This window comes from Oryzias latipes, chromosome 1 (assembly GCF_002234675.1).
Source record: "Oryzias latipes chromosome 1, ASM223467v1".
Classification (NCBI taxonomy): Eukaryota; Metazoa; Chordata; class Actinopteri; order Beloniformes; family Adrianichthyidae; genus Oryzias; species Oryzias latipes.
The window spans coordinates 5602126-6178841 of record NC_019859.2 but is presented as its reverse complement, the minus strand read 5'-3'; the positions used below and the strand labels follow the sequence as shown (position 1 = coordinate 6178841).

The window sequence follows — 576716 nt, the reverse complement described above, 5'->3', positions numbered from 1 at the left end:
TCTTACTTCCGGGTTGGAAAAGAACTGTGACAATAACTCATATTTCATTAAAATATATAGTATATTGATTTAGTTTACTCTTGAAGGCTTAAGAATACCATGATAAATGCCCTTTAAGGCTTTTCTACAAATACAACACAGTAATGGATGAGTCTGTAAGTGAGCACCCAGCAAATTTTAGGACAATTATAATACAGTATCTCCCTCATATTCACGAGGGTTAGGGACCAGAGACACCCAAGAACACCCAGAATCCACAAATACGGAGAACCATCCCCTCATAAAACTGTGAAACTATTGTGTTTTCTTTGTAAAGAAATCTGGACAGTAGAGGCATTGCTGAGCAAAAGTATATCTTTATTTTTTTTCAATTGATGCATGACTCTTTTCTTTTTTCTTTTGTCAAACGCACCTGTGCTTTAATGAATGAGAAAATAGTTCCTTATGTACAGGAAATAAATAAACAGGCTCATCTGTGACGGTGTGAGTGAAAAGGGCACACAGGCTGTGTATTTGCAGTTACACTGTTAAGCTCAGTGGTGAAGGAGTGATTGCTGTGATAAATGCATGCATTGCAGCCAGGTGTCTTTGGAATAAATCAAGCATGCTACCATTCTGACCTTGATAAATGACTTATCACGCTTAGAAAAGCAGATACAAGCAAAATGTAAAAAGAAAGGAAAATGTGGAGATGATGGTTTGGAAAAAAGTTTAAAGAGAAGGTATGATAAATGACTACATTTGTAATTATTGGTCAAATGTAATGGCTGGACATGATTAAAATGTTTCTTTTTTTACATTTGGACTAACATTCAAAAAACAAATCTTTTAAAGATGTTTCGGTCAATTATATTGGTGTAAAAAAGTATGGACTGTTTTGCAACTTTTTTAAGTGTTTATAAAGTTAAAGTCAATCAGACACATAAATGAAAACATTTTGATGAAAGTATGCAAGGTAGTTAAACAGAAATACTGACAGGAAGTGGATACACATTTAAAAAAAAATAATTCCTTGAACTGAACAAAAAGCAATGATGGGAAGATCATCGTCTCCAGGAATTCATAACCATTACTTTTTATGTGAAGTCGGCCAGCCTCTGGTGAGTGATGCAAGCCATTGATTGACCAACGACTGCAACCATTTTTTTCTAGTTGGGGAACAAAAATGCATGAAGCAAAGCAGAGATGTGCAAACACACATCACTTTACTGTATATGTGGCTCAAAATAACAAAGGATAGTTGTGGAGGGCTCATGGAGGTATTGTGTGGACTTCATCTTCTGTGATGAAGGCAGTTTTATTGTGATAAGAGTCGAGTAGTTTTATCGCAGCAACTAAAGATTTTGCTGGTTCCTCTGCCTTAGTGATGAAATTTGCCAAACTACAATTGTTGTTTTAGTTTCTGGAGTCTGTGTGGCACTGATGGATGTCAGTGTGGTTTTGATGCTGGTTGCTTACGGACATCAGTCTGCATCAAATTTCTATGATTGTGCTGAAAAGTATGTTTTTATTTTTTTTAAAGAAAAAAAAGATTAATCTTAAAGTTTTAAAACAAGCTTTAGTTGCTCTTTCAGGAGGTTTAATTCTTTTCTGGTTTATTTTATACTTCTTTTAGACCTTTATTTGTTGGTAGGAGGTTCACATCATCTGATAACTTTTTTTTTTTTTTTTTGCCAGCGATGACATGAAGGGTTTCCATCAGAACAGACTAGCATCTGTGCTTCTAGAATATGGTAAGGACTTTTGTGTTTCTTAGAAACAGGCCTCAAATAGGAAGAACCTTTTCTCTACTTTAAAAGGATTAGTTAAGTTGCCTCATGACGCCTTTCAAAGGCCTTCTTAGTAGAGGTTTTCTGAACATCTCTCAGAGGCCTTGAGACAGATTTAAGACTCTGGAGAGATTATATTTTAGCAGAAAAGACTGGAGAAGGTGATTTGGGAGGTCTGGAAATCTCTGCTTGCATTGTTGTCTCAACAGCCCCATCACAGCTAAGCGAGGATGGAAGAGATTGATTGGTGGATGGATACAACCTAAATCAAACAGTTTCACAGCCACATTTTGCCATTCTCTTTTATTTGATGGCTTACAAAACACTTTATTTTATTCCCACATCTAAGCTTGAAGCTATAAGTAAAACATACAGCTGACATAATATGCAGCTAAAAATTAGGCAACAAAGCATCAAATGATTTGTAACACAACTCCCAAGTGGGGTGTAAAAAGCCTGCCATTATTGATGCCTTTTAATGTCAGAAGTAAGCTCTCACTGGTGTAGCTGTTGCTTTGACTGGATTTAGATAGCTTTCCATTGTTTAAAAGTGCTTCAGAACACATCAAACATCAGACCAAAGCATTTGGTTTGAATCATCAGGACTAAGCATTCTTTGCCATCATCAGCACCATCGTCATTATTAACATAAACCTCGCAACTCAAACAGATTTTTGTAGAATTTATAAACAGTTTTTTTTTTTTTCCTTGAGGAAGAGAGTGGAATATAAACTGTTGTATTGAAACCCTTCATATACCTCAGAGGTGTGTATATTCACATGAAACGAATGCCTTGCTGCAAAGCTGTGCTCCGTTTAGGGGTGTGTGATATAAAGCCCCACTCACTACCTGTGGTTGCTCTACCCAAGATTTAGTTGTTGTTAATCTTTGGGCGAAAAAGGCATTAAAAACTTAAAATAAGAGCATTGTTTTCCTGTCTAATGCCTAAAAAAAAAAATCACATTTCCACTTTTTCATAGTATACATATTTAGAATTTAAAATGGAAAAGTATTTAAGATGTAAAAAAAAAAAAAAGAAAGGAAAAAAAGGAAAACACCAATATCTCATATGTATGTGTGGGTGGGTGTGTGTGTGTGTATATATATATATATATATATATATATATATATATATATATATATATATATACACACACACACATATACACACTGTGTGTATATATCATAGATATAATCTAAACATGACCATGGTGGCCATGAAGTGCAAATCACTTCAACATTTCAGTCAATGCTAAAACATATTAAAGATCACGACAACAATGCCAAGCAAAACAAAGCAAGTAATTAATAAAATAAAAACCACATCATATTTTAGAAGTCGAAGCAAAATTTCACAAACCAAACCACAATTTCAAAACAATGAAACAAAACAAATATGAAACATATCAGAAAGCCGAAGGAATTTCAGAAATCAAAATGAAATGTTAAAAACTAAACAAAATACGGTAATTGGATGATAAAGTTTGTCCATCATTTCAACAGAAGGTTTTTAAGTATTAAATGATACTGGATATCCTTCTTACTGATCAGAACACCTTTATTAGTATGTCGACATTGAAAACACATAAAAAAACTAAAATATCAAACGTCATCATCTGACTAGTGATGTCCCAGAGGACCTACCTTTTCTGGGTTCTTATTGCATTTTTTTTACCATTAATTTTGTTTTTTCGAAATCTTTCATTTTTATTTAATTGCATTTTTTTTTTTGGAATTGTGTTTGATTTCTGTTGTTTTTTTTGTGTTATTTATTTTGCATCTTTTTTTAAATTATTGTTGTGATCCTTAAAATGTTCATGCGTCAAGTGCATTGTTGGTGTGATCTGCACTTTAAGGCCACCGTAATCATAGCTCCAATCTTTTTTTTTAAATAAATCCAATGAGAAAGAATAGCAAATACTTCAGACTCATTCTTCTCAAGTCCCTAAGAAACGTGTTCTAGCTAACACCCTGTGTAGTGTTTATCTGTCATGTTGGGCAGATGGATCTGGCTGAGTCATTTGCCCTCTTTTACAGCATGTGTGTGCATGTGCATGCTCTCCACATGGATACGTCCACATTATGTCAGTATGGTGCAGATTATTGTGTAAGAATTCGTCCAAAAATACTTTTTTTTCCCTGTGTTTTACCAGAAAAACAGAACAAATCTTAACCAGTAGAGATGACACGTGTTTTAAAATATGCTTTTATTCTGTCAAAGAAAAAAAGTCTTTAGTAAAGTGCAATAAACTTTTGAAAAATTGCTCAATTATAAATGCTTACACTTCAACAAAATCCTTTTTCCATGGGAATAAAAATATAAAAGAATGGCATGTGAGGCGGGTTGGAAGATAATAGATTAATGTCAGAAAATCTATTTAAAGGAAAGTGAGAAAAAGATTAAATATATAACTAATTTGAGCATATTTTTCTTTCATTCCTCCTTTCTGATCTAATAATAACAGTCTATTTGCATTTACAACGCATCCTCTTCCCTGTGTGTGCACGCCACACACACAAACGCACAGATGGGTGATACACGATCTGCCTGTAATGTTCTTAATGTGAGTTTTAGAGATTAGATGATGGAAAATGCCAGAAACACACACACACACACACTCATAGGACCCCTAACCCCCTTGTAGCAACAAACATGTGTGTGTGCGTGTGTGTGTGTGAGCATGAAAACGAAAGGAAGAGAAAGAGCTTTTGACGTTGATGGTTTACAAATGCAGACAAATGATGGGCGAATGACAATTCCCGTAATCGTTCGCCCTCGACCCCCCCACCTCCACTACCACCTCCCCTCCCTCTGGCAATACATCAGTGAGAGTGTGTATTGGAGCGCGTGCTATCCATCAAAGGACAGTGGAAAGAGGGGGAGTCCCGAGCGTCACATCTGTCTGGGAGGGCAGAAAGAGGTAGAGATAGTCAGGCAGCGACTCCGGAAAAAAAAAGAAAAAAAGAAAAAGATTCAGCTTCCTCTCAGGCTGTCTTCCTCTGCCTCCCTGTCTGTCCCTTTTCAAAAGATTTCAGCTCTTTGTGGCTTCGCTATCTTTTTTGGGCATCATGATTTGTGTTCCATTACTGTTCATTGTTCAGACAACCTGACACAATGAAGCCTACATTATGATGCCTAAGATATCAGAAAACACAGTTCAGAGCAGAGCTGTCTGCACAACCGTCAGTAATCCGGGCCAAAAGTGGATTTTATCTTCTAGTTCTTTCTACAATGGATCATTTTAGTGGATCGGAAATGTTGCAATCATCGATGTGTTTTACTCAAATAAGATTGCCAACATATAAAATTTAAAAACATGGTGCTGGGTCTGTTACTGAATTGCCATTCTTGTTGTAAGCAGCTAGAGCAGTTAGATTATTTATCATTTTCGCCTGGTGTTCAGAGTCCAGTTACTTTTTTAAGGCTCTCTTTGTGATTATGTAGCAACACATACTAATATGGTCAAACTGAATAATGCATTGCAATATTATTCATTATTATTTAACGTAGGGCTATTTCCACATAGTTTGATATGCATAGTTATCCCTTTATTCTTTCTTTTTTGGCCAAATGTATTAAATACATATTTTATTCTGAATTTAATTGATTTTTAAAGTAACATGCATGCTTTTTCAAACACTATCATTTGATTGCATCACACTTAACTCTTTCACTGACTTCCTCTGATATCACAGACACTGTTAAAAGTGATGCTGAGTCAAAGGAAAAACCCCTTTTTTCAAAAGCTGGCACCTGTTATACCATAGTGGTAGAAATTCCTTCTTCACACCACTTACGATTACAAATATTTAAACAGTTTTGTGTTTTATTTTTTGTTTCTTACGTTCAGTTGAACTGTTTTTGTAATTGTATATCAAGGTGCACTGGGTGTGGTAATTAAAGTGCTTTAGGGCATGGGGGTGAAAATTTAGGCCGATTTTCCTCATTTCATTTCCCATCATCCATTTCTTATTATTATTTATTGTTTTTGTCCTATTTTTACTTTAAAGCATGTATGCAAAATGAAGTATCATCATCAACCGATTCTACAAAGTTTGTGCTGAAATTTGCAGCATTTTACGTAAAATGTTGTTACCTAAAGATCGCTGAGCTAATTTCAACAGATTTACAATTTCTACAAATCTTGATTAGCACATCCAAGTCCAGCTACAAGTCCTGCAAACCCGTTTCATCAGTGGTTCCTCCCATGTTTGAAAATGAATTAAAAAAGGAAAAAAAAGTGGATTTTTGATTTGTTTGTTTTGACAAGGACATTTCTTGCATTGTTGCATATTGTTCACACTAAATATGTTTCCCTGGATCATTATTTATTCGTACCAGAAGGGGCAATAACATATATGGCTGCAATTCACACTGAATAAAGGGGTAGAACGAGGGGTCTTTGATACGATGAGGAGGCCACAGCTGGGACAAAACCAAAAATTAGTCACGGAAAATAATTCCGAGGCCGGTTTTTGAAAAAAAAAAATGGACAAAGGTTGGATGGTAAATAAAATAATAACACAAACATATAAAAAAAAGTGTTATTCATAAAAGAAGACGTTATTTTTGGTAATGTTCAAAAGTATCTTTTGGACATAACTTTAAAAAACATCAAGCACATAGCGGTGTATAGCGTGTAAATATTCTAACACAAACATAAATTACTAATTAGACTATTTCTTTCTGAAACACAGCACGCTATATATGACAGAATTGTGTCAAAAAATTAGCCTTATGTTCCAAATTACTATATGTATTTTCTCTTGTTTTTTCAAATGTATTATTTGAAATGAAATAAATTGTATTTTATTTCACACCTTCATGCTATTCTTAATTTTTTTTTACACTGCAGTATATCAGTCTTTATCACATTTTTGGATCTTGTTTTGTTTTATTGCTTGGCTGTTAGTTTTGTATTTAGATTAGTTTTGTCAAGGAGTTTACACACAGTGCAAAAACGCTGATACATTTAGTGACTATTTTTTTTCTTAACGTAACAATAAAATTGTCATATTATTCTTTTTTTTTTTTTTTTACTTATTTAAAAATAAAAATAATATCTGCCACTGGGTAACGAATTGTGCACTGAAACATGGAATATCCCGTGCAGTGATTCTTAATGCAATGCATAATTTGAAGGAGAAAATAAGTCTTGTTTTTCCTTTTCCTTCCTTTCCTTGCTTTTCCAAAACAGCTTTAGAAACTGAAGGTGTAAAACTGACATGAACACTTACGCTGACACCAACATTTAAAAGTACAAATGAATTATTAAGCAGAGTCTGGGTGCAGAACGCTGACGGTAAACGTCAGTTGCTTTTTTGTTTGTTTGTGTGATTCTCATTTGGCTTGTAGCTCATCTGTGCAGTTGTGCACGCTGCACACACACTTGCACACACCCAGAGGAAGCAATAACAATCAAATTCCTCCCCAGTCGTCCCTGACCCCTCCCCTCTCCCCCTTTCCATGCCATCCCTCCACCACCACCTTTACCCATTTCTCCGCCTCTTATCTTTGTCCATCTAATTTTATGAGTGTCTGGGGAGTTTGTGTTTGCGTGTGTGTATCATGGTTTGCTGTGTGCACGTCTGTAAGATTGGAGAATGGTGTGTGTGTGCAGCTATAGCGGAGAATGGCTGCCTGTCACATTAGTGGTTGGACGGGCTAAAAAATCACTTATGTAATCACATTTAGGCGCTGGGCCTGGTCATGTTAACCGCTTTATTCAGAGGTATGGATGGATTTTAGGACGGCTGCAGAGATGGGATGATGGACGGACAGAGGCAAAGATCAGGCTCTATTCTTCTTCTTCTTTTTTTATTTTTAATGCACATTCCCCTTACAATAATATTTTGTTTCTAAGTTTTTTTCCTATTCATTGTTAAGTTTAATAAACTTTACTGCTTGGCACTATTTGGCTGCCTACTATCACTGTCCTCTATCCTCTCAATAAGTCTTTTGTGTGCAGAAGAGTTGAAGATTTGACAATAGTTGTCCAAGTTTCTGTTTTCTGGCTCGTGGGCGTGTCTTGCGTGTCTTGATGTCACTCATCATGGAGCACTGGGTTTGCTGGATGCCACTTTGCAAGCATGCACTCTGGGACAGGTTAGCTGTCTATTGTAGTGATATTTGAAGATTCAATCAATTGAGTCACAAACATTATTTTCTATTTACTCTATTCAAGAAGAAAGAATTTCCTAAATCAAACATTTGTTTTTGTTATTCTCAGATGGGCAACCAATGATGTATCTGCAGTTCTAAACTAAGGCAAAAGGCTGCACCACTTTGCAAAAAACATTAAGCACATCCCAAGATCCATTAGCATTTAGATCACCTTTCACTGCAGAAGACTTGACACATTCATTTTCTGTAAGAGTTTTAGTCTCCCACATCACAGCACAAGAACTTTTCTTTATCATTTTATTGCTCCAGTTTAAGTTTGCAGACTTTCATTTATGTACAGCACTCCTAAGCGTCTTTAACAATACATAAATCAAGCTGAGTTCTGGACTTTTACTGGCCTACAGTAGCAGATTCTTTTTTTTTTTCCTTTTACAGTTATTCCTTTGTTATTATGCTTTTGATTATTGTTCTGCTGCATGACCTAGTTTTGTCTTTTATGCTGCTCTTGGATATGTGGACCCATATTTGATTTTTTTAATGCACAAAGTTCATTTAATCAGAAGTTTTACACAATCAAATGGAGTGTTTGAAAAACTTTATTGGAGAAGAAAAATCCATCACACATACATTACTTTAATTATTAGTGTTACTAATACTTTACACTCGAAATATAATTTTAAAATGTACATACAATTAGGATGTTGTTCTTAAAGCAACCTAAAAATGTGATTTACATGAGATTATTCATGACTCTATGGGTCCAAACTCTTCTCAGACTGATGAAGCCAAGGTGCTTTTTGTGTTGTTTAACAGTAGACAAAAAACACCTTGAAGGGTGCTTTAGAGGAGGTAATCTGAGATCCTTTGGGACTTATAGATCCAGACCAAAAGATTAGGGATCTCTTGATCCGATCGTGTCCTCAGTAATCAGGTCCATTCGTGTTCGAAAGTACTGCTTTTTTCTGGACTGAGAGGTCTGAGGTCTTTCCAGGTATCTGTTGTAGCCACTCCTCCAGCTTGGGGGTTACTGCCCTAAGTGCTCCAATTACCACAGGCACCACTGTCACCTTCACTTTCTATGCTCTCTCTAGGTCTTCTCTGAGTCCCTGGGATTTCTCCAGTTTCTTCCGTTCCTTCTTCCTGATATTGCCATTGCTTGCTACTGCCACATCCACCACAACGGCTTTTATAAGCCATTGTGGTGGCTTTGGCCAACCAGACATTGTAGTGGTGGAATGGCAACATTAAGGAGAAGGAACATGATAAATTGGAGAAATACTAAAGAAATAAGAGAAGAACTGGAGAAAGCATGGAAAGCGAAGGTGACAGTGGTGCCTGTGGTAATCGGCCTCTGGCAGAGGACCCGAACTTGGGTCCTTCTGTCAGTTAATAGTTCAGTTAATAGTTACACTTTATTTTTACTTAATTCTTCAAGATACTTCACAGAAGTGCTCTGTTTTAGTATTAAATGATAAAAGAAGGTGAATACAATTAAAAAGGGACCAAAGTGGATCAATTTGTAACAATTGTTACTTTTTTTTTAAATCTGTATCAGCATCAAATGAGTCGGAATCAGAATTTGGACAAAAAATTCTGATTGGGAGATCCCTACAACAGACTGATGAGTAAACCAACTGATCTGTCATTGACAAACAGTAGACGAAGACTGTAAGAATTTGATATGCTTTAGAAGTCAAAGGCTAAATGAAGAGACAGAAGCAACATATAGTAAAAGCAAATAAGGTCTCCTTTTAACAAGATATTTGGTCTGTGACACCAAGCTGGGAGAACAGCCCAGGGCGATTCTAGGTTCAAGTAAAATCATGAATCTTTCCCCAGAATAGCATAGCACTAGACCAGGGGTCGGGAACCTATGGCTCGCGAGCCATATATGGCTCTTTTAATGATCACATGTGGCTCGCAGACAAATCTTTAATTATAGATTTTTTTTTTATCATTAGTCCAGTCCTTCTCGGACGCGATGCGATGCCAGAGGCGCGCAGTAGTAGCAGTGCTTAGAGAGAGAAATCTGCGCCAGCGCTATCAGTTACTATTATCTATTATTTCACAGAGTTTGTACCAGCTGGAAACCTGTGAATTGACGTGCATAAAACTGCGCGCTCCCGTCTCTGAGAAAGAGCGCGCAGATGCGAGGACGGGATGTGTGAGGGAGAAAGCAGAGGGTGGGGGTGAGGGGTTGTGGGGACCGGCAGCAGGTGAATCGCGCAGGGATTGTAAAAACGTAAAACCCGCTGCCCGTCACTCACTGCAGCGTGTGAGTGTGTGTTTGTCTCCCCGTCTACATGTGAGCAGTCTTTGTCACATCTACAGAACATTCAGACCTACGATCACGTTTAAAGTCTCAACGCCTGCATGAAGCAGAAACTCACCACGTATCAACCAGACTAGACCCTCAGCAAAACTACCACGAGAAATACTCATCATTTATTAGCAACAGAATAACAATGTTATTAAAAAGAATCCACAGACTTATTGTACATTAAAAATGTTGAAATTAAATCAAATGCACACATTCATTTGTATATTTAGTTTTAAACATATTGTCACGGACTGAGTTGGATGGCTGTTGGGCCGCGTTGAAAGTTCTGGAGTTCATTGAACGCGTCAAGCAGAGATCTGATTGGCTCTCAGTTCTGTCGCTCAGCCTGTTGTTAGGTAGTTTGGACCAATGGGGTTCAGCTATGGGCCGAATAAGGGAAATGGGAGGGCTGCAGCGGGAGCAGGTGAATATAAAGCTGGGAGAAGCGCTCTCGTGTCAGCGGGAGAGATTCAGGAGTTGCTGAATTAATTGAACGGCGTTTGTTGCGGTCTGCAGTAACCAGAATAAAGAACTTTAAAAGAGGTTAAGTCTCCGTGCCTCAGTGTGGGGAAGGGACACTACATTATTGTATGGCTCTTTCGAAATTACATTTCAAAATATGTGGCATTTATGGCTCTCTTGGCCAAAAAGGTTCCCGACCCCTGCACTAGACACAGGTGAACTTTATACGTGGAGCCTTCAATCTCCCTGGCCTCTGATGAAGTACCGGAGCTGAGGACGAAGGCCGTCTGTAAAGACGACTGAGGAAACATATTCATAAAAAAACTGCACAAGACTATTGCTGACTTAATGGCTTTAGGCTACACAATGTTGAAGCTTTACAAATAGTGAAATGCATGTGAAGACTGGACAAAGTTGATGAACAACTAACAGCTTATTTCCGTGTAAAGATGTGAAGCTTCTCTATCATACAGAGTCCATCTCTGACCTAAAATGTCAACCCCTCAAAATGCAAAGTTTCACTTAATCATAGTTTATATGTTAATAACAATCACAAATCTAATATTTCATCTGGCAGTCTTTTTATATTCATTCTAACACTTAAGTAACAATTAGTTTTGACCATAGAAGAGAAGACGTACTTGTGAAATCACCCACTGATTTGTTTTGGGGCAGCTCGAAGCTTTGCACCAATATGCATAATGGCACAAAGCTGAAAGCTTTTTAGCTGATTTACGTGGATGTGTAACACTTCACTGCTGTCCAGTGTTGCATTTAAGCACAGGGCTGATTTTTCTCCACTTCAGAATCCACTGGAATTACCTGAATTGCGTGAATTTTTAAAGAGTCGCAGTAGTCTAAATATTGTAAAATCTGGAGTTAAACCTACGATCTCAAAGGGTTAAAATTTAGTTACATGTCAATCAAACAACCACATTTCTTTGACCACAGTTTCCATCTTACAATACAATAATTTGGTTTGAAAAAAATGTTTAATTGACTTGGATACTAAACCACTGAATAAGAAACAAAATAAATAAATCTTGAACCAACACAAACTAATTTTATCTGTATTTCAGTTTTGCATTAAAACGAATCTAGACGAGTTAGATATGTTTAGTTCAAAGAGCTCATAACTCTTAAACTGTGAAGTCTGTTGACTCGTTTTGCTTTTTGTTTCAAACCGGCCCTCAACTTGCAGCCCCTCAGTTATGCCACCCAGTACCTGGACTTTTTAAGTCCATCTATCTGTCAAGAAGTCAGTTCTTATTGCAGCTTATGGAGCAAATGTGAAGAGGTTAACTTCCCTCTGCAATTTTTCAAGGAGTTAAAATATCATTCAAAACTTTTAGCATTTCCACTGCGGTTTAAGATATAAGGCAGAAAGGCCAAAAGAGATCATCTAAAGTTTGCATCCCCAAAGTATTTGAAGGACACTTTATTATCCAGAAGGTATATTTGATATTAGCTTTTTATTTTTAACAACTAATCCATGTAAATAGTAGAATCTGAGTTTTTTATTTTTTATTTTTTTGGCCAAAGAAGTCATGTTACAATTGAATAGTTGTAGACATTTTAGATATTGTACTAAAACCGCTGAGGAACATCAGGGGATTATTTTTCAGATTAGTCCTGTTGTGTTCACATCACATGTGTTCTAAACTGTTTAAAGGATTTTCACTCACAGTCTGCTGCACAAATCATGCAGATTTGAAAAATTACTGTGTGGCTCTTTTATTTTGTATTTTAGAAGAAAATTTCACAAAACATTGACCTCTTATCATGGAGAGACTTGTTTAGATGTTTTTGTGTGTGTGATGCATATGTTGAAAGTAAGAACAATCAATGAGAATTAGTCTACAGGAAAAATAATCTTTACCACACAAACTACCAGCATCCTATAACTAGAAGTTAGAATGTGGAACGTACCATTTGGATCCAGGCAAAAGCTAGGATTACATCATGACTTAGCATCTTCCTGATTGTTATTGAATTTTAATCGATTATTGGGAATTAGAGTGCTGAGTACAATGGTACGAATGCAATTTGTTTCTTCATTTTGTTTAGTATGCTAAACATAATATTTCCATAGCTTTCCATGGGAAATCGTTTAATTCTTCCGTGTCGCCCAACAAATCCAGGAATTCAGAAAAAAACAAAGCGAGACAACTGTTGAAGAGTGAAAACACCAAAGCAGAGAACTTCTAAAGTCCCACTCCAATCATCTTTTAAACTACTTAAATGCATCTTATTCAGTTTGTCATCCAGCACTGCACATATTACTGACCGATGATGGCCGTTATTAAAGTCAGGTAAAAAACAGGATGGTGGCCCCTCTGGACCTAGTTTAGAAAACAATGCACACCAGAGAATTTATGAGTACCGATCAAGTAGAATAGACACATTTGCGCTCTATCTACTGGATCAGAGCCCGCCTGTCTTGCAATTTGTCTGCGTTACTGCCCTGTTGAGTAATTTAAACTGATATCTATTTCACATCTTTCTGCTTCTGCACCTCCACAGCTTACAAAAAAGTCTGGACTTAAGGCACGTTATTTGACCTGGTTTAGTTATCTTCAGACATTTCGCTCTCAACGAGCACCAGGAGGAAGGCTTTATCTTTAAAAGCAACATCTTTTTTCACTAATCCCATTTCTCCTGGCTCTGGCGGTTCACTGCATTCCAGCAACAAGTGATTCCAGTGGCACATTTTCTTTTTCAGCTTGTTGTGTGCTTAAAGGAGAAACAGATTTCTATATTTTACACGCTGGGCTTGACGTTTCCTTGTGGCAGTTATATAAAAGTTATGATTTAATTATACCATATGCAAGGGCATCTGGCATGTGAGGAAACCTTGACTGCATTATCAAAATATACAGAAATTTTGATCTAATCACAGAAGTTGCATTTGAAACGTCACAGTCACGGCTTCCAACAATACCGGCTGCAGGTTGAGTTGGTTCTGGTTGCCCGGTCAGTTGCTTTTGTTGCTGGAGCAGATAAAAAAAACAAAAAAAAAACAATGACCTGCACATGGATAATACATGGTATTCGTGCACAGAGCTGCACTTGACAATCCACCCAGGGGCACCCTGCTCATGAACTGGCACTGTTTCCAAGCCGCCAATGGCATCTACCTACCACCTTGAGCAGAGGTGCCTTTGAGCCAATAAATATACGAAACAGCTTGGATATTAAATTTAGACAGCTATTGGTCAGATAGTACAGAAATATAATTACTCTGGCAGTGATCAGCGCTGCAGTATTGAATTGTTTTAAAAAAACGTTGTGTCCCTCTGTCTGTAAGTGTCCAGTCTAGTAAATCCTTATACAGCCTTCAGAGTCTGTCAGGCCTGAATATGTAAGCAGACAAGAAACCACAATCGCTGGGGACGATACTGCTTCCCTGTCCCTGTCACTCTGTCACACACAAACTCCCAGCTGACTCTGCCTCTCCCTCTCTGGTACACACAGACATGCTGTCAGTCTCTTTCAGGTCAGGTCAGGGACACTTTTCCTGCTCGCTTGTTGTATTCACAGTGGTGTAGAGGTTGAGTGGTGACTGTCTATTCCCTTCAAGCTTCCACCTGCCTTTGTCATGCCAGCTTTTACCACTTTTCTTAATATTCTTTTTGCCGAACCTCGGAGCAAGATTATATTAAAGAGTTTAGCCTTCTGAGATAAAAACATGTTAAAATAATATAGATTTCTCCTTCTTTCTTCCCTCCCCTAAGTAATGGTGCTTTATGAAACTGACACTGTATAAGTCAGATGAATTGTATAAACCATAATGGGCTGTGTTGGATTTCATACTGATTAATGCCTAGTGCATATGGTAAGAAATTCTTCAGGCCTCTTTCATAAGTACTGTTTACACAGGCGTAATGCAGTTTTAACCTTTTTGAACTTGTTGGTAGCCTAAGGCTAAGAGCATTCCAAGAGTCTTGCCTTTGCTTACACTGAGGTTTCAAATCATCTGAAAGGTTCTGACATTGATCTAAGCCCAGGGCCAATAGTTTTTCTTTGAGAATGTGATACACTACCAAAAGTCTTTCTACAGGGATGCACTGAAAGTCCAGCAGTAAATATTTGTTCAAGTTGCTGCAGTGTTCAAAACTAATCCTCAAGCCTCCCTTTACTCTAGTTTAAATAAAGAAAAAAATAGGCGGCTGCCAACATGGGATTTCAGTCAAGCAGTGTGGCCGACTGGCTTGTTGCTAGGAGAGTTCTGATTAACGCTGCAATCTGTAATTTATGCTTGATTTTTGTTTGAATGCACCCTCTCACAGCTGTGCAGAAATGAATAGTTACTGTGCTGCTTAAGTACTTGTGCATGCCAAAAGTTAACCTCATACGAACATTAGTGTGCAGACGTCACAAATTGCCACCGTGAGACAAAATCCACCTCCAGTGGAAATCCGGACATCTTCCGTCTGTGTTTTTGTTTCTCTGTCCCTCCTAAACACAAACCTAGTCTGTAGAGGCACATCTTACTTTTCACAAACATTGACATGAATGGTGATGCAGTCTATGTATACTAAAAAATAACTTCCCTATAAAAAGAGCTGACTTTATTCTAATGGAAGATTTTTGAGTGACAATGTAGGCAGAAACACCTGAGAAACAGGGAGAAAAAAAGTGGTTGTAATTGAAGCTTTTAATCTGTTCCTTGATTTAACAAGTCAAAAAAATAAAATCCACCAAAAAAAGTTTGCAAAAGTAAGTGAATACAACTACCAATTGTACAACTGCAGCTTCAAACAGTTTTTGGTGGGGGAAGTTTAAAGGAGGGGAAAAATGAAAACTGAAATCTTTTTCATCTGCTGGTTAAATACAAAGCTTCAAGGGCAGACTGAAAGTGTGCTGCCGAATGATTTAGTTACATTACAACCATTTTGGTGGACACTTTTACCCAGACTTACTTTAAAGTGCGGGACACAATGGCGGGGTCATCTGGGTTCATTATGTACTCCAAGAACTTGAACTTTATAAGTTAAAGATCATCCTTTGTACTTAAAAGGAAACCGTCCTACTGAACAACCATTAATATAATTCCTTAGTTATTATTTTTTCCAGTTTTATTCTTCACTTCCGTGAAAATTGAAATTAGTCCCATTTATAAATCTAGGGGTGCAATTCTACTATTGATGACATTGTGGCATCGCAGATCCAAGATGCCAAAACCAGTCAAATTCCTTTCAGCCAAAATTTGTGGGTAGCACAAAGAATTTGATACATCTATGATGATAACTTAGTGACAGACATCTGTTTAGTTTTCCAAAATTTAATAAAACACTCCTACAATTTCTGTGAATAAAAGCAAGCTGTGAAACTGCAGCTGTGCCGGCTGAAACGTTTAAAACTGGTCATAAGCCAAAAAAAATCTAAAACATTGATCAAATCTGTAACCCCCTTTATAATAGTATGCTGCTGTGTTACTCAAGCACTTCAAATACTTTTCTGTGTTATTCTAAAGGACATTAACTGTGACATCAAAGGTCCTATATTATGCTTTTCTTAAACCTTTTCGAGTAAACCATATCCACAAACATGATGATATATTACCTTTGTCACACTAAAAAACAATATATTTATGAAATATGAGTTATTTTCGCAGCTAACTTTTTTACCCAAAAGTAAGACGAAACCATCTCTGAGGACCGCCTTTCTCTCTGTTTGGGTGTCGCCCACAGAGACAAACATCTAAACTTTTGCAAAGATGGATGTGCATATTGTCCAAAAAAAATAAAAGGAAACTGTTTTGCCGATCATCGCTAGCTCTGCAGAGAAGGTGGTGTGTTTCACCCTGGAGGGGGGTGGGTGTGGGGGGGCAGCAGAGAGTCCTTCTGGAAGGAGCGATTCCTCATTTTAAGTAAGTGAGAACCACTTGTTTTTGTGGATTGGGAGGGGGTGGTGCTCAAAGTAGAGGTTTTTAGAGAAATGCTCAGAAATGTGTGAACGGATCAAAACACAGCTTTGGGGTTGTTGTTTTTTATGAGAAACAAACATTACTAAACATTTTAAATTCTCAAAAAATGCCAAATAAGAGAACAATCGCTGTTTAAAATGTTTCTTATTTTATGAAACAATCTCCTGCTGTTGTATGCTACAAAAACTTGAAACAAAAATTGTTAAAACATTTTCATATATGAACTTCAGGAACTTTGGAATGCAATATTTTCATTGCAGAACATTGTTGCACATCTTGTCTTCGTCACAACTGTACCTATGGGTAGATATGTGCTGTCTGTAGGCATAGACTACTACTACTTGTAGACTGGTTTGTGAGACAGTAGAGTGAAAATGTTGATGTACATGTTTTTCTACGGGCTTGTAGCAAACACACATACAATACACAAGGGTAAGTAAGGGTAATGTAGGTGAGACGCAGGCACGTCCCTTTTTTCAACCCCAAAACCCCACTCACTGCACAAGGGGCCCGATAGTGGTGTTCATGTGATAAGTGTGCGCCCCTTGCACCGTTAGAAGTGAGGAAATTCTACACTGAGAGTGCAGTTTGAGGGGACATCCTGTGGGCACTCACCTATCACGTGCAGACCCCGGGCGTGCAGCATACGCACGTTGTCAGGAAGGAGCCAGTACGTGCACCTTATTAATGACTAGTGTGGCATAAGGGCACCGTACAACAGTAACGCCTGTTCATGCAACGTACATTATCCTTACAAACACTTCACATCACGCTTACTACATGCACAACAACGGTACGTTCCATTTTCATAATGTTCCTTAAGGTGGCCGCAAGGAACCTGCAAGACATACCTGAGCTCCCCTTGAAATGTAGCCGCTCCTGTCGACGATCCTTCACAGGCTTGAAAAACCCTCAGTATACACCCCCATACGGATGCATCTGACTGAGGCTTTATTTTTCCACCTCTGAAGACATAACAGAGATTAAACATAATGCTGCTGTAAACCGGGCCACTTCACAAAGAACAGAAAAGTAGAAAGAAAAAGCATTGTGAAAATGAGAGTTTTAAAGTAAAGGGTCAAATCTGTTAACTATCCTAAATTCATGAAAGGTTTTAACGGTGACACTTCTAAAGCTAACCTCACCCTATGAACACATTTCCACGGCAGTGCAAGACTTCATGATCTAAATTCAACAATAAGCTCCTTTTTCTTGGGATGAACACTTTGTCAGATCAAATATTGGATTATACAGTAGGTGACCTTTAAGAGGATAATATCCACCCTTAGAAAGGATTTTTGTGGGACACTTAAGATCACCAGTTGTGCAAATGGCAGAGCTGTCATTCCAGCAATCGTTTAACAGCTGTATGTTTAAAGGCCTGCTTTCATAAGCAGACTGCGGTCAATGAGCCTTGGTTAGAAAGCGGGAGCACCAAAAGATAAATGACCAGCATTTCATAGCAAAGACCATTAATGATAAAAAGTTCCTAACTACTTCTCTGCCCAAATATCATAAAGTATAAGAGAGTGTGTGCAAAAGTAGACGTCGAAATTCCAACTGATGAAATCCACCCGGCTAAAGCGTGTTTGACCAGACACCATATCGCTAAATCATTACATCATCCATTCCAAGCTAAAGTGATTTTTTTTTTTTTTTTTTTGTCCTTCATGAGGAGAAGGGAGGAGACGTGGCTGAGCTTCAAACCCAATACTGATGCTCATTTTGAATGATCTCTGCCACAAACTCGGAGCTGCTGCCGTTTAATGTTAAGTGCAAAAGTGATGAAATGTTTCTAATACTTTAAAGATGAAATCAAGCTTGATCACTACTGTCGTGTTTTTTAAGACGGACAGGACAGCAGGGTCTAGAAACGTGTTCATAAAAGAGAAAAGTAACAAGAAATCATCATTTTTAAGCTGCAGGGTCATTCCATTCCAACACACGAATATCTACCATGCTAATTGAGTAATAACAAGCAATTACTGTCTCATAGTCAATGACCATGAGGAATTTGTTTGTTGTGTTTATTAATTTTAACACTTCTAAGTGGTTCTGATTCATTGAGCCTCATCCAGCTTTTTTTTTTACCTCCTACAAACTTCAGAAGTGTCTCTTACATACATGTTTTGAATTAGAATAAAAGCCTTTCACATTCATAACATCAATAGACTTCTGTTTGAAAAAGATCCCAAACAAATGTTGCATTTATCTGCATTATGTTAAGGATGGAGGCTTTGAAGAAACACTGATGATTTTTCAAATTTATTTTAAAAGCGTTCCCTGTGGTCGTTTAATTATAAATATACTGTTATAAACCAAAAAAAAAAGAAAAAAAAGAAAAACATCTGGCCCACTAGGACATATTTTCTGCAGGCAGCAGTCGTTCATTAGAAATTCACTTCTAAGTTGTGGGCGGGACCATTGCAGGGTGAAGCAGGGAGCTCGTGGCCCACCCAGAGGGATTTTCTATGTCACAAATACACTTTTTTTTTTCCAAACACTTTTTGTGTCTGCTCCTGATTCACAATTATTTAAATTAAGAAGTACTCACAAATGCCTTTTTGAGCTTGATTCTCATATTTTTCTTCCATCATTAGAGAAAACCCCCAAAACATAATTTTCATCTGATTTCATCCATTAAAACCCATTCAATACACGCTTTTTTAGTGTAATTCTCCGACAAAATGAGAATGTGGGATTATTTAGAGTCAACGTAGGGAACAATTTTAAGCACAGTTTAATGACTGTGTTTTTCAGTTTGAGGAGCTTGAGGACTTTTGCAAAGAAACAAGTAAATGCTTGACACGTTTTTCTTTCATTAATTTCTAAATAAAGCACACTCATTTTCTGTTATCTAGTTCTGTATATGAATAGGATTTCTATCTTATCAAATAGATTAGAATTGGCATGATCATTTATTAGGTATATTCATTTCCTTATATGAACCATGTTGCTGATACCTCTTTCTTTTTTTGTCTTGTGTTTTAAACTTAAATAACCTAGAATTTTTATATTGTATATTCCATAGAAATCTGTGCCTAATCCATTTACCAAAAATACATTTCAATGTATTGCTTTCATTTCTTTCCTTCCTTAATTAATATACATCTTTTTGTATTTTTTGTCATACAAATATGATTGAAGATGGACAATAGAAAGATACAGTGTATTTATGGGATGTCCCATCCTCATTTCAGGTCTTTGGATGAAATATCTGAGTTGAGGCCATTGCTGCACCCTGAAGGCTCTGGTAAGTGATCTTCTTCTCCTCCAACGTCTGTCAAAATCTTTAATTTGACTTTGTCAAAAGTTAATGGTCCATGTTCTTTCTCTGTTTTTGAAAAATAACAAATAGGTTTATCATTTTCCGCATGTAGTCAGTCTCCATTGTGGTATGGGTGCAGTTTCAGTGCAGGCCTTCAATAAGATACATCTTGCCCTAATTATATGAATTTGTTGTAAGAAATCAAAATAAGAAACTCGTTTTAATCTAAACAAGACTCTCTGCAAAGTGGAAAAAAAAACAGCTTGTATTTATATTGTGCTTTTCACCTTCATGCTAGGACTGACACGCTTTACAAATCGCACTCCCTTCACCCGTTTACCCACATTCACACAAGGATGGTGTCAGAGCTGCCATGCGTGGTGCTATCCATACTTAACATAAGAACAAAAGAAAATAAAATATGCTGTTAAAGTAAACTGATTATTCACCGTTTTTAACCCACCCAGGTTCAATATGTGGTCTAGTGTTTTGCCCAAGCCCACTTTTACACGCATCAGTGGGCGAAGAAGGAATTGTACCTGCGATTAGAGGTGGACCACTTTATCTCTGCACCAAGTCCCTCCACATTTGGGAGGTGGGAGGGGAACCACACCAGGGGTTATTTGCAAGCAAACAGGAAGCCCAATTTTCAGAGAGATCAGGTTTTGCTTGTTCACCCAAAGTTTAGGACTTTCCCAGAAAAAATATCTTTGGGGTGTATCAAGATGCTCAATGGAAAAGCATAGTTGGTTAGATTAAATTGCTTTAAAACTGTGATATACTGCCTCTTGCACACTGCACACTTTTTTTGGTCATACCCAGTTAGGTCTTTCAGGAAAGTTTAATCTGCTTGCTCATACAGTAAAAAGGGATAATGTCTTTTATGAGTCTTATTCCCAGATGTGAGTAAAGTAAAATAAACTGATAAAGTAAAAAAAAAAGTTTCAGTTGAAAAAAAGCAGACTAGTTTTGCTTCAGTTATGGTCTGCTGCTCTCCCCCACAGCCCTGTCCTCACACATAGAGAACAGTGCTGCTTTCAAGTCTGTGCGTACATTCTGTGTGTCCTCAGTGCACTGTAGACTGAGAGGAGTAGGTCTTCAGGGGCTGCTCTGTACCCAAAGCTCATTTTAATGTATGTAAAGGCTATGGCTCACTGGAGAACCTGTACAATGGACTGATCACCCAGAGGGATGTGTCAAAGAACAGTGTGTGTGCAAGTGTGTGTCAGAGAGAAGAGAGACAGTGGCCGAGGTTTGGACATGCGCCAATGCTCTGCTTGCACGCTGCAATTTTAGCCCCTGACACTTGCACACACCCATGCATGGACACACACTCACATACACACTGGTGGACCCTGATGTCTGACATATTTGCATATGGCTGTCCTCTGTGGCAGGACTTTGCAGTTCTAGTCTATCCTCAAAAATTCGACAGCAGTCATTCTCTAATTCAGCTTGCTGGTGTGCATATGTACAGATTTTTCACACATCCTGTTCAGCTACTGCAAACTAAGTTCGGCCCAACTTCAGAACCTTAATGTAATCATTTCCATATTTGCAGAAAGGTGTGTATATGCTGGTCACAAGGTTAGATCATTTTGCATGTTTAGCATTTGGTCAAACTCTATTGATTATTAAAAATGCTAACATTATTTATTTTTGTCAAAGCTGGTGCTATGATGGAAACCCAAACCTAACATTGCAGCGCTCTTAATTGAAAAAGAAAAAGAGACCATTTTTAGCATTTTGACTAACTAGTACCTCTTATAGGTAAACAAGAAAACAATGGTAAAGCAGCAGAGAACATTTTCACTGACGTAGAGTGCAGCTCTACCTTCTGTCGTGATGTCCATCTTCTTTTTTTTGTCTCCATGTGTCTGTTAGTCAGTCATGAATGAAAGTGTGAATCTAAAAAATATGTAAAAATGTCTGTTAAATGTCTTTTTCCCAATTAATAAGTAGAATGCCAATAAAAGTCTAAAATACAAGGAGTGTTTCCTTAGTGGTGACTAAGGACTGTAGAAGAGATTAACATCAAATATTACAATCTCTACCTTAATGATCACTCGTCAGTCAAAGGTCTTATCTGAGCACAATTTCGATGTAAAAGGTCCAGGCCAGGGTGGACAATCCTGGTCCTAGAGATTCACCACTCTGCTTTTTATCCCAGCTGTACACCTGATCCAGGTAATCAGCAGCAAGAGGTGCAGGGTGAGCTGAAAAGCAGGCAGGATGGTTGATCTCAAAGACCAGGTATAGGGGCAGCCTTGGTCTAGGCCATAGATATGTTAATAAACAAAAAAATGTCTACCGTAACCCACTAAACTGCAAGAGAAGCATGAATTGCTACATGCAGACTGACCAGAGTTTTATCAGATTAAAAAAAACATACCAAAAAAAACAAAAAAAACTGTACATTTGTTTATTTGAAGTGTAAATTTGGCTTTGCAGTCAAAGAGAAATTGTTCCTTTATGCAAACTGACTCCAGTGGCCCTTCGAGGAACTCTAACATTTAGTACTTTCATATTTGCTCAAGATTGATGGCAGCTTGGCTGAAGACAAGGTCTATGTTCACCCAGGTCACGCTTAATGTAGGTTCAGCACAGGACTGGCACCCCGGACACAAGGGTTCAATTGTTGGGGGGGATTGGGGGGGGGGGGGGGGGGGGGGGGGTTGAGCGTCATCCAGAGTTAGTTAGTCCTTTGGCAAGACCCTTTGCGCTACCGCTTAACTATGTAGCCACAGGAAGGCCCCAGTCTGGGTCCCTCTGTGCCAGCCCCCAGCCTGGATAAAATACAGTGCGTAAAAGTCTCTGCCAAATCCCCTGTGCGAATCAGTGAAAGCAGATTCACTGTGGCGACCCCTGAAGGGATACGCCGTAAGGTAAACAAAGACATTGTAAACGTAGGTTTATGTTATTTTTTAAAAGAAGAGCTGATGTCTGATTTCCAAACTTAGGCAGAAGAAGAATCTTATAGCTGGAGGTTCTCCATCACATTCTAGGATTTCAAGATCTAGGAGAAACGTGTACTTATAAGTTCCAGGGAATTTATTTTGCACCTATGTTTGACCACCAAATAATGGAGAAGTCTGATCACTCTGTTCTGTATTTGCAATGGCTTATCAAACTGTAACAAGCTTGAAGAAGAGGGCCAGAAACAGTTCAGTGGGCTTTGGCAAGAAACCTTTTTGAAGTTATAAATAAAAAAGCCCAGGATTCAATTCACTAATACTTCAATTTAGCTTTTTGAGATGTTTTGTCTTTGCATCTGCTTGTGTTTGTTCTTTCCATTTGTTGGTGTATTGTAAACCATTGCTGCAGTGTGTGATATGCTTCACCATGTGGGTGTATCATGTGGCCCAGATTGTTGTGAGTATTGTGAGGGCTGGACAGGGTTGAGCAGTCGGACTAGATGATCCACAGAACTCTAAAGCAGTTTGGTTTGCTTGAATCACCATAACCTCTGAAGCTTAATGAGACAAAGTTCATTGGACATGTCTTATGCAGCCCATGCATAATCAGACAAAGGTTACTGTGAAGGAGTGTGTCTGCACTCCAGGTATCTGACACTTGAGTTTCCACCTGTTGTTTCTTTCGTTCTTTTTTTATTATTGAGCAGCACTGTGGACTCTATCAGTAGAAATTTAAATTAGCTCTTTTAAAGTGATGAGATCTGATGACTGTTTTAAACTTTACAGGCCAACGTGTTTTCTTCTTTTACAGATCTACAAAACAAAGAACAAAAAGAAGCATTTTTTTGAGTCAATGTAGAGAAAGCAGGTATTAGATTTATGTCACTTCAATACCTAAGTGGATGGGTATTCAGTGTAACACTCATCTTTTTCAAGGATTGAAGGTAATGAATGGGCACTGCATAAAACTCAACATGAAACAAAAGTGAAGGGTTTAGTGTTCCTGCAGTACTCAAAGATTCATTTATGAGACGACATTGGCTATTTCCTTTCAGTTCATCCATCATTCACGTGGTTCATGAAAAAGCTGCTGGTAAAATTATACTTCAAGTTTTATTTAGTCCTAAGAATGCATGTGGAACAAAAATTTCTGTCTGTTGTTTCTGTCAAAACAAAATTTCTGCAGCATGTTGATGTCAGGATTTTACACGCAATTCTTGTTTTTGTAAATATGCATTTTAGCATTCAGATGAGGAATAAATTGTGTTCTTATCAATTAAGAGAAGAGCACTGGTGATCTAATGGAGCAAATCAGATCCGTAAGGTTAAAAACCTCGTTGGGCTCCTTTGTGCAGGTGTGTCTGCAGAAACTCCAGAGAAGCAGTTGTTGTTGCACATCAATTGAAAAAAGGTTACAGGGTTATTTCCAAACAATGTGAAATCTATCACTCCACAATAGGAAGGATTATTTTCTTGGGGAAAACATTTAAGGTAGTTGCCAACCTTGCTTAGAAGGGAATGTCCTGGCGATTTAGCCGAGGTCAGATTGTGCAGCATCCACAAAAACGAAAAAGCATCCAAAGGCCCCACCCAACTCTCCATAAATTTGTGTTGAATGTTAAAGTTAATAAATGGAAAGTTTTCTGCAATTTAGTTGCTGCAAAAGTTGCCTATAAGCCTTCCTTAAAAGAAGAGAGCAAGAGGACAAACTCTTCATAAGTTTCACAAATGGAATCTGAACGCATTTAAGATTAATGTAGAAAAGGAAACGTTTTTAACCCTTTAACACCAGAGATGTCGCCATCGATTTGCGACAAATGACCAACGTAAAGTGTTACATAACAGAAGGACGCTTTTCTCCATGACAGAATCAGCGCATTTACGTTCATTACTTAAATGTTTAAAGAGTTATGGTTGTCGAAAGAATGTCAAAACAGGACCTAAAGCTCTGGTGAACAAGGATTAAATAAAAGAAAAGACAAATTCTTACCATAGTAAACAACACCACATCAACAAAATAACTATTAAGCACAGTGGTGGTGGTGATAGGGTTGTTTCGCCTGAATCTTAAATCACTCTGTATCTAAATATTGGTCTATTTTCTGCAATTCACAAAGCTTAAGTTTAAATGAAAAGGAAACGGATTTTAATTACACAGAACTTACAAAAGAGAGAATACATTAAAGAATACATTTGCCTCACAACCTGACTGAAATGTTCTAATGGCTTTCTAATTTAGTCAAATTATGATTATAAATAATATATTTGTGTTTATAAAAATTTTTGCGGAAAGTAAACTACTTATAAAGGGAAAATAAAAATAAAAAAGGTAAAAAGTTACAAGTTTGTTTGGCTTTTTAACATTTTGATTAATGTTATTTTCCTTTCAGTTTGGTTTTAGATCTTTTTTTCAATTTTCCAAATCCTTGTGAATTTACAAAAGAAATATTCAGGTATTCATTGATTAGTGTAAAATATTTATTACTAATTTTATGGACAAGCAAAGTGAGAAAATTACCTCTGTCATTTGGTGTCAGTCATCATCTGCGCCCTTTGCTTCAAGTGGCTGACAAACTGGCAGTCACCCATTAAAAGTACCGGTAATCCCAAAAAACTACTGTTCTTGTTATAACTTTTGTAGGCTGGGCTCCTTGATGTGAAGGTCAATCCAGTTCTTCTGCTGCCCATGGATGAGGTCAGCCCCCCCTTCTCCCAAAAATGTCAACAACCCCTCCCACCTCAGAGCAGATATACAGCTTATGTGATGTGGTACCAAAGAAAACTTACGTAAGACTTACACCAATCCAGGACTTTTATACCACCCACTCACTATAATTCTGCTTATTCACTTTAAAAAATTGCAAAAGTAAAATGACCTTAAAGCATCGTCATGTTAAGTTGATATAAATTAAACAAATGATCATTGTTCTCTGATGTAGCTAAGGGAATTTTTAATGATGGGTTGAACTCTTGTAATTTCTTAGTTTCAATATTTGACTTTTAAATTCAAAAATCATAATTTTAGCCTATGATTTCTACAATGATAGTTAATATTTATTTGATTACTTGATTGACTTTAGCAGACATTGTGATAAGCATTCATAAAATGATCATGACAATTGCCTAATCAGAAAATATTGACTTTATAGGTCAGGATGCTCAAAGTCATTAAACTAAAGGAGAAAAAAAAGGTCATTACCAGCAAGAGGTTGAAAAACCCTGGGTACCAAAACCGAAAAACAAATAACTTAAAATCTGAAGGGTTTGATGTAAAAGTTTTACAAGATTAAGAGCTCAAAGTGTGGGAGAGATAAATCAATCAACCTGAAGAGGCAGTTTCATGTTTTTTTATGACAAGATGAGGGTTGGAGTTAGAAGAAATAAGTCTTGAGTGCACAGGTGAAGAGGAAGAAACCAGGTCACCGTGCCCTGTTCTAAAAGAAACGGAAGAAGGTCAAGGAGGTGGGAACAAGCAAAAAAAAAAAAAAAATCTAAGGGCAAACAGAGAGAGGTCTGACAAAACTTCCAACCATTTAATTCTGGTGCCAGCTTCCCTACCCGAGCTGCTGACCACACAGAGCGAAGCAAATCACCAAGAGCCAAGAACAATGTGCAAAGGGAGGATAAAATTAGAAAAAAGAAGACAAAGTGTGGTTTATTTTCCTTAAACAGTGTGACAGAGGACATAATTAAGCTGTTATAAATCCTTTCTCATCCTCTGCTATTACTCAATCATGTAAGTCGCAGATAAACATCTGCTGGGGTGTAAAATTATGACCTGTCAAGATAGCAGCAACATCAGAAGCCAAGAAAACAAAGCCGAAAGAGGACCAGAGTCTGAAAGGAGCTTGGTGTGCTGACAGCTTTTATTGGCTTTCTAAAATAATGTTGAAACAATAGTGGATTAAGATTAATCGACACATCCAAAACGACTGGATTCTGCTTTACTTTAGTGCTCAGATTCACTAACATTTTAGTATCCAAGCTCACGCTGGGCTTTAGAATAGATTTCTGCAGCAGATCCAGGACAGGGATTTTCTCCAGCCCCTCTGTGAATCCGACCAGGATTAAGCCGGTATCAAAGATGGATACATTGACAGCCAGCATATGATAATGCAATAATTCAAAACCTAAGGGGAGGTCATGCATTGTAATCATTCTTTCAAACTCCACCTCCCTGGGAACTTTCTAAGAAGAGCCTTGTATAGCTGCACCAGGGTCAGCCAAAGGTTAAAACACTCATAAATATTTTACCTGCCTATCCAGCGGAAGAAAAAAAAAATGTAGTGCTTGTCTGGTGTGCTGTGTTCACAAGAAGCAGTGGGGGGGAAAGAGGGAGGCTCAACACACTATTCGTTCGGGACATTTTTATTTGGAGCTATCACAAAAGGAGCTTTGGAAGCTTTTTCTTTTTTTAAAATTACTGATTTTAGAAAATGATTAAGACTGTTAGTATGTAGTTTTGTATGGAAATTATTCCAAAACTCTCAGAATTAGGTTGTGGTGTTAGAAATAAATATAAAATAAAAAAGGCGTTAGGTGGAAATAGATTAGGACAAAAACCTTTGTTAGGGACTGAGATTGTACATTTAAAACTATTGTCTGCACACCAGAAGGGAAATATGAATGTGTCCCTGTGTGTTTGTGTGTGTGTGAAAGAGAGAGACTGTGTAGAAAAAAGGAAAAAAAAAACACTTGCCCTCACAAGTGCTGGGGCAGCTCCAGTGAGTCACAGTGCCATGTATACTTCTCTCATCCAACATTTACAAGCCTTCTGCTCTCTCCCTCCCCGCCTCTCTGCTGCCAACACATTACCCATGCTCCACTGCTTCCCCTCCTCTCCATCTCCTGTTTGTCGTTGCTCATCACCTCTTGTCTGTTGTGTGGCTGCGGCTGCTTTCCTTCCATCTCACTTTCCCTTTGTCCCATCTCATTATTTTGTCTCTTTTTTATGTGTTTATTGTTTCCTCACTTAACTTTATTTCCAACAAAACAACACTGTTCCTTTTTTTGGGTTTTGTTGTTGTCCAACCTTGCTGCTTTTTTTTCTCAACTTTCATTTTTAATTAATCTACTTAGTCATTTTCTTTCTGTGTTTAGCTCATCCATCATGTTCTGCATCTACTTGAGTTCTTTTCTCCAGAGCGGTTCTGTTTTGTTTCTCTTCCCACTTCATTTGATTTTTATCTCCTTTTTTTAATCTTGTTTGCTTTTTTATTTATTTTTTTATTTTATTTTTTGTATTTTCTTCTTATTTCCAATGTGTACTTAGGAATAAACTAATCTCAAGTTTCTTTATCTGAAAGAACAATAGAACATTGTCTATAGAAATAATTTGATTTTTAGTTCTTTTGCATTAAAGTACATTAACTGCAGTATATAAGCAAAATGTCTCTAATAAACTCTTTGTTTGTTAAATCACATAAAAAAGACACCTACTTGTGGCAGTTATTTTAAGTAATACAAAAATGTTTTGGCAGTTTTCAGGCCTGATAATTACATATTGTTGATAATTATCACCTAAAACCGGAGGTTTTCACACACAGAACATGGGACAACATGTCATGTCATTTACCGCTTGACATTTGATGCCACAGCAGACCAAGAACGGTATTAATGTTAAAACCAACCTAGTTAGTTAACATAGTGTGCGTATTTTGGTTGTAGCAATCATCCATCTATCAATTTTCTAAACCCATTTTATCCCTGTTTGGGGTCCTTGTAGTATTAGTTATTTGTTGATAAAATTAAATATAAAATGGACTTTACATCAAACCCCTGATAATTCTCCAATGATTTCATGAAAGGTTTATTTGCGTCCCTAATGTATCCCTTAGAATGATAGAAGTTTAAAAGTTTTGGTATTGCAATGAAATGACTCAACTGAGATGCTTGGGGATGAAAACACAATGGGGTATGGGGAAGGGAAATGCAGATCCCAGAATATTATAAATCCCACTCCGATCATTCCTTTGATCTACTCTAAAACCTTTTCCAGTGGTCCTCTAATGATAAAATTGAAGTTTTTAGGCAAAATCAAAGAACCTGTGTCATTTTCTAGGACACAGTTTCTACAGAGCAACAGCAGTTCGTTAGAAGTTCGAGTTGTGGACAGGACTGTTTTTTCGGAGCAACCCAGCCCCCCCGTACACACTCTCTCCCACTACTTAACAGCCCCTCACATCCCCATCTATTAGCCACATTAGACACATTACCCGTGTCGAGCAATACTGGAGCTATCTTACAAATACACCTGCCTTACCTTGCCTCATCCCACCATGCAACTTGGAAGTAGGGACTTGGACTTGTGACTTGCTTAATTTACTCTTGTTCTTGAGACTTAAAACTTGTCCTGCGAAAAGGGACTTAAAAGCAAACCTATCTCTAAAAATCCTGTTGGATGGCTCTGATCCACAATATTTCCTTGATTTGATGTATTTTTACTTTTTTGGATAGGATCTTCAGATAAACCTCTGATGGGAGTCAGCGCTTTTTAAGTGAACTGACCTAAACTCTTTACAGGCCAATTATGTTTTTTATTGCTCATGAAGTGTAGACCCCAACTGACAATGGAGAGCTTCATAGCTGATCGTCCTGCACTGAGCAGAAATCACACCTCTACATCTGTGGTCATTTTACTTGCTTAGAAAAGGGGAGGGGTTCTCCCTTTGAGGTGGCAAAATCCCTTTTGCTGAATTCACATTTTCTTCTCAGAACTTGAAACCCAATGGGCAGCCTGTGACCTGATGCCGTGCACCCCCCTCTCCAGATTCATATTTAAACATTTCTATCAACAAAGCCCACAGTAGTTCTGTTATAGTTCCACCCTGTAGAATTTCAATTCAGTGTTGAGCCTAGTTTTATAGAATGAGAACAAATCAAGAATGTAATGCGTGCTACAAAGCAACAACTACTTTTTTTTTATCTTGTGTCAGAAATGTTCTTATTGCCATCTTTCATTTAGCTGGGTTGTTGCATAGCCTTTACTCTGGTAGAGGAACCATGAATCCAGCATTACTCTCTTATTGTTGTGAAATGTCAGGGTTGGACTAGTCAAAAGAGCTACGATGGTCTCTTTTGAGAATGGCTCCAATGACCCCCCCCCCCCCTCCTCCTCCGTGTTTTCTAGTATACATTCTATTTTTTTTGCATCTTTCTGCTTCTTTAGTATTTGGCTCACATGTTGTGTAAATTAGAATACTAGTTTTTGCACCTCTGTCCTTGTAAATGCTTCCGATGGCACCAAGTTTCCCCTAGTGGGATGAATAAAGTCACATCTATATGTCGCACCTTCCATGGAAGACATTGTAGAAGAGGCCTAGGGCCAGCCTGAGATGAAATGCAGATTGTAGCTGGGGAGGCACAGGGCGGTGGGGGTGTCTTTGCTCATATAGATGAACTCTGGCTTCAGTTGACTATTAAAACAAGAATAGATGGATGGATGGTTTAATGAAAAGTAGAGAAAAGTTGCAGTGGCGACAGATAGATGCATTTCCAGTGAGGTTTCTAACAAATAGAAAGAAAACACAAGTTTTGCTTTTTTTAAAATGTGTGTATTTATTTTTGCATTTTTCGTCACTTTGTTGATGATTCAGACTACTCTTTCTTTTTTATTTTTATTTTTTTTTTTGCCAAAGTGCTATGGATGCCTGCTGTTGTTTGTGTTTGAGAAACAATATCACATGGGAGGAAAAACAATCAAATGCTTGATTACTACTTATGCTTGTTTAAACGGTGAGTTGTCAAATGCAATAAGTAAATGCAGACTGAATCCACCAGCTCCATCGTCAGATGCCAGAATTCAAGGAAGCATTCTGTAAATTAAAGCTTTACGGCCTGATATATGTTATTCAGTTTTGTCTATCAATGAAGAATGGTTTCTCAATTTGGACTCCCACATATAAAAACAAGTTTTTAATATGTTGTTCCTAAATTAAGTAGTTTATTGTAGCAATTCAACTTTTTTTTGTTTTTATTGTTTTTTTTGTATGAGAATAATGTCCCATGAGTTGACAGACTTGTCACTTCCTGATTACTATTCAAAGTAATTGACAGTAGTATTTATTTGAGGGACTTGTAGTAGCAAGAGACAAACTCCTGAAGTCGGGTGATTTTGTTTGAGGGGGGATGCCCAAACACATGGAGCAGCTGTGTTAGAAATAGCAAACACATGTTCAGCCATATTTTCTTCACCTGTCGCACAAATATATGAGGGTTCACAACACTGTAGCTTTTTTTAAAACGGAACAATTCTGGTTCTGTGGTCATTCGTCGATGTTTTTTATTTCTTTAATCCATAGTGTCTTTTAAAAAATGTGTGGACATCCAGACAATTATGAAATTGTAGAAGTTCAATTTGGTGATGCTGCCATTAGACCTGTGAAAAGCTGCTTGTAGAGGGCCTGAAAAACGGTGTTTTGGCAAAGCATGGTGCAAGCTTGATTGTGTGAGGCTGTTGTTTTAAAGCAGGATAGTATGTTTTCTTTTGGAGAAACATCAGTGGGTAATTTTAGTGCACATCATGCTGTTAGATTGAAAGGCTGTGTGCTGTGAAGCAGTCTTAACCTGACTTTTTGGAGCATCTGTCCCATTTAAATTGGTTTGTTAAGTTCACATATTGTAAGAATAAAAACAAAACAAAACAAAAATAGCAGCAGGTCATTTCACATCTGTATTACCTCTGTTTTCTCAGTATTATTCCACCCAAACTGTCCTGGTTTGCAGACATATTCTATATTAGAGCATAATAAAGCCACAGTAGAGACAAGATAAATGTTGAAAATGTTTTGTTTGTAATAAACTGCACAAGATTTGTTTTTTTCTTCTAAAACATCATAATAGATCAAGTTTTATCAAACATTAAATACTTTGCTTAAAAATCAGTAACAAGCTTATGAGCTGTTTAGTCTCTATGTTGGCAATAAAAGATGGTACAAATTGCAGTTTTACATAAAATAATAGAAAAATCAATTGGAAATTAATTTAGAGGTCTGAGTATATATTGATTATTGGGCAGAGATTTTAAGTATTTATTCCTTATAGTATAGAATTTGTTTTGCAGGCTGTCTTTAGTTTAAAAAAGACAAAAGACAGTTTTCTGCAGTTATGAAATACTAGCACACTAACACTTTACACAAGTTAAGCAACACATTGCTAAGGCAAAGTTAAATAATACAACACAACTAATGTAAAGTGTTGAACATTGACACAGAATCAGCCTGTTCACATTGATTTCTGAAGCATTTCCCTCCTGTAAAGTGTTGCATATCAGCGCAATGCAGCTTTTCTTTGTTTCTGAATCTGCTGGAGTTAAGTCACTTCGTAACTGAAGAGTTACGGTAGTTGAAAGAATGTCAACACTGGAGCCAAAGCACCTATGTGAAAAGGTTAAAGTGTTGTCTGTGCATTATCAGGAAGCCCTGAATCACACTGGTCTTTTACAGTTTGCTAGTTGTTTTTTGGACAGATTTTTCCAAGGAAACAAAGGAATTGGTGCTAATTTTCTTTGGGAATACAAAATGGGAGAGCATGACGAGACTACTGAAGACTTTAAAAGGAGACCTGATGCCTTAATGTTTGGCTGTCAGCATGCAGAGTTGGACTGGGAGTGATGGGTAAAATGAGAGGAACAAATTTTAAACTCAGGTGTGTGACAGCGAACAGGACATTACAAACGTCTTTACGTTGATAATCTGTAATTAAGTTGTAAAGATTCCCATCCCTCACAAAGTAATCTCACACGGATATTCAGTAATTGGTGCTCTACTCAAACAGTTGGACCGCTTCTTATGGGCGCACTGATTACAATTAATGAATTAAATGTTCTTTTGAAAGTCATGGTCATATGTGCTCTTTCCCTGAAGTCTCACACTATTTCAGTGTGGGAGCCTGTTATTGGAAATGTGTTTGTCTAAAGATATGGTGATTCACAGCGTGATAAGCAAAGGCCACAGTGTGAGATGGCCATAACTGGAGGCAAGCTAAATTTTTAATGATGCATGTCATCTAAAAAAGCTGATTAGACAAGGTTTAGCCACCGTCAATTGTTTGAAGTAGAGTGATGAGTGTTCTAGTGTTCACACGGGACCAAAGATCTGTAATATTTGTAGGCAGTACGTATGGCATCAAGATTTCTCCCCAACAGGATCGAAGACGTTTTGAAGTGGCAGTAGAAAACAGACATGCTATGAAGTGAAGTCACCTTCATGATCAAAGTGAAAGGCAGACTCTTGTGGAAGACGATCAGAAACACATAGCATTCCTGTGATGAAGGTTTAACATTTCTTACATTAAATTGAAGCTTCTATGTCTGGAAAATGTTGCCGACATCTCTTAAATATACTGCTCCATCAAACGCGTTGACAGATGATGATCTTGTACAATCCTTGAGAAAATTGGGTTAAAGCTTAGAGCATAGTTTTACAGCACCAGTGTTGAAAGTTGTGCAAAGCAGAGATCGAGTTATTTAAAGTAAACTGAGAATCTTACCCAAAGGAAAACAATATATAATTAAATCCACAGGCGGTGCCCCCCTCCATCGCTGCACCCTTTAGACCCACCTACACTGGCTGACCGACTGCTATATCAATCAATAAATTGATTAATCAAATTTCAAACCAATCTTTATTTACCTAGCATTTTTCATACTTCATAATACAAAATGCCCCCTCCCCCTTTTTTCAAAATGGCAGCTTTTCTGTTAATTATATCTCCATAGTGAGCATTTAGTTTTTTTGGTTGCCTGGGGGTCACGAACCAGTCTATGTAAGTTTAGAAGAAGTTAAGGAGAATTAGCAATAGCACATTTTTGGATTTCCTTGGCAACAGAGGTTTTTTTTGCTAACCACGCCCACATTTCTGATATAATTATATCATATGTGATATTGTTTTGTTCAGCTTGAGCGTTCATGTAACCGATTTTCACAATATTTAGGTAAAACAGTGTGTGAACAACATGGAAATGCACTTTTTCAAGCTTAAAAGGGTGGTGAGGCTGCTTGGCAGTGGTCCCCCTCCCATGGTGTCCGCATGGATTTGGGCCCCTCCCTTCTTGGTTTTAATTGCATCTTAGACATGTAGGACCCTTAAGGCCCGTACACACCGGGACGAATATTCGCCAGGCGTTATTCGCCAGCGTTTTTCGCCACGTTTTTTTGTGTTCACACCCAGGCGATTTTCGCTGACGATGAGCCGAGCGAACATGCTATTTCATTCCCTGACATTAGATGGCGCTTAATGTAAAACAGAAATACTCCTGTACACAAGGTGGCGCTGCGCAACTTTATGCTTCTTAAAGTCGCTTTTCACTGTCAGAAGATCCATAACCCCCGACAGTAACAGCAAAAAATGTCCAACACACGAGGCCTTCAGCTTCTATATGTTTGCTCAGCTATTGGACAGGACAAAATAAAAAAATGAAAAAAAAGCAACATTAAAAGCAACATTTTTTTCCCCAAGTAGTTGATACTTGAGGAGTTGGGAGGTGATCAAAATCCCTTTCATTTTCTGTACCGCTTTGTCCCTTTCGGGGTCACGGGGCTGCCGGAGCCTATCCCGGCTACTATCAAAATCCCTAAGAGTTTTAATTAGTTGAAGGTACTTAAGTTGTATTCTTTTTATTTTTTATTATTATTTTATGATGAAGGACTCTACCTGATGTAAAATGTCAATAAAACACGACACTTATGGTTGTAGACTTAACCTGGTGGGGTGTCTGAAATTTTGTGAAAATTGTTTAGGCAAAAATGTTCTCCATATTGTGCAAAAATGTAAAAAATGTACTAATTTCCTACTTTTTTGGCCATCCTATGATACATGAAACATTTGTCTAATTTTTTATCCTGACACGTCTGCTTTGGTTTCATTTGATTTTGAGTTTTATTTTTTATTTTTATTTTTTTAGCCCCTAAAGGGATTTGGGCCCCATTCATTCTGTTCACAGTTTCTCCTGCTGGGATGTCATCATCTTTTAAGGGGGCGGGAGTCATTCACTGTGCCCCAAATTCATTTTCACCAAGTAATAGGTGTGTTGCAAATTTTGGTGAGTTTTTGAGCATGTGGTGGGGGCAAATTTTTCACTTAATGCTGCAGTAAGAAAGAAAAATACCAAAAATAATATGGTCCCTGCCGTCTACGACTGCTGCGGGCCATAATTACGTTTAATGTAATCTGGAAATCAACACATATGCTTAGCGAACTGCATAAGGGAAAACTCATTGCCACAGGGAGATCATGCAAACTCCAGAAAGAGATGCTAGATATTCAGCAGAGATTTCAACCAGGATCTAGTGTTAAACCACCACACCATAGTGCAGCTCATCATATATCACAGATAATATAATTATAATGATGATGGAGTGCAGGGAGGCTCCCATTGGGCGGTTCGCCTCATTAAAAAATGCAGGCTAATGCAGACTTTTAGCTAAGACAGCAGTCGTGCCCACTTTTCTATCTTAATGATCACTGTTCTTTCACCAATCAACCCAGACAAAGCAGAGGTTGTGTGAGGGCCGAATCCAGGGGGAGGAAGGTAGATGAGATGATCACCCAGCTCTTTTTTAAAAGCTGCTCTGGAGGCTTTTAGAGTACGTCAAAGTTGGAGAAAATTAATCAGAAGGCCACAGGGTAATTTTGGCATGCTTTAAAATTTGTCCAGAGGGGACTTTTATTTAAGTTTTTGCGCAGGCGAATCTATTCATACGGTAAAAAATAAATTCATGTCAATTCTGTACAGTTTATTCTGCATCTCTGCTAAAAGCATATTTGCAGCATTTGTTTCCTGAAAAGAACGTTTTGAAAGGTTTTTGTGACAATAAAAGAAGAAAATCTTTTTATAATGAATAAAATATGAAAGATTGGATAAGAGAAAGACCAGATACTTCAGGTTTTTTGCCACAAGACAGATTCCATTAACTAGGTTGATGATGATGTTTGATTATTTGTCTTTTTTTAGACTCAGCAATTTGTTTTTAGGGCACAGCACAATTTCATTCATGTTTATTTATTTTTCAACCTAAAATCCATGCTTTTCTCACTGTAGATGTTAGCATCTGTTTTATAGTTTATTCTTCTTGTAGTTACTCAACTTTTTCCAAGTCTTCCAAACTTTTCATTGCTGACATTATAGTGTGTGCATTTTGCTGAGTCGACACATCAGCTGAAGAAGAAAATCAAAATCTGAATTCCAGAGTGTAAATGCACTTTTAGCAGGTTGTTGCGGTATTTATCTAGTGGCACTTTGTCTTCCCTTAAATGTATTTCTCTCAGTTTATATTTTTCCCATCAATGCTTAGATTTTTGCAAACCTTTGCACACTGGTTCGGATGCAGCGCTGCTGAAAGATTTCCACAGATATGTTGGAGATATTGAGCTTTTAATCCAACAGAATATAAAAACAATTTAAAACAAATAATGATTTTGCATCTAAGTGAATCTGAATCACCATTGTTCTTCCTCTCCAAAAGCTAAAAGTCCACAATCTAAAAGTTAAAGGAAACATTTTATAGAAAAAGCGGTGTGAAACATTAACAGCAGTCAAAGTCTTATGTATGAAGAATACCAGAGAAACACTCTGCACTCCCAAATTGGAAGCTTGGCTACATCCAGTTCTGCAAGAATTAAAAAAGCTTTTAATATTAAAAATATGAATAAGGTCACAAGTGAATATCCTGTAAGACCAAAATTATTTAGCATTGTGGATGCTGTGTTCCACAAGAGTTGTATTTACATGAACTTAATTAATGTTTGTGTAAGTTTCCTCTTAAAGGCGGAGTCTCACACAACCACTATGTACATTTTGCGCATATTGCACAGGATGAAAATTGGTCGTGAATACACGTGAAAGAAGTAAAAAAAGTTGTGGTCTTTACGTTTACTTTTCATAGATGTATCACAAATGAACCAGGTTAAAACCACAGAGGAAGTACAAATTAACCACACAAAGAACATGTAAATCAACATAGAACGTGAACAATGCGTGATTAGTGCACTAATAATATGCAAATTATTTGTGATCCGTGCATCAATTGAGTAATTTCAATGTGATATGTGAGATGATATAATGTTGGACATTGATGGTACTTAAGTGGTTAAAAGTAAGTTACACATACATGGACATACATAAGAATGGTCTTGGAAAGCCACAAATTAGTGCACGCATCTTGCAAAAATTACACACAATTGCGTAAGATTTACATAATAATTGCGTATAAGCTACGTATAAAGTATGCGTACACGACATAATTCGAAACCGACAAAAAAGTTTGAACAGCTCAAAGCAGAATTTACGTTAAGATACGTCAACCTAAACGCTTGACGGATATCCGCGCACATCGACTAATAACAAACGCAAGAATGTTAATGACGTATTTCAGGCATGTATCATGAAAGACTGACATTTCGTACGTGGAAAATGTGCAAAATGTACGTAGTGGCTTTGCGACATGGCCTTAAAGACATGGCTCCACATCCCTTCCATCATAAGTGTAAACACTCACATCACCTCTGCCTTCCCTAGGTACGGAGTGTCTCCAACAATCAGCTGAATGTACACTATGCGTTGCTGAACTTACCTGGGTATTTGAGTCTTCAAGACATGGGTAAACACTTAAAAGCTTGGTAAAAAACAAACAAAAAAAACAAATCTAATATTATAAATATTTTTTTTAATCTCAAGCTACAAAAAAGTTAGCAATTTATAATACCTGCTGTCGTTTGTTTATATGTCTGCTGTAGAAGTTTCAAATCCTAATGTGAATTGTGGACATAGTAGTCAAAAGTACACAGATCATTTTTTGTGATTTTTTTTTTCTTTTTTTTCAGTGTGATTCAGCCTGTAGTGATTATAAGGCAAGAAGTATGGATACCTCCACAATCACCTGAATTATTAACACATAGCAGACAGGAGGCAGTTTGTGAGTTAGGGGTTTAGTCTCTGAGTAGGCAGCACAGCAGCACTGCGGGGGTCTGTGCAATTACTATTTCCAAGACAAAACAGTCAAGCTTGCATTACATGTCATGTACTGTTGTAAAATAAATTGGACAGAGGTTGTGAAAAGTTTTTAAAAATAAGGTACTTTTTATTTTGGAAAATAAAACAGCATAATAACAGCATAAAGAAAAATTCTGTTGCTGTTCTTATTAAATATGTAAATAATTTAATGATCTTTGGCTACATGCTCAATCGTGTAACTTTTGTATTCATAATCTGACAAATCTGGGCCTAAAACACTTGCACTTTGACACGTTTATCCTTTGTGTGGAAAATACTGTAGTCTATGTATATATATATATATATATATATATATATATATATATATATATATATATATATAGTTCCGGTTCCGGGTTACACAGCAGGACGCGTGGCGTGCCTCTCTGCGAATACAACTATCTTCAAATTACTTAAAAAAGTTGATTTTCTCCAAAAAAGAGAACTGACCATGCCCCCGAAGAAAACCCAGGAATACGAAGACCTCAAAAAGACTCTTGACATTATTCAAGAAACGCTGAAAAGTTTTATGGAACAAGTGTCGGCTAAGCTAACGCCACTTTGGGAAATGATGGAAGAGTTCCGAAGATTTCGGGCTCAAAACGAGCAGCGAGAAAACCGGTCTCGAGATTCTGGAGAAAAGACTGGACGATGTGGAACAGCAAGGAAGGATGAATAATGCCATTCTCACTGGAGTACCAATCAAGCCTCGAGCGAAGCTAACAGCAGGAGCTAGCACTGCTAATGCTAGCGCCAGCATAGCTAGCAGTTCTAATACGGAGTTCGGTGCAGAGTCTCTGGAGCAGCAAATACATTCATTTCTCACATTTAAAGGGATTTCCCTGGATCTCAATACCATCGAGACCTGCCACCTGCTCCCCAGGAGAAAGGAGACGGATAAACCAGCGATCCTCATCAGGTTTGTGAATCACAAACACAAGCTAGCTTTGATGACCCAAAGGAAACACCTGAAAAGTTCGGCTGCTTATCTGAACGACCATCTGACCAGAAGGAATGCTGAAATCTCAAAACATGCACGGCTTCTCAGGAAGCGTAAGCAGATTGAGAACACTTGGGTTAAAGGCTGCAGGATTTATGTCAAACCGCTCGGTCCAGAGGACCGGTCCAAGGTTCTGGTTGTGAACACCATGAAAGACTTTGAAAATTGTTTGATCACGGTCGTCTGAAACAACATGGAGTAATAAACCAAAGAGCCAAATAATTTTAAGAAATATGACACCTGGATTCCTCACTTTCTCTGTATGTCTGACGTAACCTGAATAACAGCAGAGTTCTGACCTGCAGACAACTTGACCTCAACTTTCACCGTCGCTGATATCAGCTGAAGAAGGATATGGACCTGAATCTAATGTCTGCAGACATAACATGGAAGAGAACTATAAACTCTGTTTTGAACCCAGGAGATCAGCTGTTATCAGTAAAAGAAGAAATACCAACCTTGGACAATCGACAGTTATGGACCCTTTTTATTTTTCCCCTACAGCATTACTTTATTATAAAAAAAAATAAAAATACAAAAAAATATTAAAAAAATTAAAACAAATGATTAATCACTTATTGAAAATTGTTAAATTGATTGACTTTTAATGATATTACTTCACTTTTTCCAAAATTGATAAATTGATTCAAAAATCTTTCCTAATGTATAATTTTGCACATGTTTTTAAGTTTTGATACTTGATGAAATTTTGCCATGAAAATTCCTGAAACAGTGTTGTTTCTACTTTTCTGATATAGTATTATGTTTTATTCAGATGAATGGCTTTTATAAGTAACATAATCTGCATATATTTCAGATGACTGATCTGCATTTGCCATGTTGATTTCTAAAATAGTTATTTTTGACATAATACTTAAGTAATTCATCTTTGTCATGTGCTTTATTGATATCTTATGATTCTTAATTCTGTCTGATAAAAGCTAGGAACCGGATATTGATAAATCATGTAATAAAATGGTTATAGTATAACGGGGTGGGATTATATAAATTCGCTTCCTTCCACTCCCTTTCAAGCAATATTTATTAACATGTCTAATTATCCTAAGTTTGATTAGTTACTGTACGAATGTATAACTGATGATTATATTGCTGTTGTGTATTATTTCTACTTAATTGCTTGAAATAAACCATTTCAAATCAAAAAATCAAATCAAATTTACTGTTATTTTTGAGGCATTACTAGAAATAATTTCTGTGAGTGTTGTGACTATAGTTGATAGACAATTATGTTCCGTTGTCTGTTTGTCTTTTTCTGTTCTTGGTTCACACTTTCAGAGAGAGAAAAAATGGAGCTGACTAAGGGTGGCAGAGACAAGTGGGGAGGGGGATAAAGGTGGCAATTTTGAAATATCACCAGTACACTGAAGAGCAATCAAAGCCCTTTTAGAGTTGGTGTATGAACTCATAGCTGAACGCCAAACACCATCAGTGAGTGTTACAGTAATGTCCCTAAAGAAGTGTCAATACAACAGAATCTATTAGAGACTGGGACTCAGCATGAAGAGTTGGACTGTGGCAAATGTAATCTGCTATTGGGGGCCATTCAGCGTCTGTACGAACAGAGCCAGAACTTTGGTCAGTTATATATGTTAAAAACATAGATTCCATCAATGAACAAGTGAATGCAAGTTTTCATTTTTTTTAACCCAGAAGGGTAACCAAGTTTTTTCTTCTTTTTATTTTATTTTTTGTATATTTTTCACTCAATTACTAGTGATTTCTAAACTTCCTTCCTTGTTTTTAAGGTGTCTAAACAAGTTTGACGTTGTAGTCACAAATTACAAAGTTCGGGCCAATCAAACCATTTATGTGTTATAGTTTGGTTTAAATAACCAAGATACATTGTAATATCTTAGCATATTGACAGAAAAGCTATTGCTATGATAAAAATGTAATATTTTATGACGTATTCAAAGAAGGTGCCTGCCTTGTTAACAGTAATAGATGAACATTTATTGCCTCTTTTTAACACTTTGAAGTACGAAAAATACCATAAGGCCATGTCACACAACCTCTATGTAAATTTTGTACAATTTCCACATAAAATTTGGGTCTTTTGTGATACTTGCGTAATATCCGTAATTCATAAGTGTTTCTTGCGCCCGTAATTCGTTGATGTGTGTAGATGTCTGTCGAGGGTTTCAGCTGTCAGGTTTTTACCTGAATTCCATTTGGAGCTTTTCAAAATTTTGAGAATTAACCGGCTCATGCGTATTTCACGTAGTTTATCTGCAATTATTACAAAAATCGGATGCAGTTGTAGGTGATTTTTGTAAGCTGCATACGCAAATTTGTGGCTTTCCATAACCGGTTTTAACGTGGTTCATTCATGACACATCTGTGAAAATTGAACGTAAAGACTACAACTTTTCTGTTACCTTATTCACTATATGACCAATTTTCCCCTGTGCAATATGTGTAAAATGTACGTAGTGGCTGTGTTACATGGCCTATACAAATGAAGCTGACTATTGCCTTGGAGTGAAGAAGGCTATATTTTAGGACATATTCAAATGAACATACTCCCTGGGGATTATTTACTTGTTTTCCATCCTTGCATGAAACAGAGATCTAAGCACTCCCGGTCCTGAAAGGATATCAAAACTGAATCGCCAGTGGAAAATAAACACCACCCTCCATGTATATGTTACACATTGCTGCTTTTGTCCCAGCCACACACTGTCTATTGGTCTTCAGTGAAAAACGTCTTACTTTTTGCAGGAAACACTTATTATTCTAAGAAACACCTGTAGTAACTTTAAACATATGGCAGTGACTTTGAGGTAAAGAAATCATACCAACAAAGAGTTTCCTTGAAGCTCAACAAACTTTTGAGATAAAATAGCACCAGCCATCAAGGGCAAGAACAAACCGGTTCACGTAGATTTAGTTGTTTTCTTACAAAGGGTCATCTGAAAGGACAGCAGAAACGTGGACTAAATAAAAAGTGCCATTCAAAAGGGCTGGTGAATCTGGCATTAAAGTCAATAAAATACATTCATAGTTAAAAAAAAAAAAAAAAAATTTAGGGAATTCCTGTTTTCATGTTTTTCTGGCTAAATGTGGATAGGACCAGTCTGTAAATGATAGATGGCATATGCTCATAAAGCACTTGTCTACCTTGCTTCAGAGCTCAGAGCGTTTCACAGTCACAGTACGATTCACCCATGAACACAGACGTTCACACACTGATGGTGGCTCTGCTGCCTAACATGGCCCCAACCTGAAACCACCAGGAGCAATGTGGGGTTCAGTGCCTTGCCCAAGAACACTTTGACACATGGGTGAGCAAAGTGGGAACAGGACCTTTGATCTTCCGATCAGAGGTCAAATCGTCTACCTTTGCATCCCGACCAGCCTGCACAATTGGTAACCTGGACCAATGTGTGGGTATGAATACACTGACCTGGACCAAACAGAGGTGGTCTCGGTCTGCTTCTAAACAGACTCCACGCAGTCTGCCTTTGTTTGCTTATGGTCTGAATAGGAACTGATCACAATCTGGCCTAACTCCAAATGGTTTTAACCTTGTTTGGAACCATCAAGGTACTGCAGCTGGGCCTTAAGGGATTACACAGCTGTGGAAGTCACTTTAAAAGTCATGAGACATAGACAAACTTGGGGATATAAGGAAGTACAGTGCCTTGGAGTTTTGGCAGACTCATGGATAACGCTCTGCTGGAGAAAGCACAAATATGCATTTTTTTATGTTTAATAAAAAGATGAGGAAGTGAGGTTTGAACAGTGCCATATAAACAAGTTAGAAAAACATGTCATACCTACGTAAAGGTACGAGATGCATTAAGCAGGTGTTAAAGTTCTGGAGAAGAAAAAGACTAATGCCAATTGTTTGATGAACTTGATAAGATGCACGGAACAGTGCCAGCTGTTTCTCCCGTGGACATGGCAGAGATCAACAGCCCTGCAGACGAGGCAAAAGGTGGTGGAACTGACTTTAAAACAGCTGCTCTGGAAATTCAAATTGATTTTCAGAAACTTGTAACTGTTACAAAAAGAAAAATTATTTTGTCAACAAGTGCAGCATGCAAGACCTCCATGATTGTTTTTCCCTAAAGTGAGGCAGCTGGTTTCTTGCAAATGGATGTGTTGATTTTAACACATCTATTTTTGAATTTTAGTCCATTGGCAAAAGATCTGATAAAAATAAGAACCAAATCAAACAAAAAATAAATAAAAATAAAAACTGAACCTGATCCAGAATAAAGATGGTGATTACTGAACTTTTCAGGTCTAAATTGGCCCTTTGTTTCAATGTTTGCATCACATCTGCTGCAAGTAACAGTTTTTCAAATACTTTGTTAAACCTCTATGGCTTACCCCTATATTTATCCCTCCAAGTGTAGAGATATGAAAAATATAGTGTCTTCAAATTCAGACATTACTACAGCTTGATGACATCCTCAATAATCACCAGTGAGCTACATTATCCCATAGCTCGCTTGGAAATTGCATAACATTGGCATTATGTTCTGCAAAAACAAAAACTAAATATTTACATTTAAGTGTAAACTCCCTTACCTTAGAGCACACCCACATGAAGAAATGCATTTCTCCTTTTGAGCCACAGCGCAATGCAAATCACCTTACGGGAGAAGGGATAACCTTTCCTAAGTCGCTATAGCTCCCCCTTAAAAAACACTTTCGGACACCAGCTTCAAATACCCCTATAATTGAAGTAATAGGGAGGAGCCAGAGGGAGAGAAGCTATTTGAATTCAGCCTTAGACTGTTTGTATCCATTTAATCACTGTTTATTTGTTATGTTTCTTTATTTTTGTTGTGTAAAAAATGTGCAGAAGTCAAAGGACAGCAATTTAGACTTGCATGCAAGGAAGCCAATCAAAATGGTGTAATGTAATTTTTTGCATTTTGAAAAAATGACAGTCAACCCTTCCTCACAAAAGGTAATAGGTCAAAGTCAAGTAGCCAGATTTTAAATATTTGACATGCTGGATTTTTACAGTTGACCGTATTCCAATAATTTTTATCATTTGGCCCTATTCTTCTTTGCATCATGAATCTAGTTGACTCGTTGAATTCTATTTCAAGCTGTCTGATAATCTGACAGCTCTATTTATCAGCCACATTTTTGTGATCTTGATAAACTGTCAAATATCATCCATAAAGTGAAAATAAAATGCAATTTTAGATCAACCTGACTTTCCTCCTTTAATAGGTGCTAAATGAACTTTTCCTTCTTTGAACACATATTTCCAGGATGACTAAAATGAAAGTACGTGTATCTACACACAATGCTCTCTGTGAGCGTGTGTGTGTGTGAACTCAATAAAACCAAGCGTATCCTGACACTTTCCTCCTGCGCTTGTCATGAATAAACATTTGCTCTGACTTGAGACTGAACAGCTTGTGATATGTACTATAATACATCCCATCGCTACTTGGTTGTGTATGGATGAATTCTGTGTGTGGGTGTGAGCGTGCATGTGTGTGTTAATGCTCCATATCGGAGCTATTTGACAAGTAGCCGTGGTGCTGCATAAAAGAAACTTATTTAGCAAGCCTCTTGTACTGTCACTCCCTGTTTCCACTCAAGCTTCCTGTTCTTCTTTCACAATCACACTTTTTTTATTTTATTTACTTGGGCTTTTTAGCTATTGTTGTCCCATTTTTAGCAGCCATTATTTTCTGTGTCAGCAAAGAAAATGACGTTTAGCAGTAAACCCCGAGTTCTTGGAGGCTTACTTAGACATCTAAATATTTATTTTGTGCTTGTTTGGTAAAGATGAGTCATTTTTATTCCAACTTCAACATCAACCGCTGTTTTTAGTTAATAAATGTTTAATTGGATAAAACATTTAATTCATTTTAGTCATAACTGCATTTGCTCGTTAAAATGTGTTCGTGGATCTCAATATATTTATGTAGAGAAGATTACCATATGTGAAATGCAAGCATAAAGATGTATCCACATATGTTCAGCTTTTCGCAAACATGTGTTGCTGAATACCACCTCAGATGCTTCCCATTACACATTTAACAGGAATCTCAACTGCTTGAATGAAGGAACACATATCCATCGCACCCACAATGAAAATAGAGTGATTTGTTGAAATCACATATCAGGCTTTTTTTTTGGCTGAACGTGTGTGCATTTCCTCCATTATTAGCACTTACATTAACTATTTTTTTGTTTGTTTGTTTTTTAATGTTGCTATTGTGTGTCAGATCACCAATATATATTAATAACAACCACAAAGTGTAGCAAATACAACTGCTGTTTATTCATAAATAGGTTTTTTTGGTATTTTATGCATTCAAATGTAGTCGGTTGGCAATAGTATTTATGCTACATCCATTAATTATCATTTGTTATTTTATGTCTGATTACTGCTGCATGTTTCACACTTTGGTTCCTGTCCTGTGATCTTGTCTTATTTTGTAAAGTTCTGCAGTGTGCACATCATATCTGCTTTCACTTCCTGTTTGTGTTGAAACTACTGTACAATTTTGATCATCAATTGAGTCAGGAATATTTACCCAATTTTATGCTTTCATTGCCAGATCCACATTTTTCAATTCTACACTTCGTTTGTCACTATAGATATAACACATGCACACGCACCATCGTGCGTGTGCATGTGTTATATCCTATGCAAACCTAGAAAGTGACGTAGTGTAGGAGAGCAGGATTTTAGAGGATCTACCTCTTAGCTTTTTTAAACTTAATTTTGAAGGGTCTCAGTGGTGGGTGAATGTTGCAGAAGTTGTTGTTCACCTTTTGGCACATCCCTTCAGGAGTCGCCACAGCAAATCGCCTTTGACTGATTCACACAGGTCGTTTGAAAGAGACTTTTACGCCGAATGCCCTTCCCGAAACAACCCTAATTTTTTGGACGGGCTGGGGACTAGCACAGGGAGACCCAGACCAGTATGCCTAAATTATATCGACATTCACACACTTATCTGATACAATATTATAAACTCTGAAAGCTCCTTTTTTAATAGTTTTGGACTGTTGGAATGTGGGTGTGTTGGTGAGTTTAAAGAGTTTTTCTGCCATAATATTAATTTTAAACAGTTTAATCCTATGAATTCCATTGATACTGACTAGGTTCCTGTTTGTTCTTTTCTCATTTAGTGGTTTTGTATGACAGTTTTTTGTGTGTATTGACTTCCTGGAAAAATGTTGGGAATGTGTTGTCTTTGTTTGGAAGAACTGCATCTTCTTGATAGAACCAAATGTGGCCTTGAGCACAAAATAACATTTCAAAATCAGAGAACAGACTGTACACAATTAACAAAGCACATAGCCTTGAAATCGGGCGATTTTGGCAGTGTGTTCCCCAGTGTTACGCAGAGCTGAAGTGGGGGGAGGATGAGTCTGTCAGTGAAAGGCCCTAGCAAGGGTTTCAGTTTGTCTATTAGTAAGAGCTCTGCTAATCCAATAGCCAATACAATAGCAGGGCTCCAGGGTTTGTTCCAGTACTCCACTGCTCCAGTGATATGGGTGTTTAGTGAACACACCATGCACACATACACTTTCAGTAATAAAAACTAAAATGGCAGCCTTTTTTGGCACAATAGTTGCACTTTTTCAGATCTAGTTTGGGATGCAATTCTGCATTTTAGCATGTGTACATGCATTTGTGAATTTTGAATCCTGGAGATTAAGGGCATCTGATTATTTAGCAGATGTTTGGTTAATTCAGATTTAAAATTAGGTGCAATGCCATGCAATACTGAGCTGCTTTGAAAGTGCTAAAAGCTGTTTGGATTCAGTGGGGAAAATAAAAGATTTCAACTAGATGACAAAATCCAGTAAAAACTCAATATAGGCTGCAAGGACAAAGAAATTTACTCCAGTGACCCTAGACCTCCAAACATATTCTGGCCTACAGATTACCTCAAGAACTAGTATACAGAGTTTTATTGAATGGGTTTCCATGGTGGAGCAGCTGCATTCAAGCTATAAATCACTAAGTGCAAAGGAAAGTATCTGTTGCAGGGATGTAAACAACACTACCACTTGACTCTAGAGCAGTGGAAACACATTCTTTGTAATAACAAGTTGCACTTCACCATCTGGACGATTCTGGGTTTTGATTGTTGCCAGAAGAATGGCACTTGTCCGCCTGCATTGTGCCAAGTGTGAAGTCTGATGGAGGGAGGGGTTATGGTATGACTTTGTTTTTCAGGATCCGGGCTTGGCCCCTTACTCCCATTGAAAGAAACTCGCCATACCAGAAGATTTTGGATAATTTACCCTTGTTTCCCCTGAGTGGTACATCACAGTTTAGAATGGTCCAGGCAATTCAGGTGGACTGACACGGCGCATGTGGGGTGTATACCGATTGTGTAGCTGTACGTCATAGTAGTGCGACTAGGGCAAAAGCAAAGCTATCAACAAAAACAATGAAGGTCATCCAGCAGCCAATTTTTTTACGCTTGGATTGTGGTACTTCATATATGCATGTCATGTAATGTTGTTTGAGAGAGGATCGCAGGTTTGGAAACATTGGCGCTGGTTTGGCGCTATCTTTTGTCGTAATGACTTTTAATGGGTTTCCTTGTGTGGTAACAGTAGCTCAGCCTTAACTGTTCTGTTCCATTTTTATATGGACCTACAACCAAGGGGGACCCAAAAAAAAAGGGTACCGTTCAGCATAGTTTCATGGGTCCATTTTATAATGAAAAAACTCAAAATACCTTACCGGACTGCACCGCTCAGTGGAAACAAGGCTTTAGTGCACCTAACTTCGTGGGAACAGTTGGAGTATGGCCCTTTTTGGTTGCAACGGGACTGGACACCCAAGGTCCATAATGGCATGGATGAGCCGATTTGGTTCTGATGAAAATAAACTTAAAGCCTGTCCTCAAGCTGAGACATTAAGGGTAAATTCGGGGATTAGACTGTTTCTTTGGTCAGCGTCGGTGTCAAAACTGATGTTTAACACTCACCTAAACCTTGCGGAAAAAGCTTTCCCGAAAGACTGGTAGCTGTAGTAGATACAAACCTTGGTCCAAAAAATAAAAATCTTTGGGATTTTAAAACATGTGGTAACTTTTTTTTGTTTTTCCAAGTTTTATTTTTGTCTAGATTTCCACCAAAAATCCATTCCAATGTAAGACTTTTATCCCGTGTTGCTGCACGATGTCATGGAAGATTTTAGCCTAAAAATACTGGACTGAAACCACATTGGCATGTGTTGGCATCACGGGGAACATGGATTCCAGTAGTGAGCCTAAATGGAGGGGCTGTCTTTGTAATATTTGGAAACTTGAGCCAAGCCATTTGAAAACCGAATCCTTTAAAGAATGGCAGGGGGGTGGGTGTCTAAAATGCCTTTAACAGTAGGGTTCCGTTGAAACAATTACTTTAAATGTACAACAAAAGCACTTTCCTTCTTCATATGGGATTTTATAACTTCGCCAATGAACTTCAAATCGTGCCAACTAATTTGTTTGGCAAATTAGCTTTAGCATGTCTCGCAGCGTGATTCAAGTCTCACAACAATTGGAGTCAAATTGTTTTTTAGCATTTGTGTGTCTGGCATTGTGATAAATAGCTCGTCGGAAAATTGGGAAACAGTGTTTAGCTATCAAATTAAATGGTTTTTAATCAGCCGGTGTTTTTAATGGTCGGTTCAAAGCGGGTTTAGTTGTGCTCAACGCTGACAATAGAAGAAAAAAATGAGGAAGGTTTGTAATTGAACGTGCTATGATACCTCTGTTAAATAGTTGTATTATAACAGCATTGCTTTGTTTGTTTCTTAAGGGAAATTAGAATTGGTATTTGATTGTCCTAATAAGCAGAATTTCAGACACTACCTTTTTGTAGGTTACATGTCTCCATGCGTAAACTACTAAGAAACAGAAAAAAACACAAAGAACAACACCCATTAGTATGATATCTAATATATGAATTATTAGCAACAAGGTTTAAAGTAGATATGTAAAAAATAGGAATACTTTTTTTTAAAGTTGCAAAAGAACCAAAACGCTTCCTTACAACTCGAAGCATTGTTCCAAATATAGAAGTAACATTTCATTTTCTCGACATTTTAATTAATCTTCCTTTATGTACATTACCAATATTTTTCATTGCTAATGTTCTCCTTTAAAATATTCTACTTGAATTCATGATATTTTATAATAAATATTTAAAATTTTTTCTTTTGTGGGGTTGTACTTTTAATAGGTTATTTTTAATTATCTTTACCCTTCTTAGAAATTCACATTTCCATGTCTTTGTGCTTATGTACATAAATATAAAAAAGGTACAAATGATCCATATTTTCTTTATCAAAAATAAAAAAAGGCCTTATGCTTAAACTAGCATTTAATTAAAATCAAATGCAATCTCCTCAAACATTCCTCTAAGAAACCTGCAATAAATGGCAGATGGCAAACAGCAAGTGAAAAATTCATCATTGTTGGGGCTCCATTCCCCTTACTTTCCAAGCTGAGCCAAGTGGTAAGTAGAAGTGACAAATTCATTCTTTCTGGGTCAAAGAAAAGAGAAATGGTTGATTGTGTAAATAATGGATCATGTCCTTGTCTCTTGGTTGTCTAAATAGATTTAGCGTTACCCTCAACTGATGCTAATAAGTAGAATAACTGGGCCGCAGAACAATTAACAAACACAGACACGCCATGCACACATGCCAGCACACCACGTGTGTCTAAGAAACTTCACACATGTAGAAATTGTGTGACTGTTGGCATGCCCTTGCTTTAAAAGCACGTTTGTACATGTGTATAAAAAAGTACAGACTATTTTGGGGGATATGTGCTGATAAAGGGCCATGATCTCTTGTTGCTTTGACTTTGCAAGTTTCCAATTCATTCCCTACTCTGAAACTTGAAAAATTGTGTGAATTTATTTTTATCCTGCAGGCCTTGGCATCAAATTTGTTTTGTCAGTGCTTAAATCTCAAACTTATGCACCTGAAAAAGTATTTTGTTTTCCATTTAATAGAGATTATTATTGAATTGAATAATAATGGTGGGGTTGGCCCCAATATGTACTTTGAGGAAGAACACTTTGGTACATGACGTTAAACTTCATCATAATATGTTCAAGTACATGACAGCACTTTAGTTGAAGCTTTGTCGTACAACTTCACCATGTCATTCGTGAAAGCAGAAAAAAGAAAAAGCGTTTGATGGGCAGATAAGGCTTCATGAAGCTTTGAGGCTTTCCTTCAAATTCTGCCGACACAGTTCAAAAAGCTGTAAAGCTCTATCTAACAAAAACAGGGATACAAAATAGAAATACAGTCAGCTGTGCTCTTCATTTTCCAAATAATAGATACAATTGTTAGGATATGAAGGGCGGACTGTTGGTTTGTTTGAAAATCAGCAATGTTTAAAACTGGACATAATGCTCACACACACAATTATCTGCATAGCTGATACAGTTTGAACAAGCACACTAGAATATTCAATGAGGTTCATTGTGTCTATAAATTATACTACGTACTAAAAGAAGTGGAAGGCGGAAGGTATTCCACTGAAACATGTCAGTACGTTTTATAAAAATAAAATAAAAACAGTGTCTGATAAAAAATAATTTAAGTACGCACACTAGAATATTGTTTTTATTCAGCACCAAAACTATTTTGAATTTAGTTTGAGTTTGCAGTCGCATTCATACAATCTATTGTATTTTTAGGATAAGACAACAGCAAAAGTTCTAAACAAGTCCTAGAAAAGTGAAATGACTATGAGTTACTACGATGCTTTGTTTTACGACGAGAATTCTCACGACAGACGAACTGTTTCAGCAAAACACGATTTTTTTAAAGTTGCTAAACTTGATGCATTTCATTAGTGTTTCAGATCTGTGTGCAAAACAAAACACTCAATCTGCAGCTACAATCCCCCCCCTCCCATTTTCTTTCATTCTAAGGGTCATCCTGATATAAGCTTCTGTTTGAGGGTTCCCACAAAACCATACCAGTTTTGATGGTTTGTGGGAACCCTTTTACTTTCTGATTTAAGGTTATCTTGTTACCACTTTCCTAGACACTTGTCTGCTAATTAGTGTGAGAAGGAAATGCCTGTTAAAGCTCCTGTAACCTAACATGAGAATTTACTCAGGATATTGGGTTTCTTTGGTGAAGCTCTGACAGACAACTGGAAATAAATATGAATTTCTACATCAAGAAGTCCAATGTTTTATATTGTTCCTTAGATCCATACATCAAATAAAGGACTGGTCCTCTGGTGGCACAAAGTGGCAGCAAATCAATCTTTAATAGAAGCCATCTAACACTATTTTCACAAGACTTTTATTTTAAAGTAAGAGAAAGGCTGAAGTGCTCTTTTCTTAAGGTTAGCTCTATACTTTCCCAATAAAATCTGGCATTCTTGATCTTTTGGGAACTGACTTTGTTCTGTGGACGCTGTAAGTCTCTGGACTAAAGTAAGCTTTATAGAATTGGGCCATTTTGTGATGATATCTCTTTTACCACCGAAAGCTGATCTTAAATGATGCTTCTAGTTTGAACAAGTTGACAAGATGTACATCAAATGGGCTAGGATTTCTTTATATAAAAATAGGAGATCTCTGCTGGTGCAAAGACAGGAAGTTGGTTTCCTTAAATGTGTCACACATATGCCTTATCTGTTGATATACTAGAAATGTTTCATATTGTACCTTTTTAGATTGTAGAAATTAAGGTTTTAGAACAGAATTTACAATACACCAAAAGAAGATTTTCTGACCACTTCTAGCAAATTGATTATCACTGCATGTAACCCATTTGTTCTTTTTGTCTGACAGACCCGTGCGCTTTGCAGTTGTGTGTATTTTCAAATATGATTGGGAGGCTACAATTTAAAAGTTTAATAAGTGTGCAACAAATAACAAAATATCACTCCAAAACATTTGCCATAATGTTTTAGAGAAATTGTGTGTAATTTGTTTGTGACATTTACGTGACATTTCTATAGCAACTACACAACAACAATGTTCCCACACATTGTCAATACGGCGACCCTGAAGTGAAAATCTCACCAACAAATCGCTTGACACAAAAACATTTTAAAGATCACAACAACAATTAAAAAAGCAACATAAATAATGAAACATCACATTTTAATGAACAAAACAGAATTCCAGAAACCAAAACACAATCCCAAAAAGATCTAAAGACAAAAAAGAAAGATTTCAGAAAACAAAGATAATTTCCAAGAAATCAAAATGAAATGTTAAGAAAACAAAACACATTAAGAAAAATGAAAAGGCATAGAAGGTATTATGGGACATTACTGATTGGATGATGACATTTGATTAGAGTTTCTCCAAATGCTTCTTCAGTTTTTGCACATTAATACCTTTTATGACCAGTATGGATCATATTCAGTGTCGATTCATGCCAAATAACTTTCGGTTAAAATGACAGAGAAACTTCATCAACCAATCAGTGATGTATCATAGTACCTACTTTTCTGGATTCTTCTTTTCTTCCATATCTTAACATTTAATTTTGATTTCTCAAAATTACATCTGTTTTTCTAAAATGTTTTTTTTTTACTCTTTTACAGAAACCAGAAAAGGTAGGTACTATAGGTCATCACCTATTGAATAAAGACATTTGTCCATCATTTCAGATGAAAGTTATTTGGCATAAATCAAATATGGAGAATAATAACAATAATAATAATACATTTTATTTAATTAGGTGCCTTTCTGGATACTCCAGTTGACCTTACAACAGGGTAAAAACAAAAAAAGAATTATAATGAACAAGAACAACTGAAATACATGGATATTATTCAACCAGCGATGTCCCGTAGTACTTACGGTTTCCTATTGTTCTTTCTTTTTTAGCGTTTTATTTTGATATTTAGAAATTATTTTAATTTTCATAAATGTTTTATTTTTTTAAATTGTGTTTGAGTTTTTGGGAACGTTGGTTTGATATCTTTTTTTTTTTTTTTTTAATTGTTGTAATCTTTAACAAACTCATCAATCAACAAAAACATTTTAAATTGATTTGCAATTCATGGCCATTCTAATTAAACCTTGGTCTGTGCTGATTTTAGGAAGTTAGAATTACCGTATAAAACGTAACAGGCCCAGTGACTATAAAATCTGACATGTAATAAACGAGGGTCACCAAGCTGCGATCTGTTTGGAAGTTAGTGGGGCAATTCATTTATTTCATAGCACTTTCAATGTGAAGTGCTATGAAGAGTGTCAGTGAAATGTCTAATTTGCAATTATGACTACTTGCCATATCAGGGACTTTTGCCCTCGAGAGCACTACAGACAAACAAGAGCAAACCTCATATCTTGACCTTTTGTATCTTGATCTATTAGTCTTTTTTGTCCACAACCGTATTTTGAGGAAATCAAACTTTAAGGAGTTTATGTGTACTGACATATTATCCACAATTCCCCTTGGAGTAGGATTGTAACATTTCTGAGGGTGTTTAGGTAAAAATGTATCTAATTGTTGGCAGGCATGAATGATACATCTTCCTTATTTTTTTCAGTGTTGCAACGTACAATAAACCTTATAACCTTACAAACCTTAAAACTTAAAAATCATGTTTGCCTACTGACAGTACAGTGTCTTTCATGCACTCATTTAATTTTTGTAAACTCTATAACAATAGTTGTACTTTTAGCTTCTTTTTTTAATATTGACTTGTTATCTATTTTATTCAGTTTAGTATAATTGCATTTAGATATCATGGGTGTAATGCAGCAAGTTTGCAACAGACAGAAGACTGTTCTATCTTCTTCACCACTCATGCACCAATGGATTAGTCAGTGCGTTTCTGAACTCTCCGGTGTGCTCAAAAAAAAGCGTTTTATGATGCTTTTATTTTGATATTTCTCTGTCCTTCTTACTGTTACCAAAGGGGTCCAAAAAGCAAGAAGCAATAGCAAGCATATTCCTGGAATTAAATGGAAGTAAATGTTTTTAAAATGTATTTTTCCCTATAAACAGATTTTCAATCTTTCGATTAATTTGTACATTTACAGTCTCTGGGCCCAATATGTAGTAATTGCTTATTAATTAGTTTATTAATTCGTTTTAGTTGTTTGTTTTAAATAGTGTACAACAAAATGTTTCTTCCTGCAGGATCATTTGAGAATTGTTAGAAGAACATCACATCTCCATCTTGTGCTTAAGTGCTCAAGTCTCTACTCTGGTCTCCATAGTAACATTAAAAACAACTGGCTACCTGCAGTAGCCTTGGTGATGAAAGCAGGTGAACACAGAGGCAGGAATTGGATCTCAGTTTAATGAGTGGAATTAGATGAAAGGAACAAAACTAAATAGGGATAAGAGGCTGAAGGGATGTCATAAGATGAAACTGGTAAAAACAGAGTTGAAGAGAGACTAAAAGGTGGAAAAATGAGCATGTTTCCCTATTTAAAGTAATTTTCAAAAATATTTTTGTGAATATTTAAATAGCATCTGCTGTATTCAAATATATTTAAACACATTTATTTCTTATGTTGAAACATATTTGTTCCAGTAATTACAAACCACTTCCAATATGCATTTCTGTTTTGCATTTCTTACTTGACTTCATTACCTTGTTGATATTGTTTGATACTTTTTTTAACTCTTCCTACCTACTCTTTTTATGATTTTGCAGCATGATGGAAACAGTAAAAAAAATCACTCTATTTTTTACATTTATTTTTTAATTTCACATCATTTTTTAATATTTACTGATAAAAAATAAGAAACACCTTTGAAATTCATATCCATATACTCATACATTCCCACCTCAGAATAAAATAACGGATTTTTTAAATCTCTCTATTTTATAAAGGTGCATTTTCTGAGTTACCAAGTGTCCTGTTTGTATAGACAGATTTTGAAAAATGGTTAAAATTTAGGCACAGTGCAGAGGGGGGCCACAGGGGGAAAGAAGTGGCTGCTGCCCCCCATCAAACACCCCCACCCCACCCACTACACATGTCTCCCCCTTTTTTTTAATCAATGTTAGTTTTATTTTTAACAAAGATTAAGAAATCATCAACTCAAGCCTCTTTAATCATTAAAAAAATACAATATATTGCTTTTTTCATCTTAAGGGCCTTAAATTATTTGCTACACTCATGTCTATTAAATGCCGGCTCATCTTGGCCATCAGCAGCCTGGCCTTAGCCAATGCTCAGGCAAGAGTTTGGAAAACTCATTAATAATAATAAAAACAGTTTGAAATGGGTATTTTGGCCTTTGACTCTGTTGCTCTCATTTGCCACCCTTCCAAACCCTTCTGCTTCCCACTCGTCCCTCCCATTTAAAGTGCTTTAGCTCCACCACTCAAAGCAAGAAGTCCCCTGTCCCAGCTGACACCTTTTTGGTGTCATTTTGCATGTTCTCCTCGTCAATACGTAGGTTTCCTCCGGGCACTCCATTTTCCTCCCACAGCCCAAAAACATGCTTCAGGTGTGAGTGTGTATGGGTGGGTTTGATTGTGTGGCCCTGTGACAGGCTGGAGACCTGTCCTGGAAGTACCCCGCCTTCGCTCAACAACCAGGTCAGGCTCTGGCAGCCCTGTGACCCATAAAAGGGATAAAGTAGATAAGAAAATGGAGATGGATGGATGGATGGGTTAACATATAGATATATGTTAACCAACTCAGGTATGTGCTGCATACCTAAGTTGGCAACAAAACAAATCTGAGCAGTTTTTACTAATAGATTTTTGGTTTAAGATGCTCCACAGACTGTGAACATGTATCCTCCCCATTGGAGGATGCAGCCCACCACACATGTTTTGTTGAGGTTATATTAGTGGAGATAAAAATATTTATTATTTATGTGTTTTATTTCTTGGCTACTAAACTTTTTTTTCTTCTTTCATTTGAATTCAAAATGAACCTCTTTAAAAATGTTTAGGCAGAAGTCTGACTGTGTTCTCAAGAAACTCTCCCAAATCGTATTTTGTTGATTTTGTTTGCAAATTTATTTAGGACCAGAGAATAAATGAAATTGTCAAAAAAATTATAACATTGATAAAACTGTACGTAGCATCACAGTGAGAGTCTTTGATTTATGCAGCACTTCACTGTAACATGCAAAGTGCATCTGTTAGGAAGCGTTCCTTTTCTGTGAAAAATTCAGATAAGTCTCATTGGTCCTAACTGACTTGGATTTTGTGTGCCAATATTTTTTATGCTTTTCTTTTTTCTTCTTCTTCTTTTCATGTTAGAGTGTCAAGTAGGTCAAAGAAAGGTGGCAGTGCAGGCTAAGATTGCAGGACCCCCCCCCCCCCCCCCCCCCCCACACACACACACACACACACAGTCCCATGCCTCTCGTAACAGATAATAAACAAAGTGCAGGCTATAATTGTTCTCCAGGATCTGTGGCGCCTGTTGCCGTGCAGATGTATGTGTGCAAGTGTGCACATAAATGCTCTGGTGTATTATGGGATGTTGATGGTCATTAAAATTAATGATGAAAGGCTGATGTCACCAAGTTGAGTGAGTGAGGGAGTAGATATGTTTGATTCATTTTGTTTTTCAGCATGCAGAGGTGTTTGCGTGGATTTGTGACCTTAAATGCCAAAAAACACTTGTGTGGGATGGGTGAAGGGATCAAACAGAGACTGTAATTTGAGCATAAATCGTTACCTGTGTCCTGTCCCAAATGAATATGCTTATCTCTGTAGTTACTTAGAAAAGAAATGAGGGGAGGAAGGAAATTAAGCAGAAAATTGACATGATGGAGATGAAGAAAGATGATAATAAAACACAAAGACAATAAAAAAAGACAGAAAGAAGAGGAATAAAACACTGACAAACAGAAAAAAAACATGAAAAGAAGAGGAATAAAACACTGGTAAAGAAAAAAAAAGTATTTTAAGGAAAATAATAGAAATGGCCAAAATAACATGGAAAGGTTTTTAATTGTGAAAAATGTGTGTAAAATCCACAAAAGCCGGGAAATGAAATGTTCTGGTGTTTTGAGTTTGATGTGTTTTTGGACATTTGGGTCTTTAATAACTTTGAACTTCATTATCAGATCAGCTTTGCTGTCATTGCAAAGACATCCCTTAAAAAAATGTTGTAAAGATGTTTTTGTAAAACAATCAAAATGGCCCAAACTAAACTGTTGTCAAGATTCTTGACTTTAATTGAACTTTATTATCTTTTATTGATTGTCACAACAGCATGTTTCATCTACACCTGATTCACAATGATTTAAATAAAGAAATACTCCGAAACACAATGGATGTTAAAAACACAAAAAATACAATTGTCATTGAAGTATGTCTGTAAATATCAGTGTCCAAACTGTTCTAAGTTGCTCCAATAAATAAACAACATCACAGACGTTGAGAAGCTCTTCTCGACCTTCAAATGATTTCTTTCCCTCCCCTTCACCTCATCGTCTCATGTCTGCTCCCACAACATTCATGGTACCGCCAATCCTTGCATCATTCTCCTCCTTTTAGTTTCTGACCCAAGGAGACACATCAACTGGTGCTCTCACACCACCCCTACCACCTGTCCACTTAACCCCATCCCATTTGCTCACCTACAAGCTACTGCACCCAGCAGTTACACAATCATTGACACTGCCACTATCAACCGGCACCTTACCCACTTGCTGTTCTGCTTTTTTTAAACTACTTATTAGTCTATCTCTATGTTTTAGTCAAAACTTTCAAACAAGTACTTTTCCACAAAATCAAAACAAAAAATCCTCCATAGGGGAAGCAGTCGTGTTTCAAAAGAAATGATTCCTCTCATACTGAATTTCTTCATACAGGCTAAGCTTTTTTTTCTTTCCTGCTTGTTATTATTTCAACAACCTTTGAAACTGTCAGCACTCACCACATTCTCATTTCTGTACTCTCTGATAATTGTCAGAGTCGTCACCTGGTCCAAATCCCAAATTGTATCAGGGCAAATTTTCAGGCTGTCTTAACAGGGGGGAGGAGTTCTGCTCTCACTGCCACCCCGTGCCCCTGTGTTCTTCCATGCATGAAGTTTCCTAACAATTCTTTGTCTGATGGGACTCATATTTCTCTATTGGACCCTCTAGATGCCTTGATTGATTTGTCTTATATTTCTGCTATTCCAACAAACATTTTTTTTAGATTAGAGAAAAACGTCTCCAACTCAGTCTATCCCACACTTAGTCTTTCCAGCCAGACTTTCTATACATCACAACCTCCACATCAACTTAGTATCTTTGGGAGAAGGTGTCCCAACTCCAGTCCTAAAGATCTATCAACCGGCATCTTCCCTGTTCAAACACATTCATCTTAGATGGCTGTGTTTGTTAAGCCTCTGCAGATTTTAACAATGACCTATGTCTATTTACGAAGGATTACATAGGAAAAATGAAAGTCGAAAAAACAAAGATTTTTCACAGTCTGCAAAAGCGAGGAGTGTTATCTTTAAAGGCCTGCTCCAATCATCTTTTGATCTATTTAAAAAGTGTTCCCATCTTTTAATTAATTGTGACGTTTTTTCGCCAAAAGTGACGGTAGTTCAACAAAAACAAGCCACTAAGTTGTGGGCGGACAGTTTACAAGGAGCAACATGCGTTCCCCTTCCCATCATCCCTTGCTAAGCTGTGTTCTCCCACTAGCTTACAGCCCCTCACACCCCTTAACATTACAAAAGTGGCAAGCAAAACCGAAGCCATCCAGCTGTAGAGTTTTGAGCCTCATGCAAGCTCGGGTGAAAAAAACAAAGACATATATGGATCTAGTCATCTATAAGTGAATGCATCAGCTTGTGGCCTTCTACGTACCAAATAAATACACTCTCTTTTAAACTGCTTTTTTTTGTCTGCTTCTGAGTCACAACGATTTGAATAGAGAAATAATGAGAAATGCAATTTTAAGCCTATGTTCTCCATCATTAAAAAAATGCTTCAAGAACATGTTATAAACATCAATAACAGTGGTGTGAGTCTTTAGGATCTGCAAAATTTGACAAAAACATCTCCATCCTTTTCTGAACTACTTATTGACTTCTAAACTATCTTAAAACAAGCCACACCTTTTGTAAATATACAATCCAATTCCCTGACAATCTCTTCCTTTGCCAGGTAATCCAAAACGAATGTCTAATTTTTCTAATTGGCTCAAAGGAACCTTACACCAATGTTCATTGGTTCTCTCAGGCTTTCTGTGGCTGACACATCCGATCCTGACAAAACAGGAAACGTGACCCCACCCACTCCTCTGAACACCACCATCCATGTATAGAACCTAACTCGTGGGGATTCTGTTCTTGCATTACACAGGTACTTTCTATGACACAAGACTCTGTAGCTGCCTGTTTACCAAAATGAAATTCACATATTTTGACCTGAGTGAATGGGGAAAACATAGAAATATGACATGAGTCCTCATATTAAAAAGCTGAATTAATCAACTTTACTTACTGAAATACTTCAGGATAGATGTAAAACCTCTGACGAAGGTTGTGAGTTAATGATGCGTGGCCCATTTATTGTTGGCATTTAATAATACAGAACAGTGTCACTGGGAAAGAACTCAACGTGCATATTTAAATGGCACGAAGGGCTTTGACAGAATGATTATTATAAAATAAATTTTTCATGTGTCTGACTGCTTCCAAGGATGCATCACATCTGTCGAAAGGCTTTTTAAACAAAACAAAATAAAAGTCACACCAAATTACATGGAGTAACCTTAATTATTTCAGCTGCTCTTTCAAGTGAAAGTTGATACCAATGTTTTTTTTTCTTCTTTTTTCGCAGAAAAAGACTTAAAAAGAGACAAGTTAAATATAAAACTAAATGTGAACATGAAAAAAGGCAAATGTTGCTATATGCATATAAAGAAAAAGATGTAAAATGAATTAACAATGAAGAAAACGTCAAAATAAAAAGGGTCAACATATAAAGAAACTACATTTGTTTATTGGAAAAAACTGAGCATTTATTTAAAATTAATAAATAAACAAAACCTAGTTTAATTTAATAAAGCGCTTTAAAATAATTGGGCTTAATACTTAAGCTAAAAATATATTTTGATTTAAAGGCAGATTGCATTCCCAGTTTATCTCAAGACAAGATATGTAATCCATGATTTTAAGGATGTTTCAATCAATTTTTTTACAGATTTATGATCATCTTCTGTCATGACCCATCCTTCAAAAAGCTTTGTTCTTTTTTTTTTTGTTGTTTTCCCGTGGTTCGCAATCTCTTTGTTCATGGGGAAAACACTAAAACACACACACACTTATAGGGTGCTCTGTACAGCAGTGAAACACTTCACCCACTGATTTTGAAACACTTGACTTAACCTCAGGGACTTGCTGGTCTGCTAAGCACACGCACACACCCACATGCGCAGACACGGACCTTTAAAAGGAACAACTTAACCTCAGAGAGTTAATCCTTGCTAAAACCTACTAAAATATGAAAGACCTGGTGGGAGAAGGGGTGGGGGTTGAGCACAAGCAGCACCAAGATGGGAAATAAGAGGAAGGAGATGCAGATGGAGTGAGTGAATATTGGATGGGAAGACGAGGTCATGGAAAGGTCTGGGACATGTGCTGTGTCAGTGCCTTTGCGTGATGGGAGGACCACTGTGGCAAAACCTGCTCCTGCAAGGCTGCAGAGACACAACAATCCAATACGGACACATTGTTAGACGAGTTTTTATCAATCTAGTCGAGAGGAATTTTTGAGTAACTTTGCTGATTTTTAGTGATATAGCAGGGTCCTGTATAAAGCCAATGGCTGATTTTGTCTTTGAGTTCTATAGGAGGGAGTTGGCTGAGTGGGGACGTTTAGAGATGCTTTAACTTAAAGAATAAGCGGAAATTTCATTGAACAGGTTTTGCATGTGCATGTCTTTTTGAAGGTTATCAGGCGAGTTCAGTTTAACAAAACTGAGAGAAAGAGGTTTATCTGACAGCGTGGGAAAAGTGGAGGTGGCGAGGACTTAACAGCAGGAGGCCAAACACCACCAAGAATGAAGCCTGCCACTCGTTAGCAGATCATTTGTACTAAAGATGCACAAAACTAAGACATTCTAGCCTAATGTGGCCCTTAGACATATTGCTTTAAAAAAAAAAAAACAACAACTTAGTTTTGTTTGAGGATCATGTTTTCAAAAGAGATTGAAGAGAATGACTTCTAGGAGAGCAGGGCTAGTGTGGACACAAAGCAAACAACATTGACCACAAGTTAAAGATACCAACAGTAAACAACAATAAACTCTACAAACAAAAAAACACAGTTAAAGATCATATGCAAAACTAGTTTAGGCAAGGAGGGGGACATTTATTTGTACGAATACTGTTCCTAAATATTGTTCTAATTTAAAGTGGTTTACAAAAAAAAATAGCGGCTGAAAATAAAAATAAAAAACACACAATTTTTAAACACTGTTAAAAGTTAAGAATGCTTGCATATATATATATATATATATATATATATATATATATATATATTACTTTTAATTTTCATTTGATCAATTGTATTAAATTTGACATTTTTTATGCATGGATGTACATGGTTTTTACCTTCTTTAATTTTCTGTTTTTTGTTTGCTTGAAAAAAATCCATCCCAAATCCTAATCCAAGATGATTTTTTATAATAAATGAAACACATAAAACAAAAGAGTATCACACAAAAGTTTTTGACCATGCAAAAAAATTCCATGGTAGTTGATAAAAAAGAAGGACACCTGGACAAACACAGAGGGATGCACACACGGAGATACAAATTGACTGCTTGAGGAGTGACAGAAGAGTGCGACGGGGTCAGCCGGTGAGAGGCTTTGATTTCCCAGAATGCTCTTGTTACCATCTCACCGGGACCCGAACAGAGCCTTGGATTTAGGTCAGGTTGTTGTCAGTGCCTAAATAGAAACAACAAAAGTGTCAAGATGTCATAGCAGGCTTAATGGTTCTACACAGAGACGCACAGGTGCGCACATACATCTTTGTGCTGTTTTTTGTACATATGAGCTTAAAGATGATGACCAGTCTGAAAGAATCTTCCAAAAAATTAAGAGGCAGGGGGTCCTTTACGGATCGAAGATGTGATGTTGAGCGTCTCTATTTCCATGCTGATAAATATAGCTGGCAAAATTAATATAAAAAAATATTTCTGGTATTTTGATGTCAGTATGATTCGAAAATAGGACAGCAACTTCAGCAACCCTGTATTCAAAAAAAAGGTTTATCCTTAAGTTTGGGGAACTTAAACAGATGCATTTACAGACTAGACCTGGTCAATAAAGTCCATCTTTAGAACAACTTACTACAGTATCGACTGGTGATGTGTCACCTATACACCAGTCTGCCAGCTGTATTGTATTGAGGTCAGCTCTGACTCCTAAAGGCTAAGTGTATTTTTCTTGCGTGTGCTGTCTGAAAGTTGAACATGGTAACAACCCAGCTCCCTCTGGTTTCAAAAGTGCTGTGTTTCAGCTGCACTCCAATTTCGCTTCATGTCCAGTTTAACCACAGGTCCCAATTTGAGTGTTTGAAAAGCCCTCTTATCTGGAGGGACATTTGCTTCGGGGACAAGCCATTTCGCTTCTAGTGAAACCTCTCTGATTGACTAGACACTCCAATCAACAGCAAAATCTTGAGTCAGCATCACCCAATGGGACTCCAGAGCTTTACTGTGGAACAAAAATATAAATGATCATGTCTACTCTTGGGGAAGGTGGCAGTGATTGAGACTTGGGCAAAGCTTACTCTGAGTACATCTTACCATCTGCTGTGTTTGAGCCACAGGTCTTGGGCCCAAGAAAAAAGCCTATTGGTACAGACTCTAGGTTCCGGAAGTACATAGAACTCCCACCATCCACACAGTTCATTCTACCATTACTGTTTATTTTACAAATGTCTTTCTTCAGTGATCCTCGGTTATCCCTCAGTTTTATATCCATCCATTTTCTTAACCAGCTATAGCCCTTTTGGGGTCACGGAGTTAGCCTAACCTGGCTACTGTTGGTAGGAAGTAAGGGTACACCCTAAACAGGTTGTCACACAATCTTACATCCATACATGGAGTCACACACAGGCACAATTATAGGGTAATCCATAAACCTATGAAGTATGTTTCCAAACAGTGTCCATTGATTTAGTCCGACCCAAACCATTGGTTTAAGGATATTTCTACCCTTAAACTAACCACCGTTCCCATCTAATTTCTTACCCAGATTTAAATTTCATCTTCTGCCTCATTACCACCAGTCTGTGTTCTAAAAGGGCCTTTTGGTTGATCATAAGCTCTTAATTAGGCAACAGAAACAAGTGGATGTTCACAAACGCAACATAGCACATTAAAAATGTTCATTATATCTAAAATTTTACTCCAGAGGAAAAAAAGTTGCATAATCTTTAGGCGGAAATATCCTTTTAATTGCTTTAACAAAGAGGGCTATTACTTGGTCATTCAGTGTTGGGATACCTGCTGGAATTCATGTTTTTAATTGGCTGATGTGAAAGTAGTTAAAAAAAAAGTAAAATTGCATTATTTTTCTAATTAAATCACTTTACCTCATTACTTAATTTGGTTCAAAGGGTTTCTTTTTTTCTTTTTAGACTGGACCAACAGCCAACCGTTACCATTAGAAGTTTAATGTAGAGTTATTTAAGCTCAGATCAATGAAAGTATGGTTAAATAGGCTTAAAGAAAAGGCCCCTGAGGACAGCAGCATAATAAAATCTGCTGTGTTAGAGCAATAAAAGACTCTATAGGGTGGAGGGAAGAACATACTAGTGACAATGAAGAATATATATAAAACAAATAAACATGTAAATGCATTTTCTCCACTTGAATATCTTTCTAAACCAAAGCTGACATGGATTACACCCATGGAGGTCTTTAGAATGAGCACCTTAACCTCGGAAATCTTATCCCTGCTAAAAACTACTAAAATATGAAAGACGTGTTGGGAGGTAGAGGGAAGGAAAGTGGTAAGACACACAAAAAAGGACCGAGGGGAGGAGTGAGTGAACATTAGACACGGGGAACTGGGGTCATAGAAAGGTCTGGGACTGGTGATGTCAGAGCTGCTGGAGAACCTGCTCAGACAATAAGAATGGAAAATTCTGCAGTTATATAAAAAGTGAGATGTTTAAAACCATTTTCACTTCACCCATTTACAGAATAGTGAACAAATTATTTATCACCAGCTTTTAGGCCTTCAGATCAGAGTTCATTTTTTTACATGTGCAAGGAGATTTGCCTGAGATAATACTTATTGAATGGAAAAATACTTTCATCGTACTTTTTTATTTGACCTGGAAAGTTCATCTACACAGCGTTCTGTGTCAGCGTAACAGTAAAATGAGAAACTAGAAACGGCAAACTGAAAATGAATGAGGCCATATCACTGTTTTAAAAATGATCTTGATTCATATGACTCAAGAACATATTTCATTTCTGATATGGATTCAAGCCAGGTTTCTTTTCATTGGTAATGCCGCCAAACCTTTGACTTCATGACGTGAAAATGTAATTGATTTATTCTTCAGGAAAGAGCACTACTATCTTTTCCATGCATGGTAACAGATCCACACATCCATTTTCTAAGCCTGCATATTCTTACTGAGGGTCATGGGGAGGCTGGAGACTACCCCTGCTGGACACACCTTGCACATTCTGCTGGTCCATCACAAGGCGGATGGACTACAAACATTCACACTTAAAGGGGAATTTAGAATTGCCAATTGACCAATAAAGCATGTTTTTGACTGTGGGAGGAAGCTGGAGTCTCCAAAGAAAACCCACTCATGGATGAGGAGAACATGTGAACTCTACACAGAAAGAACCCATCCGGGATTTGAAAGAGTCTTCTAGATGTGAGACCAGAGTGCTAACCACTAGACTTCTGTGCAAAAGAAATACAGAAAGTGACATTTGTTTACAGGCAGAATTTAAAAATAAAAAAGAAATTCCATCTTCAGATGAAACTCTTCCAACTCTCCAAACTTTTTTGTTAAAGCTTTCGGTTGCCAGAAAACCTAACAACTGAAAATTTTGAAGTCACTGTTTACAGTGTTTAGGCTACTGGAAAAATCAAAAAGAAAACGTGGGTTTGTTGCACATGCTTATAGTTGTAAACTATAAGAAGTAGTAGTGCATTAGTTAATTAGCTTTGTACTGTTTATGATTGCAAAGAAAATAAAAAATAATGTTGTCATAAAAAACGTGAGAAGTTAGGAGATATCCAAAATGTCATATTTGTAAAATGGCAATAATATGGTAATGAAAAGATAGGTTTGCATTTATCCAGCCGAGTCACGGCATCAGGACTTATTAAAGTCTTCTTTTTTGAAACATTTTACCACTCATCCAAGTGGCTTCATCAGACTGCAAATAATGACATTATACAAAAGGGAACCTTTTTACTTTGGTAAATGACATATAGTTGTATAACGCTTTTCTACCTCCTTCAAAGGCACACGGTGCTTTACAGTCACAGTCCCGTCCACCCATTCGCACACATCATTTACACGCTGATGCTGGCTCCACTGCCGAACACTAGCGCCAACCTTCCACCAGAGGCAAGGTGGGGTTCAGTTTCTTGTCCAATGGAATCAAACCTGCAATTTTCCGACCTTTGGTTGATTACCATATCACTGCACCATGGCCGCCCCACAATCAAATTATCCTCATTGTATTTTTCCTACTGTGCTATTAGTTTGCATCCCTGTGTCTTAAATTAGTGTTCCAGTAGTTCTCACACTCCTGAGTGTGTTAAGTTTGTTCCTCATGTTTGACCACTCCTATGGCACACAGTGTGCTGCAATTACAGCTGTGCTCTGGAAAGTTTGGTGATTTAACACCCCGTTTCAATACCTAATGCTAAGTTACATGACGGTAGAGTTGAACCATTAACAGTATAGAGAACAGAGGCGGTTGTGACGTTGCCCGTAGAAAATGCCTTACCTCTGGCTCCAGCGACATGAAGCCAATTTAGGTGCCATTTTTCCGCGATACATACATTACCATCTTGGAGCAAATCAACAGTGATAGGTCCAAGTCTGTCAAATCTCCAGTCAATGAGTCGAACCCATGACCTACCAGTGGAATGTAAAGAGTTCATGAACAAAGAAAAATTGTTAATAAAAAACTCAGGACTCTCACAAAATACATTTTGACTTTTGGCAGTGTCACAACACACAACACAGCACAAGTATAAAGAAATTCTGAGCTTTTTAGCTTTCTGTATACATGTAGGTGCAGTCTACCTTTACAACATGTGAAATTCTTTTCCTTTTATTCTAAATTGAAGTGTGTTCTGTACATACATTATATGTGAATGTTAGAATCATGTGTTGACTGTATGTGCTGAATCTGATCTTTTTACCTGAGCATGTTTAAAAAGGCTTTTCTCTGCTAATGTCTACCATACAGCAAGTGCACGTGTGACTGTGCTTCAATCTTCAGAGACGTGGAATCAGACAGAACTAAGATTGTTTAAAATGTTCATGCAGATATGGAAACATACGCACACAAAGCACCCACAAACATATACAGTTTGGAGAAAATTATCAAAAGCAGGTGTGTTTAGATGGCTCCAGTTACTCTGAATGACTTCAGACCAATTACTGCTGCATTTTCCATTTATTTTTACTAAGCCTAAAGAACTTCTACTCTATTTGTGATTCAGCTATAATATTTTATATGGAAAAGGTGATAAGGCATATGTTTGTAGTGTGGCTAAAATAAAATAAAAAGAGAGCATGTTTTAACAAAGAAAAAGATAATGACAACTTTTGTTTCTAAAGATATTTCTTTTCTTTAAACTAAGGTTAAAAGTTTTATAAGTTTTCCGTTAATGAAATGGGATTTTTCCAGCATCCTTCAAAATCTGTTTTTTTAATCGATATTTCAGTGCTTTTCTCGAGCAGTCTCATACAAAAGGTCACTGGGTCAAGAAAAACATCCAAGTTCATTCCCTGAGGAACTTCTCCTCTCCAGGGCATCAATTACTCCCGATTTGTCTACGCCCCGTTGAAATGCTCACAAGGTGTGCTTTAGCATCAATGTCCTGATGGTCCAGCCTCAGCAGTATTGGAGAGGCATTCTGGAGCCAATTTCTGACCGTATATGTGCAGCAAACAATCATTCAAGAAAGCCAACTTATGAACAAACAAGCATTGGGAGCTGGAGGGAAAGGGTAAAAAGTCAAGGGGCATGACCTGAATATCAAGAAGCACAAAGCCGTGTTGGTTCATAACATTCCCCCCCCCATGAAAAAAAAAATCATAAAAATATCATGACAGTAGTATTCAATGTACTAGTATTTCTAGAGGTACCAGGTTCCACATTTGGTTTTTGTAAGTGACAGTTGACACTTTTCCATTGATTATGAAATTGCTCAAATTGGTTTTGGGATGGTAAATTTGTCAAATGGAAAAAAGACAATTTTGGAAAACCTCGCATTTAGCGAAAAAAAGGTTTCTGTGCTCAGGGGAGGTGGTTTTAGAAGTGTTTTGAAATTTACATATTTTGCGAAACTGCAATGGAAACCCTTTTTTTTAATTAAATGAGTCACATGACCAACAACAACAACAGCCTCGGCAGCATCTCAGCGTTTCGCCCAAAAAAACAAACAACATCTAAACTTTTGCAGAAATGGGTGTGCATATTGTGCATATAAATTTAAAGTGTTTGGCTGAGTTTTTAAAAGTTTAAAAAATTATTTTAGCATGGTATAGGGCCTTTAAGTCACTTAACACATTACCTGTCCTGCAGAAAACAACAGCTCATCAAAATTTGACACTCTGGACCTTTACTACCAAATACAGTAAATCGTCTCAAAAGTTCCTGAAATGCTCTACAATCAAATTACTCTGAGCTAGTTTTCTTGCTAGTTTTCTGTGTGTTTTTTTCCCCCTTGGTGATTATTTTTGGTTTGAGTTAGCGTTTCAGTGTCAGCTTGGTTGGGATGAAACCTTACTTTTGGGTAATTCAGGGTCTACAATGAATGGACGTCAATGTAATGTCCTCATTATAATAGCTTTGCAAGTGTGGGTGTGTGTGTCTCCTTGACCAGTGGGCTGTAAGGTACAAATATTAAAGTGAAACCGAATAACTAATGCTAGTCATAAATAAGCCTTGTTATCTTGATTAATAGTCTGTGCATGTGTGTGGCTTCATTTGTCCATTTTGTGGTTAAGTCTCTATCTATGTGTGACAGGGAGAAAGAGATTGTTTAAGTATTAAGGTTACTTTTCAATTGCTGCCAGGTGTGTGGGTGAGGCAGAGGGGAGACTTTGTGACTTCCAGCTCATATATTCTCTGCAGTTTTTCCTCCTTTTCTCCCCCTTTCTTCCCTTCTAGCTCCAGAAGTCTCCCATTCCAGGGTTTCTATCCAAGTTCATGTATGCTCAAGAGAAGTATTCTTTACATACAGCCCTACAACAAATTGGAGAGAAGGCAATATTGTTCTTATTTTGGCCCTGTGAGTGGTTACCTTTAACTACAGTTTCTCTGCAGGTTATTAATTAGGGTTGTTAGAGAAATGAGCTGTCTGATTACAATGTGTTCCATGTCGAAGTAGGTGAGCAATATCAAAACATCTAGTCATACTCAATTAGACCTTGGGTGTATGAAATCAGATGCTCTGTAAGCAGATTTCACACCAAAGCAAACACAACACAAGATCTGGGATCCCCTCTTGTTCAAAGTACCGGTATACTACCAATCCATCAACATTTTTTTGAGTAAGTATGAGAGGGCAAGGTAAACAATGCTTATTTACCTGTAAATGTTCCCATTTTATTTAAAGGAAGCCTGACACCTTTTACAAACAAAAATGTAAATGAAAGAATGTCACCAAGAGTTTGATTGTAACATACAGAAGAACAAAGAAGACTCAGATCCAGCCAAAGGAAAATGGATAAACAACAGTCAAAGGGTTATTTAACAAATCAATGGGAGAGAAATCCATAATAAGACTTGGATATTCTCTACCCTTTGAATGAATAAAAATAAAAAGAGCCGAATGAGCCAGTCTTTTGAACGGCTCTTTATAATAAATTGATCCAAAAGATTCGGCCCGTGAAAAAAGTCATAAATCCTATCATTAGTCCAGCAGTAAGTATCATTTTAGCATTCTGGGGATGAAAGTTGTGGGACGTGTGTTTAAAATATTACCACCTGTATTCCTGTGTTAAACTTGTTTCATGTTGATTATGCCTACAGCACATTGTGCCAATTTAAATAGCCTCCAGTGTTTTATTGCTTTGAAGTCTTCCGAGTCTGTGATAAAGTGAACAAACTCGTGTTGACAATGAATTGTTCACAAAAAAGAAATGACAATTGTATTACTTTCCCCTACAGTAGCTGAGTATTTATCTATTAGTAGTTTGTTTTAAAAATGCACCTAATTTCCATATTGTTCAAAAGGACAAAAGTGTTTTTGCTGCCCTTTTTCTGACTTTAATCCCCTGCAACTTTGGGTAAACATCTTCAACGACAAATCTCCAGTATCTTGTTGCCTTTTTTTTGTAATCCTCCTCCCTTTCATGTATCTTTAATCATCCTTCCACCACTTAACCCCCCTTCTCTATTTTGTATCCATGTCCGCCATCTCTAGTCTCCATCTCCTCCATCCTTTCCAAAACGAATCACAAAATAATTAATAAAAACAAAGGGGTTTATATAAATATACTCCTCATGTATCTGAAACTACACAAGCCCCTGCACAATAGTTAGATCTGTTAAACACAAGAAGCCCTGAGCTCTTACCTGTTTGCTCAGCTGCTGTATGGGGCAAGAATGAATAAATAGATAGATAAATAATTATATATATATATATAATAATAAATAAATTAATTACAATTAATTGATTACAGAAAAATTAGCATTGTCATTTTTGTTTTTTAATCCTGTTAAATCCTTTTGGATCTATAATACTATTGTCTCTGCATGTCAGTTGCTGTAAAATGAAATCAATTTTTAGGTTTTCACTTGTTAGGCGTTAACCACACCCAGATGTGAACATCGATTGGCTGCTGACTTCCGCTGAGACCAAGGTGGAAAGTGTTAGTTGCGGAGAGAAGTGATGAGGGATTAGCACATGCAAGTATTCTGTATTATGGGTGGAAAATTTGTGTTTCAGAAATACCTGACAGAACCATAAGTAGAAGTGGGGTGATGTGCCTTCTTTGTACAAAGTAGTTTGCATCCCACCAAAGCACCCTGAGATCAGTTTATTATATAGACGTAAAGTACATAGTTGTGGGTGCAACTATGGCACCCAGAAGGATGCTAGCCTTAGCTTAACTTTGGGTCAAACAAATTAATTTGTGGTCAATATTGGGATTGCTCAGAAAAGTGTTCCTACAGTTTTTTGGTGTGTTAAAATAGAGCACTCTGAACCGCATGGATTTTCTTTTCCTAATTATTTTAGATAGGTCGTGTAACAGTATTGGTTGGAACTCTGTTATAATGAAAAAAAACTTTGTAAAGCAACATTTTATTATGATCTTTTGCTGTGCTCCAATGTCACCAATATTTTAATGAGTGTGCCTCAAAAGGAGTCTCTTTACCACAAATACTAGTTTAGATTAAAAATAGATTAATTAATTACAGTTCAAAATTAATTAACCGCTAAAAAAAAATTAACTGCATGACAGCACTATAATTAAATAAATGAATCAAATAATAAACTACTTAAACTCATTCATGAACTAACTCTCTGGAATAAATACTTGAAACAGAAACAACTGAATGATTATTAAAGTTAAACTTGATGGGATTGTAGCACTGAAGAAAAAGCCAAACTGTCAATTATGAAATGTTGTTACAAAAGTAAACATGAAGGAAAAAAAATTTAACTAAATTTGACCAATTTGGAAAGCAAGAAAAATAAGGCTTGTGATGGACCCCAAGGAGCTCCTAAAGGATGAATATTTTGGTTTTACTGTCAACAAAATGCTTCATGAAGTTAGATCATTCTAAATTCATGACAGTGAAACCAAATTAATAATCTTAAACAACTAATCTCGGTCTCAAGGAGAACAAGGATCCTACAGCAGATGGTGTGGACCCCATAGAGGCCTGATCTCAGCGTCATAGAGTCAGTCTTGGATCACACAGAGTCCACGGTGGAATTATAAAAAGATGCTCAATTCAACATGTCTGCCAACCAGCTTGAAGAAGTGTTTACGAGTCAACAAAAGAGAACAGGTGCTTCCAACAGAATCTGGTAATACAATAGAGCTTCAGATACAGATAAAAAAAAATAAAAGCCAAGTCATTCCAAAAACTTTAGTCAGAACTAAGACATGATTAATTAAAATTTAACATTTAAATTAAAATTAAAAAATGTGATAATGTTCTTTGCTGGTTCTGAAGACCCACTACAATAAACATGGGCTTTCTGGTGTTTATAACATGTTCGAGCTTGAGGGTCCTGCGCAGTATCTTAGCTGTTCTAGCACTGCGCTTTTCTGGAGTGAGAGGTCTGAGGTCTAAAAATGTTGTTTGAAAAAACCTTTAGTTGTAATGTTAAAGGCTATGGTAAGTCACAAGTCCTTGCTCCGCTCCATTCTTATGCATCCACTTTCAGACAAATACATCCATGTACGTCTTTGTTTTTGTTTGTTTTTTGTCTGAGTTGGAATCGGGCTGAAAACTGTACGGCTGGATAGCTCCGATATTGCTCGCCATTTTTTTTGCACCACAACTCACTCCTGCAGAAACTACGTCCCAGAAAAGGACACAGGGATTTTGTTTTTGTTTTTTTTGGCTAAAAACAGCATAATTGTCATTAAAAGACACTCGGGAACAACTCTAAAATAGATCAAAAGATGATTGGAGTTGGACTTTAAAAAGTTAGATTTTGAGTATTGTGCTCTTGTGTGTTTTCTGTTGATATTAATGGAAAATGTCTCTTATTTCTGTCACTGTTTAGCTTTGTCTTTTCTTCTGCTTTATCTGTATGTTCTCTTTATTTCTCACAGCTCACTCATTCAGTACCTCCGTCAGTGTACTTCCACCAGGATTCCTTCGAGACTTTCTTAGATTAAATTTTCGTGTGAAGCTTTAGCTATTGTCTTGTCTCTCCTCGATTGTTTTTTTCCCTCGCCTTGCAGTTTTTTCAGCTTGTTTCAGTTGATCAACAATCCTTACAACTCTTCTCCATCTGTTCCCAGTACTTGAGTCCTCATCCATAACCACTAGAAAATCATTGAACTACACTGAACTAAATTGGATTATTACTGGATTGAATTGGACAGTATTTGATTGAACTTTGAAATATACTTTAATTTAATGCTATCTCTGCAAATGGCTCTTAGCTAGCCTTGACAATCTTCAATAAGCCTCTGTGCCCTCAGTCCCATGAACACTTTAAAGTTTAAAGGTTTCACAAAATTGACGAGATTGGCCAAAGACAATATATAAAACCTTTTCTTTTCCTTTTTGGCATTAAATGCAAAGCTGCTTTACATTATAATGTTTTATTTACATTGTGTGTTTACAGAGATAACTATGCATAAAAAAATGTTAAAACGATTGTGCTTTTTTTTTTAACCTTTATTTTCAAGGAAATCCCTCTGAAATAAGATTGCGTTTCCAAGGGAGACCTGGGCTGTTTCCATAGTAACATAACTGAAAAAGAAATTCAATATTTGATAGTAAGAGGTATAAATTAAAACAATACCTTTTTACAACCAAAAATACACTGTTATGTTTAGATGTTAATCTGAAGTAAATTGATCTCCCTTTTCATGCTTAGAAGCTCCTACATCCTGTTGAAGGTCACAGGGATGGTAAATTAGCCATCTCATATAACCCTGGTATAGCTTATGCATACCATTAAGCTAATACTTTTTTTTTCTTAAAAAGGGAGATAAGGAATCAATTTTGTATGCAAGTGCATCTGTGTATACCTTAGCTCCACCTGTAACCTGATGTGGCTTTTAAGGAAGAAACTATAGAAATCCAAAACATGTCACTAAACACAAAAATAGCAGTAATCCGCTTTTCTGTATTTTTTACTACATGCGTTTTTAAATGAATACACAACTTTTTCTAAAGTAAATTTGTAACATTCTTTTTTTTAAAAAGAAAAAAAAGCAGAGGCTTAAGTTTTAATAACAGAAGCAGTCTGGTACAGAAGCCCTCCAGGATGAGGGGGGTTAAAACATTCTGTCGTAAATGAAATCTTGCAAAATCTTACCTTGAATAAAACCACATACAGTTTATTATTTCTGGGGTGTGGCAAATCTCAGAATTTGTTGTAGAATTTGTTATGTTTTTGGTGTGTAGTCACAAAAACAAAAAGTCGATTTAGATTTACATTCTTATTTCCCTGGAGACAACAAAATAGGGGCTCTTTTGATAGAGAGTCTTTGAAATCAATCACTGTGTTCTTACAGTAGGTAAAGTTTCACTTTTGCCAAATAAAAAGAAAAGAAAACACATCATCTCGCTTCAATCCCACAAACGCGGTTCACATTTTCTCCAGAAAGCCTTGGCTTTATTGGTGTCACATGCCCGCTTTCACCCTAATGCAATTTAGGTGAACTAAACAGTTTTTGTGGACCTCCAAGGTAAATGTAACATCAGTCACCAGATTTCTGTTTTTTGGGTTAAAACATAAATAAGGAATAAACTTTCAAAAAAAGAAGTTAAAGACCTTAAATTTAATTTGTTCTGCCTTAGCATAAACATCTTTTAGCTCTATGCAATTTTTCATGCAAACCAGGACATTGCTACTTGCTTTTAAAATTACATTAAAATCCCTTTGATGTTAAATTTATATTTGTATTCTATTACTTTTACTATGGTTTCCTGAAAATAATGGAAAATCATGTATCAGGAAATACAATTTAGGATTAATCATGATAATACCGGTTGCAAATATATAAAAAACAACACCTATAAACTTTGGCCAGCTAATAACTTTAATATGCAAGGTTAAAAATACAAAACTGCTCTTTCTTTCTAAAATCACCTACCTACTCATGTCGTGTTGTTGCCAAGAATAATGTACACAACTTCTGGCTCCTCCAGTCATGTGACTGATGGAGAAGTTCAACATGTCGCGGGCAGGGGGGTGTTTGGGCACAAAACACTGGAGTAACTCCCCTTATAACCTATAATATCTAGAATTGACACCCACTTTTAGTTTCTTATGTATTTGGATTTGGAAATGGTTTACTTCAAGCAATTAATGCAAGAATAATGCACAAAACAATATAATCATAAGAGATTTAGATCCATACAAAGACATATCAAACATAGGATAGTTAGTCATTAAATCATAGATTGCTTTAAAGGGACGGGAAGGAGGCGAATTTACAGTTTATAATCCCACCCCTGTTCTACTTTACCATTTTCTTTTCACGAATTATTGTTATCCAGTTTGTAACTTATAATCAGATGTTTATGTCTTAACAGGATAGATTCAGGTCATCAAGAACCCTTAGGTATCAATAAATCACATTATAAAGATGAAGTTCTTAATAATGATGTAAAATAAGCATACCACTGTATCAGAAATCATCATAGCATGAACAGATCCAGAGTATCAAAAATATGTGCAGATTATGTTTCAGTAGAAAATTCATGAATGTAAATTCCTTTTTAGAGTGAAGTGATATTATTAGAAATCAATCACTTTATACATTTTCAATAATTGATTAAGTATTTTTTCTTATTATAATTATATGGTAATGCTGTGAAACAAGTCCGTAATCAAACACTTCTCAAAGTCTTTCAGTACTTTAGACCGGTGCGATTGACGATCCTGCAGGCTTTTACCCAAGTGTTCCCCCTGGCATGTTTAGCAATTTCAGCATTCCTTCCTCAGATGGTCATTCAGATAAATAGAAGATCCTTTCAGATTTCCCTTTGATTCATCAGAGCTAGCTTGTGTTTTTGATTCACAAACCTGTTGAGGATCTCTGGTTTATCATTGTCCTTTCTCCTGGGGGAAGTGGGTGGCAGATCACGATTGGTATTTAGATCCAGGAAAATCCCTTTAGACATGAGAAATGATTCCACTCAGTGTTGAAGAGTCTCATCCTCGCTCCCAGGTTCTGAAGACATGCTTGGAAGTAGCATCAGCAATGCTAGCTCCAGCTGCAGTTAACTTTGCCCAAGGTTTGATCTGTAATCCAGTGATCATTACATTATTCATCCTTGCTTGTTGTTATTAAACCATTATTTAGCAATTATACTTTTCTAAAGTTGTTGATATCAAAATTGGTGACTCACCAGTAACTACATTGCGATACTTGGGTGTTTATACTCCCATCACTAACATGAAGCCAAACTTTTTTTCGCAAACAGCTTTGAGAAGATGTAGGTTGTAGCAAAACCTCTAGAAAACAAGAATGAAGACTGGAACCCAGAGTTTGGATTCTGGAGTAGGTCATGAAGGTGTTTTCCCAGGTTGAAAGCAGGAGGAAGGTCTGTGCAACTCGACAAAGACAGACAGGCATGGGGTAAATTTAAAGTACAATAATGATGATAGGTTAAGTGGCACAGTGACAAAATCATTTTGGACCATGAGTACAGATTATGAATTAAGTAGAGGTTAACAGTGAAGCACAAAGATAGAGGATGTTGTGTAATGGTATGATAATGGTGGAATAAGAGCTCATTGGCAGCCATGTTTGTTTTTATTGATCTGACTATGATGGTTCCCCAAAGAGAGCCAGCTTCATCCATGTATTAGCCACGGATCTGCCTCAGCACCATGTGAACGGTTCCATACTGTAGCCGCAAAACAAAACAAAAAAACACAGGCACAATTAGTGAACGGAAAATGGCTAGAAAAACATAAAACTACAAATGAGTCAAGCTACAGATCAACAATAATTTTGTTGAAATTGTTCAGTCTTTCATACACTCATCATACACACAAACACACACACACACACACACAAAATGCACTATTGCCACAGTTTTAGTATGAATTTACGTATAGTGTGGTTTACATGTATCATTATTCAGAGCAAGACTATTTAAGCCAGATAGGGTGTCCAAAAAGAGTGTCCAAAGTCCGACTGAAGGCCAAATGGATCAGGGGTTAAAAATACATGCATTAAAAAAAAACTACTATAAAATTTCATTAGAATATGACAGAAGCGTTGAGGTCACACTCCAAAGTCCAACATGATCTTTGCGTTTAAACAAGGCAACACAGTTCATTGTTTTTGGAGAGCTGAGGTCCCTTCAAAATCAAAGATTGGAGTTTTTCAGCAATATTTTGTTGTTTCCACATGGAAATATTATTTTTCTACTGTTTTATTTTATTCCATTTTTGCAGGCACTAAAGATTAATCCACTTTAGTCCAAATCTCACACAGGAGCTGCACTTTTGATATTTAGTTTAAAAAAAGTTTATACTACTGTATAATAACATCTGACAATTCAATGCAAAAAACAAGCCCCCTTGAAATAAGTCAAAAATACTTGAAATAAAAAAAAAACTTCTTTAAATAGGAAAAAATGCCTTAGAAAAATGACCTTACCAAAAATTTTAATTTTAAGGAAGAATTTAGGTCACTAAGACATGTCTTCTTAAATTAAAAATATTTGGTATTGAAAAACTTTCTAAATAATATTAATTTTCTTGCAAAAAGGAAAATCGTGAAAGTGAACCCATTATCTGTTTGAGCTTCTTGGAAGTGTTTTTCTTTCTCTTTCCGTAAGATAGCTTTCATTTAATTTACATGGCTTTCAAATACAAAAGGCAGTAGAAATTTGCCAGGAAAAAAATATTTGTTGCAACTTTGTTTATCAATATTGTTTATAATTTGCATTTAATTATGATAATTAAAATATGTGGCTGAAACTTCACCTTCACCTTGCCCAATCTACTCATTGCAAAAAAGTTTGAACACCCCATGATCATGAGTGAAAAATATACACAAACTGATGCATTTACACCTAAATGAAGGAGAAAAAAAAAGCTGAGCATACAGAAAAACATGTATGTTGGTCATCTGAAATAAATAATGTCCCAATGGTGAAGTAACCCCATTGTAACAGAAAACCAAAGCAGACCACGGAACTTTACAAGCTGTGCTTTTGCTCCTCCGTTTGAATAAACCTGAAAAACATTAGGTTTAGAGCTTCATTTATTCATATATTTATTATCCTCAGAAACAGCCATGTTTTCCGTTGGAGTGATATAATCTACAGATCCAGCTTGCATATATACTCAGAACTTCTGACAAATGAATGCAAGAGGCAGCTACAATAACATTGGTTTGACCATTCGTTCTTGCTTGTTTTTTCACTCTACACTTTGGCTGCAGAGGTGCAACAAATAGATGAGGTCATTAGAGTTTAGAGTAACACCACTATCCAGGATAAAATGACAAAGATCTCAGTACTTCAGGAAGCTGACAGACCTCTACTGCTATAAGCAGCAGAAACCCAATATGAGAGAGGAGATGGGGCAGGAACCATTAAGACCCTGCATAACATCTATCACTACTGAATTAAAGAGGAAAATGATATTGTAAAGACCTATATTGGCCAAAAAAGCCTATCTGAAAGCCAGCGTTTGGCATAAATCATGGTAACAGACGAAGTGGTCATGAACACTAGAGACCAGGGCTTACCAAACGGGGCAGGACTTGAAAAGAAACAAACTTAACGGTAGAACTGTGAATTGTAACAAAAGTCAATCTGTGGTTGGAAAAAACATGTTTTAAAGAAAATAACTAAGATCTAGAGGCCTTTAAACAGATGTGATATGATATAGTGTCAGTAAAACTGTCTTTTTTATTTGATTTCACTGACAGAGTTAAGAGGGCTCTACCCAACATGTATGACATTACTTAGCACTTGCTTTCCTTTCACAGTTCATAAAACAGTTTGGTTGGAATTTTTTCTATGTACTCATGAGTGAAAGAAATTGTCCAGACGAATCCTCTAAAGACTATTAATGTGCAACGTGATGCTACAACAACCCACCTTTTTTGGTACTTTTTTCAGAATAAAAGCATGTGGACTGTAAAATGGCCAATAAAGTTAAGAAAACAGAGCAGGAAAATGATTTTTGGTCCACAACCATGAGAAATTATAAAAACCCTTTGCCCTTTATTAATTTTGTATTTGTTCCTCGTTGACTTGAAATTAGAGATACACTCGTTTTTTTTTTTTTTTTTTATATATATATATATATATATATATATATATATATATATATATAAAACAAAGCCCTTGGAGGACTCCAACTCAACCAGAAATGGAAAAACTGTTTAAAACAAGTTGAAGGAAGTGTTTAGGTTACCTTCTCTCCCTATAAAATGCACACTTAAAAATTATTGTTATCTCTATTGTTAGCCCAGCCTACTTTTAATGCTCAACTCCGTATTTATCATTTGTTTTGTTTAAATACCAAGCCAAACATAAACACTCATAAATCTTCTATTAGGAACACAGCTTTAATATCCCCGGGGAACCCCTGTTTTGGGTCCACACTGGGAAGCTGTTTGCAGTGCCTCACTTTAAATGGTAAATTCCCTTGAAACTATTTGTCCTATTTTCATTTAACAACCCTTTTGTTGCAGTTTAATTCCTAGACAGATGTTTTATTTATTTATTTGTTCTTCTCAAAGACAATATTACACATTACCCCAATGTTGTATGCGTAAATGAAATATATTCGGTTATAACAATTGGTGTGATTACAAAGACATAGGAAAACACGCAAGTCCACATGTGAAGCTAACACATGACCTGTATACATGCAGTTTGAGGGTTTTCAACCAAAGCTCTCTAAAAAATAATGAGGCTCTTGGCGGGAGCAAGGTGATTGCCACTTAAGGGCTTTTGAGAGGTTAAGAAGTAATACAGGTTGCAACACTTTGAGCCTCTAATGCAGTCTGAAGAGATCATGCAATAAAGTGATGCTCATTATCCCACCCATGCTGAAGCATAAAAGAAAGTAAAACTTTGCTTTGATTTCTATTTCCGCACATAGCCACATAATGCACAGCCCCTGCTACAATGCACACTGCCACTTCAATTACAAGAGGTTCTACTGTACATATTGAGGTTGTCAGATGATATGCTGGCCTTACTACACATTTTTGCTTTACTGTTTTAATAAAATTGCTTTGATAGAGTGTAAATATTTCTTTTTCACACACATGCATGCTTTTATTTCAAAGCATTAATAATAAATACTTATACTGTTGGAATCACTGTAGGAAAGTCACTTGCACACAGTATTCAAGTAAAGCATGTTTAAAATATATTTAATTTGAGACGTTTCCATGTAGTTTTATATAAAAATATGATACTGTATAGTTTGTGGTGTAAAAATTGTGTACTTCCACAAAACATGTTTTTTTCTGGTTTATATAGTCTATAAATGGATTATCAGAAACAAAGACATGGGATTGAATATTTGCTGCACTCATATGCATGTTTTAAGATCAAAAAATAGACTCTAAGAAATTTGGTGGGAAATAACATTTAAGAATATTTATATTAAAGATACACTCCGATTATCTTTTGAGCTACTTTGATAGTGTTCCAAGTGGTCTTTTAATTATCATTGTTGTTTTTAGCCAAAAAATAATAATAATAAAACTGTCATTTCCTAGGATAGAGTTTCTGCAGAGTGGCAGGAGTTTATTAGAAATTTACCTTTGGTTTGTGGGCAGAACCCCGCCCCACTTCCTCTCCATGTTGCTGATTGGGTTAGGGAGCTTGTGGTCCGCCATTTGCATTTTCTACATCAAAACTACAAGTTTTTTAATCCGAATTTGTTTGACTGCTTTTAAATCAAAATATTTTAATAATTAAAATAAATAAAATTTCCAATTTTGAGCTTAATTTTCTTTAGACATGTTCTCCATCATCAGAAAAATGCCACAAAAACATGTTAAAAACACCAAAAACAAAGTCCTTAAATCAACGTGTCTAGATATTTTACCATAAACACAGTTTTTATATTCAATAAAATAAGATTTGTAAGCCAATTGAATCTTAATTACTTGTAAGATTTTTTTACGTTGTGGTGTTAATACCATATAACTACAACGATGAGACACAGCAACTCGTTGAAATTTGGCCAGATGAATGCACTCATAAAAAAAAATAAAAAAAAACGATTAAAGCAACCGCCCTGCAGCAAGACTCCGACGTACCAAAGTAGCAAAATTTTGTGTTGTACCTGACGCTGTTACAGACGTTCAAAATTGTTCAGCCGAATACAAAGTTTTATTAAGTGAATCGTCTTGACGAGGACTGCAAAGAGCAGGACTTCCATCATTTCTATCTGTTAAGTATTTCCCTCATAATTCCTGAACAATGAGTGAGTAGATCTTTAGTCACTTGGTTTTGTTTACAAGCTTTGGTTCGGAACAGGAAAAACCGCTTGACGCAGTCTGAATGCAAATCAAATAAAAGGTTCAGGACTCGAGCCGGACCAAATCAAGCGGACTGGGTCCGGACCAACTAATTTTTACTAGTCTAAATACTAATAATACTAATAATAATAAATGATATGCAGCAAGTGCACCATTTTTAAAACTGCCTGGTTACGACTCCTTGTAAATAAATAAAATATCACCAATATGAGTTTTATGTTTGATATTTTTCTGCACTTTGAACTCCCTTTAAAGTGGTAGGAGGGGGCATACTGCACTCTTAGGGTTCAAGTCCTTATTTGGTCAAACATAATTGCACTCAGTCTGAGTGGGAAGAGCGATTTTAACCGTTATCTAAATCAGGACTCCCCAATCCTGGTCCTTGAGAACTGCTGTCCTGCTAGTTTTCCAGATATGTCTGCCCTGCCGGCTCCTGATTACTGGGATCACAGCTTCAGGCAGTGCAGGGGAAACGGGCAGTGCTTCAGAACCCAAACTGTGCAACTCTGTTCAATGTGATTTGTCTGCCAAGATTAAAGAAAAAAAGGTTGTTTTAGCTCAACAATTAACTAAGCAAATAATCAAATGAATACCAACAAACAATCCAGGAATAAAAAGAACAGTCAAATAACATTCAAAGGTTTTATTAAATTTAGATAAAGTCTTGAACCTGTGACATGGATTTAAGGGGTAGTTAAGCCATGTAATTACTGACTTCCCTTTATAGTCATTTAAAGGAGACTAAAGTATTGATCTAGACATTAAGCTTTCAATATGGAAAGAAAAAAAAAACTTTGTTTTCTTTTTTTTAACTTATAATATTAGTTTTGACATTTACAATTAACCCTCAATCCCTCAACCAATCCCTCCATCAATTATACCCTTGATGTATAACCTATGTCTGAATTGCAAAAACTGATTCAAGTTTTTTTTGTTTGTTTGTTTTTTTAATGTGGAGAACAGAGAATGTCCTGTTCTGCTTTTGTAATAAAAGTTTCTGTTTTGAGTCTGCAGTTTGACGAATGATTTTCCTCTGCAGAGGAGGAGGAAGAGGAGACAATCAGACAATAATCAATACTTGTGCTTGTTGGGTTCACTCTATATTAAGGGAGAACATGTCGGTGTTTCTGATTGAGTGGCATTGTGACATTGAAGAGTTGTGATAGAAAAGTGCAAAGGTTTACGTGGCTGAAGATTTGGTTACACGTGTTTAGGGCTTTTCTTGTCAGTGTCAAGGTCAGTCACAGGTGTTTTGCCAAATTAATCTTTGAATAATTAAACAGTTTTGGAAGACTGTTTTCCAAAAACACACAATGTTGTAATTGTGACTGAAATAAATGAATTGAAATCATATTTATATCATATTTGACCAAACAGAAGCTGATTTGATACGGAACGCCAACCCATTTAATATTCCAGAATGGTAAACAGGTTAGTAATGAGTTGACACTTGTCCTCTAAGATGTCAGGAAAAAGGTTATCTTTGTAACAAAAAGCTTTGCGGTGGTGCGCCTGTGCTTGGATGCACAATTTAGTGTTTTTTGAACTGTAGATGTGCATTTATGATAAAATATAATATTTGCAAATTAGTCGGTCTACTGCCCATCACTAACCTTTCTGGTATTAGTGTGTTTAAAGTTGTAATTGGGCGGTTTGTTTCTGCTAAAAATCAACAAATCTCTGCCTTGAACCTGTTTTATTTTATTAGACTTCTACACTGCAAAAACAGCAATAAGTCAAATATTCTTACAATTTGAAAAAGTATCTTTAAATAAGCAGAAACATCTGCCACTGTGGCAAGAAAAAATAATATTACCAAGAATTCTTATTACATTAAAAAAAGAATGCAAAGGTATGTTTTCTCAAAGTAAGATTATGTTGCTTTAAAAAATGAATTGATAAGATTATCTTTCTTGCAATATAAAACAATTCACATATTTTCTTGAAACAAGGTTTTTTTTAGTTTCACATGATTTAGTTTTTGCACTTTAACATTTATTGAGTCCATTAGCATTTGGTTACCGTAATTTCCGGACTACAAGCCGCTACTTTTTTCCTGCGCTTACAGCCTTGCGGCTTATTCAGTGACGCGGCTAATTTATGGATTTAATTGGCGGCTGCCATGTACGTACTTTCGAACTCAGTGAATAGTTTAAATCTCTATCGAACACCAAGCACGAGGCATTTTTATTCAACACACCTCTAAGCAGCCAAACAGCATGGACCTGACTTCAGGTCTTAGACACTTCAGTCATGGTTCAACAAAACGAAACACGCATGCCCGGCCGCATCCCAGAATCCTTTGGGGCCATTAGACCCAACGTGCACGTGATCGCCGCTACATTATGATGAAGCTTTCAAGTTAAAAGCAATCGTTAAAAGCAGCGTAAAAAAGTCCACCGTCACCAACGGGTTTGGAAAAGCCGGTTTGCTGCGTGACGGAGAGAACAGCGCATGGAGTGAATTTACACTCCATTTTGCTTTGATAAACTCACAGCCTCCGTGTGAGCTGGAGACATCTTCTCCTGCTGATTGAGCTGCGGGACCGATGGCAGTCTGATGGCTCCCACACGTAACAACGCACCCGCCCCTCATACACAAAACGTACAGTATTAAGTCCGATTGCTTTGCACAGAAACGATTTGCTCCATCCACCAGCGCAACGGGGACGAAGTGCTCCTCCTTGAAGCCGCCCTGGCCAGAGGTGTCGGAGTAGATAGGAAGGGGAGACGAGGAGCGCGCGGGGCGGGAGCGGAGCGCAGAGGCGTCCGCGGAGTGCAGAGGCTTCTGAATTCTGACGCACGCGCCGCACTGAGGCGCGCGTATCGCGCTGAGGCGCGCGCTTTTCAGTCGCCGCTGCTGTATTTTACCGGTGTGTTTTCTAACCAGTCCTGTTACTCCCATAACGCTGCTGCGACACAAGCGGAAGGAGAGCTTTTCCGTTCACCCCTCCATGCACTGCTGCTACTTGCTAATTCTTAAACACGTACAACAGAATGGCGAGCCGGGCGTTGGCCCCGCCTTTAGCCCCTAAGACTCATGGGAAATGTGGAATCGCGGATGTAAATTTCCTCATTATAACTGAGGGATGTAATGTTGATTATATGGTTACTGTTTGTAATTTTATGTATGATACCTAGATTGTCAATAAGTAAAAAAAAAAATGAAATAAAAACACCATAACTGAGGAACTTGTGAACAGAATAGAGGTCCATGCTGTTTGACAGTTGTCGATACACTCAAATACGTGACCCAGAGGCAAAATTGGCACCTCCCACAATGTGCTAATGAATTGCACTCACTCTGGGATGCTGGGCGTGATCTGTCAGGATGACAATATCGACTAACACATGCGCGGCTTGTACTCTGACGCGGCTTGTGTAAGTATAAAAGCAGTCAAACACGTGAATATGGGTGGGTGCGGCTTGTAATCGGGTGCGCTTTGTAGTCCGGAATTTACGGTACTTAATATCACTTGCAGTATGTGCCGGATTATTTCCATTTTCTCAGAAATCATGTGATCGTCACAGAATTTTAAAAACGAAATGCTCCAATGTATCAAATGCGAATAATATTTTTTCGAAAAACTGCTTATGATTGTGTTTGAGTGCTTTTGAACAGTTTTGTGTCTTTTGCACTTAACTACATCCAAAACTTAAACATTCATCTGCTCAAGTTTCAACATGTTGAAAAAAATAAGTTATTATTCCTCCAGACAACAGACCAGTTTTACCAAAATCTTCACATTCTAAAGTGAGTGCAGCAAAAGAATCACTTGTAGCTCCAGCCTTCCTTTCCCAGACGGTCTGCTGCTGCACACTGCTGTGCTGGAAAATCCTGGCATGACATTTTCTGACAACCTGCAAAGAAATATTTTGCACATGCTCTCTCCCTTAAAAATGTATTTAATTTACACAAATACAGCGTTTTTAGACATCTGCTAAAACATCAGGAGTGTTAGAGCCTGTCTGTGAAAACAAATGCTCATCACACGTCAAAATGGCTGGATGTTTTGTTCTTCTGGAGGATGTAACATGCTGCCTGTGCTCTGATTTGGTGATCATCCGGAGCTGATGGTGATGGGGAAGCAAAAATAAAAAAGGAGGAATTGGCAAAAAAATTTGCAGACATTCGTCTTCTTTTTTTAATGACATCCCTTTGAGTTTATGCTACATAGTGAAACATAATTTAAACAAAATGTTGTGATTGAGCTGATTAAATCAGGGAAGACCAGCCATGAAACATTTTAGCGTTTATTCATGCACTGTTTGAGAGTCGTCATCTGGGATGCCGTGGTCCCCGGAACATAAACGTATTAATTGTAAAATCAAAAATTACCAGTAGCTATAGGATGCATGTAGCAGAATATTTGGCAAATATAGTCTTGATGAAGTGACACAGAGAAAAAAAACATGGCAGTTTTGGGTTTAAAATTTCTTTTTGTTGATTTTAACGATTCCTTTTCCACACCATTCCGATCAAACGTCAATTTTTGGGTCATGTTTATGTTTCAGTTCAATGAATGGAAAAAAAATAAAATAAATTCTGATAAATCCCTGTTTTATCTGCTCATTAGCAAGGAAAAAATGCATTCAATTGGCTTATACTGACCATGGCGTGGTGTATTAAACAATAAGTAAATAGCCTTCTTAAATTAAGCACAACATGTATTTGACATGTTCAAAGTAAACATGCAGAAGGGATGCAACGATTCACTTTCCACACAATTCGGTTCAGTGGTGCAACATACGGTTCAAGAGTTGTAGCATCCCAAGTAATTACACGTGAGTCCCTCACACAGCTTCACTCCAAAAACTGAAACAATCCCTAAAGACTTTTGCCTTCTGATGTAAATAAACTTTTTTGTTTTAATCTGCAATAATTTGAGACACATTTGATGATTTGCATGGTCGAATAAACAATGTTTAATTTTTCTGCTATTAGTTTGTTGATCATATGACAAAGATTTGATTTTTAATTATTTGTCTAACAATCCGCAATCTGTGCATAGCAGTGGAGATGTTGTCTTAGTGAACAAAAGCATTAAAGTGGATTTCTCTTCTTTCTTTTTCTGACAGTAATTAACTTGCACATTGTTCTATTTTTGCTTGGTTTTACTTTTATATTTAATCAAGATTAACGGATTTTCTGGTGATATTTACAAATCAGCCGTCATAAAAAATTAGATAAATGGCCACTGGGCTTCCTCTTTGCTTTTGGACTCCCTTCACATTTCATCCAAAATCCCTTATCTGCTCAAACTAATCCTGCTTGACAGGTGAAATATCTTAAACAACTGTGAGGAATTTGCTGGAGTGCTCAGTGCTGGATTGGCAATTTGGAGCTTTGAAAGCATTCTTAGTGGACAGCTTTGAGCTTAGAAAAAAGATTTGCTCTGATGAGAGAAAAGGTTTGAATATTGTCGTCAGTGTGCTCAACATGTAGAAGACTTTTCATCTTCAGAGCCATGAAAGATAAGGTAGAGGCTATCAACACTAGCAAATCCACCACCTGGAAAAGGCTTTAAACCAGTTTACAAATGATTTTATTTAACCTTTAATATGGAAATAGCAAACACTTTGAAAATATTTTTTAAAATCAAATATAAATGCCACTTATAATTTTATTTTTTTTCAAATTAAAATTATTTTTCACCATTATTTATATTCAAAAACATATTTACACCAACGACTGAATGCACAGACTATAAGGAGTAACTTACAATGTGCTTTATTGATATTCAATAATTTGTATTTATACATTTTGCACAAACAAATGCTTTAACTTTACATTTAAGTTAAATGCTTAGATTTTAAAAGTATACATTTAAGAATAGGATTTTAACCCCTTGAAGACTTAATTTATTTCCAGTTTTGAAAAGGAAATCCCTTTTGCTTTTGCTTTTACATACATGCTAGATTAAGGTGAATTTGGAACCAACACTGACAGATTTGCATCAGAAGGTTGAATTATTCTCTTTATTTTACTTTTTTTTTTTCAATGTAATAATTCATAATGTCAACTTTGTGAAAATGGGGTGATAAAAAACTAGGAATCTAAGCAGAAATCGGCACATTCTGACCAATGCCTTTCCGTGTCTGCTCTGGATTAGCTTGATATGCCTGAAGCGGCATGGATACTTCAGCAAGAAATGTTTGTTTCTGGGGAAAACATCAAGCCCTGGTTTCTGTTACGTTGCAGCTGAACTACAGATGGTTCAAGCATTGCAAACTGATGTCTGTTTGCAACAAAATGAATGGTTCTAATGGTGAAAGTGCATCAACACAAAAACCCAGCTGTGTGACTCACAGTGACACACTGTGGAAGCAAACATTGCAACTGGGAACCAGGTGGCAAATAAACAGAGTTGGACCTCAAATTTCTGTACACAAAGCTCAAAAAATGAGAAAACCAAACTGACCAATTACTGTGCGGGACAAAATTATCTCTCCTGGACCAGCACTGTAAGACCACATCAGGGATCCTTCGGCAAATCCACACAACAAATCAAAGGCAGATTTAAAAATGATCTGTCTGCTCCTTAAGACCGGAGGCACTTTTCATCTCCCTTTAGATAAAAAGCAGTTTTCCTCTAAAATCCACTTCCGTTGACCGAAGACGTATGCCTCCGTTTTCCATAAAGCCAAACGAGTGTGACCTTCATCCAGGCAGTGTCCCTCCTACAGCAATGTGTGAAATGCGTGTTTTAAACCTGTGTAAAAGGACCTGACTGTTTCCCCTTTGGAATCCTGCAGATTTTTATAAAAGAGGGGCATGGGTTGCGAATCACACCAAAGTCACACCAAGGTGGGGGATCTGTGGCCTTGTGGGGCATTGGAAAAAATCTGTGTTTCATATATATTTTTTTTCTTTTTTTTTTTTCACTGAGACTATGCAGGTTGAATCTAGTTTTGTCCTTTACAAGGAGCGACTCCTCCCAAAAAAGAAAGAAAAGCTAGAATGGTGGATCGACGGATCCCTTTGCCTCTATTCTCCATTTTCAGAATAAAATGAAAGACAAAATGTAATCACGTATAACGGGGACGAGGAGCTGGTGAAGCAGCATTCAAAAGCTATAAGAGTTCAAAGCTTCAAACTTTATTCAGTGATCATGACACAATGTGCTCCCTGCGGTCTAAGCTGACGCCCTGGAATAATGCTCGACCCGAGAAGAGCTGCAGAACCACGGGGGTTAACCGTCAGGACACAAAATGGCCGACCAGAGCGAGGCTCCAGCATAAAATGTCATTTGTCAGTGAGACATAAGCTGTCTGTGTGGGGGGCCCAAAAATGTAGCGCTGCAGGTGAATTGCTCTGAAAAGCCCAAACGGTGATGAGTGCTTTAGGCTATGCTGTGTTGTGACACTACGGTGCTGCTTTACGGTTTTCGGTAAAATCTTCTTCCCTGTTCTTAGCAGAGGTTTTCAGGTTTAATCAAAGCTGTCAGTTAGTTACATGCCTTTGTTGTTCTCACTAAACACACATTTGTTCACTTCCAGTTTTCCAGTCAAGCGAACAGCCTGTTTGTAAAGTCAATGCTAGCATAAATGGCATCACAAACTGTTCCAAATAATGCAGAAGGTGGGAAAGCAACACCAGCATCATGATGGACAAATTATAAAAATGGTTGTGACAGGATAAACATCATAACCATGGGCGACTCCAAAAATAAAGGCTTGTTAAATTGCTGCTGTCCTATCAGTGTGTACATATTCCATTGTACATACAGCTGCCCCCACGACGACACTCTGCCGTGGAACAGGAGTGGACAGAGAGACACTGCCCGTCCTTGGGGGGTCCGGCCGAGCTGGGTTTCCCTGTGGAGTTTGTGTGCTGCCCACTGAGTTTCCCATGACCATTAAATCTGTAATGGCTTGGAAACATGATAGGTCATGCAGGCCGAGGCACAATGCACACAACACACCCAAAGGGACTGTACACTTCTTTGCACCTTTTAACTTTTTAGATGTCTCAAACCATCAAACTTATCCTTTAAAAATAAGCCACAAAAGTAAAAGTACATTCTGTTATACATGGTGTTTAAAAGGTTCTTTGTTTTGCCTGGTGTTGTGTTTGAGGTATGCTTCTTGTCGTCTTACAGGTGCTGCTGCTTTTGTTTGGATTCACTTTCCCATCAGCAAAGTTTTTCAAAGTCAAGCGAGTTTACAGTCACAGCCAACCTCTGAGGATCAAACCGTACCAGTGAGTTTTTTTAAATGTCATACATTTCAGGGTTGGGATGAAGCATTACAGCCAGAAGTGGAATCATAAGTCAAATCACCACTTCATCTATTCTTACAAATGACATAAAATTATGAAACAAATGAACCAACTAATATACTGAGTTTTTGATTTGGATGCTACATTTTCATCAATAATACAGAAAAACTATGTTTAATTGTACTTTACTCTTTAGAATGAGCGCAATATATTTGATTTGAACCTGTTAGAAGGATTTATTGTCATTTTTTACTATTATGTTCTGTGATGTTCCCTAGTGAGCTACTCTCCGCTTTAGCAGGAAATCATGTCAGCAGGAAGGGATTTGATTCAACCAAATATATGTGTTCATTGGTTATTCTATGTTACCAAAAAAGGCAGGCCTTGTTTTGGAAGAATTATCGCCATGCGTTGCCTTCCAGGCAAACATGCAAAACTGCATGAAAGCCTTGGTAACCAACTCAGCTGGTTATCCAATGAAACTGCAACCCTAAAAGAAGTCAGCCAACCCGCTTTGTGCCATCTTGGCTAATTCACCCAATCACAACACAACCGTTGACACGTTGCCTGTTCTCCATAGATGACAGGTTAGCAGAGGTTAAAAAAAGGCAAGGATGAAAAAAAGATGAATTGGAATTCAGTGACTAAAGCCTCTCACTGGCCCGAGTGTCCTAATCCCCACCAACATCAAAAACATCGATTTAGTCTGGTTTAGTTATGCAGGAAAGCGGGTTTCTGGCCATCTCCAAAACCTTTTTAAGCTAGTTTGACTATTTTCACACATTTCACCGGTGGTCAAATCAAAAGCATTCATAATAGAAGATACTGCTGCGTGACAATTTATTTATTTGGGAATTTCTGTAAAATCAGGGTTTGGTAATGAACCAAATTTGTATAAAATGGACACAGTATTGATTTAACTCAGACATTTGAAGCTCTAATCAGTCAGTGCCATAATCTTTAGGTAGAATTGAGACAACATTTCCATCCAGCTGTGAATCAGCCATTTAGTTTACTCTTCTTCTTTTAGTGAACCCACAATTTACTAAAACATTCAGAAATTGATAACACAATAAACTGGGATAATTCTGGGAACACCCAGGCCTAGGTGGAGGGTTGCATATTTTGAGGATCATTGTTGGCCAGTGACAAAACCAGGGTTTGTATCCCAGGGTGCGCGATGAATTTCATCTAGTGTGGGTCCTTAAGCAAGACCCTTCACGCTATTGCCTGACTTGGTATTCACAAGGAGGCCCAAGACTGGGTCCCCCTGTGCCAATCCCCAGCCGGGATAAAATACAGGGTTGTGTCTGGAAGGGCGTCCAGTGTGAAAATCTCTGCCAAACCAAATGTGCAAATTGGTGAAAAGCTGGTTTGCTGCAGTGACATGGAAAGGGATGTGCCAAAAAGTGAACAACACTCTTGGTCAATGATAGACTGATTGTGTTAAGATGCAAAACTTTTGAAACAACTTATTTTTTTCAGTACCTTATTGAAAGAGACATAGCATTTACATAAGAGGAACCTCTTTTTTTCTTTTTCTCACCAGTAGTGTAACCCTTTAACACTGGTGCCATCTCCGCTGACATCTAAATAACACAAGCCCTTTGACGTACAGTAAACTTTTGACTGTTCAAACGATCACCGTGAAACAGCTACACGTAGAGCTGTGGAGAGAAAATCAACTTTTCACCTAATCTTAGCACTGATATTTAACACATTAGTAAAGTAAAATGTGTAACTGTGCAAAACCACTTTTCTCTGCAACAGAATTTGCTGATTTACGTTGGCCCATCAACTCAAGGCTTTTTTACTCTGCTTCAGAATCCACAGGAATTGCTTAACTGTTAAGAGTTGCAGTAGTCGAAAGAGTATAAACACTGTAGCCAAAGCTCTGGTGTTAAAGGGTTAACAGGCTCATGGCTTTGCTCACGGTACCCTCACCAAAGCCACGGTTTGGTTCAAACCCCCCATTTTTTTTGGTCACTGTTTTGTTTCTCAGTTTGTTATGTGATTTGTGTAACAACAAGAAGAAACAAAAAATTCAGAAAAGGCTTATTCACAAATTGAAACAATTAAGTTACATTGAAGGAAAACTTTCCAGGTGGCTTTTACGAAGCCTGGTGTAATGTAGTAAACAGTATTATATATATGAAATTTAGCACAACACATGTTTGACACTTTGGATGTTTACATACTGGTTGGTATGCACCAGGGATGCGACGTTTCACTTTCCTGCGATTTAGTTCAGTTGTGTTATATATGGTTTTAAACCAAGATTTGTAGCATCTCTGACTAAAACAATGTATACGTCTGCTGTTGATTGAAAAAAACAAAGCTTTGTTTTTCACTCTTAAATCTAAGTAAAGTCCCACAATGTTCATAAGTAAAGGTTTTAGCTTGCATGTTACAAAATCCCAGAATGGGGATGATGTATGCCTCTGTCTGACTTGAAGTTACACCTACATGCGTGTCCTGGATAAGCATAAGTGCAAACAGGTCTCCTGAAGGTACAATGCTGCTCTGGTGTATTTGGGGTTTGTGCCTGTCAATTCCCTATGTGGTGCTTATTTGCGATCCCTTTGACGGAGCATGCAACTGCATCTCAAGACAAACTAGGGCAAACCTCTGAAGACATTGTTATATCACAAGCTCCACAATCTGAGATACTTTGTTCCTGTCCTTACCTTGTTTCTTTTCTTTTTCTTTTTTCATTGTTCTGCATTCGTTTTTTTGTTTCATTAAAGCACATGCAGCAAGCACAGCAGCTGACTTGGCCTCCAGAAATGCACAGAATATCAACAACGAAACTCACATCTTTATTTGCAGGGCCCAATTTACACATTTAAGAACAAATAGGTTAATTTTTTTTTTCTTTAACAAATTGAGCATTGAGCTTTAGTTGTGCCAAAATCAAATGCACAAAGTGTTGCAGCTAGTATCACTGAAATCATGGTTTTGGTCAAATGTGGACAGTGTTTCCATCATGCTTGTTGTATTTTTTGATATATTCAACTCCTAAAGGCCAAAGGGGAAAAGTAATCCAACATTGATATACTGGGGTCCTCAGGATGGGGAGTTTACTCCCAGTGTTGAAGTTGGACTCTTGTTTTCCTTACCTGTGCCATTAGTTCTTCCTTACCTGCACCTTTGCTTCATTAGCTCTCTGTTTCTGTTTGCATTTTTACTTCTTCCATGCCGGTACCAGTGCTTCTCTCTTGCCTGCACCTTTGCTTCTTCATTACCTGTACTTCATGTTCTGCCTTACCTGTTTGCCTTTTCTTCTTCTCTGTACTTTTGCTTCTTCCTTACTTGTACCCCAGCCCCTTTACTCCTGATTCTGGTTCTTACCTGCACCTCTGTTCCTTACTTGCACTTTTGCTTCTTCCTTACCTGTATCTCTGCATCTTTGTTATCTGTACTCCAGTGTCTTCCTTACTGATGCACCTGCTTCTGGATCTGTACCCGTAATTACTCTTTCTGCATTCCCTGCTTCTTCTTTACTTGTACTTTTACCTCTATCCCACTTGGACGACTCTCCTACGCATAATTTTGCCTCTACCATGACTGCAATGAAGTCTGTCGTCAGCTCTAGGAGAAAATTCCAACTGGTACCACTTCTGGACAAAATATATATTTTTAACACTAAACAAACAAACAAACTAGTCAGGAAAAAAGAAAATCTTTAATAGGCTGTTTGATGTTTTTTAATGGTTACGTTAGCCTTCTTTTGATGCCATAACAGTGTTCTCATTTAAAAGTTTTCATTATTATGTTTTTCATTGTTCGATGACTGAGTGTATAAAAGAGCAGAAGTAGCATAAACACACAGAAGTAAGATGAAGAGATCTGTAGTTTGTAGAATAAAAGCCTGAGGGAGATTGTGCGAATTGTCCATCATTATTCAATTTGGGGAATGTGTGCTGACCCTAATCATAAGCCACAGAGATTGGTAAAATAAATTAAAAAATTTAAAAAAACAAGTATTACGGTTTTGCACTAACACAAGTGAAATAAAAACAAGTCAAAAATAAAGAGAAAGTTTTAGTTAGTCCTGACAGGGAGGCCCTGGAGTTAAAAATAAATAAAGACAAACAAATGTACAAGTTCAATTCCCAAGTTATGTCTCAAGTTCTTGAAGTCTAGTTCCTAATTAAGTCTCTACATATCAGACCTTAGTACAATTCAAATCCCTGCCTAAAGTACAAGTCCCACTGTTTATTTGATCTGCTTTTGCATCTTTGCATATCTTCTCCTAACAATGTTTGGTGTGTGGCATCAGAAAGTGCAGAATGAAGATGTTTATGTCTTAAACATAAGGGATCAAGTTTAAATTTTGCACAACAGAACAACATAGCATCAAATTGAGGTTTCGATCTTTGTACATGTCTCAAAAACCAATGCATACTCATGGGCACAAGCAATAGGAAGCACACTGAGATAAGTTTATCTCAGCATGGTGTTGGGTTTCAGGACAGTGAGATACCTGGAGAACAAAAGGATTATGGATCGAGAGTGTGGTGCAGCAGTCAGAACGCACAGTTAGAGGACACTTCGGCAAGAAAGAAATCACACACATATAGAATATGCCCAGCTTCACTTACGCAGACAAAAACATGTGACCCGTAACCGTAGCCATTGATGTATGGCAAGAAAGGTTCACAGCTGAGACAGAGAGATTCACTGCTAAACTATCAAGACATCTTTGAATGTACAGGTTGTATTTACCTGCTAGATTCTTGGCCCCATCCTCCATTCACAAATTTAACATTAACCAGGAAGTACCTGCAGTACCAAAGACCACTTTACCAGGTTGGTTAAGAGATCAAATTCCCATTTACTCCCATGTTAGAGAGTCCAACTTTACACCTAAAAAAAACAATTTTAAATTCTTGTTTCACATCATTTTTTTATGTGCCCATTTAAAATTATATATATGCATTATTAATCAACAGTTTTGATTTTTCCCAAGCTCCAATTTTGACTCACAATACTCACTCCAATGAAAATGGTGTTTTTGGGGTTTTAAACATGTTCTTGTGACATTTTTCTGATGATGCAGAACATAGTAAAAAATTAAGGTTAAAAGTGCATTTTTGTGAATTTCTTTATTCAAATCTTTGTGAATCAGGAGCAGATGAAAACATCCCATATGAAAAAGAGCTCTTTTGTGACAGAAAACCTGTCGGGAAGGCCAAAACTCCCTGCTCCGATCCATTTTGATACATCCACTCGCAGACAAACAGATCCATTTATGTCTTTGTTCTCCTCGTCTGAGCTGGCATCTGGCCCTAAAATGTACAGGTGGATTGCTCTAATATTGCTTGCCATTTTTGTTGCAGCGGTAATGTTAGATTGGGAATGTGAGGGACTGGAAACTAGCAGGAAGGAGTGTAAACAGAAAACTTTCAGCAACAGGGAGGGAAGGGGGGGAGGGGGGGGGTTTGCTCCGCATCAACGGTCCTGCCTATAACTCAAAGGATGATTTCTAATAAACTCCTGCCACTCTGCAGAAACTGTCTTAAAAGACGACACAGGTTGTTGATTTGGGCTACGAACAGCATAATCATAAAGAAAAGACCACTGGGGACACTTTAAGATGACAAAAGTACAAAAACACCAACCAGATCCAGTTTTTCCAGAAGGATCCATGTGGGGAAGAAACTTCTCTGAAACAGACTTGGCTGAAGTGGGAACATTTGCAAATATTTATTTCGAACAAATTTATAGATTAATGGAATTTACAAAAGTGACACAAAAATTCAGATGTTTTTCTACATCTGTTCTTGTTAACAGAACTAAACATCTCGTACCAAAATAAACAAATTAAGGCCTGCCTGCACACAGGAGAGTCATCACACGCATAAATCTAGAGCAGAATGGTTGTTTAAAAGAAAAAAATACAATATGATGTTTAATCATTTGGCCCAAATTTCAACTTAATGAACAAATTCCTTTAAACGGTGAAGGACTTTTAGGACCTGATTTGAAACTTGCGCAGGTCTTTTTTCTCTAAATGTCGATGAATGAATTTTCCAGACAAGCAAATTATGTAAATGTCTGCTTTTACCCAACTTGCTGATGATCAGCACAAAGATTTTTTTTCCTTTTTTTCAAAACCTCAAGGATTTGATGAATACATTTTCTTTATTCTTCCTGTGAATATACAGTTTGACAAAGTATTCTCTCTGAGACACACAGAAGTCCATACCTGATATTACAAAGCTCTCTTATCTTTAGTATTCACAATCATCAATTCCCAGGAGAGAATAGAGCAGAGTACTCACTAGATCTTTACAAGCAACAAATATGTCCTCGTCTTTGTCCTCTGATTTGGTCTTTCCTTCCTGTTTCCTGCCTTCTGTCTGTCTGTCTGTATGACATTTTATTTGGCTGTCAGTTACCATGGCAAACGATATGTACAAAGATCATAAGCAGCTCGGTTACAAATCTGTCCAGCTGACTTGCTTGAGTACACAAGCAGTGCAGTGTTGGCATCACATTCAGCGCACTCTGACCTTTTCTTGCAGACCGATTTAACAAAGTGTGAAGTAAGAAGAAAAAGACTGAAGTTTGAAAGAAAAAAAAAGGGGGGGGGGACGAACAGCAATTAAAAGATAATTATCTGCTGGAAAAGGGCCAGAACTTTTATCAGGTCTGTGTTGCTGTGAGACAGGAGAAGAGGGAGAGTTGGTGGATTCCCTGCAGTGTAAATGCCAAATCATTGCTTTGACCTGCTACTTTCCTGTCGCTCTCACATCAAAATGTGTCAGAGCTACGTTGGCTTACAGTGCACTAAACAACAATTTTTAAGTGAAGGCTAAAAATTTGTAAGATGTCAACGTATCCCTTTCATGCCTTTCTTTTTACAAACCTGCACCTCAGTGGGTTTCTGATACATTTTTCCACCATTTCCCTGTGTTATTCCTGCATTTTCTGTTGGCAAAAAGAATTTATATAAAGTAGTAAAAATGTGGAATTTCAAGCCAGAAATGTGCCAAAACAATCTATTCTAAAAAAAGAAAAAAAACTGCTTTTTAAAATATAAACCTGTACATTTGATTTACCCTTAATATTAAAAAAGGACATGCATGTGACTCCATTGAATCACTTTGTAATGGATTTACTGACAAGAACTTTGAAATAGTGCAGGAACACGCTGGATCTTTGTTTTTTCTGACTTAATGGGATAAAGGTTGGCATTTGGAATTGGCATTTCTTTGCCAAAAAATGGTCAAAGCTACGACAGAGTTTTAGGGCCACCAAAAAAAAAAGAAAAAGTAAAATTAAGTCGTAGATTTACGATAAAAAAACTGGTCAATTTACGAGAAAAACCTTGTAATTGTACGAGATTTAAGTCGAGGTGAGCATACAAAGCAGCAGAGCAGACCGACTAAACTCAATTAGACAGGTAAGCTGAATGTTTATTGATAACATTCCAAATGTTTGGAAGCTCATTTGTTTAAATTAACGATTTATTAATGTTTTATTTATTGATGGGTGGTTTGCAGGATCTCTGCATCTATACTAAGCCCATCGAGACGACTCTTGTTGTGAAATTGGGCTATACAAATAAATTTGAACAGTTGAATTGAAAATTAGCTGCGAAAAAAACTCATATTTCATTAAAAAATTAATCTTTAGTTTGCTAAAGGTAATATATTATTATATATGTGGATGTAGGTTACTCTGAAAGGCTGAAGAATAGCATGGTTTTAATTTTTGGAACTCGTTATATAGACAATATATTTGTTTAATCAAGAGGATGTTATGGTGTTTGATCCAAACTTACTTAAGTGATCTCTCACTGAAAGCCGATCTAAATGTAGATAAATGTTTAGTGTGGTCAGTGTCATTGTTAAGATGATCATGAATAGAGGGCCTTTCTATCTAAATAGAAATAAACTTAGGATAATGGCTATAACTGTCATTCTTAGTCAGTTTTAGTTTCCCTTTTGTGTTTTATTGATCAGTTTGAGTGTGATCTTTTGGGGGTTTTCGTCCTTCACTGTTGTAGGCCAATAGGAGGCAAATCAGAATCTTTTCTAGAGTTCTTATGTGAAAACTGCAAGGAATTCCTTCATGACAGTTTATTTTAGGCACAACTCCCTCTGTAGTCTTTGTGACTGAAACAGGGAAAGGTCATTTCTGCTTTTCTTCCTTCTCAAGGTCTCTGCATTTTCTCGTCTTTGAAGCGCACACACGAATGTTAAGACGCCTTATTCTTTCTTTTATTGCACCAGCACCCTCCCACACAGTTCTTTTAATCAAAGATTTTCTCCCAATTGTGTCTCAGATATTATGACCAATCCAATAGCTATGGAAATCACATCAGCATGTTGGAGACATGGCCTTTTCTGGAGGACCCCGAGGACTCAGCAGTCACAATACAGTCTGGCCTGTCAATCTCAATTTTCCCGTCTCTGCGTCACACGTCAGAATTCTACCACCCCTTCAAAAGATCACACGAAACAAATCAGTTTCTCAGCACTCATCGACGCGCTTCGGAAAACTTTGCTTTAGAATGTCAGTGTGTGACAAACAGCAAAGTGGCCGACATATCACCTTAAAACTGCTTTAAATCAAGTTAACAACAGTCAACAGTCTGTGAAACTCAGTAAATGTTTTCCTGCTGGCAGCAGAGCTCCTAATTCTTTGGGATTCCAGAACACTTTGTGAGTGAAGTGCTTCTTGTTATTGTTAAATAGGCTTTTGTGTTTTGTTAGTGGAAGAACTTATGAAAGAACATCCATTTTATATTATTCCAACACAATGATACACATTTTTTACACATTCATCAATAAGCCTTTTATCAGTTTTCTAACAATAGGGAAATGGGAGTGAAAAAAATTGCTGTTTGCAGTTTGATAAGCAGAAGCAGTTGAGCCATCGCAGTTTGAACATTACTTTAAAGCGCTTATTGAGTAAATCTGGGATTTTTTCCCCATATGGATCAATGTTTCTTTATATTCGTTTAGAAGAATCAAACAAACTGTCATTAATTATTTTAATCAGTTTTTAAAAAACAAAAAACAAGTCTATGCTGCTTTCTTTTCCCCCGAAAATAACAGTATTGCCTGTTTATTTAAACACTAAAAAATGAAAGAATCATTATGCAGAAATTTCAGAATGACAGGAGGCAGACATTAACAACTGCATGTTTGCCTTGTTTCTCTATAATTTTTTGTAAAACGTAATATAAACGTTATTTATATTATTTCAAATCCATTGAAAATTTGCCAAACCTATTTCATCAAACAAAAAAAAACAAAAAATAATTAGGTTACTTTTGAAATAGGGTTTCTTGCACTCAAGTGAATTATTCCTCCATTTTGGTTGGTGGAAACACCCAAAAGTGGGTCAATCTGCCTGTTTTCTGCTGGTCCAACCATAACAAGAGAGCAACCGAATAAGCTTGAGTTCATAGGAGAAGCAAAATTAATTCAGTTTCTGTCCCTGGCTGAGATGGTTTAAAAAGCTGCCACAGTAGGAGATTTTCAAGCAGCCCCCTCCTGTGCTTCTTCAAATACAGCAACCGCCAAATGGCTTGGCTTGGGGTTCATTATATCACACAGAGGATAGATCCTCCATTCCACATCGATATTCATGTCAATTCAATCCCCTTTTTCCACTGCCCTAATTCCTGTAGGCTTCTAATGATGGATCTAGGAACTACAGAGCAGGACGGCATGCATAAACACACTCATACTGCATTTATGCTTTCTGCTGTATTGATAATTCCCTGGAACATTGGAAACTTGGAAGTAGTAGGTCAGAATATCCATGATTACCATAGCAAATCTTGTTAGGGATTCTCTGGGGCAGATTAACCAACATTCACTCCTGTTGAAATCCCTCGTCTAGCATCAAAAGTAACTTTCAGGCCTTTCTTTGGTGCAATGCTAAGTTACAGCCCAAAGGTGTGACCTGTGTGTCCTGCAATGCTGAGGAAGTGTGTTCTGTGTCCTTTGCTTTTCAAGCACAAAGGTCACACTGCTAAACTGCTCAAACATTTTGTGTTTGCTTCTTTTTTTTCATGACTTTTTAAAGAATGAGTTGCAGATGCAACCAACGCATCAATTATTAATGAAGAGCCTCCAAACGTCACTGAAGAAGGCAGCGTAACAGGAAAAAGCACTTTTCTGTTTGCGTTGATTACTTGAAATCCCTGAGGAAGGTGTTATCTGAAGGTATTGGCTTCATCTGTGGAAGAAGCGGCAGACTAAAGTGAAGCTATAACAACAAGAAAAGTGTTTGCAACGGTTTTCTTTTACAGTGTGTGTGACATTTGCATAAACAGATCCAGAAAAGCCATTGACTCCTTTAGAGATATAAAAGAAACAAAAGCTTTACTCATCCCAGTGGCAATCGCCCAAATCTGATTCTCAGTAAGGTCTTGTTTAAAACAACTGTTGGGCTGTCTCTCGCTGTTGTCATTAAAAAGATCTTGTTCAGCCTTTTTTCAGTTACAGTTTTTGAATCTCACCAGCCAGGAACTCCTGTTTATGTTTTTTTTAAATTATGTATGTCTCAGTGCTCATACTTAAAATAATTTCGTCTTCTAACTGCAAAATCACAGGATAAACAAGATTATATTCTTTATTTTCCACTCTAGGGCGCAACAGATTATGCAAGGGATAAAGGCTGATGAAATGTGCATTATTAGAAATTAGCGCATGCCGTGGAAGCCTAAACCGTCTGAAGTGAAGCGGTCACTTACAAAAGGAATAAAGATTCAATCAGTTTTTAGTACTTTATTCTTATTTCTTTGGTTTAGATTGCTTGTTCACTAAAAAAAAAAAAAAACGCTCATATCGATTTGATTTTCTCTTTCTGAAATCGGTGATGTCACAAAAAAGGCAAGGGCAGATGGCTGAGCCGGCACCAACCTCAACTGCAGCGGCAAAGGAAAGCGATATATAAGCATCAGTTCAGAAAGAAGTTTACCTCGTACCGCTTGTTTTTATTCCAGATGATGAAGTTTTATTTTAAAGAAGTCAGCGCAGTGATATAGAACATTTAAACTATGTGACCGGAACTTCTTTTTTTGGTGTGCATTATCACAGTAGATTTTCACTTTTTAATCCATACCCAGCAGCTAATCAGAATTGAGTATTCACCCGGCCCATGGTATAAATGCAATGAATGGTTTATTACAGGGGTCTCAAACTCAATTTATCTGGGGGCCACAGAAGGCGGGGTCTAGCTGAGGGAGGGCCGCTACTTCAACGCAAACACACACGCAACTTGTGTCTTAGAGCCAAAAAAATTTGTATGGAACATATTCTATACTTTTAACTATACTCTATTATTAACTGTTTTCTGTACAAAATGTACTTAAAACTCTCATTCAAATAAAATACGTAAATAAAAAAAATCAATAAGTAAATAAATCAGTAATACATTTCTGTTTATTTAGTCTTCTATATCTGTTTTCTAATTTAAACGTCCTTATTACCACAGTTCAGTCAACACTGTTGAATTATAACTATTAAACACAAAAGAAAACCCAGATTTTACAGTTGTGTAACCTCCATCAATGGTTCTTCTGAATACGGCTTCTCTTGTCTTCTACTTACTGCTGGACACTTGCCAGCACTTCCTCCCATACAGCTGATACCCTCAGTGTGATTGAAGATGATTGTCAGTAAATCTGGACTGTACTTGGACTTATAGAAATTTAAGGTGGAGAAGTCAGAGAGTATGTGCTCCCAATTTTCTTTCTTATGACTTTTTGCACATTTAAACCCCGGTCACAAGTTATTGTAGAGCAGCCTGTCATCCACTCCTATATTTTTATACTGGATTCAAACCGTGGTTCCTAAAAGAATGAGTGCTGTTCGCTGTAGATCAGAGCAATCGTTACCGATACCTGAGATCAGAAAAGGCTCCAAAAATGGATGGAAATTTATGTTGGCGACACCAAATATGTGCAGCCAAGATGCACAATCAGCGTGTTTGAGATCACCTAGGTGGACGAAACGCTACGCAGATCACCTGGTGTGAGACATATTTTTGTTCTTGCTCCAACATCACCTGTCAATCATCACAAAAATATCACCAGAAAGGGGCGGGAACAGCTGGAAATTTAGTACCGTGCTGACCGCTAGCCGCCAATCGACTACAAAATAATGCATTATGGTAAACGTGTCCTGACGGTTTTTGTAGTTGAGTGATCAATTGAAATCATTTAAAATACCTATTGATATAAAAAGGGCTACATACATTACAAAACATTAAAATAAATATAAAAGGGATAATAACACAGATCATACTAAGGGGGAGAGGCATATTAAAACTAAATTAAATGTTAAGGACAACTCCAACTTCCTGTTCTCCTTCAGTCTCGCTGCAGATTCGACTTCATCACCCCCGGCCTGGTCTCGCTAACGATCCAGGCGAGGCGCTGGTTCATCTCAAACACGTCTATCGTTGAATTTTCCACACGTATTTTAAGTGTGTCTAAGACTAAATGTTGTCACTCGCACGTGTTTAATGTTAAAGCCCCGTTAGCTGTCACGCATGTAGGTGTGGGACATTTATTTTCCTCAGCTGGCCCATCTCCTGTGGGAGCGGTGGGTTGCAGTGACAGCCATACACGAGAACCGTTTGGTCGGGGTTGGTATGCAGCCGCCAGTGGCGCCTAACCGTAACCATAACCTTAACCCTCCTCCAGAAAAAACTTCAGCACTGACTGCATGTATTTAGAAAATTACGAGCGAATAAATACATTCTAAAAAGGAAAGTAAGGAACTCCTTAATGTGGTCCGGGGAGGGGGCTGTCAGGTGTCCTGCCTTAAATGTTCCCCTGCTTTCAAGCCCCGTCAATGTCACGCCCCCAAGAGTCATATGCCCCACTGTGATTGGTTGGTTTGTCAGCTCCGCGCACAACACTGAAAAAGTGTCATTCATACAAACTGGCGGGACGCATTAACATTAAACTTTCACATTAAGGCAGGGGCCGCAAAATATCATCTTGGGGGCCGCAAATAGCCCGCAGACCGCACGTTTGAGACCCCTGGTCTATTATAAAAACTTATGCCACATATGAGGACCAATGAACTCTAAGGCACACAGAGTGAGACAAGAGTCAGAGATAAGTCCACCTGTGATTTAAACTTAATTAACTGTGTTCACAGTAACTCTAGGGCTATGTCTAAATTCATAGCTCCCTATATAGAGCACTATCAAGTGTGTTCACCATTTTGCAGAACTGTCCGAATCTTCAATTCCAAAATCAAAATTCTCAGAAGTCTTCACAAAACCAGTGTGCATCGATGCTCACTAGATTGGCGAGTATGGACCACAATGCATTGCGTTTCAACACTTTTTGCGCAGAAAATGTATTTCTTTAATAAACCATCGTTTTCATATTCAGAACACAGTGGATTCATAGTCATTGTAAAACGCTCAAATCGATTCGTTTTTCACTTTGTGAAATCGGTGATGTCATGTTCCCCGCTTAAAAACCAAAAAGTAGTGAGCATGGTGTCCGAATTGCTTTTCATAACCAGGGCACTACATAGCCCCGCACTAGATAGTTTTTCAGTAGTTAGGAAGTAGGGTGAGAATTCGGACATAGCCTAAAACTTGTTTGTGACACACTACACGTTAGCCACGCTAGAAGCATTAGCTGCATTGGTGTACTGACAATACCTGTAACTCCCAAACTTGTTCACAATATCAAATGTGTTTTTGTTTGTTTTTCATTAGAAAAGTCAGTTTAAATGATGAAAAATGTTTCTGAAATTAAACTAAAAATGTAATTCTTTCTAGGTAGGTTTACTGCATCGTTTTACTCCGATTTTCTAAGTACAGCCTCCATTTGTCGTTTAGACATCATGGCAGATGGAGATTGTTGTCTCAGAGCTAAAGAGACGCTAATGTTAAATACATAGGCTAGCAAACAAATTTAGAAAACTCTGTCCACAGACAGCTGTGGGAAACAGTCTTTATTTTTTTTGTTCATTTGGTTCAGTTTTAGGGTCTTCATGTTCATTTTGGTTTTCCTCAGAGGTACTTTGACGTCAGGGTCTGTGCTGCAACAGTTTCAGCTCAGTGTCCGAGGAACTGTTTTTATATATGTTATTATGTGATTTAGGCTGATACTCTTTTTTTATGCTAGCAGTATTTCATCGATGATCATCAGTGTAGTGGGGCAGCAGGTGAAGAAACAGTCTCTGCCATATTGAGGATAGAAACCAGTGCACCTGAGATGAACTGCTTTGGGAAACAATAGACTTAATTCATGAGTTCTTATGTCCCTGTGTGTGTGTGTGTGTGTGTGTGTGTTTTGTGTGTGTGTGAGTGTGTTTGTAAATGGCTGTATCTTATCCATTCCTATTTTCCTTGTGAAAGTGCTCTGTCAGCGGTACCTTGTGCAGATTCCCCAGCTTCCGTAGTTTTGTTTTGAGATGTGTGCACTCCGCCCCATAAGGCATAATTGCTTCTTTTTTCCCCCCATCCACTTATTTATTGTTGTTGTTGAATTGATTTTATTTCTTTATTTTCGCTCAGCTTTATAGGTGTCTTGTTATGTATGGATCTTGCCCTGGTTTCTTTAATAATATTCAGGTACAAAATGTGTAGAATTAGTCAAACATGTGTGACCTTGTTTTATACTTATAGATGGGAAGATAACCATAGAACCATTTGTTGGCATTTTCCAAAAATTTTCAACCAACCAGAGCTCTGTATTTGCAAAAGGCTTATTCGTGTTTCATTTTGGGTTTACACGTTATTTTGTTTTGACAGAAGAATCTATTTTGCTACATGTGCCAGTTTTCCTTTATTTGTTTATAGGTATTTTATGAGTTTAGTTCTTTTATTTACAGTAAAACAAAAAATTCTAGTGCCACAGAAAAATTCATTTTATGTGCATCTAGAATGAGCAACACATCACATGTTACTGTCATAAAATGATGTGCATAAATCCACAAATAAGCACAGGTTATGAGCAAGAAAGAAAACCAGAAATTGTCATTGGTGCAGTACTAAAGCTTTTTACCTTAGCAAATAGCAGCTTGCACAGCACATTGTATTTGCACGGTGACAATAAAAATGTTCTCTCTAGCGTCAATTTTGAAAATTCCACCATAAATTGCCCTGAACAGATCCCTACAAATGCCTAAACCACCTCAACTGTTTTCTTTTGTATGGATGAGCAGTGATTCTACACGAAGCTTGTCCTTAAAGCTCAGCCTGTCCCTTTTTCCCTAATGGATAAGGGACTAAGTGAATGACAGACAGGAAAAAACATGACTCTCTTGGATTTATGGAACTGGATACATCCTGTGTATCCAGTCTGCCTTATTTGCTGAATAATAGTTGCTTTTTCACATCAATATCCTCATATGAATCCTCTCCCATTTGTGTTTGCAGTTTGAACAGCTGCTTGTCCTATTCCACATCGGCTAGCATAGAACTGTAAAATGTTATTCGGTGCTGACAGAATTTGCAAAGGCACAAGAGCAATGCCTTTGTCACAACTCTCCTCACAGGTAGATACGGGCCACCTACAGGTGAAAAATGGACACAGTTTTTCAAACCCTGAAACCTGAACACCGCAACCTGTAGGAAAAGAGAAAACTAGACGATCAGAGGATAGTTTAGACAGGCATCCTATGGATGTCCTACAGTCACTTACATATCACCTTCACACCCTGCCAGTCTGTAAGGAGCCAGTGCCCACCTCACTTATGTCTTATGTAGGGTGTTAGGGCAACCTACGACAGCATCACTCATCCGTCATAAGTGCGTGTGGCTTACATGACCTTTACAAATACTTCACAATACACTTACCACACGCACGACAATGGTACGTTCCATTTTCATGACATCCTTTGAAGTGGCTGCATAGCTGCAAGACATAGCTGCGCTTACTTTAAGATGACGCTGCTCCTCTTCATGATCCTCCACGGGCTCCGACAACCCAAACATCTGCGGCATTCGTACGGATCTGAAGCTACGTTGACACAGCCCTCTGCAATGCGTGTTCTATCCTCAACTTCCGCTGAAAAGTCTATGTAAGCATATGGAAATTCCTGTTCAAAATCCCTGTGTTCACACGCCGCTATGCGAGTTTCTAAAACTGTTTTCAGGCTCTAAGTAAAAAACGTGCGGCCATCGAACGCTTGTTGAAAGTTTAACCAGGTGGAACTTTGACCAATCAGGGACTCATATTTGGTAGTGACGTATGTTTGGTGGCCATTTGAATTTAAGGATGTGCCAACCGTTTGAAAATTGGTCATGGAGGAGAAATTAATAATTGCAGTTTCTTCCCAGCCAGAATTCCATCAAGTCTTTTATTTATCAGAATAGAGCTGTGAAAGAAAGAACCAAGATTCCCCAGGTTTGCACTGCTTCGACATTTCACACCAAGCATCTTCCAAATGTAAGTGGCGGACATGCACTAGTATCGGGTAGCGAAAGTCCAGAGTGAACACCGTGTGCTAAACGCGCGTCACTTGACGGTGATCCTCAGCAAGAATGTCACAATGCTTGTAGCCGGGTGTGTAAAAGAAAAAGAAATCTTTTATTAATCTGACAACGACAAAGTCATGTTTTTATCTTTATAATCTTCAATGAAAAAGTACAAAAGTTATGGGTGGATAGATTTATATTTTTGTAATATACTGAATGTGTGACACAATTCATAAAGTTTGGATGGCAGCAGCACAGATGTGGATGACATGAAAGCCGTCATTTGGTTCCGAAAAACAGGAACTGCTGCAAAAATCCCAGCATGTCTGAACAACATGTTGGAAATGAAAGCTGTTTGAAGAGTTTCTTGGGGAAAGTGAATCAGTTCATTATCTAAATGAACACTTTGATGCAGACTGCACTAAAGGGGGCAGTTGAAGCACCTAATGGGAAGGTGGTGGCCAAAGTCACACTGATTCAGTGAGTCGTGTGAGAAAAAAAATATTGAATAAGAAAAATGTGGTTCTGGTTTTGGTCAAACATTGTTTGGGGTTTGGGGATGTGTGTGGGGGGGAACCTCAAAAATCCGACAACTTTTCTATTAGCATACACCCTCCAGTCATAATTGTCATAAAACCTCAAGGTCTCCTGTGGGCACTCCAAGTTAAAAGACATTTGTCTGTCTTTTCATTTGGTAAATGTCAAAGTGAAAGATTATATTTTTTATTTGTTGGTATTAATTACTTCTAAAATGCATGGCACCAGCCTTAACCACAGCAAAGAGATACTTTTCATATCCACCAATATCTGATTCATGCACTTGAGCTGAAATCAATAGAGAACAAACAATAAATAGCTTGTGTGCCATGCCTCAAAGTACCTTACACATAATCAATATGGCTATGTTGATCTTTTTCCAAAGTATTATCATTAAAACAAACAGTTTCACAAGCTAGATGACACTTTTTTTCACATTTCCCAGGACCTTTGTTGCAATAAAGAAATAGCTTATAATGGTGTGCTCAGTGACCTGTCCTCGGGGAATACTCTGCATTCCCCCTATATGAAACAGATGATTCCATTCCACATTTGTTAAGCGTAAAGCCATTGTTAAGTAAAGATAATCCAACTTCACCTTGGACCATTAAAACAACTGATAAAACAAGTAACCAAAGACGGAGACAAGGCAGACACTCCACGACCTCCATGCTTGAACCACAGAAACACACCAAAACCTAACTAACAAAACAAATTTAAGACCCCCTAAGGGCAAGTCTAGTCAGGTTCATCTGGCACTTAACATGTAGCGTAGCCATTGGTAAAGTGATCTGTCGCTGGGAATGTGTGCATGTGTGCAGAGCATTCCTTTGAGCCACCTAACCACTTAAACCTGAAACTGAGCACTGTGTATACATGTGTGTTTCCTCTTTCTACATGCAACACTGTACAACCTCACTTTTTTAGTTTAAAGAGTTACAGACAGAGGCCAAAAGCAAAAAATCAATGTTTTTTGAAAAAAAAAAAAAATTTGAAAAATAAATTGAATTATTCTAGAACAATACTGTATTGTTGAATGAAGATAAAATTTTGCTTGGTGTCACATTTGGATCATGGTTTCTTTAAAATGTAATACAGCTGACGGGGCCCAGGGATAGTTTGGATACCCTGTGTGGTGAAATGACTATCAGGCCCCAAAACTAAACATAACACGACAATGTCTCAACAATAGAATTAACTTTTTGTCTTTGAACTAGCCAAGAAAATACAAATGGCATGCCAAAACCTTGGAGTTTAAAAGCACAGCTTTGAAAAGTCTTTTCAACTGGAAAGTACACCAGATGGAACATGCTAATGTAAAACAATGGGAGCAAAAACATATTTTGATGGTAGAAAAGAGAAAAGAGTTCCAACAGTGAGACATACATTTGTATTTTTATCTTCATTGCAATTTATTTGAGATATTTAGAAGTTAAAAGTATTGTTTGAAACATTAGCAATAATGAAAGAGTACAGAGGCTACACTTCAGAGGACACATATAACAGCTTTATAAGCCTGATTTGTGGTTCTTCCATGACAATTTTACATTAAAATTAATTATTTTAAATGTTTTTATTGAGCACATATTTATATAAAAAGTGAGTCAAAAGTATAAAATAAAATAAAAAAAACTGCCTTTACTTTCTTTATATAGTGCTCAGTCCCCTTTCTACACAACCTGATGAAAACACAAACGTGGCCTTCAGTTTCCTCCATTGGGAATCTGCAACCTGCCTCCTGCAGGGAGTAATCATTGCTGGTGGGGATTTCCTCCAGGCTAACTTGAAGGTTTTACCTGACTTTTATCAGCATTTGGATTTTGCAACCAGAGGCACTAGCGTGGTGGGTCACATGCCCTCCAATATCCGAGGTGCAACACAAAGCCCTCACTTTGGGACATGTGTCGACAGCAATTTGATGTTAACGTCAGAATACAGATCCCCGCTGACCAGCACTGAGACACTCAAATAGCAGAGCAGGAACTGGGCAGAGAAAGCTGTGGTACATTGTTTTTAGAGAGGCAGCAATGAAATATCAGATCAGAAACACTAAGCATTCAAAGCCAGTCTCAGGCCACATTCAGGAATATATAAAAGATGTCAGTGTGAAGAAAAAAAAAATTGTAGTTCATCCAGAGTTTGTAGACAAAATAAAAGTACTTTTGACACTTCCAAAATGCCAGAAAGTTGTGGAAGGAAATTTAATTTGTTCCAGATTACAGCCCTGTCCTTCATCCCAGTCACAACAATACGAAGGTTCTGCACCAACTAATGTTTTTGCGGGTTTGTAGTATGTAACACGCCTGAAATGAAAGCCATTTCACACCAATGTCACATATCTCAGCTTGAGAAGCCAAAAAGACCCTAAGAAAAAAAAATCTGTTGTTTTTATTCACTACTTTCAATAAAAATCCACTAGTGGCACTGACATAGATTGCACCTCTACTGTACATGATATGTCATAAAATTGAAGATCCATGTAAAGATGCTGTTGGTTGATGTTGGCATCTAAAACATTGCATCATTGGTAAACAAACTTGAGCACATAGAACACACAGGATTTTTAATCCTCTCTCTGAGGCCTCAGTTCCTGTAGAAAAGGTAAAAATGTAGGATGAGTTCTGACTAGGGGTGTAACGATTAAAATAGACTTAATTCATTTAAATTCTTATGATGCAACCAGATCAATCCATCAGAAGCAAGTTATTAATCAAATCAGCCTATAGGATTGTAAAATCATTTCAAAATGAAATAAATCGATTATAATCGATCTTGAAAAATATCATTTGGATTAAGGTCCGATGGGTTTATTTTATATAACGTAAAAACGACCATCACAGCAAAAACACACACATGATGGCAGCAATAAATGTTCAAGGCCTCCTTTTGCCACACTCACACTGGCCTCAGCAACACACGTTCATGTGGCCACTTCTAAAGAAAAGTGTTTGTAAACACGCGTATATGCACTTAATGGTCTTCTGCATTCAAAACTCGATCGTGTTCTCGTGTTGCTACGCTAGTTTTTATATCAGGACTCTACGTGCAAAAAGCGTGAAACCAGTAGAACTTTGACCAATCAGGGACTCTGATTTGGTGGTTATGCATGGATGGCGTCTCTTTTAATTCATGGAAGTGCCAACCATTTGAAAATTGATCATGAAGGATAAATAACGGTTTTTACCTGGACGGAATTGTATGATACCAAGTCCTCCATATTGGAATAGAGCTGTGCAGGAAAAAGCCTGGAGCAAGATTCGTGAGATTTGCTATTCATTTTTGTTTACTTGCTTGTTTGTTTACAAATTTAATTTAAACTTGATTGTCTTGCAAGAAATACAAGTAATCTGGAAAACTTCCTCCGGCACTGTTCGGTACCCAGGTATTTAACTCTGAGTCTCTACCGTATATTCACGACCATAGGGCGCACTGGATTATGGGGCGCAGTTTCAGTTATGGTTGCTTTTTCTATATTAACACAAACAAAAGGCGCACCGGGTTTTAAGGCACGCGCACGTTAAAACATACCTGTGAAACATGCATGCTAGTGTGTGTTTTAAAAAAGGCAGCGGGAGCAAAACTGAGTTGGTTGTGATTTATTTTTCATTTTTTCCATCATCAATCAGCACCCAAATATCCATCAAAGTCCTCATCTTCTGTATCTTAAATGAACAGCTGGGCTAAATTTCTGTGGAACACGCCAGATTCCCTGTCGTCATTGTCAGAGTCCATTTCTTTGTCATGCGGCTCCTCATGAATGATGCCGGCTTTTGCGAAAGCTTGAAGAACAGTGCAAGCAGACACGTTAGCCCAAGCATACAATCCATTCAAAAACTGTGGCATTACTTACCCAGCGCTGCCTCCCAGTCTTAGTAAAAGACTAAGACGTAGTAAAAGGAGCAGAAGATGGAAAGTCTTTCATTGTAATACGTTGGAAGTTGCTAAGCCACCGTAGTCCCTGCCCAGATGGAAAGATGACAGAGTTTTATAAAACAAAAGCAACACGACAGACCTCCTTGAAAATGTTCAATTTTCATTTCCTCTGCAAGCATTACTGGCCTCAGTCAAACGGTGACTGCAGAGAGACTTCCCCCAGCTGTTCTCTGATCGTTGAGCCATCGCTCGAGTCGTTCTTCCAACACGGGCCACCTCGCCTTGTTTCCACGGAAATTCTGCTGCATCTTCTAGACTTGTTGCACCGCACCATAGGGCGCTCCGTCCTTTTTGGAGAAAATGTAAGACTTTTAAGTGCACCCTGTAGTCATGAAAATACTGTAGTTGAATCTTTGGCTAAAGATGCCATGGATCCTTTTTAAGTCAGTGAATCGAATCCAATCAGATCCTTCATAACGAACCAATATCAACTAGGAATCTCATTGTCATAAATTCTGACCCCCCTAGTTCTGATCCTATGTTTACAAAGTCTAACCTATACCTCTGTCACATAATGTGGAATATCCCCCAGATCAAAAAGTAGACAGATGACACCACAGTGGAGGGTCTGATCTGAAGCATCAGAAAAAGGGTTTGCAAAGACCATGTGGGGCTTTTTTCACAGTCTGATGCAAACGCGACAATCTCATCTTGGATCTCAAGAAAACAAAGGAGACGGTGTTTGATTTCAGAAGGAAGTGACCCATGATTGCTCCATTCGTCATCAGTGGAGCTGATGTAGAGTGCTGCAAGTTCCAAGGGATTCATGTGGCCAGTAATCTGACCTGGGTCCCTGCACACCTCCTCTCTGGTGAAAAGGACTCACCAGCAGCTTCAATTCCTGAGAAAGGTTAAGCAGGCCCACCTCAATCTGTCCATTCTTTTCACATTTTACAAGGGTAATGGTGTGTGTGTGTGTGCTGACCAATGACATTTCTCTGAGGTATGAGAGCTCTTATGTCACACAGAGACAGGGCCTGAGGAGGGTGGCAAGGGCAGCAGGCAGGATTACCGGTGCCACATTGCCACCCACTGAACACTTTGTTCAAAAATTGCATTAAGCCAAAGCAACCAGTGTCTAAAATCCTGCATCCATCTAAAGCTGAGGACACCATCTTACTCCACTGACAGGCTCAAGGTCTCTATGTTGCAGCTTTTGGAGAGAAAATCTAATTTATTTCAACACGCTTTTGTTTAAATGCAGTCACAGTAAAAATGTAAATTTATTCGTATATTCGATCTTTTGTTTTCTATTTTTAATTTGTGATCTGTTCAAAGTCCCACTCCAATCGTCTTTTGGTCTGTTGTAAAAGCGTTCCTAGTTGTTTTTTAATCATGATTTTGCCATTTATAACCAGATTTTCTTTTTTAAAGCTGCAGTTTTTCGGAATATAGTTTCTGCTGAGTAGCAGGAATCAATCTACAATTTATGTCTAAGTTGTGAGCTGGACAGCTGGCACCTAGTAAGCCTGCCCTGACCTCTCATCATCCCTTTGTTTACATGCTCTTCTTCTAGCTTACAGCCCATCAAAACCCCAACCTAACCTAGTGGTGCAACAAAAATGGTAAGCAATATAAGAGCTACCCAGCCGTACAGCTTTGAGTCAATTCAATTTTATTTATAAAGCCCAATATTTAAAACAATAGTGGTCTCAATGGGCTTCACACCAGTAATTGTGTAATAAACATGAATCATAAAGAAAATAAAGTCTTATAAGTCAAAAGCTTGTTGCTAAACTAAACTAAACAGACTAAACTAAACTTGACGTCCCTGCCCTTAGACCCTCCTTCGCAGATGCCAGCTAGACGTACATTGATCTATTTGTTTACAAGTGGATCCATCGGAATGGAGGAGAGCAGGGACATTGTGGCCTTCAGTTTGTAGCACCTATGTCAGTCCTACAAGCTCTATTAAACAGCATTTTTTTGTCTGCTCCTGATTTACAACGATTTGAATAAAGAATTATGCAGAATTTTAGTTTTAATCTTAATTTTCTTAATAGATGTCCTCCATGGTAGGAAAATGCAACAAGAACATGTGAAAACACCAAAAAACTCAATTTTTGTTGGAGTGGGACTCTAACATCTCTGATGTGTTCCAGAAAAAGGACTAATATTGGATTCGGAGTCAAATGTTCTCTGATAAAATTTTAAAGAGAAAAAAAAATTTCTCTGTCCTTTGACACCCCCCCCCTCCCATTGTTACACTGTGCCTCTCTAGTCATGCTAAATGTAAAAATGCAGATTCAGCGTTTGTCTTTGTTGTGGCGTGGATTTTTTTTAATGGCTTTGTATCATTTCTGTGGATTCTAATCCAAATGTGGAGCTGCTGAAGATGCAGCCATGGGCTGCCTGGGGCAGAAATTGAACCATCAGCCTTACAGTTGACAGACAACTGTTCCTGTAGCTCAAGAGCCAGAGGAGCGGATAACGTGGGCTCGGTGAGGTCAGGGGAAGCCACGTTAAAGATGACTGACACAATGGCAAATCTTCAACCTCCGAGTGTCTGTTGGGTAACATTTGGAATTGAAAGTACTTAACAACTCAACTGTTTCCCTCCCAAGTGCTCACTGGCCTGACAGACGAACGCAGTGGGGTTTTGCTTGAATGCTTTAGGTTACACCACACATACACGCCTGTTTGTGCGTATGTGTAGGTGCACGCGCACTCATAAAATCACTCCCTGGGTTTTTTTCAACAGACAGCTCCTCTCTGTCCAAAAGTCTTGACAATAGCCTGACTTTTTTTTCCTGTCTTTCAGTTGGTTTGTTTGTTTTTTGCCGTTTCATTATTTGGGCTTCACTTTTCATTCAGACTTTTATGCCATTGCTAGTGCTGTGTTGTGATTCGCACTCCACTCTTGCCCTCTACTTTTCTTTCCTTGGGGTTCTCTTTCTTTTCACCCAAAGGATGAATAAATCTGCATGATTTCTTTTTTCTGTGGAAGTGTCCCCAGATGTGGTATGTCATTGTGTCAGCAAGTCAAACTTGGGTATGTCAGTGGTTGCCTCATGGTTTCCATCTACTAACACGTGTTGGGATGCTAAAGTTAAGGTAAGAATTCGTATTTAAACAGAGAAAACAGGATTATTCTGGGTGTCAGGTGATATCATGTCAGTCTAAATCCATCTTGGTTGTTACTTTGCATCCCTTTTTTGGTGGACCATGTTATTTAAATCTGAAAGTTGGGCTTATATTCTTCAATTTTTTAGTACAAAAGTAGTCAGCAGTGTTAATAGGCTTAAAGAGTAGCTTCTCTTGATCTCAGAAAACATGAGCAGTTGACCTTTTTTTAGGCTTCAATTGTGTGTCTCGTATTTTTTGTTAACTTTCTAACTCCTGACTGGTTACTATGACACAAAATATATTTCTGTAATATTATTAAATGCTTCATCAAACCAAAAGACATGTTTTGTCAAACAGTAGCGTACTGTACATGCTTAATCACTTTGTTTAGTTTTCCTCCATGACTGGTCCTGATGCTGTGGTTCTAAGAGGCAACAAATTAGTGCAGCGCTGAGGATTGTGAGTTTTCTCACATGTTCTGTGTTGCATTTCCAAATCTATCTGTAAAAATTTTTTTTTTTTTTTAAATTCTCATATCTTTGTCTTGTTCATTTTAGGCATAAGAGACTTTACATTGTCATCAAGTTTTTGTGGAAAGTCACATAGGTGCTCCAGTTGGAGATGCAGAATCCACAATGGCACCATCTGGAACAGGTCTTTCTCTCCCAGTACTTCTTCACCCAACTGGAGACAGACAGGCAGGAGTCTGTGTGTCCTACAAATCCTACTGTAACCCTAACCCTTTATGAATGAGAGCAGAAAAATGAGCAGTTGTGACTGAGGGCATATGTGAAAATAAAAGGAAAATGGGAGGAATCCGTTATGAACATGGCTCAGGAACAGGGATGTTTGCAGACTGTGACCACCCTTTAAAGATTTGCAGTTCAATTACTGACCAAGGACTTTGTAAGACTTCAAAAATGAAATTAATTTGACCAATAGCAACACAGTAAATGTCTACATAACAAGATTCCTTTGCTAATACAACATATTTCTTTGGAAAACTGTGTATGCTGTAGACATTTTATTGTAGAGAGTACACTACTTGAAACTGTGAACTAACAGCACTGAAATATGTCCTGGATTTGGGTTGGGGCTTTTCAAACTGATTTTGTTCCATCCCCTTCTAAATCTTTACAACTCAGTAAAGCAGATGTCAGCCAAGTTTGGAATAAATAAATAAGATAATGCGGACGAATGCAAATAATGCAATATGCAAGTCTGCAGAAAAAACTTTTGACACTGATTTAAAACTTTTTTTGATATGGTTTGAGAAAAAAAAGAAAAAAAACAGCTATGCAATATTGGTCCATGAAGTACAAATGATCTGTCATAAACTCCAAAGCCATATCCTGTAGAGAAGATGGAAGCTAATATAGACTACAGATCCTAGTCTAAATTGTGTAGGACTGTCCAGTGCCCTGGATTTGAGAGGGACCTGGCTGCAGACAAGATGGCGCCTGACATCACTGGCTGAAAGCAAAAATTATACTATGCACCCTAACCCTAAACACTTACCCAAAAATGTTGAGAAATTTAAATAAAATAAAAACTATATTTAAGGCTTAAGACAAAAAAACCTTAACTGTGTGGATCTCAGGTTGAAATAAAGTTTTTGTAAGAACAATATGGGGGGACTTCCTGTTCCAGCTGAGGACTTCCTGTTCTGGATGTTGTCTGCAGCCAGGTCCTCTTGCAGGATTCTAATGTAATTTGGACACAGGCTCAAAGATTTTTTATTTTTAAACACCAAAATATGATGTCACTCATTTGCCAAAGTGAAAAAATATTAAATATGAACATTTTATGAATTTTATTATTAAATCCACTCTGTTCTGATGATTAAACTTGAAGTTTTTTTTTTTTTTTTTTATTAACTCAACAATTGCTCAAGTGCAATGCATTGTGGTCTGTATTTGCCAAGCGAGTTAGCTTTGATTCACACTAGTTTTTTCCAGAGAGTTCTGGGAAATTTTTAGATCACAGAAATTTGGATTCCATGGAATCCATGATCCTAAATCCATGAAGCCCATGGATTAAATAAAAAAACAGGGATGCTGAAAAAAACTATTTGCGGAAAAATTCAGCTTTTAAGTCTTGTTTTGTTAGGATAGACTGCTAAAGTTAACCAATTAGTTACAAAATTACACAGTTGACAACTATCAACAAGATTTTGTGCCTTTGTTCAAGGATTGATTTATTTGAAATTTGAAGGAGGAGAGTGGTACCGTTTTCTTAGATACGATTCAGCGTCAAAAATAAAAATTCTATTTCAAAATTTAGCTACTCTTTATATGTTTAATATTAGTATCTCCTTATTTCCTTTTTTTTCTTTTGCTTTTCATTGAAAAACACATCCCTGTTACACAAATGACTAATCTAGTGGGCTAAGGGAGTTTGAGGTGCAACGGCAGTGTTAAGCTCATATGTATTGATTGTGTTGCATTAGGAACTGGTTTTGTTTTGTTGGGTGATGTGTACACCAATGCTGGGAAGACGGGCAAGCATTGGTTTTAACATTTACACACCTCCCAAAGCCACAAAAATGAAGCTGAACTTTACAAAAAAAAAAAAAAAAGGGAGACTAAAGAAATTTAAAAAATAATCATCATCTCAATGTACATTTTTTACATTTTATTTAGAGCTAGTGCAAGTGTCATGAAATGTTAATTTATTTTTTTAAAGCAGATTAGCCTTTTTGTATGCACATTTTGAAATATTTTAGCAACAGAAATTCCTCTGTCTATAGTGCCTCAGTCCAGCAGTTTAACTTAGGTTTTGCTTTGGTGGCACAAAGGTGCCCCCCCAGGTTTCCTGCTTTGTTACAGCAAATGAGTTAAAAATAAAATGAAAATAAGGACATAATTTTTTATCCTCAAACCAAGCATTTGGTCTGCTCTGATAATGTTATTTATTTAAGGGACAGGAAAAAAAAGTCTTTATCCAAGTTAATGGTTAAATAATTGAGAAGTAACGGTTGCCTATTGCACTATTTGCACTATAATGAAAAAAAGAAATACAGAAAAGATCTGTACTTCCTCTTTGTTTTGTAGAAAAAAACATGTTTTATGTGATTGCATCTTTAAAACCATGTAATTAAACATCTAGAATGAGGATTCCGTCAATTGGGAGATTAAGGTATAAAGGGAAAAATACTTAAGAATAATAAAAATAATCAGCTGACACGTAAGAATAAAAACCGTACTCTTCACTCCTTTACTCTTCTTTAAACGATTTAGCCAAATCAAATAACAGCAGGAACATTTAAAAAAAATATTTGTTGCTATTTAACCTGTTATTTTTAAAATTATGTTTTTAAACCAAATTTTTAACTTATTTAAATCATTAGAGATATAGTGCTGTGCCTTTGTGCTCGTACATACCAAGTATAAATGTATGTATAGAATTATGCGTGGGGCTGAACGCGCAGTCCGCAGCTGACAGCCTGGAATTACTTTCATAAATGTGTCTGGACCGTCACGCGCAAACGCCTCATTAACCGAGTTTCTGCCGCTGCTCCGCCGCCGTCACTTGCCACCGCCGGGGCACGCAGTTCAAAGTCAGAGTGCCCCCCCCCCCCCCCCCCTCCCCCCCAGATGCCACAGTCCCTCCCGGTCCTGGGTGCGCACACGCGCGCGGCGCGCACGCGCGGGGCTGCACACCGTCAGGATTGGACGCAGCAGGGGATCCCCAGTATTCCGCCGCTCACTCGCTCGTCGTTTGCCGGGAGGAGATGAGCGCGCCCCGACTCACACTGGAGGAGCAGCCGCGCGGGACGCACCGTTGTTTCGCGTCGTTTCCCCACAACTCTGCGCAACAGACTGGCGGCGCAACGGACCGGAACATGCTTCTCCGGTTCTCTGTTCTCAGACCGAAAGATGGATGGCGTGCGCACGAAGCTTTGATTAAGTCTGCTGTAGTTTCCCAGCTGGAGAAAACCACCGCTTGATCCGCGCTCAGCACTTTGTTCCCGAAGCGCGCGGCGCTTTCTGGACCTTCATCCTCGGGCTGACAGCGGCACGGCGCTCGGTCTGCACTTCCAGCTGTTTGACCGCAGAGAAATGCCGGAAAGCTGAAGAAGCGGAGGATTTCTTTTTATTAAAAAGTGGAAGAAAAGCGCAGGCTGCCGCGTTCGTAAACGGGAGAGGAGGACTCCCCCTCCCTCTACAAACTACGACAGGTAAGAGCGCGCGCAAAAACAGCGCGTGGAGGAGGAAGAAAACCAGGAGAAATGTGTTTTTAGATTGACGCACATCAGCTGTGGAAGAAAACATCTGACGGTTTGTGTTCGAAACAAATCCTTCACTTGAACATCCTCTTATTGATCAAATAATCCCTATTATAATAGAAATGATGAGCTCTTTAGACATGCGCACACTGCATTTGAATTTGTTTCTTCTCTGGACTATTGTGATACAGTAGAAAATCCTCTAAAACTTCTCATTTTTAATATTATAATTTGTTTCTTAGCTTGGGCTGATCTTTCGTTGGATTGGTTAAATTGCTGTATACCGAGTAAATAACTAAATAAAATGTTTGGGGAAAACGAGAAAAAGCCAATAGTGTCACTCAATGCGGAGTTTCATCCATTCGTGCGTCATTTTTTTCTGAATGGAGAACGTAGCGTTCTCATCTCCTCCAACCTTCTTGGGTTCATTTTCAATGTAAAAAAGAAAAGAAAATCTGAGAGGCAAAGTTGTATTCACCTTAGATCAAACAGGAAGAAATGTAAGGGTTTTTTAAAGTACTTTTTTTTTACCAGTTTTTATTATTAATAACAGAAACTGTAGTGACAGAAAACAAATAGAAGGTTTAAGTGAAAAAATATTCAAAAAACAAACCAAGGTCTTCCAGGCATACATATTTCTCTTTAGTTGGAAACACGTTCCATTTCAGTTTCTGTATTTGTTGTATCTTCAGGTGAACTGCAGCTGAAGCAGCTTATAACAAATATTAGAAAAATTCCTGTGCTGTCAGCTTTGGAAAAAGTTTGGGGGAAAATGAAGAGCCATTTGCTTGACCTGTAAATACCAGAGAAATGTGTGGAAAAAGCAAATGAAAAGAGTTTCAACATTTGTTGTTTGACATTTTATGATTTTTCCCCTGCATGAATTTCTGCTTTCTTACTCTGAAGCCACAGGATTCATCCAAATGTCTCGTGTCCTCGTCAGTGTAGTTTGTGATTTTTTTTTAATGCTTTCGTGGGAATGCATAAGGCGTTGTACCTCCTTTGACAGGAAGGTCATCGTCTCTAGTCTTTCACCGTGATTTCAGAGGCGCAAAAGTAGAGCTGCTTATCCGGTACAGAAATATTATCACAAGATATGGTTAAATCTGCCTCGGTCTATGTTCTTCATTCAGTTTTTAGTTAAAATTGTTTTATATATGTCGCTTTGGATTAGGTTAGAAAACCTCAAACGGTTAAAAAAAACTATAGAAAGTCATAGAAATTAAATTAAATGTGTGTAAAAACATACTAGCCATATGATTTTTTGTACATTTATCCTCCTACATGTTTGAGTTATGTTGTGAACAGATAATACTTCTAATAAGGATAAAATAAAAGCACATAGTCGACCTTAATGTTGAAGTAGCTGCTGTGTAATGATATATTTAATTAAAAAAATCCTATTATGTTGCGCTGGATCACAGGAGTTTTAAATTTCTAGGTCAAATTACTTCTTTCAACAGATTATTTTGTTATTTTACCAATAAAAGAGCAGTGAAGGTCTGTGGCTTGTATATTGCTAAAGGCAACGAAGGACAGATACAGTAGATGCTCATTTATGAAAAATTGTTTTAGTGAACAAAACTTGTTCTATAGCTTTTGAGCGAAAATCTCAAAATTAACAACTTTGGAGCATTTTCCTAATACAAAAATGCATATGTTTTCTGTGTAATTATAATTTTTAATACAATTAGATTTTTCTGAATGTAATTTAAAAATGAAATTTGTATTTCATGTCTTTTAAAGCTTTTGAATGTTTGCTCTATTTAAAAAAAATGTCTGGATGAAACTCGGCAAAGAACCGTCATTTTTATTTTAGCAGACCTTTTTTGGAATTTAAACAGTCAGTTTCAGCAAGAATTGAACGTTGTTCTTTACAATGGAAGGACTGTTCATATAGTAAAAAATATGCAGCATTCTGATGCTTTTTCTTAATGTTATTACAGCAAACCTGTTCATTTAAGAACACAGTTAAACGAAAAACCCATAAAAATTGAGGAAAGAGGTTTAAGCCACCAATTTTATGCAAGCAATTAAAACTTTATTATATCTGGAAGAAAAATAAATTAAAAAAAACGTCAAGAATCTGTGTCTGAGTTTGAACTTTTTATTTTTATTTTAGAAGACCTTCTGACAACGCTGAGACAAAAAGCAGTTAGTTGTAATCCACAGTTTATGCCTTTAGATGTCAGTGTGGACTAAACCCTTGAACGTTTTCCATTCGCTGAAGGCTAAACCCCTTTGCTGGACCTTTTCCTTAATCCTGCTCCAAACCACAATGCTAACACTTGCAGGCGGTCCTACCCACACATGACATTTTCTGAGGATTCCCAGAACAGCATCACAGATTCTGCACTTCTACAATAGGAAAAAACAGCCAAAATATTGTTTTTTAAAATTCTTTTATGACTGGACTTGCTTTCATGCGGGATAATGTTAAATATTTTTATAGAAGCAGAAAACTAATTAAAGTTGTGATTATTTTTACAGAAATGTAGATTTACTGTGTAGAAAGGAGAAAGATCATGAAATGTAGAAGCATTTAAATATGAATATAAAATTTAAAATAACCGTCACCAAGACTAAAGAATACATTTTTTTGAATGGTAAAATCAACGAACTGTGTTCTATTAAATTAGGTTATACATGTGTGTTCTTGTGTTTTAGTCTCATTCTGATTTTTTGTGGAGTCATTTCTGACCAGTTGGAACTAACAGGAAAATTGACACAAAAAGCATAAATATATATATATATATATATATATATATATATATATATATATACATATATATAGTCACCATGAAATCCCTCGGACAGAAAATTAACTTCTGTGTGTGTGTGTGTGCATGAGAATGATCAGCGATCAGTGTATGTTGTGGTTTGGGGTTAAATTTCCTTTAAAAACTCCTGTGAAACGGCCCGTCTCAGTTTCCTTATAATTTAGGGACCTCCAAAAACATAAATCAGGTACATTTTTGTTAGCTCACTTTATGTCTTTTGGGCTGCAATAAGTCACGTGACATATTGTGACGCAGTAAATTCCAAGGTGCATTTTTCATGTTGATGCATTCGGTGCAGGTGTGCCTGAAACTCGTGTTTGGAGCGTCCACTGATCATTAGACAAAACCTGCTCTACAGCTTTTAAAATATTCAGTGCATCAGCAAGCTGCATGTCAAAAGTCAAGCAGAGGCCCTCTCTGCATGTGAAAGACCGGCGATAAACGTGTTGGGGTTTCCAAGTTCCGTTAGAGTTCACATCAAAAAACCTCAAACCTCACTTACACTTTGAGAGAAACCCAACTCAGTTTAACTTAATATTTTTGGAACTATTTAGGACTTTTGTAACCTTTAATACATACATATTTGAAAAAAATGTAATGCAAATTATGTAATTAATTACGCAATGTAGATTTTTCTCATTAAAGCTTGAAACATGTTATATGTTTAGTTTTATTGTCTGTAGTTATGGAAGTTTGTAGAATTTCTTCCCCCCTTTTTAAACAAAAACAAAATAAAATCACACAAATGACCCATGCCTGATTGTTACTGCTTTAAAAGTCAACTAAAATGTTGCTAAAAGTCCGGTTTGAGTTGACCGTGATGGTAAGACAATGACAAGAATCACATAAAAAAAAACATTGTTTTGCAGAGTTTCTACTTCCAAATCATGTTTGGTTTTAAGCATGCAAATTGGATTGAATTATGCAAGGAGCACTATGTTTAATATAGCAACAGATCAGAAGAACAAAGGATTTTGTCCAACCTATGCACACTTTCTTGTATTTTCTAAATATTTTTAAGAAAATATTTTCAATTTCTATCAAAAGGTGCCTTGTCTGGGTCTCCTGGCTTTAGTAAAAACTTCCACACACACAAAAAAAAGAGAAGGCTGTGCTTAAGGTTAAGCGTTAGTGGCCATGTTATTGACATGTTGTGTTCACTTTGCTGGGAAAAAAAAAAAAAAATCCTTCCTGCATGAACGGCTGGTCAAGCTGAAAATCACCCATTTCCTGTCACCAGCTGAGTAATCTGTGCATCCCTGCCTCTAACTGTCGTCGTCATTATTTTTTTTTCATTCTCAGCACACGGTGGTGGTTCTTGGTGCACAGCGAGTCAGTAAAGCTAGTTTTTCATGATTAACTATACGGCAAAAACAAGCGCTTGAATAGGTTTCCATTTTTTGTCTCATTTCATCCGTTCTGTGGATCCATATTTTTTTAGAACAGCTAACCTTGAAAATAGATGTGTTTTTTTTTTAACCAAAAGTCTTGAAGGAAAAGATCAAAATAAGTGAAGAAAAACATAAAGGATATTCATAGAACTCTAACAAATGTTTATTTATCATTGCAATTAAGCAGCAAGTATTTTTCAATAAAAAACAAGTCAAGTCAAGGTTTAATAGAGCAATAAAGATCATTACTTTCTGTAGTGCTTTCTTTTTTGTGCCATCTTCCAAAAGATAGAGGTTCATTGTCAATTACTGTTAAATGTTCTTGTCGTCTGTGTTTTCACCCATTTTTAAATGAATAGTTTGCCTTTTTAAGCTTAATAAAATTGAACTGAAGCTCACAGTTCAGCTCAGCAAACACGTCTGCTTCTGTCATGTTTAAATGATCTGTCAGATTTCTGATTCTAACTATTTATGATACACGTTAAACAATGAATATACATATATGAGTGCAGGACCATTTCATTCATTTTTTTAAAGTAATTATGTCATTTGTTTGAAGTGTTTTATTATCTTAAATATGTGAACCTGAGATAATGGATGGCTTTGATTTAGCATCATTTAATTGGAAGCATTTCCAGCTCAGCACAGTAGTTTACAATTTATTCTTTATAGGTTGAACAATATTAGATGTAATGGCAATTAAAATAAAAGCAAGGTACATATTAAATAAATTGGAGGTGTTTTTAAAAGAATAATGAGCGATTTGATCATGTGGTGCAAGAAACACTTTCCCAGTGGGAAAAAAAAACTAAAGCAGTTAAGTCAAAAAAACGTTCTTTTGTTTGCTTTTTGGCCACACAAGCAAAAGTTAAACTTGACAAACACAAGAGATATAAACGCACATGTATGTGTTGCTGAATAGATTTTTGGGGCTGCGTGTTGCAGATCCATAAAAGCAGGAACTCAATTCTCCCTTTAAAGGCAGGAAAGGCAGCAAACATGTTAATTTATTTGGCATTGAGGTAAAGAGTGTGAGGTTCCTCCTAGTGGATCGATTAGGTACTGAAAAATTCATTAGTCATATTGTTTCAGTGTTGTGTGACCTTTTTCCTCAGCTAATCTTTTAAAAATTGTGTTTATTGAAAAATAAAGTGACTTCATGTCATTCTCTGAAACTATTGTTTATTAGAAGTTGTTCATTTCTTGCAGCTTTTTAAAGCTACACATTTTCTTAATCTTCTGTTTCATACCTATATAAACAAAAAAAATGAATGCTAAAAATGTATTCTGGTGTTTTATAAAGTTATCAGACAGCTGAAAAAGTTTGGAATACTATAAATAAACACTTTTCAATCATCAGTGACTTCCTTTGACCAACTCTTCTGTCTCCTTTCACTGATTAGATAACGCTCTCCGTGGTTTTCTGTTTGCATCACAATGAAAATGTTAAAAACTGGATGAACTCAGCGATGGGCATCATTTATTACTGATTTAGCTGTTCTGCTGGTAGAGTTGGACTTTTCATCATTTGTCCATATGGTCTAGTAAAACCCGATCTTTATCTTTATTTTACTGAAAACTCTCAGTGCAGTCAGGAAGGGGAACTGATGATGTTCAGGCTTTTTGTGGTAAAACTTTAGGCACCGGAACTCCGGCTGCCACAGAGCACCAGATAAACATAAGGAGGTAAAGAAATACTTTTTGTTTTTTTGTTTTTTTTTTTTTAAAGACACTGCTCGTTTTAGCAGAATGTTCAGGGGAAAAAAAGGACATGAAAAAAAAAAAACAGATTGAGTTTTGACTTTTGAGAAAAATATTTAAAGCTGAAAGAGGCTGAGCCAGTAAAACCAAAAAAAAAAACCTCCAGCAGAAGCAGATTTTGTTTTTTTTTTTCTTCTTTTTTATCAGACTGAGAAAAATCACAATTGGTTTAAATCCAGAAATATTTAATAACAATAAAAATCATAAGAAATCATCCCATCATATACATTTTTGTCACGTTAAACACTTAGATTATGATTATACTTTAAAGATCTATAGTAAATATATCTACATGTGCCTAGCTGAAAGTGTAAATTCTTTAAGAGTTTTTTTAAGTTTTCTTTTGACTAACAAACACTTTATTTCATTGTTTCAGATTCATACAGTTATGGTGAACGGAATTATTTGAAAAATGACTAAAATCCCTCCTTGAATTCCCTAAACCTGATAAAGAAAGGTGTGTGGGATGCTCAGGGGAAATTTTGAACATAATCATCATTTTGTTTTCCCCTCAGAACTTTTCAGGTTTTTTTGTTTTCTCTCTTACCAAAGCAGAAGAATCTTCTTTGGAATCTGTTCAAGTCCAACTTGATTTCATCTGTGGTTACACAGCTTAACGCTTGTCTACCAGCTTATTCCTCCTATTATTCGATGGATTTCAGAACTGCTACATCTTTATCTGGTTGTTAGTTACTCTGAATTCTTTCTTTATATGAAGCTGCCCTCCTATAACTTATTTCAAGATTCAGTCTTAATGCATTTAAATGACTAAAGGTACAAACATTTTTTTGTTATGGTTTATAGAAAATGCTACCGCTTGTCGTGGAGTTGAGATGCCTGTTCGAGAAGAAACGAATACATTCTGAAATATTTGATCATTTTTCTGCCCTTGTTTGCCTTTGTCTCAGAGGGACAAAGAGTTCTCACTTTGGCTCGGCGGATGCTTACACAGAGTTATTGGCAATGAGGCATTTGCTTCATCAGAAGCCACGAGTCCTCTCAACCTTTTCCAGTCTTTTCAAACGCACAAAAACACTTAGAGGTGAACAAAGAACTGAAGAGAAAAGAATCATTTTGATAGCTGAGACAAAGTGCTGCAAAAGCAGCATATTAAGTATTTCTGCTCACAACTGAGACTGCACAATAAATCACAAATTTATTGCAATTTATTGTGATTTATTGTGTTTTTATCTTGACTTTCATTCAACCAGGAAGTTTTTTTCTTAAATTGCTTATTTATTGTTGTCGCAATATCAAGCTTTGCAATACCTATATCGCAAAAAGTCGGAGAAAATTTCCATTAATTGTTTTCCTTAAATGTGCTTGAACAATCTTATGGGAGCTAAATCCATTTATGCATTTGACCAATCAGATGGAGCCGTTCACGTCGTTGACCAATCGGATGGAGCCCTTTTATGTTAGATGCTCCTCTCCTATGTAGACAATAGTCATAATTATAATTTAAGTTATGTTGAGGGCTGCACGGTGGCGCAGTGGTTAGCGCTCTTGCCTCACAGCAAGAAGGCCCCCGGTTCAAGTCCCGGCTGGGGGACATCATTGGGGGGACCTTTCTGTGTGGAGTTTGCATGTTCTCCCCGTGCATGCGTGGGTTTTCTCCGGGATCTCCGGCTTCCTCCCACCGTCCAAAAACATGCTACATAGGTTGATTGGCAACTCTAAATTGTCCATAGGTGTGAGTGTGAGAGTGAATGGATGTGTGATTGAGGATATTCTACCCTGCGACAGACTGGCGACCAGTCCAGGGCTTCCCTTGCCTACGCCCAAGTGGCCGGGATAGGCTCCGGCAACCCCGTGACCCCGAAAGGGAATAAAACGGTTAAGAAGAAGAAGATGAAAAAGTTATGCTGACTCTTATTTAAATTAAACTGTTGCAGTGAAATTTGAAATGGTGTATTTAGTTGTTTTACTATTAGTTCATGTAATGCAAGTTATATTGTCATCGCAATATTGTTCTTTAATATCACATATCTCGAGTTTTCCTCATTTCGTGCAGCCCTACTCAGAACAATGTGGTTGAAGCTGCAGAAGCCGCTAACATTTGGTGTATTACCATGTATTGCTATTTAAATCAGTGCCACATCATTAGTTGATTAGATAAAATAATGAAAGTGGATTGATGATGTAAAAACCAAAACATCCTGGTTTCAAGTCCAAACCGCTGCGATTAGGTGTGGATTTTGGATGTTCTTTCCATATAAAGAGGCTCCAACTTTCCCCCCCATCAGTCAAAAATGTGTCATAGGTTAACCCCTAATACAGCTGTATTCCTGGAAGGAAAAAAAAAAGAAAATCACCAATATATTTGTGTCAACATATCTGCAAATATTTGCTTCAAGTGGTTAAAAAAACTTGTGTTTTTGTTTTTTTTATGTGTTCTTTCTTGTGTTTTATTTTTTTTAAATTTGTTTCTTTAATCAAATCATTGTGAATCAGTAGCAGATGAAAAAAAAATGCTGTTTGAAAAAGTTTATTTGTCATGTGGAAACTATGCTGGACGGGCCACAAACTCCCAGCTCTGCTCAGCTCTCAGTCATGGGGAGGGGAAGGGGAGGCGGGGTTGCTACGCACCAACAGTCCACATCTCAGAGGTGAATTTCCAATGAATCACTGCCGCTCTGCAGAAACTCTGTCCTGGAAAATTACACCGTTTTTAATTTATTTTGGATAAAAACAACAAAATCATTAGTAAACGTCCACTGGGAAAGCTTTGAATTTGATCGGCTGTTTAATTATAAATCCTTAAATACCTTTTAGGAGCGAATGTGTACCTGTGACGGACTTACATTTACCTAAAGATGGCTCCAAAAGCAACCTCAGAACATATCAGGACAAAGAAATGACAGACAGAAACGGTCATCATGTCTCCACAAAATGTTGAAAAAGGCCGATATCGTTCATTACTATCTTATCATAAACATTTATTTAAAGAGAGCAAATATAAACATGTTTTGATGTAAAACAGCAGATACGTTGACTAACAGAAACAAAATTTGTATTTTGTGTTTTAGAACAGCATTTTTGGGCCGTGGTTGTATTGAAATGTGTCATCTGGAGTTTTTGATGTGTCTTTTCTTTGCTTCCCTGAACAACAGAATGTTTTCCTGCGTTTGTATGAAAAGCATTATTGGACATAATTTCCATGTGACCCTTTGTCACAGTGTAGCCTCATGGTGGTTTTATCATCAGCAACTGCTTTTGTTGAAGTTTTTATCATCTTTTCTTGGACCTGTTGATCCTCTAAGCTTAAGAAAATGTGTTAGGACTCTTGAAGTAAAATCAAAGGTGCGTTAGAAATACTTTATTTACAATATGACATATGTAGTATTGTCAGAGCTTTAGTACTGGAAGTGCTGTAAGTATTGGGGATATTTTCCAGAGTGTGGTCTGTCCGTCAGAAACCATAATCTCAGAAACAATGATAATAAATCACAAGTGCTGTAAAAAAATACACATCACCATTTTTCGCAAAGTTTAAAATCTCTGTTTGTCTGGATTATTCAAACCTAATCTATAATTAGTGACAAGCAATACTTTTTTTTTTATTGACAGTGCTTTTCCATCTCATTAAACAGAAATCTCCTTGTGTTGTCAACTCCATCAGCCTTAACGGAAGTTGTCTTTTCAGAGAAATGATTTCCTTGTGCAGCCAGATTTTCAAATGACCTCTACAGCAAACAACAGCTGAGTTGTGGCAGTGAAGGCCTGAGAGAGCATCATCACAGAGGCATTGATCAGTTTCCACACACACGGCTAAAGTTTGCATCAGAAAGGCCTTGTGCCCCTGATTTTTGGATTTGTGTAAACCCCCTGAAATGAGGCTCGTGCGCAGGACTTGAGCTGAAATTGAATTTGTGGCAGCTCGGAGCCTGAAGGGGCTAAATGCAACTGTTGAATTACTTGGTCTCGACTTTGTTAGTCGTCCTCTCAGGAGACCCTGGACACACTCTGTGTTTACCATGTGTGGATGGACCCAGTCTTCTGCACAGACTGTGGCTGACAGATGGAGCTACAGCTGGGTATGTTGAGCAACCTATCTTTGTGTAAGCTCCCTGGCTTATTGGCAAATGATCTTGTATTACCAGGGTAATATTCGGTGCCATTTGGATGGGGATAATGCCTTTTCCTTTCCGCTGTTTTCTAAGGATGTTAGAGGTGCAGAGAAATACGCCAAAAACCCCTCATGGGAGTTCCAGATGGCGAAAGAGGCAGGTGAATTGCAGCGTGACTGCAGCTCTGGGATGGTGTTGCACTGTGCTGGGAGCTGCTGGGTACAGCAAAGGTCAGAGCCCCCCAGTGGCAAATGAATGCAAAAACACAGCTTTTTCAACATGCCGAAGACCCCAAATGTCTTTGATTTAGGTCTGTAACAATTCATTTCAACAACAATTCGATCAATATAATAATTTTTGGATAACGAATCTTGTATTCAGATTCAAGATTCAAAGGGTTTATTGTCTTATGTACAGTAAGGAAACAGGTTTCCATGTACGATGAGATGCTTACTGTGCTGTTCGCTGTGAATTTAAACGATCCAATTCTCTGACCTAAAATCGGTCTAGGACATCTTTAGCCAAAACTTCAACCAGTGTGACTCAGGGATAAATACCTGGTACTGAACAGTGCAGGTGAAGTTTTCCAGATTCCTTGTATTTTTTGCTAGATAATCAAGTGTAAATTAAATGTGTGTACAAACAAAGAAGTAAACAAGAATTAATGGCCAATCCATTCACATTTTAGTTTCCTAAAGTTCTGTTGTGTTTCCCTTAAAAGAATCCAAATGGAACATTATTAGTACATTCTAAAAGACTGTATGGTCAAGTCTTTGCAAATTCAGTGTATCCACACATTGGACTGGAATTATTACTTGATCATTTTTTGCTGCCATCACACGGGTGATGTAAACCAAATGGCATTTTTCATTATCAATATAATCGATTAATTTTATTTTGAAAGGATTTTATATTGATATATGTCAATTCAATGGACAACTGGCGTCCAACAGATCGATCTGGTTGGATCGTAGGAATAAAAATTCATTAAGGCGATTAACCCTTACACCCCTACTTTGATTGATTTTTAAAGTTACAACCATTAAAAGTATTGATACAGTGGTTCCTGTGGTAGAGAAAGAAGCTGTTGCCAGTCGGTAAAAAAAAGAATGAGATGTAAATGCGTCATATTGTTAAACACATGCAAATGTATTGGTATATTAATAAAGTCTTATTGGGATGGAAATGAGGCAAAAAGAGAGTAAATTACAAAGGACAACAAATCTTGAAAAACAAAGTTTGTGATTGGCAGATGAGGGTTAGGTCACCAAGACGGCGGGTGACCTGAATGCATCATGGCCAAGCCACCGTAGCAGGGTAATGGAGGGGCTGGGGGTTTCATTTGAGCTTTTCCAGAATCACTACTGTGACAGTAGAGCCACCCTGCATATAGACCCTCAGCCATCTGTGTCCAAGATCTTTTTTTTTTTTTAGTTACGCTTCTAGAGATGAAGTTCAGGTGGGCATAGGGACGCAGATATCCCTCAAAATTGGGAAGCTTACCTTTAGACTCCCCTCTGTTGGAGCTTACATAACTGCAGAGGCCTCAGTGATCCATCTGTTGGTCCAACACTTATTCATTTATCCCTCTTAACTAAAAAAAGAAGGGTTTTATACTCCTTTGAGTTCCTTGCTGGAGTTTTTTTCTTTTATTTAAATAAAAATCTATGTTAATGTTATGAGGCAGAGTAAAATGCTAAGATGCTTTAACAGGCAGATGCAACCATATGTAAATAAAAGTATGATCCTGATGTGAGAGTGTAGGAATCCTGCATACCAGGGTTTTTCAGTCAGAGCCCCTCTGCCCCCCCGGCCTGCATGTTTTACATGTCTCCCGGCTCCAGCACACCTGAATCAGCTCATCAGCTTTTCATCAAGCTCGGCAGAAGCCGGATGATGACACCATAATTTAAATCAGTTGTGTTGTAGCAAATGTGTAAAGCAGAAAGATAACTCAGACATGAAGTTCACGTTCATAAAACAGCAGGGATATGGAGAGGCGCTCTGCTCTGTGGGTTTAGAACCTCAGCTTTCAGTTCCTTTGAAGGATTATGTTGCAACCTGGAACTAAGCAATCAAGCAAAAGAATGACCCTCCCACAATGCTTTTTTTTCTTGATGACAAGATGAGTTTTTGAGTTTCAGTGATGAGTTTTTTTTTGTTTTTTTTGATGTACTATGAGTGAATTCCGCATTAATTTATTTGAAAGGCGAAAAATCAAATTTAAAAGGAAGATAAAATAAAAATAAGATACACAGGCCAATTTTTCTCCTAAGAAATGTGAGTCAAGATGAGAAAATACAGTTTAAGCAAATATAAACTCAGTGAGTCACAGCGTTAGTTCATCATGGGGATTTATGCTTTGAATTTTTAAGGGGTTTTTATGCTTCACGGTAAAAATAGTAGTGTTAACAGCACAGAACTCGTTGCATCTTGCTGCATATTCACCTTTGTTTAAATGTCCTTTTTTCTGCAACCTATCAGAGATATTTGGTTGTTTTTTTGTTTGTTTGTTTTTGCTACCGTGCTAAAATGTATCCTGATGTTTTAAACCCCCCAAGCCCATTCAACATCTGTACAAGTGATGAGTTTGCCCATTTCACGGAGCCTGACTTTTAGAATTGAGGAAATTATTCAGTCAGAGCGTAATTTGTACGTATCAAATGCACACTCTGTGCGTGCAACATTTTGCACATGGTCAGTGCTCAAACTTTACTAACAACTGATGCTACGTACACACCAGGCATAAGATGCCCGTCCCAAGAATGCACTGACCGCAGGTTCTTGAGCGTGCTTTCAGCATACCCATTACTAGCAGTTAGAAGAGGCTTGGTGCCAAATGTCGAAGCGGTTCAAATCTCGCAAATCTTGCTCTAGGCTTCTTCTTTTGCTGCTCTATTCAGATCTAAGACTTGGTGTCATATAAGTCTAGCTAGGCACAAAGTGCCAATATTAATTCCTCCTCCATGATCAATTTTTCAACGGTGTAACCCTTGTGCTATCCTAGGCACTTTAACATTGGGAGTTGGGTCATCTAGACCCACTAGACAGTGCTCTGAACCTTTCGTCTTCTATGATTTGTGATCTTCACTGGTGTCCATGGATTACATGATATCTTTCCACCTTTATCCACCTTTGTCATGGTAGGGAGAACACGTCAATGTGAGGGTGGGGTCATCCAAGATAGCACAAGGGTTAAACGTCAAGGTTCAAGTAATTTAAATGTCAACACGCATTTACTGGCCACGTGTTTTGTACGTAGAGCCCAAAAACTGACCTAAAAACATGCATAGTGATGCCTGATTACAAGAGTCTTGTAATCAGGTATAATGTAATCATACTGTATCTAGGTGTGAAGTAGGCTTTTCTGTATCACATCAGAAGCACGAGTGGTAACACCTGGTTTTCCAGTAACTGCTTCAGTTCAGCTCAGAGTAGTTCAGTAGCATTTTTCTTTCCACAGCAGGTCATACTTTACTCATGCAAAGACGACATCCCCTGATTGAAAGGGGTGTGTTTTATCTGGGTGCAACACAGAGCAACCTACAGAGCAACAAGCTACAACACTCAATCCTCAGAGCCAACAATGCTGTTGTTTGTCAAATGAACACCAGCAAAGAAAAATGTTATGAACTTTCCTTCATCAAATAGCAGTGAAAGATTTTTTTTTTTTTTTAATCAAAGAAGTGTTCAGGTCCTAACACATAAGCTGCTTCCTCCATTTATGGTTTGTGAATCTGCATTTTTGTGGCAGTTCAACATGCAAACTCTGCAGATGTGGCACCAAAAGGTGTTGGTTTAATTTATGTGGTACAACTGCAATGAAACAAATAAATACAGACAGAGAAGGACAAGGAAAAAAGAAAACCATTGTGAATATAATACAGACTCCTTGGAAAAAATGCAGAACAGGTCAATATGCTCATATAGGGAGTTGGAAACTCACAACCCATTGTGGGTGTGGAGGGCAACTGGCTGAGTTTAGCTCTTTTAACTGTGTTGGCCCTCACTTGTTGCAGGGATTTATTGGAACTCCCAGCAAGCAGCATATGAAGCCACAGACAGGAAGTACAAAAACCTGGAGCACATTATTCATTCTTGATTTCAATAATGCACCACTCTGTCAGCTTGCTAAAAGCTGCAGCTTATCAAAACCTGTCCGGACACAGACCTCTGTAAACTAGGCAAATGTACGAGGGGGAGTAGGGCAACAGTCAAAATGAACTATTTTATAGCCTTCTTTTTTCAACAATTGTTTTATTTTAGCTTTGAAAATGTAAAACAAATGATTTGTTGCATCTGTGTTCCTGAGAGTGACCTCTTTATTTTTAAATCCACAAAAATAGTAAACATTTAAGAAAAAACACGAAATCCAACAAAGAAGACAGGTTGAGTAGATTTAACCAGTAGGATTTTGGTAACTTTATAAGTAAACTTCATTTTATTAAATGGCATTTGAGTGCTCTTTCTTTGAAACAATATAGTTAATTAATACATTTAAAAAAATAAAGTTTGATATGGTTTTATTTTATTTGTTAATTTTAAGCATTAAAAATGCTTAAAATGGAAAAACACATCACAAAACAGATATATTAAACCCATTTCAGATAATATGCAATGCACTGATCAAAAGGTAAAGAAATATTAATAAAGGTGATGCCATATTTTTTACAGTGTAATAACTGGGGACTCCCAATTAGTATAGGATGTTTTTATTAATTATTAATAATATGATCAACGCTTTATATTTAAAGTTTATTGTTCCAGATAAATACTCCAGTAGAAGTTTGCATGTCATGAATGGATCACCACATTTTAATGCTGTAAAGCGCAGCAGAATATGGCAGCAGTTCAAGCCGGAGGCTAACAAAAAACAGTTCACTGTTTTTTAAAGTAGTTCATTTCTTTTATGTGTTACAAAAGTATCGGATCAGGACTCAGTATTTGCAGATTCTCAAAATTAAATGACTCTGAATTTAATCAAAAAACGAGACATCTCCAGTAATTACTCATAATGTGTATTTGTTGTTTTTATTTTCTTCATAATGGATTAATTTGCAGTTATACATACAGAACAGTAAGTTAAATCAAAATAGCTGAGTAAATGTCTCACTTCAAATGATCTTACAGGTAATTGCAAATGGTAAATGGCATCTAGCGCTTATTATATAGTGAGTTTTACTTTCAGTAATCTCAGAGATAATTTACTTTCAGTTCAGATTGGAGCAGGGAGCTTGTGGCCCGTCCAGTGTCTTCTCTACGTAACACATCCAGACTTTTTTAAAAGGCATATTTTATCTGCTCCTCATTTACAACAATATTACGAAAGAAATACTCAGAAGCACAGTTTTAAGCGTAATTTTCTTTATATTTGTCCTCCATCATCAGAAAATGTTAAAAACCCTTTTTCATCAGAGATGGACTTCACCTTTTAGCCTTTCCTTACAGCTGCTTTTTTTTCTGCGCTTTGGTCCTTTATTGACTCTTAGAAATCACTTTTAATATTATGACCTTTTATCTGTTAAGTGTTTGATATTCCTTATCCTGCCCTAACAGTTTGACCGATGATGATGATATTCTGAGGGCGTCCAGAGTGTCAGGATGTCAGTAACAGACCATTTGGCTCTTGTGGGCTGCAGAGGGAGGTCCCTGTGAATTGGACTTCCCTCCCCCAGCTGCCAACTGATCTTTTCAGACTGCCATGTGGAGAGTTTGGCTTCTGAGTCAACCCATGACTTTTGTGGGTTTTTACCAGCACTCTTAAGCCCGTTTTGAGCAGGGGGTTCTACCAGTCAGGAGTGCCACTGTCCTGGAACGTTGTCCTGAAGAGCGAGGCCACGTCTTTTCACCAAACCTCTTTAGGATGGCAGAACGTGACAAATTCAGGAAGAATGTTTTATTCAGTTCCAACAACTTTGAGCTGTTTTACTGGGGAGTCAATCCGTGTCTGATGGAGGCAACATCAACCCAAAGAGACAGCAGCTCATGATACATGCTGATTCGTTGGCACAATTCCTAGAAAAAGAAAAATATAAATGCCATAATTTTGAACTGCTATATCATGTTTCGTTATCAGATATTAAAGCTAATGCAAAAATGATACTTAGTTTCTCAACAATGTAGAACAAAACTGCACTCTCTCTGCTAAGTTTCATAATTGTGTTTTTTGATCTTGGAGCGATAGCATTTCACAAAGGCTTTAGATATGTGATGTATGAAAAAGAATATCCAAGAGTTTGTCACACTGGTGGCCGTCTTCTGTGCTGCTCCCCCAGTCCTCCATCCATCTTTTTTTTTCTTGTATTTCTTTTTTGACAGCTCTTTGGGTTATAAAAACCTCCATGATGTATGGTGTTGTCCGAAGAATACACTAAAAAGTCCCACAGTGCCTCAAATGGCTCCGTATACTGTTATTAACACACACACACACACCCACACACACACTGAAGCAGTCAGTGAGACAGAATAATGTTTTTACGCTTTTATTTTTGTATAAAACTTTAGCATTTTTCAGGCTTTAGCGACTGATTCCCTGCTTTGGACAATCAAAGCTTTTTGTGTCGTTCTTTGGTTAAAACTATTTTGAGGTGTCAAAAAATGTAACTTCTTTTGGTTTAGATTTTATAACGTCTAAAAAGGGTGCATTTGTCATTTCAGGATATTAAAGTTTATAGATGAATTGCATTGGGACTACTAGGTTCTGAGTTAAACATGAGGGGAAAACAGTATTTGAGTTGGACACCTAGAGGGGATTTGAAGTGGCAAAATTACTGGTATCTGACTTTATATTCACTGAAAAAAAACATTTGTGTTTCTGCACTTGACGTGTTTGATACTAAGTCAAAGTGCTTCAGATAAACAATGAATGACTTATTTTATTCATGCACCTCAAAGCACTTTTACTATCCATTTATTGTTGGATGTGAAACTAATTAAAGTAGAACAAACCACTACCTAAAGAGTGAGGTGTGTGAACCAGCGGCATCGTGGCATCATTTCAGGATTATTGCAATGTGAGCTCTGGACAGGAAGAGGACAAACTAGGTTAGCGACCTTGCTCTGCTATGCTTCAGTACGGGTTGCCTGACTCAGGCCCAGAGAAATGAACTCTGGTGCAAACTTGATAAAACACTGGGCACATTAAAGCTGTGCCAAGTGTCACCTTGTTTTACTGCAGGAACCTTAACAAAGCTCTTAGCATTTGGACTCATAATGGTTTAATTACTGATGTTTCCCTTCAGAGGTTGCCACAGCTAATCAGCTTTCAGTGAGTCACACATTTAGTTTGGAAGAGAATTTCACACCCTTCCTGACACAACCCTGACCAAATTGTTTTTCTTTTTCATAAAAATTATTAATTTTGTTAAGGAAAATAGTACATTTTTGTAGTGGTTTACCGCTGTAAATAAGGGGTTTTAGTGTTGCTTTAAAAACCTAGAATTTTTAATGTCCCTTGACAATAATGAGTTCCTTATATTATGAAAATAGATATTGACAGAATGCATAAATTATACTTAATGGCCTCTAAAAGATTATTGTGTTCTATGTTGTTGTTTGTGTAAAAAAAAAAAAAAAGTCCAACATAGTGGTCACTGGCTTATTGTGGGAGTTATGTTATAAAAATAACCTGTGATAAGGGAAGTCTGCAAAAGTAGGAATAAACAGTGGATGTTTTAAAAGTTTCATTACACATATTATTTACTTTTCTCTATTGTCTATTTTTATTTCAAAATTCAACCGTCATAAAACAAAATTGCCTAGACTACTAGAATGAAATCAGAAATCTGATCGAGTTTAAAGATTTAGGAAGTTTTGGCGAGCTGAATGTATTCTATATAGGTGACACGGAACAAAGGCGATGCACCGAAAAGGTCATCCAGCAGAAGAAAGTGCACTATAAAAAAAAAACATAATAAAGCATTTAAAATTGAAGTGTAAGAAAATCTGCTGGTCACTGAGACAGCGAAAGGTGAATCACAATATATAGAGGGAAGACTATACTAGACATTTTTTAACCTATTTTTCATTAATGTTAAGAATTTTTTTTTCTGTAGTGGTTTACTAATATAAACAAGCCGTTTTTACTGTTGCTTTCATAACCTAATAATGCACCTTAACCACTTAGGAACATCTTTTGTTTAGATGAAAAGAGACAGAATACTTAATGGCTTATAAAATGGTGTTCTGTTCTGTATTCTTGTTTGTGTTAAAAAAAAAGTGTAATATTTATGTATGAAATGATATAAAAGTCAAAATGCTGCTGAAGGTCATAAAATGTTTCAGGCAACTGTGGAATCGTTAAGGTTAAATGAACCATTAACCTTTTCCTTTATGACACAACGCTATAAACCACAAAATAAGCACCATCTTGTTAAGTATTTCCTGGACTTGAAGTGTTCCCTCATAGGATCTATCTGTGTTTGATTGAATATTTGAAGCTGGACTGTTGCACCCTGAACCACTACTCATTCTCGTCACTTCCTGTCGTGGACTCTAGAGGTCGACCATAGGGAACTATAAAAGCATATAAGTTACTTTAAGTGTTGGGAAAAATGGTTCTTCTGGGGCCATAAAGTCCAATAAAAAAAGCTTAGAAATTTAGAAAATTACATGAAGAATTCTCTTGTTGAGCATTAATCATCACTCTTTTTTTCTTTTTTTGGTGCTCTAACATAGATAGAGTTTTGATCCTAATTTTGTATTCAGTACAGATCTGGTAGAAAATGGTCTAAACCATTTTGCCAACATTTTGTGAATGTTGTAAGGGAGAAATAATATTTGTAAAGTTTTTTTTATGTTTTAAAGGTTAAGTAAAAAATAAGTAACCTTTAGAAATCTGTCACTTTGATATTTTATTTTGTAGATCACACGTTGTAAAAACAGGTATGGTGACCATAAAGGGGGATAACTTGATACCCTTCACACTCAAACAAAGTGCTGGCGAACAATACGAATTCTGAGAAGAAATAAAAGTCTTCTGAAAATATTTTCCTGCTCTCTGCTGCTCATTTTAATGTCTGAATACACAAAGAAAATGTGAGCCAAAGCCAATGGGTGGAGAAAACTTGTTGACGGTAGCAGCAGGAGAATAACAGATGTCAAGTAAAGGTATTGCTCCAAAAGCACACGGTAGAATTTGGCAGTCGCGTTTTTTACACACGTCACGGTGGGCGCAGAGGTTTTAAGGTATAGTTAGAATTTTACAGTGACTGGACAATTTATTGACCTCGGTCAGTAGCCGGCCGTGCTCATTTCCAGGTCGCGTGGCAGTCCAACTCAATTCCATTCTTACTTATTTACACACCGCAAAATTACAACACAGTTGTCTCAACTGACTTCACACCAATAGTTGTACAAAAACATAGAATCAGTCATAAAGTATGAACAATAGCTAATTGCCAAACAAAACTAGACAGAGTCTGGAGATCTCCTTCAAACTGAGGGAAAAAAAGAAGAAACCTCAGGGACAGATGCTCTCCCAGGACGGACAGGTGATATGACTGCTAAAGAAAAAATTAGCTTGTCTAACTCTAAAACCAGATGTTTGAATAGTGTAGCAGATGGGCTTTATCCAGTATTAGGCGGCTGGCAGGAAGGGACGAGCGAGATAATTGACTCATAGGAGGGATCTCCAAGGTCCCCAGAATAATATGATGATTGGCCGATTTCAGGCTGCCGATCCAGCCACGCCTTTCCCCCGGGCTGCCGTCCCACTGCCACCGTCCAATCGATAGAAATTGGTGATGATCAGACATCAATCTGGCAACCCGACCACCGTAGATCCTGAATATAAATGGGGAGATGGCGTTGATGTTGCATTGATGCTCTTCATTCAATTAAGACTCCTGCTGTGGTTGGATCGCTTGGACCTTCGTTTCCTTGGCGCTGAGGCTTTGCCCTTGCTGGGTTTCTTGGGAGAGGCTTGCTGTCTAAAAATATGTAAATTTGTAGGTTGAGGAGATTATAATTTGTGCTTGAAATCTGAGTTGCGAATGACCAGTGGTGCAGATTGGCCCGCTTTTTATATACCCTGGGCTAACTGGCAGCAGGCAGCCGGTGACACTTGACATGGACGGGCGCTGTCCAGAGACATTTTCACATCATCCAATCAGAGCCGGCGATCCGGCCCTCTGCTCACCCAGGTGTTGCTTAATTTTATAATGACGTCATGCAGCTGACTGATGGCCACCGTCTACATTCATGACCATGCTAATGATAAAAAAAAGGGGATCTGTTGATTCCTAACATCAAATCTTTACATTTATATCTACTGAAGAAATGCCAATATCACTGTGCCCAGAGATTACACGGACTGAAAATAACCATGTTTTCAAAGTGCACCGGTTGTATTTGGGGGTCGTCTTGTTTTATTTGCAAGTCCCGCAGCCTGTTCTTGTGAAATTGTGCAACCGAGATCACCAGCTGACCTCCTGAGTAAAACGGCTTGATCTGCCGGACATGCTTTACAACTACCAATTCAGAATGACAAATGAACCCATGGTGCATGTCTTTGAATTGAGGAAAACCCAGATAAAATCCTCAGGGCCACAGGGGGAACATCTAAATGCAGAAAGGACCCAGCTATCCAGCAACTTCAAACACACACCCCCATCTGTGTGAGCGCGACGGGCTTTGGTACAAGGGGCAGGCAAAGTCCCAGAGGATTTCTTTATGCTTCAAGTAAAAAAAACAACATGGCCTGGAAGTAGTTTCTGTCAGAGTACAGCACTTAAAGATTTATTAATTACAAGTATATAAACTGGAATGGGAGCTCTTGGTTGGCAAAAAAGCAACATTGATATTCGTCTAGTTTAAAAAAAAAGTCACAGCTTGAGCTTATATTGAGCAGACCTGGTAAGTGAATGTGCCCTAACCATGAAAACCCCATCATGATAAATCAATTCTGCAGCTCTGGACAGTCTGTTTTTGTTTTTCACATGAGAGGTGGAGCGAGAGGGACTCGGAGCGGGGATCAGTTGTCGTATAAATTGACCCTGACATCATGCAACCTAGAGCAGCACGGCTTGTTTCAGTTTGCTGCTCCGACGCCCTTCGAGTTAAACCTCCAGTGCTGAATGTTACGTAGAATCCATGAAACTACATCCCGCATTGGTACAGCTTTCTCCAATGCCAGCATGAGATTCAGTCCTCAGCTGTCAAACCATAGAGGTAGAACGTGAGACGAAAACTACTGTTGGACGAGTTGAGTGTAGCATGGGATTCTGCTCAGCCCAAAAGAATACTTTTTGTTTTTTTGTCGTTTCAAACTGAAGCACAGTGTTAAAGACCTACTTATTATTTGATATTATATCTGCGTTCATTTCTCATTACAGTTGATTCAATGTCTCTTTATCTGGGAATGATGGCATCTATTTGCCCGAGTACTGCATGGCTTGATGAGAAGGTTTTTTCATCTTGCCAAAGAAGCAGGATAACATTCTGCTCGTAGGAGGGCTGGCTGAGCCACGCTGTTCCTTTTCCATATTTATGACTGAGAGGTGTGCAAGGAATTGCTTCCACACCCCCTCCCACTTTATCTGTTCCTCTTTATATGCTGTCATATTTCTGTCCATCCATCTGTCTGTCCTTCCTTTCAACCTCATGGTTGCTGAATATTTTCTCTACATACAAAGTAAATATATGGCATACAGCTTTTTCAGTTTGAAAACTTTATCCTTGTGTTAATATCACAAGTCTTACAAAATAATTTTTTTTCTCTTTTCTTTTGTTCAAAACCCTTTGAAAAAAACACACCACAATGGGGAAAGTTTTAAACTTTTCCCTGGAAACCTTTGCTGTAATTCAATGAATTTTTTTTTTTTATTTGTGCTGGTTTGCTTTAGATTTTTGTGTTTTCTCAAAAGAGACAGCATTTTTTCCATCTTTTTTTGTGTGTGTGCTGTTATGGTTGATCTAATATGTCCTGACAGTGCAGAGTTTCGTTTAAACAAAACAAAAAAATCAAAAAAGTTTTATTTTTAAATGCATCACTTTGACAAACATTAATTTCTACTTGTCATGCTGTCACCTAGTTTTCATTTTTTTATTGTATTATTTTATGTGTATTATTTTATTTTTCTTCATGCACACAAAAACTGTGTGCAAAAGCTCTGAGAATATAAATGTCCTTTTTTTTAAATTTTTTTTTTATGTGTTCTTGAGTTATTTTTGAATCCATTTGCAGGTATTGCTTCATAAAGCTTAAAGTCCCACCCCAGTCATCTTGTCATTGTAAAAGGGTTTCCAGTGGTTTTTTAATTATTTTTGCCATTTTAAGGCAAAATCAAAAACGTATCTTTTTCTAGGACATAGTTTCCGTAGAGTGACAAGAATCCATTAGATATTCATCTGTGATTTGTTGGCGGGACTATTGGTATGAAGTAGCCCCACCCCCTTCCCCTCCCCATTGCTAACAGCCCACTGCAGGGAGATCATGGCACGCTTGGTGTATTTTCTCTTTTCTCAATGGCGTATTTTCATTTACTCCTGATTTACAACAATTAAAATAAAAAGTACCCAGAAATGCTCTTTAAAGCTAGATTTTCTTTACATACGTCATAAATCATCAGAAAAAACGCCACAAGAACATGTTAGAAAACACCCAAAACAAAATTTTCATTGGATTGTGTCTTAGGGAACACACACCAAAGCCAATCATATGTTTGACCATTAAGTTAATAACCAATGAAAAAGGAGGAGAAACAAAATCTGCTTTAGTAATTTTTTAGGGTCACTTTAAGGAATAAAAGTGGTATGAAACAAAAAACACCAATTATTTGTGTAGTCAGAGTTTTATATTTTGAGGTGTTTTCCTTTTTAAGGTATTATTGAAAGCAGAAGCTGATCGATTCTAAGGAACATAGTGAACGAAGGGGCTCAGCAATCAGTGGTCACACAGCCTGCAGAGCAGAGGGTTTCTCAGGAAACCATAATTAGGTCCAATTGAGAGAGGGATAAAGTCACCATCTGCAAAAACCCATATTTTCAGGAAAAACATAATGGCTCCCTTAGGTGTTTTTATTGCAACAGTCTATATACAATATATGTTAATGAATTGCTCTGAGACTATGTTCCTACCAACACAAGCCCCACTGGTCATTTGTTCATGCGGGGAATTAAAACCTATATTCACATTTGAGGAATATCCAATTCCTGGAGGTCTGGCTAGACTCAGTCATGAACAGCATTTCCTTCTCCTCTCAGACCTAATCTTTCCTTCTTTCTGTGTATCTCTCACCTAAACCACCATCTCCTTGTTGTTAGGTTAATTATGATAATATGAGGTGTTTGTCAAAATGGTAAAAAAAAAATGTGGTTGTTAATCAGTGGGTAATATTTTTGAGCTTGACTTAAAAAGACTGCCGTGCACATAGACCAGTGTATCAAAAGATGAGGAACATTTGGAAACGCATTGAAAAAAAAGCTGAAGTTTGTTAAATAAAAGTACATGTACCAATATTAAACTCATATAAATTGTGTGATCTCAATGAGTTTCTTTATTTTAGAGTTCTAAAATAGTTTGTTGTAAAGTTTCTTCTTGCAGGAGTTTTGCATTAATTTCACCAACTGTGAAAATATTGCGTTGTGTCTTGGAGTGAGTGTATGATCTGGGCAAATGGTTTTCTTTCAAGCGCAGTGGCTGACCATGACTGCTGTCACTATCTGCAGACAGTGTGCCAATCCCTAAGAAGTCATGTCTCATGAAATTTAGTGAGGGATAAAAATGAAGGCCAAGTTGGATAATGGGATTATTTTGGCCACAAAAATTGACCAAACTAACTACTGACCAAACAGTGACAGAAAAAGGCAAGTAAAGCTCTAGAATCCAGAACAGGATCAGTGTGAAGCGGGGATGTTGGTGTCTCTGCCTATTTTGTTACCAAAATAGACTCATGAAAGTCTTATTAGTAAGACAGGAAAACACAATATTGGTGTTTTCAAGTCCCACAGGCGCTACCCGCCCCAGCCCTCGTTGCTCCCTTTTGACCTCCCTAGCCGAGTAGCCGCTACACACCCCACACTTTCCCCCTCTGCCACTGCGACCCTGGTCAGAGCTGCATTTGGCAAATTCATTAAAAACTTTTTTTTCTTGTTGACTTTTCTCGCTGTTATGTTATCTTTTTTTTTTTTTTTTGGGTGGGGGGGTGTGGGCTTTGTTTACTTTGCCCAAAAAATTATTTTAAAAAAGTGCTCGGTGTGTGCAAAGAAGTATTGCACTCTACAAACAATCTGGTCCTTGCAGTCCAGGACTGCTGTGTGACATAAATATCTGTGAATTCTTTCCCTGTTTTTTTTTTTTTTTCATTTTAATATCCATACAAGAGTGATCACTGAAATGAGATGACATGAAAGAATGACTCTAGTCTCATGTTACAATGGCTGCTCTCAGTTTTTTTTTTTCTAAATCCTTCTAGTGATGATGAATATGCTGCTTTCACAGTTGTTCAGATGTTACCTTCAAAGGTCTCCACTGCAATCTCCTGTTTTTGTTTGACCCTGTCCTCTGTCGGTGCTTCTCTCCCACCCTCTGACTTCACGACTTCTTTTAACACGTCCATAAATCATCTTATTTGTCCTCTTTTTGTCTCCTACCAGGCATCCACATTTGTACTTGCTGTCGCATCTTTCTCTAAAACGTTTAACTTATCTCGTTGTCTCTAAAATCTCCAAAGTGAGGTGTTCCTCTGTCAATATGTCTTCTAATCCTGCTGTCCTCCTCAGACTGAAATAAAAAATGCATCTTCAGTCCAGTCATCTCCATCTCTGCCTTTCTGTCATTTTTGCAATGCCACTTTCTATGAAATGTCTGTTCTCCCCGCTGAATTGAACATTCTCCCTTTGACTTTTGCTGCAGCTCTTCTGTCAGACTTTTTCCCACCCACTCAAATCCGGCCGGCACTCACCTCTTTACCTTTTTCATGCTTCCAATTGCTCTAAACAGCTGAGCCAAAGTATCTGAACTTCTGCACTTTCTTGATTTCTCCTTCTTGTACCGTCACTGTTTCACTCACTCACCTTTCAGTCAGACGCCCGTTCAATATTACTGTCCCCTTTTTTTCCCTCTAGATTTTTGAGCCTATGTCCACCTCTCTCATTCACCCAGTCCCAGCTCTCAGTACTTATCACAGTGTCATCTGCATATGCTAGAGCTCATTTAGATTCTTACCTACCTTCATCTGTCAGATTCTGTGCCACAGAAAAGGTACATAGACAATCCTTTAATGCATTTTAAACTCCACTGTGCATTAATTCTGTCACCTGTTGTTTTCTGCTTCTCTCATCCATTTATTGCGTCACCAGCTCAGATTTCATGCACATTTTGAGTCCAATACCAGAAGGGAAAATATTTTTTATCATTGTATTGTGTCTGCAGCCAATCTCAGATATGTATAAATAAACATGTACTGAACATTTGATAAACCATTTGGTCTGCTTAGGTGTGAACCAACCTTACAGGTTCTTAGTGGGCTTTTTGTGGCAGCATCACCCATTTTTCCTGCATAAAAGTGTGTTATTCCAATATTAAGCAACATTTATTTTTGATTTATTCATTTTGCAGATTGTGTGTGTTAAAAGTATGTATTTGAGAGACAGCACATGCATGCAGAGACAATACTTAAAAAGCTGACACTAGGATAAGGTCCTGTTCTACCTTAGGCTGTCCTCTTTTATCTGTTTTCCTCTGTGATTTTCCATATTTTCAAAATAAATTACTGTTACTAGATTAGAAAGATATTTCAACTCGTAAAAACAAGTTTATAGACAGAGAAGAAGATCTGTATGATAAGAGGAAGGTGAAAAGGAAAAATAAAATTATACTTTCTAAATGAGTTCCTGATCCTTAAGTCTGATTGTGTTTCTTTAACTGAACTGAAGCTATAAATTCACATACGCATCTCAACAAGTAATATCTGCTTTATCTACATTTTTGTCAGAAAGCTTTCACAACAACTGTTTAAAGACATTTTTACCTTGATGTCCCAGTCCGATCTTCTGGGCAGGACCATTGTCATGAAGCAACCCCGCCCCCCCTTCCCCTCGTCGTTACTGAGAGCTTAGAGAAATGCAATTTTGATCTTAATTTTCTTAATTTATGCGCTCTGTAATTAGAAAAATGCCACTAGATAATGTTTAAAAACATTATCTAGTGATCTAGTGATTTTCATCAGAGTGGGTCTTTAAAAGATTACTATTTTAAGAGGAAATAATTTGAATCTACAAATTTCATTAATTTGTAGATTAACGGAATCTGCAAGTGTCCTTTCAAATTTGACAGTAAAATATTTTCAAGTAGCTACTTTGTTGTTTAGTTTCAAACTTGGAACTTTAAAAGTATTTACAAGATCACTGAATCTTTTCTGTATACCTTGCGTGTGTTTAATTTTTATGTGGGATAACCTTGCAAGTCCACTATCTGTCACTTTCCTAGGCGCCTGCAGTCTGAAGGAAAGCATCCGGTTTCAGAATCTGGACACATCCACACGAACTGGTACAGTGTTTGATATTATCAGTGAAACCTTATCTGTGATCCGAGTTTGCAGTTACAGCAAAGACGCGCACACATACACAGATACTGTGGAAGGTGCAAAACGATACAGCGGTAGAGATTTCCGTCTTGGTGAGATTAGTATTGAGAAAATTAGGTTAAATATACAAAAAAAAGTTCTAGTTTGAGCTGCTTGCAAACAAACATGGAGAAAAAGCAGCAGGGTCCAAAACCTGCTGCTGATTTTTTTCCTGTATGTCACGATGAATCTCTAAAGAACCAACTTCAGCCTGTTCCTTTTAGACATGTAGACTTCCTTTGGCGTGGAAGCAAAGACCATTTTCAAACTCAATTTTTTTTTTTACCAAAATAAAATTTGGACACCATTTTGGAAATGCTATGATGACACCAATTATTCTGACACCTTTTATGCAATCTCCAGAATGAAAGTCATTTTCTTAACAGCAATGGAACAAAAAAAATTTTCTAATCTAAAAAAATCGGTGTAGAACATAACAATAATAATATACATTAAAAATATCAATTTGGAGACATTAATCTGAAATGCAATCTTTGATATATAAACAGAGTGAATGTCCTAGTTCTTTTTTGAAGTTGGTTCATGGTGAGAGGTGGATAGAGAATCTGTCTGGATCAGCAGTTCATATTTTTATGGTTTGAGGAAAAACTCCAAATGTTGAGGGAGCTACTTTGAGGAACAGTTGTGTAAGAGACTTTTCTCTTTTTGCAGTTTTAGTTTTTTCTACCGCAGGAGTCTTGGGAAATTGATTAAGTGTGAAAAGTGTTGTTGTGAGTTTCTGGCCAAGTGTTGTTGTGATGACAAACTACTCAACTTCAACATATCCCTCTTTTTACATTGCAACTCTATTTCCTCCTTTCTCACTCTCAACTTCCAAAACTTGGCTTCATTTTTCTGCAGGAGCCCCTTTACTAGGATTTTATCAGCGATATCTTTATTTTCCTAAGTTTCTCTTCTAGCTGCTCCTATCAGATTTTTTGACACAACATATATATTATTTCTTTTTATAGTTGGCCTTTTTCTGACAGCTGATTTAAGAAATTAAGGTGTTTTCTCCACCAGATATTGACACAGATTATCACTTAACATCATCGTGTATGAAAGTATTACATTATAGACCCTCTCCTATGAAACTTGTCTTTGGTGTTTTAACATGTAGCATTTTTCTGATGTTGGAAGACCTTTATAAAGCAAACTAAGCTTAAATTTTCATTTCTGAGTATTTCTTCAATCAAATTGTTGTGACTTAGTCCCAGACAAAGAAAATGCTGTTTGGAAAAGAGCTTATTTGTGACATAGAAAACATGCTGTGTGGGCCACAAGCTCCAAGCTCAGGGTGGGGAAGAGGGGCGGGGTGTCTCTACGCCAACAGTCCCACTACAACTTAGAGGCAGATTTCTAATCAACCACTCTGCAGAAACTATGTCTTTGTATTTATTTTTTAAATTTTGGTAATAAAAGGCATAATGCTAATTAAAAGACAACTGGCGGTAAAATAGTAAAAGAAGAATCAGAGCGGAATATTAAGGACTATTTAAGTTGTACCGAATGGAACTTAACAAAAAAAATATTTTTTTATTATAATATCTGTTATAAACATTACATGTTATTCAGTACTAGTGAAGTTCAGCATTAGGGGACTTTTTGTAAATTTAAATTCATGCAAAATATAATAAATAGCATCCTGACCTGTCAAAAACATCATTTTCAATCAAGTGACTAGGCTAAAGCTATTTGGGTTGATGTAAGTTAATACTGAGTAACTAGTTTTCGGTATAGAACATTAACACTAGAACGCCCAGGATTTTTCACTCCCCCTGCAGCGTCCAGAGCACTGCCAAATGGCTGGGTGGCTCGAAATGACTAATTCAACAGCCTTCAATTAGCCACCTTTCATTTGTAAATGCAGCACCAACTACCTGATCATCTGGATGAAGACATGTCCTAACTAACCACATTCTTTACTCAGATCAGGGTGGGGGAGGTTTTTCTGCTTCAAAAGAGCCTCCAAGCTCTGACAAACTTTGACTCCCAGTTTGTCAACTGAAAAACCAAGATGCCTTATTTTTACTACCTTGATCAGACATTGAAAATTATCCTGGAGCAAGTCAACCCATTTGATTCTGAGGGAGAAGAGATAGTCCTTTAGCTGGACTCAGACTGATATTTCTTTTGATAAGATTTCATGAACATCTTGTTCTCATTTGCTGATTCTAGCAGTTGTCTATCCATTTATTTTCTGTGCCTGCTCATCCTTGTCAGGATCACAGGGGTCTGCTGGAGCACATCCCAGCTAGTCACAAGCAACTGGGGAGGGGTACACCCTGGAAGGGTCACCAGTCCATTGCAGGGCCACATGGATAAATAACCAGGCACACTCACATACACACGTAGGAGAAATTTAGTCATTTAATTTAACCACATGTTTCTTGGACTGGGCAGGCAAAGGAGGCCTATTTGACATGTTTTGGAATTTATAGTTTCAAATAGAATTCAACAAAAAAAATTAAAATAGAAAGGGGAAACAACATATATCTTTACATTGCTGAAGGTTTTCATTGCTCAGATCTCAGAAATCAGATCACAGATGAGGAGATTTCACTGCCTCTCCATCACAGCACAATTGAATGTTACACTGCTGAGGAAGAGCCTACTGCTTTGGTCAGAAGTACGGTGTCGACTCGCTTACAGAGTTTCCTGTGTTTCCTCACTCTGAACATGCTTCAGACTATTCGGGACTGTGTTGTTCAGCATGAACGTCAGACAGAAGATGACAGCTGGTTCATGGCCCTCCCTGAACTAATGGGATTCATTGCCATCCTCCTTGTGAGGGGGGGATAAAACTTCCATCCATGCAAAACGCAAGATGCAAGATGGTTGGCGAAAATGGGAAATCCACTGATCTAAAAAAAACTATGGTCAGAAACCACTTCAAAGACATCATGCAGCATTTACACTTTGATGTCAAGGGCACGCGCATGGAACAAGTTGGAACTGACAGGTTTCCTGCAATCTCCAATGTTTGTGGGTTTGTTGTTGCCAACTGCAACCAATTTTCAACCCAGTCAAAATTCATTGGGAGCTTCCAGAATCAGTAAAAAACCTTCCACAGGTACATGCGGGAGCTGAGAAGGCGAAAAAGGAATACTTTGTTTGGTGACAAGCTCCCATACCTGGCAAAGGGAAACGGGCAATATGCCAGGTGAATAGTTAGTACAAGAACAATAATGCCAGAGTTCGCTTTGTTGATTGCTACAAGTATACCATGTGTGGCAAATGCAGAAAGGAGATTTTGGGGCAGTACCAAGTATGCCCAGACAAGTAGTGGGTTGAAGATATGACTTTGACCACATGATTTCTTTGCTTGAACATTTCAGTATTATGTCAGTAAAGAAGTGTCTGTTGTGCATGAACGATAAATCTCAGCCAAAAAAGAAAAACCAAACTGTGTTGACCTCTTACTAGAAGTGACAGAGGTGAGGGGAAATAGTGAAAACTTGCACAGCCACTTGGCTTGTCCTTTTTGCATGCCAAAAGAACAACCTAATGGCTGTGCTGTTCATGTGCAAACTATGTTGAAGGCTGCTCTTTGGGCATGTAAATTTTAACTAATCCAGCCACTTGGCTGTCCCTTGGACATTGTAGGTAGAAAAGCCAAATGGCTGCCCTACGGACGTTCTAGTGTTAAAAAGCCCGGCCTGTGTTCAAATTTTCACCGGTCTGCAGGCCCCCTTCAGAAAATCCGTAACATGCTGCCCCCCGCTGCAGGTTATTGATTTTAAAAACCTGTTTGTAAAAATTATTTAATGTTTTTACCTAAATTATGTTTTAAGATGTTTGGCAACAGTCGTGCTTCTGTGACAGTTTATAGCTAATTTCTAAAATGTCAACTGTAAATAAAAAGATAATGTTGACAGTGAGGGTCAAGGCTTCCAGGAAAAGTGGAAATTGGCATAGTTTTTAGTGAAATATGAAAAAACTATGTCTGCCTAATATGCCATGAGACTGTGGGTGTGTTCAAGGAGCTCAATGTCAAGAGGGAGATGAGACATGCTATGTACGAGAAGCTAACTGGGAATGAACGTGAAATATGGAAAAAATGACAGTGATTAAAAAATAAATTTTAAATGCATCTATTGTCCATGTGAAAGGTCAATTTTCCAAAAGTTTGGACACCCTTGATATAAACCGTTTCTAGAAATCATTAAAATCATTCAGGAATCCAGGTATTGGAGAAACTTTTGATAAAACAATTAAACTTTTTTGTTTGTTTTTACAGCCTTAGAATAAAAATGTAACAACTTTAATGGCATCACAGCTATTACTGTAGACCAGGTCAGCATTGAATGCGTGTTTTATATGTAGAAAGTGTCTCTGTCTTATCCTAATATGCAAATAAACTAGCAGGTAATTTCAACTAAATAAATAAAACTCATTGATTAATTGACCTATTTAGTTTGCATATCGGCACAAAAAAACACAGAAAAACATCTGCATGTGTCGTATATTTTTCTGTTTTCTACTGGGGCCAACTACCATCCTTTTAGACGCTTTTAGGAAGAAGTGAGATGTACTCGTGAAAAACTAGTCATAGCAAAAGAGGCGTGTGTTCCCTCCTCTGCTGGGTAGGGACAGAAATACATGTCTGCGGCAGATTTGTGACTCATTTAATGTGGCGAGGGAGAGTCTGTTGGCTCCCTATTTTTGCTGAAATCCCACCTGACAGTCTCATTAGAATAGTTTAATGAGTATCACATCCTGGGATACACCTGCACTAAATTAGCAGAGAGTGAAAATCAGATTTACATTTTTATCATTCAATGTAATGAATGTGTTCACTTATGGTACAATAAAGGTGATGCATTTCCAGGGTGGGGGGATTGATCCTGTTGGTGACAGTTGTAACAATAATTTAAAAAGCCTGGTGCCTTTTGACAAATGAATAAATGAGCGACACCTTTATCTAAACCTCTATATTTAGACTGTCCCACTTACTTTTCCTCAAATGGTTTCAGTCTCCCTAAACTTGACATGGCAGCAGATTAACTTGTCATAGTATTAGGGCTAGGCATCCCTGCCAATTTTTCGGAATCAATTAAATTCGGACTTTCAAGGTCATGATTCCATTTTTGAGGTTGTAGTTTAACTAAGCCTTTTTGAAATGCTAAATCTATTTTTGCTCGGTTGTGAAAATCGTTTTCATGTTTAATTTTTTATCCTGAAACTGGACTGGAGCTTCCATTGCCAGCTATTAATGGTTATTTTAAAACCAAACAGCCTTCTGTGCTGCAAAGATTGATCATCGGTGCGGAAGGCCACAGTAAAAGGATCAACAGAAATAAAGCAACAAAAAAAAAGATGCACACCTGGACATTTTCCATTTCAATGTAATTACATGACCACAAAGTCCGATATCTGTGAGGAATGTTCCAGATCTGAGGTGTCAAAAGAAATTTAACAATCTGTCATTTGTGCTTCCATCTATCCGGGCGTAATATGCACACAAATCAAGATGAGCAAAAAACTCAATTTGGATAATTAATCTTTGTGGGGGAAAAATAACTTTTGAGACTTATTACAAACAAGCTGGAATTAGAAGTTAAGATAATTCCAACTGTGCTTTTTACTGCTTAATTTTCATCTAATCTGTTTCTCCTTCCTAACAAACAATCGTGAAAAATAACGGGGTGCTCTTGTTATGCCTCAATGAGCTAAAGGGCTTAAACACTGCTGCTGCTGATAACCCCCAGTTCAAGCTGACATCACACTTGAGGGCCAAATGTTTTCTACTTAAGGAGCCATGCCACAATGTGCTAGAGGGTGTGTGATTCCACCTCATCATGTCCAAACTCTAACACTGCTCGCACTGCTGATCATTTCAGGAATAATTTGGCAATTTCAACAGTTAACATAAAAACTATAACAATCCTATTGTCAGCACCAGAATTCACTCTGGAGTATAAGCTGCAGATGCCAAAATGAGAAAATTATCATATCAAATCAAATCAAACTTTATTTTATGGCACTTTTTCCATTAAAACATAACACAAAATGTGTCTATGAAGACTCTCATTCATCCAGGTTGGTTCCATTGTAGTAGGTTTAGGGGATGTCATCTGGACTTGGTTTTACAGTTGGAAGACGTTTCACCTCTTATCCAAGAGGCTTTGTCAATTCTGAAATTGCTGGTCTAAGAGCTGGTATATATGCGCTCATGGGGGAGGAGTCAGACCTGAAACTGGAGGTGTTGTCCACTTAGCCTATGTGGTTTCGGGTCGTTAATAGTCCCTTGTCCTCAGCTGGGGGTTGGGGAGTCAGTGACTCCCTCTCCAAATTGGTCGTCTCTTTCAGCGGTTAACGACTCAGGTGGAACTGGTTTGGTTTGTTTAGGTTTCAAAACACTGCCGTAGATGGATGGAAGAATAAACCTGAGACCACCATTCTTATTAAGAGAATGTTTATCCTTCTTGACAAAGATGGCTTCTTTCACTCCTCGCTCAAACCATCCTTTCTCTCTGGCTAGAATTCGGACTTCACTGTCCTCGAAAGAGTGGTTTGTGGCCTTCAGGTGGAGATGTACTGCAGACTCAGGTCCACTTGGGTTGGCTCTGCGATGTTGGTAAAGCCGCTTGTGTAGCGGTTGTTTGGTTTCTCCTATATACTGTTCATTGCAGTTCTCTTTGCAGTGGATAGAGTACACAACATTACTCTGTTTGTAGCTGGGAATTTTGTCCTTTGGATGAACCAGTTTCTGTCTGAGGGTATTGACTGGTTTGAGATGAACTGGGATGTTATGTTGTTTGAAAATCCTTTTAAGTTTTTCAGACAGCCCTGAGATATATGGAATTGAAATACTGTTCCGTTTCGGCTCTTGTTCCTCCTTGTCTTGTTTTCCTGTATGTTGGGATCTGGTGAAAGCCCACTTGGGATATCCACAGGTTCGGAGGGCTTGGTGGATATGTTGCTCTTCCTTCTTCTTTCCGTCAGAGCTTGTGGGGACCTCCTGGGCTCTGTGTTGTAATGTCCTGATGACGCCTAGTTTGTGCTGTAAAGGGTGGTTTGAGTCAAATAACAGGTACTGATCTGTGTGAGTAGGCTTTCTGTACACTTCAACCTGGAGCTGTCTGTCCTCTCCAATGATCACAGCACAGTCTAGAAAGGCTAGGGTGTTGTCCTTTGTGTCTTCCCTGGTGAACTTGATGTTCTTGTCTACTGCGTTGATATGATCTGTGAAAGTCTCCACTTCCTGGCTTTTGATCTTGACCCAAGTGTCGTCCACGTATCTGAACCAGTGGCTTGGAGTTGTACCTGGGAAGGAGTCCAGGGCTCTTCTCTCAACTTCTTCCATGTACAAATTGGCCACAATGGGTGAGATTGGAGAGCCCATAGCACAGCCGTGTCTCTGCCTGTAGAAGTTTCCCCTGAATTGGAAGTATGTGGAGTTGAGGCACACTTCCAGCAGTTCGCAGATGTGGTCTGGTGTCAGATTTATTCTGTCTTGTAGCTGAGAATCCTTTAGTAATCTCTTCCTCACTGAAATCACTGCCTCCGTGGTGGGAATGCAGGTGAAGAGGGAAGTTACGCCGTAAGACACCATCGTCTCGTCAGAATCTAGCTGAAGATGTTTGACTTTGTTTGCAAAATCTTGTGAATTCCTAACATGATGCTCTGTGTTGCCAACTAGAGGGGCCAAAATAGTAGCCAGGTGTTTAGCCATGTTGTAAGTTATTGAGTCAATGCTGCTGACAATGGGTCTCAGTGGTATTCCTTCCTTGTGGATTTTTGGGACGCCATAAATGCATGGAGTGGTATTACCCGGGTACAGTCTGTAATAAAGAGGCTTGTCGATGACTTGATCTCTCTCCAGTCTTTGTAGGCAGTCTATAACCTTTTTTTGTAGCCGCTGGTTGGGTCTCTTCTAAGTGCTTCATATGTGGTGGTGTCGCTGAGTAGGTTGGTAACTTTGGCTTCATAGTCCACCGCATTCAGGATCACAGTGCATCTCCCTTTATCCGCTGGTAAAATGTTGATACTGTGTTCCTTCTTCAGGGCTGTCAAGGCTTTTCTTTCATCTGAGGAAAGATTGGAAGGTGGTGGTTTGGCACTGGACAGTGCCGCCGAAATTTTTAGTCGTAATTCTTCAGCTTGAGATCCAGTCAGATTGTTCCTTTTTATGGCCGTTTCTGTAGCTGTGATGAGGTCTACCACGGGGATATGATTTGGTGTAACCCAGAAATTCAGCCCCTTGGATAATACCTCTTTCTCTGTTTGGGTCAGCTCACGGTCGGAAATATTCTTAATCCACCTCTCTCTATCAATCCCTGCCTTAGTGTGGTTTCCTCTATTCTCCCTGTTGAGCCTGTCCTTAAGGATCTGTTGTTGGTTTGTGAGAATCTGAAATTTCTTGATTTGCCGTAGCTTGCTTTTGTGGTGTTGTGCCAGTTGTGCTGTCCGGGTGAAGCCGACAATCTTCTCAAGAACTTCTTCAGTAACAGTTGTGGCCAAGTTGTCCTGTAGATTCTTCATTTTACCTTCCACTTTTACCTTCACTGGTTCAGATACGTGGACGACACTTGGGTCAAGATCAAAAGCCAGGAAGTGGAGACTTTCACAGATCATATCAACGCAGTAGACAAGAACATCAAGTTCACCAGGGAAGACACAAAGGACAACACCCTAGCCTTTCTAGACTGTGCTGTGATCATTGGAGAGGACAGACAGCTCCAGGTTGAAGTGTACAGAAAGCCTACTCACACAGATCAGTACCTGTTATTTGACTCAAACCACCCTTTACAGCACAAACTAGGCGTCATCAGGACATTACAACACAGAACCCAGGAGGTCCCCACAAGCTCTGACGGAAAGAAGAAGGAAGAGCAACATATCCACCCAGCCCTCCGAACCTGTGGATATCCCAAGTGGGCTTTCACCAGATCCCAACATACAGGAAAACAAGACAAGAAGGAACAAGAGCCGAAACGGAACAGTATTTCAATTCCATATATCTCAGGCCTGTCTGAAAAACTTAAAAGGATTTTCAAACAACATAACATCCCAGTTCATCTCAAACCAGTCAATACCCTCAGACAGAAACTGGTTCATCCAAAGGACAAAATTCCCAGCTACAAACAGAGTAATGTTGTGTACTCTATCCACTGCAAAGAGAACTGCAATGAACAGTATATAGGAGAAACCAAACAACCGCTACACAAGCGGCTTTACCAACATCGCAGAGCCAACCCAAGTGGACCTGAGTCTGCAGTACACCTCCACCTGAAGACCACAAACCACTCTTTCGAGGACAGTGAAGTCCGAATTCTAGCCAGAGAGAAAGGATGGTTTGAGCGAGGAGTGAAAGAAGCCATCTTTGTCAAGAAGGATAAACATTCTCTTAATAAGAATGGTGGTCTCAGGTTTATTCTTCCATCCATCTACGGCAGTGTTTTGAAACCTAAACAAACCAAACCAGTTCCACCTGAGTCGTTAACCGCTGAAAGAGACGACCAATTTGGAGAGGGAGTCACTAACTCCCCAACCCCCAGCTGAGGACAAAGGACTATTAACGACCCAAAACCACATAGGCTAAGTGGACAACACCTCCAGTTTCAGGTCTGACTCCTCCCCCATGAGCGCATATATACCAGCTCTTAGACCAGCAATTTCAGAATTGACAAAGCCTCTTGGATAAGAGGTGAAACGTCTTCCAACTTTAAAACCAAGTCCAGATGACATCCCCTAAACCTACTACAATAACACAAAATGCTCTACATTACAAAAACTTGGACTCACACATTAACACTCATTCATGGCTTCTCACTAAAAAAGTTTAAAAAAAAAGAAAAACTGAACATACCATTTTGCTGCCTTGATAAACCAATAAATGGGTCTAAATTTTACTTTCTTATTTTCCTTTTTCACACAATAAGGAAAACACTTGGATAGCTAATAAATCTTAAACTTTGAAGTTGTTTCTCTGGCAATTTTTTTTTCATGGAAATCAAAACAAATAAAAGACAAATAAGTTTTCTAATTGGAGTCAAATGATGAAGTATGAAAAGGAAATAGAATAAATAAATAGAGGAACTCACAACAAACATTAGGACAGAAGGGGCTGTTGGAGCCTCCAAATAATTAAGCATGATCATTCAGTGTGCTCAAAATGAGCACACACTGAATTATGTGGTGGTTCCAGGTGGAAGGTTTGCACCACACAGTTGTGTTTCCATGGTAATAGTCATCCTACTCATTTGGCTTTTCATGCAATGATGGTCCGACTGGATATGAGCGTGCTTGTGTGTTTTTTGGGTGGGGGTGATTTAAGGTGAAGACAATGAAATACCTTAAAAATTTCATTTGAGGTTATTGAATATGATATCAGATTGTGTACTTAATAAAGTTAGGGACCAAAATCAGTTGGCCAGTGAAGAAAGGGATGAAGACTACAGTAAAATTCTGTAGATTTTAGTTTTTCATTGACTTTATTTCAGGCTTTTTTACGGCTCTTAAATCTAAAATAATATGGATTATAACTTCTGATCTCCACGGGAAACAAAACGTAAACACATTTTTTTAACTTAATCTTTACAAATTAAAGTGTGCAAAGTCACCTGTGTTCAGCGCCCTGATTTTTAATTACAATATATTGTAAACCCACATTTTACAAGAGGCTTTTTCTAAGTTTTAAGAATTTGCATTATGTGACTTTATCATTATTTTATCACACAGGGTGAAGCCACTTTGCCTGTACGTGCACATTTAAGAGCTGATCTTTCTTTCAGCTGCACACTCATTTAGTTTCTACAATAAGAAATGGGGACATGCCACATGTGGAGGAGGTGGGGATTAAACTGCCGACCTTCCGTTTAGCAGCCGACCCCCGCTAACCACCACGTCATATCTGCCCTCCTGATAATTAGACCCTCTGTGTTTTCTTGTAATTGCTTACCTTCTTTCTGTTTTTTATGGAGCAGATTCACTGCTCCACACTATTCATCTCGCAGAAAGACATGATTCATCAGGAAATGTTACACTGCTGCTTTCTAGACTGCTAACAGATTGAATGATGTTTCACGGCTCACTAATGTTAGTCTGCTCAGGGTGAGTCATCTGTTTCCTGCCCCTGGCAAATAATCGTTGTTATTTCTTGGTGGTTAGAGTGCGATTTCCCTTTGATTTGATGTGTGATAAATGAGCAGGCACTCTTCCTTTTCTTCTCATGTTTTTATTCAAAGGTATATTTGCATTAATTGGTCATTTTGAACTTGTGGGCATTTTCTCTGGTGGCTTGGAGATTCCATCAGAGTCTTAAACTTGGCAATGGGGGTATGATCCAACGCAGAGGCAAAAGCAATACTGAGGTCGGTGATCTTGGGCAATAAAGGACAGTTTATAGTCACTATAGTCACTATCCCACCTCACACTGAAGCATTTCTATAGTTTTAGTTATGTGTAGTTTAGTTTATTTTTCCACAATGTGTCAAAAGTAACAAATCCCCTCACAATACAAAATGTGGAGAAAATGGACATCCCTGAAGCAGCTGTATAGTAAATGATATTTGCCAATCTCATGATTTAAAGACTTACTCCAATGAACATAGTGTTTTATGTGTTCTTAAAATGTTCTTTCTGATGATGGAGGACATAAATAAAAGAATATGCCTAAAATTGCATTTCTGGGTATTTCTTTATTCATTGTAAATCAGGGGAAAACGAAAAAAGCTTGTAGTTACTACGTTCAAAATACACCAAGCTGCCTGGGGGTGTGTGAGGCTGTAAGCTAGCAGGGGAGCATGTGAACAGAGAGCTCTCAACAATGAGGAGGGGCTGCTCCGCCTCAACCCATGCTTCAAGAGCAAGTTTTGGATGACCTACTGTCGCTCTGGAAAAGCTAGAAAACGACACAAGTTTTCTGATTTTGGCTAAAAACAACAGAATCATAATTAAAAGACCACTGGGAAACACTTTTACAATAGATCAAAAGATCGAAGTGGGACTTTAACAAGACTTGACCAAAACATCTCCTTTCTCTTTTCTTCTCCATAATAATTTCTCCTGTAATTATTTGTTTTCATCTCAACAAAAGCAACGGTTTGACACAAACTGAGCCGGGCTTAAACGCCGAAATAAATTCATTATTGTGGGCCAACATCAGCATCTCTCCAAGTTTTCTAAGAAAAGAAGTGTAATTTGCAGGCAAATCTGCTCATGGTTTACAAATATGCAGAAGTTGGTGCCAGAATTAAGCAAATTTGTGTACATAGCAAGAAAAAAAAACATTTAACAAAGTGGAGTTGCAGAATTATGTTCATTTTCAAAAAAATGTCAAATGGAATAGTGATGTTCTCAAATTGATGATAAACACAGACACTTTGAAGAAATGCTGTGCTTGTGGGAAAACCAATTAGAGAAAGTATCAGTTCAAGCTTCACCAGGCAAGGGCGCATTATAGTTTGGCAACCCGCATCATTATAGAGTTTGGCAAAACTGTTCCTACTGCTTTCGCAAATCAGTGCCTCAAGCCAGAGACAAAATAATCTTTTTGAAGAAAAAGGCATTACCGTACTTAAATTTGTTTTCTCCTAAGACACTGAGACTTCTGTACTTTGTACTAAAAAGTAACCCTGATTTCCTTTTTGGGCAAATTGTCAACGTAGGTTTTCTGAAATCAAAAGGCTCAGTGCCAGTCATCAAAGTAGCCAACTCAGAGTGTAATGATGCTGTAATGATGCTGCGACATCCCAGAGTTTGACAACATGCTTTGGTTGTGTTGGTGATCACAATATGTGTTGCAATCAGTTAAACGCCATTTACTGCTAACTCCTAACACCATTTAAAGACATTTTAATTCAAGGGCCCATATCATGCTTTTCTTAAGCCTTTCAGAGTAAACTATATCAATATATATCATAATATATTACCTTTGGCACAACAGAGAACAACTTTTTAATGAAATATAAGTTGTTTTCACAAGGTCATTTCCTACCTGGAAGTAAGACAACTCGATCTCTGAGGCTCTGCCTTTCTCTCCTAGTGGTTACCACCCATTTCATGATGTCAATTTAGAGCCGGCTTCGGCAGCATGTCTGCATTTCGCCCACGAAAACAAACAACATCTGAATTTTTGTAAAGATGGATGTGCATGTTGTGCACAGAAAAGGAAAGCGTTTAGCCGATCACTGCTAGCATGTGGGTGTTTGTGTTAGCCTGGGGGCGGGGCTGGCAGCGCCGGCTCTTCCCCACTTTGTGATGTCACAATGTGAGAACCCACTTGTTTTTGTGGATTGGGAGGGGCTGGTGCACAGGTCTTTTACAGGAATGCTCAGAAAAGCGTGAATGCAAGAGCACTAACCACTGCGCCACCGTGCACCCCCTCTATAGGCCATTTAATAGAATTGTAATCTGGCTGAGGCTTGCCTTGAACTATTTTCAAACTTTAGCTGCAGATTCTTTTTTTTAACCCAATGCCACAAACTTTCTCTAAATTCAGCGAAGTTTGACACCATCCCATTCAAAGTCAGTGGTATATTACAGAGCTCTGCAATCTGAGAGCGAAGTACTTTGAAAGAAACCTTTTTTTAGTATGAGGAGCTAGTGAAGCAAGGCCAAATGTCTTGACTGATTTTGTAAATTTACTCTTATATTTGTTTCCCACTTCGCTTTTCTCTAGAGTATTTCCATGGACAAGACATTTAACTCATCTACGCAAGTCCAACTGGATTCATAAAAATAGCAGCTCTGCCATGAATCCACTAACACAAGCAGTTAAAGTATTAATGGTGTTCAACCTCGGAAAGACATCTTGGTGTGCCCACATCAACCCATGTGGAACAATTGCTATGCATGCACCCTAAATATTACAAAAAGTATTCACAAGACTGTTATACTACATTAAATTATGCTGTAAACAACCTCAAAAAGGGTCAAATGTTTGTCACTGTGCCCAGCTGTTTTATGATGTATTAGTAATAATGTGCAAAGAAAAAAAACAATGTGGAGCAGAGTTAAGGGAGAAAGAAGGAGTACTGCTACTGCAGTGTGGGCGGACTGTAAGGTGATGCAGGTGTTATATTCCATATCAAAGACTTTGAGATGTGACAGGGTGACATGTCTCATTATCACTGCAACAGTGCCAACCAAATGCTCTCAGGAACTTCATCTCTGCCACAGACTCTCAGAAGCTCATAGAGGCCAGACTTCTGATTTCTCTATTTTCATTTATTTCTCTGCTTCCTTGCACACAAAATGTTAAAATTCATTATTTACTAAAGATAGGCATAAATAAAAAAAGTCAATGGGTAGCTTAAAGTAACCCCTGCTTTTTGCAAAATTACTGCAGAACAGCTGTTGGTGTTAAACATAAGAGTAAATTTGTTTTTTTTCTTTTAAACCAGCTGTTTATACTCACTCATTATCCACTTGCTTACAATAAAATGGATTACATATTTATTTAATAAATACATTTATTTCTTAAACTTTGAAAATTAATTTGAAAAAAAACTATAACTTTTGTTAAATTATTATTTACAGCTATAAAAATGTGAATATTGAAACATTCTACATTTGTGAAATGAAAAAGTATATTTTTTAATTATTATCAATATTCTTAAAGGGTGATAATCATGTTTTGATCATTGTCTCTACTAAACTCACACCCCAAGCATAGAGTTACATGAAATTGGATGATTTATGTCCATCTTCAGTATTTTGTGGTTTCTGGCTGTAATCAGACTGCCAACACATTTTCTGACTCATTGTTATTTGTCATCAGTGCAAAAATTTAGTTAATCGGACACCAAGTTGTGAGAGTAATAAATCAATGACTCATTTTCTCATGAGCACAGTTCATGCCCCACCTGGAATGTGCCAACGTACCCTTGGGGTTACACACACACAGCCCTGATTGGAAAATGCTGAGTGGCGTAATAATTATCTCTCTGTTAACATTTGGTCAATTTTATGGCTCATTTAAAGCAAAGCCTTTGATCAATGTCCAACCTGTTGAAAGATTGTATGTTTTAGTGATTGACTAAAATTTTGCGGGAAGTGTGCCATTATTTTTGTGATCTACAACACCTTCCCCTAACACGATGGTCCTGTTACATTTTAGTTCAATAAAACTACTGGAACTGCAGCAGCATATTGAATATGAAAATATTCCCTTGACACATGCTAATTTTCTTGTGCATAGACTGTAGGACTTGGGTACTTTTTGCATCTGATGATAAACCACGGGTGTGCTCCCTGGCTTTCATTAAAGAGGCGACCTCTTTGTCAGAATGGTGGTTATGGCATAAATAGTTGTTTATTCATTGCCATCAAGTACCTTCCATTGATGTGAATTAGTGTGTAAATTCCTGTAGAAAGTAGAAAGCTCTTCTGCTGATTAGTAAGAAAGTGGGTGCGAGCAGTGGATGGGGTGTGTGTGTTTTATCTAGTTTAGTATTTCTGTTTGTATCAAATTTAAAACTGCTCTATTTATATATTTTTTTGTTTTGTTTTGTTTTCATTACTTTGCTTTGCTATATTGCAGTAATCAACATTTAACTCTGACTACAAATTAATTCAGTACAATTTAGAACTTTCAGACGGTATTTAATGTCACATAACATGAAACACATGGAACTGTGTCCCACCCACGCACACACAACAGGAATACTAACAGGACAACTGCTGACATCACCAAAAAAACTACATGAAAGGAGGATCCATTAGCGCTCATTAGCGTCTTCAACAAATCAAACACTGTACATTTATAAAAATGTAAGAATGTAAGAATGTACATTTATAAAAATGTTTGAAGTTTTTCTGCCTATCAAGTTTGTATTTCCAAACTGAAAAATTACTAAATGTTCCTTTTACAAGTTTCCTCAGTTCAGAAACATCGTCAGCGGGTTGGAAACTGCGTTTGATTGAATCTTCATTCTCTGTCACATATTTGCGACTGGTTTAAAATTAGAATTTGTGATGAAGATTTTCCATTAATGCCAAAGTGGATGCTAACAATAGAATGCTAACTTCAGCCGCGTCCAACTTTTAAGGTGTGACGGATAATTAAAGCAAAATAAAACGACACAACCGTCGTAAAACTGGTATTTTCTAATTATAAACTTGAATCCATCGTGTCTGCATCTTTATTATTGTGAAATTATGTGAAACATTCTAGTTTCCTGGCGCATATAATGCAGAGCGACTTTTAACGTGGAAACAACTGTCTTCATAAATCCATACATTGAGGAGACTCCTAGTTTTGTCTGTAAAAAGTTTCTTTGGAGTTATATGCTCCTCTTTTGTTTCCTCATTGGCTCTTTTCTCTCATAAAAAACGTTCCAAACACTTTTTTTTGTTTGGCTTTTAACTTTTAGCTTTTGGCTGATAATTTAGCTAGCGCTAAGAATGAGTAGCTCCTTTATGTCACGCAACACGGCAAGACAGGCGGATCTGGTGAACAGAATCTGGTAGTTTTCCAAATTAAAAATTCCTTTTGAATCAGAAAACAAAAAATAAAAAAATGGATAAAAGAAAATTGAAAACAACTTTAAACCTGCTCAAATGTATTGAATGTCTGAAAACAAAGTTTAAAATATTTGCAAGGATCAAATAGTTTGCAGTGAGTCCCCCATAATAGAGGAGTTAAGAATCATGGGTGCCTAACTTTTTCTGTAGAGGAGAGGAAATGCAGCTACTCTATATCATCAGCTTCCAAACCTTAACTCTGGAAAGCAAACATTTGCTTCTCCATGACACTTGCTGAAACAAATCCTCTGCAAAGAAAAAGCTACGGTGGCCCAGAAGGGTCCCAACACAGCACATTAACTTTATACACAACACACTAACTTTACACACAACACATTAACTTTACACACAACACATTAACTTTATACACAACACACTAACTTTACACACAACACACTAACTTTACACACAACACATTAACTTAACACACAACACATTAACTTAACACACAACACATTAACTCACAACACAACACAATAGCTCACAACACAACACATTAACTCACAACACAACACATTAACTCACAACACAACACAATAACTCACAACACAACACATTAACTCACAACACAATAACTCACAACACAACACATTAACTCACAACACAACACATTAACTCATGGCCCAGAAGGGTCACAACACAACACATTAACTTACCTCACAACACATTAACTCACAACGGAAGTAAAGCAGCAATTGAAGTGCTTTTATTCTGAAATTTCTACTGGGCTGAGCAGCTAACTACCTAACAGAAAGTAATGTCACAGTGAGCTGTGGAGGGAGCATGTTATTGCTACAAGAGAAGCTAGCAGCAGTGTTGCCAGAAAGTTTGTCTTTACTACGGTTCTCCTTCCTCTAAACACACACAATATGAACACACACTCCTCCCTCCGCTCTGACACCCCCCTCTGTCGCTGCTCGCGCGCTCCTCTCCTCTCCTTTTTTCCGCTCCGTCCTGTGTGTGCGTGTGTGTTGGGGACTGCACGTGCCTGTGTGAGAGGACGGAGCGGAAAAAAGGAGAGGAGAGGAGCGCACGTGCAGCTCCCTCCACAGCTCACTGTGACATTACTTTCTGTTAGGTAGTCAGCTGTTCAGCCCAGTAGAAATTTCAGAATAAAAGCACTTCAATTGCTGCTTTACTTCCGTTGTGAGTTAATGTGTTGTGAGGTAAGTTAATGTGTTGTGTTGTGACCCTTCTGGGCCATGAGTTAATGTGTTGTGTTGTGAGTTAATGTGTTGTGTTGTGAGTTATTGTGTTGTGAGTTAATGTGTTGTGTTGTGAGTTATTGTGTTGTGTTGTGAGTTATTGTGTTGTGTTGTGAGTTAATGTGTTGTGTGTTAAGTTAATGTGTTGTGTGTAAAGTTAATCTGTTGTGTGTAAAGTTAGTGTGTTGTGTGTAAAGTTAGTGTGTTGTGTGTAAAGTTAGTGTGTTGTGTGTAAAGTTAATGTGTTGTGTGTAAAGTTAGTGTGTTGTGTATAAAGTTCATGTGTTGTGTTGTGACCCTTCTGGGCCACCGTAAAAAGCGGAAGAAATGATTTATAAAAGTCAGAATAAAAACAACACAAACTCTCGTAACTTCTTTTAACGTGTTCAACAAAAAGCACAAGTGTAAGTGATTTTCCACTGTATCTGCTGAGCCTTTAGAATGCTAAAAAAATCTCACCACATCTTTTTCAACACTCCTCCAAAAGAAATAAAAGTATCACTGTCTTTTAGTATTGATAACATTAAAATCAGTTCTAAAGGCAGAACTTTTTTCCCCCATTCCCTCTACATGTTTTGCTTTTTCATGGTTTAAAAAACCTTTGATATTCTTCAGGGTTTCTGACCAATCTTAATTTGCAGTGTGTTTATCCTGTGACACAACCAACCAAAAGTGTGTTCGAATCTGTTTTCAGGTTCTTCGATGTGCTTGGTAGCTTGATTTTGCAGCAGTTTGACTGTGTTCCCTCAACAGAAAATCATTCCTCGGCAGCCCGTAAGAAGATATGACCTTTAAAACAAGAACTTTATTTCAGATAATCACTTTATTTATTCCCAGAGTATAACAGATTAGGAGCGGTTACCATGGTAGCGCTACTGAAACCCAGTTTCAGCTGAGCTTTATCCTGAAGACTGAACCAGTCTGGAGATTACTAGTGTTGACTGTGCCTCAAGTTTTACCATTATGGAAGTGAGACATGTGCCATCGAGCAAGATCATTAATCAGTTCATGATTCCAAGATGATTGGAGCCAATTTTCTTTGAATTTTAGCCTTTTATCATGGCTAAACTGGGTTCTTTCCTAGGGGGAATGCAGAGCACTCGGATGCACTATGTGAGAACTGAATTAGTAAATCAAAAGTGACCACAACATCACAAAATCAATATATAATCTAATAATTATTTCAATGAAAATCCATCCAGCTAAGATCTCAGATGTCATACTACTTTTTAGGAGTCTTAAAGGTCTTGACAAATATCCAGTTTGATTGATCTAAAATTTCTACCAGCTGTCACCGACTTACCCCCTTCCTCATAGAATCTCATATTAGAGTGAGGGGGTGGTGGGTTTAGCCTGCGATGCACCTTGGGAGGAGGAGCTACTTGGCAGTGGTCCCCCTCCCATGGTTGCCGTATGGAATGGGTCCCCCCTCTCTCGGTTTTATTTGCACCTTAGACATGTAGGGCCATTGGTAGGGGGGGGTGCTTGGACATCTCTGCCAGCAAGCAGCAGATGTCCTCTTAGTGCCCTAACCGCCAATTTTAACTGCACCTTGGACATTTAGGGCCCCTTGGTGGGGAGGGTGATGGGACATAACTGTGAGTAATCAAGAGATGTCCTCTCAGTGCCCTACCTGCCAATTTTTACTGCACACCCTTCATCTCTCTAAATATACACTCCAACACACATATATGCACACACATACCCTCACAAACACACGCATTTCGCAAGGAAGATGGGACCTCGGAACATCTGTCCCCTACCCCATCCCCGGTAGGGGTACTGGACCCTTGGCAACGATGGCCGTGTCCCCTGGGTGCTGGTTTCCTGGGCCCGGCGGTCCTCTCTCCATGCAGGGAGAGGGATCCCTGAGCTTTCTGGCAAGGACAGGAGCCGGGGATGACATCACACCTGAGCCAGAGGTGTCCGTGTCCCTGTGGAGTGGGTTCTTGTCCTTGACCCTGAGCGCTGTGCCTTGCCAAATTTCCAACTGTGGCCGAGCCTGGTCGGGCCATGTTTACAACACCCCTTGTGGACCCCCTTTTCTCCTAGGTGCCCTCCTGGGCGGGGACGGCTGGCCCCTGCCTTGCTCCTTCTTGGACCAACCGTGGGCCGGGTGGGTGGCTAACTGGAGCGCGGAGCGGGTCTCCCTTTGGGGGTCCTGGCTCAGACCTGGGGTTGGGGCGGGGGGATGCCCAGAACTCCTGGGTGGTGATGAGGTTTTCGTCCGGGGTTGTGGGTGTGCTCCTCTAGGGCAGGGCCTTGCGTTGGGCCCTCCCGGTGCAGCGGGGGGGCTGCTCTTCTCGTTGGGCTGGAGCTGCGCTCTCTGGCCCCCCATGCCTCCCTGCTCTCTTGCTCTGGGGGCCCCCGTGGCGGTCCTGTTGGCCCTGGCCTGGGTGGCGGTGGTGGTCGCCCGGGGGGCGGTTGTTCTTTATCTGCTGCCGTGCAGCCGTTGGGGGGGTTCTGCCTGCCGCTACTGCTGGGGCGGGGGTCTTGGTGTGGGGATGGCTAGGCACTCTCCCGCCTTCTTTTCACATCCCCTCATCCATTTTAGAAGAACATAAACACTCACTAGAGCACAGGTGTTAACTCACCTTTACATAAATAGTTTGCGTGATTGAATGAAATATTTCGCTCTAGTTGGATTAAAGGCATAAGTATGCGTGTGTAAACATTATTTGTATTGTGTACATGTTGACATGGGAATATTTTTTGGAGCCAACAGGTATGTCTGTAACATCCGAGTATGTGTTTGGACAGGCCCCGCCCTTATGGACGTGTATTTCATCTGAACCTCACTGTAATGAGTATAACCATCCAGAAACTTGTTGCTTTATGCTGCTTCATGGTTTTACCCCCCGGCCCCCCTTCTATAATCATCCTCCTATCCCCCCCTCTCTAATATCCCTCTTTTCTTCCTCCCTCCTTTCCTTTTCTTAATATATATATATATATATATATATATATATATATATATATATATATATATATATATATATATATATATATATATATATATATATATATATATATTTAATATCAGTCAACTTTTTTTTTTTTTTACCATTAGCTTACTCATTTCTTCCTGTTCCAACCCCACAGTTTGTATTGACAGTATTTTTAACACCCCAATCATAAGACACTAACAGGAGTTCTAACCTTCTCATTGGAGACATCCAGTCCAGGAAGATGTGTTTTGAGGCTAGCTACAACTATACTACAATTGAAGTACATCAAGTAAAACTTAATAATTGCAGTTCGTGTCTGGATGGAATCTTCTGACACAAACTCTTTCCTATAATGGAAGAGCTGTGAAAGAAAATTTGCACCGCGTCGACATTTCACACCAAGCTTCTTCCAACTGTAGGGGACATGAGCTAGTAAACAGCAGAGAAAGAATAAGAAGAATCCCCTCTCTGCTGCTCCATGCTTGTTCGTATGAGCACCGTCTGCTAACATTCCATTCATGAAACCGCTTATAGCGTATTCTTAAACGCGCAACACGTGCCCAGTGTGTGCAGAGCATGACAAAAACTTCACCCACTTTGTGTTTTGCCAGTTGACTCCTAACTTTAAGACAAACAGAGGCAAAAGCAGACCCCAGAATCCAGTTTAATGTTTGAGCGCTCCATCAATTTATCATCTACGTACCCCAATATTTTGGTTATTTGTGTAAAGACACCCATATTACTCATTCATCAAAAGCAAATGCTGTAAATGGAATTTGTGAACTGTTTTTACCAGTTTAAGTGATGACTAATTCTGATTACTAAGCAACAATCTTAAATCAACCATGTCAAAAGCTTGTTGTAATTCCATAAAGATTTGTATTGTTTACTGGTGGTTATTATGCCATTGTTTCCTGCTTTTGTGACTGTTCTTGTCTGTCTTTCTTTAGTTTTGGAAGTGAAAAAATGACAGAAGTTGGCAGCAGACCAGGGCCACCCAACTGCTAGATCGCTCTAAAAGTTGGTGAGTTTCTCTGAAACCTTTGTGCTGTATTTCCATCTGTCTCTCATGTTTGCATTGTCTTCTTTTGTGTAATTATGTGTGTTTTTCAGACATTTAGCGTTCCGTCCTGTTAATTTTTGCTGGAATTGTTCTTTCCGTTTCTCCTCGTAAATCTTCTAGTTGAGGAAAAAGAAGATAAGTGAGAGTTTGTCTTGATTGGGCCATTCTTCTTTGGAGTCGAGGGGAAAAAACAGCCGCTCCACAATTTGAACACGTGCAGCAAACTACTGATTGTGATCAATGAAAAGCAAGTGTGTATGTCAGGGAGGGGGTACCGTTTCATTGGGAATGGTGGGTAAGGCATGAATTGCCTAATTCTGAAGGCAGCTATTGAGCAAAAGGAGAGCTCCTACAGCAGTGTAGTGGATGTGTGTGCATGTTGTTCACGGTGAAGATGGCTTCCGATTCAATGGACTTCATTTCAGATTTGTTTTGGGATTTTTTTCCCCCACTACTTCCTGCAGCTCATCTTGAATTACGCTTTTCTTCTGCAAACGTTTGCCCCGTTTATGCAGAAAAACGACATGAAAAAAGCTAGGTCACCAAAGCTTAATTAAAACAGTTTTTTTTTCTTTTACCATAATCTCAACTTGCTGCGACGTGCTTCACCTTCTGCAACCATTTAACACAACTTAGGCTGAATGACTACCATTCTTTTGAAGACTCTGCCATTTAATGTTTGCTGAACAATGAAACTAACTAATAAATGTTTTGGTTCGCTACTTAATGAAAAATTAAATCTCTCCGTGAAATACAGCAACCGATAACTAATTTGACTGTAATGAATAAAGTCAGTTGAGTTATAAGGGCCTATATGCCTTATACCTTTTAGAGTAAACTATATCTTTAGGTTAAATATGATAATATATTACCTTTTGCACACTAAAGTACAATGATTATGTTAATGAGTTGTTTTTCTAATTTTCCCTACCCGGAAGTAAGAAGGCCCTACCTGTCTGCGTTTCACCCACGGAAATAAACAACATCCAAACTTTTGCAAAGATGGTGTGCATATGTGCATATTCTGCATATAAAAGGAAAACGCTTTTCCCGGTCACCGCTAGCTCCACGGAGAAAGTGGGTGTGTGTGTTAGCCTGGGGGGCGGAGCTGGCAACACATACTCCTCCTGGAAGGGGCTGTTCTTACTTTATAAGTGAATGTCAGAACCCACTCGTTTACGCGGATTGGGAGGGGCCTGGAGCTCAGAAAGCAGGTTTTTAGAGGAATAGTCAGAAATGCATGAATGGATCAAAATACTGCTTTGGGGTTGTTTTTTCCGAGGCATACATTTTATACAACACTTAAAAGCTCAAAGAAGTTGATTTTTGCAGGCCCTTTAATACTTTTTCCCAACAGAAAAATATGTAAAACTTAAATGGTGTTTTTACCATCTACTTGGGGATTTTCTGAAAAATAAGGACATCCTTGAACAAAATGAAGCTTAAATTAGTACTTCTGAATATTCTTTTATTCAAATTGTCAAGAATCAGAAGCAGACCAAAAAGTCTCATTTGAAAAATAATGAATTTGTGACACAGAAAATACGGTGGGCTGGCTGCAAGCTCCCTGCTATTAGTTCTTAGCAACTGGAAGGCGGTCAGCATTGCTCTGCACCTACAACTCAAAGGGAAATTTCCAATGAACTTTTGCAGAAACTATGTTCAAGAAAATGACACAATTTCTTTTCGTATATTTGCAAAAAAAAACGGCTTGATCATAATTAAAAGATCACTAGGAAGGTTTTTACAATTGGCGAAGAGATGATTACTGTGGGTCTTAAATCTATTTGTCATTATTCTAAAAATGTATATATTTTTTTGAATTATTATGGTGTATTATACTTATTTATTTTAAAACAAAGCTTTTCATTTTTTTTGTAAAGTAGAAACAAAGATATTCAGAATGGAAGTGTATGTGGTTCTGTTGCATACATCAGATGGTACACCAGTTGTTGAGTCATTAAAAAAAAACAATGAGTCTCACAAACTCTAAACTTTTAAATATTTAAAAGAAAAACATTAGTCATGAAGTTAGGGGCAAAAGTCAAATTTCCCATAACAATGAGTTCATGTTTATTACCAGCCTGGGGAGCAGGAGGGCTTTGACTCATCCGTGTCTTGTTCAAAGCTTTTTGAACATGCCATGAGCCTTAACTTGGTCATGCAACTCAGGTGTTACGGCCCCATGGTGTAGAAACTACAGATATTCCTGATATGTAGGTCTTTTTCCAATACCTCAATGATATGATACTAACGCAATCAAGTTTGGGTAATAAATAATGGTTTGTTCCAACAGCTCCACAAGTCTTAACCTTGAGCTCCTTTCACAGATTCACAGAGTCCCATGGAGATCTTGGGTCTAAAAGAGAATATCCAGGACCTTGACTTGCAAGAATTCCCAACAGTTGCTTGTATTTCTGTGGGTCTAATCATTTTGACCTTAGCTTTATGTTTCTCTTTTGGTCTTAACTACGCAAAAGCTGTCTTAAATTATTGAATTCATGCACTACAGGCTGTTTCACTATGCATGTTTTCTTATGTTTGTTTCATGTGGGGGTTATTTTAATTGTGCCTCAGAGTATAACTGCTCTAAAAAGTAGATTAATTGCTCTAATCTTGCTGCTTTCCTTTCACAGTAGCCACTCCTACTCCTTTATTCTTGATCTCTATCGGCCAACAGAGCTTGTGGCGCTCTGTGTCCTAATGACTAGCTGAAGCTGTCATCTCATCCCGCATAAATGACTTACTGAAAATGTTGTGCTTATAAAGTCTCATTTAAAGTGAAATAAGTTCTTTAAAAAAAAAAGATCAAAAGGAGATCAAGGAAAAAATACAACTAATTAGAAATGGTCATTACTGCATGCCACCAAAGTACCAGAGTACTACCAGAGACTTTTCTTGTCCACAACTTTGATAAGCTAATGTTTAAAAATCTGACGGTCAAGGACCTGAAACAAAACTTTTATTCTGATTAGTTACAATTTAGGCCTATTTTGTTGTGCAAGGAGAAAGTTGAACAAAATCTTCAGTGGGGACTTTTTTTTAGGTGGTATTCAAACTGGACACATTCGGTTTGCTCAAAGTGAACTAGAGTTCGTTTCACATGAAAATGCCCTCAATGCCCCCAAGCGGACCCTGGTCCGGGACATAGTCTCGGATCGTTTCCAATCGTTCTGAGCCCCAGCTAGTTCACTTTGAAGTTATCTCAGTCTGCATAGGCTGGAACAACTGGACCAGAATGGCGACCCTGGCTAGTCGTTATGGGATGGAGACAGAGTAGAAAAAGCCGGGACACATAGCAACTCATTGAAATGTGGTCAGATGAATGAAGACTCATTAAAACAACTTTTAACGTGATCCACATTACTTCTCACACTGTTTTCCCGACAATCTACACGTCATAAACACTTATCAGCCATCGTTTCTTCAGTAACCGCCTTGCAGCCTGCCTCCATTGCACTAAAGAAGTAAGTAAAGGGCTGTACCTGATGCTGATTCAGACGTTTATAATGAATCAGCGTAATATAACGTTTGAATAAGTGAACTACCCCGACAAGCATTGCAAAGTGCAGGACATATTTTTCGCCTCTCGTTGCTTTGCCCCGCCCTCTTAATTCCTGGCCAATGACTGAAGAGATCTCTAGTCGCATGCTTTTGTTTAGAGATTTTGGTTCTGAACATAAAGGTCCCGTTGAACGCAGTCTGAATAAAGACCAAGCGCAAGGTTTAGGACTCGGTCTGGACCTTAAAACTGTACAACAAATAATAATAATTTACTTGAATTATTGCTCCTTCCATTTCCTGTCTTTTTTCTGTTCAAAAGAGGTTAAAGTCAAATCTGAGCAGGTCCACATCATCTGGATTACTGTAGTTTAAATCCTGTTTGCTCATTAGGCTCCTACCTTTATTGCCATGGGAAAACAGACCCAAATTAATTGGGGAACTGTGGAGCTTTATAAATCCCAAATACACTAGAGAAAGACAACAGTTGTTAGGAGGTTTCACTGTTATTTACATGTGAAATGAGAACTTAGGAAGTTAGAAGTGACAGAATGTCTTCATTATATTCCTGATTACATATTCAGTTTAACTGTTGTTTTTATCTCCTTCGCTCAAGAGAAAAATCCTGAACTTTACTTTTTTACAGCTCTGCCTAATTCAGTCCTGTTGAAATAGAACCAGTTTCATGGTCAAATTAGTTTCTTCGAAGTTGGATGGTGACCTTTAGTGTACATTCATTAGATAGAGGATTTCTTCCTCCTCTTTGTTCAAAAGGTCCCTAGATTTGTCACTGAGTGCTTTTTCAAAAATGTGACAAAGACAATAAGTGTGCAACAATGTCTCAGTGTGAAAAGGTCATCCTCCTTTCAGTGCATGATCACACGATGATTTGAATTGAACACAAAGAAGAGGCTTATTCACGATTTTATTATCAACGTGCTTCACCCTTTTAGGATAAATCAGCAAAACCAAGAGAAAGCGGAATGTGAAAAGGTTTGTCAAGTACTCTTGGATGGTCATTAATAAACCACCAAAGGGATTCCTTTATTTTAGATTTGAATCACCAAGTGTATTTTCTGTCACAGCTTCAAGCTTTTTTTAAAGGCATATTTTCATCTGCTCCTGATTCACAATTTGAATTAAAAAAAATATCAAGAAATGCAATTCTGAGCATAATTTTCCTTATGTATTAGAAAATTAGAAAAATCATTAGAAAAATGCCCCAAGAACATGTTAGAAACACCAAAAACACAATTTTCATCAGAGTGTGTCTTTAACCCAAGCAGCAGCAGGAGCTAGAGTCAGATTTTTGCCGCCAGTGTTACTGAGCTTTGGCTTCATAGACGTTCACAACACCCAAAGTCATAACATTGACGAAGCAATAATTGAAAAATTCTGCAGTTATTAACTTCAGTACACTCTGAGTCACTTAGCAACTGCAGCTTCTGCAAAACTTGGACACCAACCATCATTTATCAAAAAGATGAGGCACAATAAGCAGAAAAAACTATAAGCAGCTGTTTAAATTGTTAGTCACCTCCACAGGAAGCTGTGGGTAAAGTTTGACTAAGAACTGCCAATATTTTATCAGCCGTTATTTGATGATATTTGGTTGATTATCTCATGGCAGGGTCATGTGACATAACACATCTTAAACACATCTTTTTTATTAAAAGTTTTTTTTTGTAAAAAATATCTGAAATGGGAAACAAATAAAGCTATTTTAATTAAGAAGTTGTGCAGGAGAAGTACTGATCCACCTGTGTGTTTGGTTCTTTAAGTTGGTTCTTTAAGTATTATGGGATGTGTAGGAATTCTAAAGCAGCACCTTTGTTTGAACTTTTAAAATAATACATGCTGCATATCAGATTTTCCAAACTTTTCCACAAGCAGACAGCACAAAGTACATTTGTCCAAAGTCCCTCTTTGGTGAAAAAAAAAAGTGCAAACTTGCTAAAAATAACAGCAAAGTCACTAAACTGGAAATCCTGCTACGGAGATGGTGGCTAAATGTCTGAAACCACAAAAGCCAGCAGCTGATGGGCATAAGTGGGGAGGAAACTGAGCAGTTTATCCTGGTGAGTTAATGTGAAGTCTATGTGCTGGGCTGTGATGGACCTGAGGGTTTTTTTTTTTTTTGCCTCAAAACAGGTGCTTTTCACTTGATCCCCCATTCCAATGACTGAATGAATAATGACCAAAAAAGGGTATAGTAGGTCAGACGTTTTAGCAAAATAAGAAGAACTAATGGTGTAAAAGAGATATGAGGTGTTAGAAGCTTTAATTGCAAAGAAGAAATGAATAGAAACGTATTTTTAATTAATTAGAGGATCCAACTTCAATAAAAAATTCTTTTTGCTTTCCCGACATTTATCATCAAAGCTTTATAATTCTGCTTAGTATCTTTTATATCTGCCTTTGGACATTTCTGAAAACAGAACAGCTTTTCTCCACTGAAAGAAAGGAATGAGTTTTTTTTGCCTGACATACTTTAAACTAAAGAATGAAATTAATGTTGGAGAAAAACTCTGGAGAAGAACGAAAAGCCAACTTGATGGATGTCCTCAAAACTAAAACATTTGTTTTTTATTTCTTCTGTTTACTTCAGCCTTAAATGTCTTATAAGGGAATGTACATTTACTTTAACATGCTACAGTGAACCTTTTGTTTATTAAAACTTGCTTCATGCGACTTTGCGGTTTTTATGGGGCATCTTACGTAACCTGCATGAAAATCCATTGTTTGGCTTGAACATCTTTTTGAAACAATTATTTTATTAACAAAAACAGTTTTTCCCATTTCTTTCGCAACTGCAGTGAGACTGGGAGCTACCAGAGAGACAAACCAAATCAAATTATGCTCCAGACAAAATGCAAAGAAGAAATATTGCATAGAAATCACTCAACTTTTACGCAGATTTTCTTTTTTTCCCACATCCGCCAATTAGTCCACCTTTATGTCTCGGGACTCGGCCTCTTCTCCAAAACGGCCCATTCTGACTGAAAAGCATGAGCTTTGTATCGACAATGGAATATTAATGCTTACAAATAAATCAGTTGTAAACTCAATTCAGTTTTATTTATATGGGTCAATATTACAACGCATTTGCCTCAACGGGCTTCACTGGTTGTATAAAACATCAAATCTGTCATGAAATACGATAGCAGATTGCTAAACTAAACAGACTAAACTAAACTGGGCATCCCTGCCCTAAGACCCTCCTTCTTGGTAAGGAAAAACCCCCAAAAAAAGGGGGCTCTGGGAAAAAAAAAGAAGAAACCTCGACGGTGTCCACGTGAAGGAGGGATCCTCTCCCAGGACAGACAGGCGATTTGCCAGAACTCTTGGAAAATAATTATCTCATCTAACTCTACAACTACATGTTTGAATGATGAAGCAGATGGCCTTCATCTAGATGGAGTTGGGGGACAGCTGGGGCGCAAGACGAGCCAGAGGCGAGGTCCACGGCCAGGTACAAGGACAGGAGCAGAAACGAGCCATCTGGAATCAGGAAAACTCTCCCGTTCCTCCGGGAATTGCACTGCACCAAACAGAGGCATGGAGAACTAAAGGATAAATAAATGATCAAGAATAGGGGAGAGAAGAAGTAGCTTTTAACTTCTAGCAGCCTACTAGAAACTATTTGTTATCATTATTGAAATGTATTTCAAACATGGTAGTAGTAAGTTGCATGCACTATGGCACATAAAGTCAATGGTAATAATAATAATAAAAATAAGATTAATAGCGACAGACTGGCGACCTGTTCAGGGTGTCTCCTGCCTTCGCCCATAAGTGGCCGGGATAGGCTCCGGCAGCTCCGTGTCCCCGAGAGGGACAAACAGAAGAAAATGAATGAATGAATAAGATTAATTGAAAATCAAAACTTTTAGGATATCAATATTAATACAATTTGGTATTAATCTAAGCGAGGGGAATGGGCCGCCCCGGGCCGGTGTATTAAACTATCTTTACTCTGCTTATGTCAAGGGGTGTGAATTCGGACACAAAAGCAGGACGGCAGAAGTTCGAATCAAAAGGATATTTTAATCCAAGGAAGGCTTCTTAAGCTCGTAGAGACCGAGGTCAAACAAGTAGAACGATCCGGTGACAAGTGAAATCAAAACAGGAGCTTATATACACACACATAAATGAAAACAGGTGGGTAAACAGGTGCCGGTGAAGACCGGGGTAAGTTACCTAAAGAACCAACAGAAGACAGAACATGAGTTAACAAAATAAAAGCCCGAACCCGGAAGTGAGACAAAGATGAACCGCCCTGGCCCCGGCTCCTGACAGTACCCCATCCTCAAGGGGCCCCTCTGGGCGCACCACCGGGCTTGTCAGGGTGACGCCTGTGGTACTCCCTGAGCATGCCTTTGTCCAACATCCTAGATGTGGGTTCCCAGGACCTCTCCTCAGGACCGTAACCTTTCCAGTCAACCAAGTACTGCAGACCCCGGCCCCGACGTCTGACGTCCATGATGCGTTTGATCGTCCATGCGGGCAGACCGTCGATGATGCGAGGTGGCGGAGGTCAAACCCGTAAGGGGGGCCGCGACCGAACTATAACCCCTAATAAAACGGCGTAGGTAATTGGCAAACCCCAGGAATCGTTGAAGCTGCTTCCGATTGACCGGAGCAGGCCAATCAACCACCGCGCTGACCTTAGCTGGGTCCGGTCGCACCTCCCCCTCCGCAATCACAAAACCCAAAAAAGACACACTGGAGGAGTGAAAATCACATTTTTCTGCCTTGACGAAAAGCTTGTTCTCCAATAGGCGCTGAAGAACCAGACGAACATGCCGCCTATGTTCGCCGGGACTCCTGGAGAAAACAAGAATATCATCAAGGTATACAAAAACAAAATGGTGAATGTAGTCCCTGAGTACATCGTTTATCATGCCCTGAAATACAGCTGGAGCATTAGATAGTCCAAAAGGCATCACCAGATACTCGTAATGTCCCAAATGCGTGTTGAAGGCGGTCTTCCATTCGTCTCCCTCCCTGATGCGAACCAAATGGTACGCATTCCGTAGGTCCAATTTGGTGAAACACCGGGCCTCCTGCAGCGTCTCGAAAGCGGAGTTCATAAGTGGAAGAGGATAATGGTTCTTTACCGTAATGGCATTCAACCCTCGGTAGTCAATGCATGGGCGTAATGTTCCATCCTTCTTCCCCACGAAGAAAAACCCCGCCCCCACAGGAGACGAAGAAGGTCTGATAAGGCCCGCCTGAAGAGAGTCAGTTACGTACTGCTCCATTGCCTCCCTCTCAGGTTTGGACAGACTATAGAGATGGTTCTTGGGCAGTGTGGCACCCGGCTGCAGTTCAATAGAGCAGTCATACGGTCTGTGCGGGGGCAAGGAGAGAGCCCGGAATTTGGAAAATACCTCCCCTAGGTCATGATATTCAGGAGGGACCTTGGAGAGGTCAGGTGAGGGCGGCTCCCCTACCGGGTCAGCGGAGTCAGACTCTGGATGCCGAGCTGAGCGTAAACAGGCCTCGTGACAATGAGTACTCCAACTGACTACGCGATTGGTTGGCCAATCGATGACTGGGTTGTGATTCAGAAGCCAGGGAAACCCTAGAACCACCGGATTATGAGGGGACTCAAAAAGAAAAAAACTGGTATGCTCGTGGTGGTTCCCAGAAAGGATGAGGTGAACAGGTTCAGTGATCTGGTTAACTGTGGCGACCACCTCACCGTTGAGGGAGATCACCCGCCAAGGGCGGGGAAGCGACTTGGTCCTAAGACCGGCCTGTCTGGCTAGCTCAGCATCCATAAGGTTCTGTTCAGCCCCAGAATCTAACAAGGCCCGAACAGGAAACCCCCCACCCTTAGACACAATGTGACCCTCCAAAAGACAGGAGGTGGATTTAGAATCGACGGGCACCTGGCCTCCGCTCGTCAGTGTGCCCACTTTTAATGACGAGCGGAAGCTTTTGGGCAGTTCTTACAGTAATGACCCCGCTGACCACAGTAAAGGCACTCACCTGCTGCCTCCTTCGTCTACGCTCAGTGGGGGACAAACGGCCACGACCCAGCTGCATAGGTTCCTCCAACGGGGCTGCAGGAGGCACTGTGGGGGTAACAGAAGACATATGAGGGGAGGGCTGGACGTAAACGTCAGGGTGTCCCCTGAACTGGGAAGCGTCCACCCGGCGCCCCCGCCGACGATCCTGCAGTCGATTGTCGATACGAATCACCAGGGCGATAAGAGGCTCCAGGGATGAGGGCAGCTCCAAGGGAGCTAAGTGGTCCTTCAGCTCCTCTGATAATCCCTCTAGAAAAGCGTCCGTAAGCGCTGCGGGGTTCCACCCGCTCTCTGAAGCGAGAGTCCGGAACTCAATAGCATAATCCGTCACCCGACGGTTACCTTGTGTCAGCCGCATCAGCGCCCGAGCCGCCTCTCTGCCGGGTTTCGTGTGTTGAAAAACCTGGGTGAAGGCGTCGAGAAAGGCAGAGAGAGAGGCGCAGGTCGCTCCTCCACGTTGCCACTCCGCAGTGGCCCATGCTCCGGCTCTGTCAGAGAGGTGTGAGATTATAAATGCCACCTTGGCCCGATCAGTAGGGAAACTGGCTGCCTGCAGCTCGAAATGAAGCTCGCATTGAGTGATAAACGCCCGACAATCCCCTGAGTCGCCGGAAAACCTCTCTGGTCGGGCCAGTTGAACCCCCGGGGCGAGTGACGTCGTCTGGACTGGAATCACCGGTGTCGGCGCAGAGGTAGAGTGATGTGGCGGATGAGATGACGGCGGCTGCTGGAGCTGCTTTGCCAATGTCTCAATGCGATCACCGATCATGGTCAGCTGATGCTCCTGGCGCCCAGCCATCTCCAGCATACCTCGCCTGAGGTAATTTAGCTGTTCCTCCTGCTGGAGAATGACCCTCTCCTGGGCGTCGCTGCTCGTTCGTGGAACTCCTGCGTCCGCTGCGTCCATGATGACCGGATCGTAATGTCAAGGGGTGTGAATTCGGACACAAAAGCAGGACGGCAGAAGTTCGAATCAAAAGGATATTTTAATCCAAGGAAGGCTTCTTAAGCTCGTAGAGACCGAGGTCAAACAAGTAGAACGATCCGGTGACAAGTGAAATCAAAACAGGAGCTTATATACACACACATAAATGAAAACAGGTGGGTAAACAGGTGCCGGTGAAGACCGGGGTAAGTTACCTAAAGAACCAACAGAAGACAGAACATGAGTTAACAAAATAAAAGCCCGAACCCGGAAGTGAGACAAAGATGAACCGCCCTGGCCCCGGCTCCTGACAGCTTAGAGCTATGGAGAAATATGTTTAATGGATTACAGTAGGTTACTTAGTGGAAGCAATAAGTTAAATATTCACTGATTACTAGCTAGAATGGTAATTAACCCGCCTAAAGAGGAGTGTATTAAGCCTAACACACATTGTTAACGGGGTGTGACTGTAGAAAAGAATTCATTGTCAGCAAAGTTTTGCATTATTTTGCACTATACAATCCAGCAAACAGTCATTTAAAAATTAAAAACAATAAAGTTTTAAAAGTTGACAAAACTTTTGTGTCCAAAAGCTTTTGAGATTTAATGGGAGCGGCCATTTTTACAACAGCACTTCTACTGCCCCTAGTGGAATGATGATGTACTACAGGACAGAAAACATAGTCTAAAGGGCCGTACACACCGGGACGAATATCGGCGCACGTTCTTCGCCAGCGTTTTTCAACACATTTTTTGTGTTCACACCCAAGCGATTTTTGCTGACGATGAGCCGAGTGAACATGCAAATTCATTCTCTGACATTAGATGGCGCTTAATGTAAAACAGAAATACCCCTGTACACAAGGTGGCGCTGCGCAACTTTACGCTTCTTAAAGTCGCTTTTCACTCAGAAGAAAAGAGCAAGTATTTACGCGCTTGTCAGAATCATACAAAGAAAACATGAATATTTCAAGCAGCTCCAGTTCCAGCGATGAAGAAATTATTGTTCTGTTGAATGATGAAAGACGCCGGAAAAGATGCCGATTTTGGGTACATCCCATAGTCACGAGAAGAGAAGAACATGGGGAGTTTTATCGACTGGTACAACAGCTGAAAATGTATCATGAGCGTTTTCGGGGATATTTTAGAATGTGCGTCATTATTTCTTTGCGGCAGTGTAGATGCTACTTGGCGTATATCTTCTTCGCCGTGACGTATGTGTGTTCAGCAAGACAGTTTTGTGTTTGAGCGCCCCCAAGTTTTGTTTTACTGTAACATCAGAAGCTCCAGACACGTGTGCAAAAGCGCCATTCTGATTGGTCGTATAGTTTTTGATGCGGTGCGTCATACCAAAAAAACGAACCCGAGGCGTTTTTAAAAAAATGACGCTTTTACGCGTGGCGTTTTTCGCGTCCGTGTGCACACTCACATTGGTGCCCTTTGTTTAGTCACGAGGTGTTAAACGTCGGCGAATATCGCACCCGAAATTCGTCCCGGTGTGAACAGGCCTTAAGTTGTTAGTAATGGATTTTTTATGGAACATTTGGATCATGCTAAAGATATTACGGTCTCAGAAAGGAATGTATCAAATATGATACAAATGGTTATGTAGCAAAAAAAAAAATCTGTCAATGGGGTAAGAAACAGGGTCTTACCAAGAATTATTATTTTAAGAAAGAAATTCTTGTCATGTAGACATGTTTTCTCAAACTAAGATTATGAGGGATTGTGTGCGATTGAAAAAATTTCTTGATAAGATTATTTGTCATGCAAAACATAAAACAATGTTCTTTTTCCTTCCTTAAGATTTAGTTGTTGCAGTGTTCAGAGATACATTTTGAAGATTGAAACCTATCCATGCATCTTCTTCACCCCTTAAATCCCTTCCGGGGACTCAGGGGGGCTGGAGCCAATCCGGCCAATGTTGAGCGAAGGCGGGGTGCAACACCCTGGGCGGGTTGCTCTTTCTTTTCTGTGAATTTTGGAGGATGCTAAATAGGTACAGTTTAATTGAAATCTCTGCTGATGAATTTTAAATGTAAACACGCTGCAAGATTAAATGTCAAAGTAAATTAGTTATGCCTACGTATGTGTTATGCATTTGGCTTGAAGATAGCAGGACAACTCATCTTAAGGTGGGGTGAGACGTCACACCTTTTTCTGTTTACTATTCAAAGTAGTATTCCTCTTAATTTATTTATTTTTTTACATTTTTCTTCATACTTAACACAACACTAAGAAAAACGCACCATTATGTGGGAAAACTACCTGGACGGTCATTTTGGATACTTGTGGGTATACTTGCTGTGCTGTAACATTTTGTTCATGTTCGGTGCCTCAAAGCAGCCGCATAAAAGCTCATTGAGAACTCAGAGATTTTGTGTTCAGCAAAAAGAGAAAATATGCATCAATTTAGAGAAGCAGGTGTGCGGGAGCATGAATGAGCAATGAGAGCAAGGTGTGCAGCTCCTCTTTTTAAGCCGCTGAATTCAGAGCCATACCCTGCTAATCAGTCTGGTGTTCAAGTGAAAATTAGCACGGATACGCCGCGCAGAAATATGTAGATGGCTTTTAGCCTAACCAGTCACAATGTTCCATAATTCATTTACCCATCACCTTTCTCATCCTGCTTTTGTTGTCTGTTTTTTGTGTGCATTTTGCCGTTCCATCTTCCGTCGGCTCTCTGTTGTCCGTTTTTCCATGTCTTCTTTCTCAGGGATGATCCTTGTGGTAATACACCAATTTTGGCTCATTTGGTTCTTTGTGCTTACTGTACTCCAGTTACTGCCAGCAGATGATGGCTATATTGTGTGGCATCAGCCTCTGCCGTTCTAAAGCGCAGTTTTCTGTAATCTTTTCACTCTAATCCCATTTATGAATCAGGTGATTATTTACGTGATATGGAGAGAACCGCGGGAATCAGATGTTGTTTAATCTGATGGCGGAAAATAAACCTGCAGCCGTAACAGCGGTGATTTCTCAGCTGTTTCCTCCAAGCACAAAACATTTGTGAAAAATCAAACCAGGGCTTTTTTTGGTTCTTTGAACCATTATCTGACATTATGCATTATCCTTGAACATCTCAGTCAAACCCTTATTAAAGACTCTGTGACAAAAAAAGAAAACAAAAAAGATGAAGCATGCATACTGCAAATTTATCTTTTAAAGCCCAGAGATACACAGTGACACAGAGACATGCAGAGAAAGCGCGAAACAAGTGCCTTTTTGTGATGGACCATTTGAAAGCTGTTACCTGAACAGAAGGAGGAAAAATTTTAAGAACCGAATAAAACAAGAAACATCGATGGTTCAAATCTACTCATCTTTGGGAGCAAAGGATGAAAGACTAAAAGTAGACGTGATGAAAGAGAGATGAACAAAGAAGAGAAAATAACAGGAAAGAAGAGAGGGATGGTATGGGGTAAAGATGGGAGTGAAGGGCTGAAAAGAGGTGAAGGACCTAGAATGAATGAGCTCATTGTTAACGAGATGTGACCTCCCCCCTTCTCCCCGCCTACAGGAGACCTTTGTCCCTCCCCTCACCCCCAAGTCAGCTACTGTTAGCTCCTGTTTCCAGCAGCCACTTCAGATTTCAGCTCGTCTTGTGGGAAGAGGACAAACTTCTGGTTGTAGAGATCCGTTCCTGTTAACTCTTTAGCGTTCCTGATATTTTTCTAGTTGTTAGCACTCACGGGATAAATCTCTTCTCATCACACATGTGTTATTTTTCCTTCTTATGAAGTAAAAAGATCGCCTTATAGGATAAAATACTTATTGTATATTCTACATTTACATTTCTTAATAGGCTTAGGCATTAGCAATTAATTGAAATTGTAAGGCATTAGTTTTATGATTCATTTTATTCTACGATAAACATCTTCACTGTATTGTGGATTTACAAATGTCTAACATTTTGGCTGAGGCTCCTTATGTCATACACTAATAGTTGCCATTACTTGTAGATTTTACTTCACAGTTGGCATATTTTGTAATTTAAGTATGCATATATATCGCGTAAGGTTATTTCATCCAGACAAACCTGGATGAATCCAATGAAGTGCGGCCACATTTATTGTCAAAAGGGTCATATTCCAGCTAAAAAGGAAGGTCCATAGGTGCTGAACCAGCCGACTAGGACGGTGTATCAGGGGCACCATATAAGAAAAAATATATAAAAGAATACAGGAGACTAATGTCGTCAAATTATGAGAAATATGTCAACATTTTACGAGAATAAAGTTGTAATTTTGCTAAAATAAGTTAATGTAAGCCTCAACCCACATAACGGGTCGGCTAATTCCATTAATGCAGCCAATTGTATTTATTGTTTATCGTCATTTATCATTCACTCCTTATTGGTCAATAATCTTCTTTCGAAGAGGTCCAGTTTCCTGCTAATTCTTCCTAATGTCCTAATACTTACAATAGTACTATAGTAACTCAATAAAAGACTTCCATATTTTTGTAAAACCAAATAATTGCTTACATTGTGTTCAATGTCATGAAATCGGTTGTTTTTTCCGCTGTTGTTTCTATTTTTTTTTAAACAGCCTTTTGCCTCATAAATTAATGACTTTCATTTATAAATTCCAAATTTATCATTTGTAAAAAAGTCTAACTTTATTCTCGTAAAACATTGACTGTTTTTACTCATAGATCGGCAAGTCTATTTTACGCCATTTTTATTAATTTTCCGACTTTTTTGTCTTAAATGTTTTACCTTTTTCTCATATATTTATTTATTTCATCTTTATGGCGGCCCTAATACTCAGTGGTACCCAACAAAACTAATGTGCGCATTCCTTTTTTTTTACCCAATGCTCATCTTGTCTTTTTCTGATTCCACTACATACTTTTGTGCTAGGTTGTTTGTCACATCTCATCTTTCCTCACGTTAGACTCTTCGTCTGTGCACATTTTTGTCTCAGGAGTGCCAAGCATCTTTCATTTACTCATCCCTCTCTTTTTTCTAATCTGAACAGAGCAGGGGATTAGGTGGCAGAAAGGGAAAGGTAGTGAATGCAGATCGAGGGAGATTATCCTGGCAGATTTCCATGTGCGGGCTCATTGAAACTGGACAGAGAATGAAGAAGAATGTGGACGTGACATTCAACCGGAAAAGAGGAGCAATATAAAACAAACAAAAACTCAGACAGTATTTATAAAAAGTATTGATGTTACTGTCATAACATATTTTTGATTGATATAAGACAAGAGCTGGGACAGATGGACAGAAAACTGAGGTAGGTCAGAGACAAATTAATACCTTTTTATTGAAGTTTATTTCCTAAAGGATGCTGTACTTGCATTAATCATCAAATAAATTCATGTATTCTGCCTATTTTATGTATTAATGTTGGTTTCTTAAGAAAAGTGGTTCCTTTTTGTGCTAAAGCAACCTATTATTAGACAGTGTAGCACTTTAAAACCACTGTTCTGCATTCCTGATATGTTAAAAACTACTATTGTCTCTCTATAATTCTTTTCCCCAAAGTTAAACAGCAATTTCTTTTTCAGTCATTTTTATTTTTTGTTAAATGGGTTTGTCAGCCTGTAATCATGCAAGGCATGTGTTTTGAATGCTTTTTGTAGCCAAAAGAACATTTTGAGAGCTGAGTCATTTTAGGAATGCCAAGGTTTTTTGTCCTCAAATGTTAAATTCTGTACTGCAATACTTTATCGCAAACAGGGGTGGTTTTTCCAGGAGAGCCACACAGCGTCACTGTGGAAACAGTCACAACCCTAAAAGGAATACAAAAGCAACAGATGAAAGAGAAGCATAAACTCCCTTTATACTTCTGATTACTAATAGATGTGGATTTGAACGTATAGGGAAATGGACTGCAATCAGCCTTGTATAAATAAGCCCATTTATGTGGGGAAATCTGCTATAATCATGAACCATCAGCATAATGTTCACTTTGCTTTGCGGGGTAGGAGGATTTTCTTAAGAAATAAAGTGAAACTTTAACGCTTGGAGAGGTTTTGCAGATAATCTGACAGCTAGCTGCTAACAGTTTGAGCAAAGAGACTATTGCACAAAAAATGTAGCATTTTCAGACATTGAAGACATTAATTTGCCCCCATTTCATCGATGTTCAAAAAGTGCATTCATGCATTATAGTGCAACTTTGTGTTAGAAACACCTGATTATGTTTTTATGATGTTTCCTGTGTGGTTGTAGCTCACAGGCTTGAGTAGCCTCCCAGTCAGATGGTTGGTCAGAGGTTCAATCCCAGGTTAAACAGTCCTTGAGCAGGACATATAATCCCATGTTGCCCCATTTATCACAACAACAAAAAATAAGGAGTAAATTGCTTTAAATAAAAGTGCTAACTTCTATCTATTGTATTATTTCCTTCATCAACTTCCTGAAAGGTAAATTAAATCACCACAAAAAAAGAAGTGCATCCCAGGCTTTTCTATAGAGACGCAAATATTTTTCTTCTTAGCCATTATAGGGTTTAGGATTATGTTTCACTGGTTTATTATCGTTTCCATTGTGTTTTCTTTATTCTGCTAATAGAAATAAACAAAAACAAAAAGAATACACAGTTCACTTTACTGTAAATTTCTAGATTTCACAAATATTTTAAAAATGAAATAAAAATCTAAGTACAGTGGTCCCTCTCTATATCACAGTTCACCTCAACAGTCTTGTTGTGTTGCAGATTTCTTTCAGTGCAATTTTGCATTTTTTTCTTTTTTACAGTGAATTGTGTTCTGCATCCTGATTGGTTGTTGATCTTGTCAATCAATTTTTTTGCTATGCCTCCTGTACAGAATGCGTTCAGTTTGCCACTATACACAAATCCACAAATGAAATCCGATCTTTTTGTTTTCATACTATAATCCGGGATTTATTTATTATTTATGAAGATTCAAAATTTGAGAGTTTGAACGGGAGAGAAAAGTATGAACATTTTCATATCTATTTAAGCAAAATGTATATTGCGTGTAGTGAGGGATTTTACAGCGGAATTCGTCTATCACAGGTTATTTTAAGATAAAATAGAATGTTTAATAGTTAATCAGAATGTTTACTTCGCCTCCGTCATGTCTGCATCTGACATCGGTCCCTCCACAACACAGTCTGAAAACAGGAAGCCGGTCCACATTTCAAAATAAAAAACTTCCATTGTACACTCAAATTTTGGGTGCAATGAGCTCAATCCAGGGTGACACCTTGGGCAAGACCCTTCACGCGATTGTCTAACAAGGGGGCTCAAGTCTGGGCCCTCCTGTGCCGGTCCCTAGCCTGGATAGAATACAGGGTTGTGTCAGGAAGGGCATCCAGCGTAAAAAAAAAAACAGTTGTCTGAATCGGTGAAAGCTGATTTGCTGTGGCAGCCCCTGATGGCGTGTGCTGAAAGTTACAAATTTAAGGGGACGCACCCACGCGGTAATACATGTTAACACTGCGGAAAACCAAGTTGTCCAGTTTTACCATGGAGGACAAACTTTAGTTTTGGAAGTACAAAAACATATCATCCTTATGACAAAAGAGACATTTTACGAGGACTCAGTGAGGAAGGAGAGGGCATGGGGCCTGATTGCTTGAAGTTTTGGATGAACTACTCGACATGGAGGTGGCAGGAGGCAGGGGGGAGGGGGAACGGACTGGAGACGCAACAGGGACGATGCGAATCAACTGACGGTCGAGAGACCGTCTCCCCACGCAAAGCAAGGGAGACCCCCTGCAGACGGACCAGTGTAAATCAGGTGTAACCCCCACAATAAACGAGGGAACAAAACAGAAAATCAGGTTGGTGAACTATAGACAATTAAATCAGAGCTGAATGTGAAAAACTTTACACCAAATAAAGTAAAATTAGGGTCACGGAATTTCATTGAAACTTTAAGTAGAAAGGATCAAAGGTCACCTTCTAAAAACCTATTTTTAAAAACAATAATTGTGGGTTTTGCTCACCCAAGGCAATAAGCAAAAGAAAAATATATATTTTTCAATGTTTTATTTTTTTTCTTTTCTTTTCCCAGTGGGGTTGTTAAAGGTTTAATATTTACCCTTTAGATTTTAGAAAGACCAGATGCCTTTATCAGTCTGTCACAGGTGTGGTTAGCAGCAGCTAATTCATATTGGAGGGTTGCCAAATTAGTCACATGCGAATAATCATTAGGAATGTGCTACAAAGTGGCACAGATAAGCAGTAGCCTGTGCAGCCGGGGAGACTTTCTCTGAATTCAGGCAGTGAGTTGTGCGGGAGATTGTAACTCGGTTAGGTGCCGGGGTTGTTTTTTTCTGTAGCTTCACAGAGCTCCCAGTCCCCTCAGAGTCTTTTATTTCCTCAGTCTCTAGATGGTCACTGTGTGATGGCCAAGGGGCGTGAGTGTTTGTGTGCACTTTGATTCAATAAGGCATAGGGGGACAAATGTTTCCCAAGGTCCCCCAGACAAACCTGTTTGTTAAAGTACACGTGCACACTTGTGTATTTTCCTTGGAGCTGTTTTAAGGGTGACCTCGAGGAGACAGCTCAACCACTTATCAACAAACACAGCCCCCCCGGCAGCAGCCAGTGTCAAATGACACGATCGCTTTGAAAAAAAGATGTCAGTAATTAAGAGATTACTGGTTATCTGTGATGACAGCATGCAGGACAAAGACGTGAGTACGTCTTTGCTTCCTCAGATCTTGGAGTGCGTTTCCTGGCTGTAAATTGTGTGCCATAAATAAGTTATGTCCAAAGAAACATTTGAAAAGATTCCATTTAGTTTTCTGGATTCTTCAGACCAACTTTGTAGAAAAAAGTAGAAAAGTAGAAAAAAAACATGTACGATGGATTAAAAAACTTTAGGACTGCAAACTAGGCCACAGATTAATTTGTATTTTCTTAAATAAGGTTTATGTTCTCAGCTGATTATTGATACTTTAGATATTGCATTTACCTTTGCTGCCATTATAAGCTACAACAACAACAACAAAACATGATAGTTTGATTTATTTTTAAATAACGAATAAATGATAACATAGTCTCTGTGGCAGACTGGTGTAGGAACCAGTCTGTTGTAGGTGTAGTGGACCCCGCCTCCACCCATAAGTAGCTGGGATAGGCTCCAGCAACTCCTTTACTCCGAAAAGGATTTGGCAGGTTTAGAGGATGGATGGACAAAAAAGAAGACCCGAAAATTCTACTAAGTAAACTGGAACATAACAAATCTTGTAGTAATTAAAAACATATCCATAAAATGTAATTAAAAACTACTTAAAACATTTCCTTAAAGTCCCACTCCAATCATCCTTTGAACTATTTTAGAAACGTTCCTAGTTATCTTTTATTTTCAATTTTTAGCCAAAATCAAAATATATGTGCTGTTTTTTAAAACAGTTTCTGCACAGCGGCAGCGGGGAGTTGGAGTTCCTGCCAAGCAACCCCATTTCCCCTTCCCATCACTCAAAATGCGGTATCTGTTTACCCGCTCGTCCGCTAGCTTACCCCCCTAAACTAACGTTACTGGTGCAGCAGACCAGGCGAGCAATATCCGAGCAATCCAGCCGTACAGTTTTGAGGCAGATGCAGGCTCAGACGAGGAAAATAAAGATGTATGCGGATGTCTACAAGTGGATTCAGCAGAATAAGGCGGAGCAGGGAGCTTGTGGCCCACTCAGCGTAACATTTACATCACAAAAAAGCTCCATTTTAAGCATTTTTTTCCCGTCTGCTCCTGATTCACAATGATTTGAATAAAAAAATACTCTGAAATGCAGTTTTGAGCCTAATTCTCTTTATATCTGTCCTCCATTATGAGAAAAATGTCACAAAACATGTTAAAACACCAAAAACAGTGTTTATAGGAATGTCTCTTTCATTTTAAAAATCGACTGTTGGTGTTTGATAGTATTTTGAGACAAAAATATTTTCTTTCTGCTAATTAAAATACCTTTTTTGCCTGCATTATATTGTAGGCAGAAGGTGTAAACATCCATCAGTAGATTAATTAGTTGCTTTTTTTGTTATTTCAAACTCTTTGGGAACTGATAGTTATGTTTTGAAAAATGGGTGTCACTGCAAAAGTACTGAAACTGTCTATTCTATTCTATTTATGTCCTCTAATTACCAGCAAATGTATACACACCTCCACTTCCAGATGAAGCTGATGAGCCACGTTTTGACAAAAAATAGTTACATTCCTATTTTAGACCAAGCACGTTGGCTAAACTAAAGGTTTTTTATTTTTCCTTAGTCGATCTATATTTCAAAACCATTGCTACATTTTCATGATTTAGTGTAATAGTTTAATTCAATTTCTATATTCTCTCTTTCTCCTCAATTTGTTTTTTCCCCTTCCTTGGGTTTTCCAGTGACAGCAGTGACCGTTTAAGAGATGAGATCAAAGAGGAACTACCAAGCCGTTTTTTAATCCCTATTAGCTTTTCTTCATTGTTCATTGAAGCACAATATTTTTAATTAACGTTTTAATTATAGATGAAGCCTGATCAAGCTTTCTTACTTAACAAAATCACCAGCTAACTGATCTTTAGTTCAGTATTTCTCGTCGTTTGGCCTCTTTGCTTTATGTAGTTCCACCTATTTTTTTGCCTTTTACTTAAACCTATTTACGAAAAACATGCTGTTGTATTTTTTTTACAGGTGTATTTAGAATTAAATTTCTTTTAAAGCCAAAGGGTCATGCACCTAAATGTGTGAAACTTGTTCTCAATATTTGACCCATGCGGTGAGCACAGCCGGGCTTGGTAACCATTTGGTAGTTTAACCCTCCAATCCAACTGTTACGGGGAGGGGATGAGGGGAGTACCCAGGCGCAGAGAGGACGGGGTTTAATAATAACAAAACTACAAAAACAAAAACCACTGCATACGGCAGGCTAGAAAACTCGAAATATATTACACTCGAAACAGGGGAACAATACAATATGGACCAGCACAGGAGGAAGGGAAAGACAGGACTTAAATACATACAAGGCAACAAGACACAGGTGGAAACACTCAGGACTGATGGGGCAAGGTCAAACTCGAAACAACAACGGAACAGGAAATACTACAAAATAAAACAGGAAGTGAAACTCAAAACATCACAGAACAAAAGGAAACAAACCACAAGGGCAAAGAAACAGAAACCGTAACATCGCCCCCCCCTCAAGGAACCGCACCGAGGTTCCTCAACGAAGCCCACGAGGAGGGGGTCCAGAGAACACACTGCCACATGCAGCAGAGTCCGGGGGGCGGCCGGGAGGCCGTTCAGTCCGGCGAGGCGGGTCCGGGGGGCGGCCGGGAGGCCGTTCAGTCCGGCGAGGCGGGTCCGGGGGGCGGCCGGGAGGCCGTTCAGCCCGGCGAGGCGGGTCCGGGGGGCGGCCGGGAGGCCGTTCAGCCCGGCGAGGCGGGTCCGGGGGGCGGCCGGGAGGCCGTTCAGCCCGGCGAGGCGGGTCCGGGGGGCGGCCGGGAGGCCGTTCAGTCCGGCGAGGCGGGTCCGGCCAGCAAACGGCTGGTGACTCGGGTTCACAGTCAGGAACTGGCGGCTCGGACTCAGCGGCGGGGGGCTCTGGATCCGCGGCAGGCGGCCCGGGTTCGGGGTCCGCGGCAGGCGGCTCGGCGTCAGGGTCCGCGGCAGGCGGCTCGGCGTCAGGGTCCGCGGCAGGCGGCTCGGCGTCAGGCGGCTCGGCGTCAGGGTCCGCGGCAGGCGGCTCGGCGTCAGGGTCCGCGGCAGGCGGCTCGGCGTCAGGGTCCGCGGCAGGCGGCTCGGCGTCAGGGTCCGCGGCAGGCGGCTCGGCGTCAGGGTCCGCTGCAAGCGGCTCGGGGTCCGCGGCGGGCGGCTCGGGTTCAGGATCCGCTTCAAGCGGCTCGCGGTCCGCGGCATGCGGCAGCGGCTCGGGGTCCGCGGCGGGCAGCTCGGGTTCAGGGTCCGCTGCAAGCGGCTCGGGGTCCGCGGCAAGCGGCAGCGGCTCGGGTTCGGGGTCCGCGGCAGGAACGGAAGGGGTAGCGTCCGGCGACCTCCTCGGAGCCGGAACCGGTCGTGGACGATCCGACACCCTCCTCGGAGCAGGAACTGGAGGAGTTGCGTCCAGCAACCTCCTCGGAACCGGAACGGGTCGAGGTGCGACCGGGACCCTCCTAGGAGCCGGAACTGGAGGAGTTGCATCCAGCAATCTCCTCGGAGCCGGAACGGGTCGTGGTGGGCCCAGCACAGCCCTCGGAGCCGGAACGGGACGGGGTGCATCCGGCACCGTCCTCGGAGCCGGAACGGGTCGTGGTATATCAGGCGCCCTTCTGGACGCAGGACCGGGTTGGGAAGCTTCCAGGTCCACCTCGGAAACCACGACGGGACGCCGAGAAGGGCGGCGGCGACGACGGCGGCCCCCTCTTACAGCCAGTCGACTCCCATTGAAGAAGGAGGCTGGGAGCTGACCCTCCAAAGTCCACTGGGACTCAACCCCCTCCTCCTCCAGGTAAGGGTCCTCCCACAGCCACAGGTCCTGGTCCAGAGGGTCCAGGAAGGACCGATGCCGGAGAATGTCTCGCTCCAACCAGGAAACAGGGGAGGACTTGGAATGGGGGCGGCGGTGATGTGGTCGACCCCCCCTTACGGCCAGGCGACTCCCCTTGAAGTCCCTGTAGACCTGGGAAGACCCAGGGGTCCACCAGAGACAGGTCCCCTCTGCTGGGTACTGGTATGGCTGGTCCATAATGTTACGGGGAGGGGATGAGGGGAGTACCCAGGCGCAGAGAGGACGGGGTTTAATAATAACAAAACTACAAAAACAAAAACCACTGCATACGGCAGGCTAGAAAACTCGAAATATATTACACTCGAAACAGGGGAACAATACAATATGGACCAGCACAGGAGGAAGGGAAAGACAGGACTTAAATACATACAAGGCAACAAGACACAGGTGGAAACACTCAGGACTGATGGGGCAAGGTCAAACTCGAAACAACAACGGAACAGGAAATACTACAAAATAAAACAGGAAGTGAAACTCAAAACATCACAGAACAAAAGGAAACAAACCACAAGGGCAAAGAAACAGAAACCGTAACACCAACACTGTGATGCTGAGTGCCAAGCAGGGAGGAATTGGGTCCCATTTTTAGAGTCTTTCATATGATGGGCGGACACTCGACAACAATGAGCGGGTTTTTAGCTCTTACTTTCCCACTGTGGTAAAAGTTAATATTAAAATATTTCATTTAAAAAAGCTTTGTTCTTACCTTATGGCAACTGTGTAATTTCTTAGATTTGTAGCTTTTCCTGTCTTATTTTTTTCGCATTACACACATTTTACAGATTTTTCAATAAAAATGAAAAAGCTGCAGCATTTTTTCTGAGGGGAGGAAAAAAATCAATTTTGTTTTTTTAAAGGGACAGAGTTCAGATTTTAATGGTTAAAAATTAGCATTAAATTTCCTCACATGATCTATAAAATCTGACTCATCGCACTCCCTGCTTTTTGTTTAACTATTCATCATTGTTCTAGTCGTGGCCTTACACCTATAAGCACATTTGTTTTATTCATGGTTATAAAACAATACCTACTGTCAAGATTTCCTGACAAGCAAAACAATTAGCAGAAATTAAGTTTGCTCCTTTTAGTCTGGATAAATATAAAAGGTATACAAGCAAATGTAGGCTATGAATCAAACCATATGTTACACCATTAAACCAAATTGTGGGGAAAGTAAATCGTCGCATCCATACTGCATACTCTGAAAGGGTCAAACGGTGTCAATCTGACGTCGTGTGGTGCACTGTATATATATATATATATATATATATATATATATATATATATATATATATATATATATATATATATATATATATATATATATATATATATATATACATAAAGCCTGTTTTTGCGCTGACTCTAAACAACTGTCACTCATTAATGACCTTTATAAGCAACTAAGAAGAAGCAAAGCCTGTACAAAGCCTGTATGTTATTTCTGAGACTCAAACAATGTTTTCTGTCCACAGCCACAACAAAGTGATGATTTGTTTATTTATTTATTCATTTTAGACTGTATTCACTTTAGACAATGCATCAGCCACATATTTTATAATACAGATGCAGATACAGAATTACTTTTGAGCTGTATTTGCGGTAACACTGCTCTTTGTGTGACAGATATATGGTTCCTCTGAAGTCAGGTTCAAAACTGACAACTGCTGATGGATCCAATAAAATCCACTTCAGAGAAACCCAGCATTCCCTTCAACACGGATTGTGCCAGAAATATACATTTCCTTGTCTTAAAAAAACAAAAAAAAGGTCTGATCTGAAGGATTCACATACTGTAATCCAGTTCAGTGTGTAACACAGACAGCTTTGTTTTATTATCTTCCTGTTAGAGCATTCGTAGGAACTGGCACAGAACACCAAAGGCTCTTGTGTTTCAGGTGGCATCGTGGTTTTAACAAAACTGAGGCAGCTGTTGTGTTCAAGCGTTGACATGAGAGGCTCCACATTTATGGTGCAGACTGCATCCACTAATAATTGAAAAAAAAAAAACAATGTACCCAGAGCTATCCAAAAGTATGGTTATCATTTCAAAGTTGAGGACATACTTCATTTGAGTGCTCCTCACAAAGAGAAAAGGATTGAGTTTGCTGCACACAGCAGCTGCATCACTTGTTGGGAGCCATCAGAGACTTCCTTGGGGATATTTGGAACTCACTGTGCACCTGTGCTTCAGCATCCTGCTTCATTTAGACCACACTGAATTCATCCGTTATTAACATTCATTCTAATGCTGCTGAGGGACAAAAAACTCTTCAGCTATGGATAGATGCATCTTGTATTTCTAGCATGTTCTCACAAGCAAAAGCTCAAGGCTCACTTGTGTGAGGGAAATTTTGTCCTTTTCATTATGTATGTACAGGTCATGCTGGATTTGCAACTACAGATGACTTTACAGGTTCAGTCTGCATTCACAGTGGCTAAAAACAGGAAGAGAAAAAAGGACATCGAATGGCAAAAGTGAAAAAAGATGAAGAGCATTAGGAAACAAGGACAGCCTTTAGACTTTGTACTGTTGAGAGCCCTTGAATTTTGGCCATTCAGTTAACATAGAAATTAATAGAAAAGGGATAAACAGGAGTTGCAGATAAATGATTGGGAAAAGCTTTGGCTCTGTGGTGCACTCAGAGTGTGTTCACACATACAGCTAATCACTGCTCTAACAAGCTCCTTCACTCTCCATCACTGAAACGTATCCCAAAACGTGCTCCTAGGTGGCCGTGCATCTTAACCCTAAAAAGCTACGTTCACTTCGCCTCTGTGACACACATTCAAGAGGCACCTTCCAATGACAAATCTGTTTGAACATGTGTTTCAGGGTTTCTGTGTTTGAAGACCGTTTTCTGGCTCTATGTAACAAAACAGGTGGCTATTAAGTTCCCGTTGAAAATGAAACCAGCTGAACTATGACCTCTCAGGGACTCAGATCTGGTAGTGGTGTATGGGTGGGATCCCTTTTCCTTCATGGAGTTGCCAAAATTGATCATTGAGGAGAAATGAAAAATTGCGTTTTGTACATGTAATTATCGGAACAGGGATGTGAAGAAAAAAAAAACCTGGAGCATGATGCATGAGATTTGCACCGCTTTGACATTTCGCTAAGTCTCTTCCAACTGTAGGTGGCGGACATTTGTTGGTAAACAGTGCAAAAAGAATGAGGAGAAGAGGCCCCTCCCTGCTTGTCCACCATGGGGTTTGTGTTCTTGTCACATGTCCAGTGGGAATGCAGCATCACACTAGAGCTATCGCTGGTGACGCCTTAACAACACACGCTTTTGGATCTGCTGTTCCCTTCTTTTCCCAATAAGCATAAATCAGCTGATTTTGACACATAGAAAAGCGGCTTTTCATATCGGCTTTGCATCGATATTCAACACTTTACTAACATAGAGTGTTGCATAACAGCTGTTTTCCCCATAACAGCATCAGTTGATTCACTTTTGTAAAGTTTTACACATCAGCGCAAGCCAGTTTTTCTCCACTATAGAATCCATTGGAATCGCTTGAATTATATAAACGGTTAAGGATTTTATCCAGATTTGAATTTTGTGGAACGGTGCTACAAAGCTAGCTTTTATAGGTTGTACTTCAATATAAATAATTCAATTAAAAAGATTGTTTTTTTATTTTATTTTATTTTTTTAGCTTTTGCAAATTGGCTCTATTGCATCTGTGCTATTTACATTTCTTGAAATGTTTCTTGGTATTCCAGTTTGATGAAGTTACAAATCTTTCTACATCCATGTTTTTTCATTTAGCAGATGCTTCAATCTAAAGTGATAAATGAGATTAGTTTGCTAACACTTTGTCAGAATCAACACATTTAAAAAACTGTTAGAAAATATCTCTTTGGAAAAGATAGCAAAAAAAAAAAAAATATTGAGGTTATGTTACATATCATATAGAAGAATTGTTTTGGGGATATGTAGGAACATTTATAATAACTTGTGTTATTGCAGTCAGGAAAGAAAAACATATTTATCCAGATGTCAAGCACACATTTTATTTACTGGTTTTCAAGCTAGAATGAATTACTGCAAGGAATCGTCTTCAAAGCTGTTACAGATATTCTTCATCTTCTGTCAGGATGGGGTGTGACACCCTCAGATGAAAAAGTTAGAAATTAACAGTTGGACTTTGGAAACCAGCCGGTTTCCACCATGACAGTGAATTTAATCTGGATACTCACTCATTTCTATTGGACTTGTTTGATTTTTTGAATTTTCATTGGATTTTCATTGATTACAATAAAAACTTTACATAACTTCTCTTAAGGAGGGTCTAAGGCACATGTGTCAAACTCCAGGCCCAAGGGCCAAATGTCTCCCTCCATGTCATTTTATGTGGCCACGAAAGCATACAAGTTTTTAATTTCTTAAAATAAAAAATAAAAATTTGTGTATATTTATTCATATCTAGGGGGAATCTGACTTGAAATATCAGATTGGGCAACTATACATTAGGACTTAAACACTGTCCATATCTAACCTGACTCAAATGTAAAAGGATTTAAACAATCACGTTTTTTCTATGCAACTGTAATTGTCACTTTAAGAAGTTATAAAAAGTTAATAATTAGTTACTTAAGATTAAGGAGTAGGTACCTTTATTTTTCATTACCTTTAGTTTCATCTATAATTTATATCTGGCCCTTTGAGGACAGCCGCTACGCTGATGTGGCCCTCGGTGAAAATGAGTTTGACACCCCTGGTCTAAGGGTAGGGATGCCGAGTTTAGCTTTGTCTGTTTAGTTTAGTTTAGCAATTACCTTTTATACTTTATGACTGATTTAATGTTCTTATAAAATAAGAAGTATAAAGTCCATTGAGACGACTATAGTTGTAATACTGGGCTATATAAAAACCATAGAAACCATAGAATTGCGGTGGGGCCCTGCGTTGGGTTCTCCCGGCGCGGCGGGGGGGCTGCTCTCCTGGTTGGGCTGGGGCGGCGCCCTCTTTCCCTCCGTGCCTCCCTGCTCTCTGGCTCTGGGGGCCTTGCGGCGGCCCTGCTGGCCCTGGCCTGGGTGGCGGGCTTGGTCGCCCGGGCGGCGGTTGTTCCCTGCCGGTTCCCGTGTGGCGTTGGGGGGATTCCGGCTGCCGCTGCTGGTGCGGTGGGGGTCTTGGGGTGGGGATGGCTGGGCACTCTCCCTCCTTCTTTTCACGTTCCACCATCCATTTTAGAAGAACATAAACACTCACCTGAGCACAGGTGTTAGCTCAACAGACTGAATGACTGAAATATTTCACACTAGTTGGTTTTAAGGCATAAGTATGCGTGTGAACACTATCTGTTTTGTGTACATGTCGACAGGTGGACATTTTTGCAACTAACAGGTGTGTTTATAACATTTGAGTGTGTGTGTGGACAGGCTCCGCCCTTTTTTTTTGTTTTTTTTTTCATTTGAACCTTACCATAATGATTAACAACCAGTAAACTTGCTGCTTTATGCTGCTTCATGGTCTTATCCCCCTTCCCCTCCTATTATCACCCCCTACCCCCCCTCTCTCTAACGTCCCTCTCTCTTCTTCCCCTCTTTCCTTTTCCGTCCGGTCCAACACCAAAGATTTTCAGACATGTTTGAAATTAATAAAGTTTGGCCTCAATTACAAAAGGGGTTTATTCAGACATACCTCTGGTTTGTCTGAAGATTAATAACCCCTCTTGTTAAAGTAAAATATGTCCAACCCAAGAGGCCCTCAGCTCTCATCTGTCTGCCTAGCTGTTGGACAGGACAAGTTAGAGAAAAGAAGGAAAAAAAAAAAAAATAAATAAATAAACCATAGAATTGAATTGAATCAGGAACTTTATGTGAACAATAGATTTTGATAAATTGAACAATGGTTTATTCTAACTGTTTAAAAATGTAACCACACTCCTGAAGGAAATTCTGAAAAATCCCCCCCTTTGTGCTTTTGTGTACAATTAAGGAGGATGTGCATCAGCCAACTACTGCTTATCAATCTATGTCTTACATTGCTCATCACTTGCATGAAAACCGAAATGTCTTTCTTTTTTTGATCGAGAGCTTTCAAGTCAATGCTAAGACTAGCTGCGTTTACATGGGCAAAAGTAATCAGAAAGAATCGGGAAAACTTTTCTGGGCCCATGTGCACGGTTGAATTTTAATCCGACCATTGATCCGATCAAGATATTTTGCCTATGTAACCGCACATTCATTTAACAAGAGGCACAAGGCAGCTCACAAACACTTTCAGACTCCAGCATTCTGGATGATAAATGGTCATTTTCAGTTTGAAAGTTCCAGGTTTCGGGTTTTGTCTGGTGTGGACCAGTGATGGATTGACGACCTGCCCAGGATGTTCCGCACCTTGACCTGAAAATGACCCCGGCAGCTCTGATTCAGAAGCAGCTGTGGAGCACTCTGGGATACCCCCATTATAATAAATCCTGTTTCTTAAGACTTTTCAAAATGCAATAAAAAGAAGTGAATAAGTAAATAAGAAGCAATGGGAGCTGGCCTCCGAGTATATGTTGAGTATGTTACCAAGTATTTGTAAATAAACATAAAAAAGGCAAATAGAGGAAAATATATATATCAAAGGAACGTCATTAATATCCATACAGCTTTAAATAATATCAGCATATAGAAGCATATATATATAATCTTGATGGAATAATTACATGTAGCACGTTCTGTACTTCTGAATCTCTTAAAGGCTCCCCTTCCAATATGGCCCCTGCTCATGGTGTAGATAAGCAGTTAATGTATGAAAATCATGCAGCTGTGTTTAGAGTGTAGCACCATGGAGTCTCAGAGTGAAGCAGTTCTCTGTAATTTGTGTCTTTATTGTGTTTTTCTGGACTTTTTTTCACTCCTTTAGGTTCCAGAGTGTAAGGACAGATAAATGTAATAAAACTGATGTATTTATGCATTCTTGTGCATACACTGCAAAGAAGTGTTTGGATATGACCAGTTTACAGCTTCAAAGATTGATTTAAAGCTTAAGAAAAAAAAATAGAAACCAGAAATGATGTTGAACGGTCAACAACGTCCAAACAGAATCACGCAGACAAGCGTTTCTATTAATAGCATAAATGCAGGTCCAGAAGGTAGGGGATTTAAGGATCAGTGTCTCAGATTAAGTTTAGGGTTATTAAAGCTGTCTGACCACCACTGGAAGCCTTTACCGTTCTCTCTCTTAGCTTTACCAAGTCTCCCTAAATTTCACCTGTTTGTTTTTCTCGTTTTTATCTGGATTCAGCATTTATTCCTGAATATGGGATCAGTGCCTTTCAAGGTCAAGTGTAATATAATCAGATCATTATCAAGGCTTTCTTTTAGAAGCTGTCATCACTCTTTAATGTTTGCCACAGATTCCTATTATACGGTACATGTACCCTCAGTGTGTGTGTCCGTCCTCGAACAGTTGTTATTAAAACCTGCTGTTTTTAGTTTTGAGACCATTTTTGACTAAAAATGTAATGAATGCTGCTCTTGAGGGTTAGCAGTTGCTCTAAGGTTTCGATCAAATAAAATCTCCATTAATAAAATCCCAAATTATCCTGCAATTTAAGGGGGCAAAAATTATATTGACTGAGGTGTATTTTTACTACATTCCATTACATTTAGAAAGATTCTAAATCAGCGATCTCGGCCATTGCAAATACTGTACTCGCATTTGTATTTTCGGGAACTGATTGCAAACATCTGAGAATTGGATACTCGTTACAACCCTAAATAATATGCCAGGAGGGAACTTTACTTTTTAGCACATATTTAAAAAGATTTTAGGGTTAATAATGATAACAACAACTTTATCTATCTGTAAAAAAAAAAAAAATAAGTATGATAAGTATTGAAAGATGTACTTTTAATACAGAAACTGTACATTTATGTTGTCAAAAACAGTTCTAAAGGATTGCTTCTCCCTGTTTTGTGTTTATTTGTATATTACTGTAGAGTTAGTCCGACTCAGATGAGCGGTAAAATGTCAAGGAGCTTGGTTTAAAGAATTCTTTAGAGGGTTTTTTAGGGACCTTTATTTCTGTTAAAAATTACTTGTTTTGTCACAACGTCTGTTTACCAACAACAAACCAGCAACTAGACGAAATTCACTTCATAATTTTTACTCTATAACTGGATCTTCTCCACTTCCATGAGCACCAAAAGGAGGGACACACAGCTTTTTCTGGGCGAACAGTTGTTGTGCTATGCAATTCCAATTTTAAAAAGTACGTTCCACCATTTAGAAAAGTTTTTTTCCAAAGTGTTCTTGTAGTTTGCATCTCAAGTCATCACTTGCGTCGATGACAAAAGCAGCAGAAATGTGTTGATCTATGCTGCACGCGTCAATGATTTCATGTAGTTCATGCAGTGGATTATGCTGAAATATTGTGGCCTTACAAAGGAGTTGTCTCACTTGCTGTTAGATACACAGCAAATAATAATTTATGCACACTGCCCACTTCTTTGTATTTTAGTGCACTTCAGCAGATTAGCTTACATACATTTATTTGCCAGCACAAGGAAAAAGTGACCGGGCATCATCGTGTCGGTTAATAACAGACTTTTCATGGGGGAGGAGGATTTTTCTGCCACATGCTCTCAATTTTAGGTTTGTTTACATTCACTTAATGCCAGATGGTTCAATTAAGCTACCTGCATCATTATTACAAAGAAAAAAGAGAGTCACACATGCAGCTGCAAAAACATGCACACACACCTGTCTAAATTAAAGACAATCAGTGCTTTTGTACAACTGCATTTTCTGATTTATTCTTTGTAAACTCACTTAATCTTTTACATTTTTGTCCACCCTGCCAATTTTCTGTATTTGGCTCATGGTGGCAGCAGTCTCAATGCATATTAAAAAATAAAAGTAGATGATGATAAAACATTATAAACCTAACGAAATCTTGCAAAGTCTTAAAATATTTCACCCAGAACAAAAATGTATCTTCTTAAAGCATCATTTGCAGCAAAACAGGGGTGCATATTTATTCAATTAATACATTCTAAACGAGTACAAACAAAACGTGCAACTACATTTCCTTATTTTGGATCTGCAAGTAATTTCTTTTTTTTTTTGTAAGCTATGAACTGATCTCAGCAGACCTGTGTCATTATCTAGGACATAGCAGTAGTTGCTAGTTGCTGCAGTAGTTTGTTGGAAATTTGCCTAGATTTGGGCGGAACCGCTGGGGTAAAGTAAGTCCGCCCCCACTTCCTGTCACCAATGTTTTTGCATGCTCGCCCGCCAGTTTACAGCTCCTCACATCCTTAACCTAGCATTACTGGTGCAACAAAAATGGATTTATTACAAGTCTACAAGTGCATCTACAAGTGGATGCATAGGAATAGAGCGGAGCAGGGAGCTAAGTTTAATTTTCCTATTATATGTCTTCATCATCAGAAAAACGCCACAAAAACTTGTTAAAAACACCAAAAAGACAATTTTTATTGGAGTCTGTATTTAAAGAAAACCATTGGCTATAGTGTTTTAGAATAGGCTTCATGCTTCTAAATTTCTAATTTTAATTTGTTATCATAACCTTAATCATTGGTTTGTGATGTAGAATTTATTGGTAGTAAAACATATCCTTGCACAATACTGACACAATTTTCAAGTTCTGTCAAAGCTCGTGTTACCGCGGCACCTTTTGGAGAAGACTGAGATGGATAGAGAGACAGTGGCCATGTGTTCTCTGGTCACATGAGTCCACATTTCAGCTTTTGGGAGAAACAGACGTTAGGTTTGCCAAAGATGACAAAGACCACCCATGCTGTTTTCAGAAAAGCTGCAAAAGTCTTCATCTGTGATGGCATCGGCACGCATCAACATTCGGAGCGGGGACGACTTGTTGTGAAGGGGCCGTTTAGACAAAGACGTATAACAGAATACTAGAAAGGCATATGCTGTAATCAAACTAACAGATTTTTAGCAGAAGATCTTTGGTCATTTTGACAGAACAATGAACGTCATTCTAGAGGATTCACAGCCTCACAGACATATTTCTGAACTACACCAGTGCAGGTCAATGAAAGTTACTGAAAATTCTCTAGGTACCATTTACTGCATGTTATGGTTCAATCTATTTAGCAAGACGTGAAAGTAGCCTTTTTTTAATGCACATGTAATGTTGAAAAAGGGTTTTGGAGTTTCAACCTCAACAGAGTCTATTTAAAATCGTATTTCACCTGATTTAATTTCATATTTCCTCACGTAACAACAAAGGATACGAGGGGACTTAAGCATATGGCAGTTTCATTTAATCTATTATTTGAAAAAAAAAAAAAAGTCACACATTTTTATGTTTTTTAAATGTGTAACAATTTACTTGTGTCAAAAAATTGCACACAATCTAGTTGAGCTGCGAAAAAAAAACCTTCTGATATATAGACAAGATGAAGCCTCTGGAGATATTTGATAAATATTAAAAGCAATATAAAGCATAAGGGTGGTCCTGAACAGATCAGTATCTATGTCTGTTTAATGTTTAAGCCCCCGAGCTTCTGGCTAACATCTAGGATGATGCAACACAGTGGTAACAAGTCTCTTTGAGTTTTGCCAGACGTATATCTATCATTAAGTGTAAGATAGGTAAACAGTAAAAATAGCCGTTCCTCTTTCTCGTTTTATAATTATGTTGAAATCATTTGCAGAGTATGCCCTCCGTTTCATTTATATGTGACTGAAGAGCCATGCTTTTTATTTTTGGTTGGCTTGAGCTCAGTATGCATCCTACAAACTCTGTTTCTCTGTGACAGATTGAGAGGGGGCATCCAAAAGCAATTTTCTTTGTTGTTGTTTTGTTCTCTGCCTGGAAATTAGTGCACGAAGTTAAATATAGTCATGACCTCATCCCTGTATAACAGATCTGCCTGTTTGGAAGTGAATGCTGTTTGCTGAGGAAATATGGAAAACAATTTCAGCAACAAACAAATAAGAACGACCTCCTAGAACGATTGTTGAAAATACCCCAAATCGTCTACCTCGAGGCTAAGCTTGTGCTGTTGTGTAATAAAAAGCTTCTGCAAAGGAACAGCTGGGAGCCACGTTAAAGTTTTCAGCTAAACATATAAACACACGCAAAGCCTTCTGGAGAGAACATGTAATGTCATTTGAAGCAGACTGTGCTCTAATTGTTTGTCATTTAGACGAGGAATTTGGGCCTTTCTCTGCAAATACTTGACCGTCGAGTAGCCTTATTAGAGGATGCATTTAGCTTTCCATACAGTATGTCTCATACTCATCCTGTTCTTCTCTCTACTTCCTTCTCTGTGTGTGCAGATGTACAACAGCATGCCTGTATGTTTGCCAGCTGCACGAGCAAAATCATTATGGAAGTGAAAGAGCGACGTCCATACTGCTCACTCACCAAGAGCCGGAAGGATAAGGAAGCTCGGTATACTGGTAGGATGCACTTTCTTTGTCCCTACACAACATTGAGACAGTCATGGTTTTAGTCATATAAGTTACAATGTTGACATTTTATTTTATTTTTTATTTATATGTTTATTTTTAACTGGTCCTGTCCAATAGCTGGGCAAACAGATGAGAGCTAAAGGCCTCTTGTGTTGACATATTTTACTTTAACAACAGGGGTTATGAAGCTTCTGACAAACCAGAGGTATGTCTGAATAAACCCCTTTTGTAATCGATGCCAAACTTTATTCATTTTAATCATATTTGAAAATCTTTTGTGTTGGACCGGAAGGAAAAGAAAAGGAGGGAGGAAGAGAGAGAGATATTAGAGAGGGGGGGAAAGGAGGGTGAATATAGGGGGGGGGTAACACTATGACGCAGCATAAAGTGCTGCGTCCATACGTCAACCATGGGAGGGGGACCACTACCAAGTAGCTCCTACCCTCAAGGTAAATCGCAGGCTGACACCCCCCATCATCCTGATAATAGATTATATGAGAAAGAAGGCAAGTCGGGGACAGCTGGTAGACTGTCCCCCGGTGGTCAAACAGCCGTCCCACGGCTCCCCCAGCACAGAGCTCAGGTACCCTCAGACCCAGGGGTCTCATCCCCGAAGCGCCGACCCCCCAGGCCCCACACCACCCATCCCACACAGAGAGGGAGGAGCCAGAAAGCACCATCCCCGGAAGAGCTCTGGTCAGGCTTTAACAGGACCGAGGCAGCCAAGCCGAAGAACCCAACCCGTCAAACCTCCAAGGTCCCGTACCGATAGTTGACTCTCCCCCTCTCCTAGGCAGCCCCCCTCTCCCCCTCAGGACAGGGCCAACAAGCCCGCATCAGTGGTAGGTGTCGCCTAGAGCGACTGCGGGCCCCAAGAGGGTTCCCCCACCCCGCCCCAGAGCCAGGGAAGGAGTGACCCCAGCCCCAGGTGCAGATGGGCAGCTCATCCAGCGCCACTGGATCCCCCCGAACAGGGCCCCCTGCAAACCCCCCCAGCAAAGGGCAAAATGACCATCCCCCCAAGTCAAGCCAGACCACCACTCAACCTCCCCAACCCCCCACCCAAGCCCAGAAGACCGTGCAGCACCCCAGCCTGCTCCACCCAGGCAACGGACCCAACCCCCCGACAAGCGGAGTCCCTGCCGCCCCCCACCGGGCACCGGAAACCACCGACCCCCACCCCCAAACCACGGCAGACAGACAAGGAGCAGTGAGGCACCCCACCCCCTAAGTCATGGAGTTATCTATGGGAGACCAGAGAGTGGGCGAAATTGTTGGCGCAGAGTAACACCATGACCTTTCCTCTTCCTCTTGCTGAGAGGTGTCTGTTTACAAGCTTTCCCACTAGCTTACAGCCCTTCTCACCCCCAATCTAAGATTAGCAGTGCAACAAAAATGGCTTGCAACATTGAAGCTAACCGGCCGGACAATTGAGATCCAGATGCCAGCTCAGACAAAGAAAACCGAGACGTTCATGGATGCATCAGGCAGGAAGCTTGTGGCCCACCCGGCATATTTTCTACTCAACAGATAAAGCTCTTTTTCAAATGATATTTTTTCATCTCTCCTGGTTTACAATGATTTAATAAAGTAAAACTAAGAGATGCAGTTTTAAGCTGAATTTCCCTTATATATGTCATCCATTATGATTAAAATACTTCAAGAACATGCTAAGAACACCAAAAACACCAAAATTTAGTCAGAGTTGGTCTTTACGCAAAGTAACTGAAGCCTCAGTCTCTGTTTACAAGTCTACTGTGTGTTATATAATATTAGCAACCTCAAGTTTAAATGTGCAGATACTCTTTTTAAAATATGTTACAACAGATAAAGGATGGTCTTCCAGTCCAAGGGTCACAATGCCAAAAGGTCCCAACACTAGTTGCTTACCTACACATTTTTTTGGAAAAGAACTAAAAATTATTTTAAAGAAAATAGATAAATATACCTAAACTGTTGGATCTGTTTTTTTCATTTATAGTTTTCTCTTTGCCAAAACCATCAGCAGAATGTCTGCAATAATGTCTTAATCAAAAGTTTTCTTTTTCTAAAAATTAACTTTAGGAGTGGAAATTTCTAAACTGCCAAAGGCAAAATAAATGTGGAAGAAAAAATATAGAGCCAACAAGACAGCTTATTAAAAAATTGTGCTTGCAGTAGTCCTTTGTGTAGTAGAAACAAATCTTGGGGGATTTCTCTAACTGGCCTGAGGCTTCCTAACTGCTGACAAAATGTTTCCAGGAACAGGCACCTGTATTCTGCTCTACAAATAGTTGCGCTGTTATGAAGGAGGGACGAGTCGTCCTGTTGGCTGCCTTGTTAAAATTGCCTCACCAGTTTCTGTTACAGACATTCATTTGCCTAATGAACACGCTGATTTGCACCTTCATGTCAGACATTTGAATAATGTTGTTATCAGAGACACAAATGTTTAAGTTCATTTTGTTTCTCGTTACACAAGAGCGTGACCAAATTACAAGAGAGTCCCTGCAGCACAGACAGAAACTCGCACACAAAGATGTGCTGCTTTCCAGGAAAACACTCCTCTTCACACACCTTTTGCTCCTGGAATTTGATGCAAGCAGAAACAATTTAAAGGCAACGAAGTTTAGATATTTTTCTTGTCTTTTTTTTTTATATAATTTTTTTAATTTTGTGTTTATATTCCTGTGCACACATCACCTAAAAAGAACCACATTTTATGTGTTAAAAAACTAAACCTTTTCAGAAAACTTTCTGTAATGTATATTTTAGTGAAACATAACTTTAGCTGCAAGTACTTTGATACAAACACCATAAGGATTTTTGGAACTATACTGATACAATGATAAATAAATAAATAAATGAAAACATAGTTGCTCTAAATTAGTACTATTACTTTATTCCTCCTTTACATTGTATTTTCCTAAAATATATATTAAAAACTCTTTTAAGAGGGAAGATTGTGTCGTTGGATTTCTAAAAGATATTTTTCATAAACATACAGAGGTTTTTTTATTTATTATTTTTGTATAACACATTTAACCCTTGTGCTATCTTAGATGACCCCACCCTTACTTTGACGTGTTCTCCCTACCATGACAAAGGTGGATAAAGGTGGAAAGATTTCATGTAATCCATGGACACCAGTGAAGATCACAAATCATTGAAGAAAAAAGATTCAGTGCACTGTCTAGTGGGTCTAGATGACCCCATTCCCAATGTTAAAGTGCCTAGGATAGCACAAGGGTTTCAAAATAAATAGAATATGGTCGAAGAAGAAAAAGTGGGTTGAAAAGATTTTTTTTCTTTAATTACTACAATATCTTTTTATGAAATAAAAATAAATAAAAAATGGAAGATTGAACTTTCTGTGGAAAATCCTTGTTTTTCTTAAAGGAAGTAAGTCAAGTTAATAAATCTTCATTTATATCACATTTCAAAGTGCTTCAGAATGTTGAAACAAGATAAAACCAGAGAAATAATTCAAGCTGCTGCAGATAAAACTCAATGAAACGAGCTCAAACATTTTAAAACACAGGTAAAAGATGGCTTTAAAAAGAAAAGAAGAAGAAAAGTCAGGTAGCATAAGGGAAGCATTTCAGTCACTAAACAGTCCAAAGTTGTTGCATTTTACACTTTAAGCCCAGCTACCCACTTTTAATTTGCTTTTTGTGTCACATCTTTAATGCAACCTTTTTTTAACCAAGTGAAATTTTTATAAACTGAATCTGAAGTTGTCATGAAATAATACCTCAGGGATTTATGTATTTAATGTTTCTCTAAAGTTTCTGTTTACACTGTTGCATTAAAAAACTCACTGATACACCACCATACTGAGGCTATTGTGGGCACATTGCACAAATAAAACCTTGCGTTTTTCAAAATTGCAGGATTAATGGTGGTCGGGGTGAAAGTAACATTTTATCAAAACAAAATTACAGGTTAGCAATATTTTAAAGGGGATCATTATTTTTAGGGTGCCCGCTTGCTGCCCTCAACAATTTGCCAGTTGTTTACATCTTCCATACATGTGTTGTTGTTGTCAGGCTCATCGGTGGACAGCGAGGAGTGTGTGATCGGCTCCCAGGGTCTCCGAGTCCCCACTCAGAAGTCCTACTCATCCAGCGAAACGCTCAGGGCCTTCGATCAGCACCAGGACCAGACCAGGTGAGAGCTGCATCTTTATCATGTTTCACTTTGACTCAGAAGTCCTGCTCTATATTTATTGAACTTTCAAAGGACTTTTCTGGGACAGATGGACTTTATCCAATAAACCGTCGTTTGGAATCCTCACCCGCAGACAGGTGCAGCTAATTGAACCCATTTATGAAATGAAGCTCGTGTCCTGTTCAGGAAAGGACTTCAGGGGGGCAGAGGGAGTGCAGCAATTCATCTGGGAAGCTCTGTCACTTCAAAGTGACAGGCAAAGGTTGCACGCTGCTAAAGACGCTGAGGGCTTCTGGAGGCAACGCTGTTTTTCCTCTCCACAGTGAGGCCCATGAGTCGGCTCTTGTCTGCCTTGTTTCCCACCTTAAACAGAACCACAGTCGGTGTGGGCGGGACCATCTGTTCACCATCCCAACACTTCTGTGGGCTGACATGCAGAGCCGGCAAAAGCACTGTGCAAATGTGGTCTTTTAGTTATGCGAGTTCAGCTGGACCAAATAAAATAAAAATATTTATGCACTTAGAACCAACAAGTAACAGCAAGTTTCTCTTATTCATTGGAAAAAAATGTTTGTCCAAAAAGAAGTAATGAAAATAATAAATAATAAAATAAAAGATGTTTTTATCTTGATTAAAGGGAGAAAATCTGCTAATAGAACCATTAGAATTTGTCTTGATCAGATTTCCTAAAATAAGTCGTGATGTCATGCCCTTTTTGTCTAAAAAGTGCAAAAACTTAAACATAAAAAAATTACTCTGGTAATTGGAGAAATTATGTCTGAAAAGAACTGTATATTTATACTCCTTATACTTTGTATATTCCTACTCTTTCTCCTCACAAATAGATTTTGGAAGCTACAACAGTCAAGCTATCCTAATTTCTAGACCATAAATCTTCCTTGAGTAAGACAACAACGTAGATCAATTTGTCTTGAAGATTCTATGTAAATAAGTCAAATAAAACTTTTCGGGTTGGGGTCTTCGCTGAAGCAATCGGCGGTCGCCCCGGTTGGTTGGCTGCCTCGGTCCCGTCGAGGTCTGACCAGAGCTCTCCTGGGGGCGGGGGCCTGGGCTTGCTCCATGGGGGTGGCGCTTTATGGCTCCTCTCTCTCTGTGTGGGGTGGGTGGTGTGGGGCCTGAGGGGTCAGCGTTTCGAGGGATGGGACCCCTGGGCTGAGCCCTATACTGAGGGGGGGGGGCAGCTGTTTGACCACCGGGGGCAGTCTACTAGCTGTCCCCGACTTACCCTCTTCCTCATATAATCTCTTATTAGGGTGAGAGGGGGGAGGGTCAGCCTGTGATGAACCTTGGGGGGAGGAGCTACTTTGCAGTGGTCCCCCTCCCATGGTTGCCGCATGGAATAGCCCCCCCCTCTCGGTTTTAATTGCACCTTAGGCATGTTAGGATGTTTGGACATCACTGCCAGCAAGCAGCAGCTGTCCTTTTAGCACCCTACCCGGGGTGGGGGGATGCCCAGAACTCCTGGGTGGTGGTGAGGTGTTCGTCTGGGGCTGTGGGCGCTCTTCTTGGGCGGGGCCCCATGTTGGGCCCTCCCGGCTGCTCTCCTGGTGTGACTGGAGCTTGCACTCTCTGTCTCCCCATGCCCCCCTGCACTCTGGCTTTGAGGGCCCCCGTGGCGGTCCTGCTGGTTCTTGGTGGATGTGATCGGCCGGGGGGCGGTTGTTTTCTAGTTCCTACCGTGCGGGCAGTAAGAACACCCTCCTTTCCCCACCCTCTCTAACATCCTTCACTCTTCCTCCCTCCTTTTTCTTTTCCGCCGGTCCAACACAAAAGATTCTCAAATATAATTAAAATGAATAAAGTTCAGCCTCGATTACAAAAGGGGTTTATTCAAATATACCTCTGGTTTGTCAGAAGATACATAACCCCTGTTGTAAAAAAAATATGTCCAACACAAGAGGACTTCAACTCTCATCTGTTTGCCAGCTGTTGGACAGGACAAGTTAAAAGAATAAATAAATAAATAAAATAAAAATTGTTTCCTAAGTCGAGTAAATCTGTTTCTTGATACAAAACCGCCCACTGTTACTACTATTTAAAGTTAAAAAACTTTAAAAGACCTTTTAAAGTAAAAAAACAAAAATACAATGTAAAGGAAAAATGTAAAATACTATTTAAAGTTACAAAACTTAAAAGGCTATGTAGAGTAAAATGTAAAAGTGAATTCTGTACAGGAGACTTAGGATGGAAGAGACTGATTTACAATCCTCTACAGCCAATCAGGAAGCAGAAAAGAAGAAAAAAAGAAAAAATCATGCAAAAATTGCACTGTAAAATATCCACAAATCTTATAGTGAGAGAACATTGTAATTGGAAAACTTAAATTTTAAAGTCTTAGTTCCAATGAACACTACTTTACTTTTTTTCCTTTTAATTCATATTATTGTACCTTGAAAGATTTATTTGACTGAAACTGAAGTCATAGAGTGTCTTTGGCCAATCATGATTAATTTGAGTTAAATTCTGCCTCTGGCTAAATGGCTTTCTGTGTGTTTGCTCTGGGCCGCCGAAAATCACTACTAACTAGGTTTTCCTGCAATAATGTGTCAAAGTGTTTGTGGGAAAGAGATGCAGCAGAGGCCTGTTTGGTTACTAATAGTGCTGTCAAAGTTAATGTTTTTAATGCATTAATGCAATCTCACTCAGACAGTGTTAGAAGCATTTGTACTTTTAATGCAAGTGAACGTGTAATTAGAATCTTGATCTAAGGTTCAGTCCGGCCGAAGCTGAAATGCTGTAAGTGCAGGCCATTAAGCAATTGTTTTTTGTTTTTTTTTCTGACACATTGAGTTTTAGTGACAGAAATAAGGGAGTTTTGCTCTTGTTTTGAACAGGTTACTATACGGCACTACCAAGGGACACAAAGACATGGTTCACCGTGAGCAGGATGATTACAGCAGGCAAGGTGAGTGTTTCTGCTCACAAGAAGTTATGTCTTCTGTTTTTGTTGTAGTTTTTCTATACGAAGCAATAAGACCCTGATGCATTTCACTTAAATGTTTAATAGAGAGTGAAGAAAACAGACGTTCAATATCTTTATTTGCAGTAGACATGAAAAGTTCCACCCAAAGTTCTTGAAGATGTTTACAAATCTACATTTACCAAATGTGAGCATCTGAAGCCGTGGTCTCCAACACCCTCCAACTGAGATCATTTCCTTTTATTTTATTTTCTGATACTAAAGGAAGTTTTATTTTGAAAAACTACCGAATTCTGTTCACCACATCCGTCGGTACGAATGCTTTGGTGTGATATTAGAGAAAAATCTTCTCATTTTTGTTTTTGTTTTCTGCAAAACCCCCAGAGCTTTTGGAACGGGAATATCTCATGAATTTTTGACTTGATAGTTAGCAGATGAACATGACAAAACACAGTTGGCTTTTTTGTGATCAACATTTATTGGATCTGAAAGAAAATGAAGCAAAACTACGCCGAAAACAAAAAAGCTCAAAGTTTTTCCTGACTTTCTCAATATGTTCTTATTTTTACGAACATCCTGTTATGGTAATTTTAGCAACATGAGTGAGAAATGAAAGGTAAGAACATGCTGTTGATATCAGGCAGTTAATTTTGAGGTTTTTTTACCTAAAGTCATGGAGTATTTAATCAGGCTAACAGCATGTCCCCAATTTGAGATAATGCAGTATTGGAGTTGAATCCTCTTTATAGAGTTCTCTGTCTTTCTACTGTTCGTCTCCCTTTGAATCAATTCAATTTTATGAATATAAACCCGTATCACAACACAGTTTGATGTTAACTTGAGGACACAAACTTCACAAAATAACAAACCAAATGATAAAAACGTTGTTAAATAAATGTAACGTCAATTGTGAAAGCTGTTTTAAATCCAAACTTTGAACTTATGTGATCTTTACTTTCAAAAACCCATGTTGTCTTTCTTTGACTGTTGTAATTACCTTTTTTAAATTTTCTGATTCTTAAATTCTGCTCCATGAGTTGAGGGGTCCTCAAAGAAATCCAAAGGAAGTGCAAGAAGAAGTAAAACAACCTTCCAAATTTAATGCTGTCGTCAAAAACGTCAGTATTTATAGTAAACTAACAAAGACTCCAGTTGATATACGAAAGTGCAGATCATTTTTACCTCTTCTAATGAGTGCCAGGAATTTTCAGAATGGAAGAATTGTTGCCCCAGTTTGACAGGAACAGCCCTTTCTGCTACTTCCCAAGCCTTTTCGACCCACCACTGTTGGGAATTTAGCCTGAAAGGGAAAGGGAGCAAATTTATCTCTAGCACCCTTTGCAGTTCTTGCCAGAGGTGTGGTATGTACTTGGGGACAAAAGAAATGCAAAAATTGTTGATGATATCATTTGCCAAAGCCTAAAGGGTTGAGGAGTCAAAAGGATCAATTAAGTTCTGAAGTGCTAGAAGGAACTGTTCCACTCACCCAGTTTCCTCCTCCTAAACTTTTCTGGTTACCATAAGGCAGTTTACAAGATTTTTTTAAGAATACATGAAAAAATACTGAAAATTATTCTACTTTTATATAAAAAAAACACTATGTAACTGGAGGATTGTGTGCTGTTAGCTGAGAGAACACATTAACAGATTATTTATACATTTAAACCGCTTTTGAGTTTGAATTAAGAATTTTGCTGTGATGAATTCCAGATTTGGACTGACGAATTCCAGATTTTAGATTTTAAACGGTTTCTATTCAGTGAAACTCATAAAATAACGTTGAAGGCTTTCTGAGATGTTACATGTTGCTCTAGCTCGTAAAAGTTGGTTCGCAAGTGAAGAAAGTTTGTGAATTTTGTAGAAAAACACAGTGGTGGAACTATTATGACGCGGGCCTTCTCTGAAGTATCTATAAAAGTATGTGTACACTGCTTTTATTAAGTATGTAAAACTATTTGTAAATGGATTCAAGAGTCTTGTGCATTCACAAAAAAAGACATTCAGAGGACTTATCTTTGGTTAAAGGTGATACAGATTGGAACATCTACCTTTCTGCTTCCATTTTTCCGGTCAGTACATTTGAGTAATTCAATGAAAGGAATAGGAAATCAAAATTTCAAGGACATTAGAAAATTAGTACAGTGAAATCAAATTCCTGACTCAAAGGGATAAAGACCTGATGAAAGTGACTTATTGAAGTTTCATTCAAACAAGAAAAAAAATCAGAGCAAATGAACATTTTAAAGAAAAATGTTTAAATGCAGAGCATTAATCCCCCCCCTCACACACACACAGAAAAATTACAGGAGAGTCAATATTTAAGTAATGCAAAATCATAATTACTCAATCACCTTATCAAATTGGTTTTCACTGATGTCCTAATTGGATCTCATTTAAAATGAATTTAACTTTTAATTGGACAGCAATTTTCATTATCTCTTGTTGTGTCATCAATTATATACAGCTCATATAAAATCCCTTTTTATAAAAGGAGCTACATTGTGTTAATTTCTACATGTATATTCATTTTAATTGAGGTAGTTTGACCATTTCACATTCACTTTTCAAGCCTGATAAATTAGGCTAATTCAATATGTGTTTATTTTAAACTGGCTTCATACAAATGAAGTAATGATTAATAAAAACACAGAAAGATCAAATGATTTATCATTAAAAGCAGTATATTCAATTAGCTAATTCTGCTAAATCATGATCAGCCTGGCTCTTGCATAATTGTCTTCCAAAGGCTTCTGTACTATTGTGTATTTAAATAATTTAGAAATGTTCTGGGACTTTCTGCTGGTTTCAGTCCCGTTACAGCTCACACAGTCATAAAGGTTGGAGGATTTTTATTTTTTTTTCTTTCTTATACAGCAGAAAACTTCAAAGCACAGCTGGACTGCAAAGTCAAGTTTGAGAAGCTTCTGGTGAAAATATCATGATCCATACCCAGTCTTGAGTGAATTGTCAGGGAAGAATTCCTACCCCAACTTTTTATTTCTTTCCCAAATCCAAGTGTGACGTCAAGGAGGGCTTTGTCGTAGATTTGCCTCTGTTATTTTTATCTTAATATTAATACAGTTTTTCACAGCTGAAATGTTTCTTGTAACAACCAGGTCACCTGTGCATGCTCAGGTTCATATGTTTGGTTTTGTGAGCTACACAAAGCTAACGGTTGGAATGTTTTTCCTTTTCAACAGGGTTCAACAAACTATTTAGGGCACCACCCATCCCTCCAAATGCCCCTACAATTGGAGGGATGGGGGAGTAGGGGTGGAATTCGGATTCGGCCTTATTATCATTGTTGACAAAAATTAAGAAATTATTAATAAAAACATTTTTAAGCATTAAAAAATGACAAAAGCAATATTTTTAAAGGAAATTAAAACAATAATAAAACTGTTAGAAATGCGTATTTTTGATTCTTTCATTTATAATGGCTTTCCCTCCGATGTTTTGCCACCGCTCCAAAGCCTTTTGCCCCCCTCCCCCCATAAAAATGTTCTAACTCCGCCCACGGAGCTACCTCTTTAACCCTTGTGCTATCTTGTGGGGTCCAGATGACCCCCATCCCAACGTTAACGTGCCTCCAGGTGTTTCCAAATGTTTAGCAAGGCCGGGATTTGGTAAGGGAAAAATGTGTGACCAGCATTCATGTGAAGAAGAAAATAACACAAAAAGTTATCTTATTCAGAAATACAAACCATTGTCATTTTGATGACAAAAACAAAAGAAATCTGTTCCTTTCATTTGGCTTTTGAGGCTTTGAAGATCAAGTAGCCACAGGTTGTTGCCCAACGTTCACAATAACTTATGATCAAAATCAAGTCATTTTTTTGTCAGGAGCCTGCATGCTAGTGGAAATCTGAAAGCAGATTCCTGTTGGTCCATGGGCCGGACTTTGGACATGCCTGTCTTAGACCAATTATCTCACTTCAAATGTTTTTATTTATTTCTTATAAAACAGAGATTTTTGATCTGGTACGTTCAAGATTTATGCACGTTGACTCTACTTAAACAGGCCTAAGTAATTCATGAAATTGTTCTCTTTTAAAATAGAGCTTTACACTTTGGTTCATGGTTGTGGAGTAAACTTGACTTCCATTTCTCTTTAGTAGGGTTTGCTCTTTTTGGGATTTTTATATAGCAAATGACATCCAGTAAGTAAATATTGTAGGTCTCTATCCATACTCATAAAAGAGCTATAGGCCCAAATCCGCCGTTAAAAAAATATTCAAAATGTCATACTTCATTTCTAGCCCCAACAATTTGCTTTAGAGGTTTAAACTCACTTTTTAGAAGAATATTTTCCAGTGTTTACTGTTATTAATGTTTAAAAATCTATTTAAATTGACTTAATTTAGTGACCTTTTGACTGAAGGCAATCCAATGTAGGACATGTTGATAAATAAGAAATGTGCCACTGTTTTGTGTGACAGGACAGCACTTCAGTCTCCGTCAGCTTGGGATCTGTGAGCCGCCGCCACGTCGTGGCCTGGCATTCTGCTCTGATATTGGCCTTCCCCACCGTGGCTTCTCCGTGGGTACCGCCCAGGACACAGATCCAGACAGCCAGGCTGTGATGTCACCAGAACGTGCCATGAGGTTGTGGGGCCGAGGGGGTTTGGGCAAATCGTCGGGGAGAAGTTCCTGCCTGTCCAGCCGCTCCAACTCAGTGCTGACTCTTACAGACACGGAACACGAGAACAAGTCAGACAGCGACAATGGTAGGAAAACGTTTGTGTTTGTGTTTTTTGGAATTTCCTTACTCTTCGTTTAGATTCTGTTTCTTTGTGTTTATTTGTTTTTTTTTACAAATTATTTACTTGTGCAAAAGAATAAGAACAACACCTCAATGGTTTAAGATTTTGTCTCTAGGTTGTGTCATAGTCTTTTTAAAGAGACAACCAGAAATGTACATTTTTTGACTCAAAAACGTTGTACAACTTTGATTTAGTGGTATTTTCCTAACATCTGCTCAGATACAGGGGTAGAAAACCGACTGAAAAGCCTCCACTTAAAGTCCAAGTCAGAAGATTGTAGTGCTTGTAGTTTGTGTGTCCATGTGTGTGTGGGTGTGTTGTTTCTTATCAGGATTGTAGGAGGTCCAATCCTCTGGGTAGCTGTCCCAAACAGGTGCATTCTCACCATGGACCTCCTTTGTATCTTACCTTCACACAGACACACATAATGAAATGTACAATGTTTTCATTAAACTGGCTAAACATAATCGCTCACTTATTTTCATTAGGAAGTGATGCTTTAATTAACCGCGGGTAACTGCTGAGTCACTGTATTTTCAATATTACTTTATTTGTGCTTTTATTAAATGACATGTTGCTGTAGAAATCAGTGCTCTGGAGGAAACTGAGCATCTCTAAAGTTGTGTAGTCATCACATTTTCAGGAGGCTAATTGACTTTTAAAAACACAATTTTGTGTCTCTGTGTGTATTTGTGTGGGCGTCCTAAAAGGCTTAAGTTTCCACAGCTGCTCTCAGCTGCATTTGGTTGTAAGCGTGGGGTTAGATATACAATTACTGGTTAATGAATTAGAAACTAATTTAGTTCAGATATTTGTGAGCTCTACCTAACCTGATTAGTTTAATCGCTGTGTTTTTTTAAATTTGTTGCACCTTCTGAACAATCAGTGTTGATAGATTCCATCGCTCCCTGATCTGATCACTGTGCAGCTGTTTTAGTAAATTGTGCATCCCTTGGTTTTTACTAAAAGTTACATTTTCCCCAAGATTTGAAGAAGATTTAGTGTAAACCTTTTTTAACTGGTAAACCGGTTGTGCATAACTTCAGGTTTGCTCTTTGGTTTTAAGGTTTTAGCTGTAAAAGAATATAATTTTTACATTTGATGTCATGAGTTCTGCAAAATTAACTCAGTTCAACTGAAATTATACAGAGATAGTTTCACGACAAAGGCTTTATTTTTATTTATTTTTTAAGCACATGAATAGCAATCATGACAAGATAAAACAGATAATAAACTTACAACTTTATAGTTTATGAGCCTTTGTTGTTGAATGGTGGTGAATTTGGTGATTGAACGTGATATGATAATTCATAAGTGAATGTCAATTTGTATTGTAAAGTGCACTATATAGACATGTCCAGGTCAGAAACAAATTAATATCATAAATGTCTGGTATCATTAATTTTTTATATGAAGGTTGCCTCAAGTTGATGCCTTAAATGTACTGTAGATGAAAAAAGAAACACAAAACAGGCGAACAGCTTGAGTAAATGCGACCATAAGAGAGCAAAAATGAAACAATAAAATCTTAAAACATGGCAATTAATGTATTAATAAAATACTGTCATGGGTACAAAAAAAGGTGAGATAAAGGAAAGGTGTAAAACAGTGAAGGTGAGAAAAACTGCCCAGTGCGTCTTTAACTGAAAGCGACATTTCTCTTAATTTTGAGAGGGAGCAGGTAGGGGAAGTACGTAATCAGTATACATCTTCAACCACGACCCAACTGCTCACATTTATTAAACTCAACAGCTTAAGGGTTCTTATTTGCACAGTATGCCTCTCTTCGTCCTAAACTATTTACTTTTTTTAAAAGTTTGTCCACAAAATGCATTATTTGATTTCTCTGCAGTCACCAAGCAGACATGCAGCCCTGCTGATCCTCTAATTTGAAATTCCTTGGAGGTTGGTTAAGGGAGCATTGCTATTGCCATTGTGGTAATTCTTAACAAAAAGCTGCCAAAAGTGTTCTGACACTGAAATGTTGTTAATAATCTCTGAGGTTGCTCTTTGACTTGTATGCTGAAAGCCACATAGATGGGAAGTCCGTGCCAGGAGTGTGTGACAGACATAGACGCACATTACTTTGGGGAGAACACCATCCCCACAGGAATATTGAAGTGCTTCCCAACTAATAAGACACAATAAACCAGTGACCCAAAAAAGCTACCAAACAATGAAATGAAAAGAGTTTGGAAGAATGGACGGAAATGATTTAGAAGATTAAAAGCGAGAAGGCAAAAAAAAAAAAATAAAAAGCTCTGCAGAATATTATCAGAATAGTGTGAAAGGATCACAAGCTTCAAGGAGAAGAGGGATCAGACTCCAAAGGTCTTTTTTAGCTGCTCTTGTTTTTTTAATATGTCCAGCACCTGACAGTTCAATACATTTGCCCCCGAGCTTCATACAGACATTATGAGTCTGAGCCAGAATGAGACGAAAGGTGTAGCCTTCAACATGAAGCACCACTTCAGTTTTGACCGGAGAAGGTTGCCGTGCCCAGGAACACTCCTTGACTCTTCATCCCTGACAGTCTTCACCAGTCTAATTTTGAGGAAGTGTTGGCTATTCAGTGTTCTGGCAATAGTTTATACGCCTGCTGTGAAGTCTTTTTTTTTTTTTATGTGATTGTTTTTAGAACAGAATAAAGTAAATTGAAGAAAATGTGTGGAAAGCATTGGAGCTGACTTTACAAAGTGAAATGTTGCATAAATAGCAAAAAAATAATGGACAACAACTGCTTTCCCGCTGAGAATACACTGTTGAAGCAGCACAGAATGTTCAAAGACTTTTTTAGGTTTGCTGCAGCAAACACTCTCACTTTTTCCTTCAACATACAAGCATTTTAGCCTGTAAATTAGATAGCTAACTTCTTTATTTTGCTGAAACAATTTGACCTCACTGAACCTAAAGTATAGTAATACAAAAATGCAGAACTATAAACGGCATTTTAAAGAAGCCGTAGTCATCCAGTACCAAAGTGCATTACACTGAACAAAAACACAAAAGTGTTGCATTCATATGCATCCCATTTGTCACGAGATGAACTCAAAGATCTGACACATTTTCTACAAACACAAAATGAACGAATGAATGAATGAATGAACGGACGGACGGATGGGTGGATGGATGGTTACAAAGAACAAAAAGAAAAGAAAATGCCACCAACTACTGAGCATTAAATGCCATTCTAAAAAGGTACGTTTTTTAATTGACATGTCAAAACGTAAATTAAAATAAAAAATAATAAATTAATCGCTAAAATAACAATTTCTCTTAAATACTGTTCACAAATCTGTCCAAATCTTTGATAGCGAGCCCTTCTTCTTTACTGAGATAATCCATCCAAGATGCTGATTAGACAGCATGATTATTTCACAGGTGTGCACCAGATTCATATTTGTCCACACTGTTGGGTCTCCGGTTCATTCCCCTTGCTCCTGATGAAAGGGTTTGTACAGCCACCATCATGTCAAGTAGTTTGTCCCACTCCCTTCGCTCATCCAAAACGTAAGCAGTGCGATCTTATGCCCTCTCCTTCCTCACTGTGACCTTGTAAAATGTATCTTTCGTGTCCTAAATTATGTTGTCTTCCAAAAAAAATTTGAACCTTTGTTGTCCATGGCGAAAATGGACGCCAGTGTGATCTGCAGTGTTAACGTGCGTTATCCTGTGGGAATGTCACCTTAAATATAAAATAAAAACTTCTATTTTGAAAGTACAACAGAAGTTTTGACTTTGAATCCCCGGACCTGACTAGAAATTGAACTCCTTTGTAAAGCTTGCTTGCGTTTCATAGCGGAGAGACAGTTGTAAGACGCAGATATGACATAGGCGTGTCGCCATTTTGTCAATGCAACACAACGACGATGCACCACAGGTGGACCAGTGAAAATCAACCTTTAGACTTGCCCCGATAAAATGCATAGAGACCCTGTGATTAGATCCTGAGGCCATACATCCAAGAACATCCCAGAACAGATATTTGAGAGAAATTGTTGATTTGTATAAGTGGAAAATAAAACAAAAGTGTTCCGTTCATGTTTTTTTTCAGTTGAAATCGAAAATATATTTATAACATAAGAGGCAGATAAAATAAAGTCCAAACAAGTTAAGGGCAAACCCACCAAAGTCCTTCTTAAAGCAACCTTTTGTTACTGCATCTGCAGCTTTGTTGCAGTAGGAAGTGAGAGAATAAAGAGATAACATCAAGAGAAAGTAGAATGGTGGAAGAGGGAAGGAGATCAGACAGCAGGAAAGATATAGTAATTGAACAGGGGAGAAGGGAAAGCTGAGAATAAAGGTAGAAGGGAAAAAGGGTGAAGCTTCTCATTGTTTGTTCTCCTGAGAGGAAATATTAGACCATAGACGTCTGGCTGGCTCCCCAGTGGACACACACCTAAACATGCGCACACACACACACTGTGAGACAAACACTTTTGTGGTGTCTGGGCCCGTGGGTACTCAGCTACTGCTCGCCCAGTTACATGATACTGATGATCTCAACTACAAGAGTAGAAACAATGAGGATGCATTTGTATTTATGTTGACTGATGCATGTTTTCTGAGCGTTCTCAACAGTTGAAAGATTTGCCTTTCTATTTGTTTTATTCATCTGGCTAAACCGGAAGAACTGGCTAATTCAATTAAAACAACAATTAATGCCCAGATGAATAATATTTGGTTTTTGTCTTTTTCGTGAAATAAATCGCTCTGGATGTCACAGCAGCCAAGAATCATAATACCCCTTGTGCTGTCTTATGGGGTCCAGATGACCCCATAAGACTGACGTGTTCTCCCTACCATGAGGTGGATAAAGGTGAAGAGGATTTCATGTAATCCATGGACACTAGTGAGGTTCACAAATAATTGAAGAAAAAAGGTTCAGAGCACTGTCTAGTGGGTCTAGATGACCCAACTCCCAATGTTGAAGTGCCTAGGATAGCACAGGGGTTACAGAAGGAAAGTTGATATAGACCAATTTTTGGGAGACATTTATTTAACAAAGCATGGGACCATGAACAGATATATCATCTTGAAAGGCAAATCAGAATAACAGAATATTAGACTGGATATTTCCACGCTTCACTAAAAAAACGTATTTAGCTTCATGAAACATGGGAGGGATCTAGTATGTTAGCTCAACATTTGTACTGAACAATTATTTAGAGAATCGTAGCTTAATTTGAGCTAAAAACACTATAAAGGTGAAGAGTCTGGGTGTCATCCTAGATAGCTCCTCATCTTTTCAGTCCCATATCAATAATATTACTCGGTCAGCCCATTTCCATTTACATAACATTAATCGTCTATGCCCCTCCCTCACTGTCCCCTCTGCTTCCATTCTGGTTCACAGTCTGATCACTTCCCGTCTAGATTACTGTAATTCCCTCCTCTTTGGTCTCCCCCAAAAAACCCTTAATGAACAGTTGGAGCTTATTAAGGGTTTTTTGGGGGAGACCAAAAAACCCTTGGTCTCCCCCAAAAGACCAAATCTCCAGAACCCCCTCCTTCAGTCATATCACCCCGGTTCTCCACTAGCTGCACTGGCTTCCCATAACCTCCAGAATCCAATTCCAACTTCCTCCTGTTCACCTTTAAGGCCCTCCATAACTTGGCTGCTCCTTATGTCTCCGACCTCATCCATATCAAAACCCCCTCTCGTTCTCTTCAGTCCTCCTCCTCTGTTCAGCTCTCTGTCCCTCCGGCCCGCCTCGTCACCATGAAGCAGAGCCTTCAGCTGCTCAGCTTCCAATCTCTGGAATTCCCTCCCTCCTGATCTCCATAATATAGACTCTCTTCCAACTTTCTGATCTAAACTCAAAACTCACCTATGCCTTCCCATCCTGATTCACTTTTGATTTTTATTTTATATTTATTGTGCTTTTAATGTCTGTTTTTAACCTTGTTTGTACAGTGTCCTATGGTTTTATGAAAGACGCTTTAAATAAAATGGATTATTGTTATTATTATTAATATAAACTTAATAAAATACTACAGGTAACACTTTTACAATAGATCAAAAGATGGTTTGAGCGGGACTTTAAATGTAAGCGCTAAAGTCTATTGTTCACAGACTTTGTCCCATAAGGATTGAAAGGCAAAAGTAAAACAAAATTGGATAAGAAGGTAAGAAAAGGGTAAATAAAAGACATTGGCCAACAAAAGAGTGCTGTATCTCATTTTTCCTAACCAGATTACTTTACTATGTGTCAACAAAACACTTAATCCTTTTGGCATGTCTAAGCTGCTTAACACTACAACCTTAACACTTCTACACAAGTGCACACACACAAAGTGAACACACTTACTAAAATAGGCCCCAAAATCTCGCATGTTTGCTGTAGATTTATGCATGAAATCAACTTCTGCACTAAATGAATATAAAGAAGCCTCAGAAAACAGCATGTGCCTCTGCATAAAATGTTTTTTATGGATAGTCACGCACATACGATTTCTTCTTACAATTTTTATTCATTTGAGTATATTTTGTATTCCACATGGGGCTGGGTTCACCGCTTTGTAAATATGTGTCATAATTGGGATATGTTGATTCTGTGCATATGATGATACTCATTTATTACTGTGAGATTCCAGACTTTTGTCCATCATTGGGAAATCAAAAAAATTTAAAAATGAAATGGTGCTGTAATGTGTGATGGGTCATCATGAGCTTTATGGGGTTTAGATCGGAGCCTCTAGTGAATCGCTCATAGATAGTGCTCAACGTTCCCAAGGACCATCTGTGATGACAAGACACCCTATAAGATAAATGGTATGCAAGGACTTATCTCCATATGGCTCTACTGATTCTCTTTCAGCTTTAACTAGTCTCTACGTTTCCATAACCACTCAGGTCAAACTGCGGTAATGGCCCCACCGGGTCATTAAAATGGGACCGGTATACTTGCACGGTATTCGAGTAAAAGAGGGGTTTCAATTTATTGACTTAAGTTTGATCAACTCTCCGATAAAAGGAAGAAATTTTTCCTTGCAGGTTGAATTTTGGACATTCTCACAGTTGGCCCATTATGTCACAGTTCAGATTGATTGAAAACAAGGGGCCTAGCCACACTTTGCATGGAGGGGGTTACATCATTTTTCAGGGTATCTTGAAACTTTTTCTAAATTGTCCATTTTTTATGTTGTTTTCTAACAGATAAAAGCCTTTTTTGTAGCATGCTGTTTGTCCAATAAAATATCAAATAAATATTCCAACCATACAAAATGTCTGGTTATAAAAAACCAAGAGGAAAAGTGTACAGAGTCTAATATTGAACAGGAGATGCTGCAGTCACGGTCATAATCGCAGATTATGTCAGATGAATACTTGATGGATATTTCCGCAAGTTAGGCCGCATTGATTTTCTCTCATGATCAGTCAGGCGGGTGTGAATATGAAAAAAAACACTGACCTGTGCGTCATTTGTGCTGAGATTTGGCAGCAACAACACTCATCATTATCTCCTGCACTCTGCATTTATTAAATCAACAGTTTAAATGCACTTCCTGCAATTAAAATTCAGAGGCAGAAGGCACAGCCTTTGTATGTTTGTGTGTGTCTACATGTTAATTGTCGTTTGGCTGTTGTGGAAACCTCCAAATGTAACAAGGTCAACAAAAAGGGTTTATTTTAAGCTGTAAAAAAATTGTACGTTTCATTAAAACATTTGAGTTTGATGAAAAAATATTGCCAATAATATTTCAGATATTTCTATTTAAAATATTATCAACTTCCTTTTGCAAAATAAAATAAGCAATTGTGATACTAACAATCAAAATGTTGCTCAATTAGTAGGTGAACTCAAATATTTAAGTGGTTGAGACTATTTATATGTCGCTACAAAGACCTTTAGCTTGATTAGGTGTTTGCTGGTCGAGAATCTAAGGCAAGCACTTGTGTGGTCAGAGTGAATGTGGTCCAGAAAAGGAAGTCTGGTGTTTGTCCTAATGGCTTTGGCAGGTCAGCATCAACTCACTGGAGTGGAAAAATCTTAGGTCATAAAAAGTAAAAATAAAATCACCAAGCAAGTTATTGCAAGTGGAAATCTTATGAGAACCCTGACCTGGAGTAGTTAAAAAACAATCTGGCAAGGAGAGGAAGACAGACCCAGAACCTTGTAGTGTCAGTTGTAAAAGGCGAACCTCAGAAGTGAAGTTGACAGAAATCTGATCCAGCTCAAGAAATCTACACAGCTACGCTGAAGGAAGGGGAGGAACAATGCAGAAATATTCCTGAAGACAGTTTTTTTTTTTAATCAGTGACTTAAAACAGCAAAATGTACACCTTTATTGATAGTAAAAATGATTTTGTAATCTTTTTTTTTTTTTTTAGGCGAAAATGTATGTAAAACAAAATCATTTTGTCCCATTGTTGACGCTGAGAACTTAAAGATCCAGTCCAATGAAAATTGTGTTTTTGACATCTTCTTGTGGTATTTTTCTGATGATGGAGGACATAAATTAAGAAATTTATGTATTTCTTTATTCAAATTGTTTTGAATCAGTTGAAAAAAACGTTCCTTGTAAAAGATTGACACGCTGGGCGGGCAACACGCTCCCTACTCCGCTTCATTCTGATGCATGCACTCGTAGACAAATAAATCCATGTACGTATTTGTTTTCCTTGTCCAAGCTGGAATCTGGCTCAAAACTGTACGCCCAAATACCGTTTGAAGGGGTGGGTGATGGGAAGGACGAGAAATGTTGCTCCACCCCAACTGTTCTGCCCAAAACTCAGAAGTGAATTTCTAACAAACTCTACAGAAATTATATCTTAGAAAACGACACAGGTTTTTTTTTTTATTATTTTATTATTGGCTCAAAGAAGCATAATCAAAATTACAGGACCACTGGAAATGCTTTAAAAAATAGATCAGAAGATGATCGGAGAGGACGCAGCTCCTTCATCACCTCAGCTCCCTCTTACGTAACCATTCATCTTGAGTCTGCACCAACATGGCTGCTCCACAACAGCCACCTTTTCTACCTTGTGTTCTCTAACATTTTCCTTACTCATCAGATTTTGAAAGTTCTCCATCTTCCCATCACACTTGTGGAACCCGTCAAAACATTTCCATCTCTGTCCTTGATCACCTTGACTTGCTGAACATCTTTTCCATCACCAAGACTCTTCCTGATCTGCTTGTCCTGATGAGACAGCAAGTACCTTCCTCCCAGTCTGCCTGATCACTTTAGCTGTAGCTGACCAGTCATCTGAGAGAACTTCCTGATCCCCCAGACCTGGTTTCATATCCTCTCTTAGAACCACACGGTGCTCTTCCTTTTTCGACTTTCACCATTATGTCCTCTGCTCTGCCCTTGTCTTCTTTATCTTCTCCACCACCAAATTCTCCCCACACACCACCTTTCTGTGCTGTCTGACTATATTTTTCCCAGCCACTCCGTTGGTATGTCTATTCATCAAGGGCCTGAAGTCTTTGGATTTAGTCCTGTGTTCACCTCAATCATTTCCATCCTTTTAGCAAGATCCACCGCGGAATGAGGAATTTAGGCAGAAGTTGAGACAGGTCCTGGGTGGTCAGGATGAGCTTCCAGATGACTGGGAAACTACAGCAGAGATTATCAGGGAAACAGGTAGGAAGGTGCTAGGTGTGTCATCTGGAAAGAGGAAAGACGGTAAAGAGACTTGGTGGTGGAATGAGGAAGTACAGGAATGCGTCCAGAGGAAGAGGTTGGCTAAAAGGAAGTGGGATGTAGAAAGGACTGAGGAAGGTAGACAGGAGTACAAGGAAGCGCAGCGTAGAGTGAAGAGAGAGGTGGCAAAGGCCAAACAGAAAGCTTACGATGAGCTATATGACAGGTTAGACACAAAGGAAGGAGAGAAGGACTTGTACAGGCTAGCCAGACAGAGAGACAGAGATGGGAAGGACGTGCAACAGATAAGGGTGATTAAGGACAGAGACGGAAAGGTGCTAACAACCCAGGAGAGTGTACAGAAAAGATGGAAGGAGTATTTTGAGGAGCTGATGAACGAGGAAAATGACAGGGAAAGAAGGGAGGAAGATGTGGTTGTTGTGGAGCAGGAAGTAGCAGAGATTGGAAAGGATGAGGTTAGGAAGGCTCTGAAAAGGATGAAGAGCGGAAAGGCCGTTGGTCCTGATGACGTACCTGTGGAGGTATGGAAGTGCTTAGGAGAGACAGCAGTGGAATTTCTAACGAGTTTGTTCAATAGGATTCTAGAGAGTGAGAAGATGCCTGAGGAATGGAGGAGAAGCGTTCTGGTTCCGATCTTTAAGAACAAGGGTGACACGCAGAACTGCAGCAACTATAGAGGAATAAAGTTGATGAGCCACACAATGAAGCTGTGGGAAAGAGTAGTGGAAGCCAGGCTTAGGAAAGAGGTGGAGATTTGTGAGCAGCAGTATGGTTTCATGCCCCGTAAGAGCACCACTGATGCCATTTTTGCTTTGAGAATGTTGATGGAAAAGTACAGAGAAGGTCAGAAGGAGCTGCATTGTGTGTTCGTAGATTTAGAGAAGGCGTATGACAGGGTGCCGAGGGAGGAGCTGTGGTACTGTATGAGGTCGTCTGGAGTGGCAGAGAAGTATGTCAGAGTAGTTCAGGACATGTATGAGAGAAGTATGACGGTGGTGAGATGTGCTGTAGGTCAGACAGAGGAGTTCAAGGTGGAAGTGGGACTACACCAAGGATCAGCTTTGAGTCCTTTTTTGTTTGCTATGCTGATGGACAGGCTGACAGACGAGGTAAGACAGGAATCTCCCTGGACAATGATGTTTGCGGATGACATCGTAATTTGCAGTGAGAGTAGAGAGCAGGTGGAGGAACAGCTAGAGAGGTGGAGGTTTGCTCTGGAAAGAAGAGGCATGAAGGTCAGTCGTAGTAAGACAGAATACATGTGTCTGAACGAGAGGGATCAAGGTAGAAGCGTTAGGTTACAGGGGGCTGAGGTGAAGAAGGTGCAGGAGTTTAAGTACTTGGGGTCAACAGTTCAGTGTGATGGGGAGTGTGGAAAAGAGGTGAAGAGGCGAGTGCAGGCAGGTTGGAGCGGGTGGAGGAAAGTGTCAGGAGTGTTGTGTGACAGAAGAGTGTCAGCAAGACTCAAAGGAAAGGTGTACAAGACAGTGGTGAGACCAGCTCTGCTCTATGGGTTAGAGACGGTAGCAGTGAGACAGAGACAAGAGGCTGAGATGGAGGTAGCGGAGATGAAGATGTTGAGGTTCTCCTTAGGAGTGACCAGGTTAGACAGGATAAGGAACGAGTACATCAGAGGGACGGCTCATGTTGCCTGTGTTAGCGACAAAGTCAGAGAAGCCAGACTGAGATGGTTTGGACATGTTCAGAGGAGGGATAGTGGATATATTGGTAGAAGGATGTTGGAGATGGAGCTGCCTGGCAGGAGGGCAAGAGGACGGCCAAAGAGGAGATACATGGATGTCTTGACAGAGGACATGAAGTTGGCTAATGTTAGGGTAGAAGATGTTCATGATAGAGTGAGGTGGAAAAGGATGATTCGCTGTGGCGACCCCTGATGGGAAAAGCCGAAAGAGAGAAAGAAAGAAAGCAAGATCCACCGCTATCTGTCTGGTATGGAAGCTCAATTTGTGATATTTGGTTTGGCCTTTCTTGACCCAATCCTGGCCATTTACTTGTGCTTGGGACCGATACATAAAACCACAGGATTTTACCCTCTTGAAAGGACAAAACTGGTTATATTATTGCATTATGGCAGAAAACTGTTTGGAAGAACAAAGCTCTTTTAATTAATATGGTATTCTATTATCCTTGGACATTTTTAGTGTGAAAAAACAAAAAAGCCCCATCTGAGACTCGTGGCAGAAGATTCAAGCCTTGAAGATTCAAGGCAGAAGATTCAAGCAAAAACACAAGCTGATAAACTTAGGGTGCAATTTGCAGAGTAATAACTGTCTGTGCAACGAAAAACTGATATTGTGCATCTATTGTTTCATTTAGTGGGGGAAAAAAATTTCTGCAACTGTCACATTGTTGGATGCCAGCTCATCAATAGCCAGATCAAAATCTGGCTTCAGTCAGGATGCAGCTTCTGCTATCTTCTTGTTAGCCTTAATTTTGTCCTTCTCAGCAAAGCCCAGCAAAAACAGTTAATTTGTCGCTTTCCTAATCCCCCCAGAGTTATTCCTACAGCCAGTCAGTCTTTTCTAAACAGTTTTTTGTCTTGAATTTGTTTTGGTTTGTTAAAAGAAAAAAAACTTAGATTGGAACAGAGCGGGAAACACAAGAAGCTTTCTTCAGCACCCATACTGTGTGCATCTGCTGTACTGCAAAATGTTTTGGATTGATTGTTTTAGTTCACCAATGAGGTGACGAAGGTTGTTTGCTGCGTGAGAATGACATATTTCTAAATGATAACTCTGTATTTGCCCAGTTGGCATCCATTCAGAGGTTAGGTCAAAGACAATGATGTGTTTGACACCACCCACTCCACCTGTACAGTCAGTATGCATGCACACTCCAGTTCATTCCGTTCTCTTGTGGAAAAAGTCACATTAAGTCATCTATCCCATGCAGAGGCGGGATTTTCATTTGCATTTATCAAACTTGTATCTTCATCTTCTTATCTGTCTGTCATTCCGTCTGCCTCTTCAAAAACCCATTGAGGCAGAAACTTTTGCAGGAGTGGCAATAGAGGTGGAGTAGGAACAAGGAGATACCGCTCAAGTGGGTCATCTTGATTAAAAGGTCAGTGTATCTGATGTTTTAGAAGTCACAGGAGCAGTTCTATTATTTCTTTTGTGAAACCAGGAAAGGTTTTTTACTTTAAAACTTTGAAAGCCAGCATTGAGTAACTTGGGTGTTTTTACTGTTTCTGCTCAAACTGATTTATTTCCTGAACACGTCTAAGACTACGGTCACGTATCCAAAAATGCCATTTGTATTTGGGTTTGTAGTCGCGCTGTACTCTTGTACTCTTGCTTGTACTCACATTTATACACGACGCTCTGTGGCTGTGGAGGTTTTAAGAAAAAGTGGACATTTTATGGCAACCAAACAAATGTTTTGACATCAGTCAGTGGCCGCCCGGGCACATTTCAAAATTGCGTGGTAGCAATCCAGTGACAGGCAGAAGGTAGGATGGCAGCACCGACATAATTTACTGATAGGAGGGTCTCCAAGGTCTCCAAAATTGTCTGATGATTGACTGATTACAGACCCTCACCCTCCAACCATACCCTGCCGTCGTGCTATCGTCCCACTGCCCCCGTCCAGTTGTTAGAATTCGGCAGCAGCATGGACTTGACAAGGGCTGTTGACATAGACCAGGAGCCCGGCGATGACCGAATGTCAATCTGGTGATCCCACCCACCGTGGGTCCAAATAGGGAGATGGCATTGAAGCTGCATTGATGCTCTTCATCCGATGAAGACTCGTGCTGTGGTTGAACCGCTTGGACCTTCATTTTGTTGGGCACTGGGGCTTTGCCCTTGCTGGTTTCTCAGGAGGAATGTTGTCTAAAATGTGTAAATTAGTAAATTTAAAAAATTACAGTGTGTGCCCAAAATCTGAGTTGTGAATGACCGGTGGTGCGGAACGGCCCGCTTTTTATATACCGCCAGGCTACCAGGTGGCTGGCGGCCGGTGGCACTTGGTATGGATGACCGCCGTCCGGAGACATTTACACATCGTCCAGTCAGAAGTGATGCCACCACCCTCTGCCCGCTCAGGTGTTGCCCAATTTTGTTATGGTGTTGTCCCGCCTGACTGACGGCCACCGTCTAAATTCCTGACCACAACAACAATTTTCTAAAACTCTGGTGACTGCATGTAATCTTGAGGTTCCTGCCAATGCCTCCCTATCATGCAGTGGCAGTTGTATTTGTGACCGTACCATAAGATACTTTTGAAGTATAAATATAGCCTGTATTTAATAGGATGAGAATACATGGAATTGAAATTCAAAGGACAAGAATTCTAAGCCAAAAGAGACTCATCTTATTTCCTTCATCCTCAAGTGTTTGTGCACAACAAAACCATTAGCTGGACACTGAAGTACTGGTACTACATCAAATTTAAATGTTTTTTTAAAACCTTCTTCTATTTTTATTTTTCCTTACATATAACATGGTGTCGGCAGAAAACTTTGTGTGATATATAAAATAATGAAAGTATGCTTTCCTTTGTACTTGACTGTAAGTGACCTTTGGAAAGCACCGCGAGCAGCAGCCACTCTGACCAAAACAAACACCACCAAAGGCAAAACTAACATCTAGCCTTTCTAACAGCTCGTAAATTTCCCCATTTTGTGTTTAAGCTGCCAATTTGGACTAAGTTGAAATCTCTCACTTTACAGAACCCTTTCTTCAATACACCAGAATGAGGTGTTCACGGTTGTAACAATACTCTAATCATCTCAAAATGTTTTATCAACTCTTCATTTTCACTTAGAACTCTTTCAAACGTGGATGACAAAAAACACCTTAAAAGAGCACCGACCTGGAAGATTATTGGTGTGAAAGGTTGCAATATATTGCGTGTGTGTGTGTGTGTGTGTGTGGGTGTGTGTGTGTGTAAGTGTCAGCATATTTGGGTTTTAAGGTACTAAAAGCTCTGAAGGTGAGAACTGAGATTGGGTATCAAACAGATCAGGTTCAGATGGGCGTTCATATGTATCACTCTTTTCTGGGTGCGTTGATGGAGCGTCATAGCAGAATCACACACACATGGACACACACATGTTTGGATCCACATGTAACATCGCCTTTCACCTCCTCTGGCGAACTTTTAAAGACACGTACCTGTGTTTGTTGCACATTGTAATCCCATGTCCTTGCCTCTGTTTTTCCTTCTGATCCTCCTTCTTACGTGCACACACGCGTTAACACACACACACACACACAGTCATTAGTATGTGGTGCTGTGCGATTGTGGGATCAATAGCAGTGCTGTTCTTACAGGATCATTTGGCCTCTGAAGCAAATGCTCTGACAGGCACTACATCATAAGGACATTACCACCAGGCTGTTTTCTTTTACCCTCTCTTCTCTGCTCTTTCAATCAGTCCTGTGTGATCTTTGTCTTACGTGGAAGAGTGCCACTTCTTCTTTTTCTTGCAGTCCTTCTCTTCCTGTTTTATTTCCACCTAAAAATAATTCTTTGAATATATATTTTCTTTTTTTTATCAGATATGACAAAGGATAACTTTAGCCTTCATTACCCCTCTTCATACACTTTTTTGAGACAAAGGTGACCATTTTCACACTTTTAGCTTATGTTTAAACTCTCACTTTCGATTGTGATTGAAGATTTGTGTGAATTAGCAAACTGAACGTCTTCTGTACAGAAGACACAGTACTGAGGAGAGTGGACAAGGGCTACAGCCAACCAGGACGCAGAATACAGAGCACTATAAACTAAAAAAATCAATAAACAGCATGCCAAATTGCACTGAAAAACCTCTGTAAAACAGCAAGACCGCCAGAGGTGAACTTTACACTGTATGTTAAAGTTGCACACGCAAATGAAACAAGTAGTTAACCCCTCAATGCCTGTTGTCAGAATATTTAAAGCAAAAACATAAGTGAACTTTTTTTTTGTCATGGCTAGAAATAAATTGAGGTGCTCAGGGGTTAAAAAAAATAAACAAGCCACTAGATAAAATGTAAAAGAAAAGAAAAAAATGCAATGTTGCTCCCCTTTTAAGTATTAAATAACTTTTTGATATTTCTTTAAATAATGATTTAAAACCCTTTAAATGACGCTTTGGGTTTACTGCTGTTAATTGTTTTAGAGTGAGGAACTACCAGCTCAGCCATGGCATCCATTCAAGGTTTTCTGTGGGGCTAGTAGGAGTGAAACTTGGTGATTGGTCAGCTGTACTGATTAGCCTGTTGCCTCAAATAAACATGTTGTGACAAAAAGCCTCCTCAGATGGTTGTTGTGTCTTCTGTTGGTTGTGTTTTTTGTCACTTGTGTTGATTCCTCACATCTGTTCCCTCAGTTTTTGCAAGAAATCCTGTTGGCACAGTTTATGTAGCCCCTTAAAAATCATTAAAATATTACATTTGTTATGTGAAGTTAAAGAGAAATAAAAAGGGACCAGCCTTTTTCCATCATCATTACATCTCTTGCCTGCTTCTTCTGTGCTTCAGACTTGGTATGCAGAATGTGTCGCTGCTTTCTAGAGGCTTTTGTAAACATAGTGGCTTTACACGGCTGTCTTTCCATCTATACTGACTGATATTTTCAATGGCATGATAGTAAGATATCCTTTTTTCTTTTTCCTTATAACCCATCCTGGCTGTATGCAAGATATCTTTCATTTATGGAAGTTAAAGTGTGGAAGTGGCACGTAGCACATTTGATTAAAGAAACCCATCAGAGCTGTATTCTTTTGTCCACGTGTGAATAACAGCATCAGTGTGGTGGCACACTTGCAATAGTTTGGTTTCCTTATTCACTTTCAAGCAGCAAAAATGAGAGAACTTCACATCACAAGTGGATAATAAAAAGGTAAAAACTGATTTCTGTTTCCAAAGTGACTCTGAGTGGTGCCACAGGAAATGTGTTAGACATGAGACTATTATAAATATTAATTTATTTATATTTTTATGTTTAAAACCCTTTAAACAATGGTTTATGCTTTCTGCCATCAATTGTGAAGTGAGGAAGTATCATCTCAGCATCATTTTGCATGCTTATTTATTTATTTGTTTATTTATTTATTATGCAGCTTGCCAAAATTACGGTACATAAATCTTTGATTGTGTGCAGGTCTTGCTTTTCTATGAAGTTTTGAACTTTAAGAGTTTAAACAAGAGCGAAAGTTTTAAAATGTTCATGTCTGTCTGAGAAAAGTGTAGAAAGTTGAGGAGTTTTACAGCCTTGAAACATCTTAAAAGAAACACAATAGCATTGAAAATGTTAAAATAAACTGTATAAAAGTGAAAAGAGAAGGGATGAAATATGTATCTAAAGTTGTTTCTGATGAATGAAAAAGCACATGTTACATTTAAATATGATGTATGAGCTCCTCAAACTGAAGCCCCCCCTGAGCGGTGATGTCATCAGACAGATTGATAAGGTTTGCAAGCTTGTAAGTGCAGCAGGATGAAAAAGCCTTCTGTTTGTATATGTACATTTTTGTATATATTTATAAGCCAGAAAACCTATAATTAAATCTGCGAAAGCAAGCAGCCAACATTTGTGGCAATTAAAAAAAATCTTAATCAGCAAAGTAAAACTGATTTCATATTGAATTCTTTTGAAATCACATTTATCTTTCTGCACTTTAAACTAAATTACTATGAATTTCTTTTTTCCCCCCTAAAGATTTTCCTTTTTATTCTAAGTGGACTGTTTTTAGATTTAATTTTGAAAGAGGATAAATTAAAAGAAAAAGAAAGGGCATCCATGTTTTTGTGCTGCAACACAAGAGAACACTGAGGTTCAATCCGCCAAAACCGCGGAGAATTGTGTCATTTAGAGAATACACATCAGCAACTTTGCAACATCAATTGAGGCTGAGATAATAAAAGGCTCTGCAGAGGGAGTTTGGAAAAGGTGGTGTTTAATATTTGTGTGTGTTTTATCAGCATTATTTTCTTCTGGTTTAATGACTTTAAAGATTAAACAGAGATAATTCTGCTTCCAGATTTAATCAATTCAAAATATAAACCTTCGTTGCTCTTGTATCTTTTGCATTTCACACAAAAACATTTCAGATGACCCCCTCGCTGTGACAAAAATAAAACTTTTTAAACCTGAAGGGGAAAACAAGTAGGGACACATTCTTAATTAGAATATTAGTTTATTAGTACAGATTTAATTATGTCACTACACAAAGACGCAGTGTTTTTTTTTCTTCCTGCTAATGGAGACAAATCAACGCCCTAATTCTTCCAAGCACCTCTCTGTGTTTCTCACACATACATCTGAGCCTTCTCACAAGTGTTTGGAAAGCTAGTGATGGTGTGACTGACCTCAGCATATGGGTGATTTTACTGAGAAACTTCACACGCCCGTGCGCACACAGCTTCATTTTGTCATTATTTTCATCTCTCTTTCTCGCGTTTAAACTCACACACTCCCACCTCGCCTTGGCTGTCCTTCCGTGTGTCATACAGCTTCCTCTAAATGTGATTAGAACACAAACAAAAGCGGTTTAGTTGAATGCGAGTGTGTCGGCTGCGCATGAGTGGATGCAGGGAGGCCTGTTGAGTGGGAGGACCTGCATGTCTGCCTGCCTGCCTGCCTGCCTGCCTGCCTGTCTGCCTGTCTGCCTGCCTGTCTCTCTGTCTGCCTGCCTGCCTGTCTGCCTGCCTGTCTGTCTGTCTGTCTGCCTGCCTGCCTGCCTGCCTGCCTGCCTGCCTGTCTGCCTGTCTGTCAACCCAGCTTCCAGCTCGTTATGTTCCACAGAAAACACTCCAGTAACAACTCACACAGAGATCAGCATGTAAACAGGTGATTTTTTTAATCAATGCAGCTATTGGTTTTTTATAACTGCTTCTTTTATTAGCTTCTTGGTAAAAGTTATTACAATCATTGGAGTAATGAGTGGTTTTCAAATGTATGATTGATACCAGTACGTTTGTGAGGAAGGCTGTCCTGGTTGTCACCGCATGAAAGACGAGGTGCAACCTTGACAGGCTGTCATGCAGTCATACAAAACGAAGCAGCCATGTACGCTCACTCTTTCAGTGAATTTAGGCCCACCAGTTTATTATTTGACTGTGATTTTCCTTTTTCCTTTTTTGAGCTCTAGGGGAAAACTGAGTACACAAAAACCATCACAAATAGTGCCAGAAAAAAAATGCAAAATGAAAAAAATCAGGAGGTCTGTTTGTGCTCATTTGTTTTGACAATTCTGGTTTTGCATCATCGTATTTTATCGTACTATAGGATGCCCTTAAAACCCTTTTTTTTCCCCACAATGACAGTGCGCCTTAAACTGTGTACTGATGTCAAAGCAATTTTGATTGATTTGTTTTAGTAGAGAGGGAGTAGAGAGGGAATTCAGACATGACCAATGTCCCATTTTCACCATGACATAAGAAAGGGTTAAACAACTACAACACAAGTATTTAGAGGTCGGGATTGTGTGGATTTCACACAATGCATATACCTTCAGTTATACAAGTCTGCATTTTACCAGCTATAAAGCACATAACCAGACTGAGAGCTCTGAATGGAAAACCTTAATGTCTATTGTCTCTCATTTTAATTCAGTTCAGCATAGGAGCATAAGTTGGTATTTTCTGTTGTTTTTAATGTAATCACATCCCATTTGTATTGGCTCTCTTGTTTACTCGCCTGTTCGAATGATATCGTGAGCTCTTACCACTGTTTAAAAAAAAAAAACGCACAATTTCCAGCTTGTCCTTCCCTGTTGTCGCTCCAGGCAATATCACGCAAAGAATGGAAACATGCAGAACATTTATGTATTACACAGACAGACTTGGACTCAACAGAAATGGATACAACACATTACAATAATTATCTCTCTTCCGCTGGATATATTAGGTGCAAGAAATATAAATTATCAGTGGCTTTCAAGCCGGCTGTCACGCTGTATGCAAACATGAGCCTAAAGAGTTCGCGCTTCGCAATTTTTGGCAATTATTCACAGAAACGTACCTTGACCAACCGGACTTTCCTTACTGGAAAGAAGCAGTACAAGCCTTCCAGAAGTAACTTGGCGACAGCTCTGTGACAGCCTGTTGTTTTTCTTTAACACATTGGCAGCTGTTGATGGAAGAGTCGCTTACCAGCTCAGTCATAATGGGTCAAAAAAAATAAACCGGACTATTTGGACCGCTAACTGTTTGTAAAGAAAAGGGATTTGGAATGATAGCAGTAAGTTTCAACAGCAGTTAAGTTGGGATGATGTTGTATTTAATATCTTCTTAGATTAGTTTTTCATTCAAATGTCCTGCTTTTTCTGCATTTCAAGCAAAGAATTTGATCATTAGGTGGTTAAGTCAAAGTCCTGTTGTAATTGTCCGGCAGTGTTGCATTCATAATTATGATCTTAGATAATAATGGCATAAATGATGGGTTTTTTATGCCATTTGTGTAGGAGTTTATGCAGCATAAGTGTACTTTAGTATTAGGGACCAACAAGTCCATCTATTTTCTAGTCTAGCACCATTTTTTTCTTTCTTCTCTGTAAAGATTTGAGTGTGGTCGTGGTGGTAGGCGTATTCTAGCTTTGTTACTATAAATAGTGCTGCCCAGATGGTTTCCATTGTCATGACTGGGGGGGGATTCCATAAATTCACTTCCTCCCACTCCTGTCAAGCAACTTGAATGATTTAAATACACCAATTCCAAATGAGAAGTTTTTATTTAAAGACCTACTCATATGATTCCAATCAACTTTTGATCTATTGTAAAACATTCCCATTGGTCGTTTAAGTATGATTATGCCTTTATTGGGAAAAACAAAACCTGTCATTTTCTAGGACATAGTTTCTGAAATAGTTCATTTAAAATGTGCCTGTGAGATGTTGGCGGGACCAATGGCATGGAGCAACCGCGCCCCCCTTCTCCTGTAAAAATTCACAATTGTTAAATTGTGTGAATAAAGTCGGATATGTATTACTTTAGAAGTCATAGGCTAAATTTATAACTTTTTTCTTGTAATTGTACGCGTTTTAAAGTTGTAAATATACAACGTTAAAATACTTCCTGCGCCTTATGCTCACTTTGACTTTAATCTCGTAAACTGACAAGAAAAAACTCGTTAATAACTTCTATTTTTTGGTGGCCCTGAAACTTTGTCATATGGACAAAACCAAAACAATTAAAAAACAAGAAGCACAGAGATTGGAAACCAATGTATACCCCCTTTAGCAATTACAAAACAATATAGTATTAATAATATTTATATAACTATAGTATAATTTATATTGTTTAAATATAATGTTGAACAAGGGTGTAGTTATTTGCATTATTTTGGAGTACATTTATCCACATTATACTCATTTATTTAAGACCTCAGTGTTTCCTCTCCCAAGACTTACCAAAAAAGACAAAATAGAACTATATATGTATAAATGTGTATACACACACACACTAACAGATCACAACCCTAATCTTGGCTCAGAATGTCGTTTATGTTTCTAGCTTGCTGCATTTTTGCAGTTTCCCTTTGCTTTCCAAATAAAGGGCAGCAGAGTCTTCCACATCCTGAGTGTGCACTCGCACAGGTAAACACACACAAAACCAGCTGAGAAGGTGGCTGATCAAACCAAATATTTTACTTCCAATGAACTAGTTAAATAACCTCAGAACCAATCCTGTGTTTCCTCCAGAGAAGATCTTCCCCAGATCATCTTGATTACTTGGAGCAACGTAACCTGCACCACCACTATATGAGCATGTTTTTGCAAAAGTAGGAAAAGATAGAGTACTAGTACCACCAAAAGAAAAAAAGAAACAAGAATAAAGTCGTAAAATTCATGTTTTACGACAATAAAGTCCTAAAATTATGTGGAAAACAGTAAATAATTTACAAGAAAAAAGTTGTGAAATTTTTTTTAAAGTAAAAAGTTGATTCGTCGCATAAAGTCATAAAATTATGAGAGAGAAAAAACAAAATTTTGTGAAAAATCAACTCACAAAATTATAAGTAAATTAAAATGTTACAAATATAAAGTTTTAAAATTAAAAAAATTCAAAAAAATTAGATCATATGTTTGTAGAATTATGAGTAAAAAATTTATATTGTGAAAAATGTCAAGTCTTTACGACCTTTTTTCTAATAATTGTTCATTCTCATAGAATTTTGCATTTTTTTATCTTGATTTGTACAACTTTTTTCTTATAAATTTACTACTTTATTCTCATATATTCTCATATATTATTTACTATCATGGGAGCCATAAATCTCCATTGTGTGTTTTCTACAACATCTTCTGCTTTGCTATTATTTTTCGAGTTGTGATACAAAGCAGATGTTGTGGCGCTTGTCGTCATTTGTCATTTCTAATGCTGAAGTGTATGAATCCTCCTTACTTTTATTGTAAGCATCATTATTACCTGCTGGTATCCTGCTGTGTCTGTTTTCTCATCTTTAGGCTGTTGGCTTCTGCACACATTTTTAATCATTTTTTAGTGTCAATGGAAAAAGAAAAGTTGTTCATTCAAGTGATTGAAATATAAAATAATGCCAGGGTGTATACAATTATGGTCCGCAGTGAGGAACAGAATTATATTGAGTTCTCCATTGTTTTTTCCACTTTTAGTTTCTGCTGCTCTATTATAGTTAATGGAAATGAATTGTAAATGAGCTGAAATCAATGTATTTAATTTAGATGGATAATAACTGGATTTAGAAGCAGTCTAATTAATTTTGAGTTAATTTGGTCAGATTCTCCTAATGTATCTCTGCTCTGAAGACAGGTATAGATTTTGTTTTTTTTAAATGACCCTGTAATACCTTAATACTGGTAGGCCACACACCTAAGCCACATGCCTCAAGTAAGTTGGTGTTGTACAAAGTGTTGTGTCGGTATTACACAGAAAAACCTGCCTTAGTGACAGAAGGCCAGCCGTGTCTTGTAGTGTCAGCGCTTTGCTACACTGAGATGGTGTGAATTACAGAGGATTATTAAGATAGAGCTCTCACATCCTCAGTGTATTCCTCTGGGCAGTTACAAGATGAACAAATATTTTATGGCTCATAATTAATCTCAAAGTAATTACTCAATCATAGATATTGATCTTCAAGCCCTGTCATTACCAGATATGCTCATCCATTTTCCTTGAGGACAATAAAAATCTTTATTGTTCCATCTGTGAAGCCCATTTGAGGGTGTTGGTTAAAAAGCGATAAATGCCAGTAACTGAAAGAGTAAAGGGATTTTTGATTGATTAGAGAAAAGAAAAATCAAATCGTTTCTCTCAGCCGGAAAAGGAACCACAAAGTGTGACAAAAAGTGCATCATTAAAACCTTCTTGTATCTTTTTTAAAGACCCACTCCAATAAAAATCGTGTTTTTAACATGTTCTTGTGCCATTTGTTTGATGATGGAGGACAAATTGCATTTCTTTATTAAAATGAGGAGCAGACAAAAAAAATCTGTTCAAATTACCGTATTTGTGACATAAAAACACGTTGGGCGGGCCACAGGATCCCTAATCTGCTCCCTTCGGATGCATCCACTTTTAGAATAGATCCATGTCTGTCTTTGTTTTCCTCGTCTGGGGTGCGCTTTGGTTCAAAATTGTGCAGATGGATCGCTCCAATATTGCTTACCTTTTTTTGTTACACCGGTAATGTTATGTCAGGTTTTGAGGGGGGGTGAGGTGGCAGGAGAGCCTGTAAACTGATGCCGGTAATTGGGGGGTGGAAGTACTCTACGCCAACGGTCTCGCCCACAACTCAGAGACAAATTTCTAATGATCTACTGCCACTTTGCAGAAAATCTGTCATAAAAAAATGACAGACGTTTTCTGACTTTGGCTAAAAACGTCATAATTAATTTGAAATGAATTACAGGATCAGAAATTCTGTGTTAATTTACAATATGAAGATATTGATGTATGAAGTGGGACATTCCTTAAGTTCTTAGCCTTGCATGTTAGTTCTTGAAGCTGCAAAAACAGATGTACTCATGGAAACAGTGCATACATCTATCCATCCATCAAGGGTAAAGTCGGTATTAATCTGTGTGTGTGTGTAGGTTGATGCATAAATATGTAAACAAATTAGGGAGAATATGATAATATTGCTTTTTTTGTACAGTGGGTAATTTTTGTCCTTTGTTTCAGCTAATTATAGTAATATTTTTGTATATTTTTCTCTGTTTATTGTTGTTTTTGCTCTAAAAAAGGGAGTTTCGGTTAATAAGTTAATCAGACATTCCTGGTCATTTTCACAGTATGATATATCAACTAGCTTTAAAGGGTAGCTCTTTGCCATTCTAACTGATTTAGATCGAGGCTTTATTTAGTCCTGTGATTGGTGTCAAACATTCTTATATGTGCATCCCTGTTTCGATCCCCATCAGAGGGAAGAGTGGATTGAGGCTTTTAACTAATTACATCGTCTAAAAAAAGAAAGAAAAAAAAACGCTAGACAAGAGCCGAGGAGATCAAAGGCTTGAGTAGAAGGAAGGTGAGATGTTTTCGGATGAATAAGCCATCCACGTTGAATTACTCTGCCTCTCCCCAACATAAGTAACACCATCAACCTATTATCTTCCTCATACTTCACACCCAAGGTATTTTTAATCCACTTATACTTGTTCGTCCTTCTTTTACATTGTATCTTAATAAGAGTCTTGCCCTTTTGTGTGCGTGTGAAATGGATATAAGGTTTACCACATTAGCCAAACGTACCATTTTAATATTGGTGAAAAAAGGATATATCAGGGAACCTACAGTGCTTTTGAACATTCTCCACAAATGGATTTACTGCGACTCCGATTTGCAAACACACATATTTATTGCTGGAGATGGCGTGGTAGGTATAGCCCCAATATTGGAAACAAATTAAGTAACAGGCATTTTTAAAGCAAGAGCATAGCCCACCATTTTCTCTGGACCTCTGCAAAAGCTGACTAATGATGACATATTTACCTGGGGTTGCAAGTATTTTATAAATTTATCATCACTGCGTTTTAAAATTGCACAACAGTAACATCACAAAATACTGCTAGGTTTGCTGTATATGGTGGGCTAACATATTGCCAAGCTTTCTGTTCAATGGCTTTCAATGCAGCTGCGCTATATGCAGTATCCACATGCTTTTCTTTATATATATACACCATAGGTCCAATACAAACTGCTGTGGGGCCAGAGTAATTCAGTCATATGTTTTATTAATTCTGGTTTCTCTTTATTTAATTTATTTATTTATTTATTTTCCACTGGTGTTTGTCTTTGTGTATTTTATTGTGTGGGCCTAATTTAATGTATCTTATTGTACTTTATTGCATTTGATTTTGTTTTTATGTACAGCACCTTGAGCTGTCTTTGTTGTCATGAAAGGTGCTATACATATAAAATTAATTTGAATTTGAATTTGAATTTAATAATGATAGTATTTTTTATTACTAAATAACTGAATTAATACAAGCTTAATTCTTGTGGTTTGAGTTGGTGGTTAACCCAGAGAAAGCTGCTCCAACTAATGCAGATATATATTTAAATAAAAAAATAAGGACTGCTTTTATTTTTCAATGTAAAAATGTACATCAATCCTGTGCATTCTTCAGACTTGCTCAGCTTTATTTTTCTTCGTTTAGCTACATTGAGGTGACATTGCACCTTTTAATAACCGTGACTGTACATTTACGATCAATATGTCCTCTCATGCACAAGTTTTTTAACTTTTTCTAAAATAGGAAACACAGATTTTGTTTTATGAGTGTCAAATAAAATATTTTTCCTGATTGAAAAACTGGGATTGCGAGCAAAATGATCAGTTTAGGTCACTTTTATCGAATATAATCTTTCTGGGAAATTCCAAACAAAAGATCTAAAGATCTTCACCTTCCATATTTTAAAACAGAAACTTTTACTTTTTAGGACTTTCTTACAGTTTTCAGAAAAGGGATGGGCAACCTTTTTCGACTTGTGGGCCACAAAAACCCCACTTTATATGTATTGAAAGAAAACATTTAAGAGTTTTTACTCCAAAATGTGTGGCTTTTGTTCCTATTTTAGAGCCATTTGCACCAATAAGTTGATGTTCCTCGGGGAACACACAGACGTGGTGTTTGAATGATTGGAGAAATGATTGTCTGATTTAGAAAACACTCATGAACGTCAGAAAAACAACAAAACTTCAAACACCACATGAATGCAGAATACCTCCCTGCACCCAAACAAAGGTCAGTTTATTTGTAGAGCACCATCTATGGGGAGCCACCAGAAATAAAAAAAATTAAAGCATTATTAAGGATTATCAGTGTTATAAATTCCAGTTTGGCGGGCCAGATTAAATAGTTTAATGGGCCGCATATGACCCCCGGGTCGTCGTCCAACCCCCCCTGTTCTAGACTGTCCACATCTGTCAGCCATCATGCTCCTCTCTTGGGTTTAACATCAAAACAAACTGATTTAAATTAGATCAAAATTTGACAGAAACTGTTTTTTCTGGAGTTTTTCTTTATCTCTGGTGTGTGTGTGTGTGGGGGGGGGGGGGGGGGCATTCTTTGGTTGGGTGACCTTTAGTAATCCCTTTTGTTACGCTGCTATAGAATAGACAGCTCTGGGGCTCCTCATAACACACTGAAACCCTCTTTTCAATAACAGTACCTCCATCTTTCTCCTTTCTTCTAGAATGGATGTACTTTATGGTATGTCTGAATTGTCATTTTACCACCTAGCTAATTAGTTTTGGTGCTGGCAAAACTTTCCTCACTGGTGAAAGAGATTTCGCCAACACTCGTTTTCGCCGCCTCATTTATCCTTGTGAGAGCAGCTTTATTTCATTTGAATGAAATCTGTTTGCCTAATTGGATACCGTTTTTTTGAATCATGATTATTCTTATTATTATTTCAAATCAAATCAACCTTTATTTATATTGCACTTTTACAGCACATGTCACTCAAAGTGATTTCCATAAAATACAATCAAATTTAAAATCAAAATGACACAACAAACAATGCTGACCCCCCCCTCCCCCCCTCCTACACAAACACACACACACCATGATAACAAGAATGATAAAATGATGGAATGTAGAAACCTGGCTTTGTACTGAAGTGGGGAAACGATATTTTGGGGACATGTTTATAGTTCCATACAACTACTGTTAGATAACAAAGTAAGTTGAGTTTTAACTAATTAACTTTTCATAAAGTGACTCCAAGTGGGTTTTGGTTACAAAAGGAAATTGGAAATCATAACACAACATGTGAGCATAGAGCTTTGAGCTGAATATGTGGCAGATTGTGTGTTTTCTGTGATAACCTCCCATTTTTTAATATAAAAATTCTCATTCCAATGTAATGTACATCCGTTTAGAGGAATGTGTACTTCAGTGGCTTTTTTTAAAAATCTTTAGTACCTCAAAATTAGTTTGAGGTAGATGAACAGCGCCCTCTTGATATTGTGTTTTGTTAAGCAAGCTCCTTTGGTCTCTCAGGGAGTATGAAGTCACACCCCTCCTTTGTGTGTTTATGCATCTGTGTGTGTGTATGTGTGTGTGGGGGGATTTCTACAGGAGGGCAAACTCCTGCTTAGAAAAGGCAAACCATCATACTGTACCCAGCTGGATTCAATCATGCTGTAGACTTATAGTCCAGCATGAGCCCAACATTTTTTTCTCTGCATTTCTGTCTCGCAACGCAAACGCACACGTACGCACAAACACTCAGGCATGCACACCTTGCTGTCTTTCTGAAGTTATACAAGTTTTCCACTGCTACAAATTATTTCCTGGACCCATACCCAGAACCAATGCAAACCAACCCTTACCCTGACATAGATTAGCTTTTCTCCGTGAGAAATGACCGAACTGTTCCCCTGTTGTGAGAATGACTGATCCAGTTTGCTCAGGACTTCAAATGTCCGCAAAATGTTTGTCAAATCGAGGTTTTGGTCCTTTTGGAAATCCTTCCAACCAGTCAGCAGCTATTCTTAAGAGAACATTATGCTGAATTCAATCCAATGTGGCCAGCCTAATTGAAACTTTAACCATTACCAGTTCCTTAACCTCTCTTCACACCTTATCACCGGCTCTAACAGGATCCTTGAAATTACATTTTGCTTCATTAGGACACGTCTTTGTTTTTCCGTCCAGCTCCCAAAAAGATTAGTGTCTGCAGGAGAAATGGTCTTAATGAGCTAACAAAAACCTGAACACAGCTTGTCCGTGACTTTGAGCAGTCTAATTGTAATGTCTATTTGTTGATACTCCCAACACACAAAACACATATTCCTTGAACTTCTGCTAATCTTTTTGCAAATGCCATGGAAAGAATAAATGGCGGATTACTGTGATTGTTTTAAATGACCTGGAATTGGTTCTGAGATTTATTTATTTTTTTGTCTTCATCTTGTGGCTACTTTTACATTTAGCTAGAAATGTTTTCCAGAAGCATTTTTGTGAGCACTTCTCTATTTTTCTCATTTATTCTGAACCCCCTTTTATCCCAATTCTTCACCACTGGGAATCAATGCTCAAAACAAATTTGCATTTCAACAGACACATCATGAGATGTATCTGTTATGTATATCAATAAAGCATACTGAATCATTTAAATGCTAAAGTTAGTTTGCCTTAATGCTCATCCGCATGGTTGCTGTAATGTTTTAACATTTAAGTCATTTGGAATATTGGAAATGATTAATTAACCTAAATTTAAACAATGAATTGATAAAAATCATGTGAAAATAGTGGCATACAACTAGATATATTTGTTTTTCATCTGCTACGGACCCGAGACTAAACTGTATATTTTGCAGAATAAAGTTCATGGTTTTTGGCAGTTCTGGTTTTCCTTTTTTTGCTTTTATGCAGAACTGTAGGCATTATTTGTTTTGTGAATGTATCACTAAGAAACATTAAATGTCTAATGATTATATAGAATACAATTCTAATAGGGTTTCAGTAATTATTTGAATCTTTGTCCATCTCCCCCGATGTTCCTAGAAACATATGTACCGGTACACAGAACAGGGCTGTGGGTATTGGAGGAAATAGACAAAGATGCTAAGGGGATTGGGAAATTAGATTTGGCCAAAGAAAATTTCACAAGGGAAGGCTGATATTAATTAATTTTGCATCGTCATACAATATTCGGTAATAGCTATGCTGTATAATTGAAGTGGGAATCTTCTGGCACCTAAAGACTCCATTTGATTACAATTTGGAAAGCAAATATTATCACTGCACCTATTTTTTTAATTGGAGGAAAAGTGTGATTTTTTTTTTCTGCCGTTCCTACTAATCAGAGATTTTAGTTGATTGGTTTTCAACAGCAAGAGTTTTTGCATCAAAAAAAGGAAATAACATATTTACAAGACATCACAGCATAGCAGGACACAAAGAAAAAAAAGACAAAATTTGCCTACAGCAGCTTTCTAATGCTAAATAGATATTTTGGTAACATAGAATCTTCCAGAGAAATAACTTCATACACATTTCTGAATCAAAAAAACAGACAAAAAGGTGGCAATGTTTAAATTCTAAAGTTACAGCCAAACTAATTGATTATATCATTGGTCTTTAGTGAATTCTTATTATTTATAAGCATACATTTTTTAATTATTTGAGAGAAATGACAGCTCATAGCTACATTTTCAAACATCTCATGACCATGAGCCCAACAGTTGCTCAGTCAAAACGGATCTCAACAGATCCAGCAGAATGGGCTGCTTTTATTTTGAAAACCCAGGATAATGAAGTTCTGGTAGTCTTCCCCTTAGGTAACCTCCATCTGGTTAACCTAACTGGTGATAGGATTTTTTATTTTGTCTTTGTAGTTCTTGTTTATCGACTTAAATTTCTGACACTTTATTGTTTAAATACAAAAAAAAAACTTTATTTCGTCCAAACAGCAACTTCTTTTTTTTTCCAGAATATCTTTATTAATTTTTATAATACAGTCATAACACTTCTCCATGAAACATCTATATGTATTTTGAAACTTATTTTCTTTTTTAAACTTATTTTGAAAAGTTCCAGCAATAATACAATAGTTTCCAGAGCACAGTGACATCACCCTAATATATTTATTTAACTCGGGTACACTTATGTTGTCATTTTGGCTTTGAGTCATTTGGCCATCGCAGTTCAGGACTTTCTAAATCTGCAAAGGTAATCATTTCCATTGGATTTTTCTCATGCTGGCATTATTGTGTATTTGCCTATGTGTGTTAGGGCGGGTTGTGTCGAAACCACAGGTGGGTAAAACAGAAGGTCGCCGTCATTTATCCCAAATGGTTTAGTCCACACCCACATGATCTTAGTAATCACTGTTATTTAGAGTGGGCAGCACAGCCTGCACACACCTACATACATGAACGCACATACACGCACACACATACAAGTATAGAGTTGATGTATGATGTAGGCTGCTCATTGCTGCTCCCGTGCTAAGCTTTGGGAATGGTCAACATTATTATTTTGTGGTCTGGCATACAGACTGGAATGTTTGAGCCCATGATGGATCTCACACATGTAAACACACACACATAGACGGCTTTAATAGGGAGTCACGCTAAGTTATCGCACAATCACCTCAAACCCCCACACGCTCAACGAGCAGCTAAGAAAGAGGAAAAGTTCCACTTTTCTTTTCCTCCTCTTTGCTGCGAGGATGAAATTCCCTCCACAGTGCCAGTTGACTCGTTAAGGCTTTTCTCTTTCTCTCCCCTCTGTTTCACTTGCTGTCTTTCTCTTTCTGGGGTTGTGACCTTACCCAGTAGGGTTCCCATACAATGAAATGAAAGCGCTTTGGAACCCGCAGACACACAAATACACACTTGGGGTCTTTCAGTGGTAGGAGCATTTAATAGCACCCGTACACCTGCTACTCTCACTATCAGTCACACACACACCATACACGCACACGCAGGTTATATTGTTGTATGAAACTCCCCTTTAGTTCACACTGAAGCTCAAACCAGGACCCAGGAGTCGGTCTGCCAGGTTGGGATCTGTGTTTGGTCTTCATAAAGACTGCTAGTCCTCAAACAGACTCATAAAAGCGACACATAAACACATAGACGAACGCTGAAGGTCTATACAGGCTATTGTGTGCGTGCCAGTGGGGGGCACCGTTTGATACACTGCCTCACTGTTGGAAGGATGGAAATGCAAATAAAGAAACAAAAATGCAAACTCCCCAGTTAATCCAAACCTCCCTCCTTTCTTCTTCTACTTGCACAGGAGATCTAATCTCCATTGAAAAATACCTTAAAGAGCCACTCCAACAAAAATGGTGTTTTTAACCAGTTCTTGTGGCCTTTTTCTTATGATGGAGGACATATATTAAGAAAATGACGCTTAAAATTGCATTTCTGAGTATTTCTGTCTTCAAATCATTGTTAATCAGGAGAAGATGAAAAAAATGCAGTTGAAAAAGATTGTATGTGTGATGTTGAAATACGCTGGGGGGGGGGGGGGGGGGGGGGGGGGGACAAGCTCCCTGCTCTGCTCTAGACAGCTAGAACCTGGATCAGACTTGTACGGCTGAATGGTTCCGATGTTGCTCAGCAGTTTTTTTGCACCTGTACTGTTAGGCTGGGGTTGTGATGGGGATGAAGGTTAGCAAGAGAGCATGTAAGCAGATGGATGATGGGAAGTAGGGACGGGCCTACCGCGCACCAAAGGTCCCGCCCATAATTCAAAGAATAATTTCTAATGAACCCCTGCAGAAACTATGTCCTAGAAAACAACACAGGTGTATGGATTTTGGCTTTTGTTTAAAGGATGTCTGGGAATTATAGATTTAAAGACAATCAGAGTGGGTCTTTAACAGAAGAACATTTAATAGACAGACAAAATTCACAGCATAATTCAGTTCTTTTTCGTTTTTTCCCCCCTAATTTACCAACATCAAGGTAAAGGACATAACTGTTTGTGACAAACTTTTTACTTCTTGTGTACAGTATAGTTTGATGCTCAGAACATTAATGAGTTCATCTATTTTTGTTGGTAAAAATAGTAAAATTAGCAAGTTTGGTTGTATTTTGCAGTTAATAGATAGAAAACTACACACGGATCGCCACTCTAGCTGCCTGCAGCACCACAAGGTAACCTCCACAGCACTGAGCGTCATGCAAAAAGCTACATTCAATAGAAAACAACCTCTGAGGAAAACGCTGTTCACTGTTGAAGTAAAAACGGCAACATTTTCCAAACTACAATCTTTGTTTGAAGTCTTAAAATGGTCTATAAAGATTATAAAACTGTGTATGTGCTCATATCTTCATAAAGATATAAGCAACATTTCGATGTTTTTACATTAAATCAACAACAAAGAGCAGCTGTGCTTTCTTTTACATGCAGATCGGCTCTATAAAAGAACAAGAATAACACAGAGTTGATTTCACTCCACCAGCCATCAATTTAATGCAAGACAAGAAATGCCAGCTGTTTGAAACACAAAGTGAATCAAGGCTCCTTAGATGTTTCATTGCACAATCAAACCTTAAGGTTAGATTTCCATCTTGGGGAAAAAAACATTAAAAAGGAAATATTTTATGTGTATTTTAATGTTAAAAGTGTCAGTTTAAATGGGAATTATGATGGCTTTAGTAGATGTTTCTTTCACTAGAAGCTGGAAATGTGTAAATATTAATGGTTTATAGATAGATAGATAGATAGATAGATAGATAGATAGATAGATAGATAGATAGATAGATAGATAGATAGATAGATAGATAGATAGATAGATAGATAGATAGATAGATAGATAGATAGATAGATAGATAGATAGATAGATAGATAGATAGATAGATAGATAGATAGATAGATAGATAGATAGATAGATAGATAGATAACTTTAATAATCCCACAATGCGGAAATTTCATTTATCTGTGGCAGCAAAAACGACATTCAGAAATAATCTATATAATATACCATCAAAAAGGACATCAAAATGACATTAATATTAAATTATGAAAATTATTATTAAAATGATTAATACAATTATTATGAAAATTATTATCAAAAATGAGATTTGTATTAAATAAATAAATACATATTAAATAAATAAATACAGTTGCAAAAGTGTAAAAAACATGTGGTCAATTGCAAAACATGTGATCAACTGTAAAAAAAAAAACTTTTTTTTTTCTAGTCAGAGAAGTGGAAAAAAAACAACATAAAATAAAATGCGATTAATTCAACAGTGATGTTTTGGCGATTCCATTTAGAAAATAGAAAATGCTCATTGATTAGGTTGAAATATCCAAAGAAAACTGCTTAGAATAAAAGAAACACTTTTATTTGCTCAACGTAAGAAAAGCGTAATAATAACTTTAAGTTGATTCGTGTAAAGCCCATGTATTTGAATTAAATCCCATATTTTCTGCATTACACCTAATGCATCTAACAAAAGTTGAATTCTTATATATTTTGCATGTTATACCTAAATAAACCAATCAAGATACTTGATTTTGCTGCCATAAAATGCACTTGGATGACTGAAAATGAACAATGAAAATGATGCTAAACATAAAGCACAGTGTTCTTTCAAAATAAACGACCAAATGCAAACATTGTAAGTCCAGCTCTCTAAATCCTCTTCAGTGGGTCTAAAGTTTGTGGTGCATAAACTGTTCCTTCTCAAGTTAAGTAAAGTTATGTTTAACATTTTCTAAATTTTGTTTAGTTGCTTATCTTTGGTTAACATAACATTGAGCTTAGATTATAAACGTTCTACGTATAATATTTGTTTTTATTTACACAGAAACATGTTAGGTTCTTTCCCCCTCTTTGTTTTCATAAACCAGTGGTAGTATATAGATTATTTTTTAATTTTTACAAAGCCATACCAATATATGCTGTCTCCCGGAATAATCTGATGCCCCTTTGGCAGCTTTTGCAGGCCTTTAGTCCAGCTATAAGAAGGACTTGAATGGGTCTCCAGAAAGATGCAGTGAAGCATTGATTCATCGATTCATTGATTTCTTTTTAAGGATTGTTTAAATCCCCAGCAGGAGGCTGGAGCCTGTCCCCGTGGTCAAAGTGCAGGTCATGATGCAAAATTCTGATCTTTAAAGTTTTTGGGTTTTTATTTTCCAAATTTTCCTTTGAATCTGTATTAGAGTCAGGTGTCAACAAACTGGGACTTTAAGTGTGCTGTATGATGACATGTATGATGACATGCTAAAAAAAAAAACGTATCACATAAGTGAAAGTGCTATTTTTCATTAAATCGATTTCAATTTTTTGTGTGCTTTGGAAGTAAAGAAGCATAGAAAGGTTCAAAAGGGCGATATAGAAAATAATTACCTGAAAATCTTGGTTTTCCTTCCTTCCATTTCCACAGACTTGTGATGAGTGCTGCACAAGTGACAAATTATACATATATATGCATACATATGCATTGAAAAATCAGATATGTATCTGACTTACAACCACATTTCCAAAACATATTCATTCATTTTCTACCGTTTTATCCCTTTCGGGGTCACGGGGTTGCTGGAGCCTATCCCGGCCACATGTGAGCGAGTCTGTCGCAGGGCCCCAAAACATAGTATAAAACAATTAAATTCTTATCACTAAACTATTTTAGGCTGCACGGTGGCGCAGTGGTTAGCACTCTTGCCTCACAGCAAGAAGGCCCCCGGTCCCCCAGCCGGGGACTTGAACCAGAACTTTCTGTGTGGAGTTTGCATGTTCTCCCCGTGGATGTGTGGGTTCTCTCCGGGGACCCTGGCTTCCTCCCACTGTCCAAAAACATGCTACATAGGTTAATTGGTCAACCTAAATTGTCCCTGGGTGTGAATGTGAGTGTGTGTGGACACTCTACCCTGCGACAGACTGGCGACCTGTCCAGGGTGTCCCCTGGCCTTCGCCCACAAGTGGCCGGGAGAGGCTCCGGCAGCCCCATGACCTCGAAAGGGAAAACGGATTAGAAGATGAATGATTGAATAAACTGTCCTAAAAAGTCACATATATACAGTACAAACACAGTCACATATAGTAGCACATATTTTAATATAATTCAATACATAACAAATTTTAATATAATTGACTCATGAACTAAAGAAATTACGGTAGTAGAGGAAAAAAATTCAAGCAGTAAAAATGAATGACATCCCACATTTGAAATAGTCCTTTCATTGCCAGCGACCTCTTTGCCACAATCAATAACTCATTAGCCTCTGTGAAAATGATGCTTATTATATTAGCTTTCGTTTGCAGATCGTGATAATGATGTAAAGATTCATACAGTATTAAGACCATGTGTGCGAGTACATTTATGATTTAGATTTAACCTAGTTATTTGTTCTAAACTTTATTTTTTCATCTGATTGTTGTCTTTTAAAGCCGTTAAATGTACCCTCATGTGCTTTTGTACCAGAGTTTGGGTAAAGAATGATTTTACAAAAAACAAAAAGTTTTATATTTTGTGTTAATGCTTGATTACTCATTTGATACCAACAAGGTATTTCACTTTTGTCACACTACACTGATAAGTGTGGACATAACAGGAATAAAGGGGGAAATTAAATTAAATGAGCAACACAGAAAACACCTACAGGGTTGCCAGACTCTGCTCTGAAAAGTCTTTTTTTTTCCTTTTTTTCTGCAAAGTCTGGCTACCACACAGTAGAAATACAGACTGTGGCATAAGATCTAATCAGGTCAACCCTTGCCTCTTACAGTATGCACCTATAGAACATTATCCTTTTTTTTTTCAAGAGTTCAAAAGAAAGATTAGACAGTTTTCAGTGAACAGAACAGAGCATGACCCCCTATTTACCAGCAAAACACAAACCAGGTCAGAAGCACATTTCTTTTCTAAAAGAAAATTGTCTGGGATGGAAATCATCAAATGTGGTAGACAATCAGTGATTGCATAGATTTATCTGTTCTTTGAGGTTTGGGACTAAAAGCAAAAGCTTCTTTCTCTCTGAGGATAACATTTTCAACTTATAGTAATAGTATGTAGTTATCGATGTTAAAACTCCAAGAAATGTTCTATTTTTCCTTAGACCGGTTTTAAAATCAAATCTGACCTTTTTCTGTTCAGTTTTATAAAATGGCAAAAAATTAAAAATGATTCAGCCCTCTTTTTTTCTTTTTTATTAAATCTCTCCTGCTCCATTGTTTTTTTTTCTTCTTCATTTTTTTGTTTTGTTAAGGTTTGGGTTTCTTCATGCTGATCATTAGTCCAGCTCATGAAAAAGGACCAAACTAAAACCCTATTTGTGCATGAAATGTTACCGTCGTCACCTCACATGCATAGAATGTGTAATAAATATATTGGTGCACAGATGAGGTTCCTCTCATGGTGCTGCTTTTCCTCGTCTTTGCTCCGACTGTAATGACTAAAGGCGGCGCTGTGTCGTGGTTTCACCGTGTGACGTCTTATGCTGACAAACACACACCGATTATTCTGTGACAACTTCTCTTCTGAATCCGTGAGCACTTTGAGTTTGATTTCATGTTCTGTCTATATGAATTTTATAAAAGCAAAATAAAGAGGAAAAGAAGCTGCAAAAATTCCTCAAAGGGTTTGGAAAAGCTGTAGGCAGGACTGAACACATCCTAACAGGAGAGTAGCTTTGAGTGCAAAAAAATTATTCTTTTTTGTTTGTTTGTTAACGGTCATACTAATCTTTTATTTACTGACTATTTCTTCAGATTTGATTTTAAAAGGGAATACTAAAAATGTGTCTAAAGAGAAAACAGATGTCCCTCGTGTCCTGTCTTGAACCCCGGAGTGACCTGTCTGTTCTAAACCTCATGTATACCTTCCTGTGGATTTACATGGATGTAGCTGTGGAATTACCCATCATTCATTGTGCCTTTGAGCGATGTTCTGTCACTCCTGCCTGTGCAGAGCTGAAAGGACTAACAGTATGCTGCCTAGAACTGCAGACACACATTTTGTTTTATTCATGTGAGGATCATTTAAATGAATCTAAATTAGGGCTTTTCCATATTCACTTCTTTGTAAAATCATATTTTGTGTATTAAAACATCTGGGGTTTTTTCTGACATTGTTTAGGGTTTAAAATAATTTGATTTAATTACAATAACATAAGGTTTGAGATGTGCAGAAAAGTAGCACTATTTCTCCACAAGAAACAATTCGTGGTAATTAGTAGTTTGACTGTAGGTATACATCTATGTATAGTTTTACTTCTGCTTTGATTGCTTGAAATAGACCTTTTCCAGACTCAAATGTTTATTGTTTTCAGAGGTTTTCAAATAAGCAAAGACACATTCTTAAATACATCAAAGTTTGGATTTAGTTAATGGATCTGTGTCAAAATGAGAATATGAAAGACAGTAAAGTGAAAGCAGAGTTCTGTTGAATGTCCACATTCTTTTATGGAGCATTTTCCATTAACCTTCTCTTAAATTGTATTTAAAAAAAAAAAATTGGAGCTCATGGCTGCAGGTTTGCGCGTCCTTGAAGACGCGGCTCCGCCTGTTTGCCATGTGTGCTTCTGCATGTTTCATGTTATTCTTGTTGCGGATCTCCTTTTCTCTTCCAGCCCAGTCTGTGCCTCCTCTTTCCCACTAAGTACCTTTGGTTTATACAGCTGCCCTGGACCACAGCCGCGCGCCCGCGCGCACACATGAGCGCCGGAGCTCCTTCACCAAATCACACAGAAAGAATGCAGGAAAAGGAGGAGTGGTTCCGGAGCGGGGCCCTCCTCCACCTCTCCTCTCTGCGCGCAGCGGCTACACCTTCAGCCTCCAAATGCACCACGCACCCCCACCCCACCCACGCCCTCTCAACCGGCTGGCCAATCCCGTGTCCCCGTGCGCTCCCTCTCCACGCCGTGGGCACGCCCCCTCCCGGCTCACCCAGCGAGAGAGCCCTGATGTATGGAAGTGAAGGAGAGAAAAAAGAGAGACGGCGCTCTCACGCACAGCAGAGGTGGCAGGAGCACACGCACAGACGGGCGCGCACACACGCGGCTCCAACGGAGGGACAGAAAACAGATTCCTGCTTCATATTGGAAGGAACAACAGGAAAGACAAAAAAGGGAAAAAACACTAAAAGGGTTTTTTTTTGGTCTCCTTTAATTTCCATCCCTCATCCCTCCCATGGAGCGGAATACATGAGAGAAAGAAGTCAGAGAGAAGACTGAGGCAGCCCTCCGACAGCCGACACGAGAAGTCAGAGCAGATCCGTGGAAGCCGGGCTTTGTGTCTTTTCCAACACAAGAAGGACGAGAAGAGGCGCAGGAGGACAGACGCGGCTGTGTCTCGCTGGTTCCCCCCCTTTTCTCTGCGCGACGCGGCGACTCCGAGTGTTCATGCGTGACTGAAAGGAGCCTATGTGTTTTTGGAAGCATTAACCCTTTAAGCCGGGCGAAACTGGAGTACTCACTCAGACAAGGTAGACGGCTGAATGCAGTTGTTTTTTTCTTTTCTTCTACCAGCTCCACAATGTGGCAGAAATGCGTGTGTGCGCGCGCGAGTGCGTGCGTGCGTGCGCTGTGGATCAGTGTGTGTCTTGGGAAATTGCATGGTCTGTAGTCAACTGCCTGTCATTGTCTGAATCCACTGACTGAATGTAAACCCATTGACTGAACAACACCGCCAGCGCGCGCGCGTGTTGGAACATTGGCGCACTGGGCCTTCTTAGATCCAGAGATCCCAAAAGTGGCCAAAGATGCTTAAAGACAAGTGTTTGTCTTCTTACACCTAGTTTAAGTTCATATATTATCCTCACTGTGTTTTTTTTCTGCGTTCCTCATCATTTCCCGATTTTTTTCCTCTGATAATGCCACCTAAGCTTTTTCTAAAGTTGTTTTCTTATTATATAAAAAAATCTTTAATTTAGTTTGTCTAAAATACATCCTGCTTTGAGGTATTTAAATGACAGAAAAACAAAAAACAAAACCGGATTTTCTTTTTGCACAGTCCACACTGGGTGGTGCAGTCATACCAGGAGGCTTCATGTTGAGCTGGATCCAATTTCTTCTTTATTTGAATTATAACAAACATGACGGGGATGTTTTCATTTTTAAATGATATCCTTTATTATGCAAACAGTCCATTTTGAAACCATTAGAAGAAAACATTTGGACAAACTGCTGTCAGTCATCGGTTCTCAGGAATAAGGGATCAAAGAGAAGTCATTCCCATGGTGCCTCAGTGTGAAAGCTGTTCATTTTCTTAACCCGTCACAACCTTGGCCTTGTTTGAAAAAGGCCTTCTAATCTTTCCTAAACCAGACCAGGACAATAAAATAAAGACACAGCTTGGTAAATCTTCAGTCATTAGTGATTTTCCCGTCACATTATTTAAAACAAAACACTTCTGGTGTTGCATAAAAGTTAGTTAGACAAACACACGACGCTTAAGGTCATGATGAGTTTAGAGGAGGGGGAAATAAGTTGGTATCGTGTTCCTGAACCAGGGGGCCGTTGTCCCTCTGCTGTAGTTTTGATGACGTGATCAAGGAAAGAGGACTCGTGCCCGCTAAGAGATCTCCTGAGGGTGGACTATGGCATTTAGACGGCTTTGATCCTCTGCTTGGAGATGGACAGCTGGATTGAATTTACACTAGCAAGTTTCACGCTAGCCTTTAAAGGTCAAATCTGTCCTGCAGACAAAATAGACTCTGGATGACGATAACACATCCGAGGGAACAACCGGTGTTTCATTTATCGCTACATTTTTTTTCCGGATTTGCATAAAAGCTGGAGATGTTTGAATCTGATCCCACGTGTGGACGGTTACTGAGCGGGACGATATCAGAGTTGATATGCATTATGGTCATTATTTTACAATAAGCCCTGCAGTGAAGGGTGGGGAAATCCTCGGCATCGGTTTTCAACCACACACTTCATGCTTTGCACGCGTCTGGCAGAAGCAGCAGCCGTGAAAGCTCTTCAGCTGGAGTCCACCTCACGTCTTCAGACCGGCGCTCTCTCCTCCAGCTATCTCTGAAGACACACTCTCGGCTGCTCGTACTCCAGGTTCTGCTCATGCACAGAGCCGACAGCCTGCTCCTGGAAGCTTACGAGGGAAGTTTGAGTCGTAAGCTAACAAGCGATGATGTCTGAGAAATGGTTTCTCTGGAAAGAAGCGCACGTGCACATTTTTAAAGCATAGCTACCATGAAATGCATGGAGAGGCCTTCACAAATGAAGCTGAGAGGCACGCAGAACTCTTCCTAAAGTGGACTATCAAGCTTTTCATCTGTGTTGTTTGGATGAGAATTTAGAAGAAGGATGAAAAGGTGTGTGTACACAGGGAAGCGCTGGTTGATCTGATTTAGCTTTAGCCCGATTTAACGCCTCTGCTTTCAGCATAAAGTGTTTTGAAAGGCGTGCTGATGTGTGCGTCTGCGCGCGCGAGGTGAGGCGAGGGTCGGACGGCTGCCCAGCTCCGGGTGCAAAAAGAGAAGATGGGCCTTTGCGTTTAGCCTAATCACTTCCAGACTCACGCATTTGCATTCCTCTGCTTTCTCACTCACTCTCTCCGTCTTTGTAGGAGCGTGTGTGTGTGGGGCTGTCTCCGTGTCTTTTTTTTTTTTTTTTCTCCTCTTTGCAGCCATCTCCCGGTTACACCACCCCCTCCTCCCCACTCTCACCCTGCAAAGTTACCTTTTCTATTTAAAACATAAATTTTGAGACACTCCTGCAGGCGTGCGTGTGAGTTACATGGCAGAAACGGAAGTGTGTGATGGATTAAAGGAATTAAACTGTCACTGAGAGAGGAAACACGGCTAAAAACGAGCGGGGACGCAGATCGTAAAGAAAGGAGGGCAGAGACAGTCGTACAAAGACGAACACGTGCTAGTGATTAAGATTCCTGTGGGATGATTGGAATGATAAAACGTCAGAAGAGCAATATACACAATTATTTACTCTTTTCATGTGGAATTTATAGATAGTTTTGTGTAAACTGACGTGAAGCACCTTTTGATGTGCTTCTTTATAAAAGTAAAAGTCACTTTTTTTGGTCCTTTGAGAGATTATTTTCACCATAGAATAAATAAGAGCAAATTAAATGTATCTCAAAATATTACAATTAGCTACTCAAAAACAGCCACAAAGTTCTCTATAAAACTTTAAATAACATGTATGCACAGGTACGGGGACTTTTTTTTAAAGAAAATAAAGATAAAATTGCGGTTCAAAAGGAATTTTTATTGGACAAATAAAGGAAATATCAGAAGATGTTAGTTCACAAATGTGTCAAATTTCCATTTCCACCCAGTGGCGGAGCTAGAACATTTGATATGGGGGGGCCGTGCGGGGGGCAGAAGACATTGAAAAATTACAAATAAAAGGATCAAAATACGTTTGAATTATTATTTATATTAAAACAGCAGTTCTTTTAGCTGGCGGGCCACTGTTGTTGCTTCAAAAACTTGAATTGTTGATTTTTTTATTTTTTTTTTATCTTTGTCAATAATAAAACTAATTTACTCTAAAATGGGGGTGGATTCCCCTGTGCCTCTGCCCCTGGTCCCACCTATTTGACAAATTTCAAATTTGTTATTTAACAAATTTTAAATTTGTTATTTTTTAAAGTTAAATAATAAGTTAAATAATTATTCTAACCAGTTTTCTAAACTTTATTCCTAATAGCAGGTGCTGTGTTTGACACCACTGCAGTCTGTTTACGTTTAAAATTTAAGGCGGGGGGAAAAAAAGTTTTTCCTTTTGAGTGTCACACGGATTTGACCCATTGAAGATTATTTTTATAGTTTCGCGTCTCATATTCCCCCTCATGTGCTTTTGGGGCACACATTTGAGCTTTTCTTCTGCCTCCCTGGAATGTGTTGGTGGATTAGAAGGACTATGAGCTCCAGACCAACCACTGTGCAAGACAATGCAGTCAGTCAAGCAGCACAGACAGCTGCTGCATTCCACCGGTGGTTACATTAATGGAGAGGGGGTAAAACAAACAAACAACACACCCAAAAACAAGTAAAAAACGAGCGGCGTGACTCTTCTGCAGCGCAGTTATGAGGCGCTCTACTGTGTTATTATGCCCCCCCCCCCCCCCCGCTTCCTGCATCACGCAGCCTCAATAATCGGTATAAAAAATTGTACAAGCTCATAATTTAAACTGATTTTAAGGCACAGCTATCACTTAAAATATATCAAGTACCCCACAAGCTGTCCCAGAAAATACAGTTAAGACTTCTCATCCAAATATTTGCAGGACGATCATCCCTCACTGGGACGCTGGGAGGTGAGGTTTCCGCGTTGTTTCCATAAGAACCTATGATCCCCTAAAACTGAGCGCAGCGGCTGATCCTTCCTACTCTGCACTAAAGCCAAATGAGCTCGACAAAGAACTGCTGAGACACTCGGCTCTCCTCTCTGCTCGGCGTGTCACTGTTGGGCTTCTGTTGGAGGGTCGCAGTAAAGTAACTCAAGTGGAGATTTCCCTTTTAGTTTCCCTTTGAGTTTGTTATCATTCTTACATTTTTTGTTTTAGGTTTTGCATTCCAGTAAAAATTGGAACTTTTCTTCATGATGGGCCCGGATTTAGCCAGCACCACTGTGGCGTGTGGGTAGAACACCTGGGGGGCAAGTCTGTGTGTGCTCAGAGTTTGGGGTGTCATATCCCTCCAAGGTCCTAAAATTCTTAGAAAACCATGCGATCACAGTATCAGTTCATCAATCCACATATCTTTCTTCTCCTTTTAACTGTTTAGTCATAAACTTAGTATTGCATTTGACGGGCTTCGCCTTTTTTATTTGTGTAATTTATATTTCTTTAGTTAATTGTGGATTTCTGCAGGCCATCACGTTTGCCCCTCCCTGCCCCGTGCCTGTATCCAGCCTTGCTTCATGCTGCAGTTTTGTGTTGATCCAAGAGTTTTGAGGTGTCCTGAATGTTTGCTTGTGTTTCCCTCTGGATGTAACGTTGTGTCACATTGTCTCAGATGAGGATTTATTTTTTTTCCCACCCCCCTCTTTGTAGGCTTTATCAGATTATAATGGATGTATTTGCAGATTAAGGGGACAGTGTGTGTAAAGAACTGACCAGTGAGGCAGACAATGTGGCCAACCAACCATTATATGACCTGCTGGATCCCAGCAAGGCTGCCATTGGATAAATACACACACACACACATTCATTTCGTGGCTGGGATATGTACACGTTCACATGAGCAGCCATGCATGTGCAGCCAGAACACACACATTGTTCTGGGCAGTTTTGTGTTTCTGGTCAAACTCTGAGGAACAAGTTGGTTGTGTTATTTACTGTGTGTGTGTGTGTGTGTAGACATTGTACACCGTGGTTCATCTTGTTTTTTAAGGAACTTGACTCTTTTCATTTTCTCATTCCTGCACTTTTTGTGCACCCTCACACGTGCACGCTCATGCACGTCTCATTCTATGTCTTACTGTTGCTCTCCCTCCACAAATAGAGCATGATCTCCTAGCAACAAGGCCGTTGAGAGAGAGAGTTGTGTGAGATAGATTGAGTGTCTGCAATATAGGGGTCTGTAACTGTACGTGCATGTGCTTTGGAAGAAAAAAAGTGTGCTTTAAGGTTTCAAAGCCAGAAGAGATGATAAAAGTCATCAGTGCAAGGACGTCCCTTTGAGACAGAAGTTAAGAAGTAAATGCAAGACAGCAGCTTGTCCTTGCAGAAACAGTTTTGTGTATATGTGTGTGATTGTGTGTCTGTGGTAATTTTTCTGATGGACTGCATTACTCTAGATGGGACTATAAATTAGAAAATTGTTTCCTTTATTTCAGAAGGTTCAGCGAAATGTGCAGTTTGGAGCTATTTGAGATCTGCGTGCACGAGCAGGCAGCGGCCAGCGTTACGGCCAGACAGAGGCCGGCACAGAAACTGCAAAGGAAGGCTGCCGTAGATCCTCTTGTCCATCTCTGATGGTAAATTGATTATAACAGAATCAAAACAAAAACAGAAAAAGAAGAAGAAAGCATCTCTGCAGCAGCAGAACTTGTTTTATCTCGACCTTGTTTTCATTTTCACCGAAAATCAAAATTGCAAAAGTGAAAAAAAGAAATCAATCTGTGCGTTACGTGATGTCTCTCACACGGGTCTGATGGAGCAAATTCCACTTTGTATGCATTTGTACTTTTCTGTGTCCCATTGACAGCTCTCTGTGGGAGAGTGCAGCTCCATCCCTTCTCATTAATTCAAAGGGGAAAAAAGGTTTTAACCCTTTAGACTCGGATGCGCTGCAAGCTTCGGCAGTTTGACTCAACAGACATGCGGTTGAAAAAGAGCAGCTTTTTAACCTTCAACTGCTTTGGTTTTGTTGACAAAACAGGCCCATTATTCATCCATGAGGGGCTTCTGCATTATAGTCAATGTTAAAATCAATAAGTCAATTCCCTTTTTAAGTAGTATTCATTCATTCATTCATCTTCTTAACCGTTTTATTCCCTTTCGGGGTCACGGGGTTGCCGGAGCCTATCCCGGCCACTTGGGCGTAGGCAAGGGATGCCCTGGACTGGTCGCCAGTCTGTCGCAGGGTTTTTAAGTAGTATTTTTTGCGTAAAGTACTCAAAGCTATAATTTCATTGAAAAAATTCCTTTTTTTTTGTTTAACACTTGCTTTTTTCAATCAGTAAATATGACAAGCTCCATAGGATTTTTTTATTGATTATTTTTCACACTTTTGTAGATTGTTGGCCCTATTGTTGATTGCATCACCTTTCCTGAGCGTGCTGCGGGTCTTTAAGGCTTTACAGCTCAGCGACCCACTGCGGAAAAGTCAGCTGTTTTTGCATGACTCGGTGCATTTGAAGGATTAGAAAAGCTCAACTTTTTTCTAAATTAAGCTATTCCCATTAAGGTTCTACAGCAGCTCTTCATTCACTTTGAATGTGCAGTAGACAGGTAGCTGAAGTAAATATTCCTGGAATTTTCTAGGATTACCGTTCAGTTTATTGGTAAAACGAGTTAGAAGAAGCTTTCATAGCTTCTACATGATTAACGTCTTTTGTCGAGTATGGGACTCCAATAATAACACTTACAGTTCATTTAAAAAAAAATTTTTTTGCCATTTGAAAAATCGAAGAAAAAAGAAAAAAAAATGGCAAGACATGTTTATTTCTTCAGAAAGACTGCTAAAGTCTCACTCCAATCATTTTCTTGTAAAAGCCGTCCCAGTGGTCTTTTAACCGTGATTATGCTGTATTTTTTAGCAAAAATGAAAAAAAAGTGTTGTTTCTAAGACATAGTGTCTGCAGAGCGGCAGTAGGTCTTTAGAACTTGAGTTGTGGTGCAGAGTAACCCAGACCCGTGCTGCTGAGAGCTCTCTGTTTACATGCTCTACCACTAGCTTACAGCCTCTCACAACCCCAACCTAACAATACAGGTGCAACAAAAACGGCCAGCAATATTGGAGCCATCCAGCTGTAGAGGTTTGAACCAGATCCCAGCTCGAACAAGGAAACTGAAGACGTACATGGATCCATTTGTCTGCATGTGGTTGAATCGGAATGGTGCGGAGCAGCCCAGCCAGCAGGGTGGGGGCCACCACAGGAACTGCGGACAGACCCATTCGGGGCCCACATTTTCTGCCCACTTTTAAACCGAATGGGGGCCCACTTGGCCTTGCTGGCTGGGAGGGAACAAACTCAATCGTTTTCCAAGAGCATTTTTTTATTTAGTCCGCTCCTGAATCATACCAATTTTCAGTTACATTAATATTCAGAAATGCAATTTAAATCATAGTTTTCTTTATGAATGTCCTTTATCATCAGAAAAAAGCCACAAAAACATGTAAAAAACAGCATTTTCCTCAGAGTGGGTTGTTAAAGTGATAAATAAAGATATTAAAACTTTGTCAGAATGTGAACATTTAATTTGAAAATTTCAAATAATTATTAAAAATCAAAGAAAAGTATATTAGATGCAACAGTAATAGTCCAGCATTTCTAAACAAGTGTAGCAAATAAACAACCTTTTTTTCCGATTTAAGTATTAATAACGAGGAAAATCTGAGAAAGACTGAGTGTGTAGTTGGAAAACTGGAAATTTCTTTTACGAGTTTTTATTCTTACTTAATTGTGTTTTATCTTAGAATTTATTATATTTAAAATATGAATACTTTTTTAGGATGTCGTGGTTTTTTTGATGGTTCTTTTCCATTCAACATCTGGGCCGGTCGGAGCCTCGTCCCTCAGAACCCTTAGTTTTCAGTAAATGCCACCTTATCCTTAACAAAACTGCCTTTCATTGTTTGCTTTTTTAAACACCTACATCTTGACATTTAATTTGTTCAGTTATTAGTAAGATTAATAGTTGCTGTTCTGTAAATTAATCAAAGGAAAGAAACCTCGGGAATACATTTCTAAAGCAGACTTAAGAATGCCAGAAGTTAGGAGAAAGAAGAATTAATGGGTATTTTGTTGAACTTTGTTAATACAGTTAATGTGCTCCATGTGTGACCCTTTTTTGTCATTTCCACCCCACTAAGTGCTCTTGTGGACTTTTGTGTCTGCCTACTACAACAGTCCTGACCTTTTGTGTTACGCTAGTCACTACGGCGATGTGTCAATGTTCCACTCCTGTCGTGAACGACGTGATATCAGAGCAGCAAGAATCCAGAGTGGAGGATTCAGACGGGTTTACACAAGACTGGGAAAGAGGAGAGGGAGCCAGCTGAGTGATGAGGTGCCTGCTGACTAAGTGTTTCTTATCAAAGGCCGCGTCCAGATGTTTCGCCAGCACACAGCATTCCCTTTATCACTCCTCCTTTCTGCTCCTCTTTCTCTCACAGCCATCCTCTTAGTTCCACTGCCTCCCTCTGTTTCATTTGTCTTTTAACACAGTTCAGGAGTCCCTCGAATCAAGAATTTCATTCTGAACTTCCTGAGATGAAACCGCACCGCATCTGCGAGAAGAAAGCCTTATCTGGAGACCTGTACTCACTGGATCGCCGTCATTTGCACCTACATTTCGTCAGCCATCACTATTGTTCTCATAACGGGACAGCATCCAGCCCAAGATGAAGCACAGAAATCAACCTCTTTTTAAAAGTGGATATTAGGCTTAAAGCAAGGAAAATAATCCCGTTTGATCAGTATTGTTACAAATTAAACCACGTGTAAAGAATTTTATTTTACAAAACTGGGGCTCTGGTAATGGATTAACTGGTGAAGGAACGGAGGGTTTTGAAAACAAACAGGAAGAAGCTCACGGACACATACACTCATCACCACCTGCTGGTGCTCATGGTTCATTTTCCCAGCACAACGTCCGTCTTCATTTTCTGGAGAAGTCAGATAAGGGCTAAAAGGAGCGCTGTGCGTGTGTGAGTGTGGGATGGGTTCGCTCTGTTGTTTTTGGACTGCTGCAGTATTTTTACCTGCTGTTTTATCCCCTCTGTGTGTGTCTGTGTCGTTCTTTCTTTGTGAAGGAGGGACGCCTCTCCTCCTGTGTGATTTGATGAAGACTCCAAACGCATTAAGCAACTTGAAGTCCCTCTTAAAATTGTTTTCATTGAAATGTGGCCTTTAATCTCAGATCTGAAGGGTTTTATCAGGCCACTTCACAGACAGAGGCATTGGGTTTTATGCATTGTGTTCATTGTGTGCACGAAGGTGACCTTCTCATTGTAGCTCGTCCATAAACATCTGACAGAGTTCTGATATCTGGATTCACAGCAGGTTTCTAATGCAGTTTGGTCTTTGTCTTTTGATTCAACCATCTTGAGGTTTGCTTGAATCCCAACCAAAGTCTGACATGTGTACCAGGCGGTGAGTAGTACGCTGTTATCACGCCTGAAAGCCTGAAATGAATCTGAAACTTTTGGTCGTACTGCGACAGAAAATGCAAACATGACATGCAAGCACAGGCTTGATGCTTTGACTGTTTTTAGGACCCTCATTGAAGTCACTGACCTGATGAACACAAAGTGAACAAGCAAAGTGTGGCGTTTATTTAAGCCCTAGAGCGGGACTTTTTCAAATTGTCCCAGACTAAAATCACTTTAAACAGTGCTGATTTTAAAAAAAAAGTGCAAAAATCTACGCAGAATTTCCCACACCTTTAGTCCATAAATGCAACACAGAACCCAGGTATGTTCTTTTTAACCCTTCAAAAATAAAAGTGGCACTTCATAACATAAAACTTGTTTACACCATTGAGTCTAAATATAGAACTGGACAGAGTGAGTGTGGCATCACCCACAGAAAATGATTTACTTCCAGTTCCAACAAAGGAAGTCAGTTCTGCAGCCATTTTTCTGCCGTCATGTTGGACCCAGACATCCCTAGTAAGACGTGATTGGTCTGTTACCGTCTACATTTCTATGGCAACCGCTCTCTCCAATCAGAAGTGAGCATGTTAGAAGGCTACACCCCTACTACTGAAAACTGGTTGAGGAGAATCTGTCAATCAAACATTCTACGTTCCACGCCAGACCATTGACTTTTATTGAGGCATCTTATTTGTCAATTTATAAGTTGAATAACTTGAGCTGCAGCAAAAATATCATCAAAAAAAAATTACGATTAGCAAGAACATGGTAATAAAAAGATGTTGCAGAGCAAGAATGCTTATTCTGACCAATAGAATGACTGAGTAACAGCTGTTTAATCCTCAATGGAAGGATCAATGGATTTTGACTTTTTGGAACCAGCGGGTTACTTCCTGTTAGGAACACGAGGGGGAGAGTTCACTCAGTCCAATTCTCGTGTACGGTCAATGGTTTACACCAGCTACACTTACAGAGAATCCAGTCCAGTAATATGTTTTCATCTGTTATAAAAAATGCAGATGTTATGTCGACTTCTGGCTGCCATAATTTATATGCCTTTTGCAGGAGCACACACCAAATAAAGTGTCTATTTGTGTTGAAAATTACTATGAAGTCAATATTTTAATGCTAATCAACGAACATTCAAAGGTATCAGTGATTGGTCCTAAACCCAGTTGTTAAGCATTATATTTTCACTTTTGATTTGATTTGAAATGGTTTATTTCAAGCAATCAAATAAGAATAAATCACAAAAAAACATTAAAATCATCAGTTATACATTCACACAAAGGACGTGACAAATTCAGGATAATTAGATCTAAAATTAAATATTGCTTGAAAGGGAGTGGAAGGAAGCGAATTTATATAATCCCACCCCTTATATAGTCCCACAATACTTTAAAAGTAATATTGTTCTAAAAGACTAAAAAAGTTTTTATGGCACCACCCAGTTTTTGCAAAGCTTTGTTAGTTGTCACTACCTCTAACTGTGTTGTGCATTCAGTCATCAAACTAATTATTAAAGTCTTTGATTGTCAGAACGGGTTTGACTTTTGCTTCAGTGGGAATTGAATCAGTCGAGGTTGCATTCATTATTTTGGTATTGTAATTGTTAGCGACCATAGAAAGATCTGCTGGCAGCTTCATAACATGATTGTAAAGGCAGACAAATGTCCAGGAGGGGGCCCAGCTCTGGTTTTTGAGCCTCTAGTCCAGTTTGCTGACAAAAATAAGGAAATGACCTTTTCTCTGCTAGATTATCTTTCATAAAAAGGTTAACATCTTGGTATTAACCTGTTTTATCAGCTAACAGGCCTGGAAAAATGTGGATTTTTGACAATGGGGCCAAACTAAATGTGTAATTGAATGACTCTGCTCTAGAGAAATAATATAATGTCCTTTTCCCCTGAGAAAATATTTTTTAGAGCTACTTTTAATTGATATTTTTGTGTGACTAAACTTCAGTTTGTTGATGCCAGCACTAAAAAAGCACTGGTAGTAAGTTCCATGGAATTCAACACTATTAACAGTAAATTATCCCAACGTCTTTGTTGCACCAAGTCACATCCGGCTCTCGCAAGTTAAGTGGTCATTCGGTTTTAGGAGCGTTCCATTTTAAAGGGAGGATATTTTGCGCACCATTAATTAGCTCACATAAACAAGGTAGCCAGAAACAGCAAGCAGAGCATTAATCATGCATGTAATTTATCTTTTCAGTGTCATTTTCTGCAGCAGAGCTGAATACGTGTTCCAGGCTGGAGTGTGAATGCTGATAAATGTTATATGATCTAATAAATCCTTTGGAATATGATCCCAAATATAACCATTTTAGAGCCTTTATAGTTGTTATTTCAAAAGAATCAGCTGTCCTCTTAAACTTTATAGTGTTTCTTTTTATAGTTATTGTTCCAATGTGAACCTCCTTTGATTTTTGCTGCTTTCAAGATGGATTTATTTTAAAGTATTCGCCTAAAATGAGCCGTAGAATCTCAGCTTCATGAAATCACAAAGGTCAGACAACACTTTAAACACAAATAAGTAATAGTTTTAAAAAAATCAATGACAACTGAAACAAAAGAAATTGTGTCACAAAACTTAAATTTGTACCCAAAAGTTAAATTTCCTTAAATAGAATGGTACAAATGTTGTTTTTCTTTATATCCTAAAATGAAAACATTTATAGAAAAAGCCAAATATGGAATAAGAGGAGCTCTGACCAGTAAGAACAAAGGCCGTTTATGGTTGTTCAGGAGGATCTGCTGCTGAAATGTTTAGAATGGATCCAGTGGGACATGTCTCGTATGGGGTGGGGCCCCCATGGATTGGCCCCCCTTCCCCCCAGCTGTCATCAGAACCCATCGGATTGGTGTCTTGGGGGTTTAGAAACAAACTGAGCACCTCCTGGTAAATTGGGATGCCATGTGCTATAGATGATACCTTTACATAGGGCTGCACGATATGACAAAAACTTGCAAAAGCAGTGATCAATATTGCAATGACGATGCAACTTGTAATCCATGAACAAATAGCAAAACAACTAATACAACATGTCCATGTCATTGCAAAAAAATTTTTTAAACAAAAGTCAACACTAATTATACTACAAATGACCCACGTCTTCATCAGAGACAGGCATCTAACATAAAATGCCTAAAATGTGTAAAGAGTACCATTTGATTAGTTAAGCACTTTGAGCTGTCATGAGATTGCTTTAGCATGTAGCTAAACATTTAGGTTAACTATTTATAGCAGTATTTGGCGTCTTTTTCGACATGTATACTGCACTGGCTAGTTGGGGATACATTTTCGATTTATTCTGGAGGCCTTCTTTAATGCTACAGACACATGTACATGTGGTAGCACAGAGTAGCGACTGTCGCTACTCTGTGCTACCACAGGTACTCACAATTGAAAGTGGTTTGGTGTGAAATGCCAAAGCGGTGCAAATCCTGCAAATCTTTATCCAGGCTTTTTTTTTTCTCAGCTCTATTCTGATATTTAAAAGGCTTTGTGTCATATAATTCTGGCCGAGAACACATTTTGCAATTATTAATTTTATATTGATTTAGCACTTCCGTGAATTAAAAAGGACGCCACCCATATGTCGCTACCAAATCGAGACCCAGATTGGTCAAAAGTTCAACTGTTTTAACCCTTGTGCTATCTTAGATGACCCCACCCTTACTTTGACGTGTTCTCCCTACCATGACAAAGGTGGATAAAGATGGAAAGATTTAATGTAATCCATGGACACCACTGAGGTTCACAAATAATTGAAGAAAAAAGGATTAGAGCACTGTCTAGTGGGTCTAGATGACCCAACTCCCAATGTTTAAGTGCCTAGGATAGCACAAGGGTTAACGCGTGTTCCTTTGCCGCACATTTTCTACCCTTTTTTAGTTTTGGTTCTATGTAGACCCTGAAAACTGACTTAAAAACGTGTGGAGACACATGAACACAAGAGTTTTAAATGCCGAGTCTGAAATGCGCATGGGTGTGCATTTAAATAGACTTTTCTTTGGAAGTGGTCGCTTGAACGCACATTTCCAAGTCCAGTGTGAACGTAGGAATAATCTGAAAACATGGATCACATGGATCACAGAACATAGTCCAGACTTTTCGCACTGCTTTGTGTCACCCCCCCACCTCCTGCCTCCACTTGCTGTGACCCGAACAGTGACCTCCCCACAGCCACTCGAGGGACGCCTCATTTCCTAAAAAGCATCTGGAGGGTAGAGAGGTGAGGACAGGAGAGGAGCCGGGACCGTGGCTACGCAGGTGGACCCACAGACGGAGATCATAAAAGCAGCGGTGGTTCAGAGCTGCAACACACGTGTGAAAACAGCCTGCAGAGAAGAAGGATCAGAGAGAGGTGACCTCAGATATTAATCTGAGAGGAGAATGATAGAGAATCCACTGTGTTCTGTGGGCTAAAAGATCACAAACACACACTCCCACACACAACCCCAAGTATGCGTTACAGAGACCCCCCCTGCTATCACTCCCACCTTCTCTTTGCCCTTCCTTAACACCCACCCCCACACCACCTCCCTGCCATTTCTATTGTCCCGTTGTGTTTGGTGACTGAAGGCAGCGGCCCCAACAGACCACGGGGTCAATTTACAGGAAGTGTGTGCGCCTGAGCTGACACAAGCGCCGTTATTAACACTGTGCTGCGTTTCTTTCATCTTACGACAGATTGCAGTGGAGATGGCGCTGCACATTTTTACATGTGTCACACACACAGGTGCACGCAAATGCGCTCTGAAGCACATGTACGAGTCGCTGCGTGGCGCTTTGAATGAGGGACAAGATGATGAGATTCCCGCCAAAGCAGTTTTTCATTTTCTGACTGTGCATTTGGACTTTATCACTGCTGCTTGATCAGCATGCTGTCTTCCAGAAGATGAAGGAATACATTTGAAAAAAATATTTGATGTATTGGATATTATTCACTTTATGTTAGGTTTCTCTGTGAGGGTTTTCTTTTTTTTTTTTGTCTTTTGACCAGAATCAGATATTTTTGCAACACCTGAGGAACTTTTGCAACAGATGGTCCGGGGAATGAAACTGATGGAAATTAGATTATCTGTTTTGGCTTCATACTCTCATATTTTTCTCATTTGTGTTCTAATATGTGGTGCCAAATGCAGATTTCTGTTTAGTTTTTTTACAGATGAAACCTCACATAGAAAAAACTACGCATGGCCATCACTTTCCAAAAAAGCACTAGATCCTCTTCTTAATCGTTACCTCCCTTTGCCCCCCAAAAATGACAGAGGCGACAGGATTTTACAATCTATGAGGCACTGAGGTCACTTAGAATAAAGCAGTTTTTCAGTATGAAAAATAGTGGGAGGAAATATGCGAAAGAAGGAAGGAGAAGCTTGAGAAGTTAAATTTAGAGCAACTGATCCTAAAACGGAAAAAAAGCTTTGTATTGAAAACGCAAAACAAAGAAGACATAGATTTAAAACATTAGAGCTCCCTGCAGTTTATCTGTAACTGATAAATGTAATGGTGTTCTCTTTGTTGTTTGAATTTTTTGATGCCATCAAGATAGAAGACCCACTCTGATCATCGTTTGATGAATTTTAAAAGCGTTCTCATTGGTCTTTTGACTATGATTTTGCTGTTTTTTTTTTTTTTTTTTTGCCTACATTGTCATTTTCTAGGATAAAGTTCCAAAGAGCAGCAGTAGAACATTAGAAAATTGCCTCTGGCTTGTGGGCAGGCCCCTCCCACCCCCAAGCTAACGTAAACGGCGCAAGAAAAACGGCGAGCAATATCCCAGCTATCCAGCCGAACAGTTTTGAGCCAGATTCCCGCTCAGACGAGGAAAAAAAAGACGTGCATAGATGTATTTGTCTGCAAGTGGATGCATCAGAATGGAGCAGAGCAAGGAGCTTGTGGCCCACCCAGCAAATTTTCTATGTAACACATATTCTTTTTTTTTCTCAAACAGTATATTTGCATCTGCTCCTGAGTCACAACAATTTGAACAAAGAAATACTCAGAAATGCAATTTTACGCCTAATTTCCTTTATATATGTCCTCCATTATCAGAAAATTGCAGCAGGAACATGTTAAAAACATTATTTTAATTGGGGCGGGTCTTAAAATTCTCTTCAGTTGCCAGTTAAGTCATAAGAAACAATTCCGAAATATCCTGTTGTACTGTCCTCGTTACCATATCAGATTTGAACTCCTGGAAAAAAAAAAAAAAAAAGTATTTATAGAAATGTAGACTGTCAGACTCGCACACTTTTTCCACACACGCTCATCCTTTATAAATACCATTTCCAAACATAAAAGGGTCCAGGCTCGGCTTTTATTATTGCAAATCATTTATATATCTGTGCCATATTGAAGATAAAAGACTCCGAGCTGAGTTTTTACGCACATGTTTCATGTGAGAACAGAGTAGCTAACAGAGTAATGAATCACAGTTTCCACTTCACCTCTGCTCTGTCAAGGGTTGATGAGATATTTCTATATTTTGCCCTCACTGTCAGCATGTTTCATTGCACACTTTAGTCAAGCTGCTAGCCAATTTAATGGGACTGTTGTCCTTGTCCTAGTGTACAAGCACAGGAGCTGAATCATTTTATTGGCAGAAGAATGATACAATCGCTGGGAGTATGACCCCTTCCATGGCTTCACGCACCAAATAAGTAAACATAGCAGAGCAATTTGGTAACATGTGGAGTGGTGAATTGGAACGCTTTTAAATTCTGGTTGCTTTACCTTTTTCCTAACGAGAAACGCACAGCGTCCCTCGTGCAGATGCTCTGTTGTTATCTGCTTCTCCTTCAGTTATTTACGGGTCAAAGCCCAGGGCAGAAACTGTGGTGCATGTTCCCTGCATCCACTCCAAGTCATTTATATTGCTGATGTCAAGAAAAAGTATTGAGCGCTTCAATTATTCACCTGTATTCATGAAATGAGTTGTTAACGCCACCAAACACTTCAAATATTAAAGGAGGTTAAAGCAATGCTTGTAAAGTCAGGAGAATCTAGAAATAAAGGTTCAAGAAGAGTTAATTATGAAACGAGAGAGTTTGCAGTAGAAGCATTTCTCACAGTAAAAAAAAAAAAAAAGCACACAGCCAAGAGTGTGAGGAGCCAGAGTTCAAAGATGCAGGCAGCAGGCGATGTGCGGAAACGTCTGAAACTCTAGAGACAGCTATCAGCGCTGGAGGCAAGACCCCGATATGAATCACCTGCTCTGATGAACAGCAGGTGTGGACCATCACCTCACACGCCAGACCTGCATCTGTAATCAGAGACTGGAGCTGGGAGAGTTGATAAAGCCTGACTTGAGAGGACAAGAGGCAGCAGTTCGGGTGAAAGCTGGCCTTTTTATAAACTCAAATGTGGAACATTACATCATGTCAGTGGTTGAGACAGTTTTACACTACATCTGTTCAAATGCGTGTTGACCTGAGTCTCTTACCCGTCAGTCATGCGGCGCCAGCTCGAAGGCATGAAAATGCGGTCAAGATGACCTGCAGAAGGTCAAACTGAGCGTGAGAGTGAGGAACTATGATGGTTTACGTCATTCTGCACAGTTTCCCTTTTTTCAATCTATTGTGTTTGGTTATTTATTTCTAATTAGTGATGCAATGATACACTTTCTTCATGATTTGTGTTAAAATGTGATTTTTGGGTAATTTATTTTTTTTTCCAGTTCAAAACGATATACATTTTGTTTTACAAAACAACACTAAAAACCGAAGATGGCTTAAGCGAGTGTGACGTCACCCATAGAAAAATGCCTTACCTCAGGCTGAAAACTGTAAACTGAAGCCAATTCAGTCGCCATTTTTCCACGACTGGAGCTAGATCACAGTAATTGGTCCAAGTCGGTCTTAGTCACATTTCTATGGCAACTAGTGTCACCTATCACGAGCTAGCATGTTTGAAGTCCACACCCCTCCCACTTAAAACAGCTCGAGAGAATTTGTCAATCAAACGTTCGAGGTGGCTGTGATGTAGGGATGCGTCCATTCCCTTTCTACACGTTTTGATTCAATGGTCTAACATACAGTTTGGTTTCAGTTCATACACATTTTACCACTGTAAGGTGTCTTTGCATTGCTCCCTCAGATCCGATAGAATTATGCTGATTGTGTTTAGAGATTGTAGATTACGGTAATTCCAAGACCGTCATCACTGGGGCCAAAGGTTAAACAACAGAATTTGGTCTTTCAATTACAGCATATATTCAGATAATGGGGAAGGCAGATTGAGTTCATGGAAGTACTTTTTAAAATATTTCTTTTTTTTTCTGCTTGTCTTTAACACTTTACATCCTTGTTTATTTACTCTTTTCTTGTTGCTGCAGCGTTTAATCCCAGCACAGCAGTAGGACTGGAGTCAACCAATTAACTGACTTCCATGTGTAGAATAGCTCTCCCTGCCCACTCAAAGCACCAGGAGTGCAAACGCCGGACACAGGAGGGGCGTTTGGACGGCAACATTTTTTTTCCAGCTTGTTTCTTCCTCAGACAGCTTTACTTTAGTTATGTATTTCATTTGAAAAAAACACGCTCTAGAGTTGCAGCAGCATTAATGTTGACTTGAGACACGATACTCTCTCTAATATATATTTGCCCAGATGGTGGCAAAAATAGGGAAGAACTGAGGTGATTGTGGTACCAAAGAGCAGCATAGCAGATCTAAGCAAAGCCACAAGGAGAACAGCACCTGATAAATAATACCTCCTCAGAGAAAGGCAAGTCCTGAGAAGTCAGCTGAATGGTAGGAACTAAGTCTGAGAGAGCTGCAGGCTGAGAGAGGAGCTGGAAAAATGTGGAAGGTGAAGGCAACAGTGATCCCCATGGTAATTGGAACACTTGGGGCTGTGACCTCCAAACTTGGAGGAACGGCTCTGCAGATTCCAGAAACAACATCCTAGGTCTTTGTCCACAAGAGTTCAGTCCTGAGAACTGCTGAGATTGGACCCTCAGGCTCCCAGGACCAAAACCTGAAGGAAGTCAGATCGCTCCCAGCAGGAGTGTGGAATTTCATTTATTTCATATGTGAACCTTCATACAACATGCATAAAATCTTTCCCGATGTCTGCACAGATATCAATTTTGAATGGCAATTTATTTCTGGTTCATTTGAGCACACAGCAGCAGTGCTTGGTGCACATTTTTCTGTGCATTATCAAGCTCTTTAGTGTATTACAATTTAAAAGTCACTAAGCCTTGTGAAATAATTGATCTCCAGCTACGATTTAATGACTGTGACAGCTCTGAGTAAACCTTAGAACCACAGCTAATGCTTGCTGAGTTTGACCCTGCCAAACAGTGAAACAGAAACATGATCTGTGTCGGGGGCTGCTTTGACAGAACTGCTGGGATGATAAAATGGACAGTGGGACAGTTACAGTGATTAAAGATGGCATTCTAATCAGCAATCTCAGGCCAGTTAATGTGGCATATGGTCTAAGTTCATAATAAGCAAAGGACACATGAAGCAGATTTTCTCCTAGTAAACGTCTAAAGGAAACATTAGAAACTTGCCGTGAATTTTTTAAGAAACAATGTTGGAACAGGATATCTGTGAGTGAATGTTTGGGTTTGCTTCAGAGACTCCTTCAAAAATAATCCTGCAGGAAAAACAAGCACTTAATGAGGCCTTAAATGCATTTCTAATAGAAGCTACATACTTGGTTTTTTGCTCAAATCCTTTATGTTTCTATTAGAATGCATCTCTCCATCAAGTTCCTACAAAATGAGATTGTGTAAGTGGCCTGAACTCTGCTTATGAATGCCAGTATGTTTTATGGCAAGCTGTACCTCTCTGGGATAATTAACCTCAAGGCAGTGAGCCAAGTTCTGGGTGAGAAATGTGGGATTTATGGCTGTAAGTGAAGAAACAAACATTTAAGGCTACACCTAAGCCAAGAAATGCAGCAGCGCAATAGCTGGACCCTTCACAGGGTTCATTTTCTGTGCGGAACTGGAAGCCAGAAATGTCTTCAGAGAATATTAAAAGGAATAAATCTAAACTCTGAGAAATGTTCAGACTATCGCGAAATAGTGAGTAATAGTCATTAACTTCTCTCAAAAAGGTTTCCAAGATTAATATGTTGCATTTAAACCAAACACATAAACATTTTCCAAATTAGAGACGTGCACATAAATCTGTAACTATGACTGACCATTATTTTCTAAAATTGCAGCATGATAGTGACTCTGGGGGATTTTCATATTATAGTTGGGTTTCTCAGGGAATAAATGAGATCAAAAGATGATAGTAAATCCGTTTATAAAGCTGGCCTTTTCCCTCCTTTACACCTAAATCAGCCTTCTGTGTCTTTTTATCCGAAATGACTCCAAATCTTACTTTAGTGTTCCCCAAAGTAAGAACGGGATTATCCCTATGCACACAAAAGAATGACTTTTTTAACAACATCAATTTAAGCGCTACTGCTGTACGGAGGATTGACGTGTGCAGGTGCGGCGGGCGTTTGGGTTGTCCGGGCCCGTGACAGGTCATAGACAGGAGTGGCCGCATCTGAAAGTCCCACTCAGATTATCTTTTGATCTAAGTGCTCCCAGTTGTCTTTGAACTATGTTTATGCCACTTTATCCAAATAAAAAAAAACCTGAGTTGTTTTCTAGTAAATAGTTTCTGCAGAAATTCAACTGAGTTGTGCGTGCTCACTTCCCATCGTCTGCTTACAGCCCCTCACAACTCCACGTTTATATTAGCCGTGCAAAAAAATGGGGAGCAGCATTGGAGCTATCCAGCCGTACACTTTAGATCCAGATACCAACTCAGAAGAGGAAAAGAAAGATGTGCATGGATCTATTTGTCTGCAAGTTGATGCATCAGGATCAAGCAGGGCACGGAGCTTGCAGCCCACCCAGTAGAGTAGATGCATAATAACTACAAACTTTTTCAAAGTGAATTTTTTTTTTTGCCTGCTCCTGATAAACAAATACTCAGAAACACAATTTTCATCCTAATAGTCTTTATAAAAGTCCTCCATCATGGGGAACTGCTCCAGAACATGTTAAAAAACACCAAAAACACGATTTCTTGAGCGCAGGTCTGTCTTGCAGTTACCTTGGAGCTCTCAAGGGATGTCATGAAAAAGGAACGCACAATCGTAAGTGTATCATAAATGACTTGTGAGGATGACACAAGTTGCAGGCACTTGTGCTGTACAGGTGATGGTGTCGTACGGTTTCCTTACGCCACACTCTAGTTTGTTTTGTCTCCGTACTGACAACAAACACTGCATGCACGTGGTGCGCGCGTAAGTGCCTGTTAAACACCCACTCTTACAGTCTTAACAGTCGGGCTGTGCGCAATGGACATGCAACAAGCATATACTTATGACTTGCACAGCACTTTTGGGCTTTTTGTGCTGTGCGCCGGGTTTGGGGAGGTTAAAAAAAGAAAAAGAAAATCTGGATGACGTGCCTGCTTCTCACCTTCTTCACCCTTACTTACTCTTGCATGTTGTATAAAAGCTTGCCATTATCGCTCGCAGCATACGCATAGAAAAGAAATTGGATAAGGTTTGCCAGTTTTTTTGCCCGCAGACAGCCCATCTGTACCAGTCAGGGCAGATGGCTAAGGCCTTAGATGCTCAGCTCTACTCCAGCTCCTTGTGATTATTGATGTCCACTGATGGTCAAGGATCATACAGTCACAGAACACAACGTTCTTCTATTTGAATGTCAGCAGGTCTTCCTGAGCATGTCTGCAGACCGTAGTGGACTGGGCTGCTGCCCTGTGATTTGCTGATAAGACATTTGCTTCAATGATCGGTAATACCTAATAAAATGATTGCACATAGCTGCATTATGCACAAAGCTTTCTGAGTGCTGGTCAATTTGTTGTCTGTCGACCCGTGTGCAGGCTTGATGTGGAATGTGCATGTCCAGCTTTTTTCTTTCTGTTCTGATGTTCAGTGTAGATATGGAAGATGTCCAAAGAGCTGCAAACAATTAGCAACTCGTGGTTTTTTTTTTCTCTTTAATAAACAAAACTGATGTTTGATGCAACAAAACCCTGACGCATCGCAATGCTTCCAGTTCTAAACCGTTGGCCCCCTGACAGCTCTACACACGAACCAAAATCTCAGTGCAAAATCAAAAGAAATCAAAGCCCATTTAACACAGATACTGCACTATTACGCTCCCAAGATAACCCGCTCATTATGCACTCCTTGCTCGGCTTAACTTGTTCAATGACCTCCCAAACCTGCATAAACACACCGCTGCCCCGTTCTATCGCCACCCACTTCAGAAAGAACTGCAAACTCAGGAGATGCACAGCAGCCCCACCGCTGGCTTTCAACTGTGAAAAGTGGATAAAGAGAGAGAAATGCTTGTTAGAGAAGAGCAAATGAGAGAGATTATGAGAGACAGACTAGAACCACTTCTATCCAGAGATGCAGAGATGTGGATGTGCGTTTTCCAGTGAATGGAAAACAAAGCCCAGAGCTCCGATTTGCTAGCCGGCAGTCATTGTGGAAATGGATTAGTGACCTAAATCCCAGAAAGGTCCTTCTCAGGTACAATCTCAAGTTGTGCATCTGTGTGGTTGTGTGTCTCGTTGTGCCTCATATGTGAGTCAGTGAGTTGATGTTTGCGTTTGCATAAGGTTCCAGTTTGGTGTGCGGATTATGATGCTCAGCATTTTCTGCAGAAACAAAGACCGTGTTGTGAATTATTGTGCATAGTAAACACACTTTAGGCGCGGCAAAGTGTGCGTGTGGGTTTGCGTGAATCAGCAAGCTTGTCAGTTAATATTATGAATAAAAAGGTTTACTGGGAGATTACAGAAAGAGATTTATTAACGTGAAAACATTTTAATGCCATTGTGTCATGGGCAATACTAGCAAAACAGTCTTTGTAGACAAAATAACCCAGTGCAGAGGAATCTGGAATTTGTTTGACATGTCTCTTGTTACTCAAAACATTTGTCAGGGTTTTGAGGTCTTCTCAGAAAACATCATTCAGTTGCTAAAAATGTGCACCATTGTTTTCCCCCTTGTATGTTGGGCTTGCTGTAGCTTGTAGAAACTGGGAATACACTCATGCGTTTAAGCCAAAACTCTCTCATTGTGTTAGCAGTGGGGTTTACATGATGCTAGAGTTTCAAACGTAGGAGAAAAATACAAGCTATTTGACATTATTTCCAAAATTACAGGATTAAATTAAAAACACATAGAGAACATGATGAAAAATGTATATATATTTTTTTACATTTTCATGGATCAAATGACTGGGCGAGTAGAATTGGTCGCTGCATGTGCAGATCATGGGGTTTTGTTGTGATCCCCCTGTCAGCATGTTTTATTTCAAACAGCAACTGGAGACGGTGCGTGCCTCAAAACGTGCATTTTTGCTGGAGAGCTGTAACTGTGAGCAATTAGTGACTCCGTACCTTTCATAACATGTAGAAATTAAGTGATTTGTTGTCATTACCTTTGTGCCATTATGTAGCCATGTTGCTAAAAATGTCAGAGCTGCTTTGGCATCCCATAATGACCAATACGACAGGGTGTGTTTGATGTTTCTTCCCCATTAGTGATTATTCAGAGTGTCTACTTTATTTCTTTGTGCACTCAAGTGTTCAAATTTAGCCCCAAACTAGCTTCTCTCCAAAAACTTCCTGAACAAAAGCTCAGCTGGAAAACTGTCCTGTTCAGTATGAAACCCATTCATGATGATGAAGCAGATGGGATGTGGCTTTTCTATTGAAAATATTTGAACGTGCACAGTACAAGTGTGTGTAGTCGTCCCATTCTCTGACAGTTTTGTGACTCTTTCTATTAACCGATGGAGGAAAAAGGAAATTATCTCTATTTTTGAACCATTTTTGAACTTTAACCCTGTAAAACCCACATCAAAACATAACAGAAAACTCGGATTCTTTGGAATTACGTTGTTTTTAAATCCTTTCGATAAAATCCACAAACCTTTTTTGCAATATATTTTTTTAATGAGATCTATGGAGTATTTTTTATGGTACATTGTGTGATTTGGTAATAATGCAGGGGCGGAGCTGAAGGGTGGCAAGGGGGGGCCGCAAAAAGTTTTGTCCCTCCCCCCCAATGTTTTAGTCAATAATAGTATGATTATTGACAAAGATTAAGAGATCATTACCATAAGCACTAGCACATCTTTAAGCATTAGTACCAGCAACTCAGCTAAAATAAATGCAGTTTTAATGCATAATACCCACAAAAATAATGCAACTTTTTGAAATATGTATTTTTTATCCTTTCCTTTGTAATGCCCCTTTAACACCCAAACCATGCTGCCAAAGTCTATGAGTATGTCCTCTCATATGAAATGTGTTCAGGAGGAAAGCACCTTATTTACCCACTGTCTCACATTTGAGCCACACATTTTTAAAATGGTATACCTGTTACATAAACAATTAACTATCAGTAAATGCTACATTCTTTCAAAAAAGAAAGTAGTCATTTTTAAAAAATTGAACAGCAATACATGAGCTATTCTCACCATAAAGTTTTGAAAATGAGTAAACTTTTCCCGCCAAGTGTTTTTGAGCTTTCATGGAGGGAGCCATTTTTAATTGAGCAAGAAAAGCCCTGTTACTGCCCCTAGTGGGATGATAATGAACTACAGGGAAGAAACCATTGACCAAGTTGTACACAATGTTTTTTTAAGGAAAGTTCGTATCATGCTAATGAGATAGGAGGTCTCAGAAATGCTAGTATTAAATGGATATAGGTCTCTAGGGTTAATCCAATTATTTTATAAGCTTTCACAATAAGACTAGTTAACCATCAAGCTTAATGATTCCACTTGCATAAAAACAGAACACTTGTAATCTTAAATTATTATGCACCATCCATCCATCCATCTTCTTCCGCTTATCCGGGACCCGGTCGCGGGGGCAGCAGTCTAAGCAAAGATGCCCAGCCTTCCCTCACCCCAGCCACATCCTCTAGCTCCTCTGGGGGGACCCTGAGACGTAGTCTCTCCAACGTGTCCTGGGTCTTCCCCGGGGACTCCGCCCGGTGGGACATGCCCGGAACACCTCCCCAGGGAGGCTTCCGGGAGGCATCTGGACAAGATGCCCGAGCCACCTCATTTGGTCCCTCTCGAAGTAGAGGAAAAGCGATTCTACCCCGAGCTACCCACCCTATCTATCCAATGAGATGAAAATTATTTCCTCTTTGTTTTCAAGACAATTATGAGCAGATTAAAGAAATTATCTGTGTATCATTCTAAACGTCCTCAAAGATGTAGTAATAGAAATACTCCTGTCATTCCAATGATCACCTTTTTCCTAATATGACATTGACATTTGTCCTGAAAAAAGCTTGTCATTGTTTTCAGAAACTTGAGAACCGTTCTAGCTGAAAGCTGAACATTTTATTCAGAAGGTTGTGATAAATTTCGTAATTAAAAATGTCCTTTTTCTGTTGTAGTCTTAACAGAGCTTTGAATAACAGGGAAGCCTTGTCATGAAATCTAGATATTCATGGTAAATCCGGTCGGTGTTTTATATCTGCAGATGATTAACCAAAAATCCAAACAAGCTTGTGCAGTGCTTAGCCCACCAGCTGTGTCTCCACATAGGTTCTGACAGCTGCACGTCTCTGTCAGCTCACGAGTTTGGAAGCAGCATCATTTGATACTCCTGCTCTGTCTTCACCTGTTCGCTGTCTGTCCTTCTGTTAGGAGCAGATGACTGGTGCTGTCTTTGCTTTGTTGCTTCTTTCAAACCATCACAGGCAGTTGAGAGCCATCAGACTTCAAGTAACAATGTTATATGATGAGTCAGATTCTGGCAATTACAAATGCCAGATAATCCAGCAAGTGTCAAGTGAGGGGGAGTGAGATGAAATGGTAGGCTGGAGCCTCACTAAAGATGAAAAGCACACCCAGCACTAAATATTTCTTTGTCCTCCCGTGTCAGTCATTACTGTGTCGCCTCATCATGGTCTGAAATAGAAGTTGAAAGAGCGTGTCCATGGAGCTGCAAGCTTCAGTGAGCACAGTTCACTGGAAAGGAGGAGAATCAGACAGAGATAAGGAGAGACGATGGCTGCGAGTAAAACCGAGGAGAACTGCAGAGTGTTCAAGCCTCCACATCCAGATCTGATTTAAATCTGTCGATGAGACCAAGTGAAAGGAGAGATGTTCCCTCTCAGTCCCCTAATGTCCAGCTCATTGTCTTACTTCTCCTCCATTATGCCTATGAAATTTAGAGTTTAAAAAAAAATATAGAAATTAAAGACCCACTCTGACCATCTTTTGAGCTATTGTAAAAGCATTCCCATTGGTCTTATAATTATGACCGTTTTGACCCCAATTCAGTAAAACCTGTGTCGTTTTCTAGGACAAAGTAGCAGCATTTCCATCACACATATGCGCAATCCTTTGAATTGAAATACTAGAAATGTTGCTATTACGCTGTTTCTATTAAATCATTAGTTGAAGAAACACAAACCAACCCACGCAATAAATGATTCAGAAACATGGCGACAGATTTGAACATTACAGATTTTTTTTACAACAGCATTAGCGCTCATCAACATCTTTTAAAGGAGGCTTATTCAATCCATTGAGCAGCGAGCTCCTCACACGTGGGAGTGGCTACGGATGGAGCCATTTTGGGAAATGGTGGTTGGTGATTTTACAGAGGAGCTGTTGATCCAGCAATTCCGCTTGGCACGCCCAGCTATCGATGAGCTGTGTGATGCCGTGGGGCGTCTTGTGGCGCCCGCCGTGTCCACGGCAGCCAGTTTCTACCAAGACGTGCATTGCCATCGCTATCTGACTCAATTAATTTGAAAAAAGAGTTTCCATTACAATTTTGATACGCTGCAAAACCCACCTCCTCCAAGCGCAGAAACGTTTTTTCGATAAATTGTCGTGTTTCCATTAGGAGAATTTATTATTGCAAATCTAGTTTGCGCAAGATAGTCAATGGAAACACAGCCAGTTTCTGTAAAGAGACAGTAGTTCATGTTGTGGGCGGGACACTTGGTGCAGGGAAATCCCAGCCATTCCTCGCCTTAGCCTTACCGAGAGCTCTCTGTTTACATGCTCTCACACACCCAACCTAACAACAACAAGGGCTGGAGCTGTTTTGTTGCAGTTGTGTGTGCTAAAAGAGGAAAACAAAGATGTGCATGGATAATGTTGTCTACAAGTAGATTCATTAGAATTGAGCAAAGTTTGTTTCTTTTTCAAACTTCATTTTTTTGTTTGGACTTAATTCACAACCATTTGAATGAAGAACACTCAGACATGCGATTTGAAGCTTAATTTTCTTCATATATGTCCTCCATCATTAGAAAAGTGGCTTTAAAACATGTTTAAAACACCATAAACACAATGTTTATTGGAGTGGGTCTTTGAATGTCTTCCCTGCAGTTCTAGACTTGTTTTGCATAGTCATGTTTGTGTGCAGCAGACGGGCTCCGGTGAGCCTAAAATGTTTTTGCTGGAAATGTTACATTTTAAAGGTGGTGCTAACAGAAAGCGCACAGGGAAAGCACTATTTCAGCCTGCAGAATAAGTCACTGCATGCTGAGTGAGTTTCATTTCATGTAAAAGCAGGATATAAAAAAAGAAAGTTCCACACAGCACAACTTTTTTTGTTGGGAATGATGTCCCACGAGAGGAGTGGGACAGTGGCACCGAATCAAAAGAGACAGGAGAGACAGAACAACCCGAATGCCGAGCTCCGTTCGCTGACTTTGATGTGACATGTCTTTCAGACAGAGTGCAATGACAAACAAAAGAGCAAAAGCAGTGCAAGAACGCCTTAGGAATGTTCAACTTTTCAAACTGGGGTGTTTTGTGCACATTTTAACATTTCTATATTAATTGAGCTCTGAAGCTACAGAGCTGAGTGTATTTCTTCGCACTCTCAGCGGCGCCCCTCCTTTTCCTTTCTCTCTGTAATTGTCCACGCCAGCCTGAGCTGCACACTCGCTTACAGCTTCTTCCTATTGTTGCCAACTTAGGAAAATTTCCAGCGTTAAATGTGGGGACAAGTTGGATAAACCGTGTCGGAGGGCTCCCCCTTTTTCCTGCCAGCTCGGCATGAAAAGATTCTTCCTCGTTTTGACAGTTTTTTGCAAATAAACAGTTGGTCAGCCGGTACATGCAAATAAAAAAAAAAAAAAGGTTTGTGTACTAGAATGTTTTTAACTGCATCATTAGATTGTTTTTAATTATTTTAGATAAGCAAAAGTTCAATGTAAATTAAAAATGCCAAATTTTTTAACTAAATAAGGACAGTATCTCATCAGCATGGTTTTGTGCGGTGTACCACCTATATACCTGGCAATATGAGGATAACATTTTTTCGTCGTGTAACCCCCCCCCAGAGTGTGTCTGTTATTACATTTCTGTTTGCATTCTTTATTTGCTCAGCTCTGCAGGGAGCGGATTTTGCCTCAGTGTTACTTTTAATTACATTTGCCTCGTTTTTGCACCTAAATTCACCTTTTCATTTATATGTTAATATAGACCAGCATTTAAATCAGTAATTCCTTTTCTGCATCTACTGTAGATTTCTATAAAAATATATAAACATCCATATATTGTGTCCTTATCTATTATTTCACTCAGACTGAGCTCAGAGGTTGAGCAGGGGATGGTGCGCACGCCTTCACGCAGGCTTTCACACACGTCTGACGGTGGACTTCCATGTGAAGTGACAGCAGGGTCAACGTTGGCATTTTAACTGCTGACCCATTTGTCTTGTTGAGGAACCTTCTTTTCATCCTGCAAACACACAGACACACACACACACACACACATGTACAAGAATACATGACGTCAGTGCACACAAAAAAAGCTTAAATAAAGAACATTAATTGAAGACATGGCTCCACATGTCACTGAGGCTTACTCTAATAGCTCTGCTGTGCTTTTCTCATAGTTAGAAAGAGGTGCTCATTTCTGCACCGTATCAATTGACTTAAATGAGCACAGGACAAAGCTGATGTGTGTGTTTTGAATGGGCGGGTAGGGGATCGACTTGTCTACATGTCCCCAGGGTGCTTCACATCATATTCCGCTGATTCAATTGATCCTGATACAAGTGGAAGTTGGCTGGAGAAGAATAAAAACAAAAGACGCAGGTTACAAAAAGCCCACATTTGTCCATCAGCTTTCCATTCTCTGCATCCATGCTGCTCGCTGAAGCAGAATTTGAACTGTAGCTCTGTAGAGTTGATGGATTTTGTAGCTCTGGGAAAGAGTGTGTTATATGGTTGGGTTGGTTGGCTTGCGGGCTGATACAGTAGCCATTTGCAGCCACCCTGCATATGTTTTGTTGGGGGGAGTGGGGGTGGAAATTGGTCCGGCATAAGGTTGAGGAAGATATTTTTAAATTGAAGCCCTTGGCAGTCACAGTATTCGGTTGGTTAAAACCAAACAGCCAACGCAGAACTCCAATCAACCTAATACCAAATGTCACAACTTATTTATTTATGGACTGTGTCCAAGAAGCTAGTAAAGTTTGGGGAGTTATTTTTAATATAATACGAGTCAAAATACATTTTATTCCATGTTATTGGTTTTTAAATGATTTCTATTCTACTACAACTGTGCAAATAATTATATTTGTTGTATGTTCTTTCTTAAAGTGAAAATTCTTTTGTTGTTATTTTGCTTTAAAGTCTTTTTTTATGACATTTCCTTTCTCATTTGCGTACAGTTTATGCAGTAAAAAACCAAGCCCATGTCTTCAAGTGTGAAACAGTAATTTGCCGTTAAGCGTTTGTAAAACTAATATACTACCCTTGAACTACTGTCTATCTGCAAAGCAATGAATCACACTGTGTCTGTGTTTGTGTGTCCATGTGTGCAAGTGAGGAAGAGACAGCAATAAATCACTTTCCATACGTTTCCTCCTGTGCTGTGCTAAAAGGAGGGCTGGAAGAAGTGAGAGGGGAGACAAATATACATGTGTGTGTTGAAACAGTCATCACTGAAACTCTTGTGGAGCATCCTTAGACCCAGAAAATTATACCCACAGCTGGATATGATAGCTGGAATTACCACTCGCATCCATCAGGGTTTTTTTTTTTCTACCATAAAAACTATAAATCTAAAAAAGCACATGAATATTTAGTTGGACCATCTTTATCTATGGCACATACTTCCTGTAGCATTATTTATTTTATTTTTATTTTTTTTTTGGGCTAGCTTATACAAGGTCACAGCATTTATTTCCATCCAGTTTCATAAATTTTTAACCTAGGACCTGTATCGATAATGGAGGGTCGGACTCCTGTATAATGACTTCCCAGAACATCCCAAAGATTCTCACAACCTAGACTCTTTGGAGGTCATCTGGGGTGCAATAATGAGGTCTCTTGCTCCCTGCATTATAGGGAAAAATGATCTTGATGGAAGACCCTGATTATTCAGTATACTCAGGCAGGCTGCTGACCTCAATTTTTGGGCACATAATGTTTCCAAACCTCGATCTGATCACCTGAAGTAACTCCAGACCAAATCACCTTATCCATGAGCTGCACTGTAGGCACTATAGGCAGGAGGCCTAGCTTATTATCAACTGCTTTTCTTTCCCTGAAGTCCCCTCAAACCCTCTAAAACATTGGTCTTCTCAAATACCAATATTTCTTGCTATTTGTCAACTGTCAAATCTTTATGCTGCTTTTCTTAGAATTTGTTTTATTTTGGAGTAAAACTGCTACTTATGCTACGTTCACACCGGTTATGTGATGGGCGATCAAGAACGCTCTAAGGCACTCTTTGATGTGCTTTTGGCATAGCATCGCTACCAGATACTAGCGCTTCTACTAATAGTTGAAAGGATCTTGGTGAAAAATGTCCAAGTGATAAAAATCTCATTAATCTTGCTTTTTACTTTTGCCGCGTGTGAAATGGCTGTGCATTTTGTACGTAGAGGCCAGAAATGGAGGTAAAAAACTTGCGTAGTGATGCGTGAGCGTGAGAGTTTTGACCACGGAAGCCTGAAATGCGCACATTGACTTTTCATTGGAAGCTGTCATTTGAACATTTCCAACACGTTTCCAAGGCCAGGGTGAATAATTTTTACATTGTGTAAATGTTGTGCTTTCACTGTTTAACTCTTTAACAGTAGAGACACGCCTGCGATTTAGAAAAAAACGCACCCTCTTTGACATATTGTATCTCTTGGACCGTTTGTGTGGTCAACGGGAATTAGCTGATTCTAATGCAGCGAAAAGTGGCTTTGCATATCGGCTTGGAACCGATATGCATTTAAAGCATTCTGTCGCTTTTCCCTGCTCCAGAATCTGCTGGAATGAGGTTAATTGCTTAAACGGTTGACAAGTTAGTTGAAAGAAGGCTCCGGTGTTAAAGGGTTAACAAATCCTATTCTAGTTTATTATTTTTCAGTGATCGTATTCTCCTGCCACGATCCTTCAGCGTTTTGCTTCAAAGATGGCGGTTCATCTCTTTGCTTCCATGTTTTTCAGACGCCCGTTTTGTTTCACACATCTCACCAACTGTTTAAGGAGGAAGAAGCTGCTCTCTACGCCGGTTAGGGTTAAGATGCTTGAGTGTTTCTGTCTTCCCTTTTCACCTGCTTTGTTTCAGCGCGTCTATTTATACTGGAAGGATAAAGCATCATTTCAGCATGGCAGTCAGGGCACTGATGTCATGTGTCACATGTCACAGTCTTTCAGGCAGCATGCAGCTCCAATCAGGATAATTATGAGCTAGTGAAATGCAGACGATTATTGCAAATGGTGATCCACATAATACCATCTGTTCCACTCTGCTGCACACAGTCACAGACACACGGTTTGTCTCACACTCAACAGCACACACACACACACACACACACAATAACAAAGACAGGTGTAGAAATGTGCACCTCTATTCACACATCACCACTGAATGCACTGTACTAATTATGCACAAATACACAGAAGCATAAGTACTCAAATGCTGTTTGTGTTTTTTGGCAGAAAGAAAGGAAGCTGGTGAAGGATTGTGTGTTCGCCACATAAGCTGTACACAGACATTGTGAGATTAATGCTTTCATTGACAGATGAGCCTCGGATTTCGTTTCATTCGGTCACTGAACAGACCAACTTTACGAAACAGAAGTTGGAAAAATCATTAATTTAGCATTTCAATTTTGAATTTAATTTACTTTAATTTACTTAAACCCCCAGCATTGTCAGTACAGTAGAATGTCAGGGGAAAAGCGTATCTAACTTTACGTTTATGGATTGAATACAATGCATTATTCATTGATGATATTATTAGAAGGTGCCACAAAAGGCTGATTAAAGCTACTATATTCTTTTCTTTTTTAAGGATGTCGAACTTTCTTTTAAACCCGTTTAACTTGGCAGAGGTCTGCTGTTCTGATTCTTCACTGACTTTCTTGTGTTTTTTTACTGATGTTTTTGTTTTTTAAGTCTTATCTTTTGGTGTTTTTTTAAACTAAATGCAGTTTTTGTCAAATTCTGGACAGCACTTTTTGAGAAACCTTCCTATAAAGCTTTTATTGGGGATAGTTCAAAAAGCTCCAAAATACGCAGAGTCAACATTTTTTCTTGTAGCTATTAGTACTTTTAGCCAGCTGTGGGTTGAATACTAATTGCAGAATCAGTGACAAACTGGATTCTCCCTGGGTTTAAGCTATAAGTGCAGCTCACACATCATGAATGTGTTTTCATGCGTTTGTAGTTTGGTTGCATAAAGATAAGATAAGAAAATGTTCAGCTTTAGCATTCTTATTCTTATTGACATTTAGCATTGTGGTCTTTTTTTGCTTTTGAGAGTAAAAGTTTAAAAGCTAAAACAGTTCAAATCCTTTTATGACTCTGCCTGAAACATATCGTAAAGCTAAAGCCTTAGTAACGCGCCCCACTGGGGGGTTGTCCTGGACGCCACCATGTCTTGCAGTTCCCTTGAGGCTTGCACAGCCAATTTAAGGGAGGTCATGAAAATGGAACGTACCATTGTTGTGCATGTGGTTAAGTGTATTGTGAGGTATTTGTAAGGCTAATGTAAGTTACACGCACTTGTGACGGACATGTAATGCCACCTTACAGTGACCTTAAACCACACTTTAGTCGTTGGTAAGTTGTGAGTACTGGCCCCTTACTTTGCGTGCAAATGCCACACACACAAGGAGTGCACTTAATACATAAGTGCCCGTAGGACACCTACACACAAACTACACTCTGATTGTTTCATAGTTTGTCAGTCAAGTTTGCCCATTTAATGCCGCAGACAGCCCATATGCACCCGTAAGGGCAGTTGTGACTGAAGCTAACGCCTTGATATCAAATAAAAGAATCAAAGTTTTCGTAATGGTATCCTACAATCAGAATTCCTAAAAGATGCACATACTACGCTGTTGTTGCGGTGCATATCTATAAATATTCATTTCTAGGTTCAATGGCTTCTATTTAATTAATGAATTTAGTTGGTAATAGTTTGATAATAATAATCAGATTTCTTTCACAAATCACAAGCTTCAGTAAAAATCTCTGTTGTTAACAAGCGCGACTGAAGTATTTTTACAAACACCTTTGCACCAGTCTCTTGGGGGAGAGGCATAAATCACACAAAACCACAGCTGGAATTTGGACACATTTGTGCATAAATTTAGGAAAACTGTAGCCTCAACAGAAATCAGCAGTGTCTCTTGTCTTCACCCGCTCCATGCAAATGAGCCTTCATTCTTCTCACAGTAGCATGGGCAGCGAACAGGTGTCCCTTTCAAACAGAGGGATAACCACTGCAGGAGGAAGCAGGGAGGCTGGTTCAAATAAACACTCACTGCTCTAAAGGTGCAAATGTTTATTGCCGTTTGTTTACTGTTTAGCCAATGTTGCTGCGGCACCAGCTGAAAAAACCTCGCACAGTGGCTTTTTGTGTTTTTTTTCTACTCGCGCTATTGTGGCTGAAATGAGTGGGGTTACCCGGAGTTCTTGTAAGATCGTCGCAACACAAATTCTCAGTCAGACTCGACTTAGAGGTCATTGTCAGCCTGAAGGCAAAAGCAAAACAGTCACTCAAGACTCAAAGAAGGAAGTGTCTGCCTGTGTGCCCGTGCATTATTGTGTATGCGTGACCTGGTTTGTCACTGTGGTGTTTTCAGCAGATCCGATTATGTGACAAGGATTGCTCCTTTTTTGTAGCAGGTTATAAAAAAACACACACACACGGGCTCACAAAAGCATGCTTGAGTGTGCACAGGCATGGATGCACAGAGACGGTTTACTTCTCTGCGGGCAAAGTGAAGCCGACATCTTCTGGCCCGCGGGCGATTTAGGCTGTTCACACTCTCCGAAGATAATAGTCCCATGTACGATTGTTCTGGGAAGACTTTATACTAAAGAATGTTGGTTGTCCGCATCCACAGTTGGATCCAAAAAGATTTAGACGGCCTGCAGCACTGAATACTTTTAATGGTGACTTACTTGACGGAAAAATAATGATTGAATCAGTACAAAGCTCTGAACTCAAGAGATTTGAAGAGGTTAGATACTGTACATGTCACAGAAGGAAATAAAACTTGGGCTCTTGTGGGTATTGAGAGGCCCCCAAGCAGGTCAAAAAAGTCAAAATTCCCCATCAGAGTGACTTGGATTGAGTCCCTGGCTGCACAGCTTCTGGCTTGGTCAGCCACTCCTGACTGCTTCCCAGCCAGGGGGAATTCATGGCTTATAAGCCAAGTCCTTTTTGATTTTAGACCTAAAAAAAATGGACTGCTCTTGGCTTTGAAATTACTCCCTGTGAGGATGGGGTAGAATTGTAATCAAGGCCCTCATTCAGTCTGATTTCTTGGGGTTTACCCAACTGGCTCTTTAAAGAATGGAGCAACGGAAGTGCTACTATAAAGTACATTTGCCACAAAAAAAATACATATACAACACTATATTATGTAGGTTTATGACAAACCTTTTATGAAAAATGTATGCATCTGCCTCTGCATCTGTGGTCATTTTGGGAAAGCAATTTACAGCATGCAGCCAAAATGAAAAAGAAATATATATATATATATATATATATATATATATATATATATATATATATATATATATATATATATATATATATATATATATATATATATATATATATATATATAAATGGGGGAAAAACAAAGAATTAAATTGAAAAAATTGAAGACAAAAATTTCAATAAAAACAAACAAATCTGACCCCATGGGTTCTCCATTAATTAATAATGCATTCTCAATAAAATGTGATTTGCCCCTAAATTCAGTTCTCGTCTCTTCTCCAAGAGATTTTTCTTTTAATAAACACTAAAATTAAATTTGATTATATTTGTTAATTCAAATGAATAATTAAGGCAACATTTCTGTCTCATACACACAAGAAATTACAATAAGGATTATATGATAATTAGAATAATAATAAAAAATATTCAAATTTTCAGTACGCTAAAATTTATTCCACCGCCCTCTTAATTTGATGGGGGTTTTTTGTCTTAAAATTCACAAAAACTATTAGTACTTCATTTGTGTTTAACCCCAGCTATCATTATTGTTAAAATATGTGGGAAAAACAAGCACTGAGTTGATATTTGTTGTTGTAAAAGACTTTTCTGAATGTAGAAACTCAATTCCATTTTGTTCTATACATTAATAATCCATTTTGAGACATAAGGGGGTATAAAACAGGTATAAAAAAGGAAAAAGTCAACATTTTCCTGTGTAATTTTTAAAAAATGAGAACTAATAAAAACGTATTCAAAGGATGCTTAAAGGATTTTCAATAAATGCGTATAATAATACATAAACATGAAAAAAACATTTATTTTTATCTTCATATTTTTGCCTCTTTGCTTTTATTCAGAGATTATTTTTTTATTATTTGTATTTTTTCAACCATTTATTTTGTCATTGTGGTATATTTATTGGTTTTCTGGGGCACTCTTATCATTCTATATATTTCTCCCACGCTGAGAGATTTGGAGGTTAGACTGTCTGTTGAAAGAGAAGGTAACATATTGCTCTCTGTGGTGGCGTTCTCAGGGGATCGGCCTAATTTATACACATCCACAAATCATTCCTCTGGAGGGCACATTAGCAAGGCTAAAAAACATCGGGGGACAGTTCGCACTTTGTGTATACGTGTTCATCTGCACACACGTGTGCGCTTGATTAAACTCCTGAATAATTTGAGGCAGCATTGATTGCTGAACATGTCTTTTCCCCTTTTCTTTCCCACAAAAACCCCTCAGCAGGACTTAGCGTCTCTCGAAGCTACTATCTGGATCATTTGATTTACCTTTTTAAGATGACCTCAGCTTCATGGAAACCAATAAATAATAAAATAAAGTGAAATCAGAGCAACAGCGAGGTCACCAGAATGTAGTTTAAGTTTCTGTGGTCTTCCTCTTCCACAGTCTGTTTCTCTTCAACACCCGCACTTATGCCAAGATTGTATTCCTGAGGGTGTGTGACGAGATAGTTTAACCAAGTGTCTTTCTGTCATCATGGCTGTTTCCGTAATTGTACTCTGGGGACAAAGTGGCTTAGTGCAAGCTTAAACTTCCGTTCAGTTGAACAAAAGGCTCACAGAGCTCATAAAGTCATAAAACAGAAAGATTAAGACAACTCACCGGGATTATTATTATATTTATTATTAACATTGGAGGTTTTTTTCGTCACCCTACATCGGTCCCAGAAGCATCCTAGTTTTGGACATTCAGTTAGTGCATATTATGCAAAAAATGAGTGTATTTTACACACTACAGGGTGCACATGATTATAAGGCGCACCATCAATGGATGGACTTTTTTGAAATCCGTCTTTATCAACTGCATTCACAGTATTTCTAGAGCTTGTTTGGGACACGCTACACGTTAGCCATGTTAGCGTATTCACCACACCTGTAGCTCTTACTTTCTTTGCAAAGTTTAAAAAACTAGGTGTGTCAAATTTTTGCGATTAATTTATTACAGAAATTTTAGTGCTTTTTTTGTTTTTTAGATCGTGTCAATTCCAATTTTTAATCCATAACTATTGTCATGTTCTGAGATATAAAAAAAACTAGAGCGCTCTGGACGTGATGGTTTGTTTTAGTGCTGTTTTTTATTGTTCAAGATAAAAAAAAAAACCTTGGTGGTATAAATGTAAAGGTCGGAAGTCTGTTATATTAGGAACACTTCCTAAATCCATTTTTGTTGTTGTTGTAATTTGATCTTTTACCGCCACAATGTCAGGAATTTAAATAAAAATACCTCCAAATGAGGCTTTTTACAGCAATTATTGGGTTTGATTAAAAATAGATTTTTTTGATTAATTAATTGCAGGTCATGGTTAACTAATCATACAGAAAAATGAATCGCATGACAGCACTAAATAAGACAGACTGATACCAGTAAAAAAACAACCAAAATTGTGACTACACGAACTCCCAAACATGTTTGTAACAGATTATAAGAAAACAGTCACAGTCAACGCTACTTTATTTGCGATAATGTGTACAATAACGCCCAACCTTGTTTGCAACCCTTAATAAAACATTTTGACGCGGTGTAGTTCTAAAAAACCCTTCGACATCAGTAATCACAACCAGAATGATTCCGTGTATAAGGCGCTCTGGATTATAAGGCGCCCTATAGTGCGGAAAATGTGATAGATGAAAACCACTGACAGAGCTTCACAACTTCAACACTGAGCTCTGTTTTCAGTGTTACAATCTGTTGGTTTTCTCTGAAAAACTCATCACAGTAAATTAATAAGCAGCGCTTATGTGCAGGCCGCTCTGCTAACGTGACCGGATTTAGTCCTGACTGGTGAAAGTGGCTCATAAATGTTACTAAGCCCAAACTAATGAGATTGCATTGTTACAGAAAAGCAGCTCAGTCAGGCACGACAACACAATCATTTGTCATCCGATTAATGGGTGGGAGTTCATGAGTGAATAAAGTTGGGTTTTATATTTGTTCAGCAACATTTTATCCGATTGTAACCTACGTTAACAAACCTCATTTCATTTTGACCCTTTTAAAAAAAAATATATGATGTAAAACTCTTTTCTGCTTTTCCAAGTACTTCCATTGAACAATTCTGAAGCATTCTTGAAACGTAACTTTTTTTAATGGCCATTGAGAACATAAGCGATTGGGGAATAAAGTAAGCAAAAACTCATGACAAGAACAATTCTACAACTGATAAGCATGGGCCGGATGGACTCATTAAAGCAGATATCTGCTGAAAACGCACTTTGCAACAGATGGTATTGTCTAAACATTAGCAAGCCATTTAAGACAAGCCTGCATCTGGTGATCTTCTGTTTTCTGATTGTAGCCCTTCGGACACAGTCTGCGACAGTAAAAAACATTTTCCTATTCCTGGAGAAATGACTTCAATTATTAAAACGCACACAGCCAACAGCTTTTGATGTATTATGTAATCTTTTGTTTATGTTTTCATTCACATTTGGAAAAAGGCTGTTTAATTTGCATTGAAGGCGCAGGTGCTATTCAGTCCGGCTCAGTAGTTTATTATGGAGCTCATATAAATTCAGCTCATCCACTGAGTGATATTTGCTCACAGCATCAGAGCATTTGCTCTTCTGGCTGACAAGCATCTAAACACATTGGGCCAGATCTGTGAAGCTCGTAGCTTCACGTGGAAAGCTACGTGCACCCTCAAAAACAAAAATCTGCATCTGCACGCTTCTGCTAAAGTCTTAAAGCCATACATTTGGATGGTTGTCTCTAATAAATCTTGATACCATTGACTCGGATGACATTTTCTGTTCTTTTATCATAAATAAATGTGGACACTTCCCTGGCGCCACGAGTTGGCCCAAACCAGTTGGCTCATTGTCCCGGTCCCAAGCCCGGATAAATTCAGAGGGTTATGGTCAGGAAGGGCATCCATCATAAAATCTTTGCCAAACCAAACCTGCGACCCCTGAATGGAAAAGACAAAAGAAAAAGAAGAAAAAATGTGGACACTCCTCTCCTTATACAGTGGAACAAAAAAGTATTTGTCCGAGTTCTCCTACTTAAAAAGAAGAGAGGGGTCTCTAATTTTCACCACAGGTGTTTCTCAACTATGACTGACTAAATGAGAAAAGAAATCCAGAAAATCCCATTATCTGCTTGTTATATAATTTATTTGTAAATTATAGTGGAAAATAAGTATTTGGTCAATAACAAAAGTTCAACACAATACTTTGTTATATAGCCTTTGTTGGCAATGACAGCGCTCAAACATTTTCAGTAAGTCTTCACAAGGTTTTCACAGACTGTTCCTGGTATTTTGGCCCATTCCTCCATGCAGATCTCCTCTAGAGCAGTAATGTCCTGGGGCTGTCACTGGGCAACAAGGACTTTCAACTCCCTCCAAAGATTTTCTATGGGGCGACTCCAGGACCCTAAAAAGCTTCTTATGAAGCCACTCCTTCATTACCCGGACACCGTGTTTGGGATTGTCGTCATGCTGAAAGACCCAGCCACCTTTCATCTTCAATGCCCTTCCTGATGGAAGGAGGTTTTCAAAATCTGACGTTACATGACCCCATTCCTTCTTTCCTTTACAAATCAATCGTTCTAGTCCCTTTGCTGAAAAACAGCCTCAAAGCATGATTTTTCCACCCTCATGCTTTACAGTAGGAATGGTGTTTTTTGGATGCAGCTCAGGTGTCGTTTATATAGATAACGACTTCAAACGTGCCATTAATACAGGTAACAAGTGGAGGACACAGCATCATCTTACAGAATAAACTACAGGTCTGTGAGAGCCAGAAACCTTGCTTGTCTGTAGGTGACCAAATACTTATTTCCCACCATAATTTGCAAATAAATTACATATTTTTCTAATTTTCTATCATAGTTGAGGTATACCTATGATTAAAATGACAGAACTATCTCAAGTTTTTGGAAAATACAGTTTGGGAACCTGTCAGCTTTGTAAAGAGAATCCAATGTGTTTCTTGATCTCAGTTTTGGAATTACAAACAGAGGACACAATGCAAATAAAATGAAATCCTTAAAGCCATGATCTTACAAGGAGAGAGTCAAAGATACATCAGCGCCAGCTGTTGTGTTGTAAAGAACAATCTCTAAATACTAAGCCTCCTTTCTTATAGTCATAGTCTATCTGATGAAAATTGTGTTTTGGGTGTTTATAACATGTTCTTGTGGCATTTTTCTCATGATGGAGAACATATTATCAGAAAATCAGGCTTAAAATTGGATTTCTGAGTATTTCTTTCAAATTATTGTCAATCAGGAGCAGTCGAAAAAATGCAGTTTGAAAGATAATGCATTTGTGATGTAGAAAATAGGCTGCAGGGCGGGCCACGAACTCCCTGCTCGGCTCCGCTCCATCCTGATGCATCCATTTGTATCGTTTCCTTAACTGGCTGGATAGCTCCGATATTGCCCGCCATTTTTGTTGCAGCCCAAACGTTAGGTTGGGGTTGAAAGTTGGCGGCATGTTGGCATGTAAACAGAGAGCTCTCAGTTATTGGTGATGGGAAGGGGGGGTGGGGTTGCTCTACACAATAGCTCCCGCCCCCAACTCAGAGTAGAATTTTGACCGAACTACTGCCGCTTGATGTATGTATGATTTACACGTCAAATGACATTCATTTCATTTGACATGAAACGTTTTCGAGAAACAGTTTTACACAGAAATCTGATTTTATTTTTTCATACTGTTGCTAAACTTTTGTTAATTCAGTAGTTTACTTTTTATCTTTTATTAGGTAAAGTTGGTTTTTTATAGTCCCACTTTCAGTCTGAACAAATATTAGCCTCCAACTAAATTCGTTTTAGGGAATGTAAGACTCTGTTTACCGTTTGTTCCCCCAGCTGTCGTATTTCATAACGAACAAATAAATGTTTATTGGAAACCTGAGCTTTTTATGAACCATATTGTGTAGGTAATCACTACAGTCAGTCCTCTAAAGATTTTTTTTCTTACTTGGCAGGGGAGAAAAAATCATTTTTACAGATACACTAAACCTAACTGACTATCAATTCCTTTGTCATCAAGTACATTTACAAGGCAAATTCTATTCAGATGATCAACTCTAGGCTACTGATTTGAAATTAAAATGCTTTTTTTATTAAACTGCAAAGGGAGGTGGGATTAAGCAAAGTAGGATGCTTAGCTTAAGGGGACCATTATGGACAAGCTTTTGCAATAAAACAGGCAGGAAAATATGAAAAGTTGTGAAAAATGCTTTTGAGAAAAATGGCACAATAATGAAAACAGTCAGTCTGGTGTCACAAAAAAATGTAACTATTGAGACCAAGCCAAGGAGAGCAAATTTCAGTGGTGAGCGTTCTTGCCTCACAGCAAGAAGGCCCCTGGTTCAAGTCACGGCTGGGGGACCTGAAACAGAACATCAATTGGGGACCTTTCTGTGTGGAGTTTGCATGTTCTCCCCGTGCATGCGTGGGTTCTCTCCGGGATCTCCGGCTTCCTCCCACCATCCAAAAACATGCTTCATAGGTTAATTGGCAACTCTAAATTCTCCATAGGTGTGAGTGTGAGAGTGAATGGATGTGTAATTGAGGACATTCTACCCTGCGACTGGCGACCTGCCCAGGGTGTCCCCCTGCCTTCGCCCATAAGTGGCTGGGATAGGCTCCAGCAGCCCCTTCACCCCGAAAGGGACTAAACGGAATAGAAAATGAATGAATGAAAAAAATATGAATGAATGATTGTGATTGGCTAAATTCTGTCATAAGCCATCGTAAACTTGTGAGAAAACTGTCGCTGGACCCTTCTGTGACACTTTGGAGCTCATCTCTCAAATGTCGACTGCAAAATAAAATAAACAGATCGTTTCTCTGATCAAAACCACAGTGTTTTGTTCTTCTGAGTAAGATTTGTGTCATTTTACTGTTCATATGTTTTTTTTTACAAGATCACAGTGAGCATTAAATATTGAATAATATGTAACATATCATGTAAACCCAGATTTATTGAGATTTATTGTTGAAAAAGGTTTTTTTGGTTGCTTTTTTCAGACATTTTCTTAAATTTATTTCTGGGCTTAAAATGTGAAGAAATGAAAAGTATCCTATTGCAAAAAAAACGTCATTAAATATGTTATGTGCATTTAATGATATTATGAGTTCAAAGAATGCATGTTGTTTGGTTGGCCCTCACACATTTTAACTTCAGCAAATCTGGTGTCTTTGCAAAAAACGTTTGCGGTCAAATTTCAGTTTTCAGGGCGTTTTGGTTGATTTAAAAGTTGTCTCTGCTCATTTTTAACAATTAACATATGTCAAAGACAATGCAAAGCAAACAAAAAGATATAAAAAGGATATAAAATCTTCTCTATTTCTAGACATTGCTACAGGTCTCTTTGGTTATTATATGTAGATCGTCAATAGAAATTCAATTTGGCACAGGAAGTGCAGACCCAGAAAATCCAGTGGAAAGGTAGAAATGTGTGCTTGTTAGCAGATTTTCCTGCCGCTGTAAAAGCCGAACTTCCTTTCCACCTTTTCTTACTCCTCTGCTATCTGGTGAGGTTGTAGCAGAGGTGAACCTTTCGCCGCGTGAATGGATGAGCTGAAACATCGAAATTAGCTGTTTGTACGATGCGGCGCCGTCACTCTGCTGATTCTGCAATCAGGGCTTTTTGGATGTGAGGGCGTCCTGAGCTGCATGCTTCTGTCGATATTTTGGCAAAAAAAAGAAAAAAAGTGAGGATTTCTTTGCAGATGACTGAAATAAAAATATTTTCTTAATTATTGGTACCTTAAATATTCAGTTATCAGCTGTGCATTCTTAAAAAAAATTATATTCACAGTAGTACTTTACCAAATAGAGTTTATTACAAGATTTTCCTGCAACTGAATATTTTCTAATTTTTTTGAGCCATTAAAGTATCATTTATCTGAACCAAATTCAACTTCTGAACAGCAGGTTGGTCCCTGTTTTCGATTATTCCTGCATTAGTGGCTTATAGGTCCCAGGAGGCTGTGTGTTCGTTTTTTCAACCTTTTCCAGTTTGTCTTTCCTGTCCCTTGTGTTTTTTGCAACCTTGCTGACTGTTTGCTACAAAGCATTTGTTTGTCCAGAGGTCATGTCTTATTGTCAGGCTATTTCAAGAGCTTTGCGTGAAGGCGCTGAAAGAAATGTTGACTTTTTAGTGTCAGGAAAACGGTTCATTTTGTCTGATGTGTTGAATTTGTCTTCTTTTTCTGTACAGACTCCTGTCAAGTTAAAACCACAAATCCTCTGGAATTGAAACATCAACTTAGATAAACTACAAGACTACCTGTTTTTCTATTTCCGTCATCCCACCCTGTCACTTCAAGGCCTTTCCTCTCGCTTTTCCTTCAGTCCTCGCCTCAGAGAGAGGAATGTGAAGTGCAGCAGCGAGCCCTGAGCTGAGAGGGAGATGGATATGAGAAGCATAAAGTACCTGTTAGTTCATGCACCAAAGTGCTGCGAGGCGGCATCACATAGCCAGCTTTCATTTTTACTTTTGGGTTCATTGGAGAAGTTATCACCAAGCGTCCCCGTGTGATTCATTCGCCGTGCACCCTCGTGATGTGACTGCAGCGTTGCATTTTATTTCCGTGCGGTGCTCACGGAGGCCTTTCCACGCACCAAAGTTATTTTTGCTCCATTGATCAAACCTTTAAAGAAAGTTGACTGGAGCCGGAATCAAGAGCTTCCAGGCAGTCGTATCGTAGCTCAAGAGGACACGGCTGCAGGCTAAACTGGACAGCAGCTTCCGACCTTTTGATCATAAAAATTTCTGCCTGTGAACTGTGTACTGCACTCTACTGAACACACTCCAGAACATAGTTCTGCTGGTTCATAAAGCAAAGGTTTACGGTTTCCTTTGAGCCTGAAAGCAGTATTTTAGTCTCCCTTCCTCTGCGCTCTCTTTGTAGCTGTGAGTTTTACCGGGAAGTCATTGGTGTGGAGACTGGCAGAGCAACAGAGCAGAGAGCATCAAACCAAACTCCATCATGTTTGTTTGATTTAGAAGGAAAGTACAGGCACAGGGAATAAAAATCGACTCTAAATCTAAGCCTTTAGGTAAAACATGAAAGACCTATGAAAGACCCTTTTCTCTAAAGTGGGATCATGTCTGAGGTTTTAATATAAAGCGTGAAATGCTTGGATTTGACACGTTTTTATGGAGTTTGTATGGAACCTTTTCAGCTGGATAAATATGGTGTTCATCCAGATGTATCTCTGTGAACAGGAACTCTGTCCTGTCCTGGAGGGCCCTCGTTCCATTTGTTTTTCACATATAATTGCCTTTTTCACCGTCAGTTATGGTCGTGAGTCTCCATGCAGTGGTGGTTGGAGAAGAAGCAGAACTCTGACACTTGAGGACTGGAGTTGTCCACACTTAAGAGGACCAAAAGCTCTCCACCTTAAATATACTATAAAATCCCACTCCAGTCATCTTTGGAGGGCTTGTAGTGGTCTTTTCATTATGATTATGCCGTTTTTGGACAAAATCAAAAAAACCTTTGCTGTTTTCTAGGACTTAGTTTCTGCAGAGCACCAAGACGTCATTAGAAATTGCCCTGAGGGAACTTTGAGCAACACCGCCCCCTCTTCCCCTCCCCTTTGCTGAGATCTCAAAGCAGAAAGCCCAGCCTATTTTCTACATCACAAATGCCTTTTTTTCAAACGACATTTTCTTTATCTTGATTCACCACAATTTGAATTAAAAAATACTTTGAAATTATATTCTAAGCTTAATTTTCTTAATATATGTTTTCAATGTTAAAAACACTGTTTTCATCAAAAGGGGTCTAAAGATCCAGAATTATTGAACCACTTTAAATATCACAAAAATATTTATTTATTTATTTATTTATTTATTTATTTATTTATTTATTTATTTATTTATTTATTGCCTTTATTTGTGATCCCTTCACTTGGATTTCTTTCAAGATTCTTCCTTAAAAAGTTGAAATGGAAAATAAAGTGAAACATTTCCCTGAAAGCCCTGAAAAGATTTCTAAATAACGTGTTACGGTCCGCGTCTGCAACAACTGAAAATAAATGCAATTTCATCAAATTCAGCACAACAGTCATTCTGAAAATGTAAAGAAAATAGCATAAAATATTTCTCTTCCTTCTCTGCAATTTGAGTTTTTTGAGCTCAAATCAAGTTTTTCAATTTTCGATTTAGACCTTATTTCAAGATCCTCGTGAGACGAACGAACCTCGACTTTGCTGATTTTGAGAAAAGTTAAAACAACTTCAAGCCAGCTCCAAAATCTTTAATGTCTTAAATCAAGGTATTACATGTTTGCATGCATCTGTTTTCAGTGTATAACTGTGGCTCACAGACTCTAGAACCTTCTTCTTTGTCCCTACGCTCCACTGACTCGGCCGAAGCTTTTCAAACGCACCTGAAGAAACTTCAGCTTCAGTTGGTTTTTAGATAAATGGCTCTTTTTATGTTGGTAAGATTTTTTTAATGTCATGTTTCTTTTTATTTACGTCTTTTTTTGTCCTGTTTTGAATAGTTTTTAACTTGTGTTGGTAAGCAATCAGTGATTCTTTCTGGAAAAAAACAAACTACTTACTGACTCGCTTGACTCTCCAGGAAATAAAAGAAAATGCGTCACACGTTAGAAAATTGTTTAAATGGGTGGAAATACATCCGTGGCATGAGACTGCAGGATCATTTCTGCACAAATAATTGAGCAATGCAGTCAACCATATTTACCATGTAATATTCCCTTCAAATAATCCGGCAATTTTCCTATTTTCTGAGCAGAAAAGGACCGACTTTTTTTTTCCTCTCCAATATCTGTCAGCACTCAAAGGGAAACACTTTGAGACAGATTTTTAATAGAAAATTCCACCTCCATATGATTTTCTTTAGCTGTGAAAGAAACACGCCAAAAGACATTATGGTAAATAATTAACAAGAGGCTGGTGTTGTTATTTTTTTTTTGTATGTGTTTTCTCAGAGAAGCTGCAGTTTGGTTTTAGGGTAAAACAGCAGAAGACTGAATGTCAAAGTGGGCTGAACATCGCTCTGCTGGAAAGACACCAAAAAAAGAAAAAAACTGTGTCTGTTCATGTCATGAAAGATAAATATATATAGATGTTGAGATGCCCTTGACCAGCTGGGAAGAAAAAACACAGTCTGTGTGGTCTGCCTGAGACGTAAAGATCTTGAGAAATGTAAATCACCTTCAGTGTCTCTATAAATGCTCAGCCAGTCAAGACGGCATCTTTATTGAACGCCTTTGCTCCAAAGCTGTATTTCATTTTTCACGTCCTCGTAAACAAATGAGCTGGAGGAAGAGATTATCAAGAGAAATTCTTATCAGGAAAGGTGGGCAACGTGACGAGTGGTGCAGAATGTGATCTTTGTTTCTTTGCTTTTCTAAAAAGTCATCACGCTCTTTTGTGAGGGCGCATTTGTATGGATTGCGTGCAGTGCCCCGAGTCATCTGCGGGGGCAAAACACTTTCAGAGGCTGCTAAACGCAGACAGGCACAAGCAGCGCACAGGACACTAAATGCCAACGTTACCAAGTCGATGCACAATTGATTCTTTTATTAATCACTTTTCCTATGAATCTGTTTTCCCGTTCACACTGAACACTTCAGCTGTCTGAAGAGACTGAATAAAGAAGGCGGAATAAGGAACTTCTCCAAACGGCGCCCTTGAAAGTCGGCCTTCATCTGATGCTGTCTGATGTGTCCCATTCATAATCATCATTTGGAATGTTAATGTCACCATCTGCTGTGAAACTTGTTGGCACCTCTTTGAATCTAGAAGTGCTGATCAGCCTCTCAAAGGGTGCAGCGTTCACTGGAATTTTAGTTTTATTTTTTGGGGGGAAATGCACACTGACGATGTTAAGTCCCAAAGCTGCAGGGAAATCCAAACAAACATTAAACTTGCTGTGGTGAGGACAAACTGTCTCCCTGTTGTGGTAGTGGTGGTTACAAAGGGAGGTTAGGATCACATGCAAGTGTGGAACAGATGTTCATAGTCACATAACATCATGTGGCTCTTTAAAAAGCTTTTTTTTTGCCATTTTCTTAGGATTGGTTAGTTGCCGTTTCATCATTGGACCCACGGCACACTTAAAGTCCCCCTATGACATTTTTTTTTAATATAGAAACGTGGTGTTTTAATTACGATTAACCAAAGTCCCAGAACCTAAATGTCTTAACAACACCGACTGACAGTCTCTATTTTCAAAAGTTTTTCTTTAGTAAAGAAGAAACGGTGGAAAATAATCTCTCGCATCTGAGCTGATGTGCACGCTGCACGGGGGAAATCAGGGAGTGTGCACAATGCACGTGCACTCCTGGGCCAATGTGACATCACACCGGCTCATCAACTCAAACCAAGCATCTTCGCGACAGTTTGATTGACAGCGATTTAAAAAGAGAAATACTCAGAAATGCAAAAATGTGATGATTTTTTAATCACATTTGTTCTCTATCATAAGAAAAATCCCACAAGTACATGTCAAAATCTCAAAAAACGGGGTTTTCATCAGAGGCGGACGTTAAGGACCCACTACTGTGAAAATTGTGTTTTTGATGTTTTAAAATGTTCCTTTGGCATTTTTCTGAGGATGGAGGACATTTCTAAAAACAAAACAAAAAATAAAAAGCTCAAATTTGCACACATTTGCATTTGAGTATTTCTATATTGAAATTGTTAGAAATCAGGCGCAGACGCAAGAATGCCATTTGAAAAAGAGTTTATTGTGACGTAGAAAATACACTGGTTGCGCCAAGGTCCATTCTTCTGCATCTGCTTGTAGATGAATAAATCCATAAACGTCTTTGTTTTCCTCGTTTGAGCTGGAATCTGGATCACAACCGTACGGCTGGATAGCTCCGATATTGTTGTTATTGTTGGCTAAAAACTGCATAATAATAATTTACAGTAAAAAACAATGACCAGAGTGGGACTTCTAAATCTTGCATCATCAGCAAACGTCATTGTATTTCATTGTCATTCTTTTCTTTTTTTGATGTTCTTTATTTATTTTTCTTCAAATTCATCATTCCTTTCCCCCTCTTTGGTTGTGTTCTTTCATAGGTTCTCCCATGCCCTCCCCCTCCTGCCCATCACCTGTCATTGACCAATCACATGCCCAGTCTAATCCTCATAACAACCCACTGTTAGGCAACGCCACTGACTCAGACAAAGAAGAGGAGGAAAAGGAGGAGGAGGAGGAGGAAGCAGAGGAGTATGCGGCTCGATTGTACCTACCTATAACACATGGTAAACATCATTTACTGCTCTATTAGCCACCCTTTCACTACAATCTGATTTATTTAAGTTTTGTTTTTATTCTATTTGTTTATTTTGATTATTGGAGTTTGGCACAAAACTTTCTTTTGTTCTCACTTATATGAAAATCAAAAGAAAAAAAGATAAAGCACATTTTTTTTAAATATAGTGTGTGTCAATTTAAGAAAAGCCACATATACAGAAAAAAGAAAAACAATAAGTACATTCATTGAATTATAATAATTATATAATTCATTTAATTATTTCATTATAACAATGTCATTAATTATAATTAAACAAGTAAAAATGGATAAAGAAGGGAAAAACAACACTGTAAGACATAATCAGTTTTAATAGAGAAAAGGCAAAAAGGTACGGTTTAATGAATAAAAATGTTACCAAGCAAATGTTAGAGAAAAATCCCTGTCAACATAACTTGAAATAGGCACATTGGAGAAAAAAATGAACTACAATGAAATGACTACAATTCATTCATTCAGTGGAGTAAAAGTCGAAGAAAAAGCGGATTTGAACAACGTGCATAAACCTCAGAAAGCTGCTTGGTAACATTACCTTTGAGTTTAGGGAGTTTTGCATTAAAACCTTTACTTTGTTCCTTGTTTTGTAAATTCTTTACACTCAGAATCAATTTGTTGGAAGTTTTGAAAGACAGTGATGATGCAGAGCGGAATGAAACGTTCCCAAACAAAAGCAGTTAATGGATGCTGGAGTTTAATGATTAAAAAAAAGCAACCAGACACACAATGTGCTGCCAGCACACAATCGACTCAAGTAGAATCTCTCACTGTAGTAAGATACAAAAGGAATTGTGTTAACAAACAGTGATCACAGAAGAATCATCATTCTGAACAGTACAAAGGAGCACCAAAATGATATTTCCTGTCTTGGTTTGGGTTGTGGACTCACCATAGCTGAAAAAAGTCTGCTCTCCTTTAAATGTTTGTAGCTTTTTTTATGATAAAGGACTTATGTTTAAAATACTTAAGCTTAAATGGCATTTTCTGACTATTTCTTTATTCAAATCTCTGTGAATCAGGAACAGACAAAGAAGAAAGCAGTAAAAAACAGAGCATATTTGTAATCTAGAAAATACTCTGGACATGCCACAAGCTCACTGCACCACTCTGCTCATACTATACGTACATATTTTCCATTGTCCACGTATGAAATTTCAGTGAGGGTTATGTACATAATGCAGAAGTGTTTCTTGCATTCGTCATGTCCGTCAAGGATTTTGCCCGATAAATCTTTACATTTTAGTGCAATAAAGTTCATAGTGTCTGTATTATTAACTGACTTCTTGGTTCTTCTGTTATGAGACATGCGTTGTGTTTTTCACATACCTGACATGTTTCGATACACGTCTTCCATCTTCAACGGATCTCTACGAAAAATTCGGTTTTGAGCTGTTTGAAAGTTTTGGTTGATTGAGAATTACTCAATTTATTACTTTATTTACAAATAGTATTTATAATCTTACACAATAGTGCATTGTGCATGGGTGGCCATGGTGCAGTGGTAGGCCGGTCAACCTTTGATCGAAATAACACAGGTTCGTTTCCCGCCATGGCCACCCATGTGTCGAAGTGTCCTTGGGCAAGACACTGAACCCCACCTTGCCTCTGGTGGAAGGTTGGCGCCAGTGTTTGGCAGCGGAGCCGCCACCAATGTGTGAATGTGTGTGTGACTTGGACTGTAAAGCGCTTTGGGCCTTCAAGGAAGGTAGAAAAACGCTATGTAAGGATACACCGTTAACCTTTTACCATGGTTCTTGGGAGAGGCATACACAAATTTGTGGCTTTCCAAGACCGTTCTACGTATCTCCGCCAGACTTTTCACACATGTACTACCGTATGACTTTTGTATCGTGTATATCACGTTCAAATTAAGACACTGACGTAACTGAATTACATATAAACAGTAATAATCACGGACGGTTCATGTTCTAGGTTGATCTATGTGTTCTTTGCGTGGTTTATTCATACTTCTTCCGTGGTTTTAACATGGATCATCTGTGATACATCTGTGAAAATGTAATGTATAGACAACAACTTTTCTCACTTTTTCTACATATATTCACGTATGACCAACTTTTATCCGTGAAATATGTGCAAAATGTACGTAGTAGCTGACTAACACAGCCTTAAGCTAACAGGATAGTCCGGCCCACAACTCAGAGGTTTTATCTGTTGGTCTAGTGTCGCTCTACAGAAAATATGAAAATTACCTAAAAGTGGCATAATCAAAATTTAAAAACCACTGGGAACGCTTTGAAAAACGGATCATAAGATGATTGAGTGGGTCTTTATAAGCACAGACAGGTGAAAAAGCTGGTCGTCCACAATTCAGGTGAAAATAGAATCAATCACTCGTTCTTTCAAGCCGCTCTGTGTTGGTCCAAATCTCTAAAAACAGAAAATCCGATTCTCCATGGCATTTATGGTTTTCAGCTCTCCCATGACAGCTGCCATGGAGACCACTAAATGAATTACACACAATATTTTTCATGATCTTTTGGATGGTGGACACACAGCGTTTAGACAGCTGTCATTTCTGATCAGATTCCAGCCGTGAAAGCTCATCGGACTCCAGCGTAACCTGCTTTAGGATCTGCTCTGGCTGGATCTGCTCCTTGTGTCCCTCCACATGGCACACGTTAGGCTCAAAGTTGAGGATGAAACTCTAGTCTGACTATTTGAACGTCTGGGGCCACAATGGCCAGGAGCTGGGGGGTGAATTCACGGTGCAAATGCAAGACCTGCCTCCCTGTGGAGGGTGACAAGTACCAGATGTTGAGTTGTAGTGATTGGCCAATGGCCCTGGATCCTGCTCCTTATAGCAAGGGCTTTTATGTGGAACAGACTTTTGACCAATTGAAAAAAGGAATCACGACAACCACAATTAGAGTCAGACTACACCAGGAGACGTGCATGAAAGGGAGAAAAAAAGGAGGAGAGCTGGAAAGACAGCGAGGAAGAAAATACAGCTGCGTGGAGTGATGGAAAAAGGGAGACAGGCTGACGTCTGCATATATATACACTGCCATCTAAACACAATCAGAAACAGCTCAGCAGCAGGGTCTTGAAATGGCTAAAAGGCTGTGTGTGTGTGTTTGTGCACATGTGTGTGGTCCTCCCTTCCAAAAGTAGTCTCAGCCTGACCGATCTAGCCGATGTACAGCCAAACATCTAAAATATCTCTCACCACTTCCCGCTCTTTGTAGAAAGTATTTTTCCTCTTATTTCTCGCTCTCTGTCGTTTCCTGAGCTCACGTTTTTTAGTTTCTATCAGAGTTTTCGGAAGGTCAGACAAAATAAAGGGCTTGGGCTTTTATTTTGTAGCAATTTTTTTTTCACCTTTATTTAACCAGGATAAAAAACTCTTTGAGATTAAAAATCTCTTTTGCAAGAGCGTCCTGGGACGCAATACCAGCCTCTTTCTAGTTCTATTCATTTCCATGTAAGGCCGACAGCCTGCATAACAAGCATCATTTGTGCTTGAATGTAAAGTTTTATGAAAGCGTTTGGTTTGACCCTGTAAGCCGCGTCTTTTCACAACATGCTGCAGCAGCACTTAGTAAAGGCGGTCATGCATCGCCTGCATGCCAGGCAAACCCCTCCCACCGCCATGGTGCACAAGTACACCAGCTATGAAGATGAAGCTGTCAGGGTAATGATGAAGACTATCTCAGTCATAAAACTGTCCACAACATGCTGGGAAATGTTAGATTGTTGCTGTTAAGGAATGTTATCTGTAGCTTTGCACTCTATCGCAGTATTTAGACTCTGCCTCCCTGATGGTTAAAGCCATTCAAGCTTTTATACTCCATTTTCTCTAGCAATTGAAAATTTCCCAAGATTTTGAAATTAAACTACAACAATTTAGGGTTTTTTTTACCGGTATTTTATTTTAAAACCACTCTTTAAAACGTAATAATATTTATAGGTGATATAGCTTTGGTACACAGTTCTGTGAATCTTTTTGAGAAAACTAATCAACCCTTTAACGCAGAAGATAATTTTATGCCAACTGAATCAAACAAAAGACAAACAAAAATGAAGTTAACCACAGAACCTCCCAAATAAAATAATGAGTAATTCAACCAGAGTTGCTATATTTTTAAGTCTGTATAAACATTTAGCTAGATTTTCTTAACATTTGGATCAAGTTATTTTAACCAACATAATGTGTAAAGAACTAAAACAGAGAAAATTTTGGAAAAAGATTAGGTCACTTTATATATATATGTATATATATATATATATATATATACACACACACGATTATTATGGTTGGGTGTATATATTTTAGGCCCCAAAATACTGTAAGGCCTTTTCTTACTTTTTATTTATTAACCTGTAAAATGTAAAGCTGTGCTTTAAATTTATGGGTCATGAGGTTTGTTTTTCTAAAAACATTATATTTTGTTTTATTTATTTTATTTTTTCAAATTAATTCACTTTTTTTTTTGCCACATAGCAAAAACATTTGCACCTGTCCATATTTTTTTTCAAAAAGCTAGAGCTCTACAGTAAATACAATTTAAAAATATTACTCAACAATTTAGACATCAAATCTCTAAAGAAAAAAAAGAAAAAGATGTTGGCACAATACATGTTTATTTCTAAAAATTAGAAAAATTGAGTAGTTATTGTTATTTGTTTTTGTCCATGTATCACTGTTAATTATTATTTCTGTTATAACACATGTCCTAAAAGCAGTTATAACTCACCAAAGTGTGTAGATGTTTAAATAAGTTAGATCTCAACAACTGTGATCTAACTTAGAATCTCCTGCTTTTAACTTTTTCAAACAAAGACGAGGGTTTCCCGTTAGTTTTTGAAATGTTTTTCTCCGATTGGGATGTCAATGGTTGAAAGAAGTCTGTTGAACCTCTTTGAAGCTCTGTTTCATGTTTCGGCGTCGTTTTTCTGTCATAAAGTGTGTTATCCAGGTCATTAATGTTATGTTAGATCATAAAAAATAGGCTGTTGGTTTGCTAGTCCTGATTTTTCCTTGAAATCGTTTTATGCTGAGTGGAAACATGGGACTAAGAGCATGTTTATGTGCAAAAACAAAAACCAATGTGCTTAATTTTTAAAAAAATTATGAAAAAAATCACAAAACATGAGTAAATTTAGGTAGAAATTTTCCCTTCAGATAGTCTGATCAGCTGATTAGTCTTTTATGTGCAAATTAGCCAAACATGTCATACAGAGCCAATTAATTTGTGTGATTTCACGAATCTGACAGCGATTGCATCCTTTTTTCTGGTTTCATCAAAGGAATACCTTCAGTGCCTTTGAACCCAGTGTTGCATCACAAGGTCAGTATCATTGTATAAAATAGTTCAAGCCCAAACGGAGGATTCGCTTTAAAACAAGTAAGCAAACATGGCGTGAATGCTTGCTTCCTTTACCCGCACACATATGCAGTTTGTCCTTTTCCCGCTCAGAGTAAAAAGACGCAAAGAAAAACCCAAACCCACCGTCCAGTCTTTAGATGACTTAATAGACGCCAAGGCAATCAGTTCAGGGCGGAAAGCAACATGAAAAAGACAAGTTTCTCTGCCAGCGGCAGGATGACGCCACGGTTTATTGACATCGTCTATGCTCAAAGCAATAGGGTAGTCGGGAGAGAAACACAAATTACTCTTAGTGCTTTTTACTTTGGGAGCAAGTAGGCAATTCTCCTTAACACCAGAACTAATCAATGCGTCACTAAATGAAAGAGAGAGCAATGCGAGTGAGAGTGCAACGGGCGCAGAAAAAAAACTCACACCAGAACTCATCAATGATGGAGATGGAAACAAGGTGTGGGGAAAAGAAAGACATTTCTTTATTTTGTAGAAGTTAAAAAAAAAAAAAAAAAACAGAAACCGATAGATAACAAGACTAAAAGAGACATGTCTAAAGACCAAACAAAAAAACCAGAAGAGAAAAGAATACATGATGGGATGAAGAGACTCCATCATTGATCAGGCTAATGAATGTCATCCTTGTAGTTGGGATTTAAGCCTCAAATACACACAGGCACAAACACACATAGTACAAGACCAGAAACACACAATTCTTGTCTGAGCCTGACTGCATGAGGGAGTCACTTAAGTAAATCAAAATGTTGTGGCAGACTCCATACAAAGAGGATGGGAGACAGACGAAGAGCCAGACGAGCAGTGGAAGGGAGTTAAGGGGAAGGGGGTGAAGACACTGAGGGGGGAGGGGGAGGGGGATGTTGCAGATAATCCATTGTCCTGACAATGAAATGATGGAAGATTTTTTAAAAAGGACTAAGCCCAACAAACACTTTTAACTTTTTGTCTTCGTTTTTCTACCTTTGCAACATCAAACACTGAAGGATTTTATTTTGAAGTATGATATGTTTTATTTTGGCTTTGGAAAATTATCCAATCACATTGCAAGTTAAATGACCTTGGAAAACTTAATGATAATTCTTTTTCTCTTTTTTTAAATCTTTGAACATTTTCTATACAACTGGAAGAGTGAAATCAGAGGTAAGTGTAAGAAAAAATGGGAATTTGTCTAAAGGCCACAATTAAAACATATATTTTTACTAGTTTGAGGGTAACTTAAATTCAGAAACAAAACTTTAAAGCCTGGAAATGTATTTTTTGACGTGATCATGACATAGAAAAACATGATACTGAAATGACTGGCAGGAACTTTCTCTCCTTCCTCAAAAAAGGTTACTTTCAGTTGATATTATTATTGTTTTTTCTTTGCTCAGTTTTTATTGGTTTCTATTACCATGTTTTCGACACTATTGGACGCACCAAATTATAAGACGCACAGTCAATGGATGGTCTGTTTTTGAAATTATGTCAAAAATATGCAGCAAACTATTAAGTGCATCAAGTGAGACAAGGGAGTCACAGATAAACCCGTTAGTCAGACTTCATTAACTGCGTTCGCATAAATTCTAGAACTTGTTTCTAACATGCTACACTTTGAAAATGTCATTCTCGTTTGCGTATTCACAGTACTTGTAACTCCCAACCTTGTTTGCGACACGTAAAAAAACAGTCCGCCAAGACAAACTTTACTTCAACAAACTTTACAAACCACTGAACAGTGACGCGGCTCCTGCCTCACTGCAAAAAGGACCTGAAACATCACACCATGTGACCTTTCTGTTTGAGGTTTGCATGTTCTCCCCGTGCATGCAAGGGTTTTCTTCGGGGGACTCCGGCCACCGTGCTTCATTCATATACTCTAAATTGCCCATAGGTGTAAATGTGAGTGTGTGATTTGTGACCCCGCGACAGACTGGCGACCTGTAAAGAATGTCCACTGCCTTCGCCTACAAGTGGTCGTGGTAGGTTCCAGCACCCCTGAAAAGATAAAAAGAGATAAAAATAGATTCAGAAGATGAAATGGACTAACTCCTAACCTTGTTAGTAACAGGTTAAAAAAAAAGAGTCCAACAATGCTCCACGATAGATAGATAGATAGATAGATAGATAGATAGATAGATAGATAGATAGATAGATAGATAGATAGATAGATAGATAGATAGATAGATAGATAGATAGATAGATAGATAGATAGATAGATAGATAGATAGATAGATAGATAGATAGATAGATAGATAGATAGATAGATAGATAGATAGATAGATAGATAGATAGATAGATAGATAGATAGATAGATAGATAGATGGGGTGCTCTGGGTTATGAGACGCACCGTCGGTCATTGAAAAAGAAATTAAGGCTTCTAGGTGCCCTATATAGTGTAGTGTGTAAAATGCTGTACTTTCAGCTATCTATTCACTGCTTGGTCTGTGTTTGCTTCAATTTGAACTCACTTTTGTCTCTGATTATGTCAAACTGATTAAACATGATCAAACCATCAAAACTTTATAAAACTTAGTTATAAACTTGTCTGCTGTTTCTTAAAGTTTCTTCAGTCTATTGTTTTCCAAAATTCTGGTTACAAAGAGTTCAGATATTCAAAGCAAGGGGAAAGTTGGTAGCATTTAGCAAATCAACCTTTCCTGTTGCAGCCAGTCCAAACAGCAAGGAGAATGAGAGCTGGAGGGATGGCATACAGAGAGCTGCCTTGGCATGAGAAAATGAAATGACAAATGATAGCGCGAGGGGGGGTTCTGCGGGTGAGGGGGTCAGCAAACTGATGCTACAATAAGGAGGGGAAGACGTGACTGATAAAAGGCTCTGAAGAAGCTGCAGCTGCGATCCTAATGAGGTGAAAGAAGGAGAAGACAGGAACGCACGAGAGGGGTCAAATGAAGGCGACGGTGGGGGTGGAGAGGAGGTGATGGGACAAAATTGAGATATGACCGTTTGCCAAGAAATCAATGCTGCCTTTGAATTCACCGCAGCAATGCAGTTGTTCATTTATTTTATCTTCACAGTCATCGGAAAGCCTGTCCTTCATTCATGCAACTCTGTTTAATTCAGGGCTTAATGTGGGAGGGAAACCTGGGAGCCGGTTTAGCTCGTGCTGGTTTGCAGCGCCTTCCGTCCGTGAAACCAGGGTTCGACTCCGGGCTGCTCCCTGTTCCCTTCTCTACCTCTGTGCCGGTTCCAAGCCCGGTTTGAGAAGGTTGCGTCAGGAAGGGCATCCGGCGTAAAACATTGCCAAATTTACCATGCGACTTGTTCGCTGTGGCGACCCCTGATGGGAGAAGCCAAAAGTGGAAGAAGAAGAATGTGGGAGGGAAACCTAAACCGTGTGAATGCAGCAAGGAGAATAATGAAAGACAAATACATTTTTCTTTTTTCTAAAAACACCAAAAAGTTGATGATGGAGTTGATTTCTGAAATTCTTGAAGAATTAGGAAACAAAAAAAAGCAGAGAATATTTAGACCATCCATTTAAAATAAAAATTTAAAAAACGTGTTTAGAGGGGTGTAACGACTCTTTTTAACTACGATTCGATTCATATCAAAAAATGTGGCTACTGTAACTCTCAGCAGAGAGAAAAAGTTAAAGATGGCAGCAAAAAAAAGACCTCATGAATATGCAGATTCTAGGACTCCAAAAGTGTTCGCTTTATTAATAATGATCATCAGCCTTCTAAAGCCCGGTTGGACGGTCTTAAATTACATAGATAATACCCCCATGACTGTTACGATATGATTTGTAGTCAATATTAGTTATTTTTGAACAATCCAATATGTTACGATTCTCTGCCCTAAAATGGATCCCGGACATCTTTAACCGAAACTTCAACCAGTGTGACTCAGAGAGAAATACCTGATACTGAACAGTGCAGGTGAAGTTTTCCAAATTCCTTGTATTTCTTGCAATTTAATTAAGTGTGAATTAAATATGTGTACAACCAAAGAAGTAAACAAGAATTAATGGCAAATCCATTCACATTTTAGTTTCATTAAGTTCAGCCCACTGTTATTTTTCCACATCAAAATAATCCAAAGAGAACATTTGTATGGATGATCACATGTCTTTGCAAAATTCAAAGTGCCTCAATCTTAATGGTATTTACCAATATTAGAATAATAGTATTTTTTTTTTCATTTTGAAACGATTTTATTATGCTTCAAACAACTTACCTCTGTCAGATGGAAGTAATCGGATCATAGAAAGATAAATCGATTAAGTCCGTTAATCATTACAACCCTAGTTGTTTATACTAAAATAATAGAAACATTTTTGCTCTTTCCACATTCAGCTAGTCGTTCAATCTGAAGAGGTCTGTCTTTTTTTTCTTTCTCTGGTAAGTAAATGTCATTGTTTTTGTTGCATAAAAAAGAGGAAAAGACAGGCAGAGTTGAATCCAGCATGGAAGAAATGCATGCTTTATTAGATTCTGATGTTTTTTTGCAAAAATAAGTAATCATTTTTGTTCCTTTTATGGAGATTTCATTCTCTAAGGAAGTAATAAAAAATAATATAAGAAAAGGAGTTCAATTTTGGGAAGGAAAGGGAGATGATATTGGGATATTATTAAGACTAAGACTTAATTTAGCATAAAACGTATTGCCCTCTACCATCTTGCTCTGCATCTGCAGAAAATTAAAGCTCCTAAGTATTGTGCAAGTGGAATTTGAACTGTTTTTGTATGCACCACATGTGTGGGCAGATGGTAGCTGAATCTGTTTTTGCACAAACACGTCGGATAGAAGAAACTAGAGGTGTAAAAATCCAAAGTAAGAAGAGCCTTGCTTTGATTTATGGGCAGATATCACTGAGGCACGACAGACACTTTCCAGTTGTGACTAAGAGGATTAATCCTGCTTATGCTACCGTTAAAATGGACTAGGACTCTGCATTGTCAATCATGGCCAACCTGTTGTGTAGACACAGCTACCACTTCCATGTTTTGTACACTTTCTGTTCCTTTTGTTGTGGCATCCCATTATGTTTTTTCTTTCAATGCTTCCCTTTTCACTCCTCTGTATTTGCTCCTACTAATACCTCCACGTCTGTCACTCTTTGTTTCTCTCCCAGGGTCTTTGCTTTGTGTCCCTGAACTTCTCTCTGTATCTCTTCTGCTTTAAAGAGTGATGCGCATTGTCAGATGCAGCGCCCGTGAAAGCACCAATTTTACAGCAGAGCTTCCGAGGAGGCACTGTCTGTGGGATCTTCACTGAGCTGGAGTAGCAGCTCCCTCTAGTCCTGAAAAAGTCTGTCGAACTGTGGTGCACACCACGAGAAGCAGACTGTGTTAAAGACATTTGCATAGTGCCTGCTTGGTGGTTTGTCTGGCACACTGTAAACAGGGAGTGAGCAGCTGTTTAGAATTCTGGCACTTTCTTTTTTCTCTTTGCCCAATTAGCTGACCATGAAAAGTCTGCATATTCTGCAATAAGCTTAGGAAAGTCCTCTAGGTACACAGCTTTCATATTTATTTTGAAAAGGGATACCAAAACGCAGTGTGTCGGTGGTTTTAAAAAAAAAGTTCGGTCTCATCTCGTTTGTTTTACCGCAAACGAGTTACCTGCAAAAACTGTGGGGAACTACAAGGAGCACCAGCTGTGCATGACGGAGCTGAAGCCTTTCGAACTAAAAACTGGCCAGAAAAACGGACAAATAGCAATAACACAAATGGAAAGGAAAGAAATAGGAGTTTGGTGGATTCTTAGTTGTTACTATATTGGTTATTCTGTTAGAAAACCTCTTTATTTCCTTTTAAATGTATTACCATACCATATACCATACCATATTTTATGGTATTTAATTTTGTACAAAACAAAAACTTTCTTAACGTCTCTTCTGATGCGTTTTTGTGCTAATTCTTTTTTCAAATATAATTTAGTTTTATAAAAGGGTATAAAAAGGCTTGTTTGGTCATTTGCCACATGTAACCAATGAAACATGCATTTTTTCTCTTTGTCATTACATTACATTTTGAGGTTGTAGGTTTTGCTAAAAAAGAAAACACCGGAGGTGAAAAAAAATATTTTTTTAAGACCTTCATCCATCAATCATTGGAATGGGGGGGGGGGGGGGGGGCAGTGTCATAGCTGTTGAAGCGTGGCTCCAAAAGCAGCTTCTAGTGAAAACATTTTAATGAAACACTTATGTTAAAGAAAACTATACTTCTAAGTCTAATTTATTTAAACTATCTTCACAACTAAAAAAATAAATGTATGTGCCTTTGAAAATTTAATTTATTTTCTATACAAATTAAATTTTGTTTTTTTAGTAAACAAATTATTTCTCTTAAGAAAATGTCCTAAAACGTAGAGGGGCAGTCGATCTTTTGTTGCTGTAATCCACATAAAAGTGAGCTTTTTTTTTCTATAAACGCCGTTTTTTATTCAAATGAGCAGAATGTCTTAGACAGGAGGAACATAGATGTGAGCACGGCTGCTTTTGTGGTGCAGCTGCAGCAGCCAAACACAGAGAAAGCGGTGATTGATTGATGTACTCGCAGTCTGTTTCAATGTAGATCCAGAATCTTAGCCAATTAGAGCGCACTGTGAAAACAATAGCTCAGCACTTTTATTGTGCAGCGTTGGGTGACAGGCGCTCACCTGGGACAGATGGGATTCAGGTGAAGGAGGACAAACGCTCCACAACGTACCATGTTCCATATAATGTAGTATATCCACACACGGTTACATCAGAAGCCTTTTTCCTTCCATCTTCAGTTCCTGTTTCTCAAATGTTTTTAGTTGTTAGCTCTACCACTCTCCTACCGGGTTTGTGTCTCTGTGATTGGCTGTCATTACCTTATCTCCACTCGGGCTCAATTGCAAAGATGCATTTAGTTATTATCTCAAATGGAATTTGTGAAAGTGGTTTTCTCATTCCTGGAACAGAGCCTGGAAGTTCCGGCTCCGCGTTCGCTTTCCTGTGAGTTTATCTGTGAATTCCGTTCAGTTCAAAGAACTTAATAATCGTGACAAACTGATTTTTTTGTTTTGTTGTTTGAAAGGTTGTAATTGGAAAAGCTTGTGTTTTCTCCTGTAGAGAGGCTGAGTCGGGTTTTTTCTGGGAGGTCAGTCAGACAGACAGACAGACAGACAGACTTTGTGGCAGTTCGCGTTGAGTGAACTGATGTCTCTTTTGGAAATCTTAAACTAATGCGCATGCCGCCGCTCTGGCAGAAGCAGCATAGAGACACAGATCATGATTACAATTAATGTGTCCCCACACTGAAATCGCTTGTTTATGCAACTGCTTTTAATACAATTTATGAATATTTATAGATAAAACTTATGTTAACAGTTTACAGTAGGGGTGTAACAATTGATTTATTCTCCTACAATACAGCCAGATCAATCTATCTGAGGCAAGTTGTTAACTGAATCGACCTATACCATTGGAAAACTCTTTCAAAATGAGATGAATCCAATCTATATATTGGGAAGTACCATTTGGAATGAGGTATAGCAGGTTTACATTATTATTAGACCAAGTGCCACTTTGTATATATTCCAAGAAATACAAGGAAACTGGAAAACTTCACCTGCAGTGTTCAGTATGCAAGCATTTATATCTAAGTCACACTAGTTCAATCTTTGGCTAAAGATGTCCTGAATCGATTTTAGGTCAGTGAATCAGATCGATGAAAAAGACTATGAATCGTACCGTCAACCACAAATTATGATATGAAGCGACTCGTTGCTAAAATGAATCGTTTACAATATTCATGTCCAGGTTTTTGTGTTTGTCTCTCTGAGTAATGAAACAGCAGCAGTATAGTGTATAGTGTGTCCACCTGTTTTCACCCCCAAAAGCACCTAATCTCTCCATCCTGTGTTTCCGCTTCCCCCTTTCTTAATGGATCCGGTTCCCCTTGTGCTGGTCATTGAGCAAAAGGGGCGCTTTCCACCTAAACGCCACAAAGACTGCCCTCAGCTGTGGAAAGAGGCCCGCCTCACTCCCGTCTCCTTGCTGGGAGTCCAGAGGTGGAATGAGTTTTCATGCTTCATGAAACACAAGTCTCAACTCTCCTACTGACCTCTTTCACTGTGTCAGTGACTCTTTTACTTTCTGTGGGATCTGTTGTGTCCTTCTCTCAGTCTCTCGTTCCTGCTTTCCCCTACAGTTTTTTTCCCCTCTGCCTCTCGCTGGGTCTCTGTTTTCTGTGTTGATCTCGCTCCCACTCAGCTGAACTCCACTAAAAACTGCGGCTCTTTGGAGAGATATTTCATTTACATCCCGTGTCATCTCCTGCTCCTCTCTCTGCTCCAGCTTTTCTTCTTACTCTTGTTCAATTTCCTATCAGCTCATCCCATCCCTGCCATGGAGTTTAACACAAACTGTGACCAGAGCCCCACATTCCCTCCTGTTCTTATCGCACTCCATTTATATTCAACACTTCTTCCGAGCCAGATCGCTTAAAATTAGCAAATGTTCACCAAGCTGTTCCACACAAGCAAAAAAAGAACAGAAATAACAGAGGGAATATTTTGAAGCTAAACAGAAAAATACAGGAAAAATTTGTATCTATTTTTAAAGTCTTCCCAGTGGTCTTTTAATTATGAAAAGGCAGTTTTTAGCCAAAACCAAAAACCTGTGTAGTTTTCTGGGGCAGTTTCAGAACAGCAAAACTTCATTAGACATTTGCCTTTGTTGTGGGCAGGACTGTTGGAGTAAGCCTGCACTCATTTCCCATGATCCCTTTGTTTATGCTCTCTCCTGCTAGCTTACAGCCCTCCACAACTCCAAAGTAACATTATAGGTGCAATAGAAACTGCAAGCAATATCAGAGCTACCCAGCCTGCTGATTGTAGTTCGTATGTAGAAACAATAAGCATTTTTTGTCTGCTCCTGATTCACAATGTCTGAATAAAGAAATACTCAGAGACGCAGTTTTAATCTAGTTTTTTTTTCACATGTCCTCCATTGTGAGAAAAAAGCTGCAAAAACAAGTTAAAAGCACCAAAACTTTATTTTCATTGGAGTGGGTTTTTAAAAAGTAACAACTAAAACAAGAAAATAAAAATAAAAACTACTGCTTAAATAGTTGTTTTTTGCTAAAACCGAGAACTAACACAGCCCTAATTTTCACCTGGCAGTCTTACAAATGAAAAATCTTTAATCAAAGACGGCTGAGATAAATCTCAGCATGTCAGAAACAGCTGGTTTGACTCCCTTCCCTCCCTCTTCTGCTAACGTCTTCACTGTGCCAGCAGCTCGTTTGTATCTCTGCCAGGTGAAGCCAGCATCGCCCGAGTCTCACTCAATTTACTCATATGATTAAGCCAACACATGGGTGGAAGGTCAAACAGCCAATGAGCGTGGAGCTGTGATTTCATGCTTACAGAAAGATGGAACTCAATTAGTGTTTCATAATAATTAGTTTAAATCTTTAAATACTTTAGCTGCAACTTGTGTAAGTAAAACCAAAAAGTAGTTCACTATTTCTTGAAATATCTATCCTAAAAATACCAACAAAAAAAGTTCATAGATGAAATAACTAGAAGGCTATGATAGTCAAATTGATTAATTCTGGTAGGGTCATATGTAGCCACCGTTTTTTTATTTTTTATTTAAATAAGTTATCATAATTATCATTATTCCTATTTTTATTTTATTTATTTTTTTCTTCATTCCGTTGCGGTTAATTGCTGCTACCCAAAATGAACAGAAAAAAAGCCAAATTAATTTTAAAATCCAAGAAGAAAATTATTTGTGGGTTCCGCTGGGTTACAATTAATTTAAAAACATATGAGATTGAAATATAAATTAATCCTACACTAAATACATTTGCCACAGTAAACGTTTGCATTTTGATCTGATAAGAAGTGCAGCTCAGACCAGGTCTTCCTGCCCTTTAAGTGCACCTAATGGGGTAAAAACATCATCTTAGCGTTGTAGTTGTGTTTCTATGGTCCATCCTGGCTGTTCTGAGGTCTGTCACTCAGAGGCCTCAGATGAAACGCTGTGATTTTCTCTGCACTTTCATCCACAAACCCCAGATTTGTGGGGTGTGAAGCTTAAAGCGGCCTTTTAGACAGACCTTCCCATCTATAGTATGAAGCTTCACAGCTCCTTTCAAATTCCCCTTTGACCCATTTTTTATCTGTTTGATTAATTCCCTTCTTGTCTGGTTCTGAGTTTTGCTGGTCTGCCCTTTCTTGCCAGCTTTATTTACGCACATTTTTCTTTAAAAAAGAACCATGAACGATTTCAAATCGAGATTCACCTGTAAGGACATTATGTCCGGCCCTTAGAAATTGTAGTAATTTAGGGGGGAAAAAAAGTATATATTTTTTTTATAAAAAGGTTTAAATATTGATTTAGCGAACACATTGATCCTTTGACAACTTTAGTCTCACAAAGGCATGATGGGAAATGGTTATTGCTTACCCTACACACCAGAAATGCTTTTTCCAGTTATTCTTACAATCTTTCCACAGTTTTGACGGGGAGGTTGTCAATTTTAAAATTGTAATCAATAACGAGTATCATCCTGTGCATTTGGGTTTGTTATATTCTAAAAAATTGCCTAGGATAGAACAATGGCTTTCATCTTTACAAATTAGAAATACATTTAAACCTTGGATCTAAATTTGGGACTTTTAAAGGAACAAAAACCAAAGGAGATTCATCTGTTTTCAGTTTGAAAGATTTGGTATATAAAGCAAAAAAAAAACTAAAAACATACATTTTCTTTCTACATTTTTCGCTGCATACAAATGTTCAGGATGATGGATAATTCCACAAAGCACTTCACACAGCCGTAACCTTGACTCCGAGCTGTTTGTCCTGAACTGTTGTGAACTTGGAGAACAGATAAATCACTAATGGTTAACAGTTTTAATCAGACTGTCTTTGACAGATAACCTTCCTCCAGAACGGCACCTCACTGCTCTGCTGAGATGCATATTTACTGCATATTCGCCCCTCCATCACACGGATGCGGACCTCTGTGTATACCCCAGGGTAGAGCTCCGTCTCCAAAAACCTCACATTACAGTTTCCTTTTCCAAGCACAGTTCAAAGCTCACGTGTGAAGACTAATACTTACTACTGACCTAAAACTCCACATTTGTCACTTATACATCAATCATTGATAATTATTTGCTCATATTCTGATTGAAAATGCTGTAAATGCAAAACCCCAAAAGCTAAGATATGAAAAAAACATCTTAATTTCTAGTGTAGGATAACAAGCTTTTTTCATCTTTAAGAAATTAAGTTTAAAAAAGATTGGTGCTAATTATAGTTATGAAATACAGTGTATTACATTATACGCTGATGATGTCACATAATGTAAAATCAAAAAGACAGATTGTCATTTGTAAGCAGGGTTAAAAGAAAAATCATGGTTTTTTTTACCCACTTTCTCCAATTAGAGGTCTTTGATTCAAACCGTTGTGCATGAGCAAAAGGCAAAAACCAAATAAATGGATAAATCTGATGGTTTTTTTTTTATAATGGTCCCCTGTCAATAGTATTTAAAACATGTCCTTTATTCTCTTTTAAACCTTTCTGTACATGGGTAATGGGTGTCATTGAATCATCCTTGAATTATCCTTTATTAACTAAAAAAAACATTTGGTTAAAAAAAAAAGCTTTTTTCAATAGTTTTATTAAGATGATGTGAAAACAGTAGCTCCGGGCTCAGGGGGTAGGGCAGTGGTCAGTTGGTTGGGGAGTTGGTGGATCTATTCCTGGCCTTGACAGTTGACGTGTCCTCAGGCGGTGCACTTGACCCCACGTTGCCACACTGTGTGACACATTTGCTACTTTAAAAGTAACCGCCAGTGTTTGTTCTGACAGGGGCGCAGCTCAACCACCAAAAAAGTTTGGTAACGCATAAACACATTAATTGATTGCATATTTGATTGCTTAATACTGTGTGAGGTATAAATTGTGCTTTGATACTTCAGATGAGAGTTCTAATTTTAATACTCATTACTGAACCAGGCGAGCTGCAGAGACGTGATTATCAGTGCAGGAACCCGGCTTTGAGTTTTCACACACACACACATCTGACAAACACATTTTTATACATTTTTCCTGCATGTTGACACGTTTGTTGTCTCAGTTTTTAAATGTATCGACATGATAATTAGAGAAAGGCTCAGAGCTGCTCAAAATGCTAATAACCCAGACAAAGCTGTTGTCTGTTTACTGTTATTTTAAAGAGAAACAAGCATTTGTTTAAATGGCAAGTTTTCTGTACACATCATTTCAAGTTGATCCGTCTGGCATCACTCAAGTCTTACCCATGGCTGGGATTCTGGGATATTTCAGGCCATATTAGTTGGTAAAGTGTCCATGAAATGGCTTGTGGAGCGTAGCTCTGTTTAGACAGACGTTACACGGACTGCCTATCTACTCAGATCAGTCTCCACTGAGAATTACAGATGAAACCCAAGACATTCAATTGACACCAAATTAGTAAATAATTACAAGTGGTCAGACTTCAAGTGCTTTCCAAGCAGATGACAAATTTCTGATGCTTGACTCGGGTTTTTCCAGCCAAGGCTGCAGATGACAGTCCTGAAAGTGAACGGAAAGAACAAAGGCCCAAACAGACCGAGTGAGGAGGGCCAGGGAGGAGGCGGACTAAAGATAGATCCACTGCTTCAACTCAACGTCAGGAGCTGACATCAGAGAAAGAGCAGATTTACCTGATTTATGTCTCTGCTCTTCTATTCTGGTCCCTGTGTTTTCCCCCAATCTTGTCAAGATTAAGACAGTTATGCTTTGAAACAAGTGGGGCTGAGGCTTTTTGTGCAACTGGCATCCACTACACAACGTTTAGAGTGTAACTCCGCACGGCTCCGGAGCCAAACTGCTCCTCCCGGTGTTTATTCTGGCATCCAAACCGCTGGGAAACTTCATTGACCATTTGGCTGCTGAAGTAGTCGCTTTTTCAGATGTGGAACTCCACTGATGTTTTTCTTTTACAATCTTTTAGCATGAAGCTCACGGCTGGATGATATTTTTACACGAGAGCCTTGCGGGGAAAGTTTCACCACTCTGGTATGTGACAGCACACAGTGTGTGGGGGTGAAGATGAAGCCCCCCCACATGTATGAAACAGGCTTTCTTGAACCACTTTTCACTTCACTGATCTCCTTAGTGTCTTCATTGATTTGCATTAAGTACCTCTTCTCTTTTTCACAGGATCTGTTGTTGTAAGCAGCAAAACAACAGAAAATCCAATATATACTGACGCACACAAGGGTGTTAGAGAGTGTGAATGTGGTGAGCTGGGCTGAAACGGGTAATTGTCCTTCTTGTTTTATGATTTACAGTTTAAGGACGATTTAACCATAGATTTTCTGTTTCTTGGCTTGTTTCAGAGTATGGGAACATTGATTAGAACCCATTATGACTCTTGTACTCTTCCTGTCTGCTGTCGGTTGTGTTGGGTTAGACGTCTGAGGTTGTCTGATTTGCCTTTCCTTGTCATGTTGCTATAAAGACACAAACCCCCTTTTTTTAGACATTAATACAAAAAAACTCTTAAATATAAACTTAATTGATTTTTTTGTCCCATTTAAAGTTAAAAAAGCTACTGCAACTTCTTTAGACCAGCAGAGTCTGAGAAACTGAAATGTCTAAGTTACTGGTTAAATTTGATGAAATTGTGCTTTGGTGTTTTTAACATGTTCTTGTGGCATTTTTTCTGATGTTGGAGGACATGAATAGATAAAATTAAGCTTAAATGTTCATTTCAGAGTATTGCTGACTGAAAAAGAGCTTATTTGTGATGTCGAAAGTACGCTTCGTGGGTCATAAGCTTCCTCTTCTGAGCAATGTGAATTTGTGAAGTGAATTTCTAATGAACCACCATTGCTCTGCGGAAACTATGTCCTAGCAAACAACAGGTTTTTTGATTTTTTGGCAAAAAATTTCAAAAGACAATAAGAGTGGGACTTTTACATTTCCCTGTCAGGAAGTCATGAACAGATCCTCAATGTACAGTCATTTTTACTAACTATTATTTCCAAATGATTCCTGTGATGTGCTTCAGGAACGTGTCGAACTGTCTGATTTCAAGTTGGTGACAGAGAGGCTTCGACCTTTATGGCCCCTCTGATTTAGCCCTTGTGCTATCCTAGGCACTTTAACATTGGGAGTGAGGTCATATAGACCCCACTAGACAGTGCGCTGAACCTTTTTCTTCATTTCTTCATTGATTTGTAATCTTCACTGGTTTCCATGGTTTACATGAAATCCTCTCCACCTTTATCCACCTTTGTCAGGGTAGGGATAAGATGTCAATGGTCATCTTGACCCCATAGAATAGCACAAGGGTTACACAAAGCAAGCCCAAGCACTGATTTCTTGGAGCCCTGTTGGCTTCAAAGGTTGTGTTTGTTTGAACGTTTTTGGATGAAATGCTGGAACAAGATGTTTTTCTAATTGTGATTCTATTCAGTTGTTATTGAAGAAGAAGAAGTGATATTATAACAACAGCTACGCAGAAGCCGTGTCATGAAAGCACCTTTAAGCCACATTTCCACACCTTCATTGACTGTGACTTCCACTGCCTTCATGCTCCACTCCAAACAGGGAGGTCAGCATAACTCTGCTCCCACAAATCAATGCACAAAGGCTTTGGGAACGTCTTTACTGACGATGTAAAACACTCCTTAAAGTTTTTTGTGTCCGTGAGAAGCAAATGACTGATTCCTAATATACACTGAATTTTTTTAAGTTACAATTATAACATAATCTACTGCATTGCCGTTTCACAGCTCCTTTTAAATGACATTGTCATTTCAAACAGAAACATCATGTGTTTGGTAAGATCTTTGAAAACCATACTCACTTTTCTTTAATTCCAAACATCCAGTTCTGATTCTATGAATGGTTCTTAGGAAATTTCGGAGGCATTTCAATTAAATCCATGAACCGCAGTTCGTTTTCTTAGACAAATGACTGAAGCTCAAAGTATATATTTTGGTAAACAAATCACTGACTGCATCGTAAAAACGGTGGTTTTGTCAGTGTTACTTTAGCATTTAAAAATGACAGATTTGAAACATTTAAGGCATGAACAATGTCTCCAGTATGTAGCAAAAACATAAATAAATCATTGTGTCTTGCAGATTAATGTTATGCATGCAAAACACTTCAGCATCCCATAAAAAAGGTTTACAGCACAAATAAAGTGTCAGAATCCACTTAGAAATTCCTGTCAGCGATGAAACGAAAGTCAAGAGCGGTCGTTCTCTTTGACTAAACATGGTGAAGATCTGCTAAACTGTTTGTCCTTAAGCCGTTGGCCCAATTCATCTTTACAGAATAATAATAAAGGCACAAAGTGAATTGTTCTCGTCCATAAAGAGACCTAAAGACTCCTCCTGTTCTGCTTCGCCCTGACAGTTTTGCAAATCTTCAATCAGTTATTGAGTTTTGGGCAAACAAGTGGAAGCTTTTTGGCTACTTTCGCATTTTCTCAAAGTCTTTAAAGGGCCTATATTATGCTATTTTTAAGCCTTTTAGAGTAAACTATATTCACATATAGGATAATAGATTACTTTTAGCACACTAAAGAAAATTTATTTCATGAAATATGAGTTATTTTGGCAGTACCCGGGAAGAAAAACGACTCGATCTCTGAGGCCCCGCCTTTCGCTCTGTGTGGGTGTCACCCTAGAGCCGGCCTCGAAAACAAACGACATCCAAACTCTTGCGAAGATGAATGTGCACATTGTCCATATAAAAGGGAAATGTGTTTACAGCGTTTGGCCAGCGCAGGCTCATCAGATATTTTTTGTGAGGAATTAAAAGCATAATACATTTAAAGACTCAAAAATGTTGATTTTTTTCATGATACATGGCCTTTAAGCAAAGGTTTATATTCATAAAGAACATGTAAAGCTTGTTTTTTGTGTGAAAAATACTTTTTTTTTTTTAATTTAGGATTAAATGCGGTTGTGTAATCTCCTTGTTGTGGTTGGATCTCCTCACCTGGAGGATGTGAAAGCAGTCATGTGCTGTTTACTAACTGACATGTCCCCTTAAGGGACTGATGAAAGGTTCTCGGTCCATTAATTTCTGTAGGCGAAGTGAAGCTGAAAGCAGATTCTGGTCGATTCTTTAATTCCCATCATCTGACTGAGAATTTACTCTTTTTAAATACTCTTTCATGTTTTTTCACGTTCAAGGAGATGCTAAGTTAAGTTCAAGCCCTGCTTTTTTAATTAAATTTCAATTTCTTTATTTCTTTTCAGATCTTGTACAAGGAAATAAAAAGGAACAGAAAAAAAACTTGATTTTCTACCCCCTTTACATTGTGTGTATAATGTATGTATGTAAAAATGTATGTATGTAAAAAACAGCTAAATATCTTCTCCTTGTGTGTTTGTGTTTGTCCATAATTTAGCCTTTTAGGTTTACTGGAACAAATACTTTGTTGGCAGTACAGAATTTGGATGGCGTAAATAGAGAATAAAGAGAGGGGTTTTTTGGAGGAGAGGTGGGTGCACCTCCTTTCCAACTCAAGTCCTCCCTGTTTCCACCTCACCGTTTCTCCACGTATCCCCTCTCTTCCGTCTTTGTTCTCTGTTCTCTCCAATGAGGCCGGTGGAGGCGGAATAACAGAAGGGCTGGGAAATGGAGACGTTATGCTATTTATGCAAATTAAATCTAGCATTGCCATTCATTTCCCTCGGAGCACAGAAAGGGGAACTGAAAAGCACTGGGAAGTAAGCAGTAGGGAAAAGTTGAAGCCAGATAAGCTTTAAACAAATATTTTTCATAAAGACCTGGTGGTGTTTTGTGAGGCCCAAGCCCTGATCGCTATTCGGTCTGGCCGAGCCAAGAACAATGAAGAGCTACAGTTCTCACCTGCCTTAGGCAGCTCTTTTTTGACATTTCAACAGTCCATTAATGATTACTTCAACAGTTGCTAGGATTTATCACTCAGATTTTGGGTGGACGTCTGTGTTAAATCAGAATATTTCTCCTGCTTGGATCCCCTGGACCGTCTGGCCCTGTGCTAAATCATGAGAGGCATTATGTTTTTTTGTTTTTTTTTTGTGTGATGGTGTTTGTCATTTGAGGGCCAGTTGCAGCCCATTTCTTCATACTTGCAGCATTTCCTCACAATGGTTTGGGTCACTGTTTTTGTCCTTTTTTTCCCCTTTTCCCCTCTCAATGGCCATGCATTCTTCTTTTATTGTATTCTAAAGTTTCAGCATTTGGCGAGTCACTGTGATCACAGAGGATCTTGAGGATTTTACTGGTCCCAGAAGGTCCCATTAAGTCTTGAGTTTGGGGCAGCAGTCTCATCTTTTGCTAAATTTTCACTTAGTCATGGTCAGGCGCCACCGAGGCTTCAAGTCTCCAGATCAGCTACACTTTTCATTATCAGGTCAGCTGGCCTCTGATAAGATTATCAGGGCTTATTTCTGGAGCTCGGCCCCCCCGTTCAGTGAGGAGATGGCATCCTTCTGAACTGTGTTTCTGGCTCTTTTTATTGCAGTGTCTTTATTTTATGTTTTTATGAACCACAGAAAAACTAAAGAAATAAATAAAAACTTGCCCACACATTTCATCATCATTTCCCTGCAGGAGAACCCTCTCCCAGCAGGACAGCACTGCCAAACAAAGTGACAGAGTCTGATGGTACATTCACGCACACCAACAACACCAGATGAAAACACACAGCTTTTGGTGTGTTTATGAGACCTTCAAACTCAAATGGGTTTCAAATGGGGCTAACATCTGTGAGAATCAAGTCAAAGACCCCACCTATATGTCCACATAATCAGATGAATCTAAGGCTTTTTCAAACATCTATTGGAGATTATGCTGACTGCTAAAATCTACTCTCCCAAACCCTGTTTTAGGTTGGTGGTATATATAAATCCTCTGCAGCATTTAGATTTATTGCAAAAATGCAATTGGAGAGAAAAAGCCAGCAGTAGGCCAGTTTTTATTTTGTTGTAGCTGTAGCTGTAATAGCAGTTGCTTTAGTTGTGTCCACCATTAATGTTCGATCATATTTCTGCACATCCCAGCAGGGGTCGCCACAGGGAATCAGCTTTCATTAATTCACTCAGGTGGTTTGGCTGTTATTTTTTTTTACGCCGGATGCCCTTCCTGACCCAACCCCGTGTTTTATCCGAGCTGGGGACAGTCTCAGGGAGGCCCAGACGCGGACCCCAGTGGCTACATGCTGTAGTTAGGCAGTAGCGTGAAGGGAATTGAACCCTGGTTTTCTGCAGGACAGTCCTACACCCAGCCAACAAAATGACAGTCATTTTGGAATCAACTACAAACAAAACGTTTTTAAAAATTATAATGTATGTAAAAAAGCCTGCAAAAGACAAATTATACAAAAGCTTTTTAATATTTTATAAAGATCTTTTAATTTATTTTAAAAGTGTTTCTAGAGATCTTTTAATTATGATTTTTCCATTTGTAGGACAGGTAAAAAAAAATCAGTTTCTGCAGAGTGGCAGAAGCTCATTAGAAATCTGCATCGGAGTTGTTGCCTTGAAGCAACTTTACTGATTGGATGAGGATACCCAGCATGGCTTTATGTCAAATAACATTCAGTTAAAATGATAGACAAACGTCTTCATCCAATCAGCAATGTCCCATAGTAGCTACCTTTTCTAGTTTCTTCTTTGCTTCGTTTTTTTTTAACATTTCATTATAATTTGTTAAAATTACTTTTGCTTTCCGAAATGTTTATTCTTTTTATGGAAACCAGAATAATTTTGGTTTCTGGAATTTTGGTTTGTTTTCTAAAATGCTGTTTTTTTTATTTTAGTTGTGTTTTTTTAATTGTCATTGTGACCTTTAAAGTGATTTGTTGATGGGATTTGTACTTTAGGGCCACCATAGAAAAACACCCAAAACACACTTTTTGTCGGAGTAAGTCTTTAAACAACATTGTCAATGTTGTCGAAAAGCACATTGTGCCCAAGCATGATGCGTCTTTGTCCATAAAACCCTTCTCTGGTCTCGTTGACAGAACAAACGTCAAATCATCATGGACCGACCTTGCCTCCTGTACCACCACCTCACCGCCAGCAGCCATCAGTAACAGCTCTCAACCAAGCCCTGGGCTCCACACACCACGCTGGCCATACCTTAAATTCATCGCGACAACTAACCCCTCCTACTGGAAGCCCGGCCCCCGTGGCCGGCCAATCACCAGCCGAGCTGCAGACCACGCCCCCCGAGAGCGTCCCGCTGCAAGACAGCTGGGTGCTGGGTAGCAATGTGCCTCTGGAAACAAGGTAAATATAACATCAAATACATCAGATGTCATATCCCAGATCCTACCCAATTATTTCATCTGCCATTTTTCCAGGAAAAGTGTTTTTTCTATTTATTTTATTTATTAAATAACCTTACAAAACACACAAATAGGCCTTCTTACTTTTTGAGAGATGTTTACAGTTTTTTATAAGCGTCTTTTTTCACCAATTAACTACATTTTGGTTTGTTTTGGGCATTTAGTTAAAAAAACATAATTATAACATAAGATATTTTCTTCTTACTTGTTTTTGATGATAGAAGGTGGAAAAGTACAGCCTACCTATTAATTCTACAAACAAAACTAATTTAATTTGAAAAAATACTAAAGCCAAATTTCTGTGAATTTAGTTTTTTAAGAAAAATCAATTAAATCAAAAGAAAGGTTGCTAAGTTTTTTTCTCCCACACATAATCATCTTTTGATACAGTGAGTGCATGGACAGGTTCAATATTACATTTCTTTAGTCTCCTTAGTGGTTTTATTTTTGCCGAAAGTGTTAATCAAATTTGTTCGTGCAGTTGCAAGACAAACAAGAAATAACTCAACTGCAGTAAAAACAAGGCCTTGAAGCAGATGAAAAGCACACTTCAGTGGGCTGCAGTGAACAGTATACATAAAAGAAAAGACATCAATAATTGAAAGTCATTTTGAATAAGAAATGTAAAACTCATAACACATAAAACAAACATAACCTCAGAAAAAACGCTGCGTCCTTTTATGTTTGTAATTAGAGTGATATCATTTTACAAAAAGTACAATTTTCATTAGATTTGCATGTTTTTTCTGCAATTTAAACAATTGTTAAACTCTTGAAGCTGTGAAATATAACGTTATTTAACCAGAATCAAAGTAAATAAAGAAAAATGTGCATATCAGAGCAGGGAAATAAAGAAAATTATGGTATTTTCCACACTATAAGGCATGGTGGCTGCATTATAAATCACGGCCTCAATGAATGGTCAATTATTGAAATTATGCCATGTGCACCAAACTACAAATCTACGATCATACCGGTCATTCGCAGGTTCCTAGAATGAGAGAATAGCCCATGGCGTTCACACTGGACAAGCAGGGAGGGGCTTCTTCTTCTTTTTCTGGCGCATGTCTGGGACCTGCATTTGGAAAAGGCTTGGTGCGAAATGTCGACGCAGTGTAAATCTCTTAAATCTCGCTCCGTGCTTTCTTTCATAGTTCTATTGCAATACATGAAAGCCTTGGTGTCACCGAATTCTGGGGGGGGCACAAACCACAATTATTAATTTATCTGCCATGATCAATTTTCAAATGGTTAAAAAGGATATTACCCGTTCGCCTCTGACAAATCCTATTCTCTGATTGGTCAGACTTCAACTGGCCACATGTTTTGTACGTATAGAGCCTGAAAATGGTTGTAGAAACTTTGTCGCTTGAACTTTTGAACATGGAAACGCAAAACACACATTCATGGACACTCACATAGACTTTTTCATTGAAAGTAGTCGCTTGAACGGTCAGGGCGGAGGGCGGTGTGAACGTAGCTTGAGGTGCATTAGGTGAAACACAAGTCCGTAAGTCAGACTTTGTTAGCTGCGTTCGCAGGTATTCTAAAACTTGTTTGTGACACGCTACATGTTAGCCATGTTGCCATAATCACAATACCTGTAACTCCCAATCTTGTTTGCAACACGTAGGAGAACAGACTGATACCAATTAACAAACTTTACTGTGACTACGCTAACTCCCAACGTCGTTAGTAACACATTAAAAAAAAATAAGTCTGACACAGCTAATCATTAGCCGCATTAGCGTATTTACGAAACCTCTTTTGTAACTCGTAAAACAACAGACTGACTTTTTGACAGAGCTCTGTTTACCTCTGAACATTGCTTCAACATCAGTAAGCATTACCAGTTTCAATCCATAAGGTTCTACGAATTATAAGGTGCACTGTTGTTTTTTGAAAAAAAACATTAACGCTTTTAAATCCGCCCTACAGTGTAGAAAATACGATAAGCAGTTTTGCTAATTTTTCAATGTAGGAGTGACTTTTTGATTTCATTTGTCGCTTTGTATGAAGGGACACTGAAAGCTTAAAACACTTCCTGTCTACACCTCCAGTGCAGCTCTGGCATGGCTCCACCAACATTTCCATCGCCGCTTACACTCTCATCTGACCATAACATCCTACTTTATAGTGAGATTTGTAAACAGAGCATATTTGACTAGTTTAAGCAGTCTTTACAGAGAGGGTCTTGACCCTAACGACCTATTTCATGGTGAGTTTGGGAAGAATCTGTGATCTTATTTACTTTCAGGGGCTTTCCAAGTTTCTTAAGAGTAAACATTAAAATGTCCCCAGGCATTTAGCTGAAACCAAAAGACGACCTCCGTCAAAGCTTCGCTTTCTTTTTCTTTTAGGACTCTTTAAGGAGCAGTGCGTTGACGTGAACGTTTTTAAGTTGGTGGCTGATAATTATGAAGATTTTTGCTGGACAAGTTGTGGTGTGAAAACAAAGAGGACAGCCTGACTCCAGCTGTATGAGTTTCAACAGTCCCGTCCTGTTCAAACACAGACTGTTCTCCACAGCTCCGTCAGCTGACATGCTATCAGATTTGCTTTTGTGGGTGCGGGCCTTTGTTTGTGTATTTCCATTTAATCTCTGCTGTCAAAACGGGCACCAACTGTCACATCTCTTCACCCCTTACTGCTCCTTTGACCCTCTTTAATAAAAGTAGATGCCCAGCTGTTTCTGTTCTTCAAAAGTGGGGATATAGAAAGCCATACTTTCTGAGATAAAGGGTTCTATATCATAGAAAATTAAGTGTGTCATAATGTTAGTTCCTCATAAAAAACAACCCCAAAGGGGTATGCTGCTCCATTGACGCATTGCTGAGCATAAAAACCTTCTTTCCGAGCACCAGCCCCTCCCAATCCAACGAAAATGAGAGGGTTCTCACATTGTGACGTAGATAAGTAAGGAACAGCCCCTTCCAAGCTAACACACACACACCCACTTTCTCCTAGCTAGTTGTCATTGGTCAAACACTTTTATTTTTACTGTACAAAATGTGCATCCACCATCGAAAAAGTTCAGATGTGTTTGTTGTCGTGGGCGAAACTCAGAAATGCTGCCGAGGCCGGCTCTAGGCTGACGTAATAAAATGAGCGGCACCCACCAGGAGGTGCTGGTTCCTCAGAGATCAAGTTGTTGAGGGTAGAACTATGACCTGCTAAAAAAATCTGTAGTGTGCCAAAGGTAATATATTATCATATATAGGGCTATAGTTTACTCTGAAAGGTTTAGAATCAGTATGATGTAGGTGAGTCTTTTTGTTCTTGTGGTTAAAATAATGCCATCCTCACATACAGACACACAATCACACACTGTTGTTATTAATATAAACTAAAGCAATTTAAATACCAAAAGATATTTAGCCCTTTAACCAGGGAGGTTTAGCTCCAGCGTTGACTTTGTTTCAACTACCATGATACTGTAACGGCAAGGCATGTTCACGACCACTTGCAATGAAAAGTTTATGTAAACGCACATATAGGTACATTTTGGGGTCCTGCATTCGAAACTCTCTTGTTGACGCGTCCCTATGCAAGTCCGTTTTCAGGCTCTACGTCCAAAATGTGTGTCCACTGATTAGGCCGTGAAAGTTAAAACCGCAGAACTTTGACCAATCAGGGACTTGGATTTGTTTGAGACATATGGTTAGCGTCATTTTTAAATACCGGAAGTACGAACTGTATGAAAATTGATCATAAAGGAGAAATTATTAATTGCATTTCTTTGCTCGGTCGGAGTTATATGACACCGAGACTTTTTGTATATCAAAATGGAGATTTGGGGGGGGGGACGCAACACATGCCCATGGTCTCCATAGCATAACTCTGCAACCGTTTACTCAAATATTGTAACTCTAGCGGACTGTTTAGTAGTGAAGTGCGTTTGCGAAGCAAATTTCTGACATTGTATATTTGTGCAAACCAATATGAAAAGCTGCTTTACTCTGCAACAAAATCAGCTAATTCATGTTGATTGTGTAAACGCTCAGAAAGCTACAATATGTCAAACAGTGTGCTTTATTTAGCTGTCGCTGGCAACATCTCCAGTGTTAAAGGATTAACTAGGTTGTATACATTTTTAGACATGGAAGTCAATGAGAAATTGCTCCATTCCAAAATTAGCATCTAGTGGTCATTCACGAAAATGCTATGTTTGATATTTCCAGTTTTGCTGCAATTTTGGAAACATATTGTGGATGCTTGGATTCATCATACGTCAGATCACTTAAATATCTGAGTGTTTTCATAGATTTATTACCCCCATAATCCCTTCCTGTGGATTATGGGGGTAATAAATCTGAAGTGGTCACTAAGCTGTGCACTTGTGATTGGATCACTGAGGACTCGAGGAAGCCCCAGGTGTGACCACCCTTTGAAGTTGTGAGTCAAAATGTCGTCACTTTTTTTTTTTTTGGGGGGAAATTTCCTCTCTGCTGTGGTTACAAGCTTGACTTCAAGGACACAAAATTAGAAAGAAGTGTACAGTCGCACACAGACACACAATTCTAAGACAGGCACTTTACAGATTCTGCTTCTTTCATCTTCCTCCTCCTTTTATCCACTTTTTCTTCATTTATCTTTCCATTTATCTTGTCTCTCTGCTCTCACCCTCTCTTTTATCTGTTACCTTTTCTTTCTCTCAGCCTTTCAGTTCAGCCTCTTTATAAAATGTGGTACATGTCTGACGCTCGACTGTGTCAAACAAAGTAGTTTCCATCTTTCAGTCATTGCATTCAGAGTTTAACATTACTGTCTTATAAACAGTCATAGCCACAACATTTATGTTAGAAAAACTGGGGGTTTTCTGCATGTATCACTGGACACTAGATACATTTTTTAGAAACATTTTTTATCTCAATATAGCTCAGTAATCAGCTGATTTGCCAGATTTAACCCCCCTTAAAAGTCAACTGAGATCATTTTTGTCAGGTAAAAGCTATTTATATAGTGTCAGTTTTTATATATTTCTGATGCAAGATATTTTGGAACAGTCTAAAATGATAACTGGTATGAAGCCCATTGAGATGGCTATTGTTGTAAATATTGGGCTATATCAATAAAATTGAATTGAATTGAATTAATGTCAAAGCTGTTGCCTTTGTCACAACTGACCTGTGGGTGGTTATGGACTGTTGAAAATGTAAAGATTGGAGTGAAAATGTCCTGCATATGCGACAGATCGTACCAAACGCTTCTCCAACAGGCAAAGTTAAGTAAGGCTGACGTAGGTTAGATGTCGGCACTTGGTATGGATTTGTCTTTTTTTAACCCCGTACCCTGTGCACTGCTCAACGGGCACATTTGGTGCTCCTTGCTTGCAGCCTGACTCTTAAATCAGGAAAATAAGCAGAGTGTAGTTTGTGTAGGATGGGCTACAGGCAATTACGTACCACTTGCACACCCAGTGTCTGTGCAGCATTTGTGCACGGCCAGGACCTCACAATGGGTTGGAGTGCAACTTACGGGCGCCGTATGACATAATCACCAGTACGTCACAAGTGGGTTGAACTTCCAATATTCTTACAAATACTTCACGATGCATTCGCCACACGCAATGAAAGACACACCTGTGCTCCTTTTATGATGCGGCCACTCCTCTCTACGACCCTCAATAGACCTGGACAATCCCAAAAACCTGCAGCACTCGTTCGGGATAAGTTGTTTTGCCAACATGCCATTTTTGAGAGGTTACATTCTCTATGTATATTGCCTTTTTTAGTCACTTATTTATTCTTTTTTTTTTTCTCTAGTTGTGTTTTCAAACATTCTTACTTTGGCAGTGTAACTTAACAACTCTGGACACTAAAATACATCTCTTGGGTTTTTTCATCCCCTCTTCAGAATTGTGCGCTTGAAATCCACATTATACCCATCTTAAAGTGAAGGGCATCAACAATGACTTCTTTAAACCTTTGTTGATATCATTCATTTGTGGTGCTACGTTAACACAAGATGCACATTAATGAACGCTCAGACTCAAACTCCCACTTTTGTAGAGGTGCTTGCCTTTGATCATCTTATCATATGCGTTTTATCTGCAGCATCTGACTGCAGATGTCTCAATCGTGTATGTGGAAGTGGCAAAGGGGCACATAACATTTACGCGCTGCTTCTCAATTGGTTCAGGTTTCTGCAGTAAAAGGGCATGAAAATTCCAATGAAAATTGTGTTTTAATGTGTTTTCAACTTGTTCTTGTAGCATTTTTCTCACGCTAGAGGACCTACATAAAGTCATTTATGATTAAAACTGTTTTTCTGAGTATCTCTTTATTCAAATTGTGATGGATCAGGAGGAGATGAAAATCTGCGCCTTGAAAAAGCTCAGGTTTGTGACACAGCGACTGCCAAGGGCCAAAGTCTCCCTTCTCCGGATCCACTTGCAGACAAATAGATCCATTGGCGTCTTTTTTTGTCTTTGCCTGAGCTGGCATCTGGCTCAGAACTATACTGCTGGATATGTCCTATATTGTTCACAGTTTTATTTTCTACAATAATGTTAGCTTGAGCTTGTGAGGGACTACAATCTAGCAGGAGAAAGTGTAAACAAAAGGATGATGGAAACAGTCCCGCCCACAACTTGGAAATGAATTTCTGATAAGCTCCTGCTGCTCTGTAGAAAATATGTCTCTAAAAAAACGACACAGCTTTTTGATTTTGACTAAAAACTGCACAATTATAATTGAAAGACCGCTGGGAACGGTTTCATAATTGAAGAAAGTATAATTGGAGTGGGCCTTTAAATATAATATGCAATCAACTGTTTTAGTTTCTCGATGTAGAAAGCTGCTAATTATTTGAGGATTTTTATAATATTTTAAAGTGTAAATCCATTGAAATTCAAAAGTGTTCTTCATCTTTTTTCAGGGAACAGATGATCTCTCCAAGGCTTACTATTCAACAAATTGCACTTCTTGTTTTTTTTTTCTGCAAGCTGTGGTTTCAAATCATTTTAAGAACTTTAATCAGAAGTCATATTTATTCATTTAATTTCTTCTGATGTTCGACATGTCTATCTCCCTCTTTCTCTCTTCTCATCTTGCTTACTGGCAGGTATTAATTGAGGGGACCTTGTTATAATAGGTTCTAATTGTTAATCACACAGCTTGTTCGAGAGCAGTCTAATTGTAATTATAGATGGTTGTTAGCCAGGGACCTGTCATTAATTAGACATTATGACCTTGGTAATTGCTGCAGGCATACATATGTGTGCCAGTAATTTTCCCAAGCCCCTTTTCTTGGAATAGCAGGCTTTTCTAAAGAAAAAGGGGGCTTTCATGAGGAAAGTCATATCATTTTCATTCAAATTTGGCGCAGCCCATTGGCCTTTGCTTGGCCAGCTCTAAAGAAATCATAACAAGTACTGCCTGGTTTTAGGCAAATCAGATAATTGCACATCAGTCAGTGATTAGATCATTCGCTGCTTCAGTTTCTGAACAAATCGTGTTGTTTTTTTTTCTAACCTGCTTGAAATTCAGGGTAAAGGTGACAGCTTACAGCTGTCCACATTTACAAGTACATTTCATTTAATCTAGTATTACTGATCCGTATTAGGACAGACGGTGCCCTATAAATACATCAACTCCAGTTCCCAAACGTTGCATGACCTTTAAAGGGTTTAATCTCCCAATATGAAAATAGTTTAGGAAAACTGTGGAACTAAATTCAAGGCAGCTGTGGAATCACTTTTCGTTTCTCGCAGTGTCAAAAATCTGTATTTTTCACACAACAGGTGTTTGATCATTATCGATAGTGGAGAATAATTCTGGCACAGAAAGCAGGAGATGTTTGTGTTTCAGATAAGATATCTTAAAAAGAGAGGGAAAAAATGCATGTCACAGGATTCATTTGTCATGGTAATGAGCTGAAGAAATCTCAGCCACCCGTCTGTACACACACCTGCAGAGGAGTGAAGAGTGAGTCACAGCTGTCGTGGGAGCTCCACTTTAAATCCACAGGAGGAGCTTTGTATGCTTAAAGTCAGCTGCAGATTTTTAGCTGTTATTAAAAAATGAAGCTCTTGGAATTGGTTCATTTTTAAGCCATACTTGGAATACAAAATCAACATATTTTTCTCCTGGTGTCACAGAAAAAATATTAGAAAAATAAAGGTCCATTTGCTCATGGATGTCATTTTTTTAGACTATGTGAACTTTGATGACAAAACTATGTTTGAAGAATCACAGAATTCTTCAGTGGAGAGTTTTTTTGTCTTTGTTTTTTTTCTCATTGCAGAAACACAGTAGATGTTGAAGTGTATTGAATTTTCTAAAAGAAACTGTCAAACAGGAACATTTAGTTTATAAATCACTTTTAGCGCAAAGCAAAAATGATAAAGCTGCCCTCCTAATACCACCAAACATGTTTCATATAGTTTATTTTATTGAATGTAATCATATTAAAAGGCAACCATTCAAAGCGGTCCTGACACTTGAGATGCATAATTTTAGTCATATTCATCCATCACGACTGAGTTTTAATACCTCATCGTCTGTTTCACATTTGTTTTAGACATACCTGTTAAACCTCAAACGTCTCTTAAGGAGTAAATGTGAAAAATTAGTTTCTCCTTTGGTTTTACCTTTCATGGTTTTGCTTTTTGTTTAATTTTCAGTTTTCTTGGCCAAAAAAAGTCCTGACGCGCCATAGATTACATTTCAAAGCTGTATTTAGTCACAAGTGAGGGATGTTTAAAAGAGCAGCTATAAATATCGTTTTCCATAAAATGCACCACAGGTAAGGGCCCCCCCCTTTTTTTTTTACTTTTAAAGCCCTAAACCTTTGCTCTCTTTACCCCTATTGAAAAATGGAAGAGCTTTAGATAAGAGGAATGGTCGTTTTGTAGAATGTGATCTGAAAGTACTCTGAAGATATTGTTTTAAATAAAAACAGGCGCAACAGGTAATAAAAACGGAGCAGTAAGACTGAGCCTGGACATCCGGAAGATATCAGAAGTCCAAATGTCTGTGAAATGATTGCTGCACTGGTTCTGACCTTCAGTCTGGCATATGTGTGTGCGTGTGTGTGTGTGTGTGTATGTGTGTGGGGTATAAAACAAAATTGAAAAACTCTGGTAATGTAACATCAGAGAAATACCAGCAGCTTAGCGTCGTGCATTTTGGGCTCAGATGATGATCACTCTTCTGAAGTATCCGTCATAAATTGGAGAAGAGGTCTGGCCTTCCGGGGAAAGGAACTTTCTAATTTACGTTTTTAGGGCTCACTTACTTCCTCGCTGAAACCACTTGAAGATGGAAGAGGAGGGGTTGGGGGAGGGGGGTGCTGGACAGAATTGTATGATTAACGTGTTTGCTTTGGTACACTGCTTGTAGTTAATGCCTGGATTGCAACTGGCTGTGTGCAGGAGAAAAATGGGTAAACATGCACAGGGCACACAGGTGACCTGTGTTACATTTTAAGATCGTAGACCGCTAGGCAAGCTTGTAGTGCGAAAATGTTAAGACACATTTTTTCCTACGGTAATGCTGCAGGCGACAGGTTGTAGCAAACACTTACACATCACACAAGAGTAAATAATGGTGAAGTAGGTGAAACACAGGTGTGTTATACAGATTTTTCATTTTTTCAGTCCCCTTCCAAACTCTGCCCACTGCGTAAAGGGGCCGTTAGTGCTGTTTAAGCGATAAATGCAAGCACCTTGCACACCTGTAGTGCGCTCCTTGTTTGCAGCCTGACTGTTACAAAAAAGGAAATTAGTCAATCAGAGTGTAGTTTGTGTGGGCATCCAATTGGCACTTATATATTACGTGCACACCCATTTGCTCATCATTTGAACACCGTCATTAAGGAGTCAGTGGACGCATCCTTACTAGGAGTGAAGCGCAACCGTGCAAAACAGCATCACCCATACATCTGAAGTACAGGTGATGCTGTACTTACATTTTTCTTAGAAATATTTTACAATACCCTTACCACATGCACAACAATGGTACGTTCCACTTTCATGACTTCCCTTAAGGGGGACATACAAGCCACAAGGGAACGTCAAGAAAAACCTACACTCACCTTCAGATGAGAGTGCACCTATCTACAACTTGTCCACGGGCCCTGCAGCGCCCGTGCACGTCAACCCCCGTACGTGTGCATGTCACTAAGGCATAAGGTTGTACTTCAAAATCTTTCTTTCCCCTGCATAACATCTTTTATCTAACTGGTGCTAACCTAATCCTCGTTTCCACTGAGCGGTATGGTATTTTGAGCATGAATGGACCCATTAAGCTGGACCAAACCGTACTCTTTTGGGTTCCCGTTGGTTGTAGGTCCAGAGAAAAATGGAACAGACTGGTTAGGGGGGAGCTACTGCTGATTGTTCATTACAACAAAAGAAAGTGCCAAGGAAGCGGCTGTATTCCTCTTCTCTGCCCGCAATCTTCTCTCAAACATTAAAGTACCAAAAGCCAAGTGGAAAAATACAAGCTGATGATGTTAGTGTCACCACGCAGGCACCTTGACGTTCCAACCTTAAGTGAATTGCCTTGACCTTTCTAAACCGAACCAGACCGTACCGTACCACTCAAAAACTAGGCTTAAGTTAGCACCAGTTAGATAAAAGTAGTTATGGAGGGAAATAAGAATTTTGAGAATCTTTCTCCCAGCAGACACCGATGTTTTTGTGGCTGTGTGCTGAAATGATGCGATTTCTCAGCAGTCAACGCAGTCCAAGCTTAAAATCAGACGTTTTCTGGTCACCCACCAAGCAAACTGCATTCCTGGTGATTGGTTCCATTACTTTTTCTAGCTGTTATTTCCTGTCAGTACCAAAAGCTTAAACACTGCGCAGGATTCCATATCTTATTTCAGCTCAAGCGGCGTCTAAAACTTTGCAAGCTAATAACGGTGTTGATTCAAAGGACGGCCTCCCAACATGCAGCTCAGAGTTGCGGCAATAACACCAGAGGATGCAGTTCATTCAGTTCAGCTCATTATCTACTGATTCAAACAACAACACACTTAATCATAACTAATTCGCACTTTTTTTTTTCTCACCTTCCAGGCACTTTCTCTTTAAAACAGGCACAGGCACCACCCCCCTCTTCTCCACAGCCACTCCCGGCTACACTATGGCGACAGGCTCCGTATACTCCCCTCCCACCAGGCCTTTGCCAAGGAATACCCTTTCCCGTTCTGCCTTTAAGTTCAAGAAGTCCTCCAAGTATTGCTCCTGGCGGTAAGCTGGCTCTTTACTCATCTTATAATCTCTGCTGATTTCTACCATCTGTCCAATTGCAGAATTAAACATATTAAAGAACTTGGTTTTAGAAATTTTTGGAGGAAACGCGTGCTTCAATTTATGCTAGCCATATTGGAAATATTTTCCATTTTGTAATGATGTTTTTAGGTTAACACTTGTTTGCTTGAGTAAACAAACTTCCTGCTAGATGGTTGTGAAATGATGGAAAAGTGGTGCAAACACACAACTGTGTGATCTTCTGATGCAGCTGTGATTCGACAACAGCATTGAAACCAGAGCTGCTGCAGAACTCCGCTTTAAATGTTCCTTTTAAAATAATCTGATCTCAGATCAACAAGCCTGACATTTAGAGACCTTTCCAAGACTGTTGGGGACATTTCTGATGTGACAGTTCAAAGAGTACCAGAGATGTATTGTAAACAGCTCTGGTTTCTTCACCTGTATTAAAGAAATGTGACAGATTCCACATCAGAGATCGTCTTGTTTTCCTTTTCTCAGATGCACCGCCCTCAGTGCAGTCGGTCTGTCAGTCCTGCTCTCCGTCCTGCTTTGTTACTGCATAGGTAAGTGGAAACGCACAAACAGAGCTCGAAACAATAAACCACCACGGGTTCAGACAACACGACATTGACTTAAATTTATTTGAATTCATTTATTATTAGATTTGTAGTATAGAGATGCTACAAAACAGCATTCCCATGTAGCATTTTTCCCTAAAAGAGCTTTTTTTTTCTACAAAAATGAGAGTCACAAAAATGAGATATGAGAAAAATAAAGTTAATTTTAAAATGTTAATGAAACAATTTAAAAACGCAGAGGCAGATGAAAAGGATAAAAACACAAATCAGATCAGGCCATTAAAACATTTGTACAGCGCTGCTGCTGGTTCAACCAAGGTTCAGTTTATTTCTTAAAAAGGCCAAAACTGGTGGCAGAACAATGCAAAAAGGAACCTCTTTGTTTCAATAAAAGTTCTTAATGATGAAAAAGGTGTTTTTAACATGTTCTTGTAGAATTTTTCTCTTGATGGAGGACATACCGTATATTAAGAGAATTAAGCTTCATATTGCATTTCTGAGTATTTCTTTATTCAAATCATTGTGAATCAGATGCAGATGAAAAAATTCTGTTTAAAAGAAAAGCTTGTACGGTATTTGTGACATAGAAACTACAATCGGTGGGCCACAAGCCCCCTGCTTAGCTACATTCACATGCATCCACCTGCAGACAAATGGATGTCTCTGTTTTCCTCGTCTGAGCGGGAATGTGGCTCAAAACTGTACGGCTGGATAGCTCCGATATTGCTCGCCATTTTCGTGGCACCTGTAATGTTAAACTGGGATCGTGAGGGGCTGTAAGCCAGCGGTAGAGCATGTAAACAGAGGGATGACTAAAGGTGGAAGCGGGCTTACTCTGCGCCTATAGTCCCGCCCATAACTCTGAGTCACTCCTGCCACTCTGCTGAAACTATGTCCAAGAAAACAACACAGATTGTTTGATTTTGGCTTAAGAACGACATAATCATAATTAAAATACCACGGAGAACGATTTACAATAGATTAAAAAAAGGATCAGAGTGAGACTTTAAAAGTTTACACGTCAGTTCTTTAAAACATTTAACGATCATTTAAAAAAACTGTAATTGATAAAATTAGTAAATGTCAAAATGTTTAACTTTAATCAAATGTGATAAAAATTCGTATTTAATTTGGTTTTAGATCTAGAATTTTCAGTTCCTTATTGTAAAGACTCTCCGTCAGTTTAAGTGGATTGTGGATTGGATTGTGACCATACAGTGACTCCATAAATCAAGTGGGAAAAGATCAAAGAGTTTAAAAATGTCCAATCACTTTTAGGCGTCAGACATTGTCTTATTGGTTTAACACTGTTCCAGCAGTGTCAATATGAAGCCAACTCCTTTATTACACATTTTGGTCCAATAAGGCTGTTGTGGCTGTAGTTTACTTGGCTTTCTGCCAGTCAGTTAGTCAGGGGTTTAAATCCCAGCTTTCACAGTCATTCTGTCCTTGGGCAAGACATTTACCCCACACTACGCTTAAATGTCAGACCCCTCCAAAAATCATCTGCTAAATTACTAGATCTAACCTAAATGCTAACATTTGTAGCAATTGACCAAAACACTAAAATGTATTCTTATTTTTTTTCGATTTGATTTTGATTTTTTGATTTGCAATTATTTATTTCAAGCCATCAAATAAAGAATAATTCACAAAAACATTACAATCATCATAGGGTTGTGCCGATGGACGATATCATCGTCCATCGTGATGGGTGACTGACATCCCGATGGAGAGACCACCATCGTGATGCCACGCCCCCGCCACGTTGCGCGTCGACACCATAAGCCGCGGTTACATGTACAAAATATCCTGATGGGATCAATGGTCGGATTAGAATCCAACCGTGTACATGGGCCCAGAAAAATGTTTTCAGAATATAAAAACGTTCACTAAGGTCACAATTTCGGTCGGAATAAATCATTCGCACACGCGCAGTATTCGCACATGCGCAGTTTGAAAACCGGAAGAGGATCCAACTTCCGCCGAGCGGCTTTTTTTCCAAACTTTATTGAAGGTAACAATTCAATTCAAAACGATAACAGCGCCGAGCGGCTATATACATTGACATGTCAGCTCGGTAAAATACGAGACGATCTTCTAAACGTGCTTTTAATAATGTTACGGTTATTATGAAACACCTGTTAGCTCATCATTTGAATTTTAATCCGTGTGGTCAGTGCTTTTTCTGAACGTAGCCAGGATTAGCAGTATGCTAACACACGGGCTAACAACATTAGCTTTGGAGCTGCGGGACGGATCGCAGTCTTAAATCTCCCACACATACCGCTCATGTACCCCCCCCCCCCCTTCCCATCAAACACAAAGCTGTAAATCCGCACTCCGCCGGTCCACTCCGCTAAGTGCGGGAGTGGACTACTTCTTTTCTATTTTGCTTGTTACTTTTTCTGTTAAAGTCACTTCCCTCAGTTTATACTGGATCATCGCGGACCATTAGTTAACCATTAGTTGGGAAATAAAATGAAAAAAGCAAAATAACGAATAGCAGTTATATAAGAACGAAAAATGTAAAAATACCCCCCCCCCCCCCCCCCCCCCCGACGATGTCATCGTCCATCCCGATGGTTGACAGCAAACATCGTCAACGGCCAAATTAGGGGACATCGCCCAACCCTAAATCATCAGTTATACATTCATTCAATGACATATCAAACTTAGGATAATTAAAAATAAAATTAAATATTGCTTGAAAGGCAGTGGCAGGAAGCGAATTTATATAATCCCACCCCAGTTCTACTGTAACCATTTTATTACATGATTTATCATTATCCAGTTCATAACTTTTATCAGACAGAATTAAGAATCCTAAAGTGTCAATAAAGCACATGACAAGACTAACTATTTTAGAAATCAGCATGGCAAATGCAGATCAGTTATCTAAAATATGCAGATTGTGTTACTTATAAAAACCATGTATATGATTAAAAAATAACACTATATCAGTAAAATAGACATAACACTATTTCAAAAATCTTCATAGCAAAAATTGATCAAGTATCAAAAGTTAAAAGTATGTGCAAATTTTCTTTCATTAGGGAAAATCATGAATCAATTTTTTTGGAGCAAGTGAAGTAATATGATTAGAAATCAACCAATTTATTCATCTTCAATAATTGATTAAGCTTTTTTTTTAATTATTATTATAAGGTAATGGTGTGAAATAAAATAAAAAAGGGTCCATAATCTGTCGAATGACCAAGGTTGGTATTTCTTCTTCTGCTGATTAACAGCCGTTCTTCTGGGTTTAAACAGAGTTTATAGTTCTCTTCGATGTTATGTCAGCAGACATTAGAGTATAAATTAAATGCTGTGCAGGGGACAATAGAAGGCAATCAAACAGTTCAGAGAATAAAATCTGTGCTTTCTTGGTTGCAAAATCTAGAACTCTGATTGTCTTGACCTGCTGCCCTCAGAGAACTGATGCAACACAACTCAGTCAACATCAGTGGACATGTCAGGCTTGATTCTGTGGAGCCACAGAGATAAAAAGCTCGTAGATTATAGCCAATGGTCGCCACTTTTTATGTGGTGTTGTTCATTGGTAACAACAGTAGTGCTGCGCTGCCACAAAAGGCTGCACACTGTGTGATGAAAAACTGCCGTTAGCTTGGATCGCATGTGAAGAAAACAGTATCAGATGTGCAGCATCAGATCTAAGCAGACTTGGACCTGGTTTTTACTCTGCTGGTTCATGAAGGCTCATGGGAAGTCTTTGTTTCTTCAAAGAGTTTCTCAGAGCAAAATCTCTGTTCATTTTCACAGAATTTTTGCCTATCAAAACAAAATTATAACTGTTTTAAAATGTGTTAGAATCTTGTGAATTAATGAATTAATAAAGACATTTTAATTATTATCACCACTTAATGGAGTGCGATGTTCGTTCTCTTTTTTTTATTGTAAACAGGATTTTTTTTAAGTAAAGTCCAGCAGTCAGCATCAGTGCAAAACTGTTCACCTTTTATTTTTACTTGGTTTGAAACCACCCATTGAAATTGACAGTTTTGTAAATGTTGTAATTTACATATTAATATGATTCTCATTCCTTCAACTGACCTCTGATTGAGAACAACAAAATTCAGGCAGGTCTTTTATTGTCATTTCTGACAATAAAAGACCATTTCTATTCGAATTGAAAGACCTTAAATTTTCTGATTTATTGATAAACAGATTTTTTTTAGGGTTTTTATCTGTGTCTATAGAAGGACTTGAAATCTCGTACTAAAATCAAATCGCACTTCTAGTATCATTGCATCCCTACAGAAAACCATGTTATTTGCTGAGTCACATGGAGGAAATCCATTTTTTATATTATATATTCTAGTCAAACAGACAAAAACTTTTGAAGATGGGTCTTTTGTTTTATATTTCATTTCTGTCCCAGCAGTTGGATTGAAATGCTGAAAAGGAGCCCCTGGAATGCAGCTCAAAATGGCAAACAGTTCAGTATTAGTCAGTGTAAACCCAGTGGACTCCTTGGGTTTATGGAGGGAGTTTATGAAGAAGCCCTTTTCCCCTCTGCATTGCATTAAAATTGCTTCTTCCTATAATGTTTATGGAGACAGAAAGGAAGGATTGAGAGAAAAAAAGTCAAGTGGAGGAAAGGTGCTATTTTTTAAAGGTCATTGATTCCCACAATGAACCAAAGCAATTATAACTGGAGCTCAGATGGTCCTTGGACTTGGAAATATCTTGCCATAGGCTAGTCTGCGTGTCAGTATGGACAGATTTGTCAATAAACATTTAGGTGTCATTTTGAGTGTTTGTCTTCGGCACCCAGATGCAGGATTTTTCGATTTTTTTTTTCATTCAAACCATCTGTTGTGGGCTTCCTGGGATTCTGTGATTGACAAACCTACACTACAGCACACACACACACACACACACACACACACATGCATCACACAGGAGGTGAGCAGACTACCGTGAAAACAAAGATTCCCACATTGGAGACACACATCATAAACACGTATCAGCGCTTGTGTGCATTCATAGATAGATGTTCTTCCGGATACCCATGCTGTCATTTTTGTTATTGGCACATACATCTAGCTGAGAAACAAACACAGTGCCTCTGTTTTGGACAGCTGACATACTGATATATGAAATAACATTCCCTCCATGTCTCTTCTTGATTGTTTGTCTGCAGTGTGCAGTCACTTCAGAAAAATTTATGTGGTTTCTTAATGTCATTTTTTCTTCTTTTGAACACTAATATGTAGTTGTGACCCAAACTTTGCAAACATGACCATAGAGGAACAGAACACTATAATGTTTGACTTTTTCTGTACACTACCCAATCACTTCTACTGAAAAACAACTTAAGGCAGCCTGTACCATTACTCCAGGATGGGGATGGGCCTGTGGCAATTTAAGCTTCTTATGCAACCACAATGTCATTAAGACCACCACAAACGCCACGCCAAATTCAGCCAAGAGGTCCTGTCTGCAGACAACAACATGGCGCCCAGACATCATTAGCCGGAACCGTATGCTCACATCGTGTCCCCCTCTCTCCAACTCGGTCGAAAAATACTCTTTAAAGGCTAATTCCACTGGGGACCCTACCAGTTATGGAGTCTTTTTTGTCTGTTTTAAGCTTTAAAATTTTAACACCAGACATGACTCTGTCAACGCATTGAAAAATTTAAAGTTGTTGAAGGAATGGAAACAGTTGTACCAGTATTACAAATCAGAACACTTTTTTTTTAATATCCTTTTTGAAAAGATTAAAATGATTAAGGTTTTTTTGCCCGCAGTTTAAGCTCATCTTGCAAAAACAAAAACCATTTATTAAAATTAGAAATTTTTATTAAAAGGTGCTGCAATTCTGAAATCTTTTAGAATTTCCGTTTCTAGCTAATGATGTTTGGGCGCCATCTTGTCTGCGGCAAGTGTTGTAGCCTATGGGTTAAGCTAACTCAATAGTTTGTTAGTGAACAGTAAAATAAATCAAAAAAGTTTTGTCTCAGCTAGAAAACAATTTAAAATACAAATAAGACTCAAGTTGCTGAAAAGCTGAAGTTAAATATCACACTTCAACCTGAATTAAATGCTGGTGGACCTTCTTGCACTCAGAACAAGTTAGAAAAAAAAAGTGATTTTGAAATAGGTGGGGATGTCTTGCCCTTTAAAGACAAAATTAACCTACACAGCAAGCTACTATGGCAAGCAGTATTAAAAAAAATTGAAAAAAGAATAACAATAGTTGAGTTATTGTCACCATGAAGTTTGTTAATGAGCAGCAAAAGCCTTTCTACTGCCCCTAGTGGAATGATGGAGAACTACTGCGCAGAAAACATGGACCAAATTGTACACAATAGGTTATTATGGAAAGTGCTAAGGTTTATGCTAAAGCAATAGTGGTCTCAAAAATGCATATATCAAATATTATAAGATTGTTTATATAGGGTTAAGTCTGGAAATTAGCAATAAAAACTTACATTTGGGTATTGCTCTGGGATTTAGATATGTTAAAATAAGTGTGTGTAGTTACAAAAGAGTTTAATATATTTAAACTGTGTTTAATGTACATTCTTATACTTTTACCCCATAAATAACCTATTTTAAGTGTGACAACTGTCCGACTATCTTTATTCTTAGACCACAATCATCTTTAAGTATAGCTCTGTAACAGGACTGTAACAGACTACCCCAACCAGAAACCCTGGCTGAACGCAGAGGTGCGGGCTCTGCTGAAACACAGGAATGCTGCGTTCCAGTCAGGTGACAAGGTGGCACTCAGAGCAGCAAGAAGGGAGCTGCATGCTGGGGTGAGGAGGGCCAAGGCCGCCTATGCTCAGAGGATTCAGGGACACTTTACGTCGAATAACCCTCGGAGTATGTGGAAGGGCATTAAGTGCATCACAGATTACAACACCAGAGATGCACAATGTCCTGAGGACCCCTCTCTACCAGACGCACTCAACCTCTTCTACTCCCGCTTTGAGGACTCCAACACCGCCCCTCCCAGCACCAAACTCACCATCCCACCTGGCGAAGAGCCTTTCAGTGTGACGCCCGCTGAGGTGAGGAGGACCCTCCAGAGGATCAACCCTCACAAAGCTGCTGGACCCGACAACATCCCTGGACGGGTGCTGAAGGTCTGTGCACACCAGCTCACAGAGGTGCTGACAGACATCTTCAACACCTCCCTGATGCAGGCAGTGGTCCCCACCTGCCTGAAAACCGCCACCATCATTCCAATACCCAAATCACCCACAGTGACAGGTCTGAATGACTATCGGCCGGTTGCCCTGACACCGATAGTCATGAAATGTTTCGAAAAACTGGTTATGACCCGCATCACAGAATCCATCGACATCACCAAGGACCTGCACCAATACGCATACAGGTCAAACCGATCCACAGAGGACGCCATCTCCTCTGTGGTCCACACAACCCTCACCCACCTAGAGAACAAGAACGCGTACGTTCGACTGCTCTTCGTGGACTTCACATCAGCTTTTAACACCATCATCCCGCAGACCCTCACCCAGAAACTACACACACTTGGACTGAGCCCCACTCTGTGCAACTGGGTCTTGGACTTCCTGACAGACAGACCACAGTCTGTAAAAATCCGCAACGTCTCCTCCTCCCCGATCACCCTCAGCACGGGCTCCCCCCAGGGCTGTGTGCTGAGCCCCCTCCTGTTCACCCTGCTGACGCACGACTGCACAGCGAGTCACCCCAGCTGTCTGATCGTGAAGTTTGCGGATGACACAGCTGTGGTTGGACGCATCTCCAACAACGATGAGTCTGACTACAGGCAGGAGGTGGAACATCTGGAGAGCTGGTGCAGAGACAACAACCTCTGCATCAATGGGAAGAAGACCAAGGAGATGATCGTGGATTTTAGGAAGGACAGATGCCCCCCTCCCCCCATTCACATCGGAGGGGACGCGGTGGAAGTGGTTTCCAGCTTCAGGTATCTGGGCGTGCACATCTCCAGCGACCTCACCTGGAGCACCAACACCTCCTGCCTGGTCAAGAAGGCACACCAGCGCCTTTATTTTCTGAGGAGGCTCAGGCGTGCTGGGATGGGGATCCCAGTCCTGACCTCCTTCTACAGGTGTGTGGTGGAGAGCGTCATGACCTCCTGCATCACGGTGTGGCACGGCAGCTGCTCTGCGGCAGAGAGGAAAGCTCTGCAACGAGTGACCAAAGCTGCACAGAGGACTGTGGGCTGCAGCCTGCCGTCCACCACTGACATCTATACGACCAGATGCAGGAAACGGGCCTCTCGCATCCTGAAAGACCCCACCCACCCCTCACACCCTCTGTTCTCCCTGCTCCCCTCAGGCAGGAGACTGAGGAGCATAAAGAGCAGGACCACCAGACTGAGGAACAGTTTCTTTCCTGAAGCAGTCAGACTGCTTAACTCCGGTTGATCACTGCACCCCCCCCCCCCCCCTCTATGGACAAGAAGCTAATTCCCAAGTGCAATATCACAGGGCTGTGCAATACTTAACATAAAATACTGTGCAATTTGAAAAATACTTCTGTGCAATACTCATCAGGAACCACACCATAACAGACTGATATTTTACTGACATTATTATTGATATATATTATTTATGTCTGAATGTAAACGGCTGGCCCGGGACCAGAGAGCCTAATTTCGTTTTATCATGATAAAATGACAATAAAGTTTCCTGATTCCTGATTCCTGATTCCTGATTCCTGATCTTTAAGTATAGCTCAAATTACACTTATCAGGATAAATTTGTTTTAAAGTTTAAATGTAAATTATGAGTCAAATAAAACTTTGTGTCCCTAAATCAAGCAAATCTGGTTCCTAAAACAAAACCACTCACTATGTAAAGTAAATTTAAAAAAAATCATAAGCAATAAGAGGGTTTCAAAATCAAAAGACTGAAAACAAGTTACAACATCTTAGTGAAAACTCACTAGTTGTTTAATTTTCTCTGATATCAAGTGTAATCAAATATTTAAGATAGAAAATAGACTAAAATACTTGGTGAGATTTTGTATTTTTGCAGTGTGAAAGCTTTGCATGTATGATTTTTTTAAAATATGCTATAATTTCGGCTAATTTTGTCAGAAAAAAGCCTTAAAAAAATATAAAGCACAAGAAATATCCTCTGGAGTTCCCAAATTTTCTTAAGACCCATCAAAGAGCCTCAATCACACAGTACAGCAAGTTTTAAAATCAGTTTAGCTACTATGAGTCAGTCAGTGAGAAAAACCTCAGATTTAGTGCTCCTAGAAACATTAGAGAAATATTTTATTTACCTCATTTTTACCTTGAACCTATAACCCTTGTGCTATCCTATGACCCCACCCTTACATTGACGTGTTCTCCCTACCATGACAAAGGTGGATAAAGGTGGAGAGGATTTCATGTAATCCATGGACACCAGTGAAGATCACAAATTATTGAAGAAAAAAGGTTCAGCGCACTGTCTAGTGGGTCTAGATGACCCAACTCCCAATGTTAAAGTGCCTAGGATAGCACAAGGGTTAAATTATACCATAAGGAAACGCATAGTGCAAATAACATGCATAATACAGGCAATGTGTTTGTCTTAGAGATTGGAGTTTATCTACAGAACAGCCTGCAGTTGCATACAGGGAGTCAAGCTGTTGCCAAGCAGAAGACTTTATGTATGGCATATACAGGCGGAGTTCTGGCGGCTGCAGATGTTTTTCTATCTGGTGGAAGCCGCTCTGTGAATACTCCGAAGATTCAAACGCCACATGAATGGAGACAGAGGAGAAACACGCTGGTGGCAGACGGGAATTGAAAGATTCTGCCTTTTAGTTGTCATACCTCCTCTTTTTTTTTTTTTTTAATAAAAAGCGGTATTTCCATGTTACCTGTTATGCGTGTTCACCACTTTTTTGTAGTTTCATCTCTTTCTCTCTTTCTATAGACGTCTCTCTCCTTCCCATCTTATTTTGTCACTCCACTCCTGCTTATTTCCATCTGCCTTTCATTGCACTGAATTAACCTCCATCTTCCTATCGTGCTTTTCTTCTTTTGTTAAAACCCTTCTGCCCCCCCCCCCCCCCCCCCCCCCATCTTCCACAGCTATGCACCTGTTTGGTTTAAACTGGCAGCTTCAGGAGAATGAAAGTTACGGAGCATTTGAGAATGGAGGCGGTGGGAGAGATACAACCCCCAACCCCTTTATGGTGTCCACAGACAACGGTGAGTTTCCCCTTAAATTGAAATGTTATATTTCTTTCAATCTGCAACCAGAAATGTGTTTGTCACAGTACGATGCAGCTTAAGCAAGGCCCGTGGTTGTGTTAAAGCCACACAGTATGCATTCTCATGATCATGTACAGCAAAATGGCACTCTATGCTTTTGTTGCTGATAAAACATGCTACTAGAATTTTACCCAATTTTATTCAGAGTAATCCACAAATGTCAGTGCTGCACGTGTCAATGTGTGTTTTTCACCAAAGGATATAAAAGAACAGAGACACCATGGTTTTCATATTTAATTATGTAATTTCTGTGTCCAATTTGTGAGATTTGTTTGTCCTTATTGAAAGGATTTGGACCAAATTAGACTGTAACAACCAAGAAAACTGCTGTTTTAGCCGTCGAGAAGTGTTGCTAGGTTAATTTTTTCCTGTCTGATTGTTTGTGTAACGCCTCAAAACAATTTTTGATCTGCCTTTAAAGAGAAAACAGAATTTACCAGCAATACATTTAAATATTTAGAGGTGAAATTTAAACTGATGTGTTTGTCTTTGAGTCTAAACTATATACATTAGAGGTCACAGGGTGAGCAGTAAGTCGAGATCAGCTACAGACAACCCGGTTTTCTTTACTTGCTTTAGCTATGTATATATATTTGTTTAAAAATATATTATTTTTTGAATAATTCTCTTTAAATCAATGTCCAATAATTAACTTCAGCAGCAGACTGCTGTTCCAATGCTACAGACAGACTAGCTTTGTTTCCGTTACACATGTGTGAAAAACTGGACCGAAATTCAAGAAGAGTCAAAAAAACACAATTTTACAAATAAACTGTTTGCATTAAATCATAATGATGCGAATAAACATAAACCAACTCACTTGATAAGTCATTCAGAAACATGACGAAGGATGTGAACAATAGTTTGATTTACAACAGATTCATTCAAATGTCTGCCACGCCACTAGCGCTCATCATCATCTATCGAAGGAGACGTCAGCTCTTATTCAGGCCGTGGAGCGGCGAGCTCCTTACATGTGGGAGTGGTTACCGATGAAGGAATTTTGGGAAATGGTGGTTGGTGATTTTACAGTGAAGCTGAGGATTCAACAATTCTGCATGACAACATTTGTTGAGCTGTGTGATGCTGTAGCTCCTCTTGTGGCGCCCGCGGTGCAGCCAGTTCCTATTAAGAAGCAGATGACCATCCAGTTGTTGGTTATGTGACTCACCTAATTTGAAAGAAGAGTTTCCTTTGCTGTTTTGCGAAATATGTCAATGTCGATATGCCTCAGAAACCACCTCCACCAAGCATAAAAACCTTTTTTCGGTAAATACAAGTTTTTTTTCGAAATTGTCGTATTTACATCAAGGGAATTTATTATCCCAAATTCAGATTGAGCAATTCCATTGTCAATGCAAACGCAGCTATTGAGGAAGACTTTTGTCCCTGTGCTATAAGACATTATAACTCCCTGACTGATCGTCAAAAGAAAACCAAATTTTTTTTAAGGTTTTATAGTATTTTTTAATATTATTTTTTATGTCTTTTAAATGGTTTTATTCTTTATTTTTATTGTTTGTTTGTTTTTTGGTATATACTAGTATTGCAGTTGACCACTTTTGAGTTTTTTCTGGGATTATTAAAGATCTTATTCTTTTCTACTTTTTAGTTTCCTTTTTCTCTTTTTTGCCAATTTTGATGTCCTGTTGAAGACATCTTTGTCATTTAGTTTTGTACGTTTTTTTTTTAATTTTACACATTCGTTCTAGGTTTTTATCATTTTGTTCTGTCCTTAAGTGAAGGACCCCAAAAGTTAGTGAAGGCAAAAGGGTTTCTCTTTTTGTTTTCTTTGTCATTCCTTCACACACTTTTATTTTTATTCTCATGTACAGAAAATGTCCCAGAAATATAGACCGGAAAAGGAAAAATAGTTTCAAATCGAGGAAAACAATCAGGTTTTTGGACAGAAAGGAAAATCTGATTAAAGGTTTTTACTATTTATACCCAGAAAAAACACAATTGCCTTTTTGAGGACTGAAGAGCTTAAAACAAATCAAATAGCTGCTTCTCAGGAGCAAAAATAAAATAACTATTATAGGACTATTTTTCTAGAATTTTTATGCTAGAAAAAGACAGATGGGATCAAATATTCAGTACAACTTTGATTTGATTAAACACACTCTAAAGTGTGAGCAGATTTTTTTCCTGCCATTGTTAGCAAATATCTTTGGGAAAATAACAGGTGGACTTTCAAAAAGAAGTTTAATCCGAGAAGAGTGTGAGTGAGGTCAGTGGTCAGTCGGTTCTCACAAGAAAAGCTGTTTCTGACGGGAGAAAGAGAAAGATGCTCATACAGGGTTTAGTTGGGGTTATTATCACCAGCTCTGATCCAATTTTGTAGCATTTTAAGTTCATATTTCACACAGTTTCTCCTCTGATTAGTCTGTAAAGTTGCACTTTTTTAATCTCGGATCAGCGTTACGAAAGGTTTTACCTTATTATCTTATATTCCCACATTGTCATACAAGTCCCACATTTATGAGCTGTTATAAATGAGTCCCATAAACATATACAGACATAGATAAATTCATGTATCTTAAGCCTGCTTAAAGGGAAGACAGAACTAAATACTCGCCTTTATTTGGCACCAAATCTTCAGTTGTTGAAGAGGTCTTCTAGACCAAACTGATGGAAAGAACAAGCAGCAACAAAAGCTCCCCTGCTGTGCCTCTCCACATCTGAGGTTTCTAGATGGAAAAAAATAAGCCTATAGTTATACAAACTGTTCAAACATTATCCAGCTGCCAACCTGGATGTACCATCTAAGAGGAAAGAGAATAACAGAAAAGATGTGGTGAAACTTTCAAAGGCGTGTTTGATGCATGTTTAGCCCCCATCTGTTTCTCTGCACTTCCTTTTTTTGGCTTTTTTTTTTTCTTGAGTCGGGTATTCTGTTACAAGTCCATTTAGTCGGGAAAATTGAAAACAGGAGAAATAGGTCATAGATCTGAGTCTGTTTTGTCAGAAATGAAGGTTGTGAGTCTTCAGGGGTATAGTGTGCTGCAGCTCAAATCCGCGTGACACCTTTAATGTCCACACATATATCCTCTGCACATACACAAGAATACGCAAAGATGAGGGTATGTTAGTTATAATGTGATGACATGATGCACGACAATACACAACAACTGCAACATGTTTGTAAAAAACGCTGAATTAAAGAAAATCTCACATGAAAATTGTCATTTCATCCTGGATTTTGTAAGACGATGAATATTTGTACGGCAGGTATTGATTAATGTTTAATAAATGCAAATGAATGTTAAACAAAGCATGCTATACTTACGCTTGCTAAATATTTACATTTGGATGACCTTTCTGCACCTTTCAGGTAAGATGTTTCTTCTGGAGAACAACACTATAGACACAGGGGAGGTGGATGTGGGGAGGCGAGTCGTACAAGATGTCCCACCAGGTAAAATCCCACACACACTTCATAAAATACATATATGGGGAAGTTTCGTTCACACCGAAGAGGATTTGCGTATCGAGTTTCATTGTTAAGTCAATGTACGGACGTGATTAGAGCTCCTGCGGCGTGATTTAAGCACCACGGCGCGATTTGGACATGTCCGGAGTTCAAAAATCTGAACTTTGGCGAGGACCCTGCACACACCGTGTCAACCAATCAGGGACTCAGCTTTAGGCATATTAAGTGACTCAATCAGCAGGTGGAGTCCAAATCCAACATGGAGGATCCATCCAATCGTTCTCCTCCTGAACTTTATGATATTTTTCTTATTTTCATCAGGACAATCATAAAACTTTCTTTCTTTTTAGTCTCGTTTTTATTTTTTTCTTCCTTGGACTAATCCGTCATTCAGACGCAGCTCCTGCAGAAGATGGTAAAGCTCAGCGTTTTGAATGAGATCCATGTAGAGATCAGTGAAAAAACATTGGACATTGGCTCCTTTTAAAAAAAAAAAAAAGGTTAAAACCTGAAACAAGACTTAAGTACATGAAAAAAAATCATTTAATTTTTTGACAAAGAAAACGTCATTAGTTTGTTGGATTCAAAAACCTGCACACCTGCTCTGATAAACATAATTTTAAAAAGCTGTTATAATAGGAAAGATAACATAAAGATAGAAATAAATAAGCAATTTCCTAGTTTATTTGTAATCTGAGTGTGTGGAGGGTACTAATAAATCCCTGTTTGTTTTCCTAACTCACTTATTTATGTGACAGATAATGATCTAAAATGTCCTACTTTAACCTACTTGTCTTTTTTATTCTAATTTTTTTTTCAATATTGTTTTCTTAGGTGTGTTCTGGAGGTCCCAGCTGTACGTGGATCAGCCACAGTTCCTGAAGTTTAACATCTCAGTGCAGAGAGATGCTCTGGTGGGCGTGTATGGACGTAAAGGCCTGCCGCCTTCACACACACAGGTACCGCATTCATGGATTTATGTGTTTGCTTTTGTGTCCAGTTTAGGCCAGACACTGGAAAAGCAGCACACAGAGGCTTTACTCACCATCACAGGATAAGATCCTGTCTTGATTAGTTTCAACTCAACCATAGTAGTTAAAGATTGTAGGAGAAAGACTGAGAGTCCTTCCACACTTGTTCACATCCTTGCTTTGTTTCTTTTGTTTGTTTTGTTTGTTGAAACTTAAAGTCCAGAACCAGCTCAGTGGCCTAATGGTAGCATGTCTGCCCTGGGATTTTAAGGGTTTAAATCCAAAATGGGACCGAAGTTGATTTGGGGGTTTAAGCCTCCAAATGGTTACCGAGCACAGCCGCGTCTGCAGCTGACTGCTCCCCCAGGGGAGGGGTCACATGCGAATAACAAAAATTACACCCAGATATGTGACAGCTAATGAAACTTTGACTTTAACTGGGTGTGTACCATACAAAATAAATGCTTGTTTAGCTGGAAAAGAATGAAAATCTCGGTTCACCTGCAAGTAAACTCTGGTGTGGTTCAGCAACAGTGAGTGCAGGTGGACTAGTCATTGAGAGTTCCATGCATTTTGAGTGATAAACAAACAGCAGCTCACAGTGTCAACGTGATGTACTGAGGATGTAAATGTAAGCAAAAAAAGTAAAAAAAATCTGCCAAAATAACAAAATATTTACAGATTGATTGTTAGAAGTTCAGTATTTCTAAGTTTAATAAAAATAATAAATAATATCTCAACAGAGCCAGTTTAGCTCGTGCTGGTTTGCGGCGCCTTCCGTCCGTGAAACCCGGGTTCGACTCCGGGCTGCTCCCTGTTCCCTTCTCTAACTCTGCCGGTTCCAAGCCCGGTTTGAGAGGGTTGCGTCAGGAAGGGCATCCGGCGTAAAACATTGCCAAATTTACCATGCGACTCGTTCGCTGTGGCGACCCCTGATGGGAGAAGCCGAAAGTGGAAGAAGAATCTCAACAAAATGTTACCAGTTAAGTTATTTTCTAATGCCTTAGTCATGACTGCCCTTATGGGGGGGGGTAAAGACTGTCTGCAGGTAAAAGATGGTCAAACCTGCAGACATGACGCAGGGACTAATGAGGGGAAAGTAGGTGAGATGCAAACATGTCATATAGATTTTTCCTTTTTCAACTTCCCCAAACACTGCCCAAAGGGCCCGTAAGTGCTGTTCACGTGATTAGTCTGCGCTCCTTGAGCAAAGCCTGGCCGTGAGAAATGAGGAAATAAAACAATCAGTGTAGTTTGTCTGGGCATCCTTGCGTATCACCTCCACACCCCGTACGTTCAGCTTTTGTGCAGAGTCAGTGAGGAGTAAGTGCGCCCACCGTACTAACGACTAGATTGTGGCGTAAGGACATCGTATGACGGCATCACTTTACGTCATAAGTATATGTAACTTCCATTTTCCTTACAAATACTTCAAGATACACTTATTACACGCACAACAATGGTATGTTCCATTTTCATGATGTGATGAGGTGGCTGTATGAGCCTTAAGAGACACACCTGTCCTCCCCTTATCCGGCATAACCCACAAACCTGCAGGGGTCAAACCCCCAACATGTGCATGTGAATAAAATAGGTTAATTTGACAGGGAATTAGATTAAAAAAAATACGTAGTGAGATTTAGTTTAGCAGTTTATGTTCCATTTTAGTCTTTTTTTTTATTTTGTCTTTCTTGGTCCAAATTCATTTCAACCAACACAGCCCCCAAATAAGCAGCTGTTTGGCACTTTGCTGGGTAGTTTAGTCCACTGAAGTGTCAAAGCTAATTAAATTAAATGTAAGCGTGACATTTTTTGGCATTTCAACTAAGTTTGTGGAATTGACTGAAAGTGGCTTTTCCTTGGTGACTGCCACCTCTCTCTGCAGCTTTACCCGTAAGTTCTACCTGCTTTTTCTGGCTGACTCTGAAGGGGACCTGCAGGCTGTCTTAAATGACAAAAGGCATGAGCCTCTGTAGACCCTGGAAAGGTCACCAGCCGATTGTAGGACTAATACACCCAGCCATGAACACTCCCATGCAGGCACAGGGGAAGCATCCAGACACAAGTGAACAGCAGGGTCGATCCCAGAACCTTCTGTGTGTGAGGTGACATTGTCAACCGCTGTACCAGTGTGTCGGCCTGAGGTCAGGTTCACGCGAGACACCTTTGAGCAAAATACTGAGCTTAATTTATCATGGAAGCAAGGTCACAAGACAACCGCTGAGAGAACCGGCTCCACTCTGACGGGGGATTTCAGAAGACCTGGTTTCCGTCAGTTTGTACCTCAAAGGTGTCTTGAATGAAAACTACTTTTCACCCGTTGAATGTAAAATCTAGCAAGAGTGTCGAGGTCCAATGATAGCAATGAATTAAAGATTCTTTTCCAGAAAAATAACCATAAGCTGGAAAGGTGCACATAGTGTTTCTGTGTAAAAAAAGCATATTTTCTGTCAAAGAATCTGCACAGATTTTTACCCAGTAGGCCAACATTGAATATCAAGTACTCAACCCCCATTTTTTATCTCTAAATGTCTCCTTGAAATTTTACATTTGAATTAACTGTTGGCTTTTTTGGTGGAAGTATTGCTATGTTTTACTCACAGACAGTGATTTTCAATATTTCTGTCTCGCTTGTGGATTGCAGAGTTTTGCAAGTTCAGGATGTTTTATCTCCAGGTGTTTTGGGGTCACGTTCAACATTTAGAGGCTGACACGGATTGGTATTTGGGAAACGGATGCTCTTGTTTGGAGAAAAGGTCATGTGTGAGGATTACATCCTTGTTCGTTTCTGTGTTCCAGTACGACTTTGTGGAGCTGCTCGATGGCAGTCGGCTCATTTCCAAAGACAAAAGAGCGCTCAGTGACGAAGAGTCTCTGTTCTTTCACGTGGCCGGTTATCACGAGGAAGAGTCCGCTGCAGGAACTCGCCACACGCGCTCAGTAAGTGTGCACGAGGCTGGCTTCATTCACTACATGGACACTGGAATCTGGCATCTGGCGTTCTACAACGACGGACGCAACACGGAACAAGTCTCCTACGCCACCATCATCATAGGTGAGACATCTCAGACAACTGCAGCTACTGTGCTTTTTTCATTTCCTCTCAAGTGACCAAATCCCAGCTGCCCTTTTTGATTGGCCTGGTTTGAAAGGTTAGAATCCTCCAAGAGGACATTTACAGGAAAACTGCAGCTTGGGTAAACCAAGAGAACAGGTTAAACCTTGTTATTGTTACAATGTAATCACCTGGTTTGCTAAATAATGGCCCACACAAGACATACAGTATAGACCAAAAGTTTGGACACACCTTCCCTTTCATTTAAATGACAAGGTGTGTCCAAACTTCTGTACTGTATGTCCTGAACACCCCACCGCTGATGGAGGCAAGCCAGGTTAAAGTTCCACTCCGATCATCTTTTAATCTATTTTAAAAGCTTTCCCAGTGGTCTTTTAAGTATGAATATGCGGTTTTTAACCTAAATCAAAGAGAGTGGCAGGAGTTCATTAGAAAAATAACCTCCGAGTTGTGGGCGGGACTGGCGGAGAATATGCCTGTACCTGCTTCTAGACATCCTTCTGTTTACACGCTCTCCTGCTAGCTTACAGCCCTTCACAACCCCAACCTGACATTACTGGCACGACAAAACTATTGGAGCTATCCATCCAGCTCAGATGAGGACAATATCGACAAACACATCTTTTTTTCTTTTGCAACTGGACTCATCAGAATGGAATGGAGCAGGGAGCTTGTGGCCCGCTAATTGTTGCACTTACGTCACACATACAAGCTTTTTCCAACGGCATTTTGTCATCTGCTTCTAATTCTCAACTATTTGAATAAATTAATGCTCAGAAAAGCTTAAATTTCTTCACATTTGCCCTCCATCATTAGAAAAACAGCGCAGGAAATTATAAGAAAATACCAAAAACAGGTTTATTGTTGTGTCACTTTAATGCTAAATCTGTAACCACAGGGTTTTGTTCTCTAGAGGTTCAAAGAAGTTTATTATGAAAAAAAAAAATTTCAACATAATAAAAGTTTAACTTCATGAATAGATTAAAATGCGGTGTTCCGTTGTTGTAACTCAGTTCACTTTTTGTGGTCTTGTTATTTTGCAGATTTTTTCACTGCCAAATTGCATGGTGTGTTTTTTGTTTTTTACATGGCATTGTGTTCTGCATCCTGATTGGCTGTAGATCTTGTCAATCAGTCTTTTCCATGCAGTTCCTCCTGTACAGAATGGGTTCACCTCGCCATGCCTATATCCTATATAACTCTTTGATTGCAGTCTTTTTTATCGTTCTTTAATACTGGACTTTTTATTTCCATGAAGATTTGAACTTGGAGTAATGGTTCAAAACAATAGGCAAAATAAAATACTACAGTATTGTTTCATGCTGCATGCAATTTCTTGCTGTATGAACAGCTTTCAGCATGTTTTAATATGGGCAGCTCAAATGTTCTGAGACAATGTAACTCAAAATTGACTGATTTCTGCTCCCCACTCTTATTTTTGCTGTTTCTGTTCTATATATATTATCTGGGTCAGTGTATCTACTTCCTGTTTCCAGCCCCCAGCTGGTACTGTTTGCTGTGGCCGGCTGTGATCAAAATCAAAAGTTTTTTTGACGCACAAATAAATAAAGATCACGTCAATGATGAGGTTACCCTCACACAGCCCTAAGTTATTCATCTACACGGCTCAATGTGTAGATTCAAACAGATTAAAACTTTGGCATTATTGAGAAATGATCTGTTGCTTTTTTCACACCGTGACAAACCTGCAGTTGTGTGGCACGCTGGCGTGGGCTTCACTGTCATCGGGAAAATAGAAAACATCTCCATGATTAAAACACTTGACATGACAGATGAACATTTCAGACTTCAGCAAACAGATTTCTCAGCAAGACGGACAGCTCTGTCATCACTATCAAATGCTGCTGTGCCACAGCTGTCAGCCAGTATTAAACGAAACACTTTAGGAGCCAAGACTACATTTAATATGCTGTCTGACATTACTACACACACTCACCGAGAAGATACACAAAAAACTGTCAGTTTAGGGTTCAGGCAAGGAAAATATCCAGTTGTGGGCAAACTTGTACACAGGTTTCAGTTTAGTTTTACCAGCCATCTACTGCTACCAGTGAGCAGATGTGTTCTCTGTGTGATACAGAACTGAGGGGGGGGGGGGGGGGGGGGGGCTAACTGAGACGGAGTCAAAAATGTACTTTCTTTGACTTTAAAGAATGCACACCGCAAACGCCCAAAGAGAAGCATCCTGAGGACCTTTGTATCTTTCAGAATCATTTTCATGAAACATTTTGCAAGAACAAAAACATTTGAACAGGATTTTTCAAATTGATTTCCTTATTTAAATTGGTGTGAATCAGAAGGAGATGAAGAAATGCATTTTGAACAAGGTTGTATTTTACGTTAAAAAAAAAAAAAAAAACGCTGGGCTGGCCACAAGCTCCCTGCTCTGCTCCATTCTCTTCAATTTAGTTTTATTAAGCCCTACAACCCAGTTTTTGCAACAGGCTTCAGTAATTGTCCAAAACATACAGTTATCAGTTATAAAATACAAAATCTGATTGCTAAACTAGCCAGACTTATCTAAAACTGTCATTCCTAACCTTAGACCCTCCTTCTCGGTAAGGAAAACCTCCAAGAAAAAACCTGTTTCCAGGAGACTCCCGCTCACAACTCACAGGCAAATGTTTGAGTAACTCCTGTCGCTCTGCAGAAACTATGTCTTGTGACCCTGTGACAGAGGTTTTTTTTTCCTTTAATTTTGACTAAAAACTGCATAATTATAATTAAAAGACCACAGGGAGCTATTTTAAAATAGATCATAAGATGATTAGAGTTGGAGGTTAAAACAAAGATTTTCCATATTTATCGTTTTTCTTTTTGTGTTTTTTCTAAATTCATTTTCCATTGACATCTTTTGGGGTTGGAGATCATTGGATTTTTTTTTTTGACTAAATGAAACTGTACCTCACTTTAGAATAAGGTACTTGACAGTAATATTGTGTGATAGTTATAAGACGAAGGCACAGAACCTGTGTGACTCCATTTGTTAGTCAGCCAGAACTGCATTCTTTCTTATTTTCCAGAATAAATTTAATGTGTCAAAATGCTGGCCTCTTTCAATATTTTTTCTTGGAGATTAAGTCCAGGTGCGAAACACGGAAAGTAGGCGTAGAAATGTGCTGCGTATGCATGCACACGTGTTTCCCCAGTCATGAGTCGTCCCTTCGTGATGTGCATACTCATACACACACCGCTGGCATCTTCACGGTTGAAGAAATTCATAAACACTTGTGCGTTGAGAAGTAATCACAGGGATGTATGTTAGCTCCTGTGTCTGTGTGTGTGTGTGTGCTGGGGGGTTATGAATATTGTTTGAGAGAAAGAGAGGGAGCTAGAGAGACAGCAGGGTAATTGGATGTTGAAAAGGTTGATGGGGCTGACTGGTTGTAATTACAGAAGCCACAGACGAGAGGTCTCTCAGTGTGTGTGTGTGTGCGTGTGTGCATGTATTCAAAATGCCTATGTTATTTATGAAGATATGCAGTTGCAGTTTCATTCTGCCGATTAATTTTCAGCTGTAAGTTATGTGCCGCTCACTCTTTCCCCCTCTCTCTTAATCAGACTCAATTATGGAGTGTCCTCAGAATTGTCACGGAAACGGCGATTGCCTCTCAGGAATATGCCACTGTTTCCCCGGTTTTCTGGGGCCCGACTGCTCTCGAGGTAAATGCACACACACAAAAACACTTTGCCACCCACGGAGTGCCCGGAACTGTAGCAAGGTTGTTATCCCAGCAGTGGCTGTGACCTGTGCAACCCGATGGCGGTTTAAATGCCCCGTTTACTCGCAGTGCGCTCTTTGTCTGGGATCTGTGCATAAATCTGGAGGCTGTTCCCATTTCTATTGTAGCTGCTGTGATGGTTATGAAAAAACATTTTCATACAATTCAACAAAATTATGTCAAAATCCGACTTTCCCCGGAGCTATAATTTTGTATTCAACAACAATTTTTGTATTCAACAATAATAAGCAATATAATCAATTCTATGATAAATAATTCGTGTTAACACTTATTAGTCCAAGGCCTTTTTGAGCATTTGAGCACAATTTACTCTAAGAATTTGGAAACTGTTTTTATGGCAATGATTAAATCCATTTATTTAGTTAAACTTGCTTCTTCTTTTTCACATATGTTTTTTTTTACTATAAAACACAATTATAGCACAATTTACCTGAAAATGTACAAAAACTAAATTCTTTTTTTTTTTTACTGTGTAAGAAGTTTACTGAAAGCCGGGACAAGTTCCACTAAACTACTGCATAAACAATGTTACAAGTATTTATTACAAGGAGTTCCACAATTAAGTTATACCTCTGGTTATGTTGGCATTTCACTTTCAACTTTTAAAGCTAAAAGACTTTTTGAAACCTTAAATGTTACATAAAACTATATCAGTTGTGTGTCTCCGTCATTACTGTATTATTAGAAACAATCAATGTGATCTGCAAACACATCGCAATAATAGAGACAACTCAAGTTATGTTTAAGCTACGCTTGCACTGGCATTGGGAAAGCTTGTTTAAGTGGCCACTTGTCTACATTAAGTTGTACATTTGCATTTTCAGCTTCCAAGTTTACAAACTCTCACATTCACGTGTAGCTATGGAGGTTGACAAAACCCGTGGCGATTATACGTAGAGCCGTGGAGCGCACGTTGAAAGTAAAACTTTGGCCTATCAGGCACATAGATTAGTGATGTATGGATGGCGACCCTTTTTATTCAGCTGACAACCATTTGAAAGTTAATCTTGGAGAAGAAATTAATATTGCGGTTTTTGTCCGGTCGGAATTATAAGCCTTGCAAATGTTGGAATAAAGCTCTGAAAGGAAAGGCCTGGAGCAAGATTTGCACCGCTTCCACATTTCACGCCAAGTCTCTTCAAGCTGAACATGCACTAGTAAACAGTAGAAAAAGAAGAAGATGCGCCTGCCTGCTGGTCCAGTGTGAACCCCATGGGCTAAACGTGTGTTCAAGAACGCAGGTTTAGCGCGTTTTGAATATGCATCAAATACCCAGTGTGTAGCTTCTGCAGCTGTATCACACACTCCCTTTAGTGTAAAAATGTATATTTTTGTGGTTTAAGTCAACAAACTGAAACCTTCCTGTTTGCGATGCAGCTGCGTGTCCGGTGCTTTGCAGTGGCAACGGTCAGTACTCCCGCGGCCGTTGCCAGTGTTACAGCGGCTGGAAAGGCACAGAGTGTGACGTCCCGTCCAACCAGTGCATCGACATCCACTGTGGAGGCCATGGCATATGCATCGTGGGTGCCTGCATCTGCAACACTGGTTACAAGGGGGAAAACTGCGACGAGGGTAAGAAGAACCTATTTTAAGGACATGCGTACAAAGATTAGTGAGAATGTTATCATGGTTTCTTCTCCGAGATAAGAATTGGGATTAAAAACTTACAGATTTAAGTTACAGCTCTATGAAAATTAGATGTTCCAGGAGGGTTTGAGTCCACAGCCTAAAGACAGTTTCAATCCTTTTGTTGTTAAGCTTATTTTATGTTCAAGATGATGTTCCCAGCTCAAGAATCTTCTGCTAATCTTTAATTAGATGTATCTTGATGGACATCGGTGGTGTCGTATCCAAAGTGTCTTCAGGCTGTGAGGCCAAACCCAGCTGGAACGTCTCACTTTTACAGAGCTGTAACTTTCATTTTATGAGTGTCTTGATTTCTGCTGTTACTGGACATTTTAACGTTTTCTTTATTTGTAGCAAAGCTGGGATTACCGTGATATAAGTCGTTGGCTTTTATGTGATGCGTCATGTTCAGCTTTTTTTTTTTTTCAAGCTTCTCTGTCAAGAATTTTAATACCTGACATAACGACAGCCTGTACCGTCTGAGATGAAGGATTGTCTTTTCCGGAGGTTTGTCAGAGCTTCCTTTCAGACAGAATGGCAGCTATTTTAAATGTTTTCCAGATGAAAAGTGTTCCTCTTTGTAAAGAGAAGACTCTTGTCTCATAAACATCCGTTCCTAATCGTTGCTGATCGCGGCTCGTCCTATGATACAACGCAAACTGAAAAACTGGCACTGAGTCTTTCAGATCACTTTTTCAATTGCATTTGATTAGCTGCACTTACTCCACAGTTTTAAACGTTTTGCATGTTTTCTGAATATTTGTACAGCCACTGTTCCTGTGACTCAGCTGGCTCCTGGTATGAGGAGATTCCCAATATACTGTTTCCTCACAGCAGAGCCAAGATTTTTGTTTCTTTTTGAAGTTACTTTTGTAATAAGTAATCATTTTGTCATAGAATGTGTCTTAAATTTTTTAATTTCAGTCTGTCTTTGTTTTTCAATTGAAAAGCATTTTAAGCATTTTGATTTGATTCGATTTGATTTGATTTGATTTGATTTGATTTGATTTGATTTGATTCGATTTGATTTGTGTAAGAACCATTAAAATGTGATATAGATTATCCCTCACCCCCTAGCTGTCAAAGTGCAAGCTACAAACCAGACGGCTACTTTAGCCTCGTCCAACTTTTAATGTGCTATTGATAAACAGTGAAAAAAACTGTCACTAAAACTGCTATTTTCTAAAGAAAACAATTAACGTAAATCTATTATTTAAGCAACTTTATTAGAAATATCTTGTTAACATTAGACAGCCAGTTGCTTAATAGTATGCATTATTATAGTGTGTGGGAACAACTATTCTAATTTGGAGTACATACTTCTAGCTAGTGTCTGTTAAATGCAGATTTGTTTTATTTTGAAGTCAAATGCTCTTTTCTTTTTGTTCAATGAGTCCTTTCTGTACTAGGAAACTTTCCAAATATGTTTCTTTTTGTGAACTTCGCTAGGTTGGATATTTTTTCGCAGTCGCTTTAAGAAAGTAGCCGATGGATTTTTGGCGGAGGAACTTCACTTAAAAAATGAGATGGATGTGGTTGAGAATACAGTAGGTTTCCACAGTATAAATTCCTCTAGAACCAGATCAGAAATAAAACAGAAAAAAAAAGTCGGTTGTGTTTTTTTTTTTTTTTTTTTTTTGTATGCCGTCCAGTAACAACTGTACCACAAACTGGTACCGGTTCATGGCCCGGTGGGGGGTTTTGGGACCAATGATGTAAATAATTACAGATTCCAGTTCTGTATAAATATTTTAGGAAAAACATCAATATTTTAAAGCAAATAGCATTCTTTCTTACAGTATTATGCAATTTATTTATTGCTCTAAGGAGCCTTTTTATTCTCACACAGAAAAATCTAGCCTGTGACAAAGTACATAGATTTAAAGCAAGTCCAATAACTTGTATCTACTGAAGTCACCTTCTGCTTCTAGCCTATTAAAGTGGTTTAGCCTCCACACAGACAAATGAATTTACTCTGATCTGACAATTGATTACACATCCATAGAGTCCATCTGCTGACAGGTTATTGGCTAAAGCAGGTCCCACGATATGAATGTCAGCAGTGTAGGATAAATTAGCCGATGAACACAGACTCCTGGATCTGTGACTTTAAGAGCACAAATTTAAATGCTTTAAGGTCTACAAAATGCAGACAGAAGGGTGGCTATGTAGTGTCCTAAGAAGCTGCATGCCTGCAGAATCGGATCTTCAATAGAAAACTGTGTCCTTAGCCTGTACTTACATGTGCCGCATGGTTTTAATGATGAGGTACATGGAAGAAATCTACATGGAAATGAAGGTCACATTTGACCCTGACTGCACAGCCTGGCTCACTTGTCTGTGAACTTTATAGTAAATTATGAATTCCTTCTGCGTCTCCAGTGGACTGCATAGAGCCCAGCTGTTCTTCCCATGGGGTGTGCATACACGGGGAGTGTCACTGTCAGCCGGGCTGGGGCGGAGCCAGCTGCGAGATCGCCAAGGCCATGTGTCCAGACCAATGTTCAGGTCACGGCACCTACAGCGCGGAGACCAGCACCTGTACCTGCGACCAGAACTGGACGGGGCCAGACTGCTCCTTAGGTGAGGGCAACTTCTATCTGTCATTGTTCATTTGAATGATATTTTGCACAAAAAAAGTCAATTTTACGGCATTGCATAACATTAAGAAAAGCAGACAAAAGTTAAATATAAAAGGAATTGACAGATTGGATAATATTATATGACTGAGCAGAATCAACAGGACACACCCAAAGTGTTTGTTCATCCACTGTTTTCTATGCAATGCTGCAGAATACATTAGAGGAACCTCTTAGTATGCAATAATTTCTTTATGCTGCAACTTATGTTGGCAATTTACAATAAAGTTAGATCAAATGATACAATATATTTAAATGATAACTTTTGACAAAATGTATATTTTACCTGAAAGACCCACTCTGATTATCTTTTGAACTATTCTAAAAGCATTCCCAGTGGTTAAATAGGAATTTGCCTTGAGTTGTAGGTGGGACCATTGGCGTGAAGCAACCCCACCCCCACTTCCCCTCACCCACAACTGATTATATGCCCTCCTGCTAGCTCACACCCCCTCACACCGCTAACTTAATATGTAATTCATAAGTGTGTCTTGCGTTCGTCATTCGTCAATGTGCACAGATGTCCAACGGGTCTGTACATAAATTAAGTTTTGAGCTGTTGAAAATTTTTGGTTGGTTGAGAATTATCCAGTTTTCGCTGGTTTTACATAGTTGTTACATAAATCTTATGCAGTTGTGCATGATTTTTGCGAGATGCATATGTAAATTTCTGGCTTTCCATGACCGGTGCACGGATGTTTAATGGACTTTTCACCCATGTACGACAATGTACAGTTTATATGTCTCGTTATGCAGCTCACAAATTGCGTTCAAAGTACATAGTTGACGCCAAAGTCACTAATAAATTGCATGTAAACAGCACAATAATCATGCACTCTTCATGTTCTACGTTGATTTTCGTGTTCTTTGGGGCTTTATTCCTACATCTGTGAAGATTTTACGCAAAGAACCACAATTGTTCTCCCTTTTTCCGCGTATATTGACGTCCAGTCTCACAGTTTTGAGTCAAATATCAGCTAGACATTGTACATTTTTTAACATATAAGCTATTTTTCAAACAGCATTTTTTTCATCTGTTCCTGTTTCAAAACTATTTAAAATAAAAAATACTCAGAAATGCCATTTTAAGCTTAATTTTCCTGATACATGTCCTCCATCATCAGAAAAATACCACAATAACATGTTAAAAATATTTTTTTTTCTGAGTGGGTCTGTAACAAATGTCCAATAAGTCCAGTAAATTTACATGGTCAGCATCTATCCATCAAGTTTTATTTCTTTTTAGAAAGTAGCAAAACTGAAATTTATATTTTCAGTTCATCCAAGACTTTTAAACTCCCAAAATATCAGGAAATCAGTGTCTAGAGACATCAAGCTTTAACTTTTTAGGAGGGTCCAGTTCACTGATAATAGCTGATAAAGCTCTTTGAATAGATCCTAAAGAAATGTTCTGGTTCTGTTAAAGATCAACCACACGTCCCTGTTGGTAGAAGGTATTGTAAATAAATCATTCCTACAAGGTATTAAATTTGTGAAACAACATTATCCCAAATCACTTTCTGATGACTGACAGGCGTAATTTTTTGGAGGTCACTTTTTTTGCATAAGTTTTGATTGTTTATTTTTTTTCTGATAAATGCTGTTTTGTTATTTATGGTGTTGAGAGCCTCACGTTTGAGAAAACAGAATTCAGACTATGCAGAAAGCGTGGGGAAAACCACAGGAATGATGTTTTGTATGTTCTGGCTTCTTCTTCCTTTGCCTCAGGCTGTTATACTGCATGCTACCCTGTCAAAAACACGTCTAGCGTAGCTTTGTTTTCTTTGAAAAATGCATATGCATGTGGATCAAGTCAAAAATGTTATCAGAAATACTTTAAAAAACTTTAAAATACTTTTTTTTATGCTTGTCCAAACATTCAAATGCACACTCATCAAACTCACATGCACAACTAGGAACACGGGAATAGCCCTTAAGGCGCATTGGTGTCTCATCGGAGTTTGGCAATATGACCTTTATTCCGCAGTCAGCTACAGTAACCCAGACAGAAATTGTTTCCGAAAACATACACAAAACACTCTTCAGTTTAACTAGAATTTGTCCAGACTTCTCTTACATCTAGGGGTTCACAAAAACGTTTCCCAGTCACAAAAAAAGTCAAATATTCAAATTATTATGGGCTTGATAGAATGAATTTCTCCATGTATGCGTCTTACCTCGTCTCTGTCGGCTTTAGTTTGTGCTGCTCATGGCTGAGTTCAATCACCCCACCCTCCTCATGTTCAAACAGCTGCTTTATTTTGTAGAGTGCGGAACACAGATGTGCAAGAAAACTGGATTATTTAGCAGATGTAAATCATAAAACAACTTAGATTTACATTGCTAAGACAATTGGCTGCATGAGTCCAATTATGCAGATAAGTGAGCTTTTAAGTGGAGCGCCTGCAGTTCTGAGGCTGTTGCACCTGGCTTATTGACAGGAAGCTTCCCCGCAGCAACAGAGCTGTCATTTGATACAATGGAAAGGATCTTAGTGGAGCTTCTACACTAGGATGGCCTAAACTCAGTTTTAAAATTGTGGGGAGCATCAACAATTGAATTTAAGATGCCTCTTCATGAGCAGAGGGAGTTGCAACAGCTCGTCGCCAAACCACCTTTTTCTGGTCAAGAACCATGGCCTCCGACTTGGAGGTTCGAATTCTGCAGACTCCTTCTTCACCTTGAGGGTCACGGATTGCGACCCCATCGCCAGAGACCACAGCTTGAACAGCTGCATTGACAATGGGGGAGGAAAACATGGTCCACTCAGACTCGACGTCCCCAGACTCTGTCCGTCCTCTCTGTTAAAGCACCCCCGGATGTGGGAGCTGAAGACCCTTTTATGATAGTGGTCCGCCAAGCCTTCCCAACAGATAACCTTTTGGCTTGTCAAGTCTGTCCGAGCTCCCCCCTGCACCAGTGAATCCAACTCCCCACCAGGTAGAGGTCAGTTGAAAGCTCCCCCGTCTTTTCATTCTGGTGTCCAAGACACACAGCCGAAGGTCACATGACAGGACTAGGGTGTGAACCACATCACTTGACAGCTGAGGGGCCATAACCAAACCCCCCACCAGCCCACATTTTCTCCCCATGGGGAACTGCAGAGTGGAATAAAGTCCAACCTTCATAAAGTTGGGTTTTAGATCCCAAACTGTGCAGAGAGGTGAGCCATCTCTCCCCTGCCGGTACCACTCAGCCTCCAGCACCAGCTCAAGCTCTTTCTCACTCTTTGAGGTGACATGTAAAGCCCCAATGGTTAGAGTCCGTTTCCATGGATTCAGGCACCAGCCTCTGACCATCGCCACATCGCATGGCACGACCCCTTTGAGGTCAGTCCTATATCTTTTCAAGCTGAACCTGCCGCATCCCAGTGGAAAGAGGCCTGTGATCTCCGACCCTAAGCCTGGCTCCTGGTTGGGCCGCGGTCACATCAGTTCCCGCTGCCTGTTGTTTTAAATTTTTGCTTAAACGGGGCAGCAGAACCGTTCTTAGTCTGGCTCCTTATAAGGGCTTGTCTGTTTGTACTTCCTTTTTTTATGAGATTTGATGAAATGATACTTCCAAATGAAATATGACTTGGCTTGTCAGGTATTCATAGAAAAGATGCGGTTTGGAACAAAACCATAATTTTATTACCTTTTTAAGACAAGGTCACTTTATTTGTATAGCACCTTTTGATGCTAAAGCAGTTCAAAGCTCTTAAGTCATAAAAGGTTTTTACAGCAATAGTATGCTGATGAAACCTGTTCAAATATAAAGGAAATAAGAAAAAGAAAACGCGTAGAAGACCTGAATTTAGAAATGTGGCATTTAGATGGTGCAACATGTTCAGCAAAGGAGAAAGAGCAAAGTTTGGGATTTCAATTTGATTTAGTTGGAACATGTTTGAGTTCATCAGGAATCTGGTTGCATTCGTGTGCAGTACAGCCAAAGAGGTTCGGTTCTGACTCCAGATTCTACCAGCATTGATGACATCTTATTTTAAATGCAAGAACAAGGGTGATCTGGTCATTTGCCCTGGTTCTGTTCCAAATTTTAGCAGTAGTATTCTGAATGAGATGCAGATTTTCACAGCATTTTTTTGGTATCCTGCAGGAGATAGATGCATACATCAATTCCTTCAATATTTCTTTTATCCAGACATGATTTTTGATAAAGATGAGAAGAAAAAATTCATTAAGAAACCATGTTAAGATGACTGTAGAGTCTTGGGTTTACTTTTGACGTTATTTGGTATTTTTGTCTTTATATTTTTGAACAAGTCCTACAATAACTTTTATTCCAGAAGCAACATTTTTTTTTTTTTATTTAAAGTTATTGTGCTTGTACTGCATTTACTGTATTTTTGCTTAAAGTCCCACTCCTACCATCTTTTGATCTCTTCTAAAAGTGTTCCCAGCTGTCTTTTAATTATAATTATGCTAACTTTTAGCCAAAATTTATTTTTAAATGAATTTTCTTGACATACTTTCTGCAGAGCGACAGTCATTTATTTCTAAATTTGCCTCCGAGTCGTGTGCAGGACAGTCGGTGCAGAGCAAGCCCGCCCCTGCTTCCAATTGTCCATCTGTTTAAACGCTCTCCCAATAGCTTACAGTACTTGATCCCCCCCCCCCCCAACCCAACATTAAAGATGCAACAAAAAAACAGTTTTGGTCCAGATTCCAGCTCAGATGAGAAAATCAAAGACGTACATAGATCAAGGCGTCTACAAGCAGATGCATCCAAATGAAGTGGAGCAGGGAGCCGTAGTAACTTGTACGTCACACTTACAAGCTTTTTTCAACTGCATTTTTTGCTCCTGAATCATAATAATTTGAACAAAAAATACTTAGAAATACAGTTTTTATCTTAATTTTCTTTATAAATGTCCTCCCATCATGAGAAAAATGCAGCAGGAACATGTTAAAAACACCAAAAACACAATTTTCATTAGAGTGGGTCTTCAATGTCTGAAAAATTTGGAGGAATTTTTTCAAAAGACACACAGACAGATGGAGTCTGGAGACGTTGAGTCGACTGTGTTTTTCTAATCCCAATGTTAAATTTTACAAAAATGCATGTAATGTTTGCTTGTATTTAATTCAAACATGTATTTGTTTCTCTTACAGAAGTGTGTGAGGTAGACTGTGGGACCCATGGGGTGTGTTACGGCGGTGTGTGCCGTTGCGAGGAGGGCTGGACAGGGACTGTGTGTGACCAGAAGGCCTGCCATCCCCTCTGCAGCAAGAACGGCGTCTGCAAGGACGGGAAGTGTGAGTGTGACCAGGGATGGACAGGGGAGCACTGCAACATAGGTGAGTGGATGACAGATTCCCCAAACACACAGACTATGAATTTAAAAAGTGCAGAGAAAGATAGTCAGTGTACATTTTTGTAGTATTTTTAACCAGACTTAGCCTGGAAAGTTTTGGAAACATTTGAAAAACTTCCATCTAACTCAACCATTTGTGTTTGTGATCATCCTTGAAGTACCTATGAAGGTTATCCCACTTATTTTTGTTCCGTTTCATTTTGCAACTGAAAAAAAAAGTATGGGCCCCTTTTTTAATTTGTTCCGTAATGTATTTTTAAAATGTGCAGCATGTGACCCAGCCCTATTTAAGTGTTCTAGAAAATGCGTAGTGGGTCAAGCAGAAGCGATAATGACGTTTATCAAAAAATGACTTTTCAAAGGAATAGATTTTTGACAAACTGAGCTCTTTCGCCCAATTTTCTATGTTTGTTGTCCGTTTTGTGTAAACTATTGATAGAGATAGTGTATTTAAGTATAACCCACCTTGCAAAAATCCATGCCAAAAATTGCTACCAAAATTAACCCATCCTTACTGCCCTGGTAAACAGAAACGTAAAGCTGAAAGCTCAATCTGTGGAGAACAGAGACACTCCTTTGCAGTGACATGTCCTAAATTACAGCATCTGTCGTAAAACACATTCCAGCCCCTCATTCTTCTCCCTGCATATTCAAAAGTCTGTTTCCCCTCAAAGGGAAGCACAGAAGCAATAGGGTCCATATTATACCGTCTGAGAGACATATGGTTGCATTTTGAAAATCCCCCTCTGCGTTTTCATCAGCTATCACTGCTTATATGCACTTCCCCCACCAGGTATCTCCCATTTCTCATCGCCAGGAAGGTCCTCTTATTTCTGAGCACCAATCCTCCATCTCTCATGTCTGTTCTTTAACTCATCTGGGATTCTGGGTTCTCACTCCAGCCAGGAGTGTGAATTACACAAAATACCCGTTTTTGGTTATTTTTTCCTTGTTGTTGAAGTAAACGTCTCACTGCGTAGATAGCAGGCAAAGCAGATGTTAAAAGCAGCAGAGCAGAAATCCCGAGGACAGCACACTGTCACAGTTTGGTTTGGGAAGAACTGCACAAGTCTGTGTGTTAAAGAGACACAAAGCATACTGAGAACTGGAAAATCTTCTGAAAGCAGTGCCAGTGTGGTGAAATATCTGTGTTTTTCACAGATCGCCATCATGTGTTACTCTTGTTTCAGTTGATCATCAACAGAAAAATAGTCTTTAGTTAAACATAAAGAAACAGACGGACTTCAATCTTCCTACCGCTCGTCCCAGAGACCAGCGTCGTGTCCGAATCCCTTCACTACACTCTGGTTTTGCACTCTGAAGGGCATTAGTCGTTTGGTCAGGGTGGCTAAATCTACACTTCCAAAATCCAGTGCCATGGAATTTTCCCAGGAGTCTCTGCAAAAGACTATGTGCATCAATGCTCACTTTGCAAATAAAGACCATTGTGTTTGAAATGACATTTGAAAAAACGTACCGTACATTTCTTTAAGTTTTCATCATCAGAACACATATTTAGTCTTCATTAAATGTTTGTATTTATTAGGTTTTTGCTTCTGCAAATGGGTGATATCCTATGTGGCATTTGAAGAACAAAAAAAATTATAGTGCATGAATTGCATAAAGATCCACTCCAAGGAATATTGTGTTTTTAACAGTTTCCTGTGGCCTTTTTCTCAAGACGGAAAACAGATATACAATTGAAGCTCGAAAATTGCATTTTCTGAATGCTTCTTCATTCAAAGCGTTGTGACTCCGGAACAGAGCAAACATGTTGCTTGAAAAAGCTTGGAGCTGTGATGTAAAAGCTCAATGCTTCTCTGCATTCTGACCTGGCATCTGGCACCAAATTGTACGGCTGAATAAATAGCTCTAATATTGCTCGCCGGTTTTTGCTCTGCTAACGTTAGGTTGGGGTTGTGAGGGGCTTTAAGCTTGAGAAGAGCGTGTCCACAGATGGATGATGGCAAGTAGAGGCAGACTTACCCCGTGCCAACAGTTCTACCCACAAATCAAGGGCCAATTTCTAGAGATCTGCTGCTGCAACATGAAAAGATATAGGACTGGGTCTTTAAAATCCAGGGAATTGGAATATCCTGTTGTTTTAGGGATTAGGGAGCAGGGAGGGACGTTTCTACAGACACTTGGTAAAACTGGACTCCCTTTATATTTTGTTGATCATACAACGTTTGAAACTGGTAAAGCATTAATACAAACGTCTCCTCCTGCAGAGACAGGTTGTTTTCATTCAGGTTATTGATTTTTGTTTTAATTTAGCATTTGTTTTGAAAAAGCTAAGAGGAATCTTCGAAAACAAAATATTTTCTATTATGTTTCAAATAGCCACTGACAATGAAAAAAAACAATAAATACAGATTTATGAGGGGTTCGCGTATTTATTCATTACGTCACCTTTTTTTTTTCTTCCCTTTGAGTTACGGAGATACTTTGACCTAATGGAAGGCTGGTTTCCATTTCACATTTTCACCTCATGACTGAAAACTAACGTTACCTAAGTGTCTTATTCTCACCTAAAGTCGCACATCAGATGTCAGCTTTTGTGACTCCAGTGGATTTTGAGAAGATTTTAGACATTTTTGAATTGTATCTGTCCTCACTTTTCTGTCTATCAGTTTCTCTCTTGAACCTGTTGACTTTTTTCTGAACTAAATTGTATTCTTTCTTATTTCTCCTTTGTTTCTGATTTTTTTCCTCCCTCTCAAAGCTCACAATCCGGACATTAGAGTTAAAGGTATTGTACTGTTTTGCCGACTTCACTTCATCGTAAGCTATTGTTCCTCCATTATTTGCTTTTTTATTTCTTGGAACTGTGGCTGCGTCTGTTGTATTTATTACTTATTTACTGTTTTTATTTGGTATATGCAAAGTAATTGTTTGTTCCCATCTCTTTATTATTGTCTGTTTTAACCATCTTTAAGCCAACTTTAAATGTCCCTTGCACTGGACAAAGGTTTTATTTTGCTGTTTCCTTTCAGGTGGAGGTGGAGAGTATTTTCAGTTGTTTTTTTTTGTTAGTTTTTGTTTTTATTATTTGTCTTAGATTTGCATTTTAAAGGCTTTTGAGTGCTTCCCCTAACCATATCATCAATAATTTAGAGGTTTTGTTTATTTATTTTTATTTTTATATTTTTTGCAGCATTCATTAGACGGCGGAAGATCTTGTTTGTGCTTCGGAAAAAACTGGCAGAAAGTATTATAATTGTTTTTATGTGATAATAGTTAGAAAGCTAACTAAATAATCGTGAAGTTTTTGTCTCATTGTGACCAGTGACTGTAAATGAGAACTGGACTGAGTGAGCACCCATAGAAAGTTATTATTGTCAGCTCCAACAAATTAAAGGCAATTCAGCCGCCATTTTTTTCACGATATGGGCATCGCCATGTTGGAGCCAGAAATCCTCAGTAAACAGTGATTGCTTCAACTCGGTCTGACTTAACGTTCCCATGGCAACCGCTCAGACTAATCTGGAGTGAGCTTGTTGGAAGGCCACACCCCTAACCCTTGGAAGCGAAGCGGGTTACACAGAACAGTTCAAACATTTGGCGTGAGACCACGTACTTTTATTGAGGCCTCTGATTGGCCAGTTTATAAATTTCATAATTGCATCTTAGAAAATATTATGGAAACAAAAATAGAATAAGCAAGAATGGTTATTGTGACAAATATGAGTGACAGCTGTTTATTCCTCAATAGAAGTCTACTTTTTTTTTTAGCTTCTTAGAACCAGCAGGTACTTCCTGTTTGGAATGTCAGGGGGGTGGAGTCACTCAGTCCAGGTTTCATATGCAGTTGATGAGCAGGACAAAACTCAGCATACATGCAGGAAAAAGAAAAAAACAATTCTGACTGACAGGGATTTACCAGGATTAGATGAATTTAAATACAATGTTTTTAAAACTTTTCTATTTTCTCATAAAAGAAAACTTCAAAAAGTTCAAGCTAAAACAACAAAGGCCATCAAGATTGCGACAATCATTTTTTCTATCTCTTTAAGCCATTTGTTCTGTCAACGTGAAAGTGAACTTTTTAAACTTGTATTGTGTCGCTTTTGTCACTACGCTGCTCCAACAGGCTTTCAAAATTAAATATCAAAAATAAATTGCACTTTGGGAGAACATGAAAAAAAAACTGGCTCAATCAGCCTGTGGCTTTCAAAAAGAGATTAAAAATATGTTTTCACCTTTTTGGAGTGATAGCAATAAAATTTCAATCTGTGCAAAACAAAAACACATTTGTGGGAGGTCAGTCTTATCACGGCATAAGCGGCTGCAGCGCGTTCGGTTTTCTACAGATCTTTCCAAAACATCATCAATAAACGAAAAACTGCAGAAGAAAAAAGGACGGTGTGGCTGTTTGGCAAAAAAAAAAACATTTAATAAACAAATACAATGGTATGACAATATTAGAAAAGTACATGTAGTAATGTTATCATACAAATGATTTTGTTTTTTAAAACTGAAACAGAAGACAAAATGGCCACAAAGCAAATCTAGTAAAAGATAGCTTTCTTTAGATGCTAATATTTTCTATAACTAAATAAAAATTTCATTTTTATCGAGATGCCATCAGTCATCTCGGGGGTTTAATTATGGCCTCTTCATGTTTACAGTGAGACGGTTTCCAATTATCCAATCATCATCAGATTTCTCAAGTGATCAAATAATCCAACAGTTATCTGATAATTAGATGAAACTTCAAGATCAATCTATCAAAAAAAAAATTGCTTATCATGCTTTGAGCAGCTTAACAGTTAAAAACAAACAGACATTAAAAAAAAAAGGCAGCCATCAAAATTTAAATTAAAAACCAACCCACCCCTTTGCCCCTCCGGTGCCCTCTGTTGACACACACCATGACCCCACACACACTGATTACTGGTACGAAACTGTATTTAAAATAGAAACTCATAAAACAAACCTATGGCTTGGTTCTAATGTTAGGAAACAGTAAAATCTATTTATAACAGGAGCAGCTCAGCCATAGGGAACATTGTCACAGTGATTAACACCCCTCCTCTCAAGAAGATGGTACACTCCGTGTATCCACCCTTGATGTGGATGTAGAGAGGGGGACGTAACAGCAAATTTGAAAGTTAGCCCCCACCCCCCCACCCCCTTTATGGGCTCCAGTTGATTAGCTGGCCACGCCCAGGAAGGAAGTCACTTTTAGATAGATTTTCAGATCTAGATTTTTATCTTCCTTTTTAGCCCTAATTTAATTCACGCCACACCTCATTAGATTTGTTATTTTTTTGCATGCCTCGGAGAGTCCGCTCAATTAGACAGTTGTGAAAACTAACCTGAAATCTGGTTCTAACTAAACAAACAAATGCCGGTTCATCTAAAAACGCAAAGATCTTTGTCACTTAGGGAACTCTGGTGGTGTAAATGGTTAAATTAACCAAAGCATGTTGGCGCTTTGCACCTCCACAAAGAAGCAGAAATCATAGGAAAATAGGAAACTGTCTCATCTGTAAATGTGGTAAAGGTGTCAAAAATGTTGTTTAGGGGTTTTAAACAAAATTTGTGAGTAATGCCCAACAGCTTCATTTGGGCTTTTCTATGTTAAATCATTGATGGTTAAAAAATGGTTAAAGTCCAATGATCAGAGATATAAAACAAAAAACAGCTCAGCTGTTCTGTTAGCTTTGCGCTTCTGAAGTTTCATGTTCAATTTCCAGTTTTAAAAAAACATTCTAAGTTGGATATTTAGGACGAACCACAACTGAAACTGTTTTATTTTGAAGGTCAAGAGAGATAACAAAGCTTACAGTCTATTATAATTCAAAATATCACACTTTCAGTCTAGATCTAGATCTCTGGAGTGCACAAATGTGACATGAAAACACTCAGAGTGGCTCACTCCTCTGATTCATTTGCCTTTAGAGCAGCAGCTGCAAAGGTTTATTGAATTTTTTTTTTTTTTAGAATTTAGATGAACTCTTTCGGTTTCTATTGACATTGAAGTTAAACTGCTGGTACATACATATGAAAAAAAACCACATATGTTACAATTTTATCAGACTTCACAACATTTAGTGGTGATCAGAGGAAGTGCAGCAAAGCTGGAGCCTCAGTCACGGCCGCTTGAATTATTTGTGGCAGCTTTAACATAAAATTTATACTTTTAGCCATTTCAAAGGTAATTTGACTCTAATTGCTTTTTATTTAACAGATGGTTTAACTTTTTTTTTTAAATAAACTGCAGTCTGTTACAGTTTTTACACATATACTTCTGTTTTTCTGGGGTTTTTTTTAGCTTCAAAGTGTAAACTAAGACAGATCTGAATTCATTAACTGCTATGTCTGTACTTTTTCCATCCACTTGATTTAACCCCCAGCTCTTCCTTCCTTTTTCCTACCTCCTTTGGCTGCCATCTTTCATCTTTCCATCACAGATAATATATTTGGCAGTGCTGCTTTGTTTTCACTTTACTTTTTTCCCTAATTTTCCTCCCTCTCTCCCTCTTGCCCTCTCCTATTCTCAGGATATAAAGGTAATTCCAGACAAAGATGTAAAAAAGGCCTCACTGTCCCAGAATACGACTTCACATTGTTTTACTTTTACTTCTGATTCATTCCATTTCATTTAAGTTTTCCAGTATCTTTACTTTTTATTTTGGTTTGGACTTGTTTTGTTCCACTTCACATGTTGGAGTCTTTCTTAGCGCTTAGTGTATCTGGTTATTTGTCTTATCGTCTTATTATTCTATTTCTGCTTTTTTTTTCTTTAAAACTTTTTTCTTGTGGTTCCATCACGCCTGTCCTTGTTGCTGATTCACACACAAACATAGACGATAATGTTGAATATGCACCCTAAAAGCAAACAGAACACACAGACAAAGAAGCACTCATTCACAAAAGCAAAGGTGTGTGACTTCTGTTCTGTCCTGCATCCACAAGCCTGATATCTCTGTGCGTTTTTGTAGCCAGCTGCTCTCCCTCTGTTTTCTGTCTGCCTGGACTCTCTGTCCTCCCTCTCCTCACCTCCACTTCTGCTTCCAGATCTTGTTCTGTCACTCCAGCTGGGCTTTGCTTTGGTCTGACAATCACTTTATTGACCAGTCTGTATTATTGCCAATATCACTGTCTATTCTGTGATTGAGGAATGCCACCCAGAGGTATAAAGTATAGTCTTTGGAGGCGCACAGTGCAAACCTCCCCGTCCTCCCTATACTTTGTGCTCATGTCTTCTTGTTTGAATGTTGTGTTTTCACATGGATTTTACCAGTAGAGCCATTTTCTAGTAAATAATTCAAACTTCCTTTTGAATTGAACAAGCAGTTCCTGCAAGTTCGATCAGTTAAAATCTTCAATCCTTAAAATGTTTTATTTAAAGACCCACTCTGATGAAAATCCTGTTCTTATTTTTTTGGAGTTCTTGTGGCATTTTTCTGATGATAGAGGACATATATAAACAAAATTACAATTAACTTGTAGACGACTAGATCCATGTATTTAGCTCCGATATTGCTGTCCGTTTTTGTTGCCTGCTAATGTTAGGTTGAGGCTGTAAGGGGCTGTAAGCTGGCGGGAGAGTCCGTAAACTAGGGGGTGACAGGGAGTGGGGTTGGGATCGCTCCACACCGACAGTCCCCGCCCACACTTGAGAGGCGAATTTCGAATGAACTACTCCCGCTTTGCAGAAACCATCCTAGTAAACGACATTTCGATTTTGGTTAAAAACCGCATAATCCTACTGTATTTTTAGCACTATAGGGAACACAGTTAATGAAAGGTCTATTTTCACACTTTTGCCCCAAAACTGTCAGGTGCATAAAGAGAGACAAAAGAGTCAGAAATAAGTCCATCCATTAGTAATACTTTATTAACTGAATTCACAGGAATTCTACAACTTTTTTATAACATGCTATTTATTAGCCACGCTAGATACATTAGCCACATTAGAAGCCTTAGCTGTGTTAGCATCTTCTCAATACCTGTAACCTTCAACTTTGTTTGCAACACATAACATAACAGACTAATACCGCTAAAACAAAAGCTCTAACTCCCAACCTTGTTAGCAACACAGTCTGACTCCACTACACGTTAGCTGTGTTAGCATATTTACCATAATACCCAACCTTAATTAATCATTTTGACAGAGCTCATGTTCCTCTCAACATCGCTTTGACATCAGTAAACACAGCTTATATCATGGTCCAGGTGAATACTCTATTCTGATTGGCTGCTGGGTGTGCGTTAAAAAGGGATAACCGCACGCCCCAAAAAGAAGTTCCGGTCACCTATCTTAAATCTTCTGTATCACTGCTCCGGCTTCTTTAAAACAACCATTAGCTGTTGTCTTTTGGGGCGGCCGTGGTGCAGCGGTAGGGCGGTCGACCCATGATCGTAAGATTGCAGGTTCGATTCCCGCCTTGCAAGCCCATGAGTTGAAGTGTCCTTGTGCAAGACACTGAACCCCACCTTGCCTCTGGTGGTAGGCAGGCGCCTGTGTTTAGCAGCGGAGCCGGCACCAGTGTGTGAATGTGTGAGTGAATGTGTGTGTGACTGGGTGAATGGGTCTGTGACTGTAAAGCGCTTTGTCCTTGTAGGAAGAAAGGCGCTATATAAGTATACGCCATTTACCATTTACTTCATCATCTGGACAAAAACAATCGGTAAGAGGTCAACAAGAAAAAAACAAGAATTAAGGACTAAAAACTGGTTAATATTTCTTTTGTAAGTGACCATGGTATAAGGGGGTTAATGGCCATCGAAGTGTGCAGTATCACTTTTTAACGCACACCGGCTTCCACAACGTGCAATAAAAGTGATAATGCACACTTCGTCGGCCATTAACCCTTACTTAATCCACCTATCTGGATTATAAACTGATTTCTTTTTTCTTTTTTTTTTGAAAAAATTAGGCTTTTATGTTCAACTTTTAGTGCAGAACATACGGTAACTAAGAACCACTAGGAAGGCTTTAAAAACAGCTCAAATGATGATCGGAGTGGGTCTTTAAAACTTCTTTTGTTTCTTCCATCACTTTGTCTATCGATATCTTTTATTTTATTCACAACAAACACTTTCTTTTATATCACAGATGACAAAAATGATAAAGAAAAGCTGATGTCGGAGGTTCATGTGAAATTACAACACAAGTGCATTTCACCAAAGGCAGACTGTCTGTCTCAGTCTTTGTCTCTTTAATTGTGGGTTTATGTACTGATCTGTCATATTTGTTGATCGGTCTTTCAGTCTCACTGAAGAGAGGTTCATCACACACAGTGACTTTTTACACTTCAGTATTTAACCACACTGGGTTTTTGAAGTCAGGTCTGGTTTTTCATACTGAAGCTGCTGACTTACAAATCTCTTAAAATTCTGACACTTTAGAGGGAAAACTCGTCTCCTGGATTTCTTTTTTTTAGATGAAAACAAGCTTCCTAACTTATCTGTAGATTTATGTGTCCTGTGATGTCATCTCCAAGATCTAAAGTCTAAGAAATGATCAGAAGAAACTTAGTCTGGTTTAAATTTAACATCCCCACAAAGTTGGCTGTTTTTACATCTTTAGGGGGGAAACATTCGTCATTTCACGCTGTGTTCACACAGAGAGGAAAACTGCAGTTCTGCCTCATGTTGTGACTGAACTAATAAGCTGTTTCCTTTTTAATCAGACAGTCTAATTGATCAGATATGCATCAATTTAGGAAGCATTTATGTCAACATAACAGCCATTGCTGCCCGGAGGCTTTCAATGAACATTTTATTCAGTTTGTTTTTTTGTTTTCTTTTTTTTTTTCATTGTGTTATCTTTCTTTAAGACTGTAAGAACCAGCCCATATGGGAACCTATTACATGGGATGTCCTCCCTTCTTTCCTTAAAAGCCAAAGTGGCATAAATGAGTTTGTCCAGACACAAGTATGGATTATGCTTTTATTTCCAGACCTCACTTACATTTTTTGTTCTGATTCATCCCGTTTTTGATGTAATAAATGACTTTATTGTGTTGAACAAAGCCACTCTGCTGTTAGTAAATCCGTTAAAGAACCTTTTAAAAATCCAACGGCCCTCTGGGACGGAGTTAAGAGGCTGCTAACTCCATTGTTGATGTCTGCCATCTGAGAATTACAGTCTCAAGATGCTTTTGATACTTTACTTCTTTATTTAAAAAAAAAGACATCTTTCTTCATAACAATCTTACAATAAACAAAAACAACTTTTAATCTCATTGCGGACTGTGAAAGTAAAGGCATATCTTATCTAAATTCTTAAATAAAATAAACAGATGTCAGCGCTCCAGTAGGAAATGAATGTCACCTAACTTCAAGACTTTTTGTCAACTGATTCCCACTCCACACAAAGTTGGCTTTGCATGTCCCTGTCCCTCTGAGTCCCGTAGCTCCACTGTCTCCAATCCTGCCGTCTGTGTCCTCTTTGTCCAGAGGGTTGTCCAGGTCTCTGCAACAACAACGGGCGGTGCACTTTGGAAGCCAGCGGGTGGCACTGCATCTGCCAGTCAGGATGGAGAGGGGCTGGCTGTCATGTTCCCATGGAAACTCTTTGTACCGACGGCAAGGACAATGAAGGAGGTAAGGCTGGTGTGATTTATAAGCGTGTTTACACATACATTTTGGTATTCCAAGCCAGCTCTACACTTCTGCACAAATCCACGAGCTTCCCCTGCTGTGGAAGTGTCTCTCTGTAGCTCAAACATAGACCACTTTAATTCATTTGTTCAGGCTGTAAGGGAAAACGGGCAGGACAAGCAGAGCTGCAGCCTCATTGCTGCTAGAACCCGCCTGTCTTCTCTGCTTTAGTCAAGTAAAGCATGGCTTTCATCCCACTACCTCTGCTTCACTCTCAATATTTATAAAAACTGTTAGGAGAGTTGTATGCACCAAAAAAAATGTTTTTAAGCCCAGCACTTGATATTTCTTAAAGCTAAAACATTTTCCCATTATCCTATATTTTGAACCGGTTATATTTGACCTACCTGACAAATAAATGAATGTTTTCAAGAAGAAAAACTCATCCTCACCATTAGGGCTTAGGAAATCAATTCAACTATTTGAATTGATCTTCTCCTAGGAGCCAGTTTAGCTCGTGCTGGTTTGCGGCGCCTTCCGTCCGTGAAACCCAGGTTCGACTCCGGGCTGCTCCCTGTTCCCTTCTCTACCTCTGCCGGTTCCAAGCCCGGTTTGAGAAGGTTGCGTCAGGAAGGGCATCCGGCGTAAAACATTGCCAAATTCACCATGCGACTCGTTCGCTGTGGCGACCCCTGATGGGAGAAGCCGAAAGTGGAAGAATTGATCTTCTCCTATACAACTTAAAATTGATTCATAAAAAGCTATGAATTATTTCCTCTTTAACTAAACCGAATCGGTGGAGCACATTTAAAAAAATATATTTAGAAAAACATGGATTGTGTGTACGAGTTACCCAAGTCTTTAAGCAATGGGGAAAAAAATGTTTTCACTGATTATATTCTTTGCGGGTTTGTTTGAGGGTTAAAGCAATTTCTTGATGTTTTTTTCCAGAAAGAAACATCTAGTTAGTTATTTTTTTAGAAAAAAATTACCATTTTAATTTAGCTACACATTGGTTCAGTTTATATCCAGTTTTTAAGGTTAAAGAAAGTTTGAAATTAAATTTAAATTAAAAACCATGAAAAAAATCTTACATTGTCAGTGATACACAACCCTAACAATAATATAGAATAGAATTGAATAGAATAGAACGATTCCACAAAGGGGAACTTATCTTGTTACAATATCTCTATTAGAAACAGTAGACAGATAGTAAATAAATAACACAAAAAACACTTAAATTCATAAATTAATAAAATTAATAATTATTGTCTCTGAGGCTTTGTTGATGGACAGGCTGACAGACGAGGTAAGACAGGAATCTCCCTGGACAATGATGTTTGCCGATGACATTGTAATTTGCAGTGAGAGTAGAGAGCAGGTGGAGGAACAGCAAGAGAGGTGGTCTGGAAAGAAGAGGCATGAAGGTCAGTCGTAGTAACACAGAATACATGTGTCTGAACGAGGGGGGCTGAGGTGAAGAAGGTGCAGGAGTTTAGGTACTTGGGGTCAACAATTCAGTGTGATGGGGAGTGTGGAAAAGAGGTGAAGAGGCGAGTGCAGGCAGGTTGGAGTGGGTGGAGGAAAGTGTCAGGAGTGTTGTGTGACAGAAGAGTGTCAGCAAGACTCAAAGGAAAGGTGTACAAGACAGTGGTGAGACCAGCTCTGCTCTATGGGTTAGAGACGGTAGCAGTGAGACAGAGACAAGAGGCTGAGATGGAGGTAGCGGAGATGAAGATGATGAGGTTCTCTTTAGGAGTGACCAGGTTAGACAGGATAAGGAACGAGTACATCAGAGGGACGGCTCATGTTGCCTGTGTTAGCGACAAAGTCAGAGAAGCCAGACTGAGATGGTTTGGACATGTTCAGAGGAAGGATAGTGGATATTTGGTAGAAGGATGTTGGAGATGGAGCTGCCTGGCCGGAGGGCAAGAGGACGGCCAAAGAGGAGATACATGGATGTCTTAACAGAGGACATGAAGTTGGCTAATGTTAGGGTAGAAGATGTCCATGATAGAGTGAGGTGGAAAAGGATGATTCACTGTGGCGACCCCTGATGGGAAAAGCCGAAAGAGAAAGAAGAAGTCTCTGAGGCTTTGTTGAGTCCAATAGGTTAGAAGCAACTAATCTGAGAAAACGCTCCTGAGGTGTCGAAGTCTCTGACTGAAGGAACTCCAAAGTGGTCTCGTGCATAGGATGACGATGATGAGGATGAAGAGGTTGTCCATGATGAATTCCAGTTTCCATAACATCCTCCTTTTACCCACCATAGTCACAGACTCAAGGGGACGTCCCAGAGTTGTATCTCTGCACCAGTTTGACAATGCTCTTCCTGTTCCGGTCATTGCATCCACCCGCCTACCTGCTCCGCCATAAATAAGTCCTGCTAACTCTGGAGGAACCCTCCTCTGCCTCTCCCAAGGCTCCGGTCGCTTTGTTGTCTGCCAATCGACAACACCTGATCGTGTAAACGATTCACCCGCAGACCGCTCCAGACCCAAAAAGTGGTGGAAAATATTCCAAAATAGCAACAAAAACAAATCCATGTCTGTCAAAAACAGGTTAACTCTGAAAAAAACAAACAACTTAGATAACACGAAGCTATTGTAACTGGCAGCCCACCATGGCGCCAGTGTGATTCAGTTGTGTTTCAAATCTGCCACTAAATCAGCTTAATGTAGTTTAATTTAGACCGTAGAAGAAAATCAAATCATGTCTTCACACACACACAGTCTTGGACATTTACATGAAAAGTCAACTTAGACATTGGTTATTTTTATTTATAATCATAATTCATACGGTTTTTTTCCACAATGTCTCGAGCTTGCAAAGAAAAAAATGTCATCTGTATCATTGTGTACAAACACAATGAATGAAATAACCAGTATTCTGTACATGTAAAGCCCATTTGATGTTTTTATTGAAAAAGTTGTGGTTGTTTTCGTCCACCTTGTGTACTTGTGTTGACCCCATTAAATCCTCCATCACCTAAGTGCAATCCACATAATTGAATGCGATCTAATTCCTGTCCAGCGGGATCCTGAGGGCAACGCTTCCCTCTGAAGCCCACACAGAACCAGTAAATACGTCTTACAGAAGTCAAAATCTACCTTTGGAAACGTGGATTGAAGCGTGTGACATTTTACCTCGTTTAAGAAACATCACAGATGCCGCGAGACTCCGTCTACCTGCTGCGGGTGTAAAGTTAATGCACTTAAAAAGTGCAGCTGCCGAACCAAGGCAGAACATTTCTGCTGCTCCTTGATGTGACAGCGAAGCTGATATGTTGTCAAAACGTTCATCTTTGAGCAGCTCCGCTTGGGCTTTTAAACTGGAGGCTGCAGAGCAAAGGAGGACTCTGATTCCACCGCAAGGAGCGCAAACAAATCTGCTTCGGCGTGTTTCCGCAGGGAAAACCAAAATATTGGAACAGAAGAAAAAGACATTGGGGGAGTTTGGGGAGCAAAGTTGCTTTTGGAATAATTCTCCTGGACTTGGTTTAATGGAGCTGTGGTTAACTGGAAATATGGGCAGCAGAACAGAAGACAGCAGAGAAGCAAAAATAAGTGTGAACCTTTGTGTGTGGGGGTGTGTGTGAATTTAACGTCAGTCCCCGATGCCTGTTCACCAGATGTACACTGTTTTTTAACAATAAGAGACAAGTGGTAGCAGAAAATTTTATTACCCAGAATACTCTCTCCATCCTCTCTCCATCTGTCTCCACATTCTTCTTATTTTTCATCGTCTCCTCTTATTTCCATTTGGTTCTCCCCCTTTCATTCCCGCATCTCATCATGTACCCAGCAGCTCTTCGTCCCTTTGGACTGGGTTCTTTTCGGTCGCACCAAACAAATGCGCACCCCTTAAATGAATCCCACCACTTCCCTTTTTTATTTTTCTCTTAGCTACCTTTAGAAAAATCAGAGTCAATCTACAATGTTCTGTTGTTCCACGTGAATCTGTTTCCTGAAGATTTTTGAAAACCCACTACGATGAAAATTGTGTTTTTGACAGGCATTTTTTCCCATGATGGATGACATATATGAAGAAAATTAGGCTCAAAATTGCGTTTCTAATTATTTTTTGATTTAAATTTGTTGTGAATCAGGAGCAGACCAACAAACTCTGTTTGAAAAAGAGCTTTTTTGTGATGTCAAAAATATGTTGGACGGGCTGCAAGCTCCCTGCTCCGCTCCACTCTACCACGGGAAGGGAAAGGGGGGCGGGGTTGCTCCTCGTCACATTCCTGCCCACAACTCAGAAGCGGTTTTCTGATGAACGCCGGGCGCTCTGCAGAGACTTTGTCCTGGAAAATGACACCGGTTTTTGATTTTTCCATCTATCTATTTTCTTAACCCACTATGTCACTTTCGGGGTCACGGGGTTGCTGGAGCCTGTCCTGGCTACTGTTGGGCAAAGGCGGTGCACATCCTGGACAGGTTGCCAGTCTGAGGCAGGACCTCCAGGGGCTGGAGGGGCCAGAAGGGAGAGCAGCTGGCATGGGGAGGCTGCAGCCTGCTCTGCTAAACTATAGATTGGATTATGATTGGATCAAACATCAATTAATTGATCAAATAAATAAGAAAGATACTTTTTTTTCCCAAAAAAAGTTGGAACATAATAAAATGAGTAAAGAATAGCAGAAATAATTTTTTTTGGGTCTGAAAAATGCAAGAAATAAGTTACGTAAATTGATGAATGGGACATTGGATTTTCTGAAAGAAAATCAATTTGATCTGCAGATTTAATGTTTTAAATTCAGCTTTGCATTTCTATTGCACGGACTGAAATGGCTATTCAGTTGGATTTCTTTGGCTATTGAGGCACAGACAAGACTGGGACATGAAGGAGCTTCAACACAACAAACAACATTTACCTTTATGTTTTGATATATTTATGTTTTATTCTAATTAAGATGAAATTCTTAGACCCTTTAAGTCCCTTGTTCCTTGAAGAGTCACCTGTCATTTGGTGTCTATTTTCAGATCAGACACTTTATCAGCGTAATCATTCTTCTTTTTTCAGATGGTTTGGCTGACTGCATGGATCCAGATTGCTGTCTGCAGCCGTCCTGCCAGAACCAGCAGTACTGCAAAGGGTCACCTGACCCGGCAGAGGTTTTGAGCCAGTCTCCATCCTCTCTAGCTCCTCAGCAGGTAAGCTGTACGAAAAAAAAAAAGAAAGTGACAATGGAGACGTGGATTTTTTTTTACCAAATCAGAAAGCTAGAATCTATCTCCAGTGTGTATCTTCTTTATCTACTTCAGGCTGCCAGGTCGTTCTTTCAGCGCATTCATTTTCTGGTGGGCCCTGAATCTACTCACGTCATCAGTGGAGACAGCCCGTTCAATAAAAGGTAATCCCGTCTTTCTCTGTTTGTCTTCAGAATAAATGTAGTCATTCAGCATCTGTAGGAATTCCTTGTGTTAACTTTTGTTATCATAATCCTCCCCATAACCCTGTCTTTATGGTGGAATCCTTGGTTCTCTCTCCCGTTGCTCATTTGAGTTTCTCTAACAGTGAAAAGCTCAAACACTTGCTTAATTGCTGGGTTGAAATTGGCTGTTAATCTGGGCATGTCTGGTTGTGTGTCTGTTTGTGTTATTCCTCTGGTACGCACTGTTTGTCACCCAGCGTCAACACCGACAGGCTTCGGAGCCCAGATCTCAAACCGGTGTCTGCACGGAGAGACATCCAGAATCAAAAAATAAATGTTTGTTTATGGGACGCAAATAAACAAAAAAGTAATTGCTGATGCTATCGTCCTGCTTCATTTATTTTTCAACCTTGATGGACATTGCGTCCTTTTCTTTGTGGTTAGATGAAAATAATGAAAATTGTGCAACCTGGAAATTGTCAATCTCTGCACGAAGATTTACTTTTTGTGTTTAATGTAATTAATAATAAATGTAGTTGTATCATCCGGTAAGTTAAAAATTATTTCCCAACTGGTGCAACTTCTGCTTTCATACAGTACGTCTAGCACAGTATTTGAGATACAGACAATTAATTTGAATTCAAGTAAAAAGCTTTAGATTAACACAAAGTTATAACGTGCCAAAAATTTCCTCTGTTATTTTTCCATTCATTGCTTGTGGAATGGTAGCCACGTGTTTTTAGCTATCATGACAGCGGCGCCAACACGAGAAAACTTTGTATGTGTTCTGTTTGACGTTCTTTCAGATTGACTGACCTGTGACCAGTCAAGTAGAAAGAAATAAGGCGCATTTGCAGCGACGTTCACACTTTTCTGTAGTTAACCTTATATCTGTTAGTGGAGAGTGGCACTCAGTTAATCAGGAAAACACTTGAGTATTGCATGTATCAGAGGATGTTGAATTGGTCGTTCTGTGTCTCAATTAAGCCACGCCAATCATGGCGAGGATGACGATTGGCCGGCGGCAATTTAAATATATATATATATATATATATATATATATATATATATATTTATTTATTTTTTAATTTATATTATTAAGGTTTATTTTGTGTGCAAATGACAATTTTCCTTAAAAATTTACAGTATATTCAAACTAAATCTACATTTTAAAAACAAATTAGGGGTTCACCCACATCTTTACGAGTTGTTTTTTCCCCAGTTTCTTTCCAGAAGCTTTTTGTGCTCACATTCCCCCTTAAAAAAGAAAGAAAATATGGAGAGAAAAGGTTGGTCGCTGAGCAGAAGAGTGCAAGTTAGTGCTGCTTACAAGAAAGAGTTACGGTGGCTGTCCTGTGCAACCGTTTCCCTTTTGTCACTTTTTATGCCAGAATGAATGTTTCATAACAGCAGAGGGCCACAGAAATGTCCACCATTTCCATAATAGACTGGGCCTCCAACCTCATAATAAAATGGATTTATGTGTGTATGTGTGTGTGTAATAGTGAGGGGAAATGAGTGAGAGAGGCAGGTTAGTTAAAATGGCACATAAAAAAGAAAAAAATCTAATGGCGTAGATTCCATTTTTCCCCTAAATGTTCATAAAAACTGGAGGAACATTACGGCTGTTCTTAACTCCATGGCACTCCCTGGAAAAGGGAAGTCAGTCTGTATGAATTAGTATTTTTGCGCATACAGTGGCATAAAAACACATCTGTAGAGGTAAAAAAATCTGCATAAATTCATTGTTTTTCTAGATCAGGTTTGTTTTTAATCATTTAAGTATCAGTGTGAGCAGCAGCTAGAGAGACGCGTGTAGAAATGCTTTTAAGTCATTTTTTAGGATTAAATTCACCATAAAAACCTTTTGTCAGAGCTCTCTCTTTTTTTTTAATCTGTACTGTCCAACAGCTGAGCAAACTGATGAGAGCTGAAGGCCTCTTGTGTTGGACATATTTTACTTTAACAACAGGGGTTATGAATCTTCTGACACACCAGAGGTATATTTGAATAAACCCCTTTTGTAATCGAGGCCAAACTTTATTCATTTTACACCAGTAATGTCAGTTTGGGGTTTTGAGGGGTTGTAAAGTAGCCGGAGAGCAAAGGGATGATGGGAAGTTAGGGCGGGCCTACTCTATGCCAACAGTTCATTTCTAATGAACTCCTGCCACTCTGCAGAAACTATGTTTTAGAAAACAACTGTTTTTTTTATTTTAACAAAAACACCATAATCCTAATTTAAAAACCAATTATAACGCTTTAAAAATAATCTAAAATATATCTAAAGATGATAGGAATGGAACTTTAAATGCATCAACAGGATCAATAATTAAACTTAAACCATGTCATGTTAGGTATTTAAGGTATTAATATTCCGTCTTGGTGAAAACAGAACAAAGGCAACTTTTTGTTCTTTAAAAATGATGCTTAGAGCCAACCTTTTGTATTGAATTGATAGAAACGGCTTTTTCTGTATCAGGAAAAGGGCAAAAAGTTGACAGAAGTGTAAAGCAGCATATGAAAATATAAAAGTCATAAAATGAGCACTGATAGTGCCTCTGTTGTGTGAGCACTAATGAAAGGGTTCTGCTAAAGATTCGACAAAGAACAGTTTATCCTATGTTTTCTGTCCTAAGTAGTTGGTCAACGATGAAGACTTTTTCTGTCTTGATGCTGCAGCGTCTTTGTTTTTTATGAAAAACCTCACACTCTCCACCGCCTGTGTTTCCCCAGCTTGGTGTCGATAATCCGAGGCCAGGTGCTCACCTCTGATGGAACACCTCTGATTGGAGTCAACGTGACATTTGTCCACTACCCCGACCACGGATACACCATAACGCGGAAGGATGGCATGTATGTACCCAATACTGACTGCTGTCTACCTACTCTTTCTGAAACTCTGATGCTGTGCATTAACTGCTTACTTACATATTTTTTTGAAGAGGTGAGCTGCTTGTAATACACGTATCTCATTTAGACTGACACAGGGACAGAGGTTTCATCGGTTTTTATCCTGAACGAGTCAGCCAGCATCGGGTTAGTTGAGGTGGTGCTCAGTTTGTTTTTCTGCATCTTAGTTCACATGGTTTTTGCGGAAGAGACTTATGAAACTTTTAATGCTGAAAAAACTTTAGCCAATGTTTCATCCTTTCGTATTATGTCATAACCTCATGCCTTAGTCACATGCTCTCGCACAGGAGGTTGACCCGAGCGGGTGTTTTTTGGGTTGTCGGGCCCGTGGAGGGTCGGATAGAGGAGTAGTGGCATCCCTAAGGGGAGCGCAGGTGTGTCTCGCAGTTCTCTTGTGACTCATTCGGCCCCCTCAATTGATGTCATGCAAATGGAACATACCAATGTCATACCTGTGTAAGTGCATTGCAATGCATTTGATTTAATGTGTTGTGTTTTTAAAGCTACAATTGTTAACGACACATTAAGAAATCACACAGAATGATCAAACTCCTTTTGTAAGAAGAGGCCATTCTCTTAACAGTTTCATTATTTTATAATTATAAGTAGAGATTTTTGCAGCAGTGCCTACAGTACACACTTAGGTGACATTCGATTTGTTAAACTAATCATGTGTACTAAACTAACCATTGATCAATGAATTGAACCAACCAGATTGATCTTTCTGAGGTAATTTGTTAATCAAATAGATCTATACCGTTAAAATATCATTTTAAAATTAAATAAATTGATAATCAATCTTGTAAAATACCATTTGAATGGAGACACGAGAGGTTTTTATTTCCTATAATGTAAAAACAACCAAGACATGTTTTAATAATGTTCCATTTTTATTATTTTTGATGTAGAAAAACAACAGTGGGCCAAACTTTATAAAAATAAAATGTTAATGGATTTGTCAATAACTCTTGTTTACCTTTTTTGTTTGTCCACACATTTAATTTACACTTGATTATCTTGCGAGAAATCCAAGGAATATGGAAAACTATATCTGCACTGTTCAGTACCAGGTATTTATCTCTAAGTCACACTGGTAACAATTTTTAGATGTCCTGGATCGATTTTAGGTCAGTGTTTTGTGTTTTAAGTGTTTACAACAACCTGTCACCTGCAGCATGCCGGTATAAAAGTATGTATGTTTATTTTCAGAGTGGTCTATGATCTTGACATTTGTTGTGGGCCACCTGCGTGTGCAGGGTGGCCCATTTTTCATTACTGTAAGGACAGTTCTGACTGAGGCAGAAAACTTGTCATCTTGTAAAATACTGTATGTACATCACTACTTAAGGCAGGAATCTCCTGTTGTTTGAATATTTAGTTATTGAGTTTGACAAAAACTGCATCACTGAAAGAGGAGCCGCTGTGTTAGTTTGTATGTAGTCTAGGCCAGTTTCTGGTGCCACCCACATCGTGTCACATCTCAGAGGAAGCCGCTATAATAAACATATAAAAAAACGGAAATGTACGCATCCATCAGCGTGAATGTTTGCTCAGGGTTATTAAAATTGCCGAGTCCTCTCACTCGTGCCTGCCTCTGCTGCGTGGTAGCTCACAACTCTTTTTGTCCGATGACAGCCGCCCAAACCACATGGCCGACCAGCTGAACGCTGAATGTATCAGCTCACCGCAGAGGAGCTGCTGCTGCTGCTGCTGCTGCTTGCACCATTTCTGCTCACTTGGCTGAGTCGATACAATCAAGTGTGACACTTTAAAGTGTAGCAGAACAATAACAGTGTGTCAAGCCAGATGTGCTACTCATCAAGTGTGCGTGATGTGTGGTGATTACAGTCCAAGTCTGTAGATTTACACTCAAACTGTGTTCAAAGTGCCTGAAGCTTAACAAGCAGCTGTCTGTCAAGCAAAAAAAGTGTTGCTTTCTCACGATCACAGCATTGTTGTTGGGGAAAAGAAGACGAGAAAAATAACTGAAATTGTTAGCCAAATTATGATTGGGATCCTATTTGAATGCATCTGTGCTTTCTCTGCTTACAAGTACTTTGTTTTATGTTTTTATAGGAAAAGTGCTTTATAAATAAAGTTTCATTTGATTTGGCAAGAAGCAGAATTGTGTTACTCAGAACGATGAAGTGATGCTGGTGGTAAGAATAGAGAAACAATTTCAAGACACTAGCTTTTCCTAACATCTGTGATTAAGCTACAAATGAGATTTATGTTGGTGATTTGTGGCTAGGAGTTAAGCTTTGGTCACATGCGCCCGTACGGGTGGTTGATCCAAACGGGTGCTCCAGGTTTTTGGGTTGTCTGGGTCCCTGGAGGGTCGTAGGGAGGAGAATCTTGTCTCGCAGTTCCCTTGAGACCTGCACATAATGGATGACATGAAAATGAAACATGGGATTTTCATGCGTGTGTATCGTAAAGTCAGTTGGTTGCTCTTATGTCGTACAGGTGATGTAGGGTATCCTCACGCCACACTAGTTGTTAGTAAGGTGCAGGTACTGGCCCCTTACTGAGCATGCACTAATAAGGCACTCACGGGGCGTGCACATGATACATAAGGGCCTATAGGGTCCTCACACAAATGACACTTATCACGTGAACAGCACTAACAGTAACCTTCCCGCAGTCTGCAGGATTTGGGGGAATTGAAAAGATGGAAAATCTTTCTGATACACCCGCATTACGTCTTCCCCCTAAAGCTACATTCACCCCGGTCGCATCAACTCTCATTCAAGTGACAACTTTCAATGAAAAAGTCTTTGTAAATGCCCAAAAACCTGTTTTGCGGGGTTCAAAACCCTCATGTTCATGTGTTGCTATGTAGGTTTTTAATCCTGTTCTCTGGCTCTACGTAAATACTAGGCATTCATTGAACAGCTAGCTGGACTTTCGACTGCTTGAACGCCAAAATGCTGAACTTTGACCATTCAGGGAGTCAGATTTAGTAGTGAAGTGTGGATAGTGTCCTTTTCTATACACATGAGGGCCAACCGTTGTAAACATGATACAAACATAACAAACATAATAATTTTGTTTATTCCTGCCGGGCATGAATTCCGTGACACAGAGTCTTTCATATATCGGAATAGAGCTGTTAAAGGAAAAGCCCTGGGGCAAGATTTGGGAGATTTACAGCGCTTTGGTATTTAGCATCAAGCCTCTTCCAGCTGTAGGTGGCGGGCATGTGCTAGTAAACAGTAGAAAAACAAAATCAGAAGCTCCTCCTGCCACTCCCTGGTTGTCTGGTGCTGTTCTTGTGTGAACGCCGCAAAGTGAACACGCAGTTAAAAACAGCATAACTCGCATTCCTTAACGCTCATCACACGCCAGGTGTGAATGTAACTTCACTGACCCTTTTCACGACTATCTGTCAGTCGCAATATACCCTTAGAAAAAAATGTGCTTGAACATGTTTGTGGTACCGACACACTGAGTGGTCTATGACTTTGATATTTTGTGCTAGCCCTGTGCAGATTTGCCCATGTTTTACATGCAGACAACCTGTATCCCCCCTTAAGGACAGTTGTGACTACGGCATTAGGATTTTGCAATTTCCATCCTCGTGCCAGAAAAACTGGATCGTGTAATGCCTGAGACACTGAAGCCCGCCTGCTTGCCTGTAGGGACTGGATGACACAGAATGCCACTCTATTTTTTTTTCATCAACCATAAAACGGTGCTTATGTTTTCATGTCGTGTGAACAGCTCATCGAGTTTGTGTATCTGTAGGAAAAGGACATTAGCAGGTGACGGCCTTTTGATAAAGTCTTGCTTGGCTTTGATGTCCTTGCAGGTTTGATCTCCTGGCCAACGGAGGGGCATCTTTAACGCTCAGCTTTGAGCGTGCGCCGTTCCTCACACAGTACAGGACTGTGTGGGTACCGTGGAACGTCTTTTATGTGATGGACACGCTGGTCATGAAGAAGGTGAGTGGTGACACCTGGTTCCAAAAGCAGCAATTCATCTGCGGTGTGATGCTGAAGGATGACATTTTCCATTGAATGCTTTATTTGCTTGAGTTGTAATTAAATGGTGCTCACCATGAACCTGGTGGCACTTGAAATTTCCCAAAAGAGAAATGAGTGAGCAGATCTGACTGGTTTCGTCTGTCAACTCTAGGAGGAGAACGACATCCCAAGCTGTGACCTGAGCGGCTTCATCCGCCCCAGTCCCGTCATCGTCGCCTCCCCGCTGTCCACGTTTTACCGAAGTTCACTTGAGGACGGGCCCATTGTACCTGAAACTCAGGTATGTGTTAAGCGAGAAATGGTTCTGACTGTCGAGGCAGATGGTGGAAATAAATCACTGGGGTATTTCTGCCCCAAAAAATGGTCACCTGGAGCAAATTTATTTCTTGCTTTAAATTGCAGTCAAAAGTTATCCATAAAGCTCTTTTGATTAATCTAACTATAATATGTTAAATTTGCCGTCTGCACGGTGGGGTAATGGTTGGCACTTCGTCTCTCAGTGAGTTTGAATCCCAGCTGGTTCCTCTGTGTGGAGTTTACATGTTCTCCATGCATGCACAGGTTTTCCCCGGGCGCTCCAGTTTCCTCTCACTCTCCAAAAACATGCTTCATAGGTCAATTGACGTCTCTAAATTGCCCTTAGGTGTGCGGGGCCCTGCAACAGAGTGACCACTTGTTTAGGGTGCACTGCGCTTTGCCCAATAGTTGCAGGGTTGGTTCCAACAACCCTGTGACCCCAAAAGGGATTCGTTGGGTTCTAAAGATGGACGGATGCCTAACTGACCAGATTCTGGTTTAGAACTGAGATTCTGAGAGTTGCAGACTGTATCGAATCAGAGGTCAAATACATCATTTTGATCTGACACGTACCATCTAAGAAAAAAACGAGGTTCCAGCGAGGTCTACATCCCGCCAACGTGGGAACCACTTCCTTTATGGAGACGCACATCTGCAGAAGGTTCTGTTAACATCTGGTGAAACATGGATCGGACCCCAGTCTGGTTTTGGGAAAAAAAAGGATTAAGAGGAACAAGAGAGTTGCTGTGTGCTTCAGTCGAAAGCTTATTACAGCCCCTGGAACCAGCTTTCGAACAGGGGCTGGTTTTGTGCTGGGCAGAGAATGAGCATTAATACTTGACTATATGATTTAAGAGGGATCAGTGTGTTGTTTTTTTTCTGTCCTGGAGGCACCAGAACATCTTTATATTAATGTGAAGTTGCTGTAGGGTTTCAAAGAACACTTGGAGTATATTTTTAGACCAGGAGACGGCTGTATCCCTTGCTGTGCTCCACAGAAGGTTGCTTTAGGAGTGTGGGGATCTTAACCACAGGCAATTGTGAGGGCGCTCAGCCAGAGTGAGGGCTTGCTTTAGACTGCTTACAGTAAGTGAATAATTTCCAATAATTTTGTCTCCAATTTCAAGGCGAAGCCAAGAATCAGAGAGGTTCCAGTTTGGTCATCATACAGTAGAGTGGGTGTTTTTGAAGAAAGCTAGAGAAGAAGAATTTCACAAACCACACCTTACGAGCAGTTTCTAACTGCCTGTGAACGCATCCGTGTTTTTCCCTTTACAAGTTCACCAAGGAGGAATGATGTAATTGCATTTACATGGCACCGTTCTAGCTTTGTGTTGTGCTGCATGTTTGAAAAGGAGAGGCTGGAGTTGAATGTCGGGTGTGTGGGTGCGAGACAATCCGAATGAAATACAGCAAAAAGCAGAGGTGTGTTTACATGATTTGGGTTTGTTTTTCTGTTGTAACATTGTGTGAACTAGTCCTCAAGAGAAATGAAACATGTGACAAATTCCAGGTGTGTTTCTTTATGCTCCCAACTCCGAACCAAAGCTCCATAATTGTTTTTTATTTGCCAAGTGTGTGCAAGAAAGGGGTTTGTGCGTTAAAAGAAGGCATGTGTGTAAACGTGTGTGGGTTCAGATGAAAGGCGAGCGAAACGAAAGCAGCTTCGTTGCTTTTGCAGAGCCGAGTCCATTAGAGGGAAGGGCAGTGAATAGGGCAGCCTTAAAGGGAATGTAATGGATATGTAATGAACGCTAAATGCCCAGCTAATGAAAAGGCAGTTGTGCAGCAGAAAAGCACTAGAACAGTGCAGCGATTTAATCCCAAGAGACTTTTATTTTTCTTATCAAAACTGCCTTTTCTACGTTTTTTCCTTTTTTTTTTCCTTTGAGCATGTCTGTCAAATGCGTTCATCGCCGTTGTCAACTTGAGTTACGCTCGGCAAAACCATTCAGCTTTTCACTGGCATCATCTCGGTTTATCATAAAGACTTTTGTCATTTCAGTGTTGAATTGTTACGTGTTCATAAGCTTGATATTTTTGTTTCAGCGACTTTAAAATAAGGCAGAAAAAAAGTTAATATGCAGGACTGTTCAAAGTGTGATATAAAAAAACCAACACGATTGAACAAGAACGCAGAACCTCTCTGGGGGCCAAAACAAGGCCGGACGCCTGAGGGCTTCGCTATAAAAGGAGATATTAACATTAAACTGTACTTTCTAACTTATTTGGAAGGAAGTGTCCTATCACTGAGGTCTGTAGAATGTCTGTTTTAGGTAAGTTATCTTTTTCACAAGTGGACTGCTGTGGTTACTTCTGTTTTTGAACTGTGAGCTTCGTTTGATTTAGTTTTTCGTTTAACAGAAAACACATCATTAAAGATGCAAGGAACATATTTTTTAAATCTCAAGAATTCCTGTCTGCAAAATGTTTTTTTTTTTTTACTAAACAGCAATGGCCGCAAACAGCAAAATGTGATTCCATGAGTTATTTTGAAACAGATTGACAGATTTAATAGTAAAAAAAAAATGGTACAACAACAAAATAAGACACTCTTCTGCTGCCGTGGGATCTGAACCAAAGCAGCCCTGTTCATGGTAGTTCTCATAAAATGTACATAAAATCTGCTTTTAAAGAAACAAGTCAAGTTGTTGGACCATAAACCTCAAGAGAAGCCACTTGTTTAACAGCAGCCAGATTCCATTATGATCTAATGGCATCAGACAGCAGCAGACAGAGTTTTAATCAGTCTGATAATAAGAAACGCTTCCTCCCCAACCCTAGAATAACAACCTGTTTAAGAAAAAAAAACAATTAAGTTTGTCTTCAGCATCGCAATAAAGTAATGTAGGAATTATCAATACATTGGATGCAGAAGTATAGAAACAGAATCTTGGGGTTTTGAACATCAATAGACAGTTTGAAAAGTTTTCAAGCAATTCGAGTGAAATTAAAAGACCAGCAGCTTTAAAAAAAAAGGTGTCTCAGCAAGCTTATAGACTAATGTCTACTTCAGCTCTGCTCACTGCTGTATATCTTAGGCCATGTCCCACAGCCACCACGTACATTTTGTGCATATTGCACGGATGAAAGTTGGTTGTGCGTGTAAAAATATGTGTAAAAGTGAGATTATTTGTGGTCTTTCATGTGAAATTTTCACAGTTGTATCACGAATGAACAACGTTAAAACCACGGAAGAAGTACGAATCAACCACCAAAAAAAAACTCGTAAATCAACGTAAAAGCCAAATCTGGCCCAAAATTCGTGCATCAAATACTAACAAGATGTGTGCGTCGTATACATAATATAAAAGTTATACATCAGTGGTACATGCTTGACAAGACCGTGTAGAAAATCATACGTGGAATGGTCATGGAAAGCCACAAATATGGGTATCCATCTTGTAAAAATCACGCAAAGTTACGCAAGTTGCGTAATAATGGCACATATACAACGTAAAATAAGCGAAAACTGTGTAATTCTCAACCGGCCAAAACGTTTGAACAGCTCAAACCCTCGACAAACATTTGGATCAAAGAATGACGAACAAAAAAACACAAATGGATTAGATGTGTCACGCTTCTACCCTAAAAAAAACGAAATTCCATGCACAAAATGTTGGTAGCGGCCGTGCGATACGGTCTTAAAGTGTTCCCTTGACTGTGATGCATGCAGCCTCCACAGAGGTTTGCATTACCTTCACTTTGACATTTAAATTAATCAACAAAAACTGCTAAATTGGCCCCCAAATCTCAGTTCCTGTCTACTCCTCAAAACCAGATATTAATTCTAATTATTTGAAACATAACCCAAACAAGTGACCTAATAAAGAAAATATAATAAAAAGCAATTTTTCCCCTCATTATCACTAGGCCAACAAAAATGGAGGTGCAGGTTTGCAGGGGATCAGATTTCAGCACAACACCGGCTTTTTAATTAGAAAATCCACAACTTTTGTTTTCCTTTCTCGGTCTGTTCTCTGTCTCTTTCTGTTGCCTGCTAGATTAGACTGTTTAGACTGAGATTTTGGCCAAACTAAACAAAAAACTCGCCCAGCAGTGGGATGGGGTTCTGGTGTTGTGTGTTTGGCTCATAAATATTGAACTGCTGACATCATTACTGAGGCTACCATGTCTAGTTGACTAATCACAGTGAAGGCAGAGTGTTACAGTACACCCTGGTAACATTTTAACAACGACAAAATGGCTGATTTTATTAGGAAATTCTTTGTTTTCTTATGTTATGGTACATGGTAAAGGAAAATGCTAAAAAATGCTTTTTTTACATTATTTGTCGGGAGAACCAGTTTCTGTTCTCTTGTTTTACTCGTGTAATTTGGTGAATTTCAGAATTTCATGTTTAGTTTTCTGGCTCTCTGTTCTGTCTCCAGTGAGATGATCACACCAGGTCTCAGTTTTCCATCAGTTCAGCCACTTCCTTAATTATCCCCAGTGTGCACATTTGTCCATGCTGTCATCCTCTCCACATCCGATCTTCTCGTCAGCTTTTGGGTCATTAGTTTGGTGTGTGTTGCTTTTCGTGTCATGTTTAAGTGAGTTTTAGCTTTCTGCCATCTTTGTCTGGCATCGCCTGCATTAAATTGTTTAATGCTCTTTAATGCTGTTGTTTCTGTTAATCATCCTGAATTTAGTCAGGTCACCCTTTTTCTTAAGCTTCAGAGGTTTTTTTATGTCTCACAGCAGTCCTGGATCGCAACAACCAGATTTTTTTGACGATTCTTCTTTCTTCCTGCGCCTTTGAGCAAAGTTTTCACCACCGCCACAAACTCAAAAATTCCCACGCACCTAGTACCTGATGAAAATTTGTGAATGTCTAACTTTTCTGGGTTTTTTTTTGCTAAATAGTTATATTAAATCATAACTACTGAGCTTTGTTCACATAGTTGTTAATATTTGGATTCTCTCCTAAGGCGCCGTATAACAACGTATCCATGAAATGTCCTTATATTCTTAACTAAAAGACTAAACCACTATTAAACAATCGGTTTAGTAATTTTTTTATTCTTTCAAATCAAGATTCCTCTGACCAAAAATGGAGATCCAGCTGAAAAACAAAAGGTTTAAGGTGGTTCAATCTGAAGGTTTGCATCACCTTATTTCTTAACACACAATAGTGAATCTCCCTTTTCAACATTTTACACCAGAGTAAACCTTTTGTGACCCAAAACTTTTAAGTTCATGTTGAAGAAAATATTCTTTTTTACTCTTTTTTATTCTTTTTTTTCATGTTGTTTTGAGCGCTTCACTTTCCAGCTAATTAATGCTGGAAACCATTGCTTCAGTTGCTTGTAAAGGAGAAGGGATGGTGCAGAGCACTGATGTCTGCTCTTTTACTTCTGCAGGTTTTACAGGAAGAGACTTCAATCCCAGGCAGCGACCTGAACCTGGTCTACCTGAGCTCCAGAGCTGCAGGGTACAAACCAGTCCTCAAAGTCTCCATGACCCAGTCATCAATACCCTTCAATCTGATGAAGGTACGCTTTTTCATAACATCTTCAAAACAAACGCTGTTTAATCCGCCATTGGACTCCTGTGCCACACAGTTGTAATCTTTGTGCCTGTTGATCCAGGTTCACCTGATGGTAGCCGTCGTGGGCCGCCTGTTCCAGAAATGGTTCCCAGCTCAACCCAATCTGTCCTACACATTTATCTGGGACAAGACGGACGCCTATGGCCAACGCGTCTTTGGACTTTCTGAGGCAGTTGGTGAGCTTTGACTCTTTATACAGAACTGGACCAGCCTTAAAAGACAGGTGGATGCAGGGAGCTTGCATATTTTCTGGATCACAAATAAGCTTTTTGTCCAACAGGCATTTTTCGTCTGCTCCTGATTTACTACAATTTGGCTAAAGAAATATTCAGAAATGCAATTTTTGTCTTCACTTTCTAATATATGTCTTCCATCAGATAAATACCAGGAGAAATTGTTAAAAACACAATTTTTTAGTGAAGTGGGTCTTTAAAGATATTCAACAGTCCACGCATTTATCTCAGAATCTTGTTCCTAACACGTTTTCACACTTTCTAAATGATTTTGACCTCAACACTCAGAAAGTCCCTCGCAGTCAAACGGATGTTGATCTTCGTCATTCCGAAGGTTCAATGTTAAAATGAAAGAATGTGTGGACTGCAGTTTTTTGGTTTTAAGAGGAAAAGGGCTCACAGACAAGTTCTGCAGGTGAGAATATCGGCTCGTCTCCTTTGGCACATACCAGAAATGCAATAAAAGTCCAGCTTCCCGCCCCCAAAGGATTTCACATTTAACGAGCTTTGAAAAATTTGGGGACAGTAAAGTTTCTGGCGTTGTGACCTGAGCACTTTGGATTTCTGGATTTCCCTTAAACATTATAGCCGCAGACAATGGTGATAAGAAACCGTTCCTGATCAAGATGCAGCTCGTCAGGAATCCTGCAGAAGGCTGCTGCAGGACTGTGCAAATAATACTCTTAAGGCTCTTTAACGTCACAGCATTTCTTCCTTTTTTGCGTTGAAGTAAAGCTGAGTGTCTGCAGGTTAAGATAAGGCACATTAACAGTGGGATCAAAGGCGTTTAGAAGAAGTCACTTTGTGTTAGCAGTTATACTGTAATGTCATTACAAATATTGCTATAAACCCCCCTGGTGGATGGGCTTTTGGTCCTCCAGGAACAGACCGACTCCATCCTCACCCACCTGCAGCCAGGCTGTGTCTGTGCATAAGTGAAAAGCACACATTGCAGTATTCTGTATTTATGGAGATGGAGGCTGATCCCCCATAATCCCCTTATAAATGAAAGCGCCACACAAATGTTGACACAGGTGGAAATAAAAGATACACTGTTAAATTGCATCAGTTTGACACAAAATAATTCAGTGTGTTCTCAGAAGCCAAGTTCTAAAACACACTGGAGGTGTAGACGGGTAGATCTGGTGCTACAGAGAAATTTGGATGTCCTGAACAAACAAACCTCTGTGACACTTTAGTTATCCAATCCAGATGAATCCAGACTGGGTTTCTGGAGCTGTGGAGGATGCTCCTCCCCTCATCCTTTCAATGTAAAAGCCTCCAGCAATTTTTAATGCCAGAGTGGGTTTTTCAGGCAGCAGATTGAACAGTTTACGCCAACACTTCCTGCTTTTTATACAGGAAATATAGAGCTAAGCGTGCGTCAGGGGTGTCAGCTTTCAGCGTTAAATCAATGTAATCAGACGCAGTGATCAGTGGTCCGGAGGGCGCTAGTTGAGGTCTGGGTGCGGCATGGCGGTCTGACAATAGTGCATTTTGGGCAGCAGGACAGAGATTCTGATGCACTGCGAATACTTTCCTGGGACAAATACCTTCAAAAGCCTAAACTTTGGCAAATAATTTGCGTCACGTTGATCAATCAGGAACTGAGCTACAGCCAATCACCTGTTGACGATGTGGTCAGTGGCTGAAGTACAAAACCAACAGAAAAGCTGATCAAATAATAAAAATGTCCTCTGATTTTATTATTATTATTTTATTTTTCCCTCCACGGACTAATGCGGCACAAAAATTTCGTCAAACTGCGTCACGGAGAGACAGACGTACCGCTGAAAGTGGCAGTCATTTTGATGCAGCTTCAGCAACAGACGTGTTAACCCATATGTTTTTCTAGAGGCTTTTAAAATAACTAAACGTGATCTATCAGCATCATCTGTGTCTTCCATATATATATATGTGTATGTTAGATATAGAGGCAGTGCTGCCACGTCCAGCAGCGAATGTGACGCGACACAAACGAATGGGGTTCAGTGTGAATGCAACAAAACAGATGAAGGCAGCAGATGAGAGAGAGAAAACTGGAATAAAAGTACTGCAGCTCCCACTTACCTTCACAGAAAAATGACATTTGTTTAATTAAATGTTTAAAGTTAACACTGATCCTCTAAAATGATATAAAACCTGCTTGTGCCTGAAGTTCTATTTATCTATTTATGTAAACAGGGAAATATTTTAAATAATGGGGCCTGACTCAATTTAAAACAGTTTTTCAGCATTATTAGAACATATCAAACAGAATTATAAGAAATAAACTCCTGTATTTAAAAAAATCTAGTTTTTATCGTATTTTCTTCTTAGTTTCCTCAAAGACCGTATTGCTTTACGCTTTGTTCCATTTGTTCAACAGAGGAAAATGGCAGGAGATGCCAACATAAAGACTTCTGGATTGGTGCACAGTTTTGTAACAGGATTTTGCAGCCACTAACCCCTGGCACCCAAACTGAAACTGTAAAGTGGGACTGAACCCAGATTCATCCACAGTTTTCTTTATTTTCATTCCAGCTTACTGAGGCAGGCAGCTGTGCTCAGTCGGTCTGGGATTGTCCAAAGATTCCTTGTGCGTGTCTCAACAATCTGTTGCCACCGCCTGATTCTCCAGTACAAAACATGGATTGAAATTTAAATTTTGGTCAAAAAAACATCAGAGGTAAAAGGGGATTTCAAAGAAACCTATTTGAATACTTTTTTTCAAGTCTGCGGAGGTACAAAACGGGAAAACGTCTGAAACTGTATGCAGAAAAGAAAGACCAGCAACTTTATCTACTTTATTTTTTACACAATAAGTTGGCTTTTTAAAATAGTAATAGAATGGTGTTTTGGTGTAGCGAAGGCTGCTAATTTGGGGCACAGAGTTTCGACTGAATTAGGTTAACTCAAACAAACTGTGAGGATTCCAGCATGCACTCTGTGACACAGCTAATTTTTGACTCTAGAAAGAACAGAGACGGCAATTCAGAAATAATTGAAGAGCATTTCTGTGGTGTGAAATCAGAAACGGCTCTCAGCGTAGTCCACCACAGAGACGGAAAGCTCTCCGTTGACCGGCAGCTGGAGGCTCAGCATGTGTTTCCATGTGAACCAAAGGTGCAGGACAGTCATCTCCACTCTGTGTGCGTGTCTCGCAGTGTCGGTGGGGTTTGAATACGAGTCCTGCCTTGACCTCATCTTGTGGGAGAAGAGGACGGCCATCTTACAAGGCTACGAGATGGACGCGTCCAACATGGGAGGATGGACGTTGGACAAACATCACATCCTGGATGTGCAAAGCGGTCAGTACAAGACAGAAGACACAGAAGCAACTTTTTGTTGGTTTGTTTTTGCCTGACGGTTTTTCAATTCATGTTTTTGGACATATTGCAACACAGTTTTTGTAAAACTCTTATTATCAAAAAATGCCACCCATATTTGACCTTGAAGAATCCACAGGGCGGCGCAGAGTCATTATTTCTTTCTCTTCCAGTTCCACAAATGTCTCATGAAGCTCCTGACCATGGCATACTTGAAGTTAATTAATGTTTTTTTTTTTTTTTTTTTACAAACAGAAAAGTTGTGAACTAAAAACATGCCTTTCAATCAAAAGGGTGAGATTGAAAAACATGACAGAAAATCTGCTGCTGTCCAAGAAAAATCCCAGAAGGACTTCATAAGCCTGCCGATTTTTTGCTCCAAATCCGCAAGAACGATGCAAGAAAAGTCTTGTTTTGTGAGGCAGAGAAGCCGTGCATATTCTCATTTACATGCCTCAATACGTTAAAGATGGTTTAAAGAAATCAAAGGAACACAAACATGAACTCCGACTCCCTCTTTTTTGTAAATATCTGTAATGTTCATCTGTGTGTAGTTTAGCGTTCTGCAGCAAATGTCAACTCACTTACCGCCGCGGCCGTTTGAATGCCTGCAGGGGAGGTCTGGTCAACGTAATGATGAATCACAGCACCTCCAGCAGGATCTTTTAAGCTAGTGATACATAAATGGTATGCATAACACAGCCTCTAATCATACAACATAAACTAACAAGCAGGTCGAGTGATATGATTACCCCAGAGCTGTTTTTATGTCCAATAAGCCTGACTATATTATGAGGTAGAAATGTGAAACATGAGAAATGAAGCCCCTTACAGATGTTTGTCACTTCTTGTCTTTGTGCTGTAGGGTGCCGTTTCACAAAGATACTTCAGCTGATATCAGGCGGAATCTTTTATGCATTATCAGTGTCATGTTGTACATTTGGATTTGACTTGATTTAAATGAAAAAGATACTAAAATAAACTAAAGTGATGTACATCTTTACATAGAAATATTAAACTTAATATCATTAGTCATTATTTTGATTGGAAAATAAACAATAAAAAGTAATAGAGATGCATATCCATTGTTATTCCACAGTTTATAACAACATCCAGACAGTAGAAAAGACAAGTGGTTTTATCGTTTCCTTAAATCTGCATCAGATTAAAGACTGGGATGCATCAGAAGAGAATGAGAGTAAAGGCGACTGACCTTTTTTATCCATTAAGACTCCATTATTGGTAAGAAGATGTTGTAATGTAACATTATCAAATTAATAGTAAGTAAAAAAAAATACAAAAAACCTTTTGGTTATGCCTTAAAGTACTGGATTACAACAATAAAGCATTAGGTTACTTTATTGCATTACTTTTGTAATAAGTTACTCCCAGCAGAATATTATTGGTTGTTTTTTTGATCAAGGTTTTTGTTTTTGTTTTTTTTGTTATTCTAAATAATAAAACTGACTAGCATTTCTGCTAGATCGCTCTGATACTGTCATAGACGGACTAAACGTTTTGAACATAGAAGTTGTTTAGTCTAAAAAGCCAGACCTTTAAGTCTTAAGAAGATTATGAAGTATTATGTTTAATACAGCAAATAAAGAAACATTTGAGTAATTTTCCTCGGACCATCGATCGATAAGTCCAGGCAGCTGCTCAGACTCTTCCATCCGGTAAAGACATTTTCTCATGGCTTTCCTTATAAAACTAATGAGGCCGGGACTGTTTGATTTATTTTTTGTTGCCATGTCTGTTGGATTTGCTGCCAAGTCAGCGTCAGGTTAAAGCACACTTATCTCAAACAAATGAGCTTATTGACATTTATCGTGTCTTCACACAGACAAAACCAGGGATCAGTTCAGCGGGAACATGACCTCAATGCAGTGACATACAGGATCACCTCCGGTCGAAAAGTCCCACTCTAATCCTCTTTTGATCTTGAAAGTCGTTCCCAGTCTTCTTTGAATTATTATTATGCTGTTTTTAGCTTAAATTCAAAATACGTGTCATTTTCTAGGACATAGTTTCTTCAGAGCAGCGGGAGTTCATTAGACATTTGCTTCTGAGTTGAGCATGGTGCGGTTTAACCCTTGTGCTATCCTTGGCACTTTAACGTTGGGAGTTGGGTCATCTAGACTCACCAGACAGTGCGCTGAACCTTTTTTCTTCAATGATTTGTGATCTTCACTGGCGTCCATGAAATCTTTCCACCTTTGTCATGGTAGGAATAACAAGGCAATGTTAGGGTGGGGTCATCTAAGATAGCACAAGGGTTACGCCTGGCAGCACTTCCCATCATCCTTTGGTTTACACTCTCTACCGCTAGCTTACAGCCCCCTCACAACCCCTAAGCGGTTCAGCCATCCAGATTTGATCCGGGTTCCAGCTCAGATGAGGGAAATGAAGACGTAGGTGGATCTAGTCGTCTACAAGTAGATGTATGGGAATGGAGCGAACGTAACAACTACAAGCTTTTTCCGTCAGCATTTTTTCGTTTGCTCCTGATTTGCATTGGTTTGAAAAAAGACATGCACTGTTAAGCCTAATTTTTATTGTATATATGTCCTCCCTCATCAGAAAAATGCCATAAGATCGTGTTAAAAGCATGATTTTCATTGGAGTGGGCCTCTAACTGGTATGTAAACTCTGTTAAAAATTCTCCATTTGCAAGAAAGTTGAGGGGATTTGGGAGATCAAGGTCACAGCCAGACCCCCTTTCTGGCACACACATATATTTAGGGAACCATGTGAGAAAGCCTCTCCGGCTTCTCTTTTAACACAGCAGGAGAAGTCGATATTCCACCTCTTGCTGTCTTTCACTTTTTTCTGTATCATCCTCTAACACCACACACACACACACAAAGTGCACTATTTTCCAGCTAGGCAACTAGTTGGTTGGCCTTTGCAGACCGAAGCACAGCGTGAGATGAACCCTGCTGGCTTGGTCTCTGTTGATCAATCAACACCTACTAATGGGAGGAAGAGATGAAAGTGAGCGAGGAGGAGAGGAGGACACAGGGAATGGGTGAATGGGGAAGGGAACCAACTAATATGGGATTTGAGGACCAACACTAATTCTCCTGCTGGGTCTGAAAAACTGCTTTCGACTTGAAATAGCAGCTTTTCTGCTCCGTCCTAATGTCTGAGGGTTTCTTCTTGTTGCGGAGTTAGAGGCCGCGGACTTTCTCAGAGGTCGCTACCATACGTGTGCAATCGCAGAGGTTTGACTTGGCAGCGTTTGATTTGTCCTCATGTTAACTCGAGGCGCTGCATGGCTTTGGTTTCTTCTCTCGGCATAAAAGCATAACGTTTTTCTGATATTTTTAGACTTTACATTTCACAATTTTTTTGTTGTTGATGTTTTTTTTTAAAAGGCTTGTTTTGCTCATCAGTCCTTATATATTTTGGGAGATAATCACAGGGCATACGTACAACCATGTACATCCACGGATGGACAAATAGAGATGATAAGAGAGAGACGGATGGATAGGTGGATACAAACATAAGAGGAGGAGGGGTCTTGTTTCCAAGATGGCAACAGGGTTTTAATAATTCAGCTCACAGCAGGAGGTTTGTCTTTGATGTTTCACTTTGAAGAATGAGTTCACCTCTTTCTTTTCTTCTGTTCATCATCTTATCGCTCCTCATATTAACTTTTCACAAGTCGGCCATAGTTGCTGTATTTCCACACTCCTTTGGCCCCCTCCGTTTCCCCCCCCCATCTACCCATAATTCCACCTGTCATCTTTCAAATCAAAGACCTCCTTTCAGGATCATCCTCGATGCTCCCGTAACAACAGAACAACTAGCATCATTACGTTTTAGTCAAATGCTGGAATTTCTCCCACAATGACTTGACTTATTTTTAGTCAGAGGTGCAGAAATGAATCTCCTTCCAACGTTCCCGGATCTGCCATTTTCCTGCTACAGAAATGCGATTTTATGAGCAAAAGGGGGGGAGAAGTAATGAAATAACTGCACAGGTGCATGCACACACACACACACATATATATACATAAGACAACATTTAAACACAGCCTAAATATAAACAACACCTCTTTCCAGCCACAGCAGGGTCGATAATGAGTCACAATCTAATTTAAACTGAAATGAACCGTCCTCCGCGCTGGAAGAATAACACCAAAGATGTGTGTATGTTGTTCTCATCCAGTTATATACAACGCAGTCCAAAATCCTAAACAGGATTGTTTTTTTGTTTGTTTCTTTGCAGCAGAGCTGTAATTATGTTGGCCTGAAACCAACTTTTGCAGCACATCTCAGGGGAATTTACAGGACGGGAAAGAGAAGAGTGAATTCTGTCTAGTTTAAACAGATCTCACCTGGGGTTGGTCACAGTCACTTTTCATGTTTCTGTGATTCGAGATTTTCTTTTCCTCCTCCAACTTTGTTCTTTTCAGTCTAAATATATTAACTCTTCAGCTCAATGAAATCTCTTTTTCCACAGAACATTTTTTGAGATTTTCCCAATTCTTTGTCCATGGAGGGGCATTTTGACAGATAGATCGGATAGAAGTCCCCAAAATATCAATGGTCGTTCAGGTTTCCTAACTTATGCAGGGTTTTATCCTTTATGTTTTGTGTTTATGTTTTGTGTATGTTTTTTGTGTCTAAATGAAGGTCTTTGTTTTTTGAGTTGTGAAATGATTTTACTAGCACTTTTTTAAAGCACTTTGTGTGCTTTGAGCATGAAAAGTACTTTATAAGTAAAATTTATTTTGATTTTCATAGTGTGGGTTAGAATTACATATGATAATAACTTAATTAAAACAATAAAAACAGTTTTTTATAAATACTTGTGCCAGTTAAAAAAAAAGTTTTTCTCCAAAAGATGATTGATATAGAGTTAAAAATGGGTTACATACAGTACTTTCCTGTCTGCGCTTTTTCAGTAAGACAAAACACATTTCCTCTTGTCACTTTTGCTCACAAATAAAACTGACATCAGAGAAAAACGAGTTGAGGTAACTTCTCAAGGACACTCGCGGTGTAAAAAGTGGAGGCCAGCCTCCAACAGACTTATGAGAAGTTTTAGTTTATTCTCTGGACTGAAACAGATTCATCCGAAACACTGAGGTTGCCGGTTTCTTTTGAAAAATCTCTGTCTGCTTGGATTTCTTAGTATTTACTCGGCATGAATGTCCGTTCAGTCACATAGAAATGGCTGTGCATAGATCATACTGTAGGAGAATGAGGTGAACACACCTCCAACACTGCATTCCCACCTTTTTATGTCTTCTGACGATGTTAATAACCTGGCATTAGTAAGAATATTTTGTTGACCGTTTTCCTCGTTCTTCATTTGCTGAGTTTCGTAGCTTCATAAAGGGCTAAAATGTGCTTTCAAGGTTGCCTCATATTTAAATATGCAAATATATATATATATATATATATATATATATATATATATATATATATATATATATATATATATATATATATATATATATATATATATATAATTTTTTTGCCAAATTGTTGGCAGGAAAATATCTCATCTTCAGGGAAATTGTAGTTTTTTAGTTCAGCCACTGTATTTATCCCTTCTCTTCTGCATCTTTGTATTTAAAGACCCTTCATAACAGTGTTTAAAAAAAAAACAGTCTGCTTGGGTTTAAACAAAATTAATTAAAGCTGGACACAGTTTAATGAGACCATAAATTTTCCCTGAATGCCCCCAACTATGACTGACCTCTAGCATCCCTGGGAGCGCGTGGAAACTTCGACTTTACCTTCGCTTTTAGAACAACGCTTCCAGTTTCATGCAGCGTCTCACTCTGCCTTCACCTTCAAGAGAACAATGTTTCTGACCAGCCGCATGATGCTCATTACTTCCCTGTCCTGTTTCCTCCAGGTATCTTGTATAAGGGCAACGGTGAAAATATCTTTGTATCCCTGCTACCTCCTGTCATCAGCAGCATTATGGGTAAGTGGACCTCGAAAACATTAAAATTATGGATTTCGTGATTTTTAAAAAGATAAGATTCCTCTGGCTTAGATTGAATGAATTCATTACTGCCCATTATAGACCCTTTGCAATGAAAATCTTGGTTTTTGGTGTTTTTGACTTGCCATTTTCTCATGCTTATTTAACTAAATTAAGCTTAAAATTAAACGTCTGCGTATTTCCTTATTCAAATCATTGTGAATCAGGAAAATGCAGTTGGAAAAAGCTTGTAGCAGTGATGTAGAACCTACAGTCGGCAAGCCACAAGCTCCCTGCTCCGCTCCATTCTGATGCATCCACTAGCTCAAAGCTGTGCGGCTGGATAGCTCCAATATTGTTTGCAATGATTGTTCCACCAAGAATGTTAGGTTTGGGGTTTCAGGGGCTGTAAGTAAGCAGGAGAGCATGTAAACAGAGGGATGATGGGAAATGTAGGCGGGTTGCTCCGTCAACAGTCCCGCCCATAACTCAGAGTCGAATTGTTCCGTAATGGAAGCTTCTGCTTAAATGTCGCAGGCTCTTCTGAGAACGATCCTGCTCAGCATTTATTGAACAGGAACAGTACGAGAACTTGCCGCTCAATCCTGCAGGCAAAAACAAACTACCACTAACACACTGTACAGTTCCTAAAAGTCACCTTCAAAATAAAAATACTTCCAGTTTTTCAAAATAAGGTTGTTCTTGGCACAAATCATTCATTTCTCAATCAAACCAAATCATAAATGTTGTCATTTAAACTGTAAATTAGTCCCCCCACAGATCTCAAATGAACTACTGCCATTTTATAGAAACTATGTCCCAAAAAAAGGACAGTTTTTATTTTTTTAATTTTAGTTAAAAACAGCATGATTGTAATCAAAAGACCAAAAGATGGTTGGAGTGGGACTTTTAACTAATAAATATAACACCTACAATTAGCAGGAGCTTATCTATAACCTTAGTTTGCTTATTTTATTGGTGTTTATGGGTGATTAGAGGATTTTACACCATCAGCTCCTCTGTGCTGACGTTAGAAAGGGTTTAGACTGAAAGATGTTTGAAGCATCTAATCCCACAACATCCATTTTTTTAGAGCCTGGCAGCTATTCGGTCTCTATAGTTTTTTAGTGGTGACTATAAAACAGTTTTGTACTTTATGGGCATCTTTTTGCTGAAGTGATGCAACATCAAACACAGCAGCCTTTAAAAATCCCCGTCTTACATCATATACATTTCTGTTCCAATTGAGTAGTTCTTACTGTATATAAAAACAGTATTAATTTGACAACCTGTGATTATGTCTCTTTAATTGACAGAAGCAGCTAAAAGACTTTTTTTCTTTTATGAGCTGAGCTTGAAATTCTCCAAGCTGACACTTTACTTATGCTTTCATAAGAAATCGATTTCACTTTACACCTCTCCCAGGTTCAGTTCAGGCGAACTCTGAGGCCTCAGAATAAACCCATAAATGGACTTTTTTATCGTCAATATGGCGTTGCTTTTCTCCTCCAGATCAAATTCTGGCTATTTGTGTTAGTTTGTTAACTCTGCCAATCCAATTTTATTTATAAATGATTCTTAGAACAACTACATGCCCACATTTGATCTACAGTTCCAAAAAAAAGTAACAAAAGAAGGAAAAAACACACGTGTCGCTCAAAGATGTGTTTATATACTTGAAGATTTTAGCCTCATCTCTACATAGAAGCATTGACTGTTTGTCTTATTTACAATGCACGGAAGAAGCGGATGGCGTTGAGAAATCAGGTTCATTTACCGTATTTTGAAGAGCTCTACAAAAACATGAGTAAGGACGTTTTCATGTCTGAGTTTGTCCGTTAATGTAATCTTTTTTTTGTATGGCAATCTTTAGTCTGAGTGACTTCGCTTTCAGCGGTACTTCCTTGTCCCTGTGACCCAGTTTGACCACTTGCTGTCCTGCAATAGTCCAAGGAGGGAACAATAAAAACAAGAATAATAATGTCTCAATGCAAATAAGAAAAATAATAAGTTCATGGTTGTGTCTCAATTCTCACCCTAACCCCTAACTACTAAAACACTATATAGTGCGGTACAATGTAGTGCCTTTTAAAAGCAATTTGGACGCCATGCTCACTACTTTTTTTTTTAAACGCCGGATATGACGTCATCAATTTCACATAGTTAGAATCTAATTAATGAGCATTTTGGGACGATTATTTATGAGTCCAGTGTCTTCTGAAGATAAAAACGTTGATGATTCTTCAAAATAATTTGTTTAAAAAAAATATTTTTGGTAAAAAATGTTCAGACGCAATGCATTGTGGTCTATATTCACCGATCTAGTTGGCATCGATGCACACTGTTTTTTCACAGAGACTTCTGGGAAATTTCCAGGGCACACGATTTTGGAATCGTAGCTTCAGACAGCTCTACAAAATTGCGAACGCACTATAGAGTGCACTATAAGGGTTGGGGTGGGAATCCGGACATAGCCCGTGTTTCTTTTGGACAAAAATTCTTCTGCGTTGTTGTATGTAGCAACTACTGAGGAAAACACCTACAGCGCCCTCTAGCGGTTGTTACTGGGAAAATAACCAAAAAAAACTGTACTTGGCATTAAAGTCTAATCGAACCAAATTTGGGGTTAGAAGACAAAATTCATTCATACAACTGAAATGAATTACTTCTGTCAATGGAAACCGATGTAAACATCCTCTTTCAGGAAACGGCCGCCGCCGCAGCATTTCCTGCCCCAGCTGTAACGGCCAGGCGGAGGGCAACAAGCTGCTGGCGCCCCTTGCTCTTGCGTGTGGAGCAGATGGCAGCATTTTTGTCGGGGACTTCAACTACATCAGGAGGATCTTCCCCTCTGGGAATGTGACCAGTGTCATGGAGTTGAGGTAAAAAACGGGAGGGAGCATTAAATAATGGCTACAACCGCATTCGCACTTGAACCTCATTTATCTTTTTCTTCTGTCACAGCAGCCTTATAGACATCATTTACCGCAAAAAAAAAACATATTTGCATCATAAATGTAGGCCAATTTAGATTTATTTGTCAAGGTATAAAGCTTTAAAACGACATTTTTCAGACCGACCTTCTCTGAGAGGACTGGTGTCCTTCTTTGAGCTCATTATCTCCTGCTAGGTGTCAGACTTTCAGCCTTGTGGCGTAAATGCTTTCTCTCGAGTGCTGAATTGTTGTGGTTTCTGTTCTAGCCGCCATCTGAAATTCTGTCCTATTGATTTCCATATAGCATAGTTCATCTTTAAGTGTTGCCTTTCTTCCAGTCATTTCTTACTGCACTGATTTTCACTGTTATGTCAATCAAGCTGTCTTACTAACTCATGGTTCTTCTGTGTTTTCCTGCCTTTGCTTGCAATCTTTAAAGAAACAAAGATTTCAGACATAGGTAAGAGGGATTAGTGTTTTTCACCTGTTAACTCTTTATTATCTTATTTACCCTTTCAAAACAAATGTCTTTTTGTTTTGTTTTTAATATCCCAAAATCTTGCATATTATGATGATTAGAAGAAGATGAGAGGTGTAACGTGAAGGGAAAAATAGGATTATTTGTTAGCATCTATGTTGCCAGTTTTTTTTTTCTTTCTTTCTTTTTTGTCTTCCTCGCTGTCACTCTCCTTTTGCCTTGGCATGATTTCACACATAGTCAAGCTATTTCTTCTGCTGTCAGCTCAGATGAGCAGCAGATCATCACTTATATCGCAGCTCTTAGCAAGCAGACCCCGCAAGGAAGTTTGTGGGAGGGGCTTAAGGTGGTCCAAAAGCCTCCTGAGAAGAGTCTTGAAAATGTAAAGCAGCTGAAACCTTTATTTTTTTGAGAGAGAGAAAAATGCAATAACTACTTTGGAAATTATATTTTGCACGATTCAGTCTTTGAAACAAATGATTCATGCGTCAAAGGATGAATCTAAATTGTTTGACAGCTGCAAAAGATGTGGAAGCTCATGTTAAAAAAGGAGGAGGTCAGATATTTTTTATAAAACCCGAATAAAGAAAAGCCAAATAAAGTTCTGCATTGTTAATCCAGGTCTAGAAACCTTTTGTGTCTATTGGTCGTTGCATGTGGGAACGTCTTTGCAATTCCTATCCTGCACGTTTAACTTGATGGGGGGGGGCAAGATTTTTTTATTTTCTGCTCAGTTTCCAACCTCCTCGGGTTTAGTGTATTTAAGGTTATTATTGAAAAAATAGTTTGCAGTTTCCTAAGAAGTTTGAAAAACTGCTTGTTCAAAGCTACGTTGATACAGCCACAGTACCGTCTGTGGTCTTCAGCAAATGCTAACCAATCTTTATGGTCAGAAATGTACATATTTATGTCATCAAGACATAAGACTCTGTGTAAATGCAGGCTGCTTCATCCACCCCCCCTGAAAGACATGGATCCCTCAACAAACTGCAGATAAAACAGCAATTAAACATTTCTTTTACCACATTTAATGTCAAATATGTTATTCCTAAACAGATCAGGAGTGCAAAAAAAATCCTCAATTTTAAATATGAGACTCCCGCATTGAGACTCCATGACTGAGAAATTGAGAAAACCCCTTGAAAAAGAGTTGAAGCGTCATCAAAAAACTAAGTCCAGAGGACCTTGTTTTTTTCTGCTACGCTCTTTTTCTTTCCTAGAAATAAACGTTTCATCTTTTAATCTGAAAGACTTTGTTACGACAGACTTATTAAGGCCACCGTAAAGGACAAAAAAAGGATAAAGATGTGAGAATGAAGTCTTAAAATTATGAGAAAAAAAGTCAAAAGTTTACAAGAATTTTTTTTTAAAGTTGAAGTTTTACAAAAAAAAAATCATGCTTTTTCAAAAACTCTATTCAATTTTATTTATATTGTCCAATATTACAACAATAGTCATCTCAATGGGCTTTGTAATGAACATGAATTATATAGAACATGAATTCATAGAATTCAATAGGTAATGGCTAAACTAAACAGAGTTTAGAGACTAGGCTAAACTGGGCATCCCTGTCCTTAGACCCGCCTTTGCGGTAAGGAAAAACTACTAAAAAAGACAGATTCCAGCAAAAAAGATGAAACCTCAGGGGTGTCCACATGAAGGAGGGATCTTCCTTCAAGACAGACAAGCGATGTACCAGAACTCTTAGAGAAGAATTATCTTATCTAACTCTACAACTACATCTTTAAATAGTCCAGCAGACGGGCTTCACAGGCTTCTCAGGGTCCACAACCAAGTGTAGGAGCAGGAGCAGAGACGAGCCCCGAGACGAGGTACACGGTCAGGTACAGGGGCGCAGACGACCCAACTGGAGTCTGAACTCACTCCCGCTCCCCCGGAGGGAAGTGGGAATGAGGGACAATGCATGAATCGGACTGCACAGAGGCATGGAGAGCTGGATGATGAATAAATGATCAAGGAGAGTAGAGATTAGAACACCAGTGCAAAAAAAGTTGTAATTTTATGAAAATAAAGTTGTATATTTACAAAAAAAATTACTTTTAAATTGGAAATTTTCTCACAATTTTACAACTTTTGACATTTATTAATTTTTTTTGTCATCTTTGTTGCTCGACTTTCAAAGATGTGGATCAGAAAATGAGAGGAATGAGATGAAAATAAAAAAGAAGTGGCCTTTGGTCAAGAGGACCTGCTCTGAATTTAGCTCTGATTTGTTTTTTTTCTATTTCATGCGGTCAATGTTCTTTTATATCCTCTTCCTCACGTGCTGCAGAGCAGAGCAATGCTGCTTCTTTTCCTCTGGCAAAGCAATGATTTGATTTGGGCTTGTGACTCATCCAAATTCGGCTTTTTAATTTGCCTTCACTTTTATTTTAAAGCATTATCTCTTCTGCAAGAAAACAAGTATTATTGTGACAGTTTTGCCTGCTTTTCCCCTTCCTGATTATATTTTCCTTTTTTGTTAAGATGCTTTTATCCTCTTAGCTTCATTACACTCATTCTGCATTCTTCGTCCAGTGTGTCTTCACTCTTCCTCTCTACACCCATTTTTCTTCCTTTACCTTTTCCTCTTTCTCCAGCTGTCCTTGCTTCTATCCTTTTCCGCTTTATTCACATCCTTTGGAATGCTTTGGGAAGTTGATAATTAAGTGTCATCCTCATCTCTCTTTTCTCCTTAGTGTCTTAACTTAAATATAAACGCACTCGGAGGCTTGTATTGTCAGCCATATCATCAGAAACAAGTTGCTCCGCTTTTACTCATCGCCCCCAGAGATCCGAATCCTGGACTTCCTGTCTCTAAATCTAATCTGAACACACATCTGTTTAAACTGACCTTTTCATTTAAACTGTTTTTTTCTTGGACCATGATTTAAACATCTCTGAGACATTTGATAGGCTGTTTTTATTGTTTTATATGTACATAAATTTCCTTCCAATTGAGGCTAATATTTTTTATTAGTATTATTACTTCAGAATTTAAAGCTCAAATTCCACAAATCACTAAACACGTCACATCTAAAGGATAAAAAGTGACCACAGAATTGTCTGGAGGTCATCGCTCTGGATTTTCTTTGTCTTGTTTTTAAATCTTCAAAATACCTCTTTGTTGTATTTTCCTGCTGTGAAGGGCTCGCTAGTGAGAAAAAAACACTGTGTCTCTTTCAATGACATTTTAAGTTTATTTTTAGCTGCCTTAATTAACACCCTGTGATCGTGTGCTGATAATCTGCGACCACTGAGACTCCGGGCCTGAGGCCAGTACATATGTACATATCAATCCCTGTGTGTGTGTGTTGGTGTGTGTGTGTGTGTGTGTGTGTGTGTGTGTGTGTGTGTGTGTGTGCGTGCCTGTCTGATGGATTTTACATGACAGTGTGGCAGACATCATTAAGAGTTTCCCACAGATAAATGATGGCCCATCTCTTCTTCTGTCCAAATTTCCCACCGTCACTCGCCACATCCAAACTGAAATCTGAATTTCATAACAGAAAAAGAGGAAAAGAGACATACACACCGGTCTTTACCGGCTTTGCTTACATTGTTTTTGCACAAGTCATGTGGGCGTGGCAAAAGTCACGTGTTCTTTGAACATGTGCGCATGCCAAAAAAGGCTGTCCTTGAATGCCTCATTTAAGCAAGGGCGTGTTTTGAGTTTAACCTGCACCCACCTAATCTGTGTAGCCATAGATCATCCTCTGGTACAACAGAGCCGGAGCACGAAGACTGTCGCCATCCAAACGGTCAAATTCCAAATCATTCACACCAAAGCTAACTCTGAAGGTGTGAACTAGCATGCCAAGCATTTCAAATGATTCCTTTTTTATATCAACACGTTTGTACATCTGATGTAAGGCAATATCACATATTAAATCCATGTCAAACTCTGGTAATTATCTCATTTTTTTAAAATAAAATCACTTCATATGTATAATCACATTCATTTATGCCTAGTAATTTGTTTACTCTGAAATGTTGACATTATTTAAACATTTAAAGTTCAACTAATTATTAAACTTTCTCAATCTCAGTAGATGGAAGCAATTAACACTGCTAGCTTTATATCATTACACTGTCTGCCTTTGAAATAGCCTTAATAGTTTGACTTTTGACCACAGATCTGATTTTTCCACCTGCAAATGAACGAAACGCCTCTGACTAACCTGGACTACCATGATTTCTATCAAAGGTCAACAAATGCTGGTTAGTTTTAGTTCAGAGGGAGGCGGTCAAACAGGTTGTCTGTTGATGGGATAAAAAAAAGAAAAGCACATGAATCATTGACTGTTCATTAGGGAGGGATCCGTGTCTGCATCGGTCTCACTGCTCTGCACTTCACTGGCAGGGGCTCATCTTGGCTCTCAGTGCATCATCCTGCCCCACAGTCATTAGCTGCTCATTATTGGGAGGTTAAAAATGTTTCCTTCATTTCACCATCTTGTAATAATTGAATTGCCAAACCCTTTCAATGCTGCATTTGAGGGAGACACCTCCTCAAACTTAGTTTCTATACTTCTTTTTGTTTTAAGATCAAATCTGAAGCAAGAATTTATTCTTTTCAATCCACTGGGGACAAATGAGAAACCTTTATTTTTTTTCTCTCTTTTTCATGTTGACAGATAGTTTAAAAAAACATGATCAGGATTTAGGTCTGTTAATCAGCTTTCTGTTGGTTTACTTTATGTAAACAGCTTCTTTATGTTAGTTTTTATTGTAAAAATACCAAACTACAGTATATTCATGACAGGTATAGTTGGAATGTTATTTTCATGAAAGGTTTTTTTAACACATGGTTTAAGACATAAAAATAACATTAAAAACATCCATTTTTATTTGAATCTTTTTCATATTTTATATGAAATTTCAGCTTGTGAATCAAAATCTAAAGTTTGGCAGTGATGATCAGTCCTAAAATATTAGACAACAAGAAATGACTGCTTTTTTTTTCTTTCACATATTTGATGAAAGGTTATTTTGTCACTTTCCTTTTCAGTAACAACCCAGCTCACAGGTACTACCTGGCCACTGACCCCGTAACAGGCCAGTTGTATGTGTCGGACACTAATTCACGACGAATATACCGACCCAAGATGCTCAGCGGGGCCCGTGACCTCAGCAGTAAGCAGCAATTTTCCCCCAGCAAAACAGCATGTTGGCAGAAAAGTAAGCAGCCAGCAGTTGTTTCAGTGTGTTTGTGTGTGTTCAGGTAATGGAGAGGTAGTAGCAGGCACAGGGGAGCAGTGCCCTCCCTTTGATGAGGCTCGATGTGGAGATGGGAGAAAAGCTCCGGAGGCGCAGCTGCTGGGACCAAAAGGTACATGCACTCAAAACAAGACTGCATGAATTTACATTGCAGCTTTCTGCATGTTTTGTCCAGTTTTGTGCTTTTTGTTACACGGGAAAATACACACTTTAGATTCATAGATACATTTGACATTTGCCTATGTATTTTTTTTTATTTAACCCCAACAAACATTTAGAAAACGGACTAAATTCATTTACTTCGCCAAGATATAAAAACATTTTAACCCAGTTTAGTTTAATAGTTCTTAAAAATCCTAAAATATTGCTTTGCCACCAGAAACGTCCCCACTATTTCATGGATTTTATTTTATTTAAGCAAGCCAATATTATATTTGACCAAGACATTTTGAAAAAACCCCAAAACAACTGAATAACTATAACAAAATAAATGATACTGCTGTTATACACGTCTACTTCCCGCTCATTTATGTAAGTAAGGGGCCGGCTTAATCAGAAAAAGCAGTTCTGATGCTGCCCTATAGCGGGCAGTAACTGGATAAAGGTTTGCTTCTCTTCGAAAGACAAATTGCCACAAAACGTTTTTGAGCTCAGATCAAGTTCATTTAAATGAAAAAATACATTTTTCTTTGCGTTGGATTTCAAAATTGGATACACTAATTTTATACGCATATTTACACACTTTCATCCATTTTCATCAGACATCTAACACTTTTTTTAAGGGGTATTGCATTTGACAACAAACATTTGAACCTAAATGGTAAATAGTGTATACTTATTACACACTGATGGCGGCAAGCCTATAACCACCAGGAGCAGTGTGGGATTCGATGTCTTGCGCAATCGACCGCTCTACCTCTGCCCCATGGTACATAAGAAGGGAGCAGGAACAAAGGTGGAGATGTACACATTAAAGTAGATGCATAATAAAATTTTTGTGTTTAGTTTTATTTTGTCTGAACCTACCAACTCATTAACATGTTATATCTCACAGCTCTTTTGACCTGAATGGAGCATTTAAGTCTAAAATGATCCCTTTCATGGTTGGGGGAGCAGGATAGATTTATCTCAGTTTGGCAAAAATATTTACAAATCCATGCAAGTTAATGAAGAGAGAGGTTTGTCTTTGACACTTTGAAAAATAGGCCAGAACAAGTTGGAGTAATTAGTCAAAAAGTTACCAATGAATGGCCTGTACAGTAGAAAACCTAATGTGTACGTTTACAGTCTACTGGGTCAAAAGTTGCACAAAAGTCAATAAAGATGAGAATAGAAATTTGTAATTGTACCACTTCCGAAGTTGTCTGTGTGGAGATGTACTATAAAATCAAAAGAACATGCGGATTGTGATCAAAGATGTTATTTCATTGGAGCTACACACCACCATGTTTGGAAGCCAACCCTTTTGATCATCTTGTACAGACGTCAGTTGCAAAGCTGCTCGATGAACACAATGAAGGTTCAGAGATGGGGTTTTTTGAGCAGTTTTGTTACCTGAGCTCTGTCTGATCGCTGTCGGCTTCACGCCTGAGGCCAGCGCAGCATTTTTCTTTTTTTTATTGTGGTCAGTGATGGGAGAAATGCCCTGAGGCCAAACAAGTTGTCAGCAGGGATTTGGTAGAAATAAGTCAAATAGTTTCAGATTCTAATTGTTGGCTCTAATTTTTAATAATATTCATAAAAATGCGAAGAGCTAGGAAGCCAGTGTCATTTATTCTATAGTTTGAGTCATGAACTGTCAGCCTATATCCTTCTCTGCCCTTTAAAAGTGGTGCACGCTCCCCCACAGCACCCCAGCAGCGTGCTGCCGCAGAGAACAGTACGTGTCAGGCGCAGGACGGAAGTGCTGAATTATCACACGCCAGAGTACAGCTTCTCAAAGTGAAATGAGCTTGGGAGATAATGATGCGTTTCAATACTTTGTATCTCTATATAGGTCAGTTTTTTGTCCTTTGAAAGAAAAAGTGGACAGCTGAAAGTGAACCACTGAGACACATCAGCCAAGTGAAGACAGCTTTCACAAGTTGGTTTCTGTCGTTTTCACTGGGATGGCAGTTTTTCATTCTACAGCGCTGCATATCCCGTGAGAGTTATAAATGTTATTTCAGCTCGGAGGGAACAGAAAATCAATTTAGCCAGTGTAGCATTTACAGGACTGTCTTCAAGGCTTTCAAATTACATCTATAATGCCAGGTATCTACGCAAAAAAAAAAAAAAAAAAAATCTGTGATGGGAAACTCTGCTCTAAGGATGAAACATTTCAGCACGCAGAAATGTAGCTCATTTCTCCTTTTACTCCCAAGTTATTAACAAATGTGAGCTGTGATATTAATATTTTCTTAACATAGCAGCATTGGTTCATGTTCAAAAATAAGACAAGAATTTCCATTTTACCCCATCTGTGCTTGAATTCTGGTCTAACAAATTGATTTTTTTAACATTTATATTGAGTTCTTTTCTGCCCAGCCGCTTCCTAAGTGATATTTTCCATCCTTAATTGTGCGTTGAGCTGTGTTTCTGTTCCGACAGGCATTGCAGTGGATAAGAATGGACTGATCTACTTTGTGGATGGAACCATGATCAGGAAGGTGGATCGTAATGGAATCATCTCCACAGTGCTGGGCAGTAATGACCTGACCTCTGCAAGGCCTTTGACATGTGATACCAGCATGCACATAAGTCAGGTACCGTGCAGAGTGCTTAATGCTGCAAAAGAACATAAATTGCATGTCTGTGTTCTGTGATTTAGAGCTTTATTGTAGATCAAATGCACCAAAGTATAGATCTAAGTGAAAGCCATTGCCAAAAGATGATTTCTTTGAAGTTTAAAAGGAAAGTACTGCATTATATTGAGTCAGTGTAAGTTGCAATAACCCTCCTACCTCATTAAAGTGGTCAATTATTCCTCAAATGCTTACAGTGAAAACAGGTATGAAGTGAACACCCCCCCCCCCCCCTTCTTACAATCAGCACAGCAGGTGAACCCGACTTGATGGAATTGACTCCTTTATGAGATTGAAATTCTGGTTTTTGTATTTTCTTTTTTTTATTTTATTTATGTCAAAGACTGAAGCGAAGGCAGATATGCAAGAGGCAGCACATTTGCAAGGAAGAAGTGAATAACCTTGTTTTCTGTGTCTACACCTCACGCAGTTAGACTTTATGGTATTACATGCATGCATGCACGCATACACGAAAACAAGCTTAATCCATCTTTTCTCCCGCAGGTGGAACATTTGACTCCTTTTTCTTTTTCTGTGTTTGGAAAAATGGGGCTTAGCCGTTAAAGCACTGAAGTTACTCCTCAAAGCGATTCTGCGTGTTGTTTTTTATTTATTGTTACCATTTCTACACAATTCATTGTTCTCTTTACATCTTGTTAACAGTTTGTAAAATTTTCAATATGTTATATACTCTTATGCACTTGTATAATCTTACATATTATATGTTTTTTTAATATGCTCTTATGCACTTGTTACAAATACCACCATAATTATACCCGGATCTGCATGCAGGTCCGTTTGGAGTGGCCCACAGACCTTGCTATAAATCCTATGGATAACTCTATGTATGTCCTGGACAACAACGTTGTGCTGCAGATTACTGAAAACAGACAGGTACTGTAACCACAAATGTTGACATCACTGCATATTTGTTCATTTGAAGCCACTTCATAAAAGCATTTCTTTGCGTTAAGAACTCGAACAGCTTCCATCTTGTTTTCCCAAAAACCTTGACGTACACTATCTTCTGTTTCATCAAATCATCGTGTACGTGTTTGTTTAGGTTCGTATTGTGGCGGGTCGCCCAATGCATTGTCAAGTGCCGGGTATAGAATACACACTGGGTAAGAGAGCGGTGCAAACTATGTTGGAGGGGGCGACAGCTATTGCCTTGTCCTACAGCGGCATCCTCTACATCGCAGAGACTGATGAGAAGAAAATCCACCGTATTCGACAAGTAAATATTCTTCTGCCATTTTGTTTTGTCAGATCTGTGGAGATCCTGTTTTTAATCTTCAGATGAATAGTGTTAGTGGTCTAAATAAGGACATGTTTTTAGGAAATGTATTCTTTTAAAAGGAGGGTTGCTATCAATGCAAATTGTTTGTAAAGTTAGTCCAATAGAACAAAGACATTTTTAAGTCATATTCTGAAATTTACAGTTTTCACTTTTATTTTTCTGCAAAGTGCCATCACTTTTCCAACTATGTACTTCTTGCTCTGCCCTCTAGGTGTCTACTGATGGAGAAATTACCCATTTAGCTGGAGCTCCATCTGAATGTGACTGCAAGGTAAAAAGGACACCTGCTTTGCTCATATTATTGTCGTCGACAGTTCAGAGCAAATGCTTAACAGCAAAATAGCTTTAAGTGGCTCACTGTGTTAAGTGGTCTCTCTGTAAACAGGTTGGGCAGAGATTTGAATTCAATATTAGGCAGTTCTTGTGTTCTTGGACTTGACACTTAACTCAAAGAATGTTTGAAACAGTTGCGTCTCCATTTGTGTGTATCATAAAGGCTGTTTCTGGGTTACGTGATCTTTTTTCTGTCCACCAGAACGATGCCAACTGTGACTGCTACCAAGCCGGGGATGGCTACGCCAAAGACGCCAGGCTTAACTGCCCTTCCTCGTTGGTGGTGTCTCCGGATGGGACGCTGTATGTGGCTGATTTGGGAAATATCAGAATTCGGGCAATTAGACGCAACTGCCCATCTACAGGTATGAATGATCAGTGCAGACTTGAACACACATGATTAACATTTATCATTTATTTTGGTTTGGAATTAGAATTTGTTTGTTGGATGGATGAGGTGGACAAAAGTAAAAGGGCAACAACTGTCGTGGCTTTCACATCTGACCTTTAGCTGTTTGATGGGGGCGGATATATTGTATATGCTAGCAGCAGGACTCACCACTTCCATATATGTGGTGGACAGGTGTTCTTCTAAAATCAAAAGATTTTTGAGGTTTGGTCTTCTGATCTCAATGCATTTTAGACACTTTCAGGGGGGGGTTATGGGATGTCCCACTAGCAAGCATCAGGGTAGATACTAGACTCACTGGAGAGATTACGAATGCTGCTGTTTTCTGAGGAACCACTAAAGTTCTCTGTGACGGTTTAGATGTCTTTGTTCCAATCCAGGAAAAGGGGGAGATAATAGGTTGACCCAAAAAACTGATGTTCTTTTCATCAGATAATCTCTTTAAAGACCAATAAAGATCCAATGAACACTGAAAAAAGTGAAACATTGGATCAATTAACAAACGTTATGTCATTTGTTACATTTAAAAGTATGAGTTTGTGTCCATTTGAATTTTTGAGTTGATGGTTGATGTAAGACAGCCTGACTGTTAGAGGCAGAGATAAAAAATTACAAAGAAGTGGATGTAGATGTTTGTTTTCATCTTTTACTGTTGAAACTCCATACAGACAAGAAAATAACTTGAAAGTAAGAATTACTTTGCACACTAAATAATGCAGTATTTATTAGTTCATCTCAATGGAGTTCATAAATTTCAACTTTAAACTTTTGCCATGTTGGACTATTTCTAAAGTAATGTGTGATTCTAGTCCATCTCTTCACCCACCCATCTTTAGGCTCTTTGGCTTCCGGTCCCAGCTCCTATGAAGTAGCTTCTCCAGCATCTCAAGAACTCTATGTGTTTGATGCAAATGGGACTCATCAGTTCACCATGTCTCTAGTCACTGGGGACTATAAATTTAACTTCAGCTACAGGTTAGTCTGTTGTGCATTAACACGTCTTTGAATTTTCTTTTTTTACATTTTAGCTTTTAATGTAACAGGAATAGTCTTCAATCTAACACCTTTGCTGATTTTTTTCTTCCTTTTTAAAGTGAGTTCAATTTTCACTCTGTCATTTCTTGCCTTTGCTCTTCCTCTCAGCAATGAGGAGGATGTTACCGCGGTGACAGACAGCAGCGGGAACACACTCCGCATCCGCAGGGACACCAACAGGATGCCTGTCCGTGTGGTTGCTCCTGATAATCAGGTGTTTGTTTGTTTTTTGTTTTTTAATTCTTTTTATAATTCTGAAACTTTCAGACTGAGCTTTAATGTCAACTGGTCTGTTTTTCCAAAGCTCATTGTTGGTCAAAATGATTCAGATACTGCAGAAGGTTGCCCACCTTCACTGATGTCTTGTGTCTATCTCTCTGTTGTCCATGTTTGTGCGTATGTGTCTGTAGGTAATCTGGTTGACTATTGGAACTAATGGAGGATTAAAGACCCTCACAGCTCAGGGACAGGAACTGGTTCTGTTCACATACCATGGTAACAGTGGCTTGCTGGCTACCAAAAGCATCCAGATTGGGTGGACCACATTCTACGAGTGAGCCGCTTATAATTTTCACATTTGTTTTTATCTGAATTTCTGGCTCGGTTCTTCCAAATAATGCTAACACATCCTATACTGTCTTACTCGAGTTTTCCTCTAAAAGTAAGACCATTAAATGAATTGTGTGTGGATCATTGTGTATAGAACTGGGCAGAACGGCTGTGACGTCACCCATAACAAAAATGCTTTACCTCTGGCCCCAGCGAAATGAAGACAGTTCAATCGCCATTTTTCCGTGATACAAGCGCCTCCATTTGCAGCCAGTCGACTGTGATTGGTCTAAGTCGGCCTGAGTCAATGTTTCTATGGCAACTACTGTCGTCAATCATGAGTAAGCTTGTTTAAAGGCCACACCCCTTCCACTGAAAGTGGCTTAGGAGAATCTGTCAATTAAACGTTTGAAGTGGGTGACAGCAGGCACCACATGCTTTTACTGAGGCATCTGATTGGTCAGTTTATAACTTGAATAACTTGCAATAAAGAAAAAATATTGTACAAACAAAAATAGTCTTTGCAAGAAGATGTTAAGAAAAAGGTATGAGAGCAAGAATAGTTATTCTGACAAATGGAATGACCGAGAAATAACTTGGGGGAGTTTACTATGGGATTTTGACTTATTGGGGCCAGCAGGTACTTCCTGTTTGGAATGCAAGGGGGGAGGAGTCACTTAGTCCACATCTATATACAGTCAATGGTGTAGATGCTATATCGCCATGTTAGGTGACTGTTTTAGCTTCTGTGCATATATAAGAAACTGGCACTTGCTGTGTTCATTTGTGCGTATGTGTTGACATATTCTTAATGGCTCTTATGTCCAAATGTTTTGACAACTTTTGCTTGGTCCTTATCTCCTGAAAGTTTGGAGTTAAGTACATGGTTTGTGGAAAACCAGAGAGTTCTAATCATTAAAGTTAAGATAAGCACGTGCACTTTATTGATGGAAAGTTGGTCCTTATCTGCAGGTTTCTTTGGGTTTTTCCACTGGCACAAAAAGCTAATGACAGTTAAAGTCCCATCAGCCCTAACTGCATCCTGTCTGCTCCTGTAGCTATGACAGCGAGGGTCGCCTGACTAATGTGACCTTCCCTACTGGAGTAGTAACCAATCTCCATGGAGACATGTCATCAGGAGCTGTCGCGGTTGACATCGAGACATCCGGAAGAGATGAAGATGTTTCCATAACAACCAACCTGTCTTCAATAGATTCCTTCTACACCTTGGTGCAAGGTAAGTTGCTAAAACAAGTATGAGGATGTGCAGAGGACAGACAGAATGTTATTAAGGAGAATGATCCAGTGAACCAACATCAGCGGAAACATCTTTAAACAAATCTAGATGGATCAAAGTAAAGTAAAACCCAATAAGCCTTTTTTTCCAATTTGTAGTTTTCAATAAATTAGCAGAAATGTATTTAATTAAAAAAAAGGATGAAAAACTGCATGCTTTTTTGTTGTGCCTGTTGTAGCAGATATTAAGCTTGTGATCTCTAAGTCTGCTGCTGCCCAATATATTGTTGTTATAATTAAGCAAGAAAATAGTATTTAAAATATATAATTATGCTTGTGACCTTGTTAAAGACACTGGAATTATACTGTCAAAGCTTTGAAATATTTTCGTTTTATTTTAATTTACAGACCAAATCTGTGAACAAATATTTTATTCTGAAGTGAAAGAAAGGGAAAAGCCCCATTTGAGTTTTAGGTGCTTAAATACAAATTTGTAGTGAAATCACCAAATTCTATACTTTAACACGTTGCATTGCCAACTTAACAAAACAGCAGGATTCATTTAAGCTAAAAAGCTGTCTGGATTGTGTCAGGGAGGATTACTAGAACATGCTGTGTTGCCGTTGAATTTCAAATGTTGGTCCTCTGTTTTAAAACCTTTGAAGATGTTCGAGGTGTGCAGGATGTGGATTTAACTATCAGTGGGTCCACTTACGACAGCGGTGGTGCTGTGTGATCAGCCCGGTTGCTTCACAGCTAGCAGGCAGCTGGCCTTTCTGTGTTGAGTTTGCATGTTCACATCGTGCCTGCATGGGTTTTCTCTGTGTGGGCTTTCCTCCCTTTCAAAGACAGGGACAGTGTGTCTACACTGTGATGGACTGACTTCATGTCCAGGTTATAAATCAGGTCTTGGCTACAGGCATTCTGGATGGACTCCAACCCCTGCAGGCCCTTGTAAAGGATAAATTAGTGTTAGGGAAAAGGATAAATGAATTCAATTCTACCAAATTTATTTGAAAATGGCAAAGAAAAGATAAACAAAGCTAGTCTCAGCATCCTCATCACCCTTCATGTCACACCATAATTCCTAAACAAATAGGAAAACACTAAATTGGCAGTGATGCTCTTGTTACATCTGAACTAATGAGCCAGTTGAAGGGAGGCCTCGAGTGGCTGCCGGTGATTTGTTACAAAGTCTGTGCCGAGAGTGTTCGGGGAAAAAAAAATAAGAGTCGATTCTTCTTCGCAGCACGGCACTATTGATTGGATTGTAATAAGCTATTCAAAGCCACTGACAAGCGAATCATTCCTCCCCTTCAATTCATGTACATTATTTATTGTTATGCCTCCTCACTATCATGTAAACTGCCTGCCTAAGGAAGTGATTTAGCAAATGTAAAATCCCATTATGTGCAAGCACAGGCCAGCAGAGGTAAACAAGCAAGTACACCTGCTGTATTCTGTCATGATAATGTTTCTGTGTTGGGGAAGGGTGGAGAGAGGATCAGCTACAGACCCTGCCTGACAGCCTTCCTGTCATGGCATCAAAGTGGCCTGCTGTATTATTCAAAGCTTTCTCCTGGGCTACACAATAACTGCAGGTTTTGGACAGAACTTTACAATATTATTAGATTATTTACACTGAAAACACCAAATTGTATATTTAAGAGACAATTCTACCCAAAACATCTAATTTATTGATCTTTCCCAAAAGTTAATCTCCATCATTTAGGGGGTGGGAGGCATGAATGGGATTAGGGGTTCTGTGGGGATGGGGGCTTGATTTTTTTTTTTTTTATTGTTGTGCTTGCTTTATGTTTTTGTTCTAGTGCTAAGCACTTTGTCTTATGTTCTAGTCCAGCTCAGTGGCCTTGTGGTAGAGTGTTCGCTCTGTGACTGGAATATCTTGAGTTCAAATCCAGGCCAAGTCATACCAAAGACTCTATAAATGGGACCCAATGCCTCCCTGCTTGCCACCCAGCATTAAGGGGTTGGATTGGGGGGCGTTGATCCACCAAATGGTTCCCGAGTGCGGCTGTGTCTGCAGCTCACCCTCGGGGGATGGGTCAAATGCGGAGAACAAATGCTATTTAACTTACTCATATGAAAAGTGCCATATAAATAAAGTTTGATTTAATTTGGACATGTTGTTATAGGTCACAATTATGTTATTTGAAATTATTTGCTGCAAAGTTGTAAGCAAGAAGTTTTCATGAAAAACGTTTCCTCAAATTATATTAGCCAAAATCTTTCATTTGTTTTAGTGTCTATCAATCCCATCTCATCTCATATCAAGTATTATTCTTTGTGTTTAAAAATAGCTTTCCAAAGAAACGGAGTAGTTTGCCACTGGGGGAGAAATCAGTTTTAATTGGTTGATTTAATAGCCTAAAATTTAAATATTTTATTATGTAAAAAACATAACAAAATATGTTGTGTTTTTTACGTAAACATAACTAATTTTTATGTAAAAATTATTATGTAATTTTATGTAAAAAGTTTATGTAAAAATATAAATTAAATTCAAAATGTCTTATCTCATTGGCTATGCTAAGGTGTTCCACGGGGTTATGTGTTGGGGCTTATTTTTTTCGTCATTCAAAGGATTTTATTTTGGAACCCAATTAATCCATATGGTACACAAACCCTCCATTTTTTTAACCAGATTAGGAAGATCATGCCTTCTCTTTAACAGTAAGCAAAACAGCTGCTATGGTCATCACCCACTTCAACACTGCACATTTGCTTTGAAACCATTGGAGATGACCCTGGACTCTGTGGATTTTGCTTTTGCTGTCCCATAGAGTGAAATCTGCACATGTCTTTATAACCCAGTTATTCAGGCAAACCCTCTGAGTCACAGTTTGCAGTCTTGACAAGGACATAATGTTACGAGAAACCAAGGGGGTTAACCCAGATGCAGGAAGAACCAGGAGACTAATGAACTCTGAAGGCTATTTAATGCCAAAGCGTTAAACCAAACAGAGAACATCCAAACAAGACGCTGCGACAAACATATGCAGGGACAGAGACCTTAAAAAGGAACCAAATCAAAGTAAAATGAGAACCAGCTGTGGGGAGAAGCAACAGACAGAGAAGAAGAGCGACCTCCAGAGGGAGTACGGCTGAGCAGCAGGAGGGTGAACGTATCATAACCCCCTCCCCGAAGTCCGGCTACCAGACGGACCCCGACGGGGCTGATCCGGGTGGAGGCGATGGAAACGGGTGATCAGCCCGGGGTCACAGATGTGGCGCTCTGGAACCCACTGCCGATCCGCAGGGCCGTAACCCTCCCAGTCCACCAAGTATTGGACGCCCCGTCCCACTCTCCTAGAGGCGAGAAGCTCCCGAATGGTGTAAACAGGTCCTCCGTCCACCATCCGAGGAGCAGGAGGAGGAGCTGGAGCAGGCTGGAGACTAGAGACCTTAGCAGGCTTCAACTTGCACACGTGAAACACTGGGTGGATCTTCAGAAAGGAAGGCAGCTCCAGTCGTACAGCCACCGGGTTGATAATTCGGGTGATGGAGAATGGGCCGATGTACCGGGGCTGCAGCTTCCTGGAACCACCCTTCAAAGGAACATCGGTAGCAGATAACCACACCTTGTCTCCCACCTTGTACTCCGGGGCAGGGGTCCTCCGACGGTTAGCCACCACAGTGAGCCGCTCCTGGTTCCGCAGGAGTTCTTGGCGGAACCTGCTCCAGGTACGGCGACACCTCCTCACGAAAGCCGCCGGACCCGAAGAGGAGGCCAATTGTTCTTGGTGCGGGAACAAGGGGGGGCTGGAATCGTACGCGGCCTGGAATGGTGAGAATCCTGTGGAGTTAACTAGAGAATTGTGGGAGTACTCTACCCAGGGAAGCTGTGCAGCCCAAGTCTTAGGATTCTTACTGCACATTGCCCGCAGGGAAGTCTCCAGATCTTGATTGTACCTCTCTACCTGGCCGTTGGTCTGAGGATGGAATCCCGAACTCAGACTGACCTTGATCCCGAGGAGGTTGCAGAACTCCCTTCAGAAAGCCGCGATGAATTGGGGACCCCGATCCGAGACAATATTGAGGGGAAGTCCATGAAGACGAAACAGATGCTGTGAAATCAATGCTGCTAGTTCCTTGGCCGAAGGAAGTTTCTGCAGGGGAATAGCATGGGCTAACTTGGAAAAACGGTCGATGATAGTGAGAATGACGGTTTTACCCCTTGAGTTTGGCAGTCCAGTGATGAAGTCCATTGCAACGTGGGACCAAGGTCTGGACAGCACAGGTAGAGGGTGAAGCAGGCCGGTGGGAAGGGTCCTGGGGGTCTTCACACTGGCACAAACGGAACAGGCAGACACAAAGGCCCTTATGTCGGAGGACATAGTAGGCCACCAAAAGCGCTGGGCTATAAGAAACCCCGTCCTCGTTACTCCGGGATGGCAAGCTAGCCGAGAGGAGTGCCCCCACTTCAAAACCATGGTGCGTAGGTCAGATGGTACAAACAACCGGCCCTCAGGACAACCTGAGGGAATGGAGGCCAGATCAGGAGCAGAAGCCTGTACCCTCCGTTCCAGGGACCAACAGGTGGTTCCAAGCACCAGGTGGCCAGGGATGATGGGTGTGGCCTCTGTGGGGTTCTCCTCCACCTCCTCCTGTTGGAATTGGCGAGAAAGGGCGTCGGGCTTGATGTTCTTGCTCCCTGGCCGATAGGACAGGGAGAAGTTAAACCGGTCAAAAAACAGAGTCCACCTCGCTTGGCGAGGATTGAGGCGCTTGGCTGAACGAATGTACTCGAGATTTTTGTGATCAGTCCAAACTAGAAATGCCCGCTCAGCCCCCTCCAACCAGTGGCGCCACTCCTCCAAAGCCACCTTCACCGCCAGCAGCTCTCTGTTCCCTATATCGTAGTTCCTCTCCGCAGGAGTGAGCTTGCGGGAGAAATACGCGCAGGGATGGATTTTATTATCAGACGCTCTCTGTGACAACACAGCCCCTACCCCAGACTCAGACGCGTCCACCTCCACAATGAATTGTTTGGAGGGATCAGGCTGAGTCAGAATAGGAGCTGTAGAGAAACGTCTCTTCAGCTCGCAAAATGCCCTCTCCGCCTCCTTATCCCAAACAAAGCGCACCTTAGCTGAAGTGATCTTATGAAGGGGTGCAGCAACGCCACTGAAACCTCTGATGAAACGCCTGTAGAAATTGGCGAATCCCAGGAAGCGCTGTAGTTGCTTCCGACCAGAGGGAACCGGCCACTCCAACACAGCCTTAACCTTGGAGTTATCCATCTGGATCCTCCCAGGAGAAACCACATACCCCAAGAACCGAGTCTGCGTAGAGTGGAATTCGCACTTCTCGGCCTTGCAGTAAAGGTGGTTCTCCAGGAGGCGCTGGAGTACGGCTCTGACGTGCTGCACGTGGGACTCTGGGTCAGGAGAGAAAATCAAAATGTCATCCAGATAGACAAACACAAATTGGTTAAGCATATCCTTCAGTACATCATTGATTAGTCTCTGGAACACTGCTGGGGCATTAGTTAGACCAAAAGGCATTACTAGGTACTCAAAGTGCCCGCTAGGCGTGTTAAACGCAGTCTTCCACTCGTCACCCTCTCTCACTCGAACCAGGTGATAAGCATTCCTGAGGTCCAACTTCGAAAAGATACGAGCCCCGCTTAGCAGGTCAAAAGCGGAGTGCAGCAGTGGCAAGGGGTAAGTATTACGGACAGTAATAGTGTTCAAACCCCTGTAATCAATGCAAGGACGCAGACCCCCATCTTTTTTCCCCACAAAAAAGAACCCTGCTCCTGCCGGAGAGGAGGATGGACGAATGAGCCCCGCCTGTAAGCTCTCCTGCAGATACGAGTCCATAGCCTCTCGTTCAGGTGGCGACAGGGGGTAAATGTGACCCCTCGGTGGTTGAGTCCCTGGCAGGAGGTCGATGGCACAGTCATAAGGGCGATGGGGAGGAAGAGAACTAGCACGTACTTTACAAAACACAGAGCCCAAATCATGATAGACAGACGGAACTTTACAGAGATCTGGAGGCTCCGGAGACTTTTGGGCCTCCACAACCTTACGAACAGAGGCAGAGGAAAGGCAATTAAGCAGACAAAAAGGACTCCATGACAGAAACCGCCCCGAGGCCCAGTCGATGTGAGGTTTGTGTCTGCTCAACCAGGGAAACCCTAAAATAACAGGAGGTTTAAGGGATTCAACAACATAAAACGACATGGTTTCAGAGTGGTTTCCAGAGATCAACACAGAAATTTTAACAGTACGAGTAGAAACCTTGTGTATGAGAGTCCCATTAATGGCATGAATGTCCAGTGCTGGAGACAGAGGTTCGGTGGGGCTTTTCAGTCTGTCCACCACCTCCTGGGAGATCAGATCCCCATCAGACCCCGAGTCAATAAGAGTGTCAAATTCCACCTGGGCTCCAGCATATGCCACCAAAACTGTGGTGGAGGGACGAGAAGGAGAGGAAAAAGAATGGTTGCGACTCACCAGTTTCCTCACTGCTGGGGAGCCCTGGCGTTTCCCGGACAGTTGCGCACAATGTGTACCGAACGTCCACAATAAAGGCAAAGTCCCTCCCGCATGCGGCGCTGCCGTTCAGCTGGAGAGAGACGGCCCGCTCCAAGCTGCATGGGCTCCGGGGAGGAGTTTGAATGAGGCGGAGGAACCTCCGCGGGGCGCGGTGGGCGGTAACCAGGAGGGCTGCGTTGCTCGTTACCCCGTTCCCTCATCCTCCGGTCGATACGAACCGACAGGTCGATAAGCTCCTCGAGGTCGTCTGGAAGTTCTCTCGCTGCCAGCTCGTCCTTGAGAGCGTCAGACAGGCCCCGCAGGAAGACGTCGAGCAGTGCTTCATCTGGCCAGCGGGTGCTGGCAGCCAAGGTCCGGAACTCCACCGCGTAGTCCGAGACACAGCGGGATCCCTGCTGAAGGCGAAGAAGCTCGGACGCAGCAGCACGATGAGGCGTGGTGGGATCGAATACCGTGAGAAGCCGAGCGGAGAAGACCCGAAAGGAGCGACACAGCTCCGATCCGCGCTCCCACTCCGCCAGTCCCCATCGTTTGGCTCTTCCGGTTAGGTAGCTCAGAGCAAACGCCACCTTGCTCTGCTCGGAGGGGAAATCGTCAGGATTAAAGTCAAACTGCAACCGGCAGGAAGTAAGAAACGACCGGCAGTCTGCAGCAGTCCCATCAAACGGTTCAGGGTGGCCCAGTCTGGTCTGCCGAGAAGAAGACGAGGGCGCACGTTCCAGGTGGGAGAGGCGTTCGTGGAGCTGCTGCATACCTGACATGAATCCTCGCATCTCCTGAGCCAGGTCTGCCCGTTCCGTACCGGTAACGGAACCATCACCGGCGGAGGATCCGGGTAAGTTTCGTCGAGACGAATCTCCTGCTGGGTTGGACATGGTCGCAGCGTAATGTTACGAGAAACCAAGGGGGTTAACCCAGATGCAGGAAGAACCAGGAGACTAATGAACTCTGAAGGCTATTTAATGCCAAAGCGTTAAACCAAACAGAGAACATCCAAACAAGACGCTGCGACAAACATATGCAGGGACAGAGACCTTAAAAAGGAACCAAATCAAAGTAAAATGAGAACCAGCTGTGGGGAGAAGCAACAGACAGAGAAGAAGAGCGACCTCCAGAGGGAGTACGGCTGAGCAGCAGGAGGGTGAACGTATCACATAATGCTGCTGTGCTCTCCCTATAGACAAATCACTCTCAGTAAGGAGGAGTCCTGTTCGTTGCACACTTTTGGAATTTTCTTCCCAAATGTGGTGGAAGATGTTTGCTTTCAAAAATCTATGTTCACACAGTCACAATAATGGGTTGAAGAAAGAGGGTTGCTCAGAAAAGTTCAGATACTCAACCCATTTTGTCATTGTACACATATGCGCACAAAAGGAACCAAAAAGGCTTGATTAATGTCATAGATTTGCTTCTCTTTGGGCTCCAACTGCTGGCAGGAGCAGAAAATGTGGAGGTCACCTCCTGTTATCAAGCAAACCACCAGCTGATCAGAACAACAGCTTATATCATCAATAAACTAGCTGATTTTTTGAAAAATATATTACTTTCACCACCAATTCATAAAATATTATTTACCGGTAGTTTACATTAACAAAAGTTCTTTACAACTGATCTACCAGTTATATAAATGTTAGTACAACTGAATTTTTCACATAAATGACAAAACTCTTTACTTTTTTTTTATAATAATTTTAACAGCCTTATATGTATGTTCACAAAAATAACCAACCTTCTATGCAGTGAGAACTGAAGAAGAGCTTGATTTGAGCCTTGGAGATAATAATACCTGCCCTATTAACAGCTTTAAACTCTGGCCCAGATATCAAATGAACTGTTACCCACCTTTTTCCTCACCTCTTTTCTTTCTTCTTGTTCTCATTTTTTTTCTTAGTCTGTTTCATAAGAAGGCCTAATCCCTTAAATTTGTGATTAAATCAAATGATGTGCACTATTTTTTCTTTTCTGTCTACGATGTAGATCAGCTTCGCAACAGTTACCAAGTGGGCAACGATCATTCACTCAGAGTCATCTATGCCAACGGGATGGACACACACTTCCAGACAGAGCCTCATATTCTGGCAGGTGCGTTTGGCGCAGATTGCGACATGACTGTTGAAATACAGAACAATGATTGCAAAGTAGGGGGTTTGAGGTTGTCGATAATATGGTTTTTCATCCAAGTCTTTTTTTTTCTGACACAACAGGACTCCTGTTTATGTAGTTAAAGGGTTTAATTCCTGTTTTAGAACAGATTGCTGAATTCATCGCTTGATCAACTTTTCAACATAATCTCTTGGTCATTTCTTTATGGTGATCATCAAAAAACAGTTTGATTGGGACAGAGTTAAATTATATTAATCTAGAATGTTTAAAATGAACTAGATTTCAACAATGAATTCATTTAAATTGGTTTTATGCCTTTAATGTAGCCCCTTTGAGAATTCATCAGTTACATAAACTCAAATGAAAATAAACTGAACCATTGTATTGTTGTGTCCTCGTAAAATACGTAAAATAGGCATAAAATGCGTAACTCTGAACTGACCCAAAATTTTGAACAGTCACATAAAGACCCGTCGGCCGAAACCCTGTATGGACATCTGTGCAGATCGACGAATGCCAAACGCAAGAAACACATGAAATATCATGCATGTATCAGGAAAGATCCAAACTTCATACGTGGACATACCCAAAATGTAAATGCCTTCAGAAAGGCCTCCATGTGCAAAAAAAACATGGGTAAAACAGGTGGAAATATGTGTATGCAAAGCTTCATGTAAATGTCGGTATTAATAATTTGTCCTCAACTGTCCATTAGACACTGCAAAGTTTTCCATAGCCAGATATTTTAGATGTAAAAATAACACATTTACAAACAGACATGACTCAGACAGAGATGACAACATATTTGTGCACTACTATTTTTAGATTTGTCATGAAATGAGTTATATATTTATATAACAGAACAGAAATGATCAAAGACTTGCTCAAAATATGCAGATATACAAATTTTTTCCATAACTGCTAAGCAAAGAGGTTCAGAGCTATAAGTTGAAAGGAGCAACCATGTGTGATGTGTAGTGAAGAGTAGCTGTGAGTGTATGAAAACATGCTGTTTGCATGTATTAACCTTGTTTTTTAGTGTCACATAGAAAAACGTTTGGTACCATATTTTTGCAGTTAAATTGTTCCCACCATCTGTGCATGAAACTGTACGGCTGGTGTCTTAGTGCACTGATCACTCCACTCTCTGAATCTGTCTGTCCAAAGAAAACCTTTCCCAAATTAAAGGAAAACTTCAACCTCGCAGTACACAAACTTTGCAATTTTCTATACTGGCGCCTTCACTATCTGTCTCTTGATTGGCTGACCAGAGCTGCTTATAAATGCTTGCATATTCCTTTCTTCTGGACCTGGACCTTCTATTAGATAAATGAGGGAGCGGCTGTTCAAGGAGAACATATGTGCCTTTATGCAGGCTGCTGTTTCTAAAGAGAAACGTAAAAGCAGGCAATTTTTTCCATTTTGGTGGGGCAATACTGCCTCCAAGTGAGCAGCACTTGAATCTGCATGATTATTCCAGGCAGTTTGGTTCACTTCTGGGAGCCCTGTGTGAAAGCCAACCAAACTAGTAGAAGTTGTGACATTAACACTTGTGCTATCTTAGATGACCCCACCCTTACATTGACGTGTTCTCCCTACCATGACAAAGGTGGATAAAGGTGGAAAGATTTCATGTAATCCATGGACACCAGTGAGGATCACAAATCCTTCAAGAAAAAAGGTTCAGCACACTGTCTAGTGGGTCTAGATGACCCAACTTCCAATGTTAAAGTGCTTAAGATAGCACATGGGTTAATTAGCATTCTCTGCCCATTCAATTCAAGTCTGCAATGGTTTCTACAGTAATAGCACTTCAATTCTGCTCTTTTTCGCTTCTTTTTTTCATGTGCTTGATAAACTTTGCTCAAAATAGGAATTACAAGGCTTTACTTTTTTTTTTTTTATTTAGGTGCTGCTAACCCCACTATTGCCCGACGAAACATGACCCTACCTGGAGAAAACGGACAAAACCTGGTGGAATGGAGGTTCAGGAGGGAGCAGACGAGAGGAAAAGTTGTGGTTTTTGGGAGAAAGTTAAGAGTGAGTGCTTCAGTTTCTCCTTAGTAGAGGACAATTAGGAGAAAGCAATTACAGTAAATAAAAATAGGTTGGAATAAGATGTATGTGAGCTTTCTGTTAAATTATAGTTTGTGTAATTAAACTCAGTTTAACCATTTATTGCCCAAAATTAAAAAAGTGTTGTAAAAAGGCAGAAAAGTCATGCTCTGTGAGAATAGTGACCCATTAGCATATGTATTAGGTTTACAACCAAAAAAGGAGTCTTCTCCTTGACAGTGAGCTCGTGACTCACTCAAAGGTGATGAAGACAGCTCTCCCCATTACATTAAAAACCAGCTCATTTTCAAAAGTGTCCTACCAGCTGGAGGTCCAGTCGACAGTTGACAGCTGATTGACAGCCGAGTCTGTATGGGTAATGAAGCAGTGACCTCTATGGCATAGAAACCAGGAAAAACTATAGTTGACATTGTTGTTTTAGCTAAAATTGGATTTAAATAAGACTTGAAAACAATAAAATAAAAAATTACAACAATCCTTGAGATGCAAATATAAATCATTTTCTTACTTGAAGGTAGAGAAATTTGATTTTTGCGCTATTCTGTCTTTCATCCATCATGCCCGCAGGGTTTCAGGTGGATGACGTCCGCTTCAGCAGGAAAGAGTTTGAGAACAGGTTCACAGAGTCAGATTCCCACCCACTGGCACTTCAGAAGTTCAGACTTGGAGATTCACCTGAATATTTTTAGCCTGTCATCAGAGGCTGATGCACACCTGTGCAGGGTAATGTGCTTTAGATGGAAATACAGAGCAACTTTTACCTAAAAAAACCCCAAAAGAATTGCGGCTCCTCGTTCTGTGGGATTTGTCGATTGTACGCAGGTTTTACAGACAGGTAACAACTGAAAAGACTGTAAACCTCTGACCACTGCAGTGAGGCAATTCACTTCCTCTGTGATGCTCTGTGAAGCATTTTGCTTCCCTCTGTGTCCCTTTGTCTTGTAAGTGAAAGGAGTCACTGTAAATCCACATGAAGTTGTTCTGAGTGATTACCTTTTAGCAGTGATGAAACATGTCTATCCTGATGGGATTTGTCTCTTTCAGGATAACAATAGCCCTCTTCGTGGGCCATGAGGGATCACTGAATGATTCTGATGAGCCTGAAATTGAATTTTGTTCCATTCCTCCGAAAGGGTTCAGGGCTGTATTGGGATTTAGATCCCGCTGGACCTCTGGGTTTGGACGTAGCCGCCGGCAGAAGCGAGCAAAATAAACTCTCAATGACACCCGCTCCGTCACATCGCTGGCTTTTACCTCAGCAATGGAGTCAACTAATGGAGTTGTGAGGAAGATTAAAGCAGGACTTAAGAGTGCAAACATGACACGCCGTGCGTCCGTCTGGAAGATTAAGGGCGGAACAAATGTTAGGGGTTCATTTCCAACCTGTCAGTTATGTGCTTTTTTTTTCTGGCCAACTTTCTTTGTCGCAAACATGTTTACCCCGTTAAATGAGGGAGGCGAGAGGGCAAAAAAGAGAGGAAATGTTGAGTAGAAGTGTGCAGCGATGCTCAAAATTCTAGTGAAAGGGGGATTTTTAAAAATACCTTTGAGGAGTTGCTTGTAAAATCAATGGCAAAGGTGCTCTGAGTGCACAAATAAACAACCACGAATTCCCTTGAACTTAAAAGAAAGCCGATGCTGAATTTACTGGAATAGAAGTTAAAATTGTTTCATTTAATGTACCCGCAAAGAAAACACAAAAAAGAAAATCTATGCTATGCTAAGCAATGGAAAATGCCAGAAGTGGCGCTAGAGTAACATTTAATGGTTTATGGACAAAGAAAAGCTGCTTCGTCTTTACTGTTTTGAACTCTCATTACATGACACAAATTCTAGTTTAAAAATTTGACAAGAAATCTACAACTTTTTTGTAAACTCGTTTATATTAACTCATTTAGAGATGTTGATTGTTAGGTTTAATAACGTTTTGCACATCCAGATCTCTGCACAGACTCTGTTGTTTATGAAAGGAATTGCTTATTTTCCCCCACAGGTAAACGGGAGGAACTTGCTGTCGGTGGATTATGACCGAGCACTCCGAACAGAGAAAATCTATGATGACCACAGGAAGTTCCTGCTGAAAATCATTTATGACAACCAAGGCCATCCAACACTGTGGGTTCCCAGCTGTTCCCAAGTTCCCAAGCTGCTGTCAGTTAACCTGACATACTCCAGGTTAGAGCATCTCTGCTGAGATATTTTTATTTATGCAATCCTGCAAACAGCATCTCTGAAATAAAGGACACTACAGCTCCCATTGTTTGTTTGGTGTATGTCTGGGTTTTAGCAGATTTAAATGATGGTTTCTCAATCATATAAAAAAGTATAATTCTCCAAGACTGGAATGGAGGCAAAAGTAATCTCATAAATGTTAACACAAGCGTAATTTTTGTTTTTTGCAGTACTGGACAAGTGACGGGCCTGCAGAGAGGTCCAACAACTGAGAGGTGGGAGTATGACAGTCAAGGAAGAATCATTTCCAGAGTTTTCGCCGATGGAAAGATATGGAGCTACACCTACCTGGATAAGGTTGGGAATGACATCGCTGCCCTTTCAAGAAGCTCCATCATGAGCATGATAAAGATGACCCTTTGAGGCCCTAAAAGACTTCATTTTTCTAACAAAAAGAAAACCAGTAAAACATATGGATATAAAACAAAGAACTTCCCTGAAATGAAATGGCACCATATGTCTTTGTTAAAATGGGGTTTGCAATAGCCGGCAGGCCTGAACTATATGCATTCAAATCACAGAATTGGCATGCACCAGCACTATTTTGGCATTTATAGGAGCCTGTTATACAAATAGCACCCTTCTTTCTAAAAGAACAAAACCCAATCTGTTATATCTACAAAGTCAGATAAGGAAAAATCCACAGATCTTGAGATTAAATGATACTTTGAACACAAAAAGTGGAAATCATTGAGAACAATGCATATTTGTCTGGTTTAACCATGTTTTTTTAGGAAAAAACCTGGAGGAATTGTTAAGTTCTTTGGTGAGAATGACTTTGTAGGTCTTGCAGCATTTGAGTGGACCACAAATGTCTGTATATTTTTATGTATTCTGGAGTCAAATGTGAAGTCCTCTGGCAGACAAAGAAGCTGGTGTGAAATTGGCTCATGCTGCAAGACCGTGATCCCAATCCTGGCAGCAAGCTACCAAAAAAAAAAGAGAGTATTAGAGTTGTAAAGAGCGGGTCAAGGTCCAGACACTAACTGATTGAAGTCCTTTTCCCGGGTCTTAAGAGAGCTATACTTGAACAAATGTCTTGAAACTGCAATGACCAAAAACAAAAAAAGTATATAATTATTCCTTCTTTTTGTCAGGTAGAAAATTGTGCTCCAGTCCACCTGAGTTTTGTGATTTACAGTTTTCTTTTGTGTCCCCCTCTCCAACAGTCTATGGTGCTGCTGCTGCACAGCCAGCATCAGTACATCTTTGATTATGACTCAGGAGACCGTCTGTCCGCAGTCACCATGCCCAGCGTGGCTCGCCACACCATGCAGACCATCAGATCCATAGGTTATTACAGAAATATATACACCCCTCCAGAAAGCAATGCGTCTGTTACAGTGGACTACTCTGAGGACGGACAGGTCTGTGGCCTTAAATACATTCATTCAGGCAGATTTGAATTCTAATGACTTTAGGTTGAGGTTTTGGTTTTCTGAGTAAATTCTGTCAGAGCTGGTGATTTGTTTTACATATGAGATGATAATGTGAACAGGTTGTTAATGGTTCTGGTCCAAATCTTTCTCTTTTGCTCCAGCTCCTCAGAGTGGCCTTTTTAGGCACTGGCCGTCAGATCCTGTACAAATATCGCAAACAGGTATGATGGTGACATGTAGCTTAACCCGGATGGACTATGTTAATCGTTACTGACACAAACTCATCATTGGTTTTGTCTTATCAGAACAAACTGGCAGAGATCCTTTATGACTCAACGCGGGTCAGCTTCACATACGATGAGACCGCCGGCGTGCTGAAGACCGTTAACCTCCAAAGCGAAGGTTTCATCTGCTCCATCCGGTACCGTCAAATCGGCCCGCTGGTTGACCGGCAAATATTCCGCTTCAGCGAGGATGGGATGGTGAACGCCCGCTTTGACTACACCTACGACAACAGCTTCAGGGTCACCAGCATGCAGGCCGTCATCAATGAGACGCCACTGCCGATCGATCTCTACCAGTTTGATGACATTTCTGGTAAAATGGAGCAGTTCGGGAAGTTTGGAGTCATCTATTATGACATCAACCAGGTAAGATTGGAGAGCTAGCACTACTAACAATATTTTTAAAAATTCTCATAAACAAAGCGAAACAAGGCCTTCAGATCCTTTGATAATGCAGAAGGTACTGTTTAATATCAAATGAACAAGAAAGGTAAAGTAATTTAATTAGTAGCACGGAGTCTCACTGCCAGTTTACGTCTTTGATTTTATTGCAGTTCACGAGTTTGCAGTTAAAGTTAATTTTAAATTTAACATCTACAAATACATTTGCTTGTTGAATTTGCATTCTATAACCAATTTAGCTTAATTATGACAAACTGCTTAAGCAGTTTGTCATAATTAATGGCAGAATATTTAAGATGGTTAAAATATTCTGTCCAAAAATTGCTTTAAAAGGAAATTACTTCCTTAATTGGATGAATCAGAATTACATTTTCAAATGAAAGATTGATTTAGGTATTCTTTTTTTAAACTAAGCCGTAGTTCTTCATGTTAGGTTTGTTTTTACACCTTGTTTTCACATATTTAGCTAAATTACATCTGAAAAAGCAACACGCAGACCCATGTTTAAGTGTTTTCACGTATATTCATAGAACCTTCCCAGAATTTCTGAAAAATTCCTGAAAAACACCCAGAAATCAAAACAGAGTGAAAGAGTTATTGTATTCACCTGTTATAATGTTCATTGGGTCATTCATAAACTCTGTTCTTGGGAAACGTCACTTATGTTTTTAGAGTCAAAAATAAAAAGTATTATTTGATTTTTCAATGTTTTTGTAAATTTTAATAAACTACAACCATGCACAGCTTTACAAAACAATTTCCCTGTTGATAACATCGCAGAAAAGCCTTCTACTACCAAATGTAATTATTTCCTTTTTTTTTCAACGGAGGGTGATTTCTCCAAAATTTGTGAAACAGAGAACTAAATCTTAGTTAATGGCAGAATTTTCAGACTATTCATATGTCTATGTGACAAAACTTTTACTTACCTCTTAGACACCTTTTGCTTCTGTGCATTGGAGTCAGATCAGCAGGGATTTCTGTCATCATGGAAAATAAGTTATTGTTTTTCTGAGTTTGTCTCTGCTTGTCTTAGATCATATCCACAGCGGTGATGACCTACACTAAACACTTTGACGTGCATGGCCGCATCAAGGAGATCCAGTACGAGATTTTTAGGTCTCTTATGTACTGGATCACCATTCAGTATGACAACATGGGCAGGGTCACCAAACGGGAGATTAAGATTGGACCGTTTGCCAATACCACCAAGTATGGATATGAATATGATGTTGATGGACAGTTGCAGACCGTCTACCTTAATGAAAAACTGATGTGGAGGTATGGCTGTTTCCACCTAAAACAACAAGTCATGTGTCATTTCCAGTCTCAATGCTATAATTTGTTGGTCCCTCCAGGTACAATTATGACTTGAATGGAAACCTACACTTGCTGAACCCTGGCAACAGTGGCCGGCTGACGCCGCTACGCTATGACCTAAGAGACCGAATCACTCGTCTGGGAGATGTTCAGTACAGGTTGGACGAAGATGGACTCCTGAGACAGCGAGGAGCTGAGATATTTGAGTACAACTCAAAAGGTGATGAAATAATTCAGTTTTTGTTAGCCTGACATAATAATGAGCTCAGAAAGAGACCGTTTTTTTTATCAGTTTTATCAGTATACCTGTAGTTATTTGGCATAAAGCGATACTGTCTATCCTCCACACTGATCATAAAACTTTTATAGTATGCAGACATTGAAGATGCATTTGAAAAAACCTAAACATCAAAAATCAAACATTGTCATCCAATCAGTGATGTCCCTGCCTTTGGTTAAAATGATGGACAATCGTCATCTTCCTATCAGCAATGTAGTGGAGTACTTACCTTTTCCGCTTTCTTATTGTGTTTCATTTTGATATCTGGAAAGTACTTTGGTTTTCTGAAACATTTCCTTTTTGTTTCGTTTCATTTTTTCTATTGTGTTTTGGTTTATGGAATTTTGTTTTCATTTCTAAAATGTATTTTTACAAATACTTTAAAATTCAATTGTGTCAAGTGATTTTTTTTTTGGTGTGATTAGGACTTCAGGGACACCGTAGTACCAGCTTCCATGAGACATTTCAGTTATACATTTAAATACTCAGTTAAATTGTGTCACTGCCTGAGTATGATTCCCAAAATTCCTGCCTATTTTTAACAGGTCACTTTGCTCATTTTGGTTTTAGGTCTTTTAACCCGTGTGTACAGTAAAGCAGCCAGTTGGACCATCACGTACCGCTATGATGGCTTGGGTCGGCGCGTGGCATCAAAAAACAGTTTAGGCCAACACCTGCAGTTCTTCTACGCAGACCTGAACTACCCCACGAGGATCACCCACGTCTACAACCACTCCAGCTCCGAGATCACCTCCTTCTACTATGATCTGCAGGTAGCTGTCTCAGACACTTACTCTCACACTGACTAGACTCTGTTAGCTGATGTCCAGTGAAAATGTGGGTGGTTTTTGTTTGTCAATTGTCAAAAAATAACTTTTTTAGCAGTATTTTGTTATTATTAGCATTGAGTAAAAAATGGACAGCTTCTCTGTTGTTTGTTATTTTAGAATTATTTATTTTAGTCTTTGTTAATTTCAAGACTATAAAAAAAACAAAGAAAAATCTATAAGTGTTACTTATTTTGGTGTAGGACCTAACAGTTTCAGAATAAAATGCTTAAAAAGTTGTTGAAAATCTTAACTGAAATCATCTTTTGGGTTTTTAAATGACAAAGGATTCACTTCAATTTAAGCACTTGTTAGACCTATTTGAGGATTTTCCAGCAATATTTTAGTCAGGTTTATCTGTAAGCATGTACTTGACATATTTAAAGACATGTTGTAACAATAACTGCCAAATAATTTAGAAAAGAAAAGTTTTTTTACAGGAAAAAAGGCAACTTGGATTTGTTGTCTTTGAAATCGGGAAAATCTGTTGTCTAAATTGTTATATTTCTTCATCAAATGCTTAATCAGGTAGTTCCAAGTTGTGAACACTGACACAATTTTAAGTAAGACATAAAAACAGGACATTTTTCAGGAATTGCATTTCAGCAGCTTTAGGAACCCCTGATAGCACAGACCTGGAGTCGTAGGGAAGTTCCAGATCATTCGTCCACTCAAACAGTGTCGTGTGCATTCCTGCGCAGGGCCACGTGTTTGCCATGGAAATCAGCAGCGGGGATGAGTTTCATATTGCGTGTGACAACACCGGGACTCCGCTGGCTGTCTTCAGCAACAACGGGCTGCTGCTGAAACAGGTATGTGTTTGTTTTCTCGTAAGCTCTCGAGCATGTCATATTTTTGTGAAACAGTTCTGTGCCTTCATATCAGATTACAACCGTGTGTTGGTGTGTGTAGGTGCAGTACACGGCATACGGCGAAGTTTACTTTGACTCCAACCCAGACTTTGTTCTGGTGATTGGTTTCCATGGAGGTCTGTACGATCCTCTGACACGACTGCTGCATTTCGGAGACCGAGATTACGACATCCCTGCAGGGAGGTAAACCTTCTGTCATGCTCTTTTTCAGTCCAAGCACGGATTACTCTTGCTGTGAATCTCATTTCTTTGTTTTGTTTTATGTAAACGCAGATGGACCACTCCTGACATCAGCACTTGGACGCGTGTTGGAAAGGAGCCTCAGCCTTTTAACCTCTACATGTTTAGAGGAAATAACCCCATTAGCAAGATTCACCAGGTCAAAGAGTACGTCACAGGTACCTAGGAAAATAATATATATTATCATTTAGCCCAGTTCATGTGCCAAATCGCCTGGATTTTTTGCTGCAGCATGAAGGTTTGGGCCAAAATCCTGCTGCATTTTGAGGTTGTTTTTTTTTAAAAACATCGCAATAATTCAGTTTAATCCCATTTATAGGAAATGCATGAACTAGTTTTAAAAAATCTCTGAGTCATGATGTTTTTCCTTTTACAGCCACATGAGTTTAGTCAAAACCTGAAACATAAAACATTTAAATTTACATTAAGTCGGGTTCAAATGGCTTCCTTTTATTTTGAAATTTTGACAAGAAAATTGAGATTAGCTGCTTCTTTTAAACGCTTGAAGCCAAGTGGATAATGCATATTGATAAACTATTTTAATTGCTGTTTTTAGTTTCCAAAATACACTAAAAATTGTCTTGAATATATTAAAATAACAGAATTTCTAAAACTTGAAAAAGCAGAACATTTTTATTATATTCTAAAAGTTGCAACAACACAAGGTTTTTTTGTTGTCATTCCACAAAGAAAGAAATGTCCCGATTTCACTGTAAACTAATGGGTTTCTCTTTTTAATGGCAGATGTCAACATATGGTTGGTCACATTTGGCTTTCATCTCCACAACGCAATCCCAGGATTCCCCATTCCGAAGTTTGAACTGAGACAGCCGTCACTGGAGATGAAAAAGAGCCAGCTGTGGGATGATCTGCCAGTAAGTTTTCTTCTCTTGGAAGAGGCAGGAGAAGAGTAATAAAGGTGTCACTTTGCTGCTAAACTGGCTTTAGCAGGCAGCAGCCATTTCATCTCGTGCAATTTCTGCTAATTGTGACGGAAAACGTACATATTCACAACAAGAATTTTCTTGGTCATTCCACAAACATCCAAACAATTATTTTTGCATCTGAAAAATGACTCTGAATGACCTAAATCGGTTTAGCATTTTGAAGACATGTTCATCTGCAGCTCCAACGTTTGCAGGGAATTACAAGACTAGAAAAATCGTGAATGATTTTTCTACCTTTAGCAAATTATTGCATTGAGTTTCCTAAAAACTGAATAAAACTGGCAAAAGCAAATAAAGACGTTGTCTAGACGAGACAAAACTAAACTCCAGGAACTCCATTTAAACATTTGTTTGTAGTTTTTCCTTTAGAATTGTGAAATTCACTTTTGGTGAAGAATCAGCTCCTATAAAAACGGCAAATGGCAACTCACTTTATAAAAAGCTAAAGTCATTTCAAAAGTTGCTTTTGTTTATTGAGTAAACTGGACAGGAAAATGAAACTGTTTCATAAGCAGAAAGAAGATAAGTGTTTTTTTTTAAAAAGGTGCTGGTATGTACACCACATTTCTCTAGATGACAGCATGTGACATATGCAAAATGTATAAACGAACTGTCACAACAGTGTCTTACCCCCCCCCCCCAATATCAATCCAGAAAATTCCTGTGTGCCGTTTGATCAAAAGTCACACTTTCAGTTCACAAAACGAGCATTAAGCTCATGTTTGTGTTTTAAAGGTCACCTATGAGGTGTTTTTATGTACTTCAATGCAAACGTTATCATTTACATCATATTTAAGATGTGTTGAAACATTAAGATGTCAAAAATAAATCAAATTAATAAAAAAAACTATCAGCCCTACAGTAGAGGAGTACAATGTTCTCTCACTATATCGTGGTTCACCCTTTGCGATCTCACTTATTCACAGATTCTTTTAGTGCATCTATTTTTCTTTTTATAACGTCTTCTGCGTCCTGATTGGTTGTTGAGCTTGCCAAACAATCACATCTGTGCCGTGTCTCCTGTACAGAAGGCTTTCAGCTTCCCAGAGTTACATAAGTCTTTCGTTTCATTCTGTAATACTGGACTTTTTTTTCTGTGAAGGTTTGAACTTTTAACAAGAGACAAAGATGGACAAATGTAAATGTATATAGCGTGTACTTAGCATATTTCACATATCGCAGGTTATTTAAAAGACGCAACCTCCGCGATAAACAAAGGATCACTGCATTGTGAACAGTCTTTTACTGTGTTTTCAAGCATTAGTCTTGTCCATCTTAAACCCCACCGCCTCTCTGTCTCCACAGATGATTTCCGGTGTTCAGCAGGAAGTGACCCGTCAGTCCAAGGCCTTCCTGTCCTTAGAACGCATGCCTGAGATCCAGCTCAGCCGGCGACATTCAGCCCACTCCAAACCCTGGCTGTGGTTCGCCACTGTCAAGTCTCTGATTGGAAAAGGGGTGATGTTTGCCATCGTCCAGGGCCGCGTGGTCACCAACGCTCTCAACATAGCCAACGAGGACTGCATCAAAGTGGCTGGAGTTCTAAACAACGCCTTCTACCTTGAAGACCTACATTTCACTGTAGAGGGTCGGGACACGCACTACTTCATCAAGACCAGCCTCCCCGACAACGATCTGGGCGCTCTGCGGCTTACATCGGGCAGAAAGTCGCTGGAGAACGGCGTGAACGTCACAGTGTCTCAGTCCACCACTGTGATGAACGGGAGAACCCGGCGCTTCGCCGATGTGGAACTACAGTACGGGGCACTGGCACTCCACGTGCGCTATGGGACGACACTGGATGAAGAGAAAGCCCGGATCTTGGAACAAGCCAGGCAAAGGGCGCTGTCGAGCGCCTGGTCCCGGGAACAGCAGAGGGTCAGAGACGGGGAGGAGGGAGTCCGGCTGTGGACCGAGGGAGAGAAAAGGCAGCTGCTGAGCAGTGGCAAAGTCTTGGGTTATGACGGCTACTACGTCTTGTCCATAGAGCAGTACCCTGAGCTGGCCGACAGCGCCAACAACATCCAGTTCTTACGGCAGAGCGAGATAGGGAGGAGGTAACACGGCTGGGAACATTTCGAGGAAATTCAACCCCTGCCTGTCAGAGGCTAACAGTAGTTTTAACACAAAAGGGATGTCACAGAAGAAACTGTCTGAAGACTATAAAGGGCCCACCGGCTCACCTCACTTTCAATTTTTCTTTGACTTCAACTTACCGCCGACAAAAGGAACTTCATGAAATCACAAGCCTTTAAAAGTTTTTTTTTTTCTTTAACCCTTGTGCTATCTTAGATGACCCCACCCTTACATTGACGTGTTATTCATACCATGACAAATGTGGATAAAGGTGGAAAGATTTCATGTAATCCATGGACACCAGTGAAGATCACAAGTCATTGAGGAAAAAAGGTTCAGCGCACTGTCTAGATGACCCAACTCCCAATGTTACAGTGCCTAGGATAGCCCAAAGGTTAAATGATTTTATTTCTTCAACCTTTTGATTTCTACCCCACTGACAGCCTCCACGCATGCCCCTGCACCCCTCCCCATCGCTCTCTGGTAGGCGGGACTCACCTGACAGGCCACCTGTCGCACAGTGGGACGCCGACTTTAGTTCAAAAAGCCAACTCAGTGTTTCAGCAGTCATCTGAAGCGGATGTGCCTGCAAGCATTTAAACAGCTGTAAACTGCGCCGGCAGACGTTGGGAGGAACGCGTCTCTGTGGGTCCAGATGTGTGCGTCGCCCCGGCTTGTACACCTCTTTGTGTATAGGATTTATTATTCCATGGCTGAAGCCATCGAATGGAACTGTTGAGGACTCTCTCTAAGAGAGACGGGCTCAGAAAAAAAGGACTACAATTTGTAACAAAGTTAAGAAAAAGACTTGATTTTTTTTTTTTTTTGAAAGTTTGTTTTTATATATAAACTTGGATTTGCTTCAAACAAAAAGGGGATATAACAAAAAAAAAGTTTATGTACTACTACCTACATGTATGCCACTATTAATACTGTAACTACACTACCACCACCACCAGAATGGATCATATGAACTAAACCAGGCTTTGCGTTGTGCTTCTTTTTCAGTCTTTCTGATATTAGTCAGTTCTAAAAGCACTTCCTCTTCATCCTCTGTGCTGCTACAAGGTCTGTAACTCCTACAGACAGACATGCAGTCAAAAAGCAACATGTGTGAAGGTGGTGGTAGTGGGAGGGGGGCCCACAGAGCCATGGCTGCGTCTGGAAGCAGGGCCCATCGACCCCGGAGACCCTCACTCCTGCAAATGGTGACTCAGCTTCATAATGCATAGACCTTGTGCTTTTGTCAGTCAAAGGTTGTAGTACTGCTTGCAATAGAAACATGTTGTCATGGCTGTGGGGGGTCCGGGTTGTTGTGAGTCGCAACAAACTGTTGCTCCTCTCTCGTTTTTGCTCGTTTTTCCTTAAAGGGACAATGCATTGCCATTAGTGACATTACTGAGTAACTGTAATAGCTCAAGAATCGATGTTTTCTCATTGATCGTGGGTCTCAGTGCTCTTTTAGAGGAGTTTGTGTTACATGTGTTTACAAAAAGGATGGAAAGCTCTTTGAAAAAGGAAAGTGCAGGAAATTTACACATAAAAGGTAACATCACGTACGACCAATCTTTATTTTCCAGACACTAAAGATGAGTTAATGTTTCGTTTATTTTTTTTCTTCTTTTTTTTTGGAGAAAATCCATTTATTCGTACATTGATATTAGTCTCAGAGAAAGTAATTTATGTACAGTGTTTCTACAGTAAAGAATAAAAATTCTTGAAACTAATTGTCTTTTTTTCCCCTGCTCATCAATTTTTACTCCGATTTTATGTCCCTTTGATGCAGTAAATGCTTCTAATCATCTACTTCTTAAAAACATCTGCATTAGAAAGTTGAAACTAATTCAAACTGAACATTTTTAGCATTTAGTGAAGTTTTTTGGAAAAGGACTTTAACCCTTGTGCTATCTTAGATGACCCCACCCTCACATTGACGTGTTCTTCCTACCATGACAAAGGTGGATAAAGGTGGAAAGATTTCATGTAATCCATGGACACCAGAGAAGATCACAAATCATTGAAGAAAAAAGGTTCAGCGCACTGTCTAGTGGGTCTAGATGACCCAACTCCCAATGTTAAAGTGCCTAGGATAGCACAAGGGTTAACGATGAAAAGGCAGATGTGTAGAATAGTGAAATTTACCACCATAAATAAGTCCTAACATGCAAAACACATTTATTTTTAATTTCTGCAACTACTTTACAAATCTTTGACCTTTTTATAAGTAATACTATTTGCAAATGCCAAAAACATGTCAGAATTTCACATTTAACCCTTGTGCTATCCTTGGCACTTTAACATTGGGAGTTGGGTCATCTAGACCGGGGGTCGGCAACCCGCGGCTCGGGAGCCGCATGCGGCTCTTTAGCGCTGCTCTAGTGGCTCCCTGGAGCATTTTCAAAAATGTTTGAAAATAAAAAAAAGATTGGGGAGAGAAATATACTTTTTGTTTTAATTTGGTTTCTGTAGGAGGAAAAAGAAGACACAAACATTCTTAACATTTTCCAAAGCTATAAGAAAACTGTCCGTGGCCCATACACCGCACAACTCCAAACAGTCTCAGAGAGGAGGAAGCTTTTAGCGGACCACTAGGTAGGTGGCTGATGTAAACCGTCAGTTCTGTGCATTGCTTGATGAAGTTGAAAGCGAATATTCTGATCTCCTGCTACACAACATGGATATGACTGTGACAAGCCACCTAAACGAGCTGAATGAAAGTCTCCAGGCACCGCAAATGCTTGTAGCTGTTTTGTCATTCGAGCGCAAGCTGGCTGTCATGGGGCACGCACGTTCCATTTTATTGTTTTGTGTTCGAATCCTCAAAATAAAAATGACATCAAAAATTGGATTTCTTTATTACATTTCTTTAATGTTATCAACGCAATGAAACATAATTCATTGATAATGAAATTAAACTTGCACAACAGAGCAGTCACGTGACGCGTCGTTCTCCGCAGAATGCACTGCAGGGCAAATAGACATTTAATCGTTAATGCTCATTATGTATTTGTAGCAACTTAGTCATTTTGATAGCAGGCTAATATAGCTAATATAGATACATATTGCAAGTGTTGCCTTCATTATAAGGCTTCAATAAGGCTTTTAATATTTTGCAGCTCCAGACATATTTGTTTTTTTGGTCCAAAATGGGTATTTCAACATTTTGGGTTGCCGAGCCCTGGTCTAGACCCACTAGACAGTGTGCTAAACCTTTTTTCTTCAATGATTTGTGATCTTCACTGGTGTCCATGGATTACATGAAATCTTTCCACCTTTGTCATGCTAGGGATAACACGCCAATGTAGGGACTGGGTCAGCTGGACCCTATAGGACAGCACAAGGGTTAAGATTGTTAAAAAGATGAGATTAGTTTCAAAATCACTCTTCAAAACAGTAAGTTGACTGTAAAGTAGATTTTTATTGACCTTAAAGAGGCAAACATGTGGTAGTAACTCTCCTAACAAATGAAACAAAGAGACTTTGCAATTTTAGTCGCACATAATCACCAAGTACAAAGAACTAATGAACTTTTTGATGGTGAATAAAAATGGTCACTTTGTCATTAAGCACCTTATAAAAGCCTCCAAGCAGCTAAATAAACCAAAATACAAATAATACCCTGGCTGCATTTCAGTACTGCTCATTACAGTGTTTACATCCCATCCTCCACAGACTAAAAAGCATCCCACAGCTTTTAAAAAGGCAAAAACGGAGAAATTCACTGATGCTTCACGATAAAGAAAGTCCTCAAACATCACAGAGAAGCTGTCGTTCACCTGCATGGATTAACATCGATCAAACAACCGGGAGACGTGCTGCAGGAAATGCAATCACATTTTTATTTCCCCCAATCCTTTATTTTCTGCATGATTACTGAAACATCCCAAATATTGACCGAGATAATAAGCTTAGATTTTTTTTCTCTTAGTAACTATAACTCAGTTTCAGACGTCACACCTGACGTTTGCACATGGAGGGGATGGATTAAAGCTTCTTTCATACAAAAAAACTGGAAGGTTAAATCTGACCAATCTATGCTGAGATTCTTCAGTTTATCACCTTTACAGATGTTAAAATATATCCAACATATTAAGCAGCTGGTTTAACAGATTCTGGCTCATCTGCTCCTGCAGCCAAAAAAATGTCATAATAATAAACATAAAACATTTAAAGTATTCTATAGAGTTTTTCCAGCTCCAGGTTCTCTTAGGTTCAGCAAATCCTTGAGCCGTCTTTTTCAGTGGGGGGCCCCATTCAGCATTCCAGCCTGGTTAATGGAATTAAAATCAATGACAATCTGAGTCCTCTTGGGCTGGAACTGCCTGACAAAGGACAAACAAACCCCCCCCCCCGTCAGTGATGCACAGAGAAGCAGATGTAGGACAGCAGCAGAAATATCTACTTCTGCATCTCTCATCCCTATAATGTCTCACCTAGAACTTCTGCAGATTTTCATTTTTAAGATCTCAGTTCTTTAAAGTCAGTCAGCAAACTTCACATTTCCAGCACCTTCTCGCTGGTTTCATTTATTAGGTCCAACATTATGTCCAAATGGTTGCAGAGCCTAAGACTGGAGACCAACTACATCCAACTGACAATCCACCAAAGTTCAAGAGTTATGAAACAACCAAATATCCCCAAAAATCTGATATCTGGTTCCAGTCTATTAGTCATGTCACTATGTCACACGTCTATATCATGTCACTCATGCAGGCGGCGGTCAGACTCCACCACCAAGGAGTTTGCTGTTGTCTTCTGTAAACTCTCTTTTATATTAAAGGCCTACTGTTCCTGGTCCAGGTGCTTTCTTAGCTTCAAAGATGGCTGAATGCGAAATCTCAACACAACAGATAACACTAGATATAATAAAAGAACACAACTATAAAGGCTAAAAGAGATCAAAATGGATCCACCTGCCAATCTCATCTATTTAAAATAAAGACTTAAAAAGTCTAAAAAGGTTTTCTGAGAATATTTTATGGATCTGATCTCCTCCAACAATTCAGTCAAGACTCTATCCTTTATAAAGAAGCCATTTTCAGTAACTTGCCCTGCTGTTCAAAGCTGAAGAAAGCCTGTACTGTACCTGTATTGTATTCCCGCCATGTTGAGCAGCCTTCTGGACGCCATCATCTCAGGTGTGTCGTGGTACTTATCAGAAAGGTAGATCACTTCTTTCAGACCTGGACAGACATGAGTACGCAGAAATCAGGAATCTGAGCAGCTTTTAAAGAGGAAAATAATGTTTAAAATATGACCTAAAAGGTTTCAGTCATTCAAATATTTCAATGTTTTTTTCTTTCCAGGTTGAAGAAATTGACATTTACACATCCCAAAATACAGAAAGGGCATCTGGGTTGCTTTATCAAGCTTGAACTGAGGGCTCTAAAGTGTCGTCGGTACAAACCTGCCTGGATGATCAGCTTGGCGCACTCGTTGCATGGGAACAAAGCCACATACATGGTGCATCCCTTCACATCCGCGCTGTTCTTGTTCATGATGGCGTTCAGCTCTGCGTGGCACACTGTGGACGAGAACATCAGCATCCATCTGAACATGAAGGATAAGACAATGATTCGTTCAGTCATCAGAATAAGCCGACAGACTTTAGATGCTCTGTTGGATGCTGGGGTTTTAATGCATCGTGTTTGTGTGAATTTTGGACGGTTGGAGCTCCCAACCAGGAAAGAAGTGGGGGGAAACGCAGCAGAGAGGAGCTCCACACTCACAGCAGATCTTTAACAGCCAGAGGAAGAAAAAGAATGCCTCCAACTGGACTTCTGTCGTCCAGTTAAAGCCGAACACATATTTACTCAGCTGGGTTTGCTTTTCTGCATTTCTGTATTCAACCGGCTCATTCAAGAACAAAAGCAGTGCTGGTGGGAGAAAAAAAAAACATTACACAGGGCTCCAGACTAACTTTTTTCACTAGGAGCACAGTGGCCCCCAACTGAAAATTTTAGGGGCACAACCAGAAAATTTAGGGGCGCATACCGTAAATCAGCATGCTAACCAAATCTACTAATTTCCACTGTATTACTAATAAATACTTTAATAATAGATGCAGAAATTACAATGCTCTGTTTCAAATTCAGTGTCACATTTTATTCTGCACTTTTGAAGATGCAACAACAAGGTAAACTGACAGAAGAAGGTAAACTGTAAAAAAAAGAGGCGATGTTCACTGGATATCAGAACAATCGATACAGATACCTGAGATCAGAGAGGGGCTCAAAAACTGATGGAAATTTATCTCGATGACACCAAATAAGTGCAGCCAAGAAGCACAATAAGCGTGTTTGAGATCACCCAGGTGGACACAACGCTGTTCAGATCACCTGGTGTGTGACATATTTTTGTTTTTGCTCCAACATCACCTGTCAATCATCACAAAAATTTCAGGAGAAAGGGGCGGGAGCAGCAAGGCCCCAACCTACCAAACGCAGCTGGAAATTTAGTACTGAACTGACTAAAAGCTGCACTATGACTACAAAACAATGCATTATGGGACATATGTCCTGATGGGTTTTTGTAGTTAAGTGAGAAATTGAAACAATTTAAAATACCAATTGATTAAAAATAGGCTACATCCATTACAAAACATTCAAATAAATATAAAATATATAATAACACAGATCACACTAAGGGGGAGAGGAATATTAAAACTAAATTGAACCCTTCAGTCTCGCTGCAGATTTGCCATCACCCATCACTCATGGATGTGCGTATTGTGTATATAAAAGGAAAACCGCTTTGCCAAACACCGCTACCCCCGTGGAGAAAGTGGGTGTTTGTGTTAGCCTGGGGGCGGTGCTGGCAGTGCAGACTCTTCTTGGAAGGGGCTGTTCTCACTGATCTACGTCAGCTCCTGAGAACCCGCTTGTTTCTGTGGATTGGGGCGGGGCTAGCGCTCAGAGCCCAGGTTTTTAGAGGAATGTGTGAATGGATCAAAATAATTTGGGGTTTTTGTTTGGTGAGGAATGAACATTATAATGTTCAAAATAAATCAGTTTTCATCGTGACTCCAAAGATCCCATAATGATAAAGATCCTTTTTTAGAGCCCCATCACTTAAGACTTCTCCTGATTACTTGTCTGTGCAGCCAAAAGAAAACCTCTGCAGATATCAGGACTTACTCCAGCCAAAAACCAATGATCGCTATTGATCTACATGCATTAAAGCATGAAAACCTAAAGCCATATAGGGATTTTTGTAGGAAAAACAAAAACATGTCCTCTCAGAGCTTCACACCTCACCGTCCTCCACACAAATCTGTTATGCAAATACTGCAGTTGACCTTGAAGAGGAAAACAATCTTGATTAAGCAAATTATAAATATTTGTAATGATGTTTATGGACAGTAAAAGACAAAAGGATATAATTTTAAGCGTTACTTTCAACATTCCGGACAAAAAGCTTGAACGAAAAGTGCAGCACAATCCTGAACATGAAGAGATTTGCTTCCTCAGATGAATACACAGTAAAAAGCATCTCAGGTGAATAACTAGCTTACCGTAAGGGTATTTAGTGTCCAGACGATCGTCAGCAGAGCGGGACCAGGGCAGCAGGTCGTCATCACAGCCATTGGGCATTCCATTGTAACCAATGCCAACTATCTTGTTCTCCTGGTTCACGATGCATGCACCCACCTGCAGGAAGAGACTTCACTATGTGAGATGTATTCCTCACATTAGTCTTTTAATACAGAGCCTATCCTCATGCAGAATACAAAGACTTGTGAGATTGCTTAAACATCATGCATCACAAAAAAATTAACATTGGACCAATAATCTCTAAAGTCATCCAAAGCTGGACGTAGGAACATTAAGACTGGAATTTACTCTCCCAAAATGAGCAACGCTCTGAAAATGAGCACCTGGGCGGGACACAGGAAAATGAGCCCACCGACCCGCCAATCAGAGAAAATACACCCCTGATAATCCAATTTGAATTAAATGAAAACTCAAAACAGCTAAATAAATAAAATTGAAAAAGGACAACCCACAAACACAGTAGTTTAGGGCAGTAGATTCCCACGTAATTCTATTCACAAATCAAGATCGACAACTCACCACGATTCAAACCATTCAATTTAATTTGTCTGAATGCCTATTTACTGCATGTAAGGAAATTTAAAATAACCCTTTATAATTAAACAGCATCATTTATACCTCAACTTGGATCAAGAAATCAGGATTAGGTGTGCACAATAAATCGCACATTTTTCGTTATTGCAAAATCAAGCTGTGCGATACGCATATCCCAAAAGACGGCGAATTGAAGTATTTAAGAAATCAAATAGATCTATTTAGGCATTTGACCAATCGGATCGGAGCCTTTTATATCATTGACCAGTCAGATTGAGCCTTTTTATGTTTGATGTTCGCCTCCTATGCAGATGACGGTCATTTGAAGTGTAATTTTTAAAATGTAACAGTGAAATGGAAATTGTGTTTTGGGTTTTTTGCCATTTGTTCATGTATCACAAGTTATATCGTCAATATTGATCACTAATATCGCGAGTGTTCCTCATATCGTGCAGCCCTAATCAGGATCAATAAAACAGACAAAAAACAGTTTTTGGAATAAATAAATTGTATTTAGTACTTTAAACAATGTCCCTCTGGATAGTTTTTCAGTCAACTTCTCGATTCGCTTTAGCAGTAAACAAAACAAATGTCACTCTTGCTTTGTATTATGCAACAAAAAAATTCTGAAAATGCTCTCCAAAGTTTTTCCATCCTTGTAGTTTTTCTGACAACCGTTCCAGTAGATCGATGACAAGAAGAGAATTGATGAAGACCTCAACAAAAATGTAACAACTAGAAAACACAGTCCTGTAATCTAAACAGACAACACTGTTTCCAACAGATGTGTTTTAAAAAAAATGACTTTTTTTTTATTTTTCAGAACTTATTTCAGCAACATAAATTTTGCTCTAATCCCCCCCCCCCCCCCTCTACAAAAACCCTTCATAGCTTTACTTTTAGAATGAGAACCTTCACTGACACTTTACTTTATAGTACGTACTTTAATTTACTTCCGGTGACAGTAGCGCATTCCTTGGGTTTAGTTTATACTTAAAATTCAACACAGTTCTCCAATTTCAGAACGACAATAACATTTTTACCTTACTCTATTATAAAGATCGGGAATCAGCAAATTTGGACATCACAAATATTTATAAACTATTTTTCTGGAACAGATTGCAAATATCCTAGAATTTGGATACTTGTTACAACCCTAGTTGTTATCAATTAAAAGATAAGCAATGCATATCAACAGAATTTAGTGTAGTAAGAATTTTGACTGAAATGACAAAAGAAAAACATCCTCTAGCGGTCATTTATGGAACTGCAGCCTTTATTAATTCTGGATTCGCCTGAAATTCAGGCTTGGAATTTGTTCAACCTCCAGAACCAAATTGGACACTATAGTCAGTATTTGTCCACATACTGCATGCTTTTCTAAACTCTGTGGAACAATAAAAAGTGATGTTTTCAAAGTCCAGTTAGTCACAGACTTTAGACAGACCATCTTACAACCACAATTGTGATGCTATTTTAACACAACAAATACAATAAAAACACTACAACCTTTTTAATTATCGTCACCAATGCCCAGATTATCAGCTAAATGTGCATCACTCTAAAAAACCAAGCTGTTCTGATCAATAAATACCTGAGAGTTTGGGTCTTTGCTTCTTTGTGCTGACAGAAAGGCAACAGCCATAAAATACTCTGGCCATTCCAGGTAATCTTCTCTTTTCTTAGCAGAACAACTACGAACAAACACATAAAAAGGATATATAATCTTAACGTTAATAAGGCAAAAACATCAGATCTAATTATGTTTCTGTTTTGTTTTTTTGCATAAAGACAAAATGAAAAGGCAGCCAATTGCTGCTAATCATAAAGCAACTGATAAACTGAGTGGATGACTTTAAAAAAAAGCTCAGGTAAATTTAAGGAAAAGGTGTTTGTTACTTTTTGACCTTTTAAAATATATTTCAGATTAATAAAAAAAATGGGGGGGACTTTAAATATAAAGTTAATTGCTTAATATTGTGCATTTTTCAGTCAGCACTCAATAACAGCATCACACAGATTCACAAATAATCATGTTTGCGGGCACGCGCTCTGCTCGTGGAGAAACGAAGAAACGTATCAACCAGTCAGTGAATCACACACCCTTCTGTCTGATTGAAAAGGTGTAAATATTCCTCATAAGTGACTGAGTACATTTTAACGAGGCTGTAAAACGATAAACAGCTGATTTTTGACTCATATATACGATCACAACAGGAACGAGGGGAAAACATTTAATCAAACACAGACTAAACGAGAAGTTGGGTTTATAACAACTTTTTCTTTAAAAATGAAGAAGTAAGTCACGTAAAAGAGGCACGTTACCCGTTAACTAGACGAGGCTGCTGACTTTCTTCCATGGTGAATTCCTTGAAACTTTTCTTTCAGGAAACTGGCGGCGTCTCTGCTCAAGATGCAAAACTGGTGTGACTCTGCACAGCAGAACTCCCGCGCTTGGTTAAACGTTAAACCCCTGAACCATGGCTTGCAGGATACCGCGCTCCCCATTCCGCAGAGGAAAAGCTAGATGTGTTAGGCTGTCTGCACAAAGAACTGTCCAAGGATATGACATACTTAACACCATTTGTGATAATAAATTTTAATATTTTATTCCACATTAAAAGGCAACTTGATGCTGCCTAGCAGGCAGTACTCGGGACAAATTTCACATAACGACAACGACTGCCATCTTTTGGAATACGGAAGAGGATTAGGACCAAACTTTTGTCCACAGAGAAAATAAAACCTTTTTTGGATATTGAACTAAAATTTAAAAATGAATTTGAAACAGATACTCCAATTTGTTCTTAATTTACAAAGCAAAGTCCCTGACAAGCATATTTTAAAGGGAAACTTAACAACAACAAAAAAAAGGCAAATAAATATGATATTTTTTAGACTGTGGCTTTTAAATGCAAATAAAGGAGACATTTTAAACATTTATTCTATTCATTTGATCGATTACAAAAGGGGTTTATTCAGACATACCTGTGGTGTGTCAGAAGATTCATGACCCGTGTTGTTAAAGTAAAATATGTCCAACACAAGAGGCCTTCAGCTCTCATCTGTCTCCTCAGCTGTTGGACAGGACAAGTTAGAAAAAGAAAAAAATAATAACTATTGAGGCCAAATATGTTAGGTCAACATTGTGGTTGAAAATATACATCACACAATTGGCAGCAGATCCCAGAAATGAACAGCAGAGGGCAGCACTGGTCTTTGTCGTTGTGAACATGTGGATTTTTTGAATGAGTAAAGATACTATAGATTCTTTTTTCTTCACTTTAAATAAAATGAAAATGTCTGTTTATTGCTCAGAAATCCCAATAGGCTAAAAATATCACATTAAGTGATTTATATCTGTCATATAGAGTAATGTAGCCCCTTTTCACTTCCTTTAAGGTGAAAAGTGCATACAGCACATACATTTACGCACATTTTTTTATTCTATCGTCAGGAGAATAATTTTCCCCGATGCTTTAAATTCTTTTTAAAGTTGTTAAACAGGAATTGTGAAATAGCCAACTTGAAGCAAGACGTTTCCAGCCACAACTTTTTTTGCAGTGTTGTCTCTACTATTTTTATCTTTGCTGTATCAATAAGCGTTGTTTTTGTGTAAAAAGAAGAACCTCATTAAGTCCCTATCCACACAGACCAGTCGTCTGAATTCTGTCAGTAAACATAAACAACAACAAAAAAAAATGTGAATTATAACTGTATATAAAATAAAAATCTAAAATTTTATTTTGTATTTCTTTGTGTGTCTGTCCATTAATTTGTTTTAAATCCTACACTCAGTGCACAAAACTTTTAAAAACTACTACCTTCAAATGAGCAAATAATCTAAAACTGAATGTCTATCTGTTGATTTATATTGGACATAGAATAATTGTTTTCAAAGTATTTACTCATTTTGATCGACTAGTTTTAAAAGGATATGATATTCACAGTAGTCATGTGACAACATTGACTATAGCTAAGAAACAAAATGTACAGCATCTTGGTAGCAAATAAAACCATTTTTAAACAATATTTAGGTATGCAAGAAGAAGAACTACATTTTAGTGGTCATGAAATGAACTTATCTTTGCTGTAATAAATACAAATATATTTCAAAATTTATGAATAGGGATTAATTACATACAATTTTTAACAGTCTTTATGTAGAAGAAACTCCCACAAAAATGAGAGGAGATGGCCCAAAATGTCAATGGCTAAAATGACATAAGGAAAACATATATTTTTGTTTTGTTATGATAATAGGTTATTAGAATAATTTGATTAATAATCGTATATATACTGTTGGAAGCTCAGATCTACAAAATAAATGTTCTCATATTAATTGGAAAAGGATCCTGCAAGTCATTTTCTTCATAGCAACTGTAAATGGATCCACAGCAGCTGTAACATCATGACATACAGGGACATAAATCCAAACATGAGCTGCAGATCCATTACCCTAAACCTTTACCATGCTATAGAAAACCACCACCGCAGCTGTCCCCTGCCTGTCTGGATGCATGGCTGCATATGTGGACAGAGGGAGGGAGGGAGTGAGGAGCCCCGCTGCAAACCCTACAGGCTTTGGTGCCTCACAATTTTCCAAATGTCCACCAGAAGAAAATCTGTTTAGCTGAATCAGTGCCGTTTGCATGCCAGTGTTCCTGACTAGTGCAGGCTGTTTGTTAGCTCCCGTTTTCTATTTTAACAACAAGATGATGCTACAATTTTCCGCTACTTTGGGAATATTATAGGTAGTTTAAAGACATTACAGTCCTGTGTCATTAGATTAAGCCTGCTAATCTGGATTATGTTGGTACCTCCTGGATAACTGCTGCAGTCTGTCAGATTGGCTGGTCTGACACTGTCAGTTCAACATGAGGGAGATGAGCCAAAACCCAGCAGAACTCGCTGCGTAAAGACGCAAGAGCAAGCGTGGAGGGGCTTCTCTGAGGTAAAACAGGAAAACTTTTGCTATCAATTCATGTAATCCTGAATGATTTTGATCAGTTATCTGTTTTTCAGCGGTTGCTAGGCTACACCAAGAAAAGATTTGTGCGTAAACTCCATTTAAATGACAGATTGTGTTTGCAGAATTTAGTCTAAGCAAGTTCGAAAAGTGATTGGCGTATTGTTGCCAAATACTAAATATGACCTTATTTTATACTATCAGGTGCAAGTTTAAAGGTCTGTTAAAGTTTAGTGAGAATAGTTATGAGTCCTTGTTGGCAGTTTGCTGGGGAAAAAAAATAAAGTTTACTTAACTGCAAAAACATAACCCCTAGAAATGAAAACATTCTTACCCCTTTCTTACAAAGAATTCTTATTTTTAGCTTAAAAAAAATTAGACTTTTTTTACCAAACAAGAATATTTTGCTGATGAAAAACTTTCTTGAAAAGAATTTATTTTCTTGCAAGACAGAAGCTAAGACAATTTTTCTTAACAAATGTTTACTTTTTACTTTAGATCCAACATCAGCAGTGTAATAAATATGTTAAGAGGCTTTTAAGGTTAGATAGACAACAAAAATACAATGCGAACATCATTTCATTTCTTATTTAACAGCTTAGACCAAAAAAATCCCTTTCGTCCTCATGAAACCTGCAGAGTTTCTCTTTTCTATTGTGTCTGAATCATTCGAGTCTCAGAACATCTGTCATAACCGTCCTAACGGATGTTTCATTATTTATTCACTGTTCTAGCAGCTGGGGATTTGTCCTGCTTTGTCTCCAGTCTGGAGGTATTAACACATTCAGCAAACTGATGACAGAGTAAAAGAGCTTTTCCTTAGTTTGGAATGTCTCTGAAACTTGTGTCTTAGACAGAGCTGAGGCAAACCTGCCAGGAGATCTGAAGAACGACCTCTTCGAAGTCCAGTTTGGGTGAGAGGAAGGGCATCATGCAGGGGTGCGTCGTTGGTTCAAAGCTGCGCTTCTGGCTCACCCTGGTCTCTGGGATGCTGGAGTGTCTGTGCTTCGCTGGTGTTGTGTTTGGTTTCGCCTCGTTGGTGTTTGTGCTGAAGGAAGACGGTTTCTTCAGCGAGCTGTGCATCAGTAACCTGGAAATCAACAGCAGTCTGCCGCTGACAGGTGAGCCTCTTCAAGTTCTAATCATACATTATCATAAACTGAGAATAAATAAATCAACAAGACTTTAGCTTTTAAAAACAGATAAGATTAGTTTGCCCACCCACCCCAAAAAAACATGATAAAACATGACTATAAAAGCCAGAATTAGTCAAAAGTCTGTTGGAATTGGTGTTAAAAATCAATAAAAATATATGAACAGTACATCACAAGATAAAGACTTAACACTGGTTTCTGACATAAAAAAAAAGCAAAAGAATGAGAGAAATACATACAGTTGAGACCAATCAATGCATCAGACAAAAATGACTCAAAATAAAACTATACAACTTGCACAGGTTTAGAGTTGGCAGGTGTATGTGCTGATGAGCCATTGTTTTCAATGTTTAGTGAAGTTTCATATGTTGGTAACTGTGTGGTTTGAAGTTCCACCCTCTAGAACCTTACAGACCAGGCCGACTGACTAAAGGTGCTTTTACTTTTGGGAATAACACATTCACCGCTCACAGATCCTCTGATTACACCCTCAGTTCTAGGAGGAGCTGGAGTAAAAGTATGAGATGTCTTATGAACCAAGCATAAGTCTGCAAATTTAATCAGGCTGTTCTGATGACAAAATCATGTGTATTAATTACAAAAACAGTAATGTAGCAGCTCCTTATCTATGACTTTTTTAGCTTGTTTGTGTAATATTTCAATGGTCTTGTTAAACATATACCTTGTCTGAGGCCAAGTAGTTAAAGAATAATTGAGACTGCTAAAAAGTGTCAGTGTTAAAAGATTTTGGCCGCCTCAGTGGTCATTTTAATTCTGATTTAGTAAAAATTTGAGAGTAAGCTTAATGTACACATTTAGTCAACAGGTTTGAATCGATTCGAAGTCCAAATTATATAAATTGGCGAACAATCTGTAGTTTTTCACAAGCAGTTTACTTTTTCAGACGTGCTGACCCAACTCGCTGATTTGGTGAGTTTGGCTGCACCAATGTCTTTGGAGCGAACATGTACAAATAGAGCTGTATCGTCTGCACACATTCAACTTCAGGGCCAACAAAGGAAAACTCATGAATTTAAAGAATTAATAAAAAGGGATCTAAAATTGATCCCTGAGGAACGCCTGCTTGCAGCTGAAGTGAATCACATTATAGCTGTTAATAGATGCAGACTAAAAATGGGGACATAAATATGATGCAATTTATCTCATAGCAGCATCAGAAAAATCCTTATGTGAGATCTTTGTAAGAAGAGCCATATGATTTACTGTACTAAAGTCTTCCCTGAGGTCCAGAAACAGAAAAACGTCTAATCTCAGAAAAGATCATGCAAATGTTTCCTACTCTATGTATTCCAAAACTCCTATTTTAAAAGTAAGAGCATCCTGAATGCTGTCTGCTGTGGATCAGACACCACACCCTTATTGGAACTTCACACAACCCCTATTTAAAAACACCAAAATATCCATCTATGTTGTCCAACTGCTTTTGATTAAAAAAATTCAATAAAGAAATTGAGAAAGCCTTTCAGTACAAGTTCTAATCTGGACTGTTTCTTCACGAAATACCTGAAAAAAGCAGGATAAAAATAAGATAAACAGGAGTATTGTATAGCATCTGCTTGCATTCAGATAAATGTAGAGTGGATGTTGCTTCACAGACCAGATGGAGCCAAAACACCAGCAGAGAAAATTGCACAACCGATGCGTCTGAATCTAGTGAAGCTACAATTGACATCCTCGAGACAATCATTTTAGCTTTAGAGTTCATGTAGAAATGTGCAAAATGAACACAGAGAAAAAGAGATGCCACTTATGTTCGGTCATTTAACGTACAGATGCTCTCATCTATGTTCCAGGTTTGTTTTGCTGAAAAACGTTTTTTTTTGTTGTGTTTGTTGTCGTTTCAGACTGTACCAGTCAGGATGAGCAGTTTTCTCTGGTTTTCACTATTGCCTCTTTCTTGAACAACTTCTTGAGTCTGGTTAATGGCTTCCTGTTTGATCGCTTTGGTACCTTCATGACCAGGCTGCTGGCAATGTGAGTTCAGTCCTTTAGATCCTTTTTTTCCTCCCTGGAAATCTAAATCACTGTGATCGGACGTTAAAAAAAATTGTTGCGTTGCTTTGACTCTAAGTTGATACTAAATCAATTCAGTCATGTAGAAGTTGTGTTAGTTTTATTACAACAGCTCAAATGTTTATTTCCAATTGTGGGTCATTTATTCAAACAAGGGGTCAGGAAAAGTAAGCCGTGTCCCACAGTGGAGACTTGCAAACAACGTATGCGACCTCTGAGTAACACTACAAAAATATTTTCAAAATTTAGAAAGAAAATTCACACTGAGTTGACTAGAGACGGAAAACTGGGGGAGAGGATGGGATCATAGTCCGATTTATAGATACAACTAGGCCCAGAGTTTACTTTCACGTTCTCAGCCCTAATTTTTAATGTTTACCTCCATTTAAAAGGGAAAAAGAGGTGTGAGAGGGGAATTAAGTTCCATCCATTCATTTCCTGAACCTGCTGATTCCCTTTTGGGGCCATGGTTGCTGGAGCCTATTCCAACTTCTATTGAGTAAAAGCAGAATATGCCTTGGACAAGTTACCACTCTGAATAGAATTTAGGTCTATCTTTTAATTTATGTATAAGCACTTTGTGCTACTATATATGCCATATAAATAAAGTTTGATTTGATTTCATTTAATTTAATTTGCCTGCAACAGAAGTCAAAAACATTACATGTAATAGAAAGTCAAACACAACTTTATGAACTGTTCAGTGTCCAACATTAGGCATAAATGTCATTAGATTGTCCAGACAAGAGTTCTATGCATAAGAACTCTGTAAACCTATTAAACATTCTGTCTAACAAACCACAGTTAATGAAAGAAAAATATCCTGCAAAAATGGTCAATAGATAAGGTGATCACTGCCTGTTTATGATGAACAATGTAGATACTAACTTGAGATTGGTCTGGTAGGTCTGTCATTCTGTTGGTTGGAGAATTCTGATAGAAAACAAAGAGAAAGAGACAAATTTAAGCGCAAGCTCAGAAATTCTGCGGAGCAGGCATTGAATTAAAAGCCCAAATACAGATTTAAACACCGAAAAAGCAGATCTGAATGCAAGCAAGGGCATTTTGAGTGTGAAAGAAAAGTTCTGAGAGCAAAAACAGCAATATTTGAACATAACATTGTTGAAAATAACGTGTTCTCAAATTACCGGTAGATGAAAAATATCTATATCTATATCTATATAGATATAGAGATATAGATATAGATATAGAGAGAGAGAGAGAGATTGTGTATATAAATGCTCTTTGCTTTCTTATCCTGAATGTAACGGTTTAATTTATTTAGCAAATATTAAAATTACATTAAAAACACACATTTCTATTTGGCAATTAAATAGCATAGAAATGATGTTAATCGTGTGAAAACATTTTTTCTTTCCAGATTTGTGTACACCACTGGAACTCTTTTAGTGGCCTTCTCCAGCCCAGGTACATGCACACATTCATATGGATACTGTGCGGGAAATCTGTATTTACAACAAAAGTATTTGTCTGTCTGAAATAAGCACAAAACAGGTTTGAGAAATATGTTTAACATTCTTGTTCAGCAGAATTGTCCCTGATGCTTTTTCCTGCCTTGTCCTGCATTGGTGTGGGAGGAATGCTACTCCTGATAACTAATATGCAGGTGAATATTTTATATGAAACATGAAGAAACAAATCTGTCAGTTTAATGTCATTTCTTATTTATCTCTTTTTTTAGAGTAAGAAATAACTTTAATAATGTGTTATTTACCGGTCATGTGCGTTTCTCCTCCATCAACAAGAAAAGTGGTTTTAAAAATAGAAATTAAAATTTGTAACTTCAATAATCTGGAGTGAACATATTCATTAAAACTGGCCATGTTTAAAGCCAAAGATATCAGATCTGGAGGAACAACAGGGATTGTCATTTTAATTCCACAAGATCTATTTGGGTGTATTCAGACTGGACACATTGGTTTTGTTTTAAGTGAACCAGAGTTCAGTTTCCGAGAAAATCCGGAACAAATTCTCAGTCTGAATACACCCCAGCGGACCCTGGTCCGGGACACGGAACCGCTCTCGGACCCATCTTTCTAGGTGGTCTGGGATTCCTCAGTCTCGATACGATCTGTTCTTCTCGGAGCATGATAAATGAATCCATAAGTCATATTGCAAATCCACATTGTATAATTCTTTTTTAATGTCATAAAAATGAGAATATCTGCGGCCTCAAACTTAGACACATGACAGTTCAAGAAGTACAATAAATTAAGATGGAAAAACATTTAATTGAATTGGAGTAATGTGACATTTAGTTAAATATGTAAATTGAGTTTTGTAAACAATTATTGACTTGGATAGATGTAAGAATTTAGGATCCATTGAGAGTGCCTTTATGTACTTGACGTGCACGCGCATTAACCCAGGGTTACCAAGTCGAGCGTAATTACATAACCCAAAACCGGTCTTTTGGAACCGACACGCCCAGATTAAGCAAGTTTAGGCGGACGTCAGCGAGAGTTTAGGGTTAAAGTCAGGGTAGTTTAACCCTTGTGCTATCGTATGGGGTCCAGAGAACCCGATCCTTACATGGACGTGTCATCTGTCATCCATGACAAAGTTGGATAAAGAGGATTTCATGTAATCCATGGACACCAGTGAAGATCACAAATCATTGAAGAAAAAAGGTTCAGAGCACTGTCTAGTGGGTCTAGATGACCCAACTCCCAACGTTAAAGTGCCTAGGATAGCACAAGGGTTACACGTGCCTTCTGGAGTCCCCCCCCGATGAGCCGCGGCCAAATATATAGCAACAATTGTCGTGTTGTCGAACAGAAAATATGGTCAAACTTTAAATTTGTTAGAAAGATTATTTTAGTACCACTGAAAACGTTTTATACATCATTTTCTGTCTCTCGTTACGTGGCAGGCGCCCGTGACGTCATCCTAAAAGCTACCATGTAGTTCCTAAATGGAATTCTCTTAAAAAAACAACAATGCCATCACAATACGACGATGAGACACAGCAACTCATTAAAATGTGGTCAGATGAAGACAGGTTCAGTAACGCTTTTGCTATCCTGACCATTGACGTGTTCTCCCTACCATGACAAAGGTGGATAAAGGTGGAAAGATTTCATGTAATCCATGGACACCAGTGAAGATCACAAATCATTGAAGAAAAAAGGTTTAGAGCACTGTCTAGTGGGTCTAGATGACCCAACTCCCAATGGTAAAGTGCCTAGGGTACCACAAGGGTTAAAGGATTGTAAAGCACAGCACGTCTGTCCTCTTGTTGTTTTGACCCGCCCTTGTAGTTCCTGACCAATGACTGACGAGATCTTTAGTCAAGTGGTTTTGTTAAAAAGCCTTGGTCCGTAACAGAATGGTCCACTTGATACCAGTCTGCAAGGTTCGGTTCTCGATCCAGAACAAATTAAGCAGACTCGATCCGGATTTTCCCAGTCTGAATACGCAGATTGTTATTAAAATGTTTTTCTTTTTTTTTACTGGTCACTGTTTGATTTTCAGATGTCATGTTCACCGTGTCTTAAATGTGTTTTTTTTTTCTTTTTTGGTGAGGTGGGCAATTTGTTTCCGGCTCATCGTTCCACCATCATCACCATCTACAATGGAGCCTTTGACTCTTCCTCAGCCGTCTTCCTCCTCATTAAGGCATGAAGCCTTAATGATAGATTTTCTCTTCATATAAGTTACAAAATGAAAATATTTGTTAATTTACTGTAAAATGAATGTGTTATTTGGAATGGTGTAACAATAAATGTTTGTATAAAATCATTTTTTCTGCTTTTTAGCTGATGAATAGAAATTTTGTTTGAACAATAAATAGGCTGCTACATGAATAAACACAGAAAGAATGCAGGCTTTTTAGCTTTTCTGAACAAGTGTTTTCTCCTTACCAGGTTCTGCACGAACAGGGAGTCTCTCTGCGTTCTTCCTTCCTCTTCCTGTCCATCTGCAGCATCATTCACCTGATGAGGACGGTTCTGCTCATGCCCAAAACGCACATCCCTCACCCTCTGCCCGACAGCTACACCTATGGGTGAGGGGCTTTTTAAACAAACCTTTTCCATGAGGTCAGAAGACATCAACTCGTGCTTTTTGCTCATCAGGGTGAACTGTGGAAGGGCTAACGCTTATGATGTGGAGCAGATTGATGACAGGAGAGAAGTGATGATGAGAGTTTCACTGGAAGGCAGTGAAACTGACACTGCAACACAAGACAATGGCACAGAGACACATAACGTGGGTGAAGGTACGTCCTGTTTTAAGCCTTTTATCGTTTAAAGTCATCCGTCTTGATAAATGTGTTTTTATTGGCAGCATAAGAATTGCATCTTAGCGTTTCTCCTTTTGGTTCCATAATGTAAAGGCTGCGTCACACAGCCCCCACGTACATTTGTGCACATTGCACGGATGGAAATTGGTCATACGTGGATAAAGTGAGAAAAGTTGTGGTCTGTACATGAAATTGTCAAAGATTTATCACAAATGAACCACAAAAAACGGATGATTTAACACGCAAAGAACATGTAAATCAACAAAGAACATGAACCGTGCGTGATTATTGCGCTGTATATATGCAATTTATTAGTGATTCATGTATCAATTACTTTATATAAACATGATATGTGCGCCGTATCGAGATGTAAAAGTTATACATCGGTGGCACATGCATGAAAAGTCCGTCAGACATACGTGGAACGGTCAAGGAAATCCTCAAACTTGCGTATGCATCTAGAAAACAAGCATTCAAAATTGTATAATAGTTACGTAATTATTGAGTTTAAACTATGTAAAACACGCGTAAACTGCGTAATTCTCAACTGACCAAAAATGCTGAACAGCTCAAAACGAAATTCATGTAAAGACGCATCGGCCGAAACCCATAACGGACATCTGCGCACGTCTACGAATGATGAACGCAACAAACACGTATATCACGCATGTATCACGAAAGACAGAAATTCCATATGTGGAAAACGCGCTACATGTACGTATTGGCTGAGGTGCATCGCCTTAAAAATGCTCCAAATAGTTACATAATGATCCTCTTGAAATCTTTCGACAAACTTCTAATTATTTTATTGACACGTTTGAGTTACGTTTGGGCTTTGATTACCTAGGGCTGCACGGTGGCGCAGTGGTTAGCGCTCTTGCCTCACAGCAAGAAGGCCCCCGGTTCAAGTCCCGGCTGGGGGAGGTGAAAACACAACATCATTGGGGGGACCTTTCTGTGTGGCGTTTGCATGTTCTCCCCGTGCATGCGTGGGTTTTCTCCAGGATCTCCGGCTTCCTCCCACCATCCAAAAACATGCTTCATAGGTTGATTGGCAACTCGAAATTGTCCATAGTGAGAGTGAATGGATGTGTGATTGAGGATATTCTACCCTGCGACAGACTGGCGACCAGTCCAGGGCATCCCTTGCCTACGCCCAAGTGGCCGGGATAGGCTCCGAAAGGGAAAAACGGTCTAGAAGATGAATGAATGAACGTTTGAGCTAAAAATAGGATAAAAAGCCCCTAAAGATGAAACAAGAGGGTCCTCCATAAGATCCTCAGCAGGTTTCCAGCTCTTCCATTCATGGGGTCTAAATGTTCAGATCCTTTAAGAAATTCATGCTTTTGTTAGATTCTCTCAGTTCCAAAAAATTTATTATTGTATATTGTATTGTAAAAACACACACACTTTATAGTTAAAAATAACCCAGGTTGCGAAGGTTTTAACCCAAAGAAACAAACACTTTTCTGTCTTTTTTGAACTCAAGAAAAGAAAAAAACAAATTGGGTTAAAATGAAAACATTATAACCTTTTGTTCCAAAAATAAATCCCAATATAATTAACGCAAGAATTAAGTTAACGAAATAACCAAAGTATTTTAGGAGAGAAGAAGAACAGAGCAAGATTGAAAGATTTGGGGAAACTTTTCCTCATAACCATGACCATATATGGACACAAGTCCCTTTTTGCAAGTTCAAGTCAGGTGTCAAGTCTTTGGTGACGAGTCTTTAGTTGTTATTTTTAGATCAAGTATTAAAATGTAAAGTTCAAATGAACTTCTAATCATGATTAAACTACTTTTAGTGTATTTATTATTGCTCTATTCATTGACTGCATATGAGAACTGGACCTAGTGTGTGTGACATCATCCATGAAAAACTTGAATGAAGTCAATTCAGTCACTACTTCTTGTGATACATACAGGTATTGAATGTTTATTGGGAGACACATACTTTAGCTGAAGCATCTGATTGGCCAGTTTATTTCTCTATACAAGTCTATTGGATTTTGACTTCTTGGAGCTTGTGTCTTGTTACTCAGTCCGGTTACTCTATACAGTCAATAGCTGTCTTATTTCTAAGTTTAGTCTCAGAAGTTGCTTTCCATATGCTCAGTTCGAAGCTTTCAGAGCTGTGTGCTGTCCTGGTTCTTCCTGTGGCATCTGGTGTGGTTGTCTATCATGCAGCTGAGGCTCTACCTCTTCATCGGGACCCTGAACCCCACGCTTGAGCGGCTGGCCAACAATGACCCCGGTCTGGGTGAGGCACCACTGATCCGGTCTTTTGTTATCCCCCTCTCTTCTCACCGACCTCTTCAAGTTCCATAATGAACAAACTTTAATGAAAAGTCTTCCCTCCCATCCGTCCTCCTTTCAAAGTGAGCCGGTACACCAATGCTTTTGCCATGACCCAGCTGTGTGGAGTGCTGTGCGCTCCCTGGAACGGCTTCCTCCTGGACAGACACAAAGGAAAACCTCGAGCCGCTGGTATTTCACCGTCTGGTGCTGAATTGCATACTTCCACGTGCAGCAGATCTCCTCACTTTGTCCTCCCTGCTGCAGGAGAAACGGAGCAGGAGGCGGACCTGCGCTCCTCCTGCCTGTCGTTGTTCCTGACCTCGCTGCAGAGCCTGGTCTTCTCCGTGTGCGTCTCCATTCCCGTCCTCCCCCTTCAGTACCTCACCTTCATCCTACAAGTCCTCAATCGCTCCTTCCTTTATGGAGGAAACGCAGCGTTCATCAGCATCGCGTGGGTACCAGACACACAAATCTAGAGGAAAAGCGAATTCCTGCATGGACTTCAATGGTTCTTTGGTGTAGAAAAATATGAACTTTTTCAAAGCTACATCAGAAAGTCTGTTTTCAGTTTGAACACATCATCAGGCAACATCAACTGTAAAAATAACAACATTTGAAGTCCTTTGATTCTGACACAATGCTCTGGAGAACCCACACAGTCAAATTTAGCCACTGTTTTATTTTATTTTTCACATTTTTTATATTTGTATTTTTAATGGTATTATTCATAATGGCTGCAACCCAAAATAAACAAACGAAAAAACAAATGAACTTCAAAATTGTTCTTTTATTAATATTACTCTCCAAATAGTGCCAATTTGTAAGAAAAATCATTATTTGGAAGATATTTTTGCAATTGTTGATTGATCATTTTAGTCTTATTGACTGGGCTTTTAATTTAAAATAATCTTATTAAAGTAATGTCACACAAAAATGATATTCATATATTTAAATCATAATTACCTTTGACTGAAGTTTATGTATTTCTAAAAGTATTTCACATTTATGGTATTGTTTATTCTAAACAGTAGAGGGCACCCTTGAGCAGACTTTCAGAGCAAGTCTGCATGGTTTTCATTGAAACTTTTCCTTTTTATTATTCTGTCTTTTATATCTATTTTTTATATTACTTTTATTCTTTCCTTTTTTTATCATTGTGATTTCCTCATGTAGTGCAAGCAGTTAATTCTTTGCAAACATCTTTTTTACGATGTTTTGAATATTTTTGACCTGCTATTTCTGCACTCTACAAGAAATATTACTTCTGATAAACGAGTAAATAGTCTAAAAAATATTGGTTTAGGCTTTGTATTTGCTTCTAGGTCCTTCCAAATTTCATTTTTCCAACATGTGCATATAATGTAAAATTCCTCAAAATTCTTCGTCTTTTTCTTTAAGTTTTGAACAAGATCAATGACTCTCAATGAGTCTCAAAGGTAATCCCAGTATTTTAGTCTTAAATCAGCAAACACTGTGACAAAAATGTACCTATATATATATATATATATATATATATATATATATATATATATATATATATATATATATATATATATATATATATATATATATATATATATATATATATATATATATATATAAAATCATTTGAACCTGGTTTTTAGAAGGAATTGTCAACCTGCAGTGTTTTTAGGTGTGCCTCCTCTTCCTCAGTTTTCCAGCCTGTCACTTTGGGAAGCTGTACGGCCTCATGATGTCCCTGTCGGCCGTCTTCTCCCTGCTGCAGTATCCCTGCTTCTCACTGGTCAAAGGGCCGCTGGGAGGAAATCCTTTCTATGTAAGCAAACCATTAAAAAGTACAACACGGTCACTGATGAAGATGTCAACGCTCTAAACATTGCGGGTCTGATCATGTGTGCTCCAGGTGGACGTCACTCTCACCCTCCTCACTCTGCTGGCTTTCATCCATCCCGCCTACATCTTTGTCCACAGCCGGAATCGAGCGCGCAGCAGAAAAAAAAACTTACAGCCAACCGGCCAAAAAGAGGCGTAGCGGAAGAAACCACCTAAAAACACGATTTTCTAACAAGAAATAAATAAATTAAATCACTTGTACTTTTATTTTTAAATACGTGGATCATTTATTTCTTAATAAAAATCTCCAAAAACTATTTTGCAGATACTTTTATTTACTGAAATGAACTCAGACTGCCCTTACATTGCAGTACCACGGATGACCAGTAGGGGGCCTCCCTGGTAAAGTTTTGTAGATATATGTCTATGAAGACTCATTCATCCAGGTTGATTCCATCATAGCAGTAGGTTTAGGGCCGTCATCTGGATTTAGTTTTTTAAGGTTTATCAGGTTTATTCTTCCATCCATCAGTGTTCTGAAACCCAAACAAACCGAACCAGTTCCACCTGGGTTGTAAACAGCTGAAAGAGATGACCAGTTTGGGGAGGGAGTCACTGGCTCCCCAACCCCAGCTGACAAGGAACTCTTAACGACCCGAAACCATGTAGGCTAAGTTGAGAATACCACCCAGTTTCAGGTCTGACTCCTCCCCCATGAGCCCATTTATACCAGCTGTAAGTCCAGATGACAGCCCCTAAACCTACTACTATAGTAATTGATAAAAATGATCATAATTCAGACAGCTTACATTGTTATTTTTTTTTTTAAATCATCCAGTGCCAACAGGACATGGAGGACAAAAATGAAGCGTTTTGTGCTCAACGGTGAGAAACAAAGGACACAGGCATCCAGGACTTCAGTGCAGCAGCGAAACGGCCACCATGAAGGCCGTTCTACTCTCATTTCCTTCACAGACCAGCTCCTTCTTCCTGACAAGGTTGTGATTTTCAATCAATTCAGCAAAGACAGAAAGGACTCGGCAGCATTGCATATAACTGGTTTTAACTCATATCTTGCTTTATTTAAAAAAAGAATGCAGCTAGAGACGGTGCACCATACCTTCATTCAGAGGCCATAACCTCCATCATAATTTGGGTTTTAATGTCTTTGATAGTTTAGTTAAAAGCATAATCAAATGGGAAACAAGGTAAGGCACTAAGAGTTACGAGGTAATTAACAGAACAGACTCCATCAGTAGTTAAAAAGTCAAACGCACGCAGACGTCCTCCTAAGACTCTAGAAAAACACATTGAATACACCAACGACAACAACAATACACTTCACGTTATCAATGTTTTCAGTCAGTTCAACTCTTGGAAGGGGTCTAAACTTGATCAGCTATGCTTATAGGTGCAAATATTTAAATAGCCAATCACGTGACGGCAACTCTGAGCATTCTGGGATGTCGACATCCTCTGGATGTTCTGTAGAGGTTCAAAGGAAACTGGGTACGAGCTGGATCCATTTTTGTTTTAGAGCAACACGGTCTGCAGGCGATTGCAGGACTTCAGCGCTGCAAAAACTCAGCCGTGTGCGCAGTTGTACGCGCGTCAGAGGCGGACCAGGCGTGTTGCAACGATCCTATGCTGATGATCCTCACTTTGTTGCGCTAACTTGTTCGTCTTACATGCTTTGTGTTTGGATAACAGCCTTACACCTGATTGGACAGAACTCCTTACCACCACAAAAGATGACCAGAAAAGTCTTTAAATGGACCTCTGAGAAGGTTTAGGGGGCGGGGACTTGGAATCACATCCCCTGAGGCTGAGGTGCGTGCGGAAGCCTGGTGAGACGGGTGGCCGCGAACAGCCAGGAAGCTGCGTAGAGAAACTAAATGCCTGGATGGATAAAGATAACGCAGCTCTCCAGCTGATTTATGCGTGTGCCCCAGGTTGATGCGAAACGTCCCCCTTTTGTGTTCCTACCAGCTGCAACGAAGCCGTTTCCTCCTCCACGACTGGGTTTAAGGGTGGATGAGGCTTAAGGATTACCGTAGATGGACCTCTGGGACTTTGAACTGGATTTGACTGTTTTAGATGACAATTTATTAAATATACCGGGCCTGCACAATACGCACATTGCAAAAGACGGCGAAAATTGCGATTAATGGTTTCCTTAAATGTGCTAAAACGATCTTACGGCACCTTGAATTATTTGTGGAATCAAATAAATCCATTTACGCATTGACCAATCAGATTGAGCCCTTTAATATTAGACGCTCACCTCCTATGTAGACGAAGGACGTCTGGAGTGTAATTTTAGGGATTTTCTCATTTAAATTAGACTGTTGCAGTGAAATGGAAATGATGTTTTTGGTTGTTTTGCCATTTGTTCATGTATCTCAAGTTATATCATCATCGCAATATTGATCACTGATATTGCAAATCGCGAGTTTTCCTCATATTGTGCAGCCCTGATATATCTCCTTTTAAATTTCTCAGTCTGCTCTAATCTGTGTGACCCGTGCATGAAGCTGCCGTCACGTGACCGCACGCTCAAATGTTTGCGTTGGCGAGCAGCAGAGTGAGTGGAGGGAGAAAGCTTTAGTGATTGTGATTCGCCGCTTCTTCTCCACCCGCTGCTGCCCGGCCGATCGCGTGTTTTGTGGTCAAAGTCGGGCTGAAAGCCCGTCAGCCCCGGTCGCTGGCTGCTGCCGGCCCGCCGTCGGTGACAGAGATGTGGTTGTGGTGCAGGAAGAGCATGGTGTCCAAACTTTCGGGTGGAATGTTCGATCTCCTCCTGTTCGTCGTTCCGTCCTGTATGAATTCCTGCGCGGCGTTCCCCGCCACTGCGGGGGCGGCCAGGTAGGCACGAGCCACTGACGCCAGGAGAGGAAACTGCACCGCCTTGGTCCTCCACCACTGCAGGGGCTCCATCCCCAGAGAGGCCCCCTTGTCGGCCCTGAAGACCGATATCTCCATGTCGACCGACTCCTCCGCAGAACTCTCCCGGTTCTTGGAAGCGGAGCAGAACAGGTCTCCTAGCAGGAACTCCATCCCAGACAGCCCCGGCTGAAAAGCGGGGTCTGGCTCCTCGCTCTCCTCCGCCTCTCCGGGGTCGCTCTCTTCACCTCCCATCTCTTTGAAGTTGATCGGGGGGCACTCTTTGAGGCGCTTGCTCCTCCGTAAGTCGTTTTCGGACTCCGGTGACTCGGGGGAGACGCTCCTCTTCAGCCGCTCCTCCGTCTTGCTCGGTTTCTTTAAGGAGTTCTCCTTGGTGATCCTCACAGCCTCGTTCTTCAGCCAGTTGAAGGTGGCGGCCTGCTCCTGGAACATTGACAGAAAAGCTGTTACATGCAAACGCCGTCACAGGACGAGACGAGAGGGACCTGACTGCAGACAACGAGACGGCGCCAAACATCATCGACCGCAAACTTCAGGCAGAAGAAGTTTTCCAGCAGTTGGGTTTATTTTTTTTTTCTTTAACGAATTACAAATCTTATGATCTTGAAACAACAAACCTACAAAATGTACGAATCCTAACAAAAGTATGTAGGGAATAAAACAGCGACCAGAAGGAGATACGGAAGCAGACGTCATACGATGGCATCTGGATCAGAACTGTTCAGCTGGACGGCTCCAATACAGCTCGCTATTTTCGTTTCTAATGTTAGGTTGGGGTTGTGAGGGGCTGTAAGCTAGTGGGAGAGCGCATGAGCGCATGGATGATGGGAAGGGGGGAGACTTACTCCGTGCCAACAGTTCCGTTCACAACTCAAGAGCAGAAACTAGGTCCTAGAAAACAACACAGGCGTTCAAAAATGTGGATTGAAACGGCCTTATTATTATAATTAAAAGACTACTGGAACGCTTTTAAAATAGATCAAAAGATGATCAGGGCGAGGCCAACAAATGTGTTTGTCAGATTGGTAGAAATAATTAAAAATTAAATTAAATTAAGGCTTTAAACGGGGAGCAACCATAACCGTGAAAATAACATTTCTTTCAAGGAACTTCCAATGATGTCTGCTGCCAGGTAGGAAGGAAAATTCCCAGCTCACCTTCTCTTCCATGAAGCCCAGCTCACGGAACTGCGGGTCCAGGGAACACGCCACGCACAAGACCCTGTTGACAGCGGGGCTGCTGTAGCAGCTCGTCAGCTTCCTCCTCATCAACCGCTTCACCTCCTTGAGGATGGAGGAGGAGTCTCCCGGCCGGGCCACGAAGTGGCGCGACAGCAGGCCGGTAAGGATGGGTTTGATGAGGGACAGGCGGGGGAAGGCCTCCTTGGCCAGAGTCTGACAGGCGACGTCCAGCGGTTTGAGCACCAGACACAGATCCTCCAACACCTTCCATTCGGAGCGCAGAGCCTGCGGGGCGGCGGTTGAGCTCGGGGGGCAGCCGCCGAGAGCAGACTCTGCGGCCGAACGCTCGCCTTTGACCTCCTTTAACACGTCCGAGATGAGGCTTTTGTGTTTGACCAGCGTGCTCAGCAGAGGGTACAGGTCCTTCCAGGCCGGCCGGCAGTGAGCCCAGGAGGTGAGCTGCGCCTGCTCCTCCTTGGGGAGGCTTTTCAGGAGCTTGTGGGCGTGGACGAGCAGGGAGCCTTTGCTCTGGGTGGGCGGCAGGAACAGCTCGCTCAGGTGATCCTGGAACTGGCTGAGAGTTTTGCGGATGACGGGGTGCGCCATCAGCTCCTCAATGCCGGCCTGCACAGAGCTAAAGAAGCACGGCACCAACGGAAAGCCCTCGCCAAACTCCCCCGGCTCCGAGGCGCGCACCTCCTCGGGGGACGCGGAATCCTCCCGCTCTAAGAAAGTCGTTGAGTTTGGGTGAGCACAGCTTCCTGTGGCCTCTGCGCTCTTCTCGCTCGTCGCGGGGTCCATCCCCATCCTGCTCGTCCCCTCCACTCCCAGCACGATGAAATTTGGCCGAAAGCCCCCCCACTCCTCCGTCATCGCCTTCACCTGCGCCTCCAGGGCTTCGAAGTAGTTTTCCCCGCTGCTGGTCAGCTTTCGGGTCGCCAGCGCCTGGTTGTGAAAGCTGAAGTTCTCGTCGATGCAGTGAGCCCAGAGGGTGAGGTAGCGCTCCGGGTTCCCCTGCCAGCTGTGCAGCCACAACTCCCCGCTCAGAGTCACAAACGGCGGAGCTTCCCTCTGATTGGTGGAGGGCCTCTGACACTTCCAGGGCTCGCATTCCAGCGGAGCGGTGTGGTCGCTCACCTCGTCTCTCTCGGCGCCGCCGGTCTTCTGCCTCAGCAGCTGAGCCAGGCTCACCCTGCCGCGGATGTGCTGGTCCCTCATGACGCCCTCCAGCAGCCAGGGCTTGGGCAGCTCCCTGTGGGCGGGCAGGAGGGTGTGCAGCAGCTGCCTGAAGCCGCTGCCTTCCACCACAGACGCCGGCTGGAGGTCCGTGATGAGAAAGTTGACGATGGCGTTGACCACTTGGGAAGAAACCGTCTGGCCGACCGCTGGTAGAGGGCGCAGAGGAACGGCTTCCATAGAGAAGAAAGATGCAGAAAGTACATTTTTAGCACATCTGCAAAAGTCTATTTAACCCTTGTGCTATCCTATGGGGTCCAGATGACCCCACCCTTACATTGACGTGTTATCCCTACCACGACAAAGGTGGAAAGATTTCATGTAATCCATGGACACCAGTGAAGATCACAAATCATTGAAGAAAAAAGGTTCAGAGCACTGTCTAGTGGGTTTAGATCAGCGTTTTTCAACCAGTGTGCCGTGGGAGATGGTCAAGTGTGCCTTGGAAAATTGCCCTCATTAACTGATCCTAAAAACATTAACCATCTCCAGGATATCAGCTCTTTGTTCATCCAAACAGGCCCTGATAAAACACTGAGTAGTTAGGAATGTGAAAGATCGTAAAATACTTTTTTCTTTGTGTTTAATTGATTCTATTAAAGACATTTTGATAAGAATGACGGCACCGCGATTTACCTGCAGCTATAACTGTGTAAGGAAAAGTCCCGCAGCTTTTACTGTCTACACGACTCCACCAATCATTCTTGAAGGCTTAATCACATGTCATCAGTCTGACCAATCAGAAGTGGTTAAAGTATTCACTTCCTTGTTCCAATTTAGCTCATAACTCACTCAGTTCCAACAAAAACACCAGCTAAAGCTTGTCTTTAGTGGTGTAGCTTTCCACAGAAGCCGGTATCAGACCGTGGAACAAGTGAACAAAACAATGAAGCTCAGAGACGCAAGTCTTTCTGCCGTTTTATCACAGTATTCACACTACATCTCCCATGATGCATTGGCTTAAAGGGACAGCGCCTCAGCGTACATGAGTCGTCCTTGTTACACGGATTGAAACCACAACGAACATACAGTTTGTATGTAACTTAACTTTTATTACATCTCTTAGAAAAAACATCTGCAACTTCCTGCTTTTTCTGCCACAATTATCACAAAAATGCACGTCAGATTGCCCGGGGGGGGGGGGCTGTAGATCAAAACAGACTATGAGTTTCTGCTTCTTTTTTTTTTTTTTTGGGATGCTGGTGTGCCGCGGGATTTTTGTCAAGGTTAAAGTGTGCCGTGGCTCAAAAAAAGTTGAAAAACACTGGTCTAGATGACCCAACTCCCAATGTTAAAGTGCCCCGGATAGCACAAGGGTTAAGCATGTTTGATATAACGGTTACTGCTTTTAATGGCTCTGAGTTTTGCTTCTTAAAAAAAAAAAAAAGTTTATTAAAAGACCCACTTCCATCACTTTTTAAACGCGTTCCCAGTCGAGCTGGACGATAAATCCATTTCATCAGTTAATTCGAATTTCCCACGAAGAAGAGTTTTTTTTTCCCAGCATCCCGCTGTCTTAGGATTTTGTTGTTCAAAGTAAAGTCAACCACAAACGTTAAAATGGCAACTAGCAAAGAGGAAGCTTCTTCCCAACAAAAGGATCCGTTTCTGCCGCCCTATAGAGCTGGTTTAGTATTCCGACTTTAGACTTGGTGCAACAAAGCACATGCTGTAAAATCTGTGTGGCGGCTAACAACAACAAAGGTCGGAGAAACAGAAACGAGAGGCGTTCTGCTCTCTACGAGATGGAGACGGAAGCTCCCAGAACAGCTGCCGCTTTGATTTAAAAACATTTTCGGAGCTTGAATTTAGTTGCACCTTAAATGCAGCTCAACCTCCTAAAGATGTTAAACTAAAATACAAATAGTAGTTTTTGTTTAAGAAAGTAAAGGGAGGGGAAAAACAATTAAAATCAGAAATCATTGGAATTTAATTGGAAATTAATCTGATAATTTATTTTTTTAGGTCGTATCACCCAGCCCGCCATAATCTGTTATTAGCTTGTTTCTCGCTTTAATCAAAAACCTGTGTGATTTTATAGGACATAGTTTCTGCTGAGCGGCAGTAGTTCTTGCCTCAGATTTGAGGGCAGGACTGTTAACACGCCTGCCCTGACTTCCCATCATCCCTTTCTTTACACCTTCTCCTGCTAGTTTACAGCCTCACAGAAAACTGTTAAGCCACAAATTTTGAACTCTTTTGGTGAAACGTGCGATTTCCCTCTGATGTAGAGACGGTTTCTTTTTCCTGAGAAAAAACTCAGTGAAGGGAAATGTTTGCAAACGCCAACCCAAACTTTACCATCTAATTCAGCCTGTTTGTGAGGCAAAAGTTGTGTTCATTTTGTGTATTTCCCCTCAATAAAGCATCATTTTTGTGTCCAATACACTAAACAAAAAGGTGATTTAAAGTCTGGAAGGAACATCTGAACCGCTCCTCAGCTCTGCCGTTACCTGCTGCCAGACTGCGGTCCTTCACCATGTCGCGGAGTTTGATGTGATGCTTGCTGGTCAGGTGGTTCTGGAGATCCAGCGATCCTCCGCAGCTCACGTGCTCCATGCACAGCTTGCACACGGCCGTGCTGCGGTCCAGAGGCCTGCCGGTGGGGTCCGGCTCCAGCCCGAAGAAATGCCACGGGCTGTTCAGGGGTGCGTTTGGGTTGCTCAACAGCTTCTCCGTTCCTGGCAGGAAGTCGTACTTTTCCGTGAGGAAAGAACACTGGGAGATCAAGGAGTTCTGGGAGGTGGAGGAGAAGGAAGAGGTGGACATCATGCCTGGATCCCCCGCTGCCTCTGGGTTTGACACGGTCGTCACATCGCTGATGACCGGCATGGGGCTCTGTGATTGGCTGCTGTCTGACCAGAGGGAGGTGCTGCTCAGCTCAGGCAGGGTGACCAGCTGAATGTCCTGCAGGAGGCGCAGAGCCGCCTCTTTGTCTCCGATTTCACATTTGACGTTGTCACCTGCACCACAGCCAAACGCACAGGTGTGACTTCAGGGAGCGACACTCACGTCTTTCTCATGACGCCAGGTTAGCGCACTCACCCATCCCCAGACCCAAAAGGGAGGCGTAATCCCTGCCAATCCAGACCTTGAGCTCAGTCCCCTCTGAGATAGGCTGGGAAACCCTGTAGTAGATGTGGCGGTAGAACTGGAACACCACCAGGTTGTGTTCCTCCTCGCTGCTTGTATACGTCACGTATCTGAAAACGCAGATCAGAAACGTCCAGAAGTTCATGTCTGCAGAAGAAGAGCTTTCCGTTATTGAAATGCAGCTTCTCACCTCATCCAGTTGGACTTGTTTTCATCCACAGCATCCACGTAGGAGAATCCAGAATCATCTCTGACCTGAAAATACGATCCTTTTTTATTTTTATTTAACCACAAAGTGGAAAAACCCTGATTAAAAAAACCCTGAAATGCAGATTCTGTTTTAAGTTTCTTAAATGAGAAAGCGACTGGAGGGCTGCACATGTGGTCGCAAATGTTGCATTCATGTGCAAATAGGAACTTTTATTTGTGGGCAACAAAAAAACAATAAAAAAATTAATCTCTGAGCTAGAATAAATGTCTAATTTCTACTTTATTTTAATGAAATTCTCAAAGAACAAAAACCTGAGTAAATCCTCTTATTTCATGATTTAAGAAATACAACTTAAAGGGCCCCCCTTTAATTGGTAAAACTTATTTAGTAACTTCCAAACCTTTCATTAAAAAAACTGACACCATAAAACCAGTAGCTAAATTTTTTTGCCCTCCATAAGATATAATTTAAGGTAAACTTTAAGTAATTTAAAGATCCTAAAATGACTTCTGTTAATTCAATTTTTTCTGATGTTTGATCAGTGTAATTGCAAAGATACCCGTTGTTTTATCAGCTTAAAGCCAATGAAGTCTCCTGCATAAACATCCTGCGTGTAAACTTAAAAAAAAGTTTTTTTTTTTTTTTTGTTTCCAACTACTCACAGCCCAAGCATATTTGAGGTTGTTTGGCATTTGTCCTTTGCACACTTCTCCCACATATGGGCCGAACATGACGCCCTGCTGAAGTTGACACTTGGCGTACACCTTCATCTCCCCTCGACCCTCTCCAGGAAACCCCGGACTGGACATTCCAGGGCCGCCGTCCTGGTACACGCACAGACAGGATGGCAGGGACAGCACAGCCCTGCAGGGTCCGCCGTGGAGCCACGGCTCGCCTGGTGGGATCACGGCGTCCGGGACGTAACTGGAGTTTGAATGGTTTTGGAGTATTGCAGCGTCCTCTGTGAGCTCATCGTGGTTGATGTCCACACCTGAAGAAATATTTAAGAGAGGGGCGGTTTCTTTATTTACCTATTTGGACTCAAAAAAGTTACTTGACGATGTCACTTTTGTTAAAATACTGCTAAAAGCATCACTGTGTCGGCTGATATTAAAAGGCTAAAATGGCTTCATCAATATGTCTGACAAAAATGCAGATTAGATCTTTTTTTTCTTTCAAATTTCTTTATATTGAAGCTTAGAAAACATTTGCTGTCAAACAAAACAAGATACTGCAAAAAACAAACAGGGTACTTTGAGTGATGAGAAAGAATTTCTGCAGCAGATAAAATATTTTACTTCATTAAATGTTACTTATATATTTATTCTAAATTATAGGACGTTTGTGCATTTTGTGATGAGCTGAAACCGTCTAGTTTTAAAACCCATTAAAAACATGCAAATCAAATACTATTTCCTCTATAAAAATGTATTTGAAGGAAGGCTTTGCATTTTTCTTTGCCTTTTGAATATTTTAAGTCCATTAGTTTTGTCGTAGACAAAACATTTTGTAATTCACTTTTATTATGAATAAAGTTTTAAAATGAAAAACAAGTACAAGACAATTTAAATTAGCTGTATTTCCCATGTTATTGATGATATAAAAACTGCCCAAACCTATTCTATTAGTGATATGTATATTTATATCTATATATATGTGTGTGTGTGTAAACAAGAACTAAATCTTTATGTGACCACCATTTGCTTTTATTTGAGTAATGTTTTTTTTTCAAGTAACGGCACTTTGGTTACTCTAATGCCTAAAAATGTTTTATCTGGAAATTATTATGCAAATTGGAAATACTACATTAGATTTGGTGTCATGTTTACAAGACTTTCTCCAACCACTGTTTTGTTTCTTGTCAATAAAGTTTGCCAACTGCGCCGTATCCAATCTGCGCATGCGTAGAATAATGTCTCTGTTAAAGGGGACGCGCTCGTTTTTCCTGAAATGATTTTCTCTTCGGTACGTCAATAAAAATTGACTCTTAAAGGCACAGCTTAACAAAAGAAAATAAAAAATAGATGGATTATTATAAGGAAACCTAAACTTTAATCAAGTAAGAACATCGAGGGACTATTTTCTCTCGCGCTCACATCCCTCACTTTAAAATGCACGTGCGCGTACTGTTTTGGTATCAGGCTTAAAGCAAGATATCGATCCGTCCGAGGCAAACCGACATTTTGGCAAACAATTAAACTAGATTTGATGCACACGATAATTACCCTGGCCTTCCGCAAAAGCCCTGGTGGTCGCCAAGTTTGTGATTTCAATAAACTCCGCAGGATGTCGACGTCTCAAATGACTTCTTAAATTTGTGGTGTTTCCTTTAGAAATCACGACTTTTCTGCATAGACGGCACACGGCCCTGTCGGTGTTCATAGGCTTCCCCCTCTCGTCGGCTTTTAAGCCAAAGTACATCCACACGGTGGACTTTCCTCGCGGCTTGCTGATCAGATCCATGTTTTGTGCGGCTTTCTCCCTGCAGACCCCGGCTGCAGATTCCGCAGAGCTGCAGCGCATAGATCGGAAACACTGGAAGGCTGCGCCACTTCTGCATAAAATTAGACATCATCTCTTGCATGTGCAGTTTAGAACTGCCTGACAATTTATTAAGTAAAATGATGTCAAAAATATTTCCAAAAACTCGTCAAATAAAAGATAAATAGACACGATGGCACCCCATCTATGTGTTCTAATTCTATGCCCTGTACGTCTTCTTGTGTCGACCGACAATAACCAGAGATTTTTTTTTCATATCTTCAAAATTATTACACTCACCACCCTATGAGCAGAACAGTAAGGCAGAAATAATGAGGAAAAAAATATTAAATTAAAAATAACACAAAATTGAAATGAACAGTACAAACAAAATCACAATCAAACAAATGATACAAAACTAGGGATTTTCATACAACTCGTTATCTTCAATGAAACTGGACAGTTTTCTTGCATTTTTGGCAGCACGTGGACCCAAAGTGCCCAAAACCGTGATGAGTGGAGTAAGATGTGCAGGCCACCCGCCAGCAGTGGCGTGACAGGCTGATGATGATGATGATGATGTGTTACATTGTGGTTTGATACATTGAAAAAAATCCCAGATATTAATAAAACATCAATTGCCAAATTAAATAATTTATTCCCGGAACCAACTCCAAATAATACACTATGTGTTTTTGTAATTATATAAGTAAAGGGACCGTTAACCAGCTCCAAAAAAAAAAAAAAAAAGTTCCTCCCAAAAACTGTTTACATAAAAAAAAAAAAAAAAAATGTTTCTGTATTGACCTCACAAAAAGAATGGTTATTTTCTTAAAAACCAAAATGTGCTTGTCCCTTGCATGAATAAACTGGTGCTGGACACTTGGATTCTAACTTTTGTGTACAACTGTCTTAAACCGTTCTTTAATGAACAAAGACCGTATGAATCAATTGGAAGGTTCAGGATAAACTGATTAAACATTAACAGAGATGGATGTTGAACTTAAATGTTATTAACCAGACAGAAGGAATTGATTATTAAATTGTTCTCCATAGTGTAATTTAAATGGCCTATATCATGCAAAATCAACTTTTTAAGCTTTTAAGTGTATTATAATGTTCATTCCACACTGTAAAAAAGCGGTATTTTGATCAGTTAATGCATTACAGAGTATTTCTCTAAAACCCTGGAGCAGCCCCTCCCAATCCACAGAAACGAGTGGGTTCTCACATTGTGACCCAGACAAGTGAGAACAGCCCCTTCCAGGAAGAGTCTGTGCTGCCAGCACCGACCCCCGGCTAACACACACCCTGTCGCTGCCAATGAATTACTGGTTCACAACACAAATTGTGTACAGCATAAGGGTTGGAAACATCGTGCTTTGGGGCTATTTTTTAGCAAAGGGACCAGGACATCTAATCCGTGTACAGGAAAGAATGAATGAGGCCATGAATCGTCAGATTTTGAGTGAAAAACCTCCTTTCATCAGCAAGGGCATTAAAGATGAAACATGGCTGGGTCTTTCCGCATGACAACGATCCCAAAAACACTATCAGGGTAATGAAGGGGTGGCTTTGTAAGAAGCATTTCAAGGTCATGGAGTGGCCTAGCCAGTCACCAGATCTTAACCCATAGAACATCTTTGGAGGGAGTTGAAAGTCTGTGTTGCCCAGTGACAGCCCCAAAACATCACTGCTCTAGAGGAGATCTGCATGGAGGAATGGGCCAAAATACCAACAACCTTGTAAAGACTCACAGAAAACGTTTGACCGCTGTCATTGCCAACAAGGATATATAGATTAGATTAGATTAGATTGGATAAAATAAACTTTATACATCCCACAATGGGGAAATTCTCTTATCTTCAGCAGCAAAAAAAGACATTCAGAAATACAAACAGGAAAAGAATTGGCATACCCAGAAGATAAAGTGACCTTAGCTCAACCTCAGTTGAACTTTGGTCATTCAAATACTTTTTTTCCACCGTAATTTACAAACAAATCCTTTAAAATAAAACAAAGTGATTTCCTGGATTTTTTTCCTCAATTTGTGGATCATATTGATGAAATTAAAGGCCTCTTTCATCTTTTAAAGTGGGAGAACTTGCAAAATTGGTGGCTGACGAAATACTTTTTTGCTCCTCTGTACCTAATACATTTTGAAGTGTGGGTTCTAGAAGGCGCTTTCTTTGCAGTCAGCTGTAGGTGGAGCTGCACGCTACTGCACATTACTTAACTTAAAGGCCCACCCCAATTATCTTGAAAGCTATTTTCTCAGCATTTCCAGTGGACTTTTAATTAAGATTGTGTCATTTTTTTCCCTGTCAAATTGAAAAAAAAATTAAAAATACTCAAGTTTAAATTTCTTTATATGTCCACCATCTTGAGAGAAACGACAAAAGAACCGGTCAAAAAGACAGTAAGCACGAGTTTCATTGGGGACCTAATAAATTACCTCATAAGCTTCATGTATTAAATGTGACTGCACATAATGTTTTAAATTTAAATCAGTAGGGCTGGGTTGATAAAATCACTTAACTGATCTAAATCGATCCATAAAAGTGGAGATCGATCTTTAATGCCTTTCCTTTTCCGGTGACCTAATGCAAAACAGCAGTAAGGCCAAAGTCTGTTAGCTTGATGCTAACGTATAATGGAATTTCCCACTGGACGGCTAATGCTAACGTTTGGTCGACCTAAACATACCTTGCTGACTAAGTGAACAGCTTTATATGCTACACAGGCATAAATTTATCAAACTTTTTTAAAGGAACATTCTTAAAAAGTCACAATTTGTGGTCTAAAGCACAGATTTTTGCTTAAATCTTCTGGAATAAAGTGGAATGCTTAGCGGGTGCTCCACCTAGCGGCCAAACTGAAACGCCCTCCAGGAAAGGCAGAAAATAATAAACAGCAGATTTTTGTTGCAGCTTCTCCGTTTGAAAAACCATGTAACATGGTATTGTTTAAACATTCTAATTGGTTTATCATTCCTCTAATAACATTGACAGTATTTGTCAGATTAATAGGAAAGTCCCCATAACATATATAGATTAGAAGGAGCACATTACTCCAATTTCAAAATCTTTGCACTGGCTCCCAGTCAGCTTCAGAGTCGATATTAAGGTTATTGTATTATTAGTTTATTAAAGTTGACATGGAATTGGCCCATCCTTTCAATCAGATTAGTTTAGTTTATGACCCTCCCAGTTCCCTCAGGTCCACAAGTGCAGGTCTACTGGTGGTCTGAAAAGTCAGAACAAAAACTCACATTTCAGCACTGTGGGCCTCACCTGTGGAACAGCCCACCTGAGGACGTTAAGCTTCATCTACTGTGATTTAGATATGTCTATGAAGACTCTCATTAATCCAGGTTGATTCCATCACAGTGTTAGGTTTAAACTAGCAATCTCAGGCTTTTCAGGGCCTGCTTTTGACTAGTAGAAACTAGCTGGCTATCTCTGGTGGCTTAATTAGCATTACTTCAAATGTAAATATTAGGGGTGTTAAAAAAATTGTTTAGGCAATATATTGCGATAGTTCATTTGGCGATACTTGTATCGATTCAAAATGCTGTCAGGACGATATTTCTTTAATTATTTCTGAGCGTCCTTCAGCGTCTGACTCTTGTTGTCCACTTCACCCTCAGACCACTAGTTGGCAGCAGAACACACAGATCCTCTGAGCAGCACTACACCACACAAGACAACAGGAAGTCTGCAGCTAGAGGCAGCTTTTTTCGTTGTTATGAGACATGAACTACTTAGTTTTTACTTGGGATGCGTACTGAACTGAAACTCTGTGCTATGTTGCTGCCATTAACACATAAAAACACGGATTGCGGTGCTTTTTAGCGGGCTCAGACAAGAATGAGTGAAGCAATGCAGCTTCACAGCGGCTAAAGCACTTAGCATCGGCTAAAATGCTTTTGGCAAAGTGGGCCAAAGTTCTGCAGAACCTCCCAGCAATGGATTCTAGTTTAGCAACCAGATCGATCAGACTGATGTGAAAGGGGTGTGCCAAAATATCGATATAGTGATTTTTCGCGATATTTTGTCCCGCGATTGATTCTCGATGCGTCTTCATCAAGTATCGACCTTTTCTTCACGTTTGGAGACCCTGTAAAACCTTATATTAATCATCCTTTGGTAAGACGATTCGTCTGAGTGTCGATAGGGAGCGCTCGTTGCGAGATTGGCTGTCGCGGACGGATGAAGAAGAGTACACAGTCAAACAAAAACGGCAAAGGGAAAAATGAGGAAAATAGCGAGAGCAGCAAGTTAAAAGACGCGCCGGCAGCATTGAAGCTGCATCACTTGGAGTTGTGTGAGAAAGCCGTGGCTGTTGCTGGCCTGAAACCGACACAGCCCGGCGTGGATACTTTTTTCCAAGCGAAGCTACCACCGTCTTCTGCGAGAGCAGAGGCAATGACAAACTGGATTGCTGTTTACATGTACAAGGAGCTCCGTCCCTACAGCGACATGGAGAATGAGGGATTTGGGTTCCTATTGAATGCTTCAGAGCCACGCTTTGACATTCCCTCTCAGAAATACTGACAAAATGATCCCTGCACTGTACGGCCAGACCAGAACTATGGTTGAGATGGCGCTGGAAACAGCAGAAAGAGTGGCATCCCTGTCCTTAGACAGCTTCTTCTCAGAGCACCGGTAGACGAGCGGCGTCTTGACGCTAAAAAGCCTGTGGTTCTCAAGAAAAACATGAACATATAAACATGCATCACATGCAGCTTTTCCCCACAAAGACGTTTATTTTTAGATGCACTTTAAGTTCATGGATTTTATCCCTGGTCATTTATTTTAAAAGCAATTAATGTATTTAATAACTTAAAGGAAAGTTCCTAGCTACTTGATTTTTGTTTTCTGGGAGAATTTTATTTTTGTTTACACCACATTTGCACTAAATGGTGTCATTTATTTTTAACAAAGACACTATAATTTGTTCACATAATTAATATCTGATTTACAGCTATTTTTTTAAATAATGTGATGGCTATGGCTTTGTTTTTTTAAAGTTAATACCAATGTGCCTGGCAGCTACTTGACTTGTTGATTTTTTATCCTGTTTACAGCAATTATTTACTAAATAATAGCACTGCTGTTCATGTTCACTATTTTTTTAACCAAATTTTAAAGATATTTCCAAATGAAAATTGTCATAGTTTCAGCAACGTTACACAAGAGTCTGTTATTCATTACACCAAATAGGACAGTTCATTATCATTGTGTTTAAAAACTAAAAAATAATCAAGTTCTTTTTCATTAAAGTTTGATATATCGTGAGTTGTTAGAGACGATATAAACCGATTATCACATTATCGCCATATCGTGATAGTATCGTTATCGTGAGCAATGTATCGCAAATCGTATTGTGAGGTACCCAGTGATTCCCAGCCCTACTAATGTGCACAACGCTCTGAAAAAAGGGCAACATCGCGGCGATGACCGTTACTGGTTTACTTCCGTGTGTGTGAGAAAGCGTGGCTGCAGCGGTGCAGTGCAGACTGATATGTAACCAAAGCGTCTCCTTCATCCTGTCATGCTGCTGCATCATCATCACACTGTAATGTTTCTGCGAAGCATTAGTGCTTTTGTTCCCCCTTTATTTTTGAAGTACGATTCATACCGCTCCTGTTTCACGCTCCGTTTAAAAGTATTGGAGAAGCTACAGTTAGCAATATTGAAAATAAACAGCACTTTATTCCTCAATCATACTTTAGAACCTTATTTGTTAGGGCACATTCATTCCTTTTTTTTATACTGAAATACATTTTGTTGTGGAAATAAGACATTGTTGACTCTGTCTCTTACCTTTCTATATTTTAAGTTACCAAAATAAAACCTCTTTGAATTTGCCTGGGTCAAAGCAACTTATATATGAGATACAGTTGCAGTACTCAACATTGTGATCATTAAATGAACAGAATTTGACAATTTTATTACAATGTAAAAAGTCATATTTAAAAAAAAGAAAATGTGTTCCGGTACAATATCGGGATACATATCATATCGTGGGGCGTATTTATCATCTAGCCAGACTCTTGCCAATACACCCCCCCCTAGTAAATATGGTAGTCACCTGAGGAATGTGCTTGGGAGGTTAGGGTGTTGGGGGGTTGCTGCTGGGGTTTTTTTTTTTTTTTTTTGTGTGTGAGAAAGGGATAGCAACTCACTGTTGAGAAGATTCTTGGCAGAGTAATCTTCATCCTCTCTTGCCCAATTTTTTTTATATAAATATTGTTGATCAATTTAAAATGCAATAAATTATCCTATTTCAAATCATCACAAGGTTTCACAGATCAGAAACAGTGTTGAATGTATTCTTCACTATGTAATTATAACTTAATCCAGGTTTTGAACAGGACCCGCTCCTATGTGGTCTTAGTGTGAAAGATGCAGTGGAATGTTTCTTTAATTCCCTCGCGAATCGGAAGCCAACTTCTTCAGCTCGTGCAGTAAACGTGGATCTTCTTCTAATCTTTCCAGACGAGCGGACTCTTCAGTCCAAAATGTGTCTGCTTTAACTTTAAAGAGGACTTTTCGGGCAAAGCAGCTAAATTCTCTACAAAAAAAGTGCCCATTCAGTTGGAGGAATTACCTTGGGCTCTCGGAGAAGCCGTGGCGGTACCGGGGGGGAACGTGTCCAGGAACTCGGCGCGGTGGCGTCGCGCCAGATGACTCCTCAGATTGGTGGTGTTCCCCCCTTTCGCGAGCACAACCCTTCTGCACAGGCGGCACACGGCCTCGTCGCTCCTCACGGGCAGCCCGTTTCCGTCCGCTTTCAGGCCAAAGTACATCCAAACGACGGACTTGCAGTTGGGCTTGCAGACCAGAGCCATGGTTCCTGCAGAGCTGCACGCCGGCCAGCTTCCGACTGGCTCCATGCAGCTAGAGATGCAGCACATAGATCGGAGATGCAATCGTGTGTCCGTTTTAGAACGCGACTCAAGAACCAAACACAAAGTCCACCTAACAGCTGAATGATTTTATTTATTCCAACAGAAATTACTACTTAAATTTTTAAACCATCAGCAACCTGTTTGGGTTATTAACGTCCATTTTATGCGCTACATTTCTATGCTTTTTACGTCTTTTTCCGTCGACCGACAACAACGCCTCACTCCCACACCTTCACCAAATACAAAACTATGAAATTCTGAATTATAAGTCATTTAATTGTGGAATTTTCGTAACTATGACTTATTTTAGTCTCGAGATTAGACGCACAGATCCGCAAAAGCGCTGTTTTCTGTAGAACAGTGAAAGAGAAAGTCCAGTTTGGGAGCACACAAACCCCGCCCACTATAAGGCACGCGCCGGCGTGGTATAACTGGAACACACGGGCTGCCAGGTCCTGTTGTCAACAAACCAAAAACAAGCTTTTGATGATAGATCGCTTTTGATGATAGATCGATCGATGGACGGACGGACGGACGGACAGACAGACAGACAGACAGACAGACAGACAGACAGACAGACAGGAGCTGTCTTATAAGAAGGTGTGCTATAATGTTCTAATAATGTTCCCTTTGGATTCTTTGGATGTGGAAAAACAACAGTGGGCTGAACTCGGAAACTAAAATTCAATTCAATTCAATTCAATTTTATTTTTGTATAGCCCAAAATCACAACAACAGTCGTCTCGATGGGCTTCGAAGTAAAACATGAAATCAAAAGGATCACGAATACAAAGAGTTCAGTAGAAAAATACTAAAATGAACTAACAAACTGACTAAGCTATACTGGCATCCCTGCCCTTAGACCCCCCTTCGCGGTAAGGAAAAACTCCCAATGTGAAAATGTGAATAGATTTGCCCTTAATGCTTGTTTACTTGTTTGTTTGTACACATATTCAATTTACACTTGCTTATCTTGCAGGAATTACAAGGAATCTGGAAAACTTCACCTGCACTTTTCAGTACCAGGTATTTATCTCTGAGTCACGCTGGTTGAAGTTTTGGCTAAAGATGTCCTGGGTTGATTTTGGCAAGTGAATCAGGTTGTTTAAAAATGAATCAATATTGTCATTGAATCTTATCATCAACCACAAATTATGATTTGAATCGAATTGTTGTTAAAATGAATAGTCACACCCCTACTTTTATTTATTATTATTATTTATTTATTTTTTGTCCAATCTTTGTTTGTTTCAAGACTTTTCTGACACAAAGAGGCAATAAAATTATTAAGTTAGTTGTGAAAAAGTTGGTTCTGCTAAAATCTTTAAACCACATTCGGCCTTTCTATGAAGCAAAATCTACCCGTTTTTGTCTTGATAAGCAGAAGCTGCCTTGCTTTGTGTCAGAGACCCGTGGGACTTATTTCCGTGAAACTGTCAAACCTGGCAACACAGTAGCTTGCCTTTGTACGGGCAAATGCTTGTGCACAGTGGGACGTTAGCTCGGGCAAACCTGACTTTCACTGACATTTTCGTCGAATCTGCGGGTAAACGTAAACGTCTGTGACGGCTGACCTTAGTTTTAGGTAAGCACATCAATCATTTTTAACATTTAGATCAGTTTTATCTATGTATTTGTGTCTTGTAATTTTTCATTGTGACATAAGAGTGTAACACAGACCGAGTCTTGATAGTTGTAGCTTCCGAAGGTGACTCACACGGGCCTCTTTTTACAACAGTATTTTTTTTTATTTGTTGTTTCTTGACATTTACATGAAAAATAGTTTTTTACGACACTCTCTCCTCCCTCGCGGGCCTCGGTGGGGTTAGCTGTTGCCTTGGCGACCTGATCATAAACTAGCGACGGTATCCGTTCGTGACCTGACTCGGCGTCCCGTTCGTTCGTTCTGACGCGAAGCTAGAAACAACCAAAAGCGGGATTTAAGAAGAAATGGCGTCCCGTTTGGTCCCGGAATTCCCCGCCGTTCTGGTGGCCCTTGAGCACCTGGAGGAGCTGAACCGGCAACTGCGGGAGGATGGGGCCCCGGGGGCCCCGGAAGCCAGCATCCTGCTGTCGGACGTCGGCGCCACGGTCTCCCAGCTGGAGGCGGACCGGCGCGCGGCTCACGAGCGTTTGGAGGTGGAGACGAGAGAAAACGGGAAGCGGGGGCACCAGGTGAGCGGCGTCCGCGAGCGCCTACGCGGGGAGGTGACGGCGCACGCGGCCGCGGCCCGGGCAGCCCACGCGGAGGAGATGGAGGCGCTGCGCAAAGACCTCAGCACCACCTCCGAGCTCCACCAGGAGGCCGCCACCAAGCTGCTGGAAGTCCAGAGCCAAAACAAGGAGCTGCAGGCAGAGCAGGAGACAGCCAGGAGTCACCTGGAGGAGGTTGTTGCCACCTTACAGGATCTCCTCATCCAAAAAGAGAGGCGGCAGGGGAAGCTGGAGGAGAGCTATGAGCTGATGGAGGAGCTGAAGTCCTCCATAAATGCTGCGGAGCAAGAACTCCAAACTCTGCAGCAGAGCACGACTCTGGAGCGCGAGGCTTTTCCGGAGCTGAAGGCCGGCCTCCTCGGACAGGTGGAGGAGATCCAGGAGGAAATCGATCGCCGGTTTGAAGCCGTGAAGATGAGAAACCAAGAAATAGACCGAGTCAACAAACGGAAAGAGGAAACGCGCAGAAATCTGGAGGAACACAGTGTTCATGTGGCCGAACTGGAGACCAATGTGGTGAGACTGAAGTCGTCATGGCAACAGTGTGAGCTACAGCTAGAAGATGAGACCCGAAGGTATCAAGAACTGACGGAGCAGTGGGAGAATCGTAAACAGGAGTTGCACGACTTAAAGGAGACGTTTAGTCAGAGGATTCACGATCTTCAAGAGCAAATCGCGGCGGTGGAAGCTAAAGTGGTGGCGGGCCGGGCGGCGAGGGCGCTCCATCAAGAGTCCCTGCCTCACATGGAGGAGATTTGCAAGCGGAGGCAGGCGGAAGAAAACGACGGAAAGGCGGAGCTTCTGCGTGTGTCGCAGCGGCTGAAGCGGCTAAAGCGGCAGCTGGATCAGAGCGCCGCCGCCATCGCCCAACGCAACCACGAGATCCGGCTGATGGACAGGCAGGTCAAAGACCTACGGGAGACGGAGGCGGCCAACCGGCCACTCCTGAAGAAAAACAAGGAGAAGCTTCTCATCGGCGTCAATGCGGAGAAGAAGAACGTCGGCCTTTTGGGAGATGAGGTGAAGCAGCTCAGACGGCAGCTGGAGGAGGAGAGGAGGAGGCAGGAGGAGCATGCGGAGAAGATGAAAGCTGAGATCGGTAACAGCGTCAGGAGGTACGAGGAGCTGCTGCAGGAAAAGGCCGCTCTCCACCAGCGACAGCCTCAAAGTGCGGATCTCCAAAGGCTGAAGAGCCTTGTCGCCCGACGGGAGGCGGAGTTCAGAGAAGAGGAGAGCGTCCTTCTGCAGAGGGTTCAGCAGAAAACCACAGAGGCGGAGAGCGTCGGCGAGAACCTCAGAGAGAAGCAGAGGGAGGTGGAGGAGAAAGAGAAGACGCTGGGGGAGGCGGAGGCCAAGCGGAACGAAGCTTTGACCAGGTATGACACTCTGAGAGAACTCACTCTGGAGCTGCAGAGGAGGACCGCCGAGCTGGAGCTCAAGAGTCAGGAGGCGGAGGAAGGAACCAGGGGGCTGCTGCTGGCCAAAGCCGACATGAAGGCGGAGCTGGAGGAGCTGCGAGCGCGGTACACGGCGCTTCTGGACCAGCAGGCCTCCGAGCTGAGAGCAGTGGAGGTGAGCATTTACGACTGCAGCGTGAAGCTGGAGCAGGTCAGCACGGAAAACAGCAGACTCCGCCTCCGCATCCGGCAGGTGACGGAGGACGTCAGAGCAGCCGCCGAGCACAGAGACCACCACCAGCAGGAGACCCAGAGGTTCAGGCGCCACCACAGAGCCTTAAAGGAGAGACTGCAGGAAGCCTTTGAGCAGGACGAAGTGCTGGTTCAGGACCAGCAGAGTCGTGACGGCGTCCTGCTGGCGTCCATCAGGTCTTTGGCGGAGCAGCTGAAGAGCCGGAAGCAGCAGCTGCTGCATTTCAGCACAACGCTGGACAGACGGATGCTGGACTTTAGCAAACGACTGGGAGAAAAAACAACAACAACAACGTGACAGTCACAGCAGAACGCCATGATAGGACGATGATTCCAAATGACTGGATTTCCTCTGTATAACCCAGACTTCCTATAAATTGGAGCAAAATCCAAAATATACAAACACTTTGGACCTGCAGTCTTTACTTGTCTTTACTTGGTTTGTTGCTGCCTCACATTGGCTTTGACCTAGTTCAACAAATACTTTTAACTGAACTCATCCTTAAAAGGTTAAGGTCTAAACTTATCCTGAACATTTGTTTATAATATTACTAAATCTAACTTATCCTTAACTTAACCTTTAACGTGGAAATGAAACAACCAACGTGTTATATTTAAATAGACAAAGGACGATCTTTTCCTCCCAAAGGTCAGGATGCCCATCTCCACTCCTTGAGGGCCGCCGGTGTGCTGCTTGCTTTCTAACTAACCTGTCATTATAGCTTTTTTTTATTGCCAAAATACACCTGATCCAGGTAATCAGCAGCAGATGGGGCGGGGTTTTCTTAAAACACTAGCAGGGTCCCACCAGCTCTGGAGTCCAACCCCCCCTGGACTCTAAACAAACCCCTAGGTCATGTAACCGCACCCAACATTCATCAGTTACACCACAGATGGCATAGTTTGGGCTACATTTAATTTAATTTAGTAACATAGTAATATAGTAACTGAAGTGGTATTTGGGGGGTAAATTACTGAAAAAGAAATCTGTGAAAACCCCCACAAAGCGAGTGCTGGTTTGTTTTGGTACCATTTGTAGAAAAATGAAGCTAGTTATCTGGTTACTAATAAGGTCACAAATGGTAACCGGAGCCCCCCCCCCGTGTAGCGTGCTCAGCTCCCTCTTGTTTGCCGTGTGCACCCATGCCCCCCAATCGCCGGTCGTATGACAAAGAAAAAGCTCTGGATGCAGAGCGGCAGCGTGGCATTGTGCTGCGCGGAGAGGCAAGCTGCTGATCATCAACAACAACAACAAAAGCCGGAGTCAGCTGCTGATGCTGGAGCAAAGAGGACAAACAGACACATGCACGCACACGTGGGAGAGTCACATGGTCCCCACACAGAAAACGCCACATTCTTTTAGGCTTTGGTTAGATGACACATGACTTATGGGAAACTGACATCTTCAGGAACCACAAACTGAAACTGAATCATGAAATCAGACATTTTCACTTGTCTGTTTGCAATGCCAGGCATTTGAAAAAGCATTCAATAGAAACCAACATCAGATGTTGCTCACCTTTCAGCGAATCAGTGAGTCACGGGTGGAGATTTTTACATCCTGACACAACCCTGTATTTGATCCGGGCTGGGGACCGGCAAAGGGGGACCCAGACTTGGGGGCCCCCTTGTGGGTACATAGTAGAACAAAAGGTCTTGCCCCCAAGGACTCACACTAGATGAAGCTCATCGCATCCCCTGGGAAACGAACTCTGATTTCCCAAGTGCCAGTCCTACACTTTCTAGGACATAGTTTCTGCAGAGGGGCAGCGGATCATCAGTTGGCATGGAGAAACCCCGCCCCCCCTTTCCTTTTCCGTTCCTTATAGCATGTGGCTCGCCCAGTATATTTTCTCCGTCACAAACACACTATTCATTAAACAGCTCGTTTCTTTTTCTGTCTGTTCCCGATTCACAATGATTTGAATAAAGAAAAACTCAGAGATGCAACTTTAAGCTTAAATTTCTTAATATATGTCCTCCATCATACGAAAAATGCCACAAAAAACATTTTCTAAACACCATTTTTGTCAGATTGGGTCTTTAAAGAACCCAGAAACAACCTCCAAAGATCTGGGAGGTCACGGTACATCCTTGTCTTTAAGGACCCTGTCCCCGTTGTAAACACGGCAGAGGCTTGGTTATGGTCTGGGCTGCTTTGCTGCATCTGGAACACCCATATTTTGAATCTGCGGAGAGAAATCTAAAGTATTTCAAGCCTTTCTGGAGTCAGATTTGCTGTGTGGTATCAGAAAGCCTGTTCTCAGTCTCAGGTCAAGATGACACAAAACGGATAAAAAAACAAGACGGGACTTTTCTGACACGTTCTTCTGTGATCCTATTGTAAGGAAACGGAAATATGCCGTCTGCTGAAGACACCCTGTAAGCCTCAGACAGCCGCTCATAAGGACTGAACAATGGTAGCATATGAAGGGCGTGAAAAAGAACAGCACATTGGTTTTAGGATTTTTTAAAAGCAATATCTAATGATATTCTATACATTTTTATAGCTTTTGTCATTTTCAAGCTGATGACTCTTGTGCGTTTCTTTGGTACAAATTATTGTGACTACGTTCCAAACTTTTTGGAAGTTTTCTTCATCTGATTCCAAGATAAAGAGATCTCATTTATTAAAAACAAAACATTTTCCCTTGATGCTTCATTTCTGCACTTTTACTGTGCGAATCTGTTCACATATTTACCAAAGCTTCTTTTAAGCGACGTATTAGACCATTGTTGTTCTGTGTAAAGTCGATTTCAGTCACTGAAGTCATCAGGGCAAAGCTCGGTTCAATGTCTAAAGTACATTTTTACTTGCTGACTGGTGCAAACGGGGATCAAATCACTGACTGAATGTTCTCTCCGGTTCCTCTGATTTGCTCTGAACTTTGGAAAATTAAAAGAAGGACAAAAGCTTCCGGAGTTTCGTTTGATTCTTCCTGACGGCTGCAAACCTCTCCTTCTACTCAGGCTGCTCTGCTCGGACTCTGGTTTGTTCCCGGCCAGCAGATGGCAGAAGGGAGCCGCCCTTCGGCGCCGTGACCTTGCCTCGCTGCTGGGGGGGTCAGTCAGCAACCTACGCTCTGTTTACCCTGAAGACAGACTCACGTGCTGGAGGAGCCACCTTCTCAGTCCGTTCAGTCAGGCGCAGGTCAAACACCGCTTCATTAAAAGCTGGAAGTCGAGGGACATTACCAGATTACACTTTTTAAGAAGGTAAGTTCTCAGAAAAGAAGTGCTTTTTTCTTTTTCTTTTTTACTTAAGTGGCAATTAAGTCAGACTTAGCTGAAAGGAATGCTCAGAATGAGTTGCAGTTTCTATTTCAAAGCGGTTCTGGTCTGAATCCAGGCTGCAGTGTCAACAAAGTGAAAGCCAAATCGTCCATCGAAATCAGTCCTCCAAATACCAACCATTCTGTCCTGGGGGAGGGACTGCACCCAAAATAGTTTGTTTTTGTTGTTTTAGTGCGCCAACATTTTAATCGAAACAAAAAAGGATTCCACTTCTCGGGTACTTCCCCCTAAAAATAATTTGTGTCAACAATACAACATATTTCCGACTTCCGTTTCATTTAACGCTCTGACATGAAAACACGTTATCTGGAAGACGCCGTCAGGATCCTCTGGTGACGTTTTTTTGGCAGGTTCTCGCTCTCACGGAGGGTCGGGATTTATACTGTCATCCGTCCAGCATGGTTATATAGCAGAAAAAGTTGAAACAGTTTCAGTCCAAATGACTCTTTTTCAAAGTTGAAGATGCTCCGCCTCTTCTCTCAAGCCTGTCGGATACGAGGCGAAACCTCTTCAGCCCCGGTAAACCAGTAAAGGCTTCAGAGACCCACTATAATGAAAATGGGGGTTTTAAACGTGTTCTTGTGGCATTTCTCTCATGATGGAGGACATACATAAAGGAAATTAAGATTAAAACTGCATTTCTAAGTATTTATTTATTCAATTCATTAAGGGAAAAGCCTGTAGAAGTGACATAGAAGCTACCACAGGAAGCCACTAGCCCCCTGCTCCGCTCCATTCTGATGCGTCCACTCGTAGATGAAAAAGTCCAAGTACGTCTTTGTTTTCCTCGCCTGATGGGGCATCTGTCTACGGCTGAAGAGCTCCGGTGCTGCTCGCCATTTCTAATGTTAGTTTCGGTTTGTGAGGAGCTGTAAGCTAGCAGGAGAGAGTGTTAACAAAGGCATGATGGGAAGTCAGGGCGAGCTTACCCCACGCCAACAGCCACGCCCACAACTCCGAGGTGAATTTCCTAACAATCTCCTGTTGCTCTGCAGAAACTATGTCCTAGAATTTTGTCTAAAAACTGCATAATTACAACCAAAAGACGACTGGGAACACTTTGAAAATGGATGAAAAGATGACTTTAAACAAAAGAGGAGGAGAGACGGTAGACTTCTGTTCAGCCAGAGGGGAAACGTTCAGACATTCGTCTTCGTTCGTCTCAGGCTCTGTCCTGCTGGGGTCGTCAAACAGGCTGCAGCCTCCTGGCTGACAGAACGCCGTCTGTTTGGGTTTGCTGTGGAGGAGCCGGGCTGGCTGAAGGTCAAAGACAACTCCAGCAACTGAACATCACGGAAAGCAGGCACGCCTGACCTTTACGGACGAGCCCCCCCCCCAACGCTCAAACGTGAGACGCTGACTCCAGATTTTGTTCTTCTACTTTTACCGAGTTTGGATGACAGCAAACCTGGAAAAACAACAAGTAAAAGACGAAAAATGTCGTCAAAGTTCATTTTGCAAACAAAATACATTTCTGCTTCCTGCTAATGTAGGTTTTTATTACAACTGCAGACTTCATGTCGAACAGTTTTAAACTCCTTTACTTCATTCAAGAAAAAACAACCATAAAAAACAGAATGAACAGATAATTAAATGAAATCTGTGTTGTTAGCCCTGAAAAAAACGTACTAACATCTGCATAAGTCATATTTCTATTGTCTATTTAAAAAGGAATACTGAAACATTTTTATGTCGTAATGGCAAATGAACGAATAAAAAACTGTAGATTTTATTCGTTACTTTATTTGCATTTGTTTTATAGTCGTGTTAAAAATGAAAATGATTTAAGTTCTTAGTCCACGTCAGTCCTCTGATGTGTTTCTACTGAAGTGAGGAGAAAATAAATGAATGTTTTCAAAATAAAAGATCAACTCTACCCAGCACATTTGTAGAAAGCCAAGCGTCACCAACAGTGTTGAGTGACGTGGAATAAGTAAAAGAAAAAGAAACAACAGTGTTATAAAATTTACAAAAACCTCAATTCATAAAAGAATTTCAAAACGAAAATTCTGCAAGAAGCCATGAGAGAATTTGGAAAAACGCCCAGTGTGGAGTAAATGGAGAATGTTGACACCTTCTGACCTTTTAACCGCAGCTCAGGTTCACATGAGCTGCTGTTATCACCCTCCCCTAGCACACGTGTGTGTCTGTATATGCACACTCACAGACATGTACACACCCTTATCATGGTAAAGTGTATTCATTTCCACAATTCCAATAAAAAATATAACTTTCATAGAACATAGATTCCCCTTTTTTATTGATTTCAAGTATTTATTTGTTTATTTTTTACATAAATTGGGGTTCCAGCTAAAAAAAAAACACAACAAACATTCAATTTTCCCAAATATGAATGTTGTAACCCTTGTGCTATCCTAGGCACTTTACCATTGGGAGTTGGGTCATCTAGACCCACTAGACAGTGTGCTGAACCTTTTTTCATCAATGATTTGTGATCTTCACTGGTGTCCATGGATTACATGAAATCTTTCCACCTTTATCCACCTTTGTCATGGTAGGGAGAACACGTCAATGTAAGGGTGGGGTCATCTAAGATAGCACAAGGGTTAAGCTGAGTTTAACCAACAACATCTACTGTAGCGACTAAACCAAACAGTCGCTGAGAGGCGACTGTTTGGAGACGACGAAGACAAGACTCAAGAACCTTCAGACATTCAGGAAGAATGAGGTGGAGGAACAGCTTCAGGAGATGGGCTACAGCTGTCGGGTTCCCCGGGTCACTTCTGACCCTGGGCCAAGGAGAAGAAGGGCTGGACTGTTGGACCCATGTCCTGTTTCCTGATAGAAAGTCAAGTGTGGCCTTCAGAGTCAAGGTCCAAGGGTTTGGAGCAGAACCCAAGCTGCTGGAGGTCCAGTGTGAAATCTGCACACTCTGTCGGGATTTGGGCGGCGATGTCCGGCGCTGGGAAACTCAGTTTCCTTCAACCTGGAATCCCTGCAACAGTCTAGCAGAAAGTTCTGGAGGACTTCATGAGGATCTGGATGGAGATGCAGACCTGCTCTCTGCCCAGACTGCTGAAGGATTGAAGATGGAATCATCATTCAGTTCTTGTGCTGTCTTGTGGGGTCCAGATGACCCCACTCCCAACGTTGGGAGTGGGGTCATCTGGACCCCACAAGACAGCACAAGGGTTAGAAAATACTTTCTTTGGATTTGATGTGATCATAATCTTTCTTTATGCTTTCTCCAAAAATCAAAGAATGATTTCTCCACATTCTTCTTATTTTCTGAAATCCCGTTTTTGTGGATTTTATGAGCTGGAACCCTGATTTATAAAAAAATTAATTCTTTCGAAGTTATTTTCTTTTGCATGGAATTATGAAAATATATACACTTTTTCATGGAATTCAAATTTTTTGGAAAAGGTCTACATTTAAAACTAGTAATTATTTTTAAATATTAATAATATAATAATTATAGCAGTCATATTTTATATATGTACATAATATATTTAGTGTGTGTTAAAATGTTTTTTTTAGGAAAACTTGAGAATTGCAACACTAGATCTGCCTCTGCAGAGAAAATTTTGCTGACTTAATCCAATCGTTTACTGGAAGCTTTTTTTTTTTCAAGTTCCCTAAAATATTTGTTTTTTTGTTTGTTTGTTTGGGCTAATTACAAACTTAAGACTACTTTTAAAGAAAAATATTGCATTTCTCATGTTTATAAAAGGTGGAATATTCTTAAGAAACAAAGAAAAACATTTCCATAACTCAGTCTGTGCTCCACATTCTGAGCTTTACTTTTGGGATAATGCACCAAAAACAAAGCAGTAGAATTATGAAATTATTACTGAATTATGCAACAAACTGTCCCTGCCGGGCTGCACAGCTGCCGTCTGCCTGGGTTTGTCCGATCCCTGCATAGTTCTGCAGAAAACCGGCTCAGGAAGTGGTTACCAGAGCTGCACATGTCTGCCACGTGCACCGCTGTCATGCTGCCTGCAGCAGTGAAGAGACAAATCATGTTTAGCATTTTCAACGTTTGTGTGCATAGAATTATGAAATGTATGGAATAATATAAACAAACAAAGGCAGACACAGAAATGTCCTGTCAGTTATAGTTAGCTATAAAGTTGTTCTTTTTTACAGTTGTTGGAGCCAAAATCAGTCCAATTTGTAATTATGCTCAATTTATAATTTGAAGACCATATTATTATTTAAATAGATATTTTTTATTAGCATATTTTTAATAATATGAGATTGCATTTGTTGAGATTGATTCCTCCCTTGGAGAAGTACATGTTTAGTTTAGTTTTTTAAAACTGCAAATCATCATAACTTCTGTTAAGTTTTTTCTTTACTAAAGAGGAAGTCTGTGAGTATTTTTTGCTGATGCGAAGATTCTCCCACAATGAAACCCAATTCGTGTTCGTTCTGACACGTTGACATACGTGTCCGCTGCGTGCGGTTCCACACGTTTAATCTTTCATCAGTTGTGATAAAGTGTCAAATCACTAAGAACTAACAAAATGTTCTGTTTGTTTGTGTATTTGATGACACGCTGACATAGATTCAAGGAAAAAACAAACATTTAACTGCAGCAAAAAGTTTGGGGGGTTTTTTTCTGAAAAAAAACACAAGAACCTGCAGAATGTGAAAGCAAAAACACCCCAGTAGGGAATATGTTACGTTTGAACTCATCCTGCAGGAGAAACAATGGTTCTGAGAGGATGTTGCATCATAAAGTTATATTTATGAAACACGCGTTTATGTGAAGCAAAGGCATGGCAGTTCCAAGCTCCTTATAGAAGTATGCTGGTTAAAAAAAACAACACAAATGAGTTGTGAGGTGAAAAAGAAATTAGTAAATAAAAAGAAATTCATTATTTCAAAATAAAATGAAAATATGCGACTGAAAAGTACTAAATACATAACACCAGTCCAGGAGAGTCTTTAGCTCATTTCCCAGTTTAGATGAAAAAACAGTTAATAGAGAAAGCTATGAGAAAGAACGAATCATTTCACAAACAAAGGAACTTTTTTTTCATCAAAAATGATTTGAAATAGCTCCAAATATTCTTTTTTTTAACAAAAAATAAAGAGTAAATCATCTTGTCATCTCTTTTTGCTCCAGATTCACACCGATCTGAATGAAGGAAAACAGAAATGCAATTTTAAGCTTTATTTTCTCAATATAAAGCCCTCTATCATGATAAAAGCACTACTTTCATCAGAGTGGGTCTTTATTATTTGAGATAAGGCCAATCTCTCTCATTTGCTGTCTTAGATAAAGTCATATCTGTATTTAAACATTATCGTTTCAAACTGATAACAAAACTAGAAGCCTTTCATTCCAAGTTCAAAAACCAAAAACAAAAGCCACCTATGAATTCCATAAATGCACTTCCTGACCCTTCAAGGCCTGATCGAGTTTTAAGTTTGAAAGTGAGAAAGGGAAGAAAACTCGCTGGACTTGTATGTCTGAGATACCAGCGCGGACAGCCATTGTTTTTACAGGCAGACCAAACAAGGGTTCCTTCACAAAACTCCTCTGATCCTGCTTTGGAAAAGCACTGAAAATGCCATCAAGTTTTCTTAAATCTGGCATTCAGTTTGGACCCTGGTGAAGCAGAAAAGACAGGGTGGTGTGGTCTGAGGAGTCCAGAATAGAAAGATCAGAGACTCACCTGCAGAGAACAGCTTGTGGGGGGAGTATTATGGTCTGGGGTTGCTGCCTCTCCTTGGGTACCGGCTCTGCTTTCACATTGTTTTTTCCTTCTCTGGTGACGAAACAAATTCCAGCAAAACAAAATCAGGATTTAGAGGTGGAGGAAATAATGTGAAAGGGGTTCAGATGGCGCACGAGACTGGGATTTATCCAGACCTTAACGCCCCCACCAATCTCTGGAATGCCCAAGAAAACGTCTGTCTCTTCAATACAAAGATCTTTGGATCAAAATGAAAATGTGTGACATTGAAAAGTTTAGGAAAGTAACTTTTTGTTGAGGATTTTTTGTTATTTTGGCTGTTCTTTTCCTCCCAAGTCTATTAAAAAAATGTGCAGAAAGTTTTAATCTCAGGACCTCATTTTGTAAATTCTTACTTTTAAGTTTGAACTTCAGGCGTGTGGAAAAGCACAGCCCTGATATGTTTCCTCTCAGGCGTGGAGTTTTTGCTTTTACATAAGACAGACACGGGAAGATGTTTTGTAAAAGCTCCTGCATGTGTGCACCTGCGCAGCCCCGCTCTGCTTATGCAGCCGCAGCCGCAGCCGCCGGTTTGCATAAAGCGAGTAACCCACTGAACCTGTCCAGCCGCACGTGAGCTGGAATTCTCCATGTGGCTCGGTGACGTCCCACTTCCTAATCTGGCCGGCTTTAAACGGGCGGCAGCTCAGCGGTTTGTCTTCAGTCCCACTTTCTGCTGAGCTTGATGCTCACACTGAAGGAGAGAAGCTCCTTTCACTGAAGAACAGCAGAAAACCATGCAGACGATGGGTAAGAAAAGAAGCAGCTCCTTCTGAAATCTGCATGTTGTCTGTGACGATACTGCCATTTCACTGGAAGATTTTTTTTTTTAAAGTGTAGAAACGCTGCAGGTTGTTGTGAAGGACGTAGGAAACAGTGACTGTATCTGCTCAGGCTAATCTGCAGGGAGACAGAAGGATTTGTGCGGCAGAGCAGAGGTCGGCTTCAGCTCTCAGGCACCAATCCTTTTGCTCTTCTCATCACAGTCAGTGTGCGTCGCAGTAAAAGACGACCATGAAAACCCCCCCATGACCCTTTCTGGTGTGTGTGTGGGGGGGGTGTTGGCTCGACTTTAAGCAGAAGATCCGTTTGGGTCGATTATAAATCTGTGGACCGAGTCCATCCGCCGTTTGCCGACACTGGATTCTAAGCTGAAGAAAACTGAGAGCAGGTTCAGACCTGGAGGAAGAGGGAGCTGTTCATTGATAAATATGCTCTTCTAGAAGCTTCTGGATGGGAATGTTTGGGGTTGGAAACGGTTTAACGGTTGGAAAGTTTATGAAACCAAATTAATGTCAAGCTTCTCATAAAGATCAGTATCGAGTTCTTAACGTCTCATCAGTTCTTTTATACTTTACCCACATTTATTGGGTTGCATTCTACTTGTGAGAAAAGTAACAGGGATCGGCGTGACGTTAGTGCATTTTGATGCAAACTTGAAGGTTTGAACCCACGTAGAAGACGTGAAAAATGAACCGATCTGGAGTTCAGGCTGCACGTTTGTGCTCTAAACCTGCTGATGCTTTTCATTTGTCATGAACTCATGTCTATTATTATTGTCTGTTTATACCCGGTGTGGAGTCCACAAGGTTGGCAGTTGGTTGGGAGGTGTGCCGCCTTTTCACTCATTCAGAACACAACCAGGCTTATCTGCATTCTGATCCCTTTGTTGTTATTTACAACAAAAGTTGTGTTTTTTTTCTGATTCGTCGCAACGTTCATCCATAGATAAAGCCGCCGTCGTGGCTTGACCACAAACGAAGGAAACCCAGACCAGACAAAAAAAACAAACAAAGCGGTGTGGGTTGTTTTTGTTTGTGGGCGTGGCCTATCTTTGTGAGAAAGAAATAAAACAGAAACGAATTAAGCGGCTATTCTCTAAAAGTTGAATGAACCGGTTTGGGAACGGATCTATAGAGGACGGTTCCTCCTCCTGGCTGATATGTGAGCACGGATGAGATGAGCGCCTCCCCGTCACTCAGAGATGCTTCGGTGGAGGTTAATCCCAGCGCCGCCACCAGCTGGAGGTCAAACGGTCCGAGGGGTGTGGGATGAAGGTTTCCTCTGAAAGGAACCCTCAACCCTCAGACTGTTTGACCTCCAGCTGAGCTGAGGGTTCCTTTCCGTGTAAATGACGGTTTCCTCTGTTTTGGTCTCTCTCTCTCTCAGCAGTGTGTCAGATGGGTGGAGGGGCCACCCGGCTGTACAGCACCCTGACTCAGAGCCTGGGCAGCAACAGCTCCCCCCGCCCTTACCTGGACCCCCGCCATTTGGACAACACCAACCTGGATCCAGATTTCCACCAGGTTGGTGACTTTTTTTTTCTCTCCTTAAGAACGGATTGAATGCAGAGGTGGGTGCTCACACCAACCTGTGGTGCTCTGTGGCAGCAGCAGCAGCAGCAGCAGCAGCAGAGCGGCTCCTCCGTCCGGCCTCCTGACCCAGAGGAGCTGCTGCGGCAGTGCGAGGAGGCGCTCAGGGACCGGCCCCCTCGCCTCCACAGGCAGTTTGTCCATCTCAATAATAATGGCCACGGCGCCCCCAACAGCCCCGTCAGGGTAATGCAGTGGAACATCCTGGCTCAAGGTACTGCAGACGATTCACAAAATATATGTATTGATTTAAAATGAACTGTTAAAAAGGTTAGAGACCCACTTTTTTTAACATTTCGCTGATGATGGAGGACATTAAACTGCATTTCTGAGTATTTCTTTATTCAAATTAAAAACAAATAAAAACAAATAAAAACATCACTCGCCATTTTGGTTCCTCTGATAATGTTAGGCTGGGGTTGTGAGGGGCTGTAAGCTAGCGGGAGAGAGTGTAAACAGAGAGCTCTCAGTTATGGGTGAAAGGAAGTGGGGCGTGCTTACGTCACGCTAGTGGTCCCGCCCACACAGGTTTCCTGATTTTGCATAATCGTCATTAAAAGACAACCGAGAGCGCTTTGAAAATAGATCAGCAGAGTCAGAGTGGATGGATGGATGGATGGATGGATCATTAATTTAAAAGAAAATAGTAAAAATGTGATTGTCGTTTTTCATATTGTCATTGAAAAACAAGAACTGAATTGAAATGACTAAAGGGATGTTAAAATCAAGAAGTTCGCATTAGAAAGGAGTGTTTCATGTTAATGTAGCTCCGCGTTTGTCGTTACCTCAGGTCTGCTTTAAACCGGCGTGGCCTTTGACTCTTGTGTCCCTCAGCTCTGGGAGAAGGCGTGGACAACTTCGTCCGGTGTCCCCTGGACGCCCTCTGCTGGTCCCAACGAAAATGTCTTCTGCTGGAGGAGATCCTCACCTACCGACCACACATCCTGTGCCTGCAGGAAGTGGACCACTATTACGACACCTTTGAACCCGTGCTGGCGGGCTTGGGGTACAGCGGTCACTTCTGCCCCAAGCCCTGTTCCCCGTGTCTTTACGTGGAGGGCAACAACGGCCCCGACGGCTGCGCGCTCTTCTTCGACCGGTCCAGATTTGAGCTGCTGGACAGCACGAGCACGCGCCTCTACGCCATCATGATCCCCACCAACCAGGTGGGTCCCATCACACTCTCCTCTGCACGATGGGGAGAAGAAACGTTCTATTAAGCTGCGTCTTCCTTCCGCAGGTCGCCGTAGTGACCACTCTGCGTTGCCGCATCACGGGAAGCCTGGTGTGCGTGGCCGTGACGCACCTGAAGGCTCGCTCCGGCTGGGAGTGGCTTCGCAGCGCTCAGGGATCAGACCTCCTCTGGCAGCTTCAGGATCTGACCAATAAACTCTGCGCCAGGCTCGGCGAAGACAGCATACCTCTGCTCATCTGTGGAGACTTCAACGCCGTCCCAACAGAGGAGGTGTACCGCCACTTTGCCGTTTCTCCTCTCGGTTTGGACTCCGCCTACAAAAAACTCAGCCAAGACAGCTCGACGGAACCAAAGTACACATCCTGGAAGATCCGGGCCACGGGGGAGTGCTGTTCCACTCTGGACTACATCTGGTACACAAGAGACACCCTCAAAGTAAACGCGGTTCTGGACATGCCCACCGAGGAGCAGATCGGACCCGACCGGCTCCCATCCTACAGCTACCCGTCCGACCACCTCTCCCTGGTCTGTGACTTTACGTTTCGGGAGAAGGAATGAAGGAGGACAGCCGCATCCAGGGAGCGCCGATGCTGGGAGCCCGAGGTTTGCTGCAGGTCCCCTTCACTCCACGAGGAGGAGAAGGGCGAGCAAGTGAAACCGGGAAGGAAAGAAGGCCGGAAAGCAGGAATGTGAAGTTCAGGAAAAGATGGAAGAGCCTGACGGCCAGATGTGGACCTGAAAGAGTCCACCTCCATAAACTCTGAAGGCTTTTGCTCACCCGGTCACTGCTTTGCGCCACCATCTGGACGAAAACTGAACTTTGACTTTTATGACCATGCTGGAAAAAGAGAAACTTTTGATGTATAGTAGAAAATAAAAGATTTTGCCTGATGTTTAAGGTCTTTTCTTAACATTTGACATAAACAACTTAGCAGGATTGAAGCAAGGTTCCTAATTTCCAGATATTTTAAAACAAAAAGCCACCTGTGACGTCTGGAAAGAAATACCTAAAGTTTCCAAAAGTCCCCAATTCCCTTTTAACCCCTGTGCTATCTTAGATGACCCCACCCTTCCATTGACGTGTTCTCCCTACCATGACAAAGGTGGATAAAGGTGGAAAGATTTCATGTAATCCATGGACACCAGTGAAGATCACAAATCATTGAAGAAAAAAGGTTCAGAGCACTGTCTAGTGGGTCTAGATGACCCAACTCCCAATGTCAAAGTGCCTAGGATAGCACAAGGGTTACCCAAAAATGTTACAAACAAGCCAAAAACTTCTATTCAATTCAATTTCATTTATCCCTTGTGCTATTACATGAAATCTTTCCACCTTTATCCATCTTTGTCATGGTAGGGAGAACACGTCCATGTAAGGGTGGGGTCATCTAAGATAGCACAAGGGTTAAATAGCCCAAATTCACAACAACAGTCATCTCAATGGGCTTGTACCTGTAATTGTAAGGTAAACGTACATCAAAAGGATCATAAATGCATAGAATTCAATAGGAGAATACTAAACTTTTACTAAACAAACTAAACTAAACTGAAATCCCTGCCCGTAGACCCGCCTACGCAGTAAAGAAAAACTCCTAAAAAACGGATTCCGGAAGAAACCTCAGGTGTGCCCACATGAAAGAGGGATCCTCCCCCAGGACGGACAGGAGGTGTACCAGAATTCTTAGAGAGAATTAGCTTATCCAACTCTAAAACTACATATTAATAGTCCAGCAAATGGTCTTCATTCAGTTAAAGTTGGGGGATGTCTGGGGGCGCGAGATGAGCTGGAGACAGGATCCACAGCCAGGTGTAGAAGAAGGAGCAGAGACGAGGTACTCGGTCAGGAACAGGAGCACGGATGAGCCAACTGGAATCTGGAAGCATTCCCACTCCCCCAGAGGGGAGAGGGAAAAGAGTGACAGTACATGAATCGCACTGCACCAAACAGAAGAATGGAGAACTAAATGATGAATAAAAATCAAGAATAGAGAAGAGAAGGAGGGTAGAAGTAGATGAGAAAAGAGGACAGAACCCCAGTGCACCATAGTTACCCCAGCTTCCAACTTCTACCAGCCTACTAAACAACTAATTGTTGTTAAGTTTAATTTAAACAAATTAACAGTAAATTCAATAATCTCTGAATGCTAACTAGTCTGACAATAAGCCTGTCCAAAGAGGAATGTTTTCAGTCTAACTTTGAATGTAGAAACTGAATCGGCCTCTCTTACATGAGCTGGGAGTTTATTCCATAAGACAGGCGCTTGGTGGCTAAACGCTCTACCTCCAACCATACTTTTACTAATTCTAGGAACCTCAAGCAGTCCTGTGTTCTGTTTGGATGGTAAGGGACTATGAGGTCCTTAATATAGGACGGGGCCAGTCCATGTAAGGCCTTATAGGTTAACAGGAGGATCTTTAACTTGATTCTAGAATCAACCGGGAGCCAGTGAAGTGAAGCTAACACTTCTGCTAGTTCCTGATAACAATCTAGCTGCTGCGTTCTGAACAAGCTGGAGACTTAAGGAACTCTTAGGACACGCTGCTAACAAAGAGTTACAGTAATCCAGCCTCGACGTAACAAAAGCATGGATGAGTTTTTCAGCATCACTAAAAACTTGGATTGATATTTCAGTAAAATCTACTTTAATACACTTTGAAACAAGAGTACAACAAAATAGAATATACTTCAAATGTTGAATATACAAACGGTTCAGTCTGAACAAAGAACGTCTTCCCTTCTTCCAGATAAGATAAAGAAACGTCGGGGCAGAGTCGATGCGGCAGACCGGCCCGACGCGCTGACCTCTGTGTAAGTCCGTGTGAGGCGACCGGCCGGCCACAGCGGTCCCAGACTTCTGCGGCCGGAAAACCTTTAGTCCACATGCGTCCGCTCCCAGACGGGCTTTCCACACATTCCTACTTCATCCGACAGCATCAGTTCAGAGCCGCGTGTGCTTTCAGGCAGCAAATCGCAGAGCAAACGTAAAGAAAGACACCTTTTTTTTCACATTTAGACCTGAAACGCTGAGCAACACGCTGCCAAAAAAAAAAAAAAGTGGGGGGGTCAGAACAAGCTGATTGGATCATCAGAGAAACAGAAACAAAATAGATCCATGCAGTGGTCCCTTGATGTAACGCCGTTCATCATTTGCAGATTTTTTAAGAGTAACTTTCATTCATCTTCTAAAACCGTTTTTTTTTTTTTTTTTGGGGGGGGGGGGGGTCGCCAGTCTGTCGCAGGGCCACAAACCACACACCCATGCTCCCACATTCACACCTAGGGACAAGCTAGAGTGACCAATGAACCTCAGAGCCATGTGTTTGGACGGTGGGAGGAAGCCGGAGTCCCCGGAGGGAGAAAGGCTCCAGTGTCAACTCCCCATTGGTGTCCTGTTGCCCCCAGCTGGGACTTGAACGTGGGGCCCGCTTGCTGTGAGGCAAGAGTGCTGACCACTGCACCACCGTGCAGCCCTGGAGTATGTGGTCCATAGCTTTTTCTGACAACTATTCATATCTCTCGTTTTGCTCTTAAGTATCAAAGTACTTAACAGTAATTTTGTCTGCTTGAATTTTTTTTTTGACCCTGTCAATCAATCTCTGTACTGTCTCCTGTACAGAATGCGTTCAGTTTGCCAAATCCATATAAATCTGAGATGTTTTTGTTTTAATTCTATAACCCTGAACTTATTTTTCGAGGTGGTTTCAAACATTGAAACAAGAAAAGAAAAAAGGGGGAAATGTTGGCGTTTGTTTGAGAAAAGGGTAGAAGTATGGGGGGTGGGGGGTTACAGCCTTAAAACATACAGACTCCTTGAAAAAGTCATGATATTTTTGGTACTCCCGCGATAAACGAGGGACCACTGTACTACAAATGTTAGTCCCGTTGCCGTAATACTGCGCCTGGTACAAAGTATTTCAACACACATTTTTACTCGTCATTTCCAAAAAAGCTGAAATCTAGGATTGCTGTTAACATTAGCTCCATAAGCTGTATAGACGGTTATATATATATACATACATGACGAGTTCCTGTCTGACAAACTGCCCTCAGCTCACCTTCCTCTTCCCGCCCTCGGCCTGCACAGTGATACACGTGTGTAAAAAAAAATAAAAATCAAATAAAAACTGCTGGTTTTGAACAATTCTAGAAGTAGAAACACTTTAAAAAGCTTATCTTTTTGTCTTTTTACAATGTGGTTGGCTGCAGCTCTCTGCCTCGTGTAGTGTTGACGTTTGTCAGTGATCCGGCCAGAAGGCGTGGCCTGTAGTGATGCAGGTTGGTCCTTTTCAAGTCTGTATTCCTATGATTCAGAGATCCAGACCTAAGGAGGTTCTGTGGAGGTTCTGTGGAGGTTCCGTCAGTCCGTGTCAGTTCTAGGCAGCGACGGGGAGAAGGACTAAAAACAAACCTTTAAAGTCTCACAGGTTGCTGCTGGTTATTACAGGTAAAAGTAAAATTGACCTCAGAAATGTAAAAACTAGCTTTAGTCTAAAGGAGGTGAAGAAATGTTTTAATACTCGGGCTCCTCCATCTTAATCCCGTCTGGAGTTAACAGTTTGGTAACCACCTTAGCGTCCGCAGCCTCCGGCTTGAGGTTCTGAACAGTTTGGGGGTTCGCCGGGCTGGGCTGCACCTGCAGGGCCCGCGCAGTGGCGCCCGCCGCCTTCAGCTTCTCCACGGTGACGCCGCCCGGTCCTATGACCAGCTCTGTGCCGTTGATGATGCCGCCGATGATGTGAGGCGGCGGCGCGCCCACCGCCCGGTTCCCCGCGGACACGGTCACCACGCCCGCCCCGCCGCCCATGCTCCCCGGCTGCGACACCACCAGAGTCTGTTGTTGGGTCTGGGGGGGCACGGTGAGCCTCATCACCTGCGTTCCCGGGACAACGTTGACGGGCGTGAGCGCCCGGACCGTCAGGGGGCTTCCAAGAAGGCTGATGCCGGCAGGCGGGACTGCGGCGGCGTTGGCTTTGTTGGCGCCTCCCTGGAGTTGGCACTGGGCCAGCTGGTGGGCCGGGATGGTGATGATCTTCGCCAGCTGGACTGTGATCTTATCCCCGTTCTCGGCTGTGGCCGGGACCATGGTTGGAATAGTCTGGATCACAACCTGAGCATGGACAGGAAACACTTAGGGAAGCTTTTCAGAGAGAAAACATTTCCAGAGCTTCAGCTTGGGGTCCAACAAACCTTCTGCTGGGAGTTGGCGTTGGCTGCGGCGCCGACGCTGGAGGCGCTGGTGAGGATGGTGGTGGGGCTGGCTGCCCCTGCTGGCTGCTGCACAGCCACGGTGGAGATCTTCTGGCCCTGTGATGTTGTCATGACGACAGGAACCTGCATTGCCACCCGTACCGTCCTGCGATTGAAAAGCAGAAAACGTGAGATGTCGGTCCGTTGGGTAACCGATGCTGCCCCTTCAGGGGTTCTAACCTCGGCCCGGCGGCGTTGGACATCCCAGCCGTGCTCTGCTGCCGGCTCTGGCTCCCGTCCGGAGCCGACGAGACGGCGACAATCCTCGGCCCTGCTGTAGTGATGGTGGCTCCGCCTCCTGATGGCGACTTGCTGCTCGCGGCGACGGAGGTTTGGACCACGCCGGCTCTGTTGGCTCCTCTCAGAATGTTGGGTTTCTTTGAAGGCGGGAGCTCAGAGGCTTGAAGCAACATGTCGGATGGAGGAGGGACGCGCTCGTACGACGCCGCCGTGTCTGAGGCCATCAGGTCATCCGACATGTCCGCCTTGTCGTCAATGATGATGATGTTTTTGGGCATTTCCTTAAACTGGTAAACCAACCGCTGGCCCTCGACCTTGGAGAGGATGCCGCGCTGGTAGTAATATCTGAAGACGAACCAAAACCCTGATGTTAAGATTCTGTAGTTTTGTCTTTTTTTATGAAGAATTTTCCTGACAGTGCAAACACTCCCCACCTGAGCGCTCGTCCCATCGTCTCATAGTTCATGTCAGGCTTGTTCTTGTGTTTGCCCCAAAGCCTGGACACGGCCTTGGAGTCCACCAGCTTGAAGATGCCCTTCTCCCTCTGAGTCCACTTGATATACCTGGGACAGGTGTTCTTGTCCTGCAGCAGCTCCAGCAGGAACTCCCACAGGTACGTGGTGCTCCCTGGTGCACACCGAAAAAAACAGACAAACTTTACCCACAGACCATTGCTCCTCAGAGCATCAAAACCTGCATTGTGACCAACGCGGTTGGAGATCTGACCGCACGTGGCCGGCACACACCTTTGCCTTCTCTCGGCTTCTTCTTAATGCTGAGATCCACGGAGCCGTTAGAAAAAGTGGTCTGATGGATCTTCGGCTTCTTTCCAGCTGCACAAATGAAACATTTTGGTGAGCCGAGCTGCGAGTATCAGAACAATATGCACTAGATGGCGATTCCGGGTAATGAAATTCATCTTAAACAGCTTTTTCCTCCTCATTAGTGCACATAAACACCAAATATTCCAAATTTATTACAAGATTCTTAAATAAAATGTCATTTTTATAGATTTTTTTCTCCCTCTCGTTTCCCTAAGCACAGATCTCCGTTCACACGTACCCCGTCTCTTTCTGACAGGTTCGTTATCAAGCTCTGGCTCTTCCATGGAGGTGACCATCTCATCTTCCTCCTCGCAGCACTCCTCTGTGGAGATCTCCACCTCTGTGTCTGTAATCATGTCAGGTCGCATGGCAGCCAGGAGGAAGTCCGGAGTCACTTCACACGGTGGGACTAAAGTATCTGCGCAGGAATCAAACAGGAGAGATCTTTATTGCGGCGGCCAACTGCAGTTGTCTTTAAAGAACATGTGCACAAGAACGACAACAGCTGGACGGCGTTGGTGTGCTTTTTTTATTTTTTCTTTACCTGGACTTCGGTCTCCTTGGAGGCTGGAGGGTGAATCCATGTGAAGCAGAGCCTCTGCAGCTTCTATAGTTTTGTCTGAGCAGTGAACGCTGGTGAAGTGAACAGACGCCTCCACTGCAACAGTCAAGATTTGACAAAAGATCAGCTTTTAGTGAAACAAGCAGTCATTTTCATCCAAGAAAAACTCTTATGTTTAATCATCTTTCAATCTATTGTTAGATAGCGGTCTCCAAGTTGTGGACGAAACCGTTGACGCGGAGTAAGCCTGCCCCCATTTCCCATCATCCATCTGTTTATACACTCCCTGGCTAGCTTACAGCTAGTAACAACCGGCGAGCAATATTAGAGCTATCCAGCTGTACAGTTCTGAGCCAAATACCAGCTCGGACGAGGAAAACAAAAACGTCAACAGATCTATTCAACTACAAGTGGAGGCATCAGAATGGAGCGGAGCAGGGAGCTTGGGGCCCGCCGATTGCAGCACCAATGTCACTGCTATGAGCTTTTACCAGCAGCATTGTTTCGTCTGCTCCTCAGAAATGCAATTTCAGAAAAGCTTCATTTTCTTTAAATGTGTCCATCATAATCAGAAAAAAAATTTAAAATACCAAAAAGCTGACAATGACCAAAAAAAAAAAAAAAACAGTAACACAAAAGACGCCCCCTAGTGGTAGGTCTAATTGTTTATTGGGTGCATTTTAAGCATGACTAACTCACTAAAATCCAAAAACACCACAACAAAAGCTACAATTTTTCAGCCACTCATAGTAGTTAAATGTTTTTAAAACAGTTACGGTTTTAATTGCAATGTTACAGTACAAAAAACAAACTACAAGTGTTATTTTTGATTAGATAATAACAAAAAATGTTTTAGTCCACATGCCGACCATTGATTGTGGCAGATTATTATATGTGAACCCTTTAAACCCTTCACCTGAGAGAATTTATAACCGTTAAGTCGAAAATTAACTGCAGCCTGTTGTGAGGGAAGCTTTGCTTCCTCTGGGACCCTAAGAATGAGCCCGGGACACCTGCTGTTGTTGTCACTCAATGGGAAGGCACAAGAGATATGGTTACACCACAGTCCACGTTTGGCCTTCTAAGGCAACAGGCACCGTGCAGAGACGACAAATCTGCTATCTTTAGATTCTCTCACTCATTCACCAAAAATAAAAATAAAAAGATGGGACACGTGTTGGATATTTTGGTGTAGATTTTAAATTCCACAGAGCTGTCCTGGACACTAGAGAACCTGCCAGAAATGCCAGCTTAACTATAGATGAATGCTTAAATTTCAAGACTATTTCCTGCCATTTGGAAATTTCAAAACCTTTCGTTTTATGAAACGGAAAAAATATATAAATAACTGAAATGTTTTAAGGAAATTAATAAAAATAAAGCGAGAAAGCTATGTTGGAATTTACAAAAAAAATTAAAAACAAGCAGGTCTAGCAAAAAAAGTAGTCCTGGCTTGATGACTTCCGTGTTTACAATCATCCTTTCCCTCCAGTTCTCTTCGAAGAAGCTCACAAATCCTCCTGTCAATCAAAACCCGCTTCGTCTCCTATTGGCTGATCCGAGGTTTAACGACTGCCCCCTTTGAAATTTGACTGGGCGACTGCTGACGTTTCAAATCAATGCGCACCCCACTGGGCCAATGGGCGACTCAATCGAGGACACGCCCCGCCCCCCACACTTGAACAATGCTTCCGCCATTGAGACGGGGCACAATTTTCCTCAAAAATGCATCGAAGAACCAAGCAGACAACTTCGTATAATTTGAGAAAACATCATAAAAGCATATGAATTCATCGAAACAGAGGTGGAGAACACAGACCGAAAATTGTAAATGATTATAGAGCGGAGGGAGAAAAAAAACGCCAGGCCGTCCCACGCTTCCACGAGAGGCTCCACAGCCCCATAACGGAAACCGGAGAGCAAAATAACAAAAGCTGCATCCTCGGTGGAAGAAAACTTCTTTATAACGAATTCAGTCAACAAACACGGCGAATGACACATTATTGCAACAGGATCCACCAGGATCAGAGTAATGGTGAAGAATAAAGAAGACATTGTTGAAACAAAATGATCAAAGTAAAATTAATCATCAAAACAGTTGTGTTTACGTGGAAAACAATACGTTGTTAAACGCCGTTGTATAAATTAGCTCATGTGAAAAATAATCCCACATGTCCTTCGGCCAGACAGCGTGGCAAAGACGTAGGAAAGACAACATCTGTGCACTTCCTGGTTATGCAGCTCCGACGTGCAAACCGTTATTCACCATCAGCCAGCAGCTGGGAAAAGGCGCTCGGACGTGCAACGCGCGAGACACGCGAAAAACTCTTTCGAGACGCACAGCGACACAACCCAGTGCAGTTTTCCTCTGTAAAAAGCGGCTAAGTTTTACTGTGTAGCTTCGCCATGCAGGTTGCTACCACCAAGGTGATCACTTCCTGATTGCCCTCCATTACTTCACGGCACAAGGCTGCGGGCTGAAGCGCCGCGGCCGAGACTCCGCGCGGAACTGCGCGTCCGCGATTGCTGCCAAGTTCAGATTTAGCGTAAACAAAGGTACATTACTGGCTCTAATCAGCAGGTCGAGCTGGTTGGAGTGCCCCTCATGCTGTAAAGTCGCCATGTTTTCCTCTTGCTGGAGATTCACATTGACTTCTCACTGAATTGTATTGGAGGCTGCTAGCTCAGATCACTCCGCCCCTACAGGAAAACCGACTGAAATTCAACGGGACGCAGCATGACCTCACGACTGTATCCTTCCGCCACCGACACAGGAAATCCTCCCTTTGCCCTCCCTCTGTTGCGTAGCGAGTACGTAAAATGAAACTTCCGTTTAAAAAAAACACCCACACGTTCGGTGAAAATCTAATGTAGATATATTATAAATCAATAAAAACCATGGAAACCTTAAAAACTGCCATAGTAAATTTGCTTTTTATTTTTGGTCATCACTAACTTAATGACTGTGTATTATGTCTTTTTTATAGACCCCATAAGGTTATATTATGTGCAAGAGATTAGAATAAAAAAAACTAATCACGAACAGAAATCCAACTATGTCACTGCATTTACACATAAATTACATCTTAATAACATGAGTTAATTAGTGGGAGATAATTTAAGTAAAAAGAATAAACAAGTCAAATCAAGTGTTTTATTTAGAATGGCATTTAAAACAAACCATTTTAGGAAGATATATAAATAAATCCAAAAACTGTTACATAAAAGCAGCTATGGAAACATGTACTTTTATCTGAGATAAACAGATTTTTGTAATCATTACATGCTTGAAATAATGTAGAAATGTACTTATTATTCACTTGGAAGACTTCCGGTTCCGGGTTATACAGCAGGACGCGTGGCGTGCTTAAAAGTAACATAATTTGCATATATTTCAGATGCTGCATTTGCCATGTTGATTTCTAAAATAGTTATTTTTGACGTAGTACTTAAGTAATTCATCTTTGGCATGTGCTTTGATACCTTATGATTGTTAATTCTGTCTGATAAAACCTAGAAACCGGATATTGATAAATCATGTAATAAAATGGTTATAGTATAACGGGGTGGGATTATATAAGTTCGCTTCCTTCCACTCCCTTTCAAGCAATATTTATTAATTATGTCTAATTATCCTAAGTTTGATTAGTTACTGTATGAATGTATAACTGATGATTATATTGCTTTTGTGTATTATTTCCATTTGATTGCTTGAAATAAACCATTTCAAATCAAATCAAAACTTACATATCCAGGTCAATTTTATTTGTTTTAATGATTTAGATACAAAAAAGGAATAAAGAGGGCATATGATACGGTAGTTGTCTCTTTTTTCCTTTTTTTTTGCTTTTACAATAAATAAAGTAAAAAAGAAAAACATTGTAATTGTTAAAAATAAATCTATGCTGATCTATATTTGTTGTTGTTGTTTACAAAAAACCACTAAATTCTTAATAAAGACTTCATCTGTAACCAGACGGTTTCCCAACTTCTCGACAGGTCTCAATCCCCAATTCAAAAATAAATGCACACAAATCTATTCCAACCCTTTAAATCTCTTTTTGGATTCTACTCACTTTGGTTTGTATTTCTTCTTGACTTATTTAATGCAAATAGTCAGAGAATCTTAAAGTTAGTTTCAATAAACACATACTAAAAGACCCAGCTGTGTTTCAGGGCTGGAAAAATTCTTCATACTGGGCTACATTTGAGTGAATTTATCCCTTTGTGCCGAGCTCTTTATCCCGTTTGAGTGGGAGTCCTGTGTGTTGTGTGACCAGACTGTAAACATTTGATTAAAGACACCAAAAAGTATTCTGTTTTTGGTCATTACAGATCTTGCAGACACCTCCAGCCCAACAAAAAGCATTCAAGTTTCCATAAAACCTCCACAAGGAGGCAGTATAAGAATAAAGACAGCCTGAGTTCTGCTCTGTGTGAATTTAATGCAAGCCATCAACTTGAGTCAGATATTATGATTGTTTGCACATTTCATCCAGCAACAGTATATGAAATGGCACCAACTACAATCCCTTAACTGAGGATGGAGCCTCAGTGCACGTCAGCAAACCACCATTAACATGATCCATGCATCCAAAACAACAGTAGAAAGAGGAATTAAGTTAAAAACTAACGTGAAGAAAAAAGAAGCAAACATAGACGTAATGAGAGAGCTCTACTTTTTCCTTTTTTAGCTTGTCTTCCTTTTGTGTTATCATCTTGGATCTTTGGCTCAGACATCGTTTTTGATGATCCACTGCGTAGGATCGGTGCAGAGATTCATCTGGACTCACTAAAGGAGACTTAAATGAGGTTTTTGCTCCAAAGGGCCTTTTTGGGTCTTTAAAAATAATTATATTAAAAAAAATTAATTAATAATAATTTTAAAACTTTTTTTCTTTGTAACTATTTTTATGTGCTTCCTTAAATGCTACTGTCAAGTGAAGAGCACATGAAAGTTTAGTCAAATGTTTTGGGCATTGAGCGGGTTCTAACTAGAGATGTCAAATTAATACGTTTATTGTGATGAATTATTTAAAGTGCGTGTTTTTATTAAATCTTCTATGAAGTCTGAAACAGTTTACGAAAAGTATACATCACAAATCAATTATTAGAACTTCAATACTGTAATGATTTAAATCGTTTTTCACAAAAAGCGGTCCATTTAAAATGTGGTGCGTCTCGTTGTCATGGTAACAGCTACGGCGCGCTCTGCTCCGGCTGTTTCCTCTTCGAGGAAAGTCGTGAAACATTCAACAAATCACCATTCCAGTGGGAAAGCTCATCTCTTAATGCTTGTTTTAGTCCAGATGATGAAGTAAAAGTTAGTTTTCAAAGAAAAACACTTCAATAGTTTAATTCCTCCTCGTGTCTCATTACCTCCTGATCTTCTCTTCTGCTGCATCCCAGTCTTCAAAATGATCAAATCCACTCAAACAGGTTATAGGAAGCTACATCATGACTCATGGCTCTCCTACTGTCTCATTGTTGCGATAAACTGTGGAATAAGGTATGTCAACATATGCATTGTGGTATTATTAAGAACTAGGCTACACAATAAATTGCAAATTTATCGTCATCGCGATATCAAGCGGTGCAATTTGTATATCGAAAAAGTCTGCGATAATTACAATAAACGGAAACCTCGAATCTGCTAAAACAATCTCATGGCAGCTTGAAGTATTTAATGAATCAAATAATCAGATGGAGCTCTTTTATGTTTGATGTTCGCCTCATGTGTAGAAGAGGGTCATTTAAGTTATGTTGACTCTTATTTACATGACACTGTTGCAGTGAAATGGATATGAAGTGTTTAGTTGTTTTGCTATTTGTTGATGCATCACAAGTTATATTGCCTTCACAATATTGATCACTAATACCACAAATCGCGAGTTTTCCTCATATCATGCACCCCTAATAAGAAGTTTGTGTTTAATATTTTAGGGATTTGATCAGAAAATTGTTTTTTGATGCTGTGAATTGAAGCACTCTAGACTTTTTTTGTTTTGTTTTCTTAAATGTTTAAGATTGAAAAAAAAACCTTGGTTGTGTAAACGTAAAGGTTGGAAGTCTGTTATAATAAAAAAACAAAAAAGCCCCCTTTTCAGTTGTGTTTTGATCTTTTACTGTCTCACAATTTCAAAAATTTACATGACAATACCTAAAAACGAAGCTTCTAAGCTTATTAAGTAAAAAAATAATTCCACACTAATATGAATGGCATGACAGCACTAGTTCTCACCTTGATCTCCTTCTGTCTCCACCTCCTGCATGACATCGGTGTCATCAGCATAGACCAAAACCTGGGCTGAGTAGCCCTGCTCCTCCGTCAGACAGGCTCCAGGCATCTCCTCCACGATGACAGCTGGGCAGCCTCCAGATGCTTCTCCTTCCTCCGTGTCTTCACAGACCTCCTCAGCTTCACACTCTCCTTCTACCTCTCCTTCCATCTCCAGGTCCACCTCACATTCTCCATCCTGCTGAGGAAAAGGAAAAGGTCAGACGCGGAAGAACAGTTAACAAATAAGGGATGAATTTGTATAATTCTGAGGATTTCGCTACAAAGCCGACCTGCTGCAGATCTTCTTCAGCTGCGACGTACTCCACCACTGTCCCACCGGTGTCAACCAGCACCACCGAGGCCATGGCTCATACCCTTCAGACCCCCGTGCAGCAGATCCTCTCCCTGACGGCCTCACCGGCTGCTAAAACAAAAACAAAATTTTAAACCTAAATAGCTTTCTACCCTTTAGAATGACACAAGTAAAGTGAATGGAAAGAAAATGTCGTTTAAACTTTAAATAGGTGAATAATTCAAATGTTCTGCTGAATTAATGTTCGCTCTTTGATGCGGCTCAAACAGGGTAAAACAAAAGGAAAAAAATACACGACACCCATGGCTTCCATTTGCCTGGAACCACAGCCTAAGATCTCATCTCCTGGTCTTAGCCGGCAGGACATGCCTGTCTGCTATTACAGGAAAAAATGCCCTGACAGCAAGCCAAGCTTTTCCACCAAACACGCAGTGTCCAGTGGAAACCAAGGCAGGGAGGACTGGCGCCATGGCAACGGTTGCTAAGAACCACGGGGCTTTAAGTTCCTGTTCTGCACAAGCGCGGTGGGACGACTGGATCCGAGACAAAGAGAAAAGGAGGAAGACAGACGACTGTTTGCAGTTGTTTAATCTGATGCTCCACCTCCTCCTGCTCTGCCTGATTTTTCCAGACGCTTTGAACTCATCAGCTTTAAACTGACGAGTAGAAAGAACGGATTCCAACGAAGGACCAGAGACTATTAAAAATAAAACATCAACAAAGTCCTGTAAATGCTAAAACCTATGATCGTTACTCCTTTATTGATCCGTTCAAACCTGCTCAGATTCACATTTCTTTTGGGCGGTACTTTTTCTTCCCTGTCAAACTCTGACACTGTCAGTCCGACTGCCCTTGACAGTGGCCACCAAAACATGCACATCAGTCTGATCATATGTTCAGTGGATCCAACACGTACTTTTTCTACCCTTAATAAATTACCTGCAGCATAAAGTAAGTAATAATATAAAGGCAGAAAACTCAAAACGGCAGCTTCTGCTGAAACATCTAAAGCTTCTTGCTGCTTCACCTAATTATTTTTGCTATACCCAGTGGTGTCTGATCTCGCTGACATTCCAGGGGCTGATCAATGGACCACAGATTCTTCTGTAGTTTTGACCAATTCAGACTAGAAACACGCCGATAATGCAGAATCTCCAATACCCAATATTTGTCTAAATACATAGAACCAAAGCTATATTTGGAGCTGCCAATCACTGCATGCTTACATGACCCGCTGTAGAGATTTAGCAAAAAGCTGCGAGGAAATCACCTTTACCTGGTTTACTGTCCAATTCTGTTACCATCTAACTTGATGGTTTTTCTTTCAAAACCACCTCTAAATGAAACGTTAATAGACCCACTCCAATGAAACAAAACGGCGTATTTGGTCTTTTTAACATGTTTCTGTGGCCTTTTTCTGATGATGGAGGACATATATAAACACAATTAAGCTTAAAATTGCATTTGTGAGTATTTCTGTTTTCAAAGCATTGTGACTCAGGAGCAGACAAAAAAATGCAGTTTGAAAAAAAGAGCACATTTCTGATGTGGAAAATATGTTGGGCGGACCACAAGATCCCTGCTCCACTACCCTGATGCATCCATTTTAGGGCTGCACGACATGAGGAAAACTTGCGATATGCGATATTCGCGATTAACATCGCGATAACTTGCGGTATATGAACATATAGCAAAACAACAAAAAACATAATTTCCATTTCACTGCAACAGTTTAAAAATTGCACTCCGAATGACCCACATCTACATAGGAGAAGAACATCTAACATGATAGAACTCCATCCGATTGGTCTATGATGTAAAGGAGTCAAATACAAAAAGTAATTTGTTTGTTTCATGAAATACTTCAAGCATCCATAAGATTGTTTTTGCATATTTAAGGTAACCATTTGTTGCGATTTTTGCCGTCTTTTGCGATATGCATATTGCACAGCTTGATATTGCGATAACGATAAATTTGCGATATAGGCGCCTGATCCACTTGTAGACAAACGGATCCGTGTACGTCTTTGTTCTCCTCGTCTGAGCTGGAATCGGATTCAAAACTGTGCGGCTGCATAGCTATGACATTGCTCGCGTGTGAGGGGCTGTAAGCTAGCGGGAGAGAGAGCACGTAGCTCAATTATAGGGGGGGGGGGGGGGGGGTGTTGCTCCATGCCATCAGGCGCATCCACAACTCAGATGTGGTTTTCTAATGACCAACAGCATTGTTTTAGCTAAAAACTGCTTTTAAATGTTTTTTTTTTAAAAAGCTTAAAAGATGATCTGAGTTGGTTTTTAACTAAGGAAATATGAAAAGGAGCTAAATAACTTATTTGTGTTTAACTAGAAAGATGAAAAGTGATGAATTTTAAAAAGCGCAAAAATACAAAAACTTCTAGCTGATGTGTCCTAGAAGCTAAAAGTATATGAAATGAATGTGAGTACTCTGATTAGAATTAGGTAGCCTTCAAACTGTATGTTTCTTTAAGAGGCCAACATGGATAACAGGCAGAACTAAAAAATAGGGTCATATATGCCAACAAGCTATGAAACTCCAAAAATGAGCTTCTGAGCAGGCCTTAGTCCTGGAAGACTATCCAGCAGCATCAAGATCACTGAATCCATCATGATGTTGACACCGAATGAAAACGTTGATATATTTCAAAAAGAACTAAGGTGAAACTATCTGTTCATTTAAAAAAAAACATCAATAATGAGATTAAAAATGACCTAAGTTGGTCAACTGTGGATAAATAAAACAACTTGATATTAAATTCCATCTATAGTTAGTTATGTAGCAACACATTTTCTGTATGGTCATTTGGTTCTTGGAACATTAGTAAAAACACACTTTATTTTAAAATAAAACCATGTTATTACAGTAAACTAAATGGTAGTTTGAAGCTGTGGGAGTTTTTTAAGGACTTTTTTACTTTATCAAATCACTCAAAATATACAAATATATTTAAGCAACATTTTTGGGTCAACTGGAAGATAAAAAGTGAAATGGAAACCTGATTGGACTGATCGACACTAAAATGTTTTTAGTTATATATATTTGGGGTAAAAAAGTTCCGAATCAAACAAGTTTCAGCTCACAGACTCACAAATTATTCACACATATACATTTATTTGCAGACTTTACATTTTAGTTATTTCTTACTTGAGTAATGAAACTAAATAAAAGGTGGAACTTTAATTATTACAATGACAAACTCTTACATTAAAAACCAACAGAAAGTCCATTTTTTAGCCTGAGACATATATTAAATTGCTTTCAAAGAAAATGTTTTCATAAATTTCATTAAACAGTATTGCATTTCTAAATGAGGATCAACTTCAGTTGATACCCACATAGCAGTGAAAACATAAAACATGAACAAAAAGGCCTTTAAAATGTCTGTGGAGCAGGAAGATCAGACAGTAAAACAAGGTCAGGTAGTCTGATAAGTCCAGATTTACCCGTCCGTCTCTGTCATGTGGTCATGAGGGTAAGAACGGACAAAAAAGACGTGATTTACCCATCAAACCAGAAAAAGCCTCCGGGGCAGCAAGAGGCAGCTGGGTTTTATTCTGGGTGCTTAGTTTGATCATATTAAGGTTTAGGAAGAGTAATCTGAGTACAAATCAATGTGACCCTCTTATAATCAGTAAAATGAAAATAAATACATACATGCCTAAAACTTTACCGTTGTCCAAAAAGATAAAAGTATGGTCACAAAAGATAAATACAGATTTGTGTTGAGGGTTCAGAGAAAAGAAAGTGAAGAACATTTGAAAGACTTCCAGTAAACCACTCCTTTTCTTAAAAGGTCCACAAAAGTGTGGCTCCACTTTCTTTATCTTCATGCCTCTGATGCGTCTTTTCCTTCGTATCTCAAACTACTTTTGTTACCAGCAAAATTAGATGATTTTTGTCAACATCCAAAAAGTCCCAACAGAATTTCTTCCATCATGGCGATGACTTAAGTACATTTAATCTGAAAATAATCAATCCATCCCTATAAATATATGGCACCTTTCATAAAGGTGCTTGACATAAACTACCTTTTAGGTAAAACAGTAAAAAGTCACAAGAAACAATAGATTGAAAACAACAACAATAAAACATAAAAAGGAAGGAAAGGCTGTGGCTGAAATTTTGGAGGAGGCTCTGCATAAATGAAAAGGTAGACAGGTTAAAAACGTACAAATAAATACATTTATTAAGTTTAAGTTTAAAATGTCAAACTTCTGACCTAAGATGACAAACACTGAGTGTATCCGGGTATCAAAGCACATTCTGCCTACTGTATAATGAATGGCCCACGTTGTGTTGCCGTTCCTTCTGTTACAGCTCACATGGAAATCATCTTCTCAATTATTCAGGATCATAAACAGCACGAAGCAGACAGACATGCCACACTGCACAAAGGATGCCAGGTCCAGTCACAGGTTCAGCACACGAACTGACATGGGACGAGTAACAAGAGGTGTAAGGGCCCCTTCTGCAGAATTCACCATGTTGTTGACTTTTCAGGTTTCTTTTGTGTGACTCAGAAACCAGCTTTTTTCACTTTTTCACTAATCCTTTCAGTCAGGTTGAATGATTTCATATCTGGACTCTTGATCTCTTTGGCACAGAGATGAAAGATGGGTGCGTCCAAGTTCCAAAGTGTGTGATGTTATTAGCTGTTGAAGTGACAGCTGCTAGCAAGTTAAACTCAAAGGGACGTTGGAAATCGTGACTCACAGACATTTTGCAATCTGTCCAGAACTGGCCACTGGAAAGTCACTCAAGAACAAGGACAAGAAAATGTTAAAAGTAACTGTGTGTGTTATATAAAACCATAGAAGCAATGTGCAACGATCAAGTTGCAGGGTGAGCTTCAAAATGGGTCAAAACAGTATGCTGTCTTGTTTTTTTGGAGTCCCATTAAAAGCTGCATTCATATAAACCAGTATTTCAAGACCGACAAGCCCACCGAGGACACGTGGCTGCCTCTGGTTTGTAGCGCAATATTAAGAACGTTTTTTGTTTCTTTCTAAAGCTCATAAAAGAAGGGAAAACCTGCAAAAAGTGTTACCTCCACCCTGCTTGTAATCAGCTTTTTTAAATCAGGTTTGCAGTGAAGGAATTATGACTATTTGAAGGACAAGGACTGCACAAGGAGTGTCTCAGAGCATCTGACCATGACTCAGGCAAAAAAAAGAGAAGTAGCTCAGCTCTATTAACACTTAGCAAATGGTTTGTAGCAAGAAAGGCCACCGTTTCCCACTGTTCTAACGGAAAACTAAAAACATGCCCCAACTTGCCTTGTGTATAAAAGAGATATCCAGAATGCAGCTCTGCATCTTCACTTCTCAGAGAAGTCTAAATCAATTCGATGATATGTTGCTGTGATGGATTTTCTGGGCGTTCCGATTCGTTTTCAAATTTGACTCAGTGTACGTCTGTTATCCATCCATCCATTCGTCCGTTCGTCCGACTGTCAGGCTGCCCGTCTCCTCTCTGCCTGCTTGCGCCGGGGGTGGAAGGAGCGATTCAGCACTTCTCAGGCCCTGCCTCGAGCTCACATCACAAGACGAGGGTGGAACCCATGCACACTCGCAGTCACATGACTTTTCAACAACTGAGCTTTTGTTCCGACTGGCTGGGGCTGCTGTTGTAGATACAACACCCTGCCTTGTGCCCTGCCTAACACACACACACACACACACACACACAGACTGACTGATGACACAACCGGCAAATATACTGCAATTATGGCATCCAGATTTACTTAACATCCAGCCCATAAACAAACGCAACGTCAAAAGTCCCCCCGACCTGCGGCGGTTTACGAAAGCGGACATTTTTTATGGAAATTGGAATTCAGCTGTACAATAGAAATATCCGTCTAGGCGAATATAAAAAGGCAAAAAACAAGTCCAACCTAGAACATAACAACTTTACTGCAAGGAAAAGTCACTTTAACTAGCTTCCTTCCTATGTTCCTGAAGCTCCAGCCTACTTCTGAAACTGACAATGAAAGGCAAACTGCCAGAAAACAAAAAGGCTTGTGAAGAAAGTCAAAGCTGCAGCTGTCTTCCACCACATGATCTATTCATCTTTGTTAAACAAAACATTGAGTGCAGTGTCAGCTCCTGGACTCTGGCTTTCTCACCGCCTCAAAGCAGAATAGTTGGAAACGACCTTGTCGTCCGGCAAACACAAACCTTCAGACTGCAGTTCAACTGTCAGCTTTGACTATGGGATGTCTGGGCAAAAGGCAGGCGGGCTCAAACATTAACCAGCACACGGACGGGCAACTCACAGGCAAAGGTTCAAGCCTTTATCTTACAGGTTCCTAAAAAAAAAAGAATAATCTGTGACCATTACAAACATATAAATTAAATAATTTAGAGATTAACTTCCGATAAATATGCCAACAGTCACGAAAATACGGAGAGGTCGTAAAGGAGGGGGGTCCTTTAGAAGTGGTGTCATTCCGTCGCCAACTTCAATGACTTATTTTGAAGGTTCAATAGGAGGTAGGAAGGCTTCAGTCATGGTTTCTGCAGCAGATACAAGACTCACTCTACTAGCCTTAAAAAAGGCACAAAGTGTTGGATCACCTTTGGTTTTCTGGTAAAGGTGATCAAGGCATGCCTAAAAATGATGCGCCTTTTTCCTGGACCAATCGTGAAGGGTTTTAGGCCCCTAAATAACAGAAATGATTGGTTTGAATGTTTCCAAAACTAAGCAAAAAACAAACATCTGCATGTGTTTGATTACAGGGCTGACACAAACAAAAACTGCAGGTGAACCATCATGCTAACAACTACCAATGTGCAACTTTCCCTCCGTCAACACTGATCGTAACAGCTTGTTGTTGCAGCAGCCCGGGTTAAAAAACAAATGTTGAGATCCCAGTCAGAGCTCAACTCCTGCCGGGAGCCTTTGAGCAAGGTGGGTGGAGGGGTTAGCACAGGTCATGGTGGGAAATTCACCCCTTAGCCGTGAACCCCCCGTGCCACTTATTTCTGAAAGTGTCACCACACCGGGGTGAATTTCGCATTTTTAAAACCTAAAGGCGGGCTATGGACGTGAACTTAGCTAACTTTGGTTAGCTTTGTTAGCCGAAAACTAGCAATCAGCGCGAGAGCGTCACTCACCGTTAGCCTCCCGTTCGTTCCGCCAGTAAACTAGCTGGTTAATGCTCGTTTGTCGTCTGCCTCCGACTCTCTGACATCCACTATCGCCTCTCCTCCTCCGTGGCCAGACCCCGTCGCTGCAGCCCCCTGTCAGCCCGAGGAGTATGGAGTTAATTCAGTCTCAATAATCAGAAATGCACACAACCGGTTTTACAAATGCACACGCTCCGATTCACAAATGTCATTTTATGCAAACGTGAAAAATAAATTCGGAAATACACACCCTGTGTTTCACAAACACACAGATTGTGTTTCACACATGCACACTAAATGTTTTACAAATGCACAATAAGTGTTTCTCACAAATGTGCACACTGTTTTTCACAAAAACATTTTAGAAATTCACAATAAATGTATCAGAAATGCACAGTAAGTGCTTCACAAACATGATTTTTAGGTACACATGTGATGTGAACTCACAGATCATTCGAACTGCAGAATTTGCATTCAAAATCCCGTTCTCGTTTGTGAATCTCCCCGTGTGTGTGAGAGATTTTTCTACGGTGAATATTGAGACTCATCTGACGGAGCGGGTCGACTAATCTCACCATTGGCTAGTGAATCTGTCAATCAAACTCATTGGCAAAGCAGGCGGGTTCGCTTTTAACCAATCGAATGGCCCCTTACACTCCTCACTTTCAAAGTGACGAGGGAGGGAGCTGTTCAGCACAGCAGTTGGGAGGACGCGGGCGGCAAACATGGCGGAGAGGTCTTCTGAACTGGATCAGTCTCAGCCCGTAAGTAATGCATTTATTTGATCATTCCCTCGTTGTACGTCCTGTAATGTTATTGAATACTAAGTTGAAGCGTTCTCCTTTGCCAAGTGACATGTGTGAATGCTTTATGAACACTGCAGCCGAGTCGTTTGCAGAGTACCCCCACCGCAAATTAGCTTAGCTTTGTTTTGCTTAGCCTGTGCAAGTTGTGGCTGCCTGTGAGTGAAGTTCAAGCCGGTGTCGGTTCAAGCTAGCGTCTATAGCCAATGATCTGTAGGTTCTTAACATGATTCATAAGGAACTAAGGGGAAAAGAATGCCGGATTTACAGCAGCAAAGAAAGTTTAATAAAAAGTATTGATTTGGAGACGGCGATTTGTTTAACACTGATGCTATGCTATGCTAACTAGCTAGTTGTTCCGTGTGCTGCCTTTATGTAAACGCGATCCGGGTTAAAGTTAGACACAGCATTTTCACAACCCAGACTTTAAGACGGGGTGGACTGTGCAACAAAGTTAATTCATATGACATTCATGAAAACGGCATTTTTTAAATATAACATACATTGAATCCACTGATGAATAAAAGAAGCCTCATTAAGTTTCTAACGTTAGAACCCGTATTGTGCTGAAAAGCCCTGTGAGATTGTGTCAGAGTGACAGCCACTAAATTCCCCGTATCTTTACTTCCAATGACGTAATGACAAGAATCCCAAACATTATGTTTTTAGGCTGTTTTGTAGTCGATAAGTAGTCACAGAAAGGGTGGATGGGAGAAATCAGCTGTCAACAGTGATTAGAGTAGAAGTTACTGTAAGTATTACACACAGGCTTCCTGTGATCAGTGTCTTGTCTCTGATTTTTTTTAAAGGTGTTCTTTACTACAAGCTCAAGTAATCATAGCAAGAGTGTTTTAAAAAATTCCCCTTTCATATATTTGAAAATTATGTAATTTAAGATCAGACAGCTAAATTATCTAATCCATGTTTGTTGTGTTTTTATTTATTCTCTAGGAATTACTGAAGCGTGACAGCGTGACAATCTTTTGTTCCTCGTGCCATCAGGCAATACAACTCTCTGGCAGGGCATCTTACAAGTAATTTCTTTTAATTTTACCCACTGATTTTCCAATTATTTACCTTTTTTTATCAATCTTTTTATTTTGTGATATTTCTATTTGTAATGCATGTGTGTTTATGTGTTTTTTTAAGATGGCCATTTTAAAAAAAATTTCCTCAGGGATTATTAAATACCCTTCTATTCTATTCTATTTCATATTTTATCATCCTATTGTATTACTGTTTTACCTGTCAATTGGGAATTTAGCATTTTTGCCGCTGTAAACATCTGTCAGTTGAAAGTATTTGTACTTGTATTCCATAGATCTTGTACCTGAGAAGATAGCAGACAACAACTGTGCAGACACCCACTTGGCCTTCTTCAGTGACGCTGTGAACGTTTATGGCTTTCCTCTGAGGTATTCATGTCATTCATAAAGAAATATTTTATTCACATATCAGGCAGTATAAGTACTTGGTTATTTGTACAAAAATAAAATTACTTTTTTTAGACTCCTCTCCATAAACAAAGGCAACTCTAAAACTTTCCCCTCATGAATAACATTTTACCCCCCCTTAACAGTCTCTCTCACCTCATTTTTTTCCCCAGTGATACATGTAACCCACTCCTGCAATTTTTTTAACCTAGAAATTCTACTTATTGGCATCATACATAAGAACATTACATTTTAAACTGATGTGTACCGTATTGCCGATGCATTTGTAATTATGTGTTTGAGACATGATTTTCATGTTATTGTCAGGGTGAGAGGAGATCACGGAGGAGAAAATGTGGGCATAGCCGAGTTGATGCTCACAGTACGTACAACTGACACAAACGGCTTCATTGTGGGAAAAGTGTACACACAATCAACGGTGAGTTGAACCTAGTTTTAGAAGCTTTAATATATACACAGGGCTCCAGACTGCGTCCATTTGGTCGCATTTTGCGACCAAAATTTGAGAGTGTGCGACTGAATTTTACACCCAGTCGCACATGTGCTACCAGTAAATTTGCCTCCTCCACCCTCCGTATTTTTTATACATTAAACATGAAAGGAGCACGTCAATGATCGATGAAATGAGAGATGAAATCATCGATGAGACGCGAGCGCACACGCACGCAGGCAGACACACACACTCGCGCGAATACTCATGAGACTGGAGCACACGCGAGCACACACTCGCGTTTCATTGAGTGATGCCTGAGGCGGCCAATGCGTGTGAGAAGAATAGGGAAAGTCACTGCAAGTGGCTAAAATATGTGGAGGGGCGGGGCCTAGAGATAATCGAGCGCGCGTAAACATCCGTGGGAAGGAAACGGAGACAAATATCATCACAACTTGATATGTGCGTCTGAGCTATGAGCAAGCGAACTATTGATTCGTTCTTCCGACCTGCAGCTAGTGTACCAGTGCCAGAGTGTACAGCAGGGGTCTCAAACTCGCATGAAATCGAAGCTGCAGCGAGACTGAAAGAGACCAGGAATTAGGAGTTGTCCTTAACATTCAATTTCGTTTTAATATGCCTCTCCCCCTAAGTATGAGCTGTGATATTACATCTTTTATAATTATTTTAATGTTTTGTAATGGATGTAGCCTTTTTTTAATCAGTTGGTATTTTAAATTATTTTAATTGATCAGTGAACTACAAAAAACCCATCAGGACGCATGTCCCATAATGCATTGTTTTTTAGTCTGTAGGGCAGCTTTTAGTCAGTTCAATACTAAATTTCCAGCTGCGTTCGCTCTGATTGGTGTCTTGCTCTCACCCCTTTCTCGTGATATTTTTGTTTTGATTGACAGGTGATGTTGGAGCAAAAACAAAAATATACGTCACACACCAGGTGATCTGTGCAGTGTTGCGTCCATCTGGGTGATCTCAAACACGCTTATTGTGCATCTTGGCTGAACCTATTTGGTGTCACCAACATGAATTTCCATCCTCTAATATTTACATACATTTAAGTATTGTTTGAAACTGTGAAATTACGAAAGGTTACTACGGTAATCACTTGTTACTAAAAACTTTTTTTTATTCTAAAAGTATGGTATTTTTTTTACTATTTTTACTTAGTTGTACTGTCGTGACAGCGATGGTGCTGTCAGTTTACCTTCATGTTGCATCTTCAAAAGTGCAGAATAAAATATGACACTGAATTAGAAACAGCACATTGTAATTTCTGCATCTATTATTAAAGTATTTATTTGTAATACAGTGGAAATTAGTAGATTTGGTTAGAATGTTGATTTACGGTATGCGCCCCTAAATTTTCTGGTTGTGCCCCTAAAATTTTCAGTTAGGGGCCACTATGCTCCTAGTGAAATAAGTTAGTCTGGAGCCCTGATACATAAAAGTGAATGATGTATTAAAAATAAATCTGACAATATTATATTTATTTTTGCTTTTTTTCAAATACAGGATTGAGCTCCTCTGGTGTGATGTCTTCGTGAGTGTTACTGGTTTATATTACAACATCCTGCACTCTCCTGAGGACCAAGACTTGCTCAATATCAGTCACATCACGTATTCTGCTGCCATTACATTTTTCTACCACGCATTCAGGCCAGTTTGGATGTCTTTAGTGACGCGTGGGACAGCCATCCAATCAGGACGGAGCAAAGCATGACACCAAATCAGCTGTGGCAGTTGGGCTTGACCCAGAACCCTGTTTCTGATCCCCGGGTAAATGCTTTATTTAATCTCACTGTACTGGACAACTGATTTGTGTGCAGTTTGACTAAAGTGGAAAGTATCAAGAAGAGTATCATGAAATCATAATGACTACAGTGAATTTTCATCGAAAATGAATGAAAAGGATTATTGTTGTGTGGTGCAAACAATTTCCCTAAGTTGTTTGTTTGTAGGAAGAATAGCACATCTGCAAGTTCAAAATGCATCACAATGCATGGCATTATGAGCCATCAGATGTACTAATGTCACTACTTTGTTAAGGTTCACTTATTTGCAAATTATAAACAGTTATGGAGATATGAGGTCTGCCTGCAAGCAACAATATAAGTTATTATTAGTCGGTCACTGTTCCTACATAATCTAAAACACAAAAAAAACAGTGCTGTTCATAAACAGTATCTTTTTTTTTTTTTTTTTTTTGTCAGGGTATGCTGGTTCCAGAGATTGAATGGGAGGAGAGTGGATCCATGACTGAACCTCATCCTGGGATCAATGTCCTGGTATGGGACAGTCCTCTTCTGGGTCCACAAATGTTGGAACTGCAAGACGACATCAATCCATTGTGGAATTCAGACCGTTTGGGAGTGGACCTACATCTTTACTGTCCAGTGTGTTTAGAACTTAATTTAGGCGACATAATTACATACAGAAGAAGAGAGACTGAGGGGAGCAAGACAGAGTTCAAATCAATACTGTTGTATTGTTCAAGGGACTTCATTGTATGTAAGGAAGTTATGAAAATTAGTTCCAGTTTAAATAAAATTCAAATCAGTAGAGATTCCACATTTGCTTAAATTTTGATGTTTTAATCTGTCCATGTTTTCTCTGAATTTTACTCTGCAATAAAGGGTGAATGTTTGCACTTTGTTGTTCTATGACCATCTTTTGTTGTTTAGTATTTAACCAGCTATAAAACCCAGAGAGATGAGGATCTTTTTTGCAAGGGTGACCTGGCCAAGAGGTGTATATGTATATGGTTACAATATAAAATCAATGACATTTGAGTTATTAAAAAAATAAAATTAAGGTCAAGCAAAGTGACTTCGGGCTGAGCAGGGGATGTGTATTGGGTATCTGTGATTGACAGTGAGATGAACTTGAGGTAATGTAGTCCCATGTGGTACGGAGCAAAGTGATGCCAGTTTCTCCACAGAACCTACTGTGGAAGTTGCAGGTTTTTCTCCTCCACCTTCATATGATCAAAACCGTGTCTGAGTGTTGAAATGACGCTAGCATGAAAGCTAAGAGAATAACGTACAAACAATCCCGAGTGAAACATTCATTTTAAATCTCATGACCAGTACAGAGTTCGATGGATTCTAAGACAACTGCATTCAACCACTGTTGCCTTGCTTCCAGGTCCACTGAAAAGTTGCACAAGCCAGTAATTTTTGACAACCGAAGGCAATAAACCGACAAGCCATGCTAAGGCTAACACGCTAACGACCGACTGGTACAGAATCAAATATGGGCGGGGCTTTTGCCACCCGCAGAAAGCGTAGAGAAAGTGTAAGGGGCCATTCGATTGGCTAAAAGCGAACCCGCCTGCTTTCCCGATGAGTTTGATTGACAGATTCACTAGCCAATGGTGAGATTAGTTGACCCGCTCCGTCAGATGAGTCTCAATATTCACCGTAGAAATATCTCTCACACACACGGGGAGATTCACAAACGAGAACGGGATTTTGAATGCACATTCTGCAGTTCGAATGATCTGTGAGTTCACATCACATGTGTACCTAAAAATCATGTTTGTGAAGCACTTACTGTGTATTTCTGATACATTTATTGTGAATTTCTAAAATGTTTTTTGTGAAACACAGTGTGCACATTTGTGAGAAACACTTATTGTGCATTTGTAAAACATTTAGTGTGCATTTGTGAAACACAATCTGTGTGTTTGTGAAACACAGGGTGTGTATTTCCGAATTTATTTTTCACGTTTGCATAAAATGACATTTGTGAATCGGAGCGTGTGCATTTGTAAAACTGGTTGTGTGCATTTCTGATTATTGAGACTGAATTAACTCCATAGAGGAGCGCCGCCGCTAACGCCAGCGACGGTGGCCGCGTTGGTTTTTTTGAACTGGCGCGTGAGCGTCAACGACCTTCGAGGCCTCGCGGAGCGATAACGCCGAACGCCCTGGGTTCGAAACGACGCTCCCCGGCCAGCCGCGAGGCTAACGGCTGCGGGCTCCGTTTGCAGCGTACGCTGCTCGGGCGTGACGTCACGGTGTAAACAATCAGAGGAGTCGGAACAAAAGTTTGTAAACACAAACTTACAAATTCTGCTTTACTAAACTAAACGATATTTTGATATCATCATGTTTCACATCAGAAAAAAAGATTACCCATTTTATTTACTTTTTTAAACTCTTTATTAATTTACAAACATGCTTTCCTAAAGCCACACTCAGTCAATGTCAACAAAGTAAAAACAAAAATCATATTTAGATCATTCAAGTTGATTCACTTCATTACATGTAAGGAGAAAAAAATCTGACAATATAAGTAAATAATAATCTATGTCAGTTTGTTAAATATTAAAAAGCATTCCAACCCATTTTCAGAAAAGCCTGACTAAATAAGGGTCGAGTTAAACAAAAAGATTAGATCATTTGAATCAATCTTCACATACAAAACACAGTTTAAATTCATAATCAGAGAAGCAACCACATACAATATGTTTAAAAAGCACATGAAAAACCCCCTTTTAAAGAATTTTAACATTCCTTCCTTTTGTCTGATTTATGCAATCATGTGTCTTCGAGATTCATTTTAATATTTCATAATGTATGTATTTTTATCAATAGGTATAATAATTGATAGTTTCATAATTGTATTTTTATTGTGTATCCTGTTTTTTGTTTTTTAAGTGAACAGTTTTAAGATCTGTCTGGGGACAACAGATGAAAAATAGCTGCTGGGCTAATTCCGGCTCATTGCAGTGATGCTTTTAACGTGCACTGTCCCCGAGAAATAAAACAATACTTTAGGTTTTCAGGAAACTTTTTTTTTTTAAAACATATCTTGTTTGCTTGCTTGTTGTTTTGCCGTTTTCTGTTTACATCAGTAGTTATGTGAAAAAATGGCTTTTTAAAATGCAAATTTTAAAAATAATATTGAGCCAATTCATATCAAAGCAGGAATTCAGTTGTGAACTTTTGAATCCAAGTTTAAGGAATTAAAACAATTTGCAGCAACTCTCTATTCTAGTGTCAGGAAAAATAACGGACTGCCGTAAATTAATTACAGTCTCATCCTTAAGAGTGTGAATGAGGTGACTGGGGAGAGAAAAGACTCATGTTTAACAAGAAGACACTTCCATCATACCTGCATCAGTTGGGGGGATCAGAGAGAAAATGCAAGAGACACTGAAACTTCAGCTTTAACAAATAGATGGTCGGCTTATTTGTATTGATGGAGACTAAAGAGAGAGGATCGAGGAAATCGGTGCATTATCTGATCTCCAGGAGTCCAGGTCGGGGTTTTTCCTATAAAAATAAATAAAGTAACAGCTCAGTGTCACCCATGCCAGTTTCAAGTGTGAACTTTGTCTAAAGTTGCAGGAAATGGTTCCACACGAGACAGGCTTGATGGCCAAGCACTGCCTCCTATAGACAAGTTCCCTGTTTGGAAATGATGAAACTCTGACTTTTTGAATTTGATACCTTTAAAGAGCTTCTCTGAGAGTTGGTAAATGTATGGTTTCACCAGACACCAAATCAAAATAAACGTCAAAAACAAAGAGAAAAATGAAATCTTGAAATCCAAATTTTGCATGTACAGTAAAATGTTTGCTGCAACATTTTGGATCAACTAGAGGTACAGGGCTGTTATTTGAAAGAGAAATGTTACAACTGCTTAATTTATAAAGAAAAGATAAAAGACGATGGCTTTCAAGACACCAAAATAATTCAGTAAGATTTAAAGAAACTACAATATAAACTTTTTAAAATCTGATTGTGACTGAAGCACAAATGAATTGTTGTAACCAGCGATACGTATGGAGCTAAACTGTATTTTTAAAACACTTTTCAAACCTTGGTAACAGAAAGTGCTTTACAGAATAAAATAATCTTTTTAAACTAAAAAAAAGTAAATATTTTTTTATTTGTACGGTCTAATTTTCACAAATAGTTGATGTATGGTCAAAAGGCGATTTAATGCACCAAAGCAGTTTACTTAATCCCAACTTTATTTCAAATTTAAGCACATAATACAGAGAAAAAAAATGTCAGATGGGTTAAATGAAAATGTGTTTGAACACATTAATGAGCTTAGTGCTAGTCTCAGAACAGTATAATTGAGAAAAGTACATAAAAATAAACGTGCAAGTGTTACATTTGACAATATATGATCACCTGAAACTGCTTCCTGTTCATTTCTGTGAATTTTTAAATGTATTTTACAGTTTAAAACACTGTAATGTGCATCAAGGATAAAATAAATAGAGAACTGCACTAAAAGAAAAAACACTAGTTGTGCTTTGGGTGAATCTTTTATCATAAATCTAAATAATTTATCAGAATGTTTGTTCAAAAAAATCAAAACACAGAAAAGTTACCCTTACTGCAAGAAAATGGATTACATGTTATTTCTGCAGAAAACAAATATTAAATTGTATGAGAGATGGGCTTTATCAAGGATAAAAATCCACAAATTAGCTGTTTGAAAACCATCATAGGTTGCAGACTATTAAAATGTGAAGAGACCTTTGCTGCCAGCTAGAACACATGTAAGCTTCATTTGATCATGAAAAGTTATGCAACAGTAGCCCCTAGAGGTGCCTTCACAGAGGTGATGCAACACCTGATTATATGGATAACAGCGGCCCCTACTTCTTGTCATCCGCCATGATTCACTGAAGTCACAGTGTGTCACAGTCCGGCTGTCAACACTGCCAGAGAGGAGGTCGCTGCAACAAACAACAACAAAAACAACATGAAAAACAGGAAACAGAGCAAAACCTTCAAGGAGGAGAGCATGAACACGTTTTTGCTGTTTTCTCCAGATGGATTTAAAAAGCTGTGACACGGTTTACCTGCTTAGCCATACTTTTAAGGTGACTGAGCACAATTTGTCTCTGTGGATTTATGAAACCATGGGAAAAAGAAGGTTTTTGCACCTTTCCTTGGAACATTTTCAATACCAGGACAGATAAAAAAGTAAATCCATCTTAAAGGGAATTTATTTAACTTATTTTTCCACCTTAACAACAAAGATGGTTTAAAAAAATAGTCAAAATGTTGAAAACTTCCCTGCAAGTACTGAACTCTGACATGTTCTTGTGGATGATAGAGGACATATTTAAAAAAAAAAGCTCTGAGTATTTCTTTATTCAAATTGCTGTGAATCAGGAGCAGACGGGAAAATGCAGTTTGACAAAACTGTACCGGTGTTTGTTATCTAGAATGTATGCAGGGCGGGCCACAAGCCCCCTGCTCTGCAAAAGTAAAACCTACAGCACTGGCACTCTGCAGAAACTATGTCCTAGAAAGTTTTTTTTTAAATCTAGGCTAAAAACAGCATCATCATAATGAAAGACCGCTGGGAACGCTTTGAAAATTGATGATCGCAGGGGCTCTTCAAGTGTTAAAGGCTTCTGCTGTCATTTCAACTGATAAGATCCGGATAAAACGGTTAAAAAAGGGTTTTAGGATAAAAAATAAATAAAACAGCACCACATCTTATTGATATATAACAAATATGGTGGAGTTAAGCCTGTCCTTTCACAGGCCTAAGAGACTTAAAGTCAAATCGGATGGAACATTGTGTTGTTCCTTAAAGACTAGAAAGAAAATACCCATCATATTCTCACATCAGCATCAAGCCAGGTTTCTATTTCTGTTTCTATTTTTATTTAAAGTTTTATTCACGAGTCATTGGACTTGATTGCTGTTCAAACACAAAATAAAAAAGTTAAATGAACACGATAAACAGAAAATGATAAAGTGATTGAAAAAGGTTGAAGAAAAACAAATTAATTCCCACCCATCTTACTATATTTTATGTGCACTTCTATCACGTATCATCAGTTACATAAACACAAAAGAATTAAATAAAAAAATACAAAAAAGACGCTTCGGGTACCAAAAAAATTCTCAAGCCCCAGTTGTCCACAAATTGTCCTGTCGGCTTCTCATTTTATAATTTGTACGTTTCCTAAATTTTTTAGTTGGTATTTTATTTTTTAATTATGTAACTTTTTAATTTATTTTAGTTACTTTTCTCCAGGTTACTCCACAGACAGAAAAGCACACACTTTTTTTGTTGCCTTCACACAAGGTTGTTTCTTTCTAAAGATTCTCCTTTTCTTTCCTGAAACAGTTTTTGTATGTATTGTATTTTATTATATCTGTAAACTTTAGTCATTTAGATTTAGAGAATAAAATGCTGCTGTGTTTATAAATTAAACTTATTACCTCTGTTTTTTTAAGCACTTTATGTAAAATAAAGTAAATAAAGTTCGATTTAATTTGATTTCTTTCAAAGAGAGGTTTCCATAAATGAAAGCCTGAAAAACTACAATTACAATAATTAAAAAAAAGGAAATCCAACTAATTTCTCCAAAACTGTTCAATCAAAAACAAGGTTGTTATTTTTGATAAATATTAGGATAAAACTTAATTTTCCCACACTAATTTTATTTGACAAATAATGTAGGGAGGAAACAACTTTAAGAAGTTTGTCTCGCTTATTTTAAACATAATTGTACATGTGTTCAAAGCAAATTACAGGGGAAATGGTCAAGTCTGAAATATTTGAATTATCTGTGAATGATGCAAATAAAATTCACCCAAATCTTTTTTTTAAAATCATTACCGACAGTTCTTACTTTGTTCCTCAACCAGTGAAGAAGACTCCTCCTTGTTCCCCTCCAGATCCTCTGCAGGAGCATCAGCAGGTGGCCTCAGCTCCTCTTCTCCTGTAGATGGAGCTGAATGGCAGGTCTGGCAGCACTCTGCCTCCTGCACTGGAGCTTCTGCCGGGAGCTCGGGTTCTAAAACAGCTTCCAGGTCCGGTCCGGCGGAAGCAGCTGCCAGCTGGGCCGTGTCAGCTGCAGCTTCGGTTGATGTAATCTCCTCTGGCATTGTCTGCTCCCCAAAAGTAGGATCCTCTGTGAGTTCCTCAACAGGCAAGGCTTCCTCAGAGGAAGCAGCATCTTCAGGAGAAGCTTCTGAAGAGAGGATTTTTTCTTCATCATCAGGTGACAGAACCTGGTCTTCTGCAACTGGCTCCTCCGTTGCGTGGTGCTCCTCTTCCTTGTCCTCCGTCCCTGCAGAAGTAGCAAGCTTCTCCCCTGCCATTGCTTCTTCATCCTCTGCTGATGCCAGCTCTTCTTTTGCAGGCGTCAGGTCCTCCTCATTTGCAGAACGAGGTTTCTCTTCAAATGCTTCCAGAGGAGGTGCTGCCTCCAGACCAATTCTGTCAACCTCTGCTTGGTGCACAGCTTTCACCGGGCTCTCCTCACCAATGGATGCCGCTGCGATCTCAGCGATGGAGCTGGTCAAGAGCTTCACAGCTGAGAGAAGATCTAGCAGATGAAGGGACATGAAGCGGTAAGCAAAAATGCATGTATCTGATGAGAAAACTACTGCTGATGCTAATTTTAGTCCACTACTTGTACCCAACCATTTTCTCAAAGTAGAATTTACTTTTATGGTACATCAGTCATCGTTACTCTGCCTTAAAAACCTGAAATACAAGCATTTTTGTGTTTTAGTGGTATGCCGGAAATAAGAATGTCTTCACAAATAACCTTTTCCTGAGCGAATCCATCTTAAAACAAGGTATTCTATCCTTAATATAGTAAATTTATTTCATATTCTACTGGAATATTTGCTAATTTCAGCTAGTTTAATCTTCCTCTACTTGATTCTCTTATCTTACTTCACAATCTATCATAAATCATTTTAAGTCGTCTTTTTTCTGTCCAAATTTATAGATGGAAGCTCCATTGTGAGTAAACGCTCTGCAAGGACACCTTGTTCATTCAGTTTCAGAAGCTGTGTAGAACAGTTACAGACCACATGCTCCTCTACTGATTCTAATGGGTCAGGGGTCTTGCTCAAGAGAACCTCAGAGGTGTCATTTCTATACCGAATAAATGGATTACAGTAGAGATTTCACAAAAATACTTGTCAATATTTGGCATTTTGCCAAAAGCTTGACAAAAAAAATTCCTCAAAGTTGTCACAAAAATCTAAAATTGCAACAAAAAAATAAACACTCTAAAAGTTTCAGTAAGACACAATTTATGCGTCTAGATTATTGAAAGTACCGTCCATACTGACAGTTTTTCTACTTTTAACTTTTTTTTTTAACCAAGTGTTTTTGCAAAGACATCAGCATTTTAAAAAAGGGTCAAAAATGTTGTATGTACGGTGGTGCAGTGGTCAGTGCTCTTGCCTCACTGCCCCTAGTTCGAGTCATGGCTGGGGGGGGAGACACCTTTCTGTGTGGTGTTTGCATGTTCTCCCCGTGCATGCGTTTTCTCCGGGGACCCCGGCTTCCTCCCACCGTCTAAAAACATGCTTCATAGGTTAATTGGTTACTCTAACTTGTCCCTGGGTGTGAATGGGTGTGTGATTTGTGGCCCTGCGACAGACTGGCGACCTGTCCAGGATGTCCCCTGCAGTCGACCACAAGTGGCCGGCTTTAAGCTCCAGTAGGTATTAAACAGGTGCCGGCCGAGGCACCAGGGTTTAGAAGATAAAAGAATGAAAAAGGTTTTGCTTTAAACTCACCTTAAAAGGTTTTCTCACTAGATGATCTGCAGCTTTAACCAGCACTCTACAGGAGACTAGTGTACCCGCACAGTTCATGCTCCTTCTTTAAATGTAACCTTTATAATAAAAGACTCCGTTTCTTTAAACATTAATTCAAGTTTTAAGTACGAGTTGAGGTAAACAAGTTACGTTTTGGGCAGTTTTCAGTTCACATGATTCCATCATTCTAAAATAAATAAATAAATAAATAAAAATGGGAAAATGACACAGAAGCTGAAAGGATTGGTCTTCAGCAGTCTTAAAACCTCTACAAGATCCATGGCTGCAGCCAGTTTCCTCTTAAACAGAATGAACAGAGCAAGAGTGATGAGTGAACGAGTCGCCTTTTTTTTAAATCCACATCTGATTGTTCAAACATAATCTGGTTAACTAAAATCAGTAGTTTGCAAACTCAATGTACGTGTTGTGAAATCCTGAATGCTTGGAACACTTTAGGGAGGTGAGAAGTGCTGGGACAGGTTTGACAGGAGCATGAACATGTGAAAGCAGTAGTTCTGCAGAAGGGAGGTGATGTTTCCTACTGTACAGTCACAGCAGCAGGACCACAATTTGAAACCAAAAAAATGCAAAAGAAACGTTTAAAAAAACTGTAACAGAATAAAAAGAAATCACAAGAAGTTCAACTTTATTTTTAAGCTTCAACCTTTGCGTCATTCTTTACATGAGTTGTATTATCTTGAACTTTTAAATGTGAGTTTCTGTTTTGTTTTGTTTGCTTAAAATATAAATTTTATGGTAACAACAGCAGAAAACGCATATGGAACAGTAGAGATCAGGGAAAATGGCTCAAATTTTTTCTTAGAACTATTTAAAAGTAACATTAGGAATGTGTTGGTTTGCATTGTTGTAAGACAGAAACATGTGAACATCCAAAAACAATAGAGGATTCTATGGAAGTCTCACTCAATTGTGCAAAAAATAAGATCAGAATTTACAGATAATTGACTTTAAAATCTTTAGTTTAGGAAACCAGACGAAGAAATGCCTGATCGTACTAATGTTCTTTTTGCTAATAAATTCAGTTTTCCTTCTCTATGACAAAAATAAAAACCAATCTGCTCTGGATTTTGTGTTTTGGATGTGAACATTTTTCTGAATCTAACTCAAGGCCATATCGTGGTTTTGGTGTGAATGCATAGAAAAAAAAGACTTGAAAACTGGACTCAGGAACTCCAGATTTTTTTTTCATTAAAGCCACTAGGAATTGAAAAAACTTGTTATTCTCTTTACAAAAAAAAACAGAGGAGTTCATGAGTCCTTTTTTTGCTGCTTGTAACAGAAGGACACATCTTAGTCCTAGCCCTTGTATCCGGGTAAACTACAGGGAACAATCACTGCTTCATGCCGACTCCTCTGCAGCTGCAGGAGGAGCAGAGATGACTTCATCTACTGCCGCCGTACCAGTGCTCTCCGCTGCAGGAGCTTCAGACATCTCAGCAGCAGCAGAGTCGAGAGCCACCTCTTCCTCCACGGGGGCAGCAGCCTCCTCCATTACAGCCTCAGGTGCCACAACCTCCTCAGACGGGGCTTCTGTGACAGAGTCAGCAGAGATTTCTGCTACAGGCTCTGAAATTGCAGGGACAGACTCGACAACAGACTCAGCGGCTGATGCAGCTTCCGTGTCTTCTTCTGCAGAAGCAGGTTCTGCTGCAGGAGTGGACTCCTCCGAAGGGGACTCTGCTGCAGGAGCGGACTCCTCCGAAGGGGACTCTGCTGCAGGAGCGGACTCCTCCAAGGCGGGTTCTGCTGCAGGAGCGGACTCCTCGGAAGGGGACTCTGCTGCAGGAGCGGACTCCTCCGAAGGGGACTCTGCTGCAGGAGCGGACTCCTCCAAGGCGGGTTCTGCTGCAGGAGCGGACTCCTCCGAAGGGGACTCTGCTGCAGGAGCGGACTCCTCCAAGGCGGGTTCTGCTGCAGGAGCGGACTCCTCTGGCACTGCCTCAGATGAAAGCGCTGCAGATTAACACATTAAGAAATTTATGAAAGAAAATCTTTTTACATTTTTAGTAAAATGTTGTTATTTTGACAAAATCTTTTCGCTGCAAATCAAATCCTAGAAGAGTTGGTCATGCATAGGCATGGAACTTCCTAGCCCTAAACAGTCACCAGAACCATGTTTTTCATCTCTGATCATCTCTTTGCTCAGTTTGTCAGGAGCTCACTGCTGTTTTATCATCAATCTTGAAAGTTTTTTTGCTAGATTTGCTTAAACAGGTTTTAATAAGAAATATGAATTTCACAAAATCTGCCATTTTAAGTTTAATAAATGAGGTTTAGAGCTCACCTCTATATGTATTCCTTTACTTCTGCAGTTAACACTAAACAACTGGCAGCTTAACAGTGAATATTAGCTCAGAAATGTAGCTTTTTTTTTGTAGTTTATCATCAGCTGATGTGGTTGGTCCAATTAAAAAGTTGCCCCTTGTTTTGAAAAAGAACCCAAAAAAATGTTTTTCACAAATGGAAATCACAGAAAATTGGTTTTAAGAGGTGCTTCGAATCCTGATTTTGGTCTATTCAGACAGCCGCCTGAGCATCTTCTGTCTAGTTTAGGGGTCTGCAATACTTAAAGAGTGATTTAGGTCAATTTCTCACTGACCACAACCCAGTAAGAGAGTCTTTAGAAGAGTAAGACAGTAATTTTATGTTATTGTGATACATATAAATGAGCTGTTGTTTTATGGCATAAATAAAGCAAAGAGAAAACAGCATTTTCCTTTTTAATATAAAATAGTTTATAACTTTTAACAGCAGTTCACATGGCTACCTTTCAAAATAAAAGACAACCTGTACCATATGAAACTCTCAATGCAGAAAATGTGGCAGCAGGTGGTGTAATGTCAGCAGAAAAACACTTTTATTTCATTGTTTGTGGTGCATCTCAGCCATAAATTCATAAATCAAAGTAACTAAAATAAAATCAAAGCCAATTAAGTGGCCCTAATTGGATTTTTTGGACCACAAAATCCTTGACTGTTTTTAAATAAAATAGAAAATCCGCTTTATAAGTATGAATTCTGGTCGTGCTTATTGACCTCCAGTTGAATTTCTGTGGTAGATTGCGCTGTAAATGTTTTAGTGAACTAGAAAACCGATTCTTGGAGAACTATGTGTACTGTAGTCACTGCTGGCAGAGTATCTTTTTCTACCTGAGGGCCATATTGCGGGGGTAAAAGAGCCACACCTGGAGACTCGGGTTGCTGACCCCTGGTCTAGTCTAACTGTGACTTGACTTGCATCTCTTGGTTTGACCTTCAGCTGGTCATCTGCTGCCATGTGATTCATCACCGACTATATATTTGCGTCACATTTGAACAAGTACAAGTAATTGTTGAGAATATATTAGTTAAGACTTCCGTCAGCAGGTTTTGTGGGGTCAGCAGCTTAGCTCCTAGAGCTTTAAACAGGTAAAGCAGCTGCTTGTCCTTTTGTAAACTGTCAACAAAATGACGGCTAATCATCAGAGGGACAAATATAACTGAAAATACGGCCTCTTTTATAACACAATGGACAAAGATGTTTTAACGAGTGGAAGTTACTTTTTAGAGTCATCCATGATTGTAGAGAAAATTTCGTTTTTAAAACACCTGCCGATATTGAGACTCATTTAAGAGCATGTTTTTTTTTTTGCAGAAATATAATCCTCAATTACCACAAATTCTGCCATGCTTCCATCAAAAATATTTAAAGAACTAAAAACAGAGTCATCATAATTATAAGACCACTAAGAACACTTTGAAAATACATCAAAAGATGATCAGAGTGTGTCTTTAAAGAAAAAAAAAAGAGTCTTATTTTACATTGTGCGTCTCACAGTTGAAGTGTATCTATGATGAACAATACAGACCTCTCATCCTCTGAGGTGGGACAACTTGGCAAACCGAGGACTTTCTGTGAAATTTGTTCACCTAAAATGTCGTTCTTGTTTTTTGTTTTAAAGCTCTAATATTTCTAAACATTGGGACTCAAAGAAATGTAACAAAACTCACAAAGCACCATGTTCTTTTAAATTTCAGCGAAATGACAGTAGAGCTCTGTGACACATGCAAAGGGATGTGGAAACCCTGCTAACACTTAATGGTATTTTGCCAACTACCAGCACATATTGAATACCATTTAGAATTTGTCAAGACTGGCAGCCCGTGAGGTTACAGTCAGTACAATCAAAAGATATGAAATGTAGACACCAAACGGTAACGTAAAATTGCTGCTTTCTCAATTTCAAAAACTAAAAGAACTTATTAATCTAAAATTCTGCACTCAAATGATCTGAATTGAATGTTTTCGTACTGTTAAATAAAAAAATAAAAAAGGGCAAAATCTCAATAAAGTTCCACTCCGATCCTCCTTTTATTTAACTTATGTCGTTTTCTAGAACATAGTTTCTGCAGAGCGGCAATAGTTCATTAGAACTTCGCCTCTGGGTTGTGGTCAGGACAGTTGGCGTGGAGCAACACCGCCCCCTCTTCCCCTTTCCCCGTTGCTGAGAGCTTGGAGCAGGGAGCTTGTTGCCCGTCTAAGTCACAAATGTTTTGAAATGGCTTTTTTCCCTCTGAGCCTGATTCATGTAAACTTGAATAAAGACACACTCTGAAATGAAACAGGCTTAATTTTCTTTAGAATTGTCCTCAGTCATAAGAAAAAACACCACAAGAACACGTTGAAAACACAGGATTTTCATCGGGGTGGGTCTTTAACCCTGACAGTACAGAAAGACAGCAAATATGTTGGACTCCACCCTCTAATCAGTCAATCCTCAGGCGATTCTGGCAGCAAACCGGTGGCATAATCCTTCACCTCTAGTGTCCTGGACATGGAGCACGCCCCCTGAACTTTTTCTCATTTGGAATTTCTATGAGCCACTTTAAAAGTAAAATGTTTAACCTTCAACCAGTAACTTCCTCCATTTTCAGTTCACCTGAAACACCTGACAAAACCAACCCAAACGTTTTCTACAAAGCAGCTTCAAAGTAATCCGCTGGTCCCCCATCTTCAAAATAGTTTGAGCCGAAGCAGGAATTTGTTCTGGGCGCAGAGCCACGACCCGTCTTTGCTGAATAGACGAGAACCAGCAGACAAATCCACACAGACAGCCAGGATGAAGCTATTGAGACTGATCGCTGTACCATGCGTGATATGTGGGTGCTGCAGGCACAATGTGCTCCGAGAGACACGCAGATCTTCTGCTTTTAGCCTCACCGCACTCCGACGCGCTGCTTTCCCTCACTCTGACAAAGTGAGCGGTTAAGCGTCATGAACTGGTTTCTATGCTGGACTGACTGAACTGGTGTTTTTCCACTATTAGTTTGTTTTGAATGCAGCACAAATGTGGAAGCTGAACTACAAAAGGACCGGCTTTTCTTTGGAAAAAGACCCGATGGACAGACCAATAAAACTCACTCAAGACTCTTTTTCTCCTTTGAACATTTTAGTTTGATGAAAGTCAGAAAACTAGGGGGTGAAATAAAAAAATTCAAGGTAAAACAAAATGTAAACAGTTTACATTGGCTTCAATACAATATACATTTTTAATTTTTTGTCTTCTAGGCAGGATAATGGGAAAATGAAGAAATAAGCATCCAAAGAAATTACTGAAATTGTGCTTTTTGAAGGATTTATTTTAATGCATCAGCATTTTTTCTTTTCTAAACATTAAGTACAAAAAGGTTGAAATTCTTGAAGCTTAAAAAAATAAACATATTTTAATGCTAATAATATAAGATTTTTTTATCCCAAATTAAGTAATGCTTTTATTAAAACTGGAAAATTTTAAAGAAATTGGTGTTGTTTAACTTCAAGGTACATTTATAATAACTATAACTCCTGTTTTAACTTTGGCAGTGATTCAGAATGTGTTCAATATTTTTGATTTACTGCTGAAAATCGTATATTAGGATGAATACAGTTTAGAATTTTTCATTCATTCTCCTACCATGGTCTGGGTGAATACTCAATTCTGATTGGCTGCTGGGTGTCGATAAAAAACTGATGATGCACGCTCAAAAATAGAAGTTCCGATCACGTAGCTTAAATCTTCTAAATCACTGTGCTGGTTTCTTTCAAACAAACTTTTGCTAATTCATCTGGACAAAAACAAGCGGTTAGAAGTGAACTTTCTCTCTGAACTGATGCTTTATTTTTTGTGACGATCAGCATATACATCGCTTTCCGCTGCAGTCGGGGTTGGAGCCGGCTGAGCCGGCTGATAAGCACCACGTAGCAAATAGCCAGCTTTTTGTGAAAAAGGCAATCTAAACAGAAATAATCAGAAGAAGGTACTCAAAACTGGTTGAATATTTATTTCTTTTGTAAATGACCATGGTGTTAGCTGGATAATGGCCTTTGAAGTGTGCATTATCAGAAATTAACACACTTCGCAGAAGTGAACGTCCGACACGAATTTCTGATGATACACCGTCGGCCATTAACCCTTAAGTAAAAATGCATTTTTGTCTGAGATAATGAGTGTGTGTTTGTGACAAACTGACCCGTCTTGGAGCTCATGTTGGCGAGTCTTTCCTCGTAGCGCTCACTGTCATCATTGACGGTTTTGTAGGCCTGAATGAAACAATGTAGATATTTATACCAGTTAGGGCGAAAAAGGGTTACTTCTTAAAATAAAACCAAAAAAAATTTTTTAAACACATCCACTGCAGAGGGACAAGAGGGAAGAAGGAGGTGCTGCAATGGTTTTTGGACATTTTGCACCCTAGTTTTGAGCTAGACTGGCTGTGTCCGAATTCTACTACTACTACTACTTCTATCACCACTCCCTGACCTCCAAAGAGATTTTAACGCAATCCGGATGAACGCTCACTACTTTATCATTTAAAAGGGTCTATATCATGCAAAACCAACTTTTTGCTTGTTTCTGTTCAAAGTTTTGACTCAGTTTCAGTCACAACCTGAATGGCTTCTTTAGACTATGAAAATGGTGCCTTGGGTGTTTTTAACATGTTCTTGTGGCATTTTTCCAGCAATGTAGGACTAATATAAAAAAAAATTGAGCTTAAAATAGCATCTATGAGTATTTCTATATTCAAAATTATGTCAATATAATCAGGAAAAAGCTCATATTTGTGAGGTAGAAAATCCGCAGGGCAGGCGCCACAAGCTCCTTGCTCTGCTTTATTCCGATGCATCCATCTGTGGACGACTACATCCATGGACATCTTTGTTTTTTCTGTCTGAGCTGGAATCTGGCTAGAAACTGTACGGCTGGAATCTGGCTCCAATATCGCTCTGCCTTTTTCTTGTTAGTTTGGGGGTTGTGAGGGGCTGTAAGCTAGTGGGAGGGCGTGCAAAAAGAGAGGAGCCGATGGTCCCGCCCACAACTCAGAGGTGAATTTCCTAATAAACAACTGTCGCTCTGCAGAAACTATGTCCTTAAAAACAACACAGATTTTTCGATTTTGGCTAAAAATGGCATAAACATAATTAAAAAAATAAATAAAATGGGAACACTCTTGTGATAGAATAATAGAACAGTTTTAATATGTGAATGAAGCTCACATAGACGACTGCAGCAGTGAGGCCCCCGCCACACAGAACAAAGTACGCCACATTGGTGGAGCCTCCGGGGACGCCGAAGGCCATGCGCCGCACGGGGGGTGCTGGAAAACAAAGAATCACGCTGGAATCAGAGATATTTATCCCCAGTGGAATTTGCATTTATTGAACTAAAACGAAGCTAAAAACCCACAGAAAAGGTTTTGTTTACACCGACAGACAGTCATCACAGGGAGGAGCACCTTTGGACGACAACAGCATGTCCCCTTCCCTTAATCCAGTTACACAACACAGATCTTGTCATTTGTAGCAGAGGGAGATGGAAAGATTTAGCTGCAGCCAAGATAAACACTCAACTGTCCCTTCTATCAAATCCCCGTCACACAAGCAGTGACACACTTCCTGTCCGTCTCAGTTTGTGTGGAAGCTGGATCAACGATTTAGCAGATTTGAATGCAAATGGGTTCATGAAACATTAACAGCATCTTGCTTATGAAAATATCCATTAAGAAGCGAGCCGATTAGGCAGTTCAAGACCTAAACCTCTCTTCCCCATCCTAAACTCTAAAGAGTTTGAGTCTCCTCATGCCGGATCCAAATTTAGCCAAGTTGGTTTGTGAGTAAATCAAAACAAAGCTTTTGTGATCAACAAAAACTCAAGTTAATGATAAAAAACACTATTTTTGACTTTAAAAAAAACCCATTTGGTTCATGCAAAAATTAAACATGAAGGACTTAATGAAGACAAATTTGAATCCGAATATGATTTCACTTTCTAAAATAACAGAAATGGCAGAAGTCTGGCTATCAAAACCCATCAAATTTAGATGTTTACTATTAATTTGGATTCTTTTTGGGGGGGGCGGTTGTGGTGCAGAGGTAGAGCTCTGATCAGAAGATCCCAGGTATGGTTCCCCAAAGACTATGTGTGACACTGAACCCCACATTGCTGCTGATGGTTACAGGTTGGCGGCAGTGTTCAGCAACGGTTTGAATGTGTGTTGAAAACTGGATGTAGTTTGTCAACATGAATCAGCTCTGCTGTCCATGTTAAGATGCAGTGGTGCAAGTTTACGGGTAGCAAAAGAAGCATCTTTTTTTTTTTTTTACTGGTTATCAGTTAAGGGAAAACAAATATTGTAGTTGGATGCATTGTTAACATCGGGATACCTCATGTTTCTATGGCTTAAGCAGCACCGTGGAAGAATAGGCAGGAGCACAACAAAATCAAAGCGATTTAGGGAGAGTCCTGTCCTTCCTCCAGCTCTAATACCCATGACAAAGCAGCCACAAAGCCAAGCACTGCACAGGTTATTTATACAGGTAATCAGTTAATCCCTGTGGCCAAGTTCGGGCTTTTAACATGAGCAGGCGCCATGCAACAAGTGTGGGAAACCCTGCACCTTCATCCGCTCATCAACATGCAGGTGCTGGCAGAGACAGCAGCGTGTAGCCCTGCAGGAAATGACCTGCACAGAGGCTATAGGCTGCAATAATGGTCACTGCAACAGATTTCTGGGACATCTCTGAAGGTTCATTTCAAAGCTGCAGCAGATTTCTGAGCAGGAAATGAAAGCAGCAGCAGCAGCTTGGCCTGAGGCGAATTCCATGTGTGCAGGTCCCATAGAGGATGATCCAGGGAGATCAAGAACGCATGAGCAAAAAGTTTCAGAAAAACAAACCCAGACCCCGAAACCTCAAAGCTCTTTCACGCAGAAGGTCAACTTCGACTTCAAAAATGAAAGAAAATCTTCATTTTGAAACATCAGACTGATTTAATTACTATAAGTTGGTGAATTATGGACGGACATCTTTGCCAGGTCGTGACAAATTCAACATTTATTTTGTAGACATGAGAAACGCATGATATTTAAAACATAACATATACAAGCAATCCGGCTCCAGAGCAGACCTACCGTTCATGGATGCCGGGTTGAAAACCCTTCCTGCCAGCGGCGCGAGCCTCTGCCACGCGCGTCTGCAGAACATGTTGGTTCGGAGATCGGCTGCAGGTGAACGAGCGCGCGACTCTGACCGGTGTTCACAGAGAGATGACGGACGGACGGACGCGCAGAAACTCTCTGGTCCTGATGGGAAAAGACACGCCCCCTTCACCAAAATAAATAATTAAAAGAACAACAACAGAGATCAGCTGTCAGCACGCCCCCTACTGGCGATAATATGTTTGAGTGAAGGCTTTTAACCCTTTAACCACTACAGTATAAAACGAACAGTCCACCAGGACCTTTAGTCTTCATTCATCACATAATCTCTCAAAAATACGTTTAAAATATTGAGTCCCTTTTTTCAGAACAACTTTGACTTCTAAAATAACTAAAGAAATTGTAGTTTTTCAATGTTCTTTACTTAAATGATGTAAAACCACCCAAACAAAATGGATTTTTACTTTTAGAAAGTTGTCTCTCATAAAAACTTTGAAATGACAATAAACAAATAAATAACTACAATAAACTAGCAAAAGACAGTTAGTTGGTTTAGTTTCTAGATGAGTTATTTTTTTGTGCATTTTTTGTGAATTAACTCAGTAGCGGTGGGATTATATAAACTTGCTGCTTTTCCAGCAACAAATCAAGCTCTACTTGACTTTTAGTTAATGATTACTATATTTATCTAAGCAAATGTGACTTAACTGAGTCTTTGTTTTTGTTTGTTTGTTTTTATTAATGCATTTCATCATTTCTGTAATGAGTTCAATAAATCTGTGTGGATTTTCTATTGTATTGACTACAATTAATGGGTGAAATAAATCCAATCAAGTGCAATTATAAAAGGGATGTTTTTTTGATTATATGGTGGATCTTGGAGCAAATAGTTCCTTCCATCCACTTTCTAAACATGCTTGGTCCAGTTCAGGGTTGATGGATCCAGGAGTAAACCCTGGACACAAAAAATGGATCCTCAGAAGTAACCGCTGATCTTATTCTATACTGAAACACACCTACAGATTTTTCCATAAATTCTGATTTCTCATTCAGTGCTTTTTATTTGCCCCCTGGTGTTGTTCACCATTCGGCACATCCCTTCAGGTGCTTTGGCAGAGATTTTTACGCTAAATGCCCTTCCTGACATATTTTATCCAGGCTGGGGACCGGCACAGGGAAACCCAGACTTGGGGCCCCCCACTGGCTACATAGTTGGGCAGTAACACGAAGGGTCTTGCTCAAGGACCCACGATGGATGAAGCTCATCCAATTTGAATCGAACTCTGATGCAAAATTTTAAAATGACATTTGAAAAAACAATTTTTGTCCACTGATTAAAAATCTTGACAACATTTTCATGTGACCTTAAAAGAACTAGATGATGTGAAGATCTCACATGACATCAGTATGTAACCTCCTGGCAGTAATGTCACCATGACAACAGCATAAACCATTTCCTGCAATGCAGGCTGCAGGAGAAAAAAACACAACCAGTGGTTGTGACAATCACTTCATTTGCAATGGGAGATTTTTTTATTTTTACTTTAAATGGTGCGTCTTATACTAACATGCAAAATGTGACTTTTTTCTTTCTTTCATCTTTGCCAAATTCAGAAATGTTTATTATTTTATTGTTTGCTTTTTTAGTGACACAACATGTAAATGTTTCTGCAAAATTACTCAAATTAAGAATGACATTTATAATCCAATACTTTATATTAAGAGAATACTTAGAAATAGACTTTTCTACTGAGAAAAAAAATACACATTTTCTTGAATGTGAAAGTTTCTCAAAGGCATGCCTTTTACCTAATTATCAGTGCTGCTGAATTCCCTCCTCCTAATTCAGTTCCTGGTGAGACATCTGCTGTTGGGCTGGTGAATGTTGCGCCAGTGTGACATTAACCTGTGGTCTCATGCTCTCCCTCACTCGGCAGGATACCCGGCAGTCTGGTCGGTTTGTCATGTGACGACCTGTGAATCATCGAATACAGTCACAATCACAAAAACACATGTGATGCGTTTTTCCGACGCCCACGCCGAGCTCACGCTCCAGAGCTGTGCTTCACTGCTGAGAAGTTTGTCTTTTAGGGGGGTGTAGGAAAACCGCACAAAAATGAATTGGGATTCATCTGAAACAGGAAGTTTATTTTCATTATTTATTTATTTTTTTATACACTTTTTTTGTTTGGTGTATCTAACATGTTTTGTAGCATTTTTCTCATGAGGACATATATATAAAATATTTTAAGATGAATATTGCTTTTCTAAGTATTATTCAAAATTCAGAGAAATAGATCAATGTACGTCTTTGTGTTTTCCTCATTTGAGCTGGAATCTGGCTCAAACTTATACGCCTGGACGGCTCTGATATTGCTCGCCACTTTAGTTGCAGCAGTAATTTTAGCCTGCGTTTATGAGGAGCTGTAAGCTAGCGAGAAAAAGTGTGAACAAAGGGATCATGGGAAATAAGCTGAGGCTTACTCCATGCCAATGGTCCCGCACATAACAAAGAAGCTAATTTCTACTGAACTCCTGCCGCTCTGCAGAAATAATGAAAATGACCACAGGTTTTTGATTATCATATATTTTTAATTATGATTTTTTTTAAAAACACTGGGAATGTTTTTACAATAGATCAAAAGATGATTGGAGTGGGACTTTAAAAGTCAGGCATGCAGCTTTAAAAGCGATCAGTGATTTTGTTTCAGATCGGGATCATTGACCGTATATAGGAACTGGACTGACTCCTCCCCCCTGGTCCCAAGTATCCGCTGGTTTCAAAAGCCAAAAACCCGCAGACTTCTGCAGAGAATTAAACCGTTATTACTCACTCTATTTGTGAGAACAACCATTTTTGCTCTGCTACGTTTTTTTTATATGTTCTAGCTAATCCTAATTTTTTTCATGATATTTTATTCTGTACTGCAAGTTATTCAAGTTATAAGCTGACCAATCAGATGCCTCAATAAAAGTATGTGGTCTCACATTGAACGATCAGAACATTTGATAGACAATTTTCGTGCAGCCCAATTTTCAAGTAGTAGGGGTATGGAGTTCCAACAATCTCACTCCTGAATGGCGAGAGGGTTGCCATGGGAACGTTGAATCAGACCAACACGGACCAATCACTTCTGACGATTTGTGGTTCTAACTCAGCGACTGAAAGACGAAGGAGATTGAATTAACCTCTTTTTTTTTTGCTGGCAGTAAGCCGTTTACCATGAGTGATGTCACACTCACTCTGTCCAGTTCCCTTATACAGTCAGTGATCGGGACCAACATAACACTTTCATGTTGTTCAACATAAGTTGTACTCTTTGAATTGTGCTTAAATATGAGCAAAGCCCACTTCACTTAAGGTTCTTTAATTGTTTAGAATTTTTGACAGGTCTTGATCTATCTTATTTATCTGATTTGCTTTTACCATATGCACTCTGACAAACCCGAAGTCCTTCAGCGTTGGCTTTTTCCAGGTAAATCCAAAACCCAGAAAAGCATCTGTCCACTACTATACCCCACACATCCCCAGACCGGCCTTTTAAAGAGCCCGAGGCCTGCACGTCTAACAGAACTGTTGATATCCACATTTTAACTGAGTTTTTAGTTACAGTTTCCTGGCAGAATCAATTCGTGAACTGTTAAATTTAATTTTGAATATTTTAGCTCTACTTATTATTATTTATTTTATATAAGTGATGCAACATTTTTACCAATGTGACTTTTTCCACTGTTACCTCAGTCACAGCTGCCTGCATCGGGGAGGTTGATTCTCACTGTGGGCCTGATGATCAAAAAAACAAAAAAAAAATAGAACAAAATAAAAAGACAAAAGAACAAGATTGATTAGATTAGACCAAATATGGTTTTGGCCCTTAGTCTGAAGCATTTGCATCTATTATCACTCTAATAATAGAGATATTTTTAAATATGTTGTAAATGGTCTCAATCCATGCGACTCAAATAAAACACTTTTATTTCATAGATTATTCTTTGATTGAGGATCAGGAAAACAGGCCCTTCTGTGCCTGTAAGGAATTATGGGAAAATCATTTGTGTTTTTAAATGCAAGCCACACAATGGGTGCAGCCAAGCTCTAAGGTTAATCATTAATGTAAGTGGTTAGGAACTAACACTTTATCAATTTCATGCTGGTTTCATAAAGCAATTCTAGCCTTTTAAAAAGATTAGGGTTAAATATCAGAAATAGGAAAGCAAAGGAAACAGAACTAAAACTACATTGAAAGATTTTTCCCCACAAAACAAGATATTTTTATTAGTTATATTTTTGATTTAGACAAAATAAACCAATAAATTTACTACAACAATTACAGAAAATGCACACAGGATCCTACAAACGCCAGAGCCTCTCTTTTTTTGCATTGATCGAAGTAAACCCTCTTTAAGCCTGACAGAAAAAGCTTACATTTAAAGGTCAGTTCCCAAAGACTGAACTGTCTGATTGATTTTCATGTTTTCTTCCTTACTCTGATAAGACTTTTGCTGCTGAGAGATCTTTGAACTCCACAAAACTGTTGGATTGATTAAATGTTTACAAGCTTTTACTTTTACTTATCTGGAGTTCACTAAAAGATCCAAAGGGAAGACTTTTAAATAAGGGTAAAGGGGGAAATTAAAGCTGCTCTATTAAAGTACAGGGAGTTTTTTTTTTTTTATAGAAGTGATTTTTTTTAACCCTTGTGCTATCTTAGATGACCCCACCCTTACATTGACGTGTTATTCCTACCATGACAAAGGTGGATAAAGGTGGAAAGATTTCATGTAATCCATGGACACCAGTGAAGATCACAAATCATTGAATAAAAAAGGTACAGAGCACTGTCTAGTGGGTTTAGATGACCCAACTCCCAATGGTAAAGTGCCCAGGATAGCACAAGGGTAACACTCAAGCAAATCCTAAAAAAACAAGCAGTCTGATCATTTTTGTGAAATTTTCGTGGAATAAGTGATTTGTTATTTTGGAATAGTGTCCGCTAGATCAGTGCTGTGGCTTGTAGGACAAAAACATTTTAATTTCACACGGTTGGGAAAAAAAAAACCTTTCCAGTCGACCACCATTTGACTCGAAATCCAAACAATGTTTGCCCTCTTTAAAAGTTCCCCTTCCTCTGAGGTTTTAAAATTATAAAATTGGGACTGAAGTCCCAATCCAATCATGTTGGTTGGACTGCTGGAGCAAAGCAATCCCGCCCCCCGTCCCCTCACCCATAACTATAGCTTTCTGTTTACACGTTTTCCCACTTCCCAAAGCCCTTCATAACCCCACCCCAACATTTCCACAAGAAAAAAATGGCGAGCAACATTGGAGCTATCCAGCGATACCGTTTAGATTCCAGCTTAGACGAGGAAAAAAAAGACGTTCCCGGGTCTTGTAGTCTACAAATTGATGTATCCGAATTTAGTGGAGCAGGGAGCTTGTGACCCACAGATTTGAGCCTCAGCGTCACTGCTACAGGTTTTTCCAACAACATTATCTCCTCCTGATTCACAGCGATTACAATAAATAAAATACATGTGGAATTTTAAGACTATCTTTATATGTCATCTATCACCAGAAAAATGCCACAAAAACATGTTAAAAACACCGTTTTCATTGGCGTGGTTCTTTGAGCTGAAACGGATCCCCGTTGGATTGACCGTCTGACCTTTTCAGCGCTCTTACAAGTTAAAAATATAACCAAAAAATGTCTTCCGAAGCCACATTTTTAAATATCAACTGGACTAATTTTACTGTGTAAACTACCAGAATATCAAATAAGGACACAATATTTTCTGCAGCTTTCCCAAAGCTGACTCCGTATTTCAACAGATTGATCAAAACACTTTCTTTACCACAGGAACTAAAATGGGTTTTCGGTTCCATCGCAGAGACCACACATGCTGAAAACAATCACCGCCCTGCACTCAAAGGTCACCTGGATGTTTAGAATCACTGTTTTTTATTTTGCAGCCATCATAAACATTAAAAAGCACAAATATACACATTTCTGAATAGCTCCCATTTGTAAAAGGGACAAATGTGAAAACTCTCTGTGGGAGGGACACTTAGGATTTCCACGTTTCTGTTTTTGGTAGAAAAAAAAAAATCTCATCTGAAAACATGCACCACAATCAGCAGCAAGTCCACGGATCTTTCTCTGGTCTCCTCCTGTTGAGGATTTTAAAGGAGCCGCTGTATGTCAGGGAGGTCACGGTGGAAGGTTTCTTGTGTCTTTTAAGAGCAGCGCCAACAGCAGAGACAATGTCCTCCACCTCGTCCCGCTGGTACGCCGTCTCCCTGGTGCTGTGCCGTCCTTTCGCGATCTTATGCAGCGAGTTCTTGGCGGACGTCTCAAAGAAGACCATGCTGTGGAATTTGGCGAAGCTCAGAGCCAGCTCTTGGCTCACCTGACGATCAGCTTTACTGGCATCTCGAAGGTCGGATTTATTCCCGATCAGAAATCTAAAGAGAGACGTCACATCAGAACAGAACCCTGTTTCTGTGATGAGAAACCCTAGCAGGTGAGTTGTTACCTGGGTATTTCGTGACCCAAAGAGTTCTGGCGACACTCCTCCACCCAGGCTGTCAGCCCTCTAAAACTGGCGGGGCAGGTGACGTCATAGACAAAGAGCACGGCGTGGACATTGCGGTAATACTGCTGCACCATTGACTTCCTGAAGCGCTCTTGTCCTGCTGTGTCCCACAGCTGCAGCTGAAATTCATCCGGGCAAAAAAAATAGAACCAGAGCGGGCGGCCAAGACCCAAACATATAGAAAACAGGAAATGAATGAGACAGAAAGCACACAAGACTAGAGGAAATGTTGAAATACCTCAAACGAGGCAGAAACCGAGCGCTAAGGGGAACAAAAATGTGTTCATCTGCTTGATGAAAGGGCAAGTAGTCCAAGAGAGCAAAATAATACAAAGACCTGACAAAGTGACGGCCTTTGGTAGACACAAAACTCAGACACAAAGACACAGTTTGGGAAATTTGGGGAAAAACTCGTGTGTCTCACTTTTAGCCTAAATTGTATAAAGGTCTGCTGGGGAAAAAAATAAATAAAACAGGAAACTTTTACAGAATTCTGGGGGGGTATCACAGATTTAAAGAAAATGCTGCTTTTTGTCCTTTAGACATGTGCTTGGCGTTTTTCTAATGATGGAGGACATTTATTTAGAAAACTGAGCTCAAAAGTGCCTTTCTGAATATTTATTTATTCAAATCGTAAATCAGAAGCAGACGGAACAAAAATGACGTTGGAAAAAGATTGTATTTGTGACGTCGAACATATGCCGGGTGGGCTACAAGCTCCGCCCCATTCCAACGCATCCACTTGTAGACGACTGGATCGGAGTACGCCTTCGTTTTCATTGTCTGGATCCAATCTGTACAGCTGGATGGCTGAGATATTGCTCGCCATTTTTGTTGCACTGTTAATGTTAGATTGGGGGTGATGGGCGTTGTAAGATAGTGAAAGAGTGTAAACAGAGAGCTCTCAGAAAAGGAGAGGGGAGAGAGGGTGGCGGTGCTGCTACTTGCCAATGGTCCTGCCCACATCTTAAAGGTGAATTTTGAATAAACTCCTGCAGGTCTGTAGAAACTATGTCCTAGAAAATGACTAATTGTTCTTTTTTAGCTAAAGACAGCATAATCATAATTTAAAAACAACTGAGAATGCTTTGAAAATAAAGCTAAGGATGATCTGAGTGGAGTTTTTAAACAGGCTAGACACAAAACGAATGAAAACTGAAATTGGATGCAGATCAATTTAAATACTGTGAAGCTGATGTCTCTGTTTTGTTATGTTTTGTTTGTCTGTATTGTTTGTCAGTCTTTATGCATGCATGGCTCTTTGATAGTTGTTGATGTCACATTTCAGCGAATGCGAGAGTGATGTGAACAACTCCATGAGGGTCATTCTGGTGAAAGTTCAGATTGTAAACAGGGATGGTGGAGCTGCTGCTTCATGCTAATATTCAAACTAGATCTCTAAATTCACACAATGTTCATTAATCACCACAACCAGAAGGAAAATGTTGTGCAAACCGTGCCTCAGTGAATAAATGAACATACTGACTTAAAAAGCCGCTCTGATCATCTTTCCATCTATTTTCAAAGCGTTCCCAGTGGTCTATCAATTAGGATTATGCCGTCTTTAGCCAAAATCAAAAAACGTGTCGTTTCAGAACGTCCCACCTAAAACTCAGAAAAACCACCCGCCCTTATCCCCTCCCCATTACTGAGAGATCTTTGTTTACACTCTCTCCCATTAGCTTACAGCGCCAACCTAAGACAACCAGGGCAACAACAATGGCGAGCAATATCAGAGCTATCCAGCCGTTCAGTTTGGATCCAGGAGACGTACATGGATCCAGGCGTCTGCAAGTGTTTGCATCAGAATGGAGCAGAGCAGGGAGCTCGTGGGCAGGCCGTCTGCTCTGGATTCACAACGATTACAAAAAATGAATACTGACAAATACAATTTTGAGCTGGATTTTTTATAAATAAAAGTCCTCCGTCATCAGAAAAATGCTAAAATACAAAAAGCACAGTTTTCATCTGTGTGGGTTTGTAAGATCAGCTACTGGAAGAATCTGCATAATTTCCAGGAATTTGGGCATTTTATGAATCTCCCTCAAACAGACGCTGGTTTCATGTCCAGGTTCTGTCTGATTCCATTTCTGTTTCAACCTTTAAGATGTTTTTCTGAAAAGACTGAACCTTTCTTTATGAACAATGACCATGAGCATCTCTCTCCATCTGTTCTCGCTGTTTCCTCATCGAGAAATAAAAAAGTGTCTGACACTAAATATGTCATAGAAATATAAACATGTTCCCTTTTTTTAAAGAAGCAGTGATGATAGCTGCTTTGAATAAGAGTGGTAGTGCACACATAAAGCCACAGCACCTTTAGGGGAAATGTTTTTCTCATCTCTAAATCTTTTTACTTTTTTTCCAGAATGTTTATTTCTAAGAAACAATCCACTTTCATTAGGCATTGTCAAAACCTGTAGTCTGAATAAAATCGGGTGCGTTTTTTCAGGATACGAGCCGGGGAACAGCAGAATGCACGAGTCTTGCAATTCGCATTTCCACTAATCTTTTGCCATGAGGAGAATTTTCCGTCATTCAGCTGCGGACAAACAGCTCAGTGTAAACAGTCTGAGGACAACGGATGACTTAAGTTTGGAGGTTTTGGATCATATAAGTTAAAAACATCCTAAGTAGTTTTTAGTTCTCAGTGTGCGTAAATGTATAAATGTGCCTGCCAATCCAGTTAAACACAATTTTGCCCTTAAAAAACAAAACAAAAACAAAACTCCCATTAGATTAATTTTCTAGCATTACCTTAATTTTTTCTCCTTCAACCTCCAAAACTCTCTCGCGGAAGTCCACGCCGATGGTGGCCTCCACTTTGCTGAGGAATTCTCCGGCGCACAGCCGGTGCGTCAGGCACGTCTTCCCCACTCCGGAGTCTCCGATCACGAGCACCTTGAAGGTCCGACACCGGCTGATTAAGGAGGAAATACTCCCGAGAGAGCTGGAGAACTCCAGCGACGACTCCATGTCTGCGGCGCTCCGGGAGAATTCCAGCTTTGAGTGTCCGGAGACGCAGCGGCGAAGCTCCACGCCGCGGGGCCGCGCAAACAGCCCTTACCTGATGAAACCGCCCGCTGCTGCCCCCTGTTGGTGATTTTATGAAATATTTAAAAATCATTCTAAACCTGGATCTTAAATCATTTAGAACTGGAGAACCCACAAGGTCAAATTTGGCCCCTGTTCTTAAAAAGAAATAATTTATTTATTTGTTTATATAGTTAGACGATAGGTTTTTTTTCTTTTAAAAAAGTACATTTTTAATTTATATTTTTAATTGATTAATCAATATACCTTTAATTAACTATATTACATATTTTTTTCTTGATCTTTTACGTTTTCTATTATTTTTATTTTAACATATTTATGCTTTATTTCCTAGCTATTTTTTATATATTTAAAACGTTATGTTTATTTCTATTTTTAATTTTTATATGAATTTAAGCTGTTATATCTGTTTTATTTTTTTGTAAGTTTTTGTCCTTTTCTATTTTTGGACACTGTCTTTTTTGTTTTTTAAATACTGTAACGATCCAGCCGGACCGTCAGTTTAGTGGGGAAGGAAAAGCAAGACTGCTATTTAGATGGCTTCATTGGAGAGCTGTCCGTGCCCCATACACCGCACGACCCCGGACAGTCTCAGAGAGGAAATAAACAGGCAGAGCACTAGAAATTCCTTTTCAGCACAGAGCCCGTTTAATCAAGCACACCATACAGCCCGAACAGCATGGAGGGTCACTTCAGCTTCCAGCCCTCTGACTCAAGGTTTCACCCTAAAGCTCCCCACTTTCCATGAGCCTTTGGGGCTGAAGGCAGCGCTAACCCCCGGGTCGCTACAATACTTTCAATTTTCTTTTAAAATGTTTTATACTTTTATTTATTTATTTTTAATTTATTGGCCCCTGTTAACTCCTCCATCCATCCATCCATCTTCCTCCGCTTATCCGGGACCGGGTCGCGGGGGCAGCAGACTGAGCAGAGATGCCCAGACTTCCCTCACCCCAGCCACTTCCTCCAGCTCCTCTGGGGGGACCCCGAGACGTTCCCTGGCCAGCCGAGAGACGTAGTCTCTCCAGCGTGTCCTGGGTCTTCCCCGGGCCTCCGCCCAGTGGGACATGCCCGGAACACCTCTCCAGGGAGGCGTCCAGGAGGCATCCGGACTAGATGCCCGAGCCACCTCAACTGGCTCCTTTCGATGTGGAGGAGAAGCGGTTCTACTCCGAGCTCTCCGCGGGTGACCGAGCTTCTCACCCTATCTCTAAGGGAGCGCCCAGCCACCCTGCGGAGGAAGCTCATTTCAGCCGCTTGTATTCGGGACCTCGTTCTTTCGGTCATGACCCATAGCTCATGACCATAGGTGAGTACTGGAGCGTAGATCGACCGGTAAATTGAGAGCTTTGCTTTTCGGCTCAGCTCTCTCTTCACCACGACGGACCGATAGAGCGACCGCATAACTACGGACGCCGCTCCGATCCGCCTGTCAATCTCACGCTCCGATCTTCCCTCACTCGTGAACAAGACCCCAAGGTATTTAAACTCCTCCACCTGGGGGCCTGGGGGGGCAGTGTGCTAGTCCTTAGGGGGGCCAGGGTATGAATGGTGGGGTTGGACCCCCTGCCCCCGCGTTCTGGCACCGGGACCCTTCCTTGCTGGCTGTCTCTCGGCGCCGCGAGGCTCTGGCCTCCAACTGCGACTGGCTTGGCGTTTCTGGCTGCCCGGCCGCTCTGGGAGGGGGGGCGCCTACCGCGGCCGGCTCGGGGGCCGGTCGCTCGGGGGAGCCTTCTCCCCCGGTTGTGCCCATCCGCCCGCTCCTCCCCGCTCTCACTCAAACAAATATTGCACACAGGCACATAGGGCCCCGGGATCTGGATGGGAGGGGTATGCTGGCGGGGCTCACTGGGGATGCCCCTCTCTGGGTTCTCGTTGGCACCCGCCCTCCTCCCCGCTTTTTACTTGCATATTAGACACTCTGATTCATCTAGGGCCTTGTGGAGAGGGTCTGGTGTAGGGGGGCACGGTGAAACATCCGTGCTCACCTTTCGCTGGCCCCCCCACAATTTTAACTTCCTCTGTAGACACACACACTGCATGCTAGCAGCACACACACAGCAAATACACCACACTCACAGAGGGACTCCAGAGTGGGGGGCTTTGCGGCTTGGCAGCGGTGGAGCCCCCCACACTGGTGACCTCCTATTTTACCTGCAGCACACACACAGCACTCCCACACCTCCATACATGGGTGGGGTCGGGGGGGGGCCGCCGGTCTTCACCCGCCTGGTCCTCTCAGGGCGGCCGGGCTTATGGGTGTCCTGTCGGCTGCGGGAAGGGTCGGGCATGCGGCGCTGGGGGTCGGCCGGCTGGGGGGGGGTTACTGCTTGGCGGCGGGGGTAGGGAGGGTAACCAGATGATTGTGAGTATGTGTGTGTGAGTGCATGGGTAGGACCGACCTGGGGGCTGGCTCGCTGGGACCCTCTGGGGCTTTCCCTCCCCATCACAGAGAGGGGAGGGCACTGAGAGGGTTGGGGAGGGGGGGTCAGATATTATGGCGGGGGGGGGGGGGGGGGGGGGTGGTAGTGCGTAGGGTTTTAGGGGGGTGGCTGTGGCTGTGGGTGCGTGGCGATCCCTGGGTTGCTAGGGTCGCGTGCCTGGGCTGGCTTGCGGGGACGGGGCGCCGGTCGGGTGGTGGCCGGCTCATGGGTTCCGGGGGCCCTGGCTTCGTCCCTGGCCTTTGTCTCGGTGTCCGGCGCCCGGTGGCCCCCATGGCTGCCGCCTGGTACGGCTAAGCGCTCCTGTCTTGTGGCCTGGGGGCCGGACACTGGGTTCGCTTGTGCCTCTGGGCATTGGGGGGGCCCCTGTAGGGGGGCCCTCTCTGTGCCTGGCTGGTGGGGTGGGCGGTCCCCTCCTCCTCCCCTCCCGGGCTGCCTGGGTCCGGATGCTGGGGGGGCTTCTGGCCTGGGGGGCTCTCCTCCCCTCTCCTGGTCTGGCTGGTCTGGCTGGGTAGGATCTGGCTCCCTTTATGAACACACGGTTCACGTCGGCAGCATGCATGTATCTCCACCCCCACGTGCACACTGCCACACTGCTCCCTGTCTGCTTCATCCCTCCTCCTTACCTACAGTGTATTGATGGACAGTTTTTTTTTTTTTTCGCTCATCTTAGTGTCAGATTTTCACCTTTGATGTAACATTCGTCTTTCCAGCAGATCTGGTATAATTGTTACAGCTTAAATTAATAACTTAGTCAAATCAGTGCTTGTATCCCCCACCTTTTCACCTTTCTTCCTTTTACTCTCTTCCACCCTCCCCTCACATTCTTCCCCTCTCCCTCCCCACACACACTAAATGTAACAAATAAATAAAAAATAATACGACAAAAAGGGGTTTATACAAATCTACACTCTAGTTTCTTGAAGCTATATAACCTCTTTTTGTGATAGTAAAACCTGTCCAACACAAAAAGCCTTCAGCTCTAATCTGTTTGCTCAGCTGTTGGACAGAACAAGTTAAAAAAGAAAAAAAAAAATATAAACTCCTCCACCTGGGGCAAGGACACTCCACCCACCGAGAGATGGCAAACTACCTTTCTCCGGTCAAGGACCATGGCCTCAGATTTAGCGGTGCTGACCCTCATCCCAGCCGCTTCACACTCGGCCGCAAACCGCCCCAATGCACGCTGGAGGTCCCGGTTCGATGAAGCCAACAGGACAACATCATCTGCAAAAAGCAGAGAGGAAATCCTGTGGTCCCCAAACCAGATCCCTTCCGGCCCCTGGCTGCGCCTAGAAATTCTGTCCATAAAAACTATGAACAGAACCGGTGATAAAGGGCAGCCCTGCCGGAGTCCAACGTGGACCGGGAACAGGTCTGACTTACTGCCGGCTATGCGGACCAAGCTCCTACTCCGGTCATACAGAGACCGGACAGCCCTCAGTAAGGCTCCCCGGACCCCATACTCCCAGAGCACCCCCCACAGGATGCCACGGGGGACGCGGTCGAACGCCTTCTCCAAATCCACAAAACACATATGGACTGGATGAGCGAACTCCCACAAACCCTCCAGCACCCTAGATAGGGTGTAGAGCTGGTCCTGTTAACTCCTGCGACCCAAAAATGAACAAAACAAACAAACAAAAAACACAAAAGTCAAATTAACTCTAAAAGCCGTGAAGAAAATTGTTCTTGGGTTCTCCCGGGTTAAAGCCTAAATCTGGAGAGAGGAAGTAGCAGGAAATATTTAATGACAAAAGGAAGGAAAATTAAGGACATAATAAAACAAAAGGAATTTATTTACTCTAAAAGCTCAGACTAATCTGATGTCCACTGCAGAGATAAATGTGTGAAAGTCGGTCTCTCTGGATCCTTACATCAACCAATCCTGAGGTCATGACAGCTGTGGAGGTCATCAGGTCAGACTGGACAGTGAAAGCTGTGGCTCCATGTCTGGATCTAAAGGGGTCAAAACATGCATAGATATTTTAAGACTTTTGGGTTGTACTTTAGAACATCTTTTTAATAGTGTGGGGTGTTATGGGCCTGATCTACCCCTCAGAGTAGCAAGTGCCCCTTGTGTTTCTGATTCTGGGCAGGGCGGAGCTTATGTTCTACTGGGCGGTCCTTACGGAACTAGAACTTTGCAGACTTTTTGGACTAATCTTTTGTTTGTAAAAGCTGAAAAAAAACTTGAAAATACATATTTTTATAAAATATTTCAAAAATTCGTTTGAAACCATTTTCCTTAAAACTAAATTAAAAAAATATTAAGATTGAAAAAAATACTTTATCCGATTAAGAATAAACTTTTTGTGCTTCTGAGGGAATACAAAGGAAAATAGGATGCTTCTGTTATGATACGAGTATAATTTATTGATAAAAGTAATAAATTCAAAAATGATTTGACTGAAAACTGGCAACAGAAAACCGTTTTTCTATCTTAGAAAATGTCACTTTGGGAATGTTTGAAATGTTTAAAAAGCAAATCAAATGTTTGAGGATTTTGAGCCGATTTTCTGCAAAACTAAAAACGATACAAATAGTTTTGAAAAAGGAGGACCGCAAACTTGGCAGCTCAGGTGATCCTGCTTCCTACTGCAGGAAAAGGAATGAATGCAAATCTTTAAATGAAGCCACAAGAAAATAAAGGGCAGCTCTGTTTATCTCGATTTTAATACAAAACCATTTCATACATCACCACCTCAGATTCCAGCTTTCACATTAGAACCCAAATCAGAGGAAAAGAGGGGAAGAAAATGACAAGTGTGACTGTGACTTCAGGTCCTGATGTTGATTTCTGAACTCTAGCATGCCGTCCGTCTGGAGGATGTGAATAAACGCTCAGTGCACGTAAAAACCCCGCGACCATCAGGGCTGCATGGAGACCCGACGAGGGAGGGGCTGTGGAGAAGCTCCACTGCCAGGAGACCGCTATTGCTTCGTCGGATTAATTTCAAAGAAAAACAAAGGAGCAAAGCCGCGTCAATGGAGCGCAACACAACCTTTACAGTTTTTATTATGTGCTACAAGATGCTCCGTAAGAACAGACAGAGTATATTCCAAAGTTGAACCTAGACCTGTGAGGGAAGCACTTTCTGATCAGAAACTGTCCGTTGTGACTGTGCCATGGCACCCCACCCTCCAGGGAAGAGGAGGGGGAGGAGAAGCCCCGGTCTCAGGCGGGGCGGCAGGAGTACAGCAGATACACAAACACCTGCGGCCGCATGGCGTCCTCGGAGAGACTCGTCCTGCTCAGCTTCCTACGGATCGGAGACCCCATCCACTTGGCTCGGCCTCCCCCAGTCCCCCCACCCCCCAACAAGAGCGACTGTGTCCCGCCTCGGTTTAAATTAGATTTTTCTGAAATAAAGTACACAGTGTGTGAGGGGTTTGTCGGAGCGGCACGGAGGCGGTGTCTGCAGCAGTCTGGGTGTCAAAATTCCTCCCGTTTGTTTCACAATGACCGTTTATTTTCATCTTCCGTTAAAAAAGTAAAACATTTGCTCTGTTATCTTCCCCCCCCAACCCCCCTTCTTTTCCCGCAAACACCCACACACACATTCAACACACACACACACGCGCACACACAGTCCTGAATTTCACCCTTTCGTGGGAGAGAGCCAAGCCACGCCCGGTCAGAAACTGAATAAGCTGAGCTCAAGGATGAAACACCCATATTCACTTCCTGTGTCTGGCTCTACGAAGATGACTGCCAGGCGTACCACAGGGCTTCGTGTTCGGCCCCAATTCCTTTTTTCTTTTGTTGGACGCAGTGCTGTCGTGATCACATCTCGTTGGCTAGCTCCTCCGTCTCGGTGGACACGTCTCCGTTTGCGATCTTGGTGCTCTCCTCGTATCCGGGGGGCATGAAAGCTAAAGTGTATGGGTAAAGCTTGTGGCACTCGGCGCGGTAAGACTCCGTCTGCTCCTTGCAGTCGCCCAGGACGCCGCTCCGAAGACACTCCAGGACCTCTGTACAGTTCTGTCCGGAGAAACACAAACGCTCAGAATATTGGACCATATCTGAAGCTTTGTTTAACCCTATGGAGCATTGTTGCCGGGTGATTTTCACCCGAGCAAAACGATTTACTTGAATTTCAAAATGTCGCGTGTCAAGGAGTCTGGGCCTTCACCGGGGAAGTCTCACATGTCCCAGGAATGGGTGGACCAAAGACCAAGTTTCTAGTATCATTTCTTTTTTCTTTTTACTTTGGATTTTTTGTTCTCAAATTCCTAATTTTTCTGTCATTTTTGAGCATATTTTTAGGAACTTCCTATGTTTTTCTTTTACACTTTGTTACACATACCGCAGTTGAAAATAAAAGAAAACAGTTCTAATTTAACGCGTTTTCATGTTTTGATCAAATTTTTATGACAAGTACTTTTTGTTGGGTATATTATATCTGGTCAAAATTAATCGGCAAAAGTGATGGTGTAACTTTTTACAGCAAAAGTCTGTTAATTTGGAGTTCTGATGCTGCGACTCCATTATTGTTAGAAACTAGGCTGGTATCACCAATAATTTCAAAAATGGATTCAATATGATCCAGTGGAGTCTGGATCGATTCCAATCAGGATTTTTTGATTCTTTCCATCCACTCCATTTGATTGGAGTCAGTCTTGAATTTACACAGTTTACACATTTAGGCCTATTTGTATAGAAATACAATAATCTATAAATGTTTTGAAGATATTCATATTAATATGATACAGTTCACATACTTTAAATATAATTAGTGAAATAATAAACCAATTAGATTGTTAAAACCACAGTGTTATATGGTTTTTCAAACAGAGAAGCTCCAACAAAAATGTGCAGATTGTCAAGAAACCTGCTTTTCAGTTTGGCCACTAGGTGGAGCTCGAGCTAACAACACACTGTATGCCAGAAGATTTAAGCAAAAAAATTAAACAAACAGTGCTTTATACCAAAAACATTTCCGTAAAAGATTTTGAAAAATGTATGCCTGTTAGTATATAAAGCTGTTTATTTAGTCAGCAATGTCTGTTTAGGTCGACCAAACGTTAGCATTAGCCGTCCTATGGGAAATTCCATTATTTGTTAGCATCAAGCTAGCGGACTTTGGCTTTCCTGCTGTTTTGCGTTAGGTCACCGCAGAGGAAAAGGTATAAAAGATTGATCTCTACTATTATGGATCGATTTTTGATTTATTAAGCTTGGATTCGATTCAGATTGATTAATCGATTGTATCAGCTCACTCCCATCATCTTGAGTTCTAGTAAAAGCATTCCCAGAGGGCTTTGATCATGATTATGCCGTTTAAGCCCAATGTGTAAAAAAATTAAGCATCATTTTCTAGCATTAGAAATTCACCTTGAGGTTAGGGTTCTTTGTCGGCGCAAGGCAAGCCTGCCCCCAAACCTAACATTACCGGTGCCACAAAGATGGCGAGCAATATTGGAGCTATTCAGCCATAAAGTTTTGAGACAGATGCCAGCTCAGACGAGAAAAGTGAAGACGTCCGTGGATCGAGTCGTCTACAAGTGGATGCGTTGGAATGGGAAGCTGTGGCCCACTCGGTGTATATTTCTTACACTCTTTTTTTGAATGGCATCTTATCGTCTGCTCCCGATTCACATCAATTTGAATAAAGAAATACTCAAATGTAATTTTGAGCTTAATTGTCTGAATATATGTCCTCCAACATGAGAAAATCCTCCCAAATCATGTTAAAAACACAAAAACAGTCTTTAAAATAAGACATACTTTGATGGTTCTGTTCTTCAGCTCCTCGTCCAGTGCAGTGACCATCTCTGCGGCCTTCGTTTCCGTTGACGAGTCCAGGTACACCATCATCTTAGCAGCTGCAGGAAGGAAAGATGTGCCCACGTGAGAAACCGTTTCTTTCAAAATGCCTTTTATTTTGAAAAACTGTGACTTGAGCGCAGTTAAACTCTAAAATCTGCAGCATGACAGCTGACGTCCTGCTGGTTTTCCACCGGACCCTGACCTTGTTTTTCCCGTTTGGCAAAACGTGTACGGTCCAGGAAATCGGCAGCAGGAAGTCGTGTCCAAAAAACATGCAACTGACTGAAGGATTTTGCTGTAAACTATACAGGTCCGAATGATAGGATTGTCATGTAGTTCCCACGTATTCAGGTGTTTACGCCCAGCAGTCCTAGAATGAAGGACCAGATTGTTTCCACGGTTTTCTTTCTTTCTTTCTTTCTTTCTTTCTTTCTTTCTTTCTTTCTTTCTTTCTTTCTCTTTCTGTGCCCTTTAGTAAAAATGTGACCCCCACCATAAACTCAAACTCACAAAAATGGACCTAAATCGCGGTTAAAATTAATTTTGCACCGACCTAAGTCTACAACCACAGCTAAAATTCTGTTGACCTTTGACCACAGAAAGAGGCCAGCATCTTAAAAATAACTAAATAAATTCACCTTTTGTAGCTTCTACAAATTTAAACTCCTAGGAATTTGGAACTACTGCCTCCAAACTCCTCAAGCATAGTTGGGAAGCTCCTTAGGAATAAATGTTGGAATCAGAAGTTTGTACATTTTGATTTTGGGGGGTGGGGGTTAGACTGTTACTATACAGGCTGATGAATCTGCAAACACACAAGGTGTATACTTGTATAAACCCCTTTTGTAGTTAAGCCTAAACTTTAGATGCATTTTATTTGCATCCATGTTCAGGTGTTTGATCGACGGCCCCCACAATGCTTCCTTTGAAACACTTTTCAACTGTGATTGTTGCCGTGTGGAAGCTCGCATAACGTGAAGTCATCTGCATATTATCTATGAGATTGACGTTGTTTGTTCTGGTACACATTTCTGAAGCTCACCAGCCAGTCGGTGCGGTATGGAGTTGGAGTGTTTGGCGAGGTAGGCCTGGTTGAAGCTCTTGGCGTTGCTGTCTCCAAAGAGCCGGGTGATCTCCTGCTTCAAGACTGTCCTCACCACCTCAGGCAGATCTTTGCTCTCAGACACTGAGGGGGTTTCAGGAGACAGAGACGGTATTAAAGATGTCGAGGTCAGGATAAGACTTTTAATCGAGCAGACAGACAGCCGTACCTCCTTTAAGGAAGCGTACTGAACACTGGTGAAGCCACGGATGGTCTGGGTTGATGGCCAATGCCCTCTTCAACGACTGGAGCATCAACAGGTATTTCTCTGAGCAGGAAAAACAGATCGACAACGTGAGGAGAAAGACGACTTAAAAACGAATATCCAGGAAACGGCATCACCAACCTTTCCTGAAGTAGATCTCAAAGGCCAGCAGATGAGTGTCGATTTTTTCTTTCACCAGCTGTTTTAGAGGCATTAGGAACTTGATGGCCTCCTCCAAGGGATTTTCTACCTACAAACACAAAATGCATCCAACTTCTCACACTTCAACTTGGACTGATTTGCTTCCTTCGTGGTTTTTTCAGGCTGACCTTGACTAGTTTGTCGGGAATGAGCTCCTCCTTCGGCCCTCCGATTTCCTCGTCATCGTCGTCCTTTTTCTTCTTCTGGTTTTTCAGCTGCTTCTCTTTTTCCGCGTTCTTCTTTTCTTCTTCCAGCTGAGCCTTCTTCTGCGCTCTTCGCTGTTTGTTCCTCAGCTTCTTCAGCTCTTTGTCAGAGAGGTTAGCTACAGAAAAAGAAAAAAGGCAGACAAGGTGTGAAAAGGGCCGCTCGCAAGCACAGAGACTGGATCGGTCGGCGGCTCTCACTGGTGTCGGCCTGCAGCTCTTTGCTGTCGTCGGTCTGCGGATTGTCGTGGAGGCTCAGGTAGATCTGAATGGCTGTGGTGGCAGCTTTGCAGTAGAAGGGATGCATGCGGAGAACGTCCTCCAGCTTCAGGAGGTCCACATACGAGCGAAGCGTCATCTTCCTCATGCAGTAGGTGTGGAAGTCAAACTGGTCGTCCGTGATCTCCACAAAATGCTGAGGGGTCAACAGGACACGTGACATTCCAGTCTGACAGATAAGACCAGAGTGAGAACTCCTGGTTAGAGAAACTCACCCTTTCTATCTCATGGCACTTCTTGAGGGCTTCTCCAAATTTGTTCATGGCTTTGTAGGCGAGCGCACATTCCGTCTGGAACCACATGCACTGCATCTCGTTCAGGTTCTCCACTGCTGACGTTCCCTCCTGAGGACGGCACCGAAAACAAGCCGGGTAAGAAGGCAGACCACATGTCTAAGAACCACTTCAAGGTGCAGCATCACTCCCACACTCCTGCTCTACAGTCACTGCAGGCAATGTGGCTGAACTTTGTTTGAAACTTCTAAAAAGTAGCACAACGTAAGGCAACTGCTTGGCGTCATCAGTCTCGTTCTAGTCACAGAGTTCGTTCACCCCAAACACTTGAAGGTACCAGGAGCAGCACCACTCAATGCTGCACTAATAATAGCATCTGTTTTGCTGCGTCTCAACTGCTTCAATTTCCATAAATAGGATCAAGCAGACAGGAAGGCTGCCGAGAGGGCTCGCGGAATTTTCTAAATAAAATGCACGTTACCTTCCGACAAACTCAATTTCACAAAGTCTAGCTAGAAACAGAAAGTTGAATTTTACCTCAGATTTGCAACAAGATTTAAGAGAATCCAGTTCTGGTATTTATTGCCTTGTATTTGATAAATAGCTTCTCCTTCGTCTTTCTGCTGCTCCATGTAGGGATCCTCCGCCTCCATCTAACCCTAAACTCTGCGTCTTCCTGGCTCACACAAAACATGTCCTCCTTTTCATTTTTCTGTATTAGTGACAAATAGCTAAACCCGTGAAGACCCACTACGTTTTTGCTGTTTCTGACGTGTTTTTATGGCATTCTGCAGATGACGGAGGACGTGTATGAATGAAAATTAAGCTCTGCGCCAACGGCCCCACCCACAACTTGGAGGCGAATTTCTAATGAACTACTGAAACTAGGTCCTTAAAAGAAAGTGACACTTAAAAATGGCATCATCGTGATTAAAAAGACGACGGGGAAAAAAGTTAGAATAGCTCCAAAGATGATCTGAGTGAGGCTTTAAAAAGCAACTACCATTTAAAAACAACTTTTTGCAGGATTTTAAAGTCCCCCTGCCTGAAAAGTGTTTGTTCTTACAATCCTTAACTTCATCTCCTTCTGCTTTCCTAGCGTTCCTCACCCGAGTAAACTTGGAGCACATCTCCTCCGCCTCTTTGATCATGCCAGCCTTCAGCATGTACTTGGCACACTTGGAGTTGATGAATCTGTCTGCGGTGTCCAGAGCCTGGGCCTCGTCCATCCACTGCGCCGCCTCTTTGATGTTCCCGGCGTGCTGCGTGAGAGAGACGCCGTCAACACCGGCGGGCGCTGTGGCAGCAGCGGTGCTCCTCAGCTGCGTGACTCCAAAGTTACCTTATAAATCTTGGCTTTCACCAAGAAGAGTTCGATGAGCGTAGGCGTGCTCTCGATGGCAGCGTTGATGTATTCTAGAGCCAGCGTCTGCTGGCCGATCATGTCGTAGTGCTGGGCCAGGAAGTACTGCACCCACAGTAATGTGGTGGGGGGCTCCTCCTTCCCGTCGTCTGCATCAAAGAAGGAAGATTCGTTCTTTAGAATTCAGTAAAAACATCCAGAAATTCAGAATTAGGTTGGTTTTTTATTAACACTTCTCACCATTTGGGCTGAACATTCGACAACTTTTCAAACAAGTTTCATAGCCGACGACCAGCTCTTCTATTATCGCCACCTGCAAAGAGAAGCAGCACCGCGTTTCAGCACCGATTTTCCCCGTCGGGCACAGAGGCTTTTGAACGCATCCCTGAGAAAAGAGCAGTCACCTTGTCTGGGTTGCTGTACAGGGATTTCAGTGTGGTGAAGACGGGCGGGCAACCTTTGCTGAAGTTCAGCCTCAGATACCGGTCCAAACATTCTCTAAACTGCTCCCCTGCACAAAACGTCGCAAAAGGATTGAATTAAAAATGAAAACCAACAATTTACAGGAGGCCTAATGTGAATTTACCAGTGAGAAAGCCGAGGGGCAGCCTTCGAGGAACGAGTCCTTTGGGAAACTTCTCCCACACTTCTTCATAGATCTTGTGTCTTTCCTCCACACTGCCTGGAAAAGCAACAAAAACATCAGCTGAGCAGGTTTTCCTTCCCACAGGTCAAATGGTGTTTAAGGTAGTCCTACTTGGCTTGAGAGCGTTCTCCAGGCCGTGGTAGTAGGACCAGTTCTCTGGGTTCCTCTCCTGCAGGCGATGGTAAACCTGCGTCGCCTCTTCTAGACGTTCCAGCTTCAACAGTAACTCTCCTACAGAAACGCACATTTTTTTCACGCAAATAATTAAATAGAAAAAAGCAGCTGTATTATTATTTATATGATGGACAGGAAAAGTGCAATTTTCTTCCAGTATCCACAGAAAAAATACATAAAATGAATGACTCCCTCAGGTGTAAAACTACAAATGGCATTTTGGCTTTAGTGCATCAAATGATTAAAAATGTATGGTATGGGATCAAGTGGAGACTCACCGCGCGTCTCTTCCACTGCTAATTTATCACAGATCTGCTTCTCGTAGCTGGACAGATGCTCCAGAGCCTCTTTGTACAGACCCGCTTCTCTCAGCACCTGGTTCTGGTAGAGCAGCAGCTCACTGTACTCGTAGTCCACTTTGTCTGGAGACATCTGACCGGGACACAGAGATGAGGTCAGCGTGAACTTTTAAGACCCACTCTGATGAAAGTGGTGGTTTGGGTTTGTTTTTTTCTTTGAAGCCTTTTTCTAATGATGAAGGGCATGCAGAAAGAAAATTAAGCTCTAAATTGCATGTCTTAGTATTTCTTTATTTGTTATGAATCGGGAGCAGACAAATAAATTGTTTGCCATTTTTACTGCATTGATAATGCTAGGTTGGGGGTGTGAGGTGCTGTAAGCTAGCAGGAGAAAGGTGAATTTCTAATGAACTACTTAGGCTCTACAGAAACTATGACATCATTTTGCCCATAAATGTCATAATCACAGTAAACAGACGCTGGGAAGGCTTTCAAAATAGATCAAAAGATGATCGGAGGGAGACTTTAACTCCATACAAGCCCTGAGGTCTGGGTTTGATCCTCTCAGGAGACTCTCGATTTCTGTGCGAGTGTTGGTCTCGTTGCGGTTTTACACCAGCGGCTCAAAGGCAGGAAGCGGGCAGCCGGTCTTATCAGGAGGCAAACAGAGCTGCTATACGCTATGCTGTGATCGAGGCTCAGGTTCAGGCTTTGTCGCCTGGTGGGCGCGACACAAAGCAGCAACAGAAGCTTTAAGCGGCGGCTCAGATTAATCCAGCACAACAGATGTCAATAATCTGAGTGACGCCACGTCTAACCTGCTGTGTTTTCCTGAACTCCTCAATGATCTTTGCTGCCATTTCGTAATCTTCCAGGAGGTGGTAGGCGATGGCGTAGCCGATCCAGGAGGCCCGCTGGGCTGGACGCAGCTGGAGGAGCTGGTACCGGGTTTCCTATAGGATAAACACACATTAAAATCTGTAAAAGTCAGAAATGTCTACCTTACTCCTAAAGGGAACAGCCAAAAGGCAAAGAGGAAGAAAACATAAGATCTGACATGTGGTTGGAGCAATAAATGTGGATGAAGTGAGATGGAGGTGTGGAGAAGTGTATTTTGGCTCCGACATTGGGGAGGAAATGGGTTGGATGGAGCCAAAATAAACACGTCAATGTCCAATCTAATAATCTCACACCTCCCGCTAATGTTAATCCCAGGAGAGCTGCTCAAAAATGGTAAAAATGGACTGAGTGGAACCTCATATTTGCCAGCTGATCTCCACATGGTGGCCCAGGAGAAACGGTTTCAGAAATACAAGTTTGTTTCACACATCCTGTCGCCAAATCTTTACCACATCCTTGAAGTTTGATCACGCAGAAACCACCCACAGACCACATGACCCTCAGTCGCTCCTCACCCTGTAGCCCTCCAGGTCTCTCATCTGGATCTGCAGCAGGGACAGGTCTCTGAGGATCTGCAGGTTGTCCTTGTCCCACTTCAGAGCATTGCGATAACACTTGATGGCCTCTTCGTATTTCTTGTCCGAGCGCTGCAGCAGACCGTACACGTGCCAGCCTGGGTCACGGTTAAGGAGCATGCAGTCCACAGGTTCAATCATACCTACTAAGGGGACTCAAAAACTGTCGCAGAAAAAAGGGACACGAGAGTTGAATCCAAGAAAAACACAGCGTTGACTTCAGGGCAGGGCTTTGGCTAAGGAGACACTAGTATTCAGCAAATGTGCACAGATTTCCTGCAGCCTCCATCAGAGAGCAACACAGGGAGGAGGTGCTGATGGTGCTTCACAGTGAGAAGAGCTCTTATGCATTATGTGTGGCCTCTTGAGGTCTTGTTGCTTTTTTCTTTTGGGCTAAATCGTCCTGCTCAACAACATCAGAACACGATTCCCGCTGCGAAACACGAAAGGATACAGACGTGGCTCCGGAGGTCGTTACGCAGACCTCTTCTCACCAACTCGTACGCCTCTTCTTTCTTTCCAAGACAATTCAGGGTCAAGCCCTTCATTGCCAGCGTCTCTGCAGCAAAAAAAAAAAAAAAAAAAGATACGACATTGAAGGATGAGCACAAAAAGGGGGGATATTTCTCCATCCCTCCACACATTAGTTGCCTACCTCCATGCTCAGCAAACTTGGGGTTGGAGAGGATTTGTTTGCAGAACTTCAGCCCATTTCTGTACTGTTTGTGCTCGTAACATCGCTGTCGAAAGAAGCAAAGTTTGGGGACAGTTAGCAATAAATAAAATCCTGCGGGAAAAGGTTGAAATGTGACGGTCGCTGCTTAGAAAGGTTATACTTCAATTCGTTGATAAGAATTTTATTAATCCAATAATTTTAAATTCATAAAAAAAAAAAGAGTTTTCACACCAAAAAAGTAATCAATATTGATATCCTTCACATTCATTTACCTATAATCGCTAAAGGTGTCGTTTCCTCTTTTTGTCAGGAATGACTTTAAATTTTACAGAATGAGTCAAACAAATGAGGGATGTTTGCATTTCACAAGGCCAAAAAGAGGATGTTACTTGACTAAAACATTCATTTTAAAGTGATGACAATCTCTTATATTTTTGCTTACAAAAAAATCTGGATTAAAGGTTGAATAAAAAATGATCTCCTAATATAAAATAAGTAGAAAAAAAGGTCTCTGTGGCTTTAAAAAAAGCCTATAAATAACATGTTGATAAAATCCTGACATGCCGCACAAGGGTAATCTGTGTCTGGAGCATCCAGAGAGCTGCACAGTCTGGCAGCCAGCTGGCTGTCTGCTTGATTTGGCATTGTCTTCAGTGTTAATAGAGGGGCTCTGCCGCTGAAATACAAATGAAAGGATGCGGATTATCTGACCCAGATTCCAGCAGTCACAGGGCCGGAGGAACTAACTCACCTGCTCAGCCCCTCATCCATCCAGAGGCTGGGCAGCTGCCAGTTTGCATAAATGCATTTAGATTATATAAATAAAGCTAACATACAGTAAAAAGCATGCTTTTTCTGAGTGAATGAGTGAAACATTCACTATAAAATGCACGTGTCTCCAGCTTCTATGTTAGAAACAGAACAGGACCGTGCAGAAGGCTCACCTATTAAAAAGGTTCCACTTCAAGTCTCAAATAAACTTTAATTAACCATCAGCTCCTGTATTAGTTCAGATGATCCTCACAAAATAAAAAAGGTGCAGGTTGAAAACCCCGGTGCAAACTGCCGGAAGCCACAGGGGGACTCATGGAGAGGGGGATCGGCAGAGCAGAAGCACGGCAGGCCTGAAGCAGCAACAGATTTGCTGACACCCTCACGCGGCTCTTTTCCGCGTGCTCTTTTTTTTCCCCCCTCCCAAACTTTTATCCCCGTTTATGCGCGTTTTAGGCAAATAAAAACTCCACTCAAGTCATTTCACCGACGCCACGCGGTAGAAACACACCCGGACTGACATTCATTCACCTGAAGTCCGCTAAAACAAGATGACCAGGTTGGATGGCGTTAGCCGATTAAGTGACGCAAACTGACAAGAAAGCGTTAGCTTGACAATCTTCCAGCACAAAAAGTACCCGGGTGGACACGCTCAGCAATCGCTCAAAAATAAGCTAAAATGACGGTAAAAGCTTCGTCAAGCTAACTTGTAGAATCGGGAAAAGCGAAGGCTAACTCTACCAGCGCGCACGACTGTTATTTAGCTAACGAGTTAGCTTCCAAGGCGGTTCGCGACACCTTGCTGTTTGTGGTGCGTGTCAAGCCAAGGCAAGCGTGGGGGGCTGTCAAACGTTTCTCGGCTATTCTAGTCCTTATGGTGCAGCAGGTTTTTAATTTAAGCTAAAATGTGTTTTAATTGCACCAACAACACTTTCCGAAAACCATCAACAGGGTCACGATCAACCATTTTGGCGTTGCGGTGACAGCGCACATCAAGGCCTTTGGTGGCTAACCCATTCAATGATGCCATGTTGCTAACAGAGCGATGCTAACCAACCACCGGAGAGCTCCGCGGACTGCCCCCGTTGGTGGACCTTTCCACTCGGCTGCTGTTGTTCGGCGCCTCCCTGAACATGCACTCACCAGAATCCTCTTAAAGAGAGCGTTCTCCTTGGGCGGTAAAGTAACCGAGGGCATCGTTGCAGTCGGGATCGGCTTCCCCTTCGACCTCAGCACATGTAGCTAAAGTTAGCTCGAGCAGTCCAGACGAATTGAGCGACGGTGGCCCCGGCTCACCCGCCCCGCTCGATTGCTCTGTTTTCTCTCCTCTTCCACTTCCGCCTCACGTTTGAGAGAAGTCCCTTTCAAAATAAAATAACAACAATGAAAAAGATTAAACTACTTTTAATTTGAACACTTAAAAACCTTTTTAAAATAAATTTTGTTGTGATTATAACGGTACGTTATCGTTAACCGTTAAGTTATGTACGAAACCTTGATAACCACGACATACATACTTTTATACTGCATCATTTTACTCCTGTACAACTAATTTTAAACTCCCAAGGTCAGTGCATCATTGACTAAAAAACAAAACAAAAAAAAAACACCCACACTAAAAATTACCGCTTGTTATTTTGAAGCTAAAAAAGCAATGCATTACAGTAGTCGGTCAGTAAAAAACACAAACCTAAATAATAAGCAAATAATAAAAATCACAAATCATTTGTCATTAAAACAAGAAATTAAAACTCGACTAATTTAAAACAGCTACGATGTGCATCTGTCATTAAAATCAAGACTTTACTATTTTGAAAAAGTGCTAAAATTGTTAAGATAACAACAATAATAATAATAATAATAATAAAAGGCTAGTATACATTAAAAAAAGAAAATACCAAGACCACAATGTGTCTTCCTGACCTGATATTTGTGGATATATTTGAGTCGGTACTCCTTCAGTTTAAAAAAAAATATTTTATTCATATACTGTTTCATATTCTCCTAATTAAGGCTACATAAGTCATTAACATGTTACTATACTTTAGTGCAATAGTACTATATGTATTTAAGACTCCTTTGAGGAACACCCCGTTATTAACCAAAAAAGACCCACTTCGTAAAAAAGTTTGTTTTTGGTGTTTTTAACCTGTTCAGTTTTCTGTTGATCAAGGACAAAAAAAAAATGAAGTTCAAATTTTTCATTCATGAGTATTTCTTTATTCAAATCATTGTGAATCAGGGGCAGATGAAAACATCTTAAAAAAAGCCTATTAGTGACTTAAAAAATCTGCTGGGAGGGCCACAAGCTCCCCTCTCCACTCCATTTTCATGCACCCACTTGTAGACTAGAAAAAGCGAACGTACGAGTGTGAAGGGGTGAAAATGCTTTCAAATATAAGACATCTTTTGTAGTACTTCAATTTGGCTGGAGTAAAACAGTCTGGGGTGGCTTATAGGTCCCAAACTCCAAATGGGAACAAGGTTATTGATTTAGTTTCAGGGTTATTTAAGGGAATTAAAACCTAAGCTGTTCCCAAAGCGAGAAAGCAGCTTCTGTGGTAAGAACAGCTGCAGACTGATTACAAAACACCATGCTTTCAGCAATCAAATGCTATTTTCTTTAGAGAAATCTCGTTAATAAATAAAAAAAATTGATGATTTTGGTAAGGCTTTGCCCAGAAGACAACCTCTGATCCAAAACCAGAGTCAATTAATAAACAATAAATCATTGCCTGAATTTAAAAACAAAGCAAAGCAAGACAAGACAGAACTTTGTAGCAAAAAGACCCATCCCTGGTAAATTAAAGTCCCATTCCGATCATCTTTTCAGTTATTTTCAAAAGTGTTTCCAGTGGTCCTTTCAGTGTGATTATGCTGTTTTTAGGCAAAGTCAACAAAACCTGTCTCATTTTCTAGGACTTAGTTTCTGCAGAGTGGCAGGACGTCATTAGAAATTCTCTTCTGAGTGACTGAGGACTGTTTCTGTGAAGCAACCCCACCTCCCTTCCCATCATCCAGAACTGAGAGCTGAGAGTTTTCTTCAATGATTTGTGATCTTCATTGGTGTCCATGGATTACATTAAATCTTCTCCACCTTTATCCACCTTTGTCATGGTAGGGAGAACACGTCTATGTTCAACTCGACCCCATAAGATAGCACAAGAGTTAAAGCCCTCAAGTCTAAGTTTCTCATTTGTGTAATTAAACTGTTTTTTTTGTTATGTATCTTTTTTGTGATTTTGACTTTTTTTTACCTTGAGTCTGTAATAAAACAAACATTCTATTCTATTCTATTCTATTCTATTCTATTCTATTCTATTCTATTCTATTCTATTCTATTCTATTCTATTCCAGCACCTGGATAGCTCAGTGTTGGACTGGTACATGAGAAACCAGGGTTAGTTTCCTAAGGGTCATGATGACTTTTATCCAGTGTGGGTCTTTAGGCAAGATCCTTCATGCTACTGCCTGACAAGAGGGCCAAGTCTGGGTCTCCCTGTGCCTGTGCCCAGCCCGGATAAAATACAGGGTTGTGTCAGGAAGGTTCTCTGACGTAAAAAATCTCTGCCAAACCAACTGTAATACTCAGTGGAAGCTGATTTGCTGTGGTGAAACCTGAAAGGATGTCTTCTTTCTCTTTCGGCTTTTCCCATCAGGGGTCGCCACAGCGAATCATCCTTTTCCACCTCACTCTATCATGAACATCTTCTACCCTAACGTTAGCCAACTTCATGTCCTCTGTTAAGACATCCATGTATCTCCTCTTTGGCCGTCCTCTTGCCCTCCTGCCAGGCAGCTTCATCTCCAACATCCTTCTACCAATATATCCACTATCCCTCCTCTGAACATGTCCAAACCATCTCAGTCTGGCTTCTCTGACTTTGTCGCTAACACAGGCAACGTGAGCCGTCCCTCTGATGTACTCGTTCCTTATCCTGTCTAACCTGGTCACTCCTAAGGAGAACCTCAACATCTTCATCTCCGCTACCTCCATCTCAGCCTCTTGTCTCTGTCTCACTGCTACCGTCTCTAACCCATAGAGCAGAGCTGGTCTCACCACTGTCTTGTACACCTTTCCTTTGAGTCTTGCTGACACTCTTCTGTCACACAACACTCCTGACACTTTCCTCTAACCGCTCCAACCTGCCTGCACTCGCCTCTTCACCTCTTTTCCACAATCCCCATCACACTGAACTGTTGACCCCAAGTACTTAAACTCCTGCACCTTCTTCACCACAGCCCCCTGTAACCTAACGCTTCTACCTTGATCCCTCTCGTTCAGACACATGTATTCTGTCTTACTACGACTGACCTTCATGCCTCTTCTTTCCAGAGCAAACCTCCACCTCTCTAGCTGTTCCTCCACCTGCTCTCTACTCTCACTGCAAATTACAATGTCATCCGCAAACATCATTGTCCAGGGAGATTCCTGTCTTACCTCGTCTGTCAGCCTGTCCATCAGCATAGCAAACAAAAAAGGACTCAAAGCTGATCCTTGGTGTAGTCCCACCTCCACCTTGAACTCCTCTGTCTGACCTACAGCACATCTCACCACCGTCATACTTCTCTCATACATGTCCTGAACTACTCTGACATACTTCTCTGCCACTCCAGACGACCTCATACAGTACCACAGCTCCTCCCTCGGCACCCTGTCATACGCCTTCTCTAAATCTACGAACACACAATGCAGCTCCTTCTGACCTGAAAGGATGTACTGTACCTATTCTATTCATTAATTTTCTATTCTGTTTTTCCCTTTCAGAGTCACGGGGCTGCTGGCGCCTATCCCGGTCACTTGTGGGCGAAGGCAGGGGATGCCCTGGATAGGTCGCCAGTCTGTCACAGGGTAGAATGTCCAGAATCATACCCATGCTCTCACCTCTGGACAATTTAGAGTTGCCAATTAACCTATGAAGCATGTTTTTGGACGGTGGGAGGAAGCTGGAGATCCTGGACAGAACCCACGGATACATGAAGAGAAAATGCAAACTCAACACAGAAAGGTCCCCCGGCTGGGACTTGAACTGGGGGCTATCTTGTGTGAGGCAAGGGTGCTAACCACTGCGCCACTGTGCAGCCCTGGAGTATGTGGTCCACAGCTTTTTCTGACATAACTATTCATATCTCCCATTTTGCTCTTAAGTATCATTAAGTATTCTATTCTATTCTATTCTATTGAGAAATTGAAAACAATGAAACTGAACGCCCGTGGTAGAAACCAACAGAAAGCAGCTGTTTTGATGTAAAACTCAAACCAGGTATTATCTCATGAATTTTACCATTTATTAGGCAATCATGTGAACTAAAAATAACTTAAAGGAGAAAGGAAACTGCTGCTTCAAAGTAAAGATCAATATACGGAAATTTCTAAACACCTGATTCATCAGAAATCATAAAAACAGGATTTGTTTTAGACAACAGGAGCCTTCCACTTTCTTTCTAATATTTATTTATTAAAGTTGAGGTAATATTAAAAACTAATTACTCAGATATTTATAGTATTTTCCTTTACTTTTGTTCTTTGTTCACTTTCAAATGAGAGACAAATAGCTGCCGTTTGTATTTTCCGCAGCTAGAGGGCAACAAACGGCAAAAAAGAGGCAAAAGCTTATCACTGTTCACACACAGACAATTTGTTGATTATTTGCCAACAAGCAAACCACTACTTCGCCTTTTTTTTAATATTGAGAGAGCAGCAGTACTCCAGGCATGTAATTAATTACATGTGTGTTTACACTGCATCCATATATATGAGCATTTTGAAGAGCTGTGCTGGCACACAGGGCTGTGATCCCTCTGCGCTGCTTTGCATTTAAATAACTCAGCAAAACAGATGATAAAGTCATCCAGAGGTAATTAAATATCTGCGTGGAGCAGCTCGGGCCTTGCTCTGCTGCTATCTAGTGGCCTCCTACCTTTTCACCACCACAATGACTCCTGCGCAACATTCATCAAACTGACACGCATTTTTCTCACTTTCACTCCCCGTCCATGAGGCGTTCCTCTTCATGTTTTTTGCAGCTTCAATTCCTCACCGTATAACTCTCCGAGAGGTGGAGAGTGAATGATTCTTTTAACTCATCTGAGGTTGTTTTGTTGGCCTGACTGGAGCCCATGATGGTGGCTGGGGGTCTGTGTGTTCAGGCAGGCGGTGTGTGTCTGTAAGCCTGCAGCTTCAGGGGGAAACAGGCTGTTATTAAGTCGTGGGCTGAGCTGCCAGTGATTTGTTGAGGACAGAGGAAGACATCTGTGTGCCTTCATGAAGCCTTTTATCAGCCGCCTCTGCTGCTGATAAGGACGTTTCTGCAGGTTCATCAACCTCCTCCATCTCTCTGTTGCTTTAAACTGGTTTTTGGGTCGCTGGGTTTCTCACTTTTGGACTTTATGCCAACAATCTTGCAGCATCTCAAACAGGAAGTAGAAGACCCACTCCGATAAAAAAAAGGTGTTTTTGGCATTTTTAACGTGTTCTTGAAACATGTTTTTGATGATGGAGGGCATATGTAAAGGGTGGCTATGGTGGAGTGGCAGGGCAGTCAACCCATGATCATAATACTGCAGGTTCAATTCCCGCCTTGCCATGAGTTAAAGTGTCATTGTGCAAGACACTGAACCCCACTTTACGTCTGGTGGAAGGCTGGCACCAGCAGAGCCGCCACTAGTGTGTGAATGTGTGTGTGCATGGGTGAATGGGACTGTGACTGCAAAGCGCCTTGGGCCTTCAATTAAGGTTGAAAAGCGCTATGTAAGTATACACCATGTAAACTAAGATTAATATTTTAGAGTATTTCTTTATTCAAATTGTTGTCAGTCAGGAGTAGCCTATAAAGTGTGACGCACAAGTTACAACAGCAAGTCACAAGCTTCCTGCTGTGCTCCATTCTGATTCATCCTTTTTTTTTTTTTTTAACTTGTCCTGTCCAACAACTGGGCAGTCAGATGAGAGCTGAGGGCCTCTTGTGTTGGACATATTTTACTTTAACAAGAGGGGTTATTAATCTTCAGACAAACCAAAGGTATGCCTGAATAAACCCCTTTTGTAATTGAGGCCAAACTTTATTAATTTCAATCATGTTTGAAAATCTTTGGTGTTGGACCGGACGGAAAAGGAAAGAGGGTAAGAAGAGAGAGGGACGCTAGAGAGAGGGGGGGTAGGGGGTGATAATAGGAGGGGAAGGGGGGTAAGACCATGAAGCAGCATAAAGCAACAAGTTTACTGGTTGTTAATCATTATGGTAAGGTTCAAATGTAGTACAAAAAGGGCGGAGCCTGTCCACACACACACTCAAATGTTATAAACACACCTGTTAGTTGCAAAAATGTCCACCTGTCGACATGTACACAAAACAGATAGTGTTCACGAACGCATACCTATGCCTTAAAACCAACTAGTGTGAAACATTTCAGTCATTCAGTCATGCAAACTGTTAGTACAAAGGTGAGCTAACACCTGTGCCCAGGTGAGTGTTTATGTTCTTCTAAAATGGATGGTGGAACGTGAAAAGAAGGAGGGAGAGTGCCCAGCCAGCTGATTCATCCTCTTGCAGAATGTCTTTGTTTTCCCCGTCTGAGCTGGCCTCTGTCTCTAAACTGTACAGCTGGATAGCTACAATATTAGTCACCATTGTTTCTGCACCGGTAATGTTAGGTTGGGGGTATGAGGGGCTGTAAGCTAGCGGGAAAGAATGCAAACAGATTGGTGGTGGGAAGTTCTGTCCACAACTAAAAGGTGAATTTGTAATCCACTTCTGCTGCTCTACAACTAATACAACACAGTTTTTTTTTCTTTAAATTTTTGGCTGAAAAGGAAAATGAAAACCCACTCCAATCATTGGGATCTATTGTAAAAGCTTTCCCAGTGGTCTTTTAATGATGATTGTGCTGTTTTTTCCCAAAATTTTAACAAAACAGTTGTTTTATAGGACATAGTTTCTGCAGAGCGGCAGGATTTCATTAGAAACGTACCTCCGGTGTTGTTGGCGGGACTGTTGCGTGGAGTAAGCTGTCACTCACTTTCCATCACTTGTTAGCATTCTCTCCCGCTAGTTTACAACCCCAACCTAACATTACCGGTGCAATATTGAAGCTATCCAGCCACACAGTTTTGATCTCGATGCTCAGATGAGGGAAAACAAAGACAAACATGGATCCAGTCGTAGATGCAGATCAGAATGGAGCGGTGTTTCCCACCGATTGTAGTTTAGACGACACAGCTACAAACCTTTTCCAACAGCTTTTTTCCCCCCCATTTGCTCATCTTTCACAACAATTTGAATAAAGAAATGCTCAGAAATGCAATTTTAAGCTTAGTTTCTTTATGGATGTCCTCCATCATGAGAAAAATACTACAAGAACATGTTAAAAACACCAAAAACACAATTTTTCATCGAAATGGGTCTTTAATTCCAATGGCAAGTTCACGGACAAATCCTTAATATACTTGTTTTTTTTTCTTTTACTAAAATTAGTAATTTAGATAAAAATGTTAATTTAGATTTGGCAACTATAGAGATTAAAAGATAATAATAATCAACTAGGTTTTCTTCCAGAGCATGCATGAGCTGGTGGGTGACAGCGGAGGTAGAACCTCTGCAGAACCAGAACCTGGCAGCTCCAGCTAAATGCAAGGAAGCAAAACTAAGGAAGGAGCTCGTGCTGAGAGAGAGAAAAACGTTCTAATGTGCAGTTGGTTTTCAATGAAACATGGGAACTGAAACAAACAGCAAA

General features: G+C 39.6%; 10 protein-coding genes and 1 pseudogene across 37 annotated transcripts; 4 read left to right on the top strand and 7 right to left on the bottom strand.

Moving 5' to 3' along the window:
• The first annotated feature begins 115845 nt into the window (after window positions 1-115845).
• LOC101157835 (teneurin-3) lies at window positions 115846-440335 on the top strand. Of its 10 annotated transcripts, XM_023954858.1 has the most exons (58): window positions 115846-116445; window positions 164637-164710; window positions 198967-199089; window positions 203130-203250; window positions 206106-206176; window positions 210631-210918; window positions 296270-296455; window positions 320841-321108; window positions 332194-332367; window positions 332890-332954; window positions 343045-343164; window positions 346562-346645; window positions 347495-347619; window positions 350431-350686; window positions 354290-354391; window positions 355849-356043; window positions 358480-358680; window positions 363848-364033; window positions 366776-366802; window positions 370560-370568; window positions 374467-374613; window positions 379636-379766; window positions 379878-379966; window positions 382724-382843; window positions 386712-386844; window positions 387038-387166; window positions 392547-392678; window positions 392775-392910; window positions 396114-396257; window positions 402151-402222; window positions 404927-405104; window positions 405597-405617; window positions 410647-410771; window positions 410860-410967; window positions 413445-413599; window positions 414431-414532; window positions 414702-414875; window positions 415150-415209; window positions 415474-415636; window positions 416517-416655; window positions 416824-416929; window positions 417126-417268; window positions 418323-418501; window positions 427002-427106; window positions 429037-429167; window positions 431197-431378; window positions 431606-431732; window positions 432605-432802; window positions 432976-433035; window positions 433120-433464; window positions 434537-434781; window positions 434859-435040; window positions 435671-435873; window positions 436629-436739; window positions 436840-436982; window positions 437073-437197; window positions 437784-437914; window positions 439292-440335. In XM_023954858.1, exons 3-58 carry the CDS (start codon window positions 198987-198989, stop codon window positions 440045-440047), a joined length of 8511 nt encoding a protein of 2836 aa, XP_023810626.1. In that variant the 5' UTR covers window positions 115846-116445; window positions 164637-164710; window positions 198967-198986; the 3' UTR covers window positions 440048-440335. The 10 variants fall into 10 exon arrangements, with proteins under 10 accessions (XP_023810626.1, XP_023810639.1, XP_023810628.1 ...); XM_023954871.1 differs by lacking the exon at window positions 296270-296455; XM_023954860.1 differs by lacking the exon at window positions 370560-370568.
• Window positions 149455-151956, bottom strand: LOC111947436 (annotated as a pseudogene).
• A 3125-nt stretch (window positions 440336-443460) lies between the features above and the next one.
• Window positions 443461-450621, bottom strand: dctd (dCMP deaminase). The gene is made up of 6 exons (XM_023954851.1): window positions 450475-450621; window positions 449744-449843; window positions 447576-447711; window positions 445470-445586; window positions 445149-445245; window positions 443461-444384 (listed from the first exon to the last, which is right to left on the bottom strand). The coding sequence occupies exons 1-6, from the start codon at window positions 450507-450509 to the stop codon at window positions 444300-444302; spliced, it is 570 nt and encodes a 189-aa protein (XP_023810619.1). The 5' UTR covers window positions 450510-450621; the 3' UTR covers window positions 443461-444299.
• A 1890-nt stretch (window positions 450622-452511) lies between these two features.
• LOC101160876 (solute carrier family 43 member 3-like) lies at window positions 452512-465293 on the top strand. 6 transcript variants are annotated; one of them, XM_011487482.3, is made up of 14 exons: window positions 452524-453103; window positions 453853-453890; window positions 453972-454239; window positions 456138-456267; window positions 457688-457734; window positions 457854-457933; window positions 459853-459945; window positions 460194-460333; window positions 460404-460546; window positions 462688-462831; window positions 462951-463058; window positions 463134-463320; window positions 464544-464667; window positions 464755-465293. In XM_011487482.3, the coding sequence occupies exons 3-14, from the start codon at window positions 454050-454052 to the stop codon at window positions 464881-464883; spliced, it is 1515 nt and encodes a 504-aa protein (XP_011485784.1). In that variant the 5' UTR covers window positions 452524-453103; window positions 453853-453890; window positions 453972-454049; the 3' UTR covers window positions 464884-465293. The 6 variants fall into 6 exon arrangements, with proteins under 6 accessions (XP_020566495.1, XP_020566460.1, XP_020566521.1 ...); XM_011487571.3 differs by having other exon boundaries at window positions 452525-453103; window positions 457857-457933; XM_020710836.2 differs by having other exon boundaries at window positions 452512-453103; window positions 453856-453890; window positions 462951-463320.
• A 448-nt stretch (window positions 465294-465741) lies between these two features.
• On the bottom strand, window positions 465742-483238 carry LOC101160625. Of its 2 annotated transcripts, none has more exons than XM_004065649.4 (7): window positions 482406-483238; window positions 473972-474300; window positions 473289-473353; window positions 473051-473208; window positions 472459-472968; window positions 468746-470178; window positions 465742-468011 (listed from the first exon to the last, which is right to left on the bottom strand). In XM_004065649.4, the coding sequence occupies exons 1-7, from the start codon at window positions 482710-482712 to the stop codon at window positions 467376-467378; spliced, it is 3438 nt and encodes a 1145-aa protein (XP_004065697.2). In that variant the 5' UTR covers window positions 482713-483238; the 3' UTR covers window positions 465742-467375. The 2 variants fall into 2 exon arrangements, with proteins under 2 accessions (XP_004065697.2, XP_011485705.1); XM_011487403.3 differs by lacking the exon at window positions 482406-483238 and adding an exon at window positions 475535-476847.
• Window positions 483239-484147: 909 nt separating this feature from the next.
• On the top strand, window positions 484148-500034 carry noct (nocturnin). Of its 5 annotated transcripts, none has more exons than XM_011487183.3 (6): window positions 484148-484291; window positions 489540-489785; window positions 497747-497880; window positions 497965-498160; window positions 498781-499112; window positions 499187-500034. In XM_011487183.3, the coding sequence occupies exons 3-6, from the start codon at window positions 497755-497757 to the stop codon at window positions 499697-499699; spliced, it is 1167 nt and encodes a 388-aa protein (XP_011485485.1). In that variant the 5' UTR covers window positions 484148-484291; window positions 489540-489785; window positions 497747-497754; the 3' UTR covers window positions 499700-500034. The 5 variants fall into 5 exon arrangements, with proteins under 5 accessions (XP_011485485.1, XP_004065606.1, XP_011485536.1 ...); XM_004065558.4 differs by having other exon boundaries at window positions 497744-497880; XM_011487234.3 differs by lacking the exon at window positions 489540-489785 and having other exon boundaries at window positions 497744-497880.
• LOC105357190 (trichohyalin) lies at window positions 484301-488535 on the top strand. The gene has a single exon (XM_020710529.2). The coding sequence runs from the start codon at window positions 484657-484659 to the stop codon at window positions 486865-486867; it is 2211 nt and encodes a 736-aa protein (XP_020566188.2). The 5' UTR covers window positions 484301-484656; the 3' UTR covers window positions 486868-488535.
• Window positions 500035-501761: 1727 nt separating the features above from the next.
• Window positions 501762-519881, bottom strand: elf2 (E74 like ETS transcription factor 2). 7 transcript variants are annotated; one of them, XM_023954755.1, is made up of 10 exons: window positions 519746-519881; window positions 512586-512719; window positions 512257-512494; window positions 505998-506111; window positions 505692-505871; window positions 505376-505462; window positions 505064-505256; window positions 504570-504974; window positions 504330-504495; window positions 501762-504249 (listed from the first exon to the last, which is right to left on the bottom strand). In XM_023954755.1, exons 2-10 carry the CDS (start codon window positions 512658-512660, stop codon window positions 503653-503655), a joined length of 2055 nt encoding a protein of 684 aa, XP_023810523.1. In that variant the 5' UTR covers window positions 512661-512719; window positions 519746-519881; the 3' UTR covers window positions 501762-503652. The 7 variants fall into 7 exon arrangements, with proteins under 7 accessions (XP_023810523.1, XP_023810543.1, XP_023810525.1 ...); XM_023954775.1 differs by having other exon boundaries at window positions 512257-512491; XM_023954757.1 differs by having other exon boundaries at window positions 512586-512716.
• An 8509-nt stretch (window positions 519882-528390) lies between these two features.
• LOC101160137 (fibrous sheath CABYR-binding protein-like) lies at window positions 528391-551955 on the bottom strand. 3 transcript variants are annotated; one of them, XM_011486936.3, is made up of 9 exons: window positions 551846-551955; window positions 544304-544468; window positions 542468-542638; window positions 540555-540655; window positions 539531-539600; window positions 534970-534995; window positions 534444-534903; window positions 531089-531787; window positions 528391-529168 (listed from the first exon to the last, which is right to left on the bottom strand). In XM_011486936.3, exons 3-9 carry the CDS (start codon window positions 542538-542540, stop codon window positions 529131-529133), a joined length of 1467 nt encoding a protein of 488 aa, XP_011485238.2. In that variant the 5' UTR covers window positions 542541-542638; window positions 544304-544468; window positions 551846-551955; the 3' UTR covers window positions 528391-529130. The 3 variants fall into 3 exon arrangements, with proteins under 3 accessions (XP_011485238.2, XP_020566040.1, XP_004065695.2); XM_020710381.2 differs by having other exon boundaries at window positions 528396-529168; window positions 534444-534995; window positions 542468-542660; XM_004065647.4 differs by having other exon boundaries at window positions 528396-529168; window positions 534444-534995.
• Window positions 548426-550733, bottom strand: LOC101157346 (ras-related protein Rab-33B). Its single transcript, XM_020710476.2, has 2 exons — window positions 549029-550733; window positions 548426-548957 (listed from the first exon to the last, which is right to left on the bottom strand). Exons 1-2 carry the CDS (start codon window positions 549160-549162, stop codon window positions 548627-548629), a joined length of 465 nt encoding a protein of 154 aa, XP_020566135.1. The 5' UTR covers window positions 549163-550733; the 3' UTR covers window positions 548426-548626.
• Window positions 551956-557241: 5286 nt separating the features above from the next.
• Window positions 557242-569291, bottom strand: naa15 (N(alpha)-acetyltransferase 15, NatA auxiliary subunit). The gene is made up of 20 exons (XM_004065556.4): window positions 569127-569291; window positions 567192-567276; window positions 566991-567095; window positions 566477-566634; window positions 565880-566014; window positions 565041-565194; window positions 564700-564819; window positions 564529-564624; window positions 564347-564453; window positions 564183-564255; window positions 563922-564091; window positions 563689-563841; window positions 562562-562690; window positions 562269-562482; window positions 561993-562186; window positions 561805-561913; window positions 561628-561726; window positions 561399-561542; window positions 560315-560412; window positions 557242-558568 (listed from the first exon to the last, which is right to left on the bottom strand). Exons 1-20 carry the CDS (start codon window positions 569178-569180, stop codon window positions 558371-558373), a joined length of 2595 nt encoding a protein of 864 aa, XP_004065604.1. The 5' UTR covers window positions 569181-569291; the 3' UTR covers window positions 557242-558370.
• Window positions 569292-576716: the final 7425 nt, after the last annotated feature.

Coding starts and splice junctions, on each gene's coding strand:
- LOC101160876 (XM_020710862.2), top strand. CDS start 454,050: ATGCAGGGGTGCGTCGTTGGTTCAAAGCTGCGCTTCTGGCTCACCCTG. Junction 456,268..457,687: donor ATGACCAGGCTGCTGGCAAT/GTGAGTTCAGTC, acceptor TTTTCTTTCCAG/ATTTGTGTACACCACTGGAA. Junction 464,668..464,754: donor TGGGAGGAAATCCTTTCTAT/GTAAGCAAACCA, acceptor TGTGTGCTCCAG/GTGGACGTCACTCTCACCCT.
- naa15 (XM_004065556.4), bottom strand. CDS start 569,180: ATGCCCTCGGTTACTTTACCGCCCAAGGAGAACGCTCTCTTTAAGAGG. Junction 564,820..565,040: donor AGCAGTGGAAGAGACGCGCG/GTGAGTCTCCAC, acceptor GCGTTTCTGTAG/GAGAGTTACTGTTGAAGCTG. Junction 564,625..564,699: donor GGAGAACGCTCTCAAGCCAA/GTAGGACTACCT, acceptor TTGCTTTTCCAG/GCAGTGTGGAGGAAAGACAC.
- LOC101160137 (XM_020710381.2), bottom strand. CDS start 542,540: ATGTTCTGCAGACGCGCGTGGCAGAGGCTCGCGCCGCTGGCAGGAAGG. Junction 540,656..542,467: donor CAACCCGGCATCCATGAACG/GTAGGTCTGCTC, acceptor TTTGTTTTCCAG/CACCCCCCGTGCGGCGCATG. Junction 534,996..539,530: donor CAACATGAGCTCCAAGACGG/GTCAGTTTGTCA, acceptor GTTAATCTGCAG/CGCTTTCATCTGAGGCAGTG.
- elf2 (XM_023954755.1), bottom strand. CDS start 512,660: ATGGCCTCGGTGGTGCTGGTTGACACCGGTGGGACAGTGGTGGAGTAC. Junction 504,496..504,569: donor TCCAACGCCGCCGGGCCGAG/GTTAGAACCCCT, acceptor TTTCAATCGCAG/GACGGTACGGGTGGCAATGC. Junction 504,250..504,329: donor ACGCCAACTCCCAGCAGAAG/GTTTGTTGGACC, acceptor GTCCATGCTCAG/GTTGTGATCCAGACTATTCC.
- dctd (XM_023954851.1), bottom strand. CDS start 450,509: ATGGAAGAAAGTCAGCAGCCTCGTCTAGTTAACGG. Junction 445,246..445,469: donor CAAGCTGATCATCCAGGCAG/GTTTGTACCGAC, acceptor ATGTCTGTCCAG/GTCTGAAAGAAGTGATCTAC. Junction 444,385..445,148: donor ATGGCGGGAATACAATACAG/GTACAGTACAGG, acceptor GTCCTTTGTCAG/GCAGTTCCAGCCCAAGAGGA.
- LOC105357190 (XM_020710529.2), top strand. CDS start 484,657: ATGGCGTCCCGTTTGGTCCCGGAATTCCCCGCCGTTCTGGTGGCCCTT.
- LOC101160625 (XM_004065649.4), bottom strand. CDS start 482,712: ATGTGCTGCATCTCTAGCTGCATGGAGCCAGTCGGAAGCTGGCCGGCG. Junction 474,301..482,405: donor GGCTTCTCCGAGAGCCCAAG/GTAATTCCTCCA, acceptor ATATTTCTTCAG/GTGTGGACATCAACCACGAT. Junction 472,969..473,050: donor CCTTTTGGGTCTGGGGATGG/GTGAGTGCGCTA, acceptor GCTGTGGTGCAG/GTGACAACGTCAAATGTGAA.
- noct (XM_011487084.3), top strand. Junction 497,881..497,964: donor TGGATCCAGATTTCCACCAG/GTTGGTGACTTT, acceptor GCTCTGTGGCAG/CAGCAGCAGCAGCAGCAGCA. Junction 499,113..499,186: donor TCATGATCCCCACCAACCAG/GTGGGTCCCATC, acceptor TTCCTTCCGCAG/GTCGCCGTAGTGACCACTCT.
- LOC101157346 (XM_020710476.2), bottom strand. CDS start 549,162: ATGGTGCAGCAGTATTACCGCAATGTCCACGCCGTGCTCTTTGTCTAT. Junction 548,958..549,028: donor TTGGGTCACGAAATACCCAG/GTAACAACTCAC, acceptor GTCTCTCTTTAG/ATTTCTGATCGGGAATAAAT.
- LOC101157835 (XM_023954858.1), top strand. CDS start 198,987: ATGTTTGCCAGCTGCACGAGCAAAATCATTATGGAAGTGAAAGAGCGA. Junction 356,044..358,479: donor GGGGGAAAACTGCGACGAGG/GTAAGAAGAACC, acceptor CTGCGTCTCCAG/TGGACTGCATAGAGCCCAGC. Junction 364,034..366,775: donor AGGGGAGCACTGCAACATAG/GTGAGTGGATGA, acceptor TCCCTCTCAAAG/CTCACAATCCGGACATTAGA.